Genomic DNA, 576,716 nt, shown 5'->3' with positions numbered 1-576,716 from the left:
CCTAGCAAGTAGGAAATCTATTTCTCTGGCAACCCTCTGCAGATTAATCTGGGGGATTTTATCTACGTCAACCACGATTGAGATCCCCAAATATCTAAACTTTGGGCTCACTCTCCTGCCCCAATCTTTGACATTCCAGCACATTACCTCATTTTTAGAGGTATTCACTGAGAATGTGGTCGATGGGGAGCATGGCGGCTGCCAGCTAACCGGCCGAAGGTCTGCTCATCGGATGTTTTCACATTGAGAGGGCCTTACTCTCCCGCCCCCCACTACCACTAATGCTTACCACTATCTTGGAATTCTCCGACTGCTCCTGACCAATTTTGAGCTGCTGGTCCTTTTTACCTGATGTTCTCAGCCCTCTGCAATTGGCGGGGGCGTGGCTGTGGATGGTGCTGGAGCCGGTCAGCTGCTCTCCCTCACTGTGGGCTCTGCATTGGGAAGGCGTGGCAAGGGAGTTGTGATGCTGCTGCGGGGCTGTGTTCCTGTTCCGGGTCAGGAGAGGCAGAGCCAGCACAGGTTGGGAGACCCCTGAGACCGCCTGCTGCCATACAAGACATCTTGCAGCAATCTTCGGTGGGGGACAGGCTAGTCCTCTCCCCAGGAGGTAGGAAGGGGCAAGCCCTATTTTTAAAAGGATGGCGGGCCAGTGGAAATTCAATAGGATGAGTCGTGACTGAGAACCTTGCCCAAAATAAGATAACAGGGATTTCTCCGCCAGTGACCCTCTGTGACAAGGTCAGTGGGGGAATTGTGGACTGTTCTAGCTCACTAGGGAGGGGTCAGGGTCTTCTGTTTATGGAGAAGGCCAAAAGAAACAGAATAGAAGCCTTTTCCCTATGGGGTAAGTCTGCAGATATGCTAGGGGTGTCCTTATCACGTCAGTACCAGGATTAGTAGAAATAGCACTGGCCCCCCCATCTAGAGGGCTGGCACCCGAGAACATTCCAGATATCACTGTCAAGGCTTAGGGTAAATCGATTAGATGGACTGGGAACGAGAGGGGGTTAGGTAAAAAAGTAGAGAAAGCTGGGTTAGCAGGCATAGGCAAGAGCCCCAGGAGCAGAGGTAGAGGAAGGAAGACACAACCTAAAGTAAGAGTTACCCATCATACTATAAGGTGCTTGCCTCCCCGGCCCCAGCCATTGAAGACACTGAAAGGTGGGATACCAACCCTACCAGGATGGAACAAAGGGCAAACCCAACCCTAGAGGTTAATATGCGCGACACCACATCACCAGACGTCGCCTTCCTCACGGAAACCTGGATGAACGCCTCCTCAGCGCCCGACATCGCCATCCCGGATGGATGGAAGATGACCCGGAGGGACCACGTCAACCAGACAGGAGGAGGCATCGCCATTGTTCACAAGAACACCATCCGCATCACGACCAGCTCCGACAACACCCTCACAGCCGCCGAACACCTGCACTTCCAGATACACATCGACCCCAAGACCACCCTCAGAGGCACCCTCATCTACAGACCCTCGGGACCACGCACACAATTCAGCGAAGACATCGCCGATTTCATCAGCCCGCACGCCCTCCCCTCCGCTGACTACATCCTCCTCGGGGACCTCAACTTCCACCTGGAGAACAACAACGACCGCAACACCACCACCCTGCTGGACAACCTCGCCAACCTCGGACTCAAGCAACTGGTGACCACCCCCACCCACTACGTCGGCCAAACGCTCGACCGCATCTTCTCCTCCAGCAAGGACATCGCCTTCAGCCACGCCACCGGACTCCACTGGACGGACCACAGCTGCGTCCACTTCAGCTTCAGAAGGACCACGATCCACCACCACCCACAACAGGTCTCCCGCAGATGCTGGAACAAGATCACAGCCGACCAGCTCGCCACATCCCTGAGCCAGAACCCTCCCGCCAGCTCAACGAACCCCAACCAAGCCGCCAACAACCTCACGAGGTGGATCAGCAACAGCGCAGACGACCTCACCCCACTGAAGACCCCCCGCCAGGCCCGGCACCAAAAAAGCATCATGGTTTACCGACGAACTCAAGAGCTCCAAGAAGAACTGCTGAGCCCTCGAGAAAGCCTGGTGCAGAGACCCAACTACAGACAACATGACCACCCTCAGGCTCGCCACTCGAAAACACCACCAGCTGATCCACACCACCAAGAAAACCGCATTCAAGGAACGACTTGACAACAACGCCCACAACAGCAAGGAACTCTTCAACATCATCAAAGAGCTCTCAAACCCTAGCGCCGGAGACAACAACATTACCCCATCGCAAGAACTCTGCAACTCGCTCGCCTCGTTCTTCCACAACAAGATCGCAGACATACACAACAGTTTCAGCACACAGCTGACGCACCCTACGACCGCACCAACGCCCCCCACCACCACAATCCGCGCCTGGACCCCGGTCAACACCGAAGACACCATTCGCACGATGAACTCCATCCACTCCGGATCTCCAACCGACCCCTGCCCTCACCACTTCTTCAACAAGGCCGACTCCGTCATCGCATCACACCTGCAGGACATCATCAACACCTCCTTCCACACCGCCACCTTCCCAGAGAGCTGGAAGCACGCCGAACTCAGTGCCCTACTGAAGAAACCATCAGCGGACCCCATCGAACTCAAAAACTACGACCCATCTCGCTCCTTTCTTTTCCTGCCAAAGTCATTGAGAAGACCGTCAACAGACAGCTGGCCGCCTTCCTCGAGACGAATGGATCCCTCGACCACTCACAGTCTGGCTTCCGGGCCAACCACAGCACCGAGACTGCCCTCATCGCAGCCACCGATGACATCAGATCCCTGCTCGACAACGGAGACACAGCGGCCCTCATCCTCCTGGACCTCTCCGCGGCGTTCAACACGGTCTGCCACCGCACCCTAGTACAACGCCTCAGCAACATCGGGATCCAAGAGAAGGCACTGGAGTGGATCATCTACTTCCTCGCCGGAAGAACCCAGAGAGTCCGCCTCCCCCCGTTCAGATCCGAGGCCACCAAAGTCATCTGCGGCATACCCCAAGGATCATCACTCAGCCCCACGCTGTTCAACATCTACATGAGCCCCCTTGCGGCCATCGCACACCAACAATACCTCAACATCATCTCCTAAGCCGACACCCAGCTGATCCTCTCCCTCACCAACGACCCCGCCACCGCCAGAACCAACCTACACGAAAGGAAGAAAGACGTAGCTGAGTGGATGATGAACAGCAGCCTGAAACTGAACTCAGATAAGACAGAAGTCCTCATCCTGGGATCTTCGCCCTCCGCCTGGGATGACTCCTGGTGGCCCCCTGCCCTGGGCAGTGCACCCAAACCGACAGACCAAGCACGCAACCTGGGCTTCATCCTGGACTCCTCCCTCTCCATGACCAGACAAGTCAACGCTGTCTCCTCGTCATGCTTCAACATCCTCCGCATGCTACGTAAGATCTTCCGGTGGATCCCCATCAAAACAAGGAAGACGGTCACCCAGGCCCTCGTCACCAGCCATCTGGACTACAGCAACTCCCTCTATGCCGGAACCACAGCCAAACTTCAGAAGAGACTCCAACGCGTCCAGAACGCCTCGGCACGCCTCATCCTGGACATCCCCTGACACAGCCACATCTCCGAACACCTGAGAAACCTGCACTGGCTCCCCGTCAGCAAGAGAATCACGTTCCGACTCCTCACCCACGCACACAAAGCTCTCCACAACCAAGGCCCAAGATACCTCAACGACCGCCTGACCTTCTACACTCCCACCCGCCAGCTGCGATCGACCAGCCACGCCCTCACCGACGTCCCCCGCATCCGAAGAGTCACAACGGGAGGAAGATCCTTCTCCTACCTGGCTGCCAAGACGTGGAACTCCCTCCCCATCCACCTCCGTCCGACCCAAGACCACCTCTCCTTCAGGAAGCAAATCAAGACCTGGCGGTTCGAGCGGTAGCGGACCCCCTTCCCCCAGCGCCTTGAGACCCTACGGGTGAGTAGCGCGCTATACAAATGCTTGATTGATTGATTGATATGCTGTCCTCCTTCCCCCTGCGGCCCTGGCAGCCCAGATTCCCACTCCAACTGATGGAAGTTTACCACCGAGCGAAATAGGTTCAAAGTTTTGGAGACTCTTGAAGAGGATAAGCAGGGCGAACAGGGGAAGTATCCACACTCAGACCTGGATATCGAACGCTTTCCCCTGGCAGACTCTGAAACATCTCTGGCTTCTATTTTTTTGGTCCTTAAGGAGGAGATGAAGAGTAGGTTTGCGATATCAGAGCAGAATCAGATGGCGATACAGGCCTTTTGTGCTGCCTCAGCTCATAAGCTCAAAGAAGTTTCCACCAGAACAGATATCTTGGAGCAAGAGATTCCAAAAATGAAACAGGCCAATGACTCGAACATTGCAACTGTTTGTCGGCTAGTCAGGCAAAATAAGGAGATGGGATAAGGCCTAGAACGTCTTGAAAACCATTTGCGTAGGAATAATCTTAAGCTTCTTAATGTACCCAAGTCTACAGAAGGCTCGAATATCAAGGCCTTTGTGGTCTCATTGCTGCAGTGAACGGTTTTAGAAAATCGGCCAGATATCGATTTTACTTCAGAGATCTAACGGGCTCATTGAGACCCCTTCAAGAGGATCCGCGGAGGCAGAAACCTAGGAAGATTTAAATCAACTACCTCACCTATACAACTAAGGAAGCGCTTTTGACCATGGTGTTAAAAGAAGGCTCTTATTCTGCTGGATCTTACTTTATCTCTGTAAGATCAGACGTCTGCAATGCTACCGCTCAGAAACAGTAGGAGCTGGGAAAGAGGATGGAGGAGCTCAACAAACTCAGAGCCAAAGCTCAGTTAAAATTTCCAGCTTTGATTCAAATAATGTGGAATAGCCACATGTATAACTATCGCTCAGTTGAGGAAGTCGACGCCCTGATCAATGAAATTAGGTAAGGAGCAGGTTCTTAGGAAAGCGGGGAGGTAGGGGCAAGGGTAGGCCCGATATACCCCGCATTACATTCCATCAATGAGGAAAAACCGCTAGACTTCATACCTACTAAGTTAGGGAGGTTCCCCAAGGGTGGGGGGAGAGAAGGGGACGGGCTGGGGTGGGGGAGTGGAAGGGTCAATGGGCACGAGCTGGTGAGCAGTGGGAAAAAAAACAAAGAATAATATCCTCTACAACACCAGAATGTATGGATTGTAGGGTTGCAGTACTGACATTAAATCATTAAGATGAGGGGAGCCAATGAGCTAGCACTCTTAGCTTGGAATGTTAACAGGCTTAGGTGTAAACGTGGGCAGAGGTTGGTAATGGTAAATTTGGAGGAGAGTAAGGCGCAAATATGTTTCTCCAGGAAACCCACTTCGACACAAATGAAAGCAAAGCCTTATTCTCAAAGTATTCCTGGATAGAGTGCTTTTTAGCCTCAGAGCAGGTTGTGCACTGTAAGGGTGTTGCCATTCTAATAAGACAGGGCAGGATATGTTATGAAATCCTCCAAAATTAATTAAGCCAGGAGGTGGATTTTTGCAACTCTGGGTTGTGGAGGGGCAGAACTAGTTTGTGCCAACTTTTACGGGCCCAACATTGATGATCCTTCCCATCTAGCTGATTTAGAATGGAATCTAATGGAAGAAACATCTCTGATAATAATAGGTGGTGGACTTCAATGTTTTATTAGGCCCTATACAAGATAGGTCAAACATGAAGGGCCATGGGCAGTGTCTGGAGTCTTATCTCCGGCATGCCCGAGTTTTTCACGGATCTTTAAAGACCATTAGCATCTTTACATGCCAAAAAGTTCTTCTGAGCACTTATAGTATAGTAAGAACAACAGTCCTCCAGTTCAGTTTTCAGTTGTCAGTGTCCAAGTTTTATTTTCTTCAATAGATTCAAATCCCATTCACATAGGACAGTGCAGCCAACACGTGTTTCATCTAGTCAGTAATTGACTTTAGACTTCTTCAGGGCTGCAACCCAAACGACAATATAAAAGACAAAATAATAGCCATCATTGAAATACTACAGCATAGTGTAGTATTACTTAATCACCATCTTACAGAAATTAAGGGATACACCCTTACACCACCCAGTGTAATTACACAGCTGATAAACTCAGACCAGAAGGGTTTCATTCCCAAGAGGCAAATACTCAACAACTTAACAGTGCAATAGACCTAACTAATGAATGCTCTGCTCCTTTGGCAGTGATCGCTATGGATGCAGCCAAGGCTTTTGATTGAGTGTGTTGGATGTCTCTCTGGGAGGTCATGAGAACAGTAAGGTTTGGAACCGGTTTCCTATATACACTGCAGTCGATGTATGAGGGTGTGTCACCTAAGATCCTCTTAAGGGACACATTGACATCCAGCTTTAGTATATCAAGAGGGACACAGCAGGATTGCCCCTTATCACCCCTATTGTTTGATATTGTTGCCCCTTAAATGGAAGCCAAGCTCCCTAGAAGTAGGATTTCACTCTTTTCCCTAACTAAAACCACACTCCAACTAGTGGGATTACATGTTAAAATATTCACTGAAGACCATATTCCCAAATTGATCTGTAAAGATAAACTGCAATTAAAAGGAAACCTTGCTGCATGAAATGAGTATATCTGCTAACATTCACCTCAACAATGTCTTACAAGCATGGTATTTATTTATTTATTTATTTATGCAATTTGTTAAGCGCAACAAATACCCTAAGGTGTCTCGGCGCAGTTCAGATCAAGTGCGTGGAGAATCAGGTCTTACTGGTTAAAGAGCCAAGTTTTTAATTGTCTCCGGAAGGTCATTAGGGAAGGGCAAGATTTTATATGGAGGTGGAGAGTGTTCCACGGCCTGGAGGCAGCGACCGTGAAGCGTTTATCCCCCCAGTTCACTTTTAGTGCGGGGAATTGGTAGCAGGTTGGCAGAGGAAGAGCGCAACGCTCTTTTGGGCGTATCAACAGAGAAGGCTTGCTTTAAAAACTCTGGGCCTGTGCAGTTCCTGGCCTTATAGGTGATACATAGGGACTTACATTTTGTGCGGCTCCTGACCGGGAGCCAGTGCAGTTGTCGAATGATCGGAGAGATAGACGAAAATTTTGGGGTGTGAGTTAGGATTCTGGCAGCAGCGTTTTGGATAAGTTGTAGCTTATTCAGAACTTGTGCTTGTGCGTTTAATAGTAAACCGTTACAGTAGTCAACCTTAGATAAAACCAAGGTTGACATCAAGGTTTTGCCTGCGCTAGCTGGGAGAAACGGCAATAATTTCTTAATCATCCTCAGAGTGTAAAAAGATGCAGAGACTACCGAGTTGGCATGGCTTACAAATGACAGTTTATTATCAAATAGAACACCTAGGTTCCTGGCTTTATTCACCGGTGTCGTGGGGAGGCCCAAGTCTGAGGGCCACCATGCTGGGGACCAAGACGGGGTCAAGCTACCGAATATCATGACCTCCGTCTTGTCTGAATTTAATTTTAAACAGTTATGGTCCATCCAAGAGCTGATGGCCATCATACCGTCTTGGAATTTAGCTGCAACCGCTCTTCCATTGTTATGAACAGCCAGTACCAACTGGGTATCATCACGATAGGATGTTAAACCTATACCGTAGGATTTAATGACCCTCGCCAAGTCCGACACGTAGATATTGAATAGCGTCGGACTTAGCGAGGATCCCTGTGGAACACCACACGGCAAGGTAAAGATAGGGGAGATGAAATCACCCAGTTTGACTGACTGCTCACGGCCAGAAAGAAAGGAGGTTAGCAGTAATTTGGTCTTGTCCTGAATGCCGATCCTTCCAACACAGTCGATCAAGATGTTATGATCGACCGCGTCGAAAGCTGCCGACAAGTCCAATAATATCAGGACTGCTGCGCCTCCTTGATCCACGATCACTCTGACCTCATCTGCCGCCTTTATAAGGGCAGTTTCGGTCCCATAGCCTTTCCTGAAGCCGAATTGAGTATCATCAAGAAGATTATTCTAGTCAATGTATTTGGCCAGCTGATGATTCATGATTTTCTCGAATATTTTTGAAGGAAAAGGAAGGCATGCAATAGGTCGATAGTTTTTAGAATCTGAAGGGTCCAAGCTACACTGCCTCTCCTCCCACATGCACCCATAAATGAGACTGTCCTTCCAGAAGAACACGTTTTCAAAATGCAAAATCCTTTTGGTCAATTTCTCCAAAACATTTGCAAGTGGACAGTGATTTAAATGTTGTTGGCATATATTTGGAAGTGCACTCAGTGCTCCCCAATGGTGTGTGCCCCGGAATCACGCATGCATTGAAAAGAAGGCACATGAGAATTTATCCTTAAGAAATACCACAGCTCACTGAGCACATGAATAATTTAATTGAACTAAATCTCACTGTTAGACAAGGGAGAATTTATTAAACCAATTGAAGCTTGGGTAACACAATGCAGGCACAATGTTCAAGCCATGCAAGCAGTATTGCCTAGCCACTGATGTTGAAGGCTGCAGACAGATCAAGATGTACAGAGTAGTTTGCTACCCTTGTTCAGGGAGAGAAGAAGCTCTTCTCTCAAATCATCAGATAAACTGTATTGAATATTTGCCAAGCAGTGCTGTTATGCTGATTCATAAACAAACTGGATTTCAATACCTGCCTTTGGTATTATTCCTCCTCAGGCGGGCATAAACCATTTTGAGTGATAATATGGATATCAAAGTATTTATCCTTGATGTCTCATGGTGGAATCTACAACTATGTGATTGATCCTCTGTTTTCTGGATTAATGGTATGAAATTGAGATTGTAAATAATTGTACTAACCGTTAAGAGGTGCATGTGATGCATTGACCTTCTCTAATTCCACTTACCATGAAGTCAGAATTGTCATGAGATTCTTCTAAATTCCCCTAAATTCATGCACCTGCAGCAATGCAACCATTCTACACAGCACAGAATAGGTTTGATCCAACACACAGGCATTCTGCCAATATATTTTAGTAGCCCACCTCAATGGCAACTGCCCTTTGCTTACGCAGGAGCTCTGGCAGGAGGCCCATATTTTCCCCAGGCATTGGTATTGACTGACTATTGACAGACCAGTTGCATACGAGGACATAGATCCAAAAAGTATGTCAGAATGGGCTCTTTAGAGAACACAAGGACAGTTATATTCAGATTTCACTTAGTCTCTTTTATTTTCACAGATAACGCAATATGCAGATTAGCTATGGAATAACAGTCACATCTTATATAGCGTCTTCTTTCTCTCTTTCCCATAGTGCCTTGGAACTTACGTCTGCTGGTTCCCTTGACAATTCAGAAAAGGGGGTGGTGATGAACAGAGTGTCTGAATTAAGCAGACCACTCTTACCCAGTCCAAAGATCAGAGCTTGATCCATCACCGTTATTTAGCTCACTGCACCATCCCAGCTCAGAACCTGGCTATATGCAAATCAGTCTGTCCCTGGTCCAGTGCATCATGGGAACAGGGCAGACTAAACTACCAAGCCAATTCTTCACCAGAAAGGAGACAAGCTTCCGGGGACCGGTTTCTGGCATTTCAGCCGTCGTCGGCCCGGCTTGCTTGAATCCTGATGGTGCAGTGAGCAAGGGACTCATGTCTGAGTATACCCTGCCACACCTATAGTGGCCAAAAACGATTCAGAAAAGGGGGTGGTGATGAAAAGAGTGTCTGAATTAAGCAGACCACTCTTACCCGGTCCAAAGATCAGGGCTTGATCCATCACCGTTATTTAGCCCACTGCACCATCCCAGCTCAGAACCTGGCTATATGCAAATCAGTCTGTCCCTGGCCCAGTGCATCATGGGAACAGGGCAGACTAAACTACCAAGCCAGGATCTTTTTTAAATGTCATAGATGATCTTCCCAAGTACAACTATATATAATGATATCATTGAGATAAGCAGAGGAGTACTCACAATGGTTTTCGAGGATGAGGTTCATTAGTCATTGGAATGTGGCAGTGGCTCTGTGGAGCCCAAAGGGAAGTACAGTACATTGGAACAAACCAAAAGGAGTACAGAAAGCATTTTTTTCTTTGTCCTCTTCTCCTAAAGGGACCTGCCAGTAGTACCCCTTAGTAAGATCTATTGTAGTTATATACTTGAAGTCTCCTAACCTCTTAATTAGCTGATCAATTCAGGGAAGAGGATAGGTATCTAGTTTAGAGATACTGTTAACTGCCAGAAAGTCTGTATAAAATTGCATACTTCCACCAAGTTTCGGGAACATTACTATGGGAGAGGACCAGTTGCTTTGTGATGGTTCTATAACCTGCATTCTTTGCATCTTTTCTATTTCATAGAAAATGGCTTGAAATCTTGCTGCGGGAATACAGTATGGTTTCAGTCTCCCCACTTTACTTTCTGGTGCAGGAATAGAATGTTCTATCAAGTTGGTCTTTCCTGGTATGTCCAAAATAATCAAGGAGAAAGGTTGTAACGTCTCTTCCAACCCCTATATTTGTTCTCCAGACAATTTGTCAATAATGTGTAACTGGTCCAAGGTAGAGTTAATACCACTTTTGGTATGCACCACAGAGATATGTTTTCGTAGGGGTCCTAAAAACTTATTTAGAAGATTTATTTGAAATTATCTCTTCCCCAGTAAGCATTTTCTTTAAAACAAGTTTGAGAAAGCATTGTATCTCTCAAACAAACCATCGGTTTGAGGATGATACACCGAGGTTTTGTTATGGTTAATATTAAGTGGGTGACATATCTGGGCCATGAGCCATAACACAAAGGGAGTACCCTGATCTCTAAGAGTTCCTTTTGGGAACCCAACTCTAGGAAATAATTCAAGTAAATTCTAAGAAATAGTCTTGGAATCTGGACTACGGATGGGAAAGACTTCTGCACAGCGGGTAGCATAATCCACTTACACAGGGGCGTATCGACACCCCTTTGAAGATTTAGGCAAGGGACCTATTAAATCCATCCCTATACTCTCAAATGAGGTTCCTATAATGGACAAAAGTTGGTGAGGTGCTGTAGGGGGCTGGTATGGATTTCCTTTTTTGGCAGACCTCACATTCTTGACAATATTTTTGTATTTGTGCGAAAATATCAGGCCAGTAAAAATTGCAAAGGATGTGTCGGGCTAGAAGATGTGAATGGTTGTAAAACATAATTTGAGCCTGAAAGTCTTTAGGCACCAACAACTTGGGGAATAAGTGGGTCCTGGTATTCGATATAAAAGCCCATTCTTTTCTTGAAAATGGGGAAAAGTATGGTTACTGTTCTGTTGGGCCTTATCCAAAATAGGGCGAAGGAGGGCATCATTCATCTGGGTAAAACAAAAGTTGCGGTTTATCATCCGTTTCTGGAGTTAAAAAGGCATCTTTGAGTGTTGCGTCCTTCAATCCTTTGAATCTAAAAAATGTGGGTTATTAGTCCCCAGGATGACTTCTTCAGATAAATTAGGAAGAGCACTGACTAGTGCCTCTTTCTTTTTTGAATTTATAACAACCATCAACTTTGCTACCGGATATGTTCTAATATGCCCATGTACAAATCTAATTGGTACAAGCTTCCCAGGTATGATTTTTGAGGGGAGGACTAAGTGAGCCTGTACGACTGATTGTTGACAACCAGAGTCCAACAAAGCGGTTGCCCACTTCTAGTTAATTAGAACGCTTACAAAAAAACTGGTCCGATCTCTTGAGTAAAGTATATAGAACTTGGAGCATACTTGACTTCCATTGGCTCATCTGGGGACTTTTTATTCTTACAAAAACAAGCTATGTGTCCCCATTCACTGCACTCAAAACATTGGGGCCCAGAAGGAACCTGAAGCTCTGGCTTAGTCTGATATGTGCTCTTTGAATCACTGGTAGTGTTTTCTTTCATTGGGAGCAGGCAATGTCTTAGGGAAACCTTTGACATGTTTGTCACTTTCTAGGGAAGAAGAACGAAACTGTACTCGCAAGAAGGTAGTGGCCATCTCAATGGCTTGTTCACTACTATGCTCCGAGTGCTGCCTTAACCATCTTTGTGTAGAAGTGCCTCTAAAAACTGTTCCAAACATATTTTATCCATGATCTCTTTCTTTGTACTTTCATGGGGTTTTAACCACTTCTCTGCTGCCGCTCTCAATTTAAAATAAAGCACTTTTGGGGTATTACCCACCTTTCCCCTTTCTTGCCTAAACTTCAAGCGGTGTGCTTCTTTGTCTACACCATATCTGTCGAATATTACTCTTTTATCTCTTCATATGTGGCCTCTCCAAGAGGATTAGCTGTCTGATATGCGGCTTGGGCATCGTCCGTCAACAAGGGTGCCAGGTAGAAAGGCCATCTTTCAAAGAGCCAGGCACTTGCCTTTACAGTACGTATAAAATCCATTAAAAAGGGATCGAGATCATCTCTTGGTAGGAGTTTTTGTAAGGTTATCATAGGGATGCTAACTATTGGTGCACCATGGTTCACCAATCCAGAAGTCACCTGTAGTTGTTCTTGTGCCTGCTTGCTAAGCTGTTCTGTTTGAGTTTTTAAGGGATCTCGCAACAGTTCCCTATCAGTCTTGGCCGAAGACATCTGGTGCTCTAGGGCCCATTCTAATTTGAGTTGTCCTTGCACGATATGCTGAATTGGGGCATCCATTATATATCCATGGAGGGGTTGTGCCTGCATTCTCCAATACCTGTCAGAATGGGCTCTCTAGAGAACACAAGGACAGTCATATTGAGACTTCACTTAGTCTCTTTTATTTTCACAGATAGCACAACAATATGCAGATTAGCTATGGATTAACAGACCCTTCTCATATAGTGTCTTCTTTCTCTCTTTCCCGCAGGGCCTTGGAACTCCTGTCCGCCAGTTCCCTTGATAAAACAAACATAAAACAGGTAAGTACCTACTTTTCCTTTTCCTTTCTCTGTGTGGGTTAGTTAGTGTTCTCTTTCCCCTTCTATCTTTCTTCCTTTAGATGTGTTGTTAAGAGGAATGAAAGTGTGGCAAAAAGAATGACGACTTTAAAGTAACGAAAAACAAATTATATAAACACTGATGAACCCTTGCTTTCGGTTTCTGTGGGAAACTCTCTCCCCACTAGCACTTCTCAGCCAATTACTCATTATATCTCTCCCCAACCTGGCCCTAAAGGTCTCCATGATTTATGAAGGGCAAGGTGACTACATTTTCATTAACAATCAGTCACAACCATTGGGAAAAAATATCACTAAACAAAATACTATTATCCATGGTCGTATTTATCTACATCCCTCTGAAACCAAGCGAGAGACAACTTTGAACAAAATTCTCCCCATCATGAGAGATCTTTTTGAACACTTCCAAAACGATATGTGGCTAATAATGGGAGACTTTAATGCCAACCTAATGGAGAAAAGCTTGGACCCCTTCCTTCTAACCTCACTGGACAACCAAATGTGGGCAATCCCAGATATAAAAGGCCAATTCCAATGAAAGGATAATCAAGGGACAAAGGTGGCCGCAAGCTTAAACCAAATAGGGTTCCGTATCCTAAGCGGTAGACTGGAGTCAGACTCACCCGCTGCTTACACCTATGTATCTCCCTTTAAAATGGCTACCTTGGACTACATATGGATCTCGGTCGCCCACTTCCAATTCGTCCAGGAATTTGTGGTAACCCCCTCATTGGAAAGTGATCATGCAGTTTTAACATGCAAAGTTCTATCCAATCAGAGATTCCGTCCAAAAACCTACCTGACTGGGAAAGATTCAATATTGGAGCCAATTAGAAAACTACACTGGACCAACAAGATGCTATTGAAGAGAAGGTGGTCAATTTTTTGGAGAATCTGAATCAAGAGTCTAGCAGCCAGCTGACGCCTCACTGTGGGAACAGATAGTGTAGGACCTTAAAAAAATCTATCTGTAAAGAGAGTTAAAAACTCAAAGAATTACCCTTCATCTATACCCCACCTCAGCAACTTCAAGCACACCATGCTGAGTATTAAACATAATTTAAATACTTTATTGCACAAAAGCACGCATACCAACTTAGATCACAATCCCTATGAGAGAAGATTTTGACCACCCGTAAAGAGTATTGGAAATTAAGGTTCAAAGATCGAAGGATAAAAGGAGAACAGCACTGGACATTTGCCCATGAAATCAGAAAATCAAAAGATCAAAAGAGATTTTGGAACTGGGAAAACAAGGCTGCTAGATCAGGCCAACCATCCACCGTAACAAATGTCTCCCCCACTGAATGGGAGGCCCACATTGAAACTCTCTATTTTTAACTCGACAAATATAATTGGTGTAACTATTATAGCTCTAGCCCCCCCAATCCCCACCCTGGAATGTGACCAGTTATCAAGATCACTTCAAATCAAGTTGCCCTCATCATAAAACAAATGCATCCAGGAGGGGCCCCCAGCCTAAATGGATTACCAACAAAGATATACAAAGCCTCGACTCACAATAGGGCAGCGCTCTTGGCCCCCCTATTCGAGATATGCAGCTCGTTGTTGATGGGAAGGCCTATGCAAGCGTCTTATTACAAGAACTAACCAGCTGGGTGGAAGACCGTAAATTAATACCTTTCACGCAAACTGGCCTTCTAAAGGGCTGCCACTTTGAGGACAATATGGTTTGCTTAGCCCATATGATCGAGGTTACACTTGCAACAAAAGGAAAGTCGCTGTTCCTGGGATTTATCGATTTGCAAAAGGCATTTGACAATGTTGCCCACCCCAGGATCTGGGAGAAATTGCTCAAATATAGCATTCCGCTGACTCTATTGAACGCCCTCATTGCCCTGTACTCTGATACGTGGGTCAAAATAAAAGTCTCTGCTGGCTGGTCTACAACCAACAAAATCATGACCAACAAAGGCCTAAAGCAGGGATGTATTTTGGCCCCTTTTCTCTTTAATGTGTACCTCGCTGATTTACCAGAGTGGCTGGCCCGCTCTCAAGCTTTCCCAACAAGAATCGCATCTGTTAAAATCCAGTCAATGCAATACACAGATGATGCGATTCTCCTTGATCAAACACAGGTGGGCCTTTTACGACTTTTTGATTCCTTTGCAACATATTGTGCAACTAATGCACAATATATTAATATCTCTAAAACCAAGGGGATGATAGTCCAGAGAAGCCGAGCGAGACAGCGCCCCTGGTAGATCGCTGGGAAATCTATAGAGGTAGTCACCACTTATAAATATCTTGGAGTCTGGATAGACCACAGAGGGAGCTCGGGTCCGCAAATGGCGGCAATGTGAAGTGTGGCCCGCAGCCTGGAGGGGGCCTACCTACGAACCAAGAAAGCTCTCCATTCTCCAGACTTCACCCTGTTAATTAGAGTGATAGATGCCAAATTACTATCCACAATAGCCTTCCTCGCCACTACTGTTAAAGATAAAATGTTCACACGGCTAGTCAGACTGCAATCAGCCTGATCCAAGTAGTGTTTCACCTACCCAATTCAACCTCTCATGCCCAAATCCGTATTGAGTTCCGCTTGTTCTCCCAACATTCGATCATGAAAGCAAGATTCATCGCGTACTGTGCAAAAACCAAAATGGCCCACGCCTCCACACTAAATAGTTGCATCTGGACACTGTTAAATAACTCCAGCACTTCCTGGAATAAATTTTTAACATTCTGCTTGGATGCATCAGAAGCCCACGATCTATGGGCAAGCTCGCTACCCATAGGGGTTGCCACCAAAGCCCTGACCAAACAAGCAAAAATACTATCAGTGGAACACGATGCACTATCCGTGAAAAAGCTATCACATGGCAGTTGGGCATCAAAACTCTATGATCTAAAAACCTTACCACACTACCTGTCATCTTCCATGAAGCCATCAGTGAAACATCAGTTATTGAGACTACGATTTGGGCTAATCCCCCTGGTGGCGTATAATTATGGACAAAGGTACAAGGCAAATATGTCCTCCCAGTGCTGCTTCTGCAACAATGGGGAAGAAAATTTAACACACGTTTTGTGCATCTGTAGAACTTTACTCCCCCTTCGAACTTATTGGTTGCGCCCCATCTGGAGACTTCTTACTGTGCGGACATGCCAAGAAGCCTTAGAGGAGTGTATGAAGGGGGACTCAGCACAAATGGCCGCCCGTTTCGAAAATTTATGACCAAGATTAACTCAACTCTACCAGGAGATACCACCCATGAACCTTTGTTGTGTCAGATATAAATTTTCGTTTCTCTTTCTTTTAAATTGAGAGCAGAAAGTGGTTTTTATGTTCTTTTTTGTATGAATTTGCAGTGATGTGAATTTATTGTGCAAAATAAATATATCTATATCTATCTCCGGATCACTAACATAATATCGAGGGACAAAATATAGACTACCCAAAATATCGATGCCAAAATATCGACAGACAAAATAATGAAGTCCTATCTACAAACAGGTAAGTACTGTTGCCCTTTTTTATCGTCCTCCTGGACAGTTGCCTGGCTTCTTGCATTCTTTTGGCAGCATAGCGGCTGCACTGCCAATTAATCACGCTAGAACTCTTATTATAGGAGACTTCAATTATTGGCCCCATACTCAACACGAAAGCGCTCCGTCCAGGGAGTTCATGGACCTGTTAACTGGTCTAAATTTTCTTCAGCACGTTTATGTTGCTACCCATGTCGAGGGTCATATTTTGGACCAGTTGTGGTCTTTAAATTAGGATGTTCTAAACTTACAGATCTCCCCATGTGTATGGTCTGATCACTTGTTTATTTCTTTTATTGTATCTAGGATCCCAGTCACCAAAACGTGCCCCACTATTCACCCACTCATTCGGAATTGGGGCAAAGTAGACATCCCCTCGCTCTGTCTCTCACTGGCCACTAAAATTCCCTCCCTGTTGGAGGAGGCAGGCTCCCCTCTGTCTGTTCATATTCAGGCCGATAATATTCATACCTGGCTTGCAGACACTCGGGATACTGTCGCTCCTTTAAAGAGGCTCAGGAACAAGCTTCCTCATGATGCACAGCGTTGGTTTTGTAAGGCCTTGACAGACCTGAAGCTTGCCCTTCGACAACCCGAGCACAAGTGGAGAGCGGATTACTGTCCTCTCAAGAAGCTCACTTTTTTGGCCGCACTGAAAGAATACAAATCGGCTATTCTTGAGGCTAAAACCAAATATTTCTCGGATAAAATCCTGAATTTCTCTAATAAATCTAGGGAGATTTTTACTATAGTTGATGAGTTGGCCAAACCTGATTGGATCACGATGACCCTCTCCTTCTCTCAGCATCTTTGTGACTCCCTCAACAAATATTTTGTTAAGAAGATAGCCTTAATCAAAGCAAGTATCCCTACACCCGACGCAAGCTTTGATACAGGCAACATCCCCAACAATTCTTCCTAATTTTCGAACTTCCCGTTAATCACACAGGAAATGTTTGTATCCCTCCTTAGTAAGGTTCGCTCTGGCTCTCCCGCTGACAGTTGCCCTGCCCACATTGCCCGTGAGATCTTCCTCAGTCTCCCAGAGGTGCCCATTTTGCTGCTCAACAATTCCCTTGCTGTGGGGATGGTCCCCAGTACATTTAAATCCGCCGTTGTTTCACCTATTCTTAAGAAACCTGGGGCAGATCCGGCGATACTGAGCAATTTTCGGCCAATATCCCTGCTCCCTTTCTTGGGAAAGCTCTTAAAGGCCCTCGTCTCTAGCTGCCTTGGCTCCTTTGTGGAAAGCTCCCGGTTTTTAGATCAACATCAGGCCGGTTTTAGACCGCAGCATTCCACAGAATCGGTGATGGTGGCAGTTCATGACGAGCTTAGAAAAGGGGCTGATCAAAACATCTCCCAGGCACAGACTTGTCTGCGGCGTTCGACACTGTTGATCATTCCATCCTTCTTCAATGGGTCGAGAACGCTGGCATCAGGGGCACCCCGCTTAGGTGGCTCACCTCTTTTTTACAAGATAGTGAGCAAGGTGTTCGTCTTGGCCCCTTCACGTCTGAAGCCAAAGGCCTTACTTGTGGGGTCCCTCAGGGTTCTTCCCTCTTTCCGTTATTATTCAACCTTTATATTTCCCCCCTCATTTCCAGGCTACGTGAGAGACCAGGGGTCATCCTCAATTATGCGGATGACCTCCAGCTCATTTTCAACATTGATTTCTCTCCTGCCTCTATTGAGAACTTTCAGTCTACTATGTCATCCATCAGCAATTGGATGAATGTGAACCAACTCAAGCTTAATCCAGGAAAGACCGAGTTTGTGATCACTGGACCTCCGGGCAACCCCTGGAACTCCGGCTTCTGGCCACACTCGCTGGAAAGTGCCCCCTGCCCGGTGAGCTCGGTCAAGAGTCTTGGAGTCACCATCAGTGAGGATCTGACTATGAAACCCCAAATTAAATCTGTGATGTCGGCGTGTTTTTTTCATCTTCACCGCATCAGAAAGATTAGCAGATTCCTCACTCATGAGGCCCTAGTTCAAGTTATGCTTGATCTGGTTTTTTCCCGCATCGATTATGGGAACGCATTGTATGTTGGCATTCCCCTTTACCAGTCTCATCCACTTCAGCTTATCCAGAATCAAGCGGCTAGACTGGTTTTCCGGCAGCCTAGGACAAGTTCAGCCAAGCCTCTCTTGAGGAGCCTGCACTGGATCCCTGTGATCCAGAGCAGCCTTTTCAAGGTGGGCTGTATGACCTACCAGGCCCTTGCCCATCAAGGCCCGGTCTTCATATCCTCTCGGCTTCATCAATATATCCCTTCCCGAGTTCTCCGCTCTTCTAGCTCCAACTTGCTGCTCATGTGCCCCTTCAAGCGGAAAAGGCTCGGGGGATTAAGATTTGCTTCTCAAGCTCCTCTTTTTTGGAACTCCTTGCCCTCTGACCTCCGTCTTATCTCTTCTTATCATTCCTTTAGGAAGGCTTTGAAGACCTGGTTGTTCTCCAAAGCTTTTGATTGATTATTGATTGATTGATGTTTCCATCTTGCAGTCTTCTCCTCTGTCTGTCCAAAGCCCCAAGAAGCCGCTGGTGAACGTGCGCTGTACAAATTCTTTTCTCATATCATATCATATCATATCAAAATATCGACTCCAAAATATCGTTTAAAAATATGTACTTTGTGAAAATATCGAAATTATTAAAATGAATGTAAAATTTAAATAATATTAAAAATAAATAACTAAAATATACTTTAAAATACTTAAATAACCTTAAAATTATTAAATTATTAATTTAAGTTATAAAAAAAGAAAAATACAATTTTATTTGTTAAAATATATATATATATTAACATAATATTATTAAAAAATATACAATTTTATTACCGTAGGATAGCGGGAGTGTTAAAATTACTATTCCCACTCCAATGAGTGCAACAGTAGGGAAAGCGTTGGATAGTGTAGGGGTAAAAATTATTATTCCCAGTCCAAAGAGTGCAACAGTAGGGAAAGCGTTGGATAGCGTAGGGGTAAAAATTACTATTCTCACTCCAGAGAGTGCAACAGTAGGGAAAGTGTTGGATAGCGTAGAGGTAAAAATTACTTTTCCCACTCCAAAGAGTGCAACAGTAAGGAAAGCGTTGGATAGCGTAGGGGTAAAAATTACTATTCCCACTCCAAATAGTGCAACAGTAGGGAAAGCGCAGGATAGCGTAGGGGAAAAAATTACTATTCCCACTCCAGTGAGTGCAACAGTAGGGAAAGCGTTGGATAGCGTAGGGGTAAAAATTCATATTCCCACTCCAGTGAGTGCAACAGTAGGGAAAGCGTTGGATAGCGTAGGGGTAAAAACGTACTATTCCCACTCCAGTGAGTGCAACAGTAGGGAAAGCGTTGGATAGCGTAGGGGTAAAAATTACTATTCCCCCTCCAGAGAGTGAAACAGTAGGGAAAGTAAATACTTCATATATTATTTAAAAATATATATATTAATATAAAAAAATATTTAAAAGTAATTACCAATTTAATATAAAATAATAATAAATCAATTAAAATTACAAATTACAATTAATTATTACAATTACTTACCTATTAATACAAATTAATTACAAATTAACAATTAATTAATTAACAATTAAAAATTAATTAACAATTAATTCAAATTAAATACAATTTAATAAATTAAATTATTTAATTCATTATAATAAAATTACTACCCACCCTATTCCCCTATAAACCCACAACCCGCTACAGAAAATAAATTTGTAAAATTAACATAATTATCAATTATTCAATTAATTAAAATTAATTTCCAAATAAAATTTAATTAATTACCAAATATAAATTAATTAACAAATAATTAAAAATAAATACCAATAAATACATTTACATATTTAATTAATTATAATGAAATTACTTCCCACCCTATTCCCCTATAAACCCACACCCCGCTACAGGATTAAATTACGCAAAAATTAAAAAACATAAAATTAATTAATTAAAATAAATTATAACATAAATACATAATTTTCACACATATAATAACATAAAAAACACTTTAAAAATCGATATTATTAAAAATTCGATAATTTTAATAACCTATAATATATACTTCGATATTTTAACTTTCTATATTTTTAACATTCAATATTACATTACTTACCTTACAAACTATATTTTTGATGACTATATTCTGTCCATTCGATATTTTGTCCATTCTATATTTTTAACTCGATAATATGTCCATTCGATATTTTTTACTCGATATTTTGACTGTTTACCCAATCTCCCCAACCCATGTCTCTTTTAATGAACAGAATGCCCTTTCTTTTTCCCCATTGCCAGGCCTGCTAAGGAATCGCTCACGTACCTGAGCAAGCCACTTCCTTCCTAGGGCATGGCCAGGAGTAAGAGATCACCGGCAGACAGGGCACATTCTTTCGTCTTCAGGAGCTCTTGAAACCTCCTTCGTTTTCGGCTCCAGTTGTCCTTCGTCTCTTGGGCTACCCAAGTGGTCTCCTAGGGTGCAGGACAGAGGAGTGTTTCCTTTAGTGTTTCCGCAATACTATATTCGACTACACACTAGATTCAGGTTTCTCGCTGACTCTCTCTTTGACGACTTCTCTGCATTCCTTGTCTTATCTAGTTGCCACATCCCCACCTCCCGAAGGGCTGACTTACGGCAGAAGTTCCTGTCTTCTCCAAGCTGCCTGACTTCCAGTTTCATTGGGGCGAGCATGCAAAACAATAAGACCGTGGTCGGCCCCGTCTTCATGACAATGTGTCAGTTCATAACCTCATGAGCAGGTGATCTTTCTATTGTGCTAACAAAGAGGCAGTCCTCTTGGAGCTCTTGTTTGTGTTTCCGATGCCTGTGATGATGGCAGTTAAATATTTTGAAGCAACCCTGGCCTCTGCTTTCTACTGCCCAGCAGATAGATTAGTCATGCTGTTCTTCACTTTTTCACTCTCTCTATATAGAGGTAAATTATTATAGAGGAGCTGCAGGAGGAGTCATCCTGAGTGAGACTATGTGCAAAGAGTTATTTTTCTGCTCTGCATGTGCTTGGTCACAGAGGCAAAAAAATATATATTACAGACTCAATGGAATGACAGCAATTCTGGAAGTTGGAGTCCAGCTGTTTGAAGGAGCTGGTCATGGTACTGGCATTGTTTGGTTGTGCTCCTTGTTTAGATCGATATCCCATTGAAAGCTCTGCTCAATTACTCAGTTTAAAGCACTTTTCTGATTTGAATATAATTAGAAAGCTGTGGTCTTATGGAGTTGCAGAGTGTCTGTGCAGTATACACCCAGGGACCTTGCTCTATATTTCGATCTTTTCAAGGAATACTATTTAATTTGAAGGCTGATCTTCATTTTAAAGTTGGGATGTGATGTGGAGTCATGGTTTTGGGGCACTACATGCCTTTCTAAATGTTATGCATACGGTAGATCATTTTAAAAGCAATTATGTGTTCCACCAGAAGCCAGTGAAGATCTCAGTGTTGGATTGATGTTTCTCCGCTCTGCATATGTGCATGCATACTTTGGCTGCCTGACTCTGTAACCCTTGTAGTCTGGAGAATGGTATTTGTAAGTCGTCACCAAAATTTGTGTCATTGCTATTTTATGATATGTTGGAATAGTTGGGAGATATTCTGTAAATGTGATTGTTGAAAGTTGACCCCCTGGTTAACTACATTCATTTGGGTGTTGATGTTGAGATTTGATGGGAAAATGATTTACATATTCCTCTCTTGATATAAGAGGTCCAGAACAGCTCTTACGGAATGGAGGTCAGGTAAGAAAGTGAATGTTGAAGAGCAGCAAAACACACAAGATGATGGCCGGAATGTTGCACAATGGCAAAACATTCACCCCTAGTCACAGATCTGGGTTTAATCCATCGTTATTTTGCTCACCAAGCCACCCCAGTTCAGACATGATCATATGCAAATCTGTCTTGAACCTGTGCCTCATGGGAACAGTCCAGCCCGAACTGCCAAGCCATGTCTTCCCTGGACCGTAATCAAGCATCCAAGAACCGGTTTCTGGCTATGAGCCGTCATCAGCCAGGATAGCTTGACTCCAGTGGCGTAGTGAGCACGGGACCCACGTCTGGGCATACCCTTCCCACATAGGGTGAACAGAAAAACACACAAGATTATGGACGGAATGTTGCACAATGGCATGGCAAAACATTCACCCCCAGTCACAGATCTGGGTTTAATCCGTTGTTATTTTGCTCACCAAGCCACCCCAGTTCAGACATGGCCATATGCAAATCAGTCTTGAACCTGTGCCTCATGGGAACAGTCCAGCCCGAACTGCCAAGCCATGTCTTCCCTGGACCGGAATCAAGCATCCTAGAACTGTTTTCTGGATATTAGCCGTCATCAGCCAGGATAGCTTGACTCCAGTGGCGTAGTGAGCACCGGACCCACGTCTGGGCATACCCTTCCCACATAGGGTGAATAGCAAAACACACAAGATGATGGACGGAATGTTGCACAATGGCAATACATTCACCCCCAGTCACAGATCTGGGTTTAATCCAGCCCGAACATGGCTTGGCAGTTCAGGCTGGACTGTTCCCATGAGGCACAGGGTCAAGGCTTATTTGCATATGGCCATGTCTGAACAGGGGTTGTGTGGAGTGCAAATAAACGATGAATTTAGGCCCAGATCTCTGTACTGGGGTGAATGTATGACATTGTTCTGCATTCTGTCCATCAATTGTTGTTTTTGCATTTGTCACCCAGAGTGGGATGGGTAGGTTGTATGACGTTTCAACGCATGCTTTTACAATGCATGCCATTATGACGCAACTTTTACAACGCAAGTCGTTACAACGACTTGCGTTGGGGGGCGCTGAATAGTGAATAGTTTAATATACTATTCCAACTCCAGTCCCCGTGGATAGTAGGGAAGGTGTTGGATAGTAATTAAACTAGTTGCGTCGTAATGGTAGTGCGTTGTAAAAGTTGCGTTGTCAAGGATGTTTCCAGATAGGTATGCTCAGACGTGAGTCCCATGCTCTCCACACCACTGGAGTCAAGCTATCCTGGCTGAAGACGGCTGATAGCCAGAAACCGGTCCTAGGATGCTTGATTCCGGTCCAGGAAAGACATGGCTTGGCAGTTCGGGCTGGACTGTTCCCATGAGGCACAGGGTCAAGGCTGATTTGCATATGGCCATGTCTGAACTGGAGTGGTGTGGAGGGCAAAAAAACGATGGATTTAGGCCCAGATCTCTGTACTGGGGTGAATGTATGACATTGTTCTGCATTCTATCGATCAATTGTTGTTTTAGCATTTGTCACCCCGAGTGGGATGGGTATGCTCAGACGTGAGTCCCATGCTCTCCACACCACTGGAGTCAAGCTATCCTGGCTAAAGACGGCTGATAGCCAGAAACCGGTCCTAGGATTCTTGATTCCGGTCCAGGAAAGACATGGCTTGGCAGTTCGGGCTGGACTGTTCCCATGAGGCCCAGGGTCAAGGCTGATTTGCATATGGCCATGTCTGAACTGGGGTGGTGTGGAGTGCAAAAAAACTATGGATTTAGGCCCAGATCTCTGTACTGGGGTGAATGTATGACATTGTTCTGCATTCTGTCCGTCAGCTGTTGTTTTTGCAATTGTCACCATGAGTGGGATGGGTATGCTCAGATGTGAGTCCCATGCTCTCCACACCACTGGAGTGAAGCTATCCTGGCTGAAGGCGGCTGATAGCCAGAAACCTGTCCTAGGATGCTCGATTCCTGTCCAGGAAAGACATGGCTTGGCAGTTCGGGCTGGACTGTTCCCATGAGGCACAGGGTCAAGGCTGATTTGCATATGGCCATGTCTGAACTTGAGTGGTGTGGAGTGCAACTAAAATATGGATTTAGGCCCAGATCTCTGTGCTGGGGTGAATGTATGACATTGTTCTGCATTCTGTCCATCAACTGTTGTTTTGCGAATGTTGAAGAGCAGCCTTGAGAGAGAGGCCACTTGTAACATTATGATACAAAAGTAACAAATGTCATTATGTGGTAAGAACTAGTCCATTCTAAAACCAGTGCAAACTAGACAAGTAAACCTTAAGTACACCTGTACCGCTTTTTAAATACCATGTACCTTGCCCTATGGGCATTTAGGACCTACTTTAGGGGTGACGTATAAGTATTAAAAAGGAAGGTTGAGGCCTAGCAAAAGGTTTATTTTGCCAAGTTAAAATGGCAGTTTAAAACTGCACTACAGGATGCAGTGGCAGGCTTGAGGCATGTTTTACAGGGGTACTTTAATGGGTGGCACAATTAGTGCTCCTGCCTATGAGTAGTATTTAATTCACAGGCCCTGGGTTTATCTAATGTCATATACTAGGAATCTACATGTGAATTAAGTGTGTCATGTCATGTTTAAAGAAGAGAATACAAGAATGTTGCCACTGGTTAAGAGGGGGAGGTACAACAAAAATGAGTTCAGGAAAAATCAGAGAGTGAAGGCAAAACATCTGGGGGAATACCAAGCCAAGGATGTCAGGTCTAACAACATCAGAGTCCATTTATTTTTCAAACAGAAGATGCAATCCTTGTTTGGTTCTTTCACAGGTCTAAATTGTTCTGAAGAAGATGTCTTGGGGTACTACCCATATTTATGTGTTAAAAGCAAAACGACAATCATAAACATTACCTGCGCCATCTTGTCTGGTGGAAGTTCCTACGTGCACGCAAGCTGCAGTCATTCAGACCGACTGCAGCCGTTTTTTATTCTGTTGGTCAACTTTGTTTCACCCTGCACTTACTAGCATCCCTCTGACCAACCTGGTATGTGACCGTAGGGCTATAAACTCTATTGCCACGACGAATATCAACATCGCTTGCTGCCACAAACTCGTTTTTCCTCTCATCTCTGCTTACAGGCCAACCCATGAACACTCTTACACAAATAGGTTCCAAATACCAAACAGACTCTTGCAAGCATGGTTTATTTCACTGCACACAGCAAGACTTGTTTTTGCCAAAAATGCGACCTGTTTTTATCAACAGAACAGACTCTAAGATCTGGCCGGTCTCACATGTTTTAGACCCTGAAGCAAGGTACAGCTGCAAGATTAGATTGTCTGTTTTGACCTGGGTGGGAGGAGAATTAACTTTGGGCTTGTGTAACCATGTTGATGATACAGTGCTGGTCTTGTGTAACCATGTTGATGAAACAATGTTGGGCTTGTGTGACAACCTGCCCGGGGCAGAGACTCCAAGCTTGTAACCATAATAAATGAAACAAATGCATTGTGTCAAACCTGTATAAAAGGAAGAGCCAAAGGAGTTGCCAGCAGAACACCTCTCTGAGACATCCCGGTGTCTGCAGTTGGCGTGGTCTGCTCTCGAGAGTAATAAACATTTTTCTTGCCTTCCAGTTTCCAGCACCTGCCTCATTATTTTGATAGCAAATCCAAAGTGAATTAAAGGTGACCCTGCGCCAGGCAGCATTGGGGGTCTTAGGAGACTCGCTGCTTTTCACAAATTGGCATCCCAAACGTGGGGTCCATCAGCGACACGTGGGTCCGGTGACAGAGGTCCTAACAATGGAGTGAACATCTAAATGATTGGAGTTAACCTGCCCTGAAAAGACCCTTGTCTGGCTGCCGATCAACTGAACTTCACCGGATCCGAACTGACCTCTCTCGAGTGACCTGCTGTCATGACTGGGACCTTAGAGAAGTGCCACATTGATATTGGAGTGAGAGGACAAACAGGCGCTGGAAGGGGAAGACGAAGTACTGTCCATACGGTCCGGGTAAGGTTGTGAAAAAGCGACAAACTGATTGATTGATTGATTGATTGATTGAATAGTTTGATCGCATACTAGTATTCCTTTTTCAGTTATTTGAGACATTCCCTGCTTGCAAACAACAGAGAATAGGAATATTCTCTCTCTTTGCAGACAGCGAAGAACAGGTAGTGCAGGCTTTTTGTCTACATTTGTTTGAGATATTCATTTTGACCAGTAGATGCGACATGCCTGTTTTCTCTAGATTGTTTTGTAGTATTTTTAGACCGGACCATTTGTTAGAGGTTAGTCAGCCGGCTCTGCCGGAAGGCACCCCTAACAAAGACATGTACGTTAAAAATGAATTAGCCTCGTGAATATTGATTGATTGATTGTTTGAACAGAAGCTACTATTTGCAAATAGTAAAGGGCAGGTAATGCAGACTTCTTGTCTAAATTTAGGATTAATTGAGAGATTTATTTGAACCGATATCCATCATGCCTGTCTTTTCTAAAGTTGTTGAAAAATGGTTGTTTAAGCTTGAATCATTTGTTAGATATAAAGTACGGTATTTGTCCCATAATGTATGGCTCATTGTGGAACAAATACACAAAGAAGAAACTCGATTTTCAGTGGCCAGTAGAATTAGTAATTAAATTCTAAAAAGTTAACAAGATGCAGTACACAGACACAACGCTAAAAGAATAGTCAAGAAATGTTTTATTTATTTGCACTCTACAACATAAGCAATTTGTGAGATCCTGGTGTTTAGATATGTCAATAAAGAGGATAGTAAATTCAGCCTCTTTTACTTCGCAGCTCCCTTGAAAGAGCAAAAGCACACATTTTTCTCATTGAACATTTTGGTACCACTATTGTATCGTTTTCAAGGGAGTACTTTAGCCAGATATTGGTTGACTGTGAGCCCCAGGTGCATTCTGGTTCTTTGGGTCCTAAACATTGTAATCTTTATTTTGCACACCATGTGTTTCACCTACCTTCCCACCCACGTTCCACTCTAATAATCTTGCCAACCTTCAGAGGGGTTTTTCAAATGCTCCTGAGCCTTACCAGGGGTATGCCATCCAGTCTAACATTAGACAGAAGTGAGATGTAAATCTATTAAATTAAAAGCGTGAAAATATCTTCCATAAACATATTGCTTGCATGACCAAAGCCAGGGCTCGGAGAAACATCAAAAGAAAGCTCATTTTAAGTGTTAGCATTCGATGTCCATGCACAAGTTACATGACCTGAATTAGCATTTAAGGAAAGTCTTGCTCTGTTTTAACCACCCACAACCTCCTAGGAAAAAGGTCATCTGTTTAGATTGTGATATGGAAAAGCTTTTCTAGGCACCGCATCTTAGGAGTAAGGTGCAAACACATATTGCTGGTGTTAGAAAGGCACAGCTTCTTTTTCTGTCATATAGAGTGGTGCACCCTGCACAAGCATTTAAGACATTCCTAGTCAGTGGTTGCGGAGTCCATGGGTAGGTCTGCCAGCCCTGGCAGTTAAAAATCTGCGGTTTCCAGGCACAGCTGTGCCCCCATGTTTTTTTGAACTGAAGATGCACTGTTTCCCCCATCCGCCCGCAAACTGATCCCCATGCAAACATTAAACAAGTTTGTTAGTGGTCTTGCCACTGTAACCAATATGTACACCCTTAGAAACAAGGATGCACCCAATGAAACTTGCCACCTCCTATAGTTTCCCCATTCTGTGAATGGGGACAACCCCAGATCACTGTAGATTGTTTTTTTTTAATGAAAGCATTAATCCATCATCCCCCTACCTTATACTGAATACCTCTGGCATCTGACCTTTTCCTACACACGGTCCGTAATGCTGCACTTGAATGATCTATGTAGTGAACGTTCCGCCAATAGTTAACCTTGCCACACTAACAATCTTTCTGGGCTTTGATACCAAGGTGCCAAGGACTGCATCTCAGAGATGAGTTTGATTCATGGTGGGTTAAAAATTTTCATCATCACGCGTATTGATGTGCTTTATTGTGTGTAGGGACTATCTCTGAGTGCGTGAAATATTTGTATAGTATGTATGTGTACGTGTCATGTGCATATGGGTCAATATGAGAACGCTTTTGTATGGCTGGGTTGCTAATCAAGTGGCCAATGGGATGTGAAAAACAGGCACGAACCTGGTGCACAAATGCGAAAGACAAATAGCATTTTTTTTTTTTTAAAGACACATTCCTTACTAAAAACGTGTCTCCTGGAAGCCAGTGAATGGGAGGGCAGTTTACATCAGGAGCCTGAAGGTTTATTGCAGTACAAAGAGCCCGGCTCCAGCAGGTATCACAAGTATGTGACCTTTCACTTTTCCAAGGATCACTTTCTATCCTATTTAGACCGAAGTAACGCACACTAGTGAGAATGATGAATTTGATTTATGTAATGACCAAATGGAGAAGTGAAGGGTCCACTGGATTGGGGTTCAGCATATCTCCATCCACCCAGAAGTTAGAGACATTGTCATGTTTAAGATTTACAGCTTCTACTTCCATCCACATAGAAACATAAGAGCTGAATAACTGCACATCTGACTGCAATCCCTACTTACACCTGTACCTCAACTCGGATTATCATTGCTAGATGTTGGGGTACACTACTGTGAGCATTAGTACGACTGTGCTTGTGTCCAGCCATTAAAGAGTAAGTATTTTCAAAAGAAGATCACCTGCTTAGGTCATCTACTGTCAAAAAGGGGGAAGGAAGGAGCCTGGCCCCTGGGTAAATTAAATGAACTATGAGATGCACGACATGCATGAAAAAGTCCTTTTGTGCAACTAACACTGCGTTTTTCATCGGTTTCTGTGCTTGGTACAGGTATTGTTGTGTCCTATTCAGTATTACACTCTTACACAAACAGGTTCCAAATACCTAACAGACTCTTGCAAACATGGTTTATTGCACTGCACACAGCAAGACTTGTTTTTGTCAACAATGGGACCTGTTTTTATCAACAGAACAGACTCTTAGATCTGGCCGGTCTCACATGTTTTAGACCCTGAAGCAAGGGACAGCTGCAAGATTAGATTGTCTGTTTTGACCTAGGTGGGAGGAGAATTAATGTTGGGCTTGTGTAACCATGTTGATGAAACAATGTTGGGCTTGTGTAACCATGTTGATGAAACAATGTTGGGCTTGTGTGACAACCTGCCCGGGGCGGAGACTCCAAGCTTGTAACCATGATAAATGAAACAAATGCATTGTGTCAAACCTGTATAAAAGGAAGAGCCAAAGGAGTTGGCAGCAGAACACCTCCCTGAGACATCCCGGTGTCTACAGTTGACGTGGTCTGCTCTCGAGAGTGATAAACCTTTTTCTTGCATTCCAGTTTCCAGCGCCTGCCTCTTTATTTTGATAGCAAGTCCAAAGTGAATTAAAGGTGACCCTGCGCCGGGCAGCATTGGGGGTCTTAGGAGACTCGCTGTTTTTCACACCCAGAACTAGCATGTGGGTAGTTAGTTAAAAGTTTTCAGGGTAACACTTTGCTCTCTTGCAGCAGTTCCTCTGTGCCCTACTACAAACAATACCACGGTACCGCTCACTGACTAAATCGAGGGTGGAAAAACCGTTCTCCCCTTGTGTAGATCTTGTTTGCCTATCCAAAGATGTGGCCAGGGTAATGAGCAGCTCCTCCTCTGTGGTCACTCCAAACCAGTTTTGAGAGGGACTTTTCCCCAGTGAGTTAGGTGCCTGCCTGACTGCGAAGACAGAGAAAAGTTCCTGTTCAGATGTCATTCGACATCTACCTGTGAGATGGGAGATCCCTTTCAAGTAAGTTAAGCTCCTGGCACAACCCAAATAGACTTCTTTTCAGGGAAAATAAATCCTTCCCCACACCCAGGACACTGTATCTGCTCAGGGAGTAGTTTTTCTACCTCAACATGTCTATTCACCAGATGGGTGACAATTGGAGACTACTGTAAATTAACCTCCAGGAGGTCCAGGTAGTGAAAACTAACGGAACCTCACTTTTCCTTATTAGTTATAAAGAAATGACTTCACAATTATTTTGGGCTTTTACCAAATATTAAAAGAAGAAATGTAATCATTTTCTAGCTAGCCAATAGCCTGAAATAGACAAACTAATGTGTAATATTGCTTCCCAGTGTTTCTCCGTGAGCCAGCCATCTTTCCTACAGTGAAAATAGCTTTTGAGTACTAGTCACTGTAAGGAGATTTCATACAGTAAAAACAGCTTTTTGGTACTAGTCAATGTAAATGTGTGACATTTAAATTTCTATCTGTCCTACTTTTAAATAGCATACCCTGCCTTGGGGCCTACAAGGAGTACATAGGGATGACTTGCTAATATTTCAAAGTTAGGCTTTTTCCGTGTCAAAAGGGTCATTCTGACAGGTTGGGCTGCAATTTAAAAAATGCAACAGTCATGCTACATCTCCTCTTCTATTTACTAGTGCTTGTTTACCTTGATCAGTGGTGACCTTCAGTGCCAGTCAAAGAAGGTATAAACCTCTTTAACCCTGAGAAGTTTTGGCTTATTATCTAGAATGTTGCAGTTTCCATTAAGCTGACCAGCATGGGCACCTAAATTTCAGCTTCAATATTGGGGTCCAAAGCCTTTTTAGTTCACACTCTTATTTCCTATGCATTAGAACTTCAGTTGTGTGCCCTTTCTACTCACACCATTAAAAGTTCCATTGTGAGCATGGTTTGGTGGAATAAGACCCCTTGTATCAGGATCTGGGATCCTGGGGGCTGTAAATTGACAGGAGTCCTGCTCCTGTTCCTGGTGTATATTATAAATTGTGTCGGTGGGCCTCCATTCTATCACATCATATCCTGCAAGATCATGCTTAGATCTTTGCTGACCTTGTGCTGATGTGACTGACCCAAAGTTTCAGGACTAATCCTGTAATTCTTTGGAGAATGTCAGAACATTTTTTATTTATTCCGGTCGTAAGACAAAATTTATGAATATACATTAGTACATATATTGTTCTTTTTGAAACCGGACGTGTCTGAAATTGCTAATGTCTTTCTCAAGCCAGTAACTCAGTTTTTAGAGAAAAAAGAAAAATATGTTTTTAATTTGGTATCTTCATTAAAAGTCGAAAATTACATGGCGATGTATTCCTTTCAGAACAAAAGGAAGACAGCAAGTAGTCATCAAGATGTGTAAGGCTGATCACACCTTCTGTGACTTGCATGTTGAATGAAAGGGGGGAAAAGTGAAAATATAAAGTAGTTTCAATTGAAGTAATTGCTTTTGTTCAAATTGCATCTTAGCAGAGAAAATAGAAATGCAACAAGCAGTGTCCCGTGGTTGATTGAGGCCTTTTAGATAGGGTTCTGGGCGTAGCTGCTAATATGAATTGCAGCTTATGCTAAGGTTGGTTTATTCCACGGTAAACTGATATGCCTCAAGCAACAAAACAGTCCTGGCACCGTGTCCATGCTTCCACCCTCCTCTGCCCTGGGCAGTGGCTTGCATTGGTGAAATCTGTGCAGATTTCCTCTCATGTTAGTGATTGGTGACTGAAGCTGCAGCTGCTTTAAGTTTTGGGTTGGCAAACAAGTGACACAATGAAGAACTTTCAGAGCAGCAACTTAAACCTTAAATCTTGGCTTTCTTTGACAGAAGCATCCCCTGCCAGAGTGGTTTGATCTTATTGTGGTCCTTCTTTTATTCATTTAAGAAAGTATTTTCCGTTTACAAGGTGTAGCGGTGTCTTTGCTTCTTAATCTGTCAGTCAGGAATGCTTGCAAACCCGGGTATTTCAAGTTCACATTCTATTCAGATTAACTCTCGTTTCATCCTTTTTCCTATCGCTGAGAGAAACAGTGAACCGGATGTAATTAGGCTACCATAAATGAGCGAAGGACATGTCTGAGTTTGAAAGGCCTCGCCTAGCCTGAGAAATGGCAAATGCAAAGAGGGTGTTTATGATAAGAAAGGGTGAACATTAATGTAAGCACAGGGAGGTTCCTGTCAATATCAAAGCCTGCGAGAAACCATGAAGCAGGAACATCCGCCACTAGCGAAAAGAAGCCACTGAATCCTACCTGCCCAACACTATCCCAACCCATAATGCATATGTGCAATGACATAATACTTTCCCCTCAAACGTGCAGGGGCAATTTGTGTTGAATGCAGGGGAAATTTGGTCCCCTTCCCTGTGATGTGTTTATTTGTTTTGTTATGCATGGCTGTCCCACTGATTCCACTAGTGTGAATATCTGTTATTCACTGCAATGATGTAGCAAAGTTGAAAATAATAGTTGTTTCCCACTGTCAGTACCTCATAAATGAATTCCAGTCTGCTCTGATTCAAATAGCCTGTTAGTACAGCACGGACTCTGCTCTCATGGAGAACAACATGTGGTGGGGTTAGGTGGCTGAAGGGCAGATATTTTTGTTTACATTTGCAACGGGGTCGGGTTTTTTATTACTCTCCCATTATTCCTCTGACCCTGACTAGCACTTGAAAGCAGGGTTGGCAAATGATTTTAGGTCCATATATAACAATATAATAACTAGATGGATACAAAGTCAATAACAGGAATGTTTTTCACCTTGGGGTGCTGCCTGACTTGATAAACAACCTGAGCTTTCATTCTCATAATGTATTTGATGTCACTCAGTACCCCTGGATGAAAAACATCCCAATTAATCACTGCTACTCATCTATTACCATAGATGTTTACTCATTTATTTGGGTACCAAGTTGCATTTTGACAAGAAATGCTGTACCAGCATCAGGAATAAGTTACATAAACTTCCCCACGAATGGAAGTTGAGGGGAAATCATTCAAATAGGGAAGCGAAGCTCTGACTCATGATGGGTGAACGAGAGGTATTACAAGGTTAGCAGTAAAGGCCAGCTGTTACCATACAGAGGGTAAACATGGTCACCTTCTGGATAAATAGAGAGGTGGGAGAGCAGAGATTGGGAGAAATTGGTTATAAAAAAGGCTCTAATAGAATGAACAGATAAAATATTCTAAAATTTTAAAGACACACATTATTATACGCCACCTCTGGTGTTGAGGTGCACGTAGATTAACAGAGCAGAACATGGAGGGTTAGGAATGATAGTAAAGTTAAGGTTTGTGGATAAGAGTTTGACTATTGGCGGTTATCTAGTAATCATTTGGGAAAGGAAGTTAGGTTTAAATCCATTTTAGGCTTTACAGTCAAAGGTGAGCAGTTTCTATAGCTCTTTGTTTTTTGCTGACAACCACCAGTTGCCAGTCTTGAGAGATCATTGCTTTACAAAAGTATATGAGGCCTGTATTGTAAAGATGAGTTCTTGTCAATGGATTAAAATAAGTAGGCTCATAGCTTTGCCTTTCCGTGATCTCTCACAGCTTTTAATTTGAGGCAGGGGCTGGTACACAAACCATTTATAAAAAGTTGGTCATCATCAAGAACACTCATGTAATTCTACAGAAATCAGAAAATTCTGTCATGCTTGTAAATGTAAATGTAAATGTAAAGTCCATTTATAACGCGCTAGCAATCGCTCCAAGGAGCATCTCGGCGCCAATATAAGGACAACCAGATGAAAAGGTTGCCTTACTGCTTAAGGAGACCATAACCGGAATCACACTAGCGCTCTGGCCATTGGGTCTGGAAGATTGTAAATCCAGGTTTTCAATTGCTTGCGGAACTCAGACTCCTTGTCCAGTGCTCTTAATAGAGGGGGTAGGGCATTCCATGCTTTGGCACCCAGTACCGCTAGGGATTTACCCCCGCGGGTTTTGAGTCTGAAACTAGGAATGGTCAAAAGATTGGCATTGGAGGATCTTAGTGCGCGATTTGGACAGTATTTTACAAATTTTTTTCTTAGTTAAGTGGGGCCTGAATTATGCACAGCGCGAAAGGTGATTGTTAAAACTTTGTGGATGACCCTTTTAGTTATAGGCAGCCAGTGTAATGCATTGAGGGCTTTGGTTGCTGAGGATCTTCTTGGCCATTTCAAAACCAGCCTTGCAGCTGCATGCTGCACCATCTGGAGTTTATGGGTAACCATCTTATTGGTACCAGCATACAGGCTATTGCAATAGTCAATGCGGGAAGTAACTAATGCAATCTTAACAGTTTTCCTTGCGTCGAGGGGCAGCAAGTCGAAGAACTTTCTGAGCATTTTTATTACCCCGAAGCAAGTGCCTGCCACTTTTGACGCCTGATGTTTAAAGGATAGATCGGCGTCAAACTGTACCCCAAGGTTGCGAGCCGAGGAGGTAGTGTGGGGTGGTATTTCCGCCTTCTCGGGCCACCACAGTCTGGGGATGAAACCATTATTTGGGCCTATGGGCATGATCTCGGTCTTTCCTGTGTTACATTTTAAGTGGTTTTTCCGCATCCACTCAAAGGTGGCCGTTAAGCAGCACTTAAGCTTTTCCTCCCAGGCCTGGTTGTCTTTGTCCATGACCAGGATCAGTTGGGTATCGTCGGCATATGCTATTACATCTATGCCGTAGGACGATATCAGCTGTATCAGGGGTGCGGTGTAAACATTGAACAATGTCGGACTCAGACTGGAGCCCTGAGGTACTCCCGTTGACAGTGGCTTCTCACTGGAACGGAATTCCCCCAGAGTCACCAGAGTATTAGTATTTATATAGCAGAAACCTAGCTGAAGAGTAATGGCACCCCATATAGTGTGATGGGGAAGAGGGTGGCGTTGAGAGACAGGCAATGCTCCTGCATATCAAATAGGGAGTACATACTTCATTTACAATCGATTTGACATATTTACAGGTATAGGCAAAATGGGATTTAATTATTTGCCACAAATCACACAATTTACATTCAGGCATTGAACCTGGGATTTGAAACCGGTCCCCAGGTTCCCCAGCTGGGACCTTAGCCACTAGACCACATCTCATTCCTGGGGACTGCCCTTCCTGTATATTTAAACAAGAGGATTGTGTGCATGGCTTGCAATTCACATGAGAAACACACCAGAACTGTGCATTAGCACACTGAAGTTTCCCTATTTTTTACCAAGTGTTTTCAGAGTGGGGCCATGTACAATTCTTGTCAAATGGCAGTAAACTTAAGATCTCATGAGACATTCATGGCATTTCCATAGCACCCCCCCCCCGACATTCCTTTTGCCCTAGCCTAGTGCTAAAATAGAAAACTGTGGAAAATCCACCATACCTGGATATTTTCCTGAATCAGAAATTTCATATGTAGGTGTAAATTTCCGAAGATTAGAATGTGCTGGATTAAGTTTGCCTATTTTTTGTGCATGCCTACATTGCATGTGTATGCTTCAAATATATTTTATCAGGCACAGTGAGCTAATCAAACGATGATGGCAGAGTACACAAGTAGCACCAAAAAGCAGACAGCAAAATTGGGGAAAAAGTTCAGAATGTGATTTGAAATGCTGTTGCCATATCATTGATATCATTAAAAAAACTACTCAGCGCAGTTACTGAATGCAGAGAAAAGTACGTTAGCACATTACAACTAAGATTTTTTTTAATGCGAGTCTGATATATTTGAAATGCTATTTTTACATGCATGCAGAATATTCACATGTGCATGAAATCAATATTACAAAACATGATCAGAAAACGTAGCGTGGTGACTGAGCTCTGATTAGCTGTGTGCATTTGCTAGAAAGCTTTGGCACAATGCCCAAAAATGTATTTATCTCTGTGCTTAACTGTGTATACCAGGCTGCACTTTTGATGGCAATGTCATGACAGACCGTTTCGACTAGACCATCTTTATGGCATATGATTTGAACAAATAAATACTTACGTACAATTGTGCCAGCGACTTAGACCTGGTTGTTTTTACTTTTGATCTTTCCGGTGTTTGCAGAGTTTCTTCTGATTACTCCTCAGGACCTTAAAGTGGCCAACTATAATATAAACTCCATAAGAAGTAGTAATTTAAATTACCTCTTCCTGGCCAAGATAACGGCTGCTTTCCTACCTAAGATAGTGGTTTAAAGTACTAATAAAGCAGTCAGTTTCGCATCACGTAAACATTGTTGTAACACCTGTGAAATTGTCACGAAAGTCCATCTGAATTTTATTCTTCAGTCTATTGCAAATAAACAGGCATGGTTTCCTGGGACCCTGCTTTGAAAAAAGAGAGATTGTAAAATATTTTAGGAAATAAACGTGTGAACGATTCATTTTTAGGTTTCGCCTATTACCATTCGCTTGCGAATGGAATAGGCGAAAATTCAAGGACTTGATCGACTAGTGAAACCACTGCGGTTTCTTCACAGTGCATGTGAGGTCACGTGACCACAAAAGCGGGTCACATGACCACACAAGCACGAGCATCTCCCTAATCTGCCTGCCTCCCCTCGCTCGCATTCACGCCCCCCCACCAGGCTCTCCCGCCCCCATCCGGCTTCCCACCTAATCTGCCTGCCTCCCCTCGCTCGCATTCCCGCCCCAGGCTCTCCCCGCCCCCATCAGGCTTCCTTCCTAATCCGCCTGCCTCCCCTCGCACATTCCCGCCCCCCCACCAGGCTCTTCTGCCCCCATCCGGCTCATTAAGTCGTGAAGATTACATCGTAAATCAGCGCTCACCTTGTCTAAGAAAACTATTGTGATTGTATATAAAACTAAATTAGTACTCCATACACCAGGAGTTTGTGGCAAGAAGCTTGTACTGCTGACATGAAACAAATAAGTTTAAAAGGTAGTAATTGGCAGGAAATGTGTCCGCAATTTCAAACCAATACGCCAATTCCTGTTTTCGGCTTTTCCGTAGCTCTAGCTTTTGCTTTTTAAGTTGAGCTATTTTGTCTTTTTCTCAGAGGTCCACCTTTCTTCATTAAGAGAAGAAAAGGCTTACCCGCAAAAATAGGAAGGTGCGTGCAACGCAGCATGACGGCATCATTACTTGAAAAACGCATTTCTTTAACTATTAATAACCGCTACGCAGATCGGTGGCTCATTCATTTCCGCTGCCGAAAGTATATTATGTATCCAGGCGCGCGCCCGCCTTACGCAAGAAATACGTTCAATAGGATGAGACCATATCAACCTCGAGTTCTGTGAGCCTTCCAAGGTCATCCATTTTGCTTGCGCCTTTCACGGACATGTTCTGTCGCGTACCACAGAGCCTTTCGTTGACCTACAAGACACAGGCTGTTGGTGGTGATAAGCAATGATTTACACTCCCGGCTGCGAGTGGCCGGCTTAGGCTTGCTCAGTGCTGATTACGGCTTGTTTAATTTAGGTTTCAGCACTCCATGGCAGGGCATTACTTTCTTCACTCCTCCCACTGTTATTTTTGATTTATTTATTTTTATGAATACCCGACAGCTGCACATTCCCGACAGGGCCTTCCTACTGGTCTTTTGCTCCAAAACATTCATCAACCCCCAACACGCCTTGCTTTATTTATGTTTCATTCACATTTTTTAAATTATTTTTGCGACTGCCAGTACTAAAGAGCAGCTTGCATCTCTGTGTTGCATTCACATACACACTATTTCCTTAATTTACCACGGCCGTCTGCCACTTTGGAACACTAAATTATGACGACATCATACAAAAACATGTTATGATGATTGCCATAGAAAGGGACACATCGGTGGCCATCCAGAAATAATTTGTTAAATTTTGGGGTGAAATGTTTCATGATGGCTGCTCAAACACGGTGGCAATCTCGGAATTCTATTTTATACTAAGCAAAACGCCCATACATTAATCTGCACAAACATACATTCAAAGGCAGCCATCTAGGAAATGTTTTTACCTAAGGATGTGTAAAAAAAAAAGCACTGGCAAGGACAATAGCTCATCACACGCAACTAAAAGGCAAGAGCAAGTAATTGTAGCTGCTGTGACCCAACAAAGCAAAATGGTCAGTCACACAGGTAAATTAGTTAAATATGTTCCAATGCAATTAATTTGAAAGCAATTGTTTTAAAAAAAACTATCATTGTAGGAACAAATAAATATTTACAAACAAAATTGATCACAACCGGAGCACAAGTCTGAGACAGAAACGGGATGGCACTCCCGCCACCATTTTTTGATAAAGTACAGCCGTATACCTAGGCTGATGGAGGCCTCACTATGCTATGCCCTGACCGTTTGCATCTACAAACATTTCCTTGTAATTTGGCTACAGAGTGTTGTAACAACCCATTTCTCTGTCAGCATCCTCTGTGAGAATGGCTCAACAGAAAGCTGTAACTAAATCGCTTATCTGTGAAGGGGTGAGAAGTACACAACATACCATTAGCCCATCCATCTGGCGGGCATGGAAGCGAGTTTGTGCTTGGAAGCAGTTGAAACCCCAAAATCGCATTACTGCAATAAATTAGCTTTAAATAAATGATTACGTATTCAAAAGCGGTTTATAAATGGGTTCAAATGGGCAGCATTCGTTTAAGCTGCCAGTTAGTATAATTTCGAAACCACGTACTCAATTTTGAAACCTACACGTGACATACGTTTTTAAAAAGCCAAAGTATGTTGCCTTTTGGTAAAATATCTGATTTTTAAAACGTACATAAGAGTGTAGAGGCCACACAGTAGTAAAAAAAAAAAGTGCGCATTTTTTTATACCTTCATATATACCTACGATAAAAAACAAGCACTGGCGTTGCCAATAGTTTTCACATTTGGAAAGTTGGAGCTATTGGTTTTGTAAATGACATTTTACATTTATATATCGTTATTGGCATTGTCAATAACAATATATAAATATAAAATGTCATTTACAAAACCAATAGCTCCAACTTTCCAAATGCGAAACCTATTGGCAACGCCAGTGCTTGTTAAATACGCCTGGATACATATTAATGTGGCTAGCAATTAAGGTGTTTTTGAAATTTCTCAAACCAAATTGTGTAATTGACGGCTCACTAATTCATGGTTTGTCACATTTTTGCCGTTAATTACATAAACCGATTTGCTAGCTGCAATTATTAATACTCTGTCACTTCATGTTTTGGTAATCAACTCTGTTTTGTAAAGGTTGTTAGGGTTTACCTTGATCAAAATTCGAAGATGTATCAGTAATATCAACCAAACCTAACTATGTAGTTGACTTAAATGCAATTTCTCACCCGTTTTATATTGACTTAAATGCAATTTCTCACCTGTTTTATATTTTATCATTGGGAAAAAAACGGGCACATGTGTATCATTTTATGTGAGTCTTTGAGTCTGATGTGGCTTTCTCTGCACATATGTTGCCAATGGAGCATCAGTTTTAAGAGGCTTTCAGAAGTGCTGTTCATGTATTACTGGGCAGCTACTGGGAGGCTTCTTATATTGTTGTAGTAACTACTGATATATTAATGTAATGCTTACTCCTTAAATATCGCCACACATACTGCTACTCAGTCCCTCCACAATATATATGCAAGTTTAACAGACCCGAGTCCTGGAGAGAGACGAACAGATTTACATGTGTTCAGTGTGACTCTGATGCGGCTGTATATAAGCGTATCTAATATTATGTGTGTACATTCATTGAGTTGAAAACACTAAAACGTTTTAAAAAATATTATAACTATGATTGAGTGTGTTTCTTTTTTAATACACTGAATTCTGAGGCCTTATCTTTTGGAGCTGATTGATGTGACTTACCATTTCCACCAGTATTTAACCATTTACACCTGTAGTTAACACTAGACATTTACCATAAACTTTCATAGGCCTCTAATGAAAAACTCGATTGACTCAGCAGCAAAGACAGCTACATCGCCTGTGATGTGTGACGAGTCATGATAATGTCCAAAAGCACCATAATGGATCACAAATCAAATGTTCAACAGGTATATTTTTAATTTCACACTGAAATTACACTGACTCACAGGCTGCCTCCTACATTCTTTTCCATCCCATGTCTTTCTTATATAAATCGGAAGCCACCATAACAATACCCAGAAAGACAATAATATGGGTGGATTCTCAAACTTGTATTAAATATTTGATTCATTCTTGATAAAGCATAATCGGAAGTATTGTTCTATGCAAACTAATTACATATATGATCAATAATAACAAATTAATATGTTAAACACGTATGCATGAGTTTTATTTTATGAGACTGAGTACGTATTCATAATTATATTGTAATCTATAAAAAATAGGTCAAACCATAAAAATGCCCATACTATTAGGATCCTCTTTATGTTTCTTGGGTCGACTATGCAGATGCCAGCATGAAGAAATCATTCTCTTAGTCACTGACTGCATAGCAAAGCACCGAACACAATGTGTACATTCAATTTGGCTTAAATGTTTATTGTATAAAATGGGTAATTTCCAAGCCACATAGATCAAGAGCAGAAAAATGTAACATTTTATTAAAGATAGATAGATATTATATGCGGTATATATTTTACTGACAAACAACCAACCGCAATTAGAAAGGTTTTCATGATGTAAAACTGATGTTATTCATTTAATGGCGACCACGACAGGAGGCCGGCCTCTTCATCTCTTGCTTGGTGGTCTGTTTGATATATTCTTTTGAAGCAGGGTAGAGCATAATATATGTAGACTTGACATATTCATGCTGGGTAGTCTACTTAATAATTTCTCATTCGAAGGACTGCAGGAATTTTTGTTTTAAAACATTTTAATTATTTTATTCATCCATCCTCCATTGCAGTTATGCATTCGGCAACATAATAATTCTGCCATATCAACAGAAGGACTGCAGGGTGTATCTGGATATGACGTGCAGCTGATGGAGGGTACAGGAAGTGTCACTGAAGAGGTGCTGCCCAGGGGCGGATTGGCAAGGCGGGCATTCTGGAATGGGCCGAAGGGCCGGTGCCTCAGTGCCTCTGTGGGCCGTTTTTTTTTCTCCCCTGTCCCAGTCCACAGAGAGTGGACTAGCAAAGGGGAGAAAAAAAAACGGCCCACAGAGTGCACAGAGACAGAGACTGAGAAAATGAAGGCAGCCTCGCTGTGCGGCCAGACAGCGATTGTCAGCTGTGGGCTCTCCTTCACCCCTACCCTGCCAAGCAATCAAGCTGAGGCTGGGCAGGGGTGATTGTTTGCAATAATCGGCATCCCTGGGGGCCAGGTGTTTCTCAGGCCTTTGAGCCATTTGCACCTCGGCCCCCTGGCGACAATGCAGCCCAGAAACGGTGTTAGTCTTAACACCTCGCCCACAGCCCTTCACATTCAGGGCATAGTGGGTGAGGAAGAATGGGTCTTGCTGTAGGGGCCTGGTGATGTTTGGAATTTTTTTGTTTTATTTATTTATTTATTTATGCGATTTTATATAGCGCTGACTTTACCCGAAGGTGTCAGAGCGCTTCACACTAGGAACAGCAATAATACATGAGGCGAAAATTATAAGTGGACAAATTGCAAAAGCAAACGTTAAGTTACATGAATCAAAAGTGACAATAGTGAGCAACCAAAATACAAAAGGAGCAAACGAAACATTACAGGAGGAAAAAGAGATATGTGTGCAGGTTACAAAAGCGTACAAAATACAAGTAGAGGTATAATACTGCAATTAATGGCAGACACTCCAGCACAAGAACAACCGTTACGTAGGCAGTGGTGGCACTTGTGCAAGTATCTAAAGCAAACAAAAGTGAGAGGTAGCATACAGCGTGATACCAGAGAAAAGTGACGTGTGCAAGTTACAAAAGGGTACCATACACAGGTACAAGGGTAATACTACAGTAAATGGTAAATACTCAAACTGCCAGAACACACTGGGAAGGCACTTCCCATGCACCAGCTTCACCTCAGCCTCCCCCTGGCTACCTGGCTACCTTGGATGACCCAGAAAGCTGTGTTTTGTGCTCCCCTGCCAGGACATTTTCCCAAGGCCTGGAGGGTTGATTAATTTACTAATTGCAGGGGCCTTACCTCTGTTCATGTGCTCCTGACTTGAAGGTCTGGGGAGGGCTGAGTAGGTTAGTAATAGCAGGGCCTTTGCTGCTTTTCAGGTGCTCCTGTGCTGGAGGGCTGGAATAATTTTGTGACAAAAAGGGGCCTTGCTATTTTTTTATTTGCTCAGCATGTAGGCCATTGTCACCTTGGCCCTGTGTCGTGTGCAAGAACAGTATCCTCCCACTTTCATTCCTTGTCTGTGCAAATGGTGTTTCATGAAAGGGCACGCCCCTTGAATGTGGGCCACGCCCCTTAAATATGGGCCATGCCTCTTGAATGTGGGCCACTTTTTTCGTCAGTGCCCGGGCCGAATTGTGATCCCAATCCGACCCTGGTGCTGCCTGTCCAACTGCATGGGTCTAGAATAATGGAATGGGCAGAACGATATTAAAGCTTTCTTTTAAGGCGAAGCAGAAAAAGAAAAACGCGATTTTTATATGTGCATTCTGATACTTTTCCTTAACCAGTGCCAGATGGCAGAGTTGACTGAATAAGTTCAAGTTAATAGGTGCTGCTGAGTGTCCCATTGATCCGAGCATGAGTCCACAAGGCTCCAGGTCAGGCTTTAAGGCTAACAGGGCAGCAGAATGGCGTTTTGATGCACCATGGTGTCCCAATACCCCCTCCAGGGAGGGTGGTTGGCATTCTTCGGGGGCCAAGGAGTTGAGTGAGTTAAAGCAGAGGATCAGAAATCCTTAAGAGTGAAGGGAGATGGCTCTCAGAGTTTAGCAAAAGAGGCATGGGCTACAGGGCCAGCGGCACTGGCACTACCCGAGGGCAGTTCCCTTACTCGGTTCATTTAAACAGCATGTAATGGAAGCACAACACAGAGATGTGATATGGGCCATATATCAGCTTGCGTATACGGTTACATAATAGTAATGTAAAGGTAGCATAGATATCGTAGCAAGATAATTATTTAACATTTTGGATTTTGGGATGCTACTCAAATGCTCCAGTGAAACCCTGAGGAAGGGGGTGGGGGCGGGGGGGGAGGATTGTGAACATTGAGCACTTACATTTTTTTTGTCTTGGAGCCAGAATCCAAGGATGGAATGTTTTATGGAACAAACTGGATCAAGGCATGAAACCTTGAACTTTATTGTATTTCTGAACTCTGAGGGTTTTGACTTTGTGAAATACTGAGGTCTGCAATTAACTTTTAACTCAGTCTTGGGTAGGTCCTGGGATAACTTTTCACTTAATGACTGGTATCCTTCCCAAAGAGACAAACCACACTCTACAATGGTTCACTGATATGAACTTTTTAAGAACAATGAGCTTGGAATTTAACGATCAGTGCCACAGTAGTACAGTGGGATATGTTCTTCTGCATCTCTTGAATTATCCACCTAAATCAATGAATTTTTGGGATTAAATAAAAAGAAACATGTGGGGAGTGTTCTGGATGTGTACTGCTAGGGGACTGGGTGCAGAGGAAGATCAAGTTATCTGAAAGGCTAATAAAGTAAAATATTAATAAGATGGTTTCCTTATTACCACTGGTTTCACTGGCACTGGAAGGAGACTAAATGCAGTGTATTTTCTTGGCAGCGTAGATGAATAGGGTGTGCACAGCATTAATGAAACAGTAAGAGATGTATATTGAAGTGTATCTCTCAGTTTAATAAGTAGATGGTGAACTGTATCTACATATAATAAACCTACTACAGCTTTATAGGTAGATCTGTCTTAGGTGGTGTTGGTTCTGAGTACCGTAGTGTGGGTTTAGTTAGAGCCAAATTTCTGGTGGGTGGGGGGGGCTAAGAAAACATTTGGGGGTGCTAATTCTTATAGCAATAGGCAGAGTGGAGATGCAGGGGCTCTAAGACGGGGGGAAACAACAAAGCCTCATTAACAAGCAAATGGTCTTTTAAAGTCCTGTGAAGTACTTGGGTGTGGCTGTGTGTGCCCGGGAAGCTGTCTCAGACCGAGCTGACACACACGATGGGAGGGGCTGAAGCCCTTTGAGCCCAATGAGCGTTGTGCGCCTGCACTCGGGTTAGTATCACTCAGTGGTTAATTTGCAAGAAAATAAGTGCTGGGGCACTCATCAGTAGGCAGCTTGTACCAGCCCATTTCTCATGTCAAATAATGTTGTAACCAGCCTTATATGGTCGGTTTTGTCTCTTCTGGGTATAAAACCATTCTGCCATGGAGTAGCCAGATGGGCTATGACCCTCCCTATGCAGATCACCAAGATTTTTGAATATATTTTAGCATATGTATTTATCAAAGATATTGGGTGATAGGAAGCAGTGCTATCCGGAGGTTTATCTTTCTTAGGGAAAATAACCATATCCGTGCCTCTCCAGGACTTCAGGGGAGTTGTTTGTAGTTCACTCCTAGAAATAGATTTAATATCAAAGGGGCTGTTTGGTAGACTTTATATAGCTCCACTGGTATCCTATCTGGGCCTACCGCTGTTGTGATCTTATCTAGAACCCTAATTAAATATTCCCGATTTATGCCCTTATGTGGTTATAACAAATCATACCCTTATAAAGACATAAGAATCAAATCCATATTTAGTAATAGCCAATGCAAACCAAATACGGCAAGGCTACTTCCTTAGACTCCTAGAGAGCACAACGAGTTCTTTCAATAAACCAAACCTCCAGCAACCTGGGAATTCCCCATGCTTTTGTTTTTATTTGTCCTAGAAATCCTGCGAGCACTGAAAGAATGGCCAGTTCTTAGTGACATCTATTATTGACATCTTATGTCCAACCTTACGTCAAACACAGCACCTTCCAGGTATAAATATACCAGCGTTTGCCTTAAGCAACACACAGTGGTGTGGAGCAGAGCGGCTATCTACTTATCCGAAGCCCAGCTGATGCGAGTGCCGAAGGAAGCCGTCCCTCTCATTTGACGCACTGAGAAAGACGCTGTCTTTTTCTCCTGCCGAGAAAATCCAGCTCCAGTGTTTCCAGTCACCCTTGCGGGTTACTGGGAGATCGAGTCCTGAGAGCGAGATACAAGACCTCCTCCATTCTAAAACCAAGGTACGGAACTGATTAGAATTCTTGAGTCAGATTCTTGGCTAAAACTAACTTAACTTAAACTGCAGCTCATTTACTTCTTCCCACGTACTAGGCTTAGGTTAGGTACACCAGGGTAGGCATATTTAGAAGCACCAGTTGAGTATGTTTAGTCAAACTATTATCATTGTATGTAACTGTATATATTTTATACCTTTTAATTATCATATGGCTCAGAAACCATATCAATGCTTTTACAGTATTATTTCATAATACTCCTTTTACTGTACGCACTTTACTTTATAACAAGTATTGCAATTGTGGCAATTCATTTCTCTTGCATGAGAAAGAAGACTGCTCAATAAATAACACATTTTTTTGAAAACGCCCGTCTCTCTATTGCTCTGCACTCTGGTGAAACTAAGTATGCACAATTGACTGAGTGAAATAGCTATCTATTGTTTTCACACAACTCTGGAGATATACTCCTTATTCTGGGGGAGCAAAGTTGTCATGTTTATGCGGTTGTCAGAAGCTGAATCCCTTCTTGTCTAATCAGGGAAGTTCACTCCTCCCTGTTCATTCGAGAAAGTTTCTAGTGACCTCTGAGCTAGCTGGCAAACCTAAATTAAGTCTAACATATTCAATAGAGACCTAGTCGACCTCAGTCCTACGTCTAAACTATCGTTTATGTTATTCCAATGCGCAGAGCCTATTGGGAAAATAGGAACTACACTACATGGCGCCCAACATTTGGTAAGGCGATAATCTAACGCAAGATACTAGAGTAACTCAGTCGTGCTTTTTCACACAGACCCCTTTTCCCGTAAAAACTCCAATAGACGTCTGTAGTGGGTGAAAGGTTAAAATATCCGCCGAAACTTAGTAGGATGAGAATCCTATGTATTAGCTTACGGTTTAGTCAACGTTGAAGGATACAGTGTTCCAAAATATTGTGCACCTAATCTTTGTTTCCTCAAAAATTGCTCTGCAAAACTTTCAGTCAGTAAAAATGACAGAGAGTGAGGATGAAAGGGAGAGAGCTGCTTTGGCAGTTCAATTCGCAGCGGACGACACACTTGTCCGAGATATCGACCCGGATGCAATACTCATCCCGGTCAATATAAGGAAAAACATAACAATAAAACTTATAGAAAATGGAGTATCATCAAGAGGTGGTACAGTCATATTTGTGGTAGAGGCACATGAATTTTGGCAGACAGAGGTATTGTATTCCTGGATAAATTTTCCAGCAGCAAATGCTATAACACATGAGTTCCACTACTACAAAACAGCAAAATCTCCAGAGGAATACTCTCCTTTCGAGGAAGTTGAAATTCCACTAACACACCAAGAGCACCTGCTCTTGTTTAATGGCACCCTAAAACATCAAAATCACATTACCAGGCTCGGTCCACTAGGTAGACCAGGAGCAACATGGCCGGTTCTAGCCAGCTACACACCAGATCCTGACATTAAAGAAATGTCAAGCGAAGAACTCTTAGTTAAAATAAAAGAATTAACAAGAGCATATAGGGATTTAGTTCAATTAACAATTGATGGTACAACCTACCGACTAAATCAACTAATTGAAAATCCTGAAAAAACTTTTATTAAAAATAATCTCAATTCTCAAAGTAGAAGTGGGAGGGTAACAAACAAACCACTCCCAGAGAAAAACAGTTTCAGACCAGAGGAAGGTCTCCCCAACGAAGAGATAAATCTCCAGAACTGGGGGGCAAGTCTCCCCAAAGGGAACATTCTGAAAATAGATACAACCTTAGAAATAGGGACAATTTGAGAAAACCTGACAGATATCAAGATATTGATACACGTTCCTCTCGATCTTTTCAGACTTCATCAAAGAAATCAGAAAGAAGAGGACAGTCAGAACACAAAGAAGAGCACGTCAAGTCCAAAGACAAGGAACCTGCTCATCAAAGTAAAAAAATTACAATTTCCAAGAAAGAAGGCACAATGCTAGACAGCGCAGCAGAAGTGAGCATAGCTCGCAAGATCCTGATGAATCTTCTGGAGACAGTGGACACGAATGAATACATTCAAGTGGCAACTGCAGACACCCGAGTGAGCATGCCCCATAAACTATATGAAATAACATTACGTATAGAGGGAGATAAAACTAGCAAAATAAAAGGTCTCTTTTGGGAGAATCTATCTAAAGGCTATGATATCCTTCTAGCAGAGAAAGACTGGCCACCAGAGTTTGTCAGGGAGTGCCCACTTGGCGAAGAAATGATTATGCCTGCCTTCTCAAATCACATTCCAATTCATAAAAAATACACACTTGCTAGAAAATGGGCAGTGGCCCAAGCCCCTGCATTATATAAAAATCATGTAGGATGGAATGAGGATTCTCCTCTCCCTAAAATCCAGTTAAAAATCAACCTACTGCACAGAGGCAGTATCCTGTTAAGCAAGAAGCTAAAAAACAAGTAAAAGAAATTTTAGATCGACTTGAATATCAGGGGGTGATTGAAACATTCACCTCACAAATGAACAATCCTTTATTTCCTGTCTCCAAGCCAGACGATTCATATTGTCTAGTTTTGGACTACAGACATCTAAACTCCTGCTGTAAAACTTTTGCAGTGCAAAATTCACACAGTGCAGCACTAATGAATAACATTGTGCGCAAAAAATATAAAACAACATTAGATATTTCAAATGGTTTCTTCTGTCAAAACATAGCACCCGAAAGCAGATATTTGACCGCTTTCTCCAGTATGGGGACCCAAAAACAATTTTGTCGTCTCCCACAGGGATTCAAGAACAGCCCAGAATTATTTTCAGCAAGGGTAACAGAGTTACTACAAATGTATGATGATGAGGCATTATCCTATGTCGATGACATCTATCTTACAGACGATGACCTGGAGACTCACTTGAAAAGAATGAACACCATAATACTTGGGTTCGCAGCTGAAGGGTACAAATTTAACTTTAAAAAATCACGAATTGCCCATCTAACAGTCCTATTTTTAGGATATGAATTATCATGTGATGGCAAAAGCCTAGCAGACTACTTCTTAGAGAAGTGTGCAGTACTCCAAGCTCCAAAAATGCTGAAAACTTACAATCAATACTAGGATTCCTGAATTTTGGAAGAACATACATTCTAAATTATGCAGAGAGGGTTAAACCTCTCTACAAACTAATAAAACCTGATTTTAAACCAATTAATTGGACTCAAAAACACACAGAAATTTTAAGATCATTACAGATAGATATGTTAACTAAAACAAAACTGCAAACACGCGCAAATCCTTGTAATCCGAGTCATCCCAGGAAGATGCAGATTCACATACCTGACCTCTAATGAGGGAGAAACGGTACCAATAGCTTACAGATCACATTTGTACACACAAGCTGAAATGAAATTCAGTTCAACTGAAAAAATTCTAACTGCGGATCAAACTGCTGTCGCAAAAGAAAGAGCCCTCGCACAGATAAACAAATAATTATCGTTACACCAATACCTGCCCTAGAAGCAGTAACAAGAGCAAGCATCCCCAATGCTAAAGCTTTACATCCAAGATGGATACAATGGGTTAACTTTCTTGCTGTACCGGACGTAGTATATGAATTTGATCCCAGCTTAAAAACACAAGAATTTGGGGGCGTGGCCAAGATGGCGGCGGAGTAGGACGTCTTTCTCGGTCCCTCCGCTGCCGCTTCTCTACCGCGTTGTCTTTGCCCTACAGAGGACCTTGCTGTTGCCCCTAAATCATCGCTGGCCGGCTGGGTGACAGTCCGGCAGCCGCTGGTGTGGCTCCTGGCACCTCAGCCCCGGAGAGACAGGCGCGGCGCCGTGTGGCAGTTGGGTCGGCGCGGTGCCTGGAGGACGTGGTTCGCGCCGCCGGCGAGCATCTACTGTGGGTCCCGGCTCGGAGGCCTGTGCTGGCGGCACCTCACGCCGGACGCCATTGCTGCTGTGCCATCTCGCGGCGGAGGACCACCGGCGCCCGGCGGAGGGACCCGGCGGGGTGCGCCACGCTGAGACCCGGTGCGGCTGAATCAGCGCTGTAGGAGCCTTTGCGTGCCTGCGTCCTGGCCAGTGTGAAGAGGCCCGCGTGGCGCCATCCTGCATCCCCTCCCCCTCCCGCCTGGGCCGGCGGCGGTAGAGGCGCGAAAGCAGCGTGTGGGGACGGCGGACCTTCCCTCCCCCCCGGCACCCTCAGCCTGACCGGAGCCTTCGGGAGGTGAGCCCTTGCCTGGAACAGCAGAGATAGCGCTCCCTGGCCCCGATGCTTGCACTGTTGCCGGGCACATCGGGCGCGCTACGCTTGCGGTGCCTGCGACCTGCTCGGCGGCTGCACGAAGGCGCGCTTTTGGTGTCTGTGGATCTGCCGCCGTCATGACGGCCAACAGAACTAAAAAGGACAAGGAGAAGGAGAAGGCCCTGAAGGAGGCCTCGCAGAAAGGCTCTCCACTGCGGTCGTCGGTGGCAGCTGACAAGGCGGCGGCGCCGGAGGAGGGTGAGGCGCCGGCCACCAAAGCCTTCATGCGTAAACTTTTTGCGGCTATCAAGGAGGACATACAGGAACTTCGGGCACAGCTAGCCTCGGACCTCCGGGAGGTACGCCGAGACGTCGACGCCATCGGGGAGAGGGTGGCGAACCTCGAGGAGCACGACTTGGATGCGGCGGGGGACATTCATAGGCTCCAGCAAGAGATACTTCGCCTTACCACCCAGCACCTCGACCTGCAGACGCATACAGAGGATCTAGAGAACAGATCCAGGCGTAATAACATTCGTATTCGTGCGGTCCCTTGGAAGGGTGAGGGCTCGGACCTGCGCGAGTATGTCGACGGCCTGTTCCGCCACATCTTACAGGACGAGGAGCTCGGCGAGATTCAGCTGGACAGGGTCCACAGGGTCGGCCTGCCGCGAGGAGCCAACGCACCCCCCCCCCCCCGGACATCCTGGTGTGCGTTCACAACTTCCAGCTCAAAGAAAGGATCCTGAAGAAAGCCCGTGAGCATAACCCCCTCCTGTTTCGTAACCATCGCCCTGTGCTCTACCAGGACTTGGCGGCCACCACCTTGGCCAAGCGACTGGGCTTCCGGCCAGTCACGGCTTTTCTGAAGGAGCAGGGTGACCCCTACTCCTGGGGGCACCCCTTCCGGCTGGTCTTTCGATGGAAGGGAAAGCTGATACAGGTGCGCTCAGTGGAGGTTGCCCGTGAACTGTTGGGAATGGAGAGCACTGACCCTGCCGCTGAGCCCTCGTCACCCTCTTCGAGGTCTCGCCGCCGCTCCGAGGAATGGCACACCGTGGGCAGGTCGTCCAGACCATCGGGCCGGACCTGTCCGTCAGCTTGCAGGAACGAGATGCAGCGGTGGCCTCGGTGTCGAAGGTGACCGTGTCGCCCGAAGGGCCCTGACTGGTATGGCTGATCATTTTTCCTCTGCAAATTTTGGCAGGCAGTGGAGGGACCGATCCACTGGACGCTGATGGGTAATGTACTGACACGTTCCCCGTGTATATTGTCCTGTATCAGGATTTGGGTGGTTGGTGGGAGTAAGTCCATGCCCACAGCCCTTGGGACTTCACTGACAGACTCTTGTTCCCCCTTGGTAGTTCGCTCCTGGGGCCTTGTCAGGATTTTGTTGTTGTTGGGGGGGGGAGTTTGGGGGGTTAGGCTTGGGGGAGTTTGGGGGTAGTTGGGGGACTGGGGGAGAAGGGAAGGGGGTGGGGTTCTCCGCATCAGCCGCTGGTTTCCCTTAGCGGGGTACTTATCTTGCCTTCTAGATGGGAAAGGATTTGAAGGTTGTTAGCTTAAATGTCCGAGGTCTCAACAGCCCTGTCAAGCGAGCGGCGATCCTGTCCCTGTTGGAGGGATCGGAGGGCGACATCTGTCTCCTGCAGCAGACACATCTCCTCGCCAAAGACACGAGGCGGATGAAGGACAGGCGCTTCCCCACTCAGCTATGGTCCTCCTGTGGCACGAAGAGGCAGGGGGTGGCGATACTGATTAGCGCGAAGGCACATTGTAAGGTACTGTCTCAGGTGGTTGATATAAAAGGGCGCTTCTTGGCGGTTAGGATTCAATGGGGGGACTCCCACTTCACGATAGGCTCCATCTATGCCCCCAATGTGCAGCAAGAAACTTTTTTGACCTCAGCGCTTGCGGATGTGTTGGCCTCTCCTGATCCCTAGGTCCTGGTGGGAGGTGATCTGAATATGGTGATGGACCCGGCGCTTGACAGGTCTGAGGCGCGCTCCCACACGTCTGGCGCACTTTCCAAAGGGGGTCTGCTTTGGTTGAAAGAGGGAGGACTCCATGATGTGTGAGCGCGATTTCACCTATTACTCTGCTGCGCACAAGTCCTACGCGCGCCTTGATCACTTCCTCGCTTCCACTTCCCTGCTTTCCCAGCTTTCTTCTGCGGAGATCGCGCCGCGCTCCCTCTCTGACCATGCGCTTATCTCGGTTGTGCTGTCGGGGGGGTCTGGGAAGCAGGCGCGCGGGGGCTGGCGGTTGCGCGACTCTTTGCTTAACTCTGCCTCTGTTGTGGACCGTTTGCAGGACACGATCAAGCACTACTTTGACACCAACGAGACCGACGGTTTGTCGCTTAGCTCGGTCTGGGAGGCTCTTAAGTTGGTTGTGCGGGGCGAATGCATTGCGATCTCGGCTTCTTTGGCGAAGGCGCGCAGGGAGAAACGTGAGGAGCTCGAGCGAGACGTCCGCGGGCTGGAAGCGATACATAAACGAACCGGGGCACAGAGGATCTGGAGGGAACTGGAAACGAAGCGGCGCATGCTGAAACACCTTGACCTTGACAGGGCCGAATACGCGCTCCTACGACTGCGCCACAAATTTTATCTTAGTGGCGACAAAGGGGGTAAGATGCTGGCGCACCGTCTGAGGGCACAAACGCAACAGACGATGGTCTCGGCTGTCAAGGACGAACACGGGGTGGTCCAGATGGCTGACGCGCACATTGCGGACAGCTTCCAGCATTTCTATCGGGCACTCTACTCTTCTGACCCCCCGGAGCCAGACAGGGTGCACGCGTACCTGGAGTCCTGTGCCATCACTCCCCTGTCCCAGAGCTCGGCTGCGTCTTTCGACGCCGAGATACGCATTGAAGAGGTCATCTCGGCGATTGCGCGCCTGAAGGTGGCTAAATCGCCTGGCCCTGACGGCTTCACAGCCGCCTTCTACAAGAAGTTCTGTGCCGCCCTGGCTCCCTTCCTGACGCGTCTCTTTAACTCCTTTCGGGAGTCCGGGAACGTGGCGCCGTCCATGGCCGAAGCTGTGGTTACTGTTATTCATAAGGCAGGCAAGGACGCCCAGGAGTGCGGCTCATACCGCCCCATTTCACTCCTAAACATTGATATGAAGTTGTTTTCAGGCATCCTGGCTGCTCGCCTCAGCCCGTTTATGGACGGTATAATTGAACCCGATCAGGTGGGCTTCGTGCCGACGCGCCAGGGTGGCGAGAACACCAAACGCCTACTGCACCTGATGGACTTGGTTCACCGGTCGCGTACACAAGCGTGCTTTCTCTCCATCGATGCCGAGAAGGCTTTCGACCGGGTTGACTGGTCGTATATGTTTGCGGTCTTGCGAAAGTTCGGTCTGGGAGACCCGTTTGTCAGCTGGGTCCGCTGCCTCTACGCCTCCCCTCGGGCCTCTGTTCGAGTGAACGGTTGTAGGTCTGCATATTTTCCGATTACCCGGGGGACTAGGCAGGGATGCCCTCTCTCGCCCCTGTTGTTTGCGCTCTATATGGAGCCTTTTGCGCAACGCCTCCGGGACAACGCAGACGTGCAGGGGGTGCGCTTTGGGGCAGAGGAGAAGAAGGTGAGCCTCTATGCGGACGATGTCATCCTATCCCTCACGCATCCGCGCTCCTCTCTGAGACATCTCTCCCGGGAGCTGGAGGAGTTCGGCCTGGTGGCCGGCTTTAAGGTCAATTTCTCAAAGTCCCAAATCCTGAACCTCTCGGTGCCGGAGGAGGAGGTACGTGACCTCAGTGCCGACTTCGTGTTCCAATGGGTCCCGACGGCCGTCCCATACCTGGGGATACAGCTGGCGCCCACGCTCCCCCAAACGGTCGCTCTCAACTACAAGCTCCTCCTTGACCAAACTGCTAAATCTGTCTCGGACTGGTCCCGGCTGCAGCTGGCCTGGTTTGGCCGCCTTGCTGCGATCAAAATGACGATCCTCCCCCGCATCCTTTATCTGTTTCAGTTGCTGCCTTTGCGCCCCCCCCCGGGGTCCATGCGGAAGCTCCAGCGGTTGCTGACCACGTTTTTGTGGAACCACAAGCGCCCCCGTATCGCTATCGATCGCCTCATGGCGCCGCGCGATGAAGGCGGACTTAACTTCCCGTGCGTGGAGGCGTACTACCAGGCTGCATGTCTGCGTTTTATTCTGGAATGGAATAGACCTATGTCCAGCAAGCACTGGCTCTTAATGGATCAGACGGTGGCTGGGCGCAACATCTGGCGCGAGCTATGGCTCCCGCGTAAACACAGGTCCTGGGGCCTTTATTCCTCCCCGGTGACCTCGCCGACCCTTGTGGTGTGGGACCGTCTAGCGCACAGGCGCGGCTGGACCACTTTCCCATCTCCGCTGACGCCTATCATTGACAACCCGGACTTCCCCCCCGGGTGCGCCTCGCCGGTTTTCCAGCGCTGGAGAGAGCTGGGTTGTAAGAGAGTGGGTCACCTCTTTCAACCGGAGGGGCTGATACCGTTCTCCACTCTGCGCCGGGAGTATTTTGAGTTGACCGCAGCTGATGCCTTCCACTACTCGCAGGTAGCACATTGGGTGACGCTTCCTGATAATATAGCAGACATGTCCCGACCAATGACGCCCCTGGAGCGCTGGGTAGTCTTCAAGAAGGACGATCACAAACTTATCTCCAAGCTTTATGCCTTCATTATGACACGCCACCACCCGCAGCGCTCCAGGGCGCAAGTTCGTTGGGAGACGGAGTTGGGCCGTCCCCTGACGAGTAAGGAATGGGGCAAGATCTTCTATCGCGCGCACCACACAGCGGCTAATGTGGCGGGAGCTGAAGCGGCCTTTAAAATTGTTACTTACTGGTACCACACGCCGGCGAGGCTCCATGGGTGGGACCCTAAGTGCTCGAGTCTTTGCTGGAGGGGCTGCGGCGCGACAGGCACTCTTTCCCATCTGCTCTGGCACTGTCCCAAGTTGGTACGCTACTGGCAAGCAGTTTTAGATGATGTAGACAATGCTTTTGGTATCACCTTTCCCAGGGCTCCGGAATATGTGTTGCTAGGCCTGCCTCACCCTAAGGCGTTTCCCTTGTGCTCCCCTCGGGGTAGACAGATTGCGCTGGCGCTTCTGGCGGCGCGCCTGGTGATCCTTTCGCGGTGGCGCTCACCGGACGCCCCTGACCCCAGGGATTGGATTAGGCGCCTTTGGTTGCTTCTGGGGATGGAGCGGCTTTCCCTGTGTGTGGATGGTAAAGGGGACACATATGCTAAGCTTTGGGCACCCTTCATACACCTGCTGTCTCGGGACTTACGAGAGGTCACATGCCCCAAATTCCTCCAGATTTTGCAACTCATTCCCTTGGAACCGCCCGGGGCTGTTGCATGATTGTCCCTGGCTTGCTTTAGGAGAGTGTTGGGATCCCTGGACACCTGGACTTTGTAGGCTGACTGAACTATGCTGATGCGGAGAGGGTGGGGAGGCGGGGGGAGGGGGGCTAGAGTTGACTGGGTGTTGGGTGGGGCGGGAGGGCACGGTTTCTTTTGGACTGTTTTCTTTTTCTGGTTTTGATAAAAAGCAGCATCGCCTCCCTACATGGTTCCACCGCATGGCTGTAAGCCCACCTTCGCCGGGTCGCCCTCCGGGTTGTAGACCCTATGGCTGTGTTATGTGTAATTTGACTACACTCTGCCGGCCTGTGGATGTAGGCAGCCCAGCTGTGTTCACTGCTACGTGTCTGCTGAATAAAATTGTTTGATTCTAAAAACACAAGAATTTTTACAATATGAATATGAATGTCCTCTGCCGATTGAGATTCTGCCTGTAGAACATTACGGTTGTATAATATATACACACGGCTCAGCACAACCCGCAGTTGGGGGTAAACAAGCCTACAGTGCTGCATGCGTGATTGTTAAAGGTCGTTGGCATGAAGGAAAATGTAAACCTTTGGTAACTAAAACTCAAACACTGGGAGACTGCACAGCTCAGCGAGCTGAACTACAGGCTTTTAAGATGGCACTTGAAAATAGCGAACGAGAATTCCCCAAACTAATAGTGTGCGATTCCTATTACTGTGTCCAGTCTTACAATGAATATTTGCAGAACTGGGTACAAAACAACTACAATGATGCAAAAGGTGGCACAATCAAGCATAAAATGCTTTGGGAACAGGTAGTTCTTTTACAAAAAGAACTACAAAAGACTCACATGATTCATACACTGAGCCATCAACGTGATCGCGTTCACGTTGCAGGGAATTCATTGGCTGACGAGGCCGCGAAAGCAGCTGTACAAACGGCTTCCGTAGCTGCCATTACTCGGTCAAAAACAAAAATAGACAGCGAGATAATGCAAGCTGTCAGTGCTGCAGTAAAAGACAGCGGTAAGACACTCCCGAAAGGCTTTCCAGTAAAGTACTCATACAAAACTGATGCAAACAACGTTCCATTTGCTCAAATCCATGGAGTGGGGGATAGAGCAATTCCAAACACGGAGCACAGGTTAGGACTAATTTTAGCGGCACACGAAGGTCTCGTCTCTGCACACGCAGGTGTTTCCGCCACAGTATCATTATTAAAACAGAGATATTGGTGCCCACGAATGAGAAAACAGACTAGGAACTATGTTCTAGAATGTGAAATATGTCAGAAAATGAAAGTGTCAACGGTGAAACGACCAGCGCAGACGCCCCTTCTAATCTCAGACAAACCATTAGCATGTGTTTACCTGGACCACTGTGGTCCCTTACAAAGGGACGACAACTATAAATATATCATGGTCGCAGTGGATTCCTGTACAAGATTCATTTGGATGTGGCCCCAGCGCTCGGCTGATGCCAGAACTGTTATAAAAGATTTGCGAGTCTTTATCGGCACATACGCAATTGGCATGCTACATTCTGACCAGGGTCCTGCGTTTAGATCTCGGGCTTACAAGGAGGCCATGGCCAGCATGGGCATTGCATTGCGGTATTCTAGTCCATTCCATCCCGAGGGAAATGCGGAAGTGGAGAGAAAAAAACGGGACATAAAGCAATCTATAACAGCGAGGGTATTAGGTTCGGGTGATGGGTGGGTCAAACATCTAATAAGTGTCCAATGTAGTCTTAATAATATGCCAAGAAATTCTCTAGGAGGTATCAGTCCATATGAACTTTTATTTAGTACCAGAATGATCATTCTGGACTTGGATTGTCAGACTTCAGTGGTGCAACAAAAAGCCTTTGATATCAAAGATCGTTTGGCTGTTTTACAGGACTTAAATGAAACAAGAACAAGTCTGAGTAACGAAAAGCTAAAGCCAACTACCACTGAAGAAAAACCACCTGCCCCAGCAAGACCTGTCTGGATTCCAAAGATTGGGGATTTTGTCAGAGAAAAGATCGCGGTGAAGAAGGAATTTGGGCCTTTTTACAGAAAAGAAGTAGCTGTCTTGGCTGCCAGCGGAACAAGATCAGTTGTACTACCGCCCCTTGCTGGAAAAAAGGAGAACCGAGTTGTATCAATCGACCTGGTGAAACCACAATCATGTGGCCAATAATAAGTAGTAGGCCCAGTGGACTCCCATGAAATAGCAGAAGACCAAATCTTGCTACAATCCAAGAGGTTCAAACTGAGAGATTAATCATATTTAACAAACCTGCAGTAATTAAAAAAGGACTATGCAACAAAGCCATGGAACTTGTGCCACTTGAAACCCAAATTGCAACAGTTCAACAAGAAACACCAGTCTACAACGATGTAGCCTCGGACTACACAAATGTAACAAAAGAAAATGCAAAGATCAATGGAAATCCAGAAGCAATCCCACCAATTGACAGAACTGCATCTGGCTACTTTGATGACTTTTCCGATGATCCAAGTGAACATGGAGACAAGCCAGCAACAAAAACATTCAAAGAAAAAATCACAGAACTCTTTCAACAACTCAGAGAAACATATCTAACTTCACAATGGATTAAAATATGGATTGTGTTAGGCGTACTTTTCCTCCTTCTATGGCTCATCTTGGTTTTAAGTTTGGGTAGATTTATTGATGGAAAATATAGTACAATGGACACAGCAAGCCAGAATATCAACTTGGTCCTGAAACCACACAGATCATCACACATCGAAAAAAGAGAACAGTCATCAGTGAACATCACAGCCAATCCTATACCTGGTGGTATAGCATGGGACAAAACTGACTATGAAATTTATGGCCCTGTTGAGCTTTTGAAATATCCACACCAATTTAAGATTTCTTTAAGTGACTTTGTATCACCTAGTAGTTTCTCTGATGAGTAGGATTTCGAAAATATTAATAATATGATGTCAGATTTAGAAATGTCAGCAAAATTTACAGCACATGATTATTTACAGGGTTCGCGGAAATGTACTGTTTCAACCACTTTGGGCATCATTATCTGCATAAATCTGCAAATCCTAGAAATACTTACAGTTATAATCAATGGGAACATTGTCCAACCCCGCCAAAAGGCAGCTCAAAAACATTTTATGAGAAATTCCCATACTTCTCGGGGTTTAATGTCACTGATCCTGAAACATTCTATTTTACAATGTTAAATAAGACAGGAGTGAAAAACATGTTGACAACACTATACTGATTTATTCTGAAAAATTTTATGAGAAAATGTCTACATTTGGTTTTGAATTTTGGAAAAACAACATTGAGACAAAAACCATCTGGGGTACAAAAGAAGGGCAGGTACAAGGTGTAGAAGCATTGTTCAGAGCCTGCATGATCACAGAACAAATAATGTTCCTGAATGACACAATTCAGCAAACAACCTGTCTTGGTTTAGCCAAGATAAAAGATTTAAACAACCCGTCCATACCAAAGCCAATGCCTGATAGAAACACCACTACAGATGAGGGGTTAGACATGGCCTATATTTTAAAACACAACAGAACACTTCCTGACTGGAACAAATGGTTGATCTGGCCCACAGACACTAATAACTGTCATGATAGATTCCTGAACAAAATACAGGGGTTCAAACAGAACAGGCAAGACCCAAGATATTCCCAGAGACAACATCCAGGGATAATTACAACATACAGTGCAGGAAAACTATGCCTCGAGTGGCTACAGAGATCCACACTTCCCGAAATTGATCAACACTTAACTGTACTTAAAGAAGGTGCTGACTTGCGAGATTTTATACTGGGACCTCACAAACAGCGTCAAAAACATTTCATATACGCCGGTATATACGCAGCATACAATGGAGCTTGGAAATTAAATCAAATTGAAACTGCTGAAAAATACGAGAAATTGATCGTATTAATTTGGAAAAAAACACTTTCTGTAGTGGACAATGGGTTAACGACTCTGTCCTCCAGAATCTATTCACTGGACAGCATTGTATCATCTGCTATTGATAGAACAGGGTATGATAATGTTACAACATGGTCAGTCCCAATTGCGTTCTATTGTACAGCTAGGCTGGACGTTAAAAAACCTGCGTTCAGGTCACGTGCCATGGCGTCTAATCAACATAACGTCATTATTTTCTATCTTTAACCTTACTGATAGACAAATCTTGTTGGCACAGAAAGGAGCAGACTATACGGTGCTCAGCATTGAAAAACTTGAGAGATTACCATTGACAATGTCAGAAAGACCTGTCATTGAATGGATAATACATGGCACCATTACAATCCCGATAACGACTTTTCAGTTTCAATACTGCCAAGAGTATATACCAGCAGGCCTGTATGAAAGGTTGGGTAAAGGATACATCAAATCAACCTGGAATTTACCTTTTACACATAGATGTTGGAGTGGGGGCAAGAAAGAGGTATTTCTTAATGGTACTGATTGTAAAACATCACTGAAAGGTACACTCCTATGCGAAGGTATAAACTTGCATGGATCTTGCAGAGGTTCATCAAACAACCTTTCATGTCATCTGCACGGTACCCCGGCTACACAGATAGAGCCATTTTTCAGATATCTTTCCAACGGTAGCTACGTTATATTAAGTGACCACAGCTGTTGTGGCATGATGCCAGGAAAACCCTATCTTGTAAGCCTTTATTCCAGGGTCATTTGTTGTATGCAAGTAATGTATCCGAACAGCAATCCAGACATGGAGACGGCATTGTGGCCTTCTGTGAATATCTCTTCTATTCGAATTGATATTTTAAGCAGACTGCAGTCTATTCTTTTACAGACAACTGTGCCTTTAACCCCGTCCAAAGAGACGTATGACCTGCAAGCTGCAAGGACAGCGGCAGAGACACATACCCTATTATCGACAAACTGCCCCGTGCATTTCGTAGAAATGTTAAGCCAAATTTTAAACATGTCAGATACCAGTGGCATCGCACATGTATTTAAGACAATATTTTCAGGACTGTCAACACCTTTTGAAACGGTTCTGGGCATCTTCCCGAATTTTGTGCACTCTCTTTTCGGTGGCCTGCCTCTTATTTTGGTACTCGTAGCAGGAATTTTATTTTTGTTCCTTCTGCTCCGATATGGCAAGCCAAGTCACAGACAAAACTCAGGCTACGATGGAAGTAACGATCCTAGCAATACGATCCCGAGACCGTATCACTAAGGTCCTCGGATTGGCCCGGCTAGGAGATCTGAATACAACCTGGTTTCTTTCATTCAGACCGATCTGGCAGAATTGCATCTTACTTGTGCTTCGATGTCTGCTATGCGGAGAAGAATGCGTGTTAGACGTCTGTCTTACACTACCATCAACAGTACCAATGGATGTCGACGCTTTGCTTTGTCCGGTAACGTCTCACGCAGCGTGTTGTCCCCAGCGGTTACCGATTCTGATGACGGCATTCGTTGAGACTTCACCATTACGATCAGGTGGCGGAGAAGTACGAGATGAAAGCGGCACCACACAGGTACAACCTTCTGTGAACATTGTTGATCTAGACACCGATGATGGCAATGCATCTCATATATGCACTATTTCAACCTTTTCAGAGTTGGCCCAACTTTCACCTACTGTGGTAGACGTGTTTTTTGCTGGTCTTTCTGAGGTAATGTTCTCTCCTAACAATGAGAATAACAACTGAAATAGCGAGCACACAGCGTTCCCTGAACTCTGAATTCGGCCTTCAGTTTTTATAAACAACACTGCTGAAAACACTTGGAACTATTTTTTTCCCTTGAAAGAAAAATGATTTTTTCCAAATTCCAAAATATTTACCTTTTTTTATTGGCACAAGGTACTCTGCTTAAAGTAGAACTATTCTTAGAGAACAGAGCTTCTATTCCTAGAGACTCTAGAGACAATATTTTGAATCAGCCTCTAGCACACTTACAATCTTGTATAAATATGTGATGAAATGGTCTCGAAACTTCTGTTCTGTATTAAGAAGAGCCATTTCATAAATGTAATTTTCGCAATTCATTCAGCTGATATTTATATTTGCATTATCTGAATGATGCCACTGCTTGAATGCGTACAGTATAATACTCATTTTCGTGTATCTATACCATTTCAAATGCATTTGATGTATTTTGGGGTGGGCTGGAAAACACATGCATACCTATATGTGTATGCATTGCTTAGCATTTAGTAATGATGGACGTTATACGTGGAGTGGGTGTTGTGATCTAGGACCTTAATTAAATATTCCCAATTTATGCCCTTATGTGGTTATAACAAATCATCCCCTTATAAAGGCATAGAATCAAATCCATATTTAGTAATAGCCAAGCAAACCAAATGCGGCAAGGCTACTTCCTTAGACTCCTAGAGAGCAAAACGTGTGTTCTTTCAACAAACCAAACCTCCAGCAACCTGGGAATTCCCCATGCTTTTGTTTTGATTTGTCCTAGAACTCCTGCGAGCACTGAAAGAACGGCCAGTTCTTAGTGACATCTTTTATTGACGTCTTATGTCTAACCTTACGTCAAACACGGCACCTTCCAGGTATAAATATACCAGCGTTTGCCTTAAGCAACACACGGTGGTGTGGAGCAGAGCGGCTATCTACTTATCCGAAGCCCAGCTGATGAGAGTGCCGAAGGAAACCGTCCCTCCCATTTGACGCACTGAGAAAGACGCTGTCTTTTTCTCCTGCGAGAAAATCCAGCTCCAGTGTTTCCAGTCACCCTTGCGGGTTACTAGGAGATCGAGTCCTGAGAGCGAGATACAAGACCTCCTCCATTCTAAAACCAAGGTACGGAGCTGATTAGACCCTTAAAGAATTCTTGAGTCAGATTCTTGGCTAAAACTAACTTAACTTAAACTGCAGCACATTTACTCCCTCCCAAGTACAAGGCTTAGGTTAGGTACACCGGGGTAGGCGTATTTAAAAGCACCAGTTGAGTACATTTAGTCAAACTATTATCATTGTATGTAACTGTATATATTTTATACCTTTTAAGTATCATATGGCTCAGAAACCATATCAATGCTTTTACAGTATTATTTCATAATACTCCTTTTACTGTACGCACTTTACTTTATAACAAGTATTGCAATTGTGGCAATTCATTTCTCTTGCATGAGAAAGAAGACTGCTCAATAAATAACACCTTTTATTGAAAACGCCTGTCTCTCTATTTCTCTGGTGAAACTAAGTAAGCACAATTGACTGAGTGAAATTGCTATCTATTGTTTTCACACGACTCTGGAGATATACTCCTTATTCTGGGGGAGCAAATTTGTCATGTTTATGCGGTTGTCAGAAGCTGAATCCCTTCTTGTCTAATCAGGGAAGTTCACTCCTCCCTGTTCATTCGAGAAAGTTTCTACTGACCTCTGAGCTAGCTGGCAAACCTAAATTAAGTCTAACATATTCAAAAAAGACCTAGTCGACCTCAGTCCTACGTCTAAACTATTGTTTATGTTATTCCAATGCGCAGAGCCTATTGGGAAAATAGGAACTACACTACACCGCTTTCCCTGAGACTAGTGGATTATAGCATTCAACACCTCTTCGAGTGAGATATGGGCTTCTGGTTCCTGTCTGGCAGCATGATCTAATTTCTTCCCCCCATACGAAACCTCCCTGCTTCAGATGGATACTGACAATTATCTATATAGATCCTGATAAAACTCTTGAAAGACCAGTATTATCTCATCAGCATCAGTGAGAATTATCCCATTTGTTTTTTATTGTGGCATTGTTGTTCTTGGTAGCTTTTTGTCTTATTCATAGAGCTAGGAGTTTCCCGGCTGCCTCCTCGTACTCGTAGCACTCATTCATATGAGTCTGGTGTTCTGCTGCCACTTTATGGATGTAGTAGTTGCTTTTCTCTGCCTTGATCATTGTAATTTTGAGCTGGGTTTGTGTTACATCTAGCCCTCGGATAATCATAGCAATATGTTCCTTTTCATCTTCGGCCAGCTTCACTAATAATCTCCTATTCTCAACTTCCTGCTGTTTCCTAGTATAGGGGACACAGCTAACAATCTCTTCCATCAATCCTGCCCTGAAGGCATCCAAAACCATGCCTCATGTTGCACTATATCTGATAGTGTCAAAATAATTGACTATCCACTTTTTAATATGTTCGATAAATGCTGTATTAACCAACAATTTTTTATCAAAGGTCCTTTTTTATTGTTGGCTGGGGTCCCCTTGGATCCTGACCTCAAAAATCAGAGGGTCATGGTCTGAGAATACTTTTGAGAGTCTCTTGATCCCTGATTTATCCAGGATACCCCATGATATTAAAAAGTAATCTAAACGGACACATTTTTTATGTGAGCAATAAAATATGTATAGCCTGGTTCCAGAGGGCATTTAAAGTCCCAGACATCTGTTAGGCCATGACGGACCATAAGTGAGGATTGCCCTAAATACTCTGGGCTTTCTTCCCTGGTATGTACCCATTGTGGCCCTCCCTACTGTCTGATGGCTATTCAGATCTCCGCAAATAATCAAAGGAGTGGGCCAGGGTGCTAATTCCATCTCTAAGTCCTCCAACACTTTAGGCTTTTCTTGATTTGAGCCATATATAGTACTTTTAATCTGTGCCTTAAACTGATATCCAACTCCACCAGTGCCCATCTGCCATAGATATCAACTAAATTTCGTCTCACTGATCCTACTTTATTCCTGGCTAGGATGACAACCCATCTAATGTTGGAACTCTGAGAGGAGCAGGCCAATTGTGAACACCCTTTAATTGGCATTAATCCCCTCCTATCCCAGGGAATATGCATCTCCTGTAGACATATTATGTCGGTTGCTACTGATCTTGAAATTTAAAATATCCTTAGCCACTTATTTGTATTGATTAACCCCCCACATTGACTGAGCATACCATTATTCTACCCATTTCATACTCACATCCATATTCTTATTCAATAAGAGCTCAATAAAATCCTATTTACTCTTTCACTGAAATTAATGTTTGTTCTGCACCCCTCCACCCCCAACTTCCCCTTCCCCTATTACCCATAACTCCACCCCCTCTAGGAGTAGCAAATTCTTGTGGCCTGTGCCTCCATAATTTTCCCCCTCCCTCCACCCCCCCAATCCCTGAGAAGTGCTCGACCGCACATCGGTCTGTGTAGAGATGAAAGCAACACCATTGAACCATGGATACCATTTAAAACCAGTTTATACCGAATTGCCCAGTGAGAAAGAAGAGGAAACTAATAGATAAATATGAGGAAACCCCATCACAGACCCATTGAGCCTCAATCTCAATCCCCTTCTGCTTAGCTCTTATAACACAGAACTCACTTCCCCTTGTTTATACCAGCATCAAACCATTGAGGAGAGAAAAGAGGGGAGAGAGGGGAAGGGAAATGAGGGCCCGACCCCCCCACAGCCCCAAAATAGAAGGAGAGATAGGGGAAGGAAAACTTAATATGGACTATATAGTCTAAGCCAGTGAGATACTCCAATTATGATCTTGACTCCATTAAGAATTCTTTAGCCTTGATTTCTGAGGTAAAAAATCTGTGCCTGACCCTCCCCAGACCACTTTCAGATGTGCGGGGTTAAGCAAAAAAGCCTGAGCGCTGTTATGCTGCAAAAGTTTGATTAAATGCCGTAGTCGCCATAGTCTTTTAAACGTGACATGCAAAAATCAGCTCTAACAAAAATGAAACGTCTCCACTGTTCCGCTTAGCTTCAGGTCTATCTTTTACAAAAATTAGCTGTCTCGGAAGGAAGTTCCCCAAAAAAATGAGAACAGCCACATTTAGTCGCCCTCCCTAACCGGCTGTCTCAAAACAATTGGGACCCTGTGAGCTCAATGTACTTCTTGCGACCAGTTCCAGCCCATTCATTTTGGGAAGGCGTTGCACAGCACTTCCACCATATATGCAAGTATGTCTTTTCCTTCTTTCCCTTCAGGCATCCCCAGGACCCTCAGGTCTTTACGCAGTTGACAATTCTAATGATCCTCCAGCTTCCATCGAATATCAACAAGTTGTGATTCCTGTGCCTCTGTCCGGGCGCGATTGACCGCCAGATCTGTTTCGATAGTGCTAGCTCTGGTTAACAAATCTGTCAGGTGTTTGCCTGTAGCATTGCATGTCTTTGTCAGCTTTCTGACAGTGCCCTGGACTTTTCATGCTGTATTTTGGGATTTACGAACATCTTGTTTTGTCTCTTCCCGATGTAGCAGTATAGATTGAAAGATGGTATCAAGTGTAGGGGGGTTTGAGGAAGGGAGACCTTGGAGAGAGGCAGGCTGGATGCCGAAAAAAGAGTCTGTTGGAGAATAGTCCCATTTCGGATTTTTGTGCCCTGGTGGCTGTTGACCCATTTTTTTAACTATCCTACAAGCTGTTATGATAGGGGCAGTTCCACTCATATCTGGATCACTATAATTTTTGTTAGATCCTATTGAGGAGTCAGATCCATCAGCTGACCACTCAGCTCCATCAGATAGTGAGAAGAAGCAATTATTAGGGTCCACTTCCAAGTCATGGTGTGCATCTGCGGCCTCCATCGTTTGAGTCATCACTTGTCTGGGAGTCTGAACATTATCTGAGTGGGGTAAACCATCAGACCCAAAATCAGTAGAAATTTGCACTTAAGATATATCCTTACTCAGGGAACTCCAGTTGAAGTGCCAGCTGATCCCAGCTGGCTAGACCCCGTACAACCACCCGGGGCACATGGCCAGGGTCCCAGACCTCTCCTGCCCAAGAAGCCCAGTCTTAGCTAGCACAGACACACTAGTGGAGCCCTCCCACTCGTCTACCAGATGTCTGACCTTCCCAGCCCGAAGGAAGGTGAGACGGTACTACAGTACCCCCAGCTGGGATAGGGAAATTCTTAGCCTCTAGAAAGCCATCAGCGCTTCCAGGTGACTATACCTTGGTATTTAATGTAGAGGGCTCTGCTTGTCCTGCCAACCGATCTTTAGTTGCGTCGTTGGTGCACAGTTTACTATCTACCTTTGGTCTCTTTGCTCCTCGACCGGTGCTCACAGCAGCTCCTGTACTGTTGAGCTGGCTGGGCATTTACTGTCAATTGCCTCGCCACTTCCTTTTCTTTCTGAGGCCGTCTCCCCTTCGGCAATGGTAGGATGCGTCTTGCACTCTCCCGTGAGCTCGAGCCTCCGGCGGGTTCAACTGAGAGTTCCGCTGTGTATGTTGATCGACTGGGGGGCAACCTTCCCCTTCAGTGCAGCCCCTGCCATTTTGGGGCCCATCCCCTCAGCCACCAGGTCATCCTGACACCAACCGCAACTAAGATATCCCGAGACAGGAGCGCCCGCAGCGACCAGATGTCCAGAGGCCGTCAGGAGCTCCCGGATAAGAGCCTTGATCAGCTCTGCTCTGGGACAATCACCTGCAGCCAGCGGGGTCCCTTCCATGATGCCTAAGAAGCCTGAGGCCATAGCCTAATCAAAGAGTGAGTTGATCCTTTATTTTTTCTATCCACAGCTCGAGGCGTTGCTGCGATTGCTTCAGACAGTCACCATCCTGCTTCTCCTGTCCTCTCTTCAGCACAACTTCCAAGGGTTGAGGACTGGAAGGGTACCACTTGGAGGGACAGGACTCACTCAGGCTTGGTCGAGGTATGGATTCATGATGGTTGGAGCATTTTCTGTCCTGAAGGCTCTGATTAGGAGGCCAGCCAACTAGCCCTTGGAGTTAATCTGGTAATCATTGGGTTCAAGTAGAAAAGCAGATCTCAAGCAACAGAGAAGTCCTCTTACCAAACAGGGTAGGCTTCAGCAGCAGGGCATTCCTCTTGGAGGATCAGGGTAGTCCTCTGGAGTACACAACAGGCCACAGTCAGCAGTGCAATCCTATGAGAGTCCTCTGCAGGGCCAGAAGTGAACTGAAGAGTGGGGGTCCTAATGTTATACCAGGTGCCAGCTGTGAAGTAGAAGACACTTTTGGAGTTTACCCCCCAACACAATGTCTGGAATTTCCTGGCTCACTGCCCTGGTCCCAGGATGTCTGAAGTCACAAAAGGCTAGTGTGAAGTTCATTGTGAGTGTGTGCAGGCAGCTGCTTTGAAGTGTAAACGGGGTAGTGCACAGCTCGCCCCCGCATCCTGCTAAGATGTCCCTACCTGCCAACACCCAGTCCCCTTGTTGTGTGGCTATCAGTATGGAATATACAAAGGCCGCCTGCCACTCACACCTACTCATGTAACCTAGGATACAGGCTGCAGGCACAAAATGGTTAGGACAAGGAAATGCCAATCAACATTTTCAGAATCATGACTGAAAATCCAGCTACACCATTAAAGAGGATTTTAATTTACAATTCCTAAGCCACCAAACATGACATTTCTCCCTGCTCTCAAACAAAAGTTATAATTTATTAATTATTTCACTACAGGACATGTACAATTTGAAAGTACATATCCAACTTTATTTTGCCAAGTTGAATTGACAGTTTAAAACTGCATGCATGCTGCAATTGCAGGTCTGAGGCATATTTTAGGGGGCTACTTAAGTGGGTGACACAGTAAGTGCTGCAGGCCCACTGCTACCATTTAATTTACCACCCTGAGTATATGGTATACCACTTTACTGGGGACTTCAGACTAAACTAAATATGGCAATCAGTTGTAAGCCAATTTTGTCATGTTTAGGGAGTGCGCACAAACATGTTGGCACTCTACAGAAGTGGTAAAGTGCACAGTCCTATGGCCAACAAAAATGCATTCAACAAAACAAGAGGGGAGTAGGCAAAATGTTTGGGAGAAGACCACCCAAAGGAGGACAGGTCTACCAGTGAGCATTTATTTGAAAGGTCTACATGGAGATTATGTAGGAAAGTATTGGGTTTCTCCTTTTTAGGGAATAATTTTCGAGTTACGTCTAGCAGTGAATTGTGAGGAACTACAATTGGTGTGTGTAATTTCATTTTTTTAGTGAAACTTTACAAATGTTCCATGATATTGCATGAAATTTCACAAAAAGAATGTTATAGTATTTCACGTGAGAATTGAAATGTAAGGGCCTACATCATGATCAACAATAACGCATGGTATCAGCAAGGGGAGATGAAAATGTATCCCACAATATATTTTCTGCCTGAAGCAGTCTTCTATAAGATATTCTCTGCTTGAACCAGACCTCTTAGAAGAAAATTTCATTTGAAGTTTGCACCTGTGAAATTTGGAGAATGTTGCAAATTTAATGTAACAGGACTTTTTTGGCAATTTTCTGAGAGTGATAAACAAATGTTTGCGCAACTCTTGAGGTGAGTGAGACAACAAATAAACAAATAGGGCTGTGCCAGAGCAGAGCCAATGTTCTGCCTGGCTTTAGGAGCCTATATGTGAGCTGAGTCCTGAAAACATTTGGAATCTAAATCATGTAACAAACTAAAAAGGTACCTGTTTGCCATGCAGAAGCATTTCACCTCAATACTTCCGATTATTTTTGTACATGGCACATAGTTGGTAGGCACGCTCATGCACGATAAGGAAGAAAAAGGAGGCTCTATGAAATAAAATATTAACCTAGGAGCACTTAATTTTGTCAAGTGGGGAAGCCAGGATTGGTCCAAAGTTTTCTGGTTTCATGTTATGCAATTCGCCCACTTGCATTTTTCTCTCCGTTTTAACACCAAAGGTTTATGCTTTGTTTTAAATTCTTGGCACATGATGATAGAGAGTTGGTGGCAGGCAGATGCCACATTAAAGCTTGGCTCATTTTGGCCTCAAGAGTCCAAGAGGATCTCAAGCTGAGCAAGAGCCAGGCCTCTGGCTCGAGCCTGGCTCTAGTCTTAAGTGGCTCATCCACATCTACGCACTAGTAGACATTACACATTAGCATAGAATATGTGTACAGTGGCCCAGACAGGAGTGTTTTGTTAGGAAAGTGTAAAGTTATTTGGGTATTAACACCATCGCTGCTAATGGAATTCCCTTCCTGTGCTGCCACTCATTGAAATGGGTGTGGTTGTGACGGAACCATTCCGTTATCAGCACAGCCCAACCGTGACTGATGACGGAATGGTTCCGTAACAAGCATCGAAGGGGTTAAGTGGTTTCATTGAAAACTGAGACTCTGCTAACTTTTTTCCTAGATTCTCGAACAAGAATGTGAAAGGCATATAGTAGCCAGTATTGTACTGGGCTATAAGGAAATCAGGCTGTGCCTGGTGGGTTGGTATGATGGATCAGTGTGTTGGCTATTTTGTTGACTGTTGGCCTGTTTTTTGGTCTGCCAGATGTTTTTTTCTTCTAATTTCCCTGATATTAAAACATTGCACAAATGCATGCAGTCTCCACTACCTTGCAAAACAGCAATAGAGTGAGTTTTTACAACAGCAAAACTGCCCTGATTTGCAAGTTTGGGCAATTTTGTTTTAGCTATTTGATGCACTAATGAGGGCCACTTTTATTTTGATGGCCGGGCCTATTTTCACTCACATTTTGTCTAAAATATCTAGCAAGAGTGAGGAACTGAAAGATTATCAGTGTGTAAGATAATACTTTAGAGAAGTGAGAAGTATATTTCTCTTTAAACAAATGCTGCAGATGTTGGCTGTTTTGGAGGTCTTGAAGATATAGGTTTATTTGGGTAGTATGGCTTTTGGCTGTCATTGGAAGTATGTAAGATTCTGCCCAAGTACTTTCCAGGAGCCAACTTTCGCAAATTGATGTCTCCACAGGGAGTCACATTTTTACTTCAGACACCATTAATAAGAGGACTCCTACGTCATTGTACACCCCAGGTGGACAGATTTATGAAGAGACACTGGTAGCATGTGAGTATGTGTTGAGAATCAACCAACTCAGCCAAGGAACCTCCCCGGGGATCTTTGTTCAACATTACACTTATCGCCACATGACCTGAGAGTGTGAGCGAGTGGGTACAACAGGGATTGGACTTTAAAGGTATGTGCTCTGTGCAGCATCTTGGGCAGGGGCTGTGGAAGGAGCAGGCAAATCAGTTCATTAGCTTTGCTATACTAATACCCAATTAATTGGTGATCAATTAACCACTTTTGAAAGGATTTAAGACCGAGTTCCCAAGTAGCCCATGCTAGAATTCAAAACTCTAAAGCGGCAGGCCTACTTATATCAGTGGTTAGCACTTATTTCCTGAGTATGTAAAACACATAAGAAAAAGCAGTTACTGGCCATGTTGGACACAGGGAAAAGCATTGGATAGTCACCAGAGGTCTTTTAGGGTTGTACAGATAAAAGAATCATTAGTTTTCCAACCTGGCAAACAATCATTACGGATCACATGCAGTTTTCTTCTTGACATTCGATGTAATTTGCTCCCCACCCCAAAGCTCCGCTACATTTCTGGTCTCACTCAATATACTTGGTAGCACATGAAGCTGTTATGAACACATCTTGAAGTCCTGCTTTAGGCGCCAATCCACGACTGATAAATAACATTCTTAGATTATGTTAGAGGCATAGATGAGTTATTTGTCACTGTTAGACCTGAATTCTTCAGGCAGTGTTTCCCTAAACTTTTAGCTTTTCCTCCAGGCCTTTGCTGATTCTCTTGTAGTGGCCTTCTGGCTTTGTGCACTTTCCCGATGTAAATGCAGTGTGAAAGTGCATGGGCCTTTCCTATACAAATTAGGAAGTGTTGTTTACGTGATGTTTTCTACACACATGTCTAGAGTGCCATTGCAGGCTGTTGTGCATTTTGCACCTATGGTGTTTCTGAACAAGTTTTCAGCCTGTCATTTCGGGTCTGTATGAATGCAATACCTTGTCTACTCAGGCTGGCCTGTTTAAATCACTAGCCATCCTGAGATGACCCTTCACTACTACCAGAGCACCGAGAGGGCACGTTTTAAGGAGGGAAGTGAGTGGGAGGTGAAAGGCAGGGCAGGCACACATGCATGTTCCCTGCCAAGGTAGTGAGGAATACCCATGAAATTACTTCAGCCTGCAATAGTGGATTGCAATGGAGCAGCCTCATATTGTTTCGTATCATTGGATTTGGAGTGACAAACCCTTTCCAGTGGTAAAGGTGGTTTGGTCAAGATTCATGCAGAAATGCCACCACTAGAAAGTCTGCTTGAATAGCTGGCAGGCTATTAAATGGTCAGCTACATATTTTGTTTATTTTGCATTTATCAGTCCAATCTGGCTGTGTGATATAGGGTCCACTAATTTTTATAACTAATACTACTAGAAAGTGGGCCTTTCTCTGGTCTAAAACTCTTTGTGTCCCTCTGTGCTTGACTCCAGGCTTCACTGGAGGCTGGGTGAGCACATCCGGGCATTCCCCAGTGACAGCTATAACACACTGGGCATGAAACTGGAATGACAGACCTCGGCTATTTGAGGGCGTGGCTAGATAGATTGGAAGAAGAGGTATTGGCACTTGGCCTCTGAAGTCAGATCATGGCCCCACTTAAGATTAATATCTGCAATCCATGGCCTCATGGCAGACAGGACTTAAATTTGGGAAGACATCTGTGGTTCAAAGACCCCCAACTTCGAAGGCACACTACAGTATAACTACTGGTGCCACCCTTCAGCAGGGGAGAGATACACCTGTGGGAACGTGGGTCCAGAAAAACTGAAACTGTGTGGTGCACACTGCCAGAAGAGAATGTTGTGCTCAAGGAGGATTACTGCCATAAAAGGGACCGTGTTCCCTTCCTGAATAGTGGCTGGCCTGGTCTGACTACCTGCTACTGTGTGGCACCCTGAAGTGTGCTCTCAAAGGGAATGTTCGCTTTCCCCAATTCTTTTGGAGGTCTCAGGAACATCAAAGACCTCCTACAAGGGACCCACACTATCTACTTGTGACACCTGGAGAGCTGTGCCCTCTTAAGTGCCCACATCGTCTGTTGGATCCCAACCGGTAACACGCATGAGTATGGAACTAAGAATTGTGCCCGGAGATCAGATTGCTTGGTGCAGAGCCCCAATGTCTTACCTGCATCTGAGGTGTGTGACCCCTGCGTCGTGTGGACCTCGACACATATATGCATATTGTTGCTGGTGAGCAGATTCACCGGTTGCGGGATCCAGGGTGGCCCACTTCGTCGATCGTTCCGCATCTCTCTTACTTATTGCACACGAACGCATGCTAATTGGGTGCTGCATCCGATTCACAAGTTGCGACCCTTGCCGGTGGAGGCATACCTGTAGTAGTGCATCATTCTACCTCGTGAGGCATTGCTGAACTTGTGCCTGTTTGCGTGAGTGGAATTATCTGGTGCAACCCATATCAACACGCACTGGATGTTGTGCCTCAATTCCAGGGCGGTACGGAATTTGCAACTCTTCAATGTGTGTGACCAGAACAGTCTGGTGCGACTGATCATCGCACAACCTACGTTTTGTCCGGATTGCCTGGGTGCGACTCTGATCAACGTGGTGCCTCATTCTCCCGAGAATGATACCAAAGGGGATGATGGACAGTGCTTGAGCAAATCAAACACTCAACCCCAGTCAACTGATCTAGGTTAAATCCATCATCATTCTTTAGCTCACTCCACCACCCCAGTTCAGACATGGCCATATGCAAATCAGTCTGACTCTGTGCCTCATGGGAACAGTCCAGTCCGAACTGCCAAGCCATGTCTTCCCTGGACCGGAAAAAAGCATCCTGGGACCGGAAGAATGATGATGGATTAAACCCAGATCAGTTGACTGGGGATGAGTGTTTGATTGGCTCAAACGTTCTGTCCATCATCCCCTTTGGTATCGCTTCATTCTCCAGAGAAAGCAAAACACACACAATTGATGGACGGAATGCAGAACCAATCAAAACATTCACCCTCGGTCAAGAGATCTGGGTTAAATCCATCATTCTTTTGCTCACCATGCCACCCCAGTTTAGTCCTGGCCATATGCAAATCAGTTTTGACCCTGTGCCTCATGGGAACAGTCCAGCCCGAACTGCCAAGCCAGGTCCTCTCAGGACCGGAAACAAGCATCCTAGGACTGGTTTTGGGGTTTCACCCCTCTTCAGTCAGGATAGCTTGATTCCAGTGGCACGGTGTGCCCAGGACCCATGTCTGGGCATACCTGGTGCACTTAGGGCAAGAAAGAAAAAGACACACAATTGATGGTCAGAATGCAGAACAAATCAAAACATTCACCCTCGGTCAAGAGATCTGGGTCAAATCCATCATTCTTTTGCTCACCATGCCACCCCAGTTTAGTCCTATTTTTGTGGGGTTTCACCCTTCTTCAGCCAGGATAGCTTGTTTCCAGTGGCACAGTGAGCCCATGGCCCACGTCCGGGCATACCTGATGCACCTAGGGCGAGAATGCAAAAGACACACAATTCTGAATCATTCTCAATTCATCTATTATTCCCTTTTTGGCCCTCAGCATGGTGGACCAACTGCCCTCTGCTCTTCTGGCCCCCCGACAACCTCATATTGCCAGGTAGTATTGCCTGGCTCTGGCCTGGGTGGTGAGATTGATTGACTGTCTGGATGAATGCTTCCGAGAATGATTGGAAGTGGATCAAGAGTCTGCGACACTCCATAACCTGTAGGTGAACTTCCTGAGTGGTGGCCAACGGCCTTCTGATGGCTGCCTCCTAATTAGTCCTGCTACCTACCCCAACCTGCTCCCCCAGGAAGCTAACTAAGTGTGACTTCGACTGTGTATGGACTAGGGTCCGAGGGGAGGATGGGTTATCTCCAATCTGTTGGTGTAGGATAGTCAGGGTGAGTTTGAGGATGCAGAGATGCTTGGGGGCTCTGGGTCTGCAGTGCATTATCAATTGACCTGCTGGGTATCAGTGCACCGCATTAGGGTATTGAGTGCGTATGTGTGTGAGCGCGTTCCTAATGGACCTGTGTTAGACCTGACATCATTGGCTTGAGTCTCTCCTCCATTTTTTCTGTTTGCCTCCACTGTTTTACGATGTTTTGCTGGTATATGCTTTGGGCGCCGTGCCACTGCTGATCAGTGCCACAGCGCAAGTGCTCCCTATGTTAAATTGATGTATCTATTGTACCCATGTTTGGCTTATTTGGTTTACTGTCAGTCCCTAGTCTAGTGCACCAGGAGTGCCGGGGCTTGTAAATACAAATGCCGCTCGTGGGCTTGCAGCACGTGTTGTGCCACCCACAGGAGCGGCCTCGTAAAAAAATGTCTACGGGTCGGTCATTGCGAGACCCACGTGCAGCCTAGGGCTGTCACGCAGGCTGCGCAAGTATACCTACTTGCCAGCCCCCCAACCTTCCCTTGGCTTCATGTTAGTCACCCCTATGGTAGGCCCACGGGCAGGGTGCATTGTAAGTATAAGGTAGGACACGCCTGACCAAGTTGGCATGTCCTAATAGTGAATTACCGCTATCTTCGTTCTTCACTATTGCGAGGTAGCCTGCTTTCCATTGATTAGAATGGGCCGCCGGGATTATTAATGCTATGATCCTAGCTTGCTCGGGGAGCATGGTGCAATGTCGAGTTTGGTATCCCTGAACTCGGGGTTTAATTACGCATCCGTTGGTGTGGATGGTTTTTGGACTCTGGGTTTGAAAATAGCACTTTTAGAAAGTGTCTATTTTCTTGTCTAACCATTTCTGGTTTCTGCTGGTCTTGCGTGTGTGTGACAGGAGCTGGGTGGCTCCACAGGTGTGGATGAGTCAGTGTGGGATGAGTGGGACATTTGCGTTGAGAGTAGGGGGAGAGTAGTTGCTGATCGCCTGCCCTGCCTGATACAATGCAGGCTCCACCTCCTGCCAAGCGGCTGATGGCTCTGTGCCTGCCATGGACGATCCTAGCCCCACCTCCTGCCAGGAGGCCGATAGCTCTGCTCCTGCCAGTGTCAATGCTGGCTCCACCTCCTGCTGGGCGTCTGAGGACCCAGCCCTGCTCAGTGAATAGGCCAGGTGCTTCTGCCTGGCTCCGCCCACAACAGACCCAGGATGTTGGGAAATTCCCCGGCAGGGACAAAGGGATCAAAGCCGAAAAGGGGTATAAGAGAAGGACCCCTGAACCAAGAATTTAGATCACTTCTGACAAGGAACCCTGTAACCAAGGACAAGAGGCCTGCTGATCTGAGGACTTGCCTACCCCTTCTGCCAGTGTGCTTTTGTTGGGGGAATCCTGCAGTGCTTCTTTATTTTTGCCAAGGAACCAGGAGAGAGGAACTGTGTGTGTACTCTCACGCTTGCTAAGAAAATCTCCAAGGACTGGAAGAGTGCCAGTCTCCTGCTGAAGTCACAGGGCTAAAGGACTTCATCTGCTAAAGTGCTATTGGCTGGAACCTGTGAATCCAGCACCTCTGAAAGAGCCAGCAATCTCGACGCCGACGGACGTCGCCGAATCCAGCTCGACGTAGTGGGTAACGGCCCCAGTGTCCCGCTTCCTCGACGACCTCCGCCGGGCCCGAACGACGCCAGCAGCAACGCCAGTGAGTGGGAGTACGGCTCGAGCTCCAGAGGACCTCGTGTCTGCACCACTGCTGATCGCATCAACTGTGTGCCCTCTCGACGCCGTGAGCGCTGCTCACTCTGTGCAACCGCATCATCGACGACGACGCCTGCTGAGGCCTGATCGACACCGAAGACGCGACGCCGGATTGCTCGACGCCGCTGATCATCGTGTGCTTCATTTTCCTAAAGGTACTGTGTTGTTGGGGGTCCGCGTGACTCCGGGCTCGACGTAGCGCTCCTCGCGGTCGACGCCGAACCTTTGGATTAACTTTGCCTCGACGTCGTGTAGCTCCCGTGTGAGTTACCTTGTTGCCAAGAACTGTGTTGCCAAGAAGAAGATTTGCTTACTACTAAAGACTTTGTGCTAAAGAAGAAACTACCTTTGAACTATCCTTTTTCCTTCCCAACGTATTTATTCCGATTGTGTACATTTTTGACGTTATTTGGTCTTGTGCTAAGCCTTATATAAAAATACTTATTTTTATAATACTACTGTGTCGTGTCCATTTGTAGTGCCTTCACTTTATTACTGTATGTGGCCATAAATGCTTAACACACAGCCTCTGAGATAAGCCTGTTCTGCTCTGCCAAGCTACCAAGGGGGTGAGCAGGGGTTATCGAAGCGTGTGATCCCCTTGCCCTGACTAGAAAAGGTGTGTCCCTATTTGTCAGAAGTGTATACCTCTGCCAACTAGAGACAGCCGGTTCTAACATTGGATGCAGCGGTGAGGATTTGGACCTTGCATTTATGACCCATGTACAGTGATTAGTGTGCGCTACATAGTGAAAGCAGACCATAGCGCAGTCACAATCTAATTGGGAAGGATCCTATTTTTGGTTCTCCGCTTTTCTGAAACTTGATTTTTTGAACACTGCCAGTTTTGACCATGAGTGACACCGGAGTCACTACCCCTGTTGTTGTTGTGGAGGAATTCGACAGAGCGAAGATAAACGACTACGGCTTGAAGAAACTGAAAGCTTTCTGCAAGCAGCTTAAAGTCCCTACCAAAGGCCTCTCGTTGAAGGAGGAATATCTCAAAGCTTTGGAGGCCTGGTTGGAATCCAGAGATCCCACTGATCCGGTGGTGGTACCGCCAGTGGAAGGGGAAGAGGAGGCGCCAGTGAATGGGCCCGAGTCCTCTCCCGGAAGCAGTGTTTCCTCCAAAGGTCTTTCCCCTGAAGAACGAGAAGAAAGGGCGAAAGAGCGAGCTTACAACATGGAAATGGCAAGGCTAAAGATAAATGGGCAGTTGGAGTTAGAAAATGCAAGAGGTAGGAGAGAAGCTGATTTGGAGACCAAAAGGTTAGAGTTTGAACGAGAGAAGTTAGCTTTGGAGCGTGATACCAAGTTGAGGGAATTGGAGATCCAAGCTAAGAAGTTAGAGTTGAATCGCTCTGGTGGCAGCATCCCATCTGGGCCTGCAGAAAGTAGGTTTTATTTCCCGAAAGATGTGATAAAAGATTATAATAGGAATGAAGATATTGGTCAATGGTTTAAAGCATATGAGTTAGCATTGTTGGCCCACCGGGTCCCTGAGAAGGATTGGGGAGCGGGGTTGTGGGGTCGCTTTGTGAATGAGGGGAGAGATACCCTGTTAGACATGCCTGTTGAGGATAGGATGTTGTATGCTCATATGAAGGACGCTTTAATGTTGCGGTATGGCCTAACCCCCTAGAAGTACAGACAAGCTTTTAGAGAATGTAAGAAGTTGCCTGGTACGACGTGGGTTGAATATGTGTCTTATTTTTGCAGAGCCATGGATGGTTGGGTAAAGGGCAGCAAAGTGGAAAGTTATGAAGCTCTTTATGATTTGTTTGCTTGGGAGCATTTGTTTAATAACTGTTTTCCAGAGCTGCGCCAGCACCTTATTGATAGCAAGATATCTAACCCTAGAAAACTTGCTGAGGAGGCGGACCGCTGGGTCAGTACCAGGGTCCACAAGGGTCCAGTGGGAGACTCAGCCAAAGGTGGGCAGGGTCCCCAGCAGAAGAGTGGGGGGGACAAGGGTAAACAAAAGGAGTCTCAGAAAGGGCCCCAAAGTAATCCCCAAGGGAACCAAGGGAAAGGTTCCCAGCCTCCCCCTGAGAAGAAGCCAGGGGCCCGACGGGTAAACCTGTTCATAGGGGCCCCCTAACCTGCTACGGTTGTGGGCAGGTGGGACACCGGTTTTATGACCCCCAGTGTCCCAAAAAGGATTCGAATGCACCACCGCATGCACCCCCCGTCAGTTGGCGAGTGTAGCCCTGGGAGGGGAGGAGATGGTTGTCCATGGTGGGAGGGGTCCCGCAGAAATGTCCCTGGTCTCGCTAGTAGACATGCAAATGGTCCCTCCACCCCCTCTGCCTAGTAACACTAGTAAATATAGGCAGTGGGTGACCATTAATGGCCATAGAGTGGAAGCTCTCAGAGACACCAGAGCGAGTGTGACAGCTGTCAAGTGTCACTTAGTGTCCAGAGAGCAGGTGGTTCCCCACGCATTCTACCCTGTGATAGCTGCTGACAACTCCCAGAAAGAGTGTGAGGTAGCTCAGGTTTCCTTTGAATGGGGGGGAGTTTCAGGTACTCTTCAGGTTGCTGTGAGGCCCGCCATGCCTGTCGATTGTCTCCTGGGCAATGACTTAGAAGACTCCCCTTGGGCTAAGGTGGAGAGAGAGGCGCACTTGAAAATGTTGGGCGTGCCAGAGTGGGTGTGTGCAACCACTCGTTCAATGACAGCGAGTAAGGGTGTTGATGGGGTCCCGGAGCCTAAAAGTACGGCCCAGGACCCAGCTGTGACAAGAAGAGGCAGGAGGCGCGGGAAACCGGCCCCCGTAGTTCCCGTGGTCCAGGAGGAGGTAGACCCTGAGGGGGATGCCCTGGAGCCCACCGGGGAACAAATTGCCGAACTGGGAGACCTGCCCGAGCTGACCCATTGGCAGCAGGATGGTGGTCCCTCCAGGGAGGAATTCTGTGCGGAACAGAAAGTCTGCCCTTCTCTTGTGGGCATGAGGCAGCAGGCCTCAGCCCAATCCTCAGGTGATCAGTCAGGGTCACATTTTGTGTACTGGGAGAACGACCTCCTGTATAGCGAGCCTAAGGCTGCTGAGCCTGGGTCAGCCCATGTGCTGGTGGTACCCCAGCACTTCAGAGCCTTCCTACTGGGTTTGGCTCATGACGTTCCGTTAGCTGGACATCTGGGGCAGGACAAGACCTATGACAGGCTTGTCACCCATTTTTATTGGCCTCAGATGCGAAGGGATGTAGACATCCATTGCAAGACTTGTCACACTTGCCAGGCAAGTGGGAAAAGCGGAAGGAAGCAGAAGGCTCCCCTCCAACCTTTTCCAGTGGTCAGCACCCCCTTTACCGGGTGGGTATTGACATTGTTGGGCCCCTGGACCCCAAGACAGCCCTGGGCAACAGGTTCATCCTGGTCTTGGTGGACCATGCCACAAGGTACCCGGAAGCCATCCCTCTCAGAACAGTGACGGCCCCCGTGGTGGGACGGGCACTGATGGGTGTTTTCTCCCGGATGGGGTTCCCCAGAGAGGTGGTGTCGGACCGAGGCACCAACTTCATTTCGAACTATATGAAGTCTCTGTGGAAGGAGTGTGGGGTAACCTACAAGTTCACCACTCCTTACCACCCTCAAGGAAATGGGCTGGTTGAGAGATTCAACCGGACCCTTAAAGGCATAATCATGGGTCTTGAAGAACCAAGGAGGCGGAAATGGGACGTCCTCTTGCCAAGCCTGTTGTTCGCTTACCGTGAGGTGCCGCAGAAGTCTCTAGGGTTCAGCCCCTTTGAGCTCTTATACGGTCACCCGGTAAGAGGGCCTTTGAGTCTGGTCAAGGAAGGCTGGGAGCAATCTCCCAGGAAACCTCCCCAGGATGTATACAGCTACATGCTGGCCTTTCGGAACCAGACTCGGCGCTTCAGAGAACTTGCTCAGGCAAATCTGGAGGCCAGCCAGGAGGAGATGAAGCGTTGGTACGACCGGAATGCCACTCTGGTAGAGCTTCAGCCTGGTCAGGAAGTGTGGGTCATGTCCCCTGTGGAACCTTGTGCGCTCAAGGACAGGTGGACTGGACCGTTTAAGGTTGTGGAGAAGAAGAGCGATGTCACCTACTTGGTGGACTTGAAATCTCCCAGGAACCCCTAGCGGGTCCTGCATGTCAACCGTTTGAAGCCCCACTTAGAAAGGTCCGAAGTGGGCATGCTCCTAGCTACGGATGATGGAATGGAGGAGGAGAGTGAGCCTCTTCCTGACCTCCTGTGTGCTAAAGAGCAAGACGGGTCAGTGGATGGTGTGGTCCTCTCTGACACACTGACCCTTGAGCAGAAACAGGATTGTCGCCAACTGTTGGGACAATTCCCGGATCTGTTTTCCTTGGTTCCGGGTGTCACGCTTTGGTGTATCCATGATGTTGACACCGGAGATAGCCCTCCTGTGAAGCACAAGGCTTACAGGCTGACTGACAAGGTCCGAGCTTACATTAAGGAGGAGGTCTCCAAGATGTTTGCGTTAGGGGTGATTGAGTCCTCTAGCAGTCCTTGGGCCAGCCCAGTGGTCTTGGCCCCGAAGGCTGCAGCGCCTGGTGCTTCACCGGAACTCCGGTTCTGCGTGGATTACCGAAGACTCAATTCGGTCATGAAGACTGATGCGCACCCCATCCCCAGAGCTGATGAGCTCATCGATCGGTTGGGGGCTGCCCGGTACCTCAGTACGTTTGATTTAACGTCTGGGTACTGGCAGATCGCCTTGACTGATGGGGCAAAGGAGAGGTCAGCATTCTCCACACCAGATGGGCTATACCAGTTCCGGGTGATGCCCTTTGGGATGAAGAATGCCCCTGCCACCTTCCAGAGGTTGGTCAACCAGGTCTTGGCTGGACTGGAGGATTTCAGTGCCGCCTACCTGGACGACATCGCAGTGTTCAGCGCCAGCTGGGAGGAACACTTGCGCCACCTCCAGGAAGTGTTGTTGGCCCTGCGCGGAGCAGGCCTCACAATCAAAGCCAGTAAGTGCCAGATTGGGCAGGGTTCTGTGGTGTACTTGGGGCACCAAGTAGGGAGCGGCAAGGTTGCCCCCCTGCAACCCAAGATTGATACCATCCTGGCTTGGGCGCCGCCCAAAACCCAAACTCAGGTGAGAGCCTTCTTAGGACTCACGGGTTACTACAGGAGATTTGTCAAGGATTACGGTAACATTGTGCACCCCTTGACTTCGCTGACTTCCAGGAAGCAGCCACGAAACGTGATCTGGACTGATGCCTGTCAAACGGCCTTCGACACCCTGAAAACTGCATGTGCACAGCACCTATACTCCAGGCACCCGACTTTTCAAAAGAATTTATTGTCCAGACGGACGCTTCAGAGCATGGCGTGGGGGCTGTTCTAGCTCATGTAAATGAAGAGGGCCGAGACTTGCCTGTAGCCTTCATCAGTCGGAGGTTACTTCCCAGGGAAACGAGGTGGAGTGCGATAGAGAGAGAAGCATTTGCTGTGGTCTGGGCGCTGAGGAAGCTAAGACCCTACCTGTTTGGGACTCACTTCCGGGTTCAGACAGACCACAGGCCCCTCAGATGGTTGATGCAGATGAGGGGTGAGAATCCGAAACTGTTGAGGTGGTCCATTTCCCTACAGGGGATGGACTTTACGGTGGAACACCGTCCTGGTACAGATCACGCCAATGCTGATGGTCTGTCCAGATTTTTCCTCCTTAGTGATGAGGACTCCCTAGGTCAAGGGTAGTTCTCCCCACATTTCAGCTGGAGGGGACACGTGTTAGACCTGACATCATTGGCTTGAGTCTCTCCTCCATTTTTTCTGTTTGCCTCCACTGTTTTACGATGTTTTGCTGGTATATGCTTTGGGCGCCGTGCCACTGCTGATCAGTGCCACAGCGCAAGTGCTCCCTATGTTAAATTGATGTATCTATTGTATCCATGTTTGGCTTATTTGGTTTACTGTCAGTCCCTAGTCTAGTGCACCAGGAGTCCTGGGGCTTGTAAATACAAATGCCGCTCGTGGGCTTTCAGCACGTGTTGTGCCACCCACAGGAGCGGCCTCGTAAAAAAATGTCTACGGGTCGGTCATTGCGAGACCCACGTGCAGCCTAGGGCTGTCACGCAGGCTGCGCAAGTATACCTACTTGCCAGCCCCCCAACCTTCCCTTGGCTTCATGTTAGTCACCCCTATGGTAGGCCCACGGGCAGGGTGCATTGTAAGTATAAGATAGGACACGCCTGACCAAGTTGGCATGTCCTAATAGTGAATTACCGCTATCTTCGTTCTTCACTATTGCGAGGTAGCCTGCTTTCCATTGATTAGAATGGGCCGCCGGGATTATTAATGCTATGATCCTAGCTGGCTCGGGGAGCATGGTGCAATGTCGAGTTTGGTATCCCTGAACTCGGGGTTTAATTACGCATCCGTTGGTGTGGATGGTTTTTGGACTCTGGGTTTGAAAATAGCACTTTTAGAAAGTGTCTATTTTCTTGTCTAACCATTTCTGGTTTTTGCTGGTCTTGCGTGTGTGTGACAGGAGCTGGGTGGCTCCACAGGTGTGGATGAGTCAGTGTGGGATGAGTGGGACATTTGCGTTTAGAGTAGGGGGAGAGTAGTTGCTGATAGCCTGCCCTGCCTGATACAATGCTGGCTCCACCTCCTGCCAAGCGGCTGATGGCTCTGTGCCTGCCATGGACGATCCTAGCCCCACCTCCTGCCAGGAGGCCGATAGCTCTGCTCCTGCCAGTGTCAATGCTGGCTCCACCTCCTGCTGGGCGTTCGAGGACCCAGCCCTGCTCAGTGAATAGGCCAGGTGCTTCTGCCTGGCTCCGCCCACAACAGACCCAGGATGTTGGGAAATTCCCCGGCATGGACAAAGGGATCAAAGCCGAAAAGGGGTATAAGAGAAGGACCCCTGAACCAAGAATTTAGATCACTTCTGACAAGGAACCCTGTAACCAAGGACAAGAGGCCTGCTGATCTGAGGACTTGCCTACCCCTTCTGCCAATGTGCTGTTGTTGGGGGAATCCTGCAGTGCTTCTTTATTTTTGCCAAGGAACCAGGAGAGAGGAACTGTGTGTGTACTCTCACGCTTGCTAAGAAAATCTCCAAGGACTGGAAGAGTGCCAGTCTCCTGCTGAAGTCACAGGGCTAAAGGACTTCATCTGCTAAAGTGCTATTGGCTGGAACCTGTGAATCCAGCACCTCTGAAAGAGCCAGCAATCTCGACGCCGATGGACGTCGCCGAATCCAGCTCGACGTAGTGGGTAACGGCCCCAGTGTCCCGCTTCCTCGACGACCGGCCGCCGGGCCCGAATGACGCCAGCAGCAACGCCAGTGAGTGGGAGTACGGCTGTAGCTCCAGAGGACCTCGTGTCTGCACCGCTGCTGATCGCATCAACTGTGTGCCCTCTCGACGCCGTGAGCGCTGCTCACTCTGTGCAACCGCATCATCGACGACGAAGCCTGCTGAGGCCTGATCGACACCGAAGACGCGACGCCGGATTGCTCGACGCCGCTGATCATCGTGTGCTTCATTTTCCTAAAGGTACTGTGTTGTTGGGGGTCCGCGTGACTCCGGGCTCGACGTAGCGCTCCTCGCGGTCGACGCCTAACCTTTGGATTAACTTTGCCTCGACGTCGTGTAGCTCCCGTGTGAGTTACCTTGTTGCCAAGAACTGTGTTGCCAAGAAGAAGATTTGCTTACTACTAAAGACTTTGTGCTAAAGAAGAAACTACCTTTGAACTATCCTTTTTCCTTCCCAACGTATTTATTCCGATTGTGTACATTTTTGACGTTATTTGGTCTTGTGCTAAGCCTTATATAAAAATACTTATTTTTATAATACTACTGTGTCGTGTCCATTTGTAGTGCCTTCACTTTATTACTGTATGTGGTCATAAATGCTTAACACACAGCCTCTGAGATAAGCCTGTTCTGCTCTGCCAAGCTACCAAGGGGGTGAGCAGGGGTTATCGAAGGGTGTGATCCCCTTGCCCTGACTAGAAAAGGTGTGTCCCTATTTGTCAGAAGTGTATACCTCTGCCAACTAGAGACAGCCGGTTCTAACAACCTGCATGATATCTGTTGCACTGTGTATCAGTATGGAGCTAGTGTTTGTGTGGGAGTGACAGTCTGCCTACCGTCTATGACTCATGACACTGGCCAGCTGTGTTGCCTTACAGGTTGCTTTCTTGCCAAAAGAGCATTATGTTTGACATTGATTTTATCTGTGTGGCCTTGGCCCGCAGTGCTGCTAAAAAGTGTTATAATTTCTTGTAGGTACATTTTTCTGATATCGTTGTGACCCAGAATGCACCCTAAAACTGTGTAGTATTGAATTATGAGAATTGCTAGGGTGGACCTGGGGTGGACAACATGGTGCACCACATAAGGGTGCTGGGGTTGTGTAGAATAGGATCTTCTTCCGCATGTGTGCATTTTACAGATGTCCTTTTCAGCACTCTTGAGCATAGTACTGCTAGTAATAACTCCAAGTGTGTTTATGCCCAGAAATACATGATGTTCATGCTATGTTGATTATTGTGTGTGTTAATGCAAATGTTATTTACATACATCACGTGTGAATTCTCTTTTGTGACGCTCAGTGCATTTATTATGTGTGAGTGCTGTGCCAATGCTTGACACATTGCCTCTTTGATAAGCCTGAGTGCTCAGTGGCAAGCTAGCCAAGGGTGAGCACAGGTTACACAGTGTGGGTAATCACCAGTCCCTGACGGAAGTGGTAGGTTCTGCCTGGCTGGGCAGGCAGAAAGTGGCTATTCCAACAGTCAATATAATTGTTTGTTGTAATTGTAGCTGTTCATTTCAAAGTCACCCTCACATTCTCTTTTAAAACTTAAAATGCCAATCACTTAACCAAGTGTCATATTCATCTAAACATGTTTTTATCATTTCAATTGCATTTTTCAACCTTTTCGGTAGTGTCATGGCATGTTCTGCCTCAGTGTGTATATTTATGGTGTTAGTCCTGTGTCTTATTATTGTTACCATTACCCCGGCAGCACACAGAAGTTTCCACTAATGTCTGTGCTCCCCAGGCAGTTTTCCATCACAAAGAAAGGCAGCCGCGGATATTTGCTCTGCTTCCTCTGTGCATGCATAAAACTTAAGGCCTGGACAAAGGCAAGCTGGTGCTATCTAACTTCAGTGTGGACAGTGCCAAATACGAATAAAAAGTGACTGGCGGCATCACCACCAGTTGGGGGGCATCAGACCACTTACAAAATAAACCACTAATAAAATACATCATGTCACCGCCTTATGTGCTATGAGGCGGAGACATAATACGTTTTATTTATAGGACCCGCACAGTCTGCTCCAAGTCGATCCAGGTGCGTGTGCTTCCGTGGAAACGAGGGCTTGCACCCCATCAATAATATGGCCTTGGGGCCAATTTCAATATTTAAACATGTTTTTGTTAGTAAGGAGTTTTTCAAGCCTGAGCATGTGTCACGGTGGCCTGTGCCCCAATTTTTTAAGTATTCCTAACAGTCTAAAAAGCATATGTGACGTCAACAGATCAGCCCTGCAAGAAGATGGTAATATTCTTTCGAGTGAGGCAGAAATGTAATTACATTTTATTAAACCTTTTTCATCATAGCTAATCTGCTTACTGGTACACAAACCAAGACTCGAAAACAATCAATTGCTCATAGCTGTGCATAACAGAGATAACGTTCTTTTTTTTTTACTAAAGCACAGTATTCAATTTGACCCGGTGGTTGCAGCTGGGCCCACTGGAATTCATTTTGTGGGGTTCGGCTCTTATGTTTCCTCATCAGACTTTGGTCCAGAGCAAGAAAGGTTAAAACAAATAAGGGGAAAGAGAAATACAGAAAAGCCATGACAAAGGAACCTGCATGAATGTGAGACAGTGGACAGGGGGGATTCAAGAGGCACGAGATGGAATAGAGGCTAAGCAGCCTCGGTTTTAGGCACCGCCAACGTTCAATAGCACCGTCCGAGGACTTCAGAGCACATCCTTGGGCCCCTGTATTCATTCTTTTACAAATTAAGCACTTTAGTAGGTGGAGTGGCGGAGTGGAGCAGTCCCTCCCAGCCAGCGAAGCATACATGAATGTAATTACCAGCGCCTGCTTGATGAAAGTAGCGCTCGAGCCTGTAAAATCAATGTCTTGCACTCATTTGTCCTGAGGGGTCGTCGGGATTCTTACATTACATTTTGCTTGTTAGTTGGGGGTGGTGGTCACCTGCCACGTTGATTTGTCGTGGGACCTCTGGCTGGTCTCAAGTGCACCATCTGGGGCTCTGTAAAATGCCCACAAGCCTATTATCACAGCACATACATTAGTTTGACTTCTGTGCTGCTTGCCTCAGAGGGGGTGGGGGGGGGGGGGGGGGGGCTTGATGTTCTTGACTTGATCCTGCACAGCAACTGAAGTGTTATTGATTTGTGAAATCTATATCTCTATGCAAAAATATTCGCTGTAATTGTACTTCTTCGATTTGGGCCACCACTGAACAGCTCGAGGAGTCCTCTGTCACTCGCTGGAACATCATGGCGCACTCAGGTCTGCATGAACTCGCACGTCACTTCTGAGAGTGAACTGCTAGGGTCTGCAAAGCAGAACATCCGACAATGCCTTAGCTCAAACATAACTAGTTTCTCATGTTTCAACTTTCTATAATGATCTAATTAAATGATAAACCAGACTTTTCTTCCTATGTGGGAGGAATGGACAGGGAAATATTCACAAGCTTCCCTTTGTATGATTCTTTCATTGGAAAGTGCATACATTTGTGCATACATTGTGGTATTTTCTTCATTTGCAGGCATCAGCTTTTCGGTGCTTTTTCTCCAGTCGTTGTCCTGTTTGCTGCAGTAACTCAACTGAGTTGAAACATTCAATACATGTTCTAAGTATTCTGTTCGAATGCTGGATGTTACGTAGATGAGTATATATTCTGTGGATTTCCACAAATGTGAGTAATCATGTCTTGGAATGTATATTTTCCAAAAGCAGAAAGAACTCCCCGCCTTAGTGCGTACAGAACATAGAATTGTACATGGGTACATTTCCACAGAAGGGGTTGCAGTTACATCGCTGGTGTATGATTGCAAGGATGCCTCGCACAATAAAATAACCAACAGAGCATAACATAACATATCAGAGCATAACATCACATAACATAACACAACAAATGGTGTACGGGTCTATATTGTTTGACAGCACCCTCCCCGCACCCTCCCCCGCTCTGACATTATTAATTCTCTTAAGTATCTGCTCCGTCTTGCAAGCAATTCGCAGCTCTTTGTCACGATTCACGCAACAATGGTGCCATTGTGTTGGGCACATTGATTCATTGTGTCTTCACGGAGAGCTGCGAACGCGGCTTTGTCTGTTACCGAGGCACGTTTTTCTCCAGAATTACGAGGAAGGAATTCCGGGGAGGATGATGTAATGCTCCCCACCCAGCGTGACAGGAAGAAAAGGCATGGAGGAAAACAAATAGTTGATGGTTAGTTAGTTCACTAATGTGTGTAAGGACAATGGGGCATATTACCAAGCAATAGCGATAATAATCGCTATTGCTTGGTTAGAGACAAAAATTTACCGCTGAGCTGTGGCGATTTTTACCGCAAATAAAACTCTGTATTACCAAGGTTTATCGCAAATGCGATAAAAATCGCCGCAATGCATGAATATCGCTGAAAAGTCAGCGATATTCATGCATTACCGAGCTAATGCTCTTAGCCATGTTATCCACCTCCCATTGGATAACATGGCTAAGAACTGCTCAGGGCAGGTGTTAGCTTTTGGAGATATTCGCGCTTAGCGCGAATATCTCCAAAAGTTGGTAATAGGAGATAGCGATGTTAGCGACTGTTTTCAGTCGCTAACATCTTGGCACGCCCACTTTGCATGTTATTAGTGATAAATATCACTGACATGCAAAGTGGGGCCCAAGATGGTCGCTATCTCCTACTCGCTGCCGCTAACTGGTGTTAGCGACAGCTAGGTAATAGGGAGATAATTTTCTCTCCGCTTTTTTGGCTTTTAAAGCCAAAAAAGCAGAGATAAACCCCCTTGATAATATGCCCCTATATTTTTCCGGCGCTGGCATACTCGGAGATGTTACCCTTTTCTTCGCCGCACCACCTAAACGACAGCACGCAACAAGCACATCGAGCTGTTAGAATGCCACGTGGCAGAAAGCGTATGTATACTCTCATGCGCATTGCAACTAACCAGCTGGCAGGTTGATTTGCTGTTGCATTAATAAGCCAATTACAAAACCGTTTATTCCTCTACGCTATACTGACGTTCTTCAAGACACTTTCCTGGTGAAGAGATTGGACGCATTTCAATGTAACAGTTACTAGGGGTATTAATCCTGTTCCTAAGTACATAGGTACATTTGGTAAGTAAGGGAATTAAGACCAAGGGAATTACATTGGTTTCTCCATACTGACACTATTTTTGTCAAGTGATGAATATAGAGCTAAAAGCCCGTTCCCTCGATTTTAAAGTCAGCAAGAATACTGCTGTCGGTACTTGACATTGAACTTGCTTGTAAAAGGCATCAGAATGATACATGCTGTGATGGAAACACCAAAAAAAGGTAAATGCTCCAACCTTACTGTCTGGTTACTTGACTCTTCAGTGATTCAAACGTCTTTGTGGGCATGAATGGATGAATGCCTGAATATGAGCATGTGTATACTCTGGAATGAATGAGTGAGTGCATGCAATGGGTATGAGTACATGGACGAATGGTGGAAACAGTGAGTGCGTGGATGAATAATTGTATACATCGGTGTCTGGGTAGATGACTATATGAATGAGTGGGTTCATTGATATATACAAAGAGATGCTTTCATTGTCATAGGATAAGATTTATGCAGAAGCAATACAGTTATTAAAATGCTAAGCATTAGCAACATCATGCTACAGCACATATTACACTGGAATTGAGCACCAATGTACTAACCTGCCAAAATATATTAAAATAAATATCTTCACTCTGCTAGTGGACGTAAGACATAGGAGTTGGAAACATCATTCTACGGGTGCCAACGGTATGTCAAGAATTGCTATCGTTATCCCTGTCCAGTGCCCTGCTCATGGATGGCATTTATATGCCATTGATGGTCACATTCTGTCATGCACTATCACCAGGGCATTAAGTGGGATGAAATAACTGAGGGGTCTCTCAAAGGGGCATGGCTTAAAACACGCAAGCTAAAAATCTGTGCTTAGCATAGTGGGCTCTCCGACTGGTAACTTGTTCCTTGTGTCACTTCATCCCGATATTTAATAAAAAAAGTAGCATTTCACCTACAGCAAGACATGACTATTGGCTTTGCAAATAGTTGTTAGTTGCATAAGATAAATAAGCAACAACTATAGCTTCGTTGTATAGAATATTAAAAGGCTTCCATTCTTAAAGGATGAGACTGTGAAAGAAATATAATGAGTCTCCTTGAAGTTACATCAAAGGCAGTGGGGGCTATAGTGCTGCCAGTGGTCGAAGTGGGAGAAAAATGTAGGGGAACTGTGGGCGGAGAATCAGAGGTCTGGAATAAGCTGAGAATGGCACCAGTGGGCGGAGTCAGAGATGTGGTCAGAATGGGCAAAACATTCACATTTTTTGTATTTGTTTGGCATTTCCCTGACCAGTTACAGCTTATTGTTATTTAGTTCAACCAATGGATACACATGATTGTTGAAGGTTTAATATGCGTTATTGACATTAAAATACATTCAGAAAGTGGGATGTTTCCAATCACAGAATGTCCCAAATGGTCTTAAAAGTGGAATCACAAGCCATTTGTCTCTAAGCCATGGAGTTTCTGTCATCAGCACTTCTCCCATTTTCCACAAGATCAGTTCAAACGTGAATGGTAAAATATCCTAGTTTGCACATGTTTTCTATATAATTATGGCTCTGCCATATGTGCCACATAATACAACATCTGATGCATAATATGAAAATTTTAACAAATAAATTGTTTGTAGTTCAAATGGATCAAATGTTACAAAAAAAGTGACATGCGTTGCTGCAAAGGGGACAGCCCTTTTTAAAGGTTTACTGATAACCTTTCTCACTGCAGCATTTGTGTGTTACACTAGTACTAAGGCAAAATCGTTCCAGACACTGTTAGCATGTGTGTAAAAATGTCAAAATAATAAAGTATCAGAAAATATACTGCATTGCACTGTAGCCTTTTTTTTGTTGCATAAGTTAGTCAACACTGCGGCATCATTTTGTCCTCCTTTGCTGCATAATTCCAGTGGCCCCAAAGCAGGCAGCACATGTTAAAAGGGCTTGTGCATGAAGCAGAGAGACTGTGAAGTTTGCAAACGTAGTTTAGTTTGGTGCGCGTGCAAATCCTGCATTGCCGATCCCTGGTGAGTTGGAGCCACTACTGCTGAAACAAGGCCAATGGAGGTATCTATGGGTGAGGCAGACTGGCCTCAAGAGTAGGGCCAGCTTTAGCACTGGTGGCTCCATGTGCAACAATGTTTGTTGGTGTCTCCCAATGACCACCTTCACCACTGATTCCCTCAGTACCACCCTTTAGCAGTGTCCCTCAAGTCTCCATACCCACACTCTCTCTCAGAAGCATTTAGTTTGATTTACAGCATCACTCATATCAGTGTAGTGTGCCAGAGCACCTTACATCACACACATTACACAGAGACAAACAATTATACATGTTTAAATCACTGTATAGGACATTTTACCTAGGACTAAGGACTACAAGGTGTAGGTGTCACTTGACAACCATACCAGTAGGCAGTATAGTTTAATAGTGATTGATCTGGAGAAACACAAACACCGAATTTAAAACAGAATACCATGGTTAGGGGTTATCCTTAATAATCAGAATTGATTTCAATCCAAATTAACACTTTTTGCAGCATCGGGATAATCAAAGACTGGGGGGGGGTAACCACAACATCCTAATTTATATCTTGCAGGTGGCACACAGCTCTTAGATGACAGTTAATAGCTCACTGTTCTATGCTAGGGTTTTAACTTATAAAGTGCAAGTAACAAAATGATCTCTCTAACAAAAGCAGTAGCCCACTAACCTAGTCACATTATGTACACTTTGTGATTTGCATGGTATATGTTCTTTGCAGCAGGCACATTAACCCTTTACGTTTCTGTGAGTCAAAACTTCACTAGGCAAAACTCTGGTCTCTCTCTACGTAGAACATTAATCACCAGAGTTATCATGATATTTTTATTGTTGCTGACACCCCCACCCAAAGTCAGCACCAGGTGCGGTCACACTGGGCACACTGTCCTAGAGCCGGCCCTTCTCAACGGTCCTGTAACCTCAGTGACGGAGTCACTGTCACTCTAGGGTGTGCTGCTTCATAGGCCTGTCCTCAAGACTGGAGATGAACTTCAGTGGGGATTGTGGGAGACAAACCTTCAAGGTTAACCCACACTTGCGACCTCTAGGGCCACCTGCTGAAGTTAAGAGACCAGGGCTTCTAAGGTCTTGCAGGGACTTCCAAGTTCTAGCATGGGAACATGCTCCCTCATGAGAGTGGTCTGGGGGACTGGTTATGAAGGCTGAATCTGGTTCCACAGTTTCAAATTCGGCAACTCTGAACATGGTGCCACGCCTGTCCCCCACTGAACACCATACTGCTAAACGGAGAGAACCTCGCACTGCCTTCAACTACAACCCAATTGTGCTATGCTATAAACACTAGGATGCGATTTATTTCAAATTACACGCTAGACAAGAGGAATATGCTGCCTAAAAAAAAAAAGTAACAACATCTTGGGAAAAGCAAACACTCATAGGGAATGCAAGATTAAGTAAAGCATGTGAAATGTAAGCAGGAACAACATGGTTACCTTAAGGCTTTTACACTCATTATTCAGAAATCAATGACTGTTTTTGCCTGAAAAGTTAATGACTTGACTGCAGGACCCAGAAGGGACCTATTTCAATGTCCATTGCTTATATTCTTACAAAACATAAACAGTATGGCTTAAAAAGACCATATTCGTGAACACAGAGCCGTGGTACACATTTTGTTTTCCAATCCACCCATCAATCAGGCATTGCAGTACCTCCAGGATTGGTGCACTTCCCCACCCAGGGAAAACAATGCTGTTCAGAGTAAGACAAGAAAACAAAAGTAGCGCTTCACTGGAAAACTCTGTAAAGTGTCGCTGATGTGTTTGTGTGTGAATAAAATCAATCTGGCCACTTTGCAGCCACTCTGTCTTGCTTTATTTAGTCTTTTTTTTTATATTTTGAACCTTTTATTACCGAGGCAGCACTTTGAAAAAGAAAAATGTCAGAAAAAGACAACATTTCCAGTAAAAGTGTTTTTCTTTTTGAATCCATTTCACAGGGGAACAAATAAACGAAAAGGGGAAAGAGAGGGTGAGAACCATTTCTTGAAGTCACAGTTTTTAATAAGTGAGAAGGAGGAGGGAGACAGAAAGAGAGGGAATAAGAGTAAGAAAGAGAGGGGGACCAGCTGCCATCAGCTGAGCAGAAGTGGACACTGTTCTTATCTTCTCTGGGCAAAAAGGAAAATACAGAGTCCTTTTCCTTCTCTGCCCACCCGTCCATCCCTGAACGGCCATGAACGCCACAGCCTTATCTGTAGGCCTCAGCTATTTCTGCAGTCCTGGGACACCTGTTTAAAATGAAAAACCAGTGAAACTTAACCTATTGAATTAAATAAGTAGTGGCATTCGCTGCCCTACAGACCCGCCCCCTTCGACCGTTGACTGCCGAAGAGTTTAGATTTTTTTTTCATCCTGAAGGTGAGGGCAAAAATGGTGAGCGTGATAAGGACCAATCTCTGGACCTGATTTTTAGAACAGCTGGTGCAGAGCAACGGCAGAACCTGGCCCACCACGCCCGGACTAGAACCCTTTTGTCAAGTGGGTAGTATCATGCCATGGGTGTACCCAGTACACAAAGAACAAAGGGCATTACTTTAGGGCCAGCAGTTATGCTATAGGCTACCACCATCATGCAAAGGATGCACAAACTACACACATAGTGGGTAGTTTACACTCCTCTTTTCTATAAGATTCAGCTACACATCTCTGCAAAAAAAATGTCATGTAGCCCATTAACATACACCTTGTGCATACCACTACAACATAACTTTCTACAGAAGCCACAAATATACGTATTGCCAATGCTTTTCCTTCCTAAACACCCAAAAATATTACACATTTTTGGCATTTCTTTCCAACACAGGATCCCATGATTTATTTTGCAATTTAAAGACATTAAAGAAATCCCAGATGAACCCCAGATATAGTACAATAATACATGATCACAATAAAACAATGTAACAATACAACAGTGGACCACATTATTATCAAACTATAATACAATAAAAAAAACAACCACACCATCATATCAATACAAAATATCATGCCACACAATACAACACAACTTACCACAGCACAATAAACTTTGAAGTATTGTCGTCTTATGTGGCATGTGATGTGTGCTATTGTTTATGTGCTGTGTTTGACAATGTAATGTTATTGAATTGCATTTGTGTTGTTAATGTAGGGCTTTGATGTCTTGATTAGTCAAGATGTTTGTGGGGCTGATTTGTTGCTGTTATTTTCTTGTGCTTTGTTGTATTTTCTAAGAGTACTGGTTTTTGTTTTGCTGCATTTCTGTGTACTATTGGGCTGCGTATTTTGTGCTTCCATTTTTATATTGCTATTTCGATTTATTACTCTGGAATTGTTGTTATGTTTCTTTTGTTGCTGTTTTCTGTTTTCCAGTTTATTGTTTTGGTGTGCTGTGCTGTGATTGTGATTGTGATTGTGTAGTGAGTGCAGTTGCCTTATACTATGTGTTGTGTTTTGGATTGTTGGTATTGAATTGTTTGATTATTACCATGCATTTTGTTATGCTATTGTGTTGTGTCAATGTTGTGTTATGTGTAATGTCTGTTGTGGAAATTACCATCTTTTATAGTTCCAAATATTTTATTGACATAAAAGCAAAATACAGTAATTCAAATGTTACATCGCCCTTGCAAGGCAAGAAAAGAACTATACCAAAATACAGAAGTAGCAAAAAGAGAACATACAATAATCATCGGGAGAGATAGCAAGCAAGCTTAGGTTATACAGTTCAGATCCACTACAATTGAGATTACATTTATTGCATCAGTGAATATTGTTATGTTATGTTACTGGGGGTTTTGTAAAGCGCTCAGCTGCTCGGAAGAGCGTCCCGGCGAATATTCAGCCTTTGAGAAGTAAGTTTCCCTAAGATAACAGAACAAGGGACAGTATGTCTTGTGTATTAGACTTGGCATCTGTTGCCGTGTTTCCCCTGTTGTTTTCCTTTCTGACCTCCTGGTTTTAACTCTGTTTCGCTGGTTTAGTGTCTCTGCTGATCAGTGGTAAAGTGCAAGTGCTCTTATGGTAAATTATGGTTATGGATTGATGTTTCCATGTTTGGCTTATTTGATTTACCTATAAGTCCCTAGTACCGGGCACTGTGAGTGCCCAGGGCCTGTAAATCAAATGCTAAAAGTGGGCCTTCAGCACGGGTTGTGCCACCCACACAAGCAACCCTTCAAAGGGTTCTCAGACCTGCCACTGCTGTGTCTGCACACAGTTGTGACTGCCATTTCGACCTGGCAAGTGCACCCACTCGCCCAGCCCCAAACCTTCCCTTTTCTTGCATGTAAGGCATCCCTCAGATAGCCCCAAGTTACCCCCATGCGCATAGTGCAGTGTATTTGAAAGGTAGGACTTGTACTTGTGTGTGTGAAATGTTGTGATAGTGAGATACAGTGTGCTTTATTTTTTACTTTGGAAAGGCTATCTATCCCATAGGCTAGAATGGGAGACGCATTGTTACATCTTACAAGTATAACTTTCCATTAGGACAAGATAGGAGGGTGTAGTTTAGTATGCCTGATCTCAGAATTTAAAAATACATCTTTTAGTAAGGTTGGTTTTTACATTGTGTGTTTGAAAATGCCACTTTTATAAAGTAGGCATTTTATTGCTTAACCATCATGTGTGCCTCTGCTGGGTTGTGGATTGACTGTCTGGCTTTTGAGTGACAGGGGCATGGGATGTGCATTCATTGTAGCAGCCACAGGGGGGTTTGAGGTATGTCCTGCCTTTCCTGGATGTGTCAGGGCTGGGCTAAATAGATTTAATATTAGATTAGTGGGAGGAGATTTCCTTGCACCTGAATAGTCCGGGCCTGCCTTACCCAATGCTGTCTCCACCTTCTGGCAGGAAGCTGGACCAGAGAGTACAGAACTGGTTTGGACTAAGCACAGATATATTTGCCACTAGAGAACAAAGGGAAATGTGGTATACATATTGGTGCCCTGACCCCAGAACTTTAGAACTCTTTTGGACCACAAAACCTGCCAAAAAGAAGAACTGGAGCAGCTGTAGGGAGGAACTACCACTTTGCTGTGTGTTATGGTGGCTTGCAGTGGCTGCATATGTTAGGTCAGAGGTAGTAGTAGACTGAATTGTCTGCAACTTCTTTGTTTGAGTTTCTCCAAGGGCTTAAGGTAGAGCTTGCAACCTGATCAAGAAGTCTCAGAAAAGTAAAGACTTCAAGTTCATCTGCTACCAGCACTTGGAACTGTGTGGTTTGAGCTGCGGACTCTGTGTCCGCAGCACAAACCTAAAGGCACGGCAGAGGGCACCGCCGCACTTCGCACCGCAACCCTGGTCTCACAAATGCAAACGTTCGATGTCGCCACCGAGCCGCTGCTTGTACAGCGACCTGTGGGCACTACAATTTGCACCGCCCCGCTTCACGATGCCGCTCTGTTGTCACCAACCACGTTACTACACGCCAACATCAATGCCACTGTGGTTCATGTTAGGAAACAACAAGGGTTTTGGCAATAGCACAGTAAGGCTGCGCCAAGATAAGAGGTAACAAAGCTGAATGCCAGTACTGCGCACACTGATTAACAGGTTAGAGAAATTGAGGTAAGATTCACTCAATTCCAAAGACCACTTTTTCAGTCAACCGTTTCTTTGAATCAATCTTTTATTTTTGTTTTCTTTTAACATATGAATTTGTGAATTTTTACATATACACAAAGAAGTACTCAATAGAATTTTTGAAATATACAAAACTCATATGATTGACATTTCACAAGAAATGAATAAGGGGGAAAAAAAATGTTTGCGCTCCCTAAAGAAGGGGGGAGGAGGGCTACGTGGTCAAAACTGTAAGACAACAGGACAAATCACAATTTAAACACACATTGGTGAACATGTATTGACGATGGACAACCACAAATGGTAGACAAAGAAGGAGGCCGTGACTCAGGGAAAAAGAGTAATTAAATAAGGGACCTGCACAAGTTGATTTTTTCGGCAGATAACCTAGTTAAATACGTGGAAAAAGGTTGTTTGTCATTTTCATAAGACTAGACCATCGAATATAATTCACTTTTTCAATACAAATTGGTAGTCGATTAGTCTATGTGTTAAAAATAAGCACGGTCAAAAAAATCAGCAAACTTGAACAGAATCATATAACAGGGTCACAATAGTGAACACGATCTAAAGTGGTATCAAAATCAACATGGTCGACGCATTTCCAATCCCTTTGAAACTCAAACGATTCTCTTCAGGACCACACAAAACAAATCTGCAAAACATAAATTAAAGGAACAACTGTCAGTCAAGCGGGAAATGAGCAACCCTTAACTTACATTCAGGTCAGCACACAAACAGGTCCTACCTGTGTTCTGTAGTGAGGAGTTTTCTTATTATGATGCTGTATAGGGGGAAGGAGAGTGGAGGTGTAAGACTTGGCAATGGATCAGGAATTGTCAGATTCATAAACCTATAGGTGTCCAATGGATTGTACTCACTTGAATAGTAGGCAAATCGAGCTTTTAACAAGACCTCTTTTTGTTCAGGTTGGAAAAGCGAACGTGTTTCTTTTGCTCGCGTAGGAAACGTGATTGTCGTTTTTCTGGGGGGGAGAGAGAGAGAAAAGGTTGATTTTAAATGGTGTAGTTGGGTCCTTTCATATACATGGCGGAGAGATGCTGGCATGATTTAAGTGCCGTATTGGTGGAGCGTATCTCATTTCATGCTGTTGTGAGGGTTCAACCGAGGCGTCCGTGTCTCGCAATCTAATAAGCTGCTATCTCGCGGGTGGGCGGTGAAGGGCAATAACACAGCAATGGTCCTCTAGTGCGCTCGTTATAGGATACACAAGTCTCGATTAGTAACGGGGCCTTAGTACAACTTAATCAAGCGGGCAGCAAGTTTGTTACCTCTGTTCGCGGTCGGTGTCTGCTGCTAGGGGTCGCTTCCATGAATGTTAGCGCCGGTAATGGGCTTTGGGTTAGCTCCCCTAAATTGGATCACGCTTCCGGGTTGCAGGTGCAAGTGCTGTAGGGAAATGTAGTTTTTTTGGGTGTTTGGTTGCTGTGCTGTTTACCTAGTTGAAATGAGCAAGCCTTAATGTCAAATGGAAACAATATGAATCTGGTAATAATGGATTGTAGATTGTGACTTGGGATGAGGGGTCCGCCAGCAGTGAATCAGGGTTTGTAGCTGAACAAATATGTGATAGTGATATCACACACGTGAGAGAGGCAAGCGCCAATAGGTGAACTGGATGGAAAGCAGGAATTGATGTGGAATCAAATATATGATTGATGGATTTCCAATCATTCAAGATAAGTTTACAGTGATCGTCAGGAGGAGTTCAAGTACAGCCATGTCTATGTGACAAAGGTTAAGCCTAGTATCTGAAGCCCAAGGCCCGAGAATCACTGTGGAACAATACCACAGAATTATGGGGTTAAAAATAGCTGATAAATGAATCAGAATTTGGTCCCAATACTGAGGGAGGAGAGGTCACTGAAAAAACATGTCTTGGTGAGAACCAAACCCAACATTGCAATCCCAACAAGTATTATTTTCTCGTAAATTTAGTTTATGTAATGTAGCTGGGGTCCATTATCATAGGTTCATAGAGAAGAGTTTTGATTGAAGGAGAGAATGGGATATTTTACTGCACAAGGAAAGTTTGCTAATGTTCTGCCAGTCTTCTTCTCAGATTTTTTCAAACATTTCTATGTCAAAATGTCAGACCCATTGTGTATAGAGTGGCGACTGCTGAGATCGAAGAGGATTGGAAAGTAGTGTGTATATTTTGGAAACAATGTGTCCTACAAGAAGCCAAGATGTCAGATGTGCAGGAAGGGTCAGGTATTTGGGCCATCTGAGTTTAGACAATTTTAATTTGATTTTTAGGAAGCTATAAAAGTCTGAGTTGGAGAGGGTGTGGCATTGTGCTAAACATGGGAAAGGCAGAGGACTGTTATTGTCATCCAATGCGTCTCTAATCTGTGTGATGCCCTTAGAAGCCCATGTATCAGGAACAGAACTGGCAACATCAGCCCTTATTTTAGGATTGTACCAAAGTGAGGCTAACATAGAATTTTGTAATGGGACCTGCATGTGTCTATCCATGAGGTTTAAAGCATTCATAGTATGTGAGATTAGCGATTGAGAGTGTGGAAATTTCAAAGTAGACATTTTGGTGATGGCAAAAAGATTAAAAGAATCAAAAAGAGTACTTTCTATCTCCACCCATCTCGGAGAGTTCAAGGATTTATGGGTTGAATCATAAGGCACTATGGGCCAGATGCATGGCCAGATGCATCAAGCGAAATGCGCTCGCAAAAGGGCCAGATTCTCAGAATCTGGCCCTTTGCGAGTGCAATTTTTGCATTTGGGATGCATCATCCCAAATACAAAAATCGCAAATAGAGAATTCGCTAAATTGCGATTGTTTGCATTTAAGGAATCTCAAATTGAGATTCCTTAAATGCAATGCATGAAAGTATCAAAAATAGCGAATTCGCTAATAGGGCACGCAAATTACCACGAAGTACAACTTCATGGTAATTTGCAAAAACTTTGAAAAATGCACTTTTGTGCATTTTTCAAAGTTTCATGTTGCGCACACACATGCCCTAAGGGCATGTGTGTGCGCAACATATGTGCACAGATCACATTCAGGGGTGTAACAGGGTGTCCTTTGGACACCCCTGCACCCTTGAACTCGCAATCTCAATTTGCGAATCGCTAATTGCGATTCGCAAATTGAGATTGTCTTCCCATTCATTCCTATGGGCCTCTAGGCCCATAGGAATTAATGGGGAGGTATTCATTAATTGCGACTCGCAATTTGCGAGTCGCAATTAAGGAATTCTAAGGAATCGCTATTTTTATAGTGATTGCTTGATGCATTCGATTTTACTATTCCTTATTAGCGATTCCTTATTTTTCGCTAATAAGGAATCGCAAAATGGATGCTTGATGCATCTGGCCCTATGCGCTTCTAACAAGGCTGGTTGGAATAGGCTCCAGTTAGAGAGGTTGCACCCTTCTGAACTGATGTTCTTCCTGAGAATGTTGTATGATATCCTTGCTCTTTTATCTCTCCATACATTTTAGAGGTTAATCTATCTATATCCTGGAAGAATGCATTACCAGTTGGCGTTATCATCATTTTATCATCACCATGAAATGAATTTATGTGACCAGGAAGAAAGTAGGTCCTTAACTTTAGAAACAGTCTGATATTCATTATATTTTAGTGTTTCAGACAAATCCTTGCAGGACCAAATACCCGATATTTGAGTCACTTGTACTGCCACTTAAGACCAGAGTTACCTAAATGTGAGGAGAAGAATAAGGGATTTAAAGGGAAGATTTTAGTCTTATCTTAATTTAGAGTGTGTCCAGTTACATGAGAAAACATTTGAATAATACTGGTGATGCTAGGAATCACACGTTCAATATCCTCACTAAAGATTAGGCCATCATCTGCATATGCTGCGGTTTTATATGTTTTAGAACCAAATTGGATGCCTTTTATATCTATTGAGAAATTGAGTAAGGTAAGCAAGGGAATCAAAGGTGAGTAAGAATAACAATGGCAAATGAGGGCAACCCTGTCTCGTGTCTTGATGGAGGTTAAAAAAGGTAGAAGTGGGCTGTTAACCCTAATATTAACTTTAAGATTAGCATATAGAGCAATAACCATATGAATGAAATACGTGCCAAAGTTATAAGAGTCAAGAACTGTATGGAAGAAAGGCCAGGAGACTTTGTTGAAAGCCTTTTTAGCGTCAAGAGCAATTGCAGCTGTTGGCGTCGAAGATAGACAGACTTTTTCAATTATATGACAAAATGCGTATATTGTCTCCAGCATGTCTTTCCCTGATGAACCCTGATTGAGAGTTATGGATTAGTGTAGGGATAGATGTTCCAGTCTTTTAGCAAGTATTTTAGCACACATTTGTGCTTTCATATTTAATAATGATATGGGACGATAATTTTTCGGATCAGAGTTTTATCTTTATCGTCTTTGGGGATGACAACATCGTAGCATTGGAAGCCATTCCAGACACCTTTCCACTAATCACAAAGTACTCTGAGGTATTTTTGAGGTGATTGATGATCAACTGTGTGAAGGACTTATAGAAACTAATGGTGAGCCTATCAGGTCCTGGAGCCTTTAAAGAGCTTGGGTGGGTCCTTGAAGGCCCTACATTGGCTCCTCATTCAAGAGAGAATCCAATTTAAGGCACTCTGCACGACCCATAAGATTCTGCACGGCAAGGTCCCTCCCATACTCCAAAACCTTATCTCACCCCATACCACCTTAGGAACGCTCCGCTCTTCCGACTGCAATTTAGCCTCAGTACCCAGGGTCAGAAAAGCCCGCTCAGGCAGCCGACTGTTTTCATTTAACGCGGGTAAACTATGGAACTCGCTCCCCTCAAACCTTAGAGCCCAACCTAACCTTCTCTCATTCCGCAGAGCACTTAAAACATGGCTTTTCCCATAAAATATTTCTCACTAGGTTATCACTAGGTTCTCACTAGGTTCTTGTCTATCAGCGCTGGGACGCCCATGGGCAGCCATGCGCTCTATAAATCTGTAAAATAAATAAATAAATAAATAATCTCATCCAAAGTAAACAATTCATTAAAGCGTACTCTATCCATGTCAGAAACAGAGGCCATAGGTAGGGATTAAAAAAAGTTCCAGACATCCACTTTTATTCAGTGTGTTCTGAGAGATATATAGATTCTTGTAGAAATCCCCAAAAACCTCAATTATTTCTTTGGTTTTAACTTTTTGTGAATCATTTTGAGCTTTGATGTACTTGATTTTGTTGCTTATGTGCTTGAATTTAAGAGTATTGGCAAGCACTTTGCTCGCTCTATTACGGAAGAGCAGCTGTTTTGATTTTTGAGCTTGAACAAAAAGATAAGCTCTTTGACTAAAAATGGTATTAAATGTATACTTCAGAAGTTTAATTTACTCTAGTGTGGCTTTATTATTGTAATGCGTTAAACACAAGGAGAGAGCAGACCCAGTCATTTTTGACAGTATCTGTCTTGCCTGTATCCAAGAGATGCTGTGAAAAACGAAACTATTTATATATATTAATATATACATATGTATATATATAAACATTACATCCACAAACAAAAGCGACAAGCCAAGGTCCGGATTAAAAAGCATTTATTCAATGGTGCATGCTGCATGCACATAAATCTCTGACATGTTTCAGCAGAGATGCCTTCTTACCTGGGAAACGTTGACTTCAGAAATCACAGGTGTTTATAAGTTCATGGCCACGTGACAAATAGTAAGTGCTGCAATTCCCACAATCAGGCCTCGAGTCGGGGTACCACGCGGGTGGACGGCGTCCCCCCACTTATTTTACCAGGTTTTACCGGGTGGACGCCGTCCCCCCTGCCTGCTGCCATTTCTCCATTTCAAATGTGGTGGTGCGTGCTCAGTGTGCAGGCGCTAGCATATAGCAAAACAAGACCAGACAAGATAGCTACACCGGATCCCCAGGAGTGCACGTCTTCTGTACTCAGCAGGCTCTGTCCAATGTCTGTGCTGATTGTCATCCACTAAAATGCACGTTTAATTTGTCTCGGGGAAACTCTCAATTCTGGGGCGAGATCGGAACACATTTAGAACGCTGCTTACGCTGGCTTCTCTGATGCAGTCGCATATAATGGGTGAGAGAGGGGAACCAATGAGTCTGATGGTGCAAGCCACCTTTCGTGACGTCACTTCCTGTTGTGACGTCACTTTCGGTAACACCACCTAACTTGGAGCGTCCCCCCACTTATTTTTTTAGGACTTGTGCCCTGCCCACAATGCTCTTTACACTGCAGTGCAATATTCGTCATGCCTAATGGTGTATGTTCCACTCTACAGTATAAGTTCAGATAAGTATAGTCACAGGCGTTTAAAAGTTCATGTTTCATTATGTAAAGTCATTTCATTGTTGTACTTGACGATGAACTTTGTCTTTTGGATTTAGAAAGGGGGGCATGGCCCACCTCTACCCACAAAGAGAGGTCTGTAACAGGCAGTATGCATGGGGATGTTGTGGAGGAGCACATCAGAGGCAGCAGCAGAACCAGCTAAGAGTGCCGGCCGAATACAATCATTGCGAGCAGCGAGAAAAACTAGGCGTGTAGGAAGGGAATGTAACATTGCATCAGTGACAGCTTTATGTGGGGAAAAACGAGGGTGTTGTAATCTCAAACAGCTAGAGTTCATATAAAAACCTACAAACAACACATCTGACAAAAGATGTGGAATATGACCTTTACAAAGAGAACAAATGTCACAATAAATGTAGTCACCTCTTTCACTATGAACAAAACACAAGTCCTCATCCTAGGTACCTCCCCCTCCGCCTGGGACGACTCCTGGTGGCCAGAGGCCCTTGGAAAAGCACCCACCCCGACGGACCACGCACGGAACCTGGGCGTCATCCTGGATTCCTCCCTCTCGATGAACAGACAAGTCAACGCCGTTTCTTCATCTTGCTTCAACATTCTTCGCATGCTCAAAAAAACTTTCCGCTGGATCCCCACCGAAACCAGAAAAACAGTCACCCACGCTCTGGTCACGAGCCGACTGGACTACGGAAACACCTTATACGCCGGCACCACTGCAAAACTCCAGAAGAAACTACAACGTATCCAGAACGCCTCAGCCAGCCTCATATTAGACATCCCGCGTCAAGAGCACATCTCTGATCACCTCAAAAACCTCCACTGGCTCCCCGTCAATAAGAGGATCACTTTCCGACTCCTAACCCACGCACACAAAGCACTCTACGAAATCGGACCCGAATGCCTCAACTCACGACTATCCTTCTACACCCCTTCACGCCAACTTAGATCCTCCAACCAAGCCCTTGCCACTGTACCTCGCATCAACAAAACCACCATGGGAGGTAGATCCTTTTCCTACCTAGCAGCTAAAACTTGGAACTCACTTCCCCCTCACCTTCGTCTCACTCAGAACCACCTAGCATTCAGAAAGCAACTCAAAACATGGATTTTCGACAAATAACTCCCCACCCTTCTTCAAGCGCCTTGAGACCCTCTGGGTATGTAGCGCGCTATACAAATTTCTGACTTGACTTGACTTGATATATGGATCCCAGATTGGCATAATAAAACAGAAAAGCAGAGATGGTGAGGCTTATCGTAGTGCGTATTAATGCTGAACCCTTGCATATGAATCTAAGAGTAATACCTGAGAGGAAAAATACCTCTTCAGCTTAATATGCTTGAAATGAAATAGTTTGCAACTTGACATACTGGAGTGCATAAAATGCTAGAGTAACAAACACTCCTAATATAAAAATAACAGTGAATTGCAATGAAATAGTTTGTGACTCGACATACTGGATTGCATAACATCCTAGAATGACAAATACTCCTAAACAAAAAATTGAGTGAAAAACCAATTGTAGACAAGTTTGGAGGTATAAAGAACCAGCATAAACATGTGGCTTTTTGTGTACATGGATACCACACTAAGATATAGTACTAGAGATCAATATAAAGTACCCACCAGCCTCATATCTAACAGATAGCACAGTTTGTGCCCATGTGGGTAAGAAACGAATAATGACATTTAAATGCAAAATATGCAGAATGTGGCATTATTAAGAATGCCACCAACACTCACAGAAGTAAAATGACATTAGGGTTTAAACATTACAACTAAAGGTAAAAAGTAGTGATAGTGATAGGCATGTTTTCATAACCTTATTTCCACCATCAACAAAGTACAGGTACATCGTATAACATTAGAATGCAGGAGTAAGAGATGATGACCATATCAGCAATGGAGCTAAAATGCAATGACAAGCAAGGCGCATGTTCTAATACATTCTGAGTCCATAAGGGACTCTGATTTATTATCCAAGAAAGTAGTTAGGTCAGAAGGTTCCGATATAAAGAGCAGCTGAAATTTTGACCGGCCAGTGAGTAAAAAAGGATCTGCAGACATGTGAGACTTTGTCTAAGTGCAAGGAAGCCTTTGCAACATATGACTGTATCTTTCACATAGTCTTGAGAGATTGAAATTTTATGATCTTGCCATTTAATTGATCAAATCCTTCTAATTTAGGCCAGGATTTGTCCTGTGTGTTGATGGCGTAATGGTTTAAAGATAATAGGCCTTTGAGAGGACATGTTGCTGTATCGAAACGTTGGAAACCTATGAGCTCTTTCAATCCCTTTGGCCACATGCATCAACCTATTTAGGAAGTGCAAACGGTGCGAATCGCAAAATTCGGTCGTTTGCGATTCCTAAATAGGTTTCTGAAATGCATAAAGCATTTTTAGTGAAATCGCTATTTTTAGCGAATTCCAAAAATGCGATTGCTTTTAAGGAATCGCAACTTTGCGATTCCTTAAAAGCAATGCATGATTAATTTTAAAATTGCGAATTCGCAATTGGGGGGTGCAAATTACCACGAGGTTGAACCTTGTGGTAAATTGCGAAAATGTGTTAAAATGCTCTAATTTGCATTTCAAAACAATGTCATGTTACAGACACACATGTCCTTAGGACATGTGTGTTTGAAACATGCACTTCAAAATACATTTCAGGGGTGCAGGTGGGGGGGTCCTTTGGACCCCCCCCTGCACCCATGGAATACATCAACATTTTGCGAATTCTAATTTGCGAATTCGCAATTCCCATTGATTCCTATGGGCCTTTTGGCCCATAGGAATCAATGGGAATTGCGAAATCGCAAATTGGAATTCGCATAATATTTGCGATTCGGTAAAAATTGCGATTTTTACCAAATCGCAAATTTTATGCACTTTCAATCATGCATCCCGTTTTGCGATTCCTTATTTGCGATTCGGTAAAAATCGCAAATTAGGAATCGCAAAACCGGACTTTGATGCATGTGGCCGTCTTTAACAAAGGACAGTTGAAGTGCCCCTGGAATCCATGAAATTAGGAAGTTGGCCACAGAGCGCTGAATTTTCAATATCCTTTGGGAGTCCAAATATGCAGAGGTTGCTCCTTTTATTACGATCCTCCTGGTCTGTACGATCACTCCTCAGTGAAGGTAGGGACCATTCAAGAGATTGTATTTGTTTTGCTTGGGTATTTCGTGTCTCTGCATTATATACCATCTTTTGTGTTGTGTTCCCCCAGATTGATGATTTCTGTAGCTGAGTCAATATTTGTTGGTATTAGGACTCTGTGCACTGGACTCATGCTAACCGTGGCAGACTGTGTGAGATCTCCCAAACATTCTAAAAGTGGTGTACATCTGATTCGTAACTGTAATTTGCTTATAGGTCCATAGTAGATGGTACTACATGTACCCAAGACCTATAAATTAAATGCTACAAATAGGCTGCATGACTCATTGTGCTACCCACTAACGTAGCACTATAAAACATGTCTCAGGCCTACCATTGGGCCTGTGTGTGCAGTTTTAAAACTGCCATTTTGCAGTGGGAAAATTCACTTTTTAACAGGCCCATACTTTTCTTTTTCATTCATATGTAACCTCTAAGAAGGGCCCTAAAGGCTCATAGTGGGAATTTTAACAGGGGAACCCTACTCACTGGGAGCCTGGGTAAAGTATTTATACAAAAACAATGGCTCCTATGGGAAATTACTCAATTAATATGGTAATGCTGCTGCACAATGGCAATATAGGTGATTTGAAATCAGACGAAAGGCAAGTAGGTGGTATATACACTGAAGAATATATTTGAATACCAGCCAAAATAATTACTGATTTTGCACATATACACAATATACACATATTATATACACTTATTCAATTAGAAAAGAGTAAGACCGCACTGCTGATCGGTAAACACTGCCATTGTGCAGCCGCCAGCGTTCTCAGGATTGTCCGGAGTTCACCGTTTATATCAAAGCGCCAGCATCGTCTGAGCCCCTCACATTTCGACAACCGTGATCCACCCTCAGCACTAGTTAGTGCTCAGAGGCATTTTTGAACAGTGGACAAGTTGCAAAAAACGAACCTAAAATCAAGAACATCACGAATTGAGTCACGACATGGGTCCCGGCTGGGATCTCTGTAAGTTGCTTCCTTTCACTTGTATCACGGTGTCACTGTTCGTGTATATACCTATTTACCAGCAAATTGCAGGTGCCCCATATACAGTCAGTCCTGAAGAGACCTTCTATCCACACAAGGTCGAAACGTCAACGACAACCTATAAAGAAGCAGACCGTTTTTTTAAGTCGGCATTATTGGTCAACTTAAATATTAATTTTGAAGTGAATTAAGAGGTCGCTTTCTTTCGTTTCAAAAACGAATTCACATTAGATTCCCCTTGTTAATTTCCCCTTGTATCAACCTTTGTAAATAATGTGTTTTTTGTTTAAAATCATTCACTTGGGACACAAACTCACTCTTTTCTAATTGTATAAGTGTATATAATATGTGTATATTGTGTATATGTGCAAAATCAGTAATTATTTTGGCTGGTATTCAAATATATTCTTCAGTGTATATACCACCTACTTGCCTTTCGTCTGATTTCAAATCACCTATATTGCCATTGTGCAGCAGCATTACCATATTAATTGAGTAATTTCCCATAGGAGCCATTGTTTTTGTCTAAAGGCTCATAGGGCAGGGTGCAAGTTAATTAAAGATGAAGGGGCATATTATCAAGAACAGAGTTAAAATGATCACCGGTTTAGCGGCAGAAAACTGCAGCTAAAGCGTCGATAATGGGCTTGACAATATGCCCTGGAGAATTCCAATAGAAGCCCATGTTCGCACCGTGACAAGGATTGTGATTATTTGTTGAAGTAGGATCTCACCCCTTCAACAAACAACAGCATTTCTTACAGTCTGGTACCATGCTTTGTTGTGGAGGTATTTTGGATGTGTGTTGAGTTTGCCTTGTGTTGGTGTGTTGTATTGCTATTGTGTAGTCTTGCTCTCTATTATTGTGTTGAGAATGCATTATTGTTTAGGGTTAGGTTTCATTTCTGTGCGCTAAAGTGTTACTATTGTGTTGGCCATTGTGCTGTGAGTAGTGTTGTTATGCAGTTTTCATTGTGCGTTTTGTTCTTTCGTTGTATTGTTCCACATTATTGTGATTCTAAAATTATGATTGTTACACTATTTTTGTTTTTATATTATTTAATATATTTTATTTTACTGTTTTTATCTCTTTTTTTGTAGTATTGTTATGTTGTACTGCTTTGTGGTTGTGTTTTTGCGAGTGCTGTTCTATTTCTGTTCTGTGCTGTTATAGTGCAAACTTATTATAGTTTTGTGGTAATATATAATGGCATTGTGTTTTGCTGTTATGGTACCTCAACAACAGTCTGTCTGCAGTGTGGTGTTGTAGTTCAGCATTTGACTTATAGAACTAGTCGAAGGGCTGTAAATTATTGGTAGGGATCTTTGGTGCTATAACATGGTAATGCAATGGTAAATGGTAGTAGTGTGGTGGGGGATGCAGTTTGTTGGTGGGAGCTGATAATGTGGTGCTGTAACATGACAGAGTCATGGAGAGGTGGCAGTTTAGGGTTGGGTTGAGATAGGGTTTGGCAGTAGGGTGTTGTTGGTTCGTAACATGGTTCTTTTAGCTGACAGTACTGTATTATGGATCTCTTTGAAAGAATGGAGTGTGGTAGTAATAGGTGAAATCATTATGCTGTGATGTGGTTTTATGGTGGGGATGCCAATTGCATGGTTGTATAGGTTGTGTGGTGTTATGAGGAGATAGACGGAGCTCTTTTTCAGATGTCAATTAGGGGTAGTGGGCATTCCTGACCTCATATGTTTGATGGTAGGGGTGTGTACAGTTGTAATTCAGTATTTTGAAGTAGTAGTACAATGCTGGTGGCTAGAGTGGTGTTGTGGTTGTGTGGAACTATGAGGTGGTAGTGCATTTTCTCCAGTGTGATGGTGGACGGTGGGGCGGTACTTTCAGGTGGTAGAGTAAGTGTGAAGAGGGTAGTATATTGGTGTGCGACAGTGTCATAGTGCTGGGTGGTAGTGTAAAAGGTGTTATTTTTGTAAACAATATATGTACAATATAAATAATTTTGTGTGCGATGATTCAGTGTACTTTTAAGATGTAAAATAGTTCCCCATGCGCTGCAATGCTATGCAATTATTCCTTAGGAGGCAGAGCAATACACCAAATAGCCAAGAGCTTGAGGTGACAGACATATACTCGTCTGAGTTGACCCAATGCACACTTTACATACATTTTAAAGAGCTGGTTACAATATTTCAGCATAGAGCTGCACTTTGAAGGCAAACCTGAAAACATGCCAAAAATCTGCCAAATCCAAAAAAGTTAAGCATTTTACAATATCTTTAGGAAGCTCACCCTATATAATGAAGTACACTTTTCAGAGAGCGCAAAGAATCCCCGAATGGTAAACAGAGATAAAAGCAGATAATTCTAATGCTCTTTTTGTGGTAGTGTGAGCGAGCAGTTAGGATTATCAGAGGGTAGTGCTTAGCATTTGTTGTACTCACAGAGGCAAAAAATGAGACAGACGGTCAAGAATAAATTCAAGCCCAATTTATAAAAATAATATTGATATTTATCTATTTTTAAGTCAATGAACACACTCTACTTTCGAAGTTAGGATTTTGCAGATTTCAGAAAAAATATCTTTGTGCGCAATTAAGCACCATTTAAAACAAAGAGGAAAAAGAAGAAAAATGCATAGAAAATCAGGCAATGCTTTCACGAAGTTCACCTTCTCATTTTAGGTTGATGTCTGGACCAGGTTCAAAGCACCAGCAGGCGGAGTTCGGGAGTGTCCTGGATCGGCCGTGAACAGAGTGCTGAGGGCCTTGAAAGCTCGTGCGCAAAGACATAGGAGGCCACTTGAAAACACTCTGCACAAGAGGACTTACAGGTAAGTCCGGTGGGGCTCCTTCCAGTGAGGAGGTTGCCAGGGCTTGGGGACTACAGGAGCTCCGCTGGTTAGTTGGTGCCGGGCCGGTGGGGCCGGGTACAGAGTGAACATGTCAGCTGCATGTTGTGTGTCTTGAGATCCTTGAGGTCAGGAACAGGAAAATTGGAGAGGCGATCTCAGGACAGCTGGGCCACTCACGAAGTAGGTCTCGGGTTTCTTGATGTCCCTCGAATGTAGTCATTGTTGGATGGTCAGTGTTATTGAGGGTTTTGATGATGGCGACTCCGTAGCGGGTCCTCTGCTAATGCGGAGCAGCTTCGTCCCACTGCTTGCAGCAGTGAAATAAAGGAAACATAAAATGATAATAACTCGATGTTATTGTCATTTTATGTTTTCCTGCTGTGGTAGCTTTGTGGGTGGGGCGGGGCTGGGCTGCTCATACAGGAACAGGGGAGGAGCGATTTGCCCACTCCAAGTGTTCATGAATGTTTGGCCGGCCGTCTCGGGCCAGCCAAACATTCATGCGCACTTTGCATGTTCTCCACCCAGGCTGCATTACAGCCTGGGTGGAGAATATGCCCAGGCTTCCACTGCCTTTCTGAGCACCGAACCATGGTGCTCTGTCCAATCACAATACTGCATTGCAGCATTGCGATTGGCTATGGGGAGCCTGAGGCTTTCTGCTTTCTGTTCTCTCCGGGAGAGATGACAGTGGGACGCAGAGGTGAGAAGCAGCAATCAGGTATGTTTCTTTTCTTTTTTTGACAGCCCTTCGCACCCCACCCCCGCCCCCGCCCCGATTGTTGCCTACTGCCACTGTGGTGACTATGTAGCATAGTAGAATTGTGTTAGATGTGTGCAATACAGTTTGTCTTATTTGTGATTTTGCATTTATTGTGTGAAATTTATTGTCAGCATGTAATAGCAACTAAAACATAAATCTGATCTATGTTGCATACTTGTGTCATGCTATGTTTAACCTGTCCTGTTCAAAACTGGGCGGTTGCGTGGCAGAAAAGCCACCAATACAAAGAAATTAAAAAATTTACAATCTTAGATATATAAATATATTACATGGCAATCATTCAATCAAGATAAAGCCTACAAAAGGGGGAATGGTTGCCTCCAGCCTTTTCACATGAGAAAATATTAGGTGATGAAGTGCTCTGGCAATAAGGTTCGTAATATTCTCAACAAAGGTTGTGTGAAGCCTCGGAATTACTCCCATCTTGAGGTGAAATTGGTGAATGTCTGGGCGTGGATCTTTAATCATGTGCTGGGTTGGAGGTAGTTAGTGTCTTGATGCTGCCCCTAATAGGCAGATAAATAAATTTCAACGTGTGCTTTGTCAGTACTACCAATGGTCTGGAAGACTGATGGTCGTTGAACCACAACTCAAAACTTAATTAATGATGAATTTAGCATTTGTTCATATTTGTCAGGAGAAAGATATGTAGTAAATTAGCTAATAATTTGTACACACCTGGAGAGAAAGGGAGTGTAAGCTAGACAACTTTATCAGGCGCCTATTAGGGTCTTTTTGAGTAAGACTGGAATAAAGCCTGGCCTAATAAAGTGAAGTTCACAGTGGTTTACTCTGAACAAAGTTTAATGAGTCTACATCCATTATTCCCAATGGCACCTGAGAGATTTTGGCTATTTAATTCAGGAAATGAGTTGGTCTAAGAATGAAGGGACATGAAGCCCGTTCACAGTTTGGGAAATTCAGCAAATGTATAATTTTTCCTTGTCTCATGCAGTCATATTTACTATATTTGAAGTGGTAAGAGTTTATTGGTAAAGCTAGCCTTAGAGCTTTGAAAATGTTGAGGCTTTTCCTAATTTCTTGCAGACACAGGGAAACTGGGGCACTGGGAGGTGTATTTTAAAAAGATCCCCAGTGTGCAATGGGCATTTGCACCCTCATTTTGAGCCTTGGGGTTGATATTGTGGAAAGAGCTCCAGATGTTTGTGTGACCCCCTTCTGTAATACAGATTGCGCAGTTTAGTCTCCTCATGGTAAAGTACAGGGCAAAGTAAAAGAGTTTATCTTCATGTTAAACATTTACTTTCTTTCAAAAACTTTATTCGACAATTAAGTCATAAAAGCATACATGAAATCCACAGTTTTTCAATATAAAATCCATTAAAAACAATACAATAAATATTAAGACAGGATTAAACTACTATAAACTATTGCCGAATTTCATTTTTCACAATTTCATAAAATCCTAAAAAGCCCATCATTTTTCATACAGTCCAAGGTAATATTGCACGAAGTTCATACAAATAAAGCATCCCTCGTAGTTTCCAACTTATTAACGGTGATAGATACTTAGTATTCAGGGTTCAGCCGCAATTACTCGCATACGAATTACCCATGCCCATTAAAAAAATTTGGCCAGAGCAATAGCAATTGGCGGACTTGGATCTGTACATAGGATTCTTAAAGCCTCTGCTTATCTGAGTATGCCAAGCAGTTTACAAATTGGCTTAACCCACATAGCTCTGGGGGCAGAATACAAGGGACAGAAAAAAAGGAGATGACTTATTGTCTCTCGTTGCTCCTCACACTTAGGGCATTTATCCTTGCCGTTTTCACCTGCCCATTTAGCTGTAAAAGATCTAACTGGAAGGGAGCCTACTCTAAGCTGAAAATAGAGTTTGCGGTCCTGCTGTTTCTCTATGGCATCCCAATATATTTCCACCTTTGGCTGGGCCTTAAACTCCAGAAAACGACCTGTTAGGTGTGAGGAGAGACCCTTTGTACAAACTTCTGCATTCACCATCTCCCAATACTTTTCTTTCAGGATTTTCTTGGAGGGGAATGCAGCATTTACCGGGTCATCCCATAGTTCCCTCATTCCCAATCTAGTTAATAGGGTCCGAATGGTCTTCAGCCAGTGTATTTTTTGACAGACATCCTTAGCCATTATCTCCCTCAGGCCCTGTGCATAGTTCTGCAGCTCATCTGTGGTCCATAGACGGCGCCAGTACAACAAAGGCCGCAGGAAGGCAAGATCTTGGACCGCTTTTTTCCCAAGATCCTACATAGGAGGTGTTAAGGGGGTACTTGTAGGAACGCTAGCTGCTTTTCAAAGAAATTCATTTTCTGCTAGCGTCACATTTCTCAAGTTCTGAAACCCCCAAAGTTCGGCACCATAAAGGGCTGAACTTAGCACCTTCATTACAGAAACTTCCAATAATAGGCTAATGGGTTTTGTTGTAGAGGAGTTAAACCTTTTCAGAAGAATGCCAGCCTGCTGGCGGTGTTTTAACACTACAATTTCTAATTGGCTGGTCTACCCCAGATCTCTCTGGAGGGTAACCCCCAGATTGGTAAAGGCATCAACCCGCTCCAGCGGGGAGCCATTCATATATATCGTCCCTCTGAAAGGTCTAGCAGAGCCAGAGGATGTACGTCCACTAAGAACCATAAACTTTGTCTTTGCCGCATTTATTTCAAGGCCTTTCTCCAGGCAAAAATCTTCAAAGCGCTTTAAGGCGCTTGAGCCCACTTGGCGTTTTTGACACTATCAGGGTTTCGTCCGCGAACATGAGGATCGGGACCCGCTCGCCACACATCGCAGGGGCATCAGTCGGGATCAGGGAGAGGAACTCCGCCACCCCGTTCACGAAGAGCGAGAACAAGGTAGGCGCCATGACGCAACCTTGCCTCACTCCCCGCTCAACAGGGAAGGTTTCCGTGACCTCTCCCTGACAACCCCACCGAACCCGAGCGAACGTATCCTCATGTAAGCAGACAATTAGGCTCAACAGCTCAGGTGCCATCCCTAGCCCTGCAAGAACTTGCCACAAGATATTACGTGCAACAAGATCAAAAGCCGCCCTTAGATCGACAAAGACGGCATACAGGGTGCCTTTCTCCAGAACCACAGTATGCCAGTATAACATAATAAACCGGAAGACCTGATCTATGGTGCTTGTTTTTGGGCGAAAGCCAGCCTGGAGGTGACTCAGAATGTTATCTTCATCCACCCAGGACTGGATTTTTCCCAATACAAGCCTCCCCACAATTTTTTGGATAGAGTCGATCAGGCTTATTGGCCTATAGTTACCTGCTGTCGACTTATCCCCTTTTTTATACACTGGCACTATTTCTGCACCTTTCCATGATTTAGGTACTTCCATCCCTTGGGCTATGGTATTAGCCACATACAGAATATAAATCCGCCAGCAGCCTCTATTATTTAAAAATAGGTTGGCGGGGACACAGTCCATGCCTGTAGCACGTCCCTCATTGACTAGGTCTAGTGCCATATTCACTTCTCCCACAGTGAAGGCGGCCTCACTGTAAAAAGTATGGACAAACGGCCCCTCACTATTACCAGTTACACTACTAGCATATTGGGGCCTAAAGTAATTGACCCATGAATTCGATCAACATTATTGTGAGGGCTCTCTCGGTGCCCTCCCCTGTCCCATTTAAAAATATTCCAAAAGAGTTTGGGGTTTTTAGCCTAACACGCCATTTTAAGGTCTTGCCACCTACTCTCTTCCCAATCCTTTTTTGCTATATGTTGCTTATGCCTATAGTTTGCACGGGCCACCTTTATTTTGCTTAAATCTTTGGTCTTTAATGCCTGGCCTAGCTCTCCCCTAGCTTGGTGGCAAGAGCCATCATACCAGCTCTCCGCTTTTCTAGTTTGGGTTCTATTACCTAAGCTAGGTTTACAGAAATATAATTTCAGTTTGGCAAACAACCTGTCGTGAGCCTCTATCAAAAGTTTATGGGAAGGTCCACACAAGGTGGCCTCTTCCATAGATGCTAATGCCCCTTCCAGATCTACCTTAATGTCAGCAATGATTTTCTGGTGTCCCACAACCTGGCACCACTTAAGATGACGCTCGTCGTTTGACAATACCAAATCAGGGAGAATAGTTCCCCCAATGGACACATCCACTTTGTGTAGTCCCAGATTAAACCCCGCGGCCAGGGGATTGTGGTCACTCTCAAGGCGAACTACTACCTCCATATCAAGAAGAGTAGACCACAGCTTAAGTGGGAGAAGTAAGTAATCAATATTACTTGCCCTTGCACCATTATCAAAAGTTTCCTTTCCCATCTTGTCTGGCAATGTGCGCCCATTGGCAGCCCTCAACTGGTTCCCCATACAGAGGCCCTTCATCAGTATCGCGGCCTCTGTCCATTTTTTTTATAGGTTTGATACCCAGTTGAGGAACTCCCCACCTACCATCCTCATCCTCTGTTAGGTGCGTATCATCCAGACCAAGGGGTTCAAACCTGGTGTTGAAATCCCCCGCGATCAGTGGCAATATATTGGGTGGGAGTCGCCTGCAGCAATATATCCAATTCTGTAACAACATCAGATTTCTTGCCACCTGGAAGCCCCCTTGCGTAAACATTATAGATATCAATTATTAAATTTTCTTGGAAGCTAAGTCTAACGGCAAGATTATCGCTACTCGACACAGGGAGCAACTGAATATGACATTTGAGACTCTGCCTGACCCATATCACCAGGCCCCCCATAGTACGCCCCTGGCGTTTTTTGACAGCCGGAACAAAAAAATTCAAATCACCCACTTTAAATACGGGATCAACCGCCCAGACCTCCTGAAACAGGCAAACATCAAATCGATCAATAAATTCCAGCCAAACAGGCGAATTGAGTTTTGTCCCCACGCCCGCTATATTCCATGAAATTAGAGATGTCTGACATACTGGCCCATTAAGGTTTGGGCTCGAGTCTCCCCCTACAAGAGAGTCACTAGGGCCTTGGTATGCAGAAACCAGACACTCCAATGGGCGAACCTCGTTATCCACCTCTACATTTACAGCACATATAAAATTTTGACCACCATCGTCCTCCCCCATATGCCTATTGCCCTGTGTGGTCACTAGCCCTAGTCTCAGATCAACCACCTCCCCAATCCCCCCTACTCTACTGCATGGAGCGGGCCTTAGGTGTGCATGATGTCAGTCACAATCCCCCAATCCCGACAGAGCCTGGAATCTATTAAACAGCCTTAGATTCCCCAATGGGCAGGGTCTGGTGTAGTACCCTGTGGGAAAATATCCTTCTCGAAGGAAACTGGAGGGCCATAAAAGTAAGCCAGGGGGAGTGCTTGGATCCCAGGGGAGTGATCTTTTTTTGTGGCCAGTTACAAATGTGATTGACACATCTCTGGTCTCTAAAATTAATAATAATACAGTCCGCTGCCACGGTCTTACATCCCCTTCCAATCCAGTTAACTCTCCTAACACGCAGGATCTCTGCTCGCATATTAGTTGGCAATGGGTGAAACATATTAAGCCCAAAGATACACTTGTGCTTAAGCTCTAAATAAGATTCCCGCTTCCCCTGGACTACTGGTGGAACCCCAACCGGAACTACCACAAATGAGGCTGATTGGGGAGGAAGATCAATAAAAGGTAAGGGGGTGTCATTGTGTACCATAGGTAAAGGAGGCATATTTTGCTGTCTAGCTTCCCTACTGCCACCATCTCCCTGGGTTAGCCTATTACTCCCTGTTAATGCGCCAGCCCCTGTCTTGTTTTGGGCCGGGGGTAAGACATGGGTTACTGTGTTGGCCTGGGGAGTTCTATTAGTCTGTGCTATGCTCCCACCCCCTGCCGAAACAGGAGGCCGAGGGATAACAGGGGGCACCCCTTTACCCGACTGGATAACATTGTCCCCCCAGCCATCACAACACCAATACTAGAATCAGTTATGCTATGAGCTGCTGGTGTTTTCGGCCGACCAATTGTAGCACTGTGCCTTTGTCCTGTTTGTTTTTGGACTTGTGCAAGTGAAAGTTCAAGACACACCATTCTATTTTCTATAGAGTCCAGCCGATCACGTATTGGGTGGCATATCTTCTTAAAAGTCCCCTCTTCAATCCTAAATCGGGATTTGCTTGTTGTGAAAGATAAAAGCTATACTCGACTCTCATAACTGACTGTTCAGCACCAATGACTTTTCCACTCTCTTCCTCTTTCCACACCCCTCACCAACCTTCATGCATGGGCCACAACATACACTTACTTCTGCCACCCCTCGCTGTCCTTTATCCCACACCACTACCTGTCTGTCACCATTAAAGGTCCAGCACCTCTGACTGGACAGAATCCATCACAGGGGCATCATTCCCTACGCACCACTCATTCCGCTGCACACTCAGATGTCTCACTGCACCAAAGACTGTACCCCTATTTGTACTGTACTGTTGACCATCCCAAATATATGACTGCCTCTCACCTGTTTCTGACGGGCACACTACTTATTTCCTCTGAACTATTCTTGAGCAGCTATACTGTCCGTTTCAATTCCCTGTCCCAACTTTCAGTTACCCTGCACTACGCCGTGTATGCTCGTTTTGTCACTGTGCTGATGATGTTAATACTAATAATTATTATTATTATTATTATTATTTTTTTTTTTTTTTTTTTAGTCCTCATTACGCAACATTTAAAAGTCAGGAGTTTTCAGGGATCCTTCTCGATATTCGTGGCACCCTTGAGAAAGGAAACCCCTTACGTCCACATACTTATAGGGAGGAGGCATAGTTGGTCATAGTGGGTTGAGCTAGCCATTTTTGCTACTCTTACAAGCCTTTCTCATCATTGTTGCGATGGCGTAATCATTGGACCGTAAACAGAGGAGATGATTCGGAGAGCCAGGAGTCATGCCTTCAAATTTCAAATAAACATTTTATTTACCACACCCTTTAGTTCAATGCTTATGGTATTCTTCCCACAGGTCCCAGAATCTATATTTTTTTGAGGTATACCTCTTATTTTTATCTAAATTAAACACTTTCAAAATTGAGGCCAACCATTCATTATGAGTAGGGGCAACCGGAGTTATCCATTTTACACAGATCTCTCTCCTTGCCAAGAGAATCAGAATGAAAAGTAAATTCTCTTGGGCTTTAGTAAGAGGCCTTCCCACAATTGTTCTTGAGATCCCAAAAATAACTAGGTCCATACTTACAGAGAGTTGTCTTCCAAATACCCCTTCTAAGGTAGTACCCACTTCATTCCAAAAGGCATCCAGGCTGGGACAACGCCAAAACATATGTAAATCGTCAGCCCTCTGCAGACCGCACTTTGGGCAATTCTTCACTGTGGCCCCGTTAAATTTGGATAATCTTTTCGAGGTCCAGTAGGCTCTGTGTACAGTGAGCAAATGGTTTCTTTTAAGAGCAGCAGATGTTACGATTGACCAGCACATGTTCATAGATACTTGCCATATGTTACTTGTATCCAGCGTCGGCAGATCTTTTCCCCAGATGTCTTCTGGGATTCGGAAGTCTTCCTCCCCGGCCGAGATTAGGGCCCAGTACCAGAAGGAAGTTTCTTTCAAAAATGATTTAGACGTCCACATCTTCATCTCCAGGGTAGTATTACCTTTTCTAGTTTCTTTGAGAGACTTACTCCAACTCTGTAGTTGGTAGTATTTAAATTTAGAAAGAGTGAAGTTTGTGTTCTTAGATAATATATCCCAGTCAAGCAAGTTATTCTGAAACAGAAGTTGACCCCATTCCTTTATTCCTGCTGATCTTAGCGATGTCGCTAAACTATCCTTGAGGCAGTCTGGTGTAGTATGTGAATCCCAGATTGGGGCCTTTTCACTGTAAAAGGGGATATCCAACGTAGATCTAATACAGTACCATACTCTTGCGGCAGATTTCAGGACCTTTAGTTTAATTTTTTTAAAGAACTTTGGATGTCCGAATTTGTATAGAAAGTGGCTGGTGTTGTTTGTTAATACACATAAGAATGGTGGGTAATTTTCATATGGACCCAACAATACCCTACTACTTTTAAATTGGAAGGCTCTACAGTATTCTAGTAGGTCTGGGCTTGCTATTCCTCCTTGCTCTTTTGATCTTCTTTAATTTACGCCATGCAATTCTTGGTTTTTTAGATGACCATATGAAGCTGGATAAGTCTCCCTGGATCTTTTTTATCTTATCTCTATTGTACTCAAGCGGGATGGCATTAAAAATAAAGGTGAATTTTGGTAGAATTGCCATTTTTATGATATTTGATTTCCCCAGGAATGTTAAGGGCAAAGCTCTCCAGACATTCAGTATTTTTTTTACTTCAACCTCTACCCTATGTAGATTTATTTGTGTAATTTTATCAATCTCCTTTACCAGATCAATACCCAAGTATCTTATTTTGTCTTTACTAAAGGGGGATACGAAGTTTTCATTCCAGCTTATGGTTTCAGTTTTTGTTTGATTTATCTGGTAACCAGATATCCTACCAAAATTCAACAAGAGCCTCTTTTAGGTCTGCGGTAAAGATCATGAGATCGTCCGCATATAATGCGACTTTCTTGTGCCACCCTTGGTAAGAGAATGGGGAGATTAAAGGAAGGTTCCTAAGGTGTTCTGCGATCGGCTCAATATAAAAGTTAAAGAGTAGAGGGGAGAGTGGGCAACCCTGGCGTGTACCTCTACCTATCAGAATGTTATTAGTAAGGTGACCATTAATTAATATTTTAGCTCTGGGCGAGTTATAAATATTGGCTACTGCTTTTACGATGTTTTCCCCTAGATTGAATTTCTTTAGTACTTCATTTAGATAGGACCAATTTACTCTATCGAATGCTTTAGCAGCGTCTATTGTAATTATTGATAGAGGAATCTTTTCTGTTATAGAGATGTCGATTGCTGCGATTAACTCGTGAGTGAGGTCTTGTAAGTGCCTTCCTGCCATGAAGCCTTTCTGGTTAGAATTTATTAAGGTCCCCGCTATTTTCCCTAACCTTTTTGCCAGGATTTGAGTAAAAATCTTGTAATCACAATTCAAGATGGATATTGGGCGGTAAGATTCGCATTGTTTTGGATTTTTTCCTGGTTTTAATATGATAGAGATGATGGCGTCATTCCATGACTCCGGGATTTTAGCATTGTTTATGAAAATCTGGTTGACTAGTGTTATTAAATGGGGGACAAGCGTATCTTTTAACTTTAAATAGAATTTGTTGGGGAGGGCATCAGGCCCTGCTGCTTTTCCTCTCTTTAGCTCTTTAATCGCTTGGGCAACTTCCTCTGATTTTATTTCACCATTTAAAGTTATTTTTTCCTCTGGGGTTAGAACTGGCATATTTTGTGATTGCAGGAAGTTAGTTATTTCTTCAATTTTTGGGTTGCAATCCTCAGCGTAGAGTTTAGTAAAGAAAGCCTATAATTATTATTATTGATTATGATTATGATTATGTAAACCTTTACTATGTAAAACAGGAAATGCAATTAATAAAACAGAGGCGGAGTTATAGGAGTTAAGCGGAAGTTGAATTGATGCACTTAAAAATAGTGAGTCGGCTATTAAAAGAAGCGTGCTACAATTTCCACAATCATGGGTAGCATAGGGGTATTCCCTTGTTATTTCTCATGTAAAGCAGCACAGGGTAGGATTCGTATGAGTTGACTGGAAATCGAGTTCATGCATTCGGCTATAAAAAGGAAACATGCTAAAGTTACCATATTGGTCAGCGACATAGGGCCGTTAGGTCGTTTTTTCACATTTAAAGCAGCCCAATAAATCAGATAAAGTGCACGTGCATTGAAACAGCAGCCAGTGTTGCCACATTGGTCAGCTGCATCAGAAAGCAGCAGGATATTCGTCAATTACAGCAGCACAAAAATTCAATTAAGGGCAAGTGTGTTCAGGCAGCCATTTTCGCAAAAAATAATCTGGCGGGATCAGGTTCAAGCTGTAAATTAGCTATCTGGGAACATCTGCTAAACGTACTTCATTGGGAACAACGCAAGAATTGAGTATAGTTCCAATGCCTTGGATACGTCCCATCTGGCTAGCTTGCGACAGAATAGCCATGTGTTGTTCCTCATCACCGATGGAGCCAAGGTATTTTAAAACGCGCTAGCAAAAATAAAATGACCTTTAATAGCGGCAAGGTAGTTCTCGGCGCTGGAACAATCGAGTTTGCAGCCTTTGGGGGACTGGTTTCATCTATCTGTAGTTAGATGCGGCTGCTTACTTGTAGCCATTAGGTCAGGGAGGTGTACGAGTGTATTGCCACTGTGCTTGCAGCCTCAGATATGCCGCATGATTTCAGTAGTGTGTAGAGTTGTTATAGGATCAAAGAATGAGGAGACAGGTGCTCAGAAACAAGCATCGGCTCATTTAAATATGCACGTCTCTAACACATACCTTTCCTCCTTTTTTGTGTATACGTCTTTCTGCATATACAAATTAGGGAGTGCACATCACAACAACATCTTTCCCTGAGCACAGTATTTTTGATCGCTGTAATAGCTCTGGCTGTCAAGACGGAGAGTTTGACCCCGCAGGCTTTCTATCATGGAAAAAAACCAAATGCATATTAAATAACACAAGTAAGCAACGTATTGTGTCCTGAGTCTCGTTGTTCAATATGTGTATCTCTGTAACTTTGTCTAACCCCTTTTCCATCTACTCTATGCCCTGGAACTTTTGTCACAGGCTTGTTCTGTTTGAACAGGGGCAGCTGGTGACATTTGAAAGTGGCGGGGCGTAACATTCTTGTCGTACTTTACCAACCTACAGGGGGTTCTAATGGTGCATTTTCAAGCAAATTTGAGAAAGCACCTCTCTCTCACCAGTCTATATTGTCCATCTATATATATAAACACGAAAGTATGTCTGTTTGTCCTTTATGCATTACTGCACCATTCATCCGATCGCCATGAAACTTTGGGAAGTTGTTGAGTACACTCCTGCTGTATATATAACAACAAAACATCCTAGCGCTCCCACCTCTCAGTGAGACTAGGTCTTCCCACTGGGGGGAGAAAGGCCAAATGATGAAGCATGTCACCTATGGTGAGTGAGGGCATTCGTCCTAAAAGGGATCATTCCCCAATTAGGCTCTACTAGAGAGACACAGGTTCACCTTCTTCTTTTCTTTGCTGTTTCCAAGCTGTTATAGACCCAAGAAGTTCATTGTGTTTTGAGTATATTACAAATGCTGCCTGATGGAGAATTATTCTTTGATATACCATTTGGGGTTTTGAACATGCATTGCTTATGGGGGTGGAAACGGATTAAAAATAACATAAAGAAAAAATTAACTTAACTTTTACCTTTGCCGCCGCACTGGTGTTGCCTCTCCTCCCTCCTCTTCTGGTCTGCTACAGCACTGGAAGCACTCACACTTCGGGGCTCTCCCAGCCAATCATGGTGCTGCGAAAGCAGCATCCTGATAGGCCTGAGCCTCCTGTTTGGACGCCCATGCAGTGCGTGGGGAGGCTGGGCATGTTCTCCATGGGGCTGAACAACACAGCCCAATGGAATTGAAGTGTCATGTGCACTTAGAAGTGTGAAAACCACTTCTCACTCTGCTTGGCGTCACGGAGCCAGTCCCACCCCCACCTGGCTCCAAGTGCTGCATAGAAAAACTAAATGATAATCACGTCCTGTTATTATCATTTTTATTTTATTTTGTGCACTGCTTAAATAGCAGTGGGCCATGCCACTCTGCCTTAGCGGACAAACCGCCACTATTGCAGACAGCTGTGCTGTCAAGTCAGCCTTAAAAACAACTCCCCTTTCCTGAATTATAAAATATTAGGACACATAAAACTATTGGATTTGCAGCCAAAGGCCAGGCCGGCTGGGAAGAAGTCTGAAACAGCGGTGGAGGTTTTGGAACAAGCAAGAACTAAATCACAGCAGATTGGTCTCTGCACATAAAAATGTAACAGGTTATATTTTATGACTTCTTGTAAAAAACAAATTAAATACATGTGCACCATTTTACCTCCATGCAATATAGAGATTAGATCAGGCATCTCTGTCTGTTTAAGGAACCAGTCTCACCTCAACAAAGCAAATATAGATTTGTAGCTTTATGATAAGCATCTCTTCTTACACAAAATGAAAAGACTGGCAGGTAATATGTTTTTCTTGAATTTAGTTCTTGATCATTTAATGAAAGCTTGGCTTGAGCTTTATGGCTGTTGATTGGGTGGAAGCAGGAATACTAGCCTGCAGTAATTGAAAGCAATTCAACAAAAACATTTAACAAAAGTTAAAGAGACGAGTTTCTTTTGATAGAATGTTTTTGTTGGAAACCAGCATTTCTTAACAGTTTTTCGATTTTGTTTCTTCACTACGTTTGAAGAACCCCTAAAACAACTGGACTAAAGTTAGCAGCTGTGTTCAAAGGCCCTGCGTCGCCGTTGACTTCACAATCAGCCTCCATTCAGCACAGGCAAGAATTCGGTTTGAGGTCAGTCACTCACACCTAAACTAAATTCAAGTTTTCCTTTGAACTGTCCGATGAGATACCCTCAAAGTTCTAACAGTACATCCTTTATGTTGTGGCCAAAATAGGATAGTGCAAAGGTGTCCAATGTTGGTCTACAAAGGTTGGACTCAGGGGAGATATTCAGGATAAGGTGATGTAAACAATTGACAGCTATGTTGATTTCTTATTAATTTATCTCCTGTAGATATCCTGAAAATCACACTTTGCATAGCTCTTCGCATCCCTCTCCATATTATTCCCTGTAGTTAATACAACTGAGCTTGTCTATAAGCAAACATCAGAAGTCGCATTGGCTTCATGTACTCAGGTGAGGGTCGGATTGGGACATAAAATAGGTCCGGGAACCAAAATAAAAGTGGGCTCCTTTATTGAATGAGAGAGCTAAAAATCGGGCCCACCTTATGCAAATCGGGGCATGTTTGAACTCATAAAGGCACACTACATAAATATTTTGCAAGGTATGGAAGACTGCATGAAAATCAACAGTAAAAGTCGGCCTAACAAGCCATAAAATGGACCAACAATCAGCCAAAAACCAACCTACATACTGATTTGTTAGATCAGCCCCTCTGGGATTGTCCGATTAACCTATTGACCATGGCAAGTGCCCTATTCACAATTGTATTTTCAACTGTAAACATAAATTTGCAGGTGAAAATACGTCATTTGCACTTTCCAGAAATTCACAAAAGGATTTCCTGGCAGATGTAAAAGGATTGACCACTTCACAAGAGATAAGATGGGATGTAACACAGGTAGGGTGACCAACCGTCCGTAAATTTAATGGGCCGTCTGTTAATTGGAAGTCATGTCCGTTTTCCGTGATGGTCCCTCTTATGGACGCGTTTTGTCTGTAATTTGTTCTGAGACCTCCCTGCTGGGGCCGCCTCGCACTCGTCTGTGCTCAAGAGCAGCCCCTCCCCAGCTTCTCACAGGCTGTGATGGATCCATTGTCATTATGTATGCCGACTGACTGTTGCATACAGAATCACAACGGGCTAGTCTGGGCAGTTAAGGCATGTGGTGGGCCTAAAGGCAAGGAAGAAAACATGTGTAACACATGACATGGAAGTAACATTGTCCAGTTACTTTTAAAAAACAAGCGCATGCACTTGGTCCGCATTTGTACAAGTTAGACATTTTGGCATTGAAAATAATGTTTTTTTACTTTTCTTTTTTATTTGCAGTGGAGTGATGATATTCTCATTTTCATGACCTCGCAGCCCTGGAGAACCAGAAAATGGGAAATAGGTTAGGAGGAAAGGGAGACAAGAGTAATATGCTGCCTCAAAAAAGTAACAATTTCTGTAGATAGCAAACCCTTAAAGGGAATGCAAGATTAAGTAAAGGATGTGAAATGTAAGCAGAGCAATATAGTTACCTGAACACATTTATACTTATTATTTAGAAATTAATGAGTGGTTAAGCCTGGAACGTTAAGGACATATCTACGGTGAAGAGACTACAGGGACCAGCATGCACCGCTAAAAGCGAACAAAAGCTAATCATGTCAATTACGAGAAGCGAGTGTGAAAAGGGCAACAAATGTGATGAAACGTGCACCTTGCATTAAACAAGGTTAAGACTTTTGCAGCAGAGCAAGTGGTCTTGGGTCATATAGCCCTGTTAACAAACGTTCACATCAGGAGAAAATATCTGGCTAGACTACTTTACTGTGTGTTTCGTAACCTTTCATCTCGATGTAGGTTCTGTACTCCAATAACAGGCTCACACCGCTCACCTGACAAAAAAGGTGTGTTTCTAAAACTTAATTTAATGTCACTCAGTTTGCCACCCTCGAAAGGATGAAAGCACAAGTTGGATTTTCTCGTGACATGCAGATCACCGTTGTTGTGAACACTGAGGGGCAGATTTACAATAACTGGCGCATCCCCAGGGATGCACCAGTTATTGTGCGCCGCAGCTCCGCCACCCATAGTGCGCCGCATTTACAATGCGGTGCACCATGGGGCAAAAATGGCACAGATGCATGACGCATCTGTGCCTTAAAGGTGACGCATTGCGGGAGTTGCGTCGCAAGCGCGACGCAGCTCCAGCAAGGCTCGGGGGTGCCCTATCTGTCGAATGCTGCGTCAAGCCTTACGCCTGCTTCAAGCAGGCGCAGGGTTTTGACTCAGCATTGGCCTAAAAGTGACTGAGTGAAATCTTGTAGATTTCACTCAGCCACTTTTGCGAGGCACACCTGCTCCGGAACGCCCACCCTGCGCCGGAACGCCCACATGTGGCGCAGGGCTTTACAACGTGACGCATCTGCCTAGATGCGTCACATTGTAAATAGGTCACAGGGATGTGCCACGTTTACGCCGCCGTTGCGTGACGCAAACGTGGCGCAAGTCCAACATAGATCTGCCCCTGAGTGTGAAATGCTTGTAGACCTCTTGCTGGTAGGGACTGGAGTTAAGATCTGTTCCCACATCTCCTGTGGACAGTTTCACTGTCCGTTTACATGGCGGCTAGAGACTGGGTGTAGGAGGGGCAATGGTGAAGTTCCCAGGCGTGATCTGTGTAAACTCGTGTAACACAGGCAACTACATGTAGGATGTATGCGCAAGGGTAAGCCTGGCACCCATGTGCAGTTTCTGTAAGAAAGAATATAACAGAACACCATGTGTGGTCTAATTTGAAGGAAGTTTCCAGAATAAACGCTGTTTTTATTCACCAGAAATTATAAAGTAATTTTTTTTACCACCTTTAGGCAAAGGGTGGGGACGCAATTTCACACCGCTCATGGGTACTGTGCCAGATTTGAATATTTCCTACATGTATCGTTAGGGTCCTTTATACAATACAACTACCTTCACCAAACACATTTTGAAAATTTTTCTGCAGAAATAAAAGTTGGCCAGTTTAAAGAATATGGTGAGCCAATCTTGGTTATAAACTCTGTGCAATATGGGGCTGGTTCCTGCGCTGCCTTTGGCTGCTTTTCACACTTTGATGAGGTGGTCTGAAGCACAAACTCTGTAGGACTACACTATTTATTCCTCACCTGTTGCTGATTGAGGCCAGAGAATAGAACGGTGCAAGGACATTTAGCGTTCCAAGCAAAATGGGATTTTGTTTTGGGGTGCTCCCTCTGTCGAAAAAATAAGGCTGTTTTCAGACCTTTATTGTTTTCGGTGTAACGCAGTAGCAGTGCTTAAAGGATCCTGTCTTACGTAGCTTTATGACGTGCCGGCCCTGACTCCTGGCTCCATCTTTCCATTCCTGGTCTTTTCATTTGCAAACCATTATTTCATGTTTAGTTAGTCTAAATAGGTCAATATAAACAATAGTTATTAGGAAAAGCAACACCAACCAACATGTTATGTTTTAAATCCTGGGTTTCTATATTTCTCCAGGTCGCGCACACTGATTGATATCTACCAATATGGATGACATCTGACTCTTACACCTTGTAGCCCTCAATGTCTCAAGTAACATATCCTACAGATTGGCTTACATATTTATATGAGTCATTGGGCCAGATGAATCCAAGGGTTTTGCCCATTCTGTGTCTGTGGAAAAATGTGTTCATGCATATGGCCCATTGTCTTATATAATATGTGTGTGATTCTATGTCAGGACCGGAGGCTTCTGATTATGCTTCTCAATCTTTACTAGAAGCTCACAGCAGCCAATGAAAATGCTTGCTTTTCATTCAAAATATAACGTTAAACTACATATCCCATCATGTCTCACACATAGGCACCCTTAGTTCATAAGAGGCCTCAGCCTGCCGCCATCTTCCTCTTTCTTTGCTGCTCACAGAGCTAAGTGCACCTTCGTTTACTCCCTCTGATGTTATTGTCGCTAATATGTACAGGATTACTGTATAATTATTGCCTTATTGAGCACTGTTTACTGGTTATTATATGCCTTTAAGGGTTACCTGTTTAAGGGGAGTAGCGGTGTGTTTTGCGGGCCGCCTCGGCGCCCGTTGTTCTGATACTTGTTTCCTCATTGGTGGCAGAGAGCGCGCCTCCGTGGCGCGAGGGTAACAAAGCGGTCGCTGACCGGAGGCAGACGGGCGCCTTTGTATTCCATTTGAGCCGTTGTTTTTTGGTCCCGGCTCCCCCTTGACGAACGCGCGTCTGGCGCATGCGCAGCTGGCTTCCCTAATCGCCGCTGACACTAGTACAGGCCGGGTGGCTCTCGGCCGCGACGGGCGCCCAAAACGCGCTGAATTGGGCTGCCTTTTGGTAGAATTCAGTCGCGTTTGGGCTGTACATCGCGGCGCGACCCGCGAAATTCACGCTTTGGCATCGGTGAAGTTAGGAAGGGTCCCTCTGCCTCGGATATCGCCTGGTGAGGTTGTAAAATACAGGAAAAGGCCGTTTTCGAGTGTGCACACGCTCAAGGAATTGTGGTGGCCTGGGTCCCTGGCCCATTTTGACTACAGCTTTGCTGACGGGGTTGAAGGTGTATAATTAAGTGTGCTGTGTGGGCTGACCCCCCCCTGACCCTCCTTGTGCCCGACCCTGAAGGTCTACAGGTTATAGTGTGATTAATTCCCAGTTTATCAGGATGTCAGAAGAGCAGTATAATGAGGGGTGCAATGACGAGGAGGACGTGGAGACTAGGCAGACGGCTGCCTTGGAGGACAACCTGGTTATCGCTTTGGACGCATCGGTCCAGTCCTCAGTTAACAGGGCGATGGAGACTACGGTCCCACAGACGGTGCAGCAGGAACTTGCTTCAGCCCTTCGTCCCATAAGACGACAATTGGAGGGTTTCGCCAAGAGACATGGCTTCATTAAACCTCAAAAGAAGAAAGGCGAGGCTTCGGCCTCGGGTCATCCTTCAGGTGACACTGCCACTTGGCCTCACTCGCAGGCCTTAGCTACCTTGCCGGATATGGCGGACTGTTCGTTCACAGGCGGCAAAGCCACAGCTAAACGTAAGGTCCATGATACAGACACGGACACGGACACTGATACCAACACGGATACTGATACGGACACCTCGGAGGATCACAACCCTCCAAAGAAGGCAAAATCAGCGCAGCCCAAAAGCCTTGCGCCGGCTCATACTCCCTTCACCTTTGTCCCGGCGGAGATAGTACACCCCAGGTCGCAAGACTGGGTGCCGCCTATGGCAGTGACTGCCTATATTAATGAGAACCTGCGTAAGGGTTTCCCCAGGGAAGTACGGAATCGATTGCAATCAGAATGCCCTAGGCCCGACATCCCAAATCAGGTGGCGGAAACGCCGGAGATTGACCCCAACCTTCTCACCTTTCTCAAGAAGTTTACAAAAGATCCCAAGAGAGGCTTGGATAGGGCTTGGAAAGGGTGTCAGGACAAAATGCTGGATGCCATCGGCCCCTTGGCTAAGATCTTAGAGATGGCCTTAGTGGCCAAAGAGACCTCTGTCATCATGGATCCGGACGTGTTGGCCGGATGGGCCCAAAGAGCCATCTGTTTTTTGGGCAACGCTAATTGTGCCGTTTCGGCGGAGAGGAGAAAGTTGTTGCTCATGAAAATGGATTCCAATCTAACAGAGGTCGCGGACGCTGAGCCGGGACCCCTTGCAGAAGGCCTTCTGTTTGGTGACAAGTTCGTCAAGGACGTCTCCAAGTACGTAGGTACCTTTACGGCGCTGGACAAAGCCCAGTCGGGCATCAAGCGCGCTTTGAACCAGGGTGTTTTTCACAGGGCCGGACGAGGCGGGGGTCGCTCGTCAGGCCGTGGAGGTCCTCCAGGCTCCCATAGAGGCGACTTTGGAAGGGGCAGAAATGACTTTGACTCTACCCATGGAGGAACCTTCTACCCCTCCCGTAGGAGGTTCAGCAAGAACAGATACCAATCCGGTAATGGCAGGGGGAACTTCAAGCACCAACAAAGCTCAGGTGAGACTTTCAGATATTTCCCTTCTTCCTCTGGGGGGTCGGACTCGGCACTGCCTAGGGCGGTGGAAAGCACTTACGCAGGACGCCTGGGTCTTGCAGACGGTTCAGGATTTTCACTTGGAGTTTTACTCACGTCCTGTTCAGGCGGACATACCGCCAGCTCTCCGTTTTTCCCAACTAGAGGCCAGTTTTATAGACAAAGAAATTGCGACCTTGCTGCAGAAACACGCGATAGCACCGAGTCTTCAAGGCCCTCGCGGTTTCTGCAGCAATATCTTTGTTATACAGAAAAAAGGGGGCGGAAACAGACTGGTGTTGAATCTCAGGGGCTTCAATCAGTTTCTGACGTACAATCACTTCAAGATGGAAGGAATCCATCTCTTAACAGATCTTCTGCAGGTGGGAGATTGGATGGTCCGGCTGGACCTGAAAGACGCTTATCTCTCTATTCCAATTTTTCCTCCGCATCGCAGGTTTCTGCAGTTCAGGTGGAGAGACCAATGGTACGAGTATTTGGTTCTGCCGTTCGGGCTCTCCTCGGCTCCTTGGTGCTTCACCAAAGTGATGAAGCCGGTAGTGGCGTATCTCCGGGAGAGGGGTATTCGCCTTATCATATACCTGGACGATATTCTGATAGTGGACCAGTGCCAGCAGACTCTTTTGCGGCACCTCCAGCTGACCACGACTATTTTGCAAGATCTGGGTTTTGTAATAAACTCCAAGAAGTCGGTCATGGTTCCCTCGCAGGTTATAGATTTCCTAGGGTTCACGGTGGACTCGGTAATGGCCCAGCTGTGCCTTCCAAAGGACAAGCTGAAGGATCTGAAGAGGGAGATCAAGAAGCTGCTAAACAGCCAATCTGTCTCCCTCAGGGCTCTGGCAAGGATGGTAGGGATTCTAGCGTCTTCAGTTCAGGCGATTTTCCCGGGCCCGTTGCATTACAGGGCTCTGCAACAGCTGAAGATCAGACATCTTCAGAAGGGTCTCTCGTATTCAGACTGCATTCCCCTCACGCGGGAGGTGAGGACGGAATTACAATGGTGGTTGGGACACGTCGACGCTTGGAACGGCCAAGCGATCTTCGGTTGCCTTCCGGAAATCACGATAGAATCCGACGCCAGCCGTTGGGGCTGGGGCGCGCGTTGTGGAGACATCTCCACAGGCGGGAGGTGGTCCCCAGAAGAACTTTCCCTTCATATCAACTGTCTGGAGCTGCTTGCGGGGTCGTTCGCTGTGAGAACGTTGTCCCCGAAGCAGACATCCTGTTGTATTCTCCTGCGTCTGGACAATGTGTCGGCAGTGAGATACATCAACAAGTTGGGAGGCACGAGGTCGTCCATGCTTGTCCAGATAGCCAAGGACTTTTGGCATTACTGCCTTCGCAACCAGATATCGGTCATTATGGAATACCTCCCGGGGCAGTCCAATCAGGTGGCGGATTGGAACTCGAGGTACCTCAGGGACTTCAGCGACTGGAAGTTGCTCCCAGAGATGTTCAGATGGCTAGAGGAGATTTGGGGTCCGTTCGAGATGGATCTTTTCGCGTCGAGGCTGACGTTCCAAATCCCTCGCTTCTTCAGTTGGAGGCCGGATCCGTTGGCGCAAGCGACGGACGCCTTTCTCCAAGACTGGTCACAGGGGGTGCAATACGCTTTTCCCCCCTTCTTGCTGATCCCCAGAGCAATGTCGCAGGTGATCAGGCAGAAAGCAGAGGTGGTCATGGTGACGCCTTGGTGGACGTCGCAGTCTTGGTTCCCCAAGCTGATGCAGTGGAGCTGCGACCTACCCAGACTCCTACCGGAGTCGATGACGCTGTTGCAGGGCCCTCATCAGGAGAGGCACCCTCTGGTAACGGAGGGCAGACTTCGGCTGATGGCCTGGAGGCTTTCAGGCAACAGTGGCAAGTGCCAGGGATTTCGAGCAGGGCTGCAAATTTCATCAAGCAGGCCTGGGCACCTTCCACGAGGAAATGATACTCCTCGGCCTGGAAAGGTTGGGTGGATTGGTGCGTGGAACGACACCTGGATCCCGTGGGGGCCGACTTACCCCATGTGCTGAATTTCCTGACGGATAAAGCGTCACAGGGTTTGGCCTATAGGTCGGTCAACAACTTCAGATCGGCCATTTCATCTGGCCATGTCCAGCTGGACGGGAGGCCGATTGGTATGCACCCGGTCGTTTGCAAATTGTTGAAAGGCATTAGGGTGGAAAATCCTCCTAAACCGAAATACTCCGGTTTGTGGGATGTTACTAGGGTTTTGGACCTTTTTGATAGGTGGCCAGCTAATTCGCTTCTTTCCAGAAAGCAGTTGTCGGCCAAGCTGGGCATGCTGCTTTGTCTCTCGGCTTGCAGGAGGTCATCGGATGTACGCGCGCTGGACATAACAGGTAGAGTATTCACTCCTGAAGGAGTTTCTTTTCAGATTGTTAGGCGCACTAAGACTTTATCTACACATGTTTCTTATAATGCATTTCAAGAGAATGAAAAGTTGTGTGTTGTGTAATGTCTAAAGACTTATTAGGAATCTACTGCGGCTATTAGGCCTCAGGACTGTTCGCAGCTCTTGATCGCCTTAAAAAAGCCTTTCAAAGCAGTGGCTGCGGCCACCATTGCCAGATGGCTTCGCTTTGTTATGGGTGAAGCGGGCATTGACATCACCATTTTTGGTGCGCATTCTGTCAGGGGTGCCATGGCATCGAAATCGTTCATGTTGGGTTCCAGCATTCATGATATCATGCATAGTGCAGATTGGTCGTCGGAATCGACTTTTACAACATTTTATTATAAGCCGGTGGGGTATATTGCCTCTGTAGTCTTTAATAAGCGTTAAACCAGCATAATCAGAAGCCTCCGGTCCTGACATAGAATCACAAATTTGCTAGCATTCGCGACAAGAATTTGCAATTCTATTAAGGACACGGAGGCGAGGATTATCCCACCCGGCATGTATATATGTATATAAATGCTTGCCCACCCGATGGTTACGGTGGTTACGGTCTCATATCCTTTCTTTCAGCTTCTGATAAAAAGAGCGACTGAGTCTCAAAGAATGCCAGGATATTTCGGCTGAAGATGTTGTTCTTCCCGTTGGAAGAGTTGAGAAGTTATTCCAAGTTTTTGTTGGAGCTGTTTGCCGAAAGAAAGAGGAAGATGGCGGCAGGCTGAGGCCTCTTATGGACTAAGGGGGCGTGCCTATGTGTGAGACATGATGGGATATGTAGTTTAACGTTATATTTTGAATGAAAAGCAAGCATTTTCATTGGCTGCTGTGAGCTTCTAGTAAAGATTGAGAAGCATAATCCTCGCCTCCGTGTCCTTAATAGAATTGCAAATTCTTGTCGCGAATGCGAGCAAATTTGTGATTCAACCCACTTCAACACACAGCCCTACATACTTAGGATGACTTGTACTATAAAAGAAATTGAATATGCACGAGAGAGGGTCGAGGTGAAGATGAGGGGCACCATTGTCGGATGGGCAGTACCAGGCATTGGGATTTTCCCCAGGAGGCTGGAAGGGTAGGGGACTGGTTTTGTAAATGGGGGACCGCCACCCGTTTTGGAGCAGTGCAGCAGTTTTAAAATCACTGCAAAATTCCTTGCATAGCTACCAGTTTTTGAACAACAATAAAAGTGTCACAATAACTCTGGTGATTAATGTACCTGCTGGAGAGAGATGGGAGTTTTCTCTTGTAGCAGTTTTGATTCATCTAGGTAGTGCAGAGGGTTGTTAGACCTGCTGCAAAGAATGTGTACCATGCATGTCAAAGAACAGTATTTTTGTGCAGAGCTCAGTGGATTACTGCTTTTGTCACAGAGAATATTTTGTTACTGTGCAGTTCATAAATTACAATCATAATCTGGCACTATGACCTATGAACTGCCATTAAAGAGCTGCATGCAAGCTGCATGGTACATGTTAGAAAGTTATGTCTTCTTCCCAGTCTTTCGTTTGCTGTATTGTTGCTGAAAAAGGTATGTTTGGGTAGAAATACATTTGTATGAATAAAGTCAACGCTACACATGGTGTTATGTTCTGAATCCTGAGTTTGTGCTTCTTCAGATCAAACATTCTGAAAACATGCCTACCAGTATGGGTGACATGTGCATCCTACACCTTGTAGTCCCCTTTGCCTTATGTAACATTTTTTCTACACTAATTTACACACATATGATTCATTGTCTCTGTATGTGTGTGTGCGATGTAAAGTGCTATGACACCTTATACTGGTTTGAGAAGGGCCATAAAGCAAATTAAATACATGTGAGAGAGGGACTACGAAGAGTTGAGAGAATCTTTTGGTGATAGTGAGGGAATCGTTGAAGAGTGCCAACAAAGATTGTCCTATCCCGGTGCAAGCTAAGGCCATCATTTTCTGTGCTTTAGAAGCTAATACAGTTAAATATCTAATGACAAATGTGTCGTAGAATGCACAATGTATTTTCAAATTTCTTGGGAGTGTGAAAAAAATGGCTGTAGGCTGTCAGTATTTTGTAATGCACAACCTATAAATACCTGGTAATCAAATTAAACAGAATTTGTAAAGTGCAACACTGTCACCTCTGAGGTATCTGGGCACGGTGCCTCAGTCAAAGGGCGAGATCTTGAGTCTCTTTCTGAAGAATGCCAGCGAGAGGGCTGTATGGAGCTGGAGGGGAAGGTTGTTCTAGGTCTTGGCAGCGATGTAGGAGAAGGAGCAGCTACTGCTGTGGCTGTGACAGATGTGGGGGTGTGTTTGAAGGAGAGTAAAGAGGAGCGTAGGTGTCTAATGGGTTGGTGGAAGTTTAGTCGATGGTTGAGGTAGACAGGACCTAGGTCATGGAGGGCTTTGCAGGCGTGCGTGAGGATCTTGAACTGGCATCTTCTCTGGATGGGGAGCCAGTGGAGGTCTCTCAAGTGGGCGGTGGTGCAAGTTTGCTTGGGGAGGTCCAGGATGAGTCTGGCTGCAGCGTTCTGTATGGTCTGGAGTCTTGGGAGGAACTTGGTGGAGATGCCGGCGTAGAGGGTGTTGCCGTAGTAGAGACGGCTGGTGATGAGGGCCTGAGTGACGGTCTTTCTGGTGTTGGTTGGGATCCATCTAAAGATTCTGCGAAGCATATAAAGTGTGTGGAATAAGAAGGAGGCGACTGCATTGACTTTATGTTTCATGGCCAGTAGGCTTTCGAGGATGATGCAGAGCGTGCATACATGGTTGGTCGTTTGGTGTGGGCATGGGTCTGAGTTCTGCAGGCCAACAGTTGTGGTCCCATGCAGAGGTGTTCTTCCTCAATATCCATACTTCAGTTTTGCCCGAGTTGAGTTAGAGGCAGTTGTCTCTCATCCATTTGTCTACATGGGTCATGGCATTGCAGAAATTGGTTTAGACATTGGTGGGCTCCTAGGTGAGCAAGAGGATCAGTTGAGTGTTGTCTGCTTAGGAGATTATGTTGAGTCAGTGGGATCTGATGACATCTGCAAGGGGGGTCATGTAGGTGTTAAACAGGGTGGAGCTGAGGTATGATCCTTGTGGCACACCCTATTTGATGTCTTTGGGTGCAAACGTGAAGGGAGGCCGTCAGATGACTTGTGTGCGTCCTGTAAGGAGGGTGGCGATCCATTTGAGGGCGTGTTGCTGTATGCCTATTTTGTAGGGTCTGTTCATGAGAGTGTTGTGGGAGACTGTTTTGAACGCCATGTAGAGGTCGAGGAGAATCAGGGCCAGTTTCTCTACACTCAAGGAGTGCTCTGACATTGTCTGTGGCGGCAATAAGCATAGTCTCAGTGCTGTGGTTGGCATGGACTCCTGATTGAGAGGCGTCCAATAGGTGATTTTGTTCCAGGAATTTGGTGATCTGTGGTCTGCGTGTTTCGTTCTGGCCAGGAAGGTTGCTATGGAGATGGGGGTATTGAGGATGCTGGTGAGTTGCGTGCTGATTGGGTTCGTTGCAAGGTTGTAGAGGTGGTGAGGGCAGCGGTTAGTGGGCACCCGGAGTTGATGGAAGACATGATGGCTGAGATGGTAAGAGTGTTGAGCGGTGACCAGGTGATGATGGTTTGGCTGGTGTTCGCTAGTTGGTTGTGGTCGTCGGGTCGAGGGTGGCAAGTTGGATGTTGAATTCGATGTAGACGTTGGTGATCTTGCTGTGGAAGTAGTCTGAGAGGGTGCCACAGAGTTCTTGAGATGGGTGGATGGTGTTCTCTAGGACTGTCAGGTTGAAGAATTCTTTGACTATTTTGAAGAGTTCCTTTGTGTTGTTGGCTTCGGAGTTGATGAACTGTGCAAATGTCTCAAAACATATCAGTAGTTAGGAAACCACAAATGGACCACTTGTTTGTAAATCATTAGTGTGTTGGAAACAAAGTTTTAATATGATAAAAACAATCAAGGTACTTTACTTGGTGATGTTCAAATGATACATATTTGCGGAAACCACATTTCCACACAATATTATTTGTGCGCTATATAGTTTTATCAGTTAAACTGCATGGTGGCATTGTGCTTGCATCTCAAAAGAAAATGTTCTGTATGTAAAAGACAGTGCCTCCTTCTGATCTATAATTATCCCTCAACAACGTATACATTTTCTAGTCTCTAGCACACTTCTGTGCATCAGTGAGAATCTGCAGTTTACAGCTCACACAAATGAAACAGTCCAATCAGTAATCAGTCCAATATAAGAAGGGTCGATCTATGGCTAGCCAGGGCATTATATAATAATGCCAACTCCTATCTAACTGTTCTGGCCCACAATAATACCATAACACTCAGCAGTCTGCAGCCATTTATAGCTCATGCAGGCCGATAAATAACTATGTCTCCCTGCTTGCTGCTCTTACCCTCAGACAAGACCTCTCCTCTATGGGTCTTGTCCAGCACTCAGCACTGTACCAATCCCATAACCAGTCATCACCAGCTGAACAGACATGGAGTACCTGAAGAAATGTGACATATACAGCTGGCCTCTCAGAGGACTGCACTCTAGTCCAACACAGTAAGTCTAAATTAGCTACATTCTATGAACGCTGCTTTACATCTCACAGTAGCACACAGATATGAGATGCTAGTAACAAAGTCCATCTGAGCAGGTCTTCCCAACCACTTCTCTCACCAAACATGCCTTCTCAGGACCATGAACTGCAAACAAAATATCAGACTGGACAACCCAGTACAGTAACCATATAAATAGATCATGATCACACGAAATACCACAAAAAGACCTTCACAGTTGTTCAAAGTTGCGCGAAAAACTGTGAAGCGCACAATTGTCTCATCCTAATGTAAATTTATTTTGACTTGTACTTTTGTTGGTTGTCTATTTTCTCATATATTATTATGCCTGTAAAACTTACCTTTTGTCCCAAACTTATGACCTTCTGTCCTACATTTTTGTCCTGAATTTTGACCCTTTGTCCTAAATTTTTACACTCACCTTCCATGATTTGCACCCACACTAGTTGGTCACCCTAAACACAGGAAGGACTGTCTGCACTGTAAAAAAAGAAAAAAATACCCAAAAATAAAAGAAAAACAAAATGTGCATTTTATTTGCACAGAGGTCTCCATTCCCCATCTGCTGAAATGTTAACTGAGTGGATTTCTGTACTGGAGATCTAGAAGTCCGCACTTCAGTCTGTCTGAGATGGAAAGAACAAGGTAAAGGTGCATTTGGGGGAGATCTGAATCTCCACCCCTACTTTTAATTTTTTTCATGAATAGGACCCTCGTTTCCAGATTATATTGGCTAAGTCAATAACACATTCCTCATAACCACCATGAACATTTTCTCTAAACAACCCTTTGTTCCTGAGGAATGCACCACACCCCCAGAACTCCCAACGTCCACCTCCAGTACCAGTGTATATTTTCTTTATCCTTTACAAGAGCCCGGAGGGGCCCTGCATGCTTTCCAAAGGGATGGTTAAGCAGGTGTGGTTATCCAGGATGGAAGGTTCAAAAAAAGAGAGGAAGGAATTCATATCCCCTAAGGATTCGGGCCGCTTTATATTTTGGCATCACGCTGTCTTGCCATCAGAGGTGCACAGAAGGAAATCTCTGCTTTCCCCTTTCAGGCTGTCAGCCCTGTTAGAAAAAACCTTTGGTAATGTTTCCATGAAGCAGCCGGCCACCATTTCACAATGCTGGGGAAGGACTTTTTGGTTTCGGAGATCCAAACTACATTCAGCTTTGACATTTCATTGAAACAATGTTTCCTCTCTTAAATACAGTTTTGCAAAAAGGGAACAAAATATTGCAAGTGTAACGCACTTCTGTTCTCACTAGAAAGTCGCAAGGAGCAAGAACATTATAAATGCAATGCCATTCTAACCTCGTGAGCTGGACACAGAGATTATCCCTTAGAATTTCTGTAACTAGTATTAAGGGTGTAGGATTCCATCCTAATTGTATTTTTGAGGGAGTAAAGGAAATACTGCAATTACACTTTTGACCTGATCCGTTAGCTAAATATTGTAGACATCAGAAACAGGCCTCTAAGAAACAAGCGTTTGCAATGCAGTAGGTCTCTCATTTTAGAAACTTTGACTTATTGGTATTGTAAATGGCAATGTATTTTATTATTGCAGGTTTTTTTAAAGACATACATAAAAGGCATTGTCATTTATAATAGCTCAAAATCTCGCAATTGAGAGATCTATTGCATTGCAAATGCTTGTTTCTAGTGGACTCAGCCTTACTGATTAGAGTCAGGCCCATTGTTGTTATATAGTGTTTCTAAAATAGGCAATTGAGTGTTCACTATGAGAAAACTCCAGAGCTTTATGCCCTGGCTCGCCCGAATTTCAGTATTACTTAACACATCGTATTTAAAAGCAACGAATGTGTTTGTGACCTCGGGTGCCTAACCCCCTTTACTCAGGTGTAGGTGCAGTGTTTCATTTATAATAGCATTGCTTCCCAAAACACTGTACTGGCTACATGGCTTGAAGCCGACTGTTTCCATCACTTCCTTCTCACAGACACAATTACTGCTAAGTTTATGAAAAGAAAGCAACAGGATTCCACAGCAGCCCAATCGGAATTGGCAGACAGAGACTGAAGATTCATTGTAACACACGCTTTTCCAAATGTACAGTACCATGTGGCACTCAACTAGTAAACAGACCTCATTGTACTGTCACAGTCTCCTTCACTTTGGCACTGTGCGGGCATCAGCACTGCCTGTGCCTTGCTGGACTGGAGGGCGCAACAATGAACCTGCAGGGTACTGACATTATACCGACTGGAAGGTAAAGAGCCCTTACTGCAGTTGGGAAGCCGAGATTTGGACCGGATGGTGCACTGACCTTGAGCATATGATGCACCTCGTATAGACATGTGGGGATATGAATACCCTTATGAAGGCCACCGATTTGGACCTGAAAAGGCACTACCGTAGATTTCAAGGGCACACCTCTTGACCTGGGGAGGGTGGGGTGGATTTACAGCAGTTTGAGGGACAGTTATTCACTTGTAGAGGCACCAAAACTGGTACGAGGGAGCCGGGAGTGTAGTGTTGCGCATGACACCACCAGGATCTCACCCAGGAAAGGGCACATGATGTTGATCTTGAGGACAGTGAGCACAGAACACTACAGGCCCATCTGATCATGGGTGATGGGCAGACCTGAACACTAGAGGCATTTAGGTGGGTCTTAACTGAACTGTCAGGCCCCATAAAGACATCGATAGGAGAAGGCGGGTGCTCACCTGGATCTGCTGGGGCACAATCCGCACTTTGATCCTTTTGTTCACTAGGAATCCATTTGGCAGGTCGATGTACTGGCCTGCGATCCATTGCTTTTAACCGATGGGCCCCACGTGGAGAGGAGGGGGGTGGCAGATTGTGCAACTACAGGTCCGAATCATGACTTCATCTTGTGTGCTGCTGTCCTGTCTTAGATACCCCTAGAAGAGTTCTCCTAAAGCCATTATATCAAAAAAGGGGCATTAATGCATGTTTGGAGGCATCTGCACTTTGCTTTACACGAACAGACACTCAAACGCTTGCAGGGTCCAGAAAATATGTGAGAGTCTTGGAAAATCTACTTTCTCCCCCTATTGCATCTCCCAATCTGGTCCCTGTTCCTCAAAAACGTATTACTGACTATTTTACAGTATGTCCCAGTGTTTTCTCACTACATTAAGTCATAACGTTCACTTTATCTCCGATTTTAACGCTTTTTATCTGTTGTTAAGGCCACTGTATAAGATTGCCTTGCCTGAATAATGAGTTTTAAATGTGATGGTCAGTTCCGCCCAGCTTTTAATGATGTTAAGACGTTATGGAGGCATCTCCATTGCAATGGTTTTAATTAACTGTGCAAAATCTAATCAGATCTAAAATCTAATGGCCCCCCTCATCAGCAAAAAGCTGCATGATGAATTTGCGATGCATATCGATCTGGTCTCTGTACAAGCTGAGGAACTTCTGGATCAGCACTTCATATCCGGAACCGTGCAGCACGGCAGAGGGCTGGGCGAAGACCGTGAAGCAGATCAGCACGGGCATGCTCCCATTCAACTGAGCCGCCACAGCAGGAACTCAAGAGGAGTGTGGCCTACCAACACAACTCGTGAAAAGTTTCGCTTATATGTGACACCCGTTCCCTTGCTCTGGCATCTCGCATGTGACAATAGTCCGGCCAGAGACATTTTCTGGGGTGTTGATACTTGATTCCACTTACAACTCCTGAAATACATCTTGGAGAAAGGTTATTCGGACATTTAGCTCTGAACCCATTCACACATTCAAAAAGATGAGTTCTGAGGTATTAAAAGTTATAGTTTATCCATTATTATCACTAATGAAAAGATTTAGCATACAAGTATTTCACTGATTAATAGGGACCGCATCATATTAAGAACAGCAAAATCCATCAAATAACAAACTGCTTTGCAAGAGGAGGGTACAGAAGTGGAAACATTGTGACCTATGGCAGTAAAGACTATACAAGAGTTAAGCAGTCCACGCCAATAACTCCTGTGTTAGGAGTTCAAACTTTGACAATGTTAACTCAGCCTTCCAACCATCACAGGTTTGAAGATGGAATCCCTCAAACTGGGTAATAGCAACCTTGATTTACTTCTCTCAGAATCAACAGAAGTATACAATTTAGAATAATCCCTAATCCCTAGCCCCTCATTAGATTGAGGGAGGGTGCCAATAGAGGAGGCGAGCATGGACTGGCTGCAGGAGTGGGCAGCAAAGAAGCAAAAGCGTGTTGATAGCAGCAGCGCTCGATATTAAAGTTAGAAAACAAAAAAAATTCTACTGAGCGAGGTGTCCCTAAAGTTTGCACCGAGCTCAGTAGTAAAGTGAAAAATAAATAAACAGAGCGCAGTGTCCCTAAAGTGGGCGCCGCGCTCAACATCAAAGTTTTAAAAATAAAATGTAAACTGAGTGCGGTGTCTCTAAAGCTAGTGCCGCGCTCAGTATGCAAATACAAAGAAAAGCAGCTGCCATTGTCCCCATCAGTGTCAATAAACAAAATAGTGCTCACCCACTTATAATGCAGACCATGTAACAAGCCAATTAAAAGGTCCAGTTGTTATGGGCAGTAACAAACGCAGACAAGGCAGTACCAAGCGTGGACTAACAAGCCTATTTACGAATAAGAAGCCAGCATTTAAGAAGTACAATGACACAAGCCAATGACAAATATGGGTGGGCGGGGCTTCCACTGCATACTCTATTACAGCATGCCTTGCAGAGTGAGTAGGGCATGCACGCTGCCGCTAGGCTCGAACTAAAAATAGAGGTTATTCACTGATGAAATGGGTAATAATGATTGTACTAAGCATTTTTGTGTCAGTATATTTGTCACAACCCATGAGTTTAGAGACAAAAATCCAGATGTGCAAAGCACTTTCTGGTCGCAAATGGGCGATTTGCAGACTTAGGTTTTGTGCGGTCGGAACAATGTACAAAATGAAAAATTTCATTTTCGATGCGGTATTCAGAAAGGGTGTGATTTGGTCACCCCTTCCAAATACCGAATCACTATCCCTTCCTCTTTGAGAAAGTTGAAAAAATATTTTTTAAGAGCAGACCACTGCCTACTCTGAAAAAATGAAACTTCAAAGTTTATTTTTTTCCTTTATAAACGTATCCCGTTTTTCTATGTAAAAAAAAAAAAATCGCCTTATTAAAAAGCAATCATATACATGGTGGTCTGCTGACCTCAACAGGCTACCATCCCTATGATAAATGAGATTCCAAATAGGTAGCAAAGTAATATTCATGAGGTAAGTCGATTTGCAACCTGCTAGGAATTGCTGTTTGGGAGAAAGAAATTCATACATTGGGAATACCGAATCCCTAATTGTGATTCAGACGTTACATCTTGCCAAAAGTCTTTTCAAAGGCAAATGATGCATTTATGAAGCACTTACGCAAAGTAGCATTTTCAAGTAACCCTCGAGATTCTCCGAAATCAGAGAGAAATGCTCTACGACATGTGTGCAAGTTTAACGCGTGTCACCAAAAAAACAAAAAACTACTACTTATTTGAAGCACATGACAAACTGAATAAGGTTTGGTCACTTAATATTCCCGGATTAGTACCCCAATTATTAAACCTATTTGTTCAACCTTGAGAAACTGAAATTCGAATCAGCTCTGTGTCAATGCGAAACTGCAACAGGAAGGTAACACAGAGATATTTTCCTAGGCACTTTAATTCTTTGGGATAATTCATTGGTTTTGAAGGTTTTTCACGCAGATATTTACAAAAAGCATTCAACTTACTCATTATTTTACCAGCAATCAATATTTTGCATTGCTGTATAAAGATGTGTGATTGGGCTATCAGGCCGGTACAAAAGGGGGTGGTGATGGACAGAGCATCTGAATCAATCAAACACCCACACCCAGTCAAAAGATCTTGGTTTAATCCATCACCGTTCTTTAGCCCACTCTGCCACCCCAGTTCAGACATGGCTATATGCAAATCAGTCTGACCCTGTGCCTCATGGGAACAGTCCACCCCGAACTGCCAAGCCATGTCATCCCTGGACCGGAAACAAGCATCCGAGGACCGGTTTCTGGCATTCGAGCCGTCTTCAGCCCGGCTTGCTTGAATCCAGTGGCAAAGTGAGCAAGGGACTCACGTCTGAGCATACCCTGCCACATTTATGGCGGCCACAAGCGGTACAAAAAGGGGTGGTGATGGATGGAGCATCTGAATCAATCAAACACTCACACCCAGTCAAAAGATCTGGGTTTAATCCATCACCGTTCTTTAGCCCACTCTGCCACCCCAGTTCAGACATGGCTATATGCAAATCAGTCGGACCCTGTGCCTCATGGGAACAGTCCAGCCCGAACTGCCAAGCCATGTCTTCCCTGGACCGGAAACAAGCTTCTGAGGACCGGTTTCTGGCATTCCAGCCGTCTTCAGCCCGGCTTGCTTGAATCCAGTGGCAAAGTGAGCAAGGGACTCACGTCTGAGCATACCCTGCCACACTTATGGCGGCCAAAAGCGGTACAAAAGGGGTGGTGATGGACGGAGCACCTGAATCAATCAAACACTCACACCCAGTCAAAAGATCTGGGTTTAACCCATCACCGTTCTTTAGCCCACTCTGCCACCCCAGTTCAGACATGGCTATATGCAAATCAGTCTGACCCTGTGCCTCATGGGAACAGTCCAGCCCGAACTGCCAAGCCATGTCTTCCCTGGACCGGAAACAAGCTTTTATTCTGCGTGGTTTTGCTTTGCGGTACGACTAGGACACCATTCAAGATCGATATAAGAGGATCATCCCATTCACTGTGATTGCATCGCACTACCCCAAGATTATAAGACTTGAAAGCCTACCAGCTCCAAGCGTCTCGCTTATATTAGCAATTCGAAGCATTATGGAAGATTATACCACAGGACATTTTGGATTCATACGAGATCTATAGACGATTGCCTTTCCTCGCTTTTCAAGTTCCTTATTTTGGTGACAAAGAACTGAAATTAAGGGCCTTACAAATATTAATTGATCAGTCCTGAAGATGGTCTCAAAGAAATATCCATAGAAGACCGAAACGTCGACCCTCACCCTTATCCTATGAGATTGGGTAGGTGTGCTCAGGTTTTACAGAGGAGTGAACTGAGATTCTTTTGTTCTTCCTGTTTTCCTGTGTATATATTTGTATTTTAAATCCCTTGTGACTTATTTTTTGATAAAATCTAATATTTTGCATATACACCTTCTTGTTATTGTTTTTCCTGTTTATTGTTTTATGTTGAATGTATTTATGTGTGAACAGTCATTTGTGAATTGAATACATATGTTTGACTGAACTAAACTCCATTAGGACCATTAAATTGTCCTTCACAGAAATATTCCTAAAAATATTGAAATACTTTTGGAACAAACTCCCTTGGAGGCATCTCTTACCCATTTCATATTTTTACCCAAGCCCCCAAGGGTATACTGGGTTGCTCACTGTGTGTACCTTAAAACAACTGGGCACCAGCAAGCCCAGTTCTTTTTGAATTGCCACCATCTTTGCACATAGGAGAGTCTGCTCCCCTCATATTATCCCCCACCACCACATCAAACACCCACGAGCCCACTGGCATCAGAGTATCTGAGGGCCCACATGCCCATTCCCATTATGCCACCCCAACACCACAAGAACACCAGTGAGCCCACTGTCATCTCTGCACTCAGCTTCCAGTGGGTCTGTTCCACTTCATTCTCATTCCTGCCATTACCTTGCCACGCGGTGATCGGTGTTCTTGAGGGAGAGGATGGGACAGTCAGGTAGAGATTTTAGGAGCCTGAGTAGTTGGACTATCAGGTGCGGGTCTGTGTTTTTAGAGATGGCAAGACAATCAGACAGGGTTGGCCTGTGCTTTGAGGTGAGAGAAAATGGAAAACAAGTAGGGGTACGCGTGTTCTTAGTGCGGATGGGTGTTAGGCGAACTATATGAAAGTCTATGTTTTTGGGGGAGAGAAGTCAGTGCAAACAGGTAGGGGATCTAAAGGAGTGCATTATAAATAGGTAGGGATCTTTGTAATTTTGGGTGGGGAGTGCCAAAAGACCCAGGTAAGGGACTGTGTTCTTAGGATAAAAGAGTGCAATACTAACTAAGCAGGTGTCTGTCTGCTTTTGATGGTTTTTATGAGCAGTGGAGAAAGAACAACCAGATAGTGGATCTGTTTTTCTGGGGGGTAATCATTATGGAAGATCAACCAGGTGGATAGTCAGTGTTTTGGGGGGAGGGGAGACAGGGCAACCAGGTGTGTGTCTGTGTATATTTTGGTAGGGCTTGGGAGAACGGGCAGGGAAACCAGGCAGATGATCCATGTTTTATTGGGGAGAGAGCAGTAGCACAATAAGGCAAGAAAAGTAAGGGGCACGAATGTCAGTAGCCTGTGTGTTTTTTGGGAGACAGCAAACATCCAGTTAGGGCTATAGGTTTATTTGGGGATGGCCATCAAGGCAACCAATAGAGGTCTGGTTTTGTTGGCGAGGGAGGCAGGTCAAACTGGCATAGGTATGTGTTTTTAGGGGGACTGGTGGCAAAATAATCAAATAGGGGATTGAGTTTTTAGTAGCATAGGTGACAAGAAAACCAGGCAGGAGAGTCTGTTTTTTGGTCCAGGGGAAATAACAAGCATGTAGTAGTCTGTGTATCTTTTGGTAAACGAATGGCACAGCAACCAGATATAGATCTGCATGACTTTTGGGTATGAAATGGTAAGGCGTACAAGTAGGGGGGTGGGTCTGAATTTTTGGGGGTCTGAAATTATGACCAGGTTTGGGATTTATGTTTTGAGGGAAATTCCGCCAATACAAAAAACTCGAAACAATGTAAGTGTTGTACTGCTGTGTTATTGTGTTTTATTATTTCAGTTTTGTGAGCTATTGTGTTCTGTTGTGTGGTGTTGGTATGTTCCTATATTATTTTGCAGATGCATTGCTAGGATGTGTTGCAATTTATTTGTTGTTTTTTATATTGGTGTGTTGTGGTATGTTTTTTGTTGGTGTGGTAGTCTGTTATATTGCTGTATTGTCTTTATGAATTGTTTTATTTTGCTGATTTGTTGTACAACGGCGTCATGTATTTGTTATTCTGCCATTAAATTGCGCTTTTTGTTATTGCGTTGTTTTCAATGTGTGTGCTGTTTTGTAGTACTACTGTGCTGTGTTGGTGGAGTGTAATTATAATTAGGCTTCCTGTTTCCATTTTTACTGAAATTTACAGATATATATATACAGACAGAAAACCAACAATTTTCTTGTCTGCATTTATTTTTATATGCGGATAGAATGGGAAATTGGTTGTTTTTTGAGTGATTCTAAATCCTGTCTGTTGTGGCTGCCAGGCCAATAGCTGTGCAGATAATTTGAGGGGGTTCAAAAAGAAATACATTTTTAGTAATGAGGCTTAAACAGCAATAGATGTGCGCAAAGTTGACATTAAAGTGTGCATGTTTACTTGCAAGTATATTGATTTATCTTCTGTGGGTGTTCAGATCATTGAAACCCATCAGGTATTCAAGTGTGAGCGAACATTTATCAGTTACATTAATGTGGTAATATACTACTTTCCGCTTTATTTTTTCCAATAAAAAAACGAAATAAAATGTGTGCAAAAAATAACTATGGCTAAATACAGACAGACAGACGGAAATATCAAAAAAATAAATACAATAAAATCATCTTCATCCGACACAAATATTTTTGTAGCACTAGCGACTCCACAAATCGGTTTTCATCATTTGGTGATGAAAATTGTTTGCACCACACACTGTCCTATTTACCGGCATGGGCATGCAAAAGTGTCAATCAAAAATCTGCCGTTTTATAAACTTCTGGTGATGTGGACTAATGGAAGAGTAGTTGTCAATGGTTTTGAAAAGGCCATCCACAGTTCTCGATGATGACACTATGCTAAATGGCCTGTGATCATTCTTGACCCTTGCCCTTATTGACTTCTTCCATTTTCGGCCAGTTATTGATGTGCATGAATACATAATCTATATGACTTTCCAATTTTCCTTCTTAAATGTATAATTAGTCCTAATGTCTGTGAAGAGCCTTCTGCTTGCAGTCCTTAAACCATTTCTAACTGGTAGATCAAACAGTTTATTGCTAATTTCAATGTCCAAAATACAGGATTCCGGTATAGCTATAGAAACATCTTGCCCCTTAATTTCTAATGGAAGGGTGAATTAAAGTTACCAGCATCTTTAGATCAGGTCATTGTTATCAGATAGTACCTGAGTGACCTCTTTCATGATTTCTGACTCCCTATTATAATGGGTTGTTCTACTTACTGTATATGTTATATACAAATATATTTTGGCCAAGGACCCCAGTTAGGCATATTATATTGATATTGTAATTACCATCCTCCATTACTTGGAACATTTTAAAGCTGTTTTCTATTTCATTGACCCCAAAAGCTCTTCCTTCTGTACATGTCACTGAGGGATATAGCTTGGACTACAATCATGCACATGCAAGGCATCCAGCGACCATATTGCATAGTATATATCAAACACTGTAATAAAGTCAGACCACTCGAGATCACTCCTCTAGTTTATTAATCCAGCTATTACAACCTAAAAAGATTTATAAAGCAAATGGCTAGAGTTTTATGTACCAGATTTAGGGTCCTAGGTAAACCACAAGCCTCTCCGAGGTTAGTCAGACTCCAGCAAATGTAGGACGATACTATACGATCAAGTTGATCGCGGTATCTTACAACGCGGGCATTTCAACGCAGGTCGTTTCAGCGACTTGCGCTGGAGGGCGCTGGACTTAGGGATATTACGATCTACTATTCCAACACCAGTCTGCGTACAGTAGGGAAGGTGTTGAATAGTAAATCATACTATTCCTTAGCTCACAGCGCCCTCCAGCGCAAGTTGTTGAAACGATTTGCGTTGTAAAGCCCGAGTTGTAAACCTACTGCGGTGAAGCGCCCGCGTAGTAAAGGTCGTCTCCCGATTCGAGCACTCAAAGCCTTTTTCACAGTTGCTACAGGCCTCTCGTTTTGGCCTCTCTATGCAAAATATGATTACAACCCATACTTTGCAACTATGCATACTATATGCAACTGCAAATAAATAAACACAGTCGTTTCATTGTCTTAGAGGTAGCTGTGGCTAACGTTGTAAACAACTTAGCACCATCAGTGAGTCATCATTAGTCTCTGAACTCCCACCAGAAGGTTTCTGAAGTGTAAGTCTTCATGCCATTGCCAGCATTCTTCATACAAACATGACAGAAAATCTAAGATGTAGGGCTATAGCTTAAAATAATTGTTGAGCTAGTTTTCCCTAAATCATACTTGGAAAATGTGTGTTAGAAACACAAACTATGGGGCTACATTAACATGAATAGAAGAGGGGGCATAATTGGGGGAAACTTGGCATCATTTTTTTACCAGTAATATTGTGCTGTTCGCATGGATTACTGTTTCCTGATGTTGAGGTCTTTGCAGTGTGCTGCACTGTAACACACACTGCCTGAGCCCCTTCTGCATTGTTTTTGTCTGTAAGAGTCCAAACATGTCTAACGTATTCAGCTACAATGGGAAACAGAGGCTCCAGGGGGAGAGTGTGAGACTCAGGCTGCATGACTTTCAAGCGTGCAATGCATGTGCCCGTTCCTCCGCTCAACTCAAGAGAACAGTCATTACATTAAAATAATATCTCAGTCAGAGTCAATTGTGCTGCTATCCTCGGTTGATATCAGACTCAGCGGCCGCCAACTTCCTCCTTGAAAATCTTTCTGTCCTGATAGTGTTGCACACTTTGGGACCAGATGTAAGTAGTGTTTGGTTTGCAATTACCAAAAAGCAAATTTTTGTGATTCGGCTATGGTGTTTGCAAACACCAGTATACAAATGTGTCTTTAACACAAGTAGTGAGTTCCTTTTTTTTTTTTTTCCTTTTTTTTTATTAAGATGTTTTGCAATTATATACAAGGCACGGCAGTATTAACAAAAAAAGATAGCAAAAATAAATGCAGGACATTAAGGAAGAACAACCAATAAACCATCAACAGGCGAGATAAAGAAAGCAGCATACAGTTAAAACAGAGGAGTAAAGTAACTTGAACCAAAGTGTTATTCCAAATTGTATAACCTAAATGTAATCAAACAGAGTTATCCTTTCCTCATCTTTCCGCACAGTCAAATAAAAATCTCCCATTATAACCAACATAACCATTTGTATCTCATATATGAACCTCATTTAGCCAAGTTACAGATAGGCCTCAATTTTATACTGTTAAATCATCTTTCCACCGTGTTATAGGATCCCATATTATCTTACCTAGCTTCCTTCCCCTTTTTCCCTTCCTTGCATAAATCTCTTTCTCCACATTGTATGTTGTTAATAACTTAGCCAGCCATTTGTAAAAAGTAGGTGGTGTGGGGTCAATCCATGCAGAGGCTATACATAATCTCATAACAGATACTGCAACAAATAAAAATTCCCTCCCACAAAAAGGTCGTACATCCTCAGCATTGACTCCTAATAGAATGGTTCCAGGGGTTAACACAATTTCAGTTCCTAAAATTTTGTTTATGAAACATTCAATGTCTTTTTTTAGTAGGTCTAGATGAGGACATGTAGCAAATACATGTTGTAAATCAGCATCCAAGCTTCCACACCTATAACACTTAATACCCACTGTACCTCCCCATTGTGCTATTTTAGCGGGTGTAAAATATAAATGATATAGTGTTTTATAATGTTGTGCCTGCAATGGTGCTGAACATAACAAGGAATAACCCTTTTCTAAAGAGATACCAAAACTTTCGGGACTAATATTAAGATTGTCCTTCCATTTTTCACTCCATTTTTGGTAATCGTCCTGTTTTGCTTTTATCAGTTCAGCATATAGTCTTTTGATTGTGCAATCTTGCCCCCCTTGAATTATCTCCATAATTGCGTTACGCCTGAATCCCAGAGCGCCTCCTTTTTTGTTTAGAAGAAAACTCCTAATTTGTAGATATTTAAAGAATTGCCTAGTTTCTAGGTTAAATCTAGCTTGTAAATCTGAGAATTGAAGAATCCCCTGGTCCCCCTTTACATCCACTATAGTTCTAATTCCCCTGATTTCCCACTCTGCAAATATAGGTCCCGAGAAGATATCTTGTGGAAGGTTTAGATTATGTGAAAGTCTCGTATACGAATTATATTTCCCCAGACCAATTTTTTTAGCGAAGCTTTTCCAGATTTCATATGCTGCTGTAATCGTCTTAAACTTTGTCCTCTTATAATAACTGGCCTCTGTGAATTTCAGCAACACATCCTTCGCTTCCATTCCCAAGGTTAATCCATAGATTGCTAGTGATCCAAATTTGCTCCACACTTCTGATTCTTCCCCTCCCAGCATACCAATCATATTCTGTAGAGCCGCCGCCCAATAATAAGATTTTAAGTCTGGAACTCCCCAGCCTCCCCTATCTCTCGGCAGTGTCAAGAATCTAAGGGCTCTTCTCGTTTTCCCCTTTGCCCAAATGAATCTATTTATTATACACTCCAGTTTTTTGAATATTTTACCATCAAATAATAAAGGTATTGCTCTAAATAAATATAAAAATTTTGGAAGTATCAGCATTTTTACTATATTCGACCGTCCCACTATTGACAAATGCAACTTGTCCCACCTATCCAAGTCTTTCTCTACTTTCTTGATCAAAGGATTGATATTCTTTTCTACTAAGATATCCAGGTCTGACATTATGATAACCCCTAAGTACGTGCCTTCCTGCACCACTCGATTGTCTATACACGGGGTAAATGAGTTTTTTATTATCTGTGTTTTAGATGTATTTAATTTATACCCCGATATCTTTCCAAATTTCATCGCCTCAAGTTCAAGGTGTTCTATAGTTTCAGAGGGATTTGGAGAGATTACAGCAATGTCATCTGCGTATGCTAAAATTTTACACTGCCCAATGAGTGTTGTTAACGGAGCAATCATCTCGGATGCCTCTATTCTGCGTATTAATGGGTCCATATATATGGCAAACAATAGCGGTGAGCAAGGGCACCTTTGTCTAGTCCCTCTTTTTATTTGGAATTGGCCCATGTTTCCACCATTCACTCGTAAAGTTGCTACCGGTTTTAGATAAAGAGTTTGTAGGGCTTTAATAAAACCTTGTTTAATACCTGTTCTTGCTAGAGCATACCAAAGGTAGCCCCAGGAGACCCGATCAAATGCTTTTTCTGCATCAAGTAACATCACTGCAATCGGGTCTCCTGTGACTGACGTTACATCGAGTAACGTTATTACTTTTCGTATATGGTGGGTAGTTCCTCTCCCTGGTATAAAACCGTGTTGGCAGCTAGTGACAATTTTATCAATGACTCTTGCAAGCCTTGATGCCAATGCTTTAGAAAAGACTTTTACATCCGCATTGAGTAAAGTTATAGGCCTGTACGATCCTGGATATTCCGGGTTTTTCCCTTTCTTTAATATTACTACCACCTCAGCGCCCCCCCATGACTTAGGTGGTGATTTGCCCAGCTGTGCCAATTGCATCACCTTCATTATTTCTTCTATCAAGCAATCCCAAAATACTTTATAAAATTCTATAGGGATTTGATCAGGGCCTGCTGCTTTACCAGAGGGCAGATTCCATATTGCCTCCTTAATTTCTTCTATCTGCAGAGCTCCCTCTAATCCATCTGCTTCCTCTTCCTTGATTAAGTCTATAGGAATCTCTAGGAGGTACTCCTTCATTTCTTCCTTATCTATTTGAGAATCACGACCCTCTAGTTCATCGTCATACAACTTCTCGTAGAATGTCCTAAAAACTTCTCTTATTTCGTTCGACTCTGAATGAACCGTGCCAGATGTATCCCTAATTTCTCTAACTATACCTACAGCTTCTTGTTGCCTTGTCCGAGTAGCCAAAATTCTGCCTACTGACTCGCTTAACTCATAGCACTTCTCTCTTTTAATATTATAGATTTTCGCTGCTTTACTAGCAATTTCGCCCTCTGCCTCACTTTTAACTTTCACTAGGTCTAACCAAGCCTTTTCCAAATCCCTCCCCGACAAAACACTATTTTCTAAGTTTTCCTCTGCCTTCAGGACCTTCTGAGCTAGTTCTGAATTCCTCAGCTGGGTTTGTTTCCTTTTATAAGAATTGTAGCTCTTTGTTTCCCCTCGTATTCCAGCTTTAAAGGTGTCCCAGACCACTCCCATTTCTGCTGTATCCCTATTAAAAGTAAAAAAATCAATAATCCATTTATTCATGTGTTCTATATACTTTTCGTCTTTCAATAACTCTCTTTCGAAGGTCCAGTTTGTGTATTGTCTAGTGTTTGTTTTTGTTGCTATAGTGAGTACTAGAGGGTTGTGATCACTAAGGATCCGTGGCAACCTTTCGATCTTTGAATTTGAAATAGTAGTACTTGAAATGAAGAAATAGTCTAATCTTGCACATGTTCGATGCGGAGCAGAGTAATATGTAAAGCCTTTATTATCCATTCTCTTTTTCCCCCACACATCTGAGAGAGCATTGTTTAAAACCAGACTATGTAGTGCCTGGTTTACTTTTTTTTTCCTGCCTTTATACTTTCCAAAGGAACCCAGCCCTAATCCATCTGCTCCATTAATATTGAAATCACCTCCCAATATAATTTTTGGTGCCCATGTTGCTAGCTCGACATCTAAAAATTGGAAGATGTCAGGGTCATCCTCTGTTGAACCATAAACAGTTGCAAACGTTATCCACTCTCCATCGATAAAGCACTCAACCATGGCCCATCTTCCCCATTTGTCCTGTGCTTTCTTCCTGGTTAACCCCTTCGAAGCTAATGACGAGCTGGGCTCGTCATGGCGCTTACCTGCCGTGGGCGGATGACAAGGCCAGCTCGTCATGAATAGTGGCATCCTGCATATTTCAGCGCAGGACGGGAAAACGCCTAGCAGCCATGTGGTTAAAATATTATTATTCCTAGCTAAAATAGCTACCCCTCTTTTTTTAACCCCTTGACTTGAGTGCACTAGCAAGTGGAATCCTAGCTGAGTCAGGACATATGCTTGTGTTGTCATAATATGAGTTTCCTGTATAAATACAAAATCCAGATTCATTTGTTTCAAGGCTAGCGCTATTTTTGCTCTTTTATGGGGATCATTTAGCCCACATACGTTCCATGTTACAGCCCTAACACCCATCGTACACATTCTCACATCTCTTTTCCCTCCTACACTCTCTTCTGTACATTATCCATTTAGTTATCCAACATATTATCATCACTACATTAGCGTTGTTTCTTATATTGCCTCCTTTCCATTTTCGCCACCCCACCTGTTCCCCTTGACTAGAAGATGTCCTTTTTGAACTCCATCTCTCTATTGTGTGTCGTGCCGTGCCCTGTTCCCCCCGTGCGTCCCACCCCGCACCCCCTTCTCTTTCCCCTCCCTCCCCCCCCTTTCCCTTACTGGCAAATAGGTCAATCCTGACCTATATGTGACAGCCGCACCCCCCCAGGGGAGGTTCCCCCAGCCACTCCCCCTTAATACATCATTTTGAAAATTTAAACCAGATTATTCAAAGAAAGAAAAAAGGCTCAGTTATCTCTTTGTAATAGAAGCTACTTGTTTTAAGCTCTCTATACGATCAGATTGTATATTTCGGTCCCTGTGTGTTCTCTCTTCTCGAAGAACAGTCAAATATTCTTGCGCAACGATTTCAGAAAAGAAAATTCTGAACTGTCCATTAAAGCCTACTTTGAGGCGGGAAGGGAACAGCAAGTAGGCTTCGCAACCTAAATTCTGAAATGGTACTATGAGTTGCCGCATACGCCATCTTCTTTCCACTGTTGTATGGCAAAAGTCTGGGCGGGCAAAAAAGGTTATGTCTTTATAAGTACGTTTCTTCATGGGTTTAGCTTTCATTATCACTTCCTCTCTTAACAGATAGTTTCCCACATAAACAAGAATTCCCCTCGCTCTTACGCCCGCACTACCCTTTTTCTGCACAAGGGGAAAACGATGCGCTCGTTGCACTTCTTTGTCCCAGTCCCATGCGTCCATCTCTGGAAACGCGCCTTTCAACAAATCTACGACAAAGGCTCTTATATCTCCTCCTTCCTTGCCTTCCTCCACTCCAATCAGTCTTATATTATTTCTCCTCTGACGATTTTCGAAGTCTTCCAACTTCCAAAGTATGTCAGATTCTGTTTTCCCCTGCATCTGCCTGAATTCTTGGATCTTTACCATCTCATCCTCTATTTTGCCCGTCCTCTGTTCTACCTCCGTCAATCTACCTGTTGCTTCAGCATACATTTCCTGTACTTTGTGGAGAGATCTCTGTATTTTCTTATTGGCACGCTTGGCTCTTCGGCTTTCCAGCCGGGCTTCTCCTTGTATCTGTTGCATTGTGGAGAGTAAAAGATCAAATTTATCCTTGTGCGGGTCTATATCTGACTTATCCCAATCCGGCATTTTAGATATGTCCTTTTGCGGCATGGTTCCTCTCTTGCTATTTCTTACTCGGGGTCTTCCCCTAGTCTTATGAGTTTTGCTTTTAATTTTAGGTTTCAGATTACTTTCTTTCATCGCCCTACTCTGCGCCTTCTCTAGACGTAGGGAGCAAGTCTCAGACTCTTGGGATTCACTCAGTGAAGAATTCTCCGGCTCTACAGAAGAAGTGAACGGTGATTCCGTCTCCTCTTCCTCCTCTTCCTCCTCTTCCTCCACCTCCTCCTCCTCCTCCTCCTCCTCCAGCAACTCATTGTAATCACTATCATCGCTATACAGTGACTTTTTAGTAGAGGACAAAGGTTTAGTTTCACCCTTGCCCTTACCCTTATCCTTAGGGATTGCTCCTTGGTTTGATACTGGTGCTTTCTTGACTCCAGTTGCTGCTACAGTTAATATTGTAGCTTGTGATTTAACTATGTTGCCACTATTCAACCCTTCTTCTATACTAATGGCAGTCTCAACAGCTGCACATTCATCACCACCTTTTGAAGCTTCAGGCTTGTTTACAGGCTCCTTTACACTTTTGCATGAACAATCCGCCACTGCTCCTGATCGCACAGCTATTTCCGCCTCCTTTGTGGGATCTTGCTGCATACTCCGGTGTTCGGCATATCCTGTGTTTAAAGTTAGTATTTCCCCCTGTGGAGTACTCGCTCCCAGACCCACATTCCTCTCCACAACCATTACTTGGGGCAACACGTCTATCTCCTGCATGCCTTTGCCCTTGCCTTTGTTCATACATATTGCTTCTTGTGAATCTGTATTTTTCACATTGCCTCCGCTGCCTCTATCACCCAGTGTGCTGGCATCCACATTGCACATTTCTAGTTCCAGCCCGATGCAAGCACTATGTTCGCTATGTTCCCCCTCTCCCCCAGTACCTCTCGATATGCCTGTGCCTCCGGCTCCTCCTCCTTCTCTAAGAGGCTTCGCATCCACCTCCTTCACCTCCGTGCCTTTGGCTCCGCCCCCACTGGACACTCCACCTATTAAAGGATCTCGAGGCATACCTTCTGTAACCTCAGACAGAGTCGGATGCAGAGCCATCACTCCCGCCTCTGTCCCCACTGCAGCCACCGCTCCAGTCTCTTCGCTTATCTCGCTATCTATAGCTCTTGCAAGCTCCGGCGCTGCTGCCGCTGATCGTCCTGCAGGCTCCGTTGCTAACACTGCCGCTCCAGTTTTCAACAGTAACTGAATCTGTGGGCCAGACTCCGCGCCATCTACTACGGCAGACACACTTTCTTGACTCCAGTTGCTGCTACAGTTAATATTGTAGCTTGTGATTTAACTATGTTGCCACTATTCAACCCTTCTTCTATACTAATGGCAGTCTCAACAGCTGCACATTCATCACCACCTTTTGAAGCTTCAGGCTCGTTTACAGGCTCCTTTACACTTTTGCATGAACAATCCGCCACAGCTCCTGATCGCACAGCTATTTCCGCCTCCTTTGTGGGATCTTGCTGCATACTCCGGTGTTCGGCATATCCTGTGTTTAAAGTTAGTATTTCCCCCTGTGGAGTACTCGCTCCCAGACCCACATTCCTCTCCACAACCATTACTTGGGGCAACACGTCTATCTCCTGCATGCCTTTGCCTTTGCCTTTGTTCATACATATTGCTTCTTGTGAATCTGTATTTTTCACATTGCCTCCGCTGCCTCTATCACCCAGTGTGCTGGCATCCACATTGCACATTTCTAGTTCCAGCCCGATGCAAGCACTATGTTCGCTATGTTCCCCCTCTCCCCCAGTACCTCTCGATATGCCTGTGCCTCCGGCTCCTCCTCCTTCTCTAAGAGGCTTCGCATCCACCTCCTTCACCTCCGTGCCTTTGGCTCCGCCCCCACTGGACACTCCGCCTATTAAAGGATCTCGAGGCATACCTTCTGTAACCTCAGACAGAGTCGGATGCAGAGCCATCACTCCCGCCTCTGTCCCCACTGCAGCCACTGCTCCAGTCTCTTCGCTTATCTCGCTATCTATAGCTCTTGCAAGCTCCGGCGCTGCTGCCGCTGATCGTCCTGCAGGCTCCGTTGCTAACACTGCCGCTCCAGTTTTCAACAGTAACTGAATCTGTGGGCCAGACTCCGCGCCATCTACTACGGCAGACACACTTTCTTGACTCCAGTTGCTGCTACAGTTAATATTGTAGCTTGTGATTTAACTATGTTGCCACTATTCAACCCTTCTTCTATACTAATGGCAGTCTCAACAGCTGCACATTCATCACCACCTTTTGAAGCTTCAGGCTCGTTTACAGGCTCCTTTACACTTTTGCATGAACAATCCGCCACAGCTCCTGATCGCACAGCTATTTCCGCCTCCTTTGTGGGATCTTGCTGCATACTCCGGTGTTCGGCATATCCTGTGTTTAAAGTTAGTATTTCCCCCTGTGGAGTACTCGCTCCCAGACCCACATTCCTCTCCACAACCATTACTTGGGGCAACACGTCTATCTCCTGCATGCCTTTGCCTTTGCCTTTGTTCATACATATTGCTTCTTGTGAATCTGTATTTTTCACATTGCCTCCGCTGCCTCTATCACCCAGTGTGCTGGCATCCACATTGCACATTTCTAGTTCCAGCCCGATGCAAGCACTATGTTCGCTATGTTCCCCCTCTCCCCCAGTACCTCTCGATATGCCTGTGCCTCCGGCTCCTCCTCCTTCTCTAAGAGGCTTCGCATCCACCTCCTTCACCTCCGTGCCTTTGGCTCCGCCCCCACTGGACACTCCGCCTATTAAAGGATCTCGAGGCATACCTTCTGTAACCTCAGACAAAGTCGGATGCAGAGCCATCACTCCCGCCTCTGTTCCCACTGCAGCCACCGCTCCAGTCTCTTCGCTTATCTCGCTATCTATAGCTCTTGCAAGCTCCGGCGCTGCTGCCGCTGATCGTCCTGCAGGCTCCGTTGCTAACACTGCCGCTCCAGTTTTCAACAGTAACTGAATCTGTGGGCCAGACTCCGCGCCATCTACTACGGCAGATACACTTCCCGCAGCCCTCTGCAGCAAGCCTGTTTCCGATCCTGTCTCAGCGCCCAACGTTGCAGTAGACGGCGACTCTCCGCAAACCTCTCACTACCGCCGATGACGAAGAAGGTGACAAACCTCGTGCCTGAAATGATTCGAAAATCAGAGGCTGGCGCAGGATCGCTTCTGTGGCCAGGTCCAGTACAGGTAGTTCCTTACGTCGTTCTTCTCTCTTCTTCTGGCTTGCCAACAATCGCTCCTCTTCACGTTTCTTCGCCGCCTCTCTTCGAGTCTGTGCCCTCTGCTGTACCTTGGTTCTCAGCTTCACTGCAGGAGTATCGGGCTCACTAAATGTCTCCAATTCTTCTTGCCTCTGGGTGCTCTTAATAGCCCTCAGCACTTTAGGGGCCATGACACGCTTGATAGCCCCCCAGATCTCTTGGCACGATGTAATCCTCTTCTTAACCTTAGACAGTGCCTTAGACAATGCAGTCTGCCAGGCGCTTCTCGGTGCTCCCAACTCTAGCTTCCTGCTATGCAATGTCGGTGCCTCTAACTCCACTGCCACAAACGACCAAGCAGATGTAATCTCCAAAGTAAATAGGCCCTCCAGCATCTCATTGACCAATGTAGCCGATAGCCAATGTAGCAGAAAGACTACAACTGCAAATCATTTCTGAGCCATACCAGCATGTAGTAGACCCTAGACAAGAGTTAGTACAGGAGAGTGGCTTGGGTGCTGCTACCCCCTACGGACTGTCGGCAGCCATCTTGCCTCTCAGATTCAAGTAGTGAGTTCCAGTGAATTGCAAATAGACCAACCTCATTAATATTTATGAGGTAGGTCTCGCTTTGCCACCCATTGGGAATCGCAAAGATCAACGGAATGGTGGCCGGCTAAAGTCAGCAGACCACCATGTCTGTGATTGCTTTTCAATAAAGTCATGTGCTTATGTGTTTTGTTTTTTTATGCGGTCCATTTTCCTGAAATGTAAAAAAATGAAAAGCTTTCTTTTAATTTTCTAAGAGCAGGCAGTGGTCTACTTCAAGTAGGTGGTAAAATGTGAATGTTTAGTGACCACATTTCAGTCGCAAAACATTCACACATACCACTGCGATTCAGTATTAGGAAGGGACGTCCTAAACATGCCCCCTTCCAATACCAAATCACAAACCCAATTTGTAATTCAGTGATAGGTAACTGCATCGCAAATTGGGCATATGTTGATTGAAAAATGCCTTATTTCCTTTACAAGCAGCCCGATTAGCAGAATTGGGTCATTTGCGAATTAAAAAAACCTTTGTACATCTAGCTCTTTGTCTCTACCTGAATATTCAGGCTAGTATTTGCATGCTGTTGGTAATGATAAATCTTTACAAAAAGTGCTGAAAACGTCTGAATCTGCTCAAAATCTACAGTTTCCACAATGACCAGTGTTGATAGAGCGCATTCAGCACTCTAATTGTAGATGTGCACTATACTCATGATTTAACGCACCAGCATATGTTTTAGTATCACTCTGTATTATGTTTTTAATGCATTTATTCTACTTGTTAATCAAGCAATGTAATGTGCACATTATATAGAATTCACATGTAAGACATCAGTATGTCTATATGCACCTGTGTAGGAAACATTATATTAATAGTAATGTAATTGTGTGTGTTAAAGTTGCCTGCAGTCTACACCCGAGCTCCAGGGTGTTTACAGTTTCGATTGCTAAGCTACTGAAGAAATAATTAAATATATCTTCGAATGTGCCAGAACAGTATGTTTTCATCCCATTGTAGGTAAAATGAATGACTCCTCATTATTTTTTGTTTTAGGGAGATAACTGGATTGTCTTTGAACTGTCTGAGAAGCGAATGGGGAGGATATCATCTGTACCTGGCCTATCTACACTCCAAGGTCGAAAGAAGCGAAGAAGATTTCATTGAAGAAGTCATGGAAAACTACCAGTGTATTAAATAAGTAAATGATTTGTCACATGATACATTTGGGAGGGGGCTGAATTTATCCTTTTTGTATTGTGTGCAGGGACAGAAGAGTCAGACTTATAGATTTTCGGAGAAGAGAGAGCACCTTAAGAACGAGCTCCATAGCCTTAAGCTATTTTAACCCATTTGACGTGAGTACTTCTAAGGATGTCTACACGTGCTGACACCTTTGAGAACTGAGATAGGGGAGCCAACTAGAATCATCATTTATGAGAATAGTGTAGGGAAAGATATTTCATGCTTTCTTTCCTAATGAAAAGGGATTAGGACTCCGCCTCAATCTTGAGTTGTGTATTCTTCTTGGAGTTTATAGTTTTGTGTCTCTTTTGCTGAATCAATTATATACGCAGATTTGGCTCCATATTGATTTTCCTGCATCTATATTCACTGATATTGTGGTGTGTCTATATCCAATTGTTTTTGGCCTTATATTAAAATCCATAAAGAGAATTTGGAGTTTGTGGTCTTTACAGCATGACTAAATTGTAAGTATAATTTCGATGTGTTTCTTCACCTCGGCAAATTTAAGTAGGCAAAAAAAAGACCATCATAGCTGAACTTGGATAGTAAGACAAGGCCCAAGTTTGGCTTAACCAGTGTCTACATGCTCTCAGTCACTCTGAGATGGGAGCTCATGCCAGGTCCATAGCTAGGAGTATTTGTTTCAAGGTGATAGCACCCAGTAATTACAGCATGAATAGAGTTTTCGATCACTTGTACTTGTCTATCCATATGAGTCAGGCAACTCATAATTTATTGTTCAATCCTACTTTTGCACCACACTCTTGGATTTGCACTCTTTACTAAATATATTTCTCTCCATCTTCCGGACTATGAATACTAAGATCTGGACAAGACTTTAAGGGCCTTACAATTTAACTTATGCAGTAAGGGCTATATGTAGACCTGGATAGACCTTTGATTTTACTTGATCCTTTTGGAGACTGTAGGATACACATTTTTCCACAGCTAAGTTATATCCCTAAGGGACAGGTTCGAAATGGTTTATGACATTGCCTCTTTGCCTATCCTATTTTACACCTACAGCTGCACTACAATTCAGCTTTTAAGATGATTTGTAGGGAAGGTTGGGTGCTTCAATAATTGTTGTATAAATAAGAGAACTGAACAAAGGTGCCACATTCTGTTTATACATCATGATGGGACAGGTCAAACCATTCCATGGTCTACTACTTTGTATCTGATCCAGGTTGTTTGAATGGGACACATTAGAGTATCTATCAGCAAAGTGATTCTCACATCTTCTGACATTTTGATTGGATTTCTTCCAGCACAAATCCAAGCAGCATAGCCATATGTCTGCATGCACTATGTTTGTAGGCATACAAATACAATTGCTGTTGCAAATGGAGTAGAGCATTCAATTTCCCACCAACAATGCCATTACTGAAAGTTTAATCTTCCAACAACAATTTTGTTATCGTGTGTTCCAAGATACCACTAAAAGAAAGTTATTTTCTGAATGTCTTATCTTTCTGTACTTGAAACAAATCTAACTACTGCACACAAAGCAGGGGACAGGGTGATACTGACCCATTTTGGTCCCATAATAACCAGGAAGTAGATTTTTATATATGGACAGATTCATTATCCAGTACTGAAAAACAGTATCTTTTTGTGGTGTAGCAGTCTCTAGTGTTATAACCTTGTGCCAACCTGTGATATTTTGTATGTGGGACTCTTTTGGAGAGCAAGACTCCACAGTTATCTTTAGATTAATTTCTTTCTCAAAGTCTGCAAATTGAAATGTTTATAGTGATTGATCTAAATTGTATTACATGCACAAGAAAAGCACTAGGACAAATCAAATGATTCTGTTTATTTTAAGCATTTCGGGCCAGATGTGTGACGATTGTAAATTGCACCTCGCAATTTGCGCTTGATTGTGAGTCACAAATTGCGAGTCGCAATTTAAAATGTACTACAGTGTCAGAGACACTGATTGCAATTCCCAATGGGGTCGCAAAATGCGAGGCTCATAAATATAAATCAGCCACTCGCAATTTGTGACCCCAATGGGAATGGCCGCCCTCACAGGTATGGTTGCCTGCTGGGCTTAGCAGACCACCTTGTCTGGGACTGCTTTTAAATAAAGCAGTTTTTTTAATGCAGCCCGTTTTCCTTAAAGAAAAACGGGATGCCATTCAAAAAAGAAAAATTAAACACTTTTCTCTCTTTTTTAAAGGGCAGATAGTGGTCCCTGGGACCACTGCCTGCCCCTAAAAAAAATTTCACCTGCATTTGCAAAGGGAAAGGGGTCCCGTAGGGACCCCTTCTTCTTTGCAAATGCATTACCAACCTCTTGAAGAGGGCGGTAAATTGCGAGTGTTTTGTGACAGCAATTGCGGTGAAAAACATTCAAACATGGCTTTGCAGTTGTTATTAGGAAGGGAACGCCCCTTCCTAATAGAGATTCGCTAAACACTATTTTCCGAGTCGCAATTTATTTGCGACTCGCAAAATAGTGTTTGTACATTGGCCACAGGAGTTTAGCATGAGCAAACGGGTCGCAAACCCATTTGCGCATGCTAAATACCATCATACATCTGGCCCTTCATTTCTTATCAAATCTTTGCTGCCATCACTGTTTTGATAGCGCATCCAATTGGTCACCTTGTGGTAACATGAAACCAATTTTATACAAGGATATAAGATATGCAACAACCAATAATTTAAAACAGGCATGTATTTATTCAATAATTAAGCAATGAATTGAACAAACTTGAAAAGTCAAGAAAAGGATAAAGGGTTGCTTCAAAAGGAACGTGCAAGGGGGTGCTCAAGTGTAAAGAAATTGAAAGGAAATTCAGAGGGGAAAGGTGTTTGTAGTGGGCTGGTCCCACGTGTTCAGGTGACATAGAAGACGTAGCCTAGTTGAGTTTGATGTAGTTTATTAAGTCCTTAAGTAGAAGTTTCAGCAAGCCCTACCAGGAGCATCCAGCTAGCTGATCAGCCCATCTTCCAACTGACAACACTCATACACCAGGCAAGCTAGCAAGACTCACTCACTAAGATGAATGTCATTCTATATCACAATGAAACATGACCAAATCGACATAGAAAGCCAGAATTAGTAGTGAAAAGCAGACAGGGTCCTTGAAGAAAGAAAAAATACTTAGCTCTCGTCAAATCATGCAAACTTTAAATCTTACTGCATTCGTCACATGTTTCGCAATCCTGGATTCTCTTCAGTCCAAAAGATGTGATGCCCATGAAAACAGCACACCAGGGTAGAGGCTGCCCTTTGTGATAGACACTGGTGGGGCTACAGTGCGTGCTTGCCAAATTCTTTAGTTTCTTTCTTGAGTTCCTTAGATACCTTATTTCCTCTTTGAAGTTTATTTCTGGTTCCTGTATGTCCAAAGTGACCACGTACTGCTGCAAGTTTCTCATGTGGTGTCTTCGTTAGTAAATGTAGTAGGTCCTTTCCTACACATTGTCCTGCTGTACTCCACATCCTTAGTTGCCATCAAACTAAACTACCTTTAGTGCGTGAGATGTGCTCCAGATCGTCGCCAAAATGTAGTGGGCTGGTCCCGCGTGTTCAGGTGACATAGAAGACGTAACCTAGTTGAGTTTTATGTAGTTTATTAATCCATAAGTAGAAGTTACAGCAAGCCCCACCAGGAGCAGCCAGCTAGCTGATCAGCCCATCTTCTAACTGACAACACTCACACACCAGGCACCCAAACATTCCACTCATGTCACTCACATCAACATTCTACATAGAACACTCACACTGGCTGAGCTGCAAGGGACAAGGTGAAAGGGAACATTACAGTATAACATGAGAATTCTACAGAGTTCCCTAAGGAAATCAAGGGGCATATATTTACAAAACTATACATTGGACTGCAAACAATTACACAGTCTTCATAACCTGGTCAAACACATTGTAATATGTGTATACTCAGTTCACATAATTCACAGAAGGTAAGGAGATGTATCTCCTGTAATTGGGAAGGGGGTAACAGGGGATTGAAGGTCAAGGTCTGATTGGGGATAGCTCAAATGTCTCAATCCGACTTGATGGCAAAAGAGGTAAACTTCAAACTCAGCCATGCCGATCTTCCTCAGGACGGGGGACTGGAAGAGAGACAACTCTCAGAGGACTGTGGGTATGATTCGTGCCCGGCAAAGCCACCCGCCTTAGTATTGCGGTGTCGCACCAAGGAATTCCGTATTAGTATATGGTGAGAGTTCCTGTATTAATATTGCGGTGTGTAATGAAAATTAATTTCAGAGTTCAATAAGGTAGGGACTGAAGAATCAGTTCAAGCCACAGCCAAGGTTAATTAGCTGGGAGCTCAGTGACAACTTCCTCTCTCCAACGTGGTAACATTCCATGAATTTACTCCTCTTTCTTTATGGTAATTAGTGATGTAGGTGTGATCATTAGAAGGAGCTATGTGAGTACAACTGGTTTTAGTTTTTAAAAAGGAGCTTAAAACAGAAAGGTATGAGATTTAAAGTAGAATATACAGAAGAGGCATACAAAAGGTAGAAGGTAAGCAGAGGCACATTCAAATAAAATAAGGGAGGGAAGAAGTAAGTAAAGTTTCATTAATGGTCCATTTTTCCATGCAGGATTTTAAGGAATATAGCAGGTGGATATATTTTTATCAGCAATTTGTGGGGGTAAACCTGATGAAAGAAACAGTTTTAAAGGCTGCTCTAAGCAAAGTTTTAAAGGCAAAGAGGTTGCACGGATACTTACCGCACTGCGAAAAGGATGCCCAGTGCTTATTCAGACCACTTTACGACAGCTTGTCAAGCAGTGCGACATTTAACCATGTGTCATTACCTGTAATTGCAATTTGACACCACCACAACCACTCGCCCTGTATGCAATGTCACCAATCATTTAACCCCTTCCACGCTGATGACGAGCTGGGCTCGTCATGGCGTAGCCTCCTCGCACGCTGATGACGAGCCCAGCTCGTCACGTTAAGTGCCGTTTTGAAAATCTCAGAGTGCGAGCGGAATAACGCTAGCGCGCATGAGGTTAAAACCCAGTGAGACCCCTATTGAACACCTACTGCAGAAGTATATTTAATACTAAACAGTTTTACCACAGTTTATGCAGATCATTATACACATACATAAAGTACACATACACAATAAAAAGTTATGTACACACCCACAACTTAAAAATATGCAGCTAAGGAAGAAACAAGTCTTCTCTCCAGTATGCTTGCTTCATGAAAAAATAGAAATGCGTGCAATTGGTTGATTAGCAGCCTTAGAGGTTGCTTGGGAGCAGATTAGTATTTTGTTGAAGGCAACATTTGAAGCTTGAAGGAGACATACGGATATTCTATTTGACAGGTACATTAAGGGTGTTACCAGTTATAGAATATGTACTTCTTATGGAAACATATATAAATGTTTGCAGGAGTCATGCAAACGCTGCACAAATTGTTGTATTGGGTTTTACTTTTCAACACAGTTCCTGATTTGCAGCAATGACCACCCATGGCTATTGGCACAAATTCCTGTCTATCACCATTAGTAGAGAGTTATTGAGACATCAATGTATGCCTCTTTAAGGCTGACAAAAAGTTTGAAAAACGTTTTTGCAGGAGAGTAGGGTCTACTTCCTATGGTTACCCCCACTTTTTGCTGTGATTGTCAGGTTTTTTTACTTTAGTCTGACTGTGGCCCTGCTAATCAGGGGGAGAGATGGCACTATTCTGCTCTCTCCCTTTTAAGCAATGCAGCGGTTAGATCTAGAATCCTTGGTGTGGTTTTCCTCTTATCTTTTTGCAATAAGACCCCCAGTTTTGCTGACTTCTTTCTTGCTGTCTTTAGGCCACTACACACTTTACCACTTCTAATCTGTGCTTAGGTGCTCGTGCTCTTCCTTTAAACATGGTAAGATTGGCTTATAATATCTCAACAAACAATAACTGTGGGTCTACGTGAAACTGAGGTCTCTGTGTAAAGAAGTGTCAACCATATTATAAAGTACAAAAGGGACTAATCACATTGTGATATATGTACCCATCAGTTACGCACTCTGAACCGCCCTGTTGTCATCATTTGGGCGATTTCACAAAGTGGTATGTCCGCATTGCACATACCACTAGTCAACACACAGTGGTAACAGGAAGCAGTGCTCAAAACAATATGTGTGAGTGAAAGTGTAAGGATAAAAATGGATAGTGGAAACACAAGTAATTTTAATGAAAAGGCAACCACTTCCAAGATTAAAAACCAAAAAGGTGCAAAGTAACAGTAGTTTATAACAAATATCTACTGCATGTTATTGAAGGTCGACATGTTTCTGCAGTAAATAGACCCAACCGGGGTCTCCTGCCTCTTCAGAACCAGAAATCTACTTTGCGACTGCTTCTAAAGTGAGTGAGTGCAAAAAAAGAAAATAAATTGGATATCACCTGAATAAGTCCTCTCACTGTTCTGTTAGAGTGATGCACAGGTGTTGAAGACACATATAAAGAGAAAAAGAGATGATAGGATAACATATTATTAATAGAGTTATCTCTCCTTAGTTTCAAATAAAGTCTAATAACTTGTAAGTTTGTACGGTATACAAAACATATTACCCAACCATTTATTAATTGGATACTCCTCTCACTCACCTGAAGAATGAGGGACCAGCGCCACTCCTCACCTGGCTACAGCTCAGGAATTGGGGGCACCGCTCTAATTGAAATCATAAAAACGAAAGTGAGAAAACCCCACTGGTCAGCTGCTGTTCCAGATCTGAACCGAATCATCACTGAGTTTGCAAACTTATGATGATATCAATGTCTATACCGGTCAAAGCCCTGTGTTGTGCTACAATGTCAAATCCCACTCGACTTCTTGATGCGATTATACAATTGTTTCATTAAAATTACTTGTGTTTCCACTATCCATTTTTATCCTTACACTTTCACTCACACATATTGTTTTGAGCACTGCTTCCTGTTACCACTGTGTGTTGACTAGTGGTATGTGCAATGCGGACATACCACTTTGTGAAATCGCCCAAATGATGACAACCGGGCGGTTCAGAGTGCGTAACTGATGGGTACATATATCACAATGTGATTAGTCCCTTTTGTACTTTATAATATGTTTGACACTTCTTTACACAGAGATCTCAGTTTCACGTAGACCCACAGTTATTTTTTGTTGATATAGTATGCTGTAAGGGGTAATAACTGTGCATTAGGTCTTTAAATATTCCCTCGGACCCTACTCCCTCCGTGTTTGTTAAGATTGGCTTATACCCAAATGGCATATTTAATTTTCTTGTAAGTCCCTAGTAAAGTGGCATTACTTATGCCCAAGTCCTGGAAATTAAATGCTAATAGTGGACTGATAGCACTGATTGTGCCACCCACTCACGTAGCACTTTAACCATGACTCAGGCCTGCCATTACAGCCTATATATGTGCAGTTTTAAACTTCCATTTCGACCTGGCAAATTAAACTTTTGCCTGGCCCAAACCTTCTGTTTTAGTACTTATAAGTCACCCCTAGGGTAGTCCCTGGAAAGTCCAAAGGGCAGGGTGCAATGTAGTAAAAAAATAGGACAAGTATTTTGGGGTTTTAAATGTCCTAGTAGGGAAAAACTCTGGAATTGTTTTTTTCACTATTGCAAGGCCTACCTTTCCAAGAGGATAACATTAGAACTAACATAATAAATGTAATAAACTATAATTTCCAAATTGGGACCGGCATTCAGTTCATGTTGGTATCTTTGGAATTGTGATGAAAAATCCTACCTTTTGGTGAGGTCGGATTTTAAATTGCAACTTTGAAAACAACACTTTTGGAAGCTGGTATGTTACTGCCTTAGCCATTTGTTGCATGCAGCCTGCCTCTGGGTCACATGACTGGGTGACTGGGGGTGTTGACAGTGGGGCTATGTGTATTCCTCCTAGAAAGAGAGTGTACACAATTCAAATATACCTAATAAATGTAAGGGTAGTTGCAAAAAGACAAATGTATTTCCATATAAAATTATATCATTTTTAATGACTTCTCATATTAAAAAACAAATGGTACTATACATCCATATTACAAAAAGAGAGACATACAACATAAATTATACAATTCCTTAAAATGTAATCACACAGTATTAAAAAAGGACAAAAGTGGCAATCAATACTCTCGGCGCGCGTTTCGGCGTTCTAAAAAAACACCTTCTTCAGGAGCCACGAATTATATCTGAAAAACATAATAGGCAAACATAAAAATACAATAACCTACATTTATTTGTAAAAAATTCCCTTAATTTATTATTAAAACATCATTTAAGGCATCGTTATTTCAATAAGTCTAAAACAATTCTTTATGCAACAAACCCTCCTACTTATTATAGCAATGTAGTTTTAGCTAAACAAGTTACAGAAAAAAATACTTTATATTTGAGCAGTTGTTGGGTAACCAAACCACATGGAAAAAGGACTTAATGAAAGAAATACCATCCCGAAATTGGATGATAAACGGACATAATAGTCACTTAATTTGTCCTAAACAGTATCTGTAGGATCGATGCAATGCAGTAAAAACAATACTTACTAATAATTTCATCACACTGTCTAGAAACAACTTCTATTTCTTTTTCTTTAAGAATTCCCAATCCAATGATGAAATGGATGTGACAATTAATAACTGTTGATAGAAGAGGACGTATATTAGACAAATAGTCCCTGTTCATTTTAACTGATTCATTGATAAACACAGCACAGACCTATCGACTGGCATCTTTAAATCCATCTAATAAAAACGCAGTTTTCTAAAGAACTCATGATATGTGTTCTGTATATAGTCAATATATATATTTTCTTTGATTAAACTGTATAATTTGTTCCCAAACTGTAGGGGCAGATATCCAGACAGCAGTAGTTGTCTAAATTCGTAAAGGTAATCTAATAATTTTATTAGGCCAGTTGTTCAGACTCGCATTTCAACATTTTCTTGGGTTTAGCACATATGATCGATATCTGAGCTTACCTATGAATGAAAACGAAAGATCCGTTGCAGTGTGAAACTCGATTAAGGTTAGATTATTCTCCCAAGTGAAATGTCTCACGTCTGCTCTTTTTAATATAACCGCAGCTAAACCGCAGAACAAAAACTGGAGTAAATAGTATGGAAGGCTATAAAGAGTAATGATATTAGTTGCACTTATTGCAAATGCTATATGTATAAGAAGTTTATCATAAACTTCTCATTATAAAACAGATACCACTTACATTAAAAAATGCTTTCTTTAAGTCAAATCCGAAAGTCGAGTAGAATCCAAATTAATCGTGTCAATCACAATTGAAAATCTGAGAGGCCCGGGGACACTTCTATCCGTGTTTTCTCTTATTCGAAGCGATTCTAAATGTTAAAGTAGAACCAAGAGCTTTAGTTTAAAGGATATATTAAACGCCGAAAATCGGCGTAACCATTGAGTGTTGCTGCTATACGTAATATTCCTTACCGTCAAGGATTACTAGAGAAAAAAGGAAACGCCGCTGCAAAGGATGTATGTCGGAGTATCCTCGCCAGGAAAATATCCTGCCCGTACTCCCTCTTTATGTCCCCGACGTGTTCCTAAGTGATAAAATAAACCCACGTCATTAATTTAAAAGGGTGAATCGTTCCATTTTTTTTCGAACCTCATCGGGATCCACGTGGGTCAGCGGTGCCTACTGCGGTCACTCCATAACGCCACTGGTTCTGACTCTGCCACTGCATAAAACCGGAAATAAGGTACTATAGGCCTTTTAGGAACTAGAATAAAGGTTCCGCCAACATTTACACTAAGTAATACTTAGGAGTAATTCTCACCTTTTTGCACACCACCCCCTGGTCCTGAAGAAAGCCTGACCGACCTACTGGCGACTGAGGGCTGAAACATGTCGACCTACTTCACTATTCTAAGGTAAAAGAGTCATAATAACTCTAAATCACCTATATTGTTTTTATCACCTCTTTGAAACCAGAATGAATAAAGGATTTGTGTCTGGAACCTAGAGACTTTTAACTCCCCCCACTGAATCACGAGCACCTTTTCTGATCACTACTGTGTTAACAAAGGGTATCACCTCCTGGTGGAGGTGGCATAACCACTAAGCCCTATGATTATGCAGACACGTGTGAGGGAAAGCGGAGAACAAAGATATACCGCTAAACGTTACCACCAACCAGCACATGCATGAGGGTTTTTTATTGCGATTTGATAGAACCTTTTACGTATACCCAATGTTATGCAGGACATGTGATCCGCCTCCATTGATTAATTGATAGTTGTTTTATTAGTCATCCCTCTTCCAGGATCATGGGAATTCCAGGGGTACTGGTCCATCACACCGGGTCATGACAGACATTCCAGAAAGCAGACACAGGCAGACAGGAATGGAGAATCGAGTAGATTCTCTTCCCCTATTTACCTTGCTTTCTTCCCCCCTTTTCCCTCATTGCATCCTCCCCGTGGGTTGTTTAACGCTCATCAGGGGTAGCACAGTTAGGCACTGGCGGATTGTTCCTCTGAACATCAGTCCCGCTGGGCACGTCAAGCCAAGGTCAGTGCTTCTTTCAGTTAATCACATAGTACTGAGTTCTCTGACAGTCTCCCCTGCCAAGTGGTGCCACACCAGCCCTGGGGCCTTGGAAGTAGGTTTAAGGTACTCTGTTAGCCTCTGTGGATCCAGCGGCAATCTCATGCAGAACCAACACATTGCTGTTATTCCTTGGATCAGAACCATTGCAAGGACCCACATTGCCTACGCTGCCTCTTCGGGACCGCTGCTGCACAACACATCCTCGGCGCAGGCCCTCACATTCTTCATCAAAGGCAGCATCAGTGACACCGCTGGACTGTTCATCGCATCCTTGTTGCTCCTCTAAACCGAAGCATCACCTTGGCTGTGCAAGGATAGGCCGGATGGCTCCGAGATGGCCGCTGCCTAACTGGGCTCCAGCAGTCGACTCATCAATCCTCAATTATTCTGCACCTTCGAGTTAGCTGGTTGCTAAAAAACTGAGATATCAGTGTCGGAGGCAGCAGGGAGCGTATGTGGGTAGTTTGAAAGCTCCGCTGTCCCTGGTTGCTGCACTATGAGTTGCTGCATTCTACGCCCTGCCTGAGGCCTCTGGTGGCCATTTCACGTGGTGCTGGGGCTGCGAGGTCCGGCGGGACTGTGTAGTTCTGCCCGCCTGGATTGTTGACTGTGGTGTGCTTTTTACTGCTGGCGCGCCCTATTCACGGATCGGGTCTACGCTCATCGGAGCATGTGGTACTGTCTGGGATAAGCGGTGAGAAGATATCAGTGTGGGGGTCTGGTCCTCTGGGCCTGGGTGCGCCGTGTCGCATGGCCCTGGGTCTCCGGTGCTACCTGGTAGCATAATTCTTGGAACAGCGTTCGCTGTGCGACCTTACCCCTTCCACCTTGCCTAATTACATAACGGACCTCCTTACAGTATCGGTGAGGCTGCCATTTCGTCCCGATGCAAAGACAACGCCGGGCGAGATGGCCGGACAGCCGCACCTCGAGAGTGCTCTTCAGTCCCCATCTGGTCCCTCACCAGGCATGAACCAAAGCTCCGAGTTTTGAGATCGATGCCTTGCAATGTTAGTTATAACCGACCTGCCTCTCTAGACTGTCTGCCACCCTTGAGGTCTCACGCCCTGCGGGGCCCCACCAGCTCCCCTAGGAATGCAACAGAACCGGTGACTGCACAGAGTACGACTTATCCGATAAGTGCATCTGCGCTTGCTCCTGTGCTCCCCCTTTCCAACTGGAGACCAAGCTGCTCCCTACCATGTCACCCCCAGTGGGACTTCGTTTACATCAACCCGCATAGAGTTTGTATCTATTAAAATCTGTTTTTACCGAACGTTGCGACCTGAGCAACATGGCTGATGCCCGGTGGAGTTATTGGACAACTAATGAGGAGATTGGCCCTGGTTTTCACCCTCGACCATCACCTACCCGGCCGGACATTAGACACAGTTCTTCCTCATCTCCCTGTTATGACTCTTTCGTCCCCTCCTTTCCCACAAATTCTCTCAACCTTGTTGTTTATTTACTGTACCTTCCTACGCTTTGGAACTCTTGTAATTGGTAACGCAATGTTCCACTGTTAGAGCGCCATGATACCTCCGGGTCTAGCTAGCGCTATATAATCCTTTTTGATGTACCCTGAAATTCATCAATCCTCTGGTTAAGCGCTCTGATACCTCCGGCTCTAGACAGCGCTATATAACCTCCGCAAATCAAATAAACAAAAAATTATTTTTTTCTGAGACCTGTGCAACATGGCTGGTGACCGGTGGAGTTGCTAGACAGCTAATGAGGAGATTGGCCTTGGTTTCCCCCTTGACTGTCACCTACCCAGCCGGACTTTGGGCACAGTTCCTCCTCATCTCCCCGCTATACTACTTCCTCCCCTCCCTCCTACAAAGTCTTGAAACATTGTTTAAGTGTACTGTATCTTACTATGCTCTTGTATCTGATGTAAATTTTAACACAACAAACCTAAATGTTAAGCGCTCTGATACACTCTTGGGTCAAGTTCGCGCTATATAAAACTTTATAAATAAATAAATAAGGTATCCTTGATGCCGGACTTCGTTTCACAAGCCATCGTCTATGTGATCCTCAATGACAATGCAGACCTCTCATCGCAGCCTCACTGCAACTCAGAACCAACGCATCGCTTTGGCTGCGCAACACATCTTTGATGCGTATCCTCTAAAAGCCCCAGAAATCAGGATTTAAGATACTTTGTTCAGTGGCCCTGACTGGGTCCCTGTAGCCAGCCCGAGCTCCATCGTCGTCTGCCTGAACTTGTGACTTTGTCCCACTTTAGTGCGACCAGAGGTCCACAGTTGGCATTTTGGCTTTTTTGCTGCTCTTTTCCCTGCAATCTTCAAAATTGCATATCTTCAAATCTTCTGATTGGATTATGGTTGTTTTGGTCTTATTTTGTTTATTAAAATTACTCCGTTTCTTACTTGGTGTAGGATCCTTTTAGGATAGTGTTTTGCATTTTATTACTGTTTGAAGTGTTGTACAAATACTTTACACATTGCCTCTAAGTAAAGCCTGACTGCCATCTGACAAACTAACAGGATAATGTATGGTAGATTGTTGCCTTACCCTGACAAGGAGTGCGGTTTCATTTGATCAGGGCTCACACCCCAGTCAACCAACAATCTAATTTCTTACAGCAGCGAAGCAACCTTTATTGCTGCACTGTATGAAAACTTAGTAAATTTGTTGCTAAACCTTTTTACTCATTTTGTGCCACCCTATCTTGTACTATGTAAAGCATAATTCTACTGTATGTAAAACATTTCTTAAACTTCAGGAACATATTTTATACTGTGTAATTCTTTTTTGAACTGTTGCCTTACATATAAACTGTGCTTTCTGTCCGAGGCAGTGATGTGATAGCACTGTAAATTTACAGGTCACTATTCCCCAGCACACCAACCAAGATTCAGATTAAAGACCTTCCAGTTTGGCACAAAGACATCAGAAGTGATCGCATTAAGCATATGAGTTTTCCTATGAGAACACTTTACATCATCCACATTAGTTTAACCTACATTTACTTTCCATTTCAGATTTGCACATTATATTATATTACATTTCCTCCCACTCGGACCTGGTTGGCACGACCCTTCATCCAGCTCAAAGAGATCCAGCAGTATAATGTGATTTGAAAAAGGAAGCCTGCAATACATGAACGTACAAATGTGAGGCCAATTATGTTGGCCAATTATAGACTGTTGGGGCCCGGCCACTCTGCCCCCCACCAGTTACAGCCCCGACTCGTGCTGCTGTGTCCGACACAGCGAGTCCATGCTTTTGATGAGGTGCACCCGTCAAATAATGAAGGATTTTGATAATATTGCATGAGATGCAGGTGAGTAGTAACTTATAAAGAGGTGAAACATAGAATTGCTTATTTTGGGTATGAGAAGAACATTTAAGCAGAAATGTGGCTAGGGTATGTGGGCTGTGGAAAGAATGTGAAATATTATAAATGGCTGTCGCGCAATGAAATACGAGTGTTTGACAAACTAAATAGAATTGCATTTAAAGGATTGTTGCTGTATTTAGTGCTTAATTTGAGCAGGTGGTTTCCAGGACTGGGCATCAGCACTTAATGATCAACACAGACATTTTTGACAGTCTGCCACATGTTGGCGATGTATGTCGAGTTTACAAATTAGCGTAACAGTTGTTTACTATTTCAATATACATAAAAAAATGACTACTACCTGCCACCCAAGCCATTCATTTAGCTTTGGGGGTCCGGAATAATCTGAATTGTCACACTTGTAAGAGTGTGACTGTTAGGAGTTGTGTTGGTACTGTAATTGGCAGTGCTGGCAGGGGCAAAGGGTGGTGAAAGCTGCCTGACTAGGGCCATGGCATTTATTTATTTTTTTACGAATTAATCACTGGCTGTATTTGACTTTTTAACCACACTAATTTCTAATGTTCCCACTGTGTACAGGCATTTCCCCTATTGCCTTTGAAAAATATATATATTGGTGTAATTTGCATGTTTTCGTACATGTTTGAAGAGCAGGTAAGTGTATACTTACTCACGTCTTTCCGCCCTTCTTTGAAATTGTCCCTGCACTAAATTGAGTCGTGTGCGTGATAAAAAGGTATTGCCTTCAAACCCAGTGATTTTAACAATTACTCGTTTTGCAAAGATGCTTGTGTTTCATTTACCCAAAGCGGGGAAATGGTTATTACTCCTTAGGGCAGCACTGCTCTATATGACAGGCTTCAAAGAAACCCCACTTCAAAGGCCTCAGAGGAAGAGCCATGTAAATGGCTTGCAGAAGAAGAGAGCATGGAAGAGGCGTGTGTATTCTGCGGAAGCAATAAACAGGGACACACAGAATGGCTAAACATGTGGTATGGAAACACTAGAAAATGCAAACATGCAACTAGCAAACATCCATACTAATAGACATCACATGGAACCATATATAGGACAATTTGAAGTTTCCCCAGTTTAGGAACATGGATAAATACGGAGGGGGCAATGGAGTAATTTTCTACAGATTATTTGAAAGAGCAATGGAGGTAAGGGTGGGATTCGAACTTAAGCCACCCTGTTTCTCAATGAAAGCCAATACCAGGCCTCATCTCGTCCCTATGTGTTATGAATGACTTTATTTGCAATTGTTCCACTGGAGTGAGTAAATCCTACGAGCAAGGCTTTCCTAGATTGTACCTTAAAGAGATTCCACTGGGCTTAAATGTTCAAAGATCCTGATTTTGTGAATCAAAATACCGGAAGTCCACATATACCATTTTCTGTACATCTCATTTGAACTTAAGCGCACAAACAAATGTGATGACTCAGGCTCACAGTATTTAAAAATATTGAAATATGTTTCTGAACATTGGGTACAGCTATTTTTAGGGTAGCCTTTTGCAAACTTTCACAGGGGGCAGAGAGAATTGTTATTTTTACGTCATGAAACTATTTTGCTACACTCTTCATGCCAACTCATGTTTACACTGCAATGCTCTGGAGCAGCTGCTATTTCAAAGAGGCACTCAAAGTTCAGAAGACTCCCAATCTTTCTGCATCTCTTTATAAGGTCTTATGTGATGAAAATTAAAGTCCACCTATGTAGAACCTTTAATGATAATACTCTGCAAGCGGGCTTCGATGATGCATATATCAAGAATACAGGGACTCAAGAAGTTATGGTAAAAAAAATTGGAATGGGCCAAAAAAAATATGCCCAGCTACTATTACAAAAACAGTGTACATATAGATGTGTTGATTATTGATTGCATAGCTGCATATGTTTTACAGAGACTCTCACTCTGGAGGGTAGAAAGGCAACTTCTAATGCATGCCCTGATTCTGTGTAATTAGTTGTTTGGCAACATTTCAAAACTACACAAGTATATTTTTCGTTCTTTAATGAATTTGTATCTCTTAAGACAACTCGTCATTGTTTAAGGGACAAAGATCGGTTCTGTATGAATATCTATGTGTTAAAAAGTAAAAAATCAATAAATAAAGACGAGGCTCCGTGTCAATAATTGTATTGATCGGTCACATAATTTGGCTTTCCTTGCAGCATAATTCAGTCACCCTTGCCCAATAGTATGTTTCTCCTACATAATTACAATAGTCCTGAATATTATTTTGCTTTTCAGAATACAGATGTATTGCCAAGAGCGTGGAGAACATCAATCTATATTGGAATCCGAGCTATTTGCAAAATCAACTGACTGCATCTTCACATTTGCCTTGATCAGACACCTTCTGACCTCTTGCACTGTATTTCTCTCTTTTCTACCACCCATGCACAGACAGGCCGAGAAGCTTGTCTCCAGCGAGTCTGAAGTCTTTCATTTTTGTCACTGGCATTGCTGAGTGGTCCATAGTGCACCTGCTCCGACGAAGGACCTCATTAGTCACAGAGCTCTGTGCTTGGATCTCCCTGTCACTGCTCTGTCATCACAGAAGATCAGACTAACGCTGCTGGTAATCTGCGCGCGCATCTGATGTTTTCTGCAGTTCTCCTGCTCAACACTCAACTGCACCAGATATATTCATTGAACAAGATACAAGATTGTGTCATTAAAAATTAATGAACCTCTTGAAGGCATGGGCTCAGGACATGAATGGTGACTTGGAATCTGAATAGAAATACACAAAGAAAGTCGAATACAAATTAAAAAAATTGAAGTTACTAATGAGCAGTTTTTTTTAAATTTGGAATTGGGGTGTGGGGTCTATTTTTAATAAACTGTTTTACTTTAAGAACTCGTGTCCTTAGTCCAAAATGCTATGATAGTGAAGAAGGTTCATATGATATACAATGTGTATGATTCAGAAAACCCTTTTCGGTAGTAAATATGTTCACAGTTGAAAATGACAGGATTTACACCTAAAAAATAGCCACAAAAGGATAAATTGCAGGTGTAAATTAGTGTCCTCCTGTGTGATTGTACTCCACAGCTCCATACAATTAAGCCAGATGTAAATCCATGCACGAGGTGGCAACATAGGTATTAGCTATCCACAACGTAGACTTGTACTATACATAAAGTTATGCATTATAGAGATTTCAATATGTTAAAATATCACAAAGCATTCAGAGTTGTACTGCTGGACACCAGAACTTCGGGCGTTTTAAAGGGAATGTTTATGAGTACTCGTGACCGTTTGAGTACCTCTACGACTGCTAATGTAATACTTTTTATTTGCAAATCAGGTCTAATACGTAATATGGGACTGCACCTGGTTCACTCACTTTTTTTTATAAGTAAGTTCAATCTATGAGGTAATAATTAACAGAATCAGAATGTAATGACATTTATATCCATAGAGAGAACTTAATGAAGTGGTAAATCTCACAGCGAATCTCTTTAGTTTATGGGTCACTGTAAAACATAGGTGTTGAACATAAGTATTCCATACATACATGTAGTGGGGCGACTACAGGAAAGGCAATTGATATCCACAAAGCTGTAACTTTGCAGGTACTCACAAGCAATTTTAATGTTTTCACCCTGAACTTACATATTAAACCAGTGGTGGCTGGTGACATTTGAAAGTGGTGAGGCGTAATTACTGTACTGTGGCGGTTCGATCCACCTACAAGGGGTTCCCCGAGAAAATTTTGAAAAAAGAGTGGGCAAATAGTGCATTCTCAAGCAAATTTGAGAAAGAGGTGGCTTGGCAAACACATCTCGGTGAGTAACCAGACAAGTCTCTTTGCACTTACACAGATACATCACTCTCCCTGCATTCACATAGGCACACTACTCACCCTGCACTCATAGACCCATTGTCCAACCTTCCCTGACACATCACTAAGCCTGCATTCACCCATCCACATCACTCCCCCTTGACTCACACAGGCACACTGCTCAACTTACACTCACACAGACATTACTCACCCTTCACTGCACTCAATAGGTTTAATTTATTATAGCCTGTCTAGGCCTGACATTGCCTGGTAACGCGCAACAACCGTTACAACGCAACTATTACAACGGACTACTTTTACAACGCAACTACTACAATGCAGGATCCTTTACAATGAATGCCTTTACAACGCATGACATTACATCGCAGATGTTATTACAACGCCTGCCATTATAACGTAAGTATAGGTAAGTATATCATTTTATTAAAACATTTATTTAATTACATTTTTTTTTATTAATTACATATTAATAATTTAATACATATTAAAAATAAAAATAATTATTAATCAAAAAAGTACTTTAAATAAATTAAATAAATTAATTTAAGTAATTTTAATATTAATTATAAAAAGTTCTAAAAAGAAAAAAATATAAGTAATTTTTACCCCTACACTATCCAGCACTTACCCTACTATTACACCCCCTGGAGTTAGAATAGTAATTTTTACCCCTACACTATCCAGAACTTACCCTACTATTACACCCCCCTGGAGTGAGAATAGTAATTTTTACCCCTACACTATCCAGCACTTACCCTACTATTACACCCCCCTGGAGTTAGAATAGTAATTTTTACCCCTACACTATCCAGCACTTACCCTACTATTACACCCCCCTGGAGTTAGAATAGTAATTTTTACCCCTACACTATCCAGCACTTACCCTACTATTACACCCCTCTGGAGTTAGAATAGTAATTTTTACACCTACACTATCCAGCACTTACCCTACTATTACACCCCCCTGGAGTTAGAATAGTAATTTTTACCCCTACACTATCCAGCACTTACCCTACTATTACTCCCCCCTGGAGTTAGAATATTATTTTTAAACACCTACACTATTTTTAATATATATATATATATATATATATATATATATATATATATATATATATATATATATATATATATATATATATATATATATATATATATATTTATAAATACATGTCATTTTTTTAAATTAAATAAATTAAATTAATTAAATATTTATTAATTACATTTTTATTTAAAACTATATACTTACCTATACTTACGTTGTAATGGCATGCGTTGTAATAGCATCTGCGATGTCATGTCATGCATTGTAAAGGCATTTGTTGTAAAGGATCCTGCGTTGTAAAAATTGCGTTGTAATGGTATGCGTTGTTAAAGTATGCGTCGTAACGTCATACATCCCCTGGTAACAGACTACAGTTGAACCACCATGCTTCAGCAATCCCCAGGAAAGCTCATGGAACATAACACCCTACAACACAACTTAAAATCATAACAAGTCCCCATTGATCACTTCCACGTTTTCTCCATGGCCACCATGTGAATCACTGGCATAAAGCATTATCAGCTGTGCTCGGGCCCATTGCTGTCTTCCACGCTCATATCAGTAGCCTTATAATTATCCTGAATGCTCTTCAACCCACGGCCTCCACTTCAACTCCTGCGCAGTAGACACACAAATTCACTAAAATGCCACAGGAGACAACAACAAATTCTCAACTATATTCCCAACAGGGGCCTAGCAAGGGTAACATGAAGCTAATAGAATCAAAGAAAATTGGTTCTCGTGCCAGTGGCTGGACCCTAAAAGACAGTTTTAAATGTGGCGTAGTCGACCCTCATACCTCTCAGCCCCGGAGATATGATACCTGCTGCCCCAATAATAGATATGCCCACTTTAAAGCCTACTGTATAGTCCTGAATCTACCAACACAGCCTAAACAAAGTGGCTCAAAACGAAAATCCTCGTCCTAACACTGTTCCAAGCGAAGGCACGTTCACGGTATGCATTGTCAAGAGAATCAACTCCCATCAATGGTACAGAGAGGCACCTAGAAGCAATTCTTGACATGGATTTCAGTCATAGCACCTAGATGGGAGCGGTGGGCAATCTTCTTTCTACTAATGGAAACCCCTTCAGAAAAGCACTGTCCCCTTTGTGGCTGAAATTCACCTCATGCGAGTCAGTAGTGTCAGCGAATGCCTGGACAGTGACTCTGCCCTCCTGCCAGTGTTCCGACAAACACAATTAAAAGGGCTTTAAATGAAACTCTCTGCACTGGTTAAATTAGGGCTAAAAGACGCCATTTCATAAAACATGAGAACAAATTACTGGCTTAAAACACAATCCATAAGCCCGATTAAAATGTATAAGTGCCTCCAAGGGTCTGTATACACATAGCATCAGGCCAACCCGACACTGGGGCATCTCCTGCACGCTCACCTCTGATGACGCACACTTCCTAATGGCGCCTTCCATAAAATGCGGAAACAGGGAAACCAGGCGCTTCTACGCCATGTGCCAGCCCCAACAACCTGGACAGCGACAGTACTCTCTGTTATACTTTCTATTTATAAATGCACCAGCATGTTACCAGAGGCCTCGGTTCGACGGTTCTCCATTTACCATGCTGCTGCTCTCCACCCTCCTCCCCACTTCCTGCTTTCTTTAAACATGCAGTGTCAATGTGTGTCGTGCCATTTGATGCATCTATGTAGCAGCAATGTTCGAAATACTATGGCAATAGCTTCAAACATTCACTTTTGTCCTTCTAGAAAGTACAGTTCCCCGCACCTAGAACAAGCCAGGTCGTGGCTCGCAGGGGGTGGGGAGGGCATGTCACATGGGGGGCAGAATTATAAAACAAAACTTACCTCACAGTCACCGCTGGTCCGAGTCCGCGCCACCTCTGGTCCCCTTGGCGCCTTCATGTCACAAATGGTGGGACTGGACTGGCAGCACCTCTTAGCCAATCCTGGTGCTGCTACAGCGCCAGGATTGGCTTGGGGCACAGGTTACTCTTCGCCCGCAGCACGCCCATTAGGAGACCGAAGGGCTCCTAATGGGCATGCGCAAAAAAGCGCAAAAGTGCGCATGAGTGGGCACGGGTAAAAAATTCACCTTCCGTCCCCACTCATGCGCACTTGTGTTGCTGCCTGTTGCCCTGTGACAATCACGTCAATCAACATGACGCCAGACCGCCCACCCCCTTATTATTATTATTATTATGTTTCTTATATAGCGCCTGAATCAACCCCCGAAGGGGTATCTCCGCGCTTGCCTTGGGAACACGTCCTGGCTTTTCCCTGTGAGATAGCCCCTACAGGGCATCCCCAAGGTGAAAGCCAAGCATCCCGCCGCGGGGGGGCCATTGTGGAGATTAAGCAAGCTTAATGCCCAGAGTTGCAGAGTGCGAACCCATGATTAGGTCAGGCACCGAAGCGAGAATTATCGAGTCCATGGACATTTGAGCTCAAGACCCTGCCGCGTCGGGAATTGAACCCTGGTCCCGGGTCTGACCTCTGCTTCAGGGTCTGCCTGCTCTAACCAGTGAGCCACACTTCTCCACTCTTCAGACTCTGAAGGGGGTGGGCGGTCTGAAGTCATGCTGACTGACATGATTGTCAGTTCTCCCGCCTTGGCTCGCGTCTTTGAACTTAAGTAAACTCAGTTTACTTAAGTTCAGATAAACGCCAAGGGAGCTGTGGGCGGCTGCGGGCGGGGGGGCTACACCCCCACACCCCAATGGACGCACTGCGCCTGATCAAAACTTAGTGGCATTAAAGGTTGCAAAAGCTGTGGCAATGTCTAAATTGAGTGTGAAGTCAACTCAAAAATGCGTTATAGAAGTGAACGAAAGAGATTTCTTTACAGGGAAAATATATTCCCTAAGGTGATAAAAATAATGAAAGAGCTTAAAAAATGTACCTCTGCAACTTGATTGCAGGCAGAACTTAGCAGATTTTTAATGGTAGAAAATCCTTCTGTTTATAGTGAGATGTACACATATCCTATATGATGGCATATATAGGGCCATATCCTGGACCAGTTATGGTCTTTAAATCAGGATGTCTTAAACCTACACATCTCTCCATGTGCCTGGTCGGATCACTTTTTTATTGCTTTTACTGTATCTAGAATTTCAACCACCAAAGTATGTCCTATGAATCCTCCTCTGATCCGCAATTGGGGTCGAGTAGACATCCCTTCGCTCTGTCTCTCACTGGCCACTACGACTCCCTTCCCCCTAGCGGTATCAGACTCTCCTCTGTCTGTCCTCGCCCAAGCCGACAATATTTACACCTGGCTTGCAGAAGCCCGGGACACTTTTGCTCCACTTAAGAAACTTAGGAACAAGCTTCCTCATGATGCCCAGCAATGGTTTTCAAAGGAACTAATAGATATGAAGCTTGCCCTTTGACAAATCGAGCGCAAGTGGAGAGCGGATTACTGCTCTCTTAAGAGACTGGTCTTTTTGACTGCTCTGAAAGAATATAAATCAGCTATCCTTGGGGTCAAAATTAAGTACTTTTCGGATAAAATTCTTAATTCCTCTAATAAATCGAGGGAGATCTTCGCCATAGTTGACGAACTCGCTTAACCTGATCGTGTCACGATGACCCCTCCTTCCTCTCAGTATCGTTGCGATTCCCTTAATAATTATTTCGTTGAGAAGATAGCCTTAATTAAAGCGACCATCCACAAACCTGACTTGAGATGTGACATAGGTCGTTCCCCAATCAATCCTTCCTCATTCCTGAATTTTCCCTTGATCACACAAGAGATGTTCTTCTCACTCCTCAGTAGAGTCCACTCTGGCTCTCCTACGGATAGTTGCCCTGCTCACATTGCCCGCAAGATCTTCCTTAGTCTCCCTGAGGCACCTCTCTCTTTGCTCAATAACTCCCTCGGCTTGGGGGTGGTGCCAAGCATATTTAAATCTGCCGTTGTCGCACCCATCCTCAAGAAACCTGGGGCAGATCCAGCGACCCTGAGCAATTTTCGCCCAATATCCCTGCTCCCTTTTTTGGGAAAACTGTTAGAGGCCCATGTTTCCAGCTGCCTTGGCTCTTTCATAGAAAGCTCACAGTTCCTAGATCAACATCAGGCGGGTTTTAGACCCCAGCATTCCACTGAATCTGTGATTGTGGCAGTTCATGACAAACTTAGAAAAGGGGCGGATCAAAATATCTCCCAGGCCCTGGTGCTCCTTGATTTGTCGGCGGCGTTCGACACCGTTGATTATTCCATCCTCCTTCAGCGGGTCGAGAACGCCGGCATCAGGGGCACTCCGCTTAGGTGGCTTGCCTCATTCCTACAAGATCGTAAGCAAATGGTTCGTCTTGGCCCCTTCATGTCTGAAGCCAAAGGCCTTACCTGTGGGGTCCCTCAGGGCTCTTCCCTCTCTCCGTTATTATTCAACCTTTATATTCTTCCCCTCATTTCTAAGCTGCGGGAGAAACCGGTGGTCATCTTCAATTATGCGGATGACCTCCAGCTTATCTTTAATATTGATTCCTCCCCCGCGTCCATTGAGAACTTTCAGTCGACTATGACGTACATCATTAGTTGGATGAATGCGAACCAGCTCAAGCTAAATCCAGATAAGACTGAGCTGGTGCTCACTGGACCCCCAGGCAACCCTTGGAACTCCAATTTCTGGCCGCGCTCGCTGGGCAGTGCTCCCTGTCCGGTGAGCTCGGTCAAAAGCCTTTCAGTTACCATTAGTAAGGACCTGTCCATGAAACTTCAAATTAAATCTGTGATGTCGGCCTGTTTTTTTTCATCTTCACCGCATCAGAAAGATCAGCAGATTCCTTACTCATGATGCCTTAGTTCAAACCACGCTGGGTCTAGTGACGTCCCGTATCGATGACGTGAACTCATTGTATATTGGCATCCCCCTCTATCAGTCTCACCAACTCCACCTTATCTAAAATCAAGCAGCCAGGCTGGTCTTTTGGCAGCCAAGGACCAGTTATGTTAAACCTCTCCTGAGGAGCCTGCACTGGCTCCCTGTAGTCCAGTGCAGCCTCTTCAAGGTGGGCTGCTTGACCTACCAGGCACTTACCCATCAAGGCCCAGCCTTCATTGCCTCTCGTCTTCACCGATATACTCCTTCCCCAGTCCTTCGCTCATCTGGCTCTAATCTGTTATCCACCTGCCCTTTCAAACGGAAAAGGCTTGGGGTACTAAGATTTGCCTTTCAAGCTCCTCATCTATGGAACTCTTTCCCTCTTGATCTTCGTCTCATCCCTTCTTACCACTTATTCAGGAGAGCTTTAAAGACTTGGCTGTTTTCCCAAGCATTTGAGTAAGTGTCCCCCCCTTGCAGCTTAGCACCTGGTCCGTCCTAAAGCGCCAAGAAGCCGTTGGTGAACGTGCGCTGTATAAATCTCTTTATCATATCATAGCATATCATATCATATCATGGAAATGGATATATATATATTTTTTTGGGCAGAATAGTAAGGCATTTAGTACAAGATACACAGTAGAAATGGGCACATCAAGATCGAAGGATATAATTGTAATTAGATTGTTGACTGGGGGTGAGTGCTTGTATTGTGGTTAATTTTCAAGATCCAAGGGTGGCAGGATGGATAACAAGACAGGGATGGGGCACAAGTAACGGAGGAATTGGCATTGTTGACCTTACTTTCTTCTATCCACGTCCTACTAGTGTTTCGACTAGCCTGCTTAATGAGCAAAACCGTCTTTCCAACCCCCCATGGCCAAGGATTTCCACACCAGTTCCACTCCTACAGTGCCAAAACCATACTACTGGCCTGAATTATAATCCCCCGGTGAAATGGCAAGATCTAGGGTGGGGATGCTGACAAACCCTTGATCACATGTATACTAGTAGGGGAGGAAATAGCAGGAACCAACAAGGGGATTGTGATGAATTTGATTTAAATGTTGGTCCGACGTTAAATCTCATGAATATTGGCAATGAGATCGTGAATATGGTGGAAGGATGTGGGGAAGTAAGTGTCAACGGTGGAGCGGGGGAGTTACCCACACTAACTGCAAAGGTTGATAATGATATGGATGGGGGTAGTACGAGGAAAATAGAGAGATTTGTCGGGAATGATGAAAGCTCAATGAACCACCAACCATATTCTAAAACAAATGCAGCATGTGGGGATGGGCTTAGTACTGGGAAGTTTTTATCCTGGAATATTGCTGGGCTGGGTAGCAAGTTAGAATCACAAATCTGGTTAGATTTTATTAATGGGTTCGACGTGTGTTGTTTTCAAGAAACATGGGCCTGCGACCCTGTTTTCCTCCGTGGGTATTTACATTTTTCAATCCCAGCCTCTAGAGGGGTTAGGGGTCGGACAATGGGAGGGCTTACAGTATGGATAAAGCAGGACCTGGACATTTCTATTAAAGTGTTGGATTTGGGCCTTAGTGATATACAAATGTTAAGACTGTCCTCAGAAAAGTGGGATGTGATCGATCTGTATAACATCTACGCAAGAGGTACTAATTCAGGGAGTTCTTCCACCTTAGAGGCATTGTCCGCCTTCTTAGAAACTAAGTCCCTAGGCAACAGAGTAGTAGTAGCTGGGGATTTAAATAGGACCTTCGAACCACTTGACAGTACAAATGATCCCCTAGGTCAGGATGAGGACATGCTCTGGGGAGTACCATCTTTGTGTATAAATCCTGTCAAGCGGTGGACGAAGGTCATACTGCTACTAAATGCCATGTGTATGGAGCATGGGTTAAGAGCCCTAAATGGGAGGACACCAGGGGACAAAGAGGGTGTTTGTACTTTTGACAATGGCCACAGTAGGAGCAGAATAGATTATGTAATATGTAGTCTTTCACTCTGGCAGGGGGTTCTTGATATGGTCATCAAGGGTAGATTGGAAAGCGATCACAATCCCCTTTGTGTGACCCACAAATGGTGGAATGTTGGGCCCCAAAACATGCACATAAGAAATGACCAAATCCCAGTAATGGCCAACGATATGCGAAGGTTGAAATGGCCAAGGGTACTAGCAAATGAAGAAACAATGACCTTTATTAATGTTGAGGTGGATAAGGCTCTTACTTCTATGGAAGCAGCAAAACCTACAATCCCTGGTTCCAGGGATATTACAGATATTCACAACAAGTTTTTTTGCCTCCTAAAACCACACTTTATGCAACCACAAAGTACCAAAGGTAAAAAACCTCCTAAAGCGGCCAGGTGGTTTAATCGCCAGTGTAGGTCAGCACGATTGGCACTGGGCCATGCTATTAGAGTAAGAGATAGGGCTGCAATTAGTGCAGCCAGGAAATTGTATAAAACAAGCATTTCTCAGGCAAAGAGAAAATGGGAAGAAGAGCACTGGGCATGGTTTAAGGAGGCTTCCAGTAGTAAGGACTCCAGGCTTTTTTGGAAGATTATAAAGTGGAGTAGAGGCGGTACCCCTGATAGGCCTGATAATAATGTAGCTGAAGAAGCCTGGGTTGAGTACTTTAGACCACAATATGCAGAAGTAAAGAAGGTTGGGATAGGGGAGGTGATATCGCCAGTTTTTGCCACTGATAACCTGTTTTCCCTCAAGGAAGTTGAAATAGCAATTTGTTCTGTCCATGGGGGGAGAGCACCAAGGTTAGACGGGATACCCTCGGATGTCTTCAAACATGACATAAAGAGGTGGGCGAGGTATGTTTTACTATTGGGTAACGCCATTGCCAAGGGAGGGGTGGTCCCTGAGCTGTGGCAAGTTGCCATTATCATACCCATCTACAAAAATGGAGACCGGTCTCTCCCAGCTAATTACAGGCCAATAAGCTTGATTGCAACCATACAAAAAGTCATGGGGAAAATGGTTGTAAATCAGCTTATGGATTGGGTGGACGATAACAATGCTCTTTCCCCCTACCAAGCAGGATTTAGGCGGGCCACCAGCACAATTGACCAAGTTTTTCGCTTCACCATTTTGCGGTGGAGGACGGTATTGCTTGGCAAAGGCTGCCTGCATGTTGCATTTGTCGACTTGCGCGCAGCCTTTGTTTTGGTCCCAAGGTGTAAGCTATGGATGGTCTTACACAAATTAGGCATTCCAGCTGAACTCCTTACCCTAATCATGCGATTGCATGAATGTAATTTTGCTAGAGTCCAGTGGGGTGGGAACGGCGAGTCATCATCGGATTTCCCGGTAGAAAGGGGGGTCCGCCAAGGCTGTGCAATGGCACCCCTACTCTTCTCACTATTTATTAATGGGATTGTGGGGAGAATGTTAGATGTTGGTGTAGATGCACCTTCGTTAGCGGGCGTCAGGGTCCCGATCCTGATGTTCGCTGACGATACCCTAATTATGTCAAAGACTCCTGCAGGTTTACAGCGTGCCCTAAACATATTTGATGACTTTTGTAAAGAGCACGGCCTTGAAGTAAATGTGGGTAAGACAAAGCTAATGGTCTTTTCCCCGCACCATAAAGCCCACCCTAGGGTATTCCTGAATAATACTAAGCTAGAGGTGGTTAGGGAGTTCACATACCTAGGGGTCCAAATAGCAGATGGCCTGGGTTGGTCACATCATCTGGAAAAAACGGCATTAAAACATCAGCAAATTTCAGGGGCATTGCGGGGGGAACATAGAAAATCTAAAACCAAACCCATCAAGCCTGTCCTCATAGTGCATGATGCAAAGGTTCTAGGTGCGGCCTTATATGGTGCAGAGTTGTGGGCCTGGGAAAAGTTATCGACCCTTCAGACATCAGAGAACAGGTTCCTTAGAGGAATTACAGGTGTACCCCAGAGCACCCCCCTAATTCCACTGCTTCTTGATCTAGGTAGACGATCAGTTAGTGATAGAGCGCGATTGCGCCCCATTCTCTACTGGAGACGTCTTTGGACAACTCCAGAGATTAAGCATTACGCAGATGGATTCCTGGCAATGATTAAGGAAGATAATATTCATAAGATCAACTGGCTAAAAAATCTAAGGGCCATGTTAATTAAACTGGGCCTTTAAAATCTTTGGACCAATCCACAGGGGGAAGTCTTTCCAAGCAAAGAAGCCCTCAAGTCTCTATATTGGGATTGGGTAGATAGCAGCCTCCTGAGGGGCACAAGATCCGTTTCTATGGCTGGCCGCTTTCTGGAAGTCAAAATCTGTCCTATTCTACAAAACTATTGGGACAGTATTACTGCCCCATTGGACAGGAAGTTAGTCTTCCAGTTAAGGTCTGGATCCCTTCCGCTAAAAATATTAACTGCAGGATGGCAGAGTTCGATCTCTATGTGTTGCCCAGCGTGTAAAGCTGCTACAGAAAGTTTAGGCCATTTTTTATTTGTCTGCGATGCTTATTCGTTACCAAGGAGGGTATGGTTAACTCCAGTTTGTAAAAATCTTGGGACACGACACAGTGTAGTGGCTATGAGAATCTTGTGCACATCCACTCATGAGTCGATCGTTCTTGGAGTGGCCAAATATCTGGGGTGGGCTTGGTCAATCAGGCGGAGGTTGATAGGTAGGCTTATTTAATCTAAGGTAATTTTTAATGTAATTCTAAGGCAATTTGTTCTTATTTTTGTGTGCAATTCTTATTGTCTAGTATTGTATGAGCTTGCACAACTGTCTTTTAGAATTATGTATATGTATAATGATGAATGAATTAACTGTTTTTATCTGTATTGTATTTGATTATATGTTGTGCTTTTATGAGAAGTTATCTCGAATAAAGCTTGTACTACTACTACTGCTTGTATTGTCAACGCTCCGTCCATCATTTCCTTTGGTTTTTCTTTGTTCGCCATAAGTTGGCAGGATATGCTCAGACGTGAGTCCCTTGCTCACTTTGCCACTGGATTCAAGCAAGCCGAGCTGAAGAAGGCTGGAATGCCAGAAACCGGTCCTCAGTAGCTTGTTTCCGGTCCAGGGAAGGCATGGCTTGGCAGTTCGGGCTGGACTGTTCCCATGAGGCACAGGGTCAGACTGATTTGCATATGGCCATGTCTGAACTGGGGTGGCAGAGTGGGCTAAAGAACGGTGATGGATTACACCCAGATCAGTTGACTGGGGGTGAGTGCTTGTATTGTCAACGCTCCGTCCATCATTTCCTTTGGTTTTTCTATAATTGTAATTATACCTTGTACATCGCACAACAAAAGCAACTGTCACGGTTCCTGGTGAATATAAATATGTGATATTTAGGGGACTAACCGAGCAGGCATCGCAAACAGTGAGTTTTAAACTAAGCATACACATGTGATACAATAGACAAGTTAACGGTTTGCCATCTCTTCGCCGAGGTCAGGCGTATCATGTCCCGCAACCAAGTCACAAATAAACCCCAAATATCCTTAGGCCTAGAGGCAACAGGCATCAACCCCCAAAAAGCAGCAAGCTGCTCTTGACAAAATGTAACATCTAGAATCCAATGCTTTAGCAAGGGAGGGCGCGATCGGCCCCATGTCATGGCGATCCTACGTTTTGTTTGTAACAAAAACATGGCTAACAGTCTGCACACCCCGACTGGGGCTTCCTTGACGTAACCCAATACCCCCATTATTGCAGTGGGTTGAATATGTATCATGAGCATATCGCCTATGTTTTTAAATATCTCTGTCCAATATGCCACCATCTGGGGACAGCTCCAGGCTAGGTGTAAAAAAGTTGCCTGATTTGAGTGGCACTTCCAGCACTCTGCATTGGGCCTAAGACCAATACGAAACAATTGTATAAGTGTTCTGTAATATCGGTTGAGGAACTTTAAGTGGATTAACCTAAGTTTATAATATGGAGACAATTGTTCAAGCTGCGCACAGAAGAAATTCCATTCTTCTTCCATTATGTGAGGGTGCAATTTAGCATTCCATTGCTCCCTATGGTTCAGCATTATCACTGGGTGATGTGTTTGCATGGATGTGTAGAGTTTAGTGATGAGCTTTTGTGCTGATGGAGTGGTGAGAATAGTCTCCAGTGCCTGCAGAGTGGGTGGAGGATCTGGAAATGTATGTGCATCTGGCGGCAAACTGCCCGTATATGATGATAGAGCAGTGTATCGGAAAAGGATGGGGCTGGTGTGTCAGTCGGCGCCGGCGGCCCAAGGAATCCCTCCTCCCTATATAAATCTGAAAATCTGCTAATACCTAATCCTCTAGCCCTCGCTATGGCACCTTGGTCTTCCAATGTGGGCATTTGTGGAATTTTGGCCAACACTATTCAGGGGGCGTATAGTGTGAGTGTATTAGCTCTACGTCGGAGGTTGTCCCAGGCCCATCTCAGTGTTTCTGTAGTATCGATGGTATGACGGGCCCGTTTGTATGGTTGGTACAGCCCACCTCTAAGGGAGTAGGCGCAACTACGTCGAACTCAACCACCACATGTGGCTGAAAGGGGATCGGGTATATCGAAAAATTTAAGAATTGTGCCTGAGCGCAAAAAGTATATAAGGAAAGATCTGGTGCCCCCAGTCCTCCCTGGCTCTGAGGAAGTGTCAGTGTTTCCCAAGCAACTCTGGCCTGCCCTCCTGCCTGGAAATGGATAATTAGCAGAGGCTTCCATGTATATTCTTTGGAATTTCTGTAAATTTCGGATATCTATGCAACTGAAAAGGTAATACTGTAGTGTGCATATTTCAGATTTTCCTTTGGCACCGTGTAAAACAGTAACTACAGATTCGGAGCTATTCTTTCTTGGTGGTCAGTTAGCAGCAAGTCAGATGAACTGTCTTGAACAGAAAATAAGGTTTTTGTTTATTTTCAATTTAAATACAAACTTGTACTTGTACTATTTGGCTATCCAGTGAAAATTATATTAAAAAAATGTATATTCACACAAATGAACCTAGCACACTCAGTGATTGAGAACACACTTAGGGCATGCACACACCCTACTCTAAATCCAACCAGGAGCGTAGCTGCTGAAGGGGAGGGGAGTTTGTGTGTGTACCAAATTTTAAATAAATGCATTGTAGGCTTGAAAGTTAGGTCTGGGGGCCGGGAGTCAGATTTGCTATGTATGTGCCCGTTTTTCTCGTTGTGTGCCAAAAATAAAAGACAAAACAGTGACCTTTAATGAAAATCAGGAGAGAAAGACAGTGCTATAGATCTGGTGGCTGAATTGCAAAATGTGAAAACAGATACGCTAGAACCAATATCCCCAGTGTGCTTGTCCAAAGTGTGTGATCCTAGGTAAACATTTTATTTCACAGAATCTCTATTTTTTTTTATTATCACATATAAAGCACTTTTAAATACCTAAGGGCAGGACTGGCACTGTACAAGCACATCTTATGTTTGATTTAATAGACAACAATGTTGTTCCATCTATGATAAGAATCTTGGCTACGTTCGGGGATTACATTGACTAACGACTTGCCTCTTAGTTCACTAATGGCATTGTCGTTCAGGGACTAGCCTTTAATGTTTCTAATGACATGATTAAAAACTATACATTTTCATAAATGTCTGTCTATGCAGAATTATATAATCTGATATGCTAAGGTGAAACGTTTCCCCATGTTAAAGAAATACACTTTTTTAAATTTGTAAGATGTTGTATCCTATCTGTACATTATGTTTGCTGCACTGTATGCATGCCAAGTGTTTTCATGATTTTGCTCACTCATACATGGGCTCTAAGAGCCAAGCCTGACAATTAGCTGGGTTCTGAATACCCTATTAATTTGTTTACTCACCCACTTCTATTTGCAACTCCAGTTTAGTACATGGGGCCCTCAGTCACTTTATAAAATGATTTCTAAGAGGTGGGTAGTGGAAGCATGGATCCCTGCATACATGGATCAATTTGACAACTCTACCATGAAGGGTTCTCATAGCAAAGATGAAGAAGAGTGTGTGCAGTCAAAATACTTTTAAAATAAGTTGTCTGGGGACAGGCACTTCAGGCTGTTGTGTTTGTTTTATGTGACTGTAGTCATCTGTTTCCAGGGAAAACAACCAGGCCTCGGTAGGACAGGCAGAGGCGTAGCTTCATGGAAAGGGTTTGGGATGAGACACTTGTTAAAGACAATCTTGGCTTGGTAGTTGGGTCTGGGGACTCTGAGTCAGGTTTGCTTTGTCTGTGTCAGTTTTTCTTATTGTTCTTTTTTCACTAACAGTTTTTAACTCGATCCATTTTTGGACTGAAAAGTTAAATAAGCACAGTAATTGGTTTACCACAAAATATCGAATCTGCATGCACAGAAGCACTCCTTGAATGGGTGCACCTTTACTACATTTTGGAAGGCACAAACATTGGCAGAAGCTGATGTAGAAAGTTGCACCAGTGTCAGGTTTCCAGGCATACTACTGGCAATCAAACACCCAAAATGTAATGGGATGAATGCTTGCAAATAGTGTAGCCAGTGGCAATCCATTGGGGTAGCAATCTAAACTATTGTTTTTCACCTACTGTGCCACTCTAGACAGAGGTCCACCTAATGCAAATCTGTACTGACCCTGTTCCTCATGGAATCAGTCCATCCTGAACCTTGGTCATCTCAACCCTCCACTCGGCAGCACACTGCTTTCTTAGTTTGGAAATCTGGGATTTACACCTACCCCACCCGAATCTGCGAATCTCAGTGACAATCTGCCAGATTCATCAAAGACCCGTTTTCCTAGTCTTTAACAGCGATTCATAAGGAATCGCTATTACAGACTCGCAAAACGGGATTCATGTAGGAATCGCAAAATAAAAAGCGATTCCTTCACATTCCTTATTTGCGATTAGCAAATTGCTAATCGCAAATAAGGAATAACTCCCCATTCATTCCTATGGGCCTAAAGGCCTAAAGGCCCATAGGAATGAATGGGGAGTTATTCCTTATTTGCGATTAGCAATTTGCTAGTCACAAATAAGGATGCGATTTCAAGGGTGCTAGGGGTGTCCAAAGGACACCCTGTAGCACCCCTGAAATGTAATCTACATTGGTGTTGCGCACACACATGTCCAAAGGACATGTGTGTGTGCAAAATGCAACTTAGAGAAATGCATTTAAAAGCATTTTTCTAAGATTTCGCTATTTACCACGAGGTTTGACCTCGCGGTAAATAGCGGCCCGAAATTGCGAATTCGCAATTATCAATTTTTTATTGACTGTGTAATTAATTAAAATCATTACAGTAAGATCAACAATAAAACAAATTCTTGTATATAAAAAGGATAAATGCTTAAAAAGCTGAAGTTAAAACTAATGCTAAAATCGGGGCTGTGATTGGTTACATCATTTGCTTGCATGAAATATTTTGTTCAAATGACTGAATCCCGCACAGTTGTCCATTCCCCAACTTATGTGCCTTGGAGTTAGTCTATTGCAGTTGGGCTCATATGCTGCTCTACACGGTGCATTAAGTATCTTACTAGGTGCGTTGATTTCTTGGTAGAAGGCGTGTGGATGGGACACTGTCAAATACGCTGCTTGGATGGATCCTGTCCACTGTGGTCCACAGCTTTTAAGGCCAGCCTGATTTGATGGATGAATTTCGCCAGTCTTGCCAAGATCATTGTGGTGGTATTGGACAGACATAATGCTGATGCTTCGCTACAAGACTTTATGTTCTTACTAAGGCAAATTGGGCGCAGCAGTCGCCGTCGATCATTGTGGGGGTTTGGGCAGCAACAGAGAAGGTGCAGCCAGGATTCCTTCTTGTAGGATCACAATCTGCAAGTTATGGATTCCCCTTTTCGAGCCCAAACGGGATTGAAATCAGCTATACCCAGCATGGTCAGCCTCATATATAAAATTTTGCTTCGGGTCTGAGTTGTGAGGGGCTCACTTAGGTAGGGTTGTGCTGTTCCTGCCCTATATGAGTCATTTAATGAGACCAGGTGCGGGCTTCGGCGAAGGAATTTGTAGTCTAGGTCGAACGAAATTTCACCCACTTGTCTATTAATGGCTTTCTTCCATGCGCTCAAGGGGATGTCCTGCCGCGGCATACATTCTTCCTCAATCTTCAAGACTCGTATTGCCTTTCCCAGACTTATATGCCATTCCGAGCCTGGCCGCTCAAAGATGACTCTCAAATGTTTTTTTAAAGAGTTGGCCGGAGCCCTCAGTATTCTTAAATATAGCTTTGTAATCTCCCCCTGACATATCAGATCTGGTCTTGCTAGGCCGAGCTCCAATCTTAGCCTAGTATTTCTTGCCGACTTTGGGATTAATAGCACCGATTTGTATGCCTTAGCCTGGGCTAGAGTGAGAAGAGTATCCAGTTTCCCGGGGAATGCCAAGTGGCCGTAGCTGATTGCCGGAAGGAGTTTTGCTCTAAGGGCTATCAGGATGGGGCTGGCGGAAGGGCTAGTCAGGTTCTGGCTAAGTTGTCTTAGTGCGTAGGTGACCTTGTTAGCTTTAGAGCTCTGCTGATTTATATGTATGTCCGCCTTGGCCCGTTCCGTGAACCATACCCCTAAGTAATTGTAAGAAGCCACCGAGTTGATTAGAACGTTTCCCAGTTGCCACTGTGCTTTCTTTTTCCGTTTGTAGGAGCCAAAGATGATTACCTTGGTTTTCCCTTGGTTAACTGTCAAGTTGTTTGCGATGTTAAAGCTATTGAGGGCGTTTAATGCTCTTTGCAGTCCCACCTTCGTATGGTCCAGTATAACTGTATCATCGGCGTACTGTAGAACGGGAAGCCTCACGTTTCCTAATCTTGGGGCTATTAGGCTGGCACCTTTTAGTGCCTCGCCCAGATCCGCGGTATATAAGTTGAAGAGGGTGGGGGCCAGCACGCACCCTTGCTTCATCCCGTTCTCTGTGCTTATTTTGGGGGAGACTGTACGGGCACTTGTTTTGACCCTCACCCAGGTGTCCTCGTGTAATGAACTTATTGCCTTCAAAAGATTTGGAGGGATGCCCCACTTTTCTAATTTCCACCATAATCGTTTTCTGTCTACTTTGTCGAAGGCGGTGCTATAGTCCACGAAGCAGCAGAAGAGTGGGGGGTGGTTCTTCAGTGTTGCCTGGGCCGAGATGTGTGCGAGCGTCAAAACATTGTCCATAGTTGATGCCTGAGACCTAAAGCCTGTCTGGTACATGGGAATTATATTTCTCTCTTTATTAATGGTTGGTGAATTGCATTTAAGGAATCTCAAATAGAGATTCCTTAAATGTAATTCCTCGCAATTTAGCGAAATCGCATTTAGCGATTTTTGCATTTGGGATGATGAATCCCAAATGCAAAAAATGCGCTCGCAAAGGGCCAGATTCTCAGAATCTGGCCCTTTGCGAGCGCAATTAAGCTTCATGAATCTGGCTGTAAGCCTCTTTGTCCAATAAACTCTTAGTCACACACACTCATGGTATCCTCATTCAAAATACTCACTTATGGTCAAATATCCATACATACACAAACAAAATTGAAAATTTCTATCATTTTTCATCTTTTGTTTTTATGCCATTTGTTGGTTTTTTTGCACACATTACACTCTGACACACAAGTATTTGTAATGTTTATAATTTTCTCAAACAAAAATACTCTAAATTTCACAAATTCTATTAGTAATTTTGTACTGCACCCCAAATTGGATAATGTTTGTGCTACTTTTTCACTTGTTTCTCTTAAACCATTTTTTGTTCTCAACAATTTTCTTTCTTTGTGTCTTTCTCTCTCTCTCTCTGTATATATATATATATCTTTTGGCTAACGAGAAAGACCGCCTGGTCGAAACGTGTCGCCAATAAACACCTTTGTTTATACACGGATCACTGGAGTGCAAGTCTGTTTGTTCCTCGTGAAACCCTACCGAGAAACCTTTCGCTGATATATATATCTACGTATATATATATATATATATATATATATATATATATATATATATATATATATATATATATATATATATTCCAGTACTCTATCCTTCAGAATCCAATCACCAGCCAGGACTCAGATAGACAAACGCGGACCCATTTTTTCGTGCTTTTCATTATTTATTTAAAGTTATTTCGCCACGCATCAGTATGCCGCCATGACGCGTTTCGGTCCGACCTGGACCTTGATCACATGACGCGTTACTCACGGACCCATGCCAAATTTAAAGTGACAGGTAACATTTGATTGTAAACAGCTGTTACATTGCAGAATGAAACTGAAAAACAGACTATGCAACGAACACAATATATATAGACCAGACTGCTAATAGAATATATAGAAAAATCCGATAGAATGTACAATTAAAATCATGCATATTTACAAGTTATTTCATAAATGTACACCTTCATATTGATTAAAAAAATATACATATAAATCTCAATAGAAAAATATATATATATACATCTCTCAATAAATAAAGACATTTTAAGTGCTAGGCTCCAAAATATAAGGAGCACTCCTCACATAATCTTAATATATAACCAAATCACTGGTCATATGCTATACGTGATTTCTTACGCAGTCTGTGATATGCTGTTTACATTAATATAGCCCAAGTGGGCGAACACTTCAACAAAAATAAGGCAAAAGGATCCTAGAATAGAAAGATCGATATTATCAGCTGCCTGAAATGTACAGGCGAGAAATTGTGTGATAACATAACCGTGAATCAGTGAAACAATACGAATGAAATAAAAACCAAGATACTCCATTCGATTACTAAGGATAACCAACAGTGTGTTACGTGAATTAAAAAAGACAATGCTTAAATTCATATTATAGCGCAGATGTATGTTAAGAGAGACATGCAGAGAGGCATTGTGTACTAAACTAAATGGAGATTCAGAAACGAGCCATACCAGTAAAGATAATTAACCAAACAGTTAGTCAAATCTCTTAAGCAATGCAAAGCCTGCCAAATTCATGTTATCAGTTATTACAGGGACAGTAAGACTGGTTTTATATGCAAGTGTATAAGTCCTCTGTGGTGTTAAGACCATTTGGGACTTTGGAATTAAATTCCAAGATGTACCTGGTCTCCAACACTCTCAGGGCACTATCTCTGTTGCCACCCTTGCGAGATGGAGGTATACAGTCAATGGCAAAGTACTGAATGAGAGTGTTATCACTATCATGCTTAGCTTCGAAATGCCGTGCTACCGGATATGTTTGATCCTTGTTCTTGATGGCCCTGAGGTGTTGCAGGATCCTCATGTGCACGGGTAGCTTAGTACTGCCAATGTAACGCAATGCGCAAGGGCATTCCAACACGTAAACGACGTATTCAGTTTTGCACGTAATACGTCGCTTGATTTTAGCTGGTTGGGACAAAAATAGAGTACTGTACTCCTTCACATTTTTAGCATGTTTGCAGGCTTTACAATGAAAACACTTGAAAAAACCTTTTTGCTTGGAAAGCCAGTTAGAGGGGGGTCTGATTTCAGGATTGCATTTATCCAAACTGTTTCCCATGGATCTAGCTTTCCGAAAAGTTATTTGAGGGGTAGGGTTGTCTCTAAGCAAATCCTTGCCTATGACAGGGTCCTTCAACAGCAAATCCCAATGCCTCCTAAATATCTTTCTAATGGCCGCCTGTTGTTTGTTATAGGTCACAATAACTCGCACCTTTTTGTTGGCATCACTGGCCATGGCAGGGATTTTGGGGGATAAGATACTCTCACGACTCAAAGATTCAGTTTTCTTGATAGCTTTTTCTATAATCGCAGGTTTGTATCCCCTTTGAAGGAACCGCTCTTTACAACTTCTCTGTGCCAGTTTACATTCCTCATTATCACTGCAAATGCGTTTGATCCGCAGCATCTCCCCATAGGGGATGCTGTTGATCAAATGCTGGGGATGATGGCTTGAGGAATGAAGAACAGAGTTTCCAGCCGTAGGCTTACGATGGAGTCTAGTACAAATGTTGTTATTTCTAACGTACACTTCCACATCTAGGAAGACTACCGAAGTTTTACTCATATGAGCAGTAAACTGTAAGTTCAGTAGATTGTCATTTAACTTTTCAATGAACTCCCTGGCTCTTTCCTCTGACCCCCTCCACAAAATGAAGAGGTCGTCAATGTACCTCAGCCATAGGGGGACATGTGCTTTCAAGATGGTTTCATGCTCCCTTTTCAAGACCTGCTCCTCCCACCAGCCCATATGAAGGCAGGCGTAGCTGGGGGAGAAGCAGGCCCCCATAGCTACCCCCTTATTTGCTGAAAAATGGTGTTGTCAAAGGTAAAATAGTTATGTTCTAAACATATTTTAACCATATCTACCAACATATATATATATATATATATATATATATATATATATAAAACCTGCTGGCGGTCTCCAGTAGGTAGTTATAGTTAGGATCTATTATCCATAGAAAATCCGCAACATTTTATTTGGAATAACTTTTGCGCCGATTGAAGAATCTTCGCAAAATTTGCCGAACTTTTGGCCAGCTCCGGTCCGCTCCTATCCTGAAAGTTTCACGATGATACATCAAGCGGGGGTCGAGAAAAAAGGGGAGTCCCAAAACGCATTTTCCCCATGCAATTTCCCGTAGGACCTTTAGCCGCAGCTACAGCCCGAACTGCTGAACGGAATTACACCAAATTTGGCAAAGAGGTAGTCCTTGGTTCAGACTCATGCCTTTTGCATATTTGGTGTAAATCCGTTCAGTAGTTCCGGAGAAAATGACAATAAAAGTACATATATATCTATGGGCTCGGAGGGTCCGCGTACCCTAAGCGAAACCTACTCGCACCCTGCCGTGCATGAGCTGCATTTTAATTGGCTGTCAACACTCCAAACTAGGAAGTGTTGGCAGCCATCTTGTGCCCCCGTAGAACCGAGGCACAAGAAACCAAAGAAAAACGTCGCATGCGGGGGGCTCACGGGGCTCCCCCGAAGCCCTGGGGACGCCACTCCTCGGGCTTCTTCAAAATGGGTGAGGGGGCTCTCAAGCCCCCCCAGCCCCAGGGACTGCTACCCCCTGGGGCTTTAAAATGTTAGCTGGGGGGGCACTGTGGCCCCCCAGCCCCGGGGACCGCCAACCCCCCATGGCTCGATTTTAATGTATGCGGGGGGCTCACAGGGCCCCCCCGCAGCCCCGGGGTCTGACACCCTGGGACTTTAAAATGTTAGCTGGGGGCTCTGAGGCCCCCCAGCCCCGGGGGCCGCCACCCCCGGGGTTCGGTTTTAATGTATGCAGGGGGGACTCCCAGGGCCACCCCGCAGCCCCGGGGACCACCACCCCCCGGGGCTACTTTGAAATGGGTGGGGGGCTCTGAGGCCCCCCATCCCCAGGGACCGCCACCCCCCGGGCTTAAAAACATTTGAAAGGGGGGCTCTGAGGCCCCCCAGCCCCGGGGACCGCCTCCCCCGGGGCTTCTGAGAAATGTGGGAGGGGGGCACTCGATGGCCCTGGGGACCGCCACCCCCCAGGGCCAGCTCCTGCAGTGTCCTGGGGTGCCCACCCCAGGACACTGCTGTTTGCAATGGTAGGGCGGGAGCCTCCCGGCTCCCACCCTGCCATTGCAATCTGCTGTCCTATTTGGAAGAGAGAGCAGGAAACCTGCTCTCTCTTTCAAATAGGAAAGCAGATTGTTTTTCCATGTGGGGACCAGCATGTTAGCTCCTCATCATACGGAAAAGCAATTCGGGCTCCCGCAGGTTGCGGGGAGCTGGCTGGGACCATGGGGGATGGGGTCCCCGGGGCTATTAGTGGTCCGGGAGGGGGGCCACGCGGCCCCCCTCCCCCCCAAAAAAATGTTTTTTTTAAAAGGGCCGGCCCGGGGGATTTGGTCCCTGGAGCCAAATTGGCCACAGGGCAAGGCAGCCCCCTCCAAATAAAAAAATCACAGTAAAAAAAGGCCCATGACCTGGGGGATTGGGTTCCCGGGGCAGATTACTGCCTTAGGAGGGAGTCACATAGCCCCCTTCCTAATTTTGAAATAGTTTAAAAAAAAATTGGGGGCAGACCCTGGGAGATGGGGTCCCCAGGGCCAAATATTTAGAAAAAGAAGGGGGGCTACACTGCCCCCTTCTTAAAAAAAAATATTTTAAAAAAAAGTATCGCAGCCGGAGGCCACAACCCCTTATTGCAACACTCTGCAAACGCACCCCCTGGCACGTTTGCAGAGGGAGAACAAATTCCCCTTGAATACTGGGGGTCCCTGGGGGCCAACTAGCCCACCAGGTACCTCCAGTATGTGCAAGGGGGCTGCGTTGCAGAGAGGTTTTCTGAGGCCAAGCCCCTTTTTACACCTCTCTGCAATGCAGCTCTGTGGCGCTTACTGTCGGTAGCTGGTCGGCTAGTTGCACCCCAGGGACCCTCAGTATTCAAGGGGAGTTAATCCCCCAACTTAAAAGGCGCCACGGGGTGCGTTTTCACAGTGGTGAAGGGAGGGGGTGGGGCCTGAGTTCACATGTGTGCAAACACGCCCTGGCGTGGTTTAAGGTGGGGAATTAATTCATTGTCAATACTAAGGGTCCCTTGGGGCCATCTAGCCCACCAGGTACCTCTAGTGAGCGCCATGGAGCTGCGTTGCAGAGTGTTGTAAAAAAGGGGCGTGGCTTCTGAACACCTCTCTGCAACGCAGCCCCCTGGCCCATTCTAGAGGTACCTGGTGGGCTAGTTGGCCCCAGGGGACCTCAGGATTCAAGGGCACTTAATCCTGCAACTTAAAATGTGCCACAGGGTGTGTTTGCACACATGTCACCTCAGGCCCCGCCCCCTTTCTTCACCATTGTACAAATATTCTTCTAAAATCAGCTGAACTACGAATTCCGATTTACTCACCTGTTATCAGGAGAGAACCCAGTGCTGCATCTTTTAGCCCAGCACTGACCCTGAAAAGTAATTCTAAGCATACTTACCAGTAACTGTATCTCCCTCTATAGGAATCCATTGTGTGGTTTTCAGCAGAAAAGTTTCTAAGTGTTGACTTTTGAAACGTACAATTATTCCTGTAAAATCAGCTGAACTACGAATTCCGATTTACTCACATGCTATCAGGAGAGACGTCAGTGCTGTATCTTTGAGCCCAGTACTGATCATGAAAAGTAATTCTAACCGTACTTACCAGTTACTTGAATTTCCTTCTATAGGCGAGCATTGACTGGTTTCACTTGGAAATTCTTCTAAGTGTGGAGTTTTTGAACTTTAAAAAATTCTTATAAAATCAGCAGAACTACAAATTCCATTTTACTCACCTGTTATCAGGAGTGACCTCAGTGCTGCTTCTTTGAGCCCAGTACTGATCCTGAAAGTTGATTCTAACCGTACTTACCAGTAACTTGAATTTCCTTCCATAGGAATCCATTGTGTGGTTTTCACCAGAAAAGTTTCAAAGTGTCTATTTTCACAAACTTAAAGTATTCCTTTAAAATAGCCTGTATGACTTAAACGCATTCTTTCAACTGTTTACAGGAGATGCACCAGTGCTGGAGCCATGATCCACCACTGAGTAAGAAAAAGTAACGTTAACAGTACTTACCTGATAAGTGAATTTCCTCCCATAGGATAACATTGGTGATTCTATGTGAAAACGTTTCGAAGTGTCACCTTTTAAAATACAATAAAATTCCGTAAAAATCACTACTGTAACCAAAACGCTTTTACTCACCTGTTTACAGGTGATGTCTCCGGACGGAATTTAGGATCCAGTCCTGTGTTTAGAAATGCAATCCAAAAAAAGTAATTAATTGCATTTAACTAGAAATTCACATTGACCTCAATGTTGCATTGTGTTTGAAATTGAGTTGCCCATTGCAACAACTGTAACTACTGTACTTAAAAGTATATTGCCTATTTGCAAAGTATTTAAAATAAAGTAATTCATTCTGAGAAAGTATATTTTGTAATGTAATGTATAATGTATTTATAAAGTAATTTAAAAAATAAAATATCTAAAAAATAAACAGTTTAAAAAATGCAGAAAATCAGTATAAAAAAATTAAAATAACAATAAATACATTTAAAAATTGTAATTTACAAAACCTTTGAAATTCACTGAAAAAACCATAGGTTTCAGACATGTTATAGTTAGGAATTAGCATTTCAAAAACCTTAAAAATTCACTGAAAAAAATAGGTTTTAGGGGTTATAAAGTTAGTTGGATATTTCACCCGTATAAACTTTTGAAATTCCCCCATTATAGTTAGTTGTACTAACTGTAACTCACGCGCCCGCATTCCACTGCTGATGATGTCTCATATTACATCATTCATGACATGGTCAGTGACATCGCTGATGACATCTGTTATGTTATGTTAGTATGAATTTGTAGAGCGCACGTTCACCCAAGGGTTTCTTGGCGCTGTGTACCGCTGGGGAACCCGTCCTGGCTTTCCCTGTGAGATGGTCCATATTGGGCATCCCCAAGGTGAAGCCAGGCCTCCCCAGCAGCGAGGGGGCCGTTGTGGAGATTAAGCAAGCTATTGCCCAGAGCTGCAGCGTGGGACCCATGGTTAGAGAGGCACCGAGGCGAGATTTATCGAGCCCGCTGACATTGGTTCCATACCCTGCCGCGTCAGGAATTGAACCCTGGTCCCAGGCCGACCTCTGCTTCTGGGTCTGCCACCTCTAAACGGTGAGCCACACTTCTCCACATCTCAAATTACATCACTGATGACATCATCCATGTGACAAACTGATACACCTCATCCTAGCATAACCTTTCAACAATCATAAAATAAGGAGTATCATGTTTGAAACCATTGACACACCAATACAAGTTTCTAAAAACCAACTTAGTGATTCCTACATTTACACATACATCTAAACACTTATGTATACATTCAGTCATACATGCTAACAAAGATCAATAGAATACTATTAAATATACTTATACACCTACATCAACATTACACACCAGCACACATCCTATTCACGTATGCAGACATCCTACTCACTTATGCAAACAATTGATCATACTTATATTTACTAAGCTACACACTTACACAAACACCACTTTATTTATTCACATAGTTAGAAAGTCATACTTAGTGTGTTATAAAATCAATATTACAAGTATACAGTTATCCATACAGTCACTCATATATCTTAGGGATATCTCTTAGGGATACTTATTAACATACAACAACTGTCACGTACACTGCCTTTTATATTTCTTTGTTGGGACATATATCATTCAGAAATATATTTACTCATCACCACACCCATAAAGAGATTCACTCACTCAAACAGCTGTTTCCACATACACTCTTAACCTCATATACCTACTAAATGAACTATTTACACATCTTTGGACAGTCTTACACGTCCCACCCAACCACACACATTCATTCACTATCCCATACAAATACTCACTTAACTAATTAATAACTAATATAGACTTTCACATAGCTAGTAACCAACTTATGTAGTAGTTTACACAACCAGAAATAGAGTGATACGGGTATTCACACAGTTTAATCACTATCCCATATATTTAGTGAGACACTTTAAATTCGTCACTTAGACAGTTAATCACTTTGCTACTAAATCCTCCATTCAGACACTTATACATACACTCAGTCTTCAGGGCAGATTGCTATATATATATATATATATATAATACTTATTTAAATATCAAACCAAATTACATTCACTGGATGAAATAGAGTGATACGGGTATTCACACAGTTTAATCACTGTCCCATATATTTAGTGAGTTAGTGAGACACTTTAAATTTGTCACTTAGACAGTTAATCACTTTGCTACTAAATCCTCCATTCAGACACTTATACATACACTCAGTCTTCAGGGCAGAATGATATATATATATATATATATATATATATATATATATATATATATATATATATATATATATATATAATACTTATTTAAATATCGCACCAAACTACATTCACTGGATGATGTCATCAGTGATGTCATCAGTGATGTCATTTGAGATGTCATCAGTGATATCATCAGTGATGTCACTGACCATGTCATGAATGATGTAATATGTGACATCATCATCAGTGGATTGCGGGCGCGTGAGTTATAGTTAGTACAACTAACTATAACAGGGGAATTTCAATGGTTTTATACGAGTGAAATGTCCAGCTCACTTTAACACCCCTAAAACCTATGGTTTTTTCATTGAATTTCTAAGGTTTTTTAAATGCTAATTCCTAACTATAACAGGCCTCAAACCTATGGTTTTTTCAGTGAATTTCAAAGGTTTTTTAAATGTTAATTCCTAACTCTAACATGTCTGAAACCTATGTTTTTTTCAGTGAATATATATATGTATTTATTTATATATATATATATATATATATATATATATATATATATCCACCACCACGCTTACCCACATACATGCACGTTCAATTTGCTAAGGCCCAGTATATATTTGCAAACATATCAACACAAAGTCAGATGTCAGGATTGTCTAAACATTCTGTCCACCTAGGTGAATAGTATTTACCACATACCAGGTGAAAAGGTCTGTAAAGTAATGGTACAAAGTAATCCATTTATACTCACATAGTTGGGAGAAAGGGTGGAGCCCCCAGTTGTTATGACCTATTCAGTCATGGTAGTTTTGACATTTACTCGTAGCCACAGAACCACCATGCCGAAATCTCCTAGCTGAGCAGGAGGCACAGTGTAGCATTCTTCCTCCCATTGAGTAAGCATTATCTGTGTTCCTTTCTCCAAGTATAGATGGGGTCCTCTGGGATGTGGTATTTTGGTCCTTGAACTGGGTGATGGATGTGGCTGGACTTGGCCACTAAAAGCTTTACAATAGACAAACTGTTGTCACTTTGATGTTGGGATCAATTTTCCTCCTTGCCCTGGTCCAAAACTTTTACATTTGGACTTTGTCATTTTTTGGTTTATAGTATCCTTATGAAGTCCCTTGGCATATCTGGAGGCTATAGTCATACAGAGCTTGACAAGGCCGGATACATTTACCATGCGGTGCAAGCGAAGCAGCTTTCAACATGGACAAAATCCTGGCTTTCTTACCCCCCATCCACAAGATGCCACCACCCCAGAGAATGCCCAGCACCTTGTCCTGGTCCCTCAGAGGTAGAAAAACATGCCTAAGTTACACTTTTCTTCAAATTCTGGAAAAGTAATTTCTGGTAACTCCTGCAGACATCAGGTCCTAAGAGGTAGGTTTCTAGGCACCAAGGGCCAGGATCTGATTTGTAAACTGTTAGAAATGGGGGCCTCTAGTTGGCAAGGGTTTGCACCTTTGTCCAAATAGCGACCCTTCATTCTAGTCAGGATAAGGGAGTTACACTCCTAAAGTAACCCCTTGCTCACCCCCTTGGTAGATTAGCTGGAGCACTCAGGCTTATCTTAGAGGCAGTGTGTAAAGCATTTGCACATAACCAACAGTATTGCAGTGTAAGCACTACAAAAGGACACCACACCAGTTTAGAAAAATATCGAATATTTTTATATGATCAAGACAAGACCAAAAATGATTTAAAAAATCCACAATACAGCACCTCGGAATATTCATTTATCTAAATAACCTTGAAATTCAGTTCCTTGAAGTCGATAGCTGTGTCCAGGGCTAAAACGGCATTGTGAACAAACAAATCCAAAAAGTTCTGGCTGACCGCGGCGTCGCGGGCCAGATACGGTGTCGGGGAAACCCGCAAAACAGTACCTTTAGAAATGCATGGCGGCGGCGACCTCTCGTTGAGCTTCCGAAAGGAAGGCCTCCGCAGGCGTTGGTTCTGGAGGTCGGTGCAGGAGTCGTCAGGCCCTTGAAGTCACAAGAGTTGTAGATCGAACTCCTTGCGGTTGAAGTCCGGAGCGCTGGCATCGGCAGGCATCGGGTGCTGCGGTGCGAAGTGTAGCGGTGCGGCGTGTGATGTCCTCAGGTAGCGGTGCGAGCAGCGGCTCAGTGGCAGCATCAGATGGCATCGTCGGTGAGACCCGGGTCGCGGTGTGAAGTGATGCAGTACTCGGCACGGTGCTGGCAGGTCAAGGTGCAAGCAGCGGCATTGTCATTGCTGAAGCGCTGTCGTTGGCTGACGAACTGGAGTAGATGGCACCAACGTCAGTAAGCCAAGGCTGTGGTGCGGGATGAGGGTAGTGTGTTGTGTAACTTTACAAGCTGTGACCTCTAACTGTGGTGCAAGCAGCGGTGTCGATTTTGGCATGAAGCGGCGTAGTTGGGGATACCAAGGCATCGTCATGAAGTGAGGTGATGCGGAGTGCGGGGCTCATAGGTCGCCGTGTGAGTAGCGACTCGGTGGCGCCATCAGCAGGCGTCATCGGTGAGACCAGGGTCATGATGCGGCCTTGCGGCAGTACCCTCCCCTCGATGGTGCCTACAGGACACGAAGTTGGCAGCGGCATCGTAGACGGCGTTAGGTTGCTTTTTCTTCAGTTGCAGCACAAAACACACATTCCCCATTGCTGAGGGTAGAAGAACTTGAGGTCTTTACTGTTTCCGAGTCTCCTTAAGCAGGGGGAAAGCTCTTCCTCAAGCCATTGGAGAAACTCACAGAAGAAGATTGCAGAAAGTTCAGTCCAGTCCTTTGACTGCTCAAGACAGAAGCAGCCAAAGTAGGCCAAAACAGGAAAGCACTCAGCAAAGTGGTAGTTCCTCCTCACAGCATCTCCAGTTCTTCTTCTTGCCAGGTCCATATGGCTGTTACAAACTGCTCGAAGACTCTGTACTGGCAGATCTGAGTTACCTTTTTACCAACTACTTCTGTGGGTGGCACAACCCATGCTGCGAGCCCACTAGTAGCATTGGATTTACAGGCCCTGGCACTCTCAGTGAACTTTACTAGAGACTTGTGCCAATCATAGAAACACCAATCCCTAACACAATTTACAACAGGAGCACTTGCACTTTAACACTGAACAGCAGTGAGAAAGGGTGCAGAGACACTAATCCAGCAAAAACAGAGTCAAAACCAGGAGGTCAGAAAGCAAAAAGTCAGGGGAAACATGCAAAAAGATGCCAAGTCTAACACAAAACCGGATCCATTTGTGAATGCAAAATGGCTTTTTGATAGATACCAAACACAAATTGCATTTAAATCTCAATTTGGGCTTGCAACAACATGCCAAATTGGTATTTGGAAGAGGTGTGTTGAGGGCTTACCTTCCAAATAAGGGATTCAGAATGAAATGTATTCATGTTTTGAGACCAAAATGTGGTTTCAAACCATTAATATTTTAGTGACTACACAAAAGTAGAGATAGCCCATCACAAACAGGAAGGAGTCCCCAACGGATCACTGCCCACTTGTGAATGTTGACAAAAACGTTTTTTAAAGTAGGCAGTGGTATATAGAACCACTAAAACGTCTTTGAAAATGTTTGCAAAACTGTTTAATTGTTAGGCTGCATTAAAAAAAAAATTATTGCTTTATTTAAAAGCAATCACATTCATGGTTGCCTGCTGACTCGAGGCCACCATCCCTGGGATAGGGTTGAATAATAGTGGCTCACACTTTGTAACCTACCCTATTAATATTCATGAGGAATGTTGAATCACAACCCACTACACATCAGTATGTTGTGAACCAACCTATTAGTACATTAGTACACCACACTGGTAACAAAAATGCTGGTTGTAAATTATAAAATACATTTTGCGACCATTATTTAGTAAATCTGGCCCTAAGTTTCTCTCTAGCCAGAGTTCCTGCAAGGCTCCATTCTCTGTAGTCAGATAAGCTTTCTTGGAGTAGAAATCCTTCTACTTTGGGTGTCCTTTGAGAAGACAAACAGGCAGTCCGCCACTTCATCTTTCGATGGCAGTTCCAACCCATAGGTGCCAGCTGGTATAAGGAGTCTTTGAGTGTTTTTATTCCAGTAGGGTCTTTTTCCTACCAATGTCGTCTTTCCTGGTTCAGGATAGTTCTGTGGAGGTAGCGGCAAAGTGTCAGTTCTATCCTGTGCACCAGCCAGTGATTAGAGAGTTTCCTACACTCAATTCTGTCCCCTTTCTTGTCCTATTCCTAGCCCCTTTTGCATTATTTTGTCATTGCTTTTCTGTAAACATCCTCAATTACCTAAGTGAAAAATAGCTAGCCCCATCTTCACTCTGGAGGGTTCCTGGCTCTCTTCTTGCCTGCCTTTATTAAATAGAGTATTTTCTTCTCTGTCAGGATCAAACCCATGTTCACCCTTGAGCTTCAGTTGGATACAGGAGTTTGAGGAGGGACCTCGGAATGAATAGGAGTTAAAGGGTGCAGATCATGCCAGCCCTTAAAACAGATCCAAGTCATAGGAGGTAGGATGAAGGATGACCTGTCCTTTTTATTTATTTAGCACCTAGACCTGTGAGCTTACAAGGCACATTTTTGGGTTGCTTATTAATATACAAAAATAGATTTCCTACATATGAAAGGCAGTTTTCCCTGCTATGTATCACTGATGAATTTTCAAATTGACGCCCAGCAAGAGCACAATGGTGCTCCTGGCAGGCATTTTTGTCATATATGTGGGTGGTGGAAGGGCAGACTATAGCCCTCATAAGATGTTTCACTTCAGCACCACTGGTTCAACTTTTGCGCCAACTTAAAATTGCCCTACTGCAAAGTTAAATACACCAATCTGGTGAAACGAATTTCACAGTACAGTTTTAGGGACAGAAGATACATGCTTTGGCACAGAGTGGCAGTAGCACAGTCCATAGTGTCCAAGGTAAATAGGACCCAGTAATCAGTGAAAAATGTAGGGTCACCAAGCAGAAAAGATAGATTTCCTAAATGCACCAAAAACCAAGACCCCGCATTATGACAGAAACCTTATCATAGTAAACGAAAAACATTTTTACGGTCAAAAATAGGGATTTTGACTGTTTGCATCTATAAAAACATCTAGTACATCTGGCACAAAGTTTTCAGAATTTGACTTTTCGGCTGCAGTTGCAAGTATTAAAATTACACTATAGTCCACAAATTGCACACAGAAAGTAAATTGACCTTAAAGTATTTTCACCTAATGCGAAGCACATTCACCATCCGACATTGCAAATACTTGGCCCATTAATAAAAAAGTAATCGAAAAATAATCTATTTGGTTTTTACTTTAGTAAATCACAAAATCATTAATAAATGATTAGCTTTCTGGTCCAGTAATCAAAAATGTTTGAAAGGTAATACGAGTGCCATGCTCAGCAGCGAACAGATGTGGTCAATAAGAAGCAAGGTTTTTGGGAAATGCAGCAAATCGTTTAGAGGGTTCAGTGATGTTTATTGCTGTGCTAAAAATAAGGTCACAAATAAAACTACACCTTTCGAACTCTGCTTTCATTTCATCCAGTACGCTTTCATGCATTTCTCAATTTTACTTTTACACCGTGATGGAAGACGTTTCAGCAGAGTTAAACAGACGGTTTTGTCATCAACTTAGGCTGGTGTTATTTTGCCATTGGTTATTGCTTGCCATGTGTCAAAGGCCATGTCACCATGTGTGAACAATCAAGTTCAAAAACAGTGCTCGAATGTTGTCGGCGCCGGCAATTTTCCATTTTGTGGGACTGTGTGTTAAGTCGTTTGTGGCGTCATTTAAAAACAACTGTCGGACGTTCCTTTACACCACAGCCCTCTAAACGGTTTTCCGCGTGCCTAAAATGGTCCAAGAGCTCGTCTTCTACCTGGAAATTTACTACACGTTCAAAAAGTGGGCTTTGCTGCGTTTGTTGCCTCCTCTATTGCTTTCAAATATCACTGAATCTCCAATGATTCCCGGTTTTCCCAAACAAAATATGGTACCACAAAAACCCAGTCCTAAACTGGGATGGGCATTATCCAATAAGAAATCAGACATTTTCCAAACATAAACCAATGTAATTACGCATATCAATATTATTATCACATACTCTTGGTTGACGTTTTAGTGAAATCTTATCTATCTCATGTGCCTGGTTAGAAAGGACTTCCGATCTCAATGGCTCTTACTAGGGAGAACGTATGCTCAGGTACTATGGTGTCGATTAGGATGGCGGACGGATCTGCGTCCGTCCGCCACCCCGAGGTGGAGGGACTGACCGCAGGGGCAGCTTCGGTCCCTCCGTTGCAATTAGGATGTGACCGCCACCCTGGCCATCGTAATTGACCCCTTAGTTAGCACTATTAAACAAATGTCAGTAACAGTTTAGTGTCTGAACTATCAAAACAAACGCCGGGAAACACGAGCGCTAAGAATGACAACCAGTTTGGCTTTTGTATAGTGAAAATGTTTTCTCAAGCTTGAGCAAGCCATAAGTAAGACATACAAGATTGGTACCACAAGGTACGCCTGGCCCCTGCTCACAAGGTACAAGCTGTAGCAGAAGCACACAGAGCGACAGTGCTCACATAGGGAGTCGCTGTGCTTGACGGCGGCAGTCGAGAAGGAACTCAGAGGTGCAGGAAGGTATGCAGTGGAGGCATTGACAGGCCGTGCCCTTGGGATGATTGCACTATGCCAGCTGATAGAGAGCAAAGCCCAGTCGGTATTTAAAACAAGAATTTGCAATGCAATTGGTCTTGCCTTTAGGACCTTATATTTATTTAGCTATGCAGCACATTAGCCTGGGTGCTGAAACATCTAATGTTCTTTAACATGGAGGGAAAGTAAGTACCAAACTGCATGACATGCCAGGTATGGGAACACATGGAGAAAAATATTGCCTTTCAGCGGGAAATGGTATAGTCCAAAGCCCTGTTGTTAATAAAAAAATCTGAGCCTTCGGTGGTCATATCACTGAAAATACAAGATTTGAAAAAACATTGTCTACAGATGCTCATGGAAGACCATTTCTATGGACTAGAATCTAGAGAATGCTAAAGTGATTCTGGTATATTACTGACCTCTGCTGGTCATATTCCATCAAGAAAGTTATGTAGAGTCAGTTGCCTGAAAAATGTAAAAAAGAAAATCCCTCAGCCTAAAGCAATTCTGGCATTTTACTGACCTCTGCTGGTAGTTTTCTATCAAGACAGTTAAATAGAGGCAGTTGAACAAGCAGAAAGCAATTCTGGTATTTTACTGACCTCTACTGGGCATTTTCTATCAAGACAGTTAAATAGAGATAGTTGAACAGAAAAAAAAGTACCTAATCGGAAGCACACAAGTCCTAGGGCTGATATCCAGAGCCCCCAAAGTACATACACATATAAGTAAAGACTAAAGTAGATACAAGAGGTCTTGAATGCTCAACCTAAAAAGATATGGGTACTGTAATCCTAAATAGGGTGGGACTGGCCGGACCGGGCACTGGGTCTTTCCCCGGGAGGCTGGAAGGGAGTAGCTCGTTTTGCAGTGGAGGGGTCCGGTTTTGTTATTGAGGGGCTGGTTTTGCAGTGATGCTGCAATATGGGCTGCCAGTAACAAAATCAGCAGTGCTTTACACTTGCACCCCACAACTCCCCCGGGTACTGGTCCAGCAAAATGTCCAGGGCTGCTTTGATTTCCCAGTCCAGCCCTGATCTTAAGAGCCATTGGATGGAGACAAAGACAATGCTTAAAAGAACAAAATATTCTGCAACTATTTAGCTATTTTTCACCTTCAGGTAACTGCACATAAAATAACGCACATATCTTATATGAAAAATAAATGGCAGGTAATCAGTGAGAAATAAACCCTTATATGTTAAGAAACATCAGTTGGTTATGTGATCACTGCAGATGTCTCTGTGTATGATCAGAGTCAAAACCTTGAATCCTGGCTTGTGGGGTGTAAAATAATGACTAGCGGTATGAGGATCCAGACTGTGGCAGAAAACACTGTGAATATTCAAGTCAATATTTTTAAATGTATTAACATATTTATATGGTGGGCTGCTGCAAAGTGGTTTAGCTTTTAAGATAAAACAAGTACTTTCAAAATATATATGCAAAATGATTTATGAACTGATTTCGAGTTTGGCAGATGGAGTAGTGTGCGTTCGGTTGGTGGAGGACATTACCTCTGCCATCATGAGTACACTGTGTCTGCAAAATTTAAAGATGACCGTTGGCCCTGTGGTCATCTCTGTCCACAGAATGGAACCAACAAAATGAATTACGAGCTACTAAAAAAGCACCCCTGAAATGATATCACGAGCTTCACCCCTGCACCTTCACCAATCCATGCCACAAAGTTTTGGAGGGGGGATCACAACTTCAAAACCTTTTCCTCAGGAGGGCTCTGAGCAAACTGTTGAAAGACCTCTTCTCTAGACCCTCAGGAAATCAGAGGATGGTGGCCTTTTGAGTGTTCGATAAGGTTGTGCCTATGATGACGTCAGAAGTCAAAGGGTATGGTGTCCCTTATGAATGTCTGACAGTTTAGTTCCAGCATCTGCAGGACTCGCCATTCATATGATGGTAGAGGTAGGTGATGTATGCCTATTTTGGATCGTCTTTCACTACCATCGTTTTGGGAGGGCCATGAAATGACAGCCTACAGGCTCAACAGGCCTTTAACTTTGTGGATAGCACTGGCGCAAACCATGCAAGAGTGTCTCCCAGGGCACTGGTCGGTAATTGCTGAAATCTTCAGCTCAATTTCTCAATAAAGTTTGTCAATAAAGTTTTGTTCAACAACAGTTTCAATTTCAAAAGAAACTTTCTTCCTTTAATTTTTCCATCAAGGTATTTTATTCATACTTTGAGATTTTATCAGTATTTTTGTGAATCACTATTGCAGTAATGTTTCAATGTCATATATTCTCTTCATTTTTCAATCATGAAATAAAGTTAACAATCCGTAAATGTTCCAATGCATTTCGCCCAACCGGCTTCATCAGGGAAATCTACAACATGAAAATATATCTACACCAATCAGTAATCAATAGCATATTCAATAACATTAATCTAGGGTATTTTAAGATATTCAATGAAATTTAATAAATACTCAGTGTAATGTCGTGCTCTATACTGTAGTCCAAACGATGTTATCATCCCTTAGAATCTGAAGGTTAAATATCAAGTCGCTCTTACATCTACGTGTGTCCTTAATGGAGAACGCTTACAAACGTTTCTATCCCTAACGGTTATCTAACTTCACGTGGCGCGCTTTCATGTGTGTCATAACGATTTCATAACTAAATATATACATGCGTCATGACTACCATCTCGGTTAGCGTTATATCCTGATGCTCATGCTTACATTAATGCACATCATGTTATAAACATTTGTACTCTAGATGATACCATTCTCATGCGTTAATCGCTGTGGGCTCCATTAGGTCCCCCCTCCCCCCCCGGCACAAATCTCCTTTTGTCTGTGTGGGATTTCATGAGAAAAAAAACGTTTTAGTCAAAATGTCCTGTTGAAACTGTGCACATATGTTCATTCATTCGATAAATGGAAAACCCTTATCTTTTGTGACTAGCAAGTATCTTGAAAGAAACAATTTCCTGTACCTAAACAAAGACAACAATGTTTTTGCAACACAAAAATATAGGCCAGAAGAGAACAGCTCATTTGCCACAAACTCTTCACCACAGTGTCGGTAACGTCACAAAACTAAAAACATTAACATTGCAATTACCAACTCACATTGTCTGTGGAATCAGAAATATATGGATTTTTTTCTTGATCCTAATTTATGGCATGGAAAGTTTTTTTTTTGCAGAACTCTGCTTTTACTCTAAGCAGTTTTACAGGAATTTGGGAAGCAACTAAACTCAGTGAGTTAGCATCCACTGCTGAGATGTGTTTAAGAGCTAAGGTGTCATGGGATTGAATCGTGACCAACTCAGCCTTTTATGCTTCTGACGTTGATGACATATCTATTATTGAGCTAGGTAGAAGTAATAATGTGTGTTATTCACGGCAAAGGGCTGCACCAAGTTTTAGTGCCATCTGACAGATGGAAAAGTGGCATCCTCCTATAAAGATCTGAACCTATTTTCTTATTACAAACAAGTTTTACGGTAAGAGAGCTCATCTGAGACAACTCCGCAAGTTGCTTGCAATGATTCACTGGTGCTACTGACTTCTGTTTAGGGCAGGGGCTGTGGGTGACATTTGAAAGTGGTGGGGCACAAAGTGATTTGCATACTGCACTGTAGCGAGCGAGCACAGCGAGCGAGCCCCAACCCCAAAAGGGGGGTTTGGGGGGATTACCCCCCCCCTAGAAAATTTTAAAAAAAAGAAGAAAAATCGTGCATTTTCAAGCAAATTTGAGAAAGCAGGAAGGTTAATAAAGCAATTGTGAAAGTGCAGTTATTACATTAATAGATGGCATAACATAGGTAGCTGCTTATTCAGTATAACCACAGAGTGTTGCATAGGAAGGCCTGCAGAACTCACCCTTCAGACGGTCTCACTCAAACATATATTTCCCCCCTGTCACCATCATCAGTCATGGCTTTCACCCCTCCGCTGCGCCCTCCACTGTGTCACCCTCATCTCAGGTGAATGAAAGAGGGACTTTAGTCTCCGAGCACAATCCATCCTTCACCGCTGGCGTGATGTGCAGTCGATGGAGGGTGGAAGGAGTGTGTCGAGTGGTCCCAACCTATATAACTGACCAAATGATTCTGCACATAATTCATTTTTACAAAATGTTATTTTTGTCATATGTGTATAAGAGTCTACAGTGAATAGTGAAGTGAGGAAAACCTATGGTTTCCATGAAGAAGGAGGTGGAGGTCACCCATGGACGGTAGAAGATCCTGAACCGTGGGCAGGAGGATCCACCCCAGACGGGGACAGAAGTGATCATATTTGACATTTCTACTACACAGTGCAGTCCACAGGCTGAACTGAGAGCTGAGCACCCAGCACACGGGCGCTCACGGCACCAGCCTCGGACAGGAAGCAAAGGAGCAACAACACACACAGTTGTTTGCAAATCAAAAAAATGTGTTGTCCTTTGTGCCATCCTGAATAAATCAAATAAAATACCCAACTTGCAATTTTTGCTTTTCGACCATCGGATCGTCACGAGAAGGATGAGCAGATAAATACAACCAATATCTAATATTCTTCGAGGCAAAGTGAACGAAAGGGCGAATATTAATATTTTTAGAACTTAGACGATTCGTACATTATTTCATCATTTTTCAGGTGTTTTAAAAGGTATTTGTTTAGGAGAAAACAGAACTACCAGCAAAGGAGACCACCCATTTAAAGATCTGCTGAAATTAGGTCTTTACATATACGTAGCATATAAATAGCAGAAAAAAACACCAAGAAAGCTAAGGAATGGCAAGAGAAATCCCTGAAAAGGAAAATAAAATGCAAGCAAAGGGACATCCTGTTGTATGTTCTCACTCGATGGGAAGAGTTAAAGCAGGCCTCAAAGACCTCTAGAACTGTACAGACTGAATACAGCGATCATAAAACCGTGATCCAGGGCTGCGTTCTAAAACTCCAAGGGCATCTTGTGATTCGGACCGTAAACCTCAAGCCATCAATCTTCGACACACTAGCTTCTTATGCCACATGGAAAAGGTTTATTAGCATATGCAGTGGGTAAATGTAAAAGCAGAATTATTAATATAATAACACCAACAACCACAGCGACAGAGCCAGGGGGACTGCTAAGCAGTTATCATGAAGGGATTTCCTGGCAATGCAGTTTATTTTTTTCGGAGTTATCTACATTCGTTTTGCAAATTAATGTTCTCTGTTCGTGGCCATGCATTAAAAATAATTACCATAAATATCGGGGGAGAATGCAGCGTCCCACAGACTCTGGCACAGCTTGTTAAGTGCTAATTATTTCTAGCTTTATCTTTGGCATGGGTACTCACTACCTTTCTCTTGGGAGCCAAATTTACAGTGTGGTTTGTGTCTGAGGGCCGCACCGGTGGGGGCGGGGTCAGTGGGGGAGGGGGCGGACTAGATCAACAAAAAAAACTATGACCATGAGGTTGATCACAGGTCCCTGCTGCACACACACATCTCCCTCCCTCCCTCCCTCTCTCATTCCTCCTCTCACTCCCTCTCTCCCTCCCTCTCTCCCTCCCTCTCTCACTCCCTCTCTCACTCCCTCACTCCCTCTCTCACTCACTCCCTCTCTCACTCACTCCCTCTCTCACTCACTCACTCCCTCTCTCACTCACTCCCTCTCTCACTCACTCACTCCCTCACTCCCTCCCTCTCTCACTCCCTCCCTTGTTCCCTCTCTCTCTCTCTTTCACTCTCTCCGTCCCTCTCTCTCCCTCCCTCCTTCTCACTCCCTCCCTTGTTCCCTCTCCCTCCCTTGCTCCTTCCCTCTCTCTCTGTCTGTCTCTCTCACTCCCTCTCTCACCCTCTCTCTATCTCTTGCTCTCTCTCTGTCTCCCTCCCTCTCTCCCTTCCTCTCTTGCTCCCTCTCCCTCACTCCCTCTCTTGCTCCTTCTTGCTCCCTCTCTTCATCCCTCCCGCTCTCCCTCTCCCTCCCTCTCTCCCTCCCTCTCTCGCTCCCTCTCCCTCTCGCTCCCTCTTTCGCTCCCTCTCTCCCTCCCACGCTCCCTCTCTCCCTCTCTCCCTCCCTCTCTCCATCACTCCCTCTGTCTGTCTCTCTCCAGGGCTGTCTCTCTCGGTCTCCTTCCCTCTGTCTGTCTCTCTCTCACTCCCCCCTCTCACTCCCTCCTCTCACTCTCACTCCTTAGTTCCCTCTCCCCTCCCTCACTCCCTCGCTCTCCCACTTCCTCTCTCTCTCTCCCCCTCCCTCTCTCTGCCACCCTCTGTCATCTCACCCTTCCTGCGTGGCAGCTGGGGCTGAGACAGCTTCCAGGTGCACACCCACACAAACACACACACACACACAGCTGCACTCAAGCACTTCACAGGTCGTTAAAGGCCATTAACATGCTAATGAGGCTTTGTTGTATTTCACCTCATCTTAGGCTCCTGCAGCTCCACTCTGGCTATGTGAGAATCGCCGGCCCCCACAGAGCAGCAGAGACTCTCTGAGTCGCGCTGCAGCAGACACTCTTTAAAAAAAAAAAATAATAATAATACATGGGTACTGATGTTTGTAAGGTCCGCGGGCCGCCGAGGAAGGCTTGCCGGGCCGCCACTGGCCCGCGGTACTATGAGTACCCATGATCTATGGGAACAGATAAGACGTTCATTAAGAAAGCGAGGGCTGTTATGTTTACAAATTTACCATTTATAACGTGAATGACTTTTGATTGTAAAAAATAAATGTGGTTGCATTTATGAATTTCATAGTCCCATCTAGGTAGGTATATGTTGGCCTAGCCTTGATTCACAACTTCAGTTCAGGTGTCTGTTACTAACACAACATGTATGAATACATTACCATTATATAAAATGAATGCTCAGTCAGGGGTCGCTTGACTAAACTAAAGTGCAAATGGTAAGTGGAGGATCTCCTGTGCGTCTTTACCTGGTATGTCGCAGACCCAACGTTGGTGCTCTATGACGAGGTAATATTTTATGCGCCATTCCACAGAACCGCGGGTCTCCCATCTATGCAGTCTGCAGAAACAATAGTGCAGTATGCCTGCAGCCTAGCGGTGCACCTGCCCAACACATGTGTGCTCCGGGGGCGAGACAACCAAGGAAAGTGGCGAAATGTTAAACTCCATATAGAAGCATTTACTTCGCGAGTGCAAAGCTTGTAACTGTTGTACAATCAATATGCGAAGTGGATGCATAAAAGCGGAAGCTGAGAGCAGTGTTGCCGAGAGTGACCAAAGGTGACGTCATTGAGGAATATGTAGCATACAATGCTGGAATGTACTGGTTTGTTGATATTTAACGCCTGTATGACTATGCGCAGCTACCATATACTCTGCCTTAGAAATAGCAGAAAGAGGGTTGCCTGACAGAAATATGCATAGACAAGACCGCAATGCTCCCAAAGTCTGTTGTAATGATTATTATCAAATGTATATGTATTTCCTAATTAATGAAACCAAAATACCAATCTGGGGACCTTAGCGGACAAATAGTCATTCCACTGTAGTTCGGGAATTAAGAGCTCATTATAAACGAAACTACGTTGCTCCAGAATGTTTCTGCTTGAATATTGGAGATGGCCGCGGCTGTTTCTTGGTTGTGTTAATTACTGAAACATGTGCACTTTACAATCCTGAAATTTGCTCATGTGACCTGGGTCAAAAATGAAGCATGCAGCGCAGGCCATTGGGTGCCACAGTTAGTAATGTGCAGTCATGACGAGGCATTGCAAAGATGTAACAGTTCTGTGACTCACATCAGCCATTCAAATTCTAAGCATGGCCTAAAGGGCCCCTCCGCGGCCTACCCGCTCCTTCACTCGGACTCTGCTCCGTCAGCCCTCATATGCTGGCCTGCCCTGCCCATGCCCACAAGCGACCTGCACCTACTATCAAATCTTCTGTGACTTCTTCTATCTCGAATCGATCCCTGTCTCTCTACTCGAGTCAACAAGTGCAGGTAGTGTCGTCGGACCGTAGACGGACGTCTGCTGCTGCTGCCTGTGGCGACTGGCGACGACAGACAGCCCCCACCCCTACACTAGAAACTACAGCAACAGGAGCGTCACGGCGCGCGCGTGGCGCGTCCCGAATGGCCAATCACTGCATGGCTTCACATGCTGAAGTCACACAGTGATTGGCCATGATTGATCCAGTGTGCCACCCACGCGCAGCATCCATCAATGGATTGCCATCCCTTCAGCGCGGTGGACCAGCCAATCCTGGCGCTGCATGCAGCGTTAGGATTGGCTAGGGGGGCACACTGACTCCTCACCCTGGCACCTTTCGTACCACGGGGCCCGGCTAAAGCAGCACCCCCGGCCCCTTCGGTCTGTCTAGGCAGTTTCAGTCACTAACGCGCATGCTCGGGCTCGTTGCAGCCCTAAATTCCTCATGCGCAGAGACATGCTGTGCTGGCCTGCTGCAGTCTGCAAACTGTCACTCAGCAGACCAGACAGCCAGCCCCACCCCCTGCGCACTCCCTTTTCAATTGGGTGTGTCCCGGAACACGGAAGCGCTGCGCTAATAAAATTCAATTCACTTTAAAGTATGCTGCTCTTGTCGGGTGCGTCCATCCAGGCTTAGTGGGGCTACGCCCCTACGCCCCAATGGACGCACCGCGGCTTTAGGGCTGGTATAACTTCCGTAATTCCGTGTAGCATAATCACCAGAATTACCTAACAATTCCTCCAGATTATGCAGAATTAAATGAGGAGAGTAATTCTGCATGTAGCGCTATAAAATGGACGTGAGGATGCATTTTCCGCTATGAAATAGTGCTAAAACGCAACAGAACAAGAATAGCAGCCCAAGCGGCCACTCACGCTCACTTAATGTGCATTTCGGGTAAGATTTTCCCCCAATTTACTTTTGGCATTTAGAGTTATGTTTTTTGCACAAAATTTACCCTCCTGTCAATTTTATAGTGCTACTGAGGGTGCCTTATGTGCTAATATTGCTAAATGCAACAAAACATAAATAGTACTGTGAGCAGTAGCTCGGGCTTGCTAAATGTGCTCTCGCTGTAAGATATTTTATCCCAAATGACTCTTAATTACACGAGGGGAGGTAATCGCATTATTTTCACTAATTCTGAATTATAGAGAAGCCTGGCATTACTGAAATTAGTATTACTCCAGATTATTCCGACGTAATTGGCATTACTCACAGGACTACTTCGGTCACATTTTGAAAGCAGGTTGACAGGCAGGTACTTCTACTCAGTTTTCTTTCGTTTTTCTATTGACACGATTGTTTGAGCTTGGATTACAATTCCAAAGTGAAAAGAGGAAATGCTAGAAATGAAATTCGATGCACGGTGTCATGTCAGGGAGCATCTGCTGCAAACACCAGAGAGTAGCCTGAGCCAACCAGCCTCCATTGGTCCCTGCCGTTGTTTGCTTCAATGGGATAGCTCTATTTCCAAGACATTACAGCAGGGTTTGATGTGTAAACATTCAAAAGGACTGGGTACGCTTCACCAACCACAAAGAATACTCTGTTTTGATCTCTGCAGCAGGAATGCAGAAACGTTAGGTTAAAGACCTCAGTACCTGCTCCTCTACTTTAGTATTTTCATGCCAAAACTACATTCCATGTTATGTGATGTTGGAAGCACATCATGGTTATTGTACAATGGTTGTGTGAAGAAAGTGGAATACTTTTGATACTTCTGTAAATATCTGAATAAAGTATTTGAAGGCACAATAAGGAATACGATTTCCAGATGGACATATGTATGCCCGGCTGTGTGCCTTTGTGACATGGGTTTGTGGAACCCCTTACAGACTTGCAATATCCTGATTACTTCCAGTTAGGGTGCAGTATCTCACACATCAGCATTCCTTATTATTGCTATTGTTATTCCAATTACAGGGTGTGAATAATGAATGAAGTCGAGAAAATGGGAAAGAGAAGGGACGTAGGAAGAATAAAAGAGGGAAGAAGGGGCAGTGGGGGGAAAGGAAAATGAGATGAGAAAGTGAGGGCGAAAACTGAGACAGAAAGGAAGATAGTGAGAGAGAAAGGAAGAAATGGAGTGGGAGAATAGGGAATGGGGAGGAGAGGTGATGGGAAGGGAGAGGGAAACAGAGAGGGAGTAGAGAAGTGGGAGGTGAGGGGTTCGGGGAGTGGGAGAGGAGGGGAGGAGAGGGGAGAGGGAAAAGGAGAAGAAGAGGGAAGGAGAGGGAGAGGGGGAGGAGAGGAGAGTGGAGGGGAGGGGACTGGAGGGGATGGCAGGGCAAGGGTAGGGTGGGGTGGGGTGGGGTGGAGTGGAGTGGGGTGGGGAAGGGAAGGGAGGGGAGGGAGGGTTATATCCTTGGCCTCTCGTGCAATGCTATGGGTGGGTTCTGAATAGGAATCGCGCCCATGCAGAATTATGAGAAACAGACACTTTATCTGCAAATGGTTCAAAAATCATTACATTCTATACCCAGATCAATACACGCTGTACTGTAAATTTAGTGAAAAATAGACCTTTGCGTTGTGTTTTCCTTTGTGCTCCTTCCATCATTTTTATGTCAGTCTGCTACCTTCCCTTTTTCGCTCTGACTTTGTGAATCAAATGTGTCTTTCCTATCAAGGGGCACATGTACAGACATACATGGAGTGATTTAGCATCTCTTCCCACGCTTCTGAGTGAATATTCACAGAGGTTTAGCTTTACCTTTACCTTCACAGTTCATTTTAGGAGAATGTCATTGAACCCGCTCTGAACTCAGTGAAGTCAAGTGCTTGCCATTCCTCTCAGGCTGCTGTAGCCAAGGGCATGTAGGACAATTTGCTGCACTTGTTATTTGCTTCACACTTAATTTGGGAGCCTTTACTGGGGCATATCAGAGATTTCCAGGGAGAAATGGCTCGCCACTATCTGCAGCTTCTGCAAATCACGAGCACTAATCCCAGCCAGACCGTGTGAATGCTGCAGGTCCGGATTGTGGAAGAGCCATTCATCTTTGAAGAAAGTCATTTCTACTAAGCTTAGTGCTTGGAGCTTAGCTATGCCCATTACTGGGCCGCGGTCAACAGCAGCGCCTCCAGGGCGGGTCGCAAACATCCGTGAAAATGGAAGCCTTCGATATCTTCCAACTTACCACTTAAAGCAGCGACCTGCCTAAAAACATAAAGTTTCCTGAAGTGTTTATTTGGAAACAAATATGATGAGAGAATTTGATGGACAGCTCGGTAAAGATTCTGCACCTCGTTCAACTGCAGGGAATGTATTGATGGCAAAGCGCTCCATCAGATTGCATAGTCTTGTGTGCGGCATGTGCTCCCAGAGCGGGATAAAGCCCCATGCTTGTGCTCAAATGTACATTTACAGATAAAGGGATGATGACCTACACTCAGTGCTTCAGATGGGATGAAACTGCGTGTACCTAACCAGTATTTATTTACTTCTATGAGAGTTTTTTCTTATTGCGTCCGGACATATCGCACAACAATGAACATACACTCAAATAAGCCGAAACTATTGGATTTGCCAATGCTTGTTAGCACCATCAGATCAAAGAGTAAAAACAATGATGTTGTTGTGAATATAAAGAATCAATAGTGTTTCTCTTATGAAAATATAAGACTGTAAATGTAATATTACTAAGGCCAGGGGAAGAGGTAGTGGTCGTGACCGTCAAGTTGTCTCAATCACTACTCTTCCTTTCATACTACGTTTCTCTGCAGTCTTTCACTCTGTCAGTCTCTTATGCCCTTTTCTACCCACGTTTCTTAAATCTTCCATCTGCACATATCACTATTCACTTTGCTTTTGTATGTACTTCCTTGCATCATAGCCCCTTGAATACGCTCTCTCACACACATAGAAATTGAATTGTCATAGAAATTGTCTGTGCACAGTCAGTCCATGCACAACAAAACAGAGGGGAACACTAACCATAGCAAGTCCAGGAAGTGCTCGGAGTATACCTGCTCACATAGTATAGAGAAGATTTGTTCAACCCAAAGTACTAAAAAAGAAAAGTCACTCTTTTGTTGGCATATTTTTTCCAAGGTTTGCTTTTTACACTGGAAGCCTAAAAACCTGCATAATTTGTATTCTAAAATAAAAACAAGAAGATACCTGTGAATCTTTGTCTTTACTGCCTATGTATGCCGTATTGTTTTGTGCGATGCAGTAACTGTTCGTGTGTGTACCCTAGGCTGAAGAAGCATTGGCAAAACCAAATGTTTTTGCCTATGCGAGATCTATTGACTTTGTCATTTTTTTTTACATATTGCACAGCAGCGTCAATGTTAAAAAACAAAAGCACTATTTTGCGGCCAGCATTGACTACATCAGAGCTTTTTTTTAAAATGTTCTTACTTTAAGCCATGTTGTGCAGCTGCTGTGGATCATGTAAAAAACATTGACAAAGCCAATAGATCTTGCATAGGCAAAACCTATGGGCTCTACCAGTGCTTGTTTAATTACTGCTGGCTTTAAGACCTGGCACGTCCCACACTATGCCTGCATTGCCAAGAGAGAAGATACACTGCATAACAGTTAACAGAATTAATTAACTTCCAAATAAAAATGGAGCTGGAGTAAAATATTACATTAAAGATGAGTAGCTTGATGCAGTAGCTGGTTACTTGCAATCTGCAAAACGTCCTTTGAATAAATTGCACTTGATTGTCCATGGCACTACTGATGCTCTCAAAAGGATATGAAAAGATTAACAACCTTAGGTATAACCGTTCATATTTTAAAACAACACTGCATTCCACAGCTTCATCAGAACAATGAAGAAAGCAGCCATCGAGGATGGCATCAACAACACAACAGCAAAGAACGCTTTGAAGTGCTCAAATATTTTGCCAAACCCAGCATAGAGCAAACAAACATCAACCATCCCAAGACCTCTGTAACAACCTCACCACCTTCTTCCACCACAAGATGAAGGATATCTATGACAGCTTCGCAGCCAAAGAGTCACCCGCCACACCCACAACCACTGCACCAATGGCTCCAGCTCCCAGCAGACCTTACCAACTAGACTACCCTCACCTCTGATGACAGCTTCAGGATTATGAAGAGTGTCCACTCTGGAGCCCCCTCGGATTACTGACCTCACCACATCTTCAACAGAGCATACACCTCTATCGCACTAAAGATCTGCGACACCATCAACTTCTCCATCGACTCTGCAACCTTCCAGCAAGACTGGAAACACGTAGAGATCAACCCCTTGCTGTAGAATCCTTCGGCCGACCCTATGGACCTCATCAACTACAGATGCATGTCTCGGCTCCCCTTCCAAGCCAAAGTAATCGAGGAAGCCATCAGCACCCAACTCTCAGAGTTCATCGAAACAAACAACATAATTGACCTCTCCCAATCAGGCTTTAAAAGCAACCACATCCTTCAGATCACTCTCCTCACCGCCACAGACGACATCTGCACGATCCTCATCTGAGGCAAAACTGTAGCCCTCATCCTCCTGGACCTCCCAACTGTCTTCAACATGATCTCCCACAACAATCTTTGTGCAAGACTCAACGCTGGCATCAATGACAAAACCCTAGAAGGGATCTGCTCCTTCCTCACCGGCCAAACACAGAGAGTCAGACTTCCACGGTTCAACTCAGAACCCACAGGGATCAGCTGCAGAGTGCCTCAGCATTCTTTCCTAAGCCCCACCCTCATCACCATCTACATGACCCCACTTGCAGCGATCGTCAGAAGCCACAGACTCAACTTCATCTCCTATACCGATGATACCCAGCTGTTTTCCTCCCTCACAGACAAACCCATAGCTGCCAAGAGTAAATTCCACGAGGGAATGAAGGCATTCGCCACCTGGCAAGCTGCCTCTAGCTTAACTCAGACAAGATTGAAGTTCTCGTCCTGGGGTGACACTTGGTGGCCCGCAGAGCACAGAATCCCCCTACACCCACAGACTACGCACAAACCTCAGCATTATCCTGGACTCCTCGCTCTCACTGATCGTCCAAATCAATGCTGTTCCTTCCTCCTGCTTCCATGTGCTCCACCTCCTTTGGAAGATCTTCAAGTGTATACCCACCAAGTCCAGGAGAAATGGTCACACATGTGCTTGCCAGCACCAGGCTCGACTACAGCAGTGCACTCTACGCTGGCACCACCCAGAAACTCCAGAATAGAAACAAAAACCATCCAGAACACCTCTGCCAAACTCATCCGGAACATCCCAGGCCACAACCACATCACCGGCTACCTGAGAGACCTTCACTGGCTACCCGTCAACAAGAGAACCTCCTTCAAGCTTCTCATGATGCCTACAAAGCCCTCCACAACACAGGACCTACATACCTCAGCCACCACCTCTCTTTCCACACTCCCACTGTTGTGTAGTTCCTGCAAATCTATATAGGATCTGCACGTTTGGACAACATAAACTAAGGGCTTGGTGCCCAGACTGATTCCAGACACCCCCAAAGGATTTGTTAGTCTGTAGACCAGCTAGCTCACAGTACCACTATAAGCCCCTCTTACCAAGGAGTGAATAGTTTCTAGCAGCTATCAAACATGACAACCCTGACGCCTCAGGGATCGTGGAAACAGTACAGTGCTTTTCACTCAGTCACTCGTGCTCACTTTGCCTCAGAAATATACACAGAATAAACAGTGGGAATGTTTTTAATAAGCATTTATTGTACCAATGTCTTTCTAGTGTAAAATACATGTGCTGCAACAAGCATTAGACAGAAACAGATATATACGATTATGAGCACCTGTAGAGTAAAGAAAAGGTAGAATTCTACCACAATGCTAAAACAATAGATATATGCAGGCATATAGATACATAAAAGTAATAATGCGTACTGCTAAAATGCAAACCCTAACTAGAGGTACCGAAGTGTACCTAGCATGTGTGTTGGTGTAAAGCCAAGAATCCCCTTAGTAAAAAGCCAACCCCATTACCTGATGTGAGAGAATGAAGGACCCAGTCTTAGTCTCGAGATGGACACCCTATGGGGGATGTCATACCACTGCGTGCTGGAGCATCTGCTTGCATTGTCTCATGTCGGAGTGTCATCATGGAAGTATTTTTTTCTCCTCTGGTTTAACCTGCGAAGATGTTGTGCTTATATGCCCAAAATGTACCCTCAGTTGTTCTACCTAGAAGAGTACTATGGTCATATCGGGCAAGGATGACAATAGAGGTAACCCTTATACACAGTTATTATGCAAAAGATGGCAATCCTGCTGTGATACTGAGAATCCTCATGCATAATAAGTGAGGCTAGTTTTCGGAGAAAACCACACAACATTTATGCAGCACCTAACTAGGTAAAAGTTCAGCACCTAAGCCATTATGTAGAACAATGGTAGAATGAATATGGGTAAAAGGTTACTTAATTACCTAGGCCTCCATTGGGGTACATAACACCAGCAGACATCTCTGCTCCTCCCAACTGGCCATGGCCATCAACCCACGGATCCTCATGACTATGGTTGGAGGAAGATCCTTCTCCTACCTCGCTGCGAAGACCTGGAACGCCCTGCCTCTGCACATCATGCAATCACCATCTCTGCCGCAATTCAGGAAGGACCTCAAGACCTGGCTCTCTGACTAAACCACAGACCCAGCACCCTCACTCAGCACCTTGAGACCCTCACCGGTGAGTAGTCACACTTTATAAGAATACTGATTGATTGAAGTTCACTTTATTGTATTTTCTTATTTATTAGTTGAATTGTTTTATTGAATGCTGCATGTTGCCTTTTGGTCAATTTAGAGTGCTGTGGTTATACCAGATGCTGTGCTTGGTGAGGTGGGGAACACCAGAGTCTTACAGAGGAAGAAAATGTCTCAACCCAATTGTCATCATTCATGATCCCAGTTAGCTAAGAATTAAGAGACATAACAATCAGTTTTTTGGCATTTCCTGAAGTACATGTAGTTCAAATTTGCTCTTAACCTTGGTTTCAATACACACCACAAAATTAAATCTGGGCTCTCAAGGGCCTGTCAACATGTTTTATCCATTTGGAGGCTTATTGGACATTTAATAATTAAGTAGCAAAGTGTAGGGTCTTGTTGAGTGCTTAATTAGGCACTAGATTTTAGGGTAGATGTATTCCTGCAGTGTCCAAATGTTCATCATAATAGTGGACTAAAGTTTTTATGTTGGCAGATCGAATGATGAACTTGGATAAAAGATGCATCTTTTTTAGATCGAGCCATGAGCCAGCAGGCATGCGCTACGAGAATTGTTGTAGTGGAGTAGGGAATAGAAGCTCCAACCACATTTTTCATTGACTTGTGTCATTGTCCGTCCTAAATGCTGGCTTCTGTTTCGTGAATAGGCTGTTTAGTCCCTCATTAGTACCACTTCCTCTTCATTTGTCACCTCCCATGGCGAGTGGCCCCTTTAATTCAGTTGTTACATGGTACATGTTATTTACTATTTAAACATTATTTTCTTTATCCAGTTTCTCTCACTGCAGGTTCAACGTGCTTTGGTGCCTTCTTTACAACCCCACCCTCCCTCCTGTTGTCCGTGCCTTCTCTCTCCCTCCCTCCCGTTGTCTGCAATGTCCTACTATTTACAATGCAATAGGTCTTGCATTTGCTCCAGTTTGAGCTATTGGCATTATAAATGACAATTCCTTTTATTTATGTTTTGGTTTTTAAAACATAAATAAAACACATAGTCATTGTCTTTGGTGCCTGTTGATATGTCACCTCCGCTGTCTGCCCAACGTACGGTAAAAGAACCTGGGCGTTATGATAAACAAATCTTTATCTATGAAAGCCCAGGTCCAATCTGCAGCTGGTTCTTCCACTTCTGCCACTGAACTGTTGAAAGTACTTAGTCCAGGCATTGGTCACATCTAGTTTGGACTATGCCAATGTTCTGCATCTGGGCCTGCCTGATTACCTGCTTAGGTGCCTGCAGGTGGCCCAAAACGCAGCCGCCAGAGCAATTCTTATGCTGAAACCGAGAACCCATATTTTCCCACATCTTAAAGCTCTGCACTGGCTTCCAGCGGTAAAGAGGATCAGGTTCAAGGTCCTGGTAATATTCTTCAGGGCCTTTCATGGGAGCGGGGCACACTACCTCAGCAGGGGGGTGGCCCAATTTGCATCACCCAGAACCCTGAGATCCTCCTCCCGGAACCTAGCTACTGTCCCCAGAATATTTCAAGAACTATCAGGAGGCACCTCCTTCAGGTTCTTGGGTCCACAGGAGTGGAACTCTCTCCCGATGACATTAAGATCTGTGAAGAACCTAGCCACATGTTGGAAATCACATAAAACTTGCTTATTCCGTCAATAAATTGCCCTTTTTTTGCAGTCTTTTACAGTATTAGCGACAAGGTGTTTGTTGGGTGTTGGGAAGGCTGGTCTGAGCGCTGGCACACTCTAGTTGAGTAGCTGTGCACTATACAAGTGTCTTGATTCATTAATTTACAATGCCAATAGCTGAAACTCAGCTAAATGCGAGACCTATTGCACTGCAAATGCTTGTTAAATATTGGATATTTAAATTTGGAATAGTGGAATGAAATTTTGAATTATAGTTCAGAGTTCATGGGTCATCTAGTCTGGCCTGACCATATATTCATGCAATGTGTAAGAAACAGTGCAGTTTATTTTATGCTGTTTGTTTCTAATGTTGTCCCAGGCAATACTAGAGATCATATATCGATAACAATGTAACAGTTTGAAACGCAACACTCCCCCCCCACAGTATCAGCCCAAGAATTCCTCACAGCTCCAATGTTATGAAGCACTGTAAGCAAACTAATTTGTTTGTCGCTCTCTGTGTTTTTAATTTGCAGATTGGATACTGTAATACAGATTCCTGTTCCTTTTTCCTAAAACAATAGGATTGTGTCTCCTAAAACGCAGCTCATGCTACTGTGAACATAGACTGTCCCCGAGTCATTGAAAAAGACCACATACGTATGTGGCTGAGAAAATATAGTTTAATATAGACATGCAGTAAAAAAGATAAGGCTCACCATCACACATGAAAACCCCCGCACTGTCCACAATACCCTGCCAAAATATGTATTTTGTTTTTTAACCACATGGCTGCTGGGCGTTCCCCCCCCCCCCCCCCCCCCCCCCCCCCCCCTGTGCTGGAAAATGCCATTTTAGTGGCACCATGACGAGCTCAGCTCGTCATCAGCACACAACACCCGTGGGTGATGACGAGCTGAGCTCGTCATCAGCATCGAAAGGGTTAAGAGACGCTCAACCACATATTGTCTTTGTCATGCCTCATCATCTAGTTCCTCGTCCAGATAGCAGTGCATCCGGATGGGCTCAACCTTCTTGAGGGAGTTCCTGATATTTGCAAGGGATCAGATGTGAGTAAGTTAAAATTATTCTCGGACAATCGCCACTAGATCAATTATTTCTTTGCTTTCCATGATAAAATTAAAAGGGTACAAAGTACAAGCCTTGTGAAGAGCAGATTACTACTCAAAAGTCACAGGGTCAACATGTTGCGATCGTTTGTTACTTGGTCTTTGCAGGACCAAGAGATCCCTATCAACTGAAAGAGCAAGTTCAGTTACAATTCCTAATGAAAAATGCTAATAAATACAGCATGTGTACTCACGAACACATACATACCACACTCTGTAGTCCAGGATATTATCTGTAAATAAAATGTCAAATGAAGAAGGGATACCTGCAGGTAATTTTAATTAAACTAGATCCCTCGATAACACCTAGCTCTACTACGATTTATGCATTGAAGCATACCCAGACACATTAGGTGTGGTGGGGGTAACCCAATTATGAAACATGGCACTAGTGTAACTAGTGGGTGAGGGTCTAAGACAAATATATCTATGAGTTCTCTCTCTTGTAGTCAGAGACGTTAAAAGGCATGGGCAAAGTGGGCTCTGGCCCAGGGCCCCAGCCTTCCTGCCCCTTCCGAATACAGTCAGCTCTGTTCTGCAGAGTCTTGCCCTTATGACTTTGAATAATTCTTAAACAGATTGTTTTACATACCGTTTCCCTTGAGTCTATTACAGAAATTTTGCAGAGAAATGCTGGCTTTGTTTATATTCATGCAAAGTCAATAAAAAGGATTAGATCAAAGCAGGACATGATATATAAGAAATGGGAAGGTGTCACAGAGATTATTTGCAGCATTATTGGTGATCTGCTGCTGTGTTATTCTGCTGCTGTGTTATATTATTAAAAACACACATCACTATCTCTAGATATTAGATGTACACATATTTAGAACTGTGCATGTGCACTGACAGTGACCTGGACAAAGAGGGCATGAAAGAGCTGAAATTGGACCTTGAATACAAAAATGTTCCAAAAAAGGGCCCCCAAAATACGTTTGGCCCAGGGTCCCCAAAATCCTTTGAAGATGTTCCTGATTGTGGTATTTGAGTACAAACAACAAATAACAATGTCCCCTCATTTCCTAAATGATGCTGATTGATCTGGCAGCATTTTAATAGTTGTCAAGGAGGCAATGCTGCCTCAATCTTTGATAAGTGTAACGACATCTCATGCAGTGCAAGTGGGAGATAGCATAGCTTTGTTTTTCAGAAATTGGCAAAAAGATCAAAGACAAGCATGGGGTTTTACGAACTGACAAATATTTTTACAAACAAATTTAGCAGGTTCCGGTTCAAATGTGCTTGTCAGCTCTTTTAACTTCTCTCTACTACCAAAAGGCACAACTTGCCTTTGTGTTTTTAGTAAAGCCAGACTTTCCGTCATGTGCTCATGTCTTACTGTCAAAATACAAAGCAAGAACAGTTCAAATTTCAAATGTGTACACAAATGCATAAGGAATAATTAATTACTTGTTCAATGGGCAGTATGACATGAAAAAACAACCAACATTTCTACGTTCACTGCTGCTCATAGAAGAACTTAAGGTGTTTAGCATCACTCAATGATTTCCCTCAACCAATCAGAGACATGTCAGCTAAATACAATGTTTACTTCCTTTATTTAACCTTGGTTAAATGTCCTTTTTAAATCATCTGCTTGAAACTTCTTTGCTACCCAGCCACTAATTATGGCTGTTGGAAATTAGCCCTTTATGCAGGGCCACTCCAGATTTTTGCCTTTTGTTGCTGAACCTGTTTTTGTTGGCCATAGGACTCTGTTCACTTTACCCTGTGGTAAAGTGTTTGTGCACTCTTCCCTAAACAGGTTACAGTGGGCATACACTTAGTTGACACATTGTAGTTACTTATAAGTCACTATTATATAGTACTACATGTACCTATGAGCTTTAAATTAAATGTTAAAAGTGGGCTGCAGCACTCATTGTGCACACTTTGTTACACTATAACCACGTACAGTGCTTAATTTCAGTTGGGGAGTAGCTAGAAATATTTTTCAAAGACTCATTTTAATAGTAATTTAAAATCCAACTTAATGGACGAGTTGGATTATATATTATTAGTTTGAAATTGACACTTTAAAAAAGTTATCATTTTCCTGCTTGAGCCATATGTTCTTATCTGCCAGCACTGTCTAACATCCAGGAGCTGAATGGCTACCTTATTATGTGAAGTGGCTCTCAGACCTGGGATGAAGGGACGGAGTAGACCTTTTCCTGACATGTTGACCTTGGCCTGTGCCCTGAAACGTAATTTACTTAAAATGGTCCCTACCCTGTCACTGGCAGATGTAGCTCACACCTGTGCCTGCCTGGCCCCTCTACTATCCTGCTAGCCAGTCTGTCTTCAATCCAATTGGAAGGCAAGCTGCTTCTAGAACAATTTTGGAGTGACCACAAGGGAGGGTTTCCCTATTATCATAACCACACTTCTGGGTGAACACAGGGAGTTCTGCACAGGGGAGTAAAGGTTGTGCTACATTGCTTTTAGGTATTGAAGGGCACTATGGGGTAGTTTACAGTGGAACCTACAGGAACTGTTGTAAAAGTGGGTAGGGTCACTCCTGGGAACTTTTGTCCAACTGGTTATGGAGTGACCAGGAGTGTCTTCCATCCACAGGTTGGCACTGGGTATAAATGTGGCAACCACAGTACCCTCTTCTAATCACTTCTAAATCTGTGGAAGAACAGAAGAGGCCGGAATCTTGAAACCATGAAGACTAGACCTGTTCTCCCTCTTGTACCCAGGACAACAATGTGGACTCCAAGATTCATAAGGCTGGCCTGCTATTTGTGCTACAGGGATGAAACAAACTCAAATAGGTATTGTCTCTAGATTCTCAGCTGCCCAGTTCCAACTAGTCATGTCCAGGACCTTGCTACTGGCATCTGCTAAAGTGAATCTTGACCATTAAGTCCTATCTCTGAGGTCCTGGAGCCTTGGCTAGTGTTAAAGTGAAGCTTTCTCCTGATGTTTCCTGAAACCTGGGACTTAGAAAATATTTCCAAATGTTTGTTCTGAGAACTGATGACGCACCGGGATCAACCTGCCAAGCCGATCTGATGAAGTTGCACCACTGCTGGTCCAAATATTCAGGTTGCTCCCACTACGTTCTACTGCACACCAGCAAATCCAGTTCAGCTGGACTTCGCTGAGAAGATGATGGCCTCAAAAAGGCAAGGCACAAAATAAAAAATGTTGCAGCTCAGAGCTTTTCTTCCAAAAGACAATGGCTCCACTAAGACCTTAATAGCAAACTGTGCAACCACCAAAATGTGAGAGCATCCCTGAGGAGGGCACACCATGGGTTCTTAATGAAAAGACTCCTGAATAGATTTCTTTGCATTTCAAAATTTTATTATTCCAGAGTTGTGTTTCATGATATTTCAATTCATATCAATCTTTGTGTATTTTCATCATGATTCATCATACAAGGTCATTATGTCATAATGCACATTTCTGAATACTCCAATGCATTTCGGGCAGCTTTGCCCTTTATCAAGGAGCGCTGAAACAAAAGGATATAGCAATCAAACAATTATGCTGCTAATATGAACATCATGTTTAAACATATAACGTCTAACTAATTATTTAGTGCTTAATCGGTACTGTGGGGAGCAGTCCCTAAAACTAATCTAAAACAACAATATAGTGTACAACAAACTGAAGTGTCTGGAAACACTAATATAATCGTGTACAATAACAGAGTATATGAATCGGTAAATGAGGAGTGCTAAATTATTTGTGCTCAACGATAAGGTATGTAAACAAATGCTCTGCTTAAGTTTATATTTGATATAAGGTCTAAGTGCGTCGTTAATCAGTAGTCCGGTAACAATATTGAACACATTAGTCAAAAGGATGGCGTCACCTACAAAGATTGACGCTTAACAATTTTTGGTGCTATTTTAAACCATAAAAATTCATAACTCCAGTTCCACTAACAGGGGTTCTGATGTCATTGTATTTATTATAATGTACTCTATATTTTTGAATTGGTTTGGGATTTTTCTTGTTTTCTGTGTTCACTTTGTTACTGTCTGATTACTGCATACATATTTTACACATTGCCTTGAAGTTAAGCCTCAATGCTTTGTGCCAAGCTACCAGAGGATTAAACACAGTTGAATTTAGTTGCTTTGTGGTTCACCCTCACATGGATTGTGATTGTTATTTGAGGTGGGTTCTCACTCCCCTCAAATAATGCTTCAGTCACTTACATTGGCAGAGATTCCATGTCATAACGAATCCTTAATTTATAGATCTTGCAACGTGTTAATTATGGAACGCTACATCATAGTTGCTTTATTTCTGAAAATTGAAAATACACCCTAATTTCATCATGTCAGCCAAGACGAAGTATTATTTATGCACATTTTCTTAAAACCTCAAACTTCTAAAAAAGCTGTACCATGTCAATGAGATGATATGAGATAATCCTTGACTTCCACAACACCTATTTATCTGATGTTAATTAGCTGCGAGAGGCTTGCGGACTGCACTCCCTACCAAGGTTCTTAAATTATATTTTACAAAATTTAGGAATATTCTAAGAGACTTAATGGCCGCTGCATTTGAGCATGTGAATAATCAATCAGATTCTGAATTGTTTTAAGACTTTCTAGATCAAGTTCTCCAAATTACCTAATGATCACTATCATGTAAACATTTCAAACCTCTTGTGTAAGCTGGTCAGTTTAGGTCTTAGATATCAGACCAACTATCCCTTACCATCAGGTTAGGTATCTGAGAAATTTGGAAAGACTAAGTAAATGAATACAATTTTGGAATTTTCTCTAATTTCCAAGCTCACTTTTCCAGTGAAGCTGGAGGAGAGAGCAACAGCTACACCACTACTGCTCTTCACTAAGAAGGTTAGAATGTTGGATCCATTTCAGGCAGTGTTTCAGACTGGAATGAGCACTATTTAATTATCTCGTTGTTTGACAACCTTAATACAGATGTAGATTGTGTGGTGATAATCTCCAGATTTGTAAAGATATGTAAAACTTTACTGCCTACTCGTGTTCCAGAATCAATCTGAATTTAATTTATAAAACAATTCCCTACATGTAGTAGCCACCTTTTGCATGGATGCCCAGAGTCCCAGGCAGTATCAAATGTAAAGCCAGCAGTAAAAAAAGATTATAGTGGAGCACTCCATGGACTTCAGCTATTTTGCCTTGCAAAAATTATCTCAAACCACAAGCTAATGCACTTCATTGAACTAAAAATAGAGCATTTGTATTTCTTGTATAGTGACAACACCCAGTAGGTTTTATTCTTAGGAACCAAGAAGGAACTCCAAGATTGGCGATTAACACTGTGATCATTGCATTTAGATGAAGGCTGACAGAGACTCAGTGCAAAACACTTAGAATTTCTCCTTTTTACCATTCCTGCTGGACCTCCAAGGTGGAAATCTGCATTTTGATTCACAAAGATGTCCAGTGCACTGATCTAGCTCAGAAACTATAATGTTCTCAACAATTCTGGCCTTTAATTAGACGCTCAAGATGTCACTACAGTAAGATCCTGTGTTATCATCTTGGGCAGAAGTCATAAGATAACCTGTTTTGACCTTCTCCTAAATGGCATACTTTAAATGCAGTGATAAATTCTTTCCCTAATTTATAGCAAACAAATTTAGGAGCAGTGTCTGTCTGGGGTTGCCAATTAGTTGATCAAAGATCAAACAGTCAATCAATCAGTACTTTTTAAGTGTGACTACTCACCTGTGAGAGTCTCAGGGCACTAGGGCTGCAGGTCTGGCTGGACACTGAGGTTCAGTCAAAGAGCCAGGTCTTGAGATCCTTCCTGAATTGGGTCAGCGAGGGGGATAGCCCAAGCTGGAGAGGCAGGTTGTTCCAGGCTTTGGCGGTGAGGTAGGAAAAGGATTTTGCTCCGGTTCTGGTCTTGCGGATCCCAGAGACGGGTTTCAAGGGCCAGTAGGGCAGAGCGGAGATGTCGGATGGGTACTTGGAAGGAGAGGCTGTGGTTCAGGTATGCTGGTACGGCGTCATAGGAAGCTTTATAGGCAGCTGTGGGGATCTTTAAGGTGACTCTTTTGTGGACTGGGAGCCAGTGGAGTTCTCGTAGGTGTTTGGAGATGTGGCTGCAGAGAGGGGTGTCAAGGACTAGTCTGGCTGCGGAGTTTTGAACGTTCTTTAGTTTCCCAAGGAGGTTTTGGGCGATGTCTGTGTAGAGTATGTTGCCGTAGTTGAGTCTGCCGCTGATGAGTGTGTTAACGACCATCTTTCTGGCCTCAGTGGGGACCAATCTAAAGATCTTTTGAATGGAACGTAGAGTGTGGAAGCATGATGAGGAGACAGCTATGATATGGTGGTTCATAATGAGTGAGGAGCCTAATATGATGCGGAGGCTTTGTGCATGGTCCGTGTGTGGGGGTTCCTAACAAGGTGGGACACAAAGAATCTTCCCAAGCGGAGGTGTTGGGCCCCATGATGAGGACTTCCGTCTCGACAGAGTTGAGCTTGAGGCAGCTGTCTCTCATCCAGCTGGCAACAACTTTCATCCTGTTGTGGAAGTTGTTTCTGGCAATTGTGGGCTTGTTGGTGAGGGAGTGGATTAGCTGGGTGTTGTCGGCATAAGAGATGATGTCGAGTCTGTAGTGTCTGACTATGGCAGTGAGAAGGGCCATGTAGATGTTGAAGAGGTTAGGCCTAAAAAAAAAAATTAAGAGGGTGGAGCTCAGGGAAGCGCCCTGGGGGACTCTACAGCCACTCTCCGTGGGTTCTGAGAGGAACAGTGGTAGTCTGACTCGTTGTGTTCTACCAGTGAGAAAGGAAGGAATTCAGTCCAGGGCTTTGTCAAGGATGCCGGCATTGTGGAGTCTCGTGGTTAGGGTGTGGAGGGAGATGGTGTCAAAGGTGGCCGAGAGGTCCAGGAGCATGAGGGCTGCTGTTTCTCACCGGTTGTGGAGGGCGCTATGTCATCGGAAGTGGTGAGGGGGTGGTCTCAGTGCTGTGGCTGCTTTGGAAGCCGAATTGAGAGGAGTCCAGGACATGGTTGGCTTCGATGAACTCAGAAAGTTGTGCGTTGATGGCCTTCTTGATGATCTTGGCTGGGAAGAGGAGCAGGGAGATGGGTCTGAAATTCTAGAGGTCTGTTGGGTTGGCGGATGGTTTCTTCAGCACACGAACAAACCTTTGCTAATACTATGAACAATCTGCATCCATACCTCTTGCATAGGCTGTCAGTAAACACGTACTTCTGCGTTAAATCTCTTTGTGCTGTGGACAAACTTTCCGAGGAATAGAATTGTGAAGTTCCCGCATGAGCACAAATTTAGTTCTGGGTTTCCCTTGCTCCTTGGCATTCTCCCGCACCAAAGGACTCGACCAAGATATAGTGGCTGTTGGACCTGTCCTCCTTAGGGTGGTTTTCCCCTACATTTTTGCCCTTGCACCTCCCATTTTCACTGTACCTTTTTGTTGGACCTAGGACTCTGGGCGCCTCACCACTGCTACACAATGCTGAGGTGCAGGTGCTCTCCCCTAAAACCTTGTGATGCTGGCATAACTGCCACAAGCCCCTGCTACTGCAGTACGGCTTAACTCTCCATAGGCTAGAATTGGGAACCCTCCTTATGGGATAATTTCTGACAGGGAACCCTTTCCAATGATATATGGGGTTTGGGCACTACTACGCTAGGGATCCCACTTTTAGAAAGTGGACCTTTTCCTGACTACACTTAGATTGGGCACTGTAGCCTCCCCCCTCCCCTCTGCATTCTGATAGATGCCTGGGTTGGGAGGTGGGAGTGGTGATTCACACCTTCCTCCCTTGGATGGGCTGTGATGGGCTGCCCACTGTAGCCTTAATGGCCCTGTCTCTCGTCAATGTGACAGCCAGATCAGGGAAGGCAGGGAACATACTAGAACTCCCTGGACCCTTCCAGAAGCCCCTGCCCCAAGACCCTTCCAGAGACTTCTACCGCTTTCCAGCCGCTAGACTGTAAGATATATAAGGGAGGGTCCTGGCCTCACTTCTTTGTTACACTGCTGGACCGGGAAGAACCCCAGCGGGAGTGAGGACTGAAGCCAGGAAGGATTGCCAGTCTGAAGGAGGCTGACTGCTCAAAGGAACTGCTGCCCCTACCTACTGAGCTTCCCTACTACCTGCTGATCCTGCCCTGCCAGGGAGACTGGAAATACCGCCACCAGAGAGTTTCCACAAAATCCCTAAGAAACTACCTTTCTTTGAACCCCATCGTCCTAAGGACTGACTTTTGGGGGGACAGCAACTCTTCTGAAGACTTGTGCCTACAATCAACATCACTGGCCCCGGAATCTTCAACTACTGCCTCTGCAGCACTGGGTGTGTAAAAGAACTTTATTCCCACCTCTGACGTCACCGCCGCCAGCCCGAGCTGAGCACGGTATTTAAATCACCCCGTAGCGCTGTGCTCCTGCAATCACTGCTGCTGCTCTGGGACCCAATCGTACTGTGAGGTCTGTATGTGACCTGAGAAGCGCTCTGGAAAGGGAGCGCTGTATGGGCGTGAAATCACCGCCGCTGCCCGGGACAGGAGTGCGCCGAGGAGCACTGTGCTGTGACTGAACCGCTGTAAGGTGAAGCGCTGTTTGGGCTTCGGGATGAACCCCCTTCTGCTGGCACGAGTGACCCATGAGTTAACCTGCATCCAGCCATCAGCAGCGCTAATCTGTGGGGAAAGTGCCTTAAAAATTGCCCCCCAACTTCACAGCCATGGGCCTGAGTGAGAGTACACCACAATCACTTTTAAAATCCCCGCGGGCGGCCCGGGAGCCTCGGGAAGCCGCTGCCTGCACCGCTGACGTCAGGGCAGGGCCGCGCTGGGATTGGCTCCAGCCGCCCAGGAGTTTCGCATCGTCACCGGCGTGCCACGCTACCATTGACCCTGCCTCAAGGGCTTTCCCCACGCTTTGGCCGGGACAGGAAGAGGAGCGCTGGAGGTCGGGGAGGGTCCGGGAGAAGGAGCCTGCCTTGCCGGACCCCTGGAAGTTGCGCCGACTCCCCCGGAGTGGCACCAACAAGAAGGGAGAAACTCTGGACGGAGGATCGCCCCGAAACAGACTCCTGCGCCGCAACCACCTCTCCAGGTAACGCCTCAGCAAAGGGGGCGGGTTGCGGGTTTGCTGGGGTGTGTGGGCCGCGAGTGAAGCTCAGGGCCGGGGATCGCCCCAATTAAGCAAGAGCCTGTGGCGGGGACTGCCTTCATTTACTGTGGGGGATATTCCTTTATAATTGCGGGCCGGGCAGACTGTCATTCCTGTTGGGGGCATTTGAGAAATACCACCGATAGCACGCCTGCACAGGAGAGAGTTGCGGTACAGGGCCTTCCCGAACCTGACACTCTTGGCCTCCAGTGAGCACATCGGGACCACTCGCAAGTCTCCTTTCTTTATCAACAAAGTTTAAACACTGAAGCAGCAATGGAACTCTCAGCGCGAGGGGCCCTGCACATTAGGGACTGCGTCTCCGTTCAAGTGCCTCATGCTCCTAACTCCTGAGGACCGTGTTTACTCTACTGCCTTTGGGAACTGTGGTTCTTAAAGGGATCAGAGACTGGCATTTAACTGTGGGTGACTGAGGGAGTGATTCGCTGGCCCTATCGCTCTCCTACTATAAGACAGTAACAGCCATCCTCAGACATTGGATTTTCTATTTGGGGAATTTGTACTATTTTTGAACTGTGCGCAATCTCCAGATAAGGATAACTTTACCTTCTTTATATGCAACTGGATTTATCTGATTGATGATCTTGCCTGAAACTTGAGATAAAGATATTTTTTATTTTATAACAGTTTGGTGTAGTATCATTTTCTTTTGTGCATGTTTTACTGTGTTACTATTGCTGTGTGTTGCACAAATACTTTACACATTGCCTCTGAAGTTAATCCTTCCTGCTTTGCACCAAGCTACCCTGTCGGAAGCGGTGGTCACTACTTGGACTAGGGTGCGTACCCGTTCCAACTAGAGACCCCGGTTCTAACCGTGGCTTTCAAGCAGCCACATTATAAAAACCTGATGATGTATCACGGCCTGGGATCTGGCCTACTGCGGTTTCAAAAGGCCTCGACACCTGGCTATTCCACCAGAATACATGCCAGCTTCCTTCTCTGTTGTTTTCGACAGCGCAAAAGGACTCCCGCTGTGGTGTAAGAGTGCTCTATTAAATCACTTTATTACAAACAAGCAAAAAAGGTTACGAAACTGTACCGACATTGACGGAGGTCATTCCAGTTTTGTGATATTAAACCACCTCTGTGCTCTATCAAGGATTAGACAGCCTGTGAACGGTGAATCCCACGCTGATACAGAGACCTCACAGGGCAGCCATAAACCACACAGTGATAATAACTGCCTACATTCAGCAACGCCGGTTGCATTTTTTTCGACTTTGAAACAGAGACGAAAGGCATAATTCAAGTATATGTGAAGGCTAGATAATGTGACAGCTGTAGTAAATAATTGTGCATGTCTGAGATGAAGGTTGAAAAGGTAAACGGTAAGCTATGTTTCAAGAATTTCTAGCCTTATGTATGTATTTAATCTTTATGCTATATACTAGGATTTATGATTATCTTCGAGCAGGAAAGTATGAACTGCAGGCAGAAGCATCATTTTATATTTGTCACGTCTCCCCCCGCCACAATCAGGCCTCTCCTCTGCAGTCTCATCTGGGGCTCTGGCTGCTTCTCACCAAATGTATTTATCAAGCACGGACGGCGGACATTACCAACAGAAATACCTTATAAGGCGGTGTGCTTTTTACTAGGCAGTTATTGCTGATAATGTGAACCAGAGTAGAGATTGAGGTTTTCAGCAAAATGCATTTTTTTTGTGATGAAAAAACAAAAATATACAGGCAAGTGACATTTCATGGTTAAACAAATGGCATGGTTATATTTTTGGTACAGTGTGCAACCCTATACGAATGTTAACTCTGATGGAGCAATGAGTGATAGACAATAAAACCCTACAGGTGTTGGGGTGAAGTTGGTATAGGAGCAGTGCCGAATTAAACACTGTGGAGGCCCCTACGCAGTCGAAATTTCGGGGGCCCCTCACAAATTATCTCCTAATACGTTTTCAATTTTACCAACCAACAATTTTAATAGACCAATTTTATTACACAATTTTTTTGTATTTTTATAAACCAACAAAACGTTAAATATTTACTTCCCTCAATATGTTTGTGGTGGAATTTTTCGGGTTATCTTAGAAATCTACCTTTTGCAAGACATTGTATTCTGTGGCCATAAAGGCAAGTGAGTTCAGTCATTCTAGTGTCATCGATGATCCATTGTCTTGGGGCCCATAGGCCGGTGCCTACTTTTGCATATTTGGTAATCTGGAACTGTATAGGAGCAGGGATTGTTGCGAGTGTTTGTGTTGTGTTAATCATAATGTCAACTTTGCAGTCTTTTTAGGGCTCGCCTGCTGATGCGCTTCTGCGCATCGCTGGCGAAGCTCTATTACGGCTTATCCAGTGTTGATCCACCACTGGCGATTCCACTGGCGATTTCTTCAAGTGCATGTGCTTTTTAGGTCATTGCGCAAGCGCAAGCCCTAAAAAGCGCGTGCACAATGCCACCAGCCCCCTGCCTGCCTGCCTCGCATTACCAGATCAAAGGCAGCCCAGCCCCCCTCCCACAAGCTTCTCAGCGTGTGCTCTGCCTCAGGCCTGCATTTCTCCTCCCCTCGGGCAAACAGATAGCCGCAATAACACCCTCCCTGCTCAGCTTTTTTTTCTCAATTTCTCCCCGTCTACACTTCCCATTAGGAGCCCTTCCTCCCCCCAGATAATCTATCTCCATAAGAGATAAGCAGCTCTTCCACCATCTCAAACCCGTATTAGTGCTCCTCACTATGCATGTTTTTACTTAGAAAATCAGCACAATGCAGCAGTGTGACATCAAGCCAGGTTCATCGACATCACTGCAAAAGTAAAGTTTTTATTCCCCATTTCCTCTTCAAGAAAGTGACTGCGCATCATCCTCTACGGATCAGAAAGCGGAGCCCCTCCACTGACCGGGCTGCGAGTCAAATGGCCATGTTTCACAAATTATGGTTTTCGTGGTCTTATTCTGGAGTAGCCCTGTTGGCAAGAGAGGAAAGAGCAAGGCTCTGACAGTCAGTCCTCCTCTGCTTCATAGTATGCCGCGCCACTATAGTAAGTTGAACAAGGGATATTATTTGACAGAAAGAGGCAACCTGCATCTATTCACGGAAATACATTGAGCAGTCTACATTTTTATTTTTTAAAGCTACATACAATGCACCATAACTATTCTAGGTCTACAAATGGAAATACATAACAAGCAATATTTTTATTTATTTTTTAAGAGGTGCATACTTAAAAAAATGATTACAAAAATTAAACATCAACTAGTAATTAAAAAACCTAGCAATTAAGATATGCCACGTCAAATAATAACTTTTGTCGCCAATTAATTATCAGTGTCTGGAATGGATATGGTCACACCCTCACTCACCCTCAACCCCTCACCCTCACTCACCCTCAACCCCTCACCCACACCCTCACTCACCCTCAACACCTCACCCTCAACCCCTCCCTCACGCTCACCCACCCTCACCCTCACTCACCCTCAACACCTCACCCTCACTCACCCTCAACCCCTCACCCTCACTCACCCTCAACCCCTCACCCTCACTCACCCTCAACCCCTCACCCTCACTCACCCTCAACTCCTCACCCTCAACACCTCACTCACCCCCACGCTCACCCTCACGCTCACCCACCCTCACCCTCAACACCTCACCCTCACTCACCCTCAACCCCTCACCCTCACTCACCCTCAACCCCTCACCCTCAACCCCTCACTCACCCTCACTCTCACTCATCCTCTATCACCCTCAACCCCTCACCCTCAACCTCTCACCCCCTCACCCTCAACCCCTCAACCTCACTCACCCTCACCCTCACCCTCACTCACCCTCAACCCCTCACCCTCACTCACCCTCACTCACCCACCCTCACTCACCCTCAACACCTCACCCTCACCCTCACTCACCCTCACTCACCCTCAACACCTCACCCTCACTCACCCTCAACCCCTCACCCTCACCCACCCTCACTCACCCTCAACCCCTCACCCTCAACCCCTCACCCATACCCTCACTCACCCTCAACACCTCACCCTCAACCCCTCCCTCACGCTCACCCACCCTCACCCTCACTCACCCTCAACACCTCACCCTCACTCACCCTCAACCCCTCACCCTCACTCACCCTCAACCCCTCACCCTCACCCTCACTCACCCTCAACCCCTCACCCTCACTCACCCTCAACTCCTCACCCTCAACACCTCACTCACCCTCACGCTCACCCTCACGCTCACCCACCCTCACCCTCAACACCTCACCCTCACTCACCCTCAACCCCTCACCCTCACTCACCCTCAACCCCTCACCCTCAACCCCTCACTCACCCTCACTCTCACTCATCCTCTATCACCCTCAACCCCTCACCCTCACTCACCCTCAACCTCTCACCCTCACTCACCCCTCAACCCCTCACCCTCACTCACCCTCACTCACCCTCAACCCCTCACCCTCACTCACCCTCAGCCCCTCACCCTCAGCCCCTCACCCTCAACCCCTCACCCTCACTCACCCTCACCCTCACCCTCACTCACCCTCACTCACCCTCACTCACCCTCACTCACCCTCACCCACCCCACCCTCACCCTCACTCACCCTCAACCCCTCACCCTCACTCACCCTCACCTCCTCACCCTCAACACCTCACTCACCCCCACGCTCACCCTCACGCTCACCCACCCTCACCCTCAACACCTCACCCTCACTCACCCTCAACCCTCCTCACCCTCAACCCCTCACTCACCCTCACTCTCACTCATCCTCAATCACCCTCAACCCCTCACCCTCAACCTCTCACCCTCACTCACCCTCAACCCCTCACCCTCACTCACCCTCAACCCCTCACCCTCACTCACCCTCAGCCCCTCACCCTCAGCCCCTCACCCTCAACCCCTCACCCTCACTCACCCTCACCCTCACCCTCACTCACCCTCAACCCCTCACCCTCACTCACCCTCAACACCTCACCCTCACCCTCACTCACCCTCAACACCTCACCCTCACTCACCCTCAATCCCTCACCCTCACCAACCCTCACTCACCCTCACTCACCCTCAACCCCTCACCCTCAACCCCTCACCCACACCCTCACTCACCCTCAACACCTCACCCTCAACCCCTCCCTCACGCTCACCCACCCTCACCCACCCTCAACACCTCACCCTCACTCACCCTCAACCCCTCACCCTCACTCACCCTCAACCCCTCACCCTCACCCTCACTCACCCTCAACCCCTCACCCTCACTCACCCTCAACCCCTCACCCTCACTCACCCTCAACCCCTCACCCTCAACCCCTCACTCACCCTCACTCTCACTCATCCTCTATCACCCTCAACCCCTCACCCTCACTCACCCTCAACCTCTCAACCTCACTCACCCTCAACCCCTCACCCTCACTCACCCTCAACCCCTCACCCTCACTCACCCTCAGCCCCTCACCCTCAACCCCTCACCCTCACTCACCCTCACCCTCACTCACCCTCAACCCCTCACCCTCACTCACCCTCACTCACCCTCACCCACCCTCACTCACCCTCAACACCTCACCCTCACCCTCACTCACCCTCAACCCCTCACCCTCACTCACCCTCAACTCCTCACCCTCAACACCTCACTCACCCCCACGCTCACGCTCACCCACCCTCACCCTCAACACCTCACCCTCACTCACCCTCAACCCCTCACCCTCAACCCCTCACCCTCAACCCCTCACTCACCCTCACTCTCACTCATCCTCTATCACCCTCAACCCCTCACCCTCAACCTCTCACCCTCACTCACCCTCAACCCCTCACCCTCACTCACCCTCAACCCCTCACCCTCACTCACCCTCAGCCCCTCACCCTCAGCCCCTCACCCTCACTCACCCTCACCCTCACCCTCACCCTCACTCACCCTCAACCCCTCACCCTCACTCACCCTCACTCACCCACCCTAACTCACCCTCAACACCTCACCCTCACCCTCACTCACCCTCACTCACCCTCAACACCTCACCCTCACTCACCCTCAACCCCTCACCCTCACCCACCCTCACTCACCCTCACTCACCCTCAACCCCTCACCCTCAACCCCTCACCCACACCCTCACTCACCCTCAACACCTCACCCTCAACCCTCCCTCACGCTCACCCCCACCCTCACCCTCACTCACCCTCAACACCTCACCCTCACTCACCCTCAACCCCTCACCCTCACTCACCCTCAACCCCTCACCCTCACCCTCACTCACCCTCAACCCCTCACCCTCACTCACCCTCAACTCCTCACCCTCAACACCTCACTCACCCTCACGCTCACCCTCACGCTCACCCACCCTCACCCCTCAACACCTCACACCCTCACTCACCCTCAACCCCTCACCCTCACTCACCCTCAACCCCTCACCCTCAACCCCTCACTCACCCTCACTCTCACTCATCCTCTATCACCCTCAACCCCTCACCCTCACTCACCCTCAACCTCTCACCCTCACTCACCCCTCAACCCCTCACCCTCACTCACCCTCACTCACCCTCAACCCCTCACCCTCACTCACCCTCAGCCCCTCACCCTCAGCCCCTCACCCTCAACCCCTCACCCTCACTCACCCTCACCCTCACTCACCCTCACTCACCCTCACTCACCCTCACCCACCCCACCCTCACCCTCACTCACCCTCAACCCCTCACCCTCAACTCCTCACCCTCAACACCTCACTCACCCCCACGCTCACCCTCACGCTCACCCACCCTCACCCTCAACACCTCACCCTCACTCACCCTCAACCCCTCACCCTCAACCCCTCACTCACCCTCACTCTCACTCATCCTCAATCACCCTCAACCCCTCACCCCTCAACCTCTCACCCTCACTCACCCTCAACCCCTCACCCTCACTCACCCTCAACCCCTCACCCTCACTCACCCTCAACCCCTCACCCTCACTCACCCTCAACCCCTCACCCTCACTCACCCTCAGCCCCTCACCCTCAGCCCCTCAACCCTCAACCCCTCACCCTCACTCACCCTCACCCTCACCCTCACTCACCCTCAACCCCTCACCCTCACTCACCCTCACTCACCCTCAACACCTCACCCTCACCCTCACTCACCCTCAACACCTCACCCTCACTCACCCTCAACCCCTCACCCTCACCAACCCTCACTCACCCTCAACCCCTCACCCTCAACCCCTCACCCACACCCTCACTCACCCTCAACACCTCACCCTCAACCCCTCCCTCACGCTCACCCACCCTCAACACCTCACCCTCACTCACCCTCAACCCCTCACCCTCACTCACCCTCAACCCCTCACCCTCACCCTCACTCACCCTCAACCCTCACCCTCACTCACCCTCAACCCCTCACCCCTCACTCACCCTCAACCCCTCACCCTCAACCCCTCACTCACCCTCACTCTCACTCATCCTCTATCACCCTCAACCCCTCACCCTCACTCACCCTCAACCTCTCACCCTCACTCACCCTCAACCCCTCACCCTCACTCACCCTCAACCCCTCACCCTCACTCACCCTCAGCCCCTCACCCTCAACCCCTCACCCTCACTCACCCTCACCCTCACTCACCCTCAACCCCTCACCCTCACTCACCCTCACTCACCCTCACCCACCCTCACTCACCCTCAACACCTCACCCTCACCCTCACTCACCCTCAACCCCTCACCCTCACTCACCCTCAACTCCTCACCCTCAACACCTCACTCACCCCCACGCTCACGCTCACCCACCCTCACCCTCAACACCTCACCCTCACTCACCCTCAACCCCTCACCCTCACTCACCCTCAACCCCTCACCCTCAACCCCTCACTCACCCTCACTCTCACTCATCCTCTATCACCCTCAACCCCTCACCCTCAACCTCTCACCCTCACTCACCCTCAACCCCTCACCCTCACTCACCCTCAACCCCTCACCCTCACTCACCCTCAGCCCCTCACCCTCAGCCCCTCACCCTCACTCACCCTCACCCTCACCCTCACTCACCCTCAACCCCTCACCCTCACTCACCCTCACTCACCCACCCTCACTCACCCTCAACACCTCACCCTCACCCTCACTCACCCTCACTCACCCTCAACACCTCACCCTCACTCACCCTCAACCCCTCACCCTCACCCACCCTCACTCACCCTCACTCACCCTCAACCCCTCACCCTCAACCCCTCACCCACACCCTCACTCACCCTCAACACCTCACCCTCAACCCCTCCCTCACGCTCACCCACCCTCACCCTCACTCACCCTCAACACCTCACCCTCACTCACCCTCAACCCCTCACCCTCACTCACCCTCAACCCCTCACCCTCACCCTCACTCACCCTCAACCCCTCACCCTCACTCACCCTCAACTCCTCACCCTCAACACCTCACTCACCCTCACGCTCACCCCTCACGCTCACCCACCCTCACCCTCAACACCTCACCCTCACTCACCCTCAACCCCTCACCCTCACTCACCCTCAACCCCTCACCCTCAACCCCTCACTCACCCTCACTCTCACTCATCCTCTATCACCCTCAACCCCTCACCCTCACTCACCCTCAACCTCTCACCCTCACTCACCCTCAACCCCTCACCCTCACTCACCCTCAACCCCTCACCCTCACTCACCCTCAGCCCCTCACCCTCAACCCCTCACCCTCACTCTCACTCACCCTCAACCCCTCACCCTCACCCACCCTCAACACCTCACCCTCACCCTCACATCACCCTCACTCACCCTCAACACCTCACCCTCACTCACCCTCAACCCCTCACCCTCACCCACCCTCACTCACCCTCACTCACCCTCAACCCCTCACCCCCTCACCCTCACTCACCCTCACCCTCACTCACCCTCACTCACCCTCAACCCCTCACCCTCACTCACCCACCCTCACTCACCCTCAACACCTCACCCTCACCCTCACTCACCCTCAACACCTCACTCACCCTCAAACTCAACATAGATACATACATACATACCCTCACTCACCCTCACTCACCCTCAACCACTCGCCCTCACTCACCCTCAACCCCTCACCCTCACTCACCCTCACTCACCCTCAACACCTCACCCTCACCCTCACTCACCCTCACCCTCACTCACCCGCACTCACCCTCACTCACCCTCACCCTCACTCACCCTCACTCACCCTCAACCACTCACCCTCACTCACCCTCACCCTCACTCACCCTCACTCACCCTCAACCCCTCACCCTCACCCTCACTCACCCTCAACCCCTCACTCACCCTCACTCTCACTCATCCTCACTCACCCTCAACCCCTCACCCTCACTCACCCTCACCCACCCTCAACCCCTCACCCTAACTCACCCTCACCCTCACTCACCCTCAACCCCTCACCCTCACTCACCCTCACTCACCCTCAACCCCTCACCCTCACTCACCCTCAACCCCTCACCCTCACTCACCCTCCTTAACACTCACCCTCACCCTCACTCACCCTCACTCACCCTCACCCTCACTCACCCTCAACCTCACTCACCCTCACCCACCCTCAACCCCTCATCCTCACTCACCCTCACCCTCACTCACCCTCAACCCCTCACCCTCACTCACCCTCAACCCCTCACCCTCACCCTCACCCTCACTCAACCTCAACCCCTCACCCTCAATACCTCACCCTCACTCACCCTCACCCTCACCCAACCTCAACCCCTCACCCTCAATACCTCACCCACCCTCACCCTCACTCACCCTCAACCCCTCACCCTCACTCACCCTCAACCCCTCACCCACACCCACACTCACCCTCACTCACCCTCACTCGCCCTCACACGCCCTCACTCACCCTCACTCACCCTCACCCTCACTCACCCTCACTCACCCTCACTCGCCCTCACACGCCCTCACTCACCCTCACTCATCCTCACCCTCACTCACCCTCAACCTCACTCACCCTCACCCACCCTCAACCCCTCATCCTCACTCACCCTCACCCTCACTCACCCTCACCCTCACTCACCCTCAACCCCTCACCCTCACTCACCCTCAACCCCTCACCCTCACTCACCCTCAACCCCTCACCCTCACCCTCACTCACCCTCACCCTCAACCCCTCACCCTCAATCTCTCACCCTCAATCCCTCACCCTCAGTCACCCTCACCCTCACTCACCCTCAACCCCTCACCCTCACTCACCCTCAACCCCCTCACCCTCACTCACCCTCAACCCCTCACCCTCACTCACCCTCAACCCCTCACCCTCACCCACCCTCAACTCCTCACCCTCAACCCCTCACCCACACCATCACTCACCCTCACTCACCCTCACTCGCCCTCACTCACCCTCACTCACCCTCACTCACCCACCCTCACTCACCCTCAACACCTCACCCTCACCCTCACTCACCCTCACTCACCCTCAACACCTCACCCTCACTCACCCTCAACCCCTCACCCTCACCCACCCTCACTCACCCTCACTCACCCTCAACCCCTCACCCTACCACACCCTCACTCACCCTCAACACCTCACCCTCAACCCCTCCCTCACGCTCACCCACCCTCACCCTCACTCACCCTCAACACCTCACCCTCACTCACCCTCAACCCCTCACCCTCACTCACCCTCAACCCCTCACCCTCACCCTCACTCACCCTCAACCCCTCACCCTCACTCACCCTCAACTCCTCACCCTCAACACCTCACTCACCCTCACGCTCAACACCTCACCCTCACTCACCCTCAACCCCTCACCCTCACTCACCCTCAACCCCTCACCCTCAACCCCTCACTCACCCTCACTCTCACTCATCCTCTATCACCCTCAACCCCTCACCCTCACTCACCTCAACCTCTCACCCTCACTCACCCTCAACCCCTCACCCTCACTCACCCTCAACCCCTCACCCTCACTCACCCTCAGCCCCTCACCCTCAACCCCTCACCCTCACTCACCCTCACCCTCACTCACCCTCAACCCCTCACCCACCCTCACCCACCCTCACTCACCCTCAACACCTCACCCTCACCCTCACTCACCCTCACTCACCCTCAACACCTCACCCTCACTCACCCTCAACCCCTCACCCTCACCCACCCTCACTCACCCTCACTCACCCTCAACCCCTCACCCCCTCACCCTCACTCACCCTCACCCCTCACTCACCCTCACTCACCCTCAACCCCTCACCCTCACTCACCCTCACTCACCCACCCTCACTCACCCTCAACACCTCACCCTCACCCTCACTCACCCTCAACACCTCACTCACCCTCAAACTCAACATACATACATACATACATACCCTCACTCACCCTCACTCACCCTCAACCACTCGCCCTCACTCACCCTCAACCCCTCACCCTCACTCACCCTCACTCACCCTCAACACCTCACCCTCACCCCTCACCCTCACCCTCACCCTCACTCACCCGCACTCACCCTCACCCGCACTCACCCTCACCCGCACTCACCCTCACTCACCCCCTCACCCTCACTCACCCTCACTCACCCTCAACCACTCACCTCACTCACCTCACCCTCACTCACCCTCACTCACCCTCAACCCCTCACCCTCACTCACCCTCAACCCCTCACCCTCACCCTCACTCACCCTCAACCCCTCACTCACCCTCACTCTCACTCATCCTCACTCACCCTCAACCCCTCACCCTCACTCACCCTCACCCACCCTCAACCCCTCACCCTAACTCACCCTCACCCTCACTCACCCCTCAACCCCTCACCCCTCCACTCACCCTCACCACCCTCAACCCTCACCCTCACTCACCCTCAACCCTCACCCTCACTCACCCTCACTCACACCACCCTCACCCTCACCACCCTCACTCACCTCACCCTCACTCACCCTCACTCACCTCACCCTCACTCACCCTCACCCACCTCAACCCCTCATCCTCACTCACCCTCACCCTCACTCACCCTCAACCCCTCACCCTCACTCACCCTCAACCCCTCACCCTCACCCTCACCCTCACTCAACCTCAACCCCTCACCCTCAATACCTCACCCTCACTCACCCTCACCCTCACCCAACCTCAACCCCTCACCCTCAATACCTCACCCTCACTCACCCTCACCCCTCACTCACCCTCAACCCCTCACCCTCACTCACCCTCAACCCCTCACCCACACCCACCCTCACTCACCCTCACTCGCCCTCACACGCCCTCACTCACCCTCACTCACCCTCACCCTCACTCACCCTCACTCACCCTCACTCACCCTCACCCACCCTCAACCCCTCATCCTCACTCACCCTCACCCTCACTCACCCTCAACCCCTCACCCTCACTCACCCTCAACCCCTCACCCTCACTCACCCTCAACCCCCTCACCCACACTCACCCTCAACCCCTCACCCTCACTCACCCTCACCCCACACCCACACTCACCCTCACCCTCACTCACCCTCAACCCCCTCACCCTCAATCTCTCACCCCCAATCCCTCACCCTCAGTCACCCCACCCTCACTCACCCTCAACCCCTCACCCTCACTCACCCTCAACCCCCTCACCCTCACTCACCCTCAACCCCTCACCCACACCATCACTCACCCTCACTCACCCTCACTCACCCTCACTCACCCTCACCCTCACTCACCCTCAACACCTCACCCTCACTCATCCTCAATGCCTCACCCTCACTCACCCTCAACACCTCACCCTCAACCCCTCACTCACCCTCACTCTAACTCACCCTCACTCACCCTCAACACCTCACCCTCACTCACCCTCACCCACCCTCAACCCCTCACCCTAACTCACCCTCACTCACCCTCAACCCCTCACCCTCACTCACCCTCAACCCCTCACCCTCACTCACCCTCAACCCCTCATACTCACCCTCACTCACCCTCACTCACACTCACCCTCACTCACCCTCACCCTCACTCACCCTCACCCTCAACCTCACTCACCCTCAACCTCACTCACCCTCACCCACCCTCAACCCCTCATCCTCACTCACCCTCACCCTCACTCACCCTCACTCACCCTCAACCCCTCACCCTCACTCACCCTCAACCCCTCACCCTCACTCACCCTCACCCTCACTCACCCTCACTCACATTCACCCTCACCCTCACTCACCCTCACCCTCACTCACCCTCACCCTCACCCTCACTCACCCTCACTCACATTCACCCTCACCCTCACTCACCCTCACTCACCCTCACCCTCACCCTCACTCACCCTCACCCTCACTCTCAACCCCTCATCCTCACTCACCCTCATCCTCACTCACCCTCAACCCCTCACCCTCACTCACCCTCAACACCTCACCCTCACTCACCCTCACCCTCACTCACCCTCAACCCCTCACCCTCAACCCCTCACCCTCAATCCCTCACCCTCACTCACCCTCACTCACCCTCAACCCCTCACCCTCACTCACCCTCAACCCCTCACCCTCACCCTCACTCACCCTCACTCACCCTCACTCACCCTCACTCACCCTCACTCACCCTCACCCTCTCACCCTCAACACCTCACCCTCAACCCCTCACCCCCTCAGCCTCACCCTCACCCTCACTCACCCTCAACACCTCACCCTCACTCACCCTCACCCTCACTCTCAACCCCTCACCCTCACTCACCCTCACCCTCTCTCACCCTCAACACCTCACCCTCACTCACCCTCAACCCCTCACCCTCACCCTCACTCACCCTCAACCCCTCACCCTCAACCCCTCACTCACCCTCACTCTCACTCACCCTCACTCAACCTCAACCCCTCAGCCTCACCCTCACCCTCACCCACCCTCAACACCTCACCTCACCCTCACTCACCCTCACTCACTCTCAACCCCTCACCCACCCTCACCCTCACTCACCCTCAACCCCTCACCCTCACTCACCCTCAACCCCTCACCCTCCCTCACCCTCAACCCCTCACCCTCCCTCACCCTCAACCCCTCACCCTCGACCCCTCCCCCTTAACCCCTCCCCCTCACTCAGCCTCACTCACCCTCAACACCTCACCCTCACTCACCCTTAACACCTCACCCTCACTCACCCTCAACACCTCACCCTCAACCCCTCACCCTCACCCTCACTCACCCTCACAACACATATTGTTTTACAATAGGTGTCACATTTGCAAAAGATAAAACTATTGGCATTTTAAATAACAAAGCTATTAATTCGCTATTTTCAAAACAAGCACATAAATAAAAAATGTGTCCTTTACAATACCAATAGCTCAAACTTTCCTAATGCAAGACCTATTGCATTGCTGTGCTTCTCTCCCCTGCTGCACTCTCCTGCTCTCTAGAGATGTGGCCTAACGACAAGAGCTGCCATCTAAGTCACGTAAATACAAAATATGTTGCATTCCAAATGCTATAGGTGTCACATTCGCAAAAGTTATAACTATTGGCATTGTAAATGACAAAGCCATCAATTTAGCAATTTTAAAAACCAACAAATAAATAACATATGTCATTTACAATACCAATAACTCCAACTTTTCTAATGCGAGACCTATTGCATTTCCAATGCTTGTTGGTAGGTTTGTCTTTAGTCAGTAAATGAATGAATGAATTAATCAATCAATCATTTGTAAAGTGCACTACATACCCGCGAAGGTCTCAAGGCACTGGGGTAAGGCAGGGGGGGGCGCTACTGATCGAGCAGCCAGGTCTTGAGTATCCCCCTAAAAGTGAGCAGGTCTTGGGTCTGTCGTAGGCTCAGTGGGAGGGTGTTCCATGTCTTGGCGGCAAGGTGGGAGAAGGATCTCCCACTGGTGGTTGCTCTTCGGATCCGCGGGACGGTGGCGAGTGAGAGGTCAGCGGAGCATAGCTGGCCGTTGGGGATGGAGAAGGAGAGCCATCAGTTGAGGTAGGCTGGGCCGTTCTTGTGGAGTGCCTTGTGTGCATGGGTGAGGAGCTTGAAGGATATCCTCTTGTTGACGGGGAGCCAGTGCAGGTTTCTCAGGTGGGGGGTGATGTGGCTGTGGCGTGGTACGTCGAGGATCAGTCGTGCCGAGGCTTTTTGGATGCGTTGAAGTTGTTTGATGAGCTTGGTCGGGGCTCCCGCGTAGAGGCCGTAGTCGAGTCTGCTGCCGAGGAGGGCCTGGGTGACTGTCTTTCTTGTATCTGCTGGGATCCATCTGTAAATCTTGCGGAGCATGCAGAGGGTGTTGAAGCAAGAGGAGGAGACAGCGTTGACTTGCTTGGTCATTGAGAGCGTTGAGTCAAGGATGATTCCCAGGTTGCATGCGTGGTCGGTAGGTGTCGGGGCTTTCCCCAGGGCCGTCTGCCATCAGGTGTCGTCCCAGGCTGAAGGGTTGGAGCAGAGGATGAGGACCTCCGTCTTGTCCGAGTTCAGCTTCAGGTGGCTGGTCTTCATCCAGTCGGCGAAGCCTTCATTCCTTCATGGAGGTTGGCTTTGGCAGTTATGGGGTCCTGGGTAAGGGAGAGGATAAGCTGAGCGTTGTCAGCGTAGGAGATTATGTTGCGATCGTGCTGTCGGGTTACGCGTGCGAGCGGGGCCATGTAAATGTTGACGGAGGATCCCTGGGGTATGCGGCAGATGATCTTGGAGGCTTTGGAATGGAATGGGGGGAGGTGGACGCTCTGGGTTCTGCCGGAGAGGAAGGAGGTGGTCCAATCCAGAGCCTTGTCTCGGATCCCTGCGGCATGGAGGCATGCGCGTAGTTTGCGGTGGCAGACAGTGTTAAAGACGGCAGAGAGGTCTAGGAGGATGAGTGCTGCGGTCTCTCCATTGTCCAGCAAGATCCTGATGTCGTTTGTGGCGGCAATGAGGGCAGTCTTGGTGTTGTGGTTGCTGCTGAACCCTGACTGGGAAGGGTCCAGGATTCTGTTTTCTTCGAGGTATCGGGTTGGCTGACTATTGACGGTTTTCTTGTTGACCTTGGGGAGCAGAGAGATGGGCCTGGAAGTTCTTGAGGTCTCTTGAGTCTGCCTTAGGTTTTTTGAGTAGGGCGTTGATCTCTGTGTGTTTCCAGATCTCTGGGAAGGTCGCAGTCTCGAGGGAGAGATTGAGGACGCGCAGTTGGGGTGCGATGGAGCTGCTTGCTCTGTTGAAGACGTTGTGCGGGAATGGGTCTGACGGAGAGCCGGAGTGGATTGTGCGCATGGTCTTGATGGTGTTATCGATGCTCACGCTGGCCTAGGCTAGCAGGGGGTTGTGGTCGATGGTGTGCGGAGGGTCTGTTGTGTTGCTGTCTGTTGGGGCTGTCTGGGTGTTGAAGCTGTTGTGGATGTCTGCTATTTTGCGGTGGAAGAAGGTGGCGAGGGAGTCGCACAGGGTTTGCCACGGCATGATGCCGTTGGTGTTGGAGCTGGGGTTGGAGAGTTCCTTCACGATGTTGAAGAGCTCCTTGCTATTGTGTGCGTTGTTGTCGAGGCGGTCTTTGAAGGAGGTCCTCTTTGCCGCCCTGATGTGGTGGTGGTGGTTGTGGACGGCGTCCTTGTGTGCTGCATGGCTGTCCGGAGTTTGTTCACTGTGCCATTTCTTCTCTAGTTTCCGGCAGGCTTGCTTGGAGGATAGGAGTTCTGGGGTAAACCAGCTGGCCCTCTTGCTGGTGTCTCTGTGTGGGGGTTTCTTCAGCGGGCGAGGGTGTTATGTGAATATGACAGAGATACAGTGCCGGGCTGCAGCTGAAACAGGGCGCCCTGAGGACAAATCCCACCTCAGTGATTGCAGTCAAGTGTGCAGAGGGACTGTGTGTGTTGAAATGATCAGTGAAAAAGGACGTTCATTTACAGGTGGTCCAGGTATTCCATAGGCAAAGAGAATCAATGATCTTGCCTGGTTTGAGGTCAATGAAGTCAGGGTTTACTCTAGGCAGATAGGTCAATGGGCAGCTGTGTGATTTAAGAGAGGGGTCTATTATATGTGCATTAGTGTAAATTAGAGAGGAGTTGGAGCACTGAGGAAGTGTGCAGCATTGACTCGGGAGGACAATATGTGGCAGGAGGTAGGATCATTTTGGGTGCACAATTATTGTACTTATAATATTTTGTACGGAGTAGTAATTTGTAGGTTTTTTTAAACCAAGAGTAGGAAGAGCAGCTTGTTGGCTTACAGTGGTTTGAGCATTCAGATATTTGTATACACAGGAAAACCTTAGAATGACAGCAATGTTACAGCTGACAGAAGAGATAGCATAGCATTACATTACTTGCTCTAATAATATACAGTGGTGTAATAAATGTATAATACATGGGATTCTACAATCCCTGTAGAAATGCCAGTTTCATATATATATATATATATGTATATATATATATATATATATGTTTCCACACACCTCCGTGATTTCCCAGAGGTCAAAAAAGGACGGCACTCCAAGTTGATGTGTCAACCAAAATGGTTTATTGGCAGACCCCCCTGCCCTCTCGACATACGCGTTTCACCTATTTGGCTTCCTCAGTGTCAGCCATACATTGTGCATACCGCCATAAAAAAAAATATATATATATATATATTAAAAAAAATCGGCTACCTGTGACACACCTAGCTGTTAATTATAAAGAAAAGACATCAGAACTCAATTACAATTATTACAGTTGAGTTATTACCTCACAATACCTGCTGCCAAAGCCAACAGCTGAAGTGAAAAGCAGGTCAGCTGTTGAAATGAAACTTTGCTTTTCTTTCTTCTGCTCTATTTTTCTATCTTTCAGTGACAAGTAGAAACATGTTTATTTTTTTCCCTGCTTTGAAGTGTTTAAAAAAATTAGAATCTGACTGCATGTTTCGACATATTCCAAGCTACTGCAGCTTATTTATTTTTTTAAAGAAAACTGACTTGTGTTGAACTGATTCTGTCTTTTTCCAACAAATATCTAACAGGGTTTTGATGTGTTTCATTTTGCACTAGGGGTTCTATTTTTAATTATTATGTCTGTAAAAAAGCTGTCACTTTCATCTGAGCACCAAGCTTTTACGTGAATTGTATGAAAGGTGATCGGTTTACTGTGTAGGGAATAGAGCACCCCTGCCGTACACAATAAGGATACTGCAAGTCACCTTGGAGCTCCATAAACTTATAAAGGAATGCAGCCTTCAGGCTCGTCTCTCTATATGGTTATGGAACACCTTGGTGACTTGCAATATCCATAGAATATACAGCAGGCAATACTTTATTCCTTATATCATAAGAGGTTGTTTGAATGGTGCATCTTTGTATGATATAGAACTCTGGAAGCAACAATCTGAAAAGTACTGTATGTTTGGTAGACCCATCTAAGATATTCAGCCCTGATCTGAACTGTGGGGCTTCGGCACTTTTCACCCATGCAAATGAGACAGCACTCAGCTCTCTGATAAGAACCATGAACACAGTCAAAACAGGAAAGTAGTGATTTGCCTACAGCCCTTGGCCAGAGTTTCAGAAGAGAAACCCCTAAAGTTGACACATTAAAGAGGGAGGAAATAGTAGTAAAAGGAGGGACTTCTGTAGTAAGTACTCAGGAGACTTCCAGTGCTGAATAATAGGTTTATTCCACAGAGACACAACAGGACATCTTCGAAAGGAGCTGGCCAGGCACAAACTGTCTCAACCTAGAACGTCAGGAAGAGAGCAGGGCCACCTATATTCTAGAACCTATGAGGTAAGGCAAAAGGAGAGAAAAGTATAGAAACAAAGATAGGAATCATGTACAACAACTTCCTGCTGGGGTCAGTTTGTACTCAATCTTGATGGGACCTGCTTTATGAAGTTTGCTCCTTGGGGCAATGTCTATGGTCAACATGACATGCACTGAGGGCCAAAGGACAAGATGCAGAGAAGGGCACAAAGGCCAGGGGAACCAGATCCTCAACAGTGTTCATAGCCTCTCGCTGGAGCAGCAGGCTCACTGGAGCAGTGCACGTGGGAGAGCTTTGTGGTGATGATTGTGAGGCTAGAGCGGATATGGGGCTCATCATTCTCATGAGCGCAGTTACAGCCGAGCTCAACGAACACTGCCTGAAAAATTTGGGGTACTTGGGACAATTCCTGCAAACCACGTGGCAAGGACGCGGGAGGAGGAAGAGAAGATTATATGAAAGATGCAGTGGACAGGACTTCCCCATGCTCAACCTTGCTCATATTCTCTCACTTCTTCTAGGATTACCAGAAAGCTTTGTGGTGATATTGCGAGCCTTGAAATTGCACAGCTTCCTTTTTCTTGGTCAAGACTTCTTGTGTGAAGTGGGTAGCAGGCAATCTCAACGGGTCCTTCCTCTAAAATGCCTGCTGTTTGGAACAATGCTTGGATTCCACTTGACAGAGACAGTGAGCCAGAAGACAAGATACAATGAGGACCAGAAAGCTGCATACTCAATCTTCTTCAGACCCCCTTTCTGGTTGGTGCTAGGCAGGGCATTTAAGATGATGAAAAAACTGGGGGGGGGGGGGATCTCTCAAAGGGGTGTGGCCAAAGTAAATAAGAGCGTGGCTTAAAAACATGTAAGCTAAACATCTGTGCTTAGCATAGTGCACTGTCCGACTTGTATTTTGCTGTTTCTGTCATTGCATTCATATATGATTCAACAAGTAACATCATACCTACAACAAGTCAGGACTATTCACTTTGTCAATGGTTGTTAGTTGCATAAGGTAAATAAGCAGCAACTATGGCTTGTATATATTATTTCAAAAGCTTACACTTAAAGCCTTAGTGACATCACAGCAACATTGCTGCTCATGAGTCTCAAAAAGAAAAGGGAAACCCAGAGAGAAAATGACTCTTTAAAGGATTTCCCTTCCCCCTACAATGCTCACCTGGCATGAGGTCTTCCCGTAACTTCTCCTCTAGTGAGAAGTGAGCAGTGTGAGCACGCACACATCGATGTACCTGCTGTCACTGCAGTCTGGGGAAAAATTGGACCACCTATGCCAGGGCACAAAACAGAGGCCCCCTTTAAAAAACTGCCAGTGCTCAGCACCAGTGAGACTCGGCCCACTTAAAGCCCTGGTGCTAGGTATGGTGTAAAGAGGGTCGCCAACCTTTTTCTGTAATAAGAGCTACCTATGCTTAATGAAAGTCATAAGAAGCTACTCATATTACTAGTGTGATTGTGACCACAACAGAGGAGATGGCCACCTCATGCAAGATTACCAATGGTGATCACCTCATTTCATCAAGCAGGGTTGCCAGCATGGTTGTGAAAAAGGCGTTATCAAACAGAAATGCCTAATCATGGTATATACATAACAGCCATCATGACTGGACTGGGAACCCAAAGCAGTCCAGGCAATTATGTTGGACCAGCGGGGGCCATTGCAAGGGTGAAGCACTTTTGTTACTGGGGGCCGATATTGCAGCACCACTGCAAAGCCGGCGCCCACCCTTTCAACCATCCGGGGAAACGCCTGATGCCTGGTACGGCCAGCCATAACTGCCATGCCTCTGGGAACAAGTTAATAAATCATGGTAATAAGTCTCCCCATTGCCTTTTAAGTTATCACTCAAATACCAGCTTTAAATATATTTTGGGAATCCAATCATTCATTTCTAAACATCAGCTTTAAAGTTATAAAAATACACACGTTTGTCTCGAATGCACATGTTTCAATTTTGGTATGCATATATTAATTCAGCCAAGACAATGCTTCTAATGTATTAGGCTGGGCTGCACACATGAGAGCCTGGGGGGCTCCCATATCTCCTGAGCTACAGAAGCCTAGTGCAGACCTTTGCAAGGACTTTTGTGAGACTAGAGTTAGTGCAGGGCTTCTTCTTACTGAGTGCAGCTTACTGGTTGGGTCAGATTGGAAGGAATCTTATTGATGCCACCAAGACATTCAATGATCGGGACACTTGTTGTGATCCACGTGGAGAAGATGGTTGGACCAGTGCACAAGAGGCAGTAAAAAGCACAATGGGCAGGGGAGTTCAAGGTGCTCACTTTCATCCAACTGAGGCAGCACTCAGATCTCCGCTGGACCGGGACTTCCCTGCTGCTCCTTTCTTTGCACCTAAGAGCATGGATCTCTCTCCCTCTCTGTGCCATCTTGACAGTCTAAAGGCTGAAGAAGACTTTGAGCAGCTTCGACCTCCCAAGTGCTCTCCCCACTATGCCTGCCAGAAGACTCATAGTGCTGATGCACGCAGGAGTAGATTTATTTTATTTATTTATTTATAAAGTTTAATATAGCACAAACATGATCCCGAAGGATATCAGAGCGCTTTACACTTTGGGAGAGAAGAATGTAATAGTAGCAGAACAATCATCAGAGGGGGTACTAACCTGGACAAATCACATATGCATATCAAACAAGAGGTTACAATCGAAAAAGACAGTAAAGGTAAGAAAAAAACTGAAACATAGTGAACTGGGAGAGGAGCAAGTGAACAGTAAAGCAGAATTACACCAAACGCAGTATTTAGGGTGTATGTCCAAGCATTATAGCAGAGTGGAGAAGTGTGGCTCAGGGGTTAGAGGCGGCAGACCCGGAAGCTGAGATCGGCCCTGGACCAGGGTTCAATTCCCCGCCTTGGCGGGTCTTGGGCTAAAAATGCCACAGACTCGATAATTGTCGCTCCGGTGCCTCCTCGACTCACGGGTTCACACTGTGCGACTCTGGGCAATAGCTTGCTTAATCTCTACAACGGCCCTTCGCGGCGGGATGCCTGGCTTTCACCTTGTGGATACCCTGCCGGGATATCTCACAGGGGAATACCAGGACGGGTTCCCTAAGCAAGCGCCGGGAAACCCACTGCGGGTAGCTGTGCGCTATATAAGCTCAAATACATTTACATTTATTTACAGGATCCGAGACCCTTTTAAGGTAGGAACTTGTTCCTGAGAAATCTTTTTACTTCCAATTTGAAGGTAACCTTGGAGGAGATTCTGCGTATTTCGGTGGGAGAGAGTTCCAGATCTTTGGCGCAGAGCCGGAGAAAGCTCGGTGGCACGTTTTCTTTTTGCGAAAGATCTGAGGGTTCAGGAGGAGAGATTTAGCACTCCGAGGAGGTCTGCCCCCTCCTGATAATTCTAGCTTTTGCGCTAGATAACTGGGGGTTTTGAAGTGGGGGCTTTGTGAGATAGACAGGCAATCTTTAGCTGAATTCTAGCTTCATAGGGCTACCTATGATTGCTTCCAAAGTCTATTCACATTAGGTCAGATCTATAAGGGGTCCACTTGGTTTCATGGACTATTGGAGTTATGCACTCTAGTGAGTTTTACTTTTAAAATACCTGAGTTTTAACGATATATTTGTGGGCTGTGTTGTGTTCTTTCTTTCACCAGACTTTGTCTTTGCTGCTTGTTATTATGTTGTCTTCCTGGTGCTCCCTGCTGGCCAATTAGAGCAATGGTCAGGATCCTCCCTGGCCGAGCCTTCCATCCTGCTCCTTCCCTTGTACCTACCCACTTTGTGTCTCTCCCAACATGCCGCATCTTGAGGGTGTAAGGAGGCAGTAGACACCTTGCGGATACCATCTCCTATATGCTGTCCAAAATAAAACCCACTGTGCCCGAATATTCAGGAGCGGACTGCTTACAAATGTGTGTTTAAAACCATTCAGACCTATTGTGTTTTGGGTATTTTATGCGCCCCACGTCAGAGTAGGGAGGCAAACACTCTGGTGGGTTTGGATTAAAACAATATATATTTGCGAACGGTGTATGATATTGTCCTTGCTTCACATTACTAGGTGGGCACAGAACAGTCTGGGCAGTAGTCAGCGCCTCCCCTGACCAGGCCTGCCAACCTGCTCCGCCCCTAGCACACAACTCTTTGTCTCTCTTGTACCTTACACCAGCTTCATGGTTGCTCCCTCTGCATCTGACCCTTATTGAACTCTCACTCAGCCCTCTTACTGCTCCCTTCTGTCTAGCTGGCCAGGGGCCTTTAAAATGGGAATGCTCATAGAAACCTTATGCGTTTCCCTTTCTCGTTGTGCCTAATAGGACTTTGTTCACTTTTTGTGCATTTTTATAATTCAATCCCTATGCAGTCCCCGTTTGGCCTGCGTAGAGATTTGCCATTTATGTCATATTTCGCACTATGGCGCTCTGCCACCTATTTTTACCAATGGCCTAGATTGCGCTTTAGAAAATATAAGTGTGAAGACTCAAGCGCACACAGAACACTAATAATGGATGTGTCATTCCATAGGAACACCAGGCGTGCTTGAGGACATGTTAGCACATGCATCACCATGCACACACCTACGGACTGGCGCAGGTGCCATTTGATTTATTTATTTTCTATTTACCGATCCTATCTAGCAGATGTCACTTGAGCTGTAAATAAAAAAAATGTATTTTACTTGCCTAAAGGCGCATTTTTTCACAGTACAGCGGCTCGGCGGCAAATGGCAGATGCTGGCCCATAAATAAAATAGAAAGACACTTTATTTCAATGAATGAGAGGGGTGTGGATGAGTGAGAGGCAGGAACCAATGGCGAGTTAGCAGGAGCAATGGATGAGATGTTTTCCCTATGAGGCAATAAAAAAAAAAACTAACAAAAAAACTAAACGGTGTATGGGAATGAACAAACAAGGTAGGAGGGGGAGAAACACCAAGCACTGGCTAGGTGGGCGAGTAATAAGAGGGTGAAGGGGTGAAAAGGTAGTGGAGGGAGAGGGCGCGTGGATAAGGAGGTAGCTGCACTGAGCACACATGGCAGGTGTTTGATGGAGAGCAGAAGGGAGAGCAGAGGAGGGAGCAAGAAAAGACATGCTCTCTGGTGGAATGCTCAAAGCAAAAGTCGTTCATATAATGTGGTTATTGGAAGAATACCAGTTAGCCAGTGAGTAGAATGGACATGCGAGAAAGGAGTGACAAACACAAGAGGAAGGCAAGCAAGGAATAAGAAGTAAGCAAATGACAGGACAACAATGGTAAGCAAGGGCCGGGTCTAACCCCTCTGTTTGTTATGGTCCTCAAGTGGTCTTTTGCAGGCAGCTAAAAGCTGTCTATAAGCGAAAGCTAAAGATGCAAAACATACGGGATATTTTCTAATGCAACTATATCAAAGAAGTCAGAGTCTCGTAATTTGTTTGGAAGCCCCGTACAAACGTCAATGCAATAAAACACCATCAATTATTTCGTCTACTTTTTTCCCCACAATAGCATGTTGACAAATCCTACCAGTCTCTACGCCGAAATATTCGCATTGGCGAAGCTGTGGAGAAGGAGTTCTATAAATTCAGAAAAAAAATATCTGAGCTGCTACTACAAACCGTGAAACGTGTTTCAATCGGGAGTACCCAATATCGTAGCGCCGACAAACTTCAGGGCGCGTGATTAACAGGGAGGAGACTCAGAGAAAGCGATCTCTCCTCTAGAGGTTCTCTGGCCAGCACATCATGCTCGGCTCGCCAGAAGAGAAACGTATTCCGTGATGACATTGCACGGCTCTCACTTTGAACACGGGGGCAGCGGCGCATCACAGGGCGTGCAGACCTCCCCGCTCATTTCCACCGGGCTTCTGGGCGCCTCCCACATTCCCAGCGGCGCCTCCCATTCATAGAACTCCGGTGGAAGTGGCTCGGGGAGTGAAAGGTGCGCACCCCAACCTATGTTTAGGGATCCCGAGGGCTGTGGGCGTGGAGAGCGCAGGCTTGGGGGAGCTCCTGCAAGCTGAAGAACCTGAGCCCGAGGAGGCGGGCGGCGGGGACTGACGCGCGCCGAGGATCCCCCTCCCCCCGATCCCGAGGAAAGCCGAGAGGAGAGAGGGAAGGAAGGAGGGAGAGCGCGAGAGCCACGCACGCCACCAGCGCCTCGCTTGCCGCCCGGACATGTTTAGGAACTTGGGTCGCTGGTTCGCCTCCTAGCTCCTCTCCGGCCGGAGCCCTCGCTTTCATCCAGGCGCTGCCTGCTCGCGGCGGTCTCCCTAACATGTGTGGCGCCGATCCGCGGGGCTGGAGGAGCTCAGCTTGGGGTGCGCTGGAAGAAGCCCGAGGGGGGGCTTGTTGGCTACAGGCGGCGGTTGCCTGGTCCGGAGGGAGGTTCTGAGCAGGGCCGCACTGCATCCAGCTGGCCTGGTGAGTTGGTGCAACTTTACCGATCTTCGTGGGGAAGTTTGTTGCAGAAAGTTGACCGCGCATTAGTTCCATTTTATTGTGTCGAATAATTAGCTTGGGGATTCGAGTCGAGAATTTGGGGGGCTTATTTGGGAAGTAAATATCGCGAAATAGTAAAGATAAATAAAAAAAAGAGTTGCAGTTGTTCCGACGTTGTTTTTCCCATACTGTAGTGCAAACTTGCAACAGAGAAAAAAAAGTGCGGTATGTGACAGTAGATAGGTGGAATTGTTGCGCCCCCTAGGCAGAGGAAGCTGAAGCGCAGGCGTTTTGGGCATTGCTGTATTTGATTGGAGACTGTGAAGCCTGTTTCCATGCAAAGCACCTTGAGGATTTCTCGCTTACACACTTATGATTACTTGTTTTGCCCCATTACGGAAGTACCCTAAACACATGCATGTTGGGCCCAGTGCAACATTTGCTTATCTACGCCAGACCCGAGTAACCGTCTTTTCCCCCACAATCCTCGTCTGCGGGGCGAATGCATGGGGGTTATTTCTTGTGTTCTTTTAGAGGGTGTGCACCTTGAAGCCAAGGGCTTATTGACCATACCTCTCCCGTTTCCGGCCTATGGCGCTCCTTACCGTAAATGGTGGCGGTAACATTCATCCTGCGGTGTGCCAGACTATGTGATAAAACTGCAACACACCCCCCAGACACAAGGCGCGCCGAGAGATTGCTGTGAATCACAAGCGTCCAGTGTGTTTCGTAAGGGGATGAAGGGGTCAATTCTAAGATGTCTTATGCCAACACAATGCACAGTTGTTAGTTTATATCACGTCTTTGTCCCTTGTAACCTGAACTCTAATTGCATCAATCTAACTCGAAATGCGTCTTTATTTGCGACATGATACACAACAGATAACATTCGTGTTGCAGTTAATGTTCTTGAATAAAGTAACACAGACGTGTGCTACATTAAGTTGTTAAATGTGTTAGTCTTCGGTGTTGAGGTTGTAAACAATACGTACACGTAATGCATGCCCTGTACTACTGCGTTTAAAGTAACTGTTACCTGAGTCTTTAACTGCACAGGGTGCTGATTTGTCGTTTTTTTACATTTAACAATGCCTCGTGACCATCACATTCGGTGTTAAAATGCATGTTATGCTTGGAATGTTTGGTACAGTTAGCGCGTGCTCCATCCAAGAAGATGCTACGCAAAGAAAGACGATGGCTGAAAATAAAAGTTGCCTTCGTGGGAAAAACCAGCGAAGATGCATAGGTTTCTGCCCGAAAATGGACCCCCTGGGAACTTTTCCACAACTCCCGACCAACCCTGAAAAAAAGGGGGGGGGGGTGAGGTTATCCCCTCAGCGCCTTCCGTAAACACACATCACCTCGGCACAGTCGGCACCCTGTAGGTGGAAAGACACAGGGGTCGATGACTTCCGACTGCTGACCGAACCCCGCACGGAGCCGTCCTCATGCAAATAACCAGCCTTGGGAGAATGCTTGGATTGTAAATCAGACCGTATTTTCGCTTGGATGTACTCACTTCTACCTTCTCTTTTCGTTTTTTTGGAGGCGGACTTTATGCTGTGGATCTGTGTGCCTCTGCATATTATTTAAAACACTGCCAGCCTTCTGTGAACGTGGCTGCTGTTTCTGTTAGTCTTTCTCCCAGTGGCGGATTGATTGCGGGGTATCATGGGCCCCTGAGCTTCACCATCTCTCGAGGGGAGCTCCGCGGCGAGGGGTTTGGGTATTCTCGGCTACACTTGTCCCTCCCTCTCCAGAGCGGCAGTGTATGGCACCGGTTTCAGGTTTCTTTTTCCCGGAGCCCCTGTGCGCATCCGACACGGATTTTCCAGAGGAGCGCGGAGGCGGCTGGCGTGTGATGCTCCCAGTTCGACGGGGATTGTTTCCCCCTTGGAGCAGATGTGGGCCCCTCTAACTTGTGCGCGCGAGGGTAGATTGTGCGTCGGACTTGTGCTTGGTGTCTCCCTGCTGATGGGCGCCCGGGCACACTCCACCCCGCGCTCTGCTGCCACTGTAGACGCCGTGGAGCTGGAGGTCACCGAGCGCTGGGTCTGCAAAATGACCAGCATCGAAGAGGCGAAATAATGAACTTGGAACACGCACCGCCTCGCCACCGGCGATGAAAAACGGTGACGGCACCCACTCCGGGTTTTCAATGTAGAACAACTTCGTTGGGATGATGTAGACACATGAAATTAATTATTCTGGCGGATGTTTCTTCTGTTTTTCATGGATGAGATAAATATTTTCCAACCTTCACTAAAACAAATGTTCTTTATAAATTGTTAAAACGCAAGGTGAGTGTTTATATTTTGAGGGGAGGAGGAAGCCGAGAGAAGCGTCCCTCGACGCACCAGAGTAGATTTGATGTTAAATGTATTGACACCCCCGCCCCCACACGGCGTTTTAGGCTGACAGCTGCCTGGGAGTTGGGCCGTCTTCTAGCGCCGCTGGCTGTTCCCCCTGGGTGCGGGCCCTTGGATGCGCATGCACTGTCTAAGGGTGGGAGGGGGGTTAGGGGTGAACGGTGACGCCGTGACGGCCTCTCTGGCCTGCTGTCTGTGCAGTTTGGATTATCTGTGGCTGCACCTCTGGTGTGTGGGGGAGGGGCTGGCACTGCTGGTGTCGGTGAATGCTCCTATGTGTTATTGTGTGCTAGTGCTAGTTTCCTTCGGTGAAGGGTACGGGGTGTGCTTAGGGGCTATTGATTTGCCCTCTGGAGTGTGTCCTGGGGGATGCAAGCAATCCTGTGTTCAACGACTTCACCCGAGGTCTTCCGGATGTACTGTATTTTGCTGGCCATGTGGCTGTTTTTCCTGGCCGTGTGATGTGCTGGGGATTGTTCACCTAGTCCCTTGTGCGAGGCTCGGTGGCTATTCCTGCACCACCTGGCAGGATATTTTGCTGGAAACGGGGGTTGCTCCTCCGTGCAGAGGGTATTGTACTGTGGCTGCTTGCCCTGGTGGTGTGCGTTGTGCTGGAGCTGATGGTTGTGCCACTGGGGAGTGTCTTGTACATGGGGGCCTATAGTCGGTCCTCCTGATGGGCTGTATTGTGCTTGGGCCGGTGGAGTAGAGTGTATGGCCTGTGACTGCTTCTCCCGTGAGTGTGTGTTGTACCGGGGCAGGTGGTGTTGGTACCCTTTGTATCCCTTGTGCTGGAAGAGACTGTAGCTGTTTTTCTCCTTTGGGTCGAGTATATTTAGGGCCACTGGAGTTATGAAATTGTGCTAGTCTTTTTAAGCATAATTATGTATCTGGTATTTGCCACATACTTCATCTTCTGCTGCCTAATTTGCAGATTTTTAACAAAACCTTTTTTTTCTTTGCTCAAACGGTTCAAAAGTTACCAAAACCACAGGGACATCTGTTGCATCCCAGTGGATGGGTCTTTGCAAAAGTTGGCTGCCCACCTTTCTGTTGCTTTTTGTTGTATCAGTGTAAAACCGAGGTCCAACCTCTGCCCTGTTTTAACAAGTGAAAAAAATATAAAAACAATACTGTCAGAAAATGTGCTGCAGTACGCCGAATAATTTGCCATTTCTTGCTGCATAATTTAGTCAACTGTGTCCCATATTTGTCCCTCGTCTGCGCATAATATCATGGGCCTCGAGTATATTGTGCTGTGATCGGTGGCTGCGGCTCCAGGTAGAGTGTAGTGTGCTGTGGTCGCGTTCCCCAATAGTGTGCGTTCAACTGGGGCAGGGAGTCGTTACATGTGGTAGATTTCCTAGGGCCTGTGGCTATTTCTGTGGCTTCGAGTAGCTAATGTGATGCTGGGACAAATGACTGCACCTCCTGTAGAGTGTATGGCGCTGTGGCTGATTCTCCGGGTAGTGACTGCTGGGGCTGGTGGCTGCTCATCCACAGGGTAGTTTCTCCAGGGACGATTGCAGCTCTTCGAAAGCTTGGATTTGCTCCCTGGCTCTTCCCGAGCGCATTGGCAGGCGGAGTAAAGTAGTCCCGGCGGGTGTGGAGTCCCAGTGCTGCCCGAGCGGAGGGATCCGGGAGGGTTTGGAGCTGGGACTCGGGACTCTGGCCGAGCAAAGAAAGGAGACCGAGCGGAGGAGGGCGGCGGCAGCAGCATGCGAGGGCATCCGAACACCGGGCCCTCCTGTCCTTCCGCCCGGGAGCAGGTGAGGGTTATTGTCAGCGACGAAAGGCTCGGGAGAAAAGATCAGTGAGCGGGGCAAACTTCCCCAGTAAGGAGTGGGGGCTATGGGAACCCGCCAGCACACCATTGTTTACACGAGGTCGTGGGTTTCTCTTACTCGTTTTTTTTACTTTTCCGTCGGGTATGTTTGTTATCTTTTCTGGGGATGTTGTCCTTAAAGCGGAGGGCTCAGACAGAAAGTTTCTCACATGCCTGTTAAAGTTGCGGTGTTCGTGTTTGCAGCGTGGCATCAGTTGTTGGGCAGTGTGTGCCGCTGAAGGGTGCACATCGCTGGTCTGTGTGCTCTATTCCCTAGAAGAGGCCCCATTTCACCCTCTAGCTTGGTATGCCCCATCCTCTGCGTTGTTGAGCTCCGTATTCTAGGGGTGTCTCCCCCCTCAGGCTGCCCGAGCGTTATTTCGCCCCGGTTGCTTTTTTGTGCCGTCTCCCTGGCCCCCTCCGCCCCGTGTGCTCGCCCTCGGTCGGCGGCGCCCCTCTCTTTGATTCAGTTCCACTCCCCAGCCCTGATTGTTTCCAGCTGTGCTCGTGCACCGCCTCCCCGGGGACCCAGAAAAGAGCACGCGACCCTGCTCCGCCCCGCAGATGGTCGGTGGTCTCACACAAACTGCGGCGGTGGCTCCAGGGGGAGGTGGTGGCCGGGGGTCTCTTGTGACCTGGTCACCGAGGGAACTGCTGCTTGGTTGGTATGCGCCCCCCATGGGGAATATACTGAGGGGCCCTATGGTGTGGTGGGGGGGGGGGGGGGGTGCAGGGTTGTTATTCCTCAGGAAGAATTAGCATTCTTCTAGTGCCTTGTAGTTTAAGTGCGGTGCCCGTCTGCAGTCTTCTTCCGTCTCTGCTGCTCTCCCCGCGTTAATCCTGCCGGCCTCCCCTCCGATCCGCCCTCGGGGCACGCATGCCTCCCTCGTGGCCTGTCTTCGGCAGTTCGTACGCGCTTGGCCTTTCACGTCGGTGTGCCCCCAGGGGCCCTGTATGGACCTCGGCGCATGCGGGCTAGCCGCTCTCCACCGTCCACTTCAACCTGTAAATCGGAAGCACTATTTGAACCTCCGAGGGAGGCTGATTGCTAGTCCACCTCTGCGCACTTTACTCTTCATTTTCAACTGATGGACCTCGGACAGCTGGGGTCTTCAACCTGTAGCTCGGAATGGATTCATTGAGGCACCTCAAACTGTAGATCTGCATGTACTCACTGACAAACCTCAGGAGCGGGCGGGATGCCCGCTCACCACTGAGGAGGGCTTTAACCTGTAGATCGGTTTGCACTGACTGAAGAATCTTGGAAATATGTGGGCTGTCAGTTCACCAGTGTGTACTTGAACCTGTAGCTCTGCATGCACTTATGAAAAGCCTGCTACTAATGTGTACTTGAACCTGTATATCGGTATGCACTCACTGAAGACCCTCAGGACAGGCGGGCTGCTAGCTCACCACCGTTAAACCTCTCATGTTTGTGGATTGCTTGCTTACAGGAAGCGATCCAACAAAGGTCCGGAAGTGTGGACGCGCTATTGCTGCCGGTATTGGCCGTTGCTCAATTGTTCTGGGTTAAAGTGCGGTTGCTTGTCTGTCATCTTTTCTTTATGACCCTTTGGTTTTATGAGCACATTGTTCTCACTAGTGGAATTACAAGGCAGCGCAAAATACACACATTCTCACTCCTATATTATAGCACAGCTGGGACATGGACCTACAGAAATGTGTAACCAGCAACCCACACGTTGGGCCCCACTAAAGTTAAATGAGATTTTTAATTTTTAAGTTAACTAGAAAGAAGCCTGGTTTATTTGATTTATAAAGACACCTATTACGGCGCACACAGCCTCGAGGTCACAAATCACCCCTTTTAATATGAAAATGTTAATTATACCTTGGACAGGTTCCCTTCATTCTCTGTAATACCTGTGATCATAACCCCAGAGGATTATGTTAAATAGTATTTCATTTGGTAATGTAAAAATCCCGAGAGACTCTTTTAAAAACTGCCCTGACCAACCGTCTCAGGAGGGCTGAGCCACCACCATAAGCCACGCTTTTCTAGTGGGAAGGCTTGCTCCTCCATGGTTCTGGAGTGGGATCCTTTTAATCCTGTAAATTCAATTTACAATGACTGCAACTTTTTAATTATATATATAATGTATGTTTATATATGTGTGTGTGTGTGTATATGTGTATATATGTATGTAAATATATATATATTAGTATGTGTATAGATGTATTTGATGGCTAAGTTAGACTTCCCGGAAGTGAGTGGGGTTCCATGGAGGCCAGTCGTTAACAGTGTGTCGGTGGCTCGTGTCCAGCAGCGAATTCACGCCTGTTAACCTGGCAACTGAAGGTCATAGTACTTTGAGTCAAGCCAGTGGAATCTTCCATGTTTGGAAGCCAGAGATCTTTTCCACCCAGCATTGTACAGATTGTTCAATGGTGGACCGAGGGTTGGAAATTTCTATTAAGATGTGGAGCCCTCCCCACCCCCATTTTAACCATTGGCTCCACTGAGGCCAAAATGGACGCTCATATGTGGTCAACATGTGTGATGAAATTCACAGTTACACATGTGTTGCTTACCTAACTTTTAAGTAGCGTTCATGATTTTTTTATATAATGAAGGATTACATGATTATACGACGTTTCCAGACCAAAAAGTAGTCGTTTATTTATGCAAAATCCCCCCATGACGATTGTGATTCTAGATAGATTAGCAGCAGTCCATTCTTCAAATCCTTGAATGCCTATTAGAAGTTCTGGGCACACAAATGTAGCATTTTATACCTTTTGCATATTCAAAACGTTTTGACACTTGAGGTAAACAAACTGTTTCCTGTGACTCTGGGTAGGGAAACTTCCTTTATAACGGATTCATTACCATGATCTGCCTTTTCAACACAGTCACTACACCGACTGCGATGTAAGTCCAATACCTTCTCTACTTTTGCGTAGACTGGAGTTGGAATAGTAAGTAAGTTGTACTGTTCCAAGGTCCAGCTCCCCCTTAGGCAAGTCGTTGTAACGACTTTCATGGTAAAAAAACGCATGGTATCATCTGATTTGGGGTAGAGACTGCGTTGCAAACGCATGCCGGATTCCGTCTTGCATCCCTCTGGCTATATATATGTGCAGCTAGTTTTCTCAGAAGTTCACTTCGACTGTGAAAAACATGGCTCTTCCCAGAACCCTAACATCTATGCTCTCCACTCCGGAACTTAGGTCATGCCAGCGCTGGGACGCCCTAGGGTAGCTATGCGCTTTAGAAATTCCTATTCAAATTCAAAGAGGTACTCTAAGTAAAAGGAGCGTTTGGTAACACCTGGGTCAGTATTTGGTGTGTTTTGTGACTGAAGGTTGTTGGTCAGGCTCTTCATGCCGAACATCAGGATGCTGGCCACTGGTTGCAGCCCCGAGGAAGCAGAGGTGGTCAGCATCCCAAGTGAGATGGGTTAGGGGGTTTTCCATGCTGTTCTAAGCAGATTCTGTGATTGATGACTGACAAAAAATGGAATATTAGATTGGTTTGGTTTATTCCAAGCACAGCTTTCCATTTATACGGTGCTGTATAAGTACATTGGTAAAAGGCAAAGCGGGAGGAGGACGAGGATTCATCCAAGTGGTGGCCCAACATTGCTTGTGTAAAAGGTTCTACTTACTCCGGTTGGGCAGCACCCAGTGAAGGCCAATTTTAGCATAGACAACGAACTGTGCATCTACACAAAGTTATATAAATGGTAACCTTTGCAGAAGTTCATCTGTGAATGAAAGCCCCCACCCCTCTCCAAATTTGTTTTTGCAGGTGAATATTCCCTCAGAAAACGTTATTTGAACAAATATCCTACTTTCATAATGTAGGATTCTGTTGTGGTGTTTTCCACAAACTTATTAAAATAGCTTAAACATTAACCATTAGAACACAGTAAAGAGGTGTGGCGCAGCAGCCAGGGTGCTTGACTATGGACTACGGGGTTCACGGTTCGATCGCCGGCGGCAGGTTAGCCCAGCACCATGTGACTCTGGGCAATAGCTCGTTTAATCTTTCCGAGTGCCCCCAGCGCCGGTACACCACTTCGGAGGTAGCTGTGCGCTTCACAAATACTGGTATTTCATTTCATTTTATTTCATTTCATTTCACAGGTGTAATGGCTTAGTTTCTGTACTCGTGCTTCCTTGCCAAGTGCATTACTTTCGGATACTGGATTTGCTGTAGATTTTAATTTTGATGTAACATTGGCTTCCTTTTTTGGTTTATTGCCCTGTGGGAGCTGAGATATTGAAGCATAACCTGCCCAACTAGACATCATTTGTCACATCTGTAGCAGGAATTGGTAAATTATCTACCTTATGTACTCTTCTTATTGCTTTCTTTCTCCATCTCTGCTAGTGCTGGAGACAACGATTTGTTGTCCAGATCAACCATGCCTCTACTCTGATTGTCCTTCTGTTAGTTTCTATTTTTGATTGCTCAAAGGCATTATGCTTCTCAAAGCTATATTTATACACCATCCATCCCTTGGTGGGTAGAACTAGTAAGTGGACGTTTTTTTTCTGCATTGTTACTGATGGACTAATGTTTTGCCTGGACCACAACCACTTACGTGGATGAAGAATATTGCGTCTTGACTTTTTAATTGTCCAGAATAAAGATGGTTCTGCAATTTCTCTCTACCCTTCTGAAGTATCTGTCTTTCACCAAACTATGGTGTGAACTTGATGTTTGGGTCTGGTTAATGTGATTACCAATCATTAAACAAAGTATTTGTTTTCAAGGCGTACTATGATCGTTAAGGTGTGTCTTGTGTTTGGGACGTTCATGAGAAGAGCCCCCCCCCCCTCGGTTTGGCAAATTGGCCAAAAAGCAATGTACTTGGATTTTGCTATTTTTGGCAGTTTATTTGTGTCATAACCAGTTATTTGCATGGAATATAATTGTAGTGTGAATAATTAAAAAAAAAAGAAAAGCTTCCAGCCTAAGTTTATTTTTCCAACGGGTAGAGTTGCACTTGCTAGAAAAGCAGTTTTTTAAATCTGCATGTTACAGGGTTACCTCCAAATTAGCTAATGATAACGAATATTAAACACCTAGATTAAAGTTGAGTGCATTACAGTATTTTCCTATGCACGATGGAAGCAGCCCTTTGATATGCGCACACAGGGCAAGATGACGATTCTAGCATACTCTTAAGTACGAGAGATTAACGGTCTTGCTACTTGCCAACATCTGAACAGAAGCCATGACTGTCAGTACATGGTACAATGGAGGCAGTCTTCCAGGTTTTCCGTTAAGGCATTTTATTCCAGGAGAGTTGTTTGTGGCTCCCCTATCCCCCCTGCCAAACCTTATCAAACAACTGATGTAGGGGGCACCCTTAAGATGTAACGAGCTTCTCTTGGTCATTTGGGACACTGGGAAGGACTTCCATCATTTGCTGTGTAACAGTACTTAAGGCTAAATCAGCTAAGTTTGTGTTATGGTACTCAATTTCATAGCAATGATATGATCACACACACGTATGATTATGGTTTAACATGCTTTATAAATGCTCCAGTAATAATCCTGTGAGCTATGGGGTTCGGCAGGCTGCTCTTGGTGCATGCTTGCTAGCTTTAGTTGGCTGTAGAAGGCTATTGTTTCAATTTTGTGAAATCAAGATTTGTATCTTAGCTGATACCAAGATAGAATATTTCAGCAGGTGTCCCAAGAAGATCTAGTGTCATTATTTGGAAGAGATTTAACCTAACTGTTCCATGTGGCTGTAGTCTGAACGTCTCAATGTTTAAAACTTTCTAAAAACCTGTAAGAAGCTCACGCGAGGATAAAAACTAAAGAGTCATTACATATTGCGTGTGAGACCTCTTTATTTGCGCTCAGTTTCCTGATTATATACCTCACCTTGGAGGGGCACCAGTCACACCAGTCGCTGTAGGTGTTTCGGCGGGACGAGGGCTGTGGATGGGCGCCGGCTGTTTTACCAGGAACGGCCTGCTGGAACACAGTGCCCACACCCTCCTTCCTTGGACTACTAGGACGACCTGTCCACTACTATTTTTACATATTACTCAGTATATGTTATAAGACAGACACAAACTAAGGTAGCAAGACCATTTACACTGCCCAGGAACCCTGTAAAGCACTGCTCTCATCGTCCATCAACATGCTTACAGTCTAACCCTGCTAATTCGGCATTGGAATGAAATAATACACATTCCGGTTTGTACATCAAGTTTACACTGTCCAGGAAGGCGCCCCTTGGACCCCGGTTCCTTTCACATTTTTCCTACAAGCGACGGATCACAAATTTAAAGCCCTGAAGAAGTCCCAGCTTGGGACGAAACGCGTCGGCTGTGTGTTTTACTGCAAACTGCAAATAAAGATTAAGAGAAGACTATCAACATCTCTCTGAGAAATATTTCTTCATTGTGCTCAAATACCATTTGCACTTATTGTCTTGCTTTTTGTGGTGCACCTGTGCGGTTGTTTTACTTACACCAGTCGCATAACTTAAATCGGTGTGTTTCCACCAAGATGGGTTATGAGTTAAGTGCTTTCAGCACACGTTTCAGGTTGATTAGCAAAGCCATCGCTCTTTCAACCTCTGTGGGATCACCTTAGAATACTGAGAATTAATAAGCATTGAATGAAAATTAATAACATGGGCAGGTTTAAATATCGAACAAGATGAAGTGGAAACTTTATATTAAATTTAAATGTGCAGGTCTTTTTATAGCAGGAGAAAACTTGTAGTCTAACGTTGGACATGCCATGCACAGTTGATGGGCGTGGAAGTTAAATTTGCTCTTGAGAGTGCTTCTCTCAGTCGGTGAATCTTACTGTAATTGTTCATTCCTTTTGAAAATCACATCGTAACACATTTGGACAGCTGTAGTTGAATCTTTCTTATTACTAACCATTTGTTTTTAGTGGTACTTACCTGGGGTTTCTTAACTACCTCCATCATGTCAATCCATAAAAGCCTTTTATCATCAAAATGTCACTTTTGGCCGTTTTTTGGAGGTGTAACATTGTAAGTGTTGCATATGAATATGCATGCTTGTTTTGATGTACCATTGTGAATGTTACATATGGCCTTACATACCTGCTTTATCAAAAATCCTGATATAAATTCACCAATGGTTTCTTTTAGGCTATAGGCCATGTGTATAATGCCTTTAATAGTCCACTAATTGTTCGAGCAGATTAACTTCCAAATTGTCCGTCCTATTACTTGGCTTATTGAAGCAAGCAAGCACGCACAATCATTCAATTGGCACAACTGTTGTAATGACTTTGGAGTAGGGTGGTCCACGCCATTTGTGAAACACTTGGAGGCCCCTTGACCTTGCAGTAGGATTCACATTGCCCAATTCACAAAACTTTATATGCGAGTAGTTGTGTTTCTGCTGGTTTCGATGCAACTAAATACACCATTTCAATAAGTAAAGATTTCAATCAAACCACGTTTATGAAGAACAGCTAATCAACCACAAGGGCATTCAGGCGCTGAGATCCAAGCTGCTTGGATGGACTCAGTTGAGTAGCCCGTTCTAATTCTGGTTCTGAACTCCTGAAAAGAGGGTGAAGTCCAGAGATGAAGGGGTAGGCTGTCCTGGGACGTTGCGGCGAGGTAAGAGGGTGCGCGTCCTCCACTGTTGCTTCGGCAGATGCACGGGGTGGTTTCTGAGCTAGGGGAGGGATGCAGTTCACATGAGCTTGGAGGGATGATGCAACTTCGGGTGGTAGTTGATGTAACTGTTCCTTGTTTGTGCAGGGCTTTGTAGGCTGGAGTCAGAATCTTGAATTTCCATCTCTTGTGGCCAGGGACCAGGTGAAGGTTCTTCAGGTGAGGGGTGATATGGGTCCATCTGGGGAGATTGAGGATGAGTCTGGCTACTGAGTTTGGAATGGTCTGCAGTCTCATCAGGAGGTGTGCAGTAATTCCTGGGTGTATTGCGTTAACGTAGTCCAAGTGGCTAGTGACAAGGACTTGAGTGACGGTGCATGTGGTGGAAACTGAGTCATTTGAAGATCTTTCAGGGCATACGCAGCGTGAGAAAGCAGGCAGAGGAGACTGCACTGAGCTGGTTCTTCATGGTGAGTTTGCTGTCCAAGATGATGCTGATCGTCCAGGTGTGGTCTGCAGGGATAGATAGGATCCTGGGTCAGCAAGCTACCAGGAGTTGTGCCACAGGGAGGTGTTCCTAAAGATATGCTTGTTGGAGAGTGCAGCCATGCATGTCGAACATCATCTATTCTTGTAAGTAAGCCTGTATTACTCCTGGAAGTTCATGAGTAAGTCGCACCTACGCCGGAAGTAAAGCACAACTACTTCACAGAAAATGCCTTTTGAATCGGGCCTGCATATTAAATAAATAACATCCAAGTCCATAGCAAGACCTATATAAAAGAAAAAGCTTCGAGATAAGACATCAGAGAGAGTTCCAGTTGCAGAAAGTACCAAGAGCAGGTGGCTGTATTTAACCAGAAACTTTAATTCAGAGGTAGCATTTTTAAATAAGATTTCGCTCTATGTAAGATGACAATATTTCTAAGTTCACCGCAAAGAAAATGCTTTGGGTGAAAAGTGCCGAAACATGATGCCATTCTTGTGTCTGCATTCTTAGATCAGTCTGGCAGTGGCAAGGTTGACTGCCATTGCTAATGAATCCCGCACATTGAGCCCTGATCTCAGTTTGGATTCAAAATTTGCCATGTTACATTATTCCCCAAATGTTCCCACTTTCCCTTCCCGCTCCCCTCAGCGATTAGATCGCATATGTTAGTAAACTGTTGGCGAGAGTTAGGAGATAAAGTGCACCCAATGATATGGGGCGATGGATTGGAAATGTCATGCCAACCCTGTTGTTTGCAGACCAATAGCACCATTAATCTTGTGTGTCTGGTATTTTCCAGGTAAACATATTTCACTCTGCTTTTACAGCACTTTTTAAAGATGTAGCGTATTTCCTTGTTACACAATGGGATACTGGTTTTTAAAAATAAATATACCTAGAAGTCTACTACGTGAGTCGCGACAGTGAATAAAACCTTTAGAGTATTTGATGTATTGATTACTTTACCCTGTACAGGCTCCTACTACAGACGGGGAGGGACTTGCGTACTGAGGTTGTGATGATGAAAACCAAATTAATCCCCTCCCATGCTCATGATGAGCTGAGCTCGTCATGAGCCACGGTGCTTGTGTGCTCATGACGAGCTGAGCTCGTCACAGCCGTTAGAAAGCTCACACGCTGGGATAATTTCCCTGCTGTGCTGAGCGTTCTATTGAAACGGTCGTGGCCGTGACGAGCTCAGCTCGTCATGAGCACACAAGAACCATGGCTCATGACGAGCTGAGCTCGTCTTGAGCACCGGTGCGCGCCCCCAGCACAGCAGGAGAATAACACCCGCGGCCAACCATTTAAGGCACCTGAGTACCTTTACTCCCCAAGGACCGTGATGGCCAGAGGTAGAATGCTACTTTCTTCTTAGCAAAGAAAATGTCCATTTAGGCAAGGGCCATGGATGCTGCCCTGAGTCACTCAGAAAATAATGCTTAGTTTATTGTGTCGGAGCCCCCTTGGAAACTCTGTAAAATGTGGAAAGAATGAACAGAATTGTACTGTACTGCAGAGGTGTACATTACAACGAACCCACGAAGGTCTTCCCTGATACCAGTTAGGCTTGAGAAAAGGCTCTGTATTACATTTAATCCATAAATGTTGCTATTCGCTTCAGGTAATAAAAGCAATTGGTAACTTCTAGCTTAAATGCTGGGTCACTTTAAAACCAATTGCTATTCAATGGCAAGTATAGCGGTTACTGCTAAACTATCTCTAAATCACGGCTATAGAAGTGGGAAACAAAACCTAAAGAAATACTTGGTCATGCGATGCCTCGCGCATCTTTCCATTGGTAAGATGGTGTAGAAGCCCTTTGCGAGGGTCTCCATGCCGACTGCTTCCCTTATAATTAGTATTGCATGGTCTGGCAGCTTTTCGCATTGTTTCAACTTTGCTTTTGGGTCTGATGTTTCAAACTCACTCGAGTGGTTTTCTTTTTTGACTCCCAATTACTGATTTGGTGTTGGGGGAAGGACTTTGGCTTACTACATTAATTTGCACCTCTGAAGCCGATGTCAGTGTAGCATGGCTCATGGACATTTGAGGGCTCATGAATGATGAGATATTGTTTCCTATGTTGGAGCTCAGGGCTGGTGCTTGCATGCTTTCCTGTGTGATAAACCTACCCCTGTCTCTCTTTATTCTGCCCAGTTCGCATCAGATACTCCTTTCAATGAACTCCCAGTAGATCCTGCTTAGAGTAGCGGTGATGAAGGTGGCTGTCCAGCTGGGCAAGGGATCTTAGTGCTATCTGCGGTACTGCTAAACTCAACATTTGCCTGTGAACGGATGGTTTGGATAGACTATATGTATCGAGGAGTGGTTCAGTAAATCTTTGAATGAGAATGAAAGTGTAACATTGTCCCGAATTGAGGACTGCAGGGATTGATTCTAAGAGTGTGTAGGAAAGATCTGGGCACAAAAAAAAACATGCCTCTGAACCACTGGAAGCAGTTCACATTATTCGGGGCACTTAAAACGTAATTGAATTTTATAGGATTAATATCTATTTTTAAAAATAATGTATCAAAGTTAAATCGAGCCGAAGCAAACAAGTGGTAAATCCACTAAGCAAACAGCAAGAAAAATAGTTTTTTTGTTGATCAAAACGAGGTAAAGTGAGGTAAATGGGTTTGCTGCAAAAGTGTCACTGTTGCATTTCTGTGTTTTGTGAGTTATGCTAGAAGATGTCACCGTAATGGAAATATACGCTGAAATTCTAAAATGAGAAGCAGAATAAGAAAGTAATATAGAATGTGAGAGTAAACACGAAAATGCAGCCAACGCCAATATAATCTCGTTCTGCTCATTAAGTACAAGTGATGCATTAATTTGCTCAAACTGCTCGCGGTCACATGAAAGGCAACATAGTGGCTTTCTGGATAGTCTGATGCTCCGAAGAGTGAAGAGTCTCCAGGCACAGCTCGATAATTAGGGGGTATTTTTCAGGTCTAGGCATTGTGTGTTGATGTGTAGAATATGCTAGTAGAGTGGGATGATTGGGTGACCCTACCACCAGCACTATTTCAATGCCATAAAATCCCTTGCACATTTGGTGTCTTCCCTCCATTTTATTGTGCAGATGTTTTTTAAAGGCCACGGGCACAACTTCTGCGCTCTCATACATTCCAGCCCAGATTTGCACCACCCTTGCCGTGGCTGCCACAGTTGCCTTTGTGCACACACTCCTAGCTATGCCACGGAGCGGGACTGCAAATAAATCAAAGCTGACAGTTCTCTGGTGTTGCATGATTCCCATGTGTCATTGTACGGACGTGCCTATCACTCCGCAGCAGTACCCACAGCATCTATAGAGAAATCCCTGCTTTTTTTTTTTTTATGTCTACGTGATGTGATGTCCAGCATCAGAGACCTCATAGTGCAAGCAGAAATTTCAGACGACCCCAAGGGATAGTTAACCTCTTCCTACAGAGTGGCTTTGCATACATTTTCAAACAGAAAGTAGAGTGCCTTCGCTTATTCGTGGGATTGTGGGTGGACAAACACAGAGTAGGTAAATGTATGTGTAACCTCACCCTGTCTCCCCAATAATGAGCGGCTGTGGACGCCCTGGCGTAATCACCACCCCAACTTTTCACCCACCCAGTTGATGAGCGCATGCATACGGCTTTTTTCCCCTTCCTGTGCTTGTATTTGCTACATACCCACATTTTCATGGAAGACTTGCAAAGTATGATATCTACTAAAGACACTTTATTCCAGAACTCATTTGTTTGCCCTTTGAGATCGCACTTGCTGCTGCTCGCCTACACACCATGTGCGCTTTGCATAAGTAAGTTAGATTCTCTCCCTAAGGCTGTGTATCTAGGCGTTGAGCAGTTGCAGTGATTTAAGGGTGGAATTCTGCTTGAAATACTGCTCTTTTTGCAGCCTTATTACTTTGCATGTATATGCCATAGTTATATAATCGTAAATCATACGTTCTTATATAGCGCCTTAAACTGTAAGGTCTCAAGGCGCTTGCTTTGGGAACCCGTCCTGACCATTCCCTGTGAGATTACTCCTTCTGGGCATCCCCAAGGTGAAGACCAGGCATCCCATCGCGGTGGGGCCTGAGATTAAGCAAGCTATTGCCCAGAGTTGCAGAGTGTGAACCCACGATTTGAGTAGGCACTGAGGCGAGAATTATTAAGTCCGTGGACATTTTGAGCTCAAGGCCCTGCCGCTTCAGGGATTGAACCCTGGTCCCGGGTCTGACCTCTGCATCAGGGACTGCCTCCTCTAACCGGTGAGCCACACTTCTCCACGACCATAAACATTGCAAAGTACTGCAGCGCTATTGTCCACAAGCTATAATATTCCAATGAGATTCTGTACTTAAAACATCTTAAATAAAAATGCAGCGAGACTGCTTCATTTCCACCGATTGCAATGTCCAGCTTTTAAAACGACCTATTTTTTTTAACATCAATACGATTTATGAGTATTTTTTAAGCCGCGAGCCATTCTGTCCCTCTGGGGCAGGTGCCTCTCAAAAGTCTGAGTTTAATTTATTTTTCTAAATGCTCGTCTTCCTCGTTGCAGCATGCAGCGCTAATGCCACGGCCTGTCTTCGATTTACAAGTGACAGATTGTGCTCGTCAAGATCAGACGGAAACTGAGCAAAGGGTGCTAAAAATGCCGTGAATTACGGCAAGTCGCATAATGATTGCAAAGTTGCCTGTGATAAAGTGACACATTTGGAAGCTATTCCAAGTATATCAGGCGGGAGATGGAAGTGTGTGTTTCACAAATTCAAGTGTAATCCTTTTCAATCTAAATACAATCTGAGGAGCCGACAAAATGACATCTGTTTTGTGACAGCTTTTCAGGGTTCTTTATGAAGTAAATATGCTGTTTCAGATCCTGGCACGGTGTTAATATGCCACCAGATTGGCAAATATTTAACGTTGGCAGCAGTGTCGTCTGTGTAATTACTGATGGGACCACAGTCAGTATTTTTTTACGCTAAGTGTTCTGCTACAGTATCTGTCGAATTATGTCACTTGTTAGCATTATAGTATCACCCATGAGAAAGACACACGGTTATACCAAATGTCGGTAATCATTCATACAAACAATAACCCAAAATGGTTGCCATGTTGAAATGGGGTGTCAAACAGAGGGTAGGACCCATGCCATATTAATGCGATATGCCCTAAAGAAGAATGTACTTTTTATGAATCTTAAAGGCAGTGAAAATAAAAAAGAATCTAGTTATCCGGACCAATCTTGCACCGTCAACAATCCCAAATAATAAGAGTTTCAGACACTTTTTATTAAATGAAGATCCTTGGTTTGGTTGGTAAGCCATGCCTTTATTGGAGCTATTTTAGACTTTGGCTATCCTGCCCACCAGCTATGGATCTGGCCCTCCAGGATCTACACACACCCGTGTTACAGGGTTTGATCTGTGCAATGGAACCAAGAAAACAAGCCTGCTCTGCTCATATCAAAGGCAAAATGTGCTAGTTATTTTCTCTTCAGGCGATCGTTCTGGTGCAAGGGTGGTGGTGAGCACGATGCATGGGTGACATGCTTAACTTGCAGCGCTCTCTGGAAACCACAAACCACAGGAGCTGGCCACTTCGCTCAACCTTCCTACACACACGCCTTCAATCCAGCTTATAAAAACTGCTTTGAAGGTCTTTGCCACCCTGTGGAGGTGGTTTATGAAGCGATACGTTTGCTTCATCTGTCAGCCCTGCTATGTTTATGACTGAGTTTAGTCAACCATGTATGTTTGCTGCTACAATTCTGCTCTGGTTTTAAATAATCCAAAATACATGCCCTTGAAACTTCCATCATAAATGCTTTTGTAATCAAAGAAAATTGCTTTGGTGTTGAGCTTTATTTAAAAACACTGCATTTTTTTAAGCCATGCGCCTAAAAGTAGAACTTTGAACATGTGTTCATCTACTACATGTGCCCATTTTAATGCACCTGAAATCAAGATTGCATAATCTGCTTGTGCAAGGCACAGGCGAATGGCACCTGGGAGAGGGGTCTCTGGCTCCTGGACAGACTCTGTCGGATACCCTTAGGAAGAGTGCAGTTAACCATGTTCCTTTCGGCAGTCCATACTATTGCTCTGGTTTGCAAATAAGATGTATAGCGACCATGCAGCGATAATGGGTTTGTCCTGCCCTCTGGGCAGACCCATCCCTGCAATATACCCTCTTAAAAACCGAAAGATAAAAAACCCCTCCTGCTGACTCGTCAGATAGTCCTTTAAATTCTTTTGTCCTGACCTGTCAATGTTCATTGTTAATCTTCATTCCGGTGTATCGGACCTATCCTTTTGAGGGTCTGTAAAATACATTGCTGCAGGATAGCCTTGATAATGTTTATCACTGTCTTAAGTGTGGCTGTAGAAAAGTGTGTCGGAGAAGAGGCAGAGGTCTGTTTCTATACCTCCTGTGCACGACTATTCCCTTTTATCCGAGAACGGAAACTGAGGTATTTGTAGGAAAGCAGAATATTCCAGTGTACCCAAAGTGCAAGACTATTCCCTTTCATGCTAGAAGTGAGATTGACCCACATGTGGAACAGCAGACTGGTCCAGACACTGGTACTACTTTGTAGACTATTAGCCAGGAGCAGTGTCCTTTGAGAAATGGAGTATTGAGCCTTTTAGAGAACTAGCGTTAGGAAATGTAATAAACACACTATAGAAAATTCGAGCACAACTCAAGTTAACTTTGCACAACGTTAAAAAAAAAGCAAACATGACCTCGATTCGTTTTATTGTTGTAAAACGTGCTAATGCCTCATAACCAAAATGTGAGAGTGCATTTGAAGCTCGTGTTTATTGTGCATTACAACAAACTGTTCGCGGGTGCATGGTTTCTTAAATAATAAGTGTGGAGGGGGGTGAAGTCTTGAAATAGAAACTGCAGTCATAGCCTTTGGCTCTTGGTTCTCATCAGTTTTGTTTCTTTATTTCAGGAGTTTGGGAGATAACCTGCCATCATGTGGAGATACTTGACTATGCTGCTGCTGCTGCTGTCTGGCGACTGTGAAGGAAGGCACAGATCCGACCATGCTGCTCCTATGCAGTTTACTGAACACCAGTATAATGCTACTATTTATGAGAATTCTGCTGCCAAGACCTATGTGGAGCATCCTGTAAAAATGGGCATTTACATCACAAACCCACTGTGGGATATAAGGTACAAAATCGTGTCTGGTGACAATGAAAACCTCTTTAAAGCGGAAGAGTACACTCTGGGAGACTTCTGCTTTTTGAGGATAAGGACCAAGGGAGGAAATACAGCTACTTTGAACAGAGAGGTGAAAGACCACTACACACTGTCTGTGAAGGCGGTGGATAAAAACACAAATGCTGAGGCGCGTGCAGCGATCCGGGTACAGGTTCTGGATACAAATGACTTGAGGCCTCTCTTTTCACCAACCTCCTACAGCGTTTCATTACCTGAGAGTACAGCAATAAGGACCAGTGTTGCGCGTGTTAGTGCCACGGATGCCGATATTGGAACCAATGGGGAGTTTTACTACAGTTTTAAAGAGAGGACAGATATGTTTGCTATACATCCAACCCGCGGTGTCATCATTTTAACGGGAAAGCTTGACTATTCGGAAACCAAGTTGTATGAGATGGAAATCCTTGCTGTGGATCGTGGGATGAAATTGTACGGTAGCAGTGGCATCAGTAGCATGGCAAGAATAGCTATACATATAGAACAGTCGAACGAGCATGCGCCTGTCCTCACAGCAGTCACACTCACCCCCTCGGAAATGGACCGAGACTCCACATACGCCATTGTAACAGTCGATGATGCTGATCAGGGATTGAATGGGGAGATAGCATCTTTAAGCATTGTGGCAGGGGACCCTTTGCTGCAGTTCAGAACAGTACGAACGTCTCCAGGAAGTAAGGAATACAAAATCAAAGCTGTTGGAGTTATTGATTGGGAAGCCCAGCCCTATGGATATAATCTAACATTGCAAGCGAAGGACAAGGGAAGTCCATCCCAATTCTCTTCTGTGAAGGTTGTTCATATAAGTTCCCCGAGGTTCAGGTCTGGGCCTGTCAAATTTGAAAAGGATATGTACAAAGCCGAGATCAGTGAATTTGCTCCACCATCGACGGCGGTCGTCATGGTAAAAGCAATACCGAACTATTCTAATGTAAAATATGTATTTAAGCACACAGCCGACAATAGCAAATTCAGCCTAAATCCGTTTACTGGTCTAATTTCCACTTTAGAACCAATAAAAGCCCAAGATGTAGCACACTTCGAACTTGATGTTATGACCAGTGACAAAAAGGCCTATACAAAAGTTCTGATTAGAGTAAAAAAGATGAACAGTAATTCCCCAGAATTTATGCAGACTTCCTACAAAGCGACCATTGACGAGCATGTCCCAGTCGGAACCAGTGTCCTGACCATAGGTGCTGTAGACCTTGATGAGGGTGAAAACGGCTATGTAAGTTACAGCATTGCAAGCCTGAACCGCTCACCATTTGTAATTGATCATTTCACTGGCATTATCAGCACCTCTGAGGACCTGGATTATGAGTTAATGCCAAGGGTTTACACATTAAGGGTCCGGGCTTCTGACTGGGGCTTGCCCTATCGCAGGGAGGTTGAGATTCCTGTCACTATAGTTTTAAACAATTTAAATGACAACACTCCATTATTTGAGAAGGCCAGTTGTGAAGGGACCATTCCGAAGGAGCTGGGTGTCGGAGAACAAATAACCACTGTGTCTGCTATCGATGCCGATGAACTCCAGTTGGTGAAATATGAAATTATATCTGGAAACGAACTTGATCTATTTAGTTTGAATCCAAACTCTGGAGTACTTTCACTTAAACAGTCTCTGTCAGATGGCCCAGGTGCTAAAGTGTCATTCCACAGTCTAAAGATTATTGCTACAGATGGAGAAAACACAGCGGTGCCACTGTACATAAACATAACTGTGGCAACCAGTCGCAAACCAGCCATCATGCACTGTGAAGAAACTGGTGTTGCTAAAATGCTTGCAGAGAAGCTCTTGCATGCTAATAAGCTTTATAATCGTGGAGAGGTTGAAGATGTTTTCCTTGGCTCGTACTCTGTGAACAAGCATGCCCCACAGTTTAAAAACACGGTCCCCACTTCAGTGGAAGTTAAGGAAGACCTTCCTGTGGGATCACACATTGAACTGTTGAATGCCACTGATCTTGACAGTGGCTTTAATGGAAAATTGGTGTATGTTATTTCTGGAGGCAACAACGATAGCAGTTTCACTGTTGACATGGACACTGGCTGGCTGAAAGTGATGTCACCCCTTGATAGAGAGTTAAAAGATCAGTATGTTCTAAACGTTACTGTGTATGATCTTGGAATCCCCCAAAAATCAGCTTGGCATCTTATTAATCTTAAGGTTCTGGATGCCAATGACAACCATCCCGAGTTCTTACAGGACAGCTATTTTATAACTGTTAGTGAGAACATAGAGCTAAATAGTGAAATAATCCAAATTGAAGCTTTTGATAAGGATTTAGGGACAAATGGAGAAGTGCTGTACTCCATACTTACGGATACATCCATATTTGAAATTGACAGCATAACCGGCATAGTTAAAGTTGTACAGCCCTTAGATCGTGAAGCTGAACCTGTGCATTACCTTAGGATTGAGGCGCGTGACCAAGCTGAGGAAGACCCTCCATTATTTTCATCTGTGATTCTAAGAGTATTGGTAGATGATGTCAATGATAACCCACCTAAATGTATTCCATTAAATTATCGCACAAAGGTTCGAGAGGATCTTCCAGTGGGAAGCATCGTTATGTGGTTGGAAGCCCACGATCCTGATTTGGGACAGTCCAGTCAAGTACGGTACAGTCTGCTAGAGTCTGGAGATGGGCACTTTGATGTCGATAAATTAACAGGAGCAGTACGGATTGTAAAGGAGCTGGATTTTGAAGAGAAACAAATGTACAACCTAACTGTACGGGCTAAAGACAGGGGAAAGCCCATTTCATTGTCTTCCACTTGTTACGTTGAAGTTGAGATTGGCGATGTAAATGAGAATTTGCACCCTCCGTTGTTTTCTAACTTCGTTGAAAAAGTCTCTGTTAAAGAAGATGTCCCTATCGGGACCCCAGTCATGGTGCTATCTGCTCACGATGGAGACACCGGACGTGATGGAGTAATTCACTATTCAATAAGAGATGGGTCCGGTGTTGGCACCTTCAGCATAGATGAACAAAAAGGTAAGATCATTTGGACTATTCTGACTAGTTTCATGTCTTATCTGAAATTGTAGCCTTTTGTATTTTTTTTTATAATACTTTGATTTTGGAAATTGTTGTACCAAACTCCCTGTTATCACTTGTTCAATAGAATTGTGTTAATATCGGGATACAGAGTGTAATACTTTATTTAGATTTAGGAAAAATACAGTCCAGCAGAGCTGGTTTGTTCATTTCTGATGTCATTTATTATACTAAAATATTAAAAAATTGAACGTTTGTGAAATTCCGTTTTGATGATAGGTAAATGGAATAACTACTTAAGTTGCCTTTCAGGTGGATGCTGACCGGTAATAAAGCCTTTTCTGACCTCAGGCCACTTAGTGGCTTGCACTTTGAAAATGCTAAACCGTATCACGCAGTTTTTACTTGTGTTTTCCTTTATGTTCATTATGGAGGCTTCAGGCAACTTAGGCGTGATTGTTGTGGCCTTGATGTGGGGGATAAAAGGACTGCAGTTTCAAAAAATGCTCTTTCTTTTGTTGTCAGAGAAAAAACTTGAAAGATACCTTTGTGAATCCTTGGCGAAGAGATGTCCCACTATTTCATAATTTTACATTGGATTCAGAAGGAATGCTAATCAGATTTTTTTTCCGCTCAAAATTATGATGCTAAATAATAGTGCAGAATTTTTTTGACATTCCTCATCCAGCCCGTGGCATGCATCGAATCCTCCGGTATTAGTTGAATCACCAATGGCATGCCCATCATGACTGGGACTTTTTCACATGGTTTTCACGTTGGCTATTGGAACAGATGATCTTATTAGCCCTCTGTCCATTGAGCACCACCTGTCTTGATTTTAGTCCTTGCCCCTGTGATGTATTTTTAGAATCAGGTGGTGTTAGAAGGTGGCTCTCTCAGGTTACCAATTTGCAGCACTTAGTATTTTTTTTTTCATGAACACCACAATGCAACCAGGACAATCATCAGACCACGCTCACCCGCTGCACGTTTGAAGTGTGTGATTAGATATTCTTGCAGCAGACATGCATAATTTGAACAGAGCTTGGTTTTTCGAGGTTGCCTCGTCTGAGCAAGTGATAGGGAGCTCTTATACTACGGTCTTGCTATCCGCTGTATGCTATGAAGTGGTGTTTCCCTTGTTCGTCTTGTTTTGTGCACCCTTTACCTGAAATTAACTCTCTTGGTAAAGTGAGTACAATTTCTCACAGTGTGGACGAAGTCCTGGGGTTAAAACTGCTTTTTCTTAATGAGGCGGTGCCTGAAATGAGGCGTTGCTTCAACCTATGAATGAACAGTCCCTCTTTGAATCCTAAAATTTAGCAGTGATTAGAGACCCTTCTATATCTGCTTATCTTCCTCCCTAGGTCTTGGCATCTTTACATCCATCTGTAGTCCTCAGAGTGGGAGATAGAGCTACTAAGGTCCCAATCAGCATGTGAGACTTGGAAAGTTCAGTGCTACAGTTCCTTTAATATATCAAAGTTCTTCAGTTGTGTACTGTGAAAAGCATATGATGATTCTGCTGATGGCTGGAATGTGCATGCCTCATACAACATGTCTCATACATTGCACCTAGCGTATGTAGGTAGTTATAGCTCTACTTTTACCTGCATTAATAATCCTAATGTGAGGCTGACTGTAGGAAGCCTGTATTAAATGTGTGCAGAAAATGGCTGAAACAAATGCTGGTAAAATTGCAAGTTGTCTTTAAAGCTACACTGGAGTCTGCATTTGTGGGCTAATGTAAGTTACTGGGTCTAGGACAAATCTAGCTGCTCAGTTCCATGGCTTCTACAGAGAAAGTTGTAGCTTTTCCAAGAAATTATGACATATGCGAGCACAAAGGATTATTTATTTATTCCCCTCCAGTCTATAGCTTTAATCTTTAGTTTCAGAGTACCTCCACTTTAGCAAGTAACCGTTTTCCGACAATGATATTGCTTGGGTTGAACCCTTTTAATGCAGTTAACTTCCTGGCATGATAAAAAGGACAATCAACCGTTATGTAAAACCGAGGACTTAAGTGGGGTGGGGGGGGGGGGGGTCACCACTGTATGTGGGCCCATACGCAGGCTACATGTTTCTGGTGGTGTTTTTCTGCAGACAAGGTTCAGCTTGTGCAAGAGGACTGAGCAGGTCAAATGTTTCGAAATAAAACTCATTTGACCAATATAGAACATTGTTTTCAAATGGTGGAGTTAATAAATAAAACGTGTCTTTTGTTTTAACTTTTATAGACATAAAGACTCTAAGCTAATTGTTGCCACAACAGCTGTATATTTAGCTCAGAAAAATAAGACTAGTAATCTTAGTGGTGTTATTCATTGAACCATTAGATTAATGTGGGTACGTTATTGGTTAAGTTGTATCATTATATCCACAGTTTCTCGCTCGTTAAATAGTTACATTTTATCTCCTCTTCACAGCACATTTACTATGGACTTGTATCACCGATTCTCAGGTTGATTTCCAGCTGTACCACAAACTCACCACCAACCAATCCTTGGTTCTATCTCTTCTTTAAATCTACACACCACCTGCGTGTGTTAATTTCTGTCTTTATCTTGGTTTTCATATTCTCTTTCTGTGGATGAAACTGCTTTTTTCATAGTTTCCAAAATCCTTCATCTGCCTTATGTGCTGCTTCATTAAAAAGATAACTTCTGCATTTCAATCACATTAAGCCTCCAGTTTACCCTCATTTTTTTTCTCCACCAGACACATTAGAAACGCGTACTTGCTGAAAGCCTTCATCCCAGCCGCAGCCCCATGAGCCAGATAGCAGGGTCTGAACTAACAAGATCTATGTAATATACCATACAACCAGAGCAGTAATCTATGCCTTACCCTTGAGCAAAGTTTACTATCGTAGTAGCTTCATGTGAGCTTCAAGTGCACAATTTTCAGTATCCTAGGTCACACTTTCCTTCTTGACATTAGCTTGGCTCAATAAGTGCCAAATTTCTGAAACTCCACACATTGCTGACTGTGTTTCTCAAACCCATGCATATAACTGATCCCTGTATACTTCACTGAAACCTTTACCTAGTGTGCACTGGGAAGAAGTATTTGTTCTGCCAATTGTAACTTCCCAAAATCTCCATCCTCTGTTTTGACATCTGACTCTTTTAGGCTTTCAGGATTTATCCATTGGACTTCCTTTCAGATTATATACAAGCAATTTGCCTATCCCACTGTTGAACACAGACGTTAAGATTCACCATCCAATCCAGTTAGGGAAGTGCCACGACTATTAACCAAATCCCCATAACCCCTTAGTACCAGCATAGATCTCGATCTAGCCCCGTTCTAATCTATGAGGAATAAGATACGTGATGTTTGTGTTTAAATAAACCTAGTTTCCATTAGGGTGTATTTCTCAACATCTTCTCTACCACTATATGTATCCAGTAGCCCGGCAGTGTTCTTTTACAGATTTTGTTACTGTGCACAGTGTTTCTAATAGAATGAAAGTAACTCTTTTCATAGCCCACGGATAGTCCCGTTTTGAAGCATTGCTTTAAGTGTGGATTTTAGCCAATAGATTGTTTGCTGCTGTTCACTCTCCTTCAGTTGCTCCTGTGCAAATATTTTCTCCTTGTCTCTGTGACATAATGCGTGTTTGAATCGAGCTCTGGAGCTGTCATTGTGGAGCACATTAATAATAATGTATACTAATAAACACAATAGCATATCGTGGGTCGTGTATACATTGCTGTGGTATACAATATGTAAACCTGTGATCTCTAAAATTAATGAATGGCGATGAAGTGCTTAGGACTAAAATCAAGTTCAGAGCATGATAGGAAGAACCTCTTTTTCATTCAAATGGATCTTGGGACATGAATTTAATCTGCAATGTTTTAGGCATTCTCGAGGGCTAGACAGTCCGACAGAAAGCAATCTGCTATCGGCCACAGGGGGATAGGAACTTCAGACGTCTGCCTCCGAGAATGCTAAGCAGGGGCCCGCAACTTTTCCAGTGTTTGTGTTGCATGGAAATAGCTGTGCCGCGGTTTCTTTTAACGCGGCGGGGCCTACATAAAACCACATTGTCAGCTCATTCCTGAGCTTTCAGGGCGGCGCGCGCCTTGATCTGCGCGGCTGGGACGTCCTTCTTCGGTTTCCATGTTTTTTGATTCATAAATTGCCTCGATTGAAGGGGATCGTTCATTTTATAGCCGGACGGTCCCTGGTAATTCAGCTTTTTATGCATGCTTGACTAATTGGTCTCCTAGGGAGGAGACTTGTAATTGGAGCTGAGAAGCGAGCCTATTTCGGCTCATCTGATAATCTCTCAGTATATTTAATCACAGTCTAGTTGTGGCCTGTGATGATTAATTCGAAGAAGTAACCCCCCCCCCCCCACCCTTGCGCCCCCTTCTTACCTCGGGTTTACTGTACTTTAAAGAAGGGCAATCCCGCTCATCTCTTTCGCTCATAATGTTTTCACAATAACAGTTTCATGTTTTGAGAAATTGAAACAGTCTGCTATTGGTATTTTTATTTTTGTTAACTCTGTTACAAACTTCTGCGCCAGTAATTGGTCACTTTCTCCTAGTGTAGTGTTGTGTATTAAATGCAGGGCCAGAATCTGCCGCTAGGTGTTTGTTCTGAGCATCCACTCACAAAACCCTGCACTCACGACAATGTTACGAATATTAAGCGTAGGTGCATTTTAACAAAATGCGTTGGTTCTCGTGCTTTGGCAGCTGCCCTCTACTTCGCCGATATTAATGATTCACTGATGTCTTATGCGTCCTGGGAGAGTTAATAATGCATAGTTTTGACAGTGTATGCGTCCTGTGCAGGATGCACAGTCAAGTCATTGACAACATACATGAAACATTCACGAAGAGGCAACAGCTGGGCCTGGCTTGCAGGGCCTGAGGCGGAATGGCGTCTAATCTTTGTGTTCTCGGCTTTCTTCTTTCATGGCGTCTTCCTCCGTGAACAGGAACTTGCAATAACATAATGACCTCCTACTTCGTCTCCATTTATGAATCCGCACCTCAGTATGTCTGCAAGCAACTTATTTCACTTATGCGGTCATCTGAGGTTATTAGTGATGCCAGCTTGATGGATTTGCGGTTGTTGGGGCTTTGCACTGTACACAGTAACACTTTTGTCAGTTTTGCAAAAAAAAAAGTCTTCATAATCGTAAATGTGTTCTAGCCCTTTTGTGGACTGTGCCCCATGGGCTCATGCTTCATGTCAGTCTCTACACTATACCCACGTATTTAGCTTGTGAAGTTTTGAAGCTACGTATGTGAGATTGGTTTTCAAACACGATTCCACCAAATCTCATTAATGTGCCTTCTGTTTTTGCAGCTGGGTATCTGCTTATTTTCCTATTTCATAGGCTCTCTTATAAGAAATGAAACTGTTTGTTTTCTAATATTTGTAGGCAATGCTTTTCATTTCTACTATGTTAAACACCCTGACTCCGAAATATGAGGTGCGGGATAAGATGTAGTTAAGGCCAGCAAACGAGTTTAGTATTAATTCCATTGGTTGCTGTTGTCTTGACGCCCCACTATTTATGCTCATCCCTATAATTTTTGTTATATTTTGTGTAGATAATGCTGTTTGTGCTTAACATACCCCCAAAAATGCCCAAGCCTAACACAAAAGGAAATAAAAACGTGACCAATGTGAATTCCAGGTCTAATATAATACATTGTGACTTACAGTAATGTGCTTGCTGTGATTTATTCTTATTTTTTTTTAATCTTAGTACTGTGTTTGGTTAATATTGGCCTGGTCTTTGAGTCTTACCGTAGCAGTTTTCAAAGCTATATGTTGACTGCCCAAACCTCTTTCCGTCGTTCCTCACATGGTCCCCATTCCATCTCCAATACATGGTTTGACTAGTCTTCTGATTGTTGTGATGTTTAGGCATAAAATACTGTTAATTCATAAATTCTACATTTGTTTGAAATCCAGTCTTTCAGAGTTGATTCAGCTCTAAATTTTTTAGATGTACAGTTGAATATTCATGCAGCAAGATAATCGAGTATAGGAAGGCGCACACTAGCTTCAGAAAGACTGCATCTGCTGATTGTTCCCCTGTTCTGAGGTTCTGCATATGGTATGACACATTTTATGCGCAGGCTCCTGTATTTACTTATTCAGTATCTCGATTCATTGCATGTTGATGAAAATAAGCTCAAAGCATTCTTCTGTGGAATGACTTTACCTCTTCAGGTTGAGCACTGGGCGGTGAGTTCACAGTGTACGCTTTATAAATAAATACTTCATATCTCCTCTGGTTCAATTCACTCAACTGGTATTCAGTGATTATCTTTTCCGTGCTATGTTGTCTCTTCGTGGCTTCAAAATAGCTGTGTTGTCTTGGTCTCAGAAAATTCAGAAGAATTTTCACGGTGTGTTGAGATTCTTTTTGGTTGTGTGACTAGTCTTACAACTAAACCGATCCTCTCTTCGCCAGTACCAGACCAGATTTTGGTATCCAAAGTAATCATGGTTTTCTTCAATTACAAGCTTAGTGTTGTATTGTTTGCATCATGATACCACCCTTCAACATTTTCAGACATGAAAGGAAGTACCTGACAGCAATATGCCTGTCACTTGGTGGGGGTTGATGGTCATTTTCTTCTAAATAGAGGCATTCATTCCCTTTTTATCTTTAGAATAACTCAATTTTATGGGTTTTTTTTTCTTCTCAAAGTAGATCTTGCCCTTTTTAGCTGTTTAATGCCGTAATCTGGAAAATGCTCTGGGCACCATAAACCTGGACATGTTGCCACCTTAGCATGAGTTATTTACTTCAATTATTATTCAATTCCAGCATTACTGGTTTTCTGAGAGTAGCTCTTTGATATTTTGCGGTCAGAATTAAAGTTGTTGTCATTTAGGTAAGCTGAGACTAATATTCATGCCTTGTACTGGAGTGATTTCTATGGTTGTCCTCGTGCAGGTAATTTAGCTAAAAAAGATTGTTAATAGGGGGGATAAAAAATCTCCAAATAGAGGCTTAAGAGGATCTTTTAAACTGGCTGGAATGCGTTTGTAACCAAAACGTGGAACAGCTAAACCTGTATCTTATCTTTTACTCATTCACATACTCTATTATCTAGCTTGTTTTCCAACTAAAGAAGTCCTATCTTTGTTCCGGAGACTAAAGTACTCAGCTTAACAATTAAAAATAAATGTCTTCTGTGCAGCTGAAAACATTTAACCAGATTAAATAATGCTGCAACTATAGGTCAGCCCTACAAGCTGCCTCTGTAGATGAGGAAAGACTTGGAAACTTGGATTTGTGGACATTAACAAATACTGAATGTCTGAGTTCTTATAGAGAACTGCTCAAGCATCCCTTTGTAAAAATCATACCCTTTGTCACCATATATAAAAAACTGATATCGGAGGCAAAAAGAGCTTATTTCGTTGAGCAGATACAGATGGCCAACTCATCCACCAGAGAACTGTTCAGAACCATCTCAAAGCTGGCTATCCCTACTAAAGTCAGCTCTCATAGCAGCCCGGCATCGTGTGAATCACTAGCCTCCTTATTTAGGAATAAGGTAGAAGGGATCTTTTTCTCCTTTTCCAATGCCCAAGGGGAGGTGAGGGAAGCAGCAAACTGCCTTGAATTAAGGCTGAGGGTGTCTTCGGGCAGATAAGTGGGTTTTAGTCCCCTTCAGACCACGGAGGTCTTAAACCTACTGTGTGCGACTCGGTCGGGATCCCCCAATGATCCTTGCCTGGTTGCGGTACTTAACATTTGCCCTGAGGTCATCGCATCCACACTTACCCCTGTGTCTAACACCAACATTGACATGGGTGAGTATTCTAGGAGGTGGAAATCCGCCTTGATTCTTCAATTAATTAAAAAACCTAACTTGAGTGAAAACGATCCTAATAGTTACAGACCAATATCACAACTCCTGCTTCCGGCCAAGGTGCTAGAAAAGGCTATAAATCGGCAACTAAGCGCTTTCTTTCAGAGGACCATGGCACTCAACCCCACGCAGTTTGGGTTACGTGCAGGTCACAGCACGGAGCTGGCCCTTATTAAGGCCACTGAGGAGGTTAGAGCGACAGTTGACCAGGTAGGGGTGGCTGTTTTGATTCTGTTGGATTTTTCGGCAGCCTTCGACACGGTCCACCATGGGGTGTTCATGGACTGGTTGTCGAGGGCGGGGGTGGATGGCTCGGCCTGGAGCCTCCTGAAATCCTTTTTGGCCGACAGAACATAAACAGTTGACCTGAGGTTGGACAAATCTAAACCTTTTTCCCCTCCCTTGCGGGGTGCCGCAGGGGTCCTCCCTGAGTCCAATGCTTTTTATTATCTGTCAGCCCGTTGGCAGCCTTGATAGGAACTTTTGGCCTGCAACTTGCATCCTATGCAGGTGACACGCAAATTGTGTTATCCATACAATGAAGGTCCCAAGTGGATATGTCAGCGAGATGCCATGATTGTCTGAAAAATGTTGCTGGCTGGATGGCTTCCAACTGCTGAATGTGGGGAAGACCATGGTCCTCCTATTTGGGAACAACCAACATCTGGACGCCTGATATGTGGCCTGAGGCCTTGGGAAAGCTACCAGTCCCCACTTAGAAGATTAAACATCTGGGTGTTCTCATGGTCCAAAATCTTGACTTCGGGGGTCTGGTTAGTGGAGTGATTTCGACTTGCCTCCATATCCTTAGGATATTAAGAAAAATAAAAAATAAATCTTCTAGCCGATGGTTTCAGGACATCAGTCTCAGCCCTCATTTTGGCACGCTTGGACTACTGTAATAGTCTGTACCTGAATTTGAAAAAAAACATGGGTACTGATTGCAGCTGGTACAAAACGCGGCGGCGAGACTGCTGACTGGGATCCCTAGGTCTGCCTCTGTACGAGCGGGTCTCTGGCAACTACATTGGCTGCCTGAAGACAGTGCACAGGGCTTTGAATAGTGCATGTATTGTTACAAAGCTCTAATGGGCAGTGGCCCAGAGTTTTTGAGTAGGTGTTTTAAGTGGTACGTGCCTGGGAGAGCGCTTCGCTCTGCCAAAGGCAGACTAGTTACGGTGCCACGAATAAAAAAGGCCAGTTTAGGAGGAAACGGCTTCTCCTACTGTGCAGCAAAAGCCTGGAATAGCCTGCCGGCTCATCTCAGGAATGCCTTGGAGCTCCTCTCTTTCAGAAAGGGGCTTAAGAGCTAGTTATTCAGGGATTAGATCCTTGCATGTTCTCTCGGGAGTCAGTATGTAGCGCCAGGACGCCCTTGGGTTCAAGTACGCTTTATAAGCTCCTAATAATATTAATAATAATAGCCCCCAAAAATTGTCTGTAGACTTTATCAATTGTCTTTTCAGCATTGACAGTTGAAATAGGAAATGGGTTGGAGGGCATTATGCTATGGTCATTGATTGCTACTATAAGTTTAAGTACAGATGAACCTTTCTGGCATGGAGTTGTGCTCATAATACGAGTAGTGACAGATGTTATTTGATTTAGACTTGGCAATTATTAGAGACCCTTATTCGGTTGATAAGATTAGTATTGCTTGGGGTACTTATTGGTCTAAATTCAATTTAACCACAGTTGTTTCATATTGCCAAAAATGCTGAACTGCCACTTCATAAATAATATAGGGCCAGATGTAGGTAAATGGCATTTACCGATTCGTAAATACCGAATTTTACCGATTCTGTATTTACAAATCGGTAAATGCTATGTGGGTATTTTTACCGAATAATTTAACGAATCAGTATTATTCGGTAATTACCGAATCTGTATTTACCGATTCGGTAAATACTGATTCGGTAAAATTACTGAATTGACAAGGGGGACAGGGTGTCACTTTGACACCCTGTTGCACCCCTGATTCAGGCTTGTGTGGCATGTGACACACATACATGCCCTTAGGGCATGTATGTGTGCCACATGGCACAGGTGTACATGCACAGATGTGCATGTACACAGGAATTCGTTATTTACCATCAAATAGTATTTGATGGTAAATAACGAATTCTAAAGGGCCTGTGGCACTGTTTTCAGGGCCACCTACATCCAGATTTACCGAATCGGTAAATTTACCGATTCAGTAAATTTTACAGAATTGTTAACATTAGGGCCCCCTACATCTCAAGAACCAAATACTGGTCGGTAACGGCCGATTGGTATTTGACCACCTACATCTGGCCCATAATTGCTAAATCTCCACTCGAGGCTTAACCGGTTTGGTCCAACCAGCCACTCAGGACCCCATACAGTGAGTTACAAATCTTGTCTGGGCTTTGCTCTTTTTAACTCACCAATGTTTTAAGCTTTGCTTTAGGTTTCTTTTACAAGTGCCACTGAATGTACGTCTGCCATATGTGTTAGCAGCCAGCAAATGTAAACAAGAATCTACCCCTGAATTACTCAAGTGGTCCCTATTCCTTTATCGGTTCTTAGAAAACAATGAGACTTGTTATGTAAACGTTGTCTGTGATGGAGTCCTAGCTCCCACTTACTTTACAGCGACGTATCTTACTTTATATATTGCAGCTCTTCTCCCAAGCTGTAACTCTACGGCAGTGCACCACCATTTAACCAGTGTGAATCTTTTTTACCCTGAAGGTTTCTAGAACACCTGAAATTCTGCCCTGAAGTATATTGGTATTCTCATTCCTGACATTGATCAGATCCCTTTGAGATAACCTACTCTTTTTAAATTCATATCGACTACCCAGGTGCTTTCATTGCTTCTCCAAGAACAATATACTAAAGGTTTTTTGATGTTTTCTCAAGGCTGTTAACATTCTTTTGCCCTACCCCCAAAAATACATTTAAACCCTGCAAAAAACATCTTTCTGCTTGGAACTTGCAATAACGATACTTCAGTGCATGTGTGGTATAAATTAGGATAAAACAGTTTATCGATGAGCACAGTCCAAACGGGAGTTATGTTTTATGTAACTATATGCTTGGATGCACCTCAATTGTGTGTGTGCACTATTTGTTGAGATGCAATGCATTCTATATTAAAGCTTTTTTTCTAGATTGATTGATTCATAGATCCCTCCAAGATAGAAATCTTTCCTGTTAAAGAAATGTTAGGGTTCAAACCAAGTTACAATTTACCACATATGGTATGTCCGAATGTATGACGTTACAACGAATTCCGTTGCAACGCATGCCTTTACCACGCATGCGTTACAACGGAATTCGTTTTCCACGCTTAACCTTTACCTCGAATATTCCTTTACCACGCATACATTTACACAGTTTTTTGTTGTAAATGTATGCATGGTGAGGGCATACTCTTGATAAAGGTTAAAACTCTCCACTTACATTCCCCCAGCCTCACTCCTTATATTTACCCTTAAATATATATATATATATATATATATAATTTTTCTAAAATACCCCTTACCTTTTAACTCGCCTTCCCTCCATCTCCTCTGCATACGTCGTTAAGAGGAAGCGCAAGTTACTTTCCGTTTCCTCCCTAACGACATTGATTGCTTCAGCTTCGGTTTCGGCTTTTTCTTCGGCTCCTCAGGTTAGTTTTTTTTTTTTTTTGGGGGGGGGGGAGACCCCCCCAGCCCCCCTTTTTATCCCAGACCTTTATTTTTTTTTTATGGGGGAGGCCCCCCAAACCCCCCTTCGTTTTTCTTTTCATTTACCACACATGCCTTTACTACGTATTTCGTAGTAAAGGTATGCGTGGTAAACCCTTTCGTTGTAACCACGCATGTGTTGTAGTGCATGCGTGGTAAATGATTTCGTGGAAACGGCTTCGTTGTAGAGTCCGTTTCCCGTATGTCCTGGCAAAAGGACGTCCCAGCACTAAATGGAGGAGGAGAGGATGCAAAAGGGAATGCTAGATCAACAGAAAAGCCCTTCTAAAAGACAGTAGATTGGTGATGTTTCTGATAGGGAGTGGCAATGAGTTCCAAAGGGCAGGGTCTCTCTTGTGTGTACTATTAATAGCAAGTTCGCTCTTTTGCCTATCAGGTTAAAAGGCAATTGGTGAGAGACTGTTGCTTTTCTTTTGGGGATATGTTTAGTTAGTACCAAGTTTCTTATTTGGGTAGGGCATACAACTTATTTTGTATGTCCACTTAAGATGGAATTCATGGGTAAGTCATCCTAACGATTATAACCTCTTCTCACGTCTAAACGTTTTAGTAGTGAATTAGAGCTGTTTGTCTAGAGACTATTTCTTAAAGTGCCACTAGGTTTCTGTATTCAAGCACCTCCAACATATTAGCTAGCTATTTACATGGCTGGCCGCGTTGTTCCCCTTCCATCAGGTCTTTGCTGTAACATGATCGATATATGGAGGGAGCTACCCATGCTGCCAACCATTGTGTAAACACTAGCAAATCCCTGCATGATGACTATGAGATATAACCATTTCCACGTGCATCCTCCGGTACCTGATTAACGTATGAATGGATATGAATGTGTTTCTGATGACATCCAGCATAGCACGCGGTTAATGAATATAAGGTCAATATAAATAAATAAATGGATGGATGGATGAATATGAGACAGATTGAAGGTCATTAATAAGGACTGTAAGTCTTCAACCACTGTCAGTGATACTTTATGGTGGTGTGGGTACGGCTGCTTCCTATAAAAGTGTCTTAAGCAGCTCTTTTACGAAGAGATTTGAACACAATTCTGGTCTCCTGCTCACCAGCAAGGTTACTCTAGCACAGTATTTACCCATTCAATTAATAATGGAAACCTTATTGAGAAGTTTGAGTTCTTTACTGATGACCCAGAGTATTTTATTGTAGAACTATCACAATGTGCTGGAATTTCATGGCATGACAACACCTTTCCCTACAAGAGGAATTAGTTAAGGAAAATATATCAAACCCATCTTCCCCTGTAGAGTACTCTTAACTTTCTTTTGAGATCAAAGGGAGAAAGCCCTTTCTTTAGAAGGTGCAGGGAAACTATACTGCTCAATGTACTCTTTTACAGGCAAACTACTGTATTAGTAACTTTATACTATTTCTATTCAGTGAAGAGAGATTGTACCCTTTCTTCCTACCAAGGTTTATTTGTGCTGCTGCATTTAAGGAAACGATGTGTAACCTGAGAAGGAGATTATACTACTAACATATGTGTCATCATAGTAACAGTGACATTTACACTCGTTGCCTTTAATGATTTCCAAGACCATGCTTTATGTTGGCTTGACTCTTGCATTGTCCTTTGCTGTTGGATAGTGGAGAGTGTTGTCCTGGGAAGGAATCAAGACAGTTTCACTGGCACATCTAGAGTTATTTTGTAAGTTGTGCTTCTATTTCAGAAATCTTAGCGAAGCCATGTGGGATGCTACTCGCGCACTGAGTGAACTCTGTTTTATTTATATACAAACTTTACTGTACAAAATTAAGAGTAATTCAGTTTGTAAAATTGTTTGGTGACCTAAACTCTCAGCCTCCTCCTATTGTGTTTTGTTTCTATGGGTTAATGTAAGATAGACTGATTTACACGTTGTATGTCTTTAATGCACCCACCCTCTCTGCGTTTGACTAAAAACCGAAACACGTCTGCTCCATGGCTGGCAGGGTTCATAGCAAAAATGTAAGCAAAGGGTTTAAAAGGGGCAGGATCCGGGATTAGCTCATAGTATGCATGTTTTTGGGTAACCTGGCCTAGATGCTGCTGCAAAACAGTTTTCCGCTCCTGTGGGTGCTAATAGTTGCCTAGAGGGTGTAATAAAGCTAGTGTGATATTATACTATGTTGCAAGAGTGAATGGGTTTTTTTTTTTTTTTGCCAGCTGTCGAACGGTTTTGTTTGATTTGACTTTGCTATGGCCCGTATTTTGTAGATCAACGAGCCTCCTGCTGAAGATTTCCTAGAGCAGGAGACCTTCCTGTCATTTCTAATGTTAGTGGGAAGCTCTGCTAAAGTTATAACACACACAGACTTTGGGAGAGATCCAGGAAAGATCTCTGAATGAATGTGATCTTCTGGAGTCCAACAAAGTACCACTATTGCTGGCGTGCTGTTCATCCAGTTGCAACAACTTGCACAGACTGCAGCTGTTTCACTGCATGAGTTGGTTGCTGCGCCTTGGCTCTCTAGTTGAGATGTGTTGAGCCAATTGATGGAGAGCCAACATACTGGTGTTAAATCTCAGGAAGTCAGAAGTATTCATGGAATGTTTCAATGTTAGAACATTCCTGGCCGGATCAAGTCCACGCATTCACTTGCATATGCTCGGTGTGAACCTGGCTAATCCTCGTGATCATTTCAAGTTGAGCACTGGCCCAAAATCTGTCACTTTGCACATTGATGAGGGCACAAGAAAGGAAAGCAATGGGAACTAAAGGTCATTTGCATATTGACAGCTTTGCAGTTTCTGCCACCAATACTACTTTGAGCCATAAGCTTTAATGTTGATGACCTGTTAGGGCAGAAATGAACCGCTTAGCTGTAATAAAGTGCGTTTGGTGCACTGTTACTGCAGTAAAGTACAATGGGCCGAAAATGACTTCTGTTGTCATCCTGAGTGTTAACAACATTTTTGTCAACTCATTCTTGACAGTACTTTATCTAGCGGGTTGCCTGCCGTCTATGCTGCACAGAGGCATTTTTCAAGAACAAGGCCATAAAAGGCAGCTGTTTTCTGGAGAAACTTTACCTGCCTTTTTCATTGGGGCGTACTCCGTGTTGCATTAAAAAAAATGTAATCTTATCGGTCTATCTGTGGCCTAGCAAAGCAGTTACGTTGTGCCGAGAAGCCTGAAACACGCTATTGTGTTCTTGACATTTGTGTCTCATGACCTGATGCTTAAGGTAACGAAATCGAAATGCTATGAATTGTTTTGGTGTTCGAAAGGCATGCGCTTTTTTTCCTGGCTGTAAAAACAGAGAGCCTTCCAAAAAGCAGTCTCGAATTGTGGTTGATACCTTTTTTGTTGAAGGATGTTAGTTCGTTTTAATTCGTTTATAGGTCTTGTCTACATCAATGAGCTCTTGCGGTGTATACACCTAAGGGAAGCTTTCGGATGGACCCTTTGAGCAGCTGGCCTCTTTGGGGTTAACTGCTTCGCACATTACTTGTCTAATGTGTCCATCAGGAGTTTGCTCGGCCCACGACAATCGTGGGTGTTTACTTTTAGTGACCTGCAAAAAGGGCGTTAATTTCCCGAACATTCTAATAATTAGATCTTGTGTTTTTATATTCGACACTCCTGAAGCACTGTAAATAACATTTTACTATTGCCCAACTTTTTTGTTCTCGGTTTTATGGCCTGCATGGATGATGGCGGTCTGCCTTGCTGTGATGCAAAGCCTCCCGGCACACTTCATTTTTCAGCAGCGGACGTTTTGTTCCAAGTCCTCCTGCTGCCTTATGACAGATGGGCATTTAAAGTGGCTTTTGTACCCTCCTGTTCACCTGTGCACTCTCCAGCTGCCGGTGTGCGCAGCTCTGGGAGGGAGGCGAGCAGCTGTTGCTGCAAGAAGTGACGTTTCCCACGTCCATCCGTAGAAAAAACCCTCCCGACTGAAACTTGCGAGAAAACCACATGTTGGAGATGAGCATTTACTTCTCATACAGACAGGTTCCTATTCGTTCGCAATCAGAAGCACAGGCGCCGCAACAGTGAGTAACATAGAAATACAAATGTGGTTGCGCACCTACAAGTGGAAAGTCCAAAACCTCCAATAATCGTCTTTTTTCTGATATCCTATTTCATATTTATAAAATTGTATACAGCCATAGCCAACACTTCATTTAAAAAAAACTTCTTGAGAGTTTTTTTAATCCATGAATCCATGTATTTTCATTAGGTCAATAATCATGAGAAATCCGGTCAGCAGTGTCATTACAATGCAAATTCAGTTCCTGATCTATTTTATCTCCATATTTTGGTCATGAACCGAGTGCATCCACATATAATGGGTCAGTTGTACCTTATATTGACACCTGAATCAGTGTGTCCTGTGGTGACAAAGGCAAAAAGAGCAGATGATGGACGGAAAGCTGAACAATGCAAATATTCACCCCAGTCATAGATCTGGGTTTAATTCATTGTTTCTTTTGCTTACCACTCCACCGCAGTTTGGACCCAACCATATGCAAATAAATGGCTTGATCCTGCTCCGCATAGGACAGTCCAACCCGAGCTCCCAAGCCAGGTCCTCCCTGGACCAGGAACCAGCATCCTAGGACCGGTTTTGGGGTATCACCACTCTTCTGCCAGGCTAGCTTGAATCCAGTGGCACAGTGAGCCCGGGACCCATGTCTGGGCATAACCGGCACATTTAGGGTGAGAAAGCAAAAGAGACACAGGTGATATGCAGAGCAAATCAAACATTCACCCACAGTTAAGAGATCTGGGTTAAATCCATTTTTATTTTGCTCACCCCGCCACTCCAGTTTTGACTCCTTATGCAAATCAGTCTTGACCCTGTGCCTCATGGGAATAGTCTGGTCCGAACTGCCAAGCCAGGTACACCGTGGACAGGAAACCAGCATCCTGGGACCAGTTTCAGGGTATCACCCTTTATCAGCCAGGCTAGCTTGAATCCAGTGGCACAGTGAGCACTGAACCCATGTCTGGGCATACCCTTCCCACTTAGGGCTGCAAAAGCAAAAATAACCGATGATGGACAGAATGCTAAACAATTTAAACATTCACCCTCCGTCACAGATCTGGGTTTAATCCATCATTTATTTGCTTGGCACGTCATCCCAGTTTGGACCAAGCCATATGCAAATCCGTCTGGACTCTGCTCCTCATGGGAACAGTCCAGTCCAAACTGCTAAGTGTGGTGAGCAATAACACAATGGATTAAAGCCATATCTGAGGGTGAATGTTTGCACTGTTCAAGCTGCATTTTTGTGGTGATAGCTTGTCCCTTAGAGTACATCTGCAACAGCCTTTGTTATCTTTAGTTGTTTAAATGGTGGACACTTCATCTGGGTCAAGCAGCTTTCATTACTTTTGATTCTTATTGCAGCTCTTGTGGCTTTCACCTCAGCCCAGTCTGATTTGTATTTATGCCAGGTGACTAGAATGGCTAATCCTGTTTAACTTGCGTGTGATTTTTTTGTTGTTGTTGTTTTTTGCGGGGCACCACTTTAAAGGCAAGCCATGTGTTTCATTTGAGGTCTATTTTCTGTGTTTAACCTTGTGTGGTGCCTTAAAGGCAGGGCCACTGGAATCTTGCTATTGTGCGGCCTCCGCTTTTTTCATATTATTATAAATCCCTCACATTTGCCACATAATCCATCATCTGTTGGAAGGCCCTTTGTAAAGGTTGACTGGTAACTTTTCTGTTTATGGCTGTGTTTGAATGTTAAACCGGTACTAACGAGGTGCAACCTATGCCCAGACAGTGTTAACCAGTATAAAAATGACAAAATGGTGAAGTAATGCTATCTCAAAATGTGCAGCATAATTTGCATTTTCTTGTATAATTTGGCCAACCTTGCCTCCATAATTTGCCCCCCCTCTTGCCTCATAATTCCAGTGGCCCTGCTTTAAGGCATGTTAATGAACTGACGAGGAATTATAAATTCAGATTTACTGAGACATGTATTAATTGTGACATCTGCTAATTACAGGGCTTAGTAGTTCTCCATTAAATTTCAAGGATTGGGAAGCCATCCAGTCTTTCTTATAGTGCATGCAGTGACAGACAACAGTACAGCTAGCTGTGCATGCACAGAGAACATACACCCTTGCAAGCACACATGAATGTGTTGACTGTGTGGTGCATGGATGCATATGATCAGTATGCATGTGGGCCGTTTGAAAGTAGGTGCATGTGCTGTGACTTGGTGCTTGTTGTCTATGCATATATACTTGCCCATAGTGGTGTTCTTTACATGCACAACAGCAAAGCTAAACCTGTTAACTTTGTCAAGGCTTGCTGTTTTATTGTGCGTGTGTTTGTGAATTGTTGCTAACCATGTCATAACTAATACTTGCTCTTGTCATGCAGCTGTAAAAAATAAAATTCTGGTGGAATTTTCCTGTCAGTGGCTTCATGTATATCGCTCGTGCTCTTTGGAATAGGCGTGCATAACTGTGCAGGTTGATAAGGCGGGTGTAATGATTAGCAGGATGTTTTGTTTCATTGTTGCCATGGGAGCCTAAAAAAAAGCATGTTGATGGTCATTTTATTTTTACCCATGACATTCAAAAATACTCTGTAATGCTCCTGAATTCAGATTAGCAGTCCCTAAATCATAGTCTTAAAACATTTAAAGAATGTTAGTTTTCTGTTCTGAGAGTTCTTTTGTGTGGGCAATGCATGTCATTCAAAAGAGACCTTTAAACATTTTGCTATAGTTGAATTTGGAAAAGACAACAGGCACTGTAGACTTGAATAAATGGATTATTTTCTTTCTCATAGTACAGTTTTGTTGAACCGGAAAACCACTTTTTTATCTTTCCATTAGCCACAAATTAGGTGTGGGCGCAACTTGCATAGTGTTTTGTTCCGGTAGTCCCCGGAGTACATTGAAAACTTCGGGATTTGGCAGAATTCCGCGAGCGGTGGAATTTCAGCACTTCACACTGCTCACGCTGATTTTTAGCACCAGGAGCTTGTTCTACGCTGCAAAATGAGCGCAAACTGCACCATGTGCCATGCCAGAGGGCGATGCTTATTTTTGATGTTCAAAGCCTAAGTTGTGTAGTGCCAAGAATGTGTGTGACGAGTTTGAATTGAGAACGTTTGTGTATCTGGAGCCAGTGGAGCTCCCTGAGGTGAGTTAAGGTGTGGTGTGAGTTCTGTGTGGGAGGTTGAGGATGCATCTGGCTGCAAAGTTCTAGATGTTGTGTAGTCTTCTTGTGAATTACTGGCTGTTTCAAGCTTAGAGAGTGTTCCTGTAGTCCAATTGCTGGTGACTATGGTGTGAGTGGTAGTTTTTGTAGTGTTGCTTGGGAGTCATTTGATAATCTTCCTTAGCATCCTCAGGGTGTGGAAGTAGAATGCAGTAAGGGTGTTTACTGGTCATGTCCAATTTGCTGTTGATTATTCTGAGGGCCCTAGTGTGGGTGCTGTGTTTGAGTTCAGCCGGCCACCAGTTGGCGTCTCCTGTTGAGGTGTTCTTGCCGACAATCACTACTTCGATCTTGTTGGTATTGGTTTCATCCAGTTAGCGACTTCGGTCATATAGGTGGTGAACTTGTTTCTTGTGTTCAGGGGTGGATCTTGTTTGAGAAATAGAGAATATGAGAGTGCAAGTTGTTTGTCGGTGTAGGAGAGGATGTTGATATCGTGTGAGCAGGTAACCTTGTCCAGAGGGGAAACGTGTATGCTTTGAAGAGGGTGGGGCTGAATAATGAACCTTGAGGAATTCCGCAGATGAGTTGGCAGGCTTCTGAAAAATAAGGTACCAACTTGACAACTTGTGTTTTATATTTTAGGAAGGAGCAGATACAATGAGTCCTTGGATGCCAATCTCATGCAGGTGCCTGATGAGGATGGGGTGTGAGACCATGTAAAATGCTCTAGAGAGGGCTAGGACAATGAGGGCTGCCAGGTCTCCTCTGTCAAGTATCACGTGGACATATGTCTGTTGTTAGGCCTCAATTTGGACTGTGTGCCTTCGAGTAGCTTGCCGTTGCTGAGATGGTTAGTGAGGCGTCAGTTGTTAGCTTCTCTAAGACCTTTGCCGGGTAAGGTAGAAGGCAGATGGGTCTGTAATGGGTGTGTATTTGGAAAGTGTGGCTGGGCCAGTGGATGGTTTCCTGATCATGGGCGTGACCATGGCAGGTTTCCAGGTGTCCAAGATACGTTGTAGCCTGCTATTGCACTGTCAGCTCTTGTAAACAGAAGACCATGAACTTCAGTTAGCATTTTAGACAGAAATACCACCTGAAAAGTTTAATGAACTATTTAATATTTTTAGTGTAAGTGGATAAAAAGGGGTGTCTTTAAGCAGAATCACTAGAACATAAAAGTGTGATACCTGAAATGATTTTGCTCCTCCCTATTTTGCCTCGATCATTGAATCCGTGGCCGCAGACAGAAATCTCATGAATTTTGCAGGCAAACCTAATATGGTGAATCTAAAAGTTATCAAATATCTGCAGGGATCAGTAAATAAGAAAGGCTGCCATTGGCCCAGTTACTGATGCAAGGCCACTGACTGCGTAGCATTATCCCATTTTGCAAAAAGAGCGTCTTGAAAGAGGTTTCACCTAACGTGTGGCCCGGTGCCTGGAAAGCGTCTCTCTATGTACTACTTCATAGGAGGGGCTTTCTCTATGTATTACTTCATAGGAGGTTGGTGGATTTGATCTCTCACTTAATGCTCGGTATGCATCAATAAAACTGAGGGCTGCTTCCTTGCTACCTGTTCGGTGTTATAATCTTCAATGCCATCACTGCCCTCTCGAATCTACATCAGCCTCGATGACCAGGGACGGTATTGTCACATTTCGATTGCTGTAATAGTGCAGAGAATGACTCTAATATTCTCAAGATTTTCACTATTATGTGTTATTCTTGCTTTGAATAGTGACGAGGGGATTCAGACCGTCAATCCTTACCTAGTTGTAATCTCTTTTAAGACTACCGTCACTTGTCTGCACCCTCTATGCAAGCAATCATGCAGATATATATATATAACAAGAATTCTTCCTTCAAAGTTCAACTTTTTTTACTTTAAGAAACTATCTAAACATGTGCTCTTTCTTGCTGCTTGTCCTTTGTAAACATGTTACCTGCATCACGAACATAACCTAATTCTCTGTACTTAGAAACCATCTTCTACGAAAAAGAATTTCAGATCTGAATTCCCATTTATGAAATTACATCACCGTGGGGCCTGCTAACATTGTAATTTTTGATAATGTGGGTTCTTATGTAGTCCTGCTTCAGTTTCTTTTTTTTCTTTTTATTATCACTCCAACATAGAATCCTGCTTTTGCTTGTTGCTGAAATTTCAAATTTACATTTTGGTAGGTTGTGGAGGTTAACAATGTTAAATTAAACCATGTTCCCCGGTCCATATTGGACTCTGTATTAACAAAAATCAAAGGCAATAAAATCATTAAAAATGTAAGGTTCATGGGTCGATTCATGGTTTTATATTGGTCTTGAACATGATCACTTACTTGCCTGGTTATGTGTGTCTGTTTAGGTTGGGTGAGTTGTTATTCGGTGTGTCTCGCCCTCTCCCATCAACCAAATCTTCGACACTTCAGCAACATTCTCTAGCTAGAATTGTTTTTTATTTAGTGCTTCTTGGTGCCTCTTCCTTTGAAAACATTGTAAAGAGCGGGGTATTTCTATTGCTTACTTTATTTCTTGAGCTATGAAGGATGTAAGGTTGAATTGGCCTTGCTGGGATTTGATCTTTTAACATGCTCACCGCTGCAGATGGCTGCAAACCTGAACCCACTGTGCTGTCTTGAGCACAAGTACGAAAGAAAAGGAAAGAGTCCTGGAAATTGCAGTAAACATGAGTGTGACCGGATGGTACACATGCTTTTATCTTGGTGCCATTCCTTCAAGTTAGTCTCCTAGATACCTTTTATTGGTGATGAAAAAAACTGTTGGGCGGTTAGTTAGTGAAGCGCCAAGAGACCATCTGCGGGGTGGTGGTGCTGTAAAATGCAGTCTAGTCATGCCCGGTTATAAACAGCCAGGATAGAAGAGGGGCTATTTTGCTATTCGTCTTAGTTTCGGGTGTCTGAAATTCCATCTCACATGTATGTGGAAATCAAACCTAGCAAATATGTTTAGGGAAAGTGTTCTTACCAGAGGCAGCTAGTGTGTGTTTGTTTCCTTTGATTCGTTGATAAGGATGTTGTAGAGTAGTCATTGTTTTGCTCCCCGTGGTAGCGGGTTGTTTGTGTTGGGTCTCTAAATGCATACATGATCCGAGTGGGTTATGGTTGGATGCATGTTGCAGCTGGGGTTCACCAGCCAGCACCACCGTATGCTGACAGTCATGGAGGTAAAACGGTGCTATTTGTAGACATGACACTCCATCTGGATTCTTCCACACATCCTTTTGACGAAGGAAGCCCATTGGTCCCTGAGGATGTTAATCTCTGCACAAGGCTGGTTTAGTTAAACAAATGTTTTGCGTAAGATATCTTGAATACTTTTCTGTGCCATTGGGGTTTTACTAAACCAGTGGCTTAATTCATGCACAATGTTTTTGTGTCTCAGAACTGTTTTTCAAGAGGGTGGAGCTGAAAGTGTATGACTGGGGTACTAGGGTGTAAATGTAAATTGTAAATTGATACTTGTATAGCGCACTACTCACCCGCAAGGGTCTCAAGGCGCTTGTACGAATACCGCTGTGGAACCCATCCTGGCTTTCCCTGTGAGGCGTCCACTCCTGGGCACCCCCAAGGTGGAGGCCAGGCATTCTTAGTGTTGTGGGGGCCGTTGTGGAGATTAAGCAAGCTATTGCCCAGAGTTGCAGAGTGGGACTCCATGATTGGAATAGGCACCGAGGCGAGAATTATCAGGTCCGTGGAATTTTTTAGCCCAAGACCCGCCGAGGCGGGGAATTGAACCCTGGTGCCGGGCTAGACTTTTGCATCAGGGTCTGCCGAGGCTGGGAATTGAACCCTGGTCCTGCGCTAGACTTCTGCATCAGGGTCTGCCGCTCTAATCATTGAGCCACACTTCTCCTGTGAAGGCTTGTATAGATTTCTTACTTATCGAACCCGCATATAATATATTCCCAGGAGGTGGTGGGGTGGGACCGGGAGAATTTCCTAATATAGGGGAGACTTTCACAGTAAAGCAATCCAGCCAGAGCCATGGAGTCGGCAATCACTTCACATTTAACTGTTGATGGTACTCACACGGACTAATGAAATCCAGCCAGTCTTCCAGAGCCTGCGCGCGAGAAACCTTTCTTATTTAGTCTGGAGTTTTACCTTAGCTCGAAGGCGAACTAACTCCAGCCTGTGGATTAGTGATTCGTCGCTGCAGGAAGCCGTTAATCTTCGTGTCAATGGGAAATATCTACTTGCGGAGATGTGAAGATAGCCGTCAGCGGGGCTGTTACTGTCGGCTTTATTGTTCCAAGTTATGTCTTAGCCTGGTGTTAGCGTGAATGTCGATGCGCCGCCCTAGGTCACAGCCCAGCAGCACAACCCGGCAAGCAGGGTGTTTGTTGGCCCATACTGCGGGCCTTCTGGTTCGGCAGAGCACAGCTCTCCGAGTGCGGATGTAGAGCACCTCAGCAGGCTTAAATGCTTAACATTTTATTTGAGGTGCCATTAAAGGACAAAACTCCATTTTAGTGCAGTTTTTCTTTTTGAAAATGTATGCGTTTATGAAAGAATCGCAACATTTTGTTTACACTGATGAAAAGATGTTTCTTATTGCCTGTGTTACATGTTGTAAAGCGCTCTGATACCCACGGGTCCTGCATGTGCTATATAAAACTCTCTAAATAACATTTAAAAAAAATAAGATCCAGATATTGGAAAGAAAATAATTGATGAAACTGTTGACAAATAGACCGCTGATGATGAAAAGAGTTCAGTATTTTTAGTTTCGTTTTAAAGTTTTTATTGTCGCTTTTTTTAAAATTCAGAAATGCCCAGTACCTCAATTTGAGTACCAGTCACATTGCTTACCTTAATTATCGCCTGATTATTTTTTTAAATGTATTTTAGTGTCGAGTTTATAGAATGAATTTGTTTTGTGGTTATTTTTGTTTTTTTTGTTTTTGTTTAGCTCTTCGGCTTATTGGTTTCTGTCCAAAGAGTGCGCAAGTTGCCTCTCTTTGCTAGTGACTGAAATGGGCATGTGCCTCCGTTTTATTTCAAAATATAGGGGAGTAGCATGTTCAGTAAAAAAAAACTAACAGTTAAAATCATTCTGATGGCTGTAACGCTTGAAAAAAGAGCATCACGCTGAACGTAAGCCTAAGAGTTTGACGTGGGCTTGATCAAACATGTTTGCTCTGTTGCCAGTCTGCAATCTGCTGACTCTGCCGATGCATTTAATTAGATGAGTGAATGGGAAGACGGGGACAGCTGTGGCGCACAGTGCTTTGCCCCTGCCACCCCCGCAATTCAAGACCGCGGGTCATGCACTCCAGGGGTCACCGCCAGGTCGGATGGAAACGGCATGCTCCCAAGCAATCTCTGCGGGTGAACTCGATGACGCCAGATGAGAGAAGGACGAGAAGGCGTGAGGGATTTCCCGCGTGGGGCGGCGCCACCACGCAGGCACGAGGCAAGAGGGGGGACACGTGAGAATGAGTGGTTCCCTGCGTGAGACCGGGTCCTCGGAGTGACAGGGTTTAGCTGGATAAGACCGTTGTAGGGGGGTGGGGGGGGGGGGGGGGGGGGTACCGTGTGAGACCGTGTAACATAAATTGAGGAAGAGCCTGAGGTTAGCATGGGCCACCAGCTAATTGAAACGGGGCCTTGGATCACGTGGTGTTACCAGAGTGACGCAGAACCCCTCGGTGTTACTTGTGTGAGACTCTAGGGTTAAATATGCGACTGAATGGGAGTAACCAGGCCCCTCGTGGCTGAGTATACCTAGGTGAGACAACCCCTAGGAGCGTGAGGGTATCTGGGTGACCAGCCCGTCAAGTGGTAGTGGGTGGGGGTTACCTTAGGCGCGGCAATGCCCTCTGAGCATCAGGGCCATTCCGGGCCTGCATGAGGCTGGCCTCATGAGTACCTGGGTTACCTCGGTGAAACCGGGTGCCTGGGTGAGACTGGCCATAGGAGCGCCAGAGCGGTTACCTGGTTGAAACAGGGTCTCGGTGCTGTATGGGTTACCTGGGTGAAACTAGGCCGCGCGGAGGTTACCCAGGTGAGACGGCTCCCCAGACGCCAAGGCTCACCGGGTGAGACTGGACCACTTGGAGGTTACTGGGTGAGGCGATGTCCCAGTTCAGGGCGAGACAGCGCCACATTCCGAGTTTACCCGCCCTAGATAAGCCCCTGGAAGGGCCGTGGGTATCCCTATGTTAATCATTATTTCTTTCCCCCAGCTGGAGTCCTGGAAATATCCGCTGTTCGAGCTCCTCTGGGGAAGGCAGCACTTGCAGAGCCGGAGAGCACAAACAGTGGCTGCCGGCTGCATTGTATGCGGCCTCGCGCTCATTGGACAAGGGCCTTTGTTCGATAAGCGTGCATTGCTAAACAGGGCAGCTGCTTTGCTTTACAAGTCCGCATGGAGGTTAAAGGTAGGGCTGAAACCGATTAGGTAATGCTGCTTTGAAGATTTACATTTCAATGACGCACTGTTTGCAGTTGTTTAACAAAGGGCGAACCTGTTATTGCTATTGGCAGGTTTGCACCCAGATCGGTAAAGCGCTCGTTTGTCTGGTAGTTCCAAAGCAAAACCTCGGTTTTTAAGGATGTTTGTGAAATCCAATGCCTGTTCTGGAAATGTGTATAGTGGTCGTTTGCTTAGTATGGATTGGACAATCGATAGACCCAAACTAGTTTCTATCTATCCATTTAAAATCAATAATCTTAACGGTAGCATAGCAAACGTGCCCATGAATCTGCATGTAAAAAAATGAAAATGTTCCCACCTTCCCCACTGTTATGTGGTAAATAATAATAATAATGGCCATAATTGGGTTGCAACAGTCCCTTCGCACGTCCTGGTGCCACTGCACCCGCTGCACAAATTATTGCTAATCCCCTGATTCTTAGCCATTGTGCCCCATCGTGTTTATTTTGTTAATCCTTTGTAAGAAGGACCACTTAATAATTATTAATCCTTGTTAGATCCCCTCTCCTCACTAGGTAAGGAAGTGCCAGTGTTCCACACAAATGCAGTGATAGAACGAGCTGCATGGCCTGGCTGTGTCCACAGCTCCGTCCAGGACGGATCCTGTGGATGTAAAATGCCTGGCCCTTCTTGCCCACCCTGCATATGGCTATAAAAAGGAGAGTTCAGTTCGAAAATGCGATAATTATGATTTCTTCGCTCCCCGCAGATTTCATGGTACCTCGTGGGTTTTGGATATTGGGCAATTAATTGCCTGCAGAATTCTGAAATTTCGGATCATACCCAACTACCGTCGTCTACATTTCCAGGGATAAAGATAGTGTGTATGAATATCCTAAAGGAAGAATGAAAGACTGTTTGAAGAAGATGGCGATAACAGTTAAACTAATTAATAAAGACATCAACAGGGCAGGTTGTGGATTAAAGATTTGATGTTTTAATAGCAACAGAGCCGAGCTTCAATCTAGGCTTGTCAGTGGGCCTGCCCAAGTCCTTGCAGGGAAGATGCCCAGCCAAGTGGCTGGTAACTGAATGCAGCAACCACATCTGCACCGTTATGGCTACCCAGCTGCAGAAGGAGGCCATGCATGTATCCGAGATGACGACTGAGAGGTGTGCCAGAGGTGGGACGGCCCAGACTGTTGGCATCCGGGCACACAGACAGTATTTGAAGAGAGAGGTCTTACAGGGGGACAGAGACCCCGCATACTACAGTGGCGTTATTATTGCGGAATCCTGGATTTTTTTTTTTACTATAAATGTAATCTGTGCAGTTCATATACACTTTTGTTCTAAAATACATTAATCTGACTAACCATTATTGTTTCCACAAACGATACCTCCTTTTTCTGCAGACATGGTAAATTACTTAATCATATTCTCTCACAATGGAAATCTGTCATTTAGGGTTAAGCAGAATGTTAATATTGCATCAGGCCCCAGAAGAATCACGTGCAACCCTATCCGGACCATGTGGCTTCGGAGTTAACCAATGTCAATTATTCTGTGAAATCGAGGATTCCACAAGACAGAGACACTGAAGGCACTCTTTGACGTTATAGTCAGATCCATCTTAAAAGGAAGATTCACTGAAAGACTAACACCCACAAACTCTAGGAAAGTTTAGCAGGTTTTCATCTAGTTCTAGTCCATTAAACCAGAGTGCAGAGGGAGGAGAGGCATTTCTGGATTCAGATACCCGCGTGTCTCTTTTCCCTATCCCCACGCACACGAACTCTGAGGTGAAGTCCGAAGATCCCAAACAAATGTTTGGGTTTTGGAGGTAGGGTTGGGGTTTTTAATACACACAGGTTTACTTTCAAGACTGAACTCGCAGTTGTGGCTACACAGTATTTCTTTGTTCCTCCTAAACACGAATTTGTTAAGCATTATTTGGCTGTGTGTAGCCAGTGAAGAGCGGGAGCTAGTCAGCTGCAACATGTTATATTATTGAAAATGTGTTCAAGAAAATCTTTCTCACAAGGCAACGGCGGCGTTTGATGACCACATGACACATCCCTGAACTTGAGAAGTAGTGAGAATTTATACTGCTGCTATTTTCATTGTAGTTCACTATAGTATTGAGTGTGACTGAGAAATAGTTTGTTTACCTAAAACTATATGTAGGTTTACCTTGCAAAGATAAAATCCACACATAATAAATATTTGATCAAACTAACACTAAGGTGTAGAACAAGTGCAGTACAAGATAAAACTAGTACACCATTCTTTGTCATAAATTAGATAAATATATATAAAAAGCAATATGTGTATTAATATTAGTACATCCGGCTGGAGACACTCAAATCAGGCTGTCTATTTTTCTACCAAAGCTTAACCCTTTCGCTGCTGATGACGAGCTCAGCTCGTCATCACCCACGGGTGTCGTGTGCTGATGACGAGCTGAGCTCGTCATGGTGCCAGCAAAAGTGCAAAATCCAGCACAGGGCAAAAATCCCCGCAGCAGCCATGTGGTTAAAGGCCAGACTCAACAATTTGAAACAAAATAATAGCACCTCTGACGTTGTTCTAATGCCTTCTGTGTTAACAATAGGCTTTATGTATTTTTCTCCTGCGTGCACAAGGTATGTGTATTGCACTGTAGGATTTTTTTTAACTAAATTATAGATATTGTCATTAAATCCTAGAAATATGGCATTTAGATTCTGATAATGTAGAATTTGTTACATGAATAAATAATTTCATTTTTCATATATTGAAGTTCTTAATGTGTCCATTGTGAGTTTTAACGTTTAGAGTTGCCGTGGTTTTCTAGTACATGCTATAAGTTTGACCCTTTGACATCCAGACACCATTGAAATTCTTAGGAAGATTAAAAAAAGCCTAAAATGCAAGAAAGCCATCCTATCCTGAGCCGCATGTTAAAATCGAGGTAATGCCTTAAGGGAGTATGAGTTTTGATGGGTTACTTCTTATGCTTCTATCTTGCTGCAGACTCGGTATCCCTAGGCAGGCTTGAAACGTTTGTTCCTTTTTCCACCAGTGGCTTAATAACCGTTCTAGACATGCCTGGTAATGCCACTATGGGAGGGAGATTATAAACTACCAGCAACTTTGAGCTTTGTTAATGAGTGGTCTTAAGGTGTTATTCCTGTCTCCCTTGAATCTGTAAAATAAATGAATCTGTTTGTCAGGCAAAGCAGGCAGGGGGGGGGGGGGGGGGTAAAGCCTTCAACCGTACAAATGGGTAGTCTATCTTAAATGTTGACTTTTTCAGATACAGTAGGAAACGATTGAACCTGAATTTTGGATGATTGTACAAGGTGAAGTTAAAGAACTGTATAAAATAACAGGAATAATCATTGCTTTTATGACACCCAACAAAGGACCTATTGCTCTACCCCCCCCCCCCAATATACTGTAGGAAACATTTTCAGTGCTTCCATAGCACTAGAAGTTCTACTTCTTAATATACTGACGTTTCTTCACTATTTTAGATTTTTCTCTAGTGTAACCCCAGAACCATAGATATATGTATTCCTGGACCTCTTCTAGGTTGATGTTAGTCTATTTTCCATATAATCTTGGATCTCTTTCGACCAAAAGACACTATCTTAGTTTTATTAATATTAACGAAAAGGTTATTCTCCTCGTTGTGATTGCAGTCTATCCGTTTGCCATTGTAGGCCTATCTGAGTGGTCGCCAAATAAACAGATCATCAGCATAAGCTAAAATCTGGACTTTAGTTCCCCCCCACCCCCGCAGCTTTGGGGCGTCATCTAGTCTATGTACCAATAAGTCAGCCAGCCCAGATTTAACTGGAGCAGGGCTGAAATACACCCTTGCTTCAGCTCATTATGAGTAATGGTTTTCTCAGATGTGGCAGTCCCATCAGACAATTTGACTAACCCAAGTGTTACTATTGAGTTCTGTTATCTGCTTTCAGTGACTAGGGGAATACCCACTTGTGAAGCTTCCTGCAAAGTCGAGTTCGATTCACTCTATTAAAAGCTGTTGAAAAATCAATAAAACAAGCAAATATTGTTTTTCTGACCACACGCTTTCTGGCGGATCATTGTTAATGCTACAATATTGTCTGCTGTATGGGCGAAAGCATGACTAATGAAAAGTTAATATATTTGATTGTTTAACCCATGCTTGCAGATGAGTTAAAGATGTTTAGCAAATAGTTTCTCATTTGCATCCAATAGGGCTTTAAGGTGGTAAATACTTGGGAAATTTCTTTCAGTCCTCTCTTATAAAAAGGGAGCAAAATTTAACCTTCCCATGAAAGAAATACTAGGCTCGGCTGCATAACTGTGTTTAAGATTGGATTTAAAATGAGGCCACAGTTGTCTGGATTGCGCTTCATTAAGATGACTGGGAGCCTGTTGGGGCCAGGTGCCCATGTGGTTTCACAGATGTTAATTCCTTTTAAAACTGCTAATTGACTGGTCCTAAGTTGTTACCCATCTTCTGTGCCAAACTCAAATGACCTAGAAGGACAAACGACTGTTGTGCGTATGTATAACCCTTTGAACCTAGATGGCATTAGAGAGACCACATTTATGAGGTAGCCTGGAACAGCATCCATGACCCATTATTTTTACTACAAACTGTTTTTCATTCTATCCTGTTCTAATGGGATGTAGGTAAGTTATCTGGAGGTTAAACAGGGTTTCATGATGGAGAGCATGCTTCTCACCTTCTTGATGGTATTGTGGCTACAAGCTGTATGTAAAGCTTGTGGCTACTTTAGGACGGGGGTTATCTGAGATAGCTTAGAAACACCATCTGCTTCAGGGTTTTAAACACAGATGTTCGGATTGCTTGCTCTGCTGATAAGGTATGGGTGATTGTTGGAACATGCATACCCTCTATGTATCATCCATACCCTCTATGTATCATCCCTACAATACACATATTATAAACTATAGCATTCTCTTAATTAATGTGTGGTGCAGTCTGGTACTCCTTATCATTCCTTACTGAGACCAACGTATTCATTTTGCACTGAATCTAAAGGCATGCACAGAAAACCTTGCTCCTATAAAAGCCTTTTTTAGAGTCTGCAGGTACTAACTTGGGTAGTTGTACATCCCTGTTGTTGAACGTATCGGTGACCAAGCCTTTCTCGGGAAAGTCTCTTTATAGCTATGCATGATAGAAGAGTGCTCCTCAAGTTGATTGAGCTTCAGTATTTGCTATGTTTTGCTTTTTCATTTTTGGGTCCTCTGCCATTAACACAACAGTGTATTTGTACAGACCGCTTAGGCACCTGATGTATAGCACTGCATGAACCAATCCAGTATCTATATTATGATCGGGCCCAGCTGGGCAAAAACAGAAACTGTTAAGTAGCCCTTCCACCATCATTCTGGAAATATAATTCATTTGCTTAATAGTGTAGTTTTGTTTCATAAGCAAAAATGACTTTTTGGTGTCATGTGGTGCTCCAGTATCTCCAGTCTTCATTTTAGTCGTTTGAACAAGCAAGAAACGTACTGTCTTAGTATATTTTTTTTCTAGGTCAGTTTGATAGGGATGCTGGGTAAAGACTAATTCAGGATCTGCACTTCCATATTCAAATGCTCATGGCTCAACCGATCGGCAGCCTGGAATTCGGCGTATGTTGCAAGCCTGAATGTTTTGTTATTTTTAGGATGAAGAATCTACATTCTTGTTGGCAGTCTCTTCAACCAGAAACTAGTAACCCTGAACAAACAGTGAGGTTAGGCATTGGTAATTCTGCTTGCAACAGATTTGTTGAACACCATAGCAGGGATCTGGAGAATTGGGTAGAGGGTTTGTGATCAGTGAAAGTAATCTCTGGTCATGTGTGACATTAGTCTTGATGTGCATATTTGATATGTTTTCTGTATTTGTTTTTGGTCTTCAGCATGGAGCACCTCGAGTGCTGGCACCAAGTGAAGAAGACGAAAGAAGAGAACATCTTTAAAACATTTTTTTTTTAGATTGTTTTAATTCTTGGTGCAGAGAACTTGTATTTTTAGTACATCGATTGTAAATCTGTGCCTCTTGCCTCCAGTTTTGAAGTTCAGGATTTGAGAATGCATGGGTCTCCTGACAGGCAGCACTGTTTTAAAGAAAGACGATCATTTCAGAATGCTCAATAGGATTTGTTGTTCCTGCCACGTAGGTAGAGAGAGAAGGATTTCTGGCCAACTGGTGTACTGTTTTGACTCTCAACATTGCTCCTATCCTCTCAACTGATACCTGCAAACCACTTCTATATTCTCCAACTTTGAAGTTTCATTCAGTGTCTACATCCTTGCATTGTAAGAACTCAAGATCGTTATTTGTTTGCTGGACTACTAAATTCAGGCATTGTAGCATTTTTTTAGAAGGATCTCCTCTACAAACTAACTTAATTGTGCATTAGTCTGTCATTGTGTTGGGAGGCTGGTAATGGGGAGAATGGAAGATGGAAGGTTTTACATGGTAACAGACCTAGTCAGAAAGCCATGCTTGACTAATGCTCTTACATTGATTCATTTTCTCAGATATTTCTCTTGTGGGGAGATACTTTTACACTGGTGGTCTAAAAATAGTGGTTACATGAGGCATTTACTCTTATATTAGTGGTAACCCTGTCTTGCTTTCAAACCTGTACACCATGTAAAAGCCCACCCATCCTTTGTCATGCTGCTGTACCCTTGCTGCCCTATATCATCATCTTCTCCTTTGCATTTTTAAGAACCTTTAGTTAAAGCTGTGTAAGAGAAAGTTGATAGAGATAGTTGGTGTGTTTTACCGCAAGGTTTAATCTGCTATCCCTGTAGTAGGTTTTTCGAAGGACAGAGTAAACTGTTAGCTCTGATATTTATGTCAAGATATAGAACTGTAGACTATGTATAAGCTTGATTGGCAAATTAATTTCGCTGAGAATCAGCCTATCTAACGGTGGTTATGGTCAGCTGACCTGAGGGACTAAGATGATGGATCACCGAGGGAGGATTCTTCTCTTTACTTTACAGAAGAGGAGATGGGGCCGCCATAACAATTATGGCCAAGAACAAGACCCAAGGGCCGGATGGGGTTCCTGCTAATTTAATTAAACACAACCCTTTGATCTGGGCAAAAATCCTAACGTGTATTTAATGCTGCTTGGAAGAAGGGTCCCCTTGCTTCTTGCCAAAGCTTTGTAATCACCCCAGTGTTCAGCAAGGCATAACAGTTCTATCCTTGGTGTTACAAAGCAATCTCCTTTATTGATTCATCAGTCAAGTTGATTCTGGCTAGACTGTCTTATTGTCCGTAACAAAATAATGTGATTTCTTGCCTTCTGTACGGGTTTAGGCGAGGGAAAGGAACACTTGATCAGCGCCCTAGTGTTTACTTAATTGGCAAATACACAGTGTCCAAAAGAGGGCGAATACACTTAGCCTTTTTGGATTTGTCTGCCTTTGATCATGTTAACAGAGCTAAACTATGGTTTTTAATTGACCTAGGGTTTGACCTAGTATTATCAATTTTTTACATTATCTTCACCAGTACCTCCACACAGTAGTCCGATTTAATCAAAACGGGTCCTTGACATCTCCAATAAAGATGCACAAAGGGGTCTGGCAAGGCTGTATTTTGGTACCACTGCTATTCACACTATACATTAATAATTTTGTCCCATTTTTGAGTACGCCACCAAGGAAATCTCCGGGTGGGATTGCAGTTTATTCCAGCACTTCTATATGATGATGTTAGTCCTGCTAGCTAGAACACTTAATTCTTTCACAGAGTTTATGGCCTCCCTTGATATGGAGACACTGTTCTAAATCCCATACAATGGCTATTGGTCACATAAATCATTTTCAGAAGAAATGTATTGGAGGGAAACAGGAGGTGACAAGAGTTCCCACCTTCCCATATTTGGGGATAGTTTTTGATGAGAGGGGATCTGGGCCCTGCAAAGAAGAGTTAAGCGAAACCTGTTGGGCTGATCAGTAGCCTCAGTATTTGACTTGGCGAAAGACTGAAGGCTAGAGAATTAGAGGAAATGGTCCAAGTCTATCAAGCTAAATGTTTATCTATCACTAGTTATGGAAGTCCTCTATGGGGCTCTAAGGATCATGGAGAGATACAGAGAGTGGAAAATGATTTTATAAGAAGATTGTTGTCAGTCCCTCGTTTACTTGCCACTTTTAATCGCGGCGCGAATTCTGCCGCAGTGGGACGGTTTTAATGAGTGGGAGGGGCCGCGTCTGCCAATGGACGTGCGCAGCACTTGCCCGGCAGTGCTCATGATGGTCGAAGGGAACATGAAAGGGGTTATAGGCCATGAAGAACTGGGGCTTGAATACATGTCTGATAGGCTGGCCCTTTCACCTCAAGTTCGATGGCTTAAAATCTGGTCAAGCACAGAATTGGACCTGAAACAGGCCATCATAAGAGATTATTTCTTTGGGCAAAGGCCATGCCCTCCCATGGCTACATTATACTAACGACTCACTAGAGAAATTGGGGTGCTCTGCCCTATATGGGTCACCAGAAAAGGATCAATAGGAGAGACCTGTCCTGGATCAAAACACAATTTATGGTAAGTAATAAAACCGATAGAGAAGGAGAACTCCAGAAACCTATTGTTATGGCTTGTATATTTTTAAAATCAGATTTACGTATGGAACCGTACCAGAGTGTGGTCACAATACCCCACCACCGCTTCCTCTTAATGGTTGCAGATTGAATCTTATGCCCTGGCTATTGGTAGAATCTCAGGGTCATTATGATGTGGCAGACCAATGGCCATGGTAATGTTACAGCTTTTCGGTCCATGACACAGTGCACTTAATTTTGTGATCACTATAGCATCCGGCAGCATCATTATATTTTACCCTTGCTCACAGGGAAGGGATTCTGGCAAACAAAACCCACCCTGATCTACCTTCAAATGCTGCAGTGCACTTTAGTCTGTTTTTAAGGTGGCTATTTTTTTGTCAGAAGTCCTTGGCAGCAGGAAAAAACGTTTGAAATGCTGAAGTCAGTTTAGGTCTTTAAAAAAAATCGTTTTATTGTATTTTAAATCATCACTTATGATATGTATTTATAGAAAGATATGAGTTTCTATCCTTCTCATTGTCTTTTTTAATGTATGTGGCATGCTTTTATGGTTTTTATTAACCAATTTTGTGATCACTATAGCATCCGGCAGCATCATTATATTTTACCCTTGCTCACAGGGAAGGGATTCTGGCAAACAAAACCCACCCTGATCTACCTTCAAATGCTGCAGTGCACTTTAGTCTGTTTTTAAGGTGGCTATTTTTTTGTCAGAAGTCCTTGGCAGCAGGAAAAAACGTTTGAAATGCTGAAGTCAGTTTAGGTCTTTAAAAAAAATCGTTTTATTGTATTTTAAATCATCACTTATGATATGTATTTATAGAAAGATATGAGTTTCTATCCTTCTCATTGTCTTTTTTAATGTATGTGGCATGCTTTTATGGTTTTTATTAACCAACTAAAGTATTTTTGACTTGAATATGGTGATGGGTGGTGCTTTCGGGCGCTTGGGGTGACTAGACTGTTCTACACAAGTAACCAGATCAATAAACACAGTTCTACTCTTCAGTGCGAGCTTTTCAATAATTAGGTCCACTTAATGAACATTTAAAGCAAAATACAATTTTTTAAAACTTTTCTTTGAAGTTGTGTGTCAAGCCCCAAACAGTTTAAAATTAAGCAGCATGACTCAGTCATAGCCTAGGTAGCCATTACCATTTCACATTCGCTCTTATATTAGTACATTGATAACTCCTGAAAGAGAGATCCCACATTAAAATGATTTTCATATACAGTTTTGTTAATGGTCATACACCAGGGTATTTGAGTTGACTCTTTCAGCCCTTCTATGCAAGACTGACTGAGCTCGTCCTCAACAACACTACTGTCCCTTTATCCTACAAAGCTTAAGTTATGAGGAGTTAGTCGTTTCCATGGGTAATGCTCCTCCATTTGAAACTCTCATCCTCTGTGTTTGCGAATAGATGAAGTCTTCCCGAAGTTCAGAAGAGGCTTATAGATGTGCCTTTTCTGATCGAACTGTAGCTTGGACTCTGCAGCCTAAGACTGCTATATTGATTAAATATGCATTCACGGCTTCTCTATCTTCATTGACATTCATAGACTGTTCTTATTTCTCTATTTATTAGTATTTTATGCTTACCATTGCTTATAGAGCAGGTCTTCCATTCTCTACCCCAGTTCTCTGAGATGCCATTTTGTGGACTGAGGCGCTGAAAAAACTAGGTGTAAGTGATTTCTGATTGGGTGCTGACTGTCTTATGCTTTGTGTGTGTGCGCGCATGCTGTAGCACTGTGATAGAGTAGGTAGTGCCTTAGAGTTTGAATATTTAATTTGAGGTATGATTTAATGTTCATGCAGTCCGCATACTAGGCGGATGGGGTTCAAGTGCAGGAAGTCAGTGGTAGTGTGGTCGGTGAAAAGGTGCTTGGAGTGCCATGATGGCTGGTGCATTCAAGCTATGGGTAGTCCCAGGTAAGCATACGTGGTTTACTCAACTAAATGTATGTGATGTTTCTGAGGTTGGCTGAGAGCCATGGTGGTCTTTAGATACTAAGTGTCTAAGCAGTACTGTTTAACTCTGGAGGAAGGTCTCCTAAATGCCTTCCGCAGTCATGGGCGTTCATTCTAGAACGTTTGGTGTTATCAGTGGAAAACATAACACAGACACATTCGTCCTGTGGGTACAGTGTGTGAGTGGTGGATGGAACTTTCTATTGCACAGCTGCTCCTGCACTATGATTGGGAATTATCTGCTAGATAATACTTCCTGTAATACTCCCAATGCACAACCTCATTAACCATTTCTCATTTGGCTGACCCCTAAAGCATGGAAGACTGAATCAGTCGTGCTGAGATATGAACTGGTAACCTCCAAAACCCAACAGTTCAGTGACGACTCTTGACCATATCTAGCAGCTGTACTGCCACACTGAATGGAATATCGTGTTTCCGCCATCTTAGACCTAGAAGGGCATCTCTCTGCCTCATGTCCCAGTTCCAGAATGCAGACCTCAGAGCGGTCTTTGTTTACACAGAGTTGCCTAAGTTTTAGAGGTTGGCATCTTAAGCAAATGAAAATGCCTGAATGCAAAATCACGAATGCAAAGCCTGCTTCTTCTCCGGCGCTCTTGGCTAGTAAATCTCCCCCTTGACTCCGCACTTCTTTGTATTGCAGGGTTAACTAACGTCTGAAGGTGTTATTGTTCAGCTGATTAATGGTTAACCAATGTTAGTTAATTTGCATTAGGAATGTTGATTGCTTTGGAGAAAAATGCTGGGTTACTTTGTGATCACAATTCCAGTCCAGCCAAGTAGTTAACTGCGGTGTTTGTTGAATAGTTTTAACATTCGCTGAGTATTTTTAGGCATGAAAACCCCCTGCTAAGCAAATACACGCCAGTTCGGTTTCTATTTGACTTTTGTTTAGGCGATCTGTTGCTAACTTGAAAAAATTCTTCTGCATCGCTGTCCGTATTTCTTCGTGTCAGTTTGAGGGGGCTGTGAGAATACCAAACATGACTCGAGTTGCTCTGTGCAGTCTATGTACTGTGCATCTGTCAGTGTTTATATTCGCAGCATGAATCTGGTTACTTTGAGTATACAGTCCTAAATGATTCCTTTATTTAACTTGCATTTCGGAGCCTGCATCTCTGCTGCTGACATTCGAGATACACCACGCCGCCATTTCGCTGTCTGTAGCAGGCCCGCAGGAGATCCCACTGCCAAACATACATAGTCATCATAATGCTGCCAGTTTCTGGTTCAATCTACTCTTTCATTTTTTGCTATTTCTTTAGTGGTACTTGTAGATGAGCGTTAGTATATAGGCGTTCGAATACAGGCTAGAGAAAAATAAGCGGTTTCAAGCATGTAACAGACTTTAAAGTATGATTTACTACAGTTACATGAGCGAAAATAAAACCATTGGAAGCATTTTATGAAGCAGACGTAACTTAACAAATACCATTATGTAAATTCAGACACTTGAAAGAAAAAAAAGGAAGGGTGCAAACATGCTGGAAGAATCAAGAATGCACAGTTTGTTGGCGTACACTTCACCATAGACAATAAACCAAAAGGCCTGACTGAAGAGGGCAAGGTCCAATTCCCTTTGTAAAACTGATGGCGTGGGGCTAAAACCTCTACCCACTTGCTGGTTATAACCAATTACCAGTCTTATCCAGTCCCCAAATGCCCCAATTTTTTTCTTTTATAAGCAAAGTTTATCAGTCTACTCTCTCCAAACATACCCCCTACTGAAAAAGGTGTATATAGATAACTCAAAAAAAGTGGTGTGAAGTTGAGAGTCCCTCATGTGCGCTTCACCAGAGTTACTGGAAGGTTCTCAACAGTTTTCCCACGGTTCTCATCATTGGTAACTCTCACAAGTGAAAAAAGAAGAAAAAAATAGATATTCACTTAAAGAAGAGGTGTATGTCTAAGTAAGACCGTGTAATGTGCATAGAACTAGAGTATTTTTCCAGGTAAAATTGAGTTTAGGACTTGCATGCATCAGATTCCAATTTTAGTCTACTAAAAGTTTAAAAACAAATTGCACGTAGTAGACCATTTAAAGATGGGCCAACATGTTTCATTGCCTATCCTCTGTTGCGGCAATTTCATCAGGGCTCTAGGTCATGAATTACCTCACTAGACTCCAACTTCTATGAGGGCAATCATACCGGCTCCCCACCGTGTCAATGGGTGTGTTTCCTTCAACTGTTAGTCCACCGGCATATGCAATTGCCGTTAATACACTGCGTCTACCCGGTTGATAAACCTGGTCGCATTCCAGCGTGACTTCAACATGACTTTGAAAATATGTCGAGTGAGCTCAGTTCTGCATGCAATGGTATATACTACCATTGTCTATTGAGTCATAAGTGTGGTCGGCATGCACAGCATCCTTGCATTGGTGTCTGGTGTGTGTGCAGTCGAATGTTGAGCAGGTCACCAACATGGGCATGCCCTTAAGATGAATGTTCGTTTCTTACCGTAAGGGCTAAGTGATTCTGGCCTACTTGGATAAGGGTAGAGAGTGATACCCTACAGTACATGTTATCTAGGTGGTAGTTGTCAACCATTCTACATTGTTAGTCTGTCCCAACCAGGATGTCTATATGTTAATAGTGAGGACAATGGCTAGGTCTTCCTGTGGATTTGGCTTTTAGCCACAAGCATTGGAGGAAACCGTGCTGCAGGGATTAGAACAGGTTAAATGAAGAGCGTCGCTAGAGTCTCAGGTTTTCCTCATGCCCCTCTCACGTGGGTGGTATTAGATTCTTTGATTGGTTTCTGCTGGATGACACATTGGGTAGGTTGCTGAATGGAGTGTTAAATACATGATGAGCCACAATTTATAGACCAGCCTTTCAAAGAGCACTTCCCTCCCATAACTGTTTGGCGAAAATAACTATCGGTAATGAGGTTTGGGATGTGTGAGCATGTGTATTTCCCTCATTGTCCCTGGGTAGTTTTGGAGTCTGTAGGATTCAGTCTGACAAGGGAAGACCATATATTTTCAGACATATGTAATTAATTTGTTGTTTTAATTTATACATTAATGCCAAAATCGTTTCAAAGGCATTGGTAGCCTATCATTGTATATATGTTAACTAGGGTGTAGATTATTAATCTCCACAGTACCAATAGTGCAGAAATCTGATTAATGCACAAAAGATCCCTCAATAGCAGTGCTTTGGCAGAATGTCATCACTCACAAAGGTACCAAGGGCTGAAGTGGACTGACCTATCCCCCATGCTATATGCTGATCCAATCGGAGGAAAATAAGAATGACCGTAAATCAGACCAGTGAATGAAGTAGACTGGCTGAAAGCCCCTATGAGTAAATTTATCTTCAAGATATTTTTTTCAGCAGTACAAATCCGGTCAAGGCTTTATAAGAGGCAAATTTGTGAGGCTGATGGCTTTTGACAGTGTGCCTTCTGAAAAGGGAAGAATCTCTTGATCTTGTCACCAAGAAGTAATTGAAAATAAAGAAAGTAATTTTTGCTCTTTCAGAGCATAAACATTCTTCAACAGAGGGGATCGCAGTAGTAAAAGCACAAAGGTGAGCATTTTGGAGGTAGAAAATTTACAGCATCAGATAGAAATAGTTCTGAAAGAGCAGAAATGGGTATAGCAGCCACTAGGCACTGAAAATGTAATTCACACACATCTGTCCAATGTAATGACCGTAGTAGACCTGCTCAAAAGAAGTCCACGCAAAGCAGCCTGCCCCTTCTTTAATAATGGGTTAATTTAAAGGGTAAGTCGGAGACCGAGAAGGAACTGGGGTAGAGATGTTGACAGTTAAGACATGTATTGTTTGAAACAGCAACAGCAAATCGTGGTCGTGATTCCTAATCTCACAGGCAGTTACTGTGCATGAAAATAAATTGACATGCAGGGGAGGACTTGCGAGGTGACCGTGTCGAATGAGTAAGAAGAAACTATGAAAAGTGGAAGTGCTGAACTAGTATCTTTGTTCATTATTCGCAGCATGTATGTATGTATGTATGTGTTAGAACCGGCTGTCTCTAGTTGGCAGAGGTGTACACTTCTGACAAATAGGGACACTCCTTTTCTAGTCAGGGCAAGGGGATCACACCCATTGATAACCCCTGCTCACCCCCTCGGTAGCTTGGCAGAGCAGTACAGGCTTATCTCAGAGGCTGTGCGTTAAGCAATTATGACCACATACAGTAACACAGTGAATACACTACAAATGGACACGACACCGTAGTATTATAAAAATAAGTATTTTTATATAGGGCTTAGCACAAGACCAAATAACGGCAAAACTGTACACAATCGGAATAAATACGTTCAGGAAGGAAAAAGGATAGTTCAAAGGTCGTTTCTTCTTTAGCACAAAAGTCTTTAGTATCAAGCAAATCTTCTTCTTGGAAACACAGTTCTTTAGCAACAGGGTAACCCACACGGGAGCTACACGACGTCAAGGCAAAGTTAATCCAAAGGTTCGGCGTCGACCGCGAGGAGCGCTGCGTCAAGCCTGGAGTCACACGGACCCTCAACAACACAGTACCTTAGGAAACTGAAGCACACGATGATCAGCGGCGTCGAGCAATCCGGCGTCGCGTCTTCGGTGACGATCAGGCCTCAGCAGGCGTCGTCGATGATGCGGTTGCACAGAGTGAGCAGCGCTCACGGCGTCGAAGGGCACACGGGTGATGCGATCAGCAGCGGTGCAGACACGAGGTCCTCTGGAGCTAGAGCCGTACTCCCACTCACTGGCGTTGCTACTGGCGTCGGTTCGGGCCCACCGTCTGGTCGTCGTGATTGCTGTTCGTTTCAGAGGTGCTGGATTCACACTTCCAGCGAGATAGCACTTTTAGCAGATGAAGTCCTTTAGCCCTGTGACTTCAGCAGGAGACTGGCACTCTTCCAGTCCTTGGAGATTTTCTTAGCAAGCGTGAGAGTACACACACAGTTCCTCTCTCCTGGTTCCTTGGCAAAAATAAAGAAGCACTGCAGGATTCCCCCAACAACAGCACACTGGCAGAAGGGGTAGGCAGTCCTTTAGATCAGCAGGCTTCTTGTCCTTGGTTACAGGGTTCCTTGTCAGAAGTGATCTGATTTCCTAGTTCAGGGGCCCTTCTCTTATACCCCTTTTCGTCTTTGATCCCTTTGTCTATGCCGGGGATTTCCCAACATCCTGGGTCTGTGGTGGGTGGAGCTAGGCAGTAGCACCGGGCCTATTCATTGAGCCGGGCCGGGTCCTCAGACGCCCCGCAAGAGGTGGAGCCAGCATTGATACCGGCCGGAGCAGAGCTATCGCCCTCCTGGCAGGAGGTGGGGCTAGGATCGTCCATGGCAGGTACAGAGCCATCAGTCGCTTGGCAGGAGGTGGAGCCAGCATTGTATCAGGCAAGGCAGGCTATCAACAACTACTCTCCCCCTACTCTCAACGTAAATGTCCCACTCATCCCACACTGACTCATCCAGACCTCTTGGAGCCACCCAGCTCCCGTTACACACACGCAAGACCAGCAGAGACCAGATATGGTTAGACAAGAAAATGGATACTTTCTAAAAGTACCATTTTCGAACCCAGAGTCCAAAAACCATCCACACCACCGGATGCGTAATTAAACCCCGAGTTCAGGGATACCAAACTCGACATTGCACCGTACTCTCCGAGCCAGCTAGGATCATAGCGTTAATAATCCCGGCGGCCCATTCTATCCAACGGAGAGCAGGCTACCTCGCGATAGTGAAGCCCTAAGATGGCGGCACTTCACCATCAGGACATGCCAACTTGGTCAGGCTTGTCCTACCTTACACTTACAATGCACCCTGCCCACGGGCCTACCATAGGGGTGACTAACATGAAGGTAAGGGAAGGTTGGAGGGGCTGGCAAGTAGGTATACCTGCACAGCCGGCATGACAGTACCAGACTGCACGTGGGTCTCGCAATGACCGACCCGTAGACATTCTTTTACGAGGCCGCTCCTGTGGGTGGCACAACACGTGCTGCAAGCCCACGAGCGGCATTTGTATTTACAAGCCCCGGCACTCCTGGTGCACTAGACTAGGGACTGACAGTAAACCAAACCAAGCCAAACATGGATACAATAGACACATCAATTTAACATAGGGAGCACTTGCGCTATGGCACTGATCAGCAGTGACACGGCGCCCAAAGCATATACCAGCAAAACATCGTAAAACAGTAGAGGCAAACAGAAAAAATGGAGGAGAGACTCAAGCCAATGATGTCAGGTCTAACACGTGTCCCCTCCAGCTGAAATGTGGGGAGAACTACCCTTAACCTAGGGAGTCCTCATCACTAAGGCGGAAAAATCTGGACAGACCATCAGCATTGGCGTGATCTGTACCAGGGCGGTGTTCCACCGTAAAGTCCATCCCCTGTAGAGAAATGGACCACCTCAACAGTTTCGGATTTTCACCCCTCATGTGCATCAACCATCTGAGGGGCCTGTGGTCTGTCTGAACCCGGAAGTGAGTCCCAAACAGGTAGGGTCTCAGCTTCTTCAGCGCCCAGACCACAGCAAATGCTTCTCTCTCTATCGCACTCCACCTCGTTTCCCTGGGAAGTAACCTCCTACTGATGAAGGCTACAGGCAAGTCTCGGCCCTCTTCATTCACCTGAGCTAGAACAGCCCCCACGCCATGCTCTGAAGCGTCCGTCTGAACAATGAATTCTCTCAAAGTCGGGCGCCTGGAGTATAGGTGCTGTGCACATTGCAGCTTTCAGGGTGTCAAAGGCCGTTTGACAGGCATCAGTCCAGATCACGTTTCGTGGCTGCTTCCTGGAAGTCAGCGAAGTCAAGGGGTGCACGATGTTGCCGTAATCCTTGACAAACCTCCTGTAATAACCCGTGAGTCCTAAGAAGGCTCTCACCTGCGTTTGGGTTTTGGGCGGCGCCCAAGCCAGGAGGGTATCAATCTTGGGTTGCAGGGGGGCAACCTTGCCGCTCCCTACTTGGTGCCCCAAGTACACCACAGAACCCTGCCCAATCTGGCACTTACTGGCTTTGATTGTGAGGCCTGCTCCGCGCAGGGCCAACAACACTTCCTGGAGGTGGCGCAAGTGTTCCTCCCAGCTGGCGCTGAACACTGCGATGTCGTCCAGGTAGGCGGCACTGAAGGCCTCCAGTCCAGCCAAGACCTGGTTGACCAACCTCTGGAAGGTGGCAGGGGCATTCTTCATCCCAAAGGGCATCACCCGGAACTGGTATAGCCCATCTGGTGTGGAGAATGCTGACCTCTCTTTTGCCCCATCAGTCAAGGCGATCTGCCAGTACCCAGACGTTAAATCAAACGTACTAAGGTACCGGGCAGCCCCCAACCGATCGATGAGCTCATCAGCTCTGGGGATGGGGTGCGCGTCAGTCTTCGTGACCGAATTGAGTCATCGGTAATCCACGCAGAACCGGAGTTCTGGTGAAGCACGAGGCGCCGCAGCCTTCGGGACCAAGACCACTGGGCTGGCCCAAGGACTGCTAGAGGACTCAATCACCCCTAACGCGATCATTTTGGAGACCTCCTCCTTAATGTATGCTCGGACCTTGTCAGTCACCCTGTAAGCCTTGTGCTTCACAGGAGGGCTGTCTCCGGTGTCAACGTCATGGACACACCAATGCGTGACACCCGGAACCAAGGAAAACAGATCCGGGAATTGTCCCAACAGTTGGCGACAATCCTGTTTCTGTTCAAGGGTCAGTGTGTCAGAGAGGACCACACCATCCACCGACCCGTCTTGCTCTTTAGCACACAGGAGGTCAGGAAGAGGCTCACTCTCCTCCTCCGTTCCATCATCTGTAGCTAGGAGCATGCCCACTTCGGACCTTTCTAAGTGGGGCTTCAAACGGTTGACCTGCAGGACCCGCAAGGGGTTCCTGGGAGATTTCAAGTCCACCAAGTAGGTGACATCGCTCTTCTTCTCCACAACCTTAAATGGTCCAGTCCACCGGTCCTTGAGCGCACAAGGTTCCACAGGGGACATGACCCACACTTCCTGACCAGGCTGAAGCTCTACCAGAGTGGCATTCCGGTCGTACCAACGCTTCATCTCCTCCTGGCTGGCCTCCAGATTTGCCTGAGCAAGTTCTCTGAAGCGCCGAGTCTGGTTCCGAAAGGCCAGCATGTAGCTGTATACATCCTGGGGAGGTTTCCTGGGAGATTGCTCCCAGCCTTTCTTGACCAGACTCAGAGGTCCTCTTACCGGGTGACCGTATAAGAGCTCAAAGGGGCTGAACCCTAGAGACTTCTGCGGCACCTCACGGTAAGCAAACAACAGGCATGGCAAGAGGACGTCCCATTTCCGCCTCATTGGTTCTTCAAGACCCATAATCATGCCTTTCAGGGTCCGGTTGAATCTCTCAACCAGCCCATTTCCTTGAGGGTGGTAAGGAGTGGTGAACCTGTAGGTTACCCCACACTCCTTCCACAGAGACTTCATATAGTTCGAAATGAAGTTGGTGCCTCGGTCGGACACCACCTCTCTGGGGAACCCCATTCGGGAGAAAACACCCATCAGTGCCCGTCCCACCACGGGGGCCGTCACTGTTCTGAGAGGGATGGCTTCCGGGTACCTTGTGGCATGGTCCACCAAGACCAGGATGAACCTGTTGCCGAGGGCTGTCTTGGGGTCCAGGGGCCCAACAATGTCAATACCCACCCGGTCAAAGGGGGTGCTGACCACTGGAAAAGGTTGGAGGGGAGCCTTCTGCTTCCTTCCGCTTTTCCAACTCGCCTGGCAAGTGCGACAAGTCTTGCAATGGATGTCTACATCCCTACGCATCTGAGGCCAATAAAAATGGGTGACAAGCCTGTCATAGGTCTTGTCCTGCCCCAGATGTCCAGCTAACGGGACGTCATGAGCCAAACCCAGTAGGAAGGCTCTGAAGCGCTGGGGTACCACCAGCACACGGGCTGACCCAGGCTCAGCAGCCTTAGGCTCGCTATACAGGAGGTCGTTCTCCCAGTACACAAAATGTGATCCTGACTGATCACCTGAGGATTGGGCCGAGGCCTGCTGCCTCATGCCCACAAGAGAAGGGCACTCTTTCTGTTCCGCACAGAATTCCTCTCTGGAGGGACCACCGTCCTGCTGCCAATGGGTCAGCTCGGGCAGATCTCCCAGTTCGGCAATTTGTTCCCCTGTGGGCTCCAGGGCATCCCCCTCAGGGTCTACCTCCTCCTGGACCACGGGAACTACGGGGGCCGGTTTCCCGCGCCTCCTGCCTCTTCCCTTTACAGCTGGGTCCTTGGCCGTACTTTCAGGCTCCGGGACCCCATCAACATCCTTACTCGCTGTCATCGAACGAGTGGTTGCACACACCCACTCTGGCACACCCAACATCTTCAAGTGCGCTGCTCTCTCCACCTTAGCCCAAGGTGAGTCTTCTAAATCATTGCCCAGGAGACAATCGACAGGCATGGCGGGCCTCACAGCAACCTGAAGAGTACCTGAAACTCCCCCCCATTCAAAGGAAACCTGAGCCACCTCACACTCTTTCTGGGAGTTGTCGGCAGCTATCACGGGGTAGAATGCGTGGGGGACCACCTGCTCTCGGGACACCAAGTGACACCTGACAGCTGTCACACTCGCTCCGGTGTCTCTGAGGGCTTCCACTCTATGGCCATTAATGGTCACCCACTGCCTATATTTACTAGTGTTACTAGGCAGAGGGGGTGGAGGGACCATTTGCATGTCTCCTAGCGAGACCAGGGACATTTCTGCGGGACCCCTCCCACCATGGACAACCATCTCTTCCCCTCCCAAGGCTACACTTGCCAACTGACGAGGGGGTGCACGCGGCGGTGCATTCGAATCCTTTTTGGGACACTGGGGGTCATAAAACCTGTGTCCCACCTGCCCACAACCGTAGCAGGTTAGGGGGCCCCTATGAACAGGTTTACCCGTCGGGGCCCCTGACTTCTTCTCAGGGGGAGGCTGGGAACTTTTCCCTTGGTTCCCTTGGGGATTACTTTGGGGCTCTTTCTGAGACTCCTTCTGTTTTCCCTTGTCCCCCCCACTCTTCTGCTGGGGACCCGGCCCACCTTTGGCTGAGTCTCCCACTGGACCCTTGTGGACCCTGGTACTGACCCAGCGGTCCGCCTCCTCAGCAAGTTTTCTAGGGTTAGATATCTTGCTATCAATCAGGTGCTGGCGCAGCTCTGGAAAACAGTTATTAGACAAGTGCTCCCAAGCAAACAAATCATAAAGAGCTTCATAACTTTCCACGTTGCTGCCCTTTACCCAACCATCCATGGCTCTGCAAAAATAAGACACATATTCAACCCACGTCGTACCAGGCAACTTCTTACATTCTCTAAAAGCTTGTCTGTACTGCTCGGGGGTTAAGCCATATCGCAACATTAAAGCATCTTTCATATGAGCATACGACATCCTATCCGCTACAGGCATGTCTAACAGGGTATCTCTTCCCTCCTTCACAAAGCGACCCCACAACCCCGCTCCCCAATTCTTCTCAGGGACCTGGTGGGCCAACAATGCTAACTCATATGCTTTAAACCATTGACCAATATCTTCATTCTTATTGTAATCTTTGATCACATCTTTCGGGAAGTAAAACTTACTTTCTGCAGGCTCGGATGGAATGCTGCCACCAGAGGGATTCAACTCTAACTTTTTAGCTTGGATATCCAGCTCCCTCAACCTGGCTTCACGCTCCAAAGCTAACTTCTCTCGTTCAAACTCCAGTCATTTCGATGGCGTGGGTTCGAATCCCACCGCTGCCACCAATGTTAGAACCGGCTGTCTCTAGTTGGCAGAGGTGTACACTTCTGACAAATAGGGGCACTCCTTTTCTAGTCAGGGCAAGGGGATCACACCCATTGATAACCCCTGCTCACCCCCTCGGTAGCTTGGCAGAGCGGTACAGGCTTATCTCAGAGGCTGTGCGTTAAGCAATTATGACCACATACAGTAACACAGTGAATACACTACAAATGGACACGACACCGTAGTATTATAAAAATAAGTATTTTTATATAGGGCTTAGCACAAGACCAAATAACGGCAAAACTGTACACAATCGGAATAAATACGTTCAGGAAGGAAAAAGGATAGTTCAAAGGTCGTTTCTTCTTCAGCACAAAAGTCTTTAGTATCAAGCAAATCTTCTTCTTGGAAACACAGTTCTTTAGCAACAGGGTAACCCACACGGGAGCTACACGACGTCAAGGCAAAGTTAATCCAAAGGTTCGGCGTCGACCGCGAGGAGCGCTGCGTCAAGCCTGGAGTCACACGGACCCTCAACAACACAGTACCTTAGGAAACTGAAGCACACGATGATCAGCGGCGTCAAGCAATCCGGCGTCGCGTCTTCGGTGACGATCAGGCCTCAGCAGGCGTCGTCGATGATGCGGTTGCACAGAGTGAGCAGCGCTCACGGCGTCGAAGGGCACACGGGTGATGCGATCAGCAGCGGTGCAGACACGAGGTCCTCTGGAGCTAGAGCCGTACTCCCACTCACTGGCGTTGCTACTGGCGTCGGTTCGGGCCCACCGTCCGGTCGTCGTGATTGCTGTTCGTTTCAGAGGTGCTGGATTCACACTTCCAGCGAGATAGCACTTTTAGCAGATGAAGTCCTTTAGCCCTGTGACTTCAGCAGGAGACTGGCACTCTTCCAGTCCTTGGAGATTTTCTTAGCAAGCGTGAGAGTACACACACAGTTCCTCTCTCCTGGTTCCTTGGCAAAAATAAAGAAGCACTGCAGGATTCCCCCAACAACAGCACACTGGCAGAAGGGGTAGGCAGTCCTTTAGATCAGCAGGCTTCTTGTCCTTGGTTACAGGGTTCCTTGTCAGAAGTGATCTGATTTCCTAGTTCAGGGGCCCTTCTCTTATACCCCTTTTCGTCTTTGATCCCTTTGTCTATGCCGGGGATTTCCCAACATCCTGGGTCTGTGGTGGGTGGAGCTAGGCAGTAGCACCGGGCCTATTCATTGAGCCGGGCCGGGTCCTCAGACGCCCCGCAGGAGGTGGAGCCAGCATTGATACCGGCCGGAGCAGAGCTATCGCCCTCCTGGCAGGAGGTGGGGCTAGGATCGTCCATGGCAGGTACAGAGCCATCAGTCGCTTGGCAGGAGGTGGAGCCAGCATTGTATCAGGCAAGGCAGGCTATCAACAACTACTCTCCCCCTACTCTCAACGTAAATGTCTCACTCATCCCACACTGACTCATCCAGACCTCTTGGAGCCACCCAGCTCCCGTTACACACACGCAAGACCAGCAGAGACCAGATATGGTTAGACAAGAAAATGGATACTTTCTAAAAGTACCATTTTCGAACCCAGAGTCCAAAAACCATCCACACCACCGGATGCGTAATTAAACCCCGAGTTCAGGGATACCAAACTCGACATTGCACCGTACTCTCCGAGCCAGCTAGGATCATAGCGTTAATAATCCCGGCGGCCCATTCTATCCAACGGAGAGCAGGCTACCTCGCGATAGTGAAGCCCTAAGATGGCGGCACTTCACCATCAGGACATGCCAACTTGGTCAGGCTTGTCCTACCTTACACTTACAATGCACCCTGCCCACGGGCCTACCATAGGGGTGACTAACATGAAGGTAAGGGAAGGTTGGAGGGGCTGGCAAGTAGGTATACCTGCACAGCCGGCGTGACAGTACCAGACTGCACGTGGGTCTCGCAATGACCGACCCGTAGACATTCTTTTACGAGGCCGCTCCTGTGGGTGGCACAACACGTGCTGCAAGCCCACGAGCGGCATTTGTATTTACAAGCCCCGGCACTCCTGGTGCACTAGACTAGGGACTGACAGTAAACCAAACCAAGCCAAACATGGATACAATAGACACATCAATTTAACATAGGGAGCACTTGCGCTATGGCACTGATCAGCAGTGACACGGCGCCCAAAGCATATACCAGCAAAACATCGTAAAACAGTAGAGGCAAACAGAAAAAATGGAGGAGAGACTCAAGCCAATGATGTCAGGTCTAACAGTATGTATGTGGTATATGTAAATATTTGGAAAAAGGGGACCCCTATATAATATAGTAGCACTTGCTATACATAGGGAAGAAACAAAGTTAGGAAAGGTCTATAGCAAAGTGACAGACATTGATTAGATAGTACAATTTGCGGTTTTTTGTAAATAAAAACCTAGACTGAAACAGTATATTAAAGTCCACTAGTGTACAGAAACCAATGAGCAAAATAATTTCTGATAGAGCTTTATTGTTTATTGTTGTTAACTATTTTTCTTTTGTGTTCTATTTTTTATATATAGTTTTTATAAGTGATTATGTGTTTAAATTTTATATAGTCTTGAATTAAAAAATACAGAAGAGAAAATACAAAATCAATAGACATGAAACATATATACAGTGATGAAGGCAAAGCGGTAGATGTGGTGTATGTATAGCTCAAACCTAGCTGATAACGCAAAGGGTCAAAGGCAAGCATGCCCAAAGCAATTGGAGCCTTTCAGATGACCTCAAAATAATTTGGCAATATAGCAAAACCATATAGAAAGCGAGGTGGGTTTTGGGATGGGCTCACAGATTTAACTCTGTGGGCGTCACTGGTAAATGCTTCTTCTGAATATTGTGCCCAGTTATTTGGACATTTTCATGAGATGTGAAGCTGTAATGTAATGTAATGTAATGTAATGTAAAATAGCATTTGTACCGCGCAGCAGTCACTCCAGGGAGCATCAAGGCGCAAGATACTGATTTAGAGATGAAAGGAACAGGTAGGGTGTGGATGGAAACTCACCCAACTGTTACACTAGTGCTCTAACACAGGAGTCCTGTAGCTTGAAAATCCAGGTTTTCAGTCCCTTTCTGAAGTCTTTTTCCTTGTCTAGGGCACGAAGGGAGGGGGGGAAGGGTGTTCCACGCTTTTGCTCCGAGTACTGGTAGGGATTTACCACCTCTCGTGCTGAGCCTGAACCTAGGTACTGACAGGAAATTAGAGCTAGATGAACGGAGATTGCGAGAGGGATGGTATCTGGCAAATCTCTGCTGTAGGTATTTTGGTCCCAGAGCATGGGTGGCTCTAAAGGTGATAATCAGTATTTTAAATAGGACTCTCTTGTTTATTGGGAGCCAATGTAGAGTATTTAGTGCAGATGATGCGGAGGATTTCTTCGGCCATTTAAGGACTAACCTAGCTGCAGCATTCTGCACCATTTGAAGTTTATGTGTGGTGGTTTTCGTAGTACCTGCATATAGACTATTACAATAGTCTATGCGCGACGTCACCAAAGCGACTGTTACCGTCTTCCTAGCCTCTAGTGGAAGAAGGTCGAAAAACTTCCTGAGTCCTTTAATGATGGCAAAGCAGTTACCTGCCACTTTCAAGGCTTGCTGCTTGAAAGAGAGATTGCTGTCAAATGTGATCCCTAGGTTTCGTGCCGATTGAGTTGTGTTCGGTGGGATTTCTGCCTTTTCTGGCCACCAGGTTTTGGGCGTAAAGTTGTTATTTGGGCCCATTGGCACGATTTCTGTCTTGCCTGTGTTGCATTTTAGATGATTGACTTTCATCCAATCGAAGGTTGCCGTGCTGTGAAAATGAAACAGTTTAGATGTGGACTCCAAAAAAGAAATAAAAAATGTCTTTAATAGTTTTAGAATCAAGAAAGCGTGGAGTGTGAAAAGATGTGTTCAACAAAGCTTGAGGGTGTTTTATTTTCTTAGAGATTGCTGCTTTTTAGGCCTAAGAGTACTGTGGTTAATGTTAATTGTAAAGAGCTTTTATCACCAACGCCCTACACAAAATGCTTGTTAATAATATAAAAGGCACAAGGACCAGGTGCAGATGCACAGAAAAGAAGGAATTGAACAACTGGAATGGGAGTGAAAAGTCACAAAACAGAAGGCATGGGTCAAGTTTTTAGTTTCTGGTGGAAATATCTTAGTGGGATACAGGTGAGTACTGGGGTGTGTGGAGTGTGCACAGAAGAGGATAGTCACAGGCAAGGTAAATTCAGAAAAATAGAGTATAGTGAGAAGGAGACGAGAACTGCGAATGTCGTAGGGTGGGAGAAGAGTAGAAGTTTTAGGTAGTAAAGCGAGGTTGAAAAGCAAGATATATTCACAGAAAGATATAATAGTTGAAAAGTAATAGAGAGGTATTTTGAACTCATTCTTTGCAGGACTTGTAGAGTAGAGAATCCCAGACCTCCTGCCAACTTAGAGATACTTTGTTATGAAGTCATACAAATGAATTTTGTCAGCAACCGGAAAGCAAGCTGAAACAAAGCAAACACAGAAGCAGATGATAAGGTGTACTTTGTAACATGCAAAGCAGCGGCACAGTGTTTTGGATGTATACCAGTGTAACTGGTGAGTCCACAGAGGAAAATCTACATCCTGGGTTTAGGGTCACTGTTGTGCATCTAGGAATGCCTTAACACTTGGTGACCATCGAGTGAAACGCCAGATCCGCTCTCATTTGGGGAAAGCCTTGTTGACGACAGGCAGCACATTATAATTAGGTCTTATAATGTGAATGCATTCTCTTACGCTGATGCTTACAAACTGGTTCTACGTTTTGATTGACTCACCGTCTGAGTGAGCATGAGCACTCTTTGGTTCTACCCGTGTACCTTTCTGGATGCAGGAATAAGCTAAAGCTTTACTTAGAAAACAGAGGTGTTTTAGTGGGCCTGAGAGGTTATGGAGTAAATCATTCTGTTGTATTACTTTTTATTAATTCACTTATATAGTTCACCTGGACCAATTGGTATGACGGTGCTATACATTGATAAAGAAAACTCCATAATATTCATATGAATAGATATGCGGAGGGGGGTTTAACAGTAAAGATTAAGAAATTTGTTGGATTTGTTGATGCTAAACCTTACAAGAGTCAATGTAGTTGAGCCTTTGAGCTGCTTACAAAAGATCAAAATTGGGGTCAGTGTTTAGAAGCAGCAAAAGCCAGGCTGCAGTGGATGACCAGGTGAAGGATTGTTTTGTGTTACTGCTGTTCTGAAATTATGCAGTTTTAGAAAAAAGTTTCCTAACTTTAAATTCATCCATCTTTCAGAGGAGCTGAGTATGTCAATCTGTAAAGCATGACAGGACGTTGTTGCAAAGGGCTGTGTGCATGGCTACAAATTGCAAACATAATTTTGGCTGTAATGAGTAGCCAGTGTAGGTTAGGGAGTATTCGGAAAATGTGATTGTGTCTACCTGTAGAGTGTACCAAACCTGTGTCTAAGTTTATAATGACTGTAAGTAGGGTGGTGGATGTCTGTGGATCGCCTGCTATAATGGCATTTCCTAGGTAGATTCTTGTGACCATTAAAGAATTATCTGCTGCTTTCAGAGGATTTGGAGGGGGGAGGGGGAGGGGGGAGCGGATCTGGTGTTATGTTTTGAAGCTTTGATTTGATAGTTTGCGGATTTGGCCACATTGCTGATGTGATGTTTATGTACGAGGTTCAAGTCTAGAATGGTACCATAGGGCTTGGCGGCTGATGCCAATGTTGGTGAGAAACACGTGAGTTTAGAGAATTGCTTCAGATTCATCAATGTCCCGATTTGCGAGTCCTTAATAGCGATTATTAAGGAATCGCTATTAATGACTCGCAAAACGTAATTCATGTAGAAATCGCAATATTATTTGCGATTCCTACAGCTTCCTTATTTGCGATTAGCAATTTGCTAATCGCAAATAAGGATGCGATTTCAAGGGTGCCAGGGGGGTCCAAAGGACACCCTGCAGCACCCCTGAAATGGACATGTAGACTGATGTTGCGCACACACATGTCCAAAGGACGTGTGTGTGTGTGTGTAACATACAACTTAGAAAAATGCACTAAAGTGCATTTTTCAAAGTTTTCGCTATTTACCACGAAGTCAGACTTTGCGGTAAATAGCGGCCAAAAATAGCAATTTCGCAATTCAAAAATGGGTAATGAATTGCATTTAAGGAATCTCAAATAGAGATTCCTTAAATGAAATTCCTCGCAATTTAGCGATTTCGCTATTTGCAATTTTTGCATTTGGGATGATGAATCCCAAATGTAAAAATTGCGCTCGCAAAGGGCCAGATTTTCAGAATCTGGCCCTTTGCGAGCTGATTTTTCAATGATGAATCTGGCTGATAGATCCCATTTGTTCTTGTGCGATTAAGGGAAGGAACAGGAATTCTGGAGATTTAGGAATTTTGGAGATTTAGTTGAAGGAACTTCTCATCCATTTTTTTGTAGTTGGAAAAGGCGGAGTCAAAGTACAGATAACCTCACTCACCTAGGCCTTTTAATTCAGCATTGGGGTGGTGGTAAGGTCACCAATTTTAATTTTTATGTGTGTTTGTTAGGAAGGATTTGAACTAGGATATAACCTTGTGGCGAATCCCATGTGGTCTCATAATGTCTGCAGTATTCTTTGATGATAGTCTGCATCAAGGGTTGATGATCGGTCTAGCAAGACTAGCCTGCATGAGTCGCCTTTATCTGGAATGTGCAATATGTTGTTCAGTACTTTTAGAGTTGTGGTTTTAATGCTGAAGTCCCATGTCTAAATCCTGATTGATAGATGCCATTTATGGATTACGTTGTTTAGGTGGTTTGCCACAGCTATTTTTTCCGAAGGCTTCTCCAAGGCACAGCAGATTTAATACCGGATGGTAACTTGATGCTTGGGTAATTAGTAGCTTAAGCTTTTGATTATGGGGTGATTTGGCCAGCCTTCAGTTGAGTCGTGGAGGATATCTTGATCCAGGAAGGCATTTATCAGCCTGCACCATGTGTCCCGAAATACAGGGAAATGGGCCTTGATAATTTAGGCAGGTGTGGCATTGTGGAAGTAATTTACGGGTTTAAGGTATTTTATTGATTCTACCAATTCCATAGTCATGAGTGAAAAGGTTTTTAAGTATGAAAACATTTCTGTGGAAGTAATTTCTTATCAGTTGGATTTTTTCTAATGAAGTGTATGAAGAATTCCTCACACGTTTCCTTTGTCGGGTAATAAATGGATTGTTCTCTTGTGTTAAATTGAGTTTTTGATGTGCCAGCATAGAGTATCTGTGCACACAGTCAAATACAATTAGAAGACGTTATTTGTTAATTGCCTGAGCTTGGACATTAAATGGGGTTGTCTTGGGATTTTACAATCCTTTTTAACTGTCCTACACCTGTTTCTTGCTTTGGCTATCCAAAGTACCATTGTAGACTAGGTCGGCTGTTGAGAATTTTCAATTGTTGATGATTTAGTTCTTCAACTGTAGTGCTAATGATGTTCACGTTGTCAAGGGTAATGTAGTTGATGCTTCTTTGGGGGGGTTCCTGAAGTTCATACTTAGGAGTGATGTTTTGTGGAGGTGAACTTTCTCATTGACTGTATGAATCATCTGGTTTTAAGATGTTTAATTGTGTGAGGCTTAGAGCTGGTTAGAATGTGAAATAAAATAGGCCGGGGTCAGGCCTATTTTAGTCAAAAGTGGGAATGGTCAGGTAAGTGTACTGTCATAGAGTATGAGGTCAAGCATTTTGCCTTTTGTGTGAGTGTGGTACAAAACTTATTGCATGCGGTCGAGTAAAGAGATTCGATTTTTGTTTGTTTGAAAATGTTTGTTTTTCCCCAGTCCATGTTGAACTAGCCTAGAAATACATTTCCAAGTGATATCATGTGTTCTTCCATTACTTTGGTATTGGTCTTAGGTTGGTGCTGGATGGAGTGTTTAACCGCATCGCTGCGGCGGCTTTTCCCGCTGTGTGCGGCAAAATTCAAAGAGCTGTGTTACATGACGAGCTCAGCTCGTCATCCGCAGCGAAAAGGATATTTACTCGGTAGGGAAGTGAGAGAGATTAATGACTAGATTCAGGTATCATATGTTTGTGCGGAGGTGACATGCATCTGATTTCTCCTCTTGCATGTGGTCTGTCTGCTTTGTGCGTTGTATGAATTTCTTGTGATAGGTCAAAGATGGTATTGGATGGTTAATTCATTCATGATTCTGTGATGAAGATTCATCTAAAATATTTTCACTAATGAGGATAAACATTTCATTGAGGTGCTGTTGTGGATCTGCCACTTATAAGCATGCAGTGGAAGTGGTTGCACTTATATTTTCATATTTTGATTGTGTGGTTCTGATATGTGTGTGTTTAGTAAGGTTAGCTCATTTCAAGAGGCATTGTGGGAGATTTTTGTCTTGTGGTTCTGATAATGAGGATAAAATAGATGGTGACCAGCTAAGTTTGCCAAGTGAGGTGTGTTCACCCCGTCCCCTGTGTCAAGTTCTGAAAATTGGCTTCCATTTAGACAAGTTGCTGCTGTGGAAGATTCTGCCCTTTGTTCCTAAGCTTTGGTGTGCTTCAGTTTTGGAAGCGGACAGTTACTGGTATTTGGGGCTCACAGTCTGGACTAGGCATACATAGCCACTGGTACAGAATATAGCAGGCAAGATGGCATACAGTCTTTCAAAATTTTAACAAATCTCAGAGACCAGGTGCTTACTTTTTGGACATTCTGTGTAACATTAAATTAGTTTCAAAGCAATCAGTCCGTCACCTTTGGCTCTTTAATGCGGTACGGTCCAACAGCATCTGAGCCGAAGTCAGCCGCGGTACCGCAGGTAACAGCGGTGGGGCAGGGCAAGGGGGGATTTCGAGGGATGATGCAGAAGGAAAATTAAATAAATCATTTTCCCTCTACATCGTCCCTCGAAATCCCCCCCTTACCCGGCCCCACCAATATTACCTGCACGAACCGTGGCTGGCCAAAGTGCATCTAAATATTCCTCTGCCCCCTCTGCTGTGGATCTTTTTGTGTTTGACTTTTCACATATTAGTCAGTCTAGACATGGTGGAAGGGCCTCTCTCTTCTTGCTCCCCAGAATTGGTATAGTCTTCCTACGGACTCCATGTCAAATGGCTAATCATTTTCACGAAGAGCTCAAGTCTTACCTTTTTAGTTGGCTCTTAAGTTTGGGGCCTTTTTGTTTTGTCAGCTGGTACCAACACCATGATGCTTTCGGGTGACTGCTCATGCTCAGTAAATACATCATTAGCTTTCAAACATTCTTATCCACAGATACTAGTGCAAGCCCACTGGCACAAAGGTATTTTTTTTGGCCAGGCAGGACTTGCTCTGCACCACTACCAAAACTAGAAGGGTTAAATAAAGCTGAAAACAACAAAAGTTAATGAACAGAGGAAATGTGCTTACCAGGTTGAGTCACCCACTCAGCTCCCCTAAACTAATAACTGTAGTTTCTTGGGCAGGCCTCTCTTGAGGGTACATGGACCTACTGGATGCTTTCTCTGCATCAATAGACTCTGAATGTGTGAAGGACCCCTTTTGGGTAGGTTCGTAAGCAGCAGCGGGCAGCCCAATAGAGCTTCACCTCTCAGCTAACGTGCATTTGCACTTGAAGTTTCTACAGCAGCCCCATCTTACTACTGTGCACGGGTTTCAATGAGCTGTGTCTATTATTGGACTCATTTGGCTTGCTGGGTCTTCCAAATAGGTAAAATTAACAGCAGCATCAGGGCAAATGAAGAGAACTCCAAAAGAGGTCTTTGTGCTGGTTCCGAGCCTGGAGGAAAGATGTAGCACTTAGCTCTATATTCTGGAATTTCTGACAGCAATAGGCCTGTGTCCAAAAGCGGTTTAACAAATTGAATGGCAGCTCAAGCTTATATGGTCTGGTTTCAGGTAGTTGAGCCATGCCCTCTGCCTGTCGGAGTTGGGGTGATCTGCAAATTTGCAAAATTCAGCAAACGAGAGTCCATCCCTTTCATAGAGGTTTCTGGGAAAGTGCTCCTAGCTGGATTGCTGTGAGAAATGCCCACGTGCAGATGACCAGATATATCCTCCACTGTCTGCTCTTGCAGGAAGCCTCGCTTACTGGCCCAGACTGCCACAGAAATAAAGAACCAGCAGAGGAAGAGATGAGATGGTTGCCCCCTGTTGATAGCATGCATCCTCAACTTGCATCCTTGCAAAAATAACCACTCATGATGGTAAAAGTAAAGACTGGTGCACAGCAAGTGTTTGTGAAGCACTTATCATGCACAAATGACTTGATCAAGTATTGCGAAAAGTAACGTCCATGACTTTTGCAAACCTTTACAAGTATACTCAAAAATAAACATGAAAAAGCTTGCATGCAGCCCAGCCACTAGATACAGGGAGCCCAGAAGGTATCCATTACACCTGAAAAGAATATATGCTGCATTTAAACAGTGCTTCTTAAGGGGGTGTCGGGGCAGGGGGCGTGGAGAAGAGTTGGCGCCTTATTTATTTATTTATTTTTAGAGTTTTATATAGCGCGAACTTGAACCGATTAGGTTATCAGAGCGCTTTACATAGCACCAGTTCCGTTACATGTTATCAAAGCACTTTACATAGAATCAGTTACGTTACACATTTCAGGAACACATTTCTTTTTGTTCTAGTGAATAGGGTTATCTCTTCACACGAGGGAAGGGATACACCTGGCTATACTCCAACAGTCACACAGGCGACTAGTCGTTAAAGCTATAACTCTAAACACAGGGAGGAGATACACATGGATACAATCTAAAAATCACATAGGATACTAGTCATTAGAGTTATCTTCTATCTACACCGAAGGGATATGACTGGAACCACTCTAAGGGTCACATAGGGGTGGTAGAGAGTACAAATATGACTGGAAACACTCTAAGCGTCACATAGGGGTGGTAGAGAGTACAAAGGTCCACTACAAACACTAGTGATAAGAGTCAACTACATACACATAGGAAGGGATATGACTGGTTAAACTCTAAGAGACGCATAGGGGTGGTATATGGTGTAAGGACTTCAGCGACTACCAAAGCTTAGCATTATTGCAATCGGTCAAAGATGCAGTCACAGCATAGAGGAGGGTGGGTGGGATGCAAGGTATGGAGGGAAGGGCTAAAGTCCAACGAAAACTGTCCGAAAGCAGCAGCAAAGTGTCATTCAGGATAGCACGCAAGTCGAGAAGTCCAGGAGAGAAGGTGGGAGCCCAGGAGTGAGGAGGCCAGCTGCAGGCGCATCACCATCTTGGAGAGCTTGCGACCATCAGAGTTCACCAGAGGCACTATCCTCACAGCGTACCGGGCACAGCCACAGGCAGCAGAAGGTGGTGGATCAGTTCGGGAGACCAGAGCCCAGTTAAGCACAACGTGGGTGGTGGCTTTGAGCGTGTGGGGGGGAAGACCGTGTTGGCGCCATGGATGCGGTCGCGCTGGCTCCCGGAGAGTTGCGTGTGGGTTCATCCGCCCTGGTATGCGTTCGTGTCCCTGGAGCCTGTGTCCGCCGGTTGTAGGAAGCGTGTCCCCAAAGGCGCCATCTTGGAGTCAGGCACCGTTGGCGCGAAACAGTGTGGTCAGCAAGGGGGGGGGGCACATCTCTGCCCTCGGGCCCAGGCCCGTCTGTGGCGGAGAACGGATGAATGGCCCCCGGAGCAGGTATGTGCGGATGGTCTCGAGGCGGCGCCGTCAGCAGAGGGCGCCGCCATCAATCACCGGCCCTTTGCTGGTGAGCCCCTGGAATGACCGCAGAGTCTCGGCGGGTGGCAGCGGGGGATGTGGTAGGAGCCCTACGTACCGCTCGGGTGATCAACGCCTGTCAAACTCGCCCCCCGGCGGGACGCCGCCGGCTCCGCTCCTCGTCCTTGTTGTTTAGCCTGGGCTGGTAACGGGCGGCCGCCATGTTGGGTCCCAGGCAGGGATCGGGAGCAAACCACCAACGTCGCTCCGCAGGCACCAGCAGCGATCTGGGTAGCCCCGCAGGTGCCCCACACCTTCCGCTTCAGTTAGGAAGCGTGTGCATCGCGGAGGGCTTCCTAGGGATGCTGGGCTCCAGGCCGGAGCAGCGCGCGGACCGGGAGCCGAGACGGTCCACGTCCGTCCCGTCTCGGCTCCTTAGACTAGTAGGAGAGGAGACCAGTTTAGCATCTGCTCTCAGTAAATTCCAAAGGTGTTTCCCTGACGAGCACCAATTTGTACTTCTTCGGGGTCCATCAACTGCCCTCCAAATGTTGCTAAAAATTGGAAAAAAGAGTGAACTTTCAGGGACAAGGACAGAAGGACATGGCTGCACAGGCTGTCTGGGACTTCCACCTTTCCGCAACATTTAATGTTTTAAAGAAAAAAGTACTGGGGTTTTACTGCTCATTATTGATATCGAGAGGTTTTTACTCAGGGGTGAAACATTGATTTGGTTTTACATTAAAAAAGGTTGCTGTTTTGCATCTTTGTGTCATAGAAGCATTTTTGGTCACTGCTTGTTTGCCATGTAGTGAAGGAAACTGCTGGAGGTGTGATCTTTCTGCCGCCGTGCTAGCAGGCTGTGTGCTGTTTGAATCCATTTTCTCTTGTTTGCCACTCTCTGGACGTGGAATATCATGAAGTGCGGGTCTACAAAAGTATTAGCGTCCTGTTAGCAAAGAGGGCTAATATTTCCATGGGAGACATGAGAAAAGTCTTACTCTTGAATGTTTCTGTGCCTTTGTGCCCTTTCCCTCTGATGTATCGCTCCTCGTCTCCCGACGTCTTCCGAGAACTGAATGAAGTGGCTTCTTCTTTCCAAAAGGCCTTAGTTGTAAATGAAATATAACTACACGTTGCTGAGCCTCCATTCATGGTCAGTATGATTAAGTCCTATTTGCGTTAAAGGGGACCTGGGAGCACGCGAGCGCAGTTCCCACCATCCTCTCAACCACCTGTCAGTTGAACAGCTGGTGCTGTCCAAGGAAATGGCTGCCAGCTGCTCTCCAATGCCGCTATCGTCCACCCCATCTTCTTTAATGGGCTGCAGTAGCCATTAGTTGGGGAAACTGACCTTTGCCCTCGTCGCGTGTTCTCAAAACAGGAAGAACAGACTGGCAAGTGATGTATTGGGCTTTTTTTATTTTATTTACGAAGCTGGACTTTTGTTTAACCTTTTCATTAGCTCAGAAAACATGTTTTCCAATGTGCAGGATTATACAAACACAAAACTTGCAATTCGTAAAATCCCGTTAAGAATAGGAAATCATTGGGGATGAATCTAAGGCTGTTTCGAATATTCATAAAGTGATCAATTTTAATAACAATGAATGTGTTTTTTTTTTTTGTTTGAAACCAGCCCATTCTATTCTATTTTTATTGTACTTCTAGGTCGAACATAACATTACGTTTAAAGTGTACTGGCATTGTAAATTAAAACAAACGCGGAAAGCTAAATAAAATGGCCTGGTCCATCACAGTTTTCTAAAGTACCTTGGGATAGGGTGCATTGTCGTGGAATGTGTGTGCGCCTTGGGCTAAAATGGGTCGTATAGTTCAGTATTATAACTAGTTGATGACGCCACTGTCCAACAAAAAACAATACATGGGTACTTCACTTGGGTGGCAAGCCAAATGTAAGTGGCGCTTTCCATACCAAAATGGCCTACTACCAGATGCATGTCACTGGGATCATTGTTCAGCTACTCTTAAAGTGTGAAATATGTAGCTGGTGTTTAATGCCATGTGTAAGAAATGTGTGTATTGGTTGAGTGGGGAGGAAACCCCACTGAGTCAACAACTACTACATTGATTAACATGTTGATAACTATGCAACTGTTTGAAGCTGCACAGCTCCATAAATAAAAGAAATTAAGGCAGATTGTTACTTAGGGTCGACCTGTGGATGCTCACTTTAACTTACTTGACAATGATTCTAGACTATCACTCTTAAAAGATAAAATCTACAATGTTCTTGCAGAGATATTGTCTTTACCTCTAAAATGGTATTTTCCATGCACTGGGATATGTAATATGTGAAATATATATGGACTACACGTGGACTTTTGACTTTACATTATTACCTTATCTTTATATATTTTCTAGACTTTTCCATTTCCTTACGGTGATCAAGTCTCCTTACGATGCAAGTCCTAAATATAAATTATGTATAGATTTTTTTTTACTGATTAGCCTTAAACGATTAATAGTTGTATCATGTTATTTCTAGCCCTGAACAAGTCTGGTAACAGGTAAAATGTGTGTTGGCTAGAATTGGAGCATGGAGCAACAAAATAACAACACATACCAATATCAGTCAAGAATTGAGATTTTTTCTGGGACTCTAGGGTTTTGTTCTCAATCACAATACTAGTCAAGCTGAACCAAAAAAGTATCTAAATTAACCTGTGCCTAACCCTCTGGTAACTTGGTACAGAGCAGCCAGGCTTAACTTGGAGACAAAGTGTAAAATATCCATGCAGCACACAAACCGTAATAAATACAACACAGTGAAGATCCCAAACCAATTTCGAAAAATAAAGTACAATCTAATAAATAAAATTATACCAGAATGATGAAAAAACAGATTGGTTGAACCGGAGATATTCAGTTTTACATTCTTAAGTAAATGTAGCACATAAAAGTACAAAGTGACACTCATGGTCATCTGGTTGTGCGTGAATGGGGGAAAGTCAGATGTTCAGGCCCAATGTGATGGAGCACAGGCTAGATAGAGGGACCAGGTAAGCCCAGCTAATGGTTACCATCTCAAAGTCCGACGCAAAGACTTCTATTTGTAGTGGACAAGGCTGTGATGAACAGGGAGAGCATCACTGTTGTTTGGCATCACTGGTGTTCGTCATGTAGTACGAATTGTGTTGCGGATGGTCGTTGCTGAGTCTTCACATTGAAAGTCACCATGGGTTGTCATTGCTATAGTGCAAAGTGCAGGCCTTGTGTTGCTGGTCATCACTCAAGGTCGCCGTAGTGTGAAATCCCGGGTTCACCAGAACTTTGCATCGTTGGTCATCACAGGCAGAAGAGTCTTGGCATGAATGGGCCAGAAATACACCAAACTTAAGGATTTTCACTTTTTTGTCGCAGAAGGATCTCAGCTGATGCTGGCAAGGGGTCCGGGACCTGAGGAGACACCTCTTGGGCTTCAGGCGCTCATTCCAGCAGGTCTAGTTACATGTCCAATGCAGCCTGCCAGCTGGGCAGTTGCAGAGACCTCTGGAGCTGCCTTGTAGCTTGGGCAGAAGATCAGCCAGCAGACCCTTGGAGTCCCTCCGATTAACCGGAGTTAAAGAGTGCAGGTCAACTCTCCTTTTCAAAGAGCATGACAGTCCTGAAGCAGCAGGGCATTGCTCTGACTGCAGGTTGGTCCTCTGGGGTAAGACAGTCCTTCTGTGATGGCCACAGGTCTAGGAGTTTAATGAAGAGAGGCTGTGGAGTTTAATATATATACCTAGTTCAAGCCTATGAGGTGGATGGATTCTCTACTCCACCTCACATCTGATTCTGGAAAGTTCTTCCCTTACTCTGTCTAGGCTCCAGGAATTCTGGGGTAACAAGACTAGTGTCACTTTCGTTTTTTTTTTTTTACTGACGGCAAGCCCTTTGAAGTGTTAGAGGGGCAGAAAACAGATCCACGCCCAGCCGTCTTGACTGGATGGCCCATCCTGTCCAAACTTGGTCCCCTTCTGTGTCACTGTCTGGGAGGAATTGACAAATCCCATCAGCAGAGCCAGACATAGTCATTTGACCCAGGACACTGGCAGAGTGCACAAACTGTTAGGACTGTAAAATGGCAACTTTCCAAAAGTGTCATTTTTTTGAATTAGGACTTAAATCTGACTCTTTTAATGAAGGTGGATTTTAAATTACAATTCATTTGAATGTACACACTGTATCTCTAACTGCTCCCAATCAAGTTACCATTCATTAAATGTAATGAGGTAACCCACTGGGAGAGAGAGGCCTTGAAACAATGGAAAACGACTTGGGACTTTCACACTGTTAGGACAAGTAAAACGTGAACCTACATGTCCTACTTTATAAATAAAATGCACCCTTCCTTAAAAGCCTGTAAGGCCTACTTTAGGGGGGACCTTTAAAAGGAAGGTTTAGGCCTGGCAAAAGGTGTATTTATGCTATGTCAAAAATGGCAGATTAAAACTGCCCTGCATGCTGTATTAGCAGGCCCAAGACCTGTTTTAAAATGCTACTAAAGTGGGTGGCACAATGGGTGCTGTAGGCTCGTTCATAGCATTTAATTTACCCGCTTTAGGTGCCTGTGGTATCACTTAACTAGGGACCTACATGTAAATCAAATGTGCCATTTAGGTGTAGGCCTATATTATCATGTTTGATGGAGAAAAGCACAAGCACTTTAGCAGTTGTAAAATTCCCAGAGTACTAAAACTAACAAAAAACAATCCAACAAAGCAGAAGGGGTGAAGGCAAAAAGTTTAGGGGAAGACTATGTCAAGAATGTGAGGTCTAAGTACCAAACATTGAGCACCATGGCCATAGGGAATATGTGATTAGTTCTAATTACCTGTCATTTTTTTTATTTTAAAAGCTGAATTCCTTTACTAATATTCGTTCTCCATGTATTTCTGTTTGTCTGAATGTTGGAAGTCATGTCTCGATTCGCCACTTTTTCCACATGGTGTTTGAACTTCAAAACTGCTAGGCGCCTATTTGTGTGAGTGGCTCACATCGCCATGACAACGGTATGATGAAGATGATAAACGAGTTGCAGAAGCTGGGATGCTTCAAGTAACATGAGCAACCATATTTGCGAGGAAGGGGTTTGTGCACGGCGGGCTGTAACCCTAACAGGATATATAGCCGTCGCTACCAGGCTCTAGTAGCCTAAAGCTTCAACTTTTTCCCTTGACCATAAGAAAACAAAATCCTTCCTATAAATATAGATGTCGGTACAGTTTTTTTTTTTAAAACTCCCACTCCCCTCCGTTAATATTTTAGCCGCAGTTCCGTTTATATTCAGTTTATCTTTGCATTGAGCCCTAGTGTTTTTAATCTTCACAATGCTCTCTGGGTTGGTCCCTCCCCTAACATTCCAACGTCTGTTAAAACTTCTGAAAGTTTTTGTTGCACAGTGTTTTTGCCTAGCATTATCCCCAGTCATTCAATTTTACTGTGTGCCCGGGAAATCTGTCTAGCTGACAAAACAGAGGCAACGCTATTACAATAACCCTACATGCGGAAGACAATGAAAGCTGTGCGCGTTTTTTCCTCAAAAGGCTTCCTGGGCTGGAAATAATGGGCTGCATTTGGCGGTCGCTTTGTTGGGCTTCTTCTAATGGCATCATCTGTTCTCATTCCTCTCCGTGGATGTCTGCGTGCACTTTGAACGTGAGCAGCCATTTCTCGTCTGACCTCAATATCGGACAAATGGACTGCAGCCTGTTTGCTATTATTTTTAGCATTGCTCTAGTTCCGGTCTCTGTCTTGCATTTCTGTTTTGATATTCGGCTATCATCGTATTTTTTTTGTTTCAATTTTTTTTCTTCTAAATCTGAACTGGTCTCGTAATTGGCACTTCTTAAGCATTGAACGTCAGTCTCTCTGCTTAAATGCCCGAAGACCAAGTTTTGCATGAAGGAAACTTGTAAATTTCCTTTGAATGTTCAGGAGTGCCTGGATCCTGAAAATGGCATTTGGTCTATTAATCTCTTGAGGGCATGTTATGTGTAACCTGTTCATCCACCGTAACTTTAATCTGAATTTAACTGTCATGGTTTTCTGTCGCATCAATATTTAATGTGAAATTAATCCAAGTGCTAAAGCGTTCTTGGATAGATCCTTTTTTTGCTATTCTAGCTTGAGTTCATGTTATATAGCTTGCTCCAGGGCTACTAAGAAATTTTTGTTCGATCATAATTTTTTATATTGCACCACCTCCCCGCCCCCTACCTACATATGCCAGCACTCTCAACCAGGGTCGGACTGGGAACCACAACAGGCCCTGGCAAAGTGCTCGGCCAGTGCTTGGCCAGCCCCCCTTCCCATGGGGGGAGGAGGTTTGTAGGTGGGGGGTTTGGAGGTGCTGCCGAGCTCTTTGCCGGGCCCAGTTTTCGACCGATTTTGGTACAGGGCCGATTTTGCAGCTATGCTGCAAAAACGGCCCTGTAACAAAAAACGGCCCCCAGGGGCCCAAAACCGGCTCCCACCCGTGTGGCGCACCGGGGGATTGCCCGGTGCTGCTATGGCCAGTCCGGCCCTGTACTCAACCCGCCATTATGAGGCCGCTGACTTTTATGAAGTTCAAATGTTTGAACTGACTGAACCAACGTCTTTTTTTCCTTCATGTTTGTTGGTCTGCTGGTGTGGGATTTACTCCAACAAACAACTTTCCTACTTTTGTCCTTTAGTCATCCTTGTTCATAAACCTGCTTAGAAAGAAACCATTACTTCAGCATTTGTTATGATTTCCATGGTTTTGAGTTCAGAAATTTGTAGTGTATTTCGAGTTAGTGGCCTCTAGCCAGAACAAGCATTAGCAAAGCCAACAGGTCTCTGCTATTCCCTAGCTAATGGCTTTGTCTATGTGAATGTCTTTTAATTATGTTGTTCTCCCTGGACCTGAAACCAGCGTCCTGGGACCAGTTTCGGGGTAACACCCCTCATCAGCCAGGCTAGCTTGAATCATCGACAGAATGCTTTGTTGCAGCAGCATTTTTGCCCTAATTGGGATGTGTATACCCAGATGTGCGTCCCTTGCTCGCTGTGCCATTGGGTTCAAGCTAGCCTGACTGATGAGGGGTGTTACTCTGTAACCGATTCAAGGATGCTTGTTTCCAGTCCAAGGATGCTTGTTTCCAGTCCAGGGAGGACATGGGGTTGGCAGTTTGGGCTGTACTATTCCCACGAGGACCAGGGTCAACAAAGATTTGATTATTGGCTGGGTTCAAACTGGGGTGGGGTAGTGAGTAAAAGCACAGTGGATTTAACCCAGATCTCTTGTCTGGGGTTGAATGTTTGTTTCATTCAGCATTCCATCCATCATTTGTTGCTGCAGTACATTATGTTCTGGGCCCTCTTCTCGATCTATATTTGTGTTGGCAAATGTAAATTTGGTTCCTGTCATCCTGCTGCATCATTGTACTAGGTGAATAATAAACGCTCATTTTTATGACAAGTTTATTTGGTCAAATTATTAATCTTAAATATTCTTTGTTTTGGCATTTAAATGAGATATAAGAGTTAGATTTAGTATTGCCTAAATATGGAAGGTCTTTGTCAAATAATGACTTCCTAAGAACGTGTATTAATACACATTTTTCTAAAATGTTATATGTACCTAAATATGGTATGTTGTTTAAATGTGTGTCTTCTTTAGATTACTTGTAGAAATAATATGAACCCATGAAGCTCAACCTACAGGTAAAACATACAAAAATAATAGGACCATGCAGAGCCAATGTTCAGATAAAGAAATTGCTATGTGTATGAGAATTTGTCAGTATACTAAAATTTCGATTAACTGAATCTCATTTCCCTCAACAATGTTTGCGAACCCCCAACACTACCGAAATAGAAATGTTCTTAATTAGAATATTTTTCTAGGACGACAATGTTTTCATATAGCAGGACCTTTAATGCCTCCTAGGATGTAATGGAGCAACATTTTCATATACACTAGTGTCTCAATTGAGTTGCCGTGTTATTAAATTGTGGAGGCCGGGGCGGAATTGTCAGTCATGCAATGCGGAGTTCCACACAGTGCTGAAAAAAACCTCTGCCGCACTACGTGTAGTTGTGTGAGTACTGGAATCCGGTACATCACTTTATTTCCACTGATTTCTAGCATCAGGTGTTTCTCCCGTGCTGTAAAATCAGCATGAATTACATCATGCGGAGCGCTGGAGGGCGCTGCTTCTTTTGACCGCTCAAGTAGATTTTCTACTCAAGTGGCTGCTTTCTCAATGCGAGCGGACGCGACCTGCCACTACCGCCTGCATACAGACATCTTGCCTGTGTGTGTGTGTGTTGCGCCACAAACTCGCACAGCTACTTCCAACTGCAAAAGACGAGCGTAGACCCAGGTTTTGTGCTATTTTACTTTATTTCCAGAACGCCATCACGACGAGTTTCGGCAGATCCCTGCCTTGATCACATGACAACATCACTGTGTACCACCTCCATATTTAAAGTGCAAATGCATACATAGAAAACATACTTTGTGAGGGCTCCAATGCTTCATTTCAATTGCTTGCTTTTTACACCATGAATTTCAAAATAGAACATGAAATACATTTAAAAAAAAAAAAAAGGAAATGTCATGTCATGAAATTCAATGGTATTATTTTACACCCAATGGGTTTATCGATTTGTAAATCAATTGATTTTGATGATTTGTTGCACAAATGCATAATTACTCATCAGTGACCCTTGTTGTTCTTGTCCTTGTCCATGAAATTGATAAAAAGTGATAGTATAGAACCCCTGTAATACCATAATAAAAATAATTTAAAGTGCTGTTTGAAGTATAATTTCCCTGCTTAACTTCAAATGTGCAAATTTACAAATTACAAAGTGCCACTGTGCATCTAAGAAATGTACTATGTTAATTCTGCTCATGTTTTGTTTTACTAGTCCTTGACTATATATATATATATATATATATATATATATATATATATATATATATAATCTCTCCAAAGACACTGCTCCTCCCGACTTCTGAGGGACCCACGGGTAGTGGCGCGGAGCACGCCGGTAAATCAATTAGTAAAACATTCCAAATACAATGCGCTCTCAGCATGTACAGATTCGATGACCAGTCATGTTTAAAGGGTGTTTATTCACAATGCGTTTCGGCTGCAAAGCCTTGTTCACGTGAAAAAAATGTGCATACAAAACATGACTGATAAAGCATTAAGGTATCAACAATAGACATGAAAATAGGACTGTCATGATGACTGACACCGTAATGAGACATGGTTTTGGCAGACATCTTGTAAAGTACTACAGTGTAGTAAAGCCACTTATTTGATAGTGCCGATACACATACTGCACATTTCAAATGAATGTTCGAATATTGAATGTCATTTTGGGTTATGTCTCGCTATTGACATCCTTATGCATTTGAGGCGAGTATAAGGTGTATGCATGCTGTCTCTTGTGCATGGGACGCCTATAACCTCTGTTACAGTTTGACAGCAGTGTAGTTGCATTTTACATAGACGCACGCCCACGCTATGTATTGACACATATTGATGTACAAAATATCGAAACAGCCTGTCCGGTATTGAAGCAGAGTATTTCCAGGGCTTTCTGTGTATATAAAATACACGGAGTGTACCTAATGGTGGGGGTTTCTATGATCACCACTTCCCCGCGATTAATTTTACGAATATGCCATTGAATATTCGAATAAGACTTTGCAGCTGAAACGCGTAGTGAATAAACACCCTTTAAATATGACTGGTCATCAAATCTGTACATGCTGAGAGCGCATTGTATTTGGAATTTTTTACACATATATATATATATATATATATCTCAATTAATTTCTATGCATTGTTTATTCAGCAGTGTTCCACCATTACATGTTTTGGCCAAACATATTGCTCACTCAAGCATGACACCATTAACATTTCCTTCATATAGTACCCACTTGACCTATCGTACTGGAGGATAGATTGTGCAAATTGCAAAAAAATATGGCAATGTTCTGATATAGGTCCCCGGTACATATATAAATTAATTAAAAGGAAAAGAAAAAATGCATTCTATACAAGGAGAATCTTGCTTCCGATATTACATTAATTGTAGTGCATATGTGTGTGCTTGTGTGTATATTTTTGTGTATGTGTGTATATATATGTATATATATGTGTGTGTGTGTGTATATTTGAGTCAATGTGTTTTTTATGTATAAAGCCTTTATTTGATCTGCAGAGTACTTACCTTTTTTACCTGGTCGCAAATGCGCTGTGATTTTGCGTGGTAAAGACATTAGTTGTAAAGACATCCGTTAAGGATGCATTGTAAAGGCATGTGTTGTAATGGCATGCCCAGCTCCAGCATGCAACTGTTATAGCGTAAACTTGTTCGGCCTCATGTACAATTACTTTTTACGGGATGACATTTTCCCACCTTAACCTCTGTACCAATAAGTGTTCCCCTTAGGTCCTCCGATGGATCTTGTTCTGTGCTGAAAGGGACTAGAGTATTTATGGGATAAATCATTCTCATAGGAGGACCTGGAATAAGATAATTAACTTTTTTTCATTACCAACAGAGTTTTTCAGGCAGAAACTGTTCAGGTCAAGTGAATTTTGCCAAACTTAATAATGACCCAAACAAAATAATGAAACTGAATCAGCAGAATGGATGTCTCGGTCGGTATCTTTGTCACATCTAAAGTTTGATATACGGCATTCTAGAATTTTAATAAGCAACAATAAAGCTGCAAGAATCCAGTTTAATGGAGAATTCTGCCTCTACTGAGGGATGTTGTCATGAGTTTTTAAAGCTTATAACCCTTATACAAACCCTATAAATGAAACTTCTGTAATTGCCAAAATTACCAGTTCCAATTCATGAACGGGTTCATCTGCCCGTTCGCACTGCAGTATCAAATGCCACAGCTAAACGTCAGAAACCTCCCAGTCAGAAAGGTTCGTCTTACGGAAGCATACCAGCCGGCAACAAACAGAGTAATGTGTCTCAGTTTGTTAGTTTCTGTCCAAATCATCAGTCTCTGTACCATAAGGGGGTCGAGAAGGTAGGCAAGAATCGCCGCGGCCCCTGTCTGCACTTCATGCAGTTATGCTCCATCGATTTGTGGTAGACTCCCCTTGACATCACCAATTTGATCAGACCATTCTGTCCCATTGGTCAGTTTCAACCGCATGAGATGATGTAGTTGGTTAAGTGTACAAAATCGAGAAGATTAAGTAACCCATTACTTTGCATTTTCAATAAGACCACTGATTTTCATTGATCTGATTTGGTTATGACATTTAGGAAGTAGGGGAGTCCTGCTCTCGTCCTTCCAATCTGTTCCCAAGCATGTACTCTGGAAAGTAACAATTTTGTTGCAAGTCCAGTCAAACAGGCTACAAGCATGAAAAGTATTATTGAGTGTTAGAGCATAAGTAGAAACTTTACGAAAAGTTCTCAGTCTTCAGACTATTCAGTTCATTAGTTCATTCTAGGAGGGAAAAATTTTAGGCCTTCAGGAAACGCAGCCTGTGCACTCCGTGGTTGCTCTGAAATATGAATTTCACATCATCCTAATACAATCCTTTAATTTTTTTATTTAGGTCCATTAATAATCAAGTTTACGTTATGCAAGTATGGAATACCTATATATAAAAAACAATATATAACACTTTATAGCTAATTCACATACTAGTCCTTCAATGCTCGGTTCATGTTACAAGTGCATTACATCATTCAGTATTTAGAAGCATTACTAAATTTTAACGTTACAAAGCACATATCACATTTTTCACTTTTTTCAGTGCTCACATTTCACTTTCTAAAGTTAGCATCTATTTCTATATTCTTAATACAACTTTATTCATACTCGATTTTAAGGAACTGTAAGTTATCCTTTGCCTGTTAATGTTCATTTATGTATATAAAAAACATACAATAGTTTTTTCTTTGGTTAGGTATCGTCACCAATCGAAGTCTAACATTCTGCATGCTTTTACGAGGCAGTAACTAAATCAATCTTCATTTCCCTGCATGTTCTTAAAGCATGTTAACCTATATTTGTCAGATCCATACATTTTCAAAAATCATTTTTTCCAGGGGGATTTCATGGAGATCAGATTAGCGATAACATCCAGGCTCTATCACAACCATTAGATACATCAATGCAGATTTCTAACATGTGTTTTTAGGTATGAATAAAAGATGATGCCAAATCTAGAAACCCAAATCTTCCAATCACAACTCAGTCCATTTGGCTATAAAAATGCAAGAAGTTTGACAGCAATGCTCTTCATGTGTGGATAATGCCTGTTTAACTCCCTCCCAAGGCATCTAAGAATCGAACCTGCCTTCAGGTGATTCAGAAGTCTGCTAAAAACGCACCTATTCAACCAATCCTATGATTAACCCAACTCTAATTCAAGGGCTGGTCTGATTAGATGCCTAAAACCAGACCCATCCTTATTGCAATATCTCCAATGACAATGCTTTGCCGTCCGCTTACCATTCATATGAGAGCACGGTTTATGATTACCATACTAAACCAGAAGCAGTCTGAGGCTTCCTGGTGGCTACCAGCAGTTTTTAAAAAAAACTAAAAAAAGTCTTCATTTTTTTAATAAATAGGCTAGCAGTGGAGTACGTGTGATAAAATTCAATCCCAGATCCCAATGGTGTTCTAAATGTAAAAAATAACTTGAGATGTATCAGGACAGTAAAAGTATGAAAGTTTCTGGGGGTGTATGCAGTTTGTGGTTGTCTCCATGTTGTGGATCTTTATTTTTTATGCATTTCAAATTTTGCAGTTTACTTTTATGAACTTAGTTCCATGCTATTGTCTACTCATAGACCTACACAATTAGTTGCCTTGTCAATATGCCATGCCCACCTTGACTGTTTCAGTCGATTAAGGGTATACTATAGGAGCAGAAATGCTTCTGCTGCCAACCTAGTAAAGGGAAGCACAATGCAATGCCTGTGGATCACAATAGGGGTCTTCAAACGGGGGGTGGGGGAGGCTCAAGTGATCCCTGAGGGGTCTCCAGGCGCTGGCCAAAAGAAGCATTGTGCTGATAACTGTGCTTTATTTTAAGCAGGGAAAAGTGAGTAGCATTAAGCTACTTTGTAATGGGCCATCACGAAAATCTTTGTCATTTATATCCTGGGTGAGGGGAAGGTGTCAAAAGGGAAGGGACTACAAAAATAAATCAAAACCCACACTCCAATTTCTAATAATCAATGTATTTGATTGCATTTATAAAACGGTAACAGAACTTAACTGCAATGTTGAAGTCTAGACCTATTTTAACAGTGGAAAATTAATAATAATAATTCCGCAGGGGTGGTGTGACATTAACATTTTTGAAAACTACTGCAATAGAGGTTCAACCAAAAGAGTGCCAGTACATGACCTGCCCATCCTTAGAACTACAGAACAGTATTGAGGAAACCTTGCCATTCACGATATTGAGTGTTGAGATTTTAAATTAATTTTTCTAAGTATAGCTCAGTGTTAGTGGTAAGTTCTTGCCAAACGGTTTTAAAATTATGTATTTGATATTTTTTCTTCCTCTTCTATCAACTACTTGTTTAAGACCAAAAATGAAGTACACAGTGCTTGATTAAGTCTGTGAGTCCAATGGCTCATCGGTGGCTGACCGACATCGGCACTAACGGTCCGCTTGCCACTTTATGATGCAGCGGTTGGAGGCATCTAGCGGAAGGACCATCCGCTGCGCTTAAGATGGGGTCAAAAAGCCCGTCCGTGCATCAGAGGTTCAGTAATCCCTACTCAGCCACTGCTGTAGGGATTGCATGTCCCTTTCCACCTGCCCTTTCATAGCAGTTCACCTGCCATAAAAAGGCAGACGTAAAGTGACTTTAGGGTCCCCCACCTGCCCTCTGCAATGGTGCCCCATTAAACATATCTGCACCGTGTGGCAGGCCACACAAGGTGCTTGCCACATAGTGCTGGGATGTTTTTAATGTTTCTTTTCTATTGGAACGGGTGCCGCAGCGCATGCTGCATTAGAAAATATAAACATTGCGGCCACTGCAAAGTGGTTGTATCATAATCCGGGCAGTGGGACTGCCGACTTCTAGTCGGGCGGTCCTGCATCCACCACGGTGCCGGTCGGACTCTGATAATCAAGCCCATGGTCATCAATCCTACACCTGCAACCAGTTGTAGTGTTACTTGATCCACCAGTTGCCATTAGGAAAACAATTTTGTGTTGTAGTACAGCATGGCCTGATTGACAACTTTTGTTCACAAATTGTACACTTAAACTGGATTGGGTTGTCAAAAGTATTCACAAGAATGATGAACATTGTATGTTGATTCTTAAAGAAATGTATTTTTGCCAATAGGTTCTAGCCAATTCCTTTAAAGTTTTAACACATGAGTGCGGTGGTAAGAAGTTTGAATGCCTTTAATATTACATTTTCCAAGTACAAATAAATGATTGATCTAGAATGCCTAATGTAAGCAAAACTCTGTGCAGAGCAATTAGCCATCAATTAGTGAAATTTTATTTGTGCGTCAGTTATTTTTGTTTTTGAACTGCTGCTAAAGCATCCGGTGAAATACTGATGAGTTGTAAAGGATGTAGCCAAGCTGTGTAGATTGACTGACTATGATTTGTATCGACATTAATAGATTTTTCTGTTTTCCAGGTGTCATATTAACAAATGATCTTCTGGACCGTGAGACTACTTCACATTACTGGCTGACTGTGTACGCAACAGATCTTGGTGTTGTACCACTCTCTTCTTTTGTTGAAATCTACATTGAAGTAGAGGATATTAATGATAATGCTCCTCAGACAACAGAGCCAGTTTATTTCCCGGAAATTATGGAGAATACTCCCAAAGATGTATCTGTTATCCGGATTGAGGCATTTGATCCTGATACCAGCTCCAGCGACAAGCTCACCTATAAGATCTCCAGTGGGAATCCCCAAGGATTCTTCACTATTAACTCAAAGACTGGTAAGTGACGATACGCACTCCTTGGCTGGGTTTTCAGACTGAACTCAGTGCTGCCATAATGGCTTGTTTGCAAACAGTTTGTGGTAACTCCATATCTGCATTACTTTAAAGAACATTGTGCAGATCACTGGTCACTAAATGCACTTAAGAAAAATGCATTTTTAAAAATGCCAGAATTTACAGGCTACAAGTGGCAATTTCTCTGTGAAAATGTTATAAGCCCTCAGAAGTCATTTTACTCTGATGAAAAGTAGCGCTGTTGTATATTAACATGGTGATATGAATTTTTAATTTGGCAGGAATCTCCAATGGTTCATTGAGTTGTTCAGCTTCATTTGAGTGTGTTGAGATGTGGTCAGTTCCCAGAGTAAATTGTGCAGCTTGGAAATTTAGTTGAACGTGTTCAGTTGCCATATTTTATCATTGCAACATTTGGTAGTTATTTATCCTTTCAGTAATTCGGTACAATGACAATTCTGTCCATAAGGTGGATCTAATAGCTGCAGCATGTTCGTGATTCTTGTGTAACCTCCCACTTTAGGTTTCTGGAAGTACTTATGCAAATTTGACTAGTTGGGGAAACCTTTGAGCTGACTGTTGGCATTAAATATTATTTTTCTTACCAGCTGCAAAATGACTTTTTTTCTTCATTTTTTTAAAAATGAGTAGTGGTGAAATCCACCACAAAATTACCTTTTGGAATTTGGAAAATCTGTTTCAAGCACTTTCAGTTAGGATTAAATGCGCTGGCGTGCATTCTATAAAATAAAATGGCCGGGATGTTCGTTTTTAGATTTTGTCAAACATAGATTGTACAACACCAATACGAGAGTTGGCTTTGGGTCAGCCTATTTATTGTTCATCATTTGTTGATAGCCTGTTCAAGCTCCTGTGCCTGCTTCTTATTGTATTACTTTCCTTTACTCTTTTTTTTTTTTTTTGCCCCTCCCTGTCTTATAGCTTGTTTACCATCGTTTTCATTGGAGAACTTGTACCTTTTCACAGCTGGTCTCGGGGAACTACTCTCGCTTGCATTTGTTGATTTCCGTTTCATATCTCTTCCCCCTAGCACTCATGTGTGGTCTCTTCCAGCTCATCCTTTGCTGGTCCACAATGAAAACAAGCAATTCCAAGGTCAACATTTCACCCAAATGCCATTATAATGTATGAACGGTTGGTGTTGAAGGTGCTAGTTAGAATTAGTCTGGCAATGAGGATATCTTCTCCGAATCACAAGAAAGGATGTGCGTAAAATATATTGCTTCTGGGAACATTCTCAAAATAGATCCACTCCTGCAGAGAATAGTCCCATCTGAGCGGCGGGGCACCCTCGATTCCTTTGGAAAATATATATACTTTAATTGACAGAAGTAGACCTGCTCATGACCACAAGGAGACAGCTCTTTAGTTGTGATGCATGGTTGCGCAGATCCTTCAATGTTTTGTTGCAGTTATGGTCTCAACAAGGTTTCATAGTTTCTGCCATTTACCCTCCTACATCAGGGCAGTCTGGGAACATATCCCTCTGAATTGTATGAAGCCCCATCATGCTCAGTGTCTGTCAGCGTGACTGATGGGAAACAGGTATTCTGTGGTTAAATTCAAGCTTAGGATTCGATTTAAAAGACACCCCGGTGGTTTGTACTACTTTTTTCACAAAGCAGATAAAATGGAAATTATGTGTAAAAATGCCAGAGATGGGAAAAACAAAAGAGTAAGAGAGCTAGGCCAGTGTATAGTGCGGTAGGCATTTAAAGGAATAGTTTTGGGAAAAGGTACATACATGAGGGCTTGAAGACACTCCAAGAAGTGTAGAAGTAAGATATTAGAAGGAGAATGTATTGAAAGGGGAGGAAAGGAAAAAGGGGCCGGAGAAATCTGATCGAAGAAGACATAACCTTACTGGACAAGGTGAGCTTCATCTCGGCCTTAAAATAAGTGTTTTTAAAATTGTATACTTTAATCAATTGCCATTTTATTGTTTGCCAGTGTGTCAGAAGCAACATTAAACAAGCATTGTTAAAGCCAATAAGTCTCCCTTGGCGAGCTTACAGCTGTATAAATCTATATATTTATGTATTGCACACTTATGGAATATGCACTAAAAGTGGCAAACAATAAGAAAAAATAAAGGAAATGGATACAGCACATTACACCTGCTACTGAATCTCACTTCTTTTCAGGTGGTCATGCACATGTGAGCAGGTGAAATGCTATCACTGCATGCAAGACAGCCAGTGGATTAAGTAGGGCCCAGGCAGCATGCCATGGTGGGAAGCAAAATGTAAATGACACTTGAAGAGACCAGTGGATGAAGAAGGCTGGCAGAAGCCTCTGCATTTATGTAGATCTATGTATTTCTTTTATGATGTTTGAAAAAAACATGAAGCAGGCTAAAGCGGTCTCCAGTCCAGACATAAAAATATTTCATTATAGAAAGGATAGTAAATATGTGGAACTGGTAAATCAAAAGATTCTCTGCATATCAGAAGTTAGGCCATTGAAAAAAAAGCATGTAATTTCATGGAAATATCTACATTGCACCCAATTTCAGGATTGAAGCCAGATAAATTACCTAAATCTTCAATCTAGGATTAAATAAAGTGCACATTTTGTATGTGCAGAACTTCTATGAAAACAAACCAGAAATGAGAGTATCCTACTGTAGTCTTGTTATATATCCAGTAAGTTACAGGACACTTGAATAATTTAAGTTTATCATTAATTACAAGCTCTTATTATTTTAACTTTGTCATACTGTTTTTATCATCAGGCGGCAGCTGGTGGCTGTCTGAGAATATCTGTCAGAGGTGCAAAAATTATTCAGCCTTAATGCTAGAGAACATGTTCTATCTATGCCAAGAAACCAGATTGTCTTATTTTCAACCGCAATAAAGTATAACATTTCTAGGGTTATCATCTTATACTAGATCTTGGCAGGATAAACCAAGTTTTGCCACTTAACAGTGAGATTCTAATCATGTGCAGGATCCTGGGATCCATCCTAGAAAATGTTTTAAAATGTGTTCTTCGTTTTCCTCATCTCACTCTCGGAAGCAAACAAAGATTCATCAGCTGTGTAGTAGTGGGCTAATATCCGTACAGTTAGTCCTTTGTCATAATTAATTTAATTGAGCCTTTAGCTTTGTACTGATAATGTTAGCAAGATAACTCTTCTGTGGTGGCACCAGTATCATATCTGAGCTTTTACCTATACATCTCCAGCAGCACCATGAGCATTTTTCTCTATACGCTTTCAACTCCTTCTTCTTTTCCTGAGAGAAAAACAGTTTTTTCTGGTCCAACGACAACTCTGTGCAGACATGAAGTGCTTGAGGCAAAGGTTTTTTCCACATAACGTGGTTTAAAGTAGCCCCTCTGTTGGAAATGTTAAAACAAATGTTTCGCGCTGGAATTAATCTTTCTTCTACTCACACTTCATGACCATCGCTTATGGAACATGGATAGTTTACAATTAGTAAATGGCTGTCAAACCACTATCTCAATATGTCATAAACATAGCTTTGTGGATGCGGCGGTGACATACCAAGAAATGAATTGGAGACTTCCATGTTCGACTAAAACTGTAAGCCTAAATGAGCTCTCCAGGATATTGGAAAGTGCCCCTTTTTGACATGGTCAACTACCCCCTCCTTTCTGCCTTTTTTTTATGCAATTTGACAGAAGTGCACTAGGTTTCTGCTATCCAGGAACCCAGCGCCAGATCTCTCCCTAACATTGTGAAAATGTTCCCCAATTGGCAATACCTTTGGCACCCACAGTAAGTCACTAGTAAATGGTAACCCTGGTACCTAGGGCAGAAATGCTAAAGAGGGTCCATAAGGGCTGCAGCATGCATTGTGCCAATCTAAGGGACCCCTCACCACACATGCAAACTGCCATTGAAGGTTGCATGACATAGTGTTGAGAACAGTGAAGACCCGACATGGCACACCCCCTGTGCACATGAGAACTTGATGTACAAAACCACTAGGATGACTAGAACCAAAGCGCACTACAAAAAAAGCCCATAGACAAATTTAACTTGGTATTCCAAGATTCAATAGATTAAACAGAGTTTAACATACTGTCATATATCATTTATTCATAACATGCTGAATTAGCAATGATTTTAGTGGAGGTATTATACATATGTTGATTCACATGTGATGCACTGTCATTATACAGCTAGACATAGATCTTGGCTACCATAGCAGATCTGTTGTTGAAACTCAATGCATTTCAGGTCACACCTCCTGTCTGTCATGCCTGCAGACACAGCTTGTATTATTAGTAAGTCACCCCTACAGCAGGCATTACAACTCAAAGGTTGGATACATTATATTAATATATTACATGTGCGGGCATATCTGCAAGAGCAGATATGCCCCTCTGATGTCCATGTCGATTCTTGGACATTGCCAGTGAACGGGGAAGCCATCTTGAGTATATGTGCTGGGCACTGGTGATTACAAGTTACACAGCTACATAATGGCTTCACTGAAACTAAAGATGTTTGTTATCAGATATCTCATATCCATAAGCCCACACTGATTCCAGTGTTGACTTTATTAATACATGCACCAAGAGGGCACTTTAGAGGTGCCCCTTGAAAACCTATCTGTTTCTAGTGTACTGGCTTACTGGTGCTGACCAACCTGCCACCACAGACCGGTTTCTGACCCCCCTGCAGGTGAGTGCCCTTTCTCCTTGAGGGCAGGAACCATGCCTACTCCTGCCAGGAATTGTCACCTTCTTGAAGCAGGGTCGTTAAGTAATCTGCATGTCAAGGAAGTGGTCTTCAAAAGACTCTGCCCCCTTTGATATGTGACTCAGGATTCCCCAAGACAGGGGAAATGCCACCCTGGGCCTATTTCGCATCAGGACAGGAGGTAAAATTAGCTAGCCAGGAGACGTGTTACTGATCTAGCTAATTCCACCCTTAAGGTGGACTACCTGATTTTAATCATGAAAACTAGAATTCCACTATCTTAGTGTTTGGTGGAATTAGGCTCACTGGGTCAAGGTATGACCAATTCCACAGGAAGTGGCCCTATAGGGGGTGTACGATTCAGAAAAGGGGGTGGTGATGAACAGAGTGTCTGAATTAAGCAGACCACTCTTACCCAGTCCAAAGATCAGGGCTTGATCCATCACCGTTATTTATCTCACTGCACCATCCCAGCTCAGAACCTGGCTATATGCAAATCAGTCTGTCCCTGGCCCAGTGCATCATGGGAACAGGGCAGACTAAACTACCAAGCCAATTCTTCACCAGAAAGGAGACAAGCTACCGGGGACCGGTTTCTGGCATTTCAGCCGTCTTCGGCCCGGCTTGCTTGAATCCTGATGGTGCAGTGAGAAAGGGACTCATGTCTGAGTATACCCTGCCACACCTATAGTGGCCAAAAACGATTCAGAAAAGGGGGTGTAGTCACCCTAAAGGGAAGTAGCTCATTGGTACTACCTGTCACACTCCTTTAATGCCCTTAAATTGTGTATTTAGCAGGCTCCACTGATGCCAGGAACTTGTCTTCTGGATCCATCGAATCGAAGTGTGAGAAAACTAGAACTGAAGATTTGCTGTGGACTTTTGGTGCCAAACCCTGCCTGCACTAGTCTTTACAATCATGACCAAGTCCTGCAGCTGAGCAACTGTCAAAGAATCCCAGTAGACTGCCGGCCCTTCACAAATTGCCAGCAGTAGAGTAGCTACTCCACTGTAGTTCGCAGGTACCAAAGACACCGCCAGCAAGACGCAGCAGCCATCCAGGAAGAGATATCGCTGGTCTCGAAATTCAGATCTGTCCCTCCCCCAACCCACCTCCACTGAGTGAGAGGACACCAGGACAAACAAGACCTGCAGAGCACCAATTCCTGGTTTACCGGACTCCTTGTAGCAAACAAAGCACATTAGAGTCCAAACCAGACTGTACCAAGACCGAGCAGCTGTCGAGGGATATCAACACTGCAGATAACCACTTCCAGAGTGGCCAAGCTTTGTGATTTCTTCACTCTCAACCGGTGAGACTGACCACAGAAAGGGCCTTTAACGCACAGAGCCCAGCTAACCCATTCGCTCTTCACCCGGGTGTCCCAGCCGGTGTACCGGAGAACTGACTGTGCTGCCTTGTTCCCAGGTCCCTTGTGACCTGAGCCCTCTGTTGGGAGCTCACAGACTTCTCCCAGAGTCACCCTCTGCCACCTGTTTTTGAATGGCACCCCTTCTTTCCACAGGCGTAGCTTGCAAAGCCATCAACCGGATCAGCACCTCTGCACCCGAATTCCTCGCGTCTGGTAACGAGTCACTGCTGGTGTTATATTGGACCTTGGCACCTTACTGCCCCAAGTCTTGAAGGAGACCCCCAGAAACCAACCGTAAATTACTGCATGCAACATATGACGTTTTTTTCCTATAGGAAATCATTGCTGTGTAAAGACGCATTTTAAGTGAACCTTTTACTTGCCTGTAAAAATCGATTTTTACAAAGTACTTACTTGCGAACTAAGTTCTTGCCATCAAAATGTATTTAAAAATGACTTTATTTTCTAATGTTGGCCTTGGATTTATTCTTGATTGTATGTTTCGTTTATTGCCTCTGAGTACAATAAAGGCTTAGCATTATCCTCTGATAAGCCTAAATGGTTTGCCCACACTACCACAAAAGAGAGCATTTAGGGTTATAATTTTTGCCTCCGTAAACCAATAATAGTTGCCTGAACTCTCTACATAGGGTACCTCGTTTTGGTCCTCTACATAGAGAGTCCGCTTCCTACAAGAACTCCTTTACCCGTTTAATATAAGTTACAATGAGTATTCTGTGTTTCTATTTTTAATCTGTAAATTTCATACCCAAGTTATCGGCTAAGCAGAGTTTGTCCATGATGTACCTGGGAGATCCCTTTGTTTAGAAGGACTCCTTTACTTGTGGTGAAGTTGAATTCTCTAGCTAGTGTAAGCGGCGTCTGGAAAGGGACTGGGGGAGTTCCCCGAGTGTCTCTTGAGTAGATGTAGAATACCTTTGTACCTCAAAAATCTAGCAGAGCTAAAATAATATTGCTGGTGATGAAGTGCACATTGGGATCTTTTATTAGAATATCAGACCTTGCATGACAAATCACAGGTCTTGTTACTCAAGTTTAGTGACTATCATGCCCCTTTCCTGGAGTCTGAAGAATTCGTCTTGTGTGGCTCACAATATGCTTGAAATCCGATTTAGTCTGCGTCTCTTTGTGAGCATCCATGATTAGCAGAGTTAGTTTGATCCACATTGGCGATCTGGCTGCAATAGTGCCTTCTAAAGTCATTACCAAGCCACAAAGTAGTTGCAGTTTATTTGAGATTTTCAGACAAAATGCCAGTCGCTTTCCTCTATGGGAACTTTCTGAGATCCTGAGTTTTTGCATTATGGGTTGAGGAATGGGCCACGCCATCCTGTTTGAGCCCCGTGGAATAATCTTTCTGTTTCTGGGCATATAAAAAAAAAAATCTTGCCTTCACGAAGAAATAAAATACAATTCTTGCTGTTCTTTGGAGAAACCCACTAACTCACATTGTGGCTAATGAACACTGCCACACTAGGGTCACAAAGCCAGCAATTAAGTACTAGAAATGATGTGAAAAGTTTGCTCCATGAAAAAAAAATGCATAATGTTTGTTGCCTTGAAACGAAGATAGAGGAGGTTTCTGCTTTTAGTGCTCTGTGTGTGTCATGTGTTCTGTTTCCTGAGGTCTGACCATCTCTGATGCACACAGCTGAGATCACTTTTCTTGCCAAACCACGGTACTTGAAAAATATTTTTGAAGTTTGGAATGAAAGATGTATTTAGACACACATTGCTTCAGCGTGACGGTCAGCAGACTGCAGCATGATTTTTTATACCACATTGCTGTTTACACAGTTTTTTTTTTGTTTTTTTTAAATTATACTGAATTTTTGCTTCTCTTGTAAAAAGCAAACTTTGGGCTGGGGAAAAGAAAACTCGAGATGGGGCGTCATTTTCACACTGAAATCTTTTGAAATAAATGTTTTCCATTATACAAAGAAAAATAAATTTGCTTCTGATGGGGTGTGTGCTCAGCTGGTGGATCTTCCTTGGCTGGCTCCACTGGACTGCATTGTTTAAAATACTTAAGGATACTAGGTTAGGAGACAGATTTTTAAACATCCTGTCTGGATTTTTCTTGGTGGTCTGTTACTAAAACAAAATGCTTTCACTAGACCCTCAGTCCCATTCTTAATATGTGTTGTAAGCATTGGGGCTTTGGTTGTTATTAAATCATAATGATCAAAAGGCTAGACAGTATTCACTGAAAGCTACAATCCTACTTTAAATCTTCTGGAAACTTTTCTCATTGTTTGAGCTAATAATTTAATTTGTCTCAGTACTTCCATTTAATAGTGGACCTCCGGCGAAGGAGGTTCTATGACAAGCACCGCATCATATAATTTATATTCTGCCTACCGTAGACCAAACAGTCTTTTGGTGGCCCAATTGGAGGCCAGACATGATGGCTTATATTAAGGAAATAATGCACATGCTGATACCTAAGAAAGTAGCAATCCTATCTCAAGAAAGTAGCAATCCTATCTCAGTTATTCTTATAAATGAAGAACGGAACAGCCATCTCTTGTTCAGAGGAAAGAAGCACATCTAGCCTGTACCTTTTATTTACTTTGAACAGATAATCAACCAATGCCATGTGTTGTGATAAAAAATGTGAGTTGTGTGAATGACTGGGCCGGTCTGCCCTTTCTTGCAACTTGGGCTGCTTTTTGGTATTTGCCCTTATGTCTTTGATGTTTGAACCCTCTGGAGGCGCTATGTGTGCTTTGTGGTGCTTTTTTCAGCAGTTCATAAGGCTTTGATAAACTGAGTGTGCATCGAAGTTGTATTCCCCTCTGACAATGGATTGTGCCTAAAATCCCCCCCTCACTAAGCTATGGCAAAATTGACAGCGTAAGCTGAGACTCTAGTAAGAGGCACATGTTTTTGTACCTATGACTCTTCTTTCAGGGTTACAACCACACTCTTCTTGTAAAATCCACTCGAGTCCCCCATAACAGGGATTCTTTATGTCCCATTGTGTATGTGGTAAGACCTTAGTTGTGTTGCACATGCTCTTTTTTTGACTGTCTAACGACTGCGACTATGGTGGTCTTACTGAGTCCATGTTCAGTTTCTTCCATCCTAAGCCTTGAAGAATAGCAAAGTACTGGCCAAAGCCGGTGTAGCTGCCTAGCAGTTATGACTGAAGAAAACCTTACCACTTATCGATATGTCTATCCAACCCTTCCGATACACGTCCCTTAGGCTGTCATTTACCCATCACAGTGAATCAGTATTAAAAAACTCATAGAATTCCCCCATCCCCACTCCCTTCAGGAAGTCTACACTGTGTAACTTGGCATATACATTCATCTTACCCGCTGGTGGTTTCTCCCACTTCAACTTTGTGGAGAATGTCTCATAAAATCTACCGAGCTCTGATTTGCTCGATGTATGCATTTTAAAGTGTAGTGCACTGCCTATAATTAGCCTCGTACTCCTTCCATTGTCATACTGAACTTCATAAAAACTGGTGCTCTATAACCAGTTTCTTGCATTGGTCTTCACTTTAGAAGACCTGCCACAGCGCCACTTCGGTGTTCTGGTCAGGTGCCTCACCTGAGTTACTGTACTGCCTATACCCTCTTGATAGGGCCAGACCTATGATAGGAAAGAAACATCTGCTCATGTCCTCCTTTGGTCCTGTGTTGCCCTTGAGAGAAGAGTATCACCCGACCCGACCCTCCTAGAAAGTACATGGCTAAGCTGTCGTCATGTGTCAGGCACTGCTTAATTTGTAAAAAAATATCCCTGCTGTCGCCAGTATTAAAGGTCAGAGTCCCGCTTGTCAGGGCTGCTTAGTCTTCATTTCACCTCATGCCTCTTTAACCAATCACTCAGCTCTGTCTGCCTCATTATCTCCCTCTCGCAGGTTCTTTTTTTAATTTATTTTATTTTGAAAGTTTTATATAGCGCGGACAAGATCTTTGCAGATATCAGAGCGCTTTACATAGAAGGGGTACATGAGGGAGCATAGTCAAACAGATAAATCAATCGAGCTAACAGTACAAATAGGTGGATGCAAAGCCAATCATGTGAATCAATAAGACAACTAATACAAATAAGCAAAGGGGTCAAACATGTAGTACAGATCGGTGCAGAGTCTTTAAAGAGTTCGAGATAATAGTTCAAGTGTATTTAGCCATGAGGATAGCTTTTACTTCTTTCTTGAAGAGTGTAGTGGAAGAGATAAGCCTGGTTTCTGGAGGGAAGGAGTTCCAGATCCTAGGCGCCATTCCTGAGAAGGAGCGCTTGTAGGTTTTTCCTTCCGGAATCTTCGAGGTTTCAGCAGAAGATTGTTTGTGCCTCTAGTGTTTATAGCTCCGCCAGAGATTGTCAGCTTCTGAGCGAGGTAGCCGGGTGAGTTCAGGTGTACCGCCTTGTGTGTCATGCAGGCGATTTTCAGATGTATTCTGGCTTCAAAAGGCAGCCAGTTCAGGGATTTCAAGTCAGGGGAAATTTGACCCAGTGATGAGTCTCGCTGCAGCGTTTAGAGAAGCTCTTAGGGGTGCGGTAGTAGTTAGGGGAGTCCGCAGAGGGCGATGCTGCCGTATTCTATTCGAGGGATGACTAGTGCTTGTACTGCGGTTTGGAAGTCTTTGGCTGGGAGGAAGGGTTTAAGTTTCCTCAGAGTATTGATTTGGAAGTTCACTCCCTTGGTTGCCTTGCTGATATGTTGCTGCATGTTGAGATTGGTGTCGAGTGTTATGCCTAAAGATTTTGCTGATTCCACGATGGTGGGTTGGACATTGAGTGCGGTTAGGTGTTTAAGCCAAATTTGAGTGGTGGAGATCTTCGCTGGAGGTGAGATCAGCAGGAACTCTGTTTTCAGGGCATTGAGTTTGAGATGATTATTGGCAAGCCAGGATTGGGTGCCTCTGATTGTTGAGTTCAGGAGCAAAATGTCTTTGGGGGATTGTAATTTGAGATAAAGTTGGGTGTCATCGGCGTACATGTGAAAGTGTACATTGGATGCTTGTAGCAAGGTGGTGAGAGGTTCCATAACTAGTTTGAACAGAGTTGGGGATAGAGAGGATCCTTGGGGGACGCCTAGCATTACAGGTATTGGTGAGGACATCAGGTTGTTGCTCTTGAATTTCTGCGACCTGTTGTGAAGAAAGGAAGTGAACCACTTGAGAACAGTTCCAGATAAACCCATTCTTGTGTTTAATAGCTCTAGTAAATTCTTATGTTTAACGGTGTTGAATGCTGAAGACAGATCAAGAAGGATGAGGAGGCAGGTGTCGTTTTGGTCTAGCATTTGAAGTGTGTCGTCAATTATGTGAGTCATAGCAGTTTCTGTACTGTGTCCTGCTCGGAAGCCTGACTGATGAGGGTTGAGGAGATCAAATTGTTCAATGTGTTTAGTCAATAGTAGTTGTGCGCATTTTTCCAGCAGTTTGGCGAGAGTGGGAATATTGGTAATGGGACGGTAATTGTTGAGATCAGAGGGGTCGGCTGTAGGTTTCTTTAGTAAACGTGTGACTTGTCCAACTTTGAGGGAGTCAGGTATGCTTCCTTGTTGGAGAGAGCTGTTGATAATTTCAGTCCAGAGTGGGAGAAGCAAAGGGGTAAAGTATTTTACAGCGGTAGCAGGAAGGGGGTCCGTGAGGTGATTGGATGGTTTCAAGGTGCTGAGCAGTTTGCCAATTTCTTCTTCCGAGTATTTGCCAAAGGTTGACCATGTAGCATTGTTTTTTGGTTCAGTGGGTGCTATGCAGTGGGGTTTGGAGTAGAGGCTTGCGTCAATGAGGAGATCGCTCTTTATGTTGTCAGTTTTTTGGATAAAGAAAGCAGAGAAGTCTTCACAGGAGGGTGCTTCACGCACAGTGCTGAGTGGTTGGGGTTGTTCCTTGGATTGTGATCTGATTAGCTCAAACCGTTTTCTCGGGCGGTTTTTTGCTTGGTCGAGCTGGAGGCTGAAGAAATCTGATTTTGAGCGTTTTATTTTCCTGAAATAGGCGTTTCTCTTTTTCTTCAGGGCTTTTAGGTGCAGTGCAGAGGGATCTGATCTCCAGGTGCGCTCTGCCATTCGCATGTCTCGTCTATCCTCATTGAGACTCCCGTCGTACCATGGATTGGAGATTTTAGTAGAGACTCTTTTTAGCTGCATAGGTGCAGCCTCATTAATTATTGAGGTCATAGTGTTGAGATAGTGGTCAGTCAGGATTTGAACTTCCGTGGCGCTGGTCGGTGGGAGTAGGAGATTGCATCTGTTAGGAGGCAGAGAGCCTGGGTTGAGTTTTTTCATGTCTCTTTTCCAGACTTTGGGCTTGGAGGATTGAGCCAGGTTAAATTTACCTTTTTCATTGATGAGGAATGTGACAATATGATGATCTGACCAGTCACAGGGTTGGATGGACTCGAGTTGGATAGAGTCCTCTTTGGAGATGATCAGGTCTAGGATAGAGCCTTTCTCGTGGGTCGGGCTGTTGCATATTTGGGTGAGGTCAAGGGCATCGAGGAAATTTTTAAGACTATTTACCACTGCGTCATTGCGATCATTCCAGTGGAGGTTGAAGTCGCCAAGGTATATTTGGGTGAGCTGCCGACCGGAATTGGTTGAGATCGTATCCATGATTTGTTGGGAAAAGGTGAGGTTGTCCCTGGGTGGGTGGTAAATGCTGTGAAGAGAGCATATCGGTTTGCCCTCACTAATAATGTCGAGGCAGATGTATTCACAGGATGTTGGGGATGGTAGGGAGGTGGAATTGACTTTCAGAACAGAGAGGTTGTTCCTGTAGATGCATGCGATTCCACCACCTATTTTGCCTGATCTGTCAAGTCTGATGATGTGGTAGTTGGGAGGAACCAGAATGTCCATTATAGGTGACGAAGATTCGGTTAGCCAGGTTTCAGTCAGGGTGATTAGGTCAAGGTCCAGCGATAAGAGGAGATCAGCAATGGCGGCGGAATGTTTCGAGGCCGATCTGCAGTTGAGGAGAGTGCATTTGAGACTGGGTGTGTTGAGGGTGGTAGAGGGTTCTAGAGAGAGAGGGACTTTTCGAAGGTTATTGGGGATGGAGAATCTGCTATTTAGTGTGGGGAGTCTAAGGGGATTTGAGTGTATTGTGGGAATGGTGAGGTGTGAGGTGGTTGTGTGCTTTTGGGGGGCTGGGTCATAGGAGCGGAGAAGGGTGAGTGTGTCGAGGTCCGAAGTAGGGTTGTAGGTGCGACGAGGGCGGTTGTTGCGATTGCGAGCTGTGATTGTGGTCCAATGTGGGGAGAGTTGAGTGAGAGAGTCAATCGGAAGGGTGGGGGACAAGTTGGGAGGGGAGGTGTAGTTGGGTGAGGGGTTACAGGGGCAACGAGGGCGACGAGGGCGACGAGGGCGGTTGCTGCGATTATGGGCAGGGATTGACGCCCGGTGTGGGGCCTCTTCGCTGTTTTTCGCCTGTCTTCCTCCTTTCTCTCTTTTATGCTTTTCTCGCTTGCTCTGAAATAAAGTCTGAAGAAAAACCAGTGCCAGGCCCAAAATTAACTGCCGCTGGACCCCACCTGCTACCACTGATGCAATTGAGTATTGGTGTTGAGGCATTGGTGTTGAGGCATTCTCCAGGAACTAAACCTCCCATGGATGTACAAGAGACTGTTTGAGGCACAATGATGTTTCATCATCTATGGGCTGTGCCTGGTATTACCTTGCTTTGCTTCTGGGCCCGCTGACTTCTTGCCACTAGTGCATGATGAAGAAAAGATTAAGTGATTTGGCCAGAATCAAAGTATGTTGAGCAAATGCCTGGACTCTAACCTGGTTCCTCAGAACCAAACTTGGCAACTCTGGACATAAGGCCTCATCAGTATTTCTCAATTTATATGTGGATGTCATGCACAAGTGATACGGTTCTGTATGCTCGCGTGTAGTGAGCACATTCCCTATTGAAATGGCTTTGAAGTGAAAAAAAAACACAGGCATAAATACTGCAGGTTTCACTTGAAATCTTTCCTGGGAATACTTTCAAGGATTACTTTTATAACTGACTTAGGGACATAGTTCATCCTCATTGCACTGGTACACAAACAAGACCTGTCATTTTAAATATTACTTGCATATAGACCTGGTCATTCGTGGCCCATCGAAAATCAGGTCATGATCCACAAGTGGGGCCCAACCCAAATTTATAGGAACATTGCACTTTAGAGAGCGTCGATGTTGTACTTGCTACCCGTATGAGTCACAATTTAGTAGCCCCTTTGATAGCGGGGGTAAAGATCAGTTTACCACTTCTGACTACGAACAGATACTCAAGTGTTTGTACATGTGGTGGGGGGCTAGCAAGGGACTCGGCACTACTTTTAATTGTGAGATAGGGAATTTAGATATTTAAGTAATCATTCATTCATGCATTCAATCTTTATTTCGATCACTTGGATCATAAAAGATATACATCCTAGATTTAAAACATTCATGATATGATACATATACATAAAGAAGTTAAAAGGGATAATTACAATTCTCATCTTGTTGTACAGGTTTAAAAGTGCTAGTGCAAGGTGCAAATCCGACAGCTACATACTATGGAAAATCACATTTATAGGGAATGGTAAAAGCCATTATGATTATTTCTAATTGACCTGGTCTGTGCAAAAAGTAATTATGAGGCCAGTACAGAGTCTATGACAGAGTTCTGTATGTAGCGATTACGCGTGTGCCACATAGCAGTTAAAAATGTGGCTATCGCAAAAACAGTTGGGGGTGATAAGTCAGTTTTTAGTATTCTATAGTATTCTATAGGCTGGGATGCATTGCCTGAAACCTAGGTTTTTAAGGAGAGGAAGAAGCCAATACTTTCTCGTTTTTTTTATAAGCTTTACAGAAAAATGCAACATGTATTTCATTTTCTACTTGGGATGGATATGCGGGACATTGCTCAGTGGAGGGAGAGGGAGACCAAGTACTTGTAAATGCTCTAAGGGGAAGAGTGCCATACCTCCACTGTAAAAACAATTTCCTAGTCAAGGTTGGGCAAATGTCATCTAGGGCATGTTCAAAAAGATAAGAGTCTTTAAATTGAATAAATGAACTAGATAAAGACCCCAACCGCACGTTCCCTAGTGAAGTATTTAATTTTAAATCATAATATTCCCTGGATAAATGCTTGCGTGTAACCTTACTACAAGCATTTTCAGGGTCTAACCATAACTCGGGCCTTCCCAGGTTCTCGCATGCAGTTTTTATATATTTTAACCATGGAGTTTTATTTGCTTTTGGCAAGCTTAAGATCTCCTTCAACTCCATCCTATATATTTAAGTAATCAAACCTAGATATTTAAATGATTCACTTCAGCCTCTTGTGTTTGAGAGTGAAACTTTTTAATTTAAAAATGTTTAATTTAGCTAAATATGGAAGGCAAACCCTATGAAAAGCTTTACAGAGTTGAGTTGTGCAGTGATTTGCTGGTATATTAAATTGAAACATTTGTTTCTAATACTTGCCATCTGGAGTTATCATATTCATCAACCTGCCTGGTGCTTTGCTGGGACAGGTTGGATCAATAAATGCACAGCCGATGCAGCAATAGAGGCTGTTTAGGCTGTTGGTTTTAATAGCACTTGTACAGAAAGCCTTTATTTGACCATTTAGTCAATTTCTTCTGCTAGTTGATGTTTTTGCTTGAGAAGGATTGTCCATGCTGAAGTATAAGTGCGGATAATAGTGACAAATCTGGTGCATTCCCACCATTAAACTCTACGAAATCATTATCCAGCTATCTTCAATCGTCTGTCCAAGATACAAAACGATTGCTTTAGCAAATAATGATCTGTTCAGCCACTTGTGCAGATAGTTGTCTTGTGAAATCCATCAAGGTCCATCTAATTGGGCTTTAATTTTATCGTATTTCACAAAAGGGGATGATGGCATGAACACACACAACATTCACAAGATGGGAAAGGAAGCACACCTCGAATACAGAATGGAAAGCTCTTTACACGGTTGAGGGCAGCTTCAAGCATGCCTTTTACATTTTTAATGGACTAATTTCGCAATACAAATTTCACGACTTGGGAAATGAGCATTCATGTCTTACACATCTAGTGTTTTACATCCTTTCCATCCTATTAACAAATCTGCTGCTGATTATTTTTTGGGCATCCTTTTCATTTTTTTCACTCATTTCTATTAAGTTTTTCTTTGCAACTCAGTAGTTTCACTGATCTACTTTGAGCCTCCAGTTCTTCCCTTGCTTTAGAATTTTTTTACTCTCCAGATTGCGTTCTTCTGCTTTTTAATAAATGACATTTGTGTGTATTGATAGCAGAAAACTGCTGCAGTGTTAACTATAAACAGTCTGTGGGATTATCTGTTGTAGCATCAGACATACAGGGCAGGACTGGCCGTAGCAGGCACCGGGCATTTCCCCTGTGGGCCGCTAGATTGGGGGCTGGTTTTGGGCCCATGAGGGGCCATTTTTTTTACTGGGGTCGGCAATATCGGCCCCCTGTAACAAAATTGTCTAAAACCGGCCCTCGCAAACTGCTCGGCTGCACCCCCTTCACCCCAAGGGGTGGCAGCTGAGCAGTTCGCCAGGGCTGGTTTCGGTTCTCAGTCCTGCCCTGCAGACATACTATGCCTCCAGTTCAGCTTTGGCAATCTCAGGACAATTCCACCCAGTTTTCCCAGCCTTGCAGTCAAAAACTCTTACTGATAATCTACAGTACTCATGCGGAGTTAAAAAAAAATAAAATTCTAGAACTACGGCGCTTCTAAAATATGGATAGATTTTGTGTTCTAAATGTAGACAACACTTCATTTTCTCAAATTCTCTCTCCATTCCGATCTACATCAGGTTGTAATCTTGCGTGTACTTCTGGGCTACAACTGGCACCATCTTGGCAGCTCCTCTTATGTTGCAGTTAATTCACAATTACTTTTTGCAGGCTCCCTTGCCTCTCTTTAGAACCATCCAACATTGACATGGCTAATGTCCAAAGCCATGTTATGAACTTGAAGCATTTTAAGCAATTTAGCTGGTTATTTTAAATATTGTACCCCCTGTGTTAGAGTGCTTAGTAAAATTTGACGATCCTGTATAACACACTCGTATTTATCCAGTCCTTATTACTTGGTCTTAGCTGCTTTGGATCTTTGTAGCCATCACTCCTAGTTATTTTCAAAATGTAGTTGTAGTTACGAATTTATGAGACAAACTAAGCTATAAAAACCTCGTATGAGCGTCCCATGAATGGAAAGGGTAAACTTGAGAGCTCTTTAAATTACTTCTCGAAATGATATAATACGAACTCTAGCTAATTCTGTGATACCTCCTAGATCATTTTTCTTGAATGCTTATCTCAACAAAACCTATTGTCATGTTAATACTGAGAGATGGATTTAAACAGAAACCACTCGCAAGTTGCCTGAGACAGCCGCACATTATTACAGAGAAATAATGTGGCAAAAGAATCGAACGAGAGACTCTTGATCCTATTTAGGAGCCATTCGAGAGACACTTGCTATTTCAGCAGAACCTGGAACATGCAAGGGTGTCAAAAGAGACTTCACCAGAGACATTGATTTAATTCCTGATCGGGTCAGGTCACATGACTTCACACGTGTCTCTTAGTAAAAGTAGCATCTTATCGCAAACCATTTATGACTTGAACGCTAAGAGTGGGGATATTAACAAGACCTCTGCAGGTCTTCGCTGCATTCCTGTTGCTGTATACTGATGGGAGAATTGTTCTTTCATCTCTGGAGTAGACTGGGCCTCTCTTCATAGTATTTCTTGTAATCTGTGGCAGAATTCAGTATATATATCTTCAACCTCCTGCAGTGAGTTGAGGTCTTTATGCCCAGTGGGGTATGCCTTAGGTTGATTTGTTTGCTACAGATGACAATGCTCACTGGCGCACCTTTTGCGCCCTTGGTTCCCCAATACCTACTGCCCACCCACCCTTTCCCTCATGGGCTCTCTGGGAGATGAATTCTGCTGTCCATGTTTCTCTGATCTCCTCTGCTCTTTTCCACCTCCGATTCTCGAGTCCTGATGGATGTTAGGTAGAACTAGGCTCAATTCATCGTGATCGCGCCCAGAGAGTTTGGTTCTTTGAACTGCTGAATCAGAGATTCTCTTCTGCTAACCCTTTAAGAGAATCTGCTCTCCCAGAAATATGCTAGTTGTCTACCTCTGTACCTCTATAATCTACACCTGATTGGTTGTGATCTGCTTTCAGACGTGGTAGATGTGATTTTGGCAGCTCACTGCACTTCCACCAAGTCCCTCCCTCATGACTGTTGGGTAAGGTTTGGGGCCTGGTGCAAGGTTCGGCACATTGACTCCTTCAGTCTAAAAGTTCTGATGTGCTTCTACTTGTTCGGTAGCTGAGCCGGCCATACTTTTCTTTGGGCGCCTTTAAGCTACTTGTTGGCTTTTTCACCCTTTCTATGTTTGCCTGAGCAGCCCTTTGTAGGCTTCGCTTTAGACAGCGCATGAGCTGTAGTTGAAATATTTTGTTTTTAAAAAAAAAAAGCTTTGAACTGGCTTGGAACCCGCCCATTATTTACTATTACTTACCATTGGTTGGCTTCAATGTCACTCGTGTTCAATGCTTCTTATTTGTCTGGACGTTCTGTTCGCCTCCTGCTTCCTCCTGTGATTTTGAGTGTGTCCCTGCCATGGAGGATGGACCAATTACGTATTCCGGTCTACGGCCAGAGTCCTTGATTCTCTATTCGCCTGTGTCTTTTTCATGCACTGTATGCGAGTGCGGGTCTTCATTCTGTTGCCCCTCCCGTCATTGTCCTGGCCCAATCTTCCTTCTACACTCACTCCTACATCATGTTGCCTGCCTCTCCTCCACTTCCTATTGTGTTGCCACCCCCTCTCTCCTCCCCCCTCACCTCCCTCATGCTGCTTGTCCTACCTCCCTCTGCCCATTGTGCTTTGTGGTTTACGTTGTCCATATAGTTTTTTTGTAATGCCATTTTGAATGTTATAGCGCCAGCTCCATGTGTGGCTCTTTATCAAGGTAAAACACAATGGGCAGATGCAGGCCAGTTTTTAAACATTACATTTATTACCATTTATTCAGGATAGCATGTTACGTTATTTGCAGAACCTTGAAACTGCAAGCATATTGGTATAAAACTAAAAAAATTCTACTGTTTTTAAATGTTTTTGGTATTTGTCAGTCTTCTACCGTTCTGTAACTGGATTTAAAAAAGTAGCTTTACAGCACTGCATGTGCATAGTGCTTTATTAATGTTAAATAAGTAGTTTTATTTTAAACCTCTAAAGCAACACATGTAAATATAAATTTCTTATGCCAGAGGCTCAAGTGTTTCCTCCATATGTGCTTACAAGTTGATGTGCAGTGGTAGCACATGTGACCCTGCATTTGCGATAACTAATGGATCCTATCCCCAACTAGACAGCGCTGGGTATTTATCCATCGAGGGTTTTGTATGGTGCCGCCACACATCATTTTGGACATTTCATAGTGTTTGGCGTGATGCACAATTTGCAAGAGAAAAGATAAATGTTTTTAACAGTTAGCACGACTCCTGTCAACCATCACACCGCCCCAACACCTCCCCGGTCTATCGCTTCCACCAAGAAATCAGAAAGGTATAGGGGTTCTTTAAAATTTTCATTATGTATAAATTAAAATAAAATTGTCACATTTATAAGCAGCACAAAAAAGAAACACTGATAAAAAACAGACCATTTTGATTAAGCCATTATAACCGTACTACATTTATATAAGCCATAGCTGAGCTTGCAATGACAGACTAGTGTAAACAATAAAAAGTCTTCTGATTCACACAGTATTTGGTCATATGCAGGGCTAGACTGGCCGCAGTGGGCACCGGGCATTTTCCCGGTGAGCTGGAATGGTGGGGGGGGGGCAGTGTTGGACCAATGGGGGCCTTATTACTGGGGTCCAGTTTTGCAGCAGTACTGCAAGATCAGCCCCCTGTAACAAAAGCAGCAGCAGTGTAGCAGCAGCAGCAGTGTCTCGATCAGCAACACCAACCCGGGGCCGGCCAAGTTAATTGCCTGGGCTGGTTTGGATTCCCAGTCCAGCCATGGTCATACGGTCGTGTTTTCAAACACAGCCCTTGTCTAGAGTCTGCACACAACAACAAAATTGCTAGAATACTTCTGCACAATCCTTTTGTGCTCCTGCGCGTAAAAGCTCTGAAAAGCATGTACAGTACAATTAACTGTTCAATGTAGTCCTTAGTTCTTCTATACATGTGCCTTTTACAAGGCCAATGTATGTGTCTTTCTGCTTCTGATATGCATTGTGACTTAACATCTTTGTCACTCTAAGACCAACTTCTCCTTGTCCAAGGTCTCCAGTGGCATCAGCCTTGAGGATCTTGCCTCTTCACAGGAGGCATTGAGGAAACCTCTTGCCACCACATGGATATGCCTTACTGAATCCAGCTAAAAACAGACGTTTTATGCTTTTATCTTGACTCATATGTGCACATTGGTGGTAGGATACCATCTATCTGATGACACACCTCTCCTTGTCTTTAGCCTGGCAACCACCAATGGACTTCTTTTGAATGTACATGATGATGGAACATCTAGCGAAGAGCGCCACAATGCCATAGGCATCACTGCCACCTTTGATCTTTGTGTTCTTGATAGATGTCTTGTGCAGATCTCAAATTAGTGGTCGGAGACCTTGAGATGCAAGTAAGAGCTCCTCTTGCTCGGCCATGGTGAAAAGGGCCTGGAACATCTTGTGCAGATGAGATTTTCTCTTGACCGAGATCTTTAAGTTCTTGTAGCCCACCAATTGGTTGCTTTCATGCAGTTGCACCTCACGGTAGAACTTGCAATCACCCTTGTTGTCTCAGATCACCAATGGCATGCCTATTTTCTACTTGCTTTTGTTCTTTAGGCATGACTTCAGTTATCTGCTGCTTTAGGTGCTTAGCATCTTCAAAGGAGTCTTAGTTGTACAGACTGAAAACCAAGATGAAGACATCACCTCTCCATCCCTCCTCTCCACCACAAAAAGCATCAACAAAGCCAAATAGCATATGCAAGGCTATTTGGCTTGGGCAATGTTGTTTACGCATATTGCACAGTAGCTCGCACTGCTGTGTAACGTGGTGTAAATGAAACAAAAAAGCTTATGACGTGGTCAATGCTGGCCACATTAGTGTTTCTTTTCTTCCTTGCTTCGAGCCTGGGATGCTGTGCAACGTGTCTAAAACATTTTTTGACTAAGTCAATGGATCTTGCGTAAGTGAAACCTATTGACTTTACAAGTGCTTGCTATTGACGTCATCTGCTGTGATGCATTGCCTGAAAAGTCTCAAGCATGTATAGCTGTACTTTCCGTCAATCAATCAGGGGCTTGTAAAGCGTGACTACTCCACCATGAGTGTCTTGAGGTGCTTAGGGGCAGGGTTGCTTGTCCCTCTGACTGTGGAGGATCATTCAAAGAGCCAGGTCTTGAGGTCCTTCTTGAATTGGGTCAGCGATGCGGATTGCCTGAGGTGGTTTGGCGGTGAGGTAGGAGAATGAACTTCATGCGAGATGGATAACTTTTTGAACTTGCATTCTTGTTGCAATCAAATTGGTGCATCCCCTCAGTGAGCTACAAGCTTTGTTTGTGCATCCACCATACACAACCCTATTTTTAGACAAATGGTTACTAAGGCACCCTTCCATATGGAGCAGACCATCTCTCTTCCAGTATTTTCCTATCACTCTAAAGAAGAGGAGAGACTTCACAAGCTGAATCCCAGGTGGGCCTTTAGTTTCAACATTGACCGGACTAAGGACCACTGGGTGGATGACTAAGTCTTTATTTTTCCAAAGAAGGGAAGGACAATCTAGAAAGAAACTTTGTCTAGATGGAGCATTCTGTGCATCAGACTGTGCTCCGTCTCGGCCATGGAAGATGGTGCTTAAGAGCCTTAAGGCACATTCCGCCAGAGTGTTACTACATCTTTGGCTAGAGGCGTTTGTGTTTTGGACATCTGCTATGCCACCAAAGGGGCTTCCATCCATACCCTCACCCAGCCCTACTGTCTTGATTCTCAGGTCCACAGAGAGGGGCATTTGGCCTCTTCAGTCTTGCACCAGGTCTTGATGTGAAGTCCGCTCCCCAGACACTCTATCCTAGTGCATAAACTGCATTGGTATTGATTCAAAAGATGTGAAACCTGCAGTTAGAAGTACCCATCAGAAGAACAAGTTACTTCACTTTTTTCATTTTGGATACCTTAACCTCATACTACTCACCATCCACCTCCTCGTTTAGTGATGGACTTCTGTCTGTCAGTCGTTTTGTGTTATAGGACACAGAAGTTGCATGCTTAATTTATGTCGGCGAAAAGAGTGCTCACCTATTTGTTTATCCCTTCAAGAATTGAGACAGATGTGCCGTGGAGCCTGATGGCTGTATGTGTCTGTCCATGGGAGCAGTTCTATGAAAAATGTCCACATTCAGTCTGGTGCCTGAGAGATGAAAAAGATGAAGAATATGTGATTAGTTTCACTATCCACCCAAAAGGGTTGTTAAGTCTCTGGTGTAGCTGTGGGCCGGTTAGTTTAGTCTTTAACACTATCAGTGCGGCGCATTTTCCCGCTGTGCGCTGAAGTTTTAAAAATCCTGCAGTTCTTGACGAGCTCAGCTCGTCATGAGCGTACGAGAGGTGTACTTCATGACGAGCTGAGCTCGTCATCAGCGTTGAAGGGGTTAAGCCGAAGTGTAAATGAGTGATGGCAGGGTCTATCTAAATTCTAGTCTCTATTGGCTTCAGGAGCCGAATGGTGAAGATCCACTGGGCCACAGAGTGACTTTTAGAGTCTTGGGCAAATACAGTAATATTAATAAAGAGGGTTTCGAAAAGCTTTTAAAAATCACCTAGACTACTCGACATGTTTTCTTTAACAGGTTAGCATTTAGCATCGATAATAAAATCTTGGAGGTGCAAGCAGCGACATTTTCATATGCATTTTGGATGAAATGAATGAATGGTGGTGGACTTTAACACTTGAATACAAATAGGCGAAGCCTTGAAAGTCAGGATAAGTGTAAATGAAAGAATAATGTTGCTCCCACAGCAGCACTGCGTGCATTTTGTCCTGTCATTTAATTTTCCCTGCCTTTTGTTATATTTTTTTAATCTTTTGGGACACCGTGAAACTACAGAATGTAAGGAGCATGTGGGCTTAATTGACGTCCAATACTTGATAGGCCGAGACCAGCTCGAATAGTTATCTTGCCGTTTTGAACTGTTCAAAACAACAAATTAAAAACAATTACAATACAGTAGAACGCTAAACCGCACCGAAGAGCACGCTACTCAGACGGCAATAGGAAATGGCTGCTTCAGCCGACAACTTCCTATTTCACTGAGATTTGCGTCTCCCTCTCCGATGCTTTTTAAGGAAACTGAAGAGCTAGCGTTACTTAAACATCAGGAGAATTGTCATTAATGTGGCGTAATCTTTCGTCTCTTCTCTAATAATTTAAAAAATGACCATCCTACCTTCGGGGTAAAGTAAAATGGCAGATTGAAGATGCGCTTCAGTGTAGATGTAAAAACTCGACAGGTATCTTTTTCAGGTCATACATTCAGCTTCTAAGCCTTCCATGGTTCCTAGTTATTTATGCACGCTCATAGCCCAGGGTGCACTCTGATCTGCCGTACTGCATTTTTTTATTCTCACTTGTTTATTAATTTTCCAAACTATTCTCGTGTACATTTGCATTGACTTGATCTCAGCAAGACCACTGAACACCAATTAAAGGTTAATGGGCTTCCTGGGTGGATTTTCATCAAGTACTACAATTTGCTGAAATTAGGTATTGCATGGAATTGTAACTTTGCAGTTTATAAATCCTGGGGCATGAGGATGAGAGAAGAACTTCTGATTTTGTGTCTGCTTTAAAACAATCCCTAGTTGTAGACTAACACAAACAAACAAACACAAGTTTGTTGCTGAAATGTCATTTTTGCACTTCTACCACATTATTTTGTATTGTATAAGAAAATCGCGTTTTAGTTACTAGTCTGCTTTGTATCTTGTCTGAAAGTGTCCTTACCTCGGCCGGGTAGTTACGTTTTCGTATATTACACACCTACATAGGCATTCCTACATCTCAGAAATTGTCGAGTTGTCTTTCAGCCTTGGATCTGGTACCTTTTTATCAATGCTTCAAGAAGGATTCCATCACAGGGCGGTGTGTGTTTTTTTAGCGAGTTTTAGGACGTAGAAAGCAGTGTGAGGCTATTATTTTTTGGTTAGGTGCCAACATGCTACCTGGGTCTTTTGGCGTTCTGTTTTTTCAGAAAAGTGTGTGCGAATTAACTTTGTGAACCTGCTAGAATCTGGTTGAGCCCCCCTTCTTGAGGTTTAGTGCAAATATCAGAACTTGGAAGTGGGTGGTGCATGGCTCGTGGTGCCAAGAAATCCTAGATGAATGATTGGCACCAGAGACCGCACACAAGTCGTTTCTAGATTTACAACGTCGGTGCACAAGAGGGATGTATGTAGACGTTATAGCTTGCCCACCTTTCAGAAATGCTTACCTCAGTTGAGCATGCTTACTCTAGTGATGAAGTAATGACTGAAGAATACGTGGTTCCGGATTGTCTTAAGCAGGGTCGGGTCATTCAGGGGACTAAGGCTTTGACTTCAGGAATCGGTGTTGAACCTCCAGGTGAGAGTCTCAAATCAAAGTTGGTCCGCTCAGCCTTTCATGCCATCAAGGTTAATAAAATGAGTACCATTAAATGTGTTATTCAGTGCAGACATGTTCCAAGTTGTGAATATGTGCTTTAGAAATGCATATTATGTTACATCTATTACACGTCTGCCATTGCTGTTGTTTAGGTCAAGCCTAAGGGCAGCGCGCATGCTCTGCAAGGGATGCTGTATTGTAGTATGCTCTTAAAGCCCCGCACACTCTCTGCACATATTTGTCATTGGCTTATGTCAGTGGTTCCCAAACTTTTTTGACCCGTGGATCCCTTGACCGGGTTGGTGGTTGGCCGTGGCTCCCTACCATTTTTTTGCCGGTGTGTCAGGCAGAGCACTGTGCTAGGCACGGATTTTTGGCTTGAGTGTTTTAGGCCACGCCCTTTGTTGCATCGACCACACACTTTGAGTCCCCCCTCCCCCGGTTTTTTTCATCCCACTTGGGGCCCTGCATTTGCATGGTTGTAGGAGTGCTTCTCCCAACACATTTTACCTAGAATTCCTGATGAGTTCTGCAGTACAAAGTGTGGGAAACATGCAGTATTACCTTGTTAACTCTTTGTTCTTACTATGAAACTCATAAAGGGGAGAGAAAGCCACACCCTGGAGCCTCAGTTTACCAGGTGTGAAACATGGGGGTGGGGGGGAGATAATTGAGGCTCAGAGTGTCCTGCCACTGTGTTCTCTTATCAAAGGTGCTCAGGTGCGCATTGTTTCCTTGAACCATAAATTCTGTAATCTTATGTAATGCAGAAAAGTATAGAAGATCTATGGGCACTTCACTTAAGAATGTGATGGAAGTTACATGTGAAAGGTTACAAGGGAGTGCCAAGGAATTTGAGGATTATTCCTCAGGTTTTGCCACTGGATTCAAGCTAGTCTGGCTGATGACGGATGATTAGCCAGAAACTGTCCCATGATGCTTGTTTCCAGTCCAGGGAAGACCTGGCTTGGCAGTTCGGGCTGGACTGTTCCCATGAGGCACAGGGTTAGACTGATTTGCATATGGCCAGGTCTGAACTGGGGTGGCGGAGTGAGCTAAAGAATGATGATGGATTAGACCCAGATTAGTTGACTGGGGGTGAGTGCATGCAATGTTTAACACTCGGTCCATTATCCCATTTGGTTTTGCTTTTATCTAAAAGTAATCCCAACAAGCCAGTGGCTTTTAAACTGCTTACATGTTTTCATTAGAAACAAATGGAATTTTCCTGTCATTCTCTATGGACAGTTTTAGTTACTTTTTCTATCGTTGTATCGCTGTATATTGGACCTGCACCAGCCTAATAGTGTTGCAGTATCTCGAATTATTTTCACATTGTACCTTGTCCCGACCCCTCCTTTTTTCTGGAGTTGCTGTTAGTAGTCTGCTTCATAACGTGCCATGAAAAGGCCCGGGATGATCTTTGCCTAGGGGAAAGATCACTGTAATTGTCTAAAACCAATTTCTGAATGACTGCAATCAGTCATTATCAACTTTATTCGATTTAATGAAAAAACTCATAAAAGTGCACAGTACATATTCAAATGGTGTTAGGAGCAAAGAAAGACATAAAATCACTATATCGTAAAGGACTCCTCCAAAGCATGACAATCATGATCATAAGCCGAGGCCCTCTAATGCCTAACACAGACAAATACCTATACATACATCCTTAAAACTCCTGATAAACAATCTTTCCGCAATCATTGGCACGGAAAAGCTAGTGCTGCAGTCAGCAGGCCTGGAATGTTGGCCATGCCCCCCTCTTCCTCCCCGTCTCGCATTCCTCTCTGAAAATGGCAGGATTAGACTTCTCAGACTGTTTGCACAGTGCTGCTCAGAGGCCATAAACACTGGCTTGAACATATAACTGCCTTCAGCCTGTGTGTTGCATTTTTGAGTATTTGTTCTGTACACCGTTTACCCAGAGCAATCAAGGAAATGTTGGAAATCATTTAACCTCTAAGTTGAACCAATGTACTGTTTTCATTAAAAAACGACATTGGTGTTAAAATGAATTAAATGTCTCAGTAAATTATATATAGTTTAACTTCCTTGTGATTCTAAGGGGGAGCATGTTCTTGTCGTCATGGGGATGATTTGTGTTTGTTGCACAGTAAAAACGTAGACTTTGAAACTCATTACAAGTTTAATGATTACTTTTCGATTTTTGCCCTTGAAGATTGTATTAGACTTGGGCATAACATATAGAGCTCAGTGGGATTGTCTGTTTTGGGTGATTGTTGCGAGTGTGATACAGATGCACAGGCCTTTCAAAAACATGCTGGAAGAATAATGGTCCGCATGAATAGGTAGTCACGTTTCATTTTCATTTACATTCTCCCGACACGAATGCTGGGAAGTGCCCCAGACCTGCTGTGAAACAAAGGAATCCGATGCTCTGGGGTGCAGTATTCTAAAGAAAACGCATTTGTCACCTTGAGCAAAGCTGACTTGACAGCAGCCTGGGGTCAGGCAAGGGGAAATTCCTGTGAGCTGTGTTTTATGAATGAACCTTGGTTTCCATGACGCGAGCTAGGTGTGGCTAGTGGGGTAATGGTGCACTTTATTGTAGGACAGATAAGAGTCATGGCACCTCCTTTGCGCATCTGGAACTCGCTCCCCATTCAAGGGAAGCATCCTGTTTGCTGTGTGAGACGTGTACTTACATGCTTTATACATTCAGACGGCCAGATCAGAATTCACGTTATGAGACTTCCTGTACAGCGTATTAAAAGTAAGATTTGTGGAGCTTCCGTTCGACTGCTCTGAAGAACGACAACAGTCGCAGGAAAGCAGGCACATCTGCTCTGCCTACGGTGGAAAGGGGCGTTCTCTGGGCCGGTGCACTATGCAAATAAAGCCTATTGTAAAAAAGTTCACTTCTGTTTTGTGTAAAGCTGATACAGGATGGTATCGACTAGCTCTTGGTATCTATTCTAATCCCAGCTTTGATGTCACAAAAGCTCCTTGCAGCAAACGCACCCTTTCTCTTGAGTGACAGGAAATGCTCTCCATTTTTTGGGAAAATTGTAAATGCACCTTTTCTTTGAAGAGACCCAGAATACCAGTATGGACACAATTACCCAACCCCATTTATGGGTGGCACGTTTTTATAAGCATCACAACAGCGCCACTTTAATAGATATGCCAGGAAGCATACATTGGAGTGATTCCCCGAAACTACCCTAAAGGAGGTATCAAAGTGCTGGGCCCAGATGCGGTCCCTATTGACTTGTTCCAAGACAGATTTGTGAGCCCCATATTAGTCAACGTATTGTGTGTGGAGTGCAGTATACGCTGACCCCCTACTTCTTGGTCAACACAGTCCTTGCTTTATTTTCAAGAAGGGAGCCATGCTCTTCCCCAATTCTTACTGAAGCTACCGCCAAAGAGCTGGGCAAAGTCTGATTAATTCCCTTGGAAGCCTGGGCTGCTTAGAGAGGCAGTCTCTCTTCTGCTCAGCCTTGGTTTAGAAAGGGCTTGGGAACAATAGACCAATGCCTGAATCTTCACTTTTTTCAATAGTGAATGCACTAAGGTGAAGAGATGCTGTTTATATTTAGCATTTGTGGACCATAGCTCCACATTCGATTGTGTCAATTGAGTTAAATTATGTGGAGGGGATTTTTGAATTAGGAGTGAATCGACCCATTGTGCACCTGCTGAACATACACCATGCAGATGTAACTGGGTGCATTAGGTATAACCACAAAGGCGAATATACTTATATCAAGACCAGACAGGGCATATGGTTGCATTTTGGCACCATTTCGTTTCTTCCTTAACCATAATGAACTTGATGCATCTTTGTTACATGTAGAAGCAGATACACCTAGCGTGGGTGCAAGACAACTTCTGGCTTTACCATATGCTAATGACTGAACTGGGGTTGGACTACTGAAGTTACTGGATAACTTTGTCTGGTACATGAATCAATTGGGTTTGTCCATAACAAACTCTAAATACTACAACATGGTTTATGGCCGTTCTCCTAGCAAACTGAAATATCACCATATTAATAAGACTAGACTCCGTTAGTGAAGATAACTTTTTGAGAAGTTAGCTGTCTGTTCCAACTAGTTTACCTAACTGTGCTTGTCATGTGGAATTGAGGCTAACGCATATCAACATGCGGATAACATTTACACCCTTAATGTTATGGCTCCCTATCAAAATAGAAACAGTACTTAACTAAGCTGTGATTACAGACTGCTTGTGGCTTGATATAGTCTGTAATATTCAATGGCTGGCATATGGAAAGGACCTACTTTATTTGATAGAGTGCCCAATCCTTTTACAATTTTAAGAGTATTAACTCCTCAATTCAATCTGGTGTTAAGACAGAATTTTTGGCAATGCTGTTGAGGAAAAGAGATGCCTCTGGGTGCTGTGCTGTAAGAGAAGGGTGGCGGCCCATCAAATTCTTGTGGCCACTATTTCCATGGAGCCCTATTCACATTGTGTACTCGATCAACACATGTACTATCTGATCAGGTTTTGTATCAACATTGCACTTTTCTTGGTTTCACACTCTAGAAATGATTTTGGCAAAACTGATCTGATTCTCTGTCCATGTGACTCAGTCTACTCAATCCACCTTTGTTAGACCTGGCACCGTTGCCATTTTTTGACATGTTTTTGCTTGTTACATGCTTTGGGCTCTGTGCCAGTGTTATTCAGTGCCACAGTGCAAGTGCTCCCTATTGTAAATTCTTGTAGTGTAATTAGTGACTCCATGATTGGCTTATTTGATTTACTTGTCAGACCCTAGTACAGTGCGCCATGTGTGCCCAGGCCCTGTAGATCAAATGCTGCTAGGGGGCTTGAAGCACTGATTGTGCCACCCACAGAAGCAGCTGGTAAAGTGTGTCTCAGGCTTGCCATTGCAGAGCCTGTGTGCAGTCGAGTACTGCCATGTCGCCTTGGTAAGGGCACCCAGTTATCAGTCCCTAAACCTTCCCTTTTCTACATGTTAGCCACCCCTAAGGTAGGCCCAAGGGCAGGGTGCATTGTAAGTAAAAGTAGGACATGCCCTGCTGTGTGTGGCATGTCCTGATAGTAAATTGCAGCCAATTTCGTTTATAAGTCTCGACTGGCGACGGAGCGCTGTCGCCAGCGAGAATTATTGTTATGGAGTTGCCTCTCATGCCAGACAAGAGATGGGCACGAGACTGACTGGAAATGTGGACGCGCTCGCGAACAGATGTACACGTCGATTGGCCTCATTTCCAGTCCTTCGCTTGCGCGTGCGCATGACGCGTTTTCATTGTGTGCGCATGGCATCTCCTCCCTGTTCCCACCGCGCGCTTGATTTAGCTTTCCCTTGAGCTCCCACCTCGCGCTTACCTCCCCGTGCCTGTCCCTCTGCCAAGTCTGGTTTTAAATGTTTTTTTTTTTTATTGCCAGCGTTATTTTATGTCATCCGACTGTACACCCCAGAGTCCAAAGTCCATACTATTTTACTAGCTTCACAGTTTGGAAAACATTGTTGATGAAATTAAATAATTAGTTGCGACGAGTCGGAGTGAAAATCGCTTCATTTTTGCACAACACAAACCTTTAATGTCTTTTTAGGTCAAGCCTAATCCATCCCGTAGGGATGGTTGGGCGAGATTATAGTAAGGCTTCCGAAAAGTCTCCCCAAACTGCGGATCCCATACAGTTCGTGTGACCACGCGCTCGTGCGCGCGCGACGTGCTCTGTCGCCACTTCAGCTCACCAGGCTGCACACCCCCTCACTCTCACTATGCTCGTGCCTCTCCTTTGATCTCCCCCGCATCAGACTTGAACGGAATAAGCTCCCCTGCAACAGCAATGCCGAGAGCTTGTTTTAAATTTGAGGCAAGCTCGTTTCAAATTTGAGGCAAGCTCGTTTCAGTTTCACGCGAGGCATTTTTTCCTGTCCCTCCTCCCTCCCGCTGTCCGATGCCTTCTAATTCGCCCCCCACACCCCCATTCTTTCCTTCAAATGTTTGTTTTCTTCAGAGCCATGACGTCGCAGCTTGCCCCCCCCGCCCCCACAGAGGCCATTTACAAACTTCTTGTTTTGTTTATTTAAAGTGCAAGCTCTCGTTTTTCCTTTTACTCCTGGCAAATGGACGGGTCTTGCACACCACTGCTGCCACAGCCAAAGGCTCACCCTTCCAGAGGGTACCCCTGATCACCCCACCTTCACAGAGATGACACTTTTGGATTGATATCCCAGTCATCTGGGCTCCTTCCTGTGCCCCGTGAGCCTCTGTGAAGGGTCACTGTGTTTGAGTGAGTTGTGTGGTGCATTAATGCTAATTGGGACAGAGAGAAGGAGTGTCATACACTCTGCTGCAAAACTAACACATGACAGGAAACCATATTGAGTGTGATTCCAGTGTTGACAATGGTAATGCTTGGTGTCTTTGTTCCTTTCAGAATTAGCAAGTAACTCTTAAGTCTCTAAGCACAGGTCTAGACCTTGAGTTTTACAAACATCCTTGTTTTCTGTTTTCTGTTTTAAACCCAACTACGCTCAGTGCAAACATTTCCCTGTAACAGTAGCATTGAAGATGCAAAGCACTTTGGCTACAGCATGAAAAAGCATCATTTGTTGATCAGCGCTCTCCTTGTACCAGGTGCCTCGGATTGCAATCCAGAGGACCTTTTAAGGAAACAGTAGGAGGCGAGCCCTGGCATTCCAGACTAGCACAATCGTGGCTTCCATTCCTCTTTCAGCAGTGTCCCCTTCCATAGAGGTGTTTCTTTGGTAATTTTGAAGAGCCAAGTTCAGCAGGCTTACCCAAAAATCATAATTTTCACCCACAGACCTAAGTTATAAATAGTCCAGTATTTTAGAGCTGAAAGGTGCAACAGGTAGAATTAGTTAGTATTTCAGCCCTCTTTCTCCACCACCATGAGCAGTCCATATACACACATCTTACCTTGCCGCTGATACCTAAATAATTTGATTGGTTGTCCATAATACTTGTGAAGATCTTGTTTAGCATAATTTTGATCATGCACCTGTATGTGACGTCCAATAAAACATATTCATTAGTAAAATGTCAGTTCCAGCCAGAACATGTGTGTCCTCCCATTACTAGTGTGTCAAGATAGGTGCTCGTTCGAGCAAATCTAGGGCTGAATGGGAGCTCAGCTTGTTCAGTGTTTGTTCCTGATGCTTTTGATATTACATTGTAGCAAGGTCGTTCCAGGTGTCTGAACCGTAGGGCAAATCCTGATTGTGCAGTAGCAGTGGACCTTGATGATATTTGGCAACGTTGCATCCTGCATAGTCTGAGTCAGTCGAAAGAAACCCACTTACCTCTGGCGTGATGGCCAGTGCTTTGCATCAACAGTATAAACATGGTTTTGCCACCACACGTTATTGAAGGGTCAAGAGTGACGTCCTGTTCATTACCGGTACCAGCAGGCGTCCAACATGGCCCATTCTAGCATGCACCTTCAGCTACATGAGGATCATTTACATAGTAAACTGCAACAATTTCTAGGTGGATTTGGGGGAGGGGGAGGAGAGAAAAAGCTTGAGAGGGTGTAGGTCCACATTACAACATGCTTGATGGCCTCATGTCCAATAGGAGGTATCCTAAAAGGCTAGCCATCCAGTAGCACCTTCATTTTGCCCCTCAAGCAGTACACCGGCCCGTGCCCACAGCTGAAAGTCAGGTAGTGAATTGCCAGTGCTAAGAAAACGAGCATTTGCAATGCAATAGGTGTCGCATTTGCGAAAGTTTAAGCTATTGGCATTGTTAAAGACAACGCCTTTTTTATCTGTTTTGAAACCAACATATAAATAAATGGCATTATCATTTACAATGCCAATTGCTCAAACTCTCGCAAATGCGAGACCTATTGCATTGCTAAAGCATGTTTCCCTAAGAGGTGGTGCTTGCATTTACGCTGGTATCGAGGGCATTCCTGTTGGGTATTGATCACATACAGCACACTGGAGTGCATGCAAGTGTGTCAGACCCTAATTCTGCTTTAAGTGCCCATTTCGGGGTCTTGGCGAGTGCGTGTGTAATTATTAAAATTTCTTTCCTTTATTTACAAGCCCATGTGCGCTTGGAGAGCAGCTCTGCATGCCTTTTACTCCTAGGCTAGAGGATTCCTAATTAACCCCTGAGGCGTCGGTAGCCCGCGCCCCGCTGAGAAGCGCAAATGATTTTTGCATTAGTCTTTAGTATTTGAAAATAACCTGCTGGCAAGGCGGGCTGAAGCCAAGATAGAAATATCAAGTCTAAGTAAAGGGCACAGTTGCCCCTGAAGGTAGATAAGGGTATTTCAGGGTCGGTATGGTCAGAGAATTTTCGTATTTGAACAATAATGCATCATTTGTGACGCACATGTTTTCTTGTTAAAGCAATAACTACACCCAAGTTCCATTTTTATTATCTCTTCTGGTATTGTCATTAAAGGTAATTTAGCTAATAGAGATTTCAGAAACGAAGAGTAGATGTTTACATATATGAAATAAAAATGCAAGCGTTGGTTAAATCTATGAGCTGTAGTCAACCACCAAGCATCACCTCTCCTCACACCACCCACTGATCGCTTCAACTCACAACCAACAGACGCAGACCACGAGGATGTGAAACTTATTCTCACATCAGCCACAAACCTGCGAGGTATTCGATGAAACAATTTTCAGAGGTAACTTGTGCAGAATAGCTTGAGTGATACACTGTGACGTGATCGATAAGGCATAAACACCAGGTGCAAGGAATACACATATCTTGAATAGTTTAGCATCATGACAAACTTTCAAGTGTTAACACTTTGAACAGCTTGGCTTAATTTTATTTGGTAACATCATTGTCAATTGATAAACAGCATGCACATTTTGTTATTACCTCAGATTGCTTCATGTTGGGAATTTAAACGTTTGACGCCAATTAACCAGAGAGATACACCTGAGATAAAGTCAAATCACAGACTTCCAGCATAGGGAGACACATGTGAGTAACCTCGAAGGAGGGCTAGAAGGCAAAAGCCAGCAGCCGGTCACCCTTCACCTGAGAGCGACTGCTCAAGACAGTCTTTAGGCCTCACAAGGGGTATGGAAAGTGCTGGATTCCTCAAACCTTTGCAAGATGATACAATACCCAGCTGGTGCTGTAATGCCATACCAGTCGATAAAAGAATGTCATACAGACATGTATAACACAACATAATAGTGTTGGATCTCTGTTGCAGTACTCATTGTCATTAATAAAACACCACATGGTGCAGTAGTTCGGAGTGTGAAACATTGGGGATATCTAAGGAGCCACGTGCAGAAGCTGAACTGTTCGGAGTGTGATTCTTTAGTGGTGTCTCAAGAACCCCGTGCAGAAGCTATGTGTCTCGTAGAAAAAAGTTTTTTTGTATTGCACACCAGAATGGTTCTGCAACATTATGACAGTGTACAAAAGTCTTTTGCAGAGTTCTATGTGTGAATTCTAATCATTACATAACAGATAGTCCTTAAAAGTGTCCCACTGATTTCAGAAAATAATACTTCCCTGGCATTTCAGAAACCATGGGTATTGGTCATAATGGATTCCTGTTATTAACTTTGCATCACAAATTGGTGCCCTATGGTCTCCTACATAATGGGAATAATATGCAAGACTCTAACTGGAGAATTTCATCCTGGTAAAATTCTCAAGAATTCCAGGTGTGGTAACACTGCTATTTTTAATTCTTTTTTGGTTATTTTAAGTCAAAACAGGATTATTGGGACACTTGCAACGAAGGGCCGTATAGAGTCTGTAGTGTGGGAAATGGGCAGACTGAACAGGCTAGCAGACATTATTTGCTGTGAAAGTCTGCTTTGGTGTGTGCCATAATATATACGTTTATTCAAATTTTTCAGATAACCTGCACTTAGAAATTTAACTATAAACTCGAAGTGAAGAAACCGTATGACACACACTACCCTGCAATTGTTGTCTGCACTCTTTCTTTCTTGTTAATCCTGTATGGCAAACATTGTAAGCATTTTTATATATCGGCTCTGTTTTGAGTGCTCTCTCTCTCTCTCCTTCTCCCCACCTCAATTTCTCTCCTCACTGTCTCCTCTCCTTCGTCCTCGTGCACCCTTATTCGCTCACTTTGTATATCACTTTTTCCTGCGCTTTCGTCTTGCCCAATGTCTACCGAAACTTTCTAATATGCATTTTTCTGTTCTAATTCTACATTTACTGTTAAGCCCTCTCTCCAGTCCGGCTTTCCCTTCCACTCTAATATATTTATTCTGCGATTTGCTCTTTTTTGACATTCCATAAATTAGTTATGGTTTTGTCCTTCTCTCTTGTATTTTTAGCTCTGTCGCACTTTTCCCTTCTCTGTGCTCCACTTTCTCTCTGCTATCACTGCCTCTTCCCATTCCTATCACTCTGTCCTTGTCATCTCCTCTTCCACATTTTCATTCTGTCCATTCTCTATCATCTGATGTCATTTTGTTCCTGCAGTATTGCTTGTTGGCTCCTCTCTGTGCTGCACTTTTTCTCTTTCTCGCCTCCAGACTAATTCTTGTTCTGAAGCTCTCACCACCATATTTTGTTCTGTTACCTCACCATATATATTTTCTCTCTCTCTCTCTCTCTCTCTCTCTCTCTCTCTCTCTCTCTCTCTCTCTCTCTCTCTCTCTCTCTCTCTTCTCCCCTCCCCCCCTGTCTGTCTAATATTTCTTGGTTTGACGTTCCCACCAGCACTCGTTCTGCTGTTGCTCCCTTCACTTATTTCTGTATTTCTTACCCCTCTTCCCTCGAATTCCTCATGGGTGTTTCCTTACCTATATTTTCAGCCTTGCCTCATTGCTATCCTTCCTTCTCTACTCCTTTTTACTTCAGCTGTCTCACTACAGTTTAGTTTTCGAGCCTCCTCTCAACTGCCATTAGCTCTCTTGTCCTTGCACAATGCTTTTTTCTGTATCCCCTCTGCCTCGTCACTAATGCCTTCTATTCTCTCATCTCCCTTTCTCCTCGCCAGTGTTTCGGCAAATTTTTAGGTCGAGCCTGTAGCAGCGCGCATGCAAAAAAAATTTATTTGCAATGCAATAGCTCTTGCTATTGGTGTTGCATTATTATTAGCAATGCTAATAACTCAAACTTAAATAATGTGAGACCTATTGCATTGCAAATGCTTGTTCACTATTGCAAGTCTACCTGTCCCCATAGGCCTGAATGGGCAGTTTGATTGTAACATCTTCTAATCCTAACGGACCCACGGAACATGGTAGAAAAATGAATTTAGTATGCATGAACTCCGAATGTTAAAATACATCATTTTGTGAAGGTGATTTTTAAATTCTGTATTTGAAAATACCACTTTGAGAAAGTAGGTATTTTGTTGCCTAACCATCCAGCCCCTCTCTGCTAGGTTGTGCATTACATGTCTCGTTTGTGAGTGACAGGAGTGCTTGGGCTCCAGCAGTCTGATGAGTTAGGGCTGGGCTGAATAGGACCGTGGCTGCATAGAGAGTGGGGTGGACATTACCTTTCACTCCCCTGACCCCAACCAGAATAGAGAGTAGATGGAGGAGATTTCCTTTCAGCTACCTGGACCAGGTCTGCTTTCAACAATACTGTCTCACCTCCTGTCAGGAAGCTTCACAGAAATGGCACAGACACCCTCTGCCTTCAGAGGACAAAGGATTTACTAGTATAAATATTGGGGCCCAGACCCCAAGACTTTAGATCACTTCTGGGAATCAAGATGAACCTTTGGAAAGGAGAGGAACAAAAAGAAGCTGAAGGAGTTGACTGCCCCTTTGCCAGTGTGCTATTTTCTGGGGTTGGCATGCAGTGGTTGTTATTTGCCAAGGAAAGGAGAAGGAACCTTTATTGCACTTTCATCATCTTGAAAAAGAATCTCCAAGGGCTTGAAGTGTGCTTGCCTCCTGCTGAAGTCTCAGGGATACAATACTTCACCCGTAGCTCCCCCCCTGAATTTCCTTTCTGGGAATTCTGTCTGCAGAAGCCTGCATATTGTTGGGAGCTGGAGGCACAACTCAACAAGAAGAAGCTTGTCGCATCTGCAGCTGTTGCTGTCCCATCATCGGAGAAGCGTGTCGCTACTGCAAGGGTCGCCGTCTCATCACCGGAGAAGCGCGTCGCAGGGCCTTTCGTGGCTTAGAAGTTCCAGGGTTGCCGCACGGCCATTGGGTGTCATCGCCTTCATGTCGTCACATCAAAGATCGCTGCGCCATCTTGTCGCATCGCAACCGGAACGCAACACTAGATCGACGCATCCCCTCCTCTCCGGTAAGGAACAGACGCATCGCCTACTTTGCTCAAGCACTGAGGAACAGACCCATCGCCTCCCCCGAAGCAAGGAACCGACGTATCGTTCTCTCTGCAAATCTTTTGTTTAACTTGCGTGATGCATCCAAAGGTACTTTGTGAGAAACGTGTTGCGTTTCCCATCATCTCTGAACTAAGCTATTTCTACCATCTAAAAGTCATTTTTATTAAAACTGTATTGCAGATTTTTGTTGATTGGGTCTTGTTTAAGTCTATATAAAGAATACTTATTTTTATAAAACCTGTGTGATGTCCATCTGTAGTGTTTTCACTGTATTACTGTATGTAGTCACAAATGCTTTACACACTGCCTCTGAGATGAGCCTTCCTGCTCGTGCCAAGCTACCACAGAGTTGAGCAGGGGTTATTTTTAGGAGTGTAGCCCCCTTACCTTGACTAGAAGCAAGGGCCCCTATTTGGACAAAGGTGCCAACGACCCTATTTGGACAAAGGTGCCAACCATTGCCAACTTGAGACCTCCAGTTCTAACAACCTTTAAAAAAAATCTTTTTTCGTAAGCTATATGAAGCAACAAGGAAACTAATCTTAATTCCTTTACTTAGATCACTCAATATAAGATGCAGTCCAGACCTTTTTTTACTTAAAACTCCTGCAGTCTGAATTGGTAGTCTGTATGATGTATAGATTAATCTCCGCTGCAGTAAGACTGAAAAATAGGGTGGACAAGTAATACCGAGAATGTGTATGTTTTTGTGGACATGATTGTTACTTTAATCAATGCTATGGTTTATGTATTACTTGTGGGTGTGTGAGAGCCAGTTTGACCAGATGTTAATGCTCATGGCTCTTCTCCATTTTCTTGAGAGGACATTTTTAGTTTCATGCACAAATCACTTCATGGCCTGATTTAAAAAAAAAAAAAAAAAAAAGGTTTTGTAGAATTATTCAGGTTTGCTGCTATATCATGTTTAGATCAGACCTAGATTATTGGTAATTTTTATGCTTGGATTTTTTCCATTTTTGTAAAGTGATGATCTGCTTTAATGAATTTAAATGGACATTCCATTTTTTTTGATAAACATAATACAAATATATTGATTGATTTAATGATACGTTTTAGTATCATTGAATACTGGAGGAAAACAACCCTATCCTCTTTTTAAACAGACCCAATGACAGCACACTAACAAATTCAACCAAGCGCTGGAACCAAGCTCTTAAATATTTTTCTATACTTAACGTCCTAACTAACCTTTTCAACTTTCAAAAATGCGTCCAGGTTACCCTTTACCTTATGTCAAGGAGTGTTAATGGGCCGTGATTTATAGGATGCCGGATGTGTAGTGCCACTTGCGTAACATTTGAAACCCCGCCACTTGCCAACCCAAGCATCCAGGGGTGAGTGGGGGCGCCTCCCCATTTTTCTACTTTTCCCCTCCATCACCGTTCATGCGCTGAGTCACCTGTGATATTACCTAAGATATGAAACATAGAATTTCAAACGAACTATTGTGAGAAATGACAATCTTCCTATAGTTAGCCATCTGGCATAAATTGATTGGACTTGAATGGCCTAGTAAACTGTTGCTCCAGTCTGTCCTCCAAACTTGTTTAAGAGCGGTCAGTGTCTGGTTCTTATTGGACAGTACACTTGCGTAATAACTATAAACTGTGCTGTCAGTGGTGTAATTCTTTACAGTCATTGAACACCTCTTCCTAACCATCCCTACTGCTTTCCACATATCCTAAGTGGGGAACATATCCCTTTTAATAAAGTGTAAACACGTGCCTTGTTTTTCGGGTCTTGCCTCCCAACAGCGTGATCCATCTGTCATCAACCAACCTGTTGTAGGCAGTATACATTTAATATACACTTGAAGTTGGTTTTCGGTCAGCCCGCTTCAGCCATTGACATGTAGAATTCTATTTCAGCCACTGAGTTCAGACATCGGTATTCACGTTGTAGATCAGCCTACAGTTGATGGGTCCTTTTAGGTCATGCTTTTTGACCCTCTGCCAGTGTTTGCATTGCAGTGGATGACGTTTCTCTCGTTCTCAGTGGTACAATCCTTCTCCCTTTGTCTCCTGATCTCCACTCTTTTCTTCTTTCCCACTCCACTCACTGCTTACTTCATTCTTCGTGCCCATTGCTCTGAGGCTAGTGCTTTTGGTGCTCCCATCAACATCAGAGGGTTATGCTTTTGCCTGCTCCGGCTTTGACATTTTTGAGTCGCCTCCTGGTATTGCATAGACATTTGCAAAGGCAATATCGGCAGGTGGCCATTTTCAAATGGTACTAATAAACACTTCATCTTAAAATGACATTTTATTTTAATACTTTCCCTTTCCTAGATATCAATCATGCAACATGACGGCCATTTTGGAATAGTACAAGGACAACAAAATACCACTACAGGACCCTTTGCTAGTGTTTGTGCTGCAGGTTAACAAGCATTGGCTAAGGCATTCCTGGCACGTGGCAGCATGACAGATTAAAACAGTACCAAAATATAAATTGACAAAACCAATTTTCTATGTGAAGCATATTGGCTCTGCATGTGCTTGTGTTCTTTTTAGTACAATCAATTCTCCTTCCCAAGAGAGGGCGCCAATACCTGGAGCACGGCATAAGACATTCTGAGGGCAGATCATGGATGATGTGACTTCTAGCCCAAGTGGTCTCGATCACATGCAGACAGAGCTGCAGCACTCTGACGTTCCAGTAACCCATTGCCATTAATCCCCGGGTCCTGTTTCGCTGTCTCGCTCACACATTCTCTCAATCTTGAGCGTCTCCCGCAGCAACGCAGGCATAAACAAAGAGAATGGTGACTGTTTATTGGTGGGTCAGTAAGGTGCTATTTTAGAGCAGCCAAAACGTCGTTGCGGTCCCGAGAAGAGGTCTAGTGCTTATTTAGTGGCCAGCTAGTTGGAGGTTTTTTTCTTTTTCTCTGGTTTCTTGTTGTCTTTGTTTGTGGAACTGAGGATATAGGCCTGGATTGTTACTCTTAATCTCACTGCTTTAAGGCGTTCTGAAGCAGTGTTGTTGCTGTAAGGAGAACAGGGGAGCTGTATAAATAGAGCAATCCTCTTACTGTCTATGGTTATTCGGGAACGTTAGGAATGTGCCCAGAGCTCCTTATAATTTGTTCATACTCCTCCGCTGCTGCTATTTCAGGCCGGAATTTGAAAAATGTGTTAACCTTTTACATAATCAAAAATATACAGATCGTTCTACTTTCAATGATGTGATATTAGTAACGCGAGAGGAGCGGCCGTCTAGTGGCCAAAGTGCCGTCTTTGACACTTTTGAAACGGGGAGGAAATGTGCGTTGGCCCTTGCCCGACAATGACATCCTGGCCATGCCACTGAATATCCATATTTAAAAAAATGTATCTGTAAAAGGCAATTTTGTAAATATGTGAAATGTAATTGTGTCATTTTAAGATGCAAGTCGCCTCTTGGGGTATGAGACCATGTATCGTCTGCCAGCAACCCCCAAAATGTGCAACCCTTGGTTTGCAAATAAAGCAAAGCTATTAAATTAAAGGAGTGGCCAGGCAGCAGAGCCACACCAGACAGTAAAGGGCACTTCATTTGAGGCGGTTGTGCACACGTGATCAGATAAATGTCATCACTCACGGTGCACGAGGCGAATGGAATGAGCAGACCACCCACGCTGTATACCGTCGTCGGCAGAAAGAAACTATGTCTGAAACCTGGAACAGATCAAAGGAGGAAGAGGGCAGATCGAAATGTCCTGATATATGTATTTTGTTTTTTAATGATGAATGTTTTGTAAAACATGCGGCTGGGTAAGGGGCACTCACACACCCCTGGCTTCAGCTGTCTCTATGCCGGGCCAGGTGTACAGTTTAAACTAAAAGAAGACAAATCCTGGTGATTTTGTTGTCTGTTCAAATGTTAAGACTCCCCTGTATTACACTAGAAATATTGTTTGGATTTACCCATAGGTGGTCTAAAGGCTTTCTTATTCAGCCGGCGGCTCCGCAATCCAGGTAAATAAGGGAGGCTCCTTCATGGCTCTAGTTCTTTTCAGTATGCTTAACAAGGGCCCCAGTGAGGGTGTGATGTTCTGATGAAAACACAGATGATTTAAATCCGAGTGTGACTCGTACACCAGCACTTCTATTCCCAATCTTTTGTTTTGCTCAATACAGATACGTTTATGTAATGTAATGTATGTGGTCTTGTAAAGCGCACTGCTGTCCTGAGGCGTCGTGGCGCTGTAGACCGCTGGGGAACCCGTCCTGGCTATCCCTGTGAGATAGTCCCTAATGGGTATCTCCAGGGTGAAACCAGGCATCCCCGGTGAATGTGGGGGGCTGTTGTAGAGATGAGGCAAGCTAATGCCCAGAGTTGCCGAGTGTTATCCCTGGTTAGAGTAGGCACCGAGGCGAGAATTATCGAGTCCACTGACCCTGGTCCACGACCCTGCCGCGTCGGGAATTGAACGCTGGTCCCAGGCCGTTCTCTCCTTCCGGGTCTGCCGCCGCTAACCAGTGAGCCACACCACTCTACAGTCCACTCCACACTTGAGTCAAGCCAGTTCATTTTGATGCAGCTTTACACTAGAAGTATAAGATCCATACGGTTCTAATCTTATTACGGATGGATACTTCTACCGGCAGATTCCTCACCTCTTAAATCCTGCAAGACTGGATGCAGAAACTGTGAGTTCTATTGTGCCACAGGGTCCTCAAACTGCACTTCACTGGAAAGGAAACCATGTTGAGTCTCTTCACTGAAATTCTATGCTTTACCTCCCCTTGATGATTCCCTTATGGGCTGCATTTTAGTTACTTGGAAGAATTTAGCATCTGCACCGACTTTCAGTCACCAAATGTGCAGTCATTGTCCTGTACTGGAGTTCTGAAATTCTTAGCAGCTCACCCATCTCGTGAGAGCCTTGTGAGGAAGGCATCTTCAAAAAAGATTGAAACAGTGGGAAAGGAATGTCAATGGTGAAGTGGGGGTCAAAGAAGTCTTATGAGAGAATGTGTAAGTATTACACGAAATGTAGGTGCTCCCCCTTGGATGGAATCAATAGATGTCCATATAGAAACCGTAACAATATCAATATGGATCTGTAAACCAAAAATATATGTGAGCGACGAAATCAAGTGCAGACTCCTCAATAAAATATCACGTCATACAAGCTCTTGGGGGGAAACCTAAAACAAAGTACTGAAAATGCTTCAGTTCATAAAGTGACTGTGTAGTTATTAGTCCAATGAAGTCTAATGGGACTGTTTGAGATTCGCTGGCAGGTATGATAAATCCTGCAAGTACGATTCTCGAGGTATAGCGTCCTGCTCTCTTCCGGCGTGTGAAACGCGTTGGCTGATTATCTCAATTTGCTGAATCTTGAGAAATTTCTTTGAAAAATAAAGAACTTGATATTGTTATATTATTGCATGTCTATTGGACTTCTTTGATCTGTGCACCCCCACTTCACCATTGACAATTCTTGATCCGGAACACAGAAACGCCCAACAACGGCTTGCGTTTGGGTCGACTGCGCAGAAGAATTACTAATTCGAACTGGCATGAGGTGCTGAAGTACAGATCCGCCGTTGTTTCTTTGGACATTCAACAGTGGGAAAGGAAGCCTTCTCTTTAGCGAGGACAATTTATGTAGCTTACCTTTAGGCCCTATACTCAATTGCTTTGTGGGGGATGGCTCAGATTGTTGTTCCTAATCTCCCTAACCACGTCTGTTTCTCTGTATTACTTCACAAAGGTTGTGCATGATGGAAAGAATGCAACCAAGCAGATATATTTTGTTCTGGAAGACCGTTACCCGCACACATCAGCAGCAGACTGGACTACAGAAACGCCCTATAATCCGAAATCAACAAAGCTCTCCATCACAAACTCCACACCATCCAGAACGCCACAGCCAGACTCGTCCACCGCATCCCACTACACAACCACATCCTCCACCACCTCCGAGACCTCCACTGGCTCCCCGTAAAAAAAATGGGCCCTTCAAGCTGCTCACACATGGCCTTCAAAGCCCTCCACAACACCGGCCCCCAATACCTCACAAAAGAATCTCCTTCCACGCCCCCAGGAGAAATGGCGGCGCTGCCGACCTCACCCTGGCTGAAATCCCCTGCATCCGCAGAGCCAGAATGGGAGGCAGATCCTTCTCTTAAATATCGGCTAAGACCTGGAATGAACTCCCCCCCCCCCCCCCCTCCCCCTCTCCTCGGCATCAGATGAAGCCCTACACTGAATGCCTTCTGAAAGGTCCTCTAGACCTGGCTCTTCGGATGACCTCAGAGCTGCCCAAAACCCTTCTCGCCCCCCAGTGCCTTGAGACCCTTACGTGTGAGTAGTGCACTCTACACATCCCTGATTGATTGATTTGGATGTGGTGAGCACGGTTACTGATCTATAGGTTCCTCAGTCGACATACGCAGTCATGCCTGTCTTTAATGGATATTTCCCTTGATGGCTCCTGCCTTTTTCGATAAGGCACACTCCGCTCTGGAGTACTTTGAACAAGTATGGGCTCTGGCTCGATATTTGGACCTGGTCTCCTGGCACAGCAATGCCATCATTAGTATCCCAAAATTCAGCCATTTTTCTAAGGTATACCCCTTTGGAGATATTCGCCCTCTCAGCTGGTTCAGCTACCCAATGTTTTTTTTTGGCCATAAAAAGGGTAGGGTGGTTTTAATTGCTGTAAAGTCCTCTCCTATTCTGGACATTCACATTCTCAACTCTTCCCTTCGCAAGTAAATGTTCAATGTCAATGTTTGCTCATGTACTACTGGCTATGGAGCATGTTGACTGGATGGTATCCATTGACCCGCAGAAAGCATACGGTTATGTATTGCTCCAGCAATTGTAGAAGTAGTACCTGCAGTTGCTAGTGGTTTTCAGCCACTAGCAATTCATGGTCCTGTCATTTGGACTGACTTCAGTGCCTTGTATTTATGAAAGTGATGTCTGTGCTGATGGGCAGGAGTCTCTATGTATCCTGTATCTCAACTGGCTCCTGAAGGCATCTTCTCAGCCGGTGCTATTCAACCTTATTCAGTCCGAGGTGTCCCTGTTCTTTGACGTGAGGTTTTCTGTTGTTCTCTCTAAATCACAGTTCCAGCCATTCACAGAAGCCTCGAGTTGTGGCAGATGGCATTCATTTTCTTTCGCATGGTCAACTGCGTCTGCGTGTTCCATCTTCATCCTCACCCGCCATGTAGAAATCAATCTAGGAGCAGAGTTGATGCCTATGCGTATTACCAGTCTTAGGAGGAGTCGCTAAACCTCACCGCTTAAAATACTTATTCGAATAAAAACATATTGCATGCGGCTGAAGCCCAAATAGATGCTTACAGGGTAAGTAACGTTTTCCTTCTGGAGCCAATTTGCAGAGTGAATCTGGGTGTGTCTATAATATAGTGCACAATACCGATCAAATAAGAAGTGTTGCAACTTCCACTTAAAGATAACCCTGGCTGAGAAATGTCCAGCTGCGAAGGGGAATTTCTCTATTTCAGTCTGTAGAGCAGTGAATTAGAAAGTATATTGTTGACATTGCCTGACCATAGGCTAATTTAAGACCTTTGCTGCCCAGCTTTTTATAGTAGTAATCCACAGTTTCTTCAGGAACTATATCTATTCTAAACCATGAATATATTTTGCTGTAACATATTTTCTCCTCTTTCCAGGTGTTATTACAACTACATCAAGAAAGCTAGACCGAGAACAGCAAGCAGAACATATTTTGGAGGTATGCAATCACAAAATTCAGAGGTCCTTCAATATTATTTCTGAAATGCCTAAAAGCAGCTTGTATATTTAAATATAATAAAATGTTACTGCAGAATGGATTTAAGTGAACCACTACAGACTCGCATTTTTACTTCATTTGATCTTCATATTATTTTCTCATTTCCATTTTATGTATTCACAAGGCCTCTAACTTGTACTTTTGCAATTCTCAGCAAGACGAAAGAATAAGCTGAAGAAAGATTGTGTAATACGTAGTGAAAGGGGCAGCAAGATAGATACCAAAACAGAGCGTATCAGGATTTAGAGAATGGGAAGTGGGATAATTAACAGACCTGAGCAAAGATGAGTAACATTTGCACTTTGTGAAGGTTGCTGAGAGTGTCCAGCTATTGGATTCTACCACAAGTTTGTATCGATGTGTGATGTACATTGTTGGTGAAGGTCAATACCCATGTGTCTTTATGGTCTTATTGAATACCGGTAAGACAATAGGTCTGTGGTGCCCAGGGTGAGAGAATTCTGGTGTAGAGATAATAGAAGTTGGAATGTTTTAACCGCATGCGCGCTAGCGGGTTTTCCCGCTGCGCGGTGAAATTTGAAAATCGCGGCTTTTGTGACAAAGCCAGCTCGTCATGCGCGCAGCGCAGGTAACGCCCATGATGAGCTAGCTTTGTCATCCGCATCGAAGGGGTTAATGCATGCTGCAACACATGGATATTTAGGGGCTGATGCCATGTATCCAGTAATAGAACACAGAGCATGGATTGAAGAGTAGATTATTTACTGTAAGTTAGAAAGGGATGACCAGTAAATCGTGACCAGTAAATCGTGACCAGTAAATCGCTTGAAGACCAATGTGATAAGCTGTTGATATAGATCTGTATGTTTGCTCTTGAGCAGCTGTACCTCTTATATATTTTTGTTGGTACTGCAGTCAAGGGAATGCTGCCTAGGTTTACACTGATTGTCCTTTCAGGATATCATCCTATATTCTATTATCAGGTAGCACAGAATAATTTGCTACAAAGCATCCGAGACTGGGGAACTTTCTTCTGGACTTCTGTTGATTAGGTATTGATTCGATGCAAGTCGCTGGCCATTCCCCTGCACGGTTTCTACTGTATGTTTACATCAACATTTTATTCCTTGGAGGGATATGCATCATATTTGCTGCAGTCACATTTCCATGCCCTGATGTTAAAGCAGTACCAAATTAGATGGTTCACTTGATCTGTCGGTAAGATTTATAACCGCATTTTGGAATGCTGTGAAGTGGAATCACTAGGTCCTTTTGTAAGGAATCCAGTTTGACTCTGAGCTGCTGACTGTCACCATTTCTTATGCCGGATGTACGTGTAGGGAGTGGTGGCTAGTACATTAAAGTGATGGCTTCCAAATGCTTGTCTCAGATGTGCATTGAGCAAATCCATCATTCGATAATGAGATCCGTGAAGGATATATATACCTTTTAGAATGCTGCTGTATACCTTTAAAGGGGTCTTTAATGGGTATGGCCAAGTTATAGTAGCACTTTGGGGGACAACAGTTTGTAGTTGTTTTTACATCTTCAGCAGCTATAATCTTTGAAAATAAATCCATTCAACATATTCAGACCAAGAGTCCCAGCACCAGAAAGACCCAGATAATTGTCTACTGTTTTTAGTTCATATTGGCCCTTCTTACAACTCCTACGATAAACTGTGCTGATAAACATTAATGGCACTAATCTTTTTCCCAGTACACCTGTTAATCTGCTCTGGCTCAGCTGATGCATCGCATTTTGTCTTTGCACAGGTCACCGTATCAGACCATGGACATCCTCCGAAGTCTACTGTGGCTAGGGTGATTGTCAAGGTCTTGGATGAAAATGACAATAAACCCCAGTTCCTGCAGAAATTTTACAAGATCAGACTTCCAGAAAGAGAAAAACCTGAGCGAGAAAAAATGTCAAAGCGAGATCCCATCTACAGAGTCATTGCTGTTGATAAGGACGAAGGACCAAACGCAGAGATATCTTACAGCATCGAGGAGGGAGACGAGCTCGGGAAATTTTTTATTGAACCCAAAACTGGGCTTGTATCATCTAAGACATTTTCAGGAGCAGGAGAATATGACATTCTTAGTGTGAGTGGTAGTCATTCGTTTGCATGCCTGCGAGATATATTTAATTGTACTGAATTACTTTTATTAAAAAATGTATTATTTGTAAATATTGTAGGTCTAAATGGGCAGCATGAGCCCAGTTAAGATTCTTAAATGTTAGTTGTTTGCAATAAACGCAGTTTCCTCGGCATAATGTACTGTTATGCAGTTTAGAAAACTGTTTCGATGCAGCTCACATTTCATTGTTCCATGCCCATGCTGAATAGTCCGCCACATGCCTCCTCCCGACCCGCAGTAATAGTTACTGTAATGCGTTGGTATGCCAGAGATGGAAATAAATGGCTGCACTTAACATTTTGTGAATGTGACCTGCAATTTCAATAATTGTCATAGACGTGTCTGTGATAGAATAGTGATTAACATATTAGCCTCGTCGCCAAGTCCCTTGCCATGTTGGAATAGGCGAAGGAATAATGGGGTTGGTATCCGTTAGCCACTTCTAGTTATCCTAATGAGCAGTGTTTTGAGTCTGCTTGTTTTGTTGAGACAAGACTGTGGCCAGGATTTGCAGAACTTTTGTTTTTTTACTTGCAGTATACAGTTTCCATCTTTAATATTTACACATAGACCATGATTTTCTCGCTAGGCATCGAACAACTGGGTCATCACATCATTCTTTCAATGCTAATTTTAGTAATGGCTTCCAGAAATACATCCATTCACTAATGTTTACTCCAAAACGCGAACATCTGTTGAGCTTTATATTAGCTTCTTGCAACTCTGTAAATTCCCCTCTTAATGATTGCAAGCATTAATGATTTAGCTTGCATTATCTCAGGCATCAATTTACACTTCCGCATTAGACAGATAATTGGGCCTAAAGAAAAATATTCATTGGATAAGTGGGCTGAGTTTTTTTTTAATTTTTTTTTTTGCTACGTTTGCTTCACCTGTTCATTAACCTAAACACTTACAACCTTACTAAATGGATGACTTCTATACCATCTAGATTAAAGCTGTTGATAATGGCCGCCCCCAGAAGTCGTCATCTACGCGACTGCATATAGAATGGATCTTGAAGCCCACGCCTTCCCCAGAGCCAATATTATTTGAGGAATCCTTTTTCTTCTTCACTGTGATGGAAAGTGACCCTGTCGCCCACATGATCGGTGTAATATCTGCTGAACCCCCTGGCACACCAATGTGGTTTGACATAACAGGTAAGGAGCTCTTTACTTTTTCGTTATTTTGTGGGTTTGCAGGTTAATAGAAGCTGGACAATCACATCGATTTGACATTGATTCACTATTTGTTCGGGGATTGGTACTATCTTCGTAGTTCTCTTCAGGATTTAATTCTCTGCCTATTGGAACAGGCTGGCACACATTTGCTACGCCTCTTCACTTACAAATCTCAAGTTAGTGGATAGTTCTGTGTGTCAGTGTCTCATAGCCATTTAGAGAGACACTGTCAATTTTTATTTATTTGGTTTGTTAATAAGTGCTACTGGTTATAAAGTGCGAATAACAAAAAAAAAAAATACCGTAAGGAGTAAATCTCTTTAATACTGCTGCTGTAGGCTGGTATCCTGGCTTAAGGTACAGAAGCAGAAAATTGTTAATCACGGGCCCATAACCGAACTAATAATAGCATTAATCTCTTGAGTGCAATGTAATGAACAATTTAATAAATTTTAATGAATAGTTGTCAGAAGTTGACAGCCGGGATCTGTAGTGGCGATCCTGTGTTGATTGCCTCAGTATCCATCATTGGGTATGGATCCATAGTGCGGGGCTGAAGAGTACACACTGCTATGGTATATCATTTGATGTTCCACATTTAAATATATTTCAATAAGTCTAATAGATTTTCGAAATAACCGCGGGTCTGTTGAGACACAATAAGATAGCATTTTTGCCAGGTATCCACCCTATAGTAAAATATGGACAGCTGTCTCACAAGAGTCTGCTCTGCAATACAGGCTTCAAAGCAGCACATCCCGTGATAAGAAGTCTCTTTTGATTCATGCGCTATATGACGGACCATCAAGATTTTTCCTAAACTGAAAGACAGATAGTGGAAATTGGCAAAAACTCATTCCATGATTCTTTTTATTTTCTCCTACACTGCTAAGGTCTGTAGACTCTTACATATAACTAAAGGAATAAGAACGTATCATTAGCATAACATTTATAAATTAAATTGTTGTACTAATAGATACACAGATTAGTTAGGGCCCTGAATAAACATGATCTCAAGTATTAGCTCAAAAGCCTTCATCTACAGTTGTTTCATTTCATGTTTTTCTTTAAATTTCATATGGTTTCGGTCCACGGTCTACTCTCCAAGTCATTCATTTCGTCGTCTTGCATTTTTACCAGCGATCGCTTACTTTCTGCATTTAATTTCTTAGTACAAAGGAAAAATATTACCAATGTCTGCAACGTTCTTTGGAGTGCTTGTGAACTTGTTTAATGCTTAGTTTACCATGTGTTATTTTTAGCATGGCTTGTAAATATGTAGCGATCTGAAGATGGTTTCCTAATTTTTCACATCATGAAACTCTTGCTTCGATCTCTACTCACAACAGTCGCACGCTTGGCATGAGTTGACCTCGACTAGGCTAGCCGTGGGCTGTTTCAGGTTGCTTGGTCACGGACTTGTGCGCCTCAGTGCGTGCATAACGCCGGAAGATAATGAATAGGACCTGATGAATGCAGAGCGATTTGTTGGCTCATTGCAGAAACATGTTGACCACTAATTTTAGGACCAAGGGCTTTCAATAAAAAAGCCACTGTAGCAGTCCTATTTTTCACTTCTTTTAACCAATGCAAGTTGGACTCTTAATAAAATTCTTGATGGTCACAACTTGACATTTTTTTACTTCTACACGTTTTTTCACACTTTTTTGGTTGGCATCATTCAACACACAGTAAACCCGCTCCGCTGTAAACAGGCGTAGTAGCACACTGGGAGGACATTCGGTCCTTCCAGTAAGAACCCAATGATGAAGCATGTCACCACTAGGTGATGAGTGAGGGTTCTTTCTAACATCTAAGTGTGTGTTGTTCCACTCATTTGGTTTAGTCCCTTGTTTTGATAGCGTGATCGAGTACCTTCCGGTACCCAATCATATCACTCTTGTTATTTCAGATAAAAATTTGGTCCATGAAATCTTAATTACATGTCTTTGGGCCTCCAGGGCATAGATGATGATTACTGATTAGTTGTGTGGCGAACTATAAGCTTGAGTAGCTTTACTAGTTTATGTGAGAATTCTGATCACTACTGCAGGGGTCAACATTTCTTTCCAGTCTAGATGACATGACATGACACCGTCTCGAGTCATTACAGTTGAACATGCATGTTTGATTTGAGGGATGTGTGTTTGCAGAACGACCTATATGGTAACAACCGAGTGATGGATCCGTCACACCTGACATGATTTTATTGTGCCTTTGCACACTTGGCTCAGCTGAATTGAATAGAAACGTATGTGGGGAAAAATAGGAAGTGCTTTATTCAATATTCTTCGTGGGTCAAAGAATAATTGTATTCTAGGTTTGTTGTCTCCTCTCAATTAGAGTTGTGTTGCAACACATGAGTAAATTAACACTGACGCACATAATGCATTTCTATGGGTTTACAATTGGAAGCAGTGTACACCCAAATCTGGGGTACCACCAACTTTACCTGGGCCCGGGGGTCTTCCAACTAGCAGGAAACGCTCACCACAAGATCAACAGACATCTCAGTATTAGGGTCTAGAAGATGCATCCAGAAGACACTGAAAGGGCAACCCAAAGAAATCCACAAACACTTCAATGAAGAGTCTGTGGGATCCACCAAGAAGTGGTAAAGGCGTAGTCCAAAAAAATCTACAGACCCCTTAGTAGAAGATAAGAGCGCCACATTCAGGCAGTGAAGCAACATAGAATTGTTTTGGTTGTGCATTTTAGTCAGTAGTTTTCTAAACGGATTGTAAAATTGAGTCAATTTTTTATTTAAAAAGTGTCCAACTTTTTTTCCTTTCTAATAAGTATTTTATTTTTGCCCTGGGTAGTTTTAAACTTAGTATCTGCTTTTAGTCTGAACTGTTACTATTTTGTAATTCGACCTGTCTTTCTATTTTGTCTTCCTTGCTTCCTCTGCTGCCCTTGTTGTCGTTGCCAGGTGGGCCACTGGCTAGCGAAACATTTTACATCTTTCAGATGACTTGTGAGCTGAACTGTACAGCAGAAGGTATCTGCTGAGATCTCACGTTTCTAGTTTGGTCTCTTAGAAATGTACCCTAGAGCGTAGCGAGTGGATTGTTTAGCATATAGCTTGATTTCTGCTTGCACCCCTCCTTGTATGTTTTTTCGAGCACAAATGCTTACGAGTGGAACGCAGAAACATTTAACATATTCTCGTATCGGTGGATGCATGTTTTAAACTGTGTTTAAAGATGTATGTGTTTTGTGTCCCTTTTTTCACTGTTGCAGTATTTCATAATTACATTTGTTATGCTTAGAAGTTGTGAATTTGAGACTGTTGAGAAATGGCAGAGCCATGTTTAATATGTTCATCACTTTGAGACAAACTTCTGAGAAAAGATGCACTTACCTAGTCTTAATGTCGGTGTTGTGTAAATTCCATTTCTTTTAAGCAGCCACACACTTCCATATTAGCTTAATGTTAAATTACCCATGCACATCTGTTTTTGTTTCATATGATTTCTCGTTTTTATTCCACATACGTTGTGTCTTTTAATAATTTTACCCTCTTAAAACCAGGCGGCAACCACGACAGCCGGTTTGACGTGGACAAGGGCACTGGAACTATCGTAGTTGCTAAACCTCTTGATGCAGAACAGAAATCAAATTACAACCTGACAGTAGAGGCAACTGATGGAACAAGGTCGATTAACACCCAGGTAAATTGCGCTATTACTGATGTGTTTCTAAAATGAAAGTTGGATCTCTGGAACTATATTGTATAATGAGCGCACTGTCCCTGTTTGAGTCATGTCGCACCTTTAAACAAGTGTGTCGGGTGGGCACTAGTACAGTGCACTTTATTCCAATTAATATGCTGTGCTCATGGCCGCCACAATCTCCCCTGCCCTGGCGACAGAGCATTAGTGAAAGACAGAGCGGAGTGGCTGTGTGAAGCAGTCCCTCCATCTTTTACTGTGCGGGTGGTTGCAGCCTGCATTTTCAAAGGGAGCCATAGATCCCCTTGCAGGTGGGTGCAGTCAATGGGGGGGGGGGTGTTGGGGAGGGGGGGATGGGGGGAAGTCCATGGAACCAACTTATCCGTTCAAAATGTTTATCCTCAGGGGGTACACTGACAGTGAACAACCTTTTTGAGGTGTACTGTTAGTGTACTTCCTAAAGACCTTTTTGCCTCTACCCTCACCTCTATAATATGGTGTGGGTGCAAAGGAAAAGTGCCTCTTTAAGGAAACGCCGTAGCTGTATCTTTGTCAGAATAATGGCCACACAAGGAGTGACAGTAAACAGCTGATGTGCACGCTGGCGTTTATAGAGGTGTGTGGGCCCATTCTGTAATGCTGCAGTGCCCTGGGTACGCAAAAAAACTAGCACATGTACCAGTTGCACCCCAGAACACAGTATGTGATACAGCCCCTGGTCGGATATTTAGCTGAAGCTCAAACTGGACTAGGGCACGGTTATAAAGAAGCCTCTATCGTGTTATTGTATACGTCTGAGTCAGCCCAAAGTTGTATACAAGCGACATAACAAAGATATTCTTAAAGGAGCCTGTATCAACATATAACTCATGGGGAGGGAGGACTTGGAGCGGAATTGTGACAATTAAATGTTTTGTGAAACTGCTCCACCACCGTATTCTTGATAATTCCTTACATTGAATACTTGTACCCCAAAACACTCATGAGTGATTTTCCAAATAAAAGATTTAAGAAATCTAAAAAAAAGTTAAGGTATCTATTGTCAGTTGTTTCCCGTGATAATAGTTTAGCATTATTATGGCCGCAGATGTCGAAATACATTTACAGGTCACACACCCTGCAATTCGGTAATTAGAAGAGTTTGCAACCAGTGAATGTGGTTTTATGGAATTGAATTTACACATTTAGTGATTTGGTAACAGGTTACTGAATTGCTAAATGGGTTTAGGAAACCATCCTGAAACTGTATTTGGAAGGGGTCTGTTTTAGGGCATCCCGCCAAATACCTCTCCTTATGGTATGCATGAATGTTTTACAACCAAAATCTGGTCTCAATCATTAATATTTCACTAACTACTCAAAGGTGGTTACCGATTTGCAAACAGAAAGGATTTCCACAATGAATGCATTCCCCTTTTTTCGAATGGTCAAACAACATTTTGTAGGAGTAGGCACTGCTATGACCACTACCCACTCTAAAAATAAAAGAAAACACTTAAAATATTGTATTTTTTTTTAATTCAATTTTTTTAATTTTACCCCATTTAAATGAAAAATGTTTTTTATGTACAAAGCAATTGGTGGTCTTCTGACACCAGCAGGCCAGCATCACTGTGATGGTGACGAATTGTTGTGAATTTTAATTTTGCGACCTACCTCATTAATATGGAAGAATTACGTTGGATTCTGACCCACTACAAAGACAAGAGTTTTAAGAACCGAACTGTTGGCACATAGGTCAGTCCTTAAAAATCTTTACAGGTTGCAAAAATACTGGTCACAAATTGCGACAAGTATTTTGTGACCAGTAAATAGCACATATGACCCATAGCTCTGTATAAAATATTTTAAGTGATGGGAATCACATTTTAACAATAGTATTGGCTACTTTGGTAACTTTTCTTAGAAACCCACTGGTGATCTGGTACTCAGTTAAATGATGGGGTTGTTTTAACAAGGTAACACGATGTACAGAGAACATAACCACAGATTGCATTTTTGCCTCATATGAGCTCTTCTCAATAATAGGATTTGAGGATAAATGGTCATTTAGTGCGCTGTAGAAATATTTCATATGTGACTCCTACCTGTAAATCTTTGTGAGACATTTGAATACCATACCGACCGTGAACATTTGTTTTGGACACCTAAATAAGCCAAACCTACTACTTTCCAGACACTTCAAAATGTTTTGCGGTACAGTAGATAGGGCGTGTCTGGGTGAGTTCAAGTGCACCACACCTTTTCAGAGGTTCATGGTGTGTTTTCTTTCCGGTTCGTGTTCATGGTAAACCGAGTCAGCTTTGCTGTTAAAAACATAAAAGCCAATGCACCGAAAATATTTCTTCCTTAAGCTGGACCCTTTTGTAGCTGATTATTAGTAATTGGCTGGCGTGCAGAGACTTTGTAAATTATTTGATGCCCAGCAAAACCAGCCTAATCTTTTTTGCTCCTATTTTTTCGTTTGTTTGTTTCGCAGGCAGTTGTAGAAGTGAGTTTTAATGCCGGGGATACCAGAACCACATTTATTCAGGTTGAGACACATCCTAGCAGACTTGTTTTGTACACTGCTATTTCTTGAATTAAATCACCCTGCAGTTAGTGATGTAGCGGAAGAGCCGTCAATACCCTGTTATTATCTCCCTTTGCCACAGCATTAATCTGATGGAGGAAAAGGGAAGCTCTGAATCCAACTGATGTCAACATTTCTAGACTAATTTTCTGGGGATAGTTCATGATGTGGTGGTGTGAACCCCATCTGAATACATTTACACCCGTATCTGAGGTTTTGTCCCTCAACAATTGGTTTTAGGCTCGTGGGTTTCATTGGTATGAATGATTTCTTGCCCGATATTAACTGCACATTAAGATACATTAGTTGATTTTTTCTTAATTTAACGGTCCCTATCGTTTCATTTCTCCTTAAAGTTGATATTTACACACGATCTGGATTTAGTTTGATGTTGATTATTTAAAGTTTCAACACAATTAGGATCGCATGATGATTTTGTTCAGGTCTTAATGTTGTATTGGCTGCCGTGGACCTAGGAAATCTAATCGTATTTTTGGGTCAAACAGTGAGATAATTAACTATTCTGATTTAAAAAAACCCAGAAGGAATCATTTATTTGAGAAAACATGCTTAACCCTTTCCATGCTTATGACTGCTCCCTGCCGTCATGAGCCACGGACGGCGTGTGCTCATGACTGGGTGGAGCCGACATGCAACTGCCGCTCCGTCCACGCTCCACCTGCGCGGCACTAATTACTCGCCTGTGCAGTTGAATTAGTGAGTGGGCGGGGTCATAACTGCTCCACGCTGTCATGAGCACATGCCGTCCGTGCCTCATGACAGCGTGGAGCCATCATGAGTAAGGGAGCACCACGCCTAGCCCAGCCCGCACCGCCTCCGAAATTGCGCCACAGCGATAAGGTTAATTACTCTTTCATTTATTTTTTAGCTAACTTTGACATCTGATATTATTTTTCAAGAAAATCGAAAATGCATCACGTTTATATGTTCTTAATTTGCTTTCCAATTGGTTATCCATTGTAACAGTTATCTTTAGGTCTACAGCCACAATATTAAGTGCTGCAATTCGGAAACCGTGCAAAAATCTTAAAAGCCAGCAAACACCCATTCAGGTTGATTCAGATACTGCAGTGTGGAGTGTTAACCTAGACATGGTACAAGTTGTTTCAGCAGTTGCAGAATGGTTGCTGTGCTACTTGAAGTCGGGCCACTGGAAATATGTGATAATGTGGTGTGGTATTTTTTTTTTACATAATTATTGAGTTGTCAGACTTGTCACATAATCCATCATTTGTATAATAATTTCAAGGTTTTAAGAAAAATACAATTGTTTCTAGCTCCTATTCAAAAGGTACCAAAACACTGCCACGTCTATTGCTGTGCGGTGGCAGCCATTTGCAAACATTAACTGGTCACCATTCAGTTGCTGATTGCTGTATTGAGGTATTAAACCGATGCTGTTGAGGTGAAAACTTTGCCCAGACAGTGTTTTTGTTAAAAAATAACACAATGAAGCTAAACTGCCACAAAATATGCTGCATTATGTTGGATTCAACTAATCTTGCCACATAATTTGGTAGTCTTCTGCCTTATAATTACCATGGTCTTCTGTGTGGTCTAATTTGGCACTGCTGCCTGCATGCATGCAAATACAGCCAGACAACTTGCGCTTAAACAAGGCATTTTACAAATAATCCCACCCAGCCACACAACCCTGCCAACCCATATTATGGCCTGCTATCAATGGGCATCCTCTCAGGATGTGTAAATAAAGTGTATTCATCCAATTTGAAGTAATGTTTTTGCATTTTCTAATCATTGGTAAACACATCTTGCTAAATACTAAAAGACTTCAAATATCCTTTTCATGACAGGTGTTCATCAAAGTGATAGACATAAACGACCACAGGCCTGAGTTTTCTGCTTCCAGCTATGAAGTGCTTATTCCCGAGGACACGGTACCAGAAACTGAAATCTTACAGATCAGTGCCACTGACAAGGACGAGAAGAACAAATTAATCTACTCATTACAGAGCAGTATTGATCCCACCAGTCTGAAAAAGTTCCGCTTGGACCCTGGTACTGGCTCCCTCTATGTGGTTGAAAAGTTGGATCATGAGACGATGCATCAGCATGTCCTCACTGTGACGGTAAGCTTGAGGTTTCTTATTTAGCTTCTTCGTTAAACGAGCATTGGTAGAACCCATAGATCTCATCTATGGGACCTATTGACTTTGTGAATACCTTTTAATGCTGTACAACATCAGCAAAAAGTGCTGTGAAGCACAGCCAAAAAACTAAAGGGGGCGGGGTAACCAGCATTGGCAAAGCCAATAGGTTTCGGCATCGCCGAGCTATTGGCTTTGCCTATCTGAATGTCTTTTAGCCATGTTGTCTTGTAGCTCAACTGCTGTTCAACATTGCTGAAAGTTACTGAAAGTCCAGAATCCCAGGATGTTGAGCCAACTCCGAGTCTCTTCACCCCCATGTTGAGTTTATTGTCCTGCTCCTCCTACTCAAAAAAGCGCTATGAATTTGCCTGGACTGGCCGCATCACAGCGCTCTTTTCCGTGACTTTCAGCCATGCTGAACTGCAGACCGCATGGATAAATGACATTCACATTGACAAGGCCAATAGCTCGGGCTTTGCCGAGATCTATTGGCTTAGCCAGTGTGTGTTCGGAGTTGACGGGGTCTTTATGAACAAATGTGGAAGTTGTAATGAGAAACCGTTGAGGAAGCTTTGAAGTGAGGTTGTGGTGTAACAGCCAGATCTGCCGACAGGACAACTAGGGAACCATGTTAGAATCTCCGGGTCGGCTGAACAATTTGTAATTCTTGGGCAAATCACTAGCGCTTCCCCCTGCCTACGACAATGAATGTGTCATTGTGTATTGTAACAGCTGAGCACTGAAAGTGCTCCAATACAATCGGCTGGTGTTAGCACTATGGGAAGATAGAGTACAGAACAAGCGCCCCAATAATATCCGATCATGCAAAAAACGAAAAAAGCAGCGGCGAGCGATGTAGTGGGGGAAATGTGCCAAGCAGGAGGGGATGGGGAGATGGACTAGCAACAACGGGCAAAAAATCTTAATTGTAGCAGGATCAGTGCAAAAATGAAAGTCTCATTGTTTAATGTAACTGTTGACCAATTCAAGTTATCCAATACCATTGGCTTGTGTTTGTGCTATGGTAAAATAGACGACAGAGCAAACGCTCCAATCCCATGGGATTGTGCACTAAAAAAATTGTCCTGTAAGTGTTTTAACAACTTTTAAAGAAATGCATTACTTTATGTACATGGTCATGTATCTTAGTGGTATGTGTACAAGAGAGACAGCCTGAAAACGCAAATACTCCTATGGAGTGCTTGAAAACAAAGGAAAAAATGGTTCCGCAAAACGGGTGCAGTGTAAAGAGAGTTGTACATGGTTCATGCTCTATTGGCGGGCCAAATACAAGAAGGCAAGACGGCCTGCTGCCATAACAGATGGCATCAAAGAAAATTAGGGCAACACTGAAGTATACCAATAGGTAAGAGATGGGTGGCATGTAAGCCCCCCAGATAGAACACAAGTCTCTTCAAGACAGTGCATGCGCGGTCTAGCTGAGATCTAAAAATGGCCTGATGATGCAACCACTACTAATGCCGCATCATTTTGTAGGTGCACGGACGCGTGATGATGTATGGGCGCATCTACGAAATGATGCTTGTGGTATTTTTCTTTTATTTACCAATTGATAATATGATGCCAATGGAGGGGGGTCTAAGCCCAGTGTAAATTTAACCATGCCTAGACTGCTGTCTGAATGTTAGGTGATGACCGCATGGTCTCTCCTATAGCTAGTAGTAAGGGTCTCGTGGAGAAAGAGCCATCTCGTTCATGAACAGTATTTACCTTTCAGTCAGAATGTTGTGTTAGAGTTCATTGGAATGTGTAGGTATTAAAAGAAAATAAAGCAGCCATCTGAGTGCTGGAAGGCAGCTATATGGATTGAAGAGTGAGGTGTTTCACTTTTGTACATGGTATAAATTCAAGAAGTGTGTAAAAATGATAGGTCTTTGAGATGATTGCTTTAGCAACTTGACTAGTAGCATACCTGAGCTTAACAAGTGGTATCCTATTTATTACAAGCCGCTAACTTCTCTTGAATGCATTTCTTTCCTAAAATTGTTTGAGCAGTGAAAAGTGCAACCGCTCGTAGTTCAAGCGCCAGGATGCCCTTTGGGTGACAGGACTGCGCTCTATAAGTACACAAAATAAATAAATAAATAAATAAATAAATAAATGCTTACTTCAGAAATTTAGACTCACGATTTATATAGTATATGGCAGATGTATAGAGCTCTTGCTAATTGTTTGACTGCTCTTGTCTTTATCATTTTTTTTAGGTACGAGATCAAGATGTTCCTGTCAAGCGCAACTTTGCTAGAGTCATTGTAAATGTTAGTGACACAAATGACCATGCTCCATGGTTTACAAGCTCATCCTACAAAGGGCGAGTTTTTGAGTCTGCTGCTCTAGGATCAGCAGTGCTTCAAGTAACTGCCCGGGACAAGGATAAAGGGAAAAATGCTGAAATCATGTATTCTATTGAGTCAGGTAGGTGTACTCTATGCAACTGGCCTTTAATGGGAAATAAATGCTTCAGGCTGCGGATGATCTGAGACAAATAAAAAAAAAAGTGTTTATTTGAGCAATGTTAGCTATCCCCTTACAAAATAATAAGGCCTTTTGACTGATTATCTAACGCACATACTCCTGCTTTTCCTGGTTCGTTGTTTTCTTTTTTGTTGCTGTATGTAGATTGAGAAAAATTTAATATTTATTTTCATGTTGGGGGTAATCAACGCATCAGAGTCTATTATGCACGAGTGACTCTGCAACTGAGAAAAGTACATGCATTAAAATATAGTAATGTAGTTGCCCTGTAAAGTTGCTTTGTGTTGTGTGAGGGTGTAGATGATCTTTTTCCACAAGTCCTGAAGCACACTTTTTGAATGCAATTTCTTCCTTTCTGTAAATGGGAAATGATGGGCCAGGCTTTTGGTATTTTATTTTTGGTTCTGTGAAAAATCTTCTCAATACCTATTGTCCCTGAGACATTGCAAACACATTTGCCGTAGTACATGTGCAATTTTAAGTTGTTGATCTGTTTTTATTTAGTCTTGAGTTGAGTATCTTGATTTAAGAGATGGTTTAGGCACTAATTTCACTCTGTGGCCAGCATTTCTGAGAAATGTGTAGCCTTCACAAGTCCCCAAAGCATGGGGCCTCTACTATCTTACTTCCAGCAACTTTGCTGTAATCCGTGAATACAATCAAATTGTATCTTCTTTTATCCCTGAAATTCACAGGTTAGACTGCAAGTTGTCCTTGTTATTTATCTGTATTACTTGAAACATACTTCTTGCTTGAGGCTGATACTAGGCTAGTAGATATGCATCTGAATACATTCAAATGTGGAACCCACATATTACTTGCTAATGGTCTCTTATCCACCTCTAATCATTGCATCACATTCATAGCTCCCTTATATGTACCACCAATCTCACCATGATGTTCCTTATCAAACAGTTGCACATGCTCAAAAACCTCAATAAGATTGGAATAGTGCCTCCTCAACTTGCAAAATCTGAATGTCTATGGATGATTCTTTATTATTAGAACTCATATCTTCTAATCTCAATCTAGAAATCAGAAGATGATTTTATTATTTGGACCACTTGCTTTCCCCTTTGCCCTTCCATACTGAACTTCTTTCCAGTTAGTTCAAAATGAAACATCCAAAGATCTCTATCCAGTTTTGACCCAATAGGTCTCTAATTCCTTTAAACAAATGTGTTTCACTGGCAGAACAGAGAGACAAATAAATCCTGTGCTTCACTGTTAATCAAAGCAATGAATTTATTGTTAGCAGCCAGACACGATCAATGGAAGTTAAAGGTCGTCACATCCTGCACAGCACCAAATCTGTTTACTGTATACACTTGCACAGCCCACATCACATTAAATATACTTGTCATTTTACACATGACAGATGCTGTTCCCACATATATGGTTCTACAATTCAATGCTCTTCACATACAAAAGATTTAAAGCCTTTAAAATTCCCAGCATGGATGAGGTGAATAAATAATGAAGCACTTCATCATTATGAACTTGTATATCTAAGAAAGGAGTGGTGTCTCATTGTTTAGGAACAATCCGACAAGTCTTAAGGCTGCATTCCTGTGAACTATAATTTTGAAATAAATAGCCTCTCCCACTACTGTGCAATCCATAATAAGTGCAGGTGGCCACCAGTAGTCATTTCAGTGGGAACAGAACTTTATTTTTATTTAGTTTTATTTCTTTCTTTATTTCGGCCAGTTTGGCCAAAAAAGACACATATATACAAAAAAAACAGAGAATCATAATAGCATACATACAACAACACTTTAAAACAGTAAGTTTAAAAATGTAATACAAGAATTAATTTTCACCTCCTCAATTTAAAACACATTTCATTTTGGCAACAGATTTTTGTAAGCATATACAGAGGTCCTACTCAGAGTATCTGACCAAGTTTCCTGCGAATAATATACACAGAGTAAAGGAACCTGCTTATGCTAAATACAATAAACTGAGTTGTATTGCTTTTTATAATCCTATATGCTGTAGAACAGGATCTGGTTCCTAGGAGAGTGCACATGGGTTTTAGCCATTTCTTTCGAGCCTTCGAGTAGGCACTACATATAAACAACATGTGAACCTCATTCTCCTTACAGGGGTTTAAGCACATAGAACAACACCCGCTTTTGTCATTCAGGCCTCCCAGTTTTTTCTGTGACCAGCGTTCTGTATTATAGTTCAGCATAAGGATCCCATATCTAAACTTCAAATAAAGGGACTTTGCAATAGGTGGCTCTATTTCATCCAAAAAGGATTCGAAGCGGGGTTCATCCTTAAAGGATAAAAAATCTTGAATTAGAGACCCAACTCTACTTTCATGTACGAGCCTGTCACTCATGTAAGACCAAAAGGCTCGTTTTACTATAGATTTAGAAAAAGCCGGTAAATTGTCAGGATTCTCCCACATTGAGTACAGGCCCAGAAGCGTGAACCATTTTTTAATATGCACAAGCCACTGAATAGAGTTAAAAGAATCGAGATTCAACAATTCTTGAAGGCCATTTCTGTATTCGAGCAGTTCTGGGGTAGACCATAACCTAACCCAAAACATTAATGGTCTTATAATGGCAAAGTAATCTGTTCTCTTAAAGTTCAAATCGAGCTGGAGGGGTATTAAAGGTGTACTATTCGGGACCCTTACAATAGCTCTCATGAATTTATTGTCCAAACCCTGAAAGCTATCTCTGGCCCAAGGTCCCCATATCTCTGCTCCATACAACACAGCAGATTGAATTTTAAATTTAAAAAGCTCTAAGACCGGGGTTACACTCTTGCTTGTGCTAGCGTTCAGTCTACATATAATTGGTTTAACGTTGTGGGCATATGATACCTTACTTTTCTCAATTTGGGCTTTCCAACTTAGTTTTGAATCAAGTGCAACGCCCAAATAGGAAAAGTTTTCCACAGTTCCTAATTTCTGGCCATTCAAAGTCAGGAACCCTCTGTCCGGTTTGCTGGGATTTAATGCCATACATTTCGTTTTGTCAGCATTTATTTCCAGGCCCTTGGTCATGCAGTAACAGCTAAAGGAGTTTAAGAGTGCCTGGAGTCCTTTCTTGGTCTGGGATATAAGAATGGTATCATCCGCAAAGAGCAACGCAGGCACCCTCTCTCCGTTAAGCTGCGGGGAATCATTAGTACAACCATTCAAATAATTGGGAGCATCATTAACAAACAAGGAAAACAAGGTAGGGGCCAAGACACACCCTTGGCGAACCCCACGTTCAATGGGGATGTTACGCGTCAGTTCACCATTTGGACCCCACCTGATGTTTGCATAATTTCCAGCATGCAACTCAACTATTTGAGCCAAAAGACACCCTGGCAGGCCTACTTCACTTAAGGTCCTCCAGAGCAAGTTGCGAGGGACAAGGTCAAATGCAGCTCTCAGATCTACGAAAGCTACATACAAATGACCTTTCCTGATATGCACGTACTTCCAGATCAAACAACAGAATCTGAATATTTGATCTATGGTACTGGTCTTGCTCCTAAAGCCAGCTTGGAATTTGGAGATTATTTTTGAATCCTCCAGCCAATCATTAATCCGAAATAGTAAGTGTTTGGCATAGAGTTTTTGCAGGGTGTCCATTAGACTAATTGGTCTATAGTTTGAGGGTACCGATCTATTCCCCTTTTTGAAGATTAACACAACTTCCGCTGCACGCCAACTATCTGGAAAGCAACAACTTGTAGACAGAACATTAAACAAACGATTTACATAAGGAGCCCATACTTCAATGTCGTGTTTATATAGATCCCCCGGTATTTTATCAGGGCCTGGAGCTTTGCTGTTTTTTAGTTCATTAATCGCCCTTATTGTTTCCTCCAGTGTGAAATCAAGGGGTTCGATAGGAGGAGGGGACCATGGTATCTTGTTGTCATCACCATCATATTGTTTGTAAAGGGATGTGAAGTGGGTCACCCATGTCATTTCATCCAAAAACGTGTCTTTCACAGCTCTGCCTGCATGCCCCTCGTTTGCCACCAGCCTCCAAAAGCCAACATTATCATTAGTTTTTGCAGCAACTAGCATTTCTGACCAGATCGACTCTTCCCATAGTTTTTTTGATGTTTTTTGGGCACACTTATATACCTCCCTTGCAAGTTTGACTCCTTCTTTTGATTTGCTTTTAATAGCAAACAAGAGATTTCTCTTGGCCAGCCTGCATGAATGATCGTACCATAGTTTTCCGTGACTTCCCACTCTTATATTTTGTTGCTTTTTCCTTGGCATTTTTGACAAGCAAGTTTTTAGTTCACTGAAGAAAACATTGTGTAGTTCGACAAAGTGATCAAAGTGGACAGGTAGAAAGGATTGTCCAGCTATAGGTCCGAACATTTCCCCAATGAGAGAGTACACCGATGCTAGGGCCTTGCCATCAGACAAAATATAGGGCCATTTTACTGCATGTCTATTATTATTTATGTGTACCTCCTCACACATTTTGCCATTGGTGGACTCAGATGATAAAGTAGCTGGGTTGGCAGTAATGTCACTAAACATTTGCACATCAATGTAAAGTTCTAAAGGGTAGTGATCACTTTCCTCCCTACTTGCCACTTTTAAATCAATCAAATAATGCCAAAAGCTAAGTGAAACAAGTATGAAATCTAGATTACTATTGGATTTCGCAAAGGTTGGTTGTTTTGTGAAGTCCGAAGGGAGGCGGCCGTTACATGCTCTAAGACCATGATCTGCAGTTAGCCTTAGCAATTGAACGGCCAAAGTGGAGCACTTAATCAAAGTTTGAGGTTTCAAGCTGGGGAATTTTGTACACCTGGTCCTCGTCCTCAAAGACGTCATTAATACCAGAAACCGGTTCGAAATTACAGTTTAGGTCGCCTCCCAGAATTACCGGAGTATCTCCAACCACCTTTTTCAAAAAGAGATCCAGTGTTTCCAGAGTAGGTGAGACCTTGGAATGGCCAAGTGGTCTATTATAGACGTTGACAATATAACATTCATTTCCATTTGAGGGTACAATTTTTAAGGCCAGAATATCGTGTGTTCCTGTATCTATAATTTCAACCCTCATAACCAAGGTGATTTTAAGCCATATGATAAACTCCCCTGACGGTCTCCCCCTATCTGACTGAACTGCCTCAGTGCCATAGGTTTTGTATCCGACCCTATGCGGAACATCAATTGCCCATGTTTCTTGCAATAAACAAAGGTCACTAGTGTCAACATAATCAGCCCATTCAGGATCCTTAAGATTTTTACCAACACCAGCAATGTTCCAAGACAGAATAAGCAAACGTGGGGTTAGTCTATTACTGAAACAGGTTTGGTCATCAAAAGCCGGCATAAATACCGGCTGTTGATGTACACTACCTAACTGTATATCGGCAGTTTGATTCTCTGTCTCAATGACCACATCTCTTACTGCAGTATTGGTTCCCCCATCTAAACAACCCACATCCAGATCGTGACATACTTTATCAGCTGCTAAAGACCTTTCCTTGTTCTGGTGGTGATAAGACTTATTACCGAGTGTACAGTAAGTGTCATATGACTTGGGAATACAATCTGGCATAGTCCCAAGTCAATCGACAGCATCTAGACAACTGTACCTGTTAAAGGTGGGAATACCAGACCACATATTTCGATCTGCCTGTCTAGCCAAGTTAGGTACATAACCGTGATACTGTTTGACAGTGTTCCAATTAGACCCATATTGTATAGGCCTAGGTGGAGGGTAAAAAAACGATAGAGGTCTAGCTTCAATGGGTGATGTGTCTCCATATGATTTCCATTTGCAAATCTGTTCAGCACTATGGGGTTCCTCAAAAGAAATGACTATACAGTAACCCATAATTGATTTAGCCATGGGTCCTACCCACGGCACCCTACGAACCATAAGGATTTTACTTTTCATGTGATTCGGAATGGGTTTATTCGAATTTAACCAATAGATCACTATTTTTAGAGATTGAAAGTTCTCTTCATATTGGTTTTCTAATTCAGGTACCCCTGTAAGAACAATTACAAATGGGCTTGCGTCAGGTGGCAAATCTATATACCCTCCTTTAAAGTTGTTATAAGCATGGCCAGATTGATGGTTTGGCTTATTATAAACATTGACAAAAGATCTATCAGTCAAGGGTTTATTACTGGCAAGGGTAGTTTGAGGATTGGCAGGTGGATTAGATGAGAATTTCTGTGGAACGGGGGTGTTGGGGATAGGAGAATGGGTAGCAGCAACATTTGGCAACTGAGGCGTTTTGCTTGAGGCCGATATTGTCTAATCTTTCCAGGAGGTCGGTGGAGTTGATGTCAGTGAGGTCATCCAGGTGGAAGTAGAGTTCTCTGAGGAAGACCTAGTGTTCAGATTCAAAGCGCTGGGTGATGAATTCCATGAAGGCGTCGCTGAGGCCAGTTTGTGGTATATAAGGGCGATTATGATGGTGGTTTAGTTGTCTGTGCAGAGATGAAAGTTGGTGTGTTTCTTGATCAGTGTGGTTTCATCATTGGTGGTGGTGCAAGTGATTGCTTCTTTGTGTGCAATGATGATGCCACTTCTGTGTCTGTTGGTGGGGTTGCCTTGTTTAATCTTGTAGCAGGTGGATGTTGCTTAGGTGATGTCTGGGGTTGAGGTGGGGATGAACCAGGCCTGTCTAATGAAGGTCACGTCGGGGTGAGGGTGGAGATGGTGTCGATGGTGTCCCAGACTTCTTTGGTGTATTTGCAGAGGGATCTGGCATTAATCGGGGGCAGTTGAGTTGTTCCGGGGAAATCTCTGCTGCCAGGGCTGGCATGGCACTGGTTGTTGCAATGGCAGTCGGTTGTGGGGTGCAAGTGAACTGGCAGCAGATGCAGATGAAAGGTCCTGCTGTGGAGTGGAGTGAGGTGATGTGAGGCTGCAGTTCTTATTGCGTCCGGTGTTCAGGTCACGAAGGTCTGTGGCAGAATGTGTCGGAGTGCTAAGGCCCAGACTAAGTGGGTGCTGGGCATGGTCCAAGCGTCAACGGGCTTGCCTTTGGTATGCCAGAGGCTTCCATGAGTTGTGCTGGGACGGGCTAACAGAGGCAGGGAGAGAAGGAAATGAGGCCCGAGTGAGTAAAGAATGGCTGGAGCAGGTGGGGACGTGGCATCAATCAAAAAGAGACAATGGAGCAACAAGCTAACCCAATACCAGTAAAAACTGTGAAACCTGTGCAACTAATTAAGACCTCGCAATAGAGCAACAATTAGAGTAACGAAAAGGCAACATTTTGATGAAAAAGGCAGAGTAGGAGCTTTGGGGAGGCAGCAGGATCGAACCTGTGAAGTCTCAGGTGAGAGGTGAGTCACTAGACAACTACACTAAGCAGCAGGCAGTGAGGAAGCGATCCACAGACCTGGAGGTCAGCTGCTACTCGAAGGCCACTCAACCTCCATAAATGGCACTGGGAGGGGCTGACAGGGAGGCGGGTGGGTAGGGAGCAGGGCGAGAGCTAGAAAAAATAACAGGAGCGGGTGGGGGGGGACAGGGCAGCACACAGAGACAATCGCACAACAATTTAAGGTGATACCAATAAACACTGTGAACCTGTGCAGCTATTTAAATATCACAATAGCACAACAATTAGAGTGAGGAAAAGACAAAATATTGACAAAGAAGGCAGAGTAACGACTAGTGGAGGCTGCAGTATCCTGCGAGGTTTCTGGTGGAAGGCGGGTCACTAGACCAGTGCACTAAGCAGCAGATAGTGGGGAGCAGGGCACAGACCAGGAGGTCAGCTGCTGCTCATGTCTTGCTACACTATACAAGGTCACTCTAACTGTGCTCACACGTCAAACCTACTCAGTAGGTTCTTCATGTTGGACTCCGCGCTCAAGGCTTTACACTTTCTATATGGTTGACCTCCTCAGCATCCATCCTTCTAGCATAACTCTCCTATCATAAACAAGCAATTGACACGCAGTGAGTGCATGGACTGTGCTCCAGATGAGCCTCTGTCCATTGAGGGCGTCTAAGCAAAGTTTTAAGTATTGACTAATATTCTGACAACCTCAGTTTACGAACAAATTGCTTTGGCTTCACGGTACGGTTTAACAGTTTGCTTGCTCTTGTCAAGTGTCCTGTTAGTTAATCTGTCTGGATGCAAAAGCATGACATTTAATCCCGAATCTTTCAACATTTTTCAAAACTGGTTCGGTAGCCTGGTTTAATCTGCAATTGATTGAAAACGACGTTTGCAGCTCTCAGCAAATAATTTGTTAAATTTGAGGCCAAACGTAATGTTGTGACCTCATGCATGATGCGTGAGGTCGTCACCCAAATGTTATCAGTTGTGTATTTTCAGATTCATGCATAAAGTATTCGCTGCCACAGGTGAAAATATTGCTGATCTTTGTAAAACCACAAATCTATGCAGAGGAGTACTATAGGAGGCTGTTCGATACTTGCGTGCATGGAAGAAGTGAGAAACCCTGACCTCACAGAGATCAAAGATGAGTTTGGCTTTTGATGTCCTAGCAGATTAGGAGAGGAATTGCCACATGAAAAATCGGCCAGACCTTTTGTAGGCCATAATGTTTAACTTGACCTTGTTTTGATATGACTGGCGGGCACTTGGCGAGCACTTCGTAGCTGTTAAAGCCTTTCACATGCGGCATGAACATTCCGTAAATATTTGCGATGCTTGGTTGAGTCAGTAATTGAGTATTTCAGGCAGGGTTTGTGTACAGAACTGCCCTTTGTAATCGAGCTTTTACCGCAGACCTCAATTTTGAAACAACAATTTTCCTGTTCACAGTTCGTTTCACAGTTTGTGTGAGATTCCGAGCTTTATTGTTGAAAAGGAAACGTTTGATAGAATAGAATGTAGTTTAGCAATAAATTATGAGTAGACTAATTTCTTCTGTTAAAAGAGATATAATACACCCTTCAGTTAGTTGTCACAGTTTACTATAAAACACTATGAAACTAATTTTAAAATACCGGTCAATTAAATCTATAGTATCCTTTGTTTTGAAGTAAGGACCATTTCTGAACTTTAAAAAGAAACTGGTGTTTTAATTTTCTTTTCTTCACTGTGCATAATACTTTGGCTTGTTAATTTAACATATTATTGTCAAACTATTGGCTTTGTGAATTACTGATTCATGAAAGCTGATATACCGCCACCATGATGCGATTTTATTCTTCTGCTGGGGTGTAATTCATCTTCTCGAGCTAAGTAACAGCCAACACTACATCCACAATGTAATGTGTGAAGAAACAATCTTCCTCAACTTCAAAGTCGAACTTAAGTCTCAGAAGGCATACATCTACAAAACATGTTTTGTCTGCACCTTTTAAAGATGGTTCAGGTGTTCTCGTTTACTCCTTCTCCAAACTTTAAATAAAAGAAAATATGCTCTATGAGAGTTGGGTTAGTTAGTTCACGGTTACAGTTCATATTGTTTTCTTGTGAGGGGATCTTCCCACAAAAGAAGATTCTATTGTGGTGAAAGGGTTCTTTAAATTTACTTTGAATCATCTATTCTCTTGATAAAAGTAAATCTTGAATTATTTATTGAGGAGTAAGAAATTAGACTGTCTTTTAATGTCCAAACACTTACCAGAAATGGCATCTTTCAGCTCTTGTGATTTTATTTTCTCTTAGCCCATAAAATAACAGAAGTTAAACAAACAAACAACCTTGTAAGAATGACATCTCCTCTGATGTGGACTCCAGACACTTCTTTTTCTTCACCCTGGTTTTGCCCTTCTCTTATCCCAAATGCTTTTATACTCCTTTCTTCGACATCATTTCTCCCTATTACAAGTTCACCCTGGAAATATGAATGAGCATACTTGTCTATCCAACTACTCTGTTCAGTGATATTGATGGGTGTTCCATGAGTGGCATATTGTCTCACCGCCCCGCCCGGCCTTGTGCTAGTTTTAAAGCACATTCCCCCACCTGTACTTAGGGCAGATGTGAGCTGGCGCTTGCCTTCAAAGATGAGTACAGAGATTTATAAGCGTTATTTCACTGAATTAGGAATGTATCTATTTCTAAAATCTCACTCTTGATGGTAGATACTTTATACTGAATTACATTTTTATCAAATGGTGAAATGCATCTTTAATGTTGTCATCTTAATGCACTTTGCTCTGTAGGAGTTTGCAAGAATACGTAGATTATTGCCTCATTATTGGAAAACCACAAGGGGATTTTTCACTTTTGCCCAGCTCTGAATTAACCATTATCATTTTATAATCCATATGGTGAATTCTTGTCTTCATATTGGCCAGCACAGCATTGATAGATTGAAACCTAGCGCAGGGATCTCCATCTGGTGGGCTCTCTACTAGATTTCTCCTTGTAGTAGTAAGTCAGACATTCAACACCTAAATAGCACTCTTCACACAGTTCAATATTGGCTATCCAGCAACCCCAACAAAACAGAACTCCTCCTCATCCAACCCAAAGAAAAATCCTTTGTTAGATATATGGCTTGACCACATCTCTGCATTAACACCTTCGACGCTCATGACGAGCTCAGCTCGTCATGATGTACACCTCTCATACACTCATGACGAGCTGAGCTCGTCATGGAGCATGGGTTTCTGAATATTTCAGCACCCAGCGGGAATTGCACTAGCAGCCATGGAGTTAAACTTAAAACTGTCCATCTCAAACTCTGTTAAATCCCTGGGGATCACACTCGACAGTCACTTAAGCATGAATGAGCATATTCATGTCACTGCGAAAAGCCTCTTCCACATGCGGAAAACACCTAAAAAAAAAAAGTCAAACCCTTCCTACCAATAAAAGACCTAAAAACTGTAGTGCAAGCACTCATTCTCCCCAAGCTATACTATGGCAAAGCAGGTATTACGTTTGGCCCAAAAACATACTTAGACCCTTTGAAAGTAATCAATCAAGGAATTTGTAAAGCACGCTACTCACCCGTTGGGGTCTCAAGGCGCTGGGGCGCAGGGGGGGGGTTGGGGGGTCGCTACTGCTCGGACAGCCAGGTCTTGAGTTGTTTCCTGAAGGCGAGATGGTCCTGGGTCAGCCGGAGGTGGGTGGGGAGGGAGTTCCATGTCTTGGCTGCCAGATAGGAGAAGGATCTTCCTCCGGCGGTGGCTTTGCGAATTCGTGGGACGGTGGCGAGGGCGAGGCTGGCGGAGCGGAGCTGGTCGGTTGGTGTGTACAATGCGAGGCGATTGTTGAGGTACATGGGGCCCGCGTCGTGGAGAGCCTTGTGTGCGTTGGTGAGGAGTCAGAATGTGATTCTCTTGCTGACTGGGAGCCAGTGCAGATCTTTCAGATGGGCAGAGATGTGGCTGTGGTGGGGTATGTCTAGGATGAGTCTTGCCGAGGCGTTCTGTATGCGCTGTAGTCTTTTCTGGAGCTTGGCTGTGGTTCTGGCGTAGAGGGTGTTTCCATAGTCCAGGCGGCTGGTGACAAGGACCTGGGTGACCATCTTCCTGGTTTCGGTGGGATCCACCGGAAGATTTTCAGAGCATGCGCATGGTGTTGAAACAGGACGACGAGACGGCGTTGACTTGCTTGGTCATCGTGAGGGAGGAGTCCAGGATGAAGCCCAGGTTGCGTGCGTGGCCTGTGGGTTTGGGGGCGGTGTCCAGGCCAGGTGGCCACCAGGAGTCGTCCCAGGCAGAGGGGGATGGACCCAGGATGAGGACTTCCGTCTTGTCTGAGTTCAGTTTAAGGCCGCTGAGCTTCATCCATTCTGCAAGGTCTTTCATTCCTTCCTGGAGGCTGGCTCTGGTGGCGTCCGGGTCGTTGGTGAGGGAGAGGATCATCTGTGTGTCGTCTGCGTAGGAGATGATGTTGAGGTTGTGTTTGGTGCGATGGCTGCAAGGGGGCTCATGTAGACGTTCGAAGAGGGTGGGGCTGAGCAAGGATCCTTGTGGAACGCAGCAGATGACTTTGGTGGCCGCGGACCGGAAACGGGGGGAGGCGGACTCTCTGGGTTCTTCCGGCGAGGAACGAGACGATCCACTCCAGGGGCCGCGCCTTGGATTCCGGGGTCGCTGAGGCGTTGTATCAGTGTGTGGTGGCATACCGTGTCGAAGGCTGCTGAGAGATCCAGGAGGATGAGGGCGGTGGTTTCCCCATTGTCGAGCATTGACCTGATGTCGTCGGTAGCTGCGATGAGGGCGGTCTTGGTGCTGTTGTTTGCTCGGAAACTGGACTGTGACTGGTCGAGGGATCCGTTTGTCTCGAGGAAGGCGGAGAGTTGTTTGTGGACAGTCTTCTCAATGACTTTGGCAGGAAAAGGGAGGAGCGAGATGGGCGAAAGTTCTTGAGGTCCGTAGGGTCCGCTGTGGGTTTTTTCCCCCTGTACCACTCCACACAGCAGCCAGGCTTCTGTCCGGGGTAAAGGTGCTATGACCACATTACTCTCGAATCCAGGCAAGAGCTATACTCAAAACTGCATTCATAACTCTCCAAGCTCTCTTCACGGATAAACAAATGTACCTCTCAAATAAATCATCAAAAGCCAGACGCAAGAGACTTCTACAAAGCTCAACAGTTTACTAAGTCTTTATACCTACCCCAAATGTAACCCACATAATCATTATTATGCAAACTGTGTGTAGCGCTCGGATGCCCTTGGGTCAAGTTCGCGCTATACAAAATGCAATAAATAAACATTGAATAAAGACCATGAGAGCATATGTGTCTGTCAACCATTTCTGTCACGGAATTGAGAGTGAAATATTATTAGTGACTCTTGGTCCCTAAAAGACACTTAATTTTGGTGTGGTCACTTCGTAAAGATGTTTATTTAGGTTAGGTTACAGAAGGCTTGTTTCATGCACTTCAGTTGCAATTAAATGTTGTAACTATATAATCAGAGGTTTTTCCTGTACGGTGCCAATCTTGAGCAGGATTTATGGATGCTGTGAACCTTCTGATTTCTGGCTAAGAGGAGCAGCTGTTCTCTCTTGCTTCAGTGTCCCTCATTGGTTGACCTTGCATACCAGGGTATGGAAGACTTCTCCCCATTAGAACTCTGGGATTACTAGGGTGAACTATTTTCTGTTTTTCCTGTCTTGTCTTCAGTAGATCCCGGTAGGACTGTCCTGCTCTATTTGAAAATAGCTTTGTGTTGCACCCTGTTGTGGTAAAGATCAAACAGACCATCAGACCCCTAGAAGGAGTGGGCAATTCTGGAAGACGAGAGCCTGTTAGCCTTGGTCCTGTGCTTATTTGTGTAAAAAAGGAGCAAGGGAGGTCAGAATTAAAGTTTCTGAACAGATCTGCTGTGGAGATCTAAAACGTTATTCAGTATTGCAGAACGGTTAGAAAAGTATGGAGGCTGTGCTAAAGTGCCCGTCTTGACCTCGAAGACACCGCCTTTTCCAGGATAGCAGCACAGTTGGATTTGTTTTGAATCTGCTACGATATCGAGCAGGAGCTACCACCAATTCTTTCCAGTGCCTTCTAGTCCCGCTCAGCCTATATACGTGCCCCACTGTGAAGTAGAAAAATGTGTATTGTATTGCGAGAGGACTACATGTAAAAACGACTTCGACTATTGGATTAACTGGCTTCCGCCGTAAGGAGGCAAACTCCACTGTGAAGCACTTTTCACTTTTTTCCAATTTAAAGCAATGACAGTCTGACCGTTCTTTAATTAGGTCATGAGATACAGCTTTTCTTTTATGTTTGTGTATTTATATAACCTCACTTGGCACTGCGGCCACTTCATACATCCTTAGACAACTTATGGGTGTTTTTGGTCCGATACACCGGACACAGGTCCGCTCCCAAAATCTTTCAAATTGATGAATTCACAAGCCCTTTGCACATAGATGTCCACCTTGAAGTGATCACTGAATTACCCTTGTAATTTTTGAACACCTTCAGGTAATGCGAAGTGCAACTGCTGCTAGTACCAGCCCAGATGTGACTTAAACTGGATGTACTCAAAGAAACACTTAAGCCGGAATAAGGCAACTAATTAAGTTTTATTTGTTCAGATCTTGGGCTTGAACCGCCAACTTAAAAATGCCTGCCTTGGGCTTCCATCAGTTGTCAAGTGCATTATCTTCTTTAACCTACATGTAAGAAGACCGTACTGGCTTACAAAGAACTTCTGTTACTTTCTTATGTATATAATTGCCTGTAAAATACTTGCATTTTCTCGGTAAAAATTTGCCTGGTAAAGGCACACGCTTGGCAATGGATGCATGGTAATGGTAAAGCAAGGTAATGACCATGTATTAAATGCTGTTTCCCCTTTCTGCTAGCCACATTTGTGAAGTTAACGAATATTTTACCTATGCACAGCAGATGTCTCTATTGGTTTCCGTAAAGCCGCATTACTCAAATGATACACAGTGTACCCGCTGTTAATCTTTCAGGTCCAGGTAATGGGCTTTAAAGGGATTATGAAAATAGGAAATGGTTACTGTAAAGAGGTTTTGTGATAAGAACACACTCTGTGGTTTCGGTATTAATTTAAATATTTTCCATAATTTCTGATTTTCATCGATGTGAGCTTCGAGTTTATTTTTTTGAAAGGTTTGTTATTGGGAGGACATAACCCGTAAGGGTATCGGAGCACTGTACAAAGACGATAGGATTGGTCAGTAAAAGCGTACATAATAAACATAGTAAGTTATCAAGCACAGTTACAAAAAAGACCAAACCACACGTGTGGTACACGTAAAGTGACAAAAATTGCATAATTGAATGAGAGACCCATGTTGTCTGTTCTAAATAAAAGTTAGTTATTGTGTCTACAGGTCGATTGTTGAAGCTGGTTATTCAGGAGTACACTTTTGACTTGCTTATTGAATGGGGAGGTCGAGGGGCTAGATCGGGTTTCGGGAGGAAGAGCCTTCCAAATTCTCGGGGCAAGATCAGAAAAGAAGCGGTTGTAGGTTCTTCTAGTTAAGTGTAACAATAAAGGAACATTGCTGTCTTGCCCTACCGAGAAATATCTTTGCCCACCACCACTGTTTGAAATGACTGGTGGCATGAAAAAGGTTGACAACCAGGCTGGGTAAAATGGCACCCTTTTTTCTCGTGAAATGTCACTAGAGTCCGAGAGAATTTGGTGAAAATCCACTTTTGACATGAAATGCAATATTCTAGCAGTTGTGCTGCTCTTTATTTTATCTTCCTGAGCATGCCCCTCATGCAAAAACGTTTCATGAGTTACCAGCAAGAGTGCGAACCAGTCTCCCGTTGGTATTGTGCAAGACTTTTTTATGAGATGCACATTATTTTTTTAAAAAGCTACGCAAAATTGTGTAATGTGCAATTTTGAGAAATTTCTCAAATCTTAGTAACACAATTCAGAAATTTCGAATGCAAAATTCTGGAATTTCACTAATTTTGTCTGTGTAATCAAATTATCTTGCATTGTAAGGGCCCTCCCCAATGTATTTAATTTGCTCTGTTATGATTCCTGCTACTCTGCCAAGAGTCCTCATGTTAATATAAGTGAAAAGGGCCGTTAATAACATTGTGTTATGGGAAGAGGGCTATTGCTGTGGGCCTTGAATATCTTACTTTTGCTATAGTTAAGGTGCTATCCCTGCAAAGATTCCTCATTCTGGAACGTAATCTCCCTTTTCCTGTGCCTTGAGACAGTCTTTAAAAAGAATCTGCAAGATTTGAAGCACCACCTTTCCACTGGACAAAACGGTGTCCCTATAAATATTGGCCACTAACTTTATTGTGGTTGATTCTGTCTTTGTTGTGTACACAGTCATGGCACTCGTCCAAACTTCTAGCCTGTCAGAAGTGAAGTAATGGTGACCATTAGAAAGCGGTCCACGACTAATGTGGATATTATGCCCTCAGTAGACCAATTTCAGTTAGGCAGGATTGCACACAAAGAAGAGAATTCCCAAATGTGTAAATTTACAATCCGCACCCCTGATTGACATGTTGGTAGGATGTGCATTTCGTTTTTGGCAGCACTTCTTGATGTGCAGAATGTTAAAACGTATTGGTCCGAAGGACCTTTCCCCTAACTGGCCTTTGTAACCCTTCCTTGTTTTACTGGTATAGTCCACCCCTACAGGCATACTGAATGCGCTATTGTGCATAGCATTTTAATGTATGGGATCTGTTATCTGTGTTTGCAAACAGAACTGTTCAAGAGAAAATGTTTACATTTTTAAGCACCGAATTGAGTTCGTCTTGATGGCCCCCTCCTTTCTTGGACTTTTTGCAATATGGTGTACTCTGACCATGATCTAGTTCCATAGATCACAAGTGAGAAGGATACACTATTTATGTGTTTAGAAAATGTGCTAAGCTTATTTGTAAACCCTTTTAAAAAGCCAGGCTTATTTTTATGAAGTCAAGCCCAATCATTATTGAATTAAAGTTCATAATGTCCTGCTGCCCGGCTCTCTCATTGGCTTTTCTACTTTCCGTGTACTAGCACTCTAATGGCAGTGTCACAATACCTAAATCTTTGCAGGTAAATTATTTTGTGGCTCTTTATGGTTGTTGTTTGCTTAATGTTTATACTTTTAATCTTTCATTAAATATTGTATTGCCTTGCCTGTTGGATGCCTGAAAGTTATGAGTTTCATTAAAGAAATGTGCTTCTTTTTATTACTCTACACTATTTCTGTATATAGTTTTTCTAATCTTCTCGTTTTGTATTGCAGGAAACATTGGACATTCATTTACCATTGATCCCATCCTTGGTACCATAAAAACTGCAAAAAATCTGGATCGGAATAAACAAGAAGAGTACAAGTTGATAGTAAAGGCAACTGATCATGGAAGTCCTCCACTGAGTGAAGTAACTTCAGTACATATCTTTGTTACAATTTCTGATAACTCCTCTCCAAAGTTTACATTAAATGGATATTCTGCTGAAATCAGTGAGGTTGCAAAGGTTGGCAGCTTTGTTGCGATGGTCACCGCTTTCAGCCAGTCATCTGTCATCTATGAGATACGAGATGGAAATATTGAGGATGTCTTCGATATTAATCCAAACTCCGGTGTTATTGTCACAAAGAAGCTTCTCGATTATGAAAGAATACCTTCATACACGCTTACTGTGCAAGGGTCCAACATGGCTGGGCAGTCGACAAACACAAGTGTTACTGTCAACCTCTGGGATGAGAATGACAATCTGCCTGTATTTATGAAGCCTGAATATACCGGGCTCATCAGCGAATCCGCTTCAATTAATAGTGTAATTCTCACTGCTGAAAATGTTCCACTTGTGATCCGAGCTACAGATGCTGATAAGGAATCCAATGCTGTGCTTGTTTATCATATCGTTGAACCGTCTATCCACAAATATTTTGCCATAGATTCTAGTACTGGTGCCATTCGTACATTAGTAACTTTAGATTACGAACAGACAAATATTTTCCACTTTACAGTTCAAGTACATGACATGGGCAACCCGCGTTTATTTGCTGAACACGCAGCTAATGTCACTATCTATGTCATTGACATAAATGATTGTGCTCCAGTTTTCTCACAGGAATTGTATGAAACATCTGTTTTAATACCAACATACAAAGGTGTCCAAGTGATCACAGTGAATGCAACAGATGATGATTCAAGAGCCTTTTCAGAACTCATGTACACCATAACTGATGGAAATATTGGAGAGAAGTTCTCTATTGACCCCAAGACTGGAACAATAACTCTGTACAATGGAACGCAATTACGAAGCCGGTATGAACTTACTGTTCGAGCGTCTGATGGAAGGTTTTCAAGTGCTGCGTTTGTTAAAATACATGTGAAAGAAAGCAGAGAAAGCCAACTTAAGTTCACTCAGGCCTCTTATACTGCTGTGGTGCAGGAAAATTCTACCCAAGCTAAAATGATAGCTATCATTACATCAGTTGGCACCCATATAAATGAACCATTGTTCTTTCGTATTCTCAATCCAAATGTTAGGTTTAGAATGAGCCACACTTCCGGAGTTCTTTCCACTACGGGTGTTCCATTTGATCGTGAGCAGCAGGAGGTTTACAATGTGGTGGTAGAGGTTAGCGATGAACATAAACCTTCAAAGATAGCCCATGTTGTGATCAAGGTCACTGTGGAAGATATAAATGACAATGCTCCTGTTTTTGTCAACTTACCCTACTATGCTGCTGTTCAAGTTGATGCTGACGTGGGTCAGGTCATTCGACATGTCACTGCTATCGATAAAGATATTGGAAGAAATGGAGAATTGCATTACTATCTGAAAGAACATCATGAGTATTTCCAAATTGGCCCCTTGGGTGAAATAGCACTAAAGAAGACATTTGAATCCGATAATGTAAATAAGGAATACCTGATCACTGTGGTGGCAAAAGATGGAGGAGAGCCATCTCTTTCTGCAGAAGTTTTAGTTCCAATAACTGTGATGAATAAAGCCATGCCAGTTTTCGAAAAGCCTTTTTATAGTGCAGAAATACCTGAAAACATTCAGCTGCATAGTCCTGTTGTCCATGTATTGGCCAACAGCCCAGAAGGACTTAAAGTAATTTATAGCATCACAGAAGGAGACCCATTTAATCAATTTATGATTAACTTTAACACCGGAGTTATAAATGTTGTGGCTCCTCTAGATTTTGAATCCCATCCTGCCTACAAATTAAGTGTACGAGCTACAGACTCTCTTACTGGTGCTCATGCTGATTTGTTTGTTGACATAATTTTAGAGGATGTTAATGATAATGCTCCCACTTTTGTTAAAAAGGCTTATGCTGCAACCCTGTCGGAAGCATCTGTAATTGGGACATCTGTTGCACAAGTAGCTGCCACTGATGTAGATTCGGAGTTGAACAGTGCTATTTCTTATCACCTTGTGGAGAACAATAGCAAAAACTCTGATAATTTCTACATAGATGCCAGAAGTGGACTCATTCTGACTGCAGTGACTTTGGATTATGAAGAGATTCAGCAATACAAATTAATTGTTAGGGCAATAGATAGTGGTGTACCATCACTGAGCAGTGACATTATAGTCACTGTTAACATAACCGATGTGAACGATAATCCACCATTATTTAACCAAATGGTTTATAATGCTAAAATTAGTGAACTGTCTGCTGGTGGACATTTTGTAACCTGTGTAAAAGCCCATGATGCAGATAATTCTGATGGCAGCAAGTTAGAATATTCTATTTTGATGGGAAACGAGCACTCCAATTTTGCTATTAGCAGCATGACTGGAGTGATCAGCATCTCAAACCTACGGCGGCCAATCTTGAAACGCTTTTATAACCTCACAGTCTCTGTGTCCGATGGGGTTTTCAGAAGTTCTGCTCAAGTTCACATCACTGTGTTTGGGTCAAATTTGCACAGACCTGCATTTAGCCAGCATGAATTTGAAGTGGAACTTGCTGAAAACTCTCCTCTACATACACTTGTCACTGAAATTACAGCTACAGATGGTGACTCTGGAACTTATGGACAAATCACATACCACATTTTGAATGATTTTGCTAAAGATAAGTTTTACGTTGCAGAGAATGGGCAGATGTATACAACTGAAATTCTTGACCGAGAGCATCCGAATGAGAAGTTCATCTCTGTTAGTTTAATGGCCAAGGACTCTGGGGGGAAAGTTGCTTTTTGTTCAATTAATGTCATTCTAACTGATGTTAATGACAATGTCCCACAGTTTCGTGCAACAGAATATAAAGTAAGCGTTGCATCTGATGTGCCAAGAGGTACATCGGTCACAAAAATTATGGCATTTGATGCTGATGAGGGTATGAATGCGGATATAACTTACAGCATTGAAGCAGACTCCGAGAGTGTCCAAGAGAATTTGGAAATAGATTCGTTCACTGGTGTCATTACCACCAAGGAAAGTTTAGTCGGATTAGAGGATGAAATTTACACTTTCTTTGTTAAAGCTCGGGATGGTGGCTTGCCAAGAAAAGAGTCTGTTGTCTCTGTCTTTATTAAAATCCTACCACCCGATGTGCCTCTACCAAGGTTTTCTGAACCATTTTATACTTCAGTCATTCCTGAGGATATGCCTATTGGAACAGAAATTGCTGCCATTAGAGCAGAGAGTAATCAGCCTCTAGAATATACTTTGATTAAAGGAAACACAGCTGAAAGTAACAGAGATGATCTATTTGTTATTGATAAACAAAGTGGAAGATTAAAACTGGAGAAGAAGCTTGATCATGAAACAACAAAATGGTACCAGTTCTCAGTATTGGCTGAAAATATCAATGGCGAGCCTAAAACAATCTCTTCTGTGGATGTCAGTATTCAGGTAAAAGATATCAATGACAATACACCACTCTTTGAGTCCAACTCATATCAAGCATTCATCATGGAAAACCTTCCTGGAGGAACAGCAATCATTCAGGTCAAGGCGCATGATGTAGATTCTGGAACTAATGGGCAAGTGACATATGGTTTATCACTAACTCAAGAATTTTCAGAGATTGTTGAGCTTTTTACTATTAACATGGAAACTGGCTGGATATCTACTCTGAGAGAAATTGATCATGAGAAACGGGCTAAGTACCCCATCGCTGTGGTTGCTTTTGACAGCGGTGCAAATGTACATTCTTCATCTACCACTGTGGAAGTGATCATTACAGATGTGAATGATAACCCCCCGCGATTCACTGCCGAAATATACAAGGGCACAGTGAGTGAAGATGATCCTCCTGGTGGTGTTGTAGCCATCTTAAGTACTACTGATGCAGATACTGAAGAAATCAACAGACAAGTCACCTACTACATCACAGGTAAACCTACAATTGTTTCATGTGATTTTCAATATAAAGTACTCTATAGCAAGTTTGCTTGCTTTATGGCCTGTCAGTCATGATATGTTATGTGTATTTTTAAAGCGAACTATGACCACAAAGATATCCTGGTGCAGGGCTGGTGTGTGGTCCTAGTGGTTGGTTGGTTACCTGAAAAGCCAGGTTTTCAGCGTCTTGCAGAATTCAAGAGAGGAATCCCATCTGATGTAGCGTGATGGGCCTTTTCATGTTTTAGGAGCATTATAAGAGAAAGCCCATCCTCCTGATCTGGTTCTGTGTATGTGCGAGTCCTGCAGAAGAGAGATGTCTGGGTGGTTTGTTGAAGGAGATTTGACTGTTCGGGTAGGTGGAGCCTGAGTTGTATGCTGCCTTCAGTGTGTGTGTGTGTGTGAGGAGTTTGGATTGAGACACATTTTTATATCTGGAGCCAGTTGAGCTTCCTGAGGTGTGGTGTGATGCGAGTTCTATGTGTGAGGTTGAGGATAAGTCTCACAACCTACTTCTGGCTGGTTTTTAGCGTCCGAGTGATTTGTTTTGTGATCTCGATATAGGTGGTGTTCCGGTAGTCCATCTTGCTGGCGATTAGGTTGTGATTGACCGTTTTTCTTGTGTTGCTAGGGAACCATTTGAAGAACTTCCTCCCTGTTAACATGGTTTTGAAGAAGAATGCAGTGATGGCGTTGACTTGTGTGGTCATGTGCAGTTTCATGTCCGTGATTATTCTGAGGTTCTTGGCTTGGGTTGTGGGTGTGTTCATCAGTCCGAGCTTTGTCAGCCACCAGTTTGCGTCCTATGCGAAGGTGGTCTTGCAGAATATCAGTACTTCTGTGGCAGTGTTGAGCTTTCATCCAGTAAACGACTTAGGTCATGCTGGTGCTGAACTGTTTCTTGTTTGAGGGCCTTATCTGAGAGGGAGAGTATAACTTGCATGTTGTCTGCATAGGAGAGGATGTTGATGTAATGTACACAGATGACTTTGGCCAGAGGGATCATGTATGTGTTGAACAGGATGGAGGTTATCGATGTACCTTGAGGAACTTGCCAGATGATTTTGAAGGCTTCAGATGACTAAGGTGACGGGCTGACAGCGTGTATTCTATCCCTAAAAAGGAGCAAATGAAGCAGGTATTTTAATGTCAGCCTTGTGCAGGTGCCTGATGAGGATAGGGGGGTGGGGGTGTGAGACCATGTCAAGCGCGGCATAGAGGCCTTGGAGATTGAGGGGTGACATGTCTCCTTAGTCAAAGAGCATACAGATGTTTGTACTGTGGTTGGGCCTGAATCTGGAGTGCATGGTGTCAAGGAGCTGGTGGTTACGGAGATGGCTGGTGAGGTGCTGGTTGATTAGTTTTCTCTAAAACCTTTGTGGGTCTGGTAGCAGGGAGATGGGTCTGTAGTTGGAAAGCGGGGCTGGGTCAGCGGATGGTTTCTTGAGCAGTCCTACTTTGTTTTCTTTTTATGATTTACCTCCAGTTCATTGGTGGGCCTGCAAACATGAAGCTCATTTCAGTAATCTAATAATGAGAAGAAAAAAAATGTGGGAAGTTAATTTTTATATTGCCGACGATTGGGTGTTCTGGGCAAGTCTCCTTGCAATACACGAGGCACTTCACAATTTGAAGCATACTTTTTGAGATTGGATGAAGATTTACGGAAATAAAGCTGATGATTAGCTTACTGGATTGTTAAAAAAACTGCAGATTCTTAGTGTATTCAAAAGTATCCTAATGTAAAAAAGTCCCTGTTAAAGTTTAACTTCAATAGATTCGTTTTTTTAAGATAATAAAGTTGTGCTTAATTTGCTGTCAAGTTATGTTTCCATTTTATGTGAACTAAGAGTTGTGCATAATTATTTTAGGTGTACATTATATACTGATGGAAATGCAGTACATTCTACTCCTTAGTATGTGTGTGTATGTATGTAGTGCTAGAAACCATACATTTCCAAGAACCTTTACTTCAGGTTTTGCTTGTTGAGTGCAACAACTTTGGAAATCCAGAAATTCACAGATAGGAGACTGTGTGTTTTCTCAATGTAGATATCGTTGACATCTATATTATGATGATTGAACCTTGGATTTGTGGCAAACTTTTTGATTGAGAAGCACTAGTTTGAATTATATAAAGATTTTTTTTCTGTTGTCCAAATCTATGCTGCCGAAACTAAAGCGATTTAATGTAAGATTGTATTTGTGCTTAACAGATGATCACTCAAGCCTCTTAAACGTCCTGACTGGTTGCAGGCATGCAAATGTACTTGCATTCCTTAGAAAATCCCACAATAATCTCAAAATTCTTTGTTATGTCAGATATAACGTCGTTAGCAGAGATGTGCAGATTTCTCCTTTTGTAGTCAGATTAGTGCATGAATTGAGGCTTCCCTCTTGATTAAAATTTCTTTTGCACCAACATTGTTAATTATAATTTAAAGCACAAGGTATTTAAATGTTCATTAACACCGTGGTTTAAACAAAAGTGGGAATACATCCCAAAACTTTCCTTTGCCTCCAGGGCAGGTGAAAAATTCTGTCACCGCTACCCTTAACAATATTCTATAATAGTTGTTTTGAATAGCACAAGGTATTTAAATGTTCATTAACACCGTGGTTTAAACAAAAGTGGGAATACATCCCAAAACTTTCCTTTGCCTCCAGGGCAGGTGAAAAATTCTGTCACCGCTACCCTTAACAATATTCTATAATAGTTGTTTTGAATAGCAGCTAAACAAAGCAGGCTTAGATTGCTTATTTACAGATTTTGTAATAAGATTTGTACATTCCGAGCAAAATAAAATGTCTAAACTAAGACACCATGTTCCCCCCAGATGGGATCAGGTTATCGTGCCCTATGGTTTAGAATCTATGATCTCCTGCTTAAGTATTTACCCATCTCTTTCTTTACACAAGTGATCAAAAATGTGTGCAGTCCCATATAAAACATACTCCGATTACCCCAAACAAAGGCAAGATAGTGTTGGTTCTTGCATAGTACAAAAAGTTGCCAACGCTACCACATATTCTGATAAGTCAGGAGTAGGTGTAACTCTGAGGCAGATTCCACTGCATGTGAACGTTTAGCCTGTGAAATAATGTGTCTGACACGGCTGGGTTTCTCTGCAGTCACGTGAAGTGTTTTGTTATATCTTGATATCAAATGCAAATTTCATTTTTGCATTCTGCATCTGATATTATCCAGCATTTGCTTAATTTATAAGATGCCCATTTGAGTTATCCATCATCTCTCTGTTTGGCACATCAGTTGTGTGCATCATAAATATGATTCTTTCATAATGGATGCGACCACATATGTAGCCATTGTCTAGCTGTTCACTTAAATTTCTACCCTGAAGTTTGCTTTAATAAATGTTAGTACCTCACTGTATAGTATGGTGAGGTTCAGGTGCTGACAGTACACCTCCTTATTTTAAAAATACACAAACTGTCAATGGTTACTAAATTGTATTCTTGTTACGGATATGTTATACTTGTGGTTACACTACATGTTCAAAGTAGTAATGTACTCAATTTGGATAGCCAGTTTACTCTTTGGGGCACTTGATTCGCTCAGAGCAGCTGGATTAATCATTTAAGTCTTTATCCGGATGGTGGAAGGGTCTGAAACCTGAATACGGTGTGACATGGTAAAGAGATCGCAATAAATACAGTGTCCCATCAGTGCTTTAATTTATACAGAGAGCATGACTTTATACAACGAGTAAATAGATAGTTCAGCTAAAATTACATCTTCTGGAACTACAATAAGACCCCACACATTAATCATGCATTCTTAACCTAGGTGCTAGACTCCTGATAACCTTAACCCTATGACCAATATTATATTTTTGGAACTTAGTTTGCTTCCACTTGGGGATTTTCTGAAATGGTCAACTTCTTCACAAGAGCTAAAGAATTGCAGAAGGACAGTAATTGAGGGCAAGGACTTAGTTTATGGGACTTTGCACTCAACACCAGCATGCTGATTGTCCTTTGGATCAAGGGGTGGACTAAAAGGTGTGCCCCGTAAATTAGATATACCCCCAAATACCTAGCATACAATCAACTAGGAACTCACCTAACAGAGCCTATATATATATATATATATATATATATATATATATATATATATATATATATATATATATATATAACACTCCAACCAGTGACTCATGCAACGCCTTTGCACGAGGTCCAGTACGCCGACACAGAATGAATAAATCCACAGCCAGTCTTGTTGAAATATCTTGCTTTTTTTATTCCGTCATAAAGTGCAGAGGTGCAACAAAACGCCGAACAAATATATATATCAGATGGACTAGTTAAGAGGTCCTTACATGGTCCTTTAAATGTCTTTTTCTTGTAGCTCCCTGTATTCTGGAAATCACCTTGCATGGGTCAGTATTGAAGCTTGAACCTTTTCTGGATTCTCATGTTCATTGTAGTAAAGTGCCCCTTTTCGACATAGTCAACCCATTGTTTGCCTGGTATTTGATGTGATTTCAACTGGCAGTGCACTGGGTTCCAGATAACCAGGTCTCCAGTGCCAGATATTTTTTTCCCAAACCTGTTCAATAGTTTTCCCCAATTGGCACAACCTTTAGCATTCTGTAAATGCCTAGTAAGTGGTACTCCTGGTACCTAGTCCCTGAGGTACTAAAGAGGGCCCGTGAGGGCTGCAGCACAAATTACACTGCCTTAAGGGACTAATCACGAAACACAAGGAGAAAAGGACCAAAGGTGTCCCCACATCCCTGAACATCACAAGACCCGAAGCCACGCGTTGGTTTCACTGGATGGAACGCTGGACTTTTCGCCCATATGTTAATGCTGTACAAACTTGTATTTATGGTTCATTGATTGAAAACCTTTATTATTAGGGTGAGCACTCTTAAGTAAATGTTGTAAGCTCCGACTGCACATACTGACAGTGGTTCCTGTATAAAAATCTGTACACACGTTTTCAAAGTTTAGTAACATGAGACTATGTATAATGCTCCCAGAATACTCCCTGATTTTATGAAAATGTTTGCAAAAGCTTGAAAGCAAGAATGTTTCTTTGCTTTCAATATAAAATGTTCATTAAAAAAATGAAAGCAGGAAAACACATTTTGCTAAAGTACTGTAAAATTTCAGGTACCATTTCGTTGCTGCATCATTTATTAACATGTGTTGATGCATGCTAGTATTTCCCAAAAATATTCATAATGGAAAATCAGTGTAACCGATTTCAATAAGATTATGGGAAACAAAAATAAACCACCATTGGCAAAGCCAGTGGATCTGAAATTGGTGGTCAGCTTTTTAGTTCTGTCAATGTAATAATAATAATAAAAAAAACATTTGTTAAGCGCCTGAATACACTAAAACAGTGCGTCTCCGCGCTGAGATGCGGTCCAACACAAAGAGCCCACAGCAGGCCATGGAGAGGGGGGGGACTCAGAGAAGAGAAAGCTATTCATCCGGAAATAAATGAGTCTTCAGCTTCTGACGGAACCTGGATTCCGACGGCTCCATACGCAATTCGATAGGAAGGGCATTCCAAAGTTTGCTGGCCAAAAATCTGCATTGTAGATCTCAAGTCGCCTAGGGACTAATGTGTGACTTGTTTTAGCATGGTTTTTGTAAAACCTTATTGGTGTGGGAGTTGCGGGCCCTCACCATTATAACAAACATTGGCAAAAGCAAAACATTGTTTTTTGGTCTCAAAAAGCACATAGTTACTGGCACTGAACAAAACTACTTTGTGTGCAGATATGCTCCTTGTGAAAGAGCATAATGCTGTCACTCACAGTGAAGCCAGCCGATTCAAAGAGAGAGACACAAGGTCATGGTCAACTCCAGCCACAGTATGTAGATCTGTGGAAATGTGTCAACATAAGGGGATTACAAGTATTAAAACACTACTATGGTATGAGCCCTGACATAATCAGAGAGGCTATATCATAATGATATTGCTACCATATTGTGCTGCTGCACTACATGGAACCAAAGGGACAAGTGGATTTTGTTACAGGACAAGTAGATTTATGAAGCAACCTGCACCATGGACAAGTAGATATTTTATTAAATTCCACACCCCTGTACCATAGTGCCGCTGGAGGTGACCTGTTGATGCTGTCTTGTACCTTGCCCTCCACTCACCTTTATTCCAAAAGATTAGTCCTATAAATCACTTTAAAGAACTGGTAAAATGCATATGTTTTTTCTTGCCTAATTTAACAGTGCAGTTCCTGAAAAATGCATTTTTGACTTTTTTAACCCAAATATTTGTTTTAAAATGTACTTACCTTAAGGAATTGCTTCTAGTGCCTAAACCTATATAAAGATACTTGCTGGTATTATAAATTGGTGTGGATCTCCTTATTGAGTCATTTGAATTACTTATTGACAGTTGTGTGTATTTGCTGATGTCTTGTACTACACTCTGATAAGCCTAAGGCTGCTCGACCACACTACCCCCTAGAAGAGCACCTGGGGATTACTAGAGCAAGCCACTGTCTACTCATAAGGCAACCCTCTGACTCTTTACATGATCTAGCTCATTTTGATATATCTTATAAACAGCCAGCTTCCTAAATTAATTTTCTAGTGAATGAGTCTGGCTTTGCAGTCTTTTTTTGTTGTCTTTTTTAAGTGTTGTTAACAGTTTGATACCATATTCACTCTCTTGAGACATCAGCCGTATGCCTCAATAGGAACCAATGTTCAAGAAGGACCTATCTTTTCAAGGTTAGACCTTTACTATTAATCAGCAATATCCTAAGAACAGTGAAGGCTAGGAATGCCAAAGGATGTAGAACAGGATGAATTTTTCCGACCAGCAAAATTTTACCATACATTTATTGTGTGAAAGATGGCTACGTCCTCATCTACCTGGGTCTGGAATAAGGGTGATACCTATGGCAATTCAATTTGTCCGAGCTGCACAAGCTCAATCTTGATGATTTTTTAAGATGGAGGAGCAGTTCCTTGACCAAGATGATTTTTCTCACTGATTTATTTTTAAATCTAATTTTCTTCTGGGAAACTGGGCTATGACAGCATTGTAGCTCTGTGGCAAACTAGATGCTGTCTACATGCATACTATTCAGTCTTATGGACCTGTGCCAGGGTTTCATCTGAATCTGATGAGAGCTTCTTGGCAGACCTAGTCGAAGTCCTAAAGTAGGTAGGCTTTTTCCCTACATAGATCAAAACAGAATGGTTGTTTTTCAGGTAGATCCATACATCTATCCCCATCATCCGTTGCAGAAGGGTCTACTTCTGTCTCTGATGGTCAGAATAAGATAGAGTTAAGCAGAGGGTCTATATTCAAGGATTTGTATGCCCCTCTTTCCTTTTTGCTGGCTAGTTTTTTACAAGATTCTGATTCTAGTGACTGCAATCTACCTATTTACTGCAAAAGTACTGTTTTGGTATGGATACCTGAATTTATCACTGCAATTTACTACAACATGATTGCATTTTCTTAAAATACCAGTAGCACATTTACCAAATAATTCCAAATCTTTCCTAGTTTAAACAAATATTTGTAGCATTTATTAACAAATCCCACCTTGTTAATGCTGCGATGATGTTTGTTACTTTAAAGAAATTAAATATTTAGGTCAATTAATTTTAATTTCTTAAAGTTAAAGACTCATTCCTAAAATTTACCAAACACAATTGTTTGTATTCAAAAAGTTAGCATTTGCTGGAGTACGATGGCAGGACGAAAACCGCTTCTAATATTTACTATTCAAAGTAAGTCATAGTTTTGTTATGTACAGATGTATACCCTTTAAACATAAGCATCTACAGATTTAAAACCATTTTACATATTTAGCTTCTTCTTGGATCTTAAGATTCTGTTTTGAGGATGCTCGCACCTCAAGCCACATATTTTTCTTTCGTGTCAGGGGATGGATTATACACCTAGCAGCAGGTTATTTATCTCTGTGGCAAAAGATCATGTGCTAAATTGAATGGGGCCATTTCTTATAGCATGACTTGTGTAAACTTAATTTGATTGATAAAGTTAGGGTTCATTATGTATCGTTGTTTAAACGCTTTTTTCTTCCAACGACTAGGAGGAGATCACCAGGACCAGTTTGGCATTGAATACATGCAAAACGAATGGAAGGTTTATGTAAGAAAGCCTCTGGACAGGGAAGAAAAGGACCATTACCTGCTAAACGTAACAGCCACTGATGGGACCTTTGCAAGTAGAGCCGTGGTGGAGGTTAAGGTTCTTGATGCCAATGACAACAGCCCCATTTGTGAAAAGGTAACTGCATTTCTGAGTATGCAGGTCTTGCTGTCCTGATTATACATAATTTATTTTAATTGAGTTCACGATGTATTTTCATTTGTTTTAGACTGGCATACAATGTATACGACTGGTGCACTTGTGCAGATATAAAACTGAGGATTTTAAAGTTTTTTGTTGGAGATATAAGCCCCACACCCTTATTCTACTGTAAATTATTGTGCCATTACACTTTCTTTTGGGCGGCTTTTTTTTTTTACCTAGGCCTACTGTTTGCTATCTATCTATTTTTTCTGCTGCAGAAGAGGTTGTCAAATGGGCAACTACTCTTTTACATTTTAGCTCTCTTAGCTGCTCATTCAGGAGATTCACTCTTTATTGTGAGTATATAAGATGCAGAAAGCCAGTGCACAAATAAAGGAATACCTTATATTCTCTAACCTGTACTTGGAATCATTTACATGTCGGTATTTTAATCAACAAACCCTCCGCTTGTAAACTTGCAGAAAAGAACACCTCTTAAATAGTTGATCTAAAGGTGTTCTATCGTAAATAAAATACTTTGCCCACCACTGTGTATTCTCCAAAGATTTTGTGTTTAGCTTCTACTGTCCCCCCCTTTTAACCTCAGTCAGTTGTAATAGCCCATTATCTCTGTCTTCAAAACCGTTTTAACGTCTTATGCGTTTATACTCCTCCCCCTGTCTTTCCTAATGTTTCTGCGTTTTGTGATTTGGTATTATTTTATATTTGAGTTTTGTTTTTCATCTAATTTTTACACAATGTTCCATATTTTTCCATGTACACTTTTCATTGTCAGCCCTTCTTAAGTGTTTTCCCCTTCTCTAACACTCAGCAGCTTATCTGACTTCCTTGTTACACACCTGTAATTTTTTTTAATACAACAGGTTTCATCCTAGTTTTGTTACTTTTTCAATTCTTATATTTTTTTATCCACTATTTGCTTGCTTTCTTCAATATCACCTTTGTTAGCCGAGCCTTATGTACCCTCTGTTTGCTGTTAATCTTTCTTTTAAACCAACTACACACAATCCAGGTTTCCTTGTCTCATTGTTCTGTATAACTCATCAGACGTTTCCCCTGTTGTCCCGCATCCATGATAATAGAAGTTCTTGATTTTCCTCCAATTACTTCATACTCTCCATTTTTATTCTCTCTCTCTCCCGTTGCCCCTCTTTGTCTTCCCTTCTGTCAGTAGTTTGGCTGCAATGGTCAGTCCGCTATAGAACGCACTGTGGCCGAAACATATGAGGACCAAAGACGATTGACTAGCAAAACTCTTCAGGATGACGTCCAGCTGTACATTCCAAGGCACTGGGACTTTAGCCCTGAGTTTACTAGATAATAATTTGAAGGCCTAGCAGGCTTTGTAAAATGAGATGAGAACCAGTCTTCTGCATTTCTTTGATTCAACAAATCCTAAGTAAGATACAAATAAAACAGAAAAGAAACGACCTCAAACACTGCTCGTCATCTGTTCTAGCTCACACTCAATTTATGAGAGCCTCACTAAGCTGTCAAGAATATAACTTGTTCCTTTAATTTAAAGTCAAATTTAGTGGTTAGGAAAATTCAGGAGATATAAAAATGCCATGTATACAACAACCTTGTAATAGAGAATTACATTTCGAAAAGTCTAAGTTTCTTAGCCCCTTAGAAATACATTTGCTTCTATTTATGTGGTGTTACAAATTGCCCCAGGCAATGTTTGTGACTCCATGTGCTGCTCTCATGAACCTTTACATATAAAAGATATTGGATATCCAAAGAGATTTGCACAAGGTGATAACAAAGCTCATGTTGGCCATCCCCATACAGATTTTTGCTTTGGTGCACAAATGCCCTAGAACCGTATAAAGTATTGAGCAGTTTTCTTGGTCTTTCATATGATTTCCCATTAGTGGCCTTGATATAAGGTCTTTGAAACTGTGCAACATTGTAGATGGATCAGTAAATACGCCATTTGCTACTGGCATTAGGTGTAACATGCATGTCATGAGGCTTTACCTTGGTAAGGCCAACATAACTTCCCATCATTACTATGTCAATAGTTGGGTGCAATTAAATTGGGTAATCTGTTATTTACAGTACGAGAAATATCAAATTTGTGCTATTGAACACTATAAAAAAAACAATTTGTTTAAAAGCTCTCAAGTGCCATGATAGCTAAGTCTCATACTCCTTCTCTCACTTTCTTCCCTGGTGGTTTGGTAGGCATCCCCCACTCCTCATTCTCACCATTTGCCAATAACATACCCATACTGGGGAGTTAGGGCCAGATGTACGACCCGCCAATTAGCAAGTTGCAAATTGCGTTGAATTTGCGACTTGCAAGTTTCGATTGACTAATTGGAATGTACAACAGTGTCTCAGACTCGGTTTGCGATTCCTAATGGGTTTGCAAATTGCATGTCTGACCAAACTTTGCAAGAAAGTAAAGTCTGGCTCTCCAGCTGACCCTATGAGCCCCTCTCATTTCCTGGACTCGATTGATTTTTTTCTACCCCCCATGCTGGATATCCTCAACCTTTCCTTTTCCTCTGCTTCTGTACCCATAGCCTGGAAGCAAGCGTGGATATCGCCAATAATCAAAAAACCCACCCTTGATCCGTCCAAGCCGGAAAACCTCCGGGCAATTTCCCTCCTCCCCTGGATATCTAAAATAGCAGAAGCCCATGTCAACGGTATCCTCTCGAAGCATGTGGACCTGCACGGTATCCTGGATCCATCCCAAAATGGCTTTCGAGCGGGCCATAGTACCGAATCTGCCCTTCTGGCCACCACCGAACATCTCCGGACGATTTTAGACTCCGGTCAAAGTGCTGCGCTGATCCTTCTAGATCTCAGCGCAGCCTTTGACACGGTATCCCATGACATTCTTCTGAAACGTCTGGAGATGGCCGGTGTGACTGGCCTCGCTCTTACATGGTTTCAATCCTTTAAGGACAGAACCTTCAAGGTGTCAGCCCCCCCATTTCTCTCTAAATGCCATCCCATAGCCCAAGGAGTCCCCCAGGGATCAGCGCTGAGCCCCTCCCTCTTTAACTTATATGTCCAGCCGCTCGCGGATGTGGCCAAAGAGTGGGGGCTCACGCTGGTCTCATACGCCGACGACACCCAGCTGGTCGCCACCCTCTCGGAAAGCCCGTCCACCGCGGCATCCAAGTTCAGAGAGGGCATGGCAGCGGTGGCACAATGGATGACCAACAATTTCCTCCAGCTTAATGCTGGGAAAACTGAGGTGCTCCTCCTTGGCCGAAACACCAGCCTCTGGAACGAGCACTGGTGGCCGTCATCCCTCGGCACCACTCCACTCCCCAAAAACTGTGTAAAAAATCTGGGAGTCTGGATGGATGCTAACCTCAGCTTCCAGTCACACACTAAAAAGGTAGCAGCCACCTGCATAGGTCTCCTAAGGAACCTCAGGCCTATACTTGGACTCTTTGACTCAAAGTCCCGCCAGCTAATCGTCCAGGCAACCATCTTGTCACGCCTGGACTACGCGAACATCCTCCTCCTGGGAGCAAACAAAGCAGAAACGGATAGGTTCCAACGTATCCAGAACGCGGCGGCTAGAACGCTGGTCGGTCTCCCACGCAGATGCTCAGCCAGAGCCACCATCCGCAAGCTCCACTGGCTGCCGGTGGAACACAGAGTTAAATTCAAAGCTCTGACTACGATCTTTAAGATCGTCAAACAGGGAAGCCCCCCCCTGCTGCGAAACCTGGCCCGACCTTATGTTCCTGGCCGTAAACTACGCTCCTCCAACCAACTTCTTCTGGAAGTTCCCAGAACTAGGCTTTCGCGCACTGGAGGTCGATCCTTTAGCGCTCTCGGACCCAAACTCTGGAACGATCTCCCGATCAGCATACGTTCCATAGACAGTCTCCCAGTCTTTCGCAAAGCAATCAAGACCTACCTCTTTCCCGCTCTCTAGGGCCCTCTCTACCCCCCCGTCTAGCAGGTGTGAGCCTGTCTCTCAGCGCCGGGACGCCCCATTGCTGGGGTAGCTGTTGCGCTTCACCAAATCCAGAAATAGAAATAGAAATATTAATGATGCAGGCACAATTTGTCACCCCTTTAGGAATGGCTAGCACTCGTACAGGGATTGTGGCCTGCTGGGGTCAGCAGCCACCATGTCTGTGACTGATAAAGCAGATATTTTTTTAAATGCAGCCCGTTTTCCGTAAAGTAAAACGGGATGCATAAAAAAAATGAAACTTTTCAGTTACATTTTTTTAAGGGCAGTTAGTGGTCTCTGACCACTGCCTGCTCTTAAAAAATATTTCCCCACATACAAAGGGGAAGGGGTACTCTGGGGTCTCCTTCCCCTATGTGAGTGGTTTACCACATACTTGAAGTAGGTGGTGAACTGCAAGTGTTTTGCAGCTGCAAATGCTGTCGCAAAACATTAGTACATAGAATGTTGACTCGCTATTAAGAAAGTATGCCCCTTCCTAATAGAGAGAGTTGCAAATGCTATTTTGCGAGTCAGTGACTCAGAAAATAGCATTTGTACATGCTATTACCTTTTTTTTGCAGCCGCAAACGAGAGGATCTCATGTTTGCGTCCGCAAAAAAGGCCCATAGAGCTTTGCTTATCAGACCACCAGGGAATAACATTGAAAAAGAGTATTGGGGATGTGTCGACTTGCCTTGGCATCAATCTTTTCCCCTTGGCACCAGACAGCCTTTCTGTCTCATCCAGAGATCCATAGCAGTTTATCAGCTAGTCTTTTGTTGTTGAACACTTGTTTGGACTACAGGTCTACTCTAGGCTGGAGAAATAGAAAAGGAAACAGACTTTGAAGGCTATGCAGAAGTTAGAAAATGAACCCAAAAAAACTAACATTTGCCACAACTAGGAGCGAGCAGCAGCGAGCGTGGCTGAACCTCCCAGTATTGGGTATATCAAACCAATCAGCCCATCCTTCAAACACAAACCACCAAATACTGCAGAGGAGGTTTTAGTGGAGACGATCATGGAAGTGGCAGACGTGCCCAAAACAAGTGTTCCTAAGCCTCGAATCACATATTAGATGACTGGCTGAGAAACAGCAGCAGCAAAGGACAATGCCTCACTTACTGAAAAAGTTCTCACTCTTCCACGCTATGAGGTTTACTGTAAATAGTAAAAAATCTCACCTTTGCCACCAACAAATTGAAATGTTCTTGGATGCCGTATTCACTCTAATGATGGTCAGAACGTACCCCTGCAACGAGAGTGTGATGGCATTTCAAAGGCTATTTTCCCTCTACCACAACTAATGTCCTCTTACACTGAGAATCATAATGAAACTTTTAGGAAAGATGTGTCTTGCATTGCCCTATTTCCAGATTCTCAATTGGGCATGCATAATCTAAAGGACTTTTGTGAGGCAGTGGTCACAAGGAACATTTTGTGTTGTCAAGACCAGTGATCAGCATAAACTGCAATGGTGGAAAATCGAGAACTTGTTAAACGGCAAGCTGTTCCTCAACTCGCAGCTGCAAGTGACTGTCAATACAGACATCTTCCTCATGGGTTGGGGAGCACAAATAGGTGAACAGTCAATTGAGGGTCTGTGGTCTCTACTCCAGCACCTGCCCATCAGGTTTACTGATGGCAGTGCACCACAGCATATGTTGGACTACATTATTTTCTGCAAGATATTGCTCCTATGCACAGACAAGACCGCTATGTGTAACTTACAAAATAAAAAGGGGCACATGCTCTCTACAGCTGTCTGCACTAGCGCAGACAATGTAGCACTAGTCATCACTAAGTCTACCTCAATGCGGCACTCCTCCTGGTAGTAAACATCAATTGTTCATACTTGGTCAGCAGGATGCACCAGCAAGCACACAAATAGGAAATCGACACATAGGTGGTTCAATAATAAATATACCACTGCGGTTGTCAGGGTGGGGGGGGGGGGGGGGGCACCATTGAAATATATATTTGCACCAGTCAAGAAGGTAAAATGCCAAAGCTTCACCTTGGTACCTGTGCCCCCAGGCAATGTGCAATGTTATATTATGGTAATTGTGCTTATGAAGGACGCGGATTTCCAAAATAGGATGTCCTGGGACGAGATGGAGCCTGAAAGACATGAAAGAGGAAGACAGATGTGAAGCATACTTAATAGATTTAAACAGTTCTTTTTTTAATTTTTTTTTTATTTTTCTCGAAGGTCCTTGTTGGAAGCTGGCTCAATATCTGATATCACTAGGCTCAATGTAAAACCCAATGTGCTCTATTAGTTGTAGTGTGGGCGAGCAGCCTTGGGCACAGAGGAGTGTAGAACATTTATTTCACAACAGTGAGTAATAATGGACGCACGACTCAAGAAGGAGATCCAGACCAATTTTAGAAAATTATACTTTGTACTTTATTTTAAGATCCAGGTCTTCGTAATAGGGGGAAGTGTGTTTTTTTAAACTAAAAAGAACTTTCACTTTGAAAAATTGACACTTGGAAACGTTTTCACAGACTAATGCCATCATGTGGGGAAAACCATATAGCCGTTAAACAGGTGAGCATTAAACTTGAAACCCTGCTCTTTAGAGCCAAAAGTTAGCACAGGCCAGGGGTCAGGTCAGTACCAATACAGCACCACCAGCGGTACAGGGGCGGCTGGGTACAGAGGTCAAAATCTGAGTTTGACCCCATGCTTCCAATGGAGACAAGGGGTGCCTGGAGCCACACTGCTTGCAGGCAATGAGATTAGTGTCCGGGGCCAAACTTTGGGGGTTAGGTTGAACACGGGGGCCCACAAAGCAGCACCAAACATACATCATCAGCGGCACAGGGGCGGTCAGGTGCAGGATGCAATTTCGACGTCCAGCGACCAATGATTTTCAATAAGGATTCTTTTGTTGGCAGAGAAGCTGTAGGCATGGCACCGGAGGTAGCAAGAGGAAGAAAAATGACAGCCGAGGTTAGTTGTGATGTAGGGGATCGTAGGGGCACCATCTGTTTAGCTCACCAAGACCAAGGGTCTTTGTGTGCAGGGGTGCCTTTCGACATTGGCGTCTTCTTATCTGAGCCGGTCGTGGGGGCCCTCTGGATTCACAATGCAGGCGCCATTGTGGAGGACAGGATAAATCAGCCAATGCTGGACATGAGGTCAGAATCGCCAGAGAGACTTCACTGCACAGGTGAGCCACTCAGACTCTGGCCGTGGATATCTGATGCAAAGTGGGCAGGAAATGTGCATCTGCCGGGATCCGGAGTCTTTAGAGTAGGTTTCTTCAGGTCAGATCAGCTGTCCACAGGGGATTGAAGTCTTTGTTGAAGGCAGCAGTCCTCCCAGGGGTTTCAGAGGTCGCCGGTTGAAAGACTGGTTGCAGAGTCCTCTAAGCTGCAGACAGGCCTGTAGGATATGGGCTAAGGCAGTGGTTGTCTTCTGGCTGCTGCTCCAAGGTGGCTTCTTTCTTCATAGGTCGTTGCAGATCTGAGTTCTAGGTCTGGGGGAGCCACGCAAATACTAAATTTAGAAGGTGTTTTAGGGGACTAGCCGGTAGGGCCATTGGGCCCCTTACCTGGGGTGACTGCATCCTCTATTATGCCACCCTGCTGTATGAGGGGGGCGTAGACCTAGAACTGATCGAAGAGGTCCTCCATCTTTAAGATGGTGGGGACTGAAAGTTGTGCTTCACCTTACCCACCTTAGGGGTGGGTTTGGCAGAGGGGCACACCTCCCATTTCTTTGAATTCTTACCGCTGGTTTTCCCTCCCAAACTGGGGGTGTAAACCTGTGGCTGCCATCTGCTGCTAGCAGCAGAGGCTGGCGGTTGTATTACAAAGGCGGTAGGCCTTTGAAGCTTTCTTCTTCGAGCACTAGCCCATCCTGGGGGAAGAGGCATGCCACCTTTGCCCAGGATGTGCATTTTTCTGGTCCCAGAAAGCAGGAGCGCTCAACCTAGAAACATTTCTTTATGTGGAAGGCTGCCTAAAGCCAGTCTTTGTCCATATCAGGGTTGGTAGGTTTTCAGGAGGCACCTCTGGGATGCCGTCTTGAGTATATGTTTTAATAAATCTAACACTGGCATCAGTGTAAATTTATTACAAAGAGCTGTTTGGTACCAAACACTCATGGGTTCAGTGTTGCCATCATGGTGCTGCAGAACTTGAGTTGTCAAGTTTTCAGCCCCTGTACTCTCTATGGCTTCCCTTAAGTTCTTCTAAGGAAACAATGAAAAAACTAACTTTTCAACCAGTGTTAATTCTTTGGCCTATAATCGCAGAGAGCCTTTCAGATAATGGAGAATCCTAGCATTGGGACGCTTTAGAAGAAGTAGCTATGTGCTCTACAAGTCTGTTTCATTATTTATTATTGTTACAAAGCTTTATGATATGTAGCAAGTGGATGGGCAGAATAGCTCTGGCAGCAGCATTTTTAACACACTGCAGTTTAGTGTTTGGATAGTCCCGTTTTTATGCACATGAAGCTTGAACTGTGGATGTGTGTAAGGACTCTGGGGAAAAATGTGAAGTTGTTCTTTGACCTTTGAAGAGTGGCAAAGCAGGTGTTAGTAACCAGATACACTTGAAGGCCCATGGAAAGGTCCAGATTAAAATAATCCCCTGGTTTCTGACCAAATGTTCCAAGGAGGGTGCAGGCCAGAACCCCTCAGGCCACCAGTCAGGGGACTAAGTATTGGACATGGGACCCAATAAAAAAACTTCTGACTTATTGAGTTGAGCTTTAGTGCTTGCATAAATAGATATAATTTACTTTTAACACCATCGCTGCTAATGGTTTTCCCCTGCTGTGCTGCTTCTTCTGATATCCCATTGTTCATGACGAGCTCAGCTCGTCATGAGTGTATGAGAGGGCTATATCATGACGAGCTGAGCTCGTCATGAGTGTCGAAGGGGTTAAGAATGGTTGAGTCAATGGCAATAGGTACCACATTATGGGTATCATCTGCCTATAGGAGGATGCCAAATCCAGAAGACCTGACCTGACCTGCACTGTATATCAGCTGGACAAAGGTATTTGCTTAGGCTGTCCTTGGATTTTTTTTTATCTTTTTCCAAACGTTGATAAATCTGTGCTTACCAGAGTTTATTCAGCAGTCTAACTCCCAAAATTGAGAAAAGGTGATTTTCCAGTGTTTTAAAAACATGTTTTTCTAAGTGGTTGTTCTCGGTGCATATTTAATTGAAAAGAGAACTCGTGAAGGGCATGTAGTGTTTTGCGTTGAACTATATTAAGCATAGAAAGTCTGTGTAATGCACTCTCACATCTCATTACCCTCCTATATCTTACTTTGTCAGGACTCTGTACTGTTTAGAGGGCTAATAATGGATTATAAACATGAGTGCTATATTAAAATGCTTTAATAATACATTCCTAAACACAATTGGGTAGGGTTCACCTACTCCTTCTTGAATACTATGATATTTCTGTTTAATTTACAAGTCCTCATTGAACCCCAGCTCACCAAGATAGGTATATTCTATCACTCGCTCCTGAGTCAAGCACATTACCCTTCTTTCCAGAGTACTGGCAATACAATTTAATGATATATATTTAAGTGATTATTCACTCTGTTTTTCCTTTTATGTTCATATGCTTCTACTGTTTTTTTATTTGTTATTTTATGAAACTTCCAATAAAGAGATTTTTCACAAAATTTGAAATGACGTCAGATTAATTTGTAGCCCAGTGCGCTTAGGCTCCAGAAGCTTGGTGCTTTAAGCATGCTCACCGCCATTATTCTGCACTCTTTGAGGGACTACATTAACCCCTTCGAAGCTAATGACGAGCTGGGCTCGTCATGGCGCTTACCTGCCGTGCGCTGATGACAAGGCCAGCTCGTCATGAAATAAAGTAAAACAACAAATTGCAGCGCAGGACGGGAAAACGCCTAGCAGCCATGTGGTTAAGGTCGTGGTGCAGTTGTGAGGACATCAATAGCTGCCATGAGATCCCATTGCAAATATTTCACTTTAAGCCAGCCCTGACATTTTAGCGCACTTCACATTGTATTCTAAGACTTGAAACATTGCTGTTAACATTGTAACAATTCACTCAAAAACCCCAGCAGTAAAGTGCCGTTGTGTACAAAGTCAAGGTTAGCTGAAGATATCAAAGATAACGATGGGGCACCTTGCAGCTATGAATTATCTTTTCACTGATGAGACCTGTACCCCTTTAATTGGGTTTTATCAGTTAATAAAGGTTTAAACCTAAAACAAAATAACCTACTTATTCTCCCACCCCCTACTCCCTTCCCTTGCCATTAATTCCAAATGCAGGCATATGTATTCAAAATGTGGCAAACAATAAAAAAATTGATCCTCAACTCTCACACATGGGTGTGGCAGCCTGTAGTACTTGCTAATTTTAGAATGGCTATCCATCCCCATGAAACGTTGCCGCCATGACGAGACCTCTTAGCTTGACATCAAGGTCTTTAGGGCCAACCCCAACCTAAGGGCAATGAATCTAGCGATTTGCACCCAAAACCTCAGTATTTGAATACCTGCAACTTCCAAAGGAGTGCATGAAAATTCTCAAATTAGCTATGTGACTGAATGCAAAAAATGTGTATAATAGTGTAAAATATTTCTCAAAGAGCTTAGACGAAAATGATGCAGGGCATTTGTTTGCTGCGCTTAGAAAAAGGTGGACTAGCGTATTCCTCTATACAGGTACAGCTAGCTACTGTCTAGATTTATCTCTGAATCCAAACCATTAGAGCTTGTATGGAAGGCCTCAAAAGGGATATCCCGCTGCGCAAGCCAAAGGTGGTGGTTCTTACACCACTTAAGGTGCATTCATTTAACCAGCTACACTCTTGCCTGCTAGGTTTTCTATCCTCAAATTTGGCCTTCCTCATTACAGTTACCTTCCAGCACATGTTGAGTAGATTGAAAGCTTGAACAGCTGCAAATCCATTATACTAGTGCACGAACATCAGGTTGTTCTTAAAACTCACTCTTATTTTCTGCAAAGGTAGTCTCACCTTCCACATTAATGAGACTATTTATTTACCCTTTCCACAATAGAACCGTCTCTGTGGAACCAGGCTTGCACACACTAGCTATTCAGTGTCAAAAATTGCAATGAATAATGCCAACATTTTCTTCTTGCTATTAGTAGATTAAAAACATCCTTTTTTCATTAAAAACAATCAAAATTTTGCTTGTCCCCTCTAGAGAAAACTACAAACCTCCGATACCTTTAGAATTCCTCCAACTTGTAAAATAGGATGCACATTTTGAGTAGATTTTTTTCTGAGAAAAAAAATTATGAAGGCGAATGCACAAACTGCCCCCATCTGTAAGGCCCAGCAGGTCTATGACGGCATTAAGAAGCTGCTATTCATATGTGGCCTTTGCTGATGAATTAATACAATTGATGTACAGAACAGCATATTCTATGATGCATTGAGTGCCACAGTTTCAAGCGGTTATTTGTCCGAGTTGTGACAGAGATATTTACAAAATGTTAGACATCATTTTAAAATTAAAACAGTACCCTTAGTCATGCATAGCTTTGGCATATTTTCTAAAAAAATAGTAGTAAATGTTTCCAATTCCTTTGTTTCCGAAATGCAGTGATTTTTATATATTTGTTTCAAAGAATGAAAAACTTGTTTTCCAAGGCTTGATAGTTACAAAATGATTGCATTTAAGGAATTAGAGTTGCTTGGTTTAATCAGTTTCCTGCTCTCTCCTGAGCATGTGAACGTCTGTCATTCCTTAATTACCTCATTGAATAATGCATTAAATGCAAAGCTATTAATTAGATAATCAGTCATCCTTACTTTCGAGGATTTAAATCCCAAGCTCGTATTGTGTCTGATTTTCCTCACAACTGGGTTACAGTTTCCTCTCAGAACACATGATTTTTAGGTGCTGCAATACATTGTTCTAATCTGCCCATGTTGGTTTCTGGCTCATCTAGATTTTATATACCGAAACCATTCCCGAAGACATCCTGGCTGGCAAAGTGGTTCTACAAGTTTCTGCTTCTGATGCAGATATTCGATCTAATGCAGAGATATCCTACACACTGCATGGAGATGGTTCTGAGAAATTCAGTTTACACCCAAGCACAGGTAAACTGTCTCACTAATTCTCAAAGAAAATAAAGTGTTGTCTAATGTATTTTGCAATAAATATTGTTTCCAGGATAGATAGCGTATTCAAGACGAATTGTGCTGTATTAGTAATCTATTTGGCTTTGTGTTCTGATTTGCTACCAGAAAACAAGGTTGTGGATCTTAAGTCTCCTCTATAGCACTAACTGGTTCAAGATTCAAAGAGAACTGAGAAGTCCTCCCAAAAAGTTAGAGTGCAGCGCAGTGTATGTCAGATGGGTGATCCAGAAATGGGCCCACAAGGCACAGACAAGGAGGTAGTTCTCATTAGCATCTGAAAGACATGTTAGTGATAGATTCCTTACCTTAGAATATCCTCAGGCGCCAGACTGGATCTGGAAAGTTTTGCTTAGCAGTACCCCTGCGCGTCAGTAGGTGGCATCCTGCGGCTCCGCGTCCGTCGCTGGCGTAGTATGCGCCTAGATGACGTAACGGAGACTACTTAGGCGCCACCCATGCACGCTGACGCCAGTTCTTCTTTTTCTATGCCAGCAAGCGCAGAGCCTGATAGAGCACGTACCTTAGTCACTTTTTGACTACTCTTTTGAGACTTTTGTCTCCCCTTTTTTCTCCTGGTGCACGTAGGGATGCCTGGCTTTAAGTCCTGTGGGGCCTGCTGTCGCGATATGTCGGTGGCGGACTCCCATGATGTTTGCCTCTACTGCCTGGAGACCGAACACGACTCCCGGGACTATCAGGCTATGGCCCTGAAGGCCATGAAGGAGCGGCGCAGAAAGCTGCTGGAGGTCCGGCACTCGTCCAGACGCCGCTCAGAGTCCATGGACCATTCCTGGGACCAGTCGTGGGGCCGCAGTCGTCGCTTCTCGGGCTCAAAGTCTTCGCCCTCGGATTCCAGTAACCGACAACATAAAAAGTCGAAGAAGTGTGTTTGCTCTCCAATGTCTCCCCGTCGGTCCTCGGATGCGGACGGGGAGACAGGGGTTCTGCCCCTGCGGCTCTCTTGGAGCCTGGGAGTCCTGCGTTCTACCCACCTTTGCCGGGTCTGTCAGCGACTCCCGAACAGTTGCAACAGTTTCTTGCCACCATGGACCGCCTTTTTAGGCCTCTGGCTCCCGCCGGTGCACCTTCGGGCCCCGCGGTCCAGTGTCCAGATCCTGTTGGCCCATCGGCGCCGCTGGAGGATAGAGCTTCGATGCCACAGGATCCTATGCTGTTGGCTCCGGCCAAGGGGTCAGGCACTACCGGCAGTGGGTGCCATTCATTCCCCCCTTGCCCCGGTTCCAGGCCCATTTCAATCCTGCCTGAGATCCGCATTGGGACGCCTTTCGTCCCTCCTATGGCTCCAGCTCCGCTGCCGCGGCCAGCTCCTCTGGAAATGGAGGTGGAGGATGATTGTGAGGGATCCGAGGACCCTCTTGCCAGTCAGTGTGACTCCGAGCAGGACTGGGTGGGCAATCTAGAGGATGCAGGTGATCTCGATGTCTCTTCTGACCCGGGGTTTGCCTCTCCTCCGCCCACGATGGAGGGCGCTTCCTACATGATGGTACCCTGTCAGGCTGCTGAGGTCCTCAACCTAGACCTTCCTATGGTGGCCCTCAAAACCAACCTCGCCACAGAGGTGCTCCAGATGGCGTCTACCTTGTCGGAGCAGCTTCTTGCCTTCAATGACGCCCTCGCAGACATCCTCTTGGGTACTTGGTCGCGGTCGGCAACAGGGGCCCCTGTGGACAAGAATGTCACCAGGCGTCACTCCCGGCGCCTGGTGACCCTGCCTTCCTCACCACCCACCCGACGCCTGAGAGTCTGGTTATCCAAGCCTCAACGTTGCAGAGTGCTTTTCCCATGGTTCCACCGGATGAGGACTCTAAGAAGCTGCTCGGTTCGGTTCTCCTCGGCCAGCTTGGGGCGCGGTCAGTGAACACCGCCTGCTTATTAGGCCGCTACTCCCATGCGGTGTGGGATACTGTGGCTCAAGTACTGACTGTGTGTCCTGAGGAAGTTCAGGCTGTTCTTTCACATGAGGTTGCTGAGGGTAAGGATGCAGCTAAGTTCGCCATTCAGTGTGGTTTGGACACCGCTGACTCGTTGGGCAGGGCGATTTCCATGACTGTGGCGCTGCGTTGCCACGCCTGCTCCACCTCCCCCACTGGTGCGACATCACATTGGACAAGTGGGTGTTGCAGATCATCCACAAGGGTTACTCCCTTCCCTTTCAGTCCACCCCTCCAGCCATGCCGCCTCAGTACCACCACATGTCGGGGGAACACTTAACACTTCTCCAGCAGTAAGCCACCACCCTCTTGGCCAAGGGGGCCATCGAGTGCGTTCCTGGGCCAGAAGTCTTTCCTGGCTCAACGGACCTACCAAATCTGGGAGAACAACGCCCGCTCCTCCGAAATTCCCCTCCAATGTGGCGTGCCTCAGGGCTCCTCCCTGAGCCCCACATTATTTAATATCTATATGTCCACATTGGAGGAGGTCATCATCCCATTCGGAGTGAGTGTCGTCCGTTACGCTGACGTCACACAATTGGTCGTATCATTATCCCACCCCAGACAACAACCAGCAGACCTATTCAATTGCCTTGTGCAGGTCCATCACTGGATGAAAACCTCTGCCCTAAAACTAAATGGGTCAAAAACGGAGGTTCTGCTCCTCGGCCCAAAAGGACTCCCACTGTCCCCGAACATCTGGCCAGCCTGTCTGGGCCCTCTTCCTGAACCCAGAGAGGAAGTAAAGAGTCTGGGAGTGTGGCTCGACACTGACCTCTCGTTCACTGTGCAGGCAAAGAAAGTGGCCGGGACTTGTTTCGGACTTCTGAAATCATTGAGGAAAGTCCTGCCCCTCCTGCCCACCGACTCCCAAAAGTTGCTAATTCAAGGCCTAATAATCTCGAGGCTTGATTATAGCAACGTGATATACCTGGGCGCCCCCGAGGTGACTCTGAATAAACTTCAGAGAATTCAGAACACCGCGGCCCGGATTCTCACAAATACCCCTGCCAGAGCATCGGCCAAACCGGCCCTAAAACTCCTCCACTGGCTCCCCATAAGAGAGCGGGTCAAATTTAAGGCCCTGTGTCTGGCCCACAAACTACGACAAAATCAAGGCCCCCCTGTGCTCAAGAAATTTATTACACCTTACAAATCCTCAAGATCCCTCCGTTCTGACACAGAAAACCTCATTGTCACCCCCATATTCAAGAGAGCCCGATCAGGAGGAAGGCGTTTCTCAGTCCATACCGCACGACTTTGGAAGCCCTGCGCCTCGAACCCCAATACCTCCGCTTTAGGAAACAGCTCAAAACCCACCTCTTTCCACAGTGAATCACTCTTGGCCCTTACCTTGCTCTTCCGTTCCGCCCTCCCCGTCCTTTTCCTTTTCCTTTCCCCCCTCTCCCTCCCTTGTCCCACTGTACTTAGGAGATAGGATCTTTTAGCGCTGGGATACCTCCGGGTGACTACGCGCTCTATAAAAATAAATAATAATAATAATAATAATAATAAGTAGGGAGTGGTTGTTATTCCCACTATTTCCTGGTCCCCAAGATCTCCGGAATGTCAGTTGCTTCCTCTGGAAGGAGGAGTACAAGATGCTGACTCTGGCTCAGGCCTTGGCTGTCCTCGACCCTGGAGAGTGGATGGTTGCGTTGGACTTGCAGGACGCATATTTTTATATCCCCGTCTTGCCGGCCCTCCGGAGTTACCTGCGGTTCGCGGTAGACCAAAAGCATTTTCAGTTTGCTGTGCTTCCCTTCAGCCTTACCAGTGCCCCTTGGGTGTTTACGAAAGTGATGGCGGTGGTCCAGCTCATCTGCGCAGGTCAGGGGTGTCAGTCTTCCCCTACCTCGATGACTGGTTGTTGAAGTCGGGCTCGCCCCAGGCAGTCGTCTCCTGCCTTCAGACTACAGCTGACCTCCTGCATTTGCTGGGGTTCTCCATCAATGTGACAAAGTCACACCTGAGTCCCTCTCAGAAGCTCCCCTTTATTGGAGCGGTTCTAGATTCGACGCGTTTTCGAGTCAATCCTCCCAATTAGCGAGTCAGAGATATTCAGGCTACGATTCTGATCTTTCAGCCTCTATCCCGGGTTTCAGTCAGAATGACCCTCCGGCACCTGGGCCTGAAGGCCTCCTGCATCCTGCTAGTGCATCATGCCAGATGGAATATGGGGGCTCTGCATTGGGACATGAATTCTAGTGGTGCAGCATCAGGGCAACCTGTCCGATCACGTTGAGATATCGGAGGACACTGCACAACAATTGCAATGGTGGCTCACGGATCGCGAGTGGGTCAATGACCGATCCCTCGCCCTTCCCCAACCGGAGCACACAGTGGTGACGGATGTGTCCCTCTTGGGATGGGGAGGCCACTTGAAAGAGTCGGAGATCAGAGGCCTCTGGTCTCCGGCGGAGTCTCTGCTCCATATCAACCTTCTGGAGCTGCGGGCGATCCGACTTGCACTGAAAGCATTCCTTCCCTCTGTCCGTGGAAGTGTAGTGCAGGTGTTTAAGGACCACACCACCGCCATGTGGTATTGCAATAAACAGGGCGGGTGGGGTCCTGGACCCTTTGCCAGGAGGCTCTGCGCCTCTGGACATGGCTGGAACATCAAGGTATCACCTTGGTGGTTCAACACCTGGTAGGTTCTCTGAATTCCAAGGTGGACGAACTCAGCTGCTGGTGCTTGATGGATCACGAATGGCATCTGAACTCTGACGTGGTGCAAGGTCTCTTTCTGCAATGGGGAGAACCTTGGTTAGATCTATTTGCCACCGAAGAGAACGCGCAAGGTCATCAATTCTGCGCGTTGGAATTTCCAAGGCGCACTTGCTCAGCAACGCCTTTCCGCCTATACCACTTCTGCCAGAGTGCTGAAGAAGATCAGGCATGACTGGGCCCAAGTCATCCTTGTGCTCCGGATTGGGCACAAAGATATTGGTATCCCGAGTTACTCAGCATGGCGATCGATCCCCCGATCTGACTGCCTCTTTGGGAGGATTTTCTGTCGCAGCAGCAGAGGACGGTCCTCCACCCGAGCCTATCCAGCCTCCACCTCCATGCATGGAGATTGAGCGGCGACAGTTAACAGCTTTTGATCTTCCTCCCGAAGTCTGTGATGTCATTCTGGTAGCCAGGTGTCCCTCCACAAAAACGGTATACGCCTGCAGGTGGAACAAGTTTGTGGCATGGTGCACAGCTAAGTCTGTGGATCCCATTCAGCCCCTCTTTCCGAAGTCCTTCTATTCCTTCTTTCCTTGGCCCAGCTGGGCTCTGCTCTGGGCACTATCTAGGGTTAGCTTTCTGCCATCTCCGCCTTTCTATGGCTACCTGATCAGCCTACTCTTTTTAAGTAAATGTAAATGTAAATGTATGAAGCTTATATAGCGCATGACTTACCCTGGGGCATCTCCGCGCTTGCTTAGGGAACCCGTCCTGGTATTCCCCTGTGAGATAACCCTGGCAGGGTATCCACAAGGTGAAAGCCAGGCATCCCACCGCGAGGGGCCGATGTGGAGATTAAGCAAGCTATTGCCCAGAGTCGCAGAGTGTGAACCCGTGAGTCGAGAAGGCACCGGAGCGAGAATTAACAAGTCCGTGGAATTATTGAGCCCAAGACCCGCCGAGGCAGGGAATTGAACCCTAGTCCAGGGCCGAACTCAAGCTCCAGGTCTGCCGCCTCTAACCCCTGAGCCACACTTTTCCCGGTTGTTAACCGTTTCCTGAAAGGCGTCCTACACATGTTCCCTCCGGTCCCATTTATAATGCCTAAGTGGGACTTGAATCTTGTGTTGACTTATTTGATGTGCGCTCCCTTTGAGCTGCTTCACAACAGTCCTTTACGTCTTCTCACCTTAAAGACTGCTTTCCTGGTTGCTCTCACCTCTGCCAGAAAAGTGAGTGAGTGAGCTCCAGGCTCTTTCTTCTAAACCGCCTTTCCTTTCTGTTCATCCGGACAAGGTGGTTTTAAGGACCCGTCCTTCTTTCCTGCCAAAGGTTGTCACTCCCTTCCACTTCGGGCAGACCATCACTTTGCCCACCTTCTTTCCGCCTCCACATCCTTCAAAAGAGGACGAGAGGCTCCACCGTCTGGGCCCAAAGCATGCGCTCTCATTCTATCTGACACGCACGCAGCAGTTCCGGGTGGATAACCAGCTCTTTGTTGGCTACGTGGGTGCCAAAAGAGGTTGAAGAGGTCGAGCCGTGCACAAACAGACCACCTCTCTGTGGGTCATTCTCTGCATCAAAGCATGTTACTCGTTGTCTAAGAAGGAGCCTCCTATAGGGCTGCGTGCCCATTCCACCAGGGCAACAGCAGCCACTACTGCCTTGGGACGCTGCGTTCCCTTGCACGACATTTGTCAGGCAGCTACGTGGCTTCGCTGCACACATTTACCAAGTATTACTGCCTTTACAGTCCAGTCTGGAGAGACGGCTTCTTTGGCCGTTCTGTTCTTGGTGACTTTCTGGTGTAATCTTGTTCGCAGACCCACCTCCTCGGTTGGTATTGCTGGGTCTCTATTCTAAGGTAAGGAATCTATCACTAACGTGTCTTTCAGATGCACAAGTTACTACTTGTGTAACAATATATCAGTAAGAGACATTAATTAGTGATAGATTCCTTACCGCCCCACCCATCCTCCCCGTTCTGCGAACTGATTACTAGGGTTAAGGATATCCCTTTAAGGGCCCTAGTTTCATGGCACCAGAAGTCGGTTTCTTGCATGGCTCTGCGTTCCTGGTGTGGAAAGTCGTGCACAGAACTGACATCAGCGCGCATGGGTGTCTCCTAAGTAGTCTCCGTGACGTCATCTGGGCGCATACGACGCCAGCGACGGACGCGGAGCCACAGGACGCCACCTACTGACGCGCAGGGGTACTGGTAAGCAAAACTTTCCGGGTCCAGTCTTGACGCCTGGGGATATTCTAAGGTAAGGAATCTATCACTAACTAATGTCTCTTACAGATATATCATTACACAAGTAGTAACTTGTGCGTTTTGTAGATTTTACTCCTGTCTGTTCCTACACACAGCACACTCTCATCCACCTTTTTCCTCTGTCTTTTCAAATTGACTCCTCTGTCTAGCCTCTTTTCATTATTGTTTTTAACAAATTGTAAACATGTGAAATAACATGTTTGATAAAACCTAAAAATATAATTGAGGGTTGGAAATAGTATTTTTTGCATGTATGCTGTGATGTCAAAGATACTTGAAAAGTGATTTTACATACAGCCAAAGCACATCAACCTACAAGTTAAGTCAGTGCATAAAATCATAATAGAGAAGCATGGTAGCTTTGCGATAGTTGCTGCTTAAGGTTGTCACATAGAGGAAAAGATTATCACAAATATTAATCCGAACACGTAGGAGGAGATGCCAAACAAGTAGTTTTTATCCGCAGATTCCTCACTTTTTGAATATTCCCCAAACATCAGACTGGATCAGGAAACACTTTTTCCAGCAGTACCTCTACATGCCGATAGGTGGTGCTGTGTGACTCCACACTGACAACATTCTGCTCTGGAAATGATAGGGGGGCCTATATTGGTGCCTCTCCTGCCTGTCTGCAGACATCAGCTCTTTTATTTCTGTACCACCAGATGCGGATGCGGAGCTACCTTTTGTATCTCTGAGATCTTCCTTATTGCTAAATTTACAGTGTGCGAGGAAAATGTCACTTTCCTAGGCAACAGGCGTTAAACCTTGTAAGGACTTGACACAAGCAAATGCCTGTGACAGATCCTCATTAAATTTGCCTCTGCTGGCTGGGGTTTAGTCACACAAGCTAAGGCTTGCACGGGCTGTGCATCCATCAGCCACTATCTTCAAGCACTGGAAGGCTCCTCGTTAACATTGGTCGTAGTCTAAAGGTCAATCTCAGTCCTGTTCCTGTCCAGAAGTTGCAGGAGTCTTTTCTGGGGTCAGACACAAATAATCCAAGCAGGACTCTGCCTCTTGCTACCACTATCGTACTCCTCAAAAGGTGCAAGTGCATCACCTTACCTCTCGATCTCTTACTCAAAACTAGTCCACTTCAGGGCCAATGCTGCTGCATACCCCGGCACAACCAGAGTTTTTGGGAATGTTTGTAAAACTGAGGCAGATTCATTCAAGAGTTTGTTAAAGCCATGCTCCTACTCTTCGGATCCCTTCAGATTCCCTGTGGCAAACCTTCGTGTCTCAAGGAGCCAAGAGGCCTTCTATCCAGGAAGCCACCAATAGGCTTACCCTCCGCACCAGTTGAACAATCTGAAACCACCACTGGGCCTCCCTTAGCTCCTGTATCAATTCCGGCTCCATGATGAATACCAGTTCGTGGAACATCGATGTTGACACCATCAGTGCCAGATGGCATTTATTTTCATTTATTTTAGAAAGTTTTATAGAGCGCAAACAAGATCCTTGCGGATTTCGGAGCGCTTTACACACAAATGGGATAAAAACAGATAAAAGCTAAACAAGATATAACACAAAGTTGAACAAAAACAAATTGATCAAATGTAAACAAGGTGGGGTGGCAACAGTGTAAAGGAGGGCAACTGTACAGAAATAAAGGAATGAAAGCTAAACAAAATATATCCAGCAAATATGAGCAAACAAATTAGGCAAATGTAAAACAGGTGAGGTAGCAACGTAGTGAAGGTGGGCCAACGTTCAGAAAATATGTCCAGCATAGATGCGCAAGCCAAATTAAGCAGATGAAACAAGGTGAAGGTTGCATCAGTGTATGGGAGATCAACTCGGCAAAGTTTTTGGAGGAGACCTAATGAGACATAATGCCCATTGTGCTTAAGCCTTGAAGACCTTTTTATTTTCTACTGCTTAGTCTTTTTTAGCCACTAGCTCCCGTGTTGTGTTTTTTACCTTCTCCCAAGCGCCGGGACGCCTCTTGGCTGCAGCATCCGTGCGCTTTACAAAATAAAATAACATAACATAACATAACATAACATAACTTTCCTACTCAGGTGGTCCATTGAGCCGTGGCCACTGAGGCCAGTGGCTTGACACCTCTCCAGATTCTGACCTTCTCACACTCCCAGGTCCTGCCACTGACGAGAGTGCTCCCTTTGTGGTGGTCATGCAGAGAGCAGCTGAAGTTCTAAACCTCCAGCTCCCCACCTTAGAGGTAATAACCAGTGTCCTGACTGAAGTGCCTCAGCAGGACATAACTCTACTGACCCCCTGCCACCTTTTAAAAAGGCACTCGTTACTTCCCTTGGACAAGGGCCCAACCTGGCACCCCAATAAATCACTTAATTGCAAGACTCCAGTGGCCTGCCCCTGTGACCCCATATCTTTGACTCCGCATTTATCTCCTGAGTGTAGTGATGCAGGCATCTACCAGTCAGACAAACCTAAATACTTTTCTGACTACTCGCCCGATAAGGAGTCCAAAAGAGTGGAGATGTTTGGGAAAAGGGTATTTTCTTCCACAAGTTTGGACCTCCGGTCCGTCAATGCTAGCTGCCTTTTGAGCACTATTCCCGTGCTCTGGGATTTGGGTTTTAGCCAGAACAAGAGCTACCCTAATGTCCAGGTGAACATGGTTATCTAGGATAACTTGGAAAAGGCATTCACATGAAAATCATTGTCAAGCAAAATAGTATGGCACAGAATTTTCTGTGTCGATTCAATCTATATTAACACATTAAATTTCTATTATGCGGTAGGTAGATTTCTGTCTAGACTTAATCCATACATATAATTCATTCAAAAGTAAGAAAATCAATGAATGAAGTTAAATTTGATTCAGACAAATCAAATTTAATTTGCCCAACAATAAACAACCTAAGCATTTATAAATACGTGAGTTATATGAACGTTTTTGGAAAAAAAAGAGAAGAACTCCCAAGTATGAGAAAAACAAAACCAATAAGAACACAGTGATCAGTTGTGAAAATCTATACGGTAGTTGGTTATTTCATCAATAAGACAGCCAAATCATTTTGATATAATAAAGTTAGGAGAATTCATGTCTGCCTTTTACGTGTGTCGTGGCGTTTCGACCTTTCGTCCAGATAATAAGGGCTCATCAGGACTACAGTGAACCTGGGGACTGAGGAAAAGTGTATAATTAGGGAACTGAAAGAAGTGATTGGTAAGATTCTAAAATAAAGAATATGGCAAGATACATACTGTGTTTAAAGTCTGCTCATCCATTAGTTAAATGACCACTGAAATGTGCAGCAACAGGGGTACGAACAACGTGATTTTTTTTCAGCGGTGTATTTGACTATCAAAGTAGTTAATTCCCATCTAGGGGCAAAATGACCCAGTCAAGGAGGAATGGATGTCCCATAGTTGGAGCTGTAATATCTGGAAGATTAGTGTAATACAATTCAAATAATATGAGAGTATTGCTGTTAACCCCTTATGTGCTGCCGTCTGCCAACGCGGCACTGCCCATGTTGCGGAAGTGCCGCACTGCCGCGAAATCGCGGCCACTGCAAAGGGGTTAAAAAGAAGAATAGAGAAATAGGAAAGACGTTACCCAATGGCCACTGTTTGAATTCTTCTACGTAGGTATAAGAATTAAAAGAAGTTCACCCCTGTAGAGGAAATACAGGACATTCAAATATGCACTTCTAAATGTTCCCGTTCGTAGCAGTGAGTTTTAAAAGCAATTCTGCTTAATATCAGAGGACCCACCTTGGTTGAGGCCAATGTATTCCTATAGCAAAAGAATAGCACACAATCTCCCAATCGCAGATGCACTGTTGAAGAAGCAGCCCCAGGCTCACCCGAGCTGGAAATGATATAACCAAGCATCCATCCGTGCAACGTCCTAGAGGGAGAGGCGTGCTGTTGGGTGTTTCTGCAGGAATGCGAAAAGGGGCATATCTTTGAAGATTGCTCAAGCTGTGAGTATGCATAGAGATGCCGCACCGTGTATAACAGCACTTTCTGTGTAAAAGGATATTAAAAATCACCCTCCCCTCCCAAAAAAAAAATGTGGGATGAAGTTTAACTTCTGTGAATAAATGAATGTGCTAATAACTAACAGGATCGAACCCTGCATACTTGTGTGAATGGGGCATTGCATTTGCCGGGCGGCTATCTCTGGCCATGACATTTACTTGTTATTTGAGAGGTTAGTCTTTGCCTAACAGTGAAGCTACCAGGATTTGTTTTCAAGTGCCTGTATTTTATTCACAGACATACGACAATGCAAGACCACAGAGGTCAGCAAATCATTAGATCTACATTGAGTAACAATGCTAGGGCAAGGAGCATTTTTCCCTGACCAGTGTGTTACATTAGAGGGAGTGTACCATTGCTTAAGATCCTAGTAATGGCCTGAGCTTTCATCAATTAAAGAGTGTGGTGAATTTGGTATTTGGTGGCTCAGGTCCTCCAAGGTGTTCAGAGGATCTCTATACAGGATGGCCATGACGTGGCCAAATTCTCAAGTTGTTGTGGCCTATATATCACAGATTGCATTGGGTGAGATATTGGCCACAGCAGCAACATTCATTGTCACACCTGCCTGTGGTCAACGGGATTTTGAGACAATGTCCAGTTGTCCCTTATGGATGGGCCTGCCTTTTGATGAGGCTCTGGACAAGGGAGAAACCGCTCTGGAGCAGTTCAAAGAGAGCAGGGCAATAGCATGCTCCCTGTGCTTAAATGCCCCAACTCACCAGCTGCATCAGCCCTATTCTTTGTGTGGTTTTGGCAAAGGTACCTCATACTGGCAGTCTATTCAGCCTCACCAAGATGCCCAGCAGTTTTGCAGCTGAGGCCATGGACCACACCAACCCAACTGTCTGGGTCAGCATGCCAGTCAGCCTACCACCCCCTCCCCCAGATCCACCTGCCAGGCGTCTTTTGCATGCCCCTTGCAGAGTACAGCCCCCTGATTGGAGGCCGGATTCAACAATATGCTGGGTTGGCCGGTCATAATATTGGACAGGTGGGTCCTGAAGATTTCCAGATGGTATACACCTTGCTCTTCATAGCTACTCCACAGCGCCTTCCACTGAAATGAGAACTACTGATGGAGGACCATCTGTCCATCTTACGACAGGAAGTTCAAGCCCTAGCCCTTTTGGCCAAAAGGGCTATTGAGTGGGTGCCGGCACCAGACGTTGGGTGTGGTTGTTATTCCCGCTACTTTCCAGTGCTACAGAAAGATGGAGGCCTTCACTAGTGACGCTGAAGGTGCAAGGTACCTATTTCCATATCTCTGTTCTGAAGGCTCATCAGTGTTGCCTGTAGTTCATGGTAGGGCAAAGCATTTTCAGTTTGCTGTGGTCTAACCGGCCCCCCTCGCGTGTTCACCAAAGTGATGGCGGTGGTACCAGCACACCTTTGAAGGTCGGGGGTTCCAGTATTCCCCTAACTCTGCAATTGGCTGCTGAATGCGGGCCTGCCCCAGACGTTCATTAACCACCTTCAGATTAGGGTGAAACTACTGTCATCTTTGGGGTTCGCGATCACCACGCAGAAGCCACATCTCACGCCTTCTCAGACACTCCCCTTCATTGGAGCCTGTCTGGGCACAGTTCAATTGTGTTCCTTTTCCCTCAGAAAGGAGCGCCTGGGGCATTCAGGCTATCACCGCCACTGTCCTGAATTTCAGTAAGGTAGACTCAGAATCTGCTGGGACTGATGGCCACCTGCTTGTCAAGCACACCAGGTGGCATATGTGGGTTTTCTATTGGTATCTGCAATTGTGACTGCTGGGCTGTGATTGGGTCAGCAGGAGACTGTCCCTGCTCCACCCAGAGCTGACAGTGGTGATCGATGAGTGACTCCTGTTTATGGTGACCACTTGGGAGAGGTGTACATCAGAGGTCTGTGGTCTCCAGCAAAGTCCAACCTGCATATCAACCATCTGGGGCTGAAGGCCATCCGCTTGGCTATGAAAGCCTTCTTTTCATTCGTCAAAGTTAGGCTGGTACAGGTGTTTACAGACATCATTCCTTATTGTACTACATCGAACAAGAAGGGGGGGCACAGACCCTGTGCCAGGAGGCCCTGCACCTCTGGAAATGACTGGACCATCAGGTAATATTGTCTGATGATGAGCCACCCGGCAGGATCCTTGATTGCCGGGGCATATAAACTCAGCCATCTACACATAGGGGATCACAAATGGCAATTGAACCTGAAGGTGACTCAAAATCTCTTCTTACAATAGTGAGAACCTTGGCTTGCTCTGTTATGCACCATTGAGAATACTCAATGTCAGCAGTTCTTTGCATTGGCATTTCCATGGCATCTCTTACTACGAGATGTGTTCCACCTAGACGGAAACTCAGGACTACTGTATATATTCCTGCCAATACCTCTCCTTCCCCTAATTCTGAAGAACAACCAAACCAACTGGGCCCAAGTCATCCTATTGGCTACATATTGGACAGAAGAGTATGGTATGGTATGAGCATCTGTCCACCAATCAGGCACCCCCTCCAGGATGATCTAGTGTTTCAGCAGCGGGGCAGGGTTCTGCATATCCACCATCATACTTGGAGATTGATCGGTGGCAGCTGAACACATTTGACCTTCCTCCAAAAGTGGTTGATATAGGCTTGGCAGCACGACTTCCCTTGACAAAAACTGTTTATGCCTGTGGTTATGACAGATTTCATTGGGCACAGTCAAATCGCCTGTTGTGATGCGTTTTTGAAAGGTTTACAAAATCTGATTTCTCCCTTTCCCTTTTTCATGCCACATTGGTACCTTAACTTGGTTCTCTCATATTTGATCTCTGCCTTCTTTGAGCCACTTCACAGCTGTACCCCCCTCAAGATAGTGTTCCTCATTGCTGTAACATCTGTGCAGCAGGTAAGTGAGCTTCAAGCGTTGTCAACCCGCCATACATCACCTTCTTCCCAGACAACCTTTTTCTGTAGGCGTAAGCATCTTTACCTTCCAATAGTTGTGATGTTATTCCATTGTGGTGAAACAGTATTCCTAGGGGCATTCTGTGGGACTTTATTGCTTGGACTACAAAACAGAAATGAGGTTTTACATTGATGATACCAGAGAACACTGGGTGGATGAGGCAAGACAGAAAATGATCATCTTCTGTGGGATCGTGCTCTGCATTAAGATCTGCTATGCATTGGCCAAGAAACAGCCTCCTGGGGACTGCAGGCTCATTCTAGTGGGGCTAAAGCTACTACCACTGCATTGGCACAGAGTTCCTGTCCTGGACAGCTGCGAGTCAGCAATGTGGACATCACTCCACACATTCAGAAAGCACTATGGTTGTCAAATTTTTAATGTCCACGTTTTTAATTGCCACAAAAATCACCATCTGTATGCTAGTAGGAAAGAGGTTGTTTCGGCGTATCCGCCTTCCACTGGACCATAGAGTCCTTGCTTGAAATCACTCCATTTAAACACCCAGTGTTTGTCCTTCAACAGTGTCCATTATAAAAACAACTAGAGCGTTCATGCTCAACAATGTTACATACATTACTTTGCTATGTTATCTTTCTACAATATCATCCTAATACATTTTAAACTGTGAAAAGTACACACATTTTATAACAAGCATTTACAATGCAACGGTTTTGCCTTTGTAAAAGTTAGAGCTATTGGCATTGTAAATGACGATTTTTTTTATTTATGTGTCGGTTTTGAAAACAGATAAATAAATGGCATTGCCATTTACAATGCCAATAGCTTAATCTCTCGCAAACAGTAACAAGAATTCCCAAAACAAATACGCAACTCCACGCACAGTACAAACACTTTTTCAATGACTGCAGTGGGTTGTAAACAGCAACAAAGTCACTGCCTTTCAAAAGTTGGATTTCAGTTTGCATCTGCCATCAAGTAAGCAGACCAGGCAGAGAGGTATGCAACATGTGATTTATACAGTATATCGGAAGCACGCCGGATCCTAGGCACTTGTGTATTTTGTGTAACTTTGAAGGATCAGGTGTTCCGGGTCCTGCATTGAAGTGAATGACACTTCAAATTTTCACTGAGGAGGGCTGTGACATTCACTGTTTCATCCAAACAATGTCCTGCCTAGCAGAAATAGCAATGCAAATTGGGAGGGGAGGAGGGGGGGGTCTCTCATACAGTATCCGCTATGCATCACCTTCTCTCGACCTGTACCACCAAGACTAATATTCCCTTCCGCACCCCAATCTTGTGCCACACCAAGGTAAGTGTATGTCCCCCCATCCTTGATTTGTCCTCCAGGGTGATGTCCACCAACTCACACTCCCTGTCACATCCAGGGATTCTAGCCCACAGAGCTATTCTCGAGGATTCTGCATCGAACACCCTTCCTTCCCTTGTGCCACTGACAGTGATATGACTAATATCCCCCTCACCACACACGTATATTTCTAGATTAAAAAACCCTCCTCCAATCCAGACTTCCACGATGATGTGCCGTATAATACGGCCGCCTTCTCTTCATGGTGCACCGCCCCAGGCCCACGGTCCTGTGTTGCAGTCCACCCCTCTGCCTATGATGGCAGGGTAGTACTGTTCGCCACCTCCCTTGTGGTGTCGATATGTACACTGGGGCCTCTGTTCCGGTATGCCTGATACCCTCTTCCCTCAAGGAAGGCGGGCCTTCTCGCCCACAGGGAGTGGGAGCTGGTAACCCTCCCTCCCGGCACCGGGCTCTCCTTTAGCGTCCCACGCTCTTTCGCACTCACCGTGGTGTGTCTGAGCGGCGGCGGTAGCACGGGCTCTCCCGGGCCTCTCTGCACGGGCTGTCAGGACCCCGGCGGCAGAGATAGGGCTGCCCGCAGCTGCGCCTGATTCGAAGAAGCACATAGGAGGGGTCACGGAAGGAGGCTGGAGCGGGGGGGGGATAAATCTAAAGAAAAAAGAACCGGGGCCACGGTTATACACATAAACTAAGGGGGAGGGATAAACAAATTTGGGATATTAACGGGATGGTGGTCCCAAGGGAGGTAGCAAGGGGGAGGAGTCGGAGGGTATGGGAGGAAATGTTGACTATAGAGTGCATCGAAGCAACACTAGTGGAAGGGAGGAGCAAGTATGTAAGGGAGGAGTCTTTGGGAGCAATACTAAAAGGAAGGCAGAGAGAACAGAGCACACAGACTGAAGCCAAATAATCGGTCAACAAGCACTCACCTGGGCTTCCTCGGCGGCCTTGGTCGGCAGGCATGGAATGACAAAAACAAACACAGAAAAAAAAAACGAAACTCCGCCCACCGCCGCGATGACGACATCGCAGAGGCGGAGAGGGAAAAAATCGCGGGAACGCCCCGAATCTGGTCCGGCCTTGACGGACAGATCCGGCTCCCAATGGCTAGCCTCCATTTATGGAGCTAGCCAATGGGAGCCGGGGGACGTTCCTATAGCCCATATAGTAAACATTAGATTTCGCCTGCGCGAACTGCTTGCGCAGCAACGCCAGGCGAAACCTAAAAATGACCTATACCATGCAACATACTTAATGCAGAGATCTTATTAATCTGGAAAACATCATTTTTCTAGACACAAATCCATTTCATGATATATATATATATCTATATATCTACCCAAAGAAATTCTACTCTCTGCATCTCACACAGACTTAAAAAACAGTCTGTTGAAATAGCACCTTTTGAAGTTCTTGCATTCTTCCTTTGCTGTTACAAAAAACAGTCTAGTTACTTTGTAACTGTTGTAGAACTTCTCTCTTCCCCTGAAGGTATAATACTTTAACGCCTTAAATATTGTTGCATTAAGTAACTCGTTTTTTATTCTCAGTGTGTCGGTTGTTAGATGTACAGCACACCGATATCCTAGAGTTTCGTTTGCACCATATAGATATGCTAGTAAATATAAAAAGAGCTCTGTTGTTGTATTGTATTACTGAAGAGTGCCGTCTCTTTCTTGCCATTCAGGGGACTATGATTTGAACTAAATATCATCTCATCATATCATGGAAGTACATTACGGCACACTGTGTTCACATCCGATGCAAGTAAAAAAAAAAGGATATGATTCTGGGAACTTACTTTGACGTTCAAAAGGGAAATGTAGTGGGGGTAACCTGCTGGTCTTATCTTCGCCACACAAATCTGATTATTGCTTTTAATGCAGGACTATTGTACTGCTGTGGACGTAGAGTGCATTACTACATATTTCGTTTCTATGTAGCACCAGTTTCCTCATCTATACTGTTTAAAATTGCTATGCACCAATGTGTTATCTATTTACAAATAAATTATTATGGTATAGTAGCCTCTTTAAATGTTGATTATAGTGTTTGTGTTCAATGGACATTATACTGCCTGAATTTTCAGTGATAAGAAAATTGGAGCAAGAATAATTACTTGGACTAAACATTAAAGATAAATCAGAAGGGCCAGAGAATCAACCAAGATTTTAGATGCTATAACACATGTCCATGACAGTAGTACATTCCATAGTCCTGGTTAATTGTTTCTTCTTGTTTTGCAGGTGAACTTAAAACGTTAGCCCCACTTGATCGGGAGCTAAAAGCAGTTTATCACTTCTCAGTCAAGGCCACTGATGGAGGTGGAAGATTTTGTCAAGCAGATGTCAGTCTTACTTTGGAAGATGTAAATGATAACGCACCAGTGTTTTCTGCTGATCCATACACCATTACTGTGTTTGAAAACACAGAGCCCAAAACCTTTCTCTCAAGAGTACAAGCCACAGATTCTGATGCAGGTAAATATAGCTTAACTTAATACCTCTTACACCTGACTTCAGAATAGACTCTTTGTTCTATGTTTCATGACCCAGATCTTCGCTTTATTGTATTTTCATCTTACAAAACTTTGTAGTACCATTTTATGACCGGAAAGGTGCAAGCCCCTGGTAATGGTTGTCTGGACTTTTCCCTCTTTAATGCTACTTCATTCAGTTTGATTCTGAAAATGGTCTTGTACCGGTAATGTGTACTATTTGCTTTATCATCAGAATTCACTAGTAACGAAAGTAAGTTGCCACCTCCGAATAGTGATACACAAATAATTCTGCTTAATGAAATTCCATGGTTTCAGAATGTTTCTCTGTTCTATTTTGGTGTGTCTGATTTAAATTAAGGCACATATTTGTAACCAGTGAATGTAATAATTTAGCAGCAAAGAATAGTTGTTGTTTTCTGCTAAGTAATACGATTCATAGCATCTGTGGTTGCAGTTTGACTGAAATTTTATTTTTAGCATCATGAGCATATCAATCGGAATTTCCAGGTAGGGAAAGGAACAGGGAGTTACCAATACACTCTGAAACTGGAAATAAAAATGAAAGGTGATCGGAGGTTAAGAGAAACAGTGATTCCCTTACAAATGGACTATCCTTTTTTTTTATTTATTTTTTTATTATTGAAGAGGATTTGCAAATTCAAGTTTCATTACTATATCATATATAACTTATATAACTATTAACATCCGATTTATACATGGACTTATAATTCAATATTTTACATATAGTTAGATTAAATATATTAAATCAAATGGAAAGAACAAGAATACATAGTCCCAACCCAGGTAAATGGCATCTAGAAAAGAAGAGAAAAAAAAAGGGAAAGAATAATCCAAAACATTACAATTTTACTGGCAAGCCATTATTGCAGGTCTGACCTTCCGGTGGTTCTACTGTAACCTGTTTCCCTTTATATACTGGCTTGTCTAATAATCCATTTTTACATTAGGAGCCCAAATTTCTCTGCCTCGCTTTCGAGCACCCCGGCCTTTGCATTTATAAAGTGATTTCTAAAGATGATATATAGCCAATAAGCGACCTATCCATGCTTGAAACCGTGGGGGATCTGAGTCTTTCCAGTGGGTGGATTAAAGAAGTATCATTACAGATATTGCAATAAAAACAAACTTGCTCCTGCGATAACCACATTGTATACTTTCATCACATCCCAATAACATTAGTTTCAGATATTTTAATAAGGCACTCTACAGCTGCTGTCAATAAAGTTTCTATTTGTTTTATTAATGAATTTAATTGCTCGCAGCTGTAGAACATATGAATTGTATCCGCTGGTCCTTTTTTGCATCTAGGACACTTATCATCCTCTCTTTTGCTCCAGCGATATAATTTCTCAGGGGTATAATAGAGCTCATATAGTGTATAATAATGCTGGGCTTTCAAATTTGCTGCAAGAAAGATCTCACTAGATAAATTCAGAGAGCGACATATATCAGCATTGCGATCCCCAGTTTTCGTAACCCACTTAGCTTCTACAGCCTCCAGAGCATCTAGGAGTGTATCCATTATTAGTTTATATATTTTCTTGATTCTAATCTGGGGGTGAGAAATAGGTTTAATTATGGATATCCCATGGAGAGATAATCCCTTCTTCTTTATTTTATTCAGATAACTTATGATCTGTCTATATTTAAACAATGAACTATTAGATATACAATATTTTTGCTGGAGCGCCGAAAATAACAATCTTTGTTCAGCCGAATATAAATCCCCCACCGTCAAGACTCCCTTCTCCTCCCATTGTCTAGCCATTTTATCATACATAGATATAGGAACAAGCATTTACAATGCAATGGTCTCGGCAATATTATAGGTAGAGCTATTAGAATTGCTCATTATTTTTTTTATCTTTTTTGTATCCCTAAATAAATGGCATTGTCATTTGTATTGGCATTAGCTTTGTTTTTTGCATATGTGATACCTATTGCATTAGCAGAGAGAGAGTGAGGTAGTGAGATAGAGAGCGAGTGAGGTATTGAAATAGAGAGAGAGTGAGGTAGTGAGAGAGAGTGAGGTAGTGAGATAGAGAGTGAGGTAGTAAAGAGTGAGGTAGTGAGGGAGAGGGATGTTGTGAGGTAGTGAGATATAAGCATAGAGTGATGTTGTGATGTAGTGAGATAGAGAAAGAGGCACTGAAAGAGAGAGTGAAAGTGAGTTAGTGAGATAGATAGAGTGGGGTAGTGAGATAGAGAGTGATTGAGGTAGTGAGTTAGAGAAAGAGAGTGAAGTTGTGAGGTTGTGAGCTAGAGAGTGAGGTAGTGAGAGAGTGAGGTAGTGATGTTTTGAGAGAGAGAAGTTGTGAGGTGGTGAGATAGAATGGAGTAGTGAGGTAGAGAGTTATGTAGTGAGAGACAGAGAAAGTGAGGTTGTGAAAGAGTGAGGTAGAGGGATGTTCTGAGGTAGTGAGATAGAAACAGTGAGTGAGTTTGTGAGGTAGTGAGATAGAGAGAGAGTGAGGTAGTGAAAGAGAGTGAAAGTGACTTAGTGAGATAGAAATAGAGAGAGTGAGGTAGTGACAGAGAGAGTGAGGTAGTGAAAGAGTGAGTTAGTGATGGAGAGTGATTTTTGGTGGTAGTGAGATAGAAACAATGAGTGATGTTGTGACGTAGTGAGATAGAGAAGGATTGAGGTAGTTTAAGAGAGAGTGAAAGTGACTTAGTGAGATAGAAAGAGAGAGTGAGTTAGTGAGATACAGAGTGACGTAGTGAGTTGGAGAGAGAGATTGAACTTGTGAGCTTGTGAGATAGAGAGTGAGTCAGCGAGAGAGTGTTGTAGTTATTTTTTGAGTGAGTGACTTGTGTTATAGTTAGGTAGTGAGAGTGATATCGAAATAGAGTGATGTTATGGAGAGAGTTAGTGAGAGAGAGAGTGAGATAGTGTTATAGATTTAACTTGAGTAGTGATGTAGTTATTTTTGTTTTGTGGGAGAGTGAAGTAGATATAGAGTGAGGTAGTGAGAGAATGAGGTAGTGAGGGTGAGAGTTGTTGTGCTGTATTGAGATAGAAACAGAGCGATGTTGTGAAGTAGTGAGCTAGAGTGAGGTAGTGTATGAGAGAGTAAAAGTGAGTTAGTGTATTTGAGAGAGAGAGAGAGTGTGGTAGTGAGATAGAGAGAGTGAAGTTGTGGGGTAGTGAGAGAGTGATGTAGTGAACTTTAGAGAGAGTGTGTTGTGATATAGTGAGAGAGAGATAGTGAGATAGAAATAGAGTGAGGTAGTATATAGAGAGAGTGGGAGGTAGTGAGAGAGAGAGTGAAGCAGGGAGTTAGAGAGAGAGAGTGAAGTTGTGAGGTAGTGAGAGAGTGTTGTGAATTTTTGAGAGAGTGTGTTGTGATATAGTGAGGCAGTGAGAATGAGATAGTGAGATAGTTATAGATAGAGTTAGGTAGTGATGTAGAGAGAGTGAGGTAGTGAGATAGAGAGAGTTAAGTTGTGAAGTAGTGTGTTAGAGAGATAGTTCCTGTGGTAGTGATATTGTGATGCTGTGAGAAAGAGAGAGTGGAGTAGTGAGGTAGAGATTGAGGTAGAGAGTGAATGAGAAATAGTGTAGTAGTGTGAGAGATAGTGAGGTAGTGATAGAGAGAGTGAGTTAGTGAGAGAGAGTTTGAAGGGACGGTATAGTGGAGCTGAGGAGAGAGTGAAGGGATGGTGCAGTGAGAGGCTGAGGAGAGTGCATCAGCGAAGGGACGGTACCATAAGAGGCTGAGGAGAAAGTGCAGCAGTGAGTGATGGTGCAGTGGAGGAGTGAGGGCTGCAGCCTGGATGGGGGGCGGGGCTGAGCAGAGAGTGCAGCAATGAAGGGACGATGCAATGGGGGGCTGAGCAGAGAGTGCGTCAGTGAATGGATGGTGCAGGGAGAGGCTGAGGAGAGTGCAGCAGTGAAGGGACGATGCAATGGGTGGCTGAGCAGAGAGTGCATCAGTGAAGGGATGTTGCAAGGAGAGGCTGAGGAGAGTGCAGCAGTGAAGGGACAGTGCAGGGACAGTGCAGGGAGAGGCTGAGGAGAGAGTGCATCAGTGAAGGGACAGTGCAGGGAGAGGCTGAGCAGAGAGTGCAGCAGTGAAGGGACGGTGCAGGGAGAAGCTGAGCATAGAGTGCAGCAGTGAAGGGACGGTGCAGTGGGACTGAGGAGAGAGTGTAGCAGTGAAGGGATAATGCAGTGAGAGGCTGAGGAGAGTGCAGCAGTGAAGGGACGGGGCAGTGGGGAGGAGGAGTGAGTGCAGCAGTGAAGTGACGGTGCAGTGAGAGGCTGAGGAGAGTGCAGCAGTGAAGGGACGGTGCAAGGAGAGGCTAAGGAGAGAGTGCAGCAATAAAGGGACGGTGCAGGGAGAGGCTGAGGAGAGCGTGCATCAGTGAAGGGCCGGTGCAGGGAGAGGCTGAGGAGAGAGTGCATCAGTAAAGGGATGGTGCAGGGAGAGGCTGAGGAGAGAGTGCAGCAGTGAAGGGATGGTGCAGTGAGAGACTGATGAGAGTGCACCAGTGAAGGGACGGTGCAGGGAGAGGCTGAAGAGAGTGCAGCAGTGAAGGGACGATGCAATGGGAGGCTGAGCAGAGAGTGCATCAGTGAATGGACGGTGCAGGGAGTGGCTGAGCAGAGAGTGCAGCAGTGAAGGGACGGTGCACGGAGGGGCTGTGGAGAGAGTGCATCAGTGAAGGGACGGTGCAAGGAGAGGCTGAGGAGAGAGTGCAGCAGTGAAGCGATGGTGCAGTGAGAGACTGAAAAAGAGTGCAGCAGTGAAGGGATGGTGCAGTGAGAGGCTGAGGAGAGTGCAGCAGTGAAGGGACAGTACCGTGAGAGGCTGAGAGAGAGTGCAGCAGTGAGTGATGGTGCAGTGGAGGAGTGAGGGCTGCAGCCTGGATGGGGGGGCTGAGCAGAGAGTGAAGCGATGGCGCAGGGAGAGGCTGATGAGAGAGTGCTGCAGTGAAGCGATGGTGCAGTGAGAGGCTGAGGAAAGTGCAGCAGTGAAGGGACGATGCAATGGGGGGCTGAACAGAGAGTGCATCAGTGAAGGGACGGTGCAGGGAGAGGCTGAGGAGAGTGCAGCAGTGAAGGGATGATGCAATGGGGAGCTGAGCAGAGTTTTGCAGAAGGGTGAAATCCGCAAAGGTGGCCAGCTTTTTTTTTCTTTGGGCGCCCTGACCTATTTTTGATCCCAATCCAACCCTGCTCATTAGGATGTAGAGCTGAGCATACCAGAGAGATCAGGTGCAGTCCCTGCAGAACATCTGTGCCTGCAGCCCAATAAAGTGCAGCCACACACTTTTCTTCAAAGAAGCAACCAGTGCCTCTGCGTTCATGGCTCATGGAAGTTATTGTACATTCTGATTAAAGTCAATTGTGAGGTTAGACTGCAGCTTCCTGGCAGAAAACTGCAAACTGCTTTGCCAACACAACGTCCAAAAGAGGGCGAGCTGCGAGGCACCGGCTGAAAATTTTACCAAACAGATGTTACCTTAAATTCTTCTGTAGGACCAGTCATAGGCAGAACAGCGTACGGTTTGTTGCCTCAAGACTGTTCAGGTAACTATATTCTCACCTTAATTGATAGAGTTGCCTGTGTGCGCGCTTTCACCTCATTCTATTAAGGCATTGGGGACAGTTGCACTGTGGCGTTTTTTCTGTTAATGCCACAGACGCTCCTCTCTCCTCCCGTGGTCTGCTGCTGTTCCAGTGGTAGCTTGTCAGTTATCCCTGTGTGCTATCGACTGTATGAGAAAAACAGAAAATATTGAGAAACAGAAGGATAAAAAGTAGCCCTCGGTAATGAAGCGCCCGTTTTCTTTCGCAGCGCGCTGTGGAGCCTGAGCGGCCCTCTGCAAATGTTTTCATTTTTGGTTCCAATTATTGCATCTTACCCGCGCTTTGTCCCTCGGATGCTCCCGGCGCTTGGATCAGTATGCGCAGCCTATTCTCTGAGGTATGATTTGTTGAGTGGCACGTGGCTGTGGGCTAGAGCACCCCACGCGGTACCCGAGAGGAGTATCTAACCTAGCAAAAGGGCAGGGATGGCGTGGTAAACCACTACCCAGCAACAACAGCAGCTCCCAGATGCGCTGCCATGAATCGCCTAGAAACATGTCAGACGCTGCGTGCTTGTTGTTTTACACAGAGGGCACCGCCGCAGTCCAATAGTATGGATTGTCTTCACTGTGTGGAGAAAGAAACTGTCAGCCCTAGCAGGCTGACCGTGGCACCGCTCAGAAAACTATTCCCTGCCCTGCCTACTCGACGGAACCCTCACATGAGTAAAGGCAAGCACATGCCAGTGTCCTCTGCACACGAACAGCATGAAACTGGAGCCTCGCAGTCAACCCCTGCCCCCTGCGCCGCAGGAGGTTCTGGCAAGCAGTTGTGAACTGCATTCCACGTGACCAGAAACTTCGCTTTGCACATTAAATAAATGCCCCGACTTGAGATGCCAAGACCTCTGTAAGAGGAAGAGAGGGGATGTGCTCGTCGTTCATCTCTAATAGGTCTGGCTCTTCGTGATGCACTGTGGTTTCCACATTTAATAAACACGCAGACCACAATATATTGCTGAAAGTAGAAAGACTGAACTGTCCTGGGCTCCCCTTGTCAGCTCTGTATGTGTCTGTCCTAGTGGAATCCTCCACTCGCCCGAAGCTGAACGGGGGTGTACAATGCCACCCCCAGGAGCCCTCAGTCAAAGTTAACAATTTTGATAGCATCCTGCGTAATACGCTACCCATCTGCAAACCGCTTCGACGTATGGTCGGACCCCTTTGTATCACTGAAAGAAAATTGACAGGTGTGCACAGTGGAGGTAAAAGAATAGAAGTTTAGACACTAGTGCCTCACAGACTGAGACAGCGCTACAAACAATTTCGAAAATTTTTTAATGCACTTTTTTGGAACTGCGCAGACTTTGCGCCGTGAGTTAACCCTGGTGTGGACGCAGGTAGTAAAAGCACGGCAGTATGCGCAACACGGCATTAATGCTATCCTGGGTGGGCTCGCGCCGCTACCACTCACACTGCAGGGCTCCCGTGACCTCAGTCTGATGGGTGACAAGGGCAGCCTGAGGGTCCCCCACCCCCTGAGTCTAAGCAGGCTCGCCCCACCTCACTCGCATAGAGAAGGCAGCGGACTTGAGGCACTCACCACGACGTGCGCCCCTGCCAGCTTCAGCGGCTTGGGGCTGATGAGCGGGGACACCCTGTAGAGCAGCAGCACGAAGGCCACGGTGAAGGCAGCGACCAACAGCAGCATGGTGCCAGCGGGCACCGGTGGGCAGACCACACGCGCGCTCAGTTGTTTATCTCCACCCCCTCTGCATGCAGGGATGTGGGCCTGTGCCCGAGCTGCAGCCAAGGAGAGCTAGGGTGAGTTCCCCCCGTCTCTCGGGAAGAGCGTGCAGAGGCTGCCGGTTTCAAGCCCCTTAACTAAACAAGACAGGGTAGAAACAAAAAAATGTGGATTACCTAAGGAGAGCTGCGGGCGGGTGGGGGGGGGGGAGCGGGACTAAGGAGAGCTGCGGAGGGAGGGGGGGACGAGCAGAGCAGCTGTGGAAATCACCACCGTCTTTCTCCGAGGCAAAGCAGAAATACCTCGGAGAAAGCATGGTGATTTTTCGCATTTGGGGGTGTGTTTTTTGCGCCCTGAGTGACAGACGACGTCACAGGGCTAGAATGCAAAAAATCACGCCCCCAAATCCGAAAAAGACGGGGCTTGTTTTGAGTGACTCTCTTCTCTTCCAATGGCTGGCCTCTGTTTAGGAAGCCAGCCAATGGAAGCGAATGGAGCTGAGAGGCGGGTCTTAACTGCCCTACTATACAACATAAGATCTCTGTACATCCGGTATGCCTTCGGCAAACCGGATATACCTCGACCTAAAAAGGGGCGATCGCCACAATGGGTATATCTGTTATATGTGGGTATATCAGCTAGGGTCTTCATCCTTTTCCAGATTGCTAGCATTATCTTAAACTTGTTTTTTTATAATAGCTTTGCTCAATTTGTCGAAGTATCCCCTGAACATGAATTCCTATGGCTAACTCATATATTGAGGGTAAATCGTCATTCGAATTATACTTGCAAGATTTCAAATGCCAACAAATGGACTATCCAAAGCGCCTTACGACCAGAATCTCAGAGGAATGTATGGGAAAATGAGCTGACTTTCAACAAAATAAAGTGCTGGCTAATGCCCCCGTAAACAACATACACTGGTGTGAAATATATTATTAGCTAGATGGTCAACTGTTTAAGGGTCTATTTAATTAAATGTGGTAATTAAAGAGGTGGAAAGAGGACTCTGGGTAACCGAAGGAAAGCAAGAGTGGTTTGATGGGGGAATGTAGGTAACTAAAGGCTCCGATGAAGAAAGGGGAACAAAGCCTTATGATTCGGTTCGACCATGAGAGTTATATTAGCCTCCTGAACACCAGAAAGGCAAATCAAGTTGATCAGAAATCAGGAAAAAGCTTCTATGGAGAAATGGGTGGAAATCTGTTTGAAGCAACAGAAACAAAACACAACGTTTTGGAAGTTAGTTCAGGAAGATTTGGGCAAGACGCTGGGGTCTATGGATTGTGTGGTTGAAAAGTGTTTCGGGGAGTATTTAAAAGAATGATATGGTAAAGAGAGAGAGCTTGTGACAAGGAGAGCATCCCCATGGAAGGCAGTAGACGGCATTTGGTCCCAGTTTGTTAGCTAACGTTCAATGTACCATTCAGAATCTGGTTTTGACTAGGGTGGCTGGACCGGATAATCTCCCAGTCATTATAATAATGCCTGTTTGGTGGTCAGAATTTTTCCACCAGACGTACTCACCACAGGCCAGTTCTCAGATAACTGGAAAGATGCTATTACTAGATCCGTTCACAAGAAGGGAAATACAAAAGCCCTAAAAAATTGTAGGCTGATTAACCTACTAGATTTGGGAGGAACATTCTTTGCAGGAATCTTATTAAGCAGACTTAAGGAAGGGGCATATTGTGCACCCAGAACTGGGGGTGTGGGGGCTTAAGGAATTTCAGTCAACGATAGACCAATGTTTCTTCTTATAGTCCATTGATGGAAGTCTGTGGAGCAGAGGGGCAGTTATTTCTGATGCTTCATAGACGTCCGGGCTGCTTTTGAATTGGTGGACTAGATTTGCTTATGGGAAACTCTGCTATAACAAGATATGCCAAGCAGTCTTTTGAAATGAATTCAGGAACATGCACAACTGGGCTCATGTAATTTTGACCCAGTGGGCACATTGACCACGAAAATACCGATCAACAATGCGGAAAAGGCAGGGTTGTGTCTTGGCCAGATTACTCTTTTCCCTGTTTATAGCTGACTTACCAACAGCTGTGGCAGAGGGGTTGTCTGCCCCAAAATGAATGAAAACATATAGCATGCCTCTGGTATGCAGACTATCTTCACACCAAACTGAGATAGGCTTGCAAAGAAAGTTGGATGCATTTATAGTATATTGTAACAACAATGAACTATTGGTAAACATGGACAAGACTAAGTTATTGAGATTTGACAATAAAACTGTAAAGTTTAGCTGGCATTTGGGCCCCAACAACCTGGAAAAGGTCAAGGAATAGTAGTATTTAGGTGTCTGGGTTGAGAAATTCTTGAAATTGAATGTTCACATTTAGTCATTAAAAGTAAGGGACCACGCTTTGATAAGTGGACTGAAAAAATGTAATCGGGATTATGGTAACACGTCACATAAGCTTGTTTTAAAAGCTTAAACTGCCATGATATCCTCCTCCATTCCAGTATGGAGTTGAGCTGCTATGTCTTAGTGGTAAAAGTGCTTGGTATTTGGTGGAGGGAAAATGCCTAAAAAGCGTGTCACTCTCACAATCTTCAATGATACAGACTGTAAGAATGGAGACAAGTATGATGTTGTCATGACGTATACTTGCCCAAGCAGCTTAAAAAAACTTTTTGGAACGGTTGAGAGGCAAAAGGTCTCTTTATGGTGAAAAAATGAGATTAGTCACAGTGAACTAAAATGGGCTAAGTGTGTTTGGAAAAACTTGGAGGTTACATGTAGGGAAATGAAGGTTAAGATGGTTTCTCAGAATTTACAAATTGAGATTTAAAAGAATGAACTTGGGGCACTAGGAAAGGAATTGTTTAAAGAACATGATATGCAATGCCTAACGGGGAAAACACTGTCCAGTTTATTCCCAAATCCTAACAAAATGTAGCATGGTATCCATATGTGGAATTATTACCAAATCGCTGGCTCAGTAATGAAGTGTTAAGGCTGAGAATTGGTATTTACTCGTGTTATGCCAAGGACACTATAAAATCGGAATTGATCGATTCTACTGGTAAATGTCAATGTGTTTTGAGCACCAAATGTCACAACTTGCATATTTTAATGTACTGTCTAAAAGTTTTGCCACACCAGAAAACCATCTTACGCCCAGTTTTGATGATACAATATTAGGAGTCCTGTGCAAGCTGTAGCGCTTTTAACCAGCATGTAGCATGTGCCATTTGGACATTTGATAGCTGTAAAAAAATTAGTTAACATGAGAAGGCTAGTATTGTGTTTTTTAAGTAGAGTGAGTTAGTATAAACTTCACAAGGCTTAGGTGAAGACTTAAATATTTTGACCATATGACATTTAGAATTTATGGGTTTTATGGATAGTTTTAATATTTTTAACCCTGCATGCCATTAATGAGAAGATTATAGTCTGTATGCATTGTTGTTTAACCCCTCCCCTGCTGGTGACGGAACCACTCCGTCATCAGCCGCGGTCGCGCTGTGCTGATGACAGAGCGGTTCCGTCACCGCCCGCTCGGAACGCCTGCGCGACGCAGATTCCCCGCCTGCACTGAACGTTCCATTGAGCGGGCGGGGCCGTGACGGAACTGCTCCGTCATGAGCACAGCGCAACCGCGCTGGTGACGGAGCGGTTCCGTCACCAGCATGCGGCCGCCCCACCCCCTTAGCACTGCGGTGGAATAGCTGCCGCAGTGAAGGGGTTAAAGACTTGTGGGCTAAACAAATTTTTATTTGACTGACTAAAATCTTCGAATCACATATTCATCATGTTTAACTCGAGTTTTTGTCTGGCGGGGAATCTACCTGACTAAATCGAGAGTATGAGGTTTCCTTGACATGTATGACTGTTGAATATTTGGAATCTTGTAAAAATCAGGTGTCTATGCTTGGAATAGGAAACCCCCTACAGCTGCAGGTTTCTGAGTTTTACAAATGGGCTTTGAGACTCTATACTGACTTTCTTCAGAATCGATTGAATATTAACTAGACACAGTTTAAAAGTCATAATAAGGTGCATTAACTGCGGTCGGATTCTTATATATATTTTTTTAATCGTAATTAATACTTTTTGTTGCAGGGAAGAATTGCCAAATTCTGTACTCGATGGTTAACTCTGCTGATGGGCAGTTTTCCATAGATGAACAATCTGGAATCATTAGTCTAGAAAAGCCTTTGGATCGGGAGTTGCAAGCTGTGTACACCTTGACTGTGAAAGCTACGGACCAAGGGTATCCAAGGAGGTTATCCACCCTTGGTAATGTTCTTGTGTCTGTCCTGGATATAAATGACAATCCACCTGTGTTTGAGCAGAGAGAATATGCTGCTACAGTTTCTGAAGACACATCGGTTGGAACGGAGGTTCTGCAAGTTTACGCAACAAGCAGAGACATAGAAGACAATGCTGAAATCACCTATTTAATTGTCAGTGGAAACGAACATGGAAAATTCAGTATCAATTCAGCAACAGGTAATGTAAGAAACACGGTATTGAAGCAAACGTTAGCACGTTGTTTGACTTTGCAACTGTATCTAAGCAAAGAATGGTGAGAATTGTGGGGTGTCTGTCTATTTTTCCCTGCCTGTTTTTTTTCTGTGCATAAAATATTGAAAAGTAATTTTATTGTCCAAATAATTGTACATTTGATGCTTATTTGTAGATAATCAAAACATTCAGTAATACGTAAATATCACATACTCTGCCCCCTGATTTAGAGCTTGAGTTTTGTTATAAATTCAAAGCAAAGGTTCAAGGCGTCAATACCTTTCAGATCACTAATGAGTTGATATTTTAGTAAAGTTAGCATGTTCAAAATAAGGTTAATGAGTTTCAAAGTAGGGGGATCTTAATTCATTGGTTATGGCAGTGTCATATCGCAGATAGTATATGGCATAGAAAAGGATTGCATTTGAACTTGATTAAAATTTCTTCCTTAACATAAACATGTAGCAGTTGCATAGAGTTCTCGGCATTGAGAAAAATCCATCACCCTGTTTTTTTTCCAATTATGAAGAGCAAGAACCAGGAACATAACAGCCTGCTGGCCTTTTCACAAAACAAATTAACTGTTAACCCCTTGTATGCTGAGGACGAACCCCAGCCGTCATGCACTACGGTGCTCATGTGCTGATGACGGCTGGGGTTCGTCATGGCCCGCCCCTGTACTTTTGTTTATCGCACAGCGGCGGAAACGGGCCAGCAGCGAAGGGGTTAAATCTGAGTATTGTTTTATTTATATTGTAAAGCTGCATGGTTACCTACAGTTTATAAAGATACTCTTCGCTCATTGTCAGAGGCCTAGTCAATTATTGTGGGGGCAGGAAGGAGAACTTAATTTGGGCAGTGTTTAAAAGTGCAAAATAAATAAGAAAAACGCTGCGGAGAAGATGTTTCTGATCAACCAGCTGTTTGTTGTCTGAAAAAAAAGAGCTAAAGTGAATGCCACAAAAAAGTCATAGCAAAACAGTTCTAGCCAGAACAGAAAACCCAGGCAGACACCTTTCAGGTGGAAAGACAGAAGCCTGTTAAGGCCCCACTGAACCAAATAGCAACACATATCCTAGGCACAATTTCAAACTGATCCACATAGATGGCCTGCTTACATCTGCATAAATAATCTACATACATGTGTTATATATGTGTAAACATTGGCCATTTTTCCTTGCTCTTTCATTTTATATATTTGTGATCTAAATCTCTGTTGGCTAAATGTTGCAATTAAAAATAAGTATATCTAGCAAACTATTTGCTTTTACAGCTTATTTGGCAGATGTTGTTAATCAAATACTTTATTGTGTGCATTATTGTTCTAGACTGCTTTTATCAGATTTTACATAATTCAGACTATTGGCTTCATTTTTGTTATGTATTTTAGGCACTCTTTTTATCATCAAAAGCCTGGATTATGAGATTTCTCATGAATATTATCTAACTGTGGAAGCTACAGATGGAGGAACACCATCCCTTAGTGATGTTGCAACAGTGAACATTAACGTAACTGATATCAATGACAATGCACCAGTTTTCAGCCAAGCAACATATACTGCAGTTATAAGTGAAGACGCAATGCTTGGACAAGGAGTCATTTCAGTACGTATCATTTTGCAAACTTTCTTTACTTTGTCTTCTGATTGCTACAAGGTTTTGATTGCATACACATGAATTTGATAAACTGTTGCAGTTTTTACAATTGTAGTCGTACTACTTTTTTTTTTACTGTCTAATTAGAAGTAGAAGCTAATGCACAAAGATGAGTGACATTGGTGTAATAAATAGACAATATCCATCAGGTGCTTGCATATCATATTACTGCATCTTCTTTTATTTGCTCTTGGAGAAAATCATCAAAGTAACTGGCAGGAGTCAAAAACGGGGGTACAAGACCCGTTCCTGTCTTCATTTCCGATCTTGATGTCTTTTGTCTTGTGTTTAGTAAAGTTTCCCACTTTATCGTTAATAGTGTGATATTGGGAACATTGCACTTGTAGAGAGCAATGGGAATTGCAATGAAAATAGCTGACTGAAGTTAGTATCGTATTGGATGGACACTTTGAATGCCATCCCATGTCTGGACCTAAACCCAATTCGCCCCATAGGCAGAAGTATTCATCAAGAAGTGTTTGACAAGAAAGACCTCTATGGGTTTAGGGAAAAGTGGTTGGGTTGAACTGTGATTACTTGGGAACATAAGAGAAGGGTTTTAAAGTAAGTCTTGAATGTTGGCTTGTTTACACAGTGCCAAAAGGATTGCGCCATTGACCTTGTTCTCTTGTCTCAAAAGTTGGGATGGTTCCATTGAGAATACTCTTCACTCGAATGGTTTGATGATGGTTGTATGGGCTTAAACAGGTACCCTGAATAAGAATTATTTACTAAAGGTTTGACTGTATTATTGATCTCTTATTGCCTGGCAGTGAGACCATTCCTTGCCTTATGTTAATGTTTGTGCATCCAAAAAGAAAGCATGTTCCACAGGGATCAAAATGGATTCTTCTTTTAGAAACCGTTCTGACGAACTTTGAAGGATTATTTCAATCATGTTGTTGGTTTTCATATGATTATTGAATGCAACTGTGCGCTTATTTTCCAAAAAACTTCTACTTACAGTTGGTAAGTCTTCAATTATTTGCTTGATAGTATTCGTTGCAGGGGCGAGTTGGTTCTTGTCATAGCTTATTTGAGCTATTTTATCCTGAGGCCTTGTTGGTTCGATGCATGTGTTGAGAGTGGCTATCGCACTCTCTTCTAGGACAAAATACATTTTTCTGCAAACCATGGAGTTGAAGAAGCGGAGTATTCTTTGTCGGGCAGTTTTATGTGTGATTGTGCCATTAAAGATACAAAGGGATTTTTATAATGGTACATAAAGATATCTTCTGAACAAATGAACCATACTGTCAGGATAGACCAGGGGTACTCATAGTACGGCCCGCGGGCCAGCGGCGGCCCGGCAAGCCTTCCGCTGCGGCCCGCGGACCATGCAGACACCTGTAATACCCACTGTGTGTTGGACCCCTGGCCACCCTGCCGTGTGCACGATTATTACTTGTAGTGGTGTTCGCGCGCCAAGCATTGCTAGATCTGTGCCATTTATCGCTATAAAGTTCCACCCCATATGAAATTCAAAGTAATTTCTTTAATTGAAGCCGGCTAGTAATTCATAACTTCTTGGCTGTTCTTGCAGTGAGTTTTACAGAAGCGAGCGAGACGCACAGGGGGTTGAAATGCGTGCACATTAAATGATTCTCATTTGCGTCGCCCTTCAAAAGCTGTATTTGTTTTGCTCGGAGCCTCGGCTGGCGCTGAGGGCCTCTCTGTGGAGCCTTTGAAAGCGCCCGGGGTCAGGGCCTCTTTCTGCCGAGCTGTGCCCTCGTGCTGGGCGGGGATTGACGGACCATTTCACCGTGTGGTGTTTTTTTAAATGTAAAAAGAGTGTCCACAAACACTGCGGTTGATGCAGCGCTCTATGGGGGCCGGAAGGTCAGAGTGGAAATGCAGGGGGCCTAAGAAGAGGCAAAATACAACATAGCCTCATTAACAAGTAAGTGGTCTATTAAAGACCTGTGAAGTAGGGCCGGCGAGCTGCCTCAGCCCTGGGTGACACACAAGCACGCCAGGTCAGGTGACAATGGGAGGGAGAGGGAGGGTGGGGGAGGAGAGAGAGGCAGAGGGAGGGAGACAGAGTTACTAGTGAATGTGGGTCTGCAAAATTCTGCCCAGCATCACATTCTTATTGTTTAATCATTTTAGATTGTACCTTACTCAGTGCTACAACACTAGGTCTTTCTAGATTCCAGTTGCTTCTAAACTCTGCTATGCCAATGATTCCAGCAAGGAATTCATTTGAAAATTAGCATTTAAAGCCAATGCGATGCATGCCACCAGCATTACTATTCAGTTTCTTACTTTTCTCACTGTTAGAGATTGTGACTTGTAGTAAAGTAGAAACAACCATAGTCGCTCGGTTTAAGTTTAAACCTTTTCCATCGTTACATTGAGAGTTGCATCCAGAAAATTCGATATTTGCTAGGAATGCAGATGTGACTTTTTGACCGTGGTATTAAATCCAAGGAGCAAAGTTTTTGAGCCAGTAAATGGCATTTTTGGGTTGTGCTCTCTTACACCAGCCATCTAATTATGGACTTATGATATACATGGGCACTTTCACAATATAAATGTGCCACAACCACTACCAAACAATTTGTAAACACCCATGTAGTTGACATTATTCCGCAATGCAAGACTAAATTGGGGATATGTTCGCTTGCCACAAAAAGAAGATAAAACTGACAAATGAATGCACTGCAATGTGAAAATATGCATCATTTAAATCAGTGGTGGTCGTGAAGTCCCTCTCCTATCACCTTCAATACTGGACCACTTCCTGAAGGTCTATCATTTAGAAGTGTACTGTCTTTACATAAAGGTTTACTAGCCAGAAGTCTGTAAATTGAAACAGAGAGGGAGGGGGAGAAGGAGGGAGGGGGGGGACAGAGAGGGAGGGGGGGACAGAGAGGGAGGGGGGGGACAGGGAGGGGGGGGACAGAGAGGGAGGGGGGGGACAGAGAGGGAGGGGGGGACAGAGAGGGAGGGGAAGACAGAGAGGGAGGGGAAGACAGAGAGGGAGGGGGAGACAGAGAGGGAGGGGGAGACAGAGAGGGAGGGAGACAGAGAGGGAGGGAGACAGAGGGGGAGGGAGGGAGACAGAGGGAGACAAAGAGTGGGAGACAGACAGAGGGAGGGAGGGAGGGAGAGGGAGGGAGGGGGGAGACTGAGACGAGGGAGACAGAGGGTGGGAGACAGGGTGGGAGACAGAGGGAGGGAGACAGAGGGAGGGAGACAGAGGGAGAGAGACAGGGAGAGAGACAGAGGGAGGGAAACAGAGTGGGACACAGAGGGAGAGAGACAGAGGGAGGTTAAAGAGGGTGACAGAGGGAGAGAGACAGAGGGAGGTTAAAGAGGGTGACAGAGGGAGGTAAAAGAGGGAGACAGAGGGAGGAAGACAGAGGGAGGGAAGGAGACAGAGGGAGGGAAGGAGACAGAGGGAGGTAGGGAGACAGAGGGAGGGAGGGAGACAGAGGGAGGGAGGGAGACCGAGAGAGGGAAGGAGAGAGAGGGAGACAGGGATAGAGACAGGTAGGTTGAAAGAGGGTGACAGACAGAGTGAGGGAGACAGACGGAGACACAGGGAGGGAGAGAGAGAGAGATAGAGTGAGGGTAGCAGAGGGTGAGAGAGAGAGAGGGAGTGAGAGAGAGAGAGGGAGTGAGAGAGAGAGAGAGACAGTCAGAGTGAAGGTGACAGAGGGTGAGAGAGAAATGTGTATGTGCCGGGTCTGGTGACTCAGTGGACGAAGGCGTCCGCTGCAGGGGCCTGTGTTCAACCACATGGTCACAGTTTTTATTTTGCTCTAGACCCGCCCCCTCCCCCACTGACCCCGCCCCCACCAGTGCGTCCCTCGGCCACAAACCACACTGTAAATTTGGCCCCCGAGAGAAAGTTTGTGAGTACCCATGGGATAGACAGATGCCATGCCCCCTGAAAACATTAAGTCTGGCAGATTGAGCTCTATGTTATAGTGCTTGGTTTTTATAATATGCTGTATTAGGAAGAGACACCATCTTGAAAATTGGTATCCACTGCATCGGTGTAGCATTGTACAGTATTGATCATACTGTGTGTCAACAGAAAGAGACTGACAAATCAGGATTGGCTATAAGGAACTCCACCTCTATACATAGCACTAGCAGGCTTTATTAGGAGGTTGTAAAGATGAGCAGAGAGCCACTGCCAGGCAGGTATGAAAATGAGTAAAGAAAGCACGTGGTCCTAGCTGTTTTTAGGTCTCGCTGAGCCAATGCGCTTTTTTTGTAGAGGGAGGGAACAATCCACTGCATGCACACTGAATGCATCTTCATCCATTCTCAGGAAATGTGATTATGGTTTTATGACGGTGAGCGTATTTATAAAATATTACTTGTTCCCACATAGGACCATTAACCGATTGGCTGTATGATTCTGTACAGGAGTCTTAATACAAGTATCTTCTCTAACTTTAAATCTAATTTGTTAGGTTAATGCAGATGATGCAGATGGACCCTTGTACAACCACATTCACTATGCCATCACTGATGGCAACCAAGGGAACCCATTCACCATAGACCCAGTTAGAGGGGACGTGAAGGTGACCAAACTTCTTGACCGTGAAAAGGTAATTAATATACTGCTTTATAAATACTATGAAAATAGCCTCCACTGCAAAAAGAAAATATACCGTTAGCTTTTACTTTACATGTATATCTCTCTGGCTATAACATAGGAAATGTTATGTACTCGAAAATGGTTTAAATCACATCCTAGTTGGTGGTCTGCACACTATCATAAGTTGCACTTGGAAAAAAGTGCAAATAATTGGATCTATGGAGGGAGCAGGAGTAATTTTCAAAGTGCTAACAATTACAGCATATTTTCTTCCATTAATATTTACTCGGAGGTAAAACGTCATGTTCCTTATAAGTGCTATATAAAGTATATTTGGCTGCATTACTGACGCATTGGTAGAATGTACTTATTTGTTTTTCATGTTTTATGTTCGTCTCTTACAATTACCAATAAATGTGTGTTTTTTTGTTAACCCAAGATTTCAGGTTACACATTGACCATTCAGGCAACAGACTCCGGAACTCCTCCCCGCACTAATACAACAGTTGTCAACATTGATGTTTCTGATGTGAATGACAATCCTCCGACCTTTTCCCAAGAGAACTATAGTATTATCATTCAGGTAATTATAAATGCTTAATAAGTCTGGACACTGACACTCGGCTTTCTGTGAATTATACGTCTGGGCAAAAAAAATGCTTCTGCAAGAATGAAAATAGTTTTTTCATCTGCCTTATTTGGGGAATTTAGTTTACAAAACTAGACAATTACCTTCTTGTAGTTTTCCTTGTTAATGATGTATGTTTTACAAGGCTTCTTATTGTAAACTTCCAGTTATGCTATGTATTTGCTTGCTTCCCACATCACCAAACTTGAGGAGATTAACGTAAAGAGACTATCTGTTGTCGGCAGAAGAAACTCAATTGCATACAAATAAGTGAGATGGAGGTTTCTGGTGCACAGTTATATTCCAAACCGGTTGCTTTGGAGCGCATTGAAATCTGTCATAAATATATACCTATGTGTTTTAACTGTTGCATCTGTGCATGATACCGCCTCCATTTCAGCATTCTTCCCCACCAAACACTGTTAATTGAGAGGAGCAATACAAGAAATATCATTTGACTATTCATGCATGTTTTCTTGAGACCAAATTAATTATGTGACTTTTGAATTTCAAATTCTGACAGGCGTTTGCATACGAAGAAGATTTGATGGTTGTGATCTGTATAAGGTTAATCTTAAGGAAATGGGTATGGGGAACTAGTCCTTTTATTGTGGATGCAATGTAGAGTGCAGAAGATGCAGAAACACATGGGTACTATAGGGTTTAAAAAAATAACCTGCTGTTGAGATTATCCCACTGTTTTAGTAATGCAAACACTGCTAATTACTTTTGTAGGCGCAGGAACAGCTCAAATTGAGATTTTAAAAAGTCTGAATTTTAAATCAGTACTTATACACTCCCATCTGTTGAGTCCATATATCCATCCAGTTATTTCACTGAACGGATTTCTTTAACACACAGCAAAGTATCCAAACACTCGCGTTTCCCTTTTGTGACTTCCCTTGGCATTTTGTAGCCAGTAGGAACTTCTGCAGGGGTAGGAAGGCTTGACACAAAAAATTAGTTGGAAATCCATATTGTCTCAACAACGGGATAATCGTTAGTGTTACGATCATAATCCAGTGCTTAGTAAAATATACCAAAAAATATAGCTGCTGTTTGCGAATCGCAGCAGTGCCGTCTTACATAGTGCCTCAATGTCGTTGGTCTTGTACACCTCCTGAAGTCTAGGGGCCTTATTGTAATTTCTAAAGCTGAGGTCAAAATTAAGTGGTGCAGAGCTCTAAGTAGCTAGTTGTCAAGATACTTTTTGCACTTACAATAAATATTTTATTATTTTTAATAAGAGAAGCTGGTGTCTCTCTGTAATCAGTTTTCCATATCCATATCCATACTAATATTATAAAGAGAGAGCCCAAACCTTTGAGGCGGGTAAGCTCAGGAACTACAGCGCCAATCAGGACACCCAATACAGCATTGAAAAACACAGTATCAGCAGATCGACATAGGCTATACAGCAGCCCAATTTATACATTAGAAGGGGAAAAGAACTTTTTGTGCAAAGTAGTCCGTTGTGGGTGTGTGCGTTGTGCTGTAAAGCGATGGGCGCGGCATTCGGCATAAGCATGCGGAATTATACCGCTTGCGAGAAGCGTTCTGTGTGGGACTAGCGTTCCAATGCAAGTGGGCGTGTCCTTTAGCATTGTTGTGGGTGTTGAACATTGACGCGATGTTGTGCGTCTAAGTGGCGTAGGCTGGAGCAGACCAACACGTTCGGGGATGGAGCGAACACACCCGTTCGCATATTGCAGTGGCGTCGGCAAAGAAGATTTGATGGTTGTGATCTGTATAAGGTTAATCTTAAGGAAATGGGTATGGGGAACTAGTCCTTTTATTGTGGATGCAATGTAGAGTGCAGAAGATGCAGAAACACATGGGTACTATAGGGTTTAAAAAAATAACCTGCTGTTGAGATTATCCCACTGTTTTAGTAATGCAAACACAGCTAATTACTTTTGTAGGCGCAGGAACAGCTCAAATTGAGATTTTAAAAAGTCTGAATTTTAAATCAGTACTTATACACTCCCATCTGTTGAGTCCATATATCCATCCAGTTATTTCACTGAACGGATTTCTTTAACACACAGCAAAGTATCCAAACACTCGCGTTTCCCTTTTGTGACTTCCCTTGGCATTTTGTAGCCAGTAAGAACTTCTGCAGGGGTAGGAAGGCTTGACACAAAAAATTAGTTGGAAATCCATATTGTCTCAACAACGGGATAATCGTTAGTGTTACGATCATAATCCAGTGCTTAGTAAAATATACCAAAAAATATAGCTGCTGTTTGCGAATCGCAGCAGTGCCGTCTTACATAGTGCCTCAATGTCGTTGGTCTTGTACACCTCCTGAAGTCTAGGGGCCTTATTGTAATTTCTAAAGCTGAGGTCAAAATTAAGTGGTGCAGAGCTCTAAGTAGCTAGTTGTCAAGATACTTTTTGCACTTACAATAAATATTTTATTATTTTTAATAAGAGAAGCTGGTGTCTCTCTGTAATCAGTTTTCCATATCCATATCCATACTAATATTATAAAGAGAGAGCCCAAACCTTTGAGGCGGGTAAGCTCAGGAACTACAGCGCCAATCAGGACACCCAATACAGCATTGAAAAACACAGTATCAGCAGATCGACATAGGCTATACAGCAGCCCAATTTATACATTAGAAGGGGAAAAGAACTTTTTGTGCAAAGTAGTCCGTTGTGGGTGTGTGCGTTGTGCTGTAAAGCGATGGGTGCGGCATTCGGCATAAGCATGCGGAATTATACCGCTTGCGAGAAGCGTTCTGTGTGGGACTAGCGTTCCAATGCAAGTGGGCGTGTCCTTTAGCATTGTTGTGGGTGTTGAACATTGACGCGATGTTGTGAGGCTTAGGGCGTAGGCTGGAGCAGACCAACACGTTCGGGGATGGAGCGAACACACCCGTTCGCATATTGCAGTGGCGTCGGCTACAGCGGACAAACACGTCGCAGCTGGAGGTTTTAAAATAAATTATTATTACCTACTTGAACCATTAAAGACATTCTGTTTTTATGCCCGGGCAACATCGGGACGGGCTGCTAGTACTTAATAAACTTGAAAGGCAACTTCAGTAAAGTGGGCAAACCTTTTAGGTACTTTCCAACCCATAAACCTCATTTGATAATTCTGAAAACGTCAGACTAATTGTATTTTAAAAATACTGCTTCATGCCTAGAAATATGTGCAAGCGTTCCTTTAGATACAGCTTGGAAATCAAACCATAAGCAAATGATTGTATGTAACAGACTGGTGTTAGCATTGCACATCATAACGTGTGCATTTTATATTTAGTCACATCAGCATTCTTAGCAGAAAAATGTACGTTCCCCCTCTCATTCAGACTTTTCTGTTCTTGTATGGATGGTTCCTTGAAGAATGATTAATTCCTTTCAGTGTTTTTTTCCTGTCTGCATGTATTTGAACGGGGCTTTTCTCTGGTGGTTTATTTACATTCGGCTGTTTTGAAATTGGCATGGTAACACGAGACAGATTAAGCTTTTGACAAACTGTTCCCATTGTACTTGAAGGTCTCCACCTAGTAGCAGTGACTTCTACTCCATCATTCTCACTAAGGCAACCCCCTGAAAAGTGTTGAGCTAAACACTTCATGTGGGGGAGTGTGAGGGAAATGAGAGTACAGAGCGGTTGTTCATTCTTAGTCTTTTAAGTGACATTTCTAAATACACCCACAAATATACTCTTGATAATCTATAGCTGCGAATACGGATTGGATAGTAAAGGCCTATTCTTGGTGATTTCCGTGGTACACTAGAAGTGATTGCTTGTGCAGTCTACCTTGGACACAAATAATTTAAAAAGCACAGCTGGATTTCCTTAATGTCGTTTTATGTATCTATTTTTTCCCTTTTTTTTAGGAAAACATGCCAACTGGCTTCAGTTTGCTACAGCTCTTGGTTACTGATAAGGACTCGACGCACAATGGTCCACCTTTTGCCTTCACCTTCATGAGTGGAAACGAGGACAGTGCTTTCCAGATTAGTGCCCAAGGTGTGGTTGCACCCACAGTGGCATTAAACCGCAAAGCGAAGGACCACTATGTGCTTCATGTTCGGGTATGCGTTCATATTTGTATTTTCAAAGCTTAAGTATCCCATTTCAAGCTACAGTTGCATTAATGGAAATAGAAGGAAGATCTTTGAAATGTCTAGCTTTTACTCATTTGGTATGCATAACTCTTCAAAAAATATTCCGTGTATAACAAAGCTGCCAATGTAGGCCTCAGCATTTGAAAGTATATCTTGTGTTTCTTAAAAATCATGTTAAAAAGTAATGTAAACCACATGTATGTAGTGTTTGTTTATTTATTTTAGGGACTGTACTCAAAAAATCAACCCACGATATTAGGTGACTTTACTTTTGAGTTATGTATTTTGCCTTGGAGTAGCCTTGTTGGTTCTTTGTACTTGTGATGCATATAAGAAGGTTCCAGTCAACTCCTGGCATTTCCATTCGGTGCCATATAACCCTTGATTTACTGTGAATTTTTGTTTTAAAAATTCAGATCGAGAAAATCCAGACTTCTGATATAGTTAAAACGTTAGCATGTGTGATCCTGACAGCCAGCTTCGAATTGTGCTTACTTTGGATTCAATTTTCGTGTTCCAATCCTTAGAGAGCGCTGTCTCGTCATTAACACTCCCATAGATATCCGCACAATCCATATAAAAAGATATAAACTACTGGAAACTGAGTGGACTGAACTATATCGATTCCTCTCCACGAATCGTTCTAAGAGAGAAATGTAACCCCCCCCCCCCCCCCCCCCCTCAGCATAGGCCTTACTGCTGTAGCCAGTCCGTGTCCGAGTAACTGTGGTATCCTTTACCATGGGCTGTTCTCTCTGAATACAGTCCCATTACAGTTTGCGCAACTCTTGCTCCAAATTATAATGAGTGGTTCCTTTGGTCCAACAGTTTTTTTCCTGGAGACTTGGATGAGTGAATCAGACTATTGTGCTGGCCAGCATAATTTTTAGCTTTCTCCCTCAACCCACCTTTTTCAACTCAGTGACCATGGTATTTATGTTGTTAATGTTTGAGAGGCATTCCTTTGCCAACACCTACATAATGACCGAGTTTTAAATGGAAAAAATTGGTAAAATATAGGTTACCCAGGTTATGATTAACATGATATTTTAATAGATTTTTTTTTAGTTGCGTGCACAATGCCAAGTGGCTGCTCTTTAACATACATGTTCAAGCCTGCCAGTTGGAATGCTAAAACAAGTGTTATAAAACGTCAATATATGAAGTTACTAAAGAAGACACAGTAAGTGTTAAGAAATTAACGCTACACAAAATGTACTGCATTGCATAAAGACGGGGTTAAAACAAGCATGGGAAAAGCATAAAAGGATTAACCCCCCACAACCTCCCCCAGTCTAAATCGACGCAGATTTCTTTATTCCTCTGTTGTAGACTGTATGAAACTGTTTTTTTTCTGTAGTGTACCAAAAAGAGGCACACTGTGTGTAAAGTCCAGAAGGCCTTTATTGACTTACAGCTCTTTAACTAATAATCCAAAATGCTCTCTGTTGTGGTAGTGTGGGCAAGCAGTTTAAGCTTATCAGAGCAGTGTTAAGCATTTGTTGAACAAACAGTGCCAATAAATGAGACACCCACTCAAGAAGAAACTCGACACCATTCTTGGAAAAATAGTAGGTATTTTTCTAAATATTTTAACACCAAGAACTTTGTAATTGGGCAAGTACTTATTTAAGAAAACAATGGTTGCAGGTAAGTAACAGTGTAACAAAAATGCGTTTCTACGCATACAGGTATTTGCAATGTTGTTCTGAGGTTCTCCTTTGGGACTTGAGGTGCTAGGGAGCCAGGGTTCAAAGCTCCAACAGCAGTTTAACTTTATCTGCCCTGGCTTGTCCGGGTGCAAAAGTGCTGGACGGGTTGGTAACTTTGTGCGCTACACCGTTGGCAAAGGGGGGGTGGCACCTAGACACAGGCTGCCGAGGCTAACTTGGAAACCAGTCCAGGAGCACTCAGTGGGTGGGGGGGTTGAAGGCTCGGTTTATGAGGGTCCTGGAATCAGGGGAGCTCAGTCAGTTGTCGCGACCTGAGCTGTAGAGCTTGGTTGCAGAGGGATTAGGTCAGCTGGGCCCGTCTGTTAAAGGCACTCACAGTTCTTGGTTAGACCTGAAGAGGGGTGCACAATAGGACAGCTCTCTGTTCTGGCCTCTTGAGTTTCTGATGTCCTTCACTGGCTGATGAGTCGTTTTGGCATTTTAGTCCAGATTGGACTACAAACACGCTTTGGTTGCTGCATAGGATCTTATACCCCGGGTATTGGTAAAGAGTGGCTCCAGGTCAGTCCTGTCATCTTCACGCTTGGTGGGAAGACAGATCTGACCTCCTGGAGCACAGTGACGACCTTCTAGGTGGCTGCTGCCTTGGTGCACCCAGTGGTCAACGAAACTGTGAACCCGACGTAGCGGTTGATGCCTGCAGGTTACAGGAAAGTGGCTCCTCCACTTCAAGGGAGATACTGACTGTTTGGCAAAGTGCTGAAGTCTCCAAGGCTTTTGGAGGATGCCCACTGAAGGACTTAGGGGGTTAGCGCAAAGTCCACCAGCAGTCCGCAGTTGTCTCTTCTTCTTTATCTCTTCTTGGTCTTTCTTGTGTCGGAGAATCTGAGTTCCTGCTGTCAGGGGGCCACCTAAAGACTCAATTCAGGGGAGTGAATGGTAGCAGCCAATGGGCTACTTACCCTTGGGGTCACTAACAGCCCCTATATGACCACTTCCTTTGGAAAGTGGTCATAACCCTGACCCAGAATTCCTAATTCCCCCAAAATCAAAATATTAGAACCCTTTTTTCGTGGAGTACATCAGTTAACTCTCCTTATGCATGTGACTGGTCTGGTAGTGCACCATGCCTCCTTGCTTAGCTAATTTCCTGACTGTCCTGTTGCCAAATGGACCTCAGGGCATGGGGTTGGCATCTCTCAGTTCTGGGGAAAACTGGGGTTACATATCAAAAGCTGCAGAGGCTTTGAAGTCCCTGGCCTTGGTTTGCGTATTCCCTACCCATTCTGCTGGAGGAGGTGTGACTACCTTCCTCAGGAGAAGGCATGGTTTCTGGCCTCAGAGAGCGCGGTCTCTCACCTGCAGGGGGTCTGAAACATGTCTGTGGTGGTAGGCTGGACAGTGCCAGTTAGCCAACACACTAAGCGGCTGGTAGGTTTTTGGGGGGTACCACCAAGGTTCCTTCTTGGTACATATCTTAATAAAATTACTACTGGCATCAGTATGGATTTATTAAGACAAGAAAGTGTTTAATACCAAATTCTATATGTTTCAGTTAAGCCATCGTGTAGCTGGGGAACATGTAATGACTGTGCCCAGTACATATACATATGTTCACTTGGAGTATCTCGGAATTGAACTAGACCACACAGGGACGTATTATATCTTATTTCCCTTGCATGAATGTCCTCAAAGTGATCCTCTGTGTTTTCATTGTTCTTGGAAAAATTCTTATAAATGCCTCCATAACATTCCAACAAGTAAAGTTAGGTATTCACTTTGTTGTGAGATCTGCCACTGTTTTTTGTAAATCCTGTTTATATATAACCTAGATATCGCTCTTACCTTTCTGCTTAGGTGGAGGATAATGGAAAACCTAAATTGTCCTCACTGACTTATGTGACCATCCAAGTGATCGAAGAGAGTATTTATCCACCAGCCATTCTTCCACTCGAAATCTTCATTACAACCTTTGGGGAAGAATACATGGGTGGAGTCATCGGAAAGATCCATGCAACGGATCAAGATGTGTATGACACCCTCACCTACAGCTTGGATTCGAAGATGGACAACCTCTTCTCTGTGTCTAGCGCGGGTGGCAAACTAATAGCACACAAAAGGCTGGACATGGGGCAATATCTTTTAAATGTCACAGTAACTGATGGAAAGTTTACAACCACTGCTGACGTCACAGTTCATATTGCACAGATTACCCAGGAATTGCTGAACCACAGCATTGCAATACGCTTCTCAAATCTTTCACCAGAAGAGTTTATTGGAGACTACTGGCGTAACTTTCAGCGGGCACTGAGGAACATTTTGGGGGTGCGCAGAAATGACATTCACATTGTCAGCTTGCAGCCGTCGGAGCCTCCTTCAGACCTGGATGTGCTTTTAGTTGTGGATAAATCTGGCAGCGCACTGCATCTACCCAGAACCCTGGTCCACAAAGTAAACTCCTCCATCGCGGACATTGAAGAGATACTGGGGGTGAAAATTCTGAAAGTCTTCCACAAGCTCTGCGCTGACTTGGATTGCCCCCTGAGATACTGCGATGAAAAGGTGGTGGTGGATGAAAATGCAATGTCCACCCATAGCACGGCCAGACTGAGCTTTGTCACGCCGCGTCACCAGAGGACATCTGTGTGTCTCTGCAAAGGTAAGAAAGAGGCAGGCAGCTCACCCGCCTGTTTCATTGTATTAACTTATTGGTTTATAAATGAGGCACTGGAGAATAATGTTCCTTGCTTTACAAATGAGGTACTGGTGAATCATATTAATTATTTTATAAATTAGGTACTGGCAAATCTTATTGTTTTTATAAATGAGGTACCAGTGAATCCTATTAGTTGTTTTATAAGTGAAGAACTGGAATCATATTGTTTTATACATGAGGTACTGGCAAATCATATTGTTTTATAAATGAGATACTGGTGAATCCTAGTCCTTGTTTTATAAGTGAGGCCCTACCGGACCCCGTTGATTGCATACATTTCGATGCCTGCTAATTTTTCCTTCTATATATAATAAAAATGTGATTATGTTCATGCTGATCTCTGGATGCTCCGTTATTACAATTATAGTGTTATCCTTTGGTTTTTAAAATTCAAAGACCTGTCATTTGCTTGTCCTTGCACTTATCTTTTAGGTGGCAAGTGTCCTCTTGTCAGCAGTGTGTGCGAGAGAAACCCCTGTCCGGAAGGTTCTGAATGTATACCCGAAGCCAACGATGCAAAGTACAGCTGCATTTGCCAAGGTGGAAAGCTTGGCCATTGTCCTGGTGAGATTTATTCTGTGTTTATTTTCGGTACCATTGTTCCAAGTTGTGTTTAAGTATTCTTTGTTTATATGTATTCGCATCTTTATTTTGTTTCCATCAGTTGCCTCATCAGTAACATTTAGTGGAAACAGCTATGTTAAGTACCGTCTGGTAGAACATGAAAACAAAGAGGAAATGAAACTCACAATGAGGCTAAGGACATATTCGTCTCATGCTGTCATCATGTATGCTAGAGGAACAGACTACAGCATCCTGGAGGTAGGTGTCTCATGCATGTGTGAACCTATGTAATGCAATTGGCTGTTCAGACCTTATGCAGAAGCACCTGTTATTGAAGCAAGGGAAAGTTGTGTTTATAGATGTACCTTTTTTTTTTTAGAATAGATAACACAAGGTGAGTATTTCCTGTCCAGGGCATACGTTTCTAGATGATCACCATACTAGTGAATCTCCACCTTCTGCCCCCAGGGAAAGGTTATGAACCCAGGCGCCTACCTACTGTTGGTAGCACTGCTAACCTGGGCCTGAGAAAGTGTCCCTTATAAATCGAACACATTACACCCATGTTCCTTTCTTACATAAAGCCAATTGGTTTGGTTTATTGCGAATATGCCTCAAAGTAACTGTATTCTCCATCTCTGAGGCACCAGCTCTTGGACTGTCACGTGGTTTAGACATGGGTGACCTTAGCTCCCCTGTACCTTTAGCACAGGCTGCTTCATAAGCACGATCCCCACCAGTGGCAGCTCAATAGTAACCTTTTAGCATTGGCTGCAGTGAAATCCTCAGGTGGCCCATATGTAAATCGTCACATGCATGACACTTTAACCCCATCTGACCCCGCCCACAGAGGGCCCTGCCCTGTCCGCCGACATCCTTTTGGCCTCACTTCTCCCTTCCTGACGACACAGGGCAATACACCGAGGGATGGGCGAACCTTCTCTACCTACAGTGGCTCCTACTGCCCAAGTGTCCATCCTAACCAAGAGGGCAGCAACGCTGGGATGCTATCCCTTCTATGGTGCCGTGTGGGCGACATGGGCAGCTGCATTCCCATAAACATGTACCACTGCTGTAAATGTGCGTCCGTTCCGGAGAGCAGTTTACCAGTCGTTTTCGATGGGGCCCTTCATTGCATTTTTATCAGACTGTGTCCAAAGAAGCTGTGCATTTGAGCAACTGTGAAAAGTGCTTCTGGAATTTCCCATGTAAACTGTAAACGGTGCTTCTGGAATTTCCTATGTAGTCACTGTTACTTGTAAGGTGCTGTTGGACTTGGCCCTTTTTCCAGGGTCATCCCTGAACTTTTTGCCTAACTCCTATATTTTTTCTGACCTGTTGTTGACTGTTTTTTTACTCTGGGCACTTTACTACTGCTGATCAGTGCTAAAGTGCATATGCTCTCTATGGTAAATTGATGTATGGATTAGTGACTCCATGATTGGCTGGTTTGGTTTACTTGTCAGACCCTAGTACTGTACACTGCCTGTGCCGAGGGCTTGTAAACCAAATGCTGCTGGTGGGCTTGCAGCACTGGTTGTGCCACCCACAGAAGCTGCCTGTAAGTGTCTCAGGTCTGCCATTGCAGAGCCTGTGTGCAGTCTGGTACTGCCATATTGACTGGACAAGTGCACCCACTTGCCAGTCCCTAAACTTTCCCTTTTCTGCATATTAGTCACCCCTAAGGTAGGCCTAAGGGCAGGGTGCATTGTAGGTAAAAGGTAGGACAAGCCCTGATGTGTGTGGCATGTCCTAATTGTGAATTACAGCCATTTTTGTTTTTCACTATTGCAAGGCTACAAGTTCCCCATAGGGCAGAATGGGTAGTTAGATTATTACGTCTTATACTCCTAACTGACTCTGGGGACTAGGCAGAAATTCGAGTTTAGTATACCTAAACTCAGAATGATAAAATACATCTTTTAGTGAAGTTGGTAGGTTTAACATTCTGTGTTTGAAAATACCACTTTCAGAAAGTAGGTATTTTCTTGTCTAACCATCCAAGCCTGCCTCTGCTAGGTTGTGTATTCCTTGTCTGGAGTTTGAGTGACAGGGGCTGGGTAAATCAAGGAGACAGGGTGAGTCAGCACAGGGCTGAATAGAGAGATCTGCATGCAGATAGAAGGGAGGATTTGCACCTGGGACCTGAATAGGGCTGTGCCTTCCCTCCACTATGCTGGCTCCACCTCCTGTGGTGCATCTGATGTCCCTAGCCTGCACTGAAAGGAAAGAAGGAATCTTGTCAGCAAAGTCCTCCAGGACTGGCCGGAACTGGTTTGGACTAGGAAAAGGCCTCTCTGCCTTCAGAGAACAAAGGGAAACACAGTATAAAAGAGGGGACCCAAACCTCAGAACTTTAGATCACTTTTGGGAAACAAGAAACCTATGCTGAGGAGAGGAACCAGAGAGACTGAGGAGAGACTATCCCAAAGCATGAGGGATTGGCCTGCAGTGGTTGCCTGACTGCCAAACAGAGGAGAAAGGACTTTGTGCTACTTTCATTCAACGTGTGAAGTATCTCCAAGGGCTTGAGATAGAGCTTGCCTCCTGCTGAAGTCTCAGTGATAACAGACTTCACCCACCAGCTCCCCAAGAGTTCTTTGGAAGGGCCTGCAGTTGTGTTGGGCTCTCTGAGGGACTATGTGTTGCAAGGAGCTGGAAGCGTGACTCACGAAGAAGCGTGTTGCTGCCACTGTCACATTGTTGCCGAAGCGCGTGCCATCGCCAGAGAAAAGGATCAATGTCGCATCAGACGCTGCCACATCATCGGGGAAGTGTATCGCAGCCGCACCCATTGTCGTCGTAACACTGGGAAAGCGTGTTGCCGCTGCAACGGTCTAATCGTTACCGAAGCGCCATGCATCGCCGGAGAAGAGGATCGATGTCTCATCAGACGCCGCCGCATCATCTCGAAGCGTGTCGCAGGGCCTGTCGAGGCTCAGAAGAATCGTTGCATCGCTGCGCGGCCATCTGACGTGCACGCCCCGTGTTGCATTAAGGAGAAGACGCCATTTTTGTTTCATCGTACCGGATCTTCATTGCATCACGGCGTAGCGGGCCGCCTCACCACGAAAGTGCAGTAAGAAACCGATGCAAAACCTCCCCACGCCGAGAAGAACAGACTCATCCCCATGCATCAGTGGGTACCCGACGCATCACCGTTGTTGTGTGTAAGGAACCAACACATCACCTTCCCTGCAAAACTTTTGTTGTATAGCGTTACGCATCCAAAGGTACATGGAACTTAAAGTGTCACATTTTACATCTAAAGAGACTAAGCTAATTCTACCATTTTTAAACTACAGTATTGTGGATTTTTGTCGTTTGTGGTCTTGTGTTAAGTCTCTATAAAAATACTTATTTTTATACTACAACTTGTGCGGTGTCAATTTGTAGTGTTGTCACTGGGTTACTGTATGTGTTCACAAATGCTTTACACACTACCTTTGAGATCAGCCTGCCTGCTCATGCCAAGCTACTAAGGGGGTGAGCAGGGGTTATTTTGGGAGTGTACCCCCTTACCCTAACTAGACGCAAGGGTCCCTATTTGGTCAAAGGTACTTACCTCTGCCAACTAGAAACCCCCAAATCTAACAGGTGCGCACCTCTGTCTTCCAGAGAGGGTAGTGCTCTGTGTGTGCAGCACGCACACAGCACATCCCGGGAGAGTGTTTGTGCGCCGAAAGGCAGAAAAAGGTCCCACACTTGTTGCCTTTATTTTCTAACCAGAGCATAGCTGTGTGGCTGATTGTTGTTCTTTTGAAAGTATTTGTTAATTACAGCGCCCTTCACGGGCTGCATTTAACATAAATATTTTCAAAAAGGAAACAATCAGCCCCATAGCAGTGCTCTATTTAGAAAACAAATGCAGCAAGTATACAAACACGAGGTGTGCTTTCAGAATCATCTGAAAGCACACATTCATGCTTTTAAACTTTATGCATTTCGTTTCTAAATAGAGTGTGGCTGTTGGGCTAATTGTTTGCCTTTTGAAAATATTTGTTAAATGCAGCCCTTGACGGGCGCTGTGATTAGCATTAATACTTTCAAAAGGACCACAATCAGACCTGCAGCTGCGCTGTAAGAAAATAAAGGCATCAAGTTTAAAAGCACGACATGCGATTCTGATGATCCTGAAAGCACACATTGTCGTTAGAAGGCATGGGAAAAGTGGGCCATGGCCTAGAGCCCCAGCGTTTCAGGCTCGGCCCTCCCAGATACAGCCACCTATGTTCTGCAGAGCGTTGCCCCTATGACCGGGGATACTTTTTAAATATATTGTTTTAAACACTGTTTTCCTTTCATTTAATTTTAACGTGGGTGATGTGTGGGAGTCTATTACAGATATTTTGCAGAGAAATGTTAGCAGCAACATCCATAAAACAAGTTTCTTTTAGATCAAAACAGGACCTCACAAACGAGAAATGGGTAGGGGTTACAAAGATTTGCAATAATATTAGCTGCTGCTGTATTTTTTTATATCGAAAACCGGTCACTATCCTTGAATATTGGATGTAAACACGTTTAGGATTGTGCCTGCACACTGTCAGTGGCCTGGCAAAAAATGGCAAGAAAGAGCTGAAAGTGGAGCAAAAATCCAAAGCTGTTCTGAACAAGGGCCACAAATTGCATTTATTTATTTTGATATGCGTGGGGAGATTAATTTGATTGATTTGCTGAGAATCACAGGATGTTAAGCTGACCCGAGACTCAAAACCCATATCCAAAGTCGGCAGCTTGAGCATTAACCCACAACCTCTACCACATGAGCAGAAGCATTTTCAATATTATATACAACTTTATGCAACAAACAACCATTGGCAAAGCCAATAGTATTGGCTTCTTGTAGGTGTAATGTTACTTGTATTATATTTCTGGATCCAATGAGCGAAGAAGCAAAATATCAGTCAGGTGGCACATTATACTAAGCACAGATTTTACCCTTAGGTGCTTTTAAGCCACGTCTTCAATTACATGGGTCACGCCCCTTTGAGAGACCCTTCTAGTTTTTTCATCTCACTGAACCCTAGTGTACTCGCGCGGTCGGGTTCTTGGTGTACAAACCGTGGCTGCAGCGCACAGAGACCTTACTATTCAGCCCAAGAGGAAAAAAATACAAAAGGGTACATTGCATGTAGTGTGTTGGGATGTGAAAGCACGCCTCGTGCATTTATACAATATTTCCCAGCTGTGTTGTATCATAGCCTATTAATTCCAACACTACAGGTGTTAGAAAGTATTTGCCCAGTAGGGGGTGTCAGTTTGGGTATGGCTATAACAACAACATGCTGTCTCTCCCCTGGAGCGAACAGCGAATTACACATTTGATCATGCCATAGACCACAACTTCTCCCAGTAAGATATTGATAAATTATTTAGAAGAGAAGAATGAAAAGCAAGGGGAAAATCGCACCATTTCGCTGATGGTTATGTGTACCCGTTATCACGCGCCCCTTAATGAAGATTTGGGGATCTGCAATGGTTTTCCTGTCTGGCGGTTCATCGGTGACCTTGACACGCGACACTAGTGATTTCTTTAGAGTGCGACTAACATTATTTTGTATGGGGCTGTGTTTAGTACCTTTACGAATGTTCCCATTTTTGTGTGAAATTTGCCGTTGCTTTCAACGTGCTCTTTTAAAAAGAGAAGTGCAAGTTGGGGCGTTCGTAAAGTAGAGGGCACATTAAATGAGAAAGTCGCTCTTACATTTATGGGCAGAATACTTCTGTTTATACTTTGTTGGCATGCTCTAGCCGTTAACTAGAACTAAAGCAATAGATTTTTATTTTCCCTTTCCTTGCAGACTGTTTTCATTATTTTGCTATGTAGCGTTGCCGCCACCCTCTGGTGCTCTTGTGTTACTGCGACTCTACAACAGGAATGATTTCCATGTGTAAAATATGTGTTTTACTTTTACTTCCTTAGATCAACAATGGCAGATTGCAGTATAAGTTTGACTGCGGCAGTGGTCCCGGAATGGTGTCTGTGCAGAGCACACAGGTCAGCGACGGCCAGTGGCACACCGTGTCCCTGGAGGTGGACGGAAACTATGCCAGGTTAGTCCTGGACCGGGTTCACACTGCGTCGGGCACTGCTCCAGGAACCCTCCGGACTCTAAACCTAGACAACCATGTCTACTTTGGTGGCCACATCCGACAGCAGGGCACGCGTCATGGGCGGAGTCCGCAAGTGAGCAACGGTTTCAGAGGGTGCATGGATTCCATTATTCTCAACGGACTCGAACTCCCTTTGAACAGCAAGTCCCGCCACTACGCGCACATGGAGGAATCGGTCGACGTCTCTCCGGGATGCTCCCTCTCTGCTCTGGAACCTTGCTCCAGTGGCCCTTGTCAGAACGGAGGCACGTGCGCCCCAACCGCTAGTGGAGGTAGGCATCCTTTCATTTTTTGAAAGCATGTTATTCATTGCTCGATATGTACCCACAGAAATGTTTAAACCTGTATCATATTGTGTCCAAAAGGGCGCTGCCAAATTGTATTTTTTATTGTTCAAGTTAGACTCTTTCCAAATTCATTGACCGATATGACACTGAACTATGTATGATTGATGCTGTCGGGCGGAGGCTACTGTGGTTTTTATTAGTTGTTTGAAAGCATGTACAAACCGACGGTGTGACTTACTAACAGAAGGTGGACGGCATCACTATTACACGGGTAGGTTTGCTATCCTTCTAGAAACAGCTGCTCAGTCTCTGTACTTGCCCCATGCCCATCTGGCATCGTTTTGAATTGTAGTTGTGTTGGTGTGGCGCTGCATACCCCTGACCGGGTGCTGAAGCGTACTTGCACACACCGTGTCAGAGGTAAGGCTGTCATGTCAATGTGTCGATAGCCCAATTGGGTGGTAGTCAGATGTTCTGCACGAGGACCACAGTTGTGCTCGTGTCCTGTTTGTCTCTGCGCCCAAGTGTGAAGGTGAAGCGGAAAAGTGCCGAGAGTTCTAAGCTTGAATTGTTGTTTTCCTGCTGCCTGATAATGGCCCAGCCATGCATGAAGATGTCAGGTTGACACTTTACGACGTGAAATGTTTACCCACTGCTTGCCAGCCACCAAGGATGTCCCCGAGCCAGCAGCCATCACTAAATAAGGCATGCATTATTGATGCAATTTGTGCTGCTAAATGTCCCTTACAGGGCCCCTGGGGCCCTAATGGCTCTGCCGCCCTGCTCCCAGGAGAGGCCTTCCTTTAATGATCTGTTCTCCAGATGAGGCGCAGTTGGCACGTGCGCCTGATGGAAACCGGAGCATCACTGCTGGCTTCACCAGCTGTGCACGCTGCTAATAGACGCACCTTCATCTGGGAAAACGGATGGGCTCACTCTGCTAATCAGTTAATTAGCTGTATGTCTATTCACATTAACAGTTTTACTTTCTTTCACCCTGCCTTGAGCTTTTGTGTGCAGCCTAATTCCGTACATGCGACGAGTGTTTTTGCAGTTAGTTATAATTTTAAATCCTTTGAGCTTAACCCCTTTGCTTTGTCCTCTGCCAACATATTTGTTTCTGTTCTACCTTTGTCCCTCAAGCCTTCTTTGCCCCCACGTTGTTCTTTAACACGTGCTTCCTCTGCGGTCACGTGTGTGGCTTTGCCTTTAACACACTGTAGCTCTCTTCCTTTCTTCTCGATGGATATTGACCCTCACTGAGGTCAACTCGGTTCTTAGTTACTGTGTTAGTTAATTATGTCACTGTTGTAGTATGCATGTTACATTCTTTTATTTCTGATGTGCGATTTACAAAAAACTCGTTTCATTTTTTAAGATTTTTTTTGTGAAATATCCAACTGCTTGAACTTGTAAAAAACCTTTTTTTTTAAATGGTCTTTCTCGTTTCAGGTTATTTCTGCAAGTGTACGTCACTGTTCATGGGCACGCACTGTGACGTCATAGTCAGCCCGTGTGCGTCCAACCCTTGCCTCTATGGTGGGACTTGCATCGTGCTGAAGGACGACTTTGTCTGCCAGTGCAGAGGACAGTACACCGGCCAAAGGTGTGCTCCCGTTTATTGGTGGTTTCCTTGCCTCGTGGTGGTGTATTCTGGCTCTAGATTTGTGCAAGCTATTCATGTTTAGAGGGAAACCGGTTAATGTAAAATGTAAACTACCCATGCACAGGCTGATGCTCTGACCGTACTGTTGTACCGTGTTATTTTCGCTTATATATTGTGTTCAGAATCCCTGCAACCTTGCAAGGCTCAACACGCATTGAAATCCACACGTTAAAGTGTAATTCCAATTGTTTGGTTACATTTCGAAAGTAAGTACTTTATCATTACAGGCAGTGAGTGCAGTCTTGAAAGAGTTGAAAAATAGCAATACAGAAAACTCATAGGTGCACAATTTAGAAAATAAACCTTGGAGAATAGGTACCGCACTAGTCCTTTTAAAATTCTGGAAGATTATGGAAATGGGTATGTGCAGGGAAACAACTCCCCCCCCCCCCCCCCCCCGCCCCCCACCCCCCTTCAGTGTACGGAAGCCCTGTTGCAAGTCACTGACGGGATTTGTGAGTTAGTAGTTGTGCAACCCATAGCCCTGGTAAATGGTGCAGGGCAACACACAGAGTGGTCGTGCTTGGGAAGTCAAACATAAAACATGAAGCGTGTAATATATAGATTCACTGATCTCCATACTTCACGGAGCGCATTAACCACTTTGGAAACATTGCAGAGTAACAAACTATGAACCCAACCCTACGACTCCCTCCCTCTTTTTTCTTAAATAGGAGTTACTATTAGATACCAATTCGGATGCAAATTCTGTTTGTACATTCCAAGCCTTGCAGTATTGCCGCATGTGAACGCACCACGTTGGTTGACAGGAGTAACATTTCCACTTAAAACCTCGAGACACTTGTCCCAGGAAAAAGATTCGGAATTGCTTTGACTTGGAAATCAGCGCTGTAACACAGATTTCTCATGGTGACTGCATGTGATCCTGTTGCATTCTGCATCCCAGAGTTACTGATGCCCCTAGGTATCTGTAATACCAGACGCAGAGTTTCTGGCCTTCAGATATTGCAATAGCCGTAATGTAGGACTTGCACTGCTCTAGAAATATAAATGAAAGGCTCAGTTAGTGTTTCTGTAGCGACTGTGTGAAGTGGCACAGAAAGCTTATGTGAAGGAAAACGAATGGTAATCTGCCCCGCTATTTAAATAGAAAAGCAGCTGGTATTCCTATAAAATACTTCACATTCTGTATTAGACCGTGTGAAGTTCAGACATAACTTTAATGTGGTATTATAGGCAGCCTCTGACGTCAGAGCCAGCCTTCTACAACAAAGTAACAATGCCTATGAAGATAATAGACGGCTTTCATGCTTTAAAGAGATGTGTTCTTTGATATCTCATTTAAGGTGTCAGATGGGCCCGTATTGCAAAGATAATCCCTGCAAAAACAGTGGCAAGTGCATCGACAGCTTGGATGGCCCGGTCTGTGAATGTGAACCTGGTTTCCGTGGAGAAAGGTGAGTGGCCTTGCGGTGTATTTATTTGTTGTAAACAAATCATATGCATCTATTTCTTCTCTCGATTCCTCACACTTGTAGTACCTTTTAGCTGTACAAGGCAACTTCAAAAACTTCTTTGTATATCAGAAACATACAAAATAAAAAGTTCTAGTGTGCAGGCGGGGCTACAAAGTGGGACTACTCATCTCTTCTGTACGTTTCTTGAAATGCTCTGCCATGTGATTGCCTTTTATTTCTTCTTTCCAATTATACCCATGTTTCACTCATTTTAACAGTCTTTGGCCTCTAATGTAACAGCTTAATTGAAAAATATGCTCCTTGTCTTTGCTTGGGGTGTAATGACTAGTGTTTTGTGATTTTTATGCCGGTCACTTTTCTCTAAAGTCCAACTGCATTGTCCATCTGCAGTGACCAGGGCAAGGCCTTGAGTTTAACGTGTAATCTGAGGATCCAATTTATTGCAGGCTGCTAATGTGGCCCTCCATTTTTAGGTCTCACATGAGACAGCGCTCACTCCGTCGCTTGCAAAATCTTTTGTTAATTAAAAAAAAAAACTTTCATTTTTAATGCAATAGCTCTCACGTTTGCGAGAGTTTAAGCTTTTGCCATTGTAAATGACAGTCTTTTATTTATGGATCTTTAAAAGCAACACATATATAAAAGGCATTGTCATTTCTAATGGCAATAGCTCATACTCTCGCAAATGCAAGACCACTTCATTGGTGGTCACACCAGTTTCTTTAAACGCTCCAGCTGTATTTATTTATTTATTTATTTATTTATTTAAACTTTTACCGCGCACAGCTACCCACAGTGGGTTTCCCGGCGCTAGGGACAGACTGGAGAAGAAGATATCAGATAGCCAGCATGCAGGTACCAACTACTTATGTGAACAACAGCGTTTTCAGTGCTCTGCGAAAACGAAGAAGACTGGTCTCTAATTTAAGGGCAGTGGGCAGGGCATTCCAATATTTGGGACCAAGATAGGAGAAGGAGCGTCCCCCCATCCTTGCCAGCTTAAATCTTGGTATAGAGAAATTGCCAATTTCCGAGGACCGTAAGGTGCGTTTGGGCCTGTAAAGTTGCACCAGCTTTTGTAAGTAAGTAGGTGCAATGCCTTGCTTGATCCTAAACATGTAGCATAATGCCTTAAACTTTATGCGGCTGGAGATCTTCAACCAATGAAGCTCATGCAAGGCAGATAATGCAGAAGTTCTTCTAGGGACATTCTTCAAGAGTCGCGCGGCTGCATTTTGTACAACCTGCAATACTTTAACAGTGGCTACATCAGCACCCAAATATAGTATGTTGCCATAGTCCAGGCGAGATGTTATCAATGCCTGGACAACCGTTCTACGGGAGGGAATGGGAAGCATCCATAAGACCTTTTGTAGCCACCTAAGAGTAGAGAAACAGGTTGCTGCAACCTTAGTGGCCTGCTGCTTCATTGTTAACTTGTCGTCAATTTTGACTCCCAAGTTACGTACAGCATGTGTGGGTACAGGAAGTGCACCCATCTCATTTGGCCAATGCTGAGGGCCCCAGAGGTTCTTATTTTTCCCCAGAATGACCACCTCTGTCTTCTCCCCATTCAGTTTGAGACAGTTCCTCTGCATCCAGTCCGCCACAAGAATGAGGCCCGACTTTAGTGCAGAGGGGTTATTCTCGTCTCGCCCTGATAGGGAGAAGACGATCTGGGTGTCATCAGCGTAAGAGAACAGGGTCAGCCCCGCCTGCTCTACAATGTTAGCCAAGGGTTTTACATAAAGATTGAATAATAGGGGGCTGAGTATGGACCCTTGGGGGACACCCCGCGCTGAGGGACAGACCGCTGATGCCGCCTTAGGGGAGAAAACTTGAAAGGTTCGCTCGCCAAGAAAGGAGGCCACCCAGGCTAAGGCCCTACCAGTCACGCCGAGTGACCGCAGAGAGTCAAGAAGGATGGAATGTGACACGGTGTCGAAAGCTGCGCTCAAATCCAACAGGATGAGCGCCATGGTTTCACCCTGATCGACACCGTGTCGGAGACTCTCTGTCACCCCAAGAAGGGCTGTCTCGGTCGAGTGGCAGGACCGAAAACCCGACTGGGAAGAATGTAAGAAACCAGAACTTTCCATCAGTTCAGTGAGCTGGGTATTAATGTGTCTCTCCAACACCTTCGAGAAGATGGGTAGCAAAGATATTGGACGAAAATTAGCAAGATTCGAGATATCAGCACCAGACTTTTTAGGTCTCGCCTGTCGATGCGCATGCGCATCGAGCAAGCGAGACTATTGCGAGTTATCCACTCTTTATCCACACTGCAAGGAATCGTGGCGATTCCTTGCAGTGCCCGTGACTTTTAAGGTCAATGCGCATGCGCATTGAGCTTATGCGCATGCGCATTGACCTTAAAAGCGCGTGCGCGTGCACGTCCGTTCCCTAACAACACACACACACCCTCTCCCCCGCTCCGCCCCCTCCCGCCGTGTCGCATTTCTCTTTCTCCTCCCCCTCCCCTCTCTTCCTTCCGTCTAACGCCGTGTCGCACCTCTCCCCTCTCCGCCCCCTCCCCGCTCCGCCCCCTCCCCTTCCCTCCGTGTCGCATTTCTCCTCTCCCCTCTCCGCCCCCTCCCCTGCCCGCCGTGTTATTTGTTTATTCCACCAAGCTCCATACTGCAGCAATCAGCTTTTCCATAAATCCCAAACTGAATTATACGGGTGCCCAGTTCTAAGGCCTTTCCATACATCCTTCTTTCAAATGCCAGCTGGTGCAAAATATGACAGGGCGATTCTATGCTGGCCTGCAGGCATCTGAAGTGCACACAGGCCCCAAAGGAGAGGAAAATAAACGCTGAGATTATCCCCAGAGCATTCAGATTCCTCATTGAAATTGCGGACCCAAACCAATGCAAAACCTCGACAGTTAAACATCCAACAGAGGTCTCCTCCTCACCAGGGGTCTCCTCGCTCACTACCCAGGTCTATAATCTGCAGACTCCATTGTGCCGACACAACATGATGGTCTACCCTGGATTCGTTCAGCGAGCCATAAAAGCACACTTGGTTCTTTCTCCTAAATTCACCCCACACTCTCGCTATAACCTGCAGGGTGTGATGCACACTGATGTCGCACCTCTCCCCTCTCCGCCCCCTCCCCGCTCCGCCCCCTCCCCTTCCCTCCGTGTCGCATTTCTCCTCTCCCCTCTCCGCCCCCTCCCCTGCCCGCCGTGTTATTTTGTTTATTCCACCAAGCTCCATACTGCAGCAATCAGCTTTTCCATAAATCCCAAACTGAATTATACGGGTGCCCAGTTCTAAGGCCTTTCCATACATCCTTCTTTCAAATGCCAGCTGGTGCAAAATATGACAGGGCGATTCTATGCTGGCCTGCAGGCATCTGAAGTGCACACAGGCCCCAAAGGAGAGGAAAATAAACGCTGAGATTATCCCCAGAGCATTCAGATTCCTCATTGAAATTGCGGACCCAAACCAATGCAAAACCTCGACAGTTAAACATCCAACAGAGGTCTCCTCCTCACCAGGGGTCTCCTCGCTCACTACCCAGGTCTATAATCTGCAGACTCCATTGTGCCGACACAACATGATGGTCTACCCTGGATTCGTTCAGCGAGCCATAAAAGCACACTTGGTTCTTTCTCCTAAATTCACCCCACACTCTCGCTATAACCTGCAGGGTGTGATGCACACTGATGTCGCACCTCTCCCCTCTCCGCCCCCTCCCCGCTCCGCCCCCTCCCCTTCCCTCCGTGTCGCATTTCTCCTCTCCCCTCTCCGCCCCCTCCCCTGCCCGCCGTGTTATTTGTTTATTTTACCCGCCGTGTCTCTGCTGCTTCCCCCTGTCCTGTCTCTCCTCCTCTCTCTCTCTATACCCTCCCCCTCCTCCCCACCACTCCCATCAAGTCCCTCTGGCCCTTCCCTCCTCCCCGGACCCCTCCTCCCCTGCCCCCTCCACCCTTTCTTGTTCGGATTTGAGGTTGAACTGCGTTTGCTCACGCATTTTTTGCTGTTTGCTTTTTGCTTTACTATGAGGTAAAGCACAGGGCTGAGTTGGTTTCTAAAGTCTCCTGCCACATTGCCGCCTCCTCCCCTCCCTGCAAGTGCATTTGTCGTGTTGTCGATTGTCGTGGTACACACTCACACGAGGTCAAGTTCTGATAGTTTTAACGTTGTAATTTGCACATCTCCGCCTAAAGCGCCTTTTACTATTTCCACAGTAATTTCTTTATGTTCCATCAGTTCTGCTTTGTCCAGCTCTTTTGAAGAGGTCAGGTGTTTCTCTTCTTTCTTGATCTGCCTCCTTGTTTGTAAATATCTCTTCACGCATGTAAGCTCGGGTGAAATGCTGTTACCGGCTGTTGTGCAAGTTAGTCTGCTCTTTTAATTTGTGTGGCTTTTGAAGTCTACCCACATAATACAAAGTTACATTTTGCTGTAATCAGGAGGTTCTCTGGGAAATGTTGGCATTTTGGCAGTTTTATTTATCCTGGTATTTGCTACAGAATCGCGAAATTCCAGGAGTATTTGAATACTGCTTCTTTCGGGTGTGTTTTTGTGTAGCCAAGCAGCTGTTCATCACCCCACCCAGAGGAGACTTCGAACAGATCTTCTGTCCCAAAGTAAAGTGTTGATTGTCAGGGCAGGACTGGGGAACCAAAACCTCACTCACCCTCAACCCCTCACCCTCAACCCCTCACCCTCAACCCCTCACTCACCCTCAACCCCTCACCCTCAACCCCTCACCCTCAACCCCTCACCCTCAACCCCTCACCCTCAACCCCTCACCCTCAACCCCTCACCCTCAACCCCTCACCCTCAACGCCTCACCCTCACTCCCTCACCCTCAACCCCTCACCCTCAAACCCTCACCCTCACTCACCCTCACTCACTCACCCTCAACCCCTCACTCTCACTCACTCACCCTCACTCACCCTCAACCCCTCCCCCTCGACCCCTCCCCCTCAACCCCTCACTCCCCCTCAACCCCTCACTCACCCTCAACCCCTCACTCACCCTCAACCCCTCACCCTCAACCCCTCACTCACCCTCACTCTCACTCATCCTCACTCACCCTCAACCCCTCACCCTCACTCACCCTCACTCACCCTCACTCACCCTCACTCACCCTCACTCACCCTCACTCACCCTCACTCACCCTCACTCTGACTCACCCTCACTCAGCCTCAACTACTCCCCCTCACTCACCCTCACTCTCACTCATCCTCACTCACCCTCAACCCCTCACCCTCACTCACCCTCACTCACCCTCAACCCCTCACCCTCACTCACCCTCAACCCCTCACCTTCAACCCCTCACTCACCCTCACTCTGACTCACCCTCACTCAGCCTCAACTACTCCCCCTCACTCACCCAAAACCCCTCACTCACCCTCACCCTCACCCACCCTCACCCTCACCCTCACCCTCACTCACCCTCAACACCTCACCCTCAACCCCTCACTCACCCTCACTCACCCTCACTCACCCTCACTCACCCTCACTCACCCTCACCCTCAACCCCTCACCCTCAACCCCTCACCCTCAACCCCTCACCCTCACTCACCCTCACCCTCACTCACCCTCACTCACCCTCAACCCCTCACCCTCAACCCCTCACTCACCCTCAACCCCTCAGCCTCACCCTCACTCACCCTCAACCCCTCACCCTCACTCACCCTCACTCACCCTCAACCTCATGCTAAAGATTTACAAAAAAACCCATAAACAATTCTAAAAGCACTAACTCTAATGCTGCGAGACCTATTGCATTTCTAATGCTTGTTTAACAAGGGCACTACCATAGCGTGTTTCCATGGCTGGGGTACATATGCCTCAGTAAGTGAGGCGTTTAACAATTTAACAAAAATCTGATGGGTGGAGGAATCTAATTGTTTGAGTATTTTAGCCGGAAGTGCATCGCACGGAGAGCCAGAGCGCACGCTATTTAGACAAGAAGAAAAGGAAATATTGTCTAATGGCTGCCATACAGAGAGTTTGGCAACGTCGTCAACATTAGCAGATGACTGCACAGCGCCAGATGCAAAAGGTGTTACCATCGGTGGCGGGGTAAAAAGATCATAGATCAAGTCGACTTTTTTAACAAAAAAGTCAGCTAAGGATTGGCATTGAACCTTGTCTAGCGCAGGAGGCGTAGGAATAGAATCCGCTCCTGTCAGTTTTTTTACAACTGAAAAGAGTACCTTAGGGCAGTTTTGTGCATCTGAAACTATTTTTTTAGTATAGTCTGCTCTGGCTGTTTTACAGCTGTTATGATAGCCCTTCAGAGCTTCTCTGTAAGCTACTTTGCGGGTAGGAGAATAACTACGCCCCCATTTCCTTTCTAAAATCTTACATTGAGTGCGAAGGCACTTAAGCTTGTCGGAGAACCATGGTGCAGGTGGGTGATGAGGCATAGTTGTCTTATATGTCAAGGGAAGCGTGGAATCAACAGCATTATTTAACCACTGACCAACTGCACAATTTAGTGCAGAGATAGATAGGTCGGTGTTAGGAAGTGTCCTCAATAATTGTTTATTAAGTTCTGGCATGTTAATTTTCCCCCAACTGCGTGTCCGTTTATTTATTTCCTTTCCGATCTGTGATGCTGTCCTGGTAATATCCAATGAAAAAGGAACAGCAAAGTGGTCGGACCATTCTATTGGGCGTGCTTTCTGGGAGCAGTCCAACTTTAGATTTGACAGGATGGGATCTAATAAGTGACCAGCAAGATGTGTAGGGGCAGAGTTCAATAATTGAATGTTAAAAACTTCGAGAGTAGAAATAAGCTGTTTAGTGGACGTACAGTCAGAATCTTCGAGATGGATATTTAGGTCCCCAAGAATCGAAAAGTTGGCTGCTCTAAGCAGCAAGGGGGCCAGGAAATCTGGCAGAGAAGAAACCCAGGGATTAGCATTCCCGGGAGGGCGATAGATTAATAGACCTGTCATTGTGAACTGAGGGTTAATAGTTAGCCTAAAAAGGGCTGCCTCGCAACCTTTGAAAGGAATGTCTTCAAATTTACAGGTGTACTTAGATTTGAAGATCATGGCTATCCCCCCCCCCCCTTTACCTAGAACTCTGTCCTTTCCTACGATGACGTAATTAGGGGGAATTGCAGCGGCAATATCAGGGCCAGAGCTGTCATGCAACCAGGTTTCTGTGAGAAACACAGCATCCGGTTGTTCATCAGTGATGAAGTCACAGATGTTGTATTTGTGTTGTGGGAGTGATCTACAATTAATACTCCAAAAATGTAAAGAGGAATGTGAAGAGACAGTATTGGACTTCACAGGCCTGCTGCGCCTGACATAGCGCTTAAGCGATCTGCAGCTCGCTGGCATTCCGAGAGCGAAACCGCATTGGTGACATTTATATTTGGGAAAGGGCAATGTACATACAGAGCAGGTCTTGCTAGCAAAGCGGCGCCATGAGTGTAATTCCACAGCTGAATAGGAAAGAACCATAATGCAATATAGTAGATCAGAAACAAGTTACTCACAGATGAAGTATAGGGTACTTGCCAGAGCCCAGAGCCCGTCAGAGCGCGGACGAGCTGACTCAGGCGAGACTCCGGCGCTAGGGACGGCGCTTCCGCAAACGCGACCGCTAGCGCGATAGGATGACCGTATCCTTTTATATGTACCACTAGAGCGCTCACACCGCTCTGGGCACACTAAAGATGGCCGCCGTGGAAAGATTTCCCTAACCCCAATTTAGCTCAAAAACGGTAGTTAAAAGCGTCAAATGTTGGCGAAAATGTGTGTAGGTGGCCTAGGGGTATGCTGTCTGCAAACAGTGTGAAAAAGTACAGTTTTAAAATCACAAAAAAATGAGTCAAAATAACTCTAAAAACAGCTGACAATACAGCATTAATGTTGTCCCATTCAGGTTACAGTGAGCAGCGACTAAAGAAAGGGACACGGCCAACATTATAGTGAAAGTGCGGTTAAGGGGCGCTTTCACCCAAAAAAAATAATATATATATATATATAGTTTCTGTAGCATGCCCGCTAAAGTGAAAGCGGACCATGCGGTAAATTAAATAAATAAAAAAAGCGCGGCTGCTAAAGTGAAAGCGGACCATGCTGCACATTAAATAAATATAGTAATAATAACAATATAAAAGCGGGCGGCGTGCTGCGACGTCGAGGGAGAAATAGGGGTAGAGCAATAAAGAAAATAGTGCTCACCAACTAGATAAAGCAGACCGTGTTACCCCACAAGTAAAAAGTCCAGTCCTTATGGGAGGTTACAAAAGCAGACATGGCACTACCAAGGAGGGACTAGTAAGCCTATTCATGAAAGCAAATCAACAATTTTGGAAGGACAGTAACGGGAGACAAATTGAAAAGATGGGCGGGAAATGGGCAGAGCTTTTATTTCATACTTCAATACAGCATGCCTCGCATCCAAGCATCCTCACCACCTATCCTGGTGTAATGTACTGTTGAAAAAAAAATCCGGAGCATTTGTCTATGCCTTTCCACTGATCCCAGTGGTACAGTGATGATCAGCAAATGCAAACCTGATTTTGATTCTAAAAGCCTCATAAAGGGCACACAAAACATGGTACTCTGGCCTCATGGATTTGGGAGCCAGTAGACTGAAAAAATGCCAGCTTTTCAAATCTTATTGACTCTAAATGAAAGAAAGGGGTGTCATTTACAGATAATTGATGCATTTATTATATTCAAAACTCTTATTATTTTGTGCAAGTTCATTTCTCGGCTGTAGTCACTTACACCTGTGACTTCTCTAGGACGTATATTTTCTCCACTTATGTAGTGAAAATGCTCCTAGAGGTAATAAGGAGAATTTCCACACCTGTTTTTGCCCCATCCCATGTGGGGCTTCAGCATGGTGCTGGCACAGCTCATGAACCATCCCGTTGAACCAATCCACACAACTGGGCTCGTTAATCTGACACTAAAAGTGTCATTTTGAAAGTGATCACATCCTTGCATAGACTGATTGATTTACAGACATTAGCTGTCCTAGAACCCTATTTCAAAGTACCGAAGAATAGTCATCATGAAAACGAACCGGCATTTCATTCCAAAGATTGTATCACATTTCCATGTGAATCAACCAATCCAGTCACCTACCTTCTAATACCCGAAAAAGCAAGCAGAAAAGGCACTAACACAACATTTAAGGAGAGCCATCCTATATTACTTACCAGAGAGAAAGCAACTAAGGAAAAGAAAACAGATTTTTATGGCACAAGCACCAGCAAGTAGGGACCCCTCAGTGTCATAAGTGACTATTGCAAGATGGATAGCACACACTATCCAAACATGTTGCACCCTGATGTTTAAGATCCTTGATATCCAATCTAGGGTCATTCCACAAGAAAAAGGGGCACTACTATCCTTTCTAGAAAGTTTCATCTTCAATAGTATATCTATGTCTGCCACATGGTCGCCAGCCTATACTTCCGGAAAATATTGTGTGAATAGCCATTCAAATCAGGAGTACAGGAGGCCCACAAGGTACTTAAGCACCTTTTTGCAGCCACACATACACTTGACCCCCATTCTCCCGTAAAGCAGTTAATCCTACTAAATAATATCAGCAGAGCATATGACTTCAGAAATGACTCACGTTGTGAAAGGAAAAAGTTACTTGTAACAGAATTTTTACAAAATTAAGTTTCTCTAGATTCACATCTGGCTGGCCCACCTCCCAAGTTAAAGGAGTAGGGTAATCAAAAAAAAGATTGCTTCGGAATAAATGCATCTACACACTACTAGATGCAGGTCTTCACTGTAAGGGAAAACATATATTAAGATGGTGACCGCATACCGAGGAATTGGGATCTTGGGGGATTTGCACTAACAAGCATCTGGTGATGCCCAAAAGCAAAAAATAAAAATAAGAGCCAACAAATGGGAACCTTCCAGGACCAACTACTAGATGGTGGAATAATGCATAATGTAAAACCAAAATAGCTTCAAACTGCTAAACTCCATGTAGGAACTGTTGTCGTAGTGGTCATTTTTCTCTAACACATGGTTCCTCATTGAAGCCAGTGTTCCCTTTTGAAATTCCACTTTTCATGTGCAAAGAATGTTCAGTATGCAGTCTTGCAGAAAGAGTTTTAGGTTAATTTAAAGGAATGAGGAGTAAAAACCATCACTAAAAGTGTCACTGTTTTGACTACATTTCTGTTTCTTTTTTTAACCTGGTTTTACTCTCTCTGCTTGGCAGGTGCCTGACTGACATTGATGAATGTGTTGAGAACCCATGCCTTAATGGTGGTCACTGTGAGAACACATATGGTTCTTACCATTGCAACTGCAGTCAAGGCTTCGGAGGAAAGGTTTGCTCAGAAGTGTCCATCAACAAATATGTCTCCACCTCCTGGAACATTGGCTTAGCAGAAGTTATTGGGATCATTGTTTTCATTGCTGGAATCTTCTCCCTTGTTGTGATTTTTGTTTTGTGTCGCAAAATGGTCAGACGAAAGAGAAAGCAGCAGCCTGAGCCAGAAGAGAAGCACCTCGGAACTGCCCCGTTTCTGCCTAGACCATTTTTTGATCCAAAATTGAACAAGAACATGTACTCAGACATCCCACCCCAGGTGCCAGTACGCCCCATTTCATACACGCCAAGCATTCCAAGCGACTCCAGAAACAACCTGGACAGAAATTCCTTTGAAGGTTCGGCTATTCCAGAGCATCCCGAGTTCAGTACCTTTAACCCTGATTCAGTGCATGGACACAGGAAGACTGTGGCTGTCTGCAGTGTAGCGCCTAACCTGCCTCCACCACCCCCATCCAACTCTCCATCGGACTGTGACTCCATACAGAAACCAAGCTGGGACTATGACTATGATGGTAAGGATTGTGTTCAACTTACTTTGTTCTTATTATTTTTTCTTGTTTTTTTTTTTATTAACTTAATATACATGAGATATTTGTGTGTATGAATGCATCCACACTTGAATAACCCAAGCATTTTCTAGTCTTTCTGGTGTTGACACTTGTAATTTTAATGACCTCTTCAGTTGAAGGTGGACCTAATCCCACCAGATGCTTCCTCTTAATTTTGATGCAGAAACAATATTTCTACTCTGCACCAGAGAAGTATGTTTAAAAAGTGTCCACTGGATGGAGTGAGGTGTAGATTTAGGGATCTACTGGACAAGAGAAATGGGTCCCACAGACCAAGGGGACGGAACACAGTGTTAACAGTAGAATCAAGTCTCCCCTTGTGGAAGCAAATAAATGAACCACCTATAGATCTTCAAGCAATTAATCCACAGCCTTCTATCATACTACAAAGGCCTGCAACCATACATTTGTACCGCATCAGCATCAAGTTTTCAGTTTTACTTTCGTATTGGTTCCACACGGGATTTAAAAGATGCTCATGTACATAATTATACAGTAGTAATTCCACATGTCAGTCCTATACATGTAATAAAGACATAATTTACATTCAGGAGACAATGACTCACTTGATTTAATATTTACACAGCAGCAGGAGGATGACACCACTGACCTCTTTGGGGGCTGCAGAGTCTAGGGGGAACCAGAGCCCTTTCGCGAGCAGCCTCTCCACTTCCGCCCGAGCTGAGCTGTCACTCTTAGTCAGTCAGTAGAGCTGCAGGTGGAGTAGGCATATTCACATGACAATAAGTCAACCATTTGTGCAACATCCCTCCTTCCACCACCATACTGATATAGAACACAGCTCGAGCATCACCTTGAAGGTGTCGGACATTGAGCCTCAATGTCCAGCATCAAGCTTCCGTTCCACCACCGCATATAGGCCATGGTCGACACTGACCGAAGACCTCAGATTAGACTCTGATGTAGCCCCCAGCACTGACAACACCTTTAACTCTGGCACTGATGGTGCCCTCGAATTCCTCTTTGGCTCCTAATCTTCTTCTGTGCTAAAATCATCTTCGGTCTAAAATACTTATTTATTGCCCAAAGCCCCGTCCTCCACTGGATCGGAGGAAACAGCAGTCCATTTTCAGCTTCTCGAAAAGGAGCTCAACAGTCAGAAAAAAATATTTTCGTCCACCCACAGTGCAGGAGAACTGCTGCCAAGCCTTCTCCAAAGGTCTCAGAAGAGGAAACTAATATTTTAGGAGGAACGTGCGTGGGAGACTACATTACCAGCTAAAGTTAGGCACCAGAATAGGGTCACTAGTCCTCTGCCACATGAGCCCCTGTCCTTCTACTCCACCTCCACCCCTCCTAGTTCTCCTCTACCTTCCTCTCCCCCTGCTCTGCTTCCACACCACCTCATGGCCCCCCCCCCTTCCTCATTTGCCAGGGAGTTACCATCATTTTTCTTTCGAAGGGAGCGAAGCCCCTTGTGCCCTCTATATCCATACTGGGCCCTGTTTGAGTCTTCATCCTAAGGACGAACTGTGGTATGACAATGTTGTTGACTCTCCTGGGAATACTGACCCAGACCGCTACTCTGCCAAACCATTCCCTTTTGATGATACCACCTCTTTCCAGGTGTTGATTCACCGGGCTGCCACCTTCCACAACGTAGAATTGCACAACGTCCAGAAAGATGAGGTCTTCCTTGTCAAAATGTTGTTCACCATTCAGCACAGTTCCTCTCCATAAAATACCATGCTTACAACCACATCTCAGACCTTCACAGAGTATGTTAAGGCCCTCATCCCAAGGGTCTATTATAGGAATTGAAAAATGTTTTTAAAAATTAAAAAGCCTTCACCCTATGACCAACCCAATATCCAGGGCCAGCTACCTAGGAATACTTATTGCTTACATACAGGGCACAAACGTGTGAATGCCCCTCCACCAGATAAAGAGTAAGAAGATTGGCACGACTGGCAAGTGAGTCACTGCCCAATCGGTGTCTCACTGGAGAAGATCCAACTCAGTTGAACTGCTCTATAGATATGCCCTCGGAGACACGATGGAGGAATTTCTCCAGCAACTGTATATGCTGAATCTCTATAACAAGCCATACTTTCCTGCAAAGAGCCGCAGATCCTCGGGCGGCATGCTGGCTTGTACCCCCACTTTAAATAGTGCACGCTTCAGGGACCACTCCTATTTAGCACTCATGCTGTGGAACTCGCTGCCTCTACAAATACGACAGGTCCAGATGGAATCACATTTCTGTAAAAATGTAAAAACTTGATTATTCAGTTCAGACGGACTTTACCACCCATTTCTGCTATGTACTTGACCTCTGCTTGAACCTTGAGCACGTACACTTGGTTTAAAGAAACTATTCACTATACAAATCACACTGTTATTATTCTCTCAGACCATTATAAAAAGTGTGACCTCAATCTCATTTCAGAGGGCAAGAAAATTTCAAACACCACTATTCAGTGTGACCTAGATGGAACTGGTACTGCAGTGCATTGCATACATGCAGGTGTATTTATTATGAAGCGCCATGCATAGCTGCGCATCACCGTTTTGCAGTCTGAGGTTCAACAGCATCTGCTCAATCTGCCCCTTGATGGGGAACACCTCTAAGACTGCTAGTTGATCAGATGGTGAGAACCTCAGAAAGGACATTGCTACATCCAAGGCTATGAGGGCCATCCAAACGCCTTCTCCCCAGGGCTTTTATCATAGGTCTCAGTTCAGAGGGCGTGCCAAAGCTACCGTCCCAGAAGCATCTGCCTCCTCCCAAAAACGGCAACAACAGACCCCAACATAGGGTTACTCCAAGGGGGCCAGTAGGGGTAACAACTCCAGGGGGAGTTGCAGTGGGGTGCGACTAAGGGAGCTAAACAGTGAGTCCCTCACCCTTCCCCCTGATGTTATGTTATGTTATGTTATGTTAGTGCTATTTGTATTGCGCACGGCTGCTCCAGCGAAGGAGCGTCCCGGCGCACCGACAAGGTGGCGAACACAACACAACTGGGGAACAGAAATAATTATTAAGAAAATGGGGAGTGAAGGGTTTAACAAAGCTCAGAAAATAAATGAGTTTTAGCGGCCTTGCGGAAGGAGAGCAGGTCACCAAAGGTCCGGAGTTTCAAAGGGAGAGCGTTCCAGAGTGCGGCTGCCCGCACCTTAAAAGAGCGACCCCCCACCCGACTGAGTTTGAACCGAGGGGCTACCGCTAATTCTTGGTCTAGCGAGCGCAGAGTGCGGCCCGGGATGTAAGGGCACAAGAGTTGGTGCAGTAAGGGAGGTGATAGGCCTTTCAGAATTTTGAAGGAAAGGCACAAAACTTTAAAGTGGATCCGCTGCCTAACGGGTAACCAATGCAAGGCTCGCAAAGATGGACCGGCCGAGCAAAACCTAGGAAGACCTACGATCGCTCTGGCCGCAGCGTTCTGCACTCTCTGAAGTCGGGTCAACTCAGCCTGGTTTAATCCTATAAAAAGGGAGCTGGCATAGTCCAACCGCGCCAAAACCGTTGCTTGCACCACCAATTGACGAGTTGCGGCATCGAAGTATTTAAGGGCAGGGCGCAGATTGCGCAGGATGCCGAAGCAGCAAGCCGCCGTCCTTTTGGTGTGGCCAACGAAGTTGAGGGAAGGGTCCAGCCAAACACCAAGGTTTTTGATCTCCGCAACCGGAGTGGGGGTCGGCCCCAGCTCAGAGGGCCACCAAGTATCTCCCCATAGGTCCGTCCGCTTCCCGAAGATCATCACCTCCGTTTTTTTGGCGTTTAGTTGGAGACAGTTGGACGTCATCCAACCAGCCACCGCCCTGAGTCCTTCTCTGAATCTTGGGGCATCCACCCCAGAGTCCCCGCTGATCGTGACCGCTAGCTGGGTGTCATCTGCGTACGACACCATGGTCATACCACAGAGCTTCACAACCTCAGCCAGCGGCCTCACGTAGATGTTCAACAACGTGGGGCTCAGTGAGGAACCCTGTGGGACCCAAAAAGACAGAGGATGACATTTGGACTGGTAGGGCGGGGACGCCACACAGAAGGAACGATCCCTGAGAAACGAACGGAACCACTGGTGTGCAGTGCCGATCACCCCTATCTCCTCAAGACGTTGCAGGAGAATGTCATGGGAGACCGTGTCAAAGGCGGCGCTTAGGTCTAACAAAACAAGCGCCGCCGTTTGACCTGCATCCAGAACTACCCGAAGGTGCTAGACCATAGATAACAGTGCTGTCTCCGTACTGTGGCCAGCCCGAAAACCATTCTGGGTGTCGTCCAGAATGTTGGCACGCGACAGATGACCAGTGAGGGCGGTGTTGACATGCGCCTCCGCGAGTTTGGCTGGCCACGGGAGAAGCGAAATCGGGCGGTAGTTCTCCGATTTTGTAGGGTCGATGATCACACTACTCATGTTGGGGGAACACTGCAGAGGTTTCTTTCACAGATCCCCTTCAACCAGTGGGTTCTCCCCATTATCAGGCAGGGTTAGGGTCATATATAAAACTCACTGTAACCTCAATGAACGTTCTTTTACACAAACACACCCTCCCTGCAGAACATCAGCACCTTCTTCAGGAGGAAGTAGAGGCATTCATTTGCATGGGGGCAATGAATTGGTGCCGGACCACTAGCACTGCATAGTGGATGACTCGCTGTCTTTTCTTATTGCAAAGGAGGCCTATCCTTGATCTCCTGCCCCTCAACAAATTCATTTTGTCAGGGCATTTCACATGGTTACAGTCCAGAACATCTTCCCTCTACTGCATCAAGACAACTTCATGACTGTACTCAACCTGAAGGCAGCCTACTTCCACATCCCATTCCACCCTACACACAGCCTTTATCTGCAGTTTGTGGTATATGGGCAGCATTTTCAATTCAAAGAGTTGCCCTTTGAGGTCATCACGCCCACATTGTGTTCACAAAATGTCCTACTGTGGTCGCCGCTCATTTCAGGAGGGGTGGTATCCACGCTTTCCCTTCCTTGAATGGCTGTCTGTTCAAGAGTGCAAACAGGGCTTGCCACATACCCAGACCACCATAGACGTTCAGCCCCCTCTGATACAGCAATTCCTTGGAGCATTTCTCAGCACAGTCACCAGGAAAGCAGAAACCAAGCAGACCCCAGCCATTCAGAGGTTCAAGCTTTCCAATTACTGACTCATTTTCTTCAATGTCACCATTCAATGGTCAGGACGATAAAGCACCTCCCATACTGCCGTACATGTGAAATTACGCATGCATCCACTGCAAGAGTGCTTGGCCACACAATGGTCACCAGCATTCGGCAATCTAGTGTTGATTTCGGGCAGCATCCATCACTCTCTTTAGTGGTGTAACCACAGCAATTTGTTGCTGGCTGGCCATTTCTCAACTTAGTTCTGCAAGTGACCGCCATGATGGACGCTTCCCTTACAGGATGGCGTGCGCATCTACAGAGCTTCACTTTTCAGGCCATGTGGGAGTACTCCCATCATTTGGATTTCCACCTTAAATATCTAGATCTACTGGCCATCCAGTTGGCTCTCTAAAAGCTTTCTTCTGCCACCTACAGCGCAAGGCAGTCATCAGAACAGACAATGTGACCGCCATGTTCTATTTCCAGAAACAAAGTGACACACATTCACAACAGCAGTTAGCACTCGCACAGGGCCATGGGCACTCCACCATAAGATCCTTCTTCGGTCAGAGTACCTACCAGGATTGGACAACCACTTTGCTCAGCAGGATGCAGCAAAAAGTCCATAGTGGGAATCCACCCTCAAGTCTCACTGCTGTCGTTGCAGGCTCCAATTGTTTATTACTGTGTTTGGATGTTAAACCAGTTTTGACAAGGTGAAACTTTTGTCCAGACAGTGATAGCTTGTGAAAAAATGAGAATTATTAACTAAAATTCGCAAGATGAGCTGAATGGGATAGCATAATTTGCCTTTTTTGCCACATAATTTATGTCAGCCGTGCCACATAATTTAGTCCTCCACTGGCATATAATTCCAGTGGCCCGGACTATGACCCTTTACTGGTATGAGTACATCCTTTGTTGTCCCCCGAGGATTCAGGTGGTGGGGCTCCGTATTTAGCAATCGCCCCTTGTCTCATTTTGCTTTGACACAGCAAAGAGAACCTTTAGTGTAGCCTAAAGATCTAGTCTACATTGGTTCTGAAGAAGGAGCATTTTCATTTGCTAACACTGTTGGTTTGTGAGTGATCTGCTGTCTTCCATGGAGCAAGTGGTCCCTTTGTCTTCTCTTTCAGGATGTGATCTAGGTGAAGGAGTTGGGCTAACTAGTTGGTACAAGGAAGACAACATGTATGGGTTCACTCTAGCAGTGTATATGGCTGGAGCGCCATTCATTTAGCTTTCGGGATCTAAATTTGACCCTAACATTTTTATCTTTATGTATTTTTAAACACTGGAAACTCAGTATTACAAAATGTATCACATTGAGTGTTGATGGCATATACTGAAACAGACTCAGTTTATCCAGATTTTACTTGTACATTGGGGGAGTAATAACACAGTTTATTTAGCTGTCTACCACTCTTGAACCATCAATTTTGTTTCTACCTTGTTGGTTGCTACCACTGCCACGCCCCTTTTACAGTTGAGATTTGTCCTCCAATCTTGTGCTACTAAAATCAATGGTTGGTTCCACAGTCTGAAAGGTGTAAAACTGAATGGACAGTAATTTTCACAATTTCTTTTATACTAATACCAATATAAAGTATTACAGTTTGCTGCAGTTTTGTTTAGCTGTCTTCGTTATTGAATTAATAAGTGATTGATGGAATTTGACACGTTAGTACCACAGTTTTAAGGAGTGGATTATCTTCCATTAATTGATCAAATGCTTTGAAGTCTAATAGTAGATCTGTCTTTAGTTTTCAGTTCTTTTCCACCATGCCTCATTCAAAAGAACATGTCTCCTTAAATTCTTACTTTACTTTTCGTGCTGTCTCCCCCTTAACCCGCCCCCCCCCCCGCCCCCACTCCCCATTTAAATGTGCGTGTTTCTATGAAACAGCGTGGGTCAATTTTCTGACAGAAACCCCTAGGTTCAAGCAAACTCTGTGTCTTTATCCTGTGAATTTAACTTTGATCTTGCTTTCCTCTTGCCTACAGCAAAAGTAGTTGACCTCGAGCCTTGTCTGTCAAAGAAGTCTCTAGAGGAAAAACCTTCCCACCTGTACAACCCTCGGGAAAGCTTGTCTGAGATCCAGTCACTAAGCTCCTTCCAGTCTGAATCCTGTGATGACAATGGTATGTGTGGCAGCAGTATATTCTATTTTTTTGTTCCAGATCATTTAGCCATACTAGTAATTGACATTATTGATATTCTGTGGAGATTTACGTTGTAGTAAATGTATTTAGATTCTATACAGGTGTGGGAAATGAAACGTTTTGTACCCCATTTAGCAAGTCCTTGAAAATGTGGCGCCAGGAATGTTCAGCCTCTGAAAGCATATCTGAAAGCATATAACAGCACTGACATTGAATCTGATGCTCTGATGATGGTTTAAGGTTCTGTTTCCTTTTTTCCCCCTCTTACTACGGCCTCAGCTCCAATATGGATCAGATCACCATTGAGCGAGAGCAGAGTGTAAGAAAGTTGCACTTGTAAGTTTGTTACAATTGTAATAAAGGAAGCAGTACAGATTTTTTTTTTGTTTTTTTTTTTACAAATGAGCTATTATTGCCATTTGTTTTGTAAACACATACTTTATTTTTAGCCCTGCATATGAGACTTTGTTAAATACTTATTTTTCTATTTACTTTATCTTTACACAAAATTGGGTTTATGGTGATTTTCAATAGAAAAAATATACCATTTTGTTACCTCCTATTAGTGGGTGACTGTAATTCTAGAGCTATTACTCCTAAAATGATATCATGGAGAACAATCTTTGTGGTACCGATAGTTATACTATCCTTTTAGAATCATTAAGTATATACACTGAAGCTTCCTTTATTACTCATTTTACGTTGTAGGTGCTGTACCATAATTTTGATTAGTTGTTTTATATGTATGTTATAGCAGTGTGTCGTATCTTTGAAGACGCAGTTCACAAGTTCTTTTGCAATAGTCTGTTTCTTGCTTCTTCATTTGCTTGCTATGATGATTTGAAGTTGTGCTGACTTTTTATTTTGCCTTTACTGCGCTTTCACTTCCAAGCTATGTGCTTTTAGCGGATTTAAAGTAATGCAGTTCTTTTGTATAATGACATCCTCCCAACATTGGTGTAGGGACTATGACAGGCTGTAACACAAATCAACTGTAGTATATGTATACAAACATTACCTTAGATCACTGGGTTTTGCATCCTCCAAAAATCACATACATTTTTTGTGGATCATTATTTAATTGCATGCCTTTTGCGAGGTCACAGTGCTGTACCATTGATTTTCCTTTACTTTTCTTTAACAGTAAATTGTATTTAAGGTAACTCAAAAATGATTTGTTTGCTGTTAATATAGCAAATTTCAAGACTAATTAAACTAGCACATGATGAAACGAGGCACACATAAATTGGGTAAAAAAGACAAAGCAAAAGACATTGAAGACTAGTGTAGTAATTTAATTGATAAACTTCTTTAACTACAAGATTTGAGTAATACCTTTTGGCATAAACATTCTGTATTTTAGTGAAATCCTAATTTCACTAGTTGCACTGTTCCTTCAATTCTTTCCATATTTCATAAAAATGGGTCCATTTGTGGGACTTTTTTCATATGTGGGTAGATTAGCGATGCCCTGTATTAATCTGTGCTACCATATGTAGCTTCCAGAACAATATTTCTTGCCTCCATTAGACCTCTTTCTAGCCACCGTGGTTTCACTTCACTGGTTACTGACTGGTTTTCCATGCCACTAAAACTATATGAATGATGGTGCGGTTTCATTATTAAAATCACATTTATTCTGTTGAGTCTTTTCACTATGCAGAGACTTGGTAAGCAGAAAGATGGAGGCAGTTTATTTATTTTGACAACTCAAATTTTGCTGTGTGAATATTTTCTGAATTTTTTTCTCCATCTAATGGTTGGGTCCAGAATTCTCAGTTGTATTCGTAGTCCTCGTTATTGATTTGTTTGTTTTTTATTTTTTTTTAAATATTTGTTTTTTGGGGTGTGGACTCCCCACCATTTGTTGCCTAATCCATCATCTTATGACATCATACACCCTCCCGTTAAAGCTTCCTCCCTTGGTCACCCGTATCAGATTGTTTTTCCACTGTTGGGGCTGGAAGAATTGCAAAGGCTGTCCAATCTATGAAAACAAGGTGCCTATTCAAAAGCGCGTTGAAGAAGTAGTACTGGAGAAGACCGCTGAAACAATGTACCAATGTAAAAAAATAATCAAGACGACACATTGAAGGTGATCTGGAGACTGTCCTGAAAGTCTTCCCCCTGTTCTGTGTGACAGGGAGAAGACACAGTTCCAATTTAGCCTGAAGAGCCATCATAAATGTGCATAAAAAGATAACCTCCAAGTGTGCGACCTTTCCTTCTGCTGGACCACAAGATTGACACTGTGCAGTCTGCGTAGATTTCAAGCAAAAGACCTTAAGGACAAGAGAAAAACTAAGACAAGCACACTACACGATGTGGGGGCAGAAAGAGACTTAGTCACTGAGAGACCTGGGGTTCTCGAGTGAGGAGGAAGACAACATGGCCAAAGTTGCGGAAGGCCCAGATGCCGAAATGAGGGCCATTAATGTTGAATAGGAGCAGCGAAAACACATGGGAAAAATTCTCAAGTAACTCCGAAAAAAACAACCAGCGGTGTGTCTCAAACAAAAGACTCAAAATCACAAAAGGCTGTCTCTGCATAAAAGATCTTTATGACCGAAGGCAAACCGAGCCCGAAGGAACTCCTCTGGAACGACAGTAAAGACACTGCAAGCGGTTGGGCAACCAAGAAGATGACAACATCATAAAATGATCAAAGTGGGGAGGTACCGAATAAAGGGTCGGGTACACCCCTACAAAAGAAGCCTTGAGGTCGTAACAGAAATGGACTCCTTCTCTTGACGAAGAAAATAGTGCAGATTTGGAATCGAGCTGAAGAAGAGGCATCTCCAAGCCAAAGCGGTCGCACTACTACAAAAGAAAAAGAATTTTGACACCTCCCTTCGAGAATTTAGAATCCAGCTGAAAACTTCAGTGTAAAAATCATAATTAGACAAAGACCCAGAAGACCTTTATTCAACAATGTCCCCAGAGCCACAAGAGAAAGAACCAGAATCTTCTTCGAAGAAGATGATTCTGAAACACAAGGTATGTTTCAAGAAACAGAGGGATCAGAATATCTTGAGACTCCATGGCAGGACATCAAAATGGACTCCCCAGAAGATGGGATAGATGGGATATGTTGTGTTGAGGCAGTCTCCTCCGGGATGGCATTGCAGTATGCAGTCAATTAACAAAAAGGGCAGCAGACAAATATGGGGTACAAATTGAAGAAGAGAAATACAAGCACTCCTCATAAGACCCTCCATACATACGAGGAATCGTAACAGTGGATTGAAATATTGCGGCCACAGCCAGAAATTTGGCTAACGTTCCAACAGCATCCAAACCACTCCTAGATAAGGAAAGTAAAAAGATGGACATCTTAAGCAGAAATTTTGAAAAGGGACTAGCAACTCCATGGCGGATAGCCAAACGAAATGCCCTGCTCAACAGATAATGCAGATCATCACTGGGACATAATGGCAGAGCTGATAACCTCAGCAAGAACAATATCGAAAAAGAGCAGCGTCCCAGAAGAGAAAAATATTGCAAATACCTCCTTAAAATCTTCTCTAGAAGCTGTAGACCTGGCAAGCTGTCAGATGATGGCAGGAACCACCGCGAGTTGTCATGACTGGTTAAGGGTGTCTGATTTTAAAACAGAAGTGCAGGTAAACTTAAACACCCCATTCAATAGGAGCAGCTGTTAGAAAGTGCTTTGGATGAAAACCGCCAATAACTTAGAAAGGACAACACTGCCAAGTCCATGGGAGCCCTGTAATTCAGGGGACACATCAGGAGAGGGTTCACACCTACAAGGAGATCTGTAGGTAGAAGAAATGTTCATAGTGCATCCTTACTCCAAGGTTTTCTGATTGCAAGCTAAACTCAAACAGCTGCACAATAGTGGCAATACCAAACACCATTGTGTCAACCCTTTTGGGGATTTGCAAGAGGAAGATTACAGCCACAAAGACTGAGAGATTTACTACATCAGCACCCCCTCAAACACTAAACATCGGTGGTGGGGGAGAATAAAGGACTTCCTCCAAGAGTGAAGGAAGGTGACTTCAGACAAATGCTTTATCAACAACCTACAAGTGGCTGTTGCATATAACTGACCTAACAACCAGCAGTAGAGGGGCCAAAAATGTTTCCACACAAAGGATTTAAAAACCCACTACTACAAGAAGTAAAAGAATTGCTACAAAATAATGCAGTAGAAACAGTGCCCTGGCACGAGGTCAACCAGGGAAATTGCTCAACATATTTCCTAATACCAAAACAAGGTAGGTCTCTATGTCCTAGACTAGACCACCATTTTGCAAACAAGTTAATAAAAACACAAAAAGTGAAGATGACAGCGTTGCAAGATGTCCTACCTGAGCTACAACAAGGAGGCTGTTACATGGAAACCATAGATTTAAAGGTTGCCTATCTACACACCCCAATGAATCACTAGCGCTGCATCTTAAAAAACGGAACCTCCTGAGGCTTGAGCCGGGAGTAGAGCGATTTTGTACATTTTAAATTGAAAGCGACAGAATTTACTTGTCTTTTTAAAACTTGCACTCACCTGCACCGAGCACTTCGCGCTCTCACGAGCCCTCAGTCAGCTGAGATACAAGCTCCCATTGGCGAGGGTTTGTTTTGGTTTCCCTGCCGCCATTGCCCAGGACATAGGCCACGCCCACCCGGTTAGGCCACGCCCACCCCTCATCTCCTTTTCCAGCTATAAATCATGTGCCTACACAGGAAGCGCAGCGGACGAGCGCAGCGGGCGCGACGAATGCGCGCCGAAGGCGCGCATAAGGCAAGCTCGTCTGCGCTCGTCCGCGAGCGTCCGGGACCAGGGGCCAGGGACCCTGCGAGCCACTACATCTATACCTCTGCTGAATTACAGGTATTGCGCCCAACCGCTACTACGTGCCCACCTGTCCCCCACCACGCCGCCAAACGCATTTCTCTCTTGGGTATTGGCAACCCTGCCTCCCTCATGCACGCCCCTGCTCCCGAGTACTCTATGCGCACGACCTCACCCTGCTCCACCTACACGTTCAGGTGTATCTATCTCAACACCCGCTCCATGATTAAGCACCAATCTGATATATTTCTGCTACTCATGGACAAACAACCTGACATGTTGCTACTGACGGAGACCTGGCTTACTCCGGATTCACTACCAGATATTTTAGCTGCCCTTCCTACAGACTACTATATTCTATCAGCTCTCCGCCCAGGCGGAAAAACTGGGGGAGGAGCAGCAATAATCGTCAATAAAAAATTCCAACTCAGACAGCTCCCCTCTCTGCCTTTACCTAATACTGAAAACATAGTCGCCAAAATTGACACCCCCAATGGCTCACTTATATTGGTCCTATTATATCGCCCTCCTCAAACCATGGCTACATTCCCCTCCGCTCTAGCTCAACTACTGGCACCATTGGTCACTAACCATCCTAAACTACTCCTGGTTGGAGATCTAAACTTCTGGTTCGACAACCTATCGTTGGACCCCCAAGCTGCAGAGATGAGCGAACTCTTTTGCGATCTTAACCTGACGCAACACATACACACCGAGACCCACCAGAAGGGCCACAGCCTCGACCAAATCTGGTCTCTGAACCTACCCCTATCTGTACTAGACATAAAACCCTGCTGTTGGTCTGATCACCACAGCATTACTTTCTCTTTCCAGCTAGATAAGACAACCCATTTTAAACTACAAACCAGCAACACCATCAGGAAATGGTCCTCCATAGACATGCCAGCCTTCCTAAATTTCTTGGGTAACTCCCCCCCTCTCGATAGCAACAATGTGGACGAGGCCGACAGCCGGCTCAACGATTGGCTCACCGAAGCAATTAACATCTATGCTCCCCTTACGCATCTTAGCTGCTCAAGGAGCCCGGACGCACACAAATGGTTTACACCCGAACTAAAAACACTGAAACTTGAAGTGAGGCAAAAGGAAAGAACCTGGCGTTCCCAGTACTGCCCACTGGCTAAAGCCGCATATTGCTCAGCCAGGAAGACATATCAAAAAACCCTACAGAACCTGAAAACAACCTACTATTCATCTAAAGTCCTTAACTCCACCAACAAATCTAAAGAAATCTTCAGGATCGTGAACGACCTTTGCAACGACGACAGAACTTCCCCCCCGGTAGTTCCCTCACAAGCACTATGCAATTCCCTGAATGACTTCTTCCGTGACAAAATCTTAACGATCAAGCAAAACATCCTCACATCTCCATCATCCGCCCCAGTGGATGACATCTATTTCAATCCCTCAACTCTACATTCCTACCCCCTTATCGACTCGAAAACTTTCTTAACCTTATTGTCTAGAGTCAAATCAGGATCCCCTATGGACATCTGCCCCCCCCATATCATGAAAGAAATTGGTCGAGCTATGCCCGACAGCATGTTATCCTTACTCAACGACTCTCTTATGTCAGGGACAGTACCGAGCAGCTTCAAACAGGCCTTACTGATTCCCCTTACCAAGAAGCCCGGCATCGACCCGCTCGACCTTGCGAACTATCGGCCCATATCACTGCTACCTTTTCTATCGAAAATGCTGGAGGCACATGTCACCAACTGCCTCTCTAACTTCGTGGAGGAAACAGAATACCTCCAACCCAACCAGGCGGGCTTCCGACCTGGTCACTCCACTGAAGCGGTAATATTAGCAGTCCAAAACACCCTGAGGTCCAACGCCGATAACAACCTTCATCAAGCCTTAGTACTTCTCGATTTATCCGCGGCATTCGACACGGTTGACTATTCCATTCTGCTCAACCGTGTCGAACAGGCGGGCCTCAGAGACTCTGCCCTAGCCTGGTTAAAATCGTTCATCTCCGAACGTACCCAATCGGTTCGCTTAGGCTCCTTTACTGCCGCCAAGGTCAAGTCTTTCTGTGGGGTGCCCCAGGGCTCCTCACTATCCCCCTTGTTGTTCAACCTATACATGCGGCCCCTCCTCTTTGCCCTAAATAAGCATAAAGTCACTGCATACAACTATGCAGATGACTTACAGCTTATCTTTGTCCTCAACTCCCCTAACGCGGTGGAGGACTTCCAAGCCACCATGACCCTAATTCAGAGCTGGATGTCCTCAAACCACCTCAAACTAAACCCAGGGAAAACTGAGTTGATCCTGCCCGGCAAGAGCGAAATTAGTTGGAGCCCTAACTTCTGGCCATCGGACATGGGCCTCCCCCCAAAAAAATCTTCCACTGTGAAAAGCCTAGGGATAACCATCAACGAGGACCTCTCGCTAAAATCCCAAATTGGCACCGTGGTCTCCTCTGGATTTTTCCAATTAAGGAAAATCAGGAAAATCACCCATTTCCTCACTCCCTCCGCCTTAATCCAGGTGGTAATGGCCCTGGTACTCTCCCATATTGACTTTTCCAACAGTCTATACCTAGGCCTACCCGTAGGACAACTCAAGAGACTACAGTACCTGCAGAATCAGGCCGCCAGGCTGATCTGCAAAGTACCCAAATGGGAACCTATCAAACCAGGCCTCGAGAGTTTGCACTGGCTCCCTGTGGCTCAAAGAACCGAATTTAAAGCCGGATGCATTATCTTTAAGGCTCTGCAAGGCAAAGGACCCCTATTTATCAGACAGCTGATCGGTAGATACGTCCCCCCACGGAACCTAAGATCTGCCCACAAAGATCTTCTAGAAGTTCCTCGTTTCAAGAAAAAACGACAAGGCGGCAGCTGCTTTCACTTCCTTGCAGCCACCCTATGGAACTCTTTACCTCTTGCCCTCAGACAGAGTAGAGACCTTCTTGCCTTCAGAAAGGCCTTTAAAACACATCTCTTCATACAAGCTTACCCGAAATAACTCCTCCGCCAGACTCTCCTCCTGTTATGTTTTTTATCTTACCAGCGCCAAGAAGCCCTCGGGCGTACGCGCGCTTTATAAATTGCCAATAACATAACATAACATAACATAACTGACAAAAAATTATATATTCGTGCTATGTGGTGGATGGAATGCACTATCAATTCAAAATGCTCGCTTTCGTAATAAATTCAACACCAAGAGTGTTTACAAAATACCTAGTAGTAGTAGCAGCGGCAGCACACATGAGAAGGCAAGGGATTTCTGTATATCCTTACCTAGATGACTGCCTGGTGAACGTATACTGACTACCCAAGTGCAAATCATATCCCAACACAGAAGAAGACAAAATATTCCTGGAAGTGAGAATCAACTCAATGGAGGCAAAGGATTTTCCTTGTGAAAAGATATTGCTAGTGCACAAAACTCACCAATACCAGACAGTGAGGACCATGGGGCAAATGCTGGGGGATAATGGCCTCCTGCATGTCTCTCATACCTTAGGCAAGGTTACATATAAGACCAATTCAGGAATGGGTACTAAACCAATAGTCACAAGCCACAGAGATTTGGGAATATCTAGTGGTTGTCACGTGGAGTATAGGAGGAGATGGCATGGTGAAACAGGACAAATATACAAGGGGTAGAACATTCATATCACCAACACCCACAGTAGCCATTACCACAGTCATATGGTTTTGGGAGCTCATATGGGGAAACTCAAAATCAGAGTATTTTGGAAAGAGCAGGAAGCTGTATCTAAAGAGTGTTCCTAGTCTTAAAAACCTTTCAGAAACAGCTGTGGGAAATGTCATTAGTAATTCAAATGGACAATACAAGAACAATGATCAATCTCAACAAACTGGAAGGGGCAAAACCATTTGCACTGTCAAAACTAGCTCAAGAGATCTGGAGGTGGGCCATCCAAAGACCAACATAAAAACAATACATATTCCAGGGAAAGAAAATGTAGAAGCAAACCTTCTAAGCAGACCAGTATCCTGCTCACATGAGTGGGAATTCAAGCAAACTGTGCTCAAACAGATATTCAGGCAATGGGAACACCAGAAATAGACCCGTTTGCAGTACCTCAAATCAATCAATCAGTCAGGTATTTGTAAAGCGCAAACTAATCACCCCTAAGGGTCTTAAGGCATGGGGCCCTCAGGGAGATCAAGTGAGTTGTTTCCCAGAGTTACATGGTGCTGAGTTGAGCTGGCGCCAGGGATCAAACTGTGAGCCCCGTGCTCTGAAGTCAGCTGCTCTGGCCGCTGCGCCACACCTCTCACTCCTAAAATGAGAAACGCTAATCCTTTGCAGCCAAACACGCACATCCACTCAGTGAGGAATGCTATGTCAGTATACTGGTCAGGGAGATTTGCTAATACTTTTCTCCCAATCCCACTGTTACCCAAAGTAATCGACAAATGCAAATTGTATCAAATGACATGAATTCTTATTGTACCACAATGGACTAGACCAACTTAGTTCTTAAACCGAATAGAGATAGCCCAAGACAATATGCAGAAGCGACCGTGCCTACAAGACCTACTCTCTATGCATGGGAGAAGAGTTCTCAATCAAGAGCCGAAAACCCTTAGTTTAGCAGCTTGGCTCCTTGACAGAGTTTGGACATCTCAGTCTACCAGAGAACACAATGGTAATTCTCAGAGAAGCAAAAAGACTAACGACCAGAAAATGCTACACAGCCATATGGGAAAGATACTCAAGGTGGTGCAACAAATTTGCCTTCTTAAAAGACCATTCAAAGGACTCTACAGTCCTTACGATATCTCACACACCTACTAGACAACACACTAACTTATGCTTCTTTAAGGTATATTCGGCAGCAATGGTGGCCTTCACAGAGGTCATATAGGAAGGAGTTTCTTCTAACCTCTGTAATCAAAAGATTCCTTGAGGGAGCAAAACAAATGGCTCCACCGGGTGTTGGCACCAACATGGTACTTAGTGCTAACCCAGCTAATGAGAGAACCATTTCAACCACTTCACAAACAAGTCACATTGAAGATGGCTTTCCTTATCACAATGACTACTCTTTGGATAGTAAGTGAATTGCAAGCACGCACAATCCAAGTGCCATACATGCAAATGCACAAAGACAGGATAGTAATGAGGACAGACCCACATTTCCTATCCAAAGTCTTCTAACATTTTCCGTATAAACCAATCAATACAAAATCCTAGTTTCTTTCAGGAACCAAACATACAAGCGGAAAGAGCACTACACGTGCTAGACACCAGAAGAGCGGTAATGCACTATATGGAGAAGACAAGACTAATTAGGAGGGTAAAACAGCTCTTTGTGTCATTCGAAGACAGAAACATGGGGAAACTGGTTACAAGAAATACCATCTCAAGATGCATCGCACAGAAATTCCAATATGTCACGCAATAGCTGGAATATAACTACAATCCAAACCTAAAGCACACCACTTGTAAAAAAAAAGGAGCAATGATTGCCTTCCTGACAAATATACCATTGCAGGATATTTGCATGGCAGCTACTTGGTGTAGGGTGCACATGTTCACAAAACACTATTGCATAGGTACACAGATGAAGAAGGAAGCTCAAGTGGGACAAAGAGTGTTAAAACATTTATTTGTAATCTTCAACCAAATAACCACAAGGATAAAAAAGCTACAAAATCCATGCAAAGCAATTGGATCTAGAAAATATTCACACTGCAAAACGAAATGGCTTCTTAGCTGTAGCAGTAGTTGTACAGCTTGAAGAATTTTCTTTATTCACTTGCGACCCACCCACCTACCCTCCCAGAAGAGGAGGGAGCAATTACAAAAAAGAAAATAATTTGAAGATGGTGTCCATGCGTAGGGGCTGCCGAAGAAGGGCCTGTGTCAGAAACGGCTGGATTAGACATCAAATGGTTGGACAGTAAACTCGTAAATAAAAATAACAAGGATTACAAAGGGAATTACAGACCCAACCACTAGATTCCACCTATAGATGGCAGAATAATGCTCAGAATTTGAATCCAGAAAATTCTTCAAGCTGCAAATCTACTACTAATGTTAAACAATTTCTGTTCTTTCCAAACTCTAATAATCCAAAGTTTTCTATCTTCCATTGTGATGGTGTAGATGACTGTGTGCCCACCTTGAGGGTACCCCTCTAGAGATAAATCTTTTGGAGCATCACTTTCATGTCTTCAGTATTTGCTCTGTGAAATCAAAATCCTTTGCATTTTTTCATTCCAGTTCTTTTTTGCAGCATCTGTGACCGCAGTAATGGAAATGTATGTGCCATTTTAGGTTTCTTAGCAGACTCATAATTTCTGCCCTAATTATTATCGATTTGGGCAATTTTTATGTTTTGTAGTGGTAGACGCTGTGTGCTTCAAAGCCAAAGTGGCTGTAATCCCTGCTTTGACTGGTCTGCTTTGACTGGTCTATCACTGTGTGGGCAAACTGCTTTTTCGTTTCACTTTACATTGCCATTTTGCAATTGCACGTTATTCTGAACTGTGTGTGGTGTATGCTAGAAGACTATCATGCAAACTCCTCCACCAGAAAACTGTTTTGTAATTTTAAAAATAAGTTTAACGAAGTGCAAAAATTAACACAGTGTAGTGTCAATTTTTCGCGAGGTGTTAAATGTTTTGCGTTATGTTTGATAAGTGCTAGTTATTGTTGAATTGTGATGTTGCGGTCCGTGTGACACGGGACGACACTACACAGTAAGAGTTTTAGCCATCGGTATGCATGTTTGGTTATTTGCCATGTTCTTATGCTTCCACTCGTGACTCTTACACATTCGTACTTGTGCATACATTTCACCAGCTAATGGCTCCCAGTATGCCAGTTTTCAACAGAAGTAATGGTGCATTGAAAATTATAGGAAGTGAAACGTTATTGGAAGCGAACTGTAGGAAGTAGGGACAGAAGAGGTGCAACTTTAGTGTCATGACGGCATTCTAACCTTTGTTAGGCATGTGTTCAGTACACTTTAGATACTGCACATGTGCATATAATTTAACAGGATTTTCACTTAATTCGACAGGTAAATCCCTCTGCAGTTTATTTGTACACGCTGTACTTTTGAGCACAGTTGTACAGATGGGGTGGTGCTTCCACAATAGTGCTACGATTGTGCCATCGACATGAAATTTCGAATAACAGAAGTAAAAAAAAATTCAATTCAATGGATGAACATTTTCCAGTTTATTAGCAGAAAAAATAGGCTACTTCATGTAGCAAAGAGGCACATCTGTATTCATATTTGCACGTAGTTCTCTTAATTTCTTTTTAATTAGAAAACAAGTGGTAGAAGGGTTTGCCCATTTACATTTTTTTTTATTTGCTTCAAATTGTGATCTTTTATCTAAACTTTAATTAAGCTGCTTTTTAAATTGTTTTTTTAAGACTTGAAATAAATAAATGAAGGTGATTTGAAAATATCCAATAAGAGTTGATTGAACCTAGATATGCATGCATTTACTTTTAAACCATCATTGACAAGAGTGCTGACGTTTCCAATTGAAACTGTAAACTTTTTCACTCCTGCTTTACTCGGATTCAGGCATGCTGTTGTGATTTATGCTCTCTTGTCTTGTTTCTAATATGCCTCTCTTCTGCCTTTTACAAGCTTCCATAGTCACTGTGATACACCTTGTCAATGCCGTTGTTGACTCGGTGGGAAAAGAAGGTATATGTTCGTTTCTTAGTATGTGCATTTTACTCTGTGTGTTGTGGGGCGTAACATTACAGTATGTTTCCATTCTTTCAATAGTAAGATTAATCTGGTTCATATTGCTTTGATCTTACACAAATCTTCATAAATATGCTGATATTTTGTTCTGGATTACTTAACAGGACTCATGACTGCATGCGCAACAATGCATGCTTCTATTTGACTAACATTTTAGCCTTCTTAAAAAGAAATTGCATTCCACCGTATTAGAGATCAATTACTGTATTGTTTGTTCATTTAAAAAAAAAAATTATAGTTACTCTTATCCTCTTGCAACTCCTATACGCTTCCAGTATGTTCAGCTGCCCTTGTGGGTTCCTGTATTTTGCTGACCTTCTTCAAATAACCTGTCTTCTAGGTACTTTTAAGGGTGGTAACCATTACCCCAGAAAAATCTTGCAATGTCCAGACGAAGGGATTGCAAGTAAAATTACCTCAAATATCTTAACAGACCTTGAGGCATAAAAAGTCAAATGTGGAATCAGGCTATTTGCTTTTGATGGCCCGGTCTTAACGTTTTTGAGATAAGGGTTTTGACAAACTCAAACGATAAGGAAAATGTATTTAAGATGTAATCGTGTCATCTTTAAATTTCAAATAGAAAACTTACTTTACAAAAAATTGCTTTCTACTATTACCATGAAAGCATGACTTTAAGATGGTCAAGTTTTCCATCAACCGGCCATCTGAGATATCCCTCATCTCCAGATAAATGATGTTCAGTGTCTTGCAGCTTCAGTACCTGCCGTAATTCCACACTCTTACCTACAGAGTGGATGGTACTAATGCATGCATTTTCCTGGGCTGTTCTGTAGGAATTCAGATTTTTAGAGATTCAGATTTAAGAGGATTGGGTTGCAGAGATAATTGTAGATAATCTAATGTTGGTGTGGTGAGGGTCAAAGTGGTTGTTCGGTATTGGGGCCTTGCGTGTGAAGTATAATGCAAGGTATGTATGGGGTGGACTATGGTCTAACATTTAATTTTGACTCTGCATCCTGTTGGCACAGTGATGCTTCCCAAAGTACCTCAGGTGCACAATTTCCTCCCTTCTCTGTAGTTAGTTTGGTAACGGTTCTTCACGTCTCCTGCATTAAGTAAGAGTTGCTCCTATCTCCTTCTATGGTGAATTGTAATGTATGCACACTCTCCCAGCTGCAAAGCCAATAAATCTTCATTTTTTGAGATGGTCAGCAAATTTTACACATCCTCCTCGTTCCTAAACCAATATTTTTTACCCTCTGTTCGGTTAGGCCTAGCGGAGGGTAATACCCCTGCTTTTCAATCTCACATAATTTCTGGTCACTTTTACATTGATGCTCTAGTTCAGCCACAACACCCTCTTTTGTGTTGAGTGAAACAGCTTAACTTCCTAGTATTGATTTGGAGCATCTTATCGACTTTAGTAACCCTATTTTGGAATACTGAACATATTTTTGAGAGTTTTTGTTTGTTGCTTTTAATTGGGTAATGTTGCAGTCTGTTTTATGTAGCATTTTAATTATTCTAAATCTTGAAATCCCATGGTGGTGGTGAAGGAGTTCAGTAGTGTTAATCTTCCCCTTGCAGGTATGCTGTAAGCCTTTGGTTGACAACATTTTATTTTCTCTTTTTAGCCCCCCCCCCCCCCCCCCACCACCCACCCTCCCTACCCTCTCAAGAATAGGCATTTTCTTAGATCCCATTGGGGTGTTGACAAGTTCCTTCACAATATATCTTGTACTCAAAAGCTAGTCACATTGTTGTGCTCGTCCTTTTACTCTTGCTAATGAAGTATGCTTAAGGGACCTTGGGAGTCTCATGCCATCCTAGTTGGATTGGTTTGTTTTCAAACGATCTGCCGGTTACTTCTATCTCCAGACTCTGTGTTTCTCCACCTAAGTAAACTTCTTTTCTGTCTTCCTAGTTCTTAAAACAGATAGGTTCCTACCTATAGAAATCTGCTGCCAACCTCTTCCATGAGCATCCTCTCCTACGTACTGCCATTGTTCCACACCACACACTGCCTGATCTGTCTGCAGTTTAGACATCCGCTTGGGTGGGACTTCCACAACCCCTGTTGCAGGGATTCTGCTCCAGAACAGAACTATGCTTGGTACGCTAGAAAATCAGCATGTAGGGACTGAGTCACTATACCCCATCTGTATTTAGGGGCCCAAATCCAACTAGCTCTTAGTGACTCACTTACCCTCCTAACCTTTCCAGAGTGCCTGATCTGTCTGCAGTTTAGACATCCGCTTGGGTGGGACTTCCACAACCCCTGTTGCAGGGATTCTGCTCCAGAACAGAACTATGCTTGGTACGCTAGAAAATCAGCATGTAGGGACTGAGTCACTATACCCCATCTGTATTTAGGGGCCCAAATCCAACTAGCTCTTAGTGACTCACTTACCCTCCTAACCTTTCCAGAGTGACAAGTGATATGGCCCGCCCAGAACACACCGCTCCCGACCCTCTCCGGGATCAGGGTAGCAGGTTACTCCCTTTCATTCTCTCACTCTTGCTTGTCCACAATAGATAGAAAAGGGACACGAGGAAAAGGTACAATATTTATTTAAACTATCATGCTCTAATAAGTAATAATTGTGCCACAACTAGCAAGCGAATACAGGTCAGTAAAGCCATTAGCATGATTAGGAAACCATATACAATAAAAAGCCCTGTTATATTATCTGACCGATTTGCCTATTCCTACCCTCACTACAAAAACGAAGTGATTATAGCCCACTGGGTGTAGTGGTGGACCCCATACCTTTCAATACAGTGATAGTTCTTCTGTATCCCAGCTGACACAGTTCTCTTGTCTCAGGACCTTGCTCTGTCTGAAAGTCTCTGCTCTATGTGTTTAGAACATGTGCCATGTTATATGACAAAACATGTGGTTTCGAAAATAGCAGCTGGGTGGCTCCATTATGTCTAGGTGTTAGTATTCGACTACAGAGAATAACAAGAGGCAATGTTTGACCATTCCAAGGATGTGCAGACTAAATTCCAGTAAAAGAACAAAATACAAAGATATGTGCTGACTAAATGTGAAAATGAAATGTGGCACAAAAAAGCATCCGATTTGGTAACGTGTGCAAAGCAAAAAGTCGCCTACAACTTCAAAGTTAAGCTAACATAGGGAAAACGACAATGTCTGTGTAGGAAACACATGACACCCCAGGCTTGTTATTGTGTCATCCTAGACTTGACACAGTGTGCGGGCATGCACAAAAGCAAAACCTGGGTTAAATACAGCACTCCCTTTTGATGGCTTTTATCTCTGGTCTTTGTGGATTTCCCTGACTGCTATTTGTCCTCACCAATGGAATATCTGTTTTTTAAGTGGGATTCTTAGTCGAATCCTACAGGTGCCAGGTGACTGGGGTTTCCTTGCTTTCAAGCAAGTGATGTGCTTCAGCAGTAAAATAAATTCTGTGCAGGCTAATGTGAGTTAAACACAGTTCAGAATAAAGCTGAAGGTGTTATAAGTTCGTTGATCTTTAGAAGATCTCTTTCTTGCAAACTGTTTTCCTTAATCCCAACTTAAAGATGAGTAAATTAAACCTCATTTTTTTTTTAGTCTGAAATAAAGGATTGTCAAAATGCTTATAAGGCTTTGTTATGAAATACCACTTATGACAAATAGCAGAAATTAGATTATTTCAACTCCTGCCGCAAACAACACATTTGTTTTGGACCTCTAGTGATTCCTTCATGACTTCTCAGCAAAGGCATAATTTCCAGTCGTCTTCCTCAGTACACATTTCTTTTCTAGTGTAACCACAGACCATGTTAGTGTCTGTTGAATACTTGTGTTGAATGGTGTTTGCCCCAAAGTGATTTATTCCCTTCTGTAGTAGGGGATCTCTGTGTATAGTCATAATCTAGTGAATAGTCCCGCCCATGTGCGCGGACCCCGGAGCAATCAAAAATCTCTTAAGTTGTCAAAACATGCAGACCTGCACAGACACTTAAGAGAGAATTTAAAGACAGATAATGCAGCCTATATCCACAGGCTACACTGTCCAATACTTCAACTAGAAATTCCATAAAAATCCACAAACAGCACAGCCTGTCCAGGGTTTTCCACAGAGAAAACCTTGCCTTTAACAGCAAAACCCTCTGGAATGATCGAGAGGAAGAAGTGGACAGACAAGCCCCATAGGCTGCCATTATGTGGCTCAAAACAGGATACTGTGCCTTTCAGAGAACTTTCCAGAAGCCTTACAGTATCCCAGAATGCAGTGCAGGTCCCTTTTACCTTCAGTTCTTTTTTCCGGCTCCTGCTAGCAGGACCCTGGAGCATTAGCTCGTCTTCTTTTTTGAGTTTTTTCAATACAATTTTTGTGATAATTTTGGATTTTTGTAGCATCACTCAAAGTCGTTGTCCTATATCTACATTCTGCTGTGTTTTTTTGGCAGAATTTCTGCAGTCTTCTTGTCTTTAGACTATTTCTAGTCTGACAAGTGCTTTGTCCGCAACTGAACTAAAGACCAAAGCTGAAGCTCACAGGGTTTGTACTCTGTGCTTGCCTGTGTCTTTTGACACCTGTCTTTCTCTGTACCTTCTTTTCTAGGAGGCTTCGGCTCCCAGGTTTCAAACAGAGGAGTTTGAAGGCATCTTCAGCCTCTGGGTAAGGAGAGGGTAGGTCCTCTACCGAGTCCCATGCTGTGATCTTGGGGGTTCTCCCCAGTAAGGGCACGTCTGAGCTATGACGCGGTTCCGGTCTGCGTCGGGGCCGTCATGGAGTGCCTCGACGTCATGGAGTGCCTCGACGTCATGGAGTGCCTCGACGTCATGGAGTGCCTCAACGTCATGGAGTGCCTCGACGTCATGGGGCGTTAAGGCTCGACGTCATGGGGCGTTAAGGCTCGACGTCATGGGGCGTTAAGGCTCGACGTCATGGGGCGTTAAGGCTCGACGTCATGGGGCGTTAAGGCTCGACGTCATGGAGTAGGGATGCTCGACGTCATGGGGCGTTAAGGCTCGACGTCATGGAGTAGGGATGCTCGACGTCATGGGGCGTTAAGGCTCGACGTCATGGAGCAGTGATGCTCCTTTTGGGGCGTTGGTCGCTTGGGCTCTGCTCTCTTCCGTTGGGTCCGGACGTCACCGTTAGGGATGGCTCGGCGTCTCCGTGTTTGACACCGTAGTGGTATTTTGACGTCTGAGTGTTGGTTGTTGTAGAGACAGTCACTGTCTTAGTGATGGTGACGTCGTAGTGAGGTAGACGTCATGGGTTACAGCCGCAGAATACTGCCGGCGCTTGACGCCTGGGTCTTTTTCCAGGCCTCGCTCTGTGGTGAGCCTCTCTTCGTAAGAGGGGACTTTGTGTTCCCGGCACCGTCCACTCACGACACAGAGCAGTTGATCAGCGTCGAGGAACCCTTCTGATGGGGAGTTTGTGGCTACTCGCCACGTGTAAGCGAGGGACGTTGGTCCTTTTGCTTAGTTTTGAGTATTTGCATACCTACTCGTCGGCTAGGTCGCCTCCTGCTCAACCACCACTGGTGAGACCACCAGGGATGTTTCGGAATTCTCTCGGTTCCCTCTCCCGCCCACCACCCCAGGGGCCTTTGGCCCCTCAGTCTGCAAACCCCCGTGCCTTGATGCCAGGGATGCGTCTTCCATTAGTATGGGGAGTCTCTCTCCGACTCTTAACTGGTTGGCGGGACTTAACTTTCGTCCACTACCACCGGACAGGAGGTTCTGGCTCCGACCGTGCTCCTGACTTGGTCGCAGGGGTGGCGGCATGCAGACATCATGCTGTGGCCCGCTGTTGCTGGACCGTTGTGGTGAGATCCCTCTGTGGGGGTGTTTTCTTCACCGATTTGTGGTTCCCCTGCCGAGAGACAGGAGGGAAGCCTTACAAGAGATTGTCTAATGGGCCTGATAGTTTCGGTCGGAGCGGAGTTTTCTCTCCTGCCGACCCCCAGGTATTGTGGGTTTGTACTACGTTGCCATACTTTTATTCTGACGTCTCTGCAGCCTGCGGCTCAGCAGTGTGCTTCTACTCTCCCGTTCTTTGGGCAACCCTTGGGCTGCCAAGAGAGTAGTGAGTGGCTCGCATGAAGTCCGAATCGGAGACTTTTGGACGGCTGTAGGTTTGGGGCGTGGAGAACGGCTTGATGCCTTCTGCCCTTTCTAGCGGCGTTTTTCCTCCCAGGATTTGCCTGTGGTCCCGGGCCGCCATTTAATGCTTTACAAGTCTATTGTGCGCATACGCGAGAGAGCTTGTTGCTCCTCGGCGAACAAAGGCCGGCCGGGTCTAAGTCAGTCTTCGGTTCATCGGCCCTCCTCCAGCAATTCCTCCGGTCAGCTCGCGTTTTCAGCTGCGCGAGCTCCAAGCAGAGGCCGATATCCTGTTAAGGAAACGGGCGATAGAGGACGTACCTCTGTCTCAAAGGGGAAGAGGTCTGTACTCCCGGTTCTTTCTGGTTCGCAAGAAGGACAAGAATGAGTTCAGGCCCATTCTGGATTTGCGACAAGCAAACAAGTGGATTCGCAGAGGGAATTTCGCATGCTGTCGTTGCATCAGGTTTATACTCAGCTGCAACAGGGAGATTGGCTCTGTGCCATAGATCTACAGGATGCGTACTTCCATGTGCTCATTGCACACAAACACAGGAAGTTCCTGCGATTCCAAGTCTGCTCCCATCATTATCAGTACACAGTACTGCCAGTCGGCTGGAGTCTGCGCCCAGAACATTCTCGAAGTGCATGGCAGTGGTAGCCGCACGCCTGAGGAAAAACGAGGTGTTTTCTCTACCCGTACCTGGACGATTGGTTGATCAAGGCCTCCTCCTTCTCTGAAGCGCAGGCACACTTCCAGAGGACTTGCGTTCTCTTGAACAAGCTGGGGTTGCACATCAACATGTCCAAGTCTGTCCCGATTCCGGTCAAGTGCGTACAGTACTTGGGAGCCTCCATCAATACGCTGTCAGCAGGCGTGTCTCCTTCGGAGGAGAGACGATTATCGCTCCTTAGGAAGACTCAGGCTCTTGTAACCGCCCCATCTACGACAGTGGGGACGGTGTCTTCTCTACTGGGGTCGATGGCCTCTTGTATCTTCCTCACGCCACATGCACGGCTGCTCATGAGACCTTTGCAGGAGTGCTTGGAGGATCAGTGGGGTTAGAGGATCAGTGGGGTTAGAGGACAGGATCTTGGGGAGACCAGATACGACTGTCTCTGCGTGCTCTTCAGTCTCTGAAGTGGTAGTGTTCAGCGGAAAATCTCCTCAGAGGGGTTCCCTTTCACAAGGACATTTCCACACAGACTATCGTGACAGATGCGTCTCCCCACGGCTGGGGGGCGCTTTCCGGAGACTTGCAGATACAAGGAATGTGGTCCCCGATGGAGTCCACGTATCGCATCATTTTCCGGGAACTCAGAGCTGTTCCCTTGGCACTGAAGGCGTTTCTTCCGTCCTTCCAGACCAACTCTCTGCTTGTACAGATGGACAATACGACCACAATTTATTACCTCAACAAGCAGGGGGGTTCGAGATTGCGCACTCTGTCGCAGGAGGCGCGGGCGATCTGGCGCTGGTTTCTAGCCAGAGGACTGACTATATCAACTACTCATCTGCCAGGTGTGCAGAATGTTCAGGAGGACGTGCTGAGCAGACTGATTCAGAAAAACCACGAATGGGTCATAAATGATGAAGTACTAGGAGAAGTCTTCGCAAGGTGGGGACACCAGATGTAGATCTGTTCTCCGCTGCCGAAAACAGCAAATGACGAGACTTAGCCTCCAGGTACTACCAGCAGGAGACGCTGGGGAATGTGTTATGGATTAACTGGTCGAACAGCTTTCTGTACGCTTTTTCACCCTTTCCCCTGATTCCAGCGGTGCTCATCAAGCTGTCCCAGTCCAGGGCGCGGATGATCCTGATTGCCCCGGAATGGACTAGACAGTGGTGGTTCACGGACCTGCTTCACCGGTCTCTCCTTCCCCACATACGGCGGCCGTGCAGGCCGGACTTTCTCACAAAGTTCAGGGGGCAGATGTTGCACCCCAACCTCTCGTCTTTGAGTTTGGTTGCATGGCTCCAGAGATAGTGCAATATGGCCATTTGAATCTACCAGAAGTTTGTATGGACATACTGGAGGAGGCTAAGCAGCCTTCCACTAGGACTTCTTATGCTTACAAGTGGAAGAGGTTTTGCATCTGGTGCAAGTCCAAGGACCATGACCTGACGACGTGTAAGGAAGATGTCATCCTTCCGTATCTTCTACACCTGGCGCAGTCTGGCCTTAATGTCCAATCCATTAAGGTTCATCTTGCTGCGCTGACTGCCTACAGGAACTGACCTTCGCAGACTTCCTTCTTTCAGATCCCTGTGATCACAGGTTTTTTGGAAGGCTCAAAGAAAGTGTTCCCTCCTGTCCAGCTTCCTTCGCCTTCATGGGAATTGAACGTGGTGCTGTCCAGATTGATGAAGGAGCCTTTTGAACCTTTTCATAAAGCTTCGTTGCAGCTCCTGTCCTGGAAGGCGGCGTTCCTCGTGGTCATTACATCGGCCCGCAGGGTGAGGGAAATTCTGGCGTTGTTGCCAAGAACCTTATACTGTATTTCATGCTGCTAAGGTTGTTATGCATACTCTCCCTATATTTCGTCCAAAGGTTATGTCTGATTTCCATGGTAACCAGACTATAACGTTGCCTAAGTTTTTTCGGAATCCTTCATCTCCAGCGGAAAGGTCTCTGCATTCCCTGGATGTTAGGAGGGTGTTGGAATTTTATCTGGATAAAACCAAAGATATTCGTAGGTCAGACCAACTGTTTATCAATTGTGGATCAGTCAGGACCGGTCTTGCTACCTCCTAAACAGTCCATCTCGAGGTGGATTGTGTCCTGTATACAATTGTGTTGCCAAAAGGCTGATAAGATCTTAGGCGGTAAACCTAAGGCTCATTCCACCAGGGGCAAAGCTGCCGCGACTGCTTTGCTCCTTAATGTTCCAATTGTAGAAATCTGCAAGGCGGCCACTTGGAAGTCGGTCCATACCTTTGTTAAGCTTTACTGTCTGGTCACAGATGCCAGGGCAGATGCTTAGGTTGGGCAGGCTTCGCTGCGAAATCTGTTCGCACAGTAGTGGTGTTATTTCTCGGTTCTCCACCGCCGCTTTGGTGTGGGGATGGGCTTGCCATTCTATTCACTAGATTATGACTATACACAGAGATCCCCTACTACAGAAGGAGTAGTTTCTGTCCTGTAACTCCAGTTCTGTAGTAGGGATATCTCTGTTATAGTCATAAGCGCCCGCCCTCCTCCCCGGTGGAGAGAGATATTCATGTAAGAAATGCTACAGGTCTGGCGTGTTACACCTTAAAAAAGAACTGAAGGTAAAAGGGACCTGCACTGCATTCTGGGATACTGTGAGGCTTCTGGAAAGTTCTCTGAAAGGCACAGTATCCTGTTTTGAGCCACATAATGGCAGCCTATGGGGCTTGTCTGTCCACTTCTTCCTCTCTATCATTCCAGAGGGTTTTGCTGTTAAAGTCAAGGTTTTCTCTGTGGAAAACCCTGGACAGGCTGTGCTGTTTGTGGATTTTGATGGAATTTCTAGTTGAAGTATTGGACAGTGTAGCCTGTGGATATAGGCTGCATTATCTGTCTTTAAATTCTCTCTTAAGTGTCTGTGCAGGTCTGCATGTTTTGACAACTTAAGAGATTATTTTTGATTGCTCCGGGGTCCGCGCACATGGGCGGGACTATTCACTAGATTATGACTATAACAGAGATACCCCTACTACAGAACTGGAGTTACAGGACAAACTACTCCTTCTATGAATACCCTCGGGTTAGCTTGATATCTGTGTGGAGTTGGATCTTTGGATACGTAGTGTTTTATATAACCTAAGCAATCCTGTTGGCGCCAGAACCCATATCAAGCCAGTGAGCGCAATTCTTTCGATCGGTTTCAGCGACCGAAATTGCATCCCTTAAAGGCCGCATAGGAAAACGGGCATGGCGCTGCTGCCCATTTTAGTCTGGTTTGGTTTTAGAACCTATTTTCCATAAGTTTGGATACATTTTGAGACAACTGCAATCCTTGATGTCTGAGACTGACTTCGTTGTTCGTTTTCTCAGGTTGTATTTCTAAACCTCACTTAGTCTGGCAATCCGTACATGTTAATGATTCCACAGTTTACCAATTGCCATTCTCTAGAGATGAATCAAACACAGAGATAATGGACGGAGTGCTGAAACTTTTCAGATACCCGCCTCCTGTCACTGCTCTGGGTTGAATTTATCATCGTTCTTTAGCTCCCTTTGCCACCCCAGTTCAGACACAGCTATATTCATATCAGTCTTGACCCTGTGCCCCATGGGAACAGTCCAGCCCGAACTGTCAAGCCATGTCTTCCCTGGACCGGAAACAAGCATCCTAGGACAGGTTTCAGAGTAACACCTCATCAGCCAGGCTAGCTTGAATCCAGTGACAAAGTGAGCAAGGGACTCGCGTCTGCGCATACCCTGCCAACTTGGGGCGGAGAAAGCAAACAAAGAGATGATGGACAGAGTGCTGAAACTTTTCAGACACTCACCCCCAGTCACAGATCTTGGTTGAACACGCTAAAGAACGATGATGGATTCAACCCAAATCTGAGACTGGGGGTGTCTGAAAAGTTTCAGCGCTCCGTCCTTCATCTCCTTGTGTTTGTTTTATTATCTAGAGCTGCTCAATTTGCTGAACGGTAATTTTTATAACCTGTGCAATAAAAAAAAAATAGGCCTGATCTCAGAGAAACAATTTTTTGTAGGACTATTTTTCACAAGCGGCAACGTGAGCAGAGACTCTGATTCCATAACATTGTTAATGTTTGTATTTATATAATTTTGGGAACAATCACAAAAAAGAGATTTAATTGGTGTGAGAAATTGAATAGTTACGCTACATTATTAAATGAAAAATATTTAGATCATTAGCATATTTGTCTGCATTTCTCATACTTTATGCTTGCATTTTATAGCTACAGGTTTCCTAATTTTCGCTATGCTTAATCATTAGCAGCAATATGCGATCTGAAAAATGTGATTGATGTATGCACTACTTTCATCATGCAAGTTTTGTGGTTGATAATGGGGGCCAGTATATGGTGTGGTGTTGGAATTAATTGTGCAGTGTCTAGTCAAAGGGTTTGTGGGGCAGACTTTTGGTACAGAGTCTGATCGAAATGGTGGGTGGATTGTTGCATTGTAGCTAAGTTAGTTTTGACAAGTGATGAATGGGAGTTTGAGTTGTGACTTGTGATCTAGAGGTTGTAGCAGACTCCAAGATGATTGCTTTGGGTATGCAGCATGTAACACAGTTGCTATGCCCAAGGAACTGTTGCTATTCCAAGGAAGACGGCAAGCCAGTGGACAGATTATTTTATGGTGCGGTTTCTTAGCACAGTTCATTTTAACACTACATAAAGGACAATGGGGATGAGGGTTCGCCAATCTGATAAAAAGAGGCAAAATGTTTGTAATTGTACTTTCTGGGGTAAATAGAAGTGGAATATGTAAAGTTTTGGTAGTAAAGGAAAGAAGTTAAGTGACAAAGTTTGCCAGTATACGGGTAATCTGAGATGGTGGTGTTGTAAACAGAAGGTGGTGCTGGCAAAGCGAGGTATCTGAAATCTGTATAATATCCAGGTCCGGGAAAGCTAACGAAATCAACCTCATCCCTTCCAAAAATGGAACACATCTCGGAGTGAACACAATTGTCTTGGACTGAGGCCTATGAGAAAGTAAAGCATTGTCAGTATGAATGGTGTCCAGCTCCAGTTTCCCAGTAAATCTCACTTACAGGACCATACATGATTTGCCCTCCACATGGATGCTTCAGGTTTTTGCACCACTTGTTTATATTGATTCAGATCTACTGTAGTACTTTTAAGGTCCTATGTAAATCCCTAGGAGGACAAACATCTGTTCCAAAAATGTAATAGCACTACAGTAGCAGATTTCTGACTATAAGAGCAGATCACTGACCTTTTCTCGTGCCTGCTGTTAATAGGAAACCTTGTATTTTTTATTTCCACTGCTGAAGTTAATCTAGTTGTCTGGTTTTTGTTTAATTAAACGTCCATGTTTGACATACTGACATACCCTTTAAAACCAGTAGGAAGTCTCTTCAGAGGACCCTTGTTTTTCGAAAGTTTATTTTTTGTTGAACAAACTTTGGTTTAAAGTAATGAATTGCGCTCCAGAAGGTGCTAAAAAAGAATGAGTTTTAGTGTTCTATGGTTGGCTTCAAAATATGCACCTGTGCATGGAATTCAAATATTCAGGAAAATCAAAGGAACTGACAGTATCCCTCCGGAAAAAATTGACATATTCTTTACTCTGCAAATATAGAATGTTTTCTCCTATATGGACGGCACGTCATATCACACTTCTGCTTCCAAAATTGTAGGTAATATTATTTTCCAGCTTATTGTCACCCATTGTACACATTTACCAATCCTAAAAAAAAGTGAGGGGCGTTTTGGTCGTACTGGGATTCAAGCTGATGACCCCCAGGTCACAGCAAATGCTAATGGTGAGTGTAGACTACCTAGGCCAGCTTTCTGGCCTGAAGAGCATTTATTTCCTTTCTGGCATAGGTATGTTCCCTTAATTTAGATACAGCAGAGCAGTTGCTTAGTAGGACCATAGGGTGCTGTTCTGTTTTGATTCCATTGATCAAGTTACAGTAGCTACTCATTTGGTAAATACTGTTAGGTGAGTTTCAGGTTAGCTTTATCATAGTTAATTGTCTCCAAGTTCAAGATAATTCATGCTCAAGTTGGTCTACATTTTGGGCAGTTTGCTACACATCAAAGCCAGCAGACGATGGCACACATGTTTTGAATTAATGTAGAGCTTCTATAGCGCAATAATGAATGATTACCTTCTAGCGCTTCATAGAACTGTCCATGTAGCTGGAACAGGTGATGAGAAAAGATGACTAGAAGGCAAAAATTTACATTTGAAATTCAAGAAGTAAGTTTTTAGTTGCCTTATAAAATTCAAATAGTTTGTGATCTCAGACCTACTTAGGAATAATCACGGCCACCATTTGACCTCTTCTTCTAGATGGTTTGAGCTTGCTTGTCATCAGCAAATTTGGGAAGAGGATCTAAGAGTTCTGTAAGGAATATGTTGAGTAAACAAGGAATTCATGTAATTCTTATTTTTTTTTTAATTGTGAAGGATTTAATGATATACAGTGGCATAAACAGGCTTATCTTACCGGCAGATAGCAACTGAAGCCATATACAGGCTTTTCTTTCCGGCAACTGAAGATTTCTCAGGTAATTCCGTTCGGCCCAATACAGATCTTGCTTCAGTGCTTCGCACCACTTGTAGCTACTGAACCAGATATTTATGGAGGCCTACAAGCAAAGCATTGCAGTAACCCAGGCAAGATAGAATCAGCATACCGACCATTGTGAATCTGGAGGAAGTGGTAGTAATGGTAATATTTTTTCTGATGACTCTTAGAAGAAAGACGCATGTTGTGACTGGTTTATGTATACGCGGCTTGAATGTAAGATTAGAGTGAAATGCGATTCCCAAGTTTCTTGTATGTGGTACTGCTGTTGGCGGGAGACCTTGTTTGGCTGGATACTATGCAGCAGTCCATAAGAAGTGTTTTTTAAACACAACATTAGGGAATTGCTTTTTATCCAGCCAGTTAAATATGAGAAGCAAGCAGAGAGCTGTTGTGGGTTCCTCTAAAATCGTACATTCCGTTGAGGGACATCTGTCTAAGAACAAAATGTATGACCAAAGGAGTCGATCAGTCTCGCCAAGTCAGAGACATACACATTAAACAAAGTTGTGTTCAGGGTCGGTACACATTGGACCCCCTAACGAGATGGATTTGCCTGGGTAACATAACTCCCCTAAGAAGACTGTCTTATGTTCTGACAGGAAGGAGGAGGACCATTTTATTGTCGTTCTAGATATACTCACTCTTGCCAGCCCTTCCGGAAGGCTGTTGTGTAAAATGGTACCAATGGCAGCTGAAAAGGCTAGCAGCACCGTGGCCTCTATCTCTTGCCTCCCAAGATATCATCAGTGGTTTTGTAATGCTTGTTTCCACTTACTTGCACATTAAGAATTTAAAACACACACATCCTGTCCTCCCACACACTGTTTTCATTACAGCTTTAGAGCTTGCAAAATCTACACGCCGTACAAACCATAGTATGCAGAGCTCACTTGCTTGTTTCTTTGTACACAAATCCTTATTTTTAGATAAGATTATTACAGAACACCAACTGATTTTGTTAGATTATTTTTGCACAATCCATTTTTACCAAACCATTTTTTTTAAAGATATGAATTTGGCAGCTAAGGTTCACAGTGTTATAATAAGATCTCGTCCCACAACCACCTTGCACAATTGTTGTATCTGAAAAGGGTTACTCAGACATTTTTTATATTTTTAACCGTACAGGAGTCCAAGTATCTATTCTAAAAGTGGAATTACACACGTCTAATAATACTCTTAAACAAAACTCTTTAAACGTGTGGCTGATGCCTAGAATGATCAGTGTCCAGAGGTCTTCTCTAGTTCTAGAAATTTTAGCAGCACAGAGAACAACTATTTTTAGATACATATTCAGCTGGCGCACAATAAGGTGAAGAATTTCAAAGGTGCTTCCCAGCAGGCCCCAGTTCTGGCACCATCTGCGAGCTAGTGTACAACACTAGTTCCTTACTAGAGTCCTTGTGCGTTCACATGCTGGTATTGTGGAGGCAAGGCACAATGAAAGAAGCATGCAATGGGACTGTCAGGAGGAATATGTCAGCAGATGGCTATTATTGTACCCAGTAGATTCGCCAAGAACCAATCAAAATGCAATATTTTGGTATTAAACGGTGGTTTAATTTGTAGTTTTTAGTACATCATTCCCTCTCAGATACATTGCATGTGTGCAACTGCCGTGTGTTTTAGTAGTTTTGTAATGGAAAATTTGGTGTGTCGCTGTTGTGTATTTAAAACATATCCTTTGGGTAGGGGAGAATAACGCTGCAAGTAGTGCATGCTTTAAAGACGCATCTGTAGAAATTTCAGGCATGTTGCTGAAACTGTACCTCTGGTAATATTTTGAATACTGTGTGAATTGTCTAATGTGTGAAAAAAATATCCTCTCATCCATAAAGAAAATTATAATTTTGCTCAAGTCAGAATCACGAAAACAAATCCTGTTTACTTTGTAAAAAACATACACCTTAGGCTCCAAATTTCCTATTTGCGATAAAGTACCTCCACAATGCTAAAAAGGACCAACTCGCTTGCCTTTTACATCTTACCATTTGGCAAGCATTTGCTGCCCCAGACACCGCTGAGAGGATCTTGAAGCACGCATGCTCAGCTGGATTGATTGTGAAAGGGAGTGGTTTTTTGCTAATTAAAATAACTGTTACACCTTACCTTGGAAAACTTATTATTAGAATTCTAACTTCAAATGTTTACTCTTTTTCTTTTTACTTTGTTCCTTAAGAGTCTTTAGCTGTTCCTGACCTCAGGAATTCAAGAGGTGATTTCAGCATGTAATTCAATGTCACCCACTAAAATCCCCTGCTTTTTCCACTTTCACAAGTGTTTGCTGGCAGTCGTTTTCTTGGTGTGTCAGTGCATGTTTGTGCTTCCCTTTCCACAATCGTGTCTCTCGATCATCTGTTTAAGTCGAAAGCCCATGTTCTACTTGCTTAAAAGCTTCCAATTCCATATGATTATCTTAACACTTTGTCACACCATATATGCAAGTGTCTTTTGCTCCAAGGGCATACACGAGATTGACGGATGCTTATAAGCAGAGTGCTCCAAGAGTTGCATGGTTTAAAAAGTTGCGGTTTCCCCATTTCATATGTTGCCTTTGATAGGCAGACTGTAAATCAGGAGATTCCATTGTGGGTTAAGGAGGGGCTAAACAAGTGACATGGTTTCTGGATATTCAAATAAGATACATTTGCATACAGTGACTGCAAATGCAACAAATGCACATAGCCTGTGTCTGTCGACAAAATCCGGTATCGATCGGGACTTTCTTTTGGATAACCCTGAGGATACCTTCACACTGGCAATGAAAAGGCGATGGGTATTTTATAATGTGCTCGCAGTATAGGACCACTTTGTTGGACCCGGTATTATGCTGCTAATAACTTTATGTATGTCCTTGTTGAGTTTACAAGGCATGCCATATTTCTTTGAGACGTAGTTTCTAGTAATCTACCTTCTAGGGAGTAATAGTCTTATCCGATCACAAAACGTTTGTTACTCCTAAAAAGGCAGAATAGGAGCCTTTGGGGTTCTGTTATAGATACAGGTTGCTTCTTGTTTTTATGGGAAAGAGTTCTCCACAATTGACGACCTCACTAACAACTGACTCCTGATGCAATGTTTTTCTACCACATTTCTGTTTGAACAAAACTTTTGTAAAGTTATTTTATCACTGTTTTTGCATTCACAGGATATCACTGGGACACTTCAGACTGGATGCCAAACGTGCAGTTACCAGGCATTCAGGAATACCCACATTATGAAGCGGTTGAGGAACCGGCTCCCCCTTACACTGATCCAAGCGCCATCGATACAGACTATTACCCTGGAGGCTACGACATTGAAAGTGATTTTCCACCACCGCCGGATGACTTTCCTGCTCCCGATGATCTCCCACCATTGCCACCAGAATACAGCGATCAGTTTGATTCCATAGAACCACCCAGAGACATGCCCATTGTAGGCAGCTTGGGTTCCTCAGCAAAAAGTAGGCAGAGGTTTAATCTCAGCCAGTATCTGCCTCATCACCACTACCCTGCAGACATGCCGGACCTTCAGAGCGCAGCCAACGGAGACAGCAGTGGGTACAGAGAACCCTACGCGTCTTACACTCTACGGTACGAGGGAGGCTTTGAAGAGCCGATGATGGACAACATGTCCATGTCTGTGTACACTTCTACAGCTTCATGCTCCGATATGTCTGCGTGTGGTGAAGTAGAGTCCGAGGTCATGATGAGTGACTATGAAAGTGGGGATGATAGCCACTTCGAAGATGTAGTAATCCCGCCTCTGGATTCTCCACATCATACAGAAGTCTGATGCTGTAACCTGACAAAAAAAAGTGCCTGGACGTTAGTCAAATTTAAAGATCCTATAGTCAAAAACTATTTTATTTTTCTCGTTCGCAGTAGTGCGTGTATGCTTGTGTTTCAATGAGCTGGTTCTTGCACGACTCCACCGAGTCTATGCAGCTCACTTAAACATTTGTATATATGCCTATTTCAATTCCCTGACCTCTCCTGATTGGAAGGAAAAGATGAAAATTATTGGCTGTGCCATTTCAACATTTTTTTTATATTTGCAATATATGTAAAAGAAAAGGGGAAAGAAAACAGACATACCACTTTGCCATGTTAGCATGACACATGTTTTGTATAGCCCATAATCAAAGATTCATTTTAAATTCCTTCTTTTTTGTAAATGTTCTGTACAGTTTAGATTTTCTTGATTTTAATTAGAATTTGTAGATATTTTGTGAATTTTGCTTTCTGACGATCTTAGTTATGTTACTGTCCGTTGAGCAAGCACCATGACCTCTTATACCAGGGCTCCACTGTACTATCTTTTTTTCCCTACTGAAGTTTCCATTTCATAACAACGGTTAAAACCTTTTCATGCAATTCCAAATTGTACATATTCTGTGAAGCAATCTGACTGTTTTGGATCAGGTGTATGGTAATGTCTTAAACGAAATGCTGTATTTTAGAACTGTAAACATTTTTCCCTTCATGGAAAGTGTAATGGGGACCCTCTGCATACTTATTTAGAACCAAAACCACCAAGACACAATTTTTATAGTGTCTGTATATTTGTGATGCAATGGTCTTGTAAAGGTTTTTACTACCATTAGCCACTCTTTCTTACTGACAATAAATTATTAATAAAATAAGGCTTTGTTGTCCCTTTCCGTTTGTAAAGAGTCCCTTCCTAGTTGATAAACTTGAATATTTATTTTCGTTTTATTTTTCATCTTTTCTATGCTAGCCCATGTGTAACTGTAATTGTTTGTTAATTTGAAATGCCGAAAGGAGGGAGTCTCACAATTAAATAAATTATGGCACATGTTGCTACAAAATCCATAGTACTGGAGGGCATATGAGCTATGTTTGAAAAACAGATAGCAAATACAGTGTTTCCGGTATGAAGCTGTTTTAATACAAAGATGTCTGGAAGCTGAGGTGCAAGTTCTGTTAAATGATTTATTGTAAGCAACAGGTTCCAATAATAGGCTTCAATGATGAGCTATAGTAATGAGCCCCACCAGGAGCAGCCTCTCTGCTACTCAGCTCATACTCCAAATGACACTCGCAGGCACACTAACATTCCAATGCATCACCATGAATCAACATTCCACACAGCACATTCATACTGGCTGATTAGAAGGTATGAAACATCTCCCCTTTTTATAGAACAAAATTAAAAACATTGTGACTACAAGATGAAGATCTCGCGATTGCATAAGGAGAGAAAAGAAACATATGAAAACAAAATAGATGTAAGAACGACTTGAATTGCATATACATCGGGTATCATGCATGTAAAAGCAATAAATAAGAGGGCAATGGTAAAATAAATGTGAATAACTGATGGACTCCTCGCAATCTAATTAAGGAACAAGAAGACTTGCATGGAAACATATCTGGCGGAAAGATAAGACTGTGCATGAAAAAGCAATAAATAAAAGAAAACAACATTGCAAATACCAGATTAACATATTGCAATTTCATAAAGAAACGAGACAACAAGGACATGCATGATAACATATTAAATGTAATCATCCCATCTCCCCGCTTTTCAAAACAAAACTAGAAAACACACTCTACCATGCCCCACATCTCATACCGAACCCCACACGCCACAAAACACACTAGTTGGTTAGACTAGCATGAAAGGGAGCCCTCAGGGAAAATCTAACATATAAGTGGCATGGCTGACAACACTTAGAATCACATAAACATCAAGTCGCACACCATCAAAGCAGTACCATTCAGAATCACCCACCATATAACTCTGACCCCAAAACCTTAAGTGTGTAACAGCAAAGAATGGGTGAAATCCCCCCTTGCTCCATCCATAAAAGAAAGGCAAACTAGCATACAGTAAACAGCAAGTGACTTAACCTCGCGCCGTCATCCCACACAAAACATCTGAAGCAAAAAAGTTACTTAACCTTACTCAGTCATCCCACACTATTCTTCCGCAATATGAAAAACTATGTGTGACTTAATACCTCGGTCATTCCTTAAAACATGTAACGTAGCAAAGGGTGACTTACTCCCCCTGCATCCTTCAATCATTACATAATCGTTCAGGGAAAAGACCTCCCCCCCCCCCAATAAACAACCCCCTATATTACAAAATTGGGTGCACATCCATGCCCCATGAACTATTAGGCATCTAGTACCTTAAAACCAAACAGTATAAGAAAAATAATTCCATATTATTACTGCATTGCCAGCAACATAAAACTCCCCAGCAGCAAGCATGAAGAACATAGGCACAAACTTAACCCCAATTTCGAGATAATACTTCTCTGCAACAAACTCATCAGCTTTACCCGCAGTCTCACATGACTCCAAAGGCTATATAATACCTTCGACCAAGATCTGGCATGTTCTCATTGTCCGCAGACCAGAGAGTAGTTCTGCCTCCTAAGTACACAGGCTTGGGGCAGATCTACAGAATTGTCATTTCCCTACAGTCATTATAACTTTTTAGGGCAGCATTTCCAACAGCAAGTTCCCTATTCCAGTCCGGACAAAAGTTTCTCTAACTGACGGCCTCGTACAGTACTCCAGATCCGATACTGTTGATGAACCCAGATATCGCATTAGCTTCCATGGAGTGCATTTTATCTTCACGGCTGGATGACATCACAAATTCGGCCAAAACCGTGAGCAGCTGCGCTTCACCTGCGAATGCACCCGCACGCAGGTCAGTTGCTTGGAAACACGACGCGTCGTCTTGCTTTGCAAGTGTCACTCCCACGCATGCTCCATCATGCATGTTACATCCCACAAAGTGATCACGAATCTCCTCATCGATGGACTCCCAGGACGCATGGCACCCTCGCAATTACCCCTGGATAGAGAACATTTCAAATGCTGCATTTACAGTAAGGCTCCAACACGCTCAACGCACGCGTCTGGCGTAGCGCCCAGCACTCGCAGCTGGACACAGCTTTTCAAATTGCCCAATAACTTTAATGGCAACACTCGACCCTACGCCACAGAAATGCACCGAAACTCACACAAAAAAAGTCCAAAGTTTTGAATCCCAATTAAAGCAGAAAGTCTCATACGCACTTCCCATTTAAACCTGTAAGCAAACCACTCAAAAGCACAACCAGTTCCTGTTAAGCCTACTCTGCCGGTTTTCTTCACACAAAAGGCTGACAGTGCATGATGCACTTGAGCTTGTCTTAACTCACGTGTAAACCACATCACATAAGGAAAGAATCACGCCCTGGCTGGGCCGTTCCATGGAGAGGACCATGGGCTGCCAGGCGTTTTGTTGCTTATTTCAGGCTACTGATATTTCCCTTTGGTAGTTACTTCCAAGCAGTTTCTTTTATAATTGCTGCGAATTTCTCCTCATGTATAGTTTGTTTCTATTGAAGATTCATCTCCTTGTGTTCTCGGTTTCTCCCTGTAAGTTCTCATCTTTCATTCAGCTTACACACGTAGGTTCTAATTTAAAATTGTTGCCAACATTTAATACAAAGATGTCTAGAAGCTGAGGTGTAAGTTCTGGAAGCTGATTTATTATAAGCAACAGGTTCCAATAATAAGCTTCAATGATGTAGTAATGAGCCCCACCAAGAGCAGCCTCCCTGCTGCTCAGCCTATACTCCAACTGACACTCACAGGCACACTAGCATTCCAATGCATCACCATGCACCCACATTCCACACAGCACATTAATACTGGTTATGCAGCAGGTATAACAGAAGCTATTCAAATGTTTGCTATAGACACCCTAAGCTCTAAAATTGCAAGTACTATACATATTATGCATTAATGCTTTAGTGGTGCATAGTGCACAGGGAGCATTTTCGCCTTCAATAATTGTATTTACTCTTTGCATCAGGGTTTATTTTTAGTGTGAGAGTTAAATATATGATGAAATGTACTTAAGGGCTTGTAAAAAATATTGTGCAAAAATGGTCTATTGCAAGTATAACATTACCACACGTTCTGGGGACCGATTATTTATGACCTAGCACCAGACTGCTGAGAACTTAGTAGTTCAGGCTTCCACTTTCAGTGTCAGCCATAATGTATTCTTCACTCATTCCCCCGGATATACAATCCAAGTGCAGTTACGCTTTTGGAAAGAGGGTTTTCTTAGCTGCCAATTTGGCATTGAGGTCCCTGAAGGCTGTTTGTGTGCTACAGGGAAGCACACCTTTTTTCTCCCTGGTTATAGTGCAATTACCTCAGGCCAGTGGGTGTTGCAGATTATTCACCTCCCATTTATGCCCACCTCCCCTCATCTTCCTTTAATTTTGTTCAGACTTGAGCACATCATCTCAGCCACTTGTAACCTCTTTGGACCATATCCCAATCCGTCATTATTTTGCACACCAGGCCACCTCAGTTTAGACCCAGCAGTATGCAAATCAGTCTTGACCCTGCTGCAATAGGAACAGTGTACAGTATTGTCCTTATGCCTCTCCTCAGTCCACCAGGTGTTTTTGTAGGAGATGGTGTTGGTCATGGCCCTTCTTCTCCGGTTGGAGGATGCACATATTTCAGTACCTCTGACTGGTTGTTGAAAGTGACCTCACCTTAGGTCCAGCCCACCTGTAGACAACCACCTTCCTGTTGTTCCCTCTGGGGTTTTCAATCACCAAGCTGAAATCCCATCTGCAATCGAAGCATTTCATTCATTGTAGCCATCCTGGACACTGTCATTCCGAGTGCTTCTACCCCATCAGCAAATCAAGGACAGTCTAGGATGAGATAGCCCTGGTCCCGCATTGGTGGCTGGCAGAAACCAGCATCAACTCTTGCAAGTCATTCTTTCTCTTGACCCAGAGCTCATATGAGGTTTGATGCATTGCCTTTTGGATGGCTTGATCACCAGAATGTGGTGGAAATCTAGGAGACGTTGGTCTTTGTTGAAGCTGAGACCCCATATTAATCTTCTGGAACTGTTGGACATTTTATTGGCCCTAAAAGCCTATCTTTACTCCATCAGAGAAAGCTGTGAACTGTCCTGATAAACAGCACAACCGAGATGCAGTACCGCAGGAAGCAAGATGGTGTGGGATCGGTGGCACTGTGCCAGGATGCGCTTGATGGTGACTTGACCTCCAAGGGATCTCTCAAATGTGCCTTTGGTGGATTTTTTCGCGACACTTAAACAGTGTTGTGACTTTTGTACTCTTGAGATCCCCTTCTAGCCTCCCTGAGAGATGCCTGTATACTTTTGCATATCTGCTCCTTCAGCCCAGAGTTGTTATGAAAATCGATAAGAATGGAGCTCAACTCATTCTGATAACCTGTGATTAGGCTAGGAGAGTGTGGTAATCCAACCTTCTTAGCCAGGGCATTTGTTTTCCATTCCATCTTCCTGTCTCCGCAACAGAGCAGGATTCAGGACTCGTAGCTCCTCAATCTACACCTCTATGCATGGAGCTAGAGCAGAACCAGGTGAGTGGGTTTGACTTGCTCATAGAAGTGCTGGATGCTCTCCTAGCGGCTCAGTGCCTGCATACCAAATAGATTGATTCTGATCACTGGAGGAAGTTCAGGCCTGATGCCAGGGCCAAAAGTGTTGATCGTCTTTAGGTCAAGCTATCTGATGTTTGTCACTGTCCAGACAAGGCTTTACTTTAGCCTCAGTTGAAGATTATTTGCCAGCCTTTGTACATTTGCCTAACTAACCCTCTTTTTTGTCAGTGTTGTGATGTAGTTTTTGAAAGGGCTCATGTATCCTGTGCATTTTATCATGGCATGGTGGAACCTTATTTTGGTCCTCATGTTCTTGATCTGCACACCATTTGACATGCACTGGAGACCAATATCACCACCTACAGGCGCTTGCCAGCAGTTGCTTGAAAAAGTTCCGGGTCTAGATAGGTGCTTGGGGGAATTTAGAAGGTGAGGAATCTGCGGTTAGGGAATCCCCCAGAATGAACATTGCGGAAGGTAAGTAACCCCTTTAATTATTTGATTGCAGTGAAAAATAAAGCAAATGATACCAGAACAGTGCAGAATCTGCCTAGTACAAGTCAAATATTTTATGCTAGTTGCCTATATTGCAGACATTTTACAGGTTAATCATGAGATATTCTGCAAGAGTACACTTGTGTAAACCTCTAATATAATAAAAGTCTGATACTAGTGATAAAGCTGACATATCTAATGTGTTGCCTTCGTATGCTTGCATTAGTGGCTGCTCTGAACACAATGCAATTGTAGCTGGAGAGGTTTTTGTGAGATGTATAACTTGCTTGTCTGGGTTTAGCAGTACTCCACAGATCATAGACACACAAGTTACATAGCACTGCAGTTCCATACCCTGGCAAAAGTCCTACTCTTGGACTTATGTCCTGAGGTTGAATCTACAAGCTTGGACGCTGCAGCCAGAATAAACTGCAGATTATCAACAAGGCAAATTAACCCCTTCACTGCGGCAGCTATTCCGCCGCAGTGCTAAGGGGGTGGGGCAGAAGCGCGGCGGGCGCATGCTGGTGACTGAACCGCTCCGTCCCCAGCCGCGGTTGCGCTGTGCTCATGACGGAGCGGTTCCGTCATGGCCCCACCCGCTCAATAGAACGTTCAGCGCAGGTGTGGAATCCGCTCCGCGCAGGCGTTCCGAGCGGGCTGTGAATGAACCGCTCCGTCATCAGCACAGCGCGACCGCGGCTGATGACAGTGGTTCCGTCACCAGCAGGGGAGGGGTTAAGGTCTCAGTCAATGTGCTAACCTGAATCAGAAAACCAGTTGGACTGCAACCAATAGACCACCTACTAAGCAATGTTTGCATAAGATGTCTTTCTAGTAACGATCAGTCTCATGAGACAGGGAAGGGACAATTAGTGAAAACCCTAATCTTCTTTAATTAATGAATAATACACTTGAGGGACACTAGCACATAGATTATGCATTTCAAAATATTTATTTTAAAATACCAGTCTTGTGCACACGATATGAATTGTAACAACGCTGAGGATAAACATTATGGCAGCACAGAAATGTATGAGTATTGTGAACAGGAGGAAATATTTTAATATTGATAGCCCCAACGCCCTCATTTGCTTCTACGCAATGCTAGTTATAGCAGATTCAGAAAGCCATTTTTTTGGTTTCAAAGGCAGAGTGCTCTTGCATACCTGATTTGGATCAATAAAGCGTCCTGTCCTTCTGAATGAAAAGAATGCTATTTCAGTCATACTGCAGTTTAAAATGTCAAGGAATAAACATGGTCCAGGGAGAAGCTAGTGAAGGCCCACTGGCTGCATAGCAATCTTCGAATAAAGTGGATGCTGAAGTCATGTCCATCTTATGTCACGAAGCTCCTCTTTAAATGATAGCTTTCCTCGTGCAGTTTTATGATACTTTATCAGAGACCTGTTGAAGGCTTTCAGAATAAGCACTCAATATGAAGGTCTGATGAACGTTAAAAAAAAGAAAATCTGTATGCAGTGACAAAATGCCCTTATCACTATTTTTGTTTTATGGAGTGGTCTTTGAAATGCAGCAAAATTGAATGCACAGCCTTCTAGAAACTCGTTTGTTAATAATGAATAGCAGCGATATGTGCAGCAGAATAGAGAAAATGGGAATGTATATGAACACGGTTGATCGTCATATTTGCATAACATATTAGCAGAATCCAAGAACATCCTGGGAACGTGGACTTTATCTAATCATAGTTTTTCACTTAATTATTTTACTAATACATATTTTGTACCGAAATGCGAGGCCCTTCAAAGGAAAAACATAGTGCTTATAAAAGGAAAACTGGTAAGGCTAATAAAATGTGCTGAATTTGTACATATCTGTTTTATACTTTCAAAATGCCATACTGTCTAGGCGTACCACAATGTGCTGTGTACAATAACTTCCAACCAAAACATGAACTGTGTTAATACATGTGTGGTGAGTGCATTTTCAGCAATACCAAGAGCTCACAGTTGATGGTAACTTGAGATGAAATATGAGAAAGGGCCTCTTTTTGCATGGTTAGCCCCAACTTATTGCCTGGTTTTGATGTGATTTCAATTGTAATGCACAAGATCCCTGGAATCCATGTCCCCTGTGCCTGTGCTCCTTCCCTAAAATCAAATTCCCAATTGGTAGTTCTGCCCCCTGTAAGTCCCAAGTAAATGGTACCTTGAGTACTTTGGGCCAGGGAGCGGAAGAGAGTCCCCTGGGACACCAGTTACTGGAACCATACCTGTTGCAAAGTCATCCTGTGCCCTGGGCACCCCCCAACTTTTTGCTGACTGGAACTGGTGGTAACTGACTGACTGACCCTGGGCTCTGTTTAACCAGGCCCAGGGCCAGTGCGAAGCCAAAAGGAACACATTAGAACACAGTTAAGACACGCAACCTACACTAGGGTACACTTTAGTATGGTGGGGTACCCCTGTAGTTGGCATGACCTACCACCTAACCCCCTAGTATGTAATATTGCAGGGGATTGAAACTACCTAGAAGTCTCCAGTATCCGGGGGCATGGCTGTTTAGAGGCCAGCAGATTCTCTGCACCAGCGTGCGTGCAGTGCTGAAGCCGGAGGTCAGTTTAAAAGCTGCACTGGTGGCCAGGACAGTTTTTTAAACCTTAAATTGTGCCCAAACTCGACTTTGGGGGTAGGGCCCTTAAAAATTAAAAACCTACCATGTTATTGCATATTAGGGACCCCCAGGGTCACCCCTAGGTATCCCAGGGTGGGGGGTCAGTTATCTATAAGGAGCGCCCTTATAAAATGAGTTTTAGAAGCCTGGGTAAAGTGAAATTTTACATTTCACTCCCCACATTGTCTGAAAGAGGTGCTCAAATTCGACTTTGATGCTGGAAGAATTGGGTAAGGGTGATCTGCAATATTTCTGCAGATTCAGAACCCCTGAAGTCTCCCCTAGTTGCACAGGGGGTGGGGGTCCAGTAGAAAGTAGAGAAATACTGATAAAATAGGTTTTTATAAGGCCTGTTGCTACAAAAGTGGCGCAAGTCATTTTCCCCATTGCAAACCCCATGGCCCATAGGTTAACATGGTAGTAAGTGATTGATTAATAAATATTGATAGGAGAGGACTAGCCGGACCATTCAAAGACTTCCCAGAATGGTCGTATTAAATCCAACGATATTATATTGTTGAATTTCTCCTAAAGTGTACATACAATAAGTTATGAGACTTTCTTGTTTGTAAGTCCAAATTCAGCCTTTCAGTGGTCTGCCCTGATTGGTCAGAGTTAAGTGGATTAGCCAGGCTGCTGGGAGGGCAGTGATCTGTTCTATAGGGATTCCAGGCCAGGAGGTGGCGTCGTAAACTACGCTCTTCAAAGGCAAGAGGGGAGGCCTGGGTTTTAGTCCACTTTGACAGTAGTGACCCACAGTCAAGACTAGGCTTAAGAAAGGCATTTGAAGATGTTACTGGGATGGTCCATGGAAATGAGATATCACAGGGGGTGTGTTTAGCCAGCTCTTACCTCCTTGCTGGAAAATCAGCCATTATGGATTTAGAAGGATGATGCACTCTGGGACAAAACTAATGCCACACACCACCGGATGTGGTCATAACTAGGAGGAGTTGCCCTGCTCTCATTGGTCAGCAGTGACCTGGTGCTTGACCCAGAGAATTTTGATTAAGTATCTGAGAGAGGCAGAGCCCTCCAGATCTGCTTCTTGAAACTGAATGAAGCAAGAAGTGCCCTGCAGAAGATTTTGCTGTGTGCAAGGAACTCTAAGGCATGACCTATGAAGACTGCACCCTCTAAAACTACAGCCCTGTGGATTACCTTGCTGCCAAAAGACTCAAGAGTGGAAACTCCCTGCAAGCTACAGGTTAACAGAGCTCACCTGAACAGCCCCACAAAGAATTCAAAGCCTGGAGTACCAGTGGATTTGTAAGGGTTTTGTTCAAGTGGATTGCGGAATTGAAGTTTCACACTTTCAAGGACCCTCTTGGAGATTCCAGAACCTTGGATTGTGTGTTGGATACTTTGGTACCTGCAAGCAGAACGCCAGGAAGGTGTTCTAACTGGACCCCGCTAGCTGAAGAAGGCGGCCCACTACAGTGGTGAGAATTCTTCAGAACAATTTATAAAGGTGTGTCCCTGACAGAGAAAACAAAATGACTTAAAGGGGCACTGTTGGTTTCTAAGCACTAGAAAGTGACTAATCTTTAAAAATTCATATCTCTGGTTCCCTACAGTGGATTATTTTCGTTTTGGTGTCATTTAAAAGATAAAAATATTACCTATTTTTATAAATTGGTGTTGGATTTTTATTTTGTGTTGTGTCTTGATTATTTACTGAAATTGTGTTTTAAATGCTTTACATACCTGTCTTTGAAGTTAAGCCTGTCTGCTCGCAGCTAGGTTACCAAGGGTTGAGCAAAGGAATACTTTTCTAAGACCTATGCTGAGTCCTATCATGTGTTAGTGGCCTTATTGCCAGTGGCAGACCTACATTTGCCCCTACCAATAACCCACTGTTCGAGGCATATGGGCTGCAGATGGTACATTATGAATAGATCGCCATCTGGTGTTGGGCTCAGATGATTGCACTTTGTTTTTCTCTTGGGGAGTCTTTTGTAGGTTGGTGACTCCTCCTTTGGTTGCTAGTGCGCATGGGTATCGGCTCCATCCTTAGATTGTTTTTTTCCGCCATCGGGTTCGGATGAGGATTGAAGCGCTCCAGATCGACTTCGGAAAGAAGTGGACTTTCGGTGCGTATTCCCTTTCCAATTCGACGGTATTGTTATCGAACGCAATTTCATTTCCATTCCGACGCATTTCGATTCCAACATCAAAGAAAAACTTTGGTCTACGTCGACGAACAGGAGGCCTTTCTCGACGTGGTCAAGCCCGGAGTCCATGGAAAGGACTCCATTTAAGAAATGTCCAACGTGTGGTGCTAAGTTCCCACACAAGGACCTACACGAGGTGTGCAACTTCTGCCTGTCGCCTGAACACGAATTCTGGGACTGTGAAGCCTGCGCAGCATTCTCTTCTAAGTCGACGATAAGAAACCGTCGAGCTCGAAGACACAAGGTTTCCAGAATGCAGTCGGAGGTGATCCCGGAGCTGTTCGAAGACCAGAACCTCGAAAAAGAAGAGGATCAGGAAGAATAGTCGGGGTCGGAAGGGGACGAGTCAGAAGTCGAAGAGTTTGATGTTCAACAAACCGTGAGTGACGACGTCCCCTTACCAAAAAACCGACCCCGTGCAGTAACGACCCCGCCTTCGAGCCCGGTCAAACCGCAGAAAAAAGTTTCTGATGCCCCGCCTTCGGGCCCGGCAAAGAAACCGAAACTGAAACCCTCGGGCTCCCTCCATGTCGGATCCGAGAAACTGTCGACACCGACTTAGACACCGAAGCTTCATGCAAGGGAAAGCTCGGGATCGAAACATTCCATGTCGAAACCGAAACATGCTTCGACGTCGAAGACTCACTCGGCACCGAAAAAATCGGACTCTAGCAAATCCTCGGTGCCGAAGACACCGAACATTGACGATCGAAAGCAAAAGCACCTTTCGGAACCAAAAACTTTGGTACCGACACAGGAGCAACAAACAGATCCGAAACAAAAGATTTTGTTTATCGATCCTCAAACTGGCAAAGTGGTGACGAAGAAGAGGAAGAATGAACAGCTAGAGGACAAACCTCTTCCTTCTAAGAAGAGAACAATGGGGACAAATACAACTCCTCCTACTTCTCCTAGACCTAGAGTCACACCCTCCTATTCCACACAATATGCCAAATATTCCTCTATCTCCTACACCAAGACCATCTACACCTCACACAGATGTAGACAGTGACACAGGGGAGGGGGAACCTCATGGGGATGATGAGTCTATCCCAGATGAGGAAGACCCATGGGAGAATTATGATGCAGGGTCAGATGAGGACAATGGCCCACAATTATATCCCTCAAAACCTTCACCACCTGATGATAACACAGGTTTTGTACAGCTCATTAATAGAGCAGCAAAATATCATAAAGTAGACCTAAATGTATTGGCATTTATATAGCGCACTACTTACCCGTAGGGTCCCAAGGCGCTTCGACCGCTGCGAAACCCTTCCTGGCTTCCCTGAGAGATGGTCCCTTAATGGGTATCTCCAGGGTGAGACCAGGCATCCCCAGCGGTCTGGTGGGGCCGTTAGTGAAGATGAGGCAAGCTAATGCCCAGAGTTGCCGAGTGTGATCGCTGATCAGAGTGGGCACCGAGGCGAGAGAATTATCGAGTCCGCTGACCCTGGTCCAGAAACCTGCCGCACCGGGAATCGAACCCTGGTCCCGGGCCGTCCTCTGCTCTCGGGTCTGCCGCCTCTAACCAGTGAGCCACACTACTTCACTACATACAGAACCTCAAGTAGAGGACTTCCTATTAGAGACACTACCTACTGCACAAAGAACATCAGGTACTCTACCTATGCTGAAGGGTCTTCTTAGTCACACAATAGACATATTTAAAGACCCAGTGAGAGCTAGGGTGTTAAACCCAAGAATTGATAAAAAATATAAGGCAGCTCCAAAGGACCCAATATTTATCAAAGGACAGGTACCTCTGGACTCGCTTGTAGTCTCCAACGCTCGCAAAAGGGCAAACTCATTATCTACGGGAGAAGCCCCTCCACCTGATAAAGAGTCAAAATTAATAGATGCATCAGGAAAAAGGGTAGCATCACAAGCGGCAAATAGCTGGCGTATAGCCAATACTCAAGCGCTACTTGCACGCTATGATAGGGCGCATTATGATGAGTTAGAAAAACTCATCACACATCTCCCTAAAGAACATCAGAAAAGGGCAGATCAGCTTATACAGGAAGGAAAGATAATAACTAACACTTCCATTAAATGCGCACTGGACGCAGCAGACACTGCAGCAAGATCCATCAACACCAGTATCATGATAAGAAGGCATGCATGGCTTAGAGTCTCAGGGTTCAAACAGGAAGTACAAACATCTTTATTGAACCAACCTTTTGATCAGAAGACACTTTTCGGCTCAGGCACAGATGAGACTTTAGAAAAGATGAAAAAGGACACAGAAACGGCTAAGTCAATGGGAGCATTACAACAGCCTACACAAAGGGGTTCCTTTCGTAGATCCACCTATAGAGGGGGCTCAAAAAGTACAGGGACAAGTCAGCAATCCACCTCTTTAACACCAACATCACCCAGAGGTAATTCAAGAGGCAGTTACAGAGGTAACAACAACAAGGGTAGAGGTCGCGGAAATAATAACAACCGCAACTCCCCAACCCTAAAACAGTGACTTAATACAACTCCCCCCAGACCCCATAACACCGGTCGGGGACGTCTAGCACAGTTCCTACCTGTCTGAGAAAACATCACATCAGACAAGTGGGTGAGACAAATTATCCAACATGGTTATTGCCTGGAACTCACAGACACCCCACCAAACATCCCCCCCAAACAGCGTCCAATGAGTCAAGACCATCTGACATTGTTAAAGGAAGAAGTACTATCACTGCTACAAAAGCATGCCATAGAGAAGGTTCCAAAACATCAACAAGGGACAGGAGTATAGTCTCTATACTTCCTAATCCCCAAAAAGACGGGTCTCTAAGACCAATCTTAGACCTCAGACCTCTCAATGCATACATAAATTCGGAACATTTCCACATGGTCACGCTCCAACAAGTACTTCCTTTACTGAAGAAAGGGGACTTTCTTTCTACACTGGATCTAAAAGACGCTTACTTTCACATCCCAATTCACAAAGCCCACAGGAAATACCTAAGGTTTGTAGTGGAAGGACAACATTATCAGTTCAAGGTCCTTCCGTTTGGGGTCACAACGGCACCAAGGGTGTTCACAAAATGCCTAGCAGTGGTTGCAGCACACCTAAGAAGACAACAAATACATGTCTTCCCTTACTTGGACGATTGGTTAATAAAGGCCAAGTCACAAGAAGAATGCCTTCACAACACACAGAAGACCATTCAATTACTGCACCAACTAGGGTTTACAGTGAACTACAAAAAATCCCACCTACAACCAAACAAGATTCAACAATACTTGGGGGCTACTATAGACACAGAAAGAGCCAAGGCATACCCCAATCCAATCAGGATACAAACAAAGATTTCATCCACAACACTCACTACCAGCACAAGTGTTTATGCAACTGTTAGGCATGATGTCCTCCTGCATACTACTAATACCACATGCCAGACTACAGATGCGTCCACTACAGGAGTGTCTAGCGACACAGTGGAATCAGGCTCAAGGTCAGATTACAGATCTGGTGTTGGTAAACGACCGTACGCATCGCTCTCTGAAGTGGTGGGACACAACAAACATTTCCAAGGGACGGTCGTTCCTAGAACCGATTCCACAACTGATACTGACAGCAGACGCATCGCTCTCCGGATGGGGAGCGCATATGGACAAATACACAGTGCAGGGGAAATGGAGTGTGCAGCAAAAGAAACTGCACATCAACTACTTGGAACTACTAGCAATATTTCTAGCATTAAAAGCTTTCCAAATGCACATAACCAACAAGGCAGTCCTGATCAGAACAGACAACATGACTGCAATGTATTATATTCAAAAACAGGGGGGGACACACTCTCTCCAACTATCCAAACTAGCACAGGACATTTGGAGATGGGCCATTCCTCAGAAGATCTATCTGTTAGCGGAACACCTACCAGGAGTTCAAAATCAGATAGCAGACATCCTAAGCAGAGAGTCAGAACAAGTACACGAATGGGAAATGCACGACCAGATACTGCAACCATTCTTCCAAAGATGGGGGCAACCAGAGATAGATCTGTTTGCCAATCATCAGAACGCAAAATGCCAAAGCTTCGCATCCAGGTACCCACACCACCGGTCCCAGGGCAATGCTCTATGGATAAATTGGTCCAACAAATTTGCTTACGCTTTTCCCCCTCTCCCACTAATTCCATTAGTGGTTCGGAAACTGCAACAGCACTCAATGACAATGATACTAGTAGCACCCACGTGGGCAAGACAGCCGTGGTTCACCACGCTACTGCAACTATCACAGGTGCCACATCAAAAGCTAAGATTACTACCCATGCACCTTACACAGAACCATGGAGAAATAATGCACCCAGATCCCAAACAATTGAACCTAGCGATCTGGCTCCTGAGGTCATAGAATTTGGATATTTAGATTTACCTCCAGAATGCATGGAAATCATTAAAAAAGCAAGACGTCCTACCACCAGGGCATGCTATGCAGCAAAATGGAAAAGGTTTGCTGTATACTGTAACAGTAATCACATCAACCCTCTGGACGCGTCCACTAAACAAATTATTTGCTATTTACTACACTTGCAGCAATGTAACTTAGCATAAACCTCTATCAGAGTGCATCTCGCAGCTATAGCGGCGTATCTACAAAACAGACAACATCTTTCCCTGTTTAAAGTACCAGCAATTAAAGCTTTCATGGAAGGACTCAGAAGAGTCATTCCACCAAGATTGCCACCTTCCCCAGTCTGGAATCTCAACATAGTACTTACCAGACTAATGGGACCACCCTTTGAACCTATGCATAGGTGTGAAATGCAATTCCTCACATGGAAGGTGGCCTTCCTCATAGCCATCACTTCACTCAGAAGAGTAAGTGAATTGCAAACGTTTACAATTCAAGAACCATTCATGCAGTTACACCAAAACAAAGTGGTTCTTAGAACAAACCCAAAATTCTTACCTAAAGTAATTTCAGCATTCCACATCAATCAGTCAGTGGAACTACCGGTCTTCTTTCCAAAACCACAGACGGTAGCAGAAAGAGCCCTACATACACTGGATGTCAGAAGGGCAATATTGTACTATATAGAAAGAACACAAACTTTCAGAAAGACAAAACAGCTATTTGTGGTGTTTTCTCCTACACATAAGGGCAATCCCATCTCTAAAGCAGGCATTGCCAGATGGATTGTAAAATGTATACAAATATGCTACTTAAAAGCAAAGAGGACATTAACTGTTCCTCCTAGAGCTCACTCTACACGTAAACTAGGAGCATCTATGGCATTCTTGGGAAACATTCCACTAGATGACATATGCAAAGCAGCTACCTGGGTTACACCGCATACCTTCACAAAGCACTATTGTGTAGATGTGCACACAACACAACAAGCTAGAGTGGGACAAGCTGTATAAAAAACTTTATTTCAAACTGTTGCAACAGACACTGGCGACCACCGCTAGGGAGAGAACTGCTGTATAGTCTATTCATAATGTACCATCTGCAGCCCATATGCCTCGAACGGAATATGCTACTTACCAGTATGCATCTGTTCTTGGCACAGAGGGCTGCAGAGTGGTACATGCCCTCCCAGCCTCCCCGGAAACCTGTGTCTGTTCCAACAATATCTTATTTAGATACACTTACATGGGCATTTCTATCTGTATTCTATCATACTACTCCATCTAACCCTACTATGGCAAAACAATCTAAGGATGAAGCCGATGCCCATGCGCACTAGCAACCAAAGGAGGAGTCACCAACCTACAAAAGACTCTCCAAGAGAAAAACAAAGTGCAATCATCCGAGCCCAACACCAGATGGCGATCTATTCATAATGTACCACTCTGCAGCCCTCTATGCCAAGAACAGATGCATACTGGTAAGTAGCATATTCCTTCCAACATTTGGTGGCAGCGGTGGGATGAGGACTTGTTTAAAAAGTACACCTTTCAGTGAATAATTTAAGATTATAAAAATCCTCTAAATTGACTTAGAACAAAACTTTTGAGTTTGATTTTTCGAATTTGGACTAAACTGTTTTTAATCCATTGTTTTGATTTTTCCAAATTGTTCTAAGTCTATTGTGCCTAGTTTTTGTGACCCAAAACTAGGGAACCATGGCGCTGGGTCTGGCTAAACTGTCCCAGTTTAAGATGGCGGAGCTTTGGGAACAGTTTAGGCTTAGGGGGCTGCGTCCTGCAAAGAAGACGAGGAAGGCAGGGTTGCTTGAGTCCCTAAAGGCCTGGGCCAGGGCAGCGGAGGAGAACCCAAGGGGGTGGGAAGATGTTCCCCCCCCCCCCAACCTCACCCGAGAGGGGGGTGAGGATGAGACCTTTCCCATTGTGACTAGTGGTAGCTAGGTGAATCAAGGTGGTGTTGGGAGTGGGGAAGGGTCCATTACTCATGTACCACTACTGTCCCTTGCAGAGAGACAGCTTCAGGCTCAATTAGAGTTGATTGCCTTGGAGAAAGAAAAATTTGAATTGGCTAAGAGAAAATGTGAGAGGGAGGAGAAAAGGAATGGTGGCAGCGAAAGTGAAGAAGATGCTGAAATGTCTAGGGGTGGTAGATTTGAACCTAAACTTCCCAAAGGCATAGTACCCAAGTACACTGAGGGGGATGACATTGACAAGTGGCTAGCAGCTTTTGAGAGGGCCCTTAAAATGAGTAGGGTTCACTCTAGGTATTGGGGCGCACTCCTGTGGGAGTTGATTCCAGTAGCTGGGAGGGATAGGCTCCTGACCCTGAAGGGAGAGGATGCAGAATCATACCAGCAGATGAAGGCATGCTTAGTCAAGAGATTTGGTCTGACTCCAGAACAGTACAGAGTGAAGTGTAGAGGCACGCAGAAATTGAGTTCAAAGTCATGGGTAGACTTTGTGGACGTTTCAGTAAAGGCACTGGAAGGCTGGATTGTTGGTAACAAAGTTGACACATATGAGGGATTGTATAATTTGTTTTTGAAAGAACACATTTTGACTCATTGTGCAGAAGAGAAGTTACGCCAGTATCTAGTGGACTCTAAGCTGACTGACCCCAGAGAGCTGGGGGAATCAGCTGATGAGTGGGTGAGAACCCGGGTTTCCATTCAGCATCAGGGGGGGGTGACCAGAAGAAAGGAGGACAGGTCCCTCCCCAGGCCAAAGCCCAGGGAAATGAAGGTCAAAATCCTAAGGAGTCCTCCAAAGACCCACAAAAACATGCACAAGGAGGGGGGGGCCCGAGCCAACCCAAATTCAAAGGGAGGGGGTTTCAGGGAAAGCCTGGTAGGTTCTTTGATCCCTCAAAGGTGGGTAAGTGCTTTGACTGTAACCAGCCAGGGCATAAGCAGGGAGATGCTGTCTGCGCCAAGAAGCTCACCCCTAAGGGGCCATCCACAGGGATTGCCAGTGTCAGTGTAGGGGTGGAGGGTGGTGTACAGAACAGGCAGGTGGTGGAAGCATTTTTTTTTTTTTTCACAACAATGGAGAGAGAGAGGGAAAATAATAATGCTAGGTACTATGTGAGGTGGGAACTCCTGGTCCCCCAATTAATCTGAAAAAACAATAAAGGAGTAACCCCTCGTGGGTAGAGAGAAAGGTAACTCTCTTACAATGAGCACTAGTGCTCTGGTTAGCACATTTTGCCCCAACCTGTTACTGGATAAAGCATATCCTTATAGAAGACCCCTCACTCACCAACCTAGTTGGTGACATGCTTCATCATCGGGGTCCCACCCCATAGGCCGAGTGCCTACAGGGTGTGCTGCGACACCTGATTACAGTGGAGCTGGTTTCGTTTTATGTGTACAAGACTATCAAAATTGTGTATTAAAAAGGGCCAACACTACTCACTTCAAGTATTTATTCTTGAGCGCTTGAACCCTTAGTAAAAATAAAGTGTGGCACCTTTGCCCAATTAGGAAGGCTTTGGTGTCAAAAAGTCGTGTTAAAATATATAAAAATAGCGAAAGTGTGCTATGTGAATGTGAATGTACAAAACTATTGTTTAAAAAGGTCTACATGTTTCAACCCAAACATGGATTCAAGGGTTTTCGTCAGGACCGTAGGTGATTTGAACTGGGTGGTCCGCCCACGCTAAGGAGCGTCCTGCCCTAGTTCAATTTAGAGATCGTAAATAGGGATCTCGTGCAAAAAGGTGCGTTTTTCACTTTTGAAAAAACCTATGAAAAGACAGGGAAACAAAAAAACAGGAAGGGGTCGCACACGGGGGTAGACAAAATGGATTGTGCCACATATAACATATATATTCATGATTATTTAGGAACAATCATAATATCCACGTGTGGAATCATACCAGCATATCACTATCGTGATTAGAACATATCTACTGCGTGGGTGGCCACAGAAATATAGTGATAAAATGCCGGGAGGTGCCTTTCAATCAAAGGGCAGCCGCCAAATGAGAGGTGTCGGTATGGTTTGGCGTCTGGGATACGTGAAAATCAGGGGTCGATAAATGGGAGAGTGACCTGTTAGCGTGCTGCGCTGTGAACGGCTGCCAAATAATTGTGAGCAGTCGTGAGAAAAAACCGTCTCAATAGTATTGAGGCGG

General features: G+C 44.2%; 1 protein-coding gene and 1 pseudogene across 7 annotated transcripts; one reads left to right on the top strand and one right to left on the bottom strand.

The window, feature by feature from the left end:
- The first annotated feature begins 258,531 nt into the window (after positions 1-258,531).
- On the top strand, positions 258,532-558,106 carry FAT1 (FAT atypical cadherin 1). 7 transcript variants are annotated; one of them, XR_015309390.1, is made up of 30 exons: positions 258,532-259,018; positions 278,273-281,549; positions 354,342-354,656; positions 399,381-399,442; positions 401,239-401,568; positions 402,557-402,767; positions 406,323-406,462; positions 410,870-411,145; positions 413,392-413,602; positions 430,267-434,334; positions 442,421-442,617; positions 454,524-454,677; positions 472,078-472,311; positions 483,713-484,102; positions 485,508-485,722; positions 490,204-490,341; positions 490,771-490,914; positions 494,815-495,012; positions 498,576-499,377; positions 499,867-499,998; positions 500,099-500,256; positions 505,925-506,387; positions 507,855-508,008; positions 509,376-509,486; positions 519,699-520,327; positions 527,479-527,616; positions 527,917-527,956; positions 540,078-540,137; positions 555,662-555,697; positions 556,631-556,727. XR_015309390.1 is itself a non-coding variant. In XM_086962553.1 (29 exons), the coding sequence occupies exons 2-29, from the start codon at positions 278,297-278,299 to the stop codon at positions 557,257-557,259; spliced, it is 13,848 nt and encodes a 4,615-aa protein (XP_086818679.1). In that variant the 5' UTR covers positions 258,532-259,018; positions 278,273-278,296; the 3' UTR covers positions 557,260-558,106. The 7 variants fall into 7 exon arrangements, 6 of the variants coding, with proteins under 6 accessions (XP_086818679.1, XP_086818682.1, XP_086818685.1 ...); XM_086962553.1 differs by lacking the exon at positions 527,917-527,956 and having other exon boundaries at positions 556,631-558,106; XM_086962555.1 differs by lacking the exons at positions 258,532-259,018; positions 527,917-527,956 and adding an exon at positions 260,871-261,336 and having other exon boundaries at positions 556,631-558,106.
- Positions 375,226-375,808, bottom strand: LOC147728768 (dexamethasone-induced Ras-related protein 1 pseudogene; annotated as a pseudogene).
- Positions 558,107-576,716: the final 18,610 nt, after the last annotated feature.

Source organism: Lissotriton vulgaris, chromosome 3_1 (assembly GCF_964263255.1).
Source record: "Lissotriton vulgaris chromosome 3_1, aLisVul1.2, whole genome shotgun sequence".
Taxonomy (NCBI): Eukaryota; Metazoa; Chordata; class Amphibia; order Caudata; family Salamandridae; genus Lissotriton; species Lissotriton vulgaris.
This window is presented reverse-complemented; position numbering and strand designations above follow the sequence as displayed.

What these genes read in the sequence shown, in the direction of transcription:
- FAT1 (XM_086962553.1), top strand. Translation starts at nt 278,297, where the DNA reads ATGTGGAGATACTTGACTATGCTGCTGCTGCTGCTGTCTGGCGACTGT. An exon ending in AGCATGTCCTCACTGTGACG is followed by an intron (nt 411,146 to 413,391) that starts GTAAGCTTGAGG and finishes CATTTTTTTTAG; the next exon opens with GTACGAGATCAAGATGTTCC. An exon ending in CGCCCCAACCGCTAGTGGAG is followed by an intron (nt 506,388 to 507,854) that starts GTAGGCATCCTT and finishes TTCTCGTTTCAG; the next exon opens with GTTATTTCTGCAAGTGTACG.